Below are 570,406 nucleotides of genomic sequence, written 5' to 3' on the forward strand. Positions count from 1 at the left end.
TCTATGGACTGTAGCCCACCAGGCTCCTCGTCCATAGGATTCTCCAGGCAAGAATATTGGAGGCCAACAAAATATGCCCTCCTCCAGGGGATCTTCCTGACCCAGGGATCAAACCGTAGTCTCTTATGTCTCCTGCATTGATAGGCAGGTTTTTTACCTCTGCTGCTGCTGCTAAGTCACTTCAGTTGTGTCGGACTCTGTGCAACCCCATAGGTGGCAGCCCACCAGGCTCCCCTGTCCCTAGGACTCTCCAGGCAAGAATACTGGAGTGGGTTGCCATTTCCTTCTCCAATGCATGAAAGTGAAAAGTGAAGGTGAAGTCGCTTAGTTGTGTCTGACTCTTTGCGACCCCATTGACTGTAGCCCACCAGGACCCTCTGTCCGTGGAATTTTCCAGGCAAGAGTACTTAGCACCATCTAATCTGTTGTTGTGGTTTAGTCCTATTCTGTGGTAACAGGTAAATATTGGTGACTTACCAGGAACATATATCTGATATTATATGAACTGCTCTACTTGGCAATTAGTCACGGGTGGTAGATAGGTTATCATGAAGGGCCTTGAACAGCACTTTTCAAAACCAGGATTCTAACTAGGGACCCAGGTTGAATATCAGGAAACTTGGGGATCCAGGGGTGGAAGGAAGAAGTGGAGAAATATCCCACCAACAAGAAGGCGCTGTAGCTGGGGCTTAGGCAAGGAGGTAAGATGCACCTTTTCTTTATAAGGACAGAGACTTCCCAGTGGTCCAGTGGTTAAGACTCTGCACTTCCACTGCAGGGGGGCATGGGCTCCATCCCTAGTCAGGGAATTAAGAACCCACATGCTGCAAGGTGAGCTAAAAAAAAACAAAACATTGGGGAAAAAAAGGGTTATAAAGACACGTACAGGATAGTATTGAGTGTTGGATGGCCCAGTTGGAAATGAGATATGATGTGAAAAAAATCTCAGGAGATTAGAGATGGGCAAGGCTTGTAGCTGTTGTTCAGGGGGCATGAGGTAGTTCTTGGTCCTTGAGTAGGAACATAGGTGGAAGTGGGCTGGCCGCAGCCCCCGAAAGTCTCCATAGACCACACCCAGGGGTTTGAATGGGCAGTAGTCACTGCAGAGGGAGGTGACTTGAACCCAGAGAAACACTTGGGTTTGGTCCTCTCTGATCGGCCCTAGTAGTTAAAACGTCCTTGTCCTTCCAGGGTCCAGACCACTCCCGAACTTTCTCAACAAATTATCCAGCAGCCCTTGTTGCCAGGCCACAGGGTAAACTGGAAGGGGGAAACAAAAGAAGGGGAAAAAGCCTTTTTCCAATTCTCCTTATTTTATTCTACTTACATAAGGTCTTACCAGCATTCACTTGGGGTGTAAGGTGGGATTAAGGAAGAACGGAGTGAGGATGCTTGTGCTTTTATAACTCTTCAAATAAAGTGTTATTTTTTGAAGGTTGTGGACTCACAATGCTTGTTTAAGAAATGTTTGTTGCCTGCTGAAATCTTTTTAAAATCTAACACAATTTCTGATTCTGTTCATCAGATTGGCTAAGGTTTCCATCTTTTTCCTGCCCCTACCCCATGCTAAGCCCTATAAGCTGATGTTTTCCTTTTAGAGGCACAGTTCTTAGAGACCTTCTTTCTTTTTTTTTTTTAACTTTACAATATTGTATTGTTTTTACCATATATCAACATGAATCCGCCACAGGTATACATGTGTTCCCCATCCTGAACCCTCCTCCCTCCTCCCTCCCCATACCATCCCTCTGGGTCGTCCTAGTGCACCAGCCCCAAGCATCCAGTATCGTGCCTGGACTGGCGACTCATTTCATATATGATATTATACATATTTCAATGCCATTCTCCCAAATCATCCCACCCTCTCCCTCTCCCACAGAGTCCAAAAGACTGTTCTATACATCAGTGTCTCTTTTGCTGTCTCATATACAGGGTTATTGTTACCATCTTTCTAAATTCCATATATATGTGTTAGTATACTGTATTGGTGTTAGACCTTCTTTTAAAATATTTATTTATTTATTTGGCTGCATGAGGTCTTCGTTATAGCATGTGGGATCTTGTTCCCTGACCAGGGTTTGAACCTGGACCCCCTGCATTGGAAGTACAGAGCCTTAGCCACTGAACCACCGGGGAAGTCCCCAGACCTCCTTTTTTTTTGGATAGTGGGAATAAACACCCGCCATACTCCTATTTGCAATAATGAATCCAGGTTCTGTGAATTTAGAGGAAAAAAATTCACGAAATACAGAGAGCATCTGTAAAGCTTGTATGTGTGTGTGTAAAGGTATCCTGTAAAGGTAAAGGAATCCTGTCTTCTTTCCTAAACCAGAGCACTGCTTCTGTGTGTGTGTGTGTAAATATCTGAACTACACTTGCACAGAGACCTTCTTTCAGGCCCCTTGCAGGCTTCCCTGAGTCACAGCCCCGCCTTCCCAGAGAAGTGCCCCAATTTGCCTTATAAGGCAAAACTGAGGTTTCTAATTTCTCTTCTGAAGATTGCAGGGAGTAGAAACAGCAGGTGCAGAGAGGCATGGTGCAGGGTTGCATTTCCACAGTGACTCAGGGAGTCTTCTTGGAAAACAGATCCCAGTGAGGGTGCTCTTCTTCAGCAGCCTCTGGGCGATGAGCAGTGTCCATGCTGCCGGATGCTTATCCCAACACGATCGGCTTTGCTGCCCATTGCCTGGGATCCACAGACTATATGCCCTTGTCCTTGGAGGCGCTTGGAGAGGTCTTTGTGGACGCCGCAGTAGGAACTGAGAGAGGTCCCATGGGCGGAGCTCCAGCAGGTACAAGGGGACTGTGGTCAAGCAGAGCCCGGTGGATCAGGCGGGCATGCAGGGCCGGAAGTTCCAGTGAAGGATCAAGGGGCATAGCGGGAGGTGCCCTGGCCTGTGTGCAGAGTCAGATGGCAGGGTACCTGGGGGCAGAAAAGAGATGGTGCTCCAGGGAGGCAGATGTCCAGGGTCAGGAAGACCTGCAAGGCCAGGTTTGGACCAGACCCTCAGGACGTGAGGCAGGATCCTGGAGCAGGAAGAACTGGGAAGCTGAGCTCAGAGTCCAGTCAGCTGCTTAGGTATAAGAGCATTATTGGACCTGGATGTGAAGTAAAGCCCCGATCATGAGGAAGGTGACAAGGGCTCAGTCAACAGAAGCCTGAGTCGTCAGAACCTTGAAGCCACTGGCTTGAGGCTGTCGGATCAGCGTGGCCTAGAGCACAAGTGATTCCAAAGCCTAGGCTGTTAGTGTGGCTGCGGCATGGGCTGATCTCCAGGAAAATCAAAAGGCCCATGCCTGCCTATCTTTGACTAGCCCCTCATCTGTCTCCTGTTGCATCTTCCCTACTTGAGTCACACCAGGTAGTCAGAGAGCGATGATCACCTGAAGGATGACGTCTCAGCTTCCCATGCCCTGGGCACCTTGTGCATCGACCCACCCAAATATTCCCAGAAGGTCCCACCTGCTTCAAAAGCCCCACCAACTTCCTATTCAACCCCAGTCAGCCTGTCCTTGAAACAGTAGCCTTGTTTGTCCCAGTTTTCCCATCTCTGACAGATAAAAATTATTACCTTGGCAAAGCGGAGGAGTTGGAAGGGAAACCTGAGACACTTGCTCCTTGGAATAAAAGTTATGACCAACATAGACAGCATATTAAAAAGCAGAGACATTACTTCACCTACAAAGGTCCATCTAGTCAAAGCTATGGTTTTTCCAGTAGTCATGTATGGATGTGAGAGTTGGACTATAAAGAAAGCTGAGTGCCAAAGAATCGATGCTTTTGAATTGTGGTGTTGGAGAAGACTCTTGAGAGTCCCTTTGGACTGCAAGGAGATCAAACCAGTCCATCCTAAAGGAAATCAGTCCTGAATATTCATTGGAAGGACGGATGCTGAAGCTGAAACTCCAATCCTTTGGCCACCTGATGTGAAGAACTGACTCACTGGAAAAGACCCTGATGCTGGGAAAAATTGAAGGCAGAAGGAGAAGGGGACGACAGAGAATAAGATGTTGGATGGCATCACTGACTCGATGGATATGAGTTTGAGTAAGCTCTGGGAGTTGGTGGTGGCCAGGGAAGCCTGGCGTGCTGCAGTCCATGGGGTAGCAAAGAGTCAGACACAACTGGGCGACTGAACTGAACTGAACTGAATAAGAATTGAGACGAAGATGATGATTTGGGGAAGAGAGAAAAGGTCACAGAGGGAAAATTCACAGGTTTAGGGACCATCTAAATTAGTGAAAGGAGAGACAGACATGTAGAAGTGACACCAAGAGTTTGAACATAGGCATGATGGTCAGGCATACATTCTCCTGCTGTTGCTTTGGATTTTAGTTTCCACTACTTTTATATTCAATTAGTGTGGAGAAGTCTGAAACATGCAGGGGCATGAATGGAAAGAGAACTGAACTTGACCTGGAGAGTTGCAGGCACCGCATCTCCCAGAATGGCGGCTGCATGTCCTAGAAAAGTCTTTTAACCTCTTTGGGCTTCATTTTTTTCCTCTATAAAAGATAACCTTCTTCATTTGTTCCAAGGGAAATAATGTGAATGAAATACTTGTAAACAATGCAGAATAAGTGTAAGGTATCATGTGCAGATAATTGCAAGTTCACTTTGCCACATTCAGTCTCAGCCTCTCACTGGGTCTCTCATGAGGGGACCCGAGCTTCACCTCCTTTGCTACTACCGCCACATTGTGGCTGCCTTGTGAATTGCATGCCACAACTAGGGACACTAAGCAAAAAAACAAATTTTGTTGTTCACTTGCCAAGTCATGTCCAACTCTTTGTGACCCTTTGGACTGCAGCGTGCCAGGCTTCCCTGTCCCTCACCATCTCCCAAACTTTGCTCAAGATCACGTGCATTGAGTCGGTGATGCCATCCAACCATCTCATCCTCTGTTGTCCTTTTCATCTGCCTTCAATCTTTCCCAGCATCAGGGTCTTTTCCAAGGAGTCAGCTGTTCGCATCAGGTGGTCAGGTACTGGAGCTTTAGTTTCAGCATCAGCCCTTCCAAAGAGTATTCAGGGTTGATTTCCTGGTTTGATCCCCTTGATTTCCAAGGGACTCTCAAGAGTCTTCTCCAGCACCACAGTTTATTTGCAAATAAAAAAGTATTTAAGTCTTTCCAAATTAGTTAATAAATTTAATGCATTGTCAATCAAAAGCTCTTAATAAGTTGATTCTAAATAGCAATGGAAGACTGAATGGGCAGGAATAGTCAAGACAAATTAGAGAAATAAGAATAAAGATAGGGAGAAAAATAGGTTAGACAGCTATAGTTATACAAACAGGGGTATTGTCACAGAGTAAGCAGATAGCTCAGTGAAGCACAATGGAAAATTCAGAAGCATCTCTGCACACACAGGAATTTAGCATACAATAAAGACTATTCAAATTAAGGGGAAATTACTCAATAAATGTGATTAGAACAATTGACTGTCCATTAAGATCTAAATAATATATTCATAAAATTTAATTATAAATGGACTGTAGATCTAAACTTATAAAATTCAGTTATATAATATTAAAGTAAAAAATTTGTGGAGTAACAAAGGCTCTTAAACAAAGTTTTTAAAACCCACAAAACAAAGCTGTGGCCTAAGTGATTGAAAAATTTGATTACATCAACATTTCTAAAATTATGTTCATTAAAAGAGTGTAAACAAAGATAAGTAAGAGAAAGTAGGAGAAACAAATTTTGCAACAAATGAATAGTATATAAGCTCCTATAAATTAATTTTGAATGACTCAGTTGTAAAGGAGCCAAGTATAAAAATAAGCAAATCACAGAAGTAAAGCAAATGGTCAATAAACTTAGGAAAAGATATAAGTATTTACTTAATAATCCAAGAAATACAACATAAAACAGTTAGTATGCCATTTTTCACTAATTTGACTGGCAAAAATTGAGAACATTTTTTTATAACTGTCAGAAAGATGTGGGAAAAGCACACTCATTTTCTGTTGGTGAATAGTGTAATTCAATAAACCACGTCATATCTATATTGTGCATAAGTGGAAAAGGCTAAAAGAGATCTCAGTGCCTCACATGATACAATCTCTGGATGTACTGAATGAAAAATCAAATTGAAATGAAATACATACAGTAAGATGCTATTAATGTGAACCATTAGAAACACTCCAGATTTTCTACAAAAGCCTGTGGGCATGTGTTTATGTACAAGGAGGTAGGCGCAGGCAAAGTTCCCATCAGACGTTCAACAAACAGAATATGGTGGTCATCTTTGGTGAGGAGATGGGAATTGAAGTATTGGTCAAAAGGGATACAAGCCCTAACTTTCATGTTTTACAAGGATGCATTATTCATGTAGAGACTTATTCAAAGAAGAAGCAGGTTAAAGTGACAGATGGTATTTTTCAAAGATGGCTGCAACAACATGTCCAATCCCTCCTGCTTTTGGCAATGTGACCTCGCCACACGCCTCCCACTTGATCAGCTTTCAAATATCAGAACTGGCATCCAAAGCCCGATAATCTAGACGACATCCGAGTGAAGTCTGTGAGCACTCTCGCAGGCTTGAGACTGACTAACTCTGACAACAATCCCATAAGGTAATGCTGCTGACATCCCCATTTTACAGAAGAGGAAGATGAGGTTCACACAGGAATTACACATAACGAGAACTAGTTTTAAAACAAAGAAACTCTTATGGGAAAAGATTGAGTCATCTCATCTATAATCAAAGAAATAAAAGAAAAACAAGATTTGATGTCATACTGAAACCATTAAAACTTTTTTAAAAAAGAGTGTTTATTTCCATGAAATTTGAATATACATAATTATGGGTGAAAGTGCAGATGAACAGAGTTCTTTGGGAAGCAATCTGGTAGTGTGTATCATGAATCATAATGGGTTGCAAACATTTTGATTTTGATCTGCTTCTTGGAGCTTATCTTATAGGAATAATACAAAAGATGAAAAATGTTCTCACACTAAAACATTCATTCCAACATTATGCAGACAGTTAGAAAAAAAAATTTGGTATTTTGTATTTATATATCCTCTGCTTTCCCTTGTTTTTTTTTAAAGCATCTTTAGACAATTAATTGAAATATTTCATTATAAAAAAATTAGAACACCACATTCATTTATGGAAATTATGTTAATAAATTCCTGTGGGAAAATACCAGCAGAGGTTATGCAAGAGTAATCATAGCCTTGTCAAATTTATTTTCAAGATGCTTAGTAATGTTCTCATCTTGTTCAAAGATTTGTTTTATTAATTTATTACATTGTGTGCTAAGTTGCTTCAGTCGTGTCCAATTTTTTGCAACCCTATGGACTGTAGTTCATTAGGCTCCTCTGTACATGGGATTCTTCAGGCAAGAATACTGGAGTGGGTTGTCATTTTCTTCTCCAGGGGATCTTCCCAACCCAAGGATTGGACCTGTGTCTCCTGCATCGCAGGCAGATTCTTTGACTGCTGAGCCACCAGGGAAACCCCATTACAGTGGAACCTTGCTATTTATCCATTCTATAGATAAAAGCTTACATCTGCTAACCCCAACTTCCCAGTCTATTGTCTATGTCTGTGTAGGACAACTGTTACAATGCTTATCTGTCTACCAAGCTCTTTTTCTAAATCATAGTTTTTGCCTTAAAGATATCCTGGGCCAGGATATCCCACCCTACAGTCTGTCACAGGTTTTTCCTGGATGGATTCTTCCTGCCACGGGTATAGTGCCGGCAGGTAGTAAAGCACAGAGCCATCCAGAAGCTCATGGGCAGCACCCTGTGCCTACAGTGGGGAATGAGGTCTGGAATGTCCACGGTCTCAGGCCCACATGCCTGGCATTCTTCACCATCCAGGCCTGTCTGCTGGCAGTTGAGGTCCTTGACAGTTGGTTCATCTGCAGTGGGGTTTAAAGCCAAAATCTGCAATTGCATTATTCCATTATCTAGATTGAGGATTAACACCTCTACTGATTTGATGGAGAAAATGGCTCCAAAATCCTCCTTGACAACCTCTCTCTTTATCAAGAAACCACTCGGATCTCACCCACTTAGCAATTCACACTAAGTGCCTGTATGAACTGAAATTAGGTAGCTCTCAGTCTGCCTGCTCTGTCCAACCCCAGGAGACAAAGCAGCAATAACTCAGGCTTGGCTCCTCACCCTCACCCTCACCCCAGGGCTTGGAATGAGTCTGGAATGAAGCTCATAAAACCCAGACCCCTTTTCAGAATCCTTACTACCAGAAGATAACAAGTTTCCACATTTGCTCTTACTGGCCTCCAATTCACTGTCCACAGAGAGCTAGGAAAGGATTTTCAAAGACCTCTGGTGGCTTCCCGTCACAGGTAATAGAAAACCACCTGGGCCCAGCCTCCAGCCTGCCCAACCTGGCCCTCCCGCCTTACCCCCTGAACACTGGCACTTCTCCCAGCCTCCGCTGGGGACATACTCTTCTCACTCCCCCATAATGACCCACGCATCCTGGTTGACCTGGCACTTTCCTTTTAACACTTCAGAAACCTCTCTGCTACTGCTAAGTCACTTCAGTCGTGTCTGACTCTGTGCAACCCCATAGACGGCAGCCCACCAAGCTCCCCCATCCCTGGAATTCTCCAGGCAAGAACACTGGAGTGGGTTGCCATTTCCTTCTCCAATGCATGAAAGTGAAAAGTGAAAGTGAAGTTGCTCAGTTGTGTCCGACTCTTAGTGACCCCATGGACTGCAGCCTACCAGGCTCCTCCGCCCATGGGATTTCCCAGGCCAAGAGTACTGGAGTGGGGTGCCATTGCCTTCTCCGTCAGAAACCTCTCAGTCCCCAGCAGACCCAAACCATGGACCAGGCTGCTTCCCCATCCAACCCCAGGTACCTAACTGGCCATGCCCAGGCTTCCAGAAACTCTTAGCCCCAAAGTCACTTTTCAGAGAGTCCTGACTCTCCCCCTACATCTAAATTGGGTCCTCACTGCTCCTCTATCTTGTGAAAGTCTTTCTGGTTGAGGACACCCATGATAATTATTTACTGCTTCATTCACAATCATTTATTAAGGACTTGGTGCTAATGTTTTATGGGCTGGGGATAAAGTAGTAAACAAAGCCGACAGGAGGCCTTAACTTCAAAGAGCTTACATCCTAGGGGAAGAAATGGTGTGGTTTTTATAAACAAACCACAGTGTGATCAGTGTGGTAGAGAAAAAGAAAGCAAGAGGGGACAGAGAATATCCAGGGTGGAGACTGTCTCAGACAGGGTGTCCAGGGAAGACCTGAGGGAGGTTACATCTTGATCTCAAAAGATGAGGAAGCAAAACTTGGATTCCTGGGGTAAGTGTTCCAGACAGATGGCAAAAGCCCTGAGCAAAGAACAATGAAGAAGCTAGAGTGGCCAGAGCTGAGAGGCAAGAGGAGCAAGAATTGGAGGTGAAGACAGACAGGTAACAGAGGTCTGACGCTGTGGGACTTACTAGGTCCCTATAACACATGTGGCTTTTGCACTGAGTGAGCTAGAAAGATACAGCTGGCTTTTGATCAGGGAATAACATGATCTGCCTTAGGATTTCACAGGACAGGGCTCTGACAAACCCCTGGTGGAGACTTTCAAAAGATGCCTGGGGTGGATTTTTAACAAGGGTGGTTGTAGCATTGTTGATACCTTAACCTGGGATACACTTTGAAGATAGAGCTGAAAAGGTTTTCACTCAATTGGATATGGTGGGGAAGGAAAGAAGAGTCAAGTGACTCCAGTGACTTTGACCTTAGTGAATGATGGATGGTGATTCCATTCTCTGGGATGGAGACTGTGGGCAGCAGGTGGAACCATTGAAGATCAGTTCCAAACAAGTCGACTTTTAGGTGATTAGACATCAAGTAGAGAACTAGACATATGGGTCTGGAGGTTGAGAGAGAATTGGGATTAGGAGTGTATACACTTAGGTGTCTTAGAGAAAAGATATTTAAAGCCATAACACACTTAGTAAAATCACTAAGTGAGCCAAATATAGACAGAAAAGAGGAAATGCCCAAGTACTGAGGTTGAGGACAGTTCACAGCCTTACTAGGCTGTCAGCTCTATGAAGTCAGAGACTATGTCTAACTTTTTTCATTTCTATCTGTTTGGTACTATGACAGTGTGTGGCATATTGCAGAAATTCAATATATTTGTAAAATTGTGATATAAAATACAATGGAATATTATTCAATCATAAAAAGGAATGGAGTGCTGATAACATGGATGAAATATGCTAAGTGAAACCATTCAGACACAAAAGGACAAATATTATATGATTCCATCCATGTGAAATATGAAGAATAGGTGAATCTATAGAGACAGAAAGCAAATTTGTGGTGCTATAATAGGCTAAGGGAAGGAAAGATAGGGAATAACTACTTAATGGGTATGGGCTTCCTTTTAAGGTGATGTTTTAGAACTATATAGAAGTGATGGTTGTACAACTTTGTGAACGTACAAAATGTTGATGAATTGTCCACTGTGAAATGGTTAATTTTATGTGAATTTTACCTTCATGGAAAAATATTAGCTCTTATTGCATAACAAGTTATCCCAAACATAAAGAAAATAAATATTTATTACTTTACATAGCTTTTGAGGGTCAGAATCTGGGAAGGCTTAGCTGGATAGTTCCAGCTCAGGGTCTCTCATGAGGTATCCATCAAGATGTTGGTGGGGGCCACACTCACCTGAAGGCTTGACTAGGGACGGAGGATCCACCTCCAATATGGCTCCCTCACAAGATGACTTAGCTTGGAATGGGAAGCTTCTTGCCACATAGACCTCCCCATGAGGCTTATGGAATGTCCTTACAACACAGCAGTGGGCTCCCCCGCAGAATAAGTGATCCATGAGCATATAAGGCAGAAGACACAATGTCTTGTACGGACTAGCCTAGGAAATACCATACCATCATTTCCACACCATCCATTGGTTGCACAGGTTAGTGTGGAAGGGACCTTTACAGGGACACGAATATCAGGAAGGAAGGATCACCTGGGGCCACCTGGAAGATTGGTTACCACACTTCCTGGCCCTTACCTAAGGAGTAGTAATGAATTACATCCCCTGCTCAACATGAACTTGACCACCAAAAGCAGAGAACAAAAGGCAGCCTTGGGAAAACACGGGAAATACCACATGTGAATAGCATACATGTGGGGTACTATACAAATCATGCCTGAGTCTCTACAAAGTGCCTCGGGCATCTGTGTTGTGCTGGAAACTACACTGCAACTATTTTCTTTGAAAATATTCTTTGAAGGAAGACTCTCCTAAGTAACTGGATTATTGATCCTTGATAATGAGACACCTTGTCAGGAACTAGGGATGAGTGGGTGATCCCTGCCCCTGGTTCCCTAGTTTCCTTTTATGGGTTATTACATGTCAGCACGCTGCCTCCCTGCACCTCCTAGGCCTACCCTACTGCGCAAGTCCAGACGATCCCTCCATTCTCAGAAACGGCAGCTTTTACAACATTATGGCTCTGAGAGTCCAGAGACAGTCCAACAGAACTGCAGGCTTGGCCGTGTCATCTCTTGAGTCGAATCTTCCAAGATCCTGCCCAATCAGATTACTGATAGGAGCATTCCTGAAAGTTAGCCAGATCAATACAATTTTACCAAAATCTTAACTTGGATGGAACACTCTTTGGACACACTCATGGAAGCAAGTGATCCAAATGTTGGTCATTTGTCATTCAGAGAGGAAAAATGGTCAGGCCACTTGAGGCTTTTGCTTGAATAAAGAATTCAGTAACAGGAGCATTCAGCTAATTTGGTCTTAACACTGCATTTTAACCTCTGCTATTCTCTTGTTCAAGTTACTGCTTATGACAGATCACAAAAAGCAAGCAGGACATATGTAAGGGTATACACTTCTATAGGCAGTGCCAACAAGTTAATTTCTCTTGGCCATTCCGCCCCAAAATAAAATAAATATATTTCTGAAAGGGCTCAACCCACCAGGGATTGATGAAAAACAAGTAGGTATCAGTGGAATTGGTTACCGCTGCTTATTGACACCTGAGGTGGGTTTCCTGCAGGCATTCAAGACGTCAGCCAAGCATCCAAACCCTTATCTGTTGGAAGATGGAGGACAGTCAGTCAGTGAGGGTGAAAAACAGAAGAGCTGAGACTAAAACCCTGGTTTTCAGACTTCAGATTTGGTGCTTTTTCCAATACACTGTATGTCTTCCAAGGAATTTAAGATAAAAAGGCAAAATGAGGTATGCAATAACAATACAAGAGAATGTCATAGAGAATAAAGAGGTAGGAATCCTTTGACTAGAGTTGATTTTATGTTCCTCTAACAGTGCCTTTTGAGTAAATGCGCATGACAAAAGTGTGAGGTTCCAGCTACACCATGCGCATCATGACAGCACGCATCCTGACGGGTTTCTCTCTCAACATTCTACTGAGTAGAAGGATCGAGACATTTAGAAGCCATCTGCAAACAGTGAGGGTTTTAACAGATAATTCTCCAAAGAAGACATACAGATGGCTAACAAACACATGAAAAGATGCTCAACATCACTCATTATCAGAGAAATGCAAATCAAAACCACAATGAGGTACCGTCTCACGCCCGTCAGAATGGCTGCTCTCAAAAAGTCTACAAACAATAAATGCTGGAGAGGGTGAGGAGAAAAGGGAACCCTCTTACACCGTTGGTGGGAATGCAAACTAGTACAGCCACCATGGAGAACAGTCTGGGGATTCCTTAAAAAACTGGAAATAGAACTGTCATATGACCCAGCAATCCCACTGCTGGGTATACACACTGAGGAAACCAGAATTGAAAGAGACATATATACCCCAATGTTCACTGCAGCACTGTTTACAATAGCCAGGACATGGAAGCAACCTAGATGCCCATCAACAGGTGAATGGATAAGAAAGCTGTGGTACATATACACAATAGAATATTACTCAGCTATAAAAAAGAACACATTTAAGTCAGTTCTAATGAGGTGAGGTGGATGAAACTGAGCCTATTATACAGAGTGAAGTAAGTCAGAAAGAAAAACACCAATACAGTATACTAACACATATATATGGAATTTAGAAAGATGATAATGACAACCCTATATGTGAAACAGCAAAAGAGACACAGATATAAATAACAGACTTTTGGACTTTGTGGGAGAAGGCAAGGGTGAGATGATTTGAGAGAATAGCATTGAAACGTGTACATTGCCATACGTGAAATAGATGACCAGTCCAAGTTTGATGCATGGAACAGCGCACTCAAAGCCGGTGCAATGGGACAACCCAGAGGGATGGAAGGGGGAGGGAGGTGAGAGGGGGGTTCAGGACAGGGGGACACATGTACACCTGTGGCTGATTCATGTCAACGTAGAGCAAAAACCACCACAATACTGTAAAGTAATTAGCCTCCAATTATAAATAATTATAATAATTAGCCTCCAATTAAAAAATTAATTTTTTAAGTTAAAAAGGAAAGAAAACACATACAAACAAAGACATTTAGAAGCCAAAGGAAGGAAAATGCCACATCTTCAGGGAGGTGGTCTTCCTCTCCCACACACCCATAAGACGAACAGTGGTAGGACAGAGGTTCAGCATAAAAAGAGAAAGGCAACATTTCTAGAAGTCCATTTCCACCCATCCCCTGAAGGAGCAGCGTCTTAGAGCGTAAGCTGGGTGGTCTGAAGCGGATGGAGTCTAGTTTCTTTGACTCAGGATCCACAGGGAGGCCCAGAGGAGAAGTCATAGGCTAAAGTTATTGGCTCCAGGCTGCTGCTCCAGGGACAGCTGGCCTTCCAGTTTGTTTTTCTAGAGGTTGATACTTGAAGGAATATCTTTCATGAATGGGTGACTTTGGCCCACAAATCTGCAGGAAAATGAGCCATCGGTCATCAGGTATAGGTTCTGGGTTAAGGATAAAAGGACTCCCCAGCGGGGGTGATGCAGAGCCTGGAAGGGCCAAATGGAAGCACACAGGGCCCAGGTCTGTCAGAAGTTTGCTGGGACCCAAGATTGCTCTCACTTTCTGGCAAACACCTGCTGGGTGGAGATCCGAGGGAGTTAGTGAAGTGTGACATCCAGATGTCTTCACTGTGGCTGGGCCTCAGGGCAGGGGGATGGAGGCAAGGCTTTCCACCTCAAAAAATCAGAAAACCAAACAGGTCTTTTAATTCCCTGCATCCTCCTGGCTCATTTTAAGTAGCCAGTGAGTCCTTGTTTCCACCTCCCTTGCTTTCTGTCCTCCTGATTCCTGAGCAAAAAAGCCCTTAGCACCCCCTCCCCCTTTCTTAACCAGATGCCCTGCACATGGTTTCATGATGCTGTCTGGGGTGTAGAGGAGAGGGCAAGGTGTGAGCTCCCCCCTAGCCCCTCCTTAACCATATGCCTCTGCACATGGTTTCATGATGCTGTCTGGGGTGTAGAGGAGAGGGCAAGGTGTGAGCTTATTTACTGATGGCCTGTGGTCTCAGTGGCAACCAACGACCTCTAGCCCCACCCCACAGTCCAGTCTCAGTTTCCAGATCTGTGAAATGGGCAAACTACACCGTCTCCACCTCCCCCACAATGGTTTTACCACCTAAACTCGCCTTTCCTTACTAGCGTCCCCTCCTAAGTTTTCTCCCAAGTGAACTAAACGAAGAAATGAGAAAATAAATCACAAAAGAAAAGATAAACATGTATTTTCTGTGGGAGGAGGATCATTGAGGCAGAGATTCTTAAACTTTTAAAATAGAACTCCTTTGAGATTTGTGATGAAGGGCATGACACTTCTCCCTGGGAGGAAAAAACCACGTACGTCCACACAAATATAAGTTTTACTTGCAATTTCAGGAAGACTTAGAACCATTTCATCGTGGGCCCAGGTGAGAATCTCTGCTTTCAGAAAAACTCTGCTGTAAAAATTTACTTTGTAAAAGATGACACTTGTGTGCTAAGTTGCTTCAGTCAAATCTGACTTTTTGCAATGCTATGGATCATTGCCCTTCAGTCTCCTCTGTCCAAGGGATTCTCCAGTCAGCCTAATGGAGTGGGTTGCCCTGCCCTCCTCCAGGGGATCTTCCCAACCCAGGGATCGAACCTGCATCTCTATGTCTCCTACATTGGCAGGCAGATTCTTTACCACTAGTGCCACCTGGGAAGCCCCTGTAAAGGATGACGTCAGCTGCCTACCAAGGCAGGACACAGTGGATTCTGGTTGCCAATTTACCTGGAATGGACTCAGGAAAAAGTGAGTGCAATCAAGCAATTGCAGGTCAGGGAGACACAGACATGAGAATAGCAGCTCAGAGCCAAGACAAGATGCAGCAAAATAATGTCTGCTAGAAGGTTGTAGCTGTTCAGGGAAGGCAGGCTCAGAAGTGCCTGCTGTGGAAAAAAATATTTGGGTCTGGGATCCAGGGAGGACAAAAGAAGGGGCAGAGATAACATTCAGGGCAATGGACCCATGAAGGGAAGAGACACAGCTACAGAAAGTTCTGGGACAGGGAGTGTCCTAAAGTTGAGATCCTGAGTCCTAAGATTTATGGAGGCATCCAGAAGGTAAAGGGGCTAAAGGAGAAAATCCAAGGGGAGGGAGAGAGAAGGGTGGGGTGAAATTTGAAAACAGTCATAGAGAACATATAAATACAATCATAATTGAATCTACGAATGTGAAACAAGTGGTGCATGGATGAAGCAGTCCAAATGCACATGAGTATCAAACTCTGGAGGAAAAAAAACTAATTAATAACAATCAAAGAGGAGTTCCCTGGTGATCCAGTGGTTAAAAATCCACCTGCCAATGCAGGCGACACAGGTTTGATCCCTGGTCTGGGAAGATTCCACATGCCTTGGGGCAACTAAGCCCCTGCATCACAACTACTGAAGCCCAAGTGTGCAGAGCCCGCAAACCCCAACAAGAGAAGCCACCACAAAGCCTGCATCCCACAGCTGGAGAGCAGACCTGCTCCAAGGAGCCAGGGGCAGCTGGCACACAGCAGCAAAGACCTGGTGCAACCAAAAACAGTTAGTAACAGATGAGCTTCCTTTTGAAAAAATATTTATATTAAAAAAATGAAACAAGAGTATCAAAAAAGAGAATTGGTTTGTGGGCCAAAATGATGTTATTGATTTCTATTTTTCATTTGCTTAGAGATTAGGGAAGAAATACAAGTACACAGAGTGTGGGCAAAGCTTTGTTGTTGTTCAGTCACTAAGTTTTGTCCAACTCTTTGTGACTCCATGGACTGCAGCATGCCAGGCTTCCCTGACCTTCACTATCTCCAAGAGTTTGCTCAAACTCGTGTCCATTGAGTCAGTGATGCCATCCAACCATCTCATCCTCTGTCACTCCCTTCTCCTTCTGCTCTCAATCTGTCCCAGCATCAGGGTCTTTTCCAATGAGTCGACTGGTCTCATCAGTCGACTGGCCAAAGTATTGGAGCTTCAGATTCAGCATCAGTCCTTCCAATGAATATTCAAGGTTGATTTCCTTAAGGATTGACTGGTTTGATCTTCTTGCAGTCCAAGGGACTCTCAAGAGTCTTTTCCAGCATCACAGTTTGAAAGCATCTATTCTTTGACACTCAGCTTTCTTTATCATCCAACTCTCACATCCATACCTGACTACTGGGAAAAACAGCTTTGACTGTACGGACTTTTGTTAGCAAAGTGATGTCTCTGCTTTTTAATCCAGTCTAGGTTTGTCATAGCTTTCCTTCCAAGGAGCAAACATCTTTTAATTTCATGGCTGTAGTCACCTTCCACAGAGATTTTGGAGCCCAGGAAAATAAAATCTGTTGCTGCTTCCGTTTTTTCCCCTTTTATTTGCTATGTAGTGATGGGACCAGATGTCATGATCTTAATTTTTTGAATGTTGAGTTTTAAGCCAGCTATTCACTCTCCTCTTTCACCCTCAAGAGGCTCTTTAGTTCTTCGTCACTTTCTGCTATTAAAGTGGTATCATCTGCATATCTGAGGTTGTTTATATCTCTCCCGGCAATCTTGATTCCAGCCTGTGATTCATACAGCACAGCGTTTCTCATGATGTACTCTGCACATAAGTTAAATAAGCAGGGTGACAGTATACAGCCTTGTCTTACTCCTTTCCCAATTTTCAACCAGTCCTTTGTTCCATGTAAGGTTCTAACTATTGCTTCTTGACCTGCATACAGGTTTCTCAGGAGACAGATAAGGTGGGCTGATATTCTCATCTCTTGAAGAATTTTTCACAGTTTGTTGTGATCCACATGATCAGAGGCTTTAGCATAGTCAACAAAGCAAGAAGTAGATGCTTTTCTAGAATTCTTTTTCGTCTTCTATGATCAAATGAATGTTGGCAATTTGATCTTTGGTCCCCTGCCTTTTCTAAATCCAACTTGTACATCTGAAAGTTCTCAGTTCATGTACTGTGGAAGCCTAGCTTGAAGGATTTTAAGCATAACCTTATTAGCATGTGAAATAAACACCAACTGTACAGTAGTTTGAACAGCTTTTTGGCATTGCCTTTCTTTGGTATTGAAATGAAAACTGACCTTTTCCAGTCCTGTAGTCACTATTGAGTTTTTCAAATTTGCTGACATATTGAGTGCAACACCTTAACAACATGCATCTTTTAGGATTTGAAATAGCTCAGCTAGAATTTGATCACCCACACTAGCTTTGTTTGTAGTAATGCTTCCTAAGACCCACTTGACTTCAGACTCCATGATGTCAGCTCTGTGCAAGTGACCACACCATTGTGGTTATTTGGGTCATTAAGACCTTTTTTGTATAGTTCCTCTGTGTAGTCTTGCCACCTCTTCTTAATCTCTTTTGCTTCTGTTAGGTCCTTACCATTTCTGTCCTTTATCATGCCCATCCTTGCATGAGATGTTCTGTGATATCTCCAATTTTCTTGAAGAAATCTCTAGTATTTTCCATTCTATTGTTTTCCACTACGTCTTTTCACAATTCATTGAAGAAAGTTCTTATCTCTCCTTGCTATTCTCTGGAACTCTGCATTCAATTGGGTATGTTTTTCCCTTTCTTCCTTGCTTTTTGCTTCTGTTCTTTCCTCGGCTATGTGTAAAGCCTCCTCAGACAATCACTTTGCCTTCTTGAATTCTTTTTCTTTGGGATGGTTTTGGTTACTGCCTCCTGTATAATGTTAGGAACCTCCGTCCTCAGTTTTTTGGGCACTCTGTCTACCAGATATAATTCCTTGAACCTATTCATCACCTCTGCTGTATCATAAGGGATTTGATTTAGGTCATATCTGAATGACTTAGTCATTTTCCTTAGCTTTACTAATTAAAAAAGTCATTCCCCAGTTGTGATGCCTGCTGAGTTCTACAAAGCTGGAAAGATTAATTAAATATCAGCACCATGACAGGGATGAATACAGAGGCCTGCGCTCCAGGCAGGAACTAGAAACTGTAAAACAAGGATGAGGAAGTTTCTGGTTTGCAGCAAGTGGTAAGTCCATTACAGAAGAAATCAAAGAGTGACTAGCAAACACCAAGTACAACAAGGGATCCAGTCAAGGGAGCTGGGCTCATGCCAGAGGCTCCAGGATGCAAGATAAAAGGCAAACAGCTTCGCAGATGCCTGGCTTTCTTTTCCTTTTTCTTCACCCCCTACCCTCAAATCCAGGGGCAGAAATATTAATGATGTCTTGGCTAACCTTATAATTGCCCTATAATTGGCATCTATAAAAAGGCTCATTTTTTTCTTGTTGAATCCGCTATGCTCTTCAAAATTTAATTGCCTTCCTCATTCACATTATTATTAAATTGTTGATTTCATAATTTGCCTTTAAATTTAACAATCATTTACTATGTACTCACTACGTGTTGACCACTGCTAAGTATTCTAGGAGATAGAGCGATGAATGATATACCAAGAGTGGCACCCATTCACTCACCTTCTTAATGTATATATTTTTGTGCACATTCTCTGTGCCAGGTACTGCTCTCAGTATTTTATATCAGAGCTGCAGCAGAAAGTAAAGGAGCCTCTAAACTTATGAAGTTTATGGTCTAGTGACATGAATGTGTCATTTAATGACCAGATCAAACAACTATACAATTAAACATAGCACAGCAAAGAGTATAAATAGCAAAGTAAGGCCCAAGCATGGAATTATGAGATTGTGAAGAAGTGGTCACATGTGGCTAGGAGTGATGGCAGGGTGGGGAGTGGGGCACTGTTTAAATTGGCCTTAAAGAATGGGCAAGAGGAAGAGGCCAGGTAAGGAGTCTCTGGTATGGACCAAGGATTGGAGTCCAGAAAACATGCGCTCCATATGGGGAACAGTGGACAGCCACCTTTGGTTGGCATCTTGGCATAGGCTGAAAGAAGTGGAAGACAGGACTGCAAAGATTAGGCGGTGGGGGGGGGGGGGAGGGCAGGGCAAACCATGGAAATCCTCAGGTGACTTTGGAAAAGTGAAGTAGTAAGACTACAAAAGTTTGTGGAATGGATTGGAAGATAGAAGAGAGAATGTTGGGTGAAAAAGAAGTGCTTCCTAAACTTTTTTTTGGCCAATGCGCATTCCTTAATGAGACTTCATTGTTTGGATATATTGATTTTTCCTTTGTGCACATGGCTTTTGTTCTTTGCAGAAATAAATACAGATTTCATTATATAGCTATACAGTTATTTGTTAACAAACTTATATATCAGTATTTTTAATGGCTGAATAATACTCATATAGACATGTGATATCTATATGTATATATATAATATTTATATATATGTGTGTATGTGTGTGTGTGTGTATATATATATATATAGCTGTTATTGTTTTGTTGTTAAGTCATATCTGACTCTTTGCAACCCCATGGAATGTAGCCTGCCAGGCTCCTCTGTCCAAGGGATTTGCCAGGGAAGAATACTCCAGTGGGTTGTCATTTCCTTCTCCAGAAGATCTTCCTGACCAAGGAATTAATTCCCTGCATTGGCAGGGAAATTCTTTACTGCTAAGCCGCCAGTGAAGCCATATATATATATATATGGCTTTTAATCACATTTTTATATTCATTCATTGAATGACAAACCTAGACAATGTATTAAAAAGCAGAGATAGCACTTTGCGAACAAAGGTCCATAGAGTCAAAGCTATTTTTATATAAATATTAAAAAAAAACTAAGATCACGGCATCCAGCCCCATTCAGTTCAGTTCAGTTCAGTTCAGTCGCTCAGTCGTGTCCGACTCTTTGCGACCCCATGAATCGCAGCACACCAGGCCTCCCTGTCCATCACCAACTCCCGGAGTTCACTCAGACTCACGTCCATCGAGTCAGTGATGCCATCCAGCCATCTCATCCTCTGTCGTCCCCTTCTCCTCCTGCCCCCAATCCCTCCCAGCATCAGAGTCTTTTCCAATGAGTCAACTCTTCACATGAGGTGGCCAAAGTACTGGAGTTTCAGCTTTAGCATCATTCCTTCCAAAGAAATCCCAGGGCTGCTCTCCTTCAGAATGGACTGGTTGGATCTCCTTGCAGTCCAAGGGACTCTCAAGAGTCTTCTCCAACACCACAGTTCAAAAGTATCAATTCTTTGGCGCTCAGCTTTCTTCATAGTCCAACTCTCACATCCATACATGACCACAGGAAAAACCATAGCCTTGACTAGACGGACCTTTGTTGGCAAAGTAACGTCTCTGCTTTTCAATATGCTATCTAGGTTGGTCATAACTTTTCTTCCAAGGACTAAGCATCTTTTAATTTCATGGCTGCAGTCACCATCTGCAGTGATTTTGGAGCCCCCAAAAATAAAGTCTGACACTGTTTCCACTGTTTCCCCATCTATTTCCCATGAAGTGATGGGACCGGATGCCATGATCTTCATTTTCTGAATGTTGAGCTTTAAGCCAACTTTTTCACTCTCCACTTTCACTTTCATCAAGAAACTTTTTAGTTCCTCTTCACTTTCTGCCATAAGGGTGGTGTCATCTGCATACCTGAGGTTATTGATATTTCTCCAGGCAATCTTGATTCCAGCTTGTGCTTCTTCCAGCCCAGAGTTTCTCATGATGTACTCTGCATATAAGTTAAATAAGCAGGGTGACAATATACAGCCTTGACGTACTCCTTTTCCTATTTGGAACCAGTCTGTTGTTCCATGTCCAGTTCTAACTGTTGCTTCCTGACTTGCATACAGGTTTCTCAAGAGGCAGGTCAAGTGGTCTGGTATTCCCATCTCTTTCAGAATTTTCCAGAGTTTATTGTGATCCACACAGTCAAAGGCTTTGGCTTAGTCAATAAAGCAGAAATATATGTTTTTCTGGAACACTCTTGCTTTTTCCATGATCCAGCGGATGTTGGTATTTGGTCTCTGGTTCCTCTGCCTTTTCTAAAACCAGCTTGAACATCTGGATGTTCATGGTTCACATATTGCTGAAGCCTGGCCCCATTCCTTCATGGCAAATAGAAGGGGAAAAGGTGGAAGTAGTGACAGATTTCCTCTTCTTGGTCTCTAAAATCATTGTGGATGGTGACTGCAGCCATGAAATCAGAAGATGACTGCTTCTTAGCTGGAAAGCTATGACAAACCTAGACAGTGTTTTGAAAAGCAGAGACATTACTCTGCCAACAAAGGTCTGTATAGTCAAGGCTGTGGTCTTCCCACTGGTCATGTATGGTTGTGAGAGCTGGACTGTAAAGAAAGCAAAGCACCAAAGAAATGATGCCTTCGAACTGTGGTGCTGGAGAAGACCCCTGAGAGTCCCTTGGACAGCAAAGAGATCATACCAGTCAATTTTAAGGGAAATCAACCCTGAATACTCTTTGGAAGGACTGATGCTGAAGCTGAAGCTCCACTATTTTGGTCACCTGATGCAAACAGCCAACTCATTGGAAAAGTCCTTGATGCTGTGAAAGATTGCGGGCAGAAGGAGAAGAGGACATCAGACGATGAGATGGCTGGATGGCATCACCAATGCAATGGACATGAACTTGGGTAAATTTCGGGAGATGGTGGGGGACATGAAACCCTGGTGTGCTGCAGTCTATGGTGTCGCAAAGAGTTGAACATTACTGGGTGTTGGAACAACAATCCTAAAATGTATGAGGTGATATCTCACTGTGGTTTTCATTTGCATTTCCCTGTGATTTGTGATGTTGAGCACCTTTTCATATACCTATTGGCCACGTAAATGTCTTTCTTCCTCAGAAAAATATCTCTTCAGTTTCTTTGTCCATTTTTTTAAACTGGATCATTTCCTTTTGCTATTGAATTGTATAACTTCTTCAGATATATTGAATAACTCCTATTTAGATATATACTTTGCAAATAGTTTCTCCCATTCTGTAGGTTGTCTTTTTAATTTATTGATAGTTTCCTTTGCAGTACAGAAGATCTTTGGTTTGTCTATTTTAGCTTTTCTTTGCCTGTGTTTTTGGTGTGGTGTCCAAGAAAGCATTGCCAAAACCAATATCAAGGATCTTTCCTCCTATGTTCTCTTCTAGAAGTTTTACTATTTCAGGTCGTAACATTTAAGTCTTTGGTCCCAAAGAGCCAAAGAAATTCCGAGGAAGAAGAACAAAACTGGAGACATAAAACTTTCTGATTTCAAACTATATTACACATCTAGAGTAATCAAAATAGTATGGTACTAATTGATGCTGGGAGGGATTGGGGTCAGGAGGAGAAGGGGATGACAGAGGATGAGATGGTTGGATGGCATCACTGACTCAATGGACATGGGTTTGGGTGGACTCCAGGAGTTGGTGATGGACAGGGAGGCCTGGCGTGCTGCAGTTCATGGGGTTGCAAAGAGTCGGACACGACTGAGTGACTGCACTGAACTGAACTGAACATAAAAATAGGAGCATAGATCAGTGGAACAGAACAGCAACCAATGCATGTTCAGTCAACAAATTTTTGACAAAGGCACCAAGAACATACAGTGGATAAAGGATAATGTAGTCAATAAATCCTGTTGGGAAAAATGCATAACCACGTACCCCAAAATGAAAGTCATTCTTTCATTGCATTTTACTTATTCAGCCAATAACTACTGAGCATGTGCTCTGTGCGTGGTGTTTTTGAAGTACTGATAGCAATTGAGATTATATTATCTGAGCCCTGGGTGACCTGATAGTCCCCAGGGCCCACTTAGTTCATGCTCCCATTGAAAATTCACAGGAAGTACTGTAAGAACTGAGCTGTCTGTCTTCCACTTTAATCATTCCAGTGCCCAACCTCATCCATATACTTCATCTTTATCTCTGAAGAAATACATTCATTTGATTATGACTTTTTGGAATTTGGTCCAGGTAGTTGAGTCACAACCAGTTAAGGGCTTGATAAAAACATAAGAAAATGTTTGAAAAAGCCTGAGTTAGTGTTGTCTAGTCATAGAATGTTGTTCTATGTCTCAGGAGATCCAGGGCTGCTCAAATGGTCCTTCATGGAAAAAGTCACCCTGAAACAAAGGCTTGGAGGAGAAAGACAAATCATAGAGTGGAAGCAAAATATCAGAATATCAGGAAGTCACCCAGAGGTAGATCTTTGAAGAGGTTAAATGAGGTCAGCTTGGTGGGTGGGCAGAAGGCATTACAGGACCAACCATGTGATATGGGGTTTGGATGAAGAACTGGGCTAGTCTGCTCTCCAATCTAATCTTGTGGTTACAGTTCATCTCTTTTGGTTTCATAAGGTTTTTCTCAACCACCTCCACTATTAGTAAAGAACTTCTCTGGACTGGGAAATAGAAATGGTAAACACTGATTTTGTATCGGGACCATTTGGTGAGATCTACTATTTGCAATCCTTCCTTGACTGTTAATGTCATGGGCACGCCAGCCCACAAAGCCTTGTTCTTTGCCATGTTTGCCTTATGTAACCAGTGGAGGTATTTGAGTAAAAGGAAAATATTAGAAGTAGTTAAAGAAAAGTGATAGCAGTGATTACATAAACTTGCCTTTCCCCCCCCACCAATGGTATTCAGATTATGATTAATTTTCCAGAATCTTTTACCATGGCAGTAGTTGAAAGGTCCAAGACTATATAAACCAGACTTAGAAAGCAAATAGGACATGAAGATTCTTTTATGCGTGAAGTTGCCTAGGTTCTGAGAAAGAGGCAATATGAAACACCTTGTAAGTATTTTTTCTGGTTTTGAATATAGTTAACTATGTTTTCAGAGCCAGAATAGCCAGGGAGCAGTTCCTTTTTCCCATTGACTCTTCAAATGAACCCTAAATAGAACTTCCAAATATTAACTTGGCACATAACTTCCCTGTTGGTAAGCCTCTCTTTTTTTAGAACATCAGAAAATGGGTCTGTCCCAAAAGAATTAATAGCTAGTTTCTTAAAAGGTCAACTATTTTTGGGGATTGAGTAGATATTCATATTTTAGGGTCTTTTCTTCCTAGATTCATCTTATTTATAAATTTCTGGCAAAGAAAGTTTCAGGTGTATTTAACACATGGCACTAATTCTAAGAATCATTTAATAGAATATTATTGCTGTCTGCATCACATGTTTTTCCTTGGTTAACCTCATTGCATTGTGGTTATTATTCAGAGAGTAACTGTTGTCTTTTTCTTTGAAGATGTATCTCACATTCATGGTGTCAACACATGCAGAATACTGCATAGGATATTGTGGGGAAGGGGAGGAGGGGTTTCCTGTCGATTTCGGCTTAGGTTGTAAGTGCTCTTGAGCTGAGTGAGCCTTGAGCTGTGAGTGTAGGGAAAGATTCTCTGCTACATTTATCTTAGCCAGTTCCCGTCCTTCTAATTCTCTTTCACTTATTTTCTGGTGTCTGAAATGCCTCCAGTAGGTTAGGCAGGCCACAGCAGGAGCAAACGATTCCCTGCAAATATCTCAAGAACCACTCACCCTTGAGTCAAATCTATTTCAAAATAAGGTGTAAACAAGTGATGCATAATCTTTATGCTCAGGCAAGGTGGGAGAAACTGGAGGAGAGGAAATTGGAAGGATTATCAGATTCCAGAGGGGACAGAGAAGGGGTCCCCACTGGTTGGGAAGAAAGAAGGAGGTACAGAAAGGAAGATGGGGGACCTGAATTATCACTTATTTTACGACTTCAAGTGCTTGGTCAGGTTGCCTAATCTTTAGCCCAGTGATCGATAGCAGATGTAGCGCAAAACAAAAGGTATCTTTGAATGAACGATAAAGCTTTCCTTCTTGAGCAGCCAGTACATCCCATATAGAACACACGGAATGACAGTCTCCTGATGCATCTGGGGCCTCTAGGGCAAGAGACACTATGAAAGTTACAGATCTTTTAAAAAGGGTCCAACCCTCGGCTCACTCTGAGCCCCACGCCCTGGGCTCATCTGAGGCTAAGGGAGCCAGCCCTGTACACTGACATTTGTTTCCATTTCAGATTGTGCCTTCGATCCTTATGGTCCTTTTCCTAGCTCCATCTCTGGCCCTGATGGTAAGTGAGGGTGGAGAGGGTTCAACCTGTCTCATCCTCCTGAAGCAGAAGTACTTCAAAGGTGATAATCTGGGGTGCTGTGTTGTGCTTAGTCACTCAGTCATGTCTGACTCTTTGCAACCCCATGGACTGTAGCCCCCCAGGCTCCTCTGTCTATGGGGATTCTCCAGGCAAGAATACTGGAGAGGGTTGCCATGCCCTCCTCCAAGGGACCCCCCCCAACCAAGGGATTGAACCCAGGTGCCCTGCATTGCAGGTGGAATCTTTACCATCTGAGCCACCAGGGAATCTGGGGTGGCCTCCGTCAAATTTTTTGTGAGGACCCCTTTATACCTGCGAGAGACGGGCAATGCAGGAACTCTGGACTTAGGACTGTTCTCCTTGCTGCCTTCTCTTCTCCAGAACATCAGTGACAACCATCCTCTGGATGGATCTGTTGGGACCCAGAGCATCCATGTCAATGCCTTTCGAGGTATGGTCAGCATCCGAGACAACAATGTTTTGAGTGAATGGGATGGAGTCTTGGACTACGAGAATGTAAGATGTAGAACATGTTCATTACAATGCCAAAGAAAGCCTTGCCTGCTCCAAAATTTAGCCTCCTGCTTTTCCAGAGAGAAGAGAACCCTGTCTACACAGGCCTCTCTAAGTTTAGGATCTTGAGGGAATACATCTCTCTTGGTAAGGAACCAGCTTTCGTGCATTTGCAGTGACTTGTTTTTGAGCCAGCGACCAGAGGAAGAGCTTCTGAGATCTCTAGGGATCCAGCACTCTTTGTGTCCCCCTCCTGTGTTGACTTCACAGGGCTCCTGAAGGCCTCTGAATAAGAGAGCTATTTTAAGAATCCTGATGTCCTCCAACTTGTATGTACCATAGAGGTTCTTTGGTCTTGCTCTCAGATTTTAATCAGGTTATTTCCAAAGCAGGAAAATAATTTATTTTCACTTTTAGAAATCTTGCTTCCACTTGCCCATGTGGTCAGGGATGGCGAGGCATGACCTGGAAGAAAGAGGCAGGATTGGGAAGAGAGGCTCCACAATAGAAAAGTTATATGACCAGAGACACGACGCAATCAGAGACATGATGCAATCAGAGACACGAGGCAACCAGAGACAGGATGCAGCTTTTGTGTGCTTCGGTTTCCTCATCTGCAAAGGAAAATCAATGGCTGCCTTTCCTACTGGAAAGGATTCAGAGGATCAGTGTCAGACTCAGCTGGAGAATCGTTGCTTTACTCCAAAGCTCAGAGAGGCCGAAGGTCAGGTCCAAGGCTACGTTGGGGGCAGTTAGTCACAAATCAAGGGACGGGATCTGACCCTAGAGGTCTAAGCCCAGGCTCCTCCTCATCTTGTAAACCCAGAAGGGACACTAACTCACACACTGGCTTCACAGGCAGGCGTTATCTGTCTCATCTGTTCAGGACATCCCCCTGGAGAGAGTCTACTTTTCCTGCTTTGCAGATGGGGAAGCTGAGGGTCGTGGAGGCGGCTGAGGACCATGAACAGAACTGTCACTGCGGCCGACCCCCTGTCCCTCCAGTCCCCCAGTCTGTTAGTGGTACGCAGAGTGCCCCAGGGGATACCCTCCGTGATGCCTGCAGCAGGGCCCCATGTGCAAGCCAGTCCTGTGGCTGGCACTTTGCTCTGGTGCCCAGGGCCTGCTCTGCCAGGATGCTCCACACCACAGTCTGAAGGACAGCTATGTGCAGCTCTGTTGACAAGTAGGAGCCCCTGTATTGTGACTAAATGAATGACAGGGTTCTGCTGTGTTGCTTTAAGGCCCTCTTGGTGGCTAAGTTGTTTAGCAAGATGGCCTGTGTCCTGGCCAAGATGGATGAAGCTGTCTTCCCAACTTTGGATGACATTGTTAAGGCCCTGGACCACCAGGTAAGTGAGATCAGCTCATTGGAGTCCCCTCCTAGTTTGGTGTTTTTGAACTCTACGTTCTGACCTCCTAAGATGATGCTGTACATGCTGGGGAATTCATTTCATACTTGATCTTAACGCCCATGGAATTCCATCATCGTGCAAAGGACTCCAAGTCCAATCCGTGGCCTATTTAAGTCACAGCACATTAATGAAAATGAACCTTTGCATTCCATGCAATGACATAATTTTGATGTATTTCAAAAGGGTGTGAACTACACGTTGGTGAATATGAATTATTAAAGTGAAATACTAGAGTATTTTCATTCTCATACCTCCTCTCCTCCCCTGCAGACCCTTTAAGCTCATACACACATAATATCTTTAGTTGAAAATGAGTTTAGGACTCCTGAAACTCTCTTCCTGTCTCTTAAATGCCAAGGGTTGTCAGATAAATGAAAAATCAGCAGGAAGCCCTTGGGAAGTCATTGAAATCTGGCATCATTTTGCTTAAATAACCAACCCAGCACATTTGGGCTGTGTCCCTGATGTCCATGGCAGCAGGGCTGCTGATTCCTGGGGAAGAAAATGCCTTTGGATCACATAAAAATAAAATAATTTGTCACTTTTTAAAAAGAGAGGTAATAAGTATTCCCCTCATCTGATTTATAACAAGTAAAAAGCATAATATAAATGAAGACCATAACTTAAAATGTATTGTATATCATTATTAGAAAGAGAATAGCACAGGAGTCTGGAAGCGCTGAGAATTCAAGGGCGAAAGGAGTACAGATTGAGTCACAGAGGCACACAGACTTTTCTGGAATAATTCTGCCACCTTGTGGTCAGATAGAATATTGCTATTAGAGAGGAAACTCAAGGGCTAGTGCAGGTTCAAGGCTATTTTTGGACATCCAGTGCCCCCATGCACTGGAATAGTTTTCTCACGCTTCCTCCTTGCTGGGCCACCTCTACTTGCTGTCTCACCCTTTTGAAATGTCACATCTTCCAGGCTCCAAAGCATTATCCATCTACTCACGGCCTGACCTACACTGTTTTACCCAGCCGGGTCAAGAATTTAGCCCAGTTCGGAGCACCCATCAAGGACATGTGCCGAGCGGTCCCCACTTATTTTGCCCAACAGCAAAAAGAAGGTACATGAATCACTTACCTAGAAACTCAAGACCACAGGTGAGGCAAGAGGTGTGGAATGGTTTTTAGGTCCTTGACAAATTCTAATGACACTTTTCAGGTCTATTCCATTTCTTTGCAATTGGGTATAAAAATAATGGGGCCTGAGATGTATTTCCCTCTGGTGGTAGAGATGACTTCCGATTACTGAGAACAGGAAGCAGAGTGAAGTTAGCTTTACCAAATGGTTGAGGACAGTCATTTTGCCACTGAAAACTGACAGCTGGTGGATACTCTCAGCTGACCCAAAGTTTCAGCCTCCCCTCCCTTCCCCCCACCCCAACAGCACAGTGCCTGGAATCCCCCATGGAGGCCCATGGCTCTGGAGAATCTCAGTCCTCCTCTTTATCAGGCGGCCCAGATGCTGTAAAGCAAGACTCTGACAGTTACAGACTACACTTTGGGAAAGAAATGTCTTAGTGGCTGGCATCCCTGATGGGGATACAGTGGGATCAGTGTCTACCAGCTTGGGAAGTTACCAGATAAGAATAGAATCTCCCTGGTGCTCCAGAAAGAGTCAATAACCACTTCCCATTACACTGTTGTCTGTCAACTACATCTGAGTATAAACTAACCCAGTGAACAAGGCTTCTTCATAACGAGAACTTCCAGCAGGAAAACAAAGAGAACTTGAGAGGCTGGGGGGCTAAAGAGGATGATTCAGTTCAGTTCAGTCGCTCAGTCATGTCCGACTCTTTGCGACCCCATGAATCCCAGCATGCCAGGCCTCCCTGTCCATCACCAATTCCCAGAGTTCACTCAGACTCACGTCCATCGAGTCAGTGATGCCATCCAGCCATTTCATCCTCTGTCGTCCCCTTCTCCTCCAGCCCCCAATGCCTCCCAGCATCAGAGTCTTTTCCAATGAGTCAACTCTTTGCATGAGGTGGCCAAAGTACTGGAGTTTCAGCTTTAGCATCATTCCTTCCAAAGAAATCCCAGGGCTGATCTCCTTCAGAATGGACTGATTGGATCTCCTTGCAGTCCAAGGGACTCTCAAAGAGTCTTCTCCAACACCACAGTTCAAAGGCATCAATTCTTCGGCACTCAGCCTTCTTCATAGTCCAACTCTCACATCCATACATGACCACAGGAAAAACAATAGCCTTGACTAGACGAACCTTTGTTGGCAAAGTAACGTCTCTGCTTTTGAATATGCTATCTAGGTTGGTCATAACTTTCCTTCCAAGGAGTAAGCGTCTTTTAATTTCATGGCTGCAGTCATCATCTGCAGTGATTTTGGAGCTCAAAAATATAAAGTCTGACACCGTTTCCACTGTTTCCCCATCTATTTCCCATGAAGTGGTGGGACCGGATGCCATGATCTTCATTTTCTGAATGTTGAGCTTTAAGCCAACTTTTGCACTCTCCACTTTCACTTTCATCAAGAGGCTTTTTAGTTCCTCTTCACTTTCTGCCATAAGGGTGGTGTCATCTGCATATCTGAGGTTACTGATATTTCTCCAGGCAATCTTGACTCCAGCTTGTGTTTCTTCCAGTCCAGCATTTCTCATGATGTACTCTGCATATAAGTTAAATAAGCAGGGTGACAATATACAGCCTTGACGTACTCCTTTTCCTATTTGGAACCAGTCTGTTGTTCCAAGTCCACTTCTAACTGTTGCTTCCTGACCTGCATACAGGTTTCTCAAGAGGCAGGTCAAGTGGTCTGGTATTCCCATCTCTTTCAGAATTTCCCACCGTTTATTGTGATCTACACAATCAAAGGCTTTGACATAGTCAATAAAGCAGAAATAGATGTTTTTCTGGAATTCTCTTGCTTTTTCCATGATCCAGCAGATGTTGGCAATTTGATCTCTTGTTCCTCGACCTTTTCTAAAACCAGCTTGAACATCAGGAAGTTCACGGTTCACGTATTGCTGAAGCCTGGCTTGGAGAATTTTGAGCATTACTTTACTAGCATGTGAGATGAGTGCAATTGTGCGGTAGTTTGAGCATTCTTTGGCATTGCCTTTCTTTGGGATTGGAATGAAAACTGACCTTTTCCAGTCCTGTGGCCACTGCTGAGTTTTCCAAATTTGCTGGCATATTGAGTGCCGCACTTTCACAGCATCATCTTTCAGGATTTGAAATAGCTCAACTGGAATTCTATCACCTCCACTAGCTTTGTTCGTAGTGATGCTTTCTAAAGCCCACTTGACTTCACATTCCAGGATGTCTGGCTCTAGGTCAGTGAGCACACCATTGTGATTATCTGGGTCGTGAAGATCTTTTTTGTACAGTTCTTCTGTGTATTCTTGCTATCTCTTCTTAATATCTTCTGCTTCTGTTAGGTTCATACCATTTCTGTCCTTTATCGAGCCCATCTTTGCATGAAATGTTCCCTTGGTATCTCTAATTTTCTTGAAGAGATCTCTAGTCTTTTCCATTCTGTTGTTTTCCTCTATTTCTTTGCATTGATTGCTGAGGAAAGCTTTCTTATCTCTTCTTGCTATTCTTTGGAACTCTGCATTCAGATGCTTATATCTTTCCTTTTCTCCTTTGCTTTTTGAGTCTCTTCTTTTCACAGCTATTTGTAAGGCCTCCTCAGATAGCCATTTTGCTTTTTTGCATTTCTTTTCCATGGGGATGGTCTTGATCCCTGTCTCCTGTACAATGTCACAAACCTCATTCCATAGTTCATCAGGCACTCTATCTATCAGATCTAGGCCCTCAAATATATTTCTCACTTCCACTGTATAATCATAAGGGATTTGATTTAGGTCATACCTGAATGGTCTAGTGGTTTTCCCTACTTTCTTCAATTTAAGTCTGAATTTGGCAATAAGGAGTTCAGAAGGTGATTAAAGATCAATAAAAGAAATAGAAAAAAAGAATGTGGGACCCGTTATTGCAGCATTGATGAGATCTTCCATTTTGTTCCCAAGTCTCTGGTTAGTAACGTTGTCTTGAGCATCACACCTCATCTAGGTGCAACTCATAATATATCCACTCTACTTTAGAGTCTTAGAGCAATTAAGTGATCTTTTAAATAAAACGCTTCTCTTTCTTTTTAAAGGTACTGCACTGGCTGTTGACCCAGATTCCTGTTTTGAAATCCAACTCCTGTCTTTCCTGGGACTCTCCATCTGTGGGGAGATACCTGGGCTCTGAACCTCCAGGTCAGCCACGTGAGGGGCAGACCTGTCTGGATTAGGGCCACTGACCTGACCCCAGAGCTCAGGGACCCAACCCACCTCTGCCAATGGAAAGCTGCTCATTTCAGGCCTGATTACCCCTATCTTTTGACCCAAGATCCAGCTTTGTGACCTAGAAACTGAATACACTTTCTCCCTATTCTGTTGGCTTAGAACAATAAAGTTTCTTGCCTCCCTGATCTAACATATGAGCACTGCCTGCCTACACTATCCTCTCTAGAGTTACTGGACTCCCATCCACATGCTGTCCATACCATCACACACAAACAAGGCACAGAGGAGAACACGCCTCTCCTGGAAGGTCTCATTTCTAAGGGCCTCTCTTTGGTGTGTCCCTTGAAGAATTCCTGAAGAATCTGGGACACAAAGAAAGAAAGAACAAAAAGACATCAGCCACGGCCTGACTTAAGCTTTCAGGTCTGAGGTCACATCTCCATCTCCTGCAAATTGATGCTGTTCACTGTGGCCCAGCCTGCACAGTGAAAATCCCTAAGAGAGAGTTAACTGCATGAACAAGGCCTCTCAGACCTCTCTTTGGAACCGGTCTAAACCCCTTCATGGGAATCCCTAGTCAGCCCCACCCACAGCACCCAGAACATCCCTGACCTGCCTAAACCAGAATAAACAAGGAAAGAGTACTGGAAATACATAGACATCCACCAAAGGTCATGCTGGAGTTTGGAGTAAATAAAACAGGACTGGAATGGGAGGGATGGGGAGTGCTGAACCGCACATGCGCGTGGAGTAGTCGGACTGGGGTGAATTTCAGCACTGATTTGCCACAGGCAGAGCTGGAGCTCAGCTCCGCTCTGCAAGGTCATGATGTGATGTGACTTACAGTTACGAATGGAAAGGTGATTGTATGGGAAAGGCCCAGAATAAACCTCTAGCTGGATTTAAATAAGGTGTGGCTGGGTCGGCCAGGATCTCTGAAACTATGCATTTGGTTACAAGCATCTTGTCAAGGATAAGGCTAGTGGAGATACCTGCACAGAGCATCCAGGCTGGAAGAATCAGACAGATGTGACAGATTAAGTCTTTTTCAACCAGAGGCCCACAAAGCATCGTCTTGCCCTCAAGGCTTGACCTAAAGTGTCCCTGGAGTTAAGTCCCCATGGCTATCAGTCCTTCCTTGACTAGTGTATGCTTTATCCCTGACATCTAGCCCCCAGCATCTTCAGGAGCAGTCCCTATCTGGTCCCAGGTGCCTGAGTCCCTGTTACAGTTACTGGACCCCTGCTGCCTACTGACTGGTTCTGGTATCTATCACATCTTCCCCTCTGGACATCTGAGCGTCAGCTGTTTCTAAATTTCCCATCATCTCGGGGCTCCACCTGATCACTATAACATCGCAGTTACTTCCAGGAGACTTTAGACATCCCACCTCCTGACATCCACCATGTGTCTTTCCATCTGTTACCCTCCCCACAGACATTCTGCCAGCTAGACTGCTTTCCTTCAGGAAATTCTTGGTTCAAGGCCTGCCATGTTTGGCTATCATTGACTGGGCTGTAAGAGCTCTATACCAACTCTGAGAAACAACTAGCATAGTCCTCTAGACCAGAGATCCTCAATCTCTGGGATCTAATGCTTGATAATGCTTGATAATCTGAATTGGAACTCATGTAATAATAACAGAAATAAGGTGCACAATAAAGGTAATGCACTTGAATAATCCTGAAACGCTCCCCCTGACTCCAGTCTGCAGAAAAATTGCCTTCCAGGAGACAAGTCCCTGGTGTTAAAAATTTTGGAGACCACTGCTCTAGACCTTACAGAACTTGTCAAGATAGATTTTGGTCCTTCGGGTCCTTCAGGCTCAATCTTCATCTCATGAAGAATCTTCCATGTGTGCACCAGGATTTAGATATTTTAGGAAATGGGATTGGAAGGGGCAAAATTCCAAACTGTCATAGACTGGGTTACTTGTAAACAACAAACATTTATTTCTCACATTTTTAGAGAGTGGGAAGTCCAAGATCAAGGCATCAGCAAATCTGGCGTCTGATAAAAGCCCACTTCCTCATATGCGGACAGCCATTTTCTCACTGTGTCCTAACATGGTAGAAGGTAAAAGGGAGCTCTCTAGGGCCTCTTTTATAGGAGACTAATCCCACAACATATGAATTTCAACATATGAATTTTAAGGAGACATAAACATTCCTGTCTACAGCACCACCCTACTGATGACCATTGTAATATTTATCCTTAATCCATCACTCAGCGAAATTCACCATATTTGAATCTCAAGCCAGTACCCCTCACCCTGACCCAAACATATTCCATGTTATCAACACCACCAGCCTTCTGTTTAAGATGCAATCACATTAATATTCATAGCAAAGTGTTTTCCTCCATCTGTGACTGAAGAACCCAAGCTTCTCGCTAGGTCTTTTGCAATAATCTTTGAACTGGCTTATGAAACCACTTATCTTCTAAGCAGGGAAATCTTCTATTCTCTTTTCTTTTTTTCCCCCATTTCTTGGTACAGCTGCTGTCACTGACCTCTGTCTACATCTCCAATGCTGCCTCTTAGGTCTGGGCAGAAGGGACTGGGAACCCACAGCCCAAGGTGCTCTCAGCTGAGCAGTCACCACGTCTGCCACGCCTCCACTGAGCATGCGCCCCGGGCAGACACTGCTGTCTCAGCCTCAGCGGGTCATGGACTTATCGTGAAATAGGGAAGTGTGTCTCCCCCTGGGGTTTGTTGTCAGTTGTTCGCACTGCTGCAACGTTTGCTCTGGTTTCTTCGAGCAAGTGTAGTGAGAAAAGGCTTCTCTCTTCTTTTGCTTCTGCTCACAGCTCCCACTCACCACCCTGGAGCCTGAAGCTTGAGCCCTCTGGAGACTGGACTGGGGGCAAATCTGAGCACAAGACAGATGTCACAGGGTGTTCGTCACCACTCCTCACATCTAGGACTTGCTGGGTATGACCATGTCCCGGTTCCCTCTTCCCTGAGCTTTCTATCTCCCTCAGCTTTGTCCTTATCTTCCTGCCAACATGCCGTGGAAGGATCATGTCTAAATCCCAGCTGGGAACTGCTCAAAATCCTCCTGCCAAGAAATCTCTGAGATTCTTGCAAAAATTCCACCCTTGCCCTTAGGCCCTTCTCAGGGAGGAGGCCCAAGATAGAGGTCAATTTCCCTGCCTCTGAGCTTGAAGAATGAGGCTCCAATGATAGGCTCCCTTGAGGGGAGTCTTGCTCCCTTCACTAGCCCTGCTTTTTCCACCCTAGAAGGAGGCTCCCCTACCTGTCCTCATCACGCCTGCCTCTCTGCAGCCTCAGGGATGAGCCAACTGGCCCCGAACCCCAGATCTGTGGGTCTGGGTGGGCAGGCTCACCAGCCGAGGGCAGTGACTGCCCAGAGCTTACTCTCTGGCTCCCTGCCCACTCCATGCTCTCAAATTCCCCAGGGGTCAGAGGGGGGCCCCTTGTCCTGCCGAGAATGTGCTGCTCCTCTTCTTCCTACTCCTGCCTGAGGTAGAAGGACCATCCTCGCAGTTAAAACTATCTCTGCAGTTACTCCTATGAAGCAGCTTCATTGGCCTCATCAGGTGGGTGCTATTTACCTGGGCATCAAACTCAATATTCAGGAAACTAAGATCATGGTATCTGGTCCCATCATTTCGTGGCAAATAGATGGAGAAACAATGGAAACAGTGACAGACTTTCTTCGGCTCCAGAATCACTGCAGATGGTGACTGCAGCCATGAAATGAAAAGACACTTGCTCCTTGGGGGAAAAGCTATGACAAACCAAGACAGTCTATTAAAAAGCTCTAACCGAAAACCACTGATTTAGACTAATCATTGTGGAAGCCTTGGAACTAAATAAGGAACATATTCCTTAAAATTGAAGGATCTTTTTAATGGCTACTTAAACAGGAAATGGCTACTGTTGGCAGGAAAGATGTGAATGGGGAATTGGGATTAGGTAGTTGGTGGATTTGTTTTGTTTTGTTTTTGCTGTAGAGATTGGAAAATTCTGATCAACAATAGATGAGGAGGAGGATTTGCCAAGATGATGGGGTAGGAAGACCCTGTGCTCACCTCCTTCTACTGGCACATCAAAAATTAGTTCTATGTACAGAGCAACTGTTGATAAGAGTGATCTGAAGACTAGCAGAAAACATCCTTCTGGTGCTGGAGAAACTGGGCAACTACGTGGGAAAAAATGAGATTATAAGATTTTCTCACACCATACATGGGGAAAAAAAAAAAAAAAAAAACCCTCTCAAAATGGGTTAGAGGCTTAAATATAAGACCTGAAAGTATAGAACTCCTAGAAGAAAATATAGACAGAACACTTTGCCTATAAATCATAGCAGTATTTTTGGATGTCTCCTAAGGCAAAAAAAGAAAAAGTGAAAATCAATAAAAGGGGCTTATTTAAACTTAAAAGCTCTTGCACAGCAAAGGGGACCATCAACAAAACAAAAAGAGAACCTACTAAATGGAAGAAAATATTTGTAAATGATGCGGTTGAAAAGTGGTTAATATCCACAGTATACAAACAACTCAATGTAGAAAAAAAACAATTTTAAAATGGGCAGAAGACCTAAATAGACATTTTTCCAGGGACGATATGCATAGCCCAACTAACACATGAAAAAATGCTCAGAATTGCTAATCATCAAAGAAATGCAAATCCAAGCCACAGTGAGATATCACCACACACATATCAGAATGGCTATCATCGAAAACACCACAAATAACAAATGTTATTGTGGTGAAAAAGGAACACCTTGTACACTGTTGGTATGGATACAAATGACTGCAGCCACTATAAAGAAAAACAATATGAAGTTTTCTTAAAAAAACTAAAATAAAATTACCATATGACCCATCAATTTCACTCCCAGGTATATAGCTGAAAAAAGCAAAACGTTAATTCTAAAAGATATATGCACCCATATGTTCACTACAGCGTTAATTTCAATAATCAAGATATGAAATCAACCTAAGTGTCCACCCATAGATGAATAGAAAAATAAGATGTATATATGCAACGGCAACCCACTCCAGTACTCTTGCCTGGAAAATCCCATGGACGGAGGAGCCTGGTAGGCTGCAGTCCATGGGGTCACTAAGAGTCGGGCACGTGTGAGCAATTTCATTTTCACTTTTCACTTTCATGCATTGATGAAGGAAATGGCAATCCACTCCAGTATTCTTGCCTGGAGAATCCCAGGGACAGAGGAACCTAGTGGGCTGCCATCTATGGGGTCGCACAGAGTCAGACACGACTGAAGCGACTTAGCAGCAGCATGCACAGTGGAATAAGTGGAATGGATACACACACACACAACAGACTATTAGCCATAAAAATATTGAATCTTGCCATTTGCAACAACTTGGATGGACCTAGAGGATATTAATCTACACGAAATAGTTCAGACAGAGAAAGATAACCACCATATATTTCCACTTATATGTGGACTCAAAATACAGAACAAATGAACAAACAGAACAGACTCATAGGTACAGAGAACAAACAGGTAGTTGCCAGAGGGTAAAGGAGTGGAGGGATGAGTAAAATAGTTAAAGGAGATTAAAAGGTACAAACGTCAGTTACAAAATTAAGGTGAGGTATTAGGATTATAGTCATTTATAATGCAGTATCTTTGTATGATGACAGGTGGTAGCTAGACTGATGGTGACCATATTATAATGTATAGAAATATCAAACCACTATCTTGTGCACTTGGAACTAAGTGTTGTAGGCCAATTACACTTCAATTAAACTTATTAGGAGAAGCAAATCAAATAGGACAGGCCCATGCCTACAAGAAGTGAGTCAAATGTAAGCTACAAGGAAGCTGGGACTGCATTAAATGTTCTCCAGAAGGAGTCCCTGTGTAAGGGCTGGGGAGGGAAGATATTAATTCTGTTTTCATTTTTGTCCCAAGATATTTTCTAATTTCCCTTTGACTTCTCTCTGAACTCAGTGGTTGTTCGAGTGTATGTTGTTCAATTCCCATGTACTTATGAATACTTTCCTCTTGTTATTGATTTCTAGTTTTATTCCATTGTGGTTGGGAAAGATACTTGGAATGATTTCAATCTTCTTAAATTTGTTAAGACTTGTTTTCTGGGTTAGCATGATCTGCCCTACAGAATGTTCCATGAGTGCTTATGGAGAATGTGTTTTTGCTACTGTTGGGTAAAATATTCTCTATATGTTGCCAGGCTTGTTCAGTTTGTAGTTTTCAAGTCTGCTGTTTCCTTATTGATTTTCTGTGAAAAATCTATTATTAAAAGTGGGGTGTTGCAGTCCCCCATGATTATTATATTGCTATCTACTTCCTTTAGATCTGTTCATGTTTGCTTTTTATGTTTAAGTGCTCTGACATTGAGTGTACATAGATTTATAATTGTTTTGTCTTCCTGGTAATTTAAAGTCAAGCTAATTTGAAATTAGAACTAAGAGTCCTTTCCTTCTGATGATGACACAAGGAAGATGGAGACCTTGGGACTCACAGTCACATTGGTTTTACCACCATGGAGAAAGCTAATGCAAGATACTGACTATGGCATGTGGAGAGGAAGAGTGTTGAGAGTGGAAAAAGATAGTCTGGTCACCTTCAAGCACCTAGTTCTGGCCAACCAAGACCAGAACATACCTATCTTCGTTTGGTAGACGAGACAATAAATTCCCACCTCGCCACTCCCACCTGTTATTTTGATTTGGGTGCCATCATTTGCAAACATTAGGAGCCCAGCTAATATATTCTACTTTTGTTTGACACTTTATTATACACTCTTTACTGCTGTTCTCAAACGGTTTCATATAAATGACTCATTGCCTAACAAGAAAATAACTTTCTTTACTATGGTAGTTTTGCCAGCATATCTATCCTGGTGCTAATGGTTATTAAGGAGTATATGTTAGAAATAGGAGCAATTGACGATAGAAATTCTTGCTAAAGTAGTTCCTCTTTGTTCTGAACTTGCATTCACTGACCAGTCCATATGAGAATTAATTATATGAGCTGGAAATTTGCCCACCTTTTGCAATTTATTTGAAATGTTAGAAATTGTTTCCTCCTACATTGACTTGATATTCCCAGTCAAGTCCTCACTCCTGTAAAACTTTCAGGAATATGCATCTCTCTCTAGGTGATGGGTGTTTCTCCCCCTCTCTCTCCACACTCTGGGATGAAATATGTCATGATAGTGTTTATTACAGTTGAGTCACTAATCTGATGAACTAAAAGTTATATAAATGCCCCTCAAAGCTGGGGACTTTGTCAGAAGGTATACTTGATAACATAAATTTTATTTATAAAGTTTGCATCATCTGATCAGTCAAGTTGTCTTTAAAGGGTATAAATAAACTATCCCTCTCATTAGGTGGAAGTTCCTGTCACCTGAGCCCCTGCCCTACCTAAATTACCTCAGTGTGTTGGATGGAGAGATGGGCAGCTGGTCTAAATGACAGATGCAAAAATGGAGACTTGCACATAAGTGACCAGCCTGTATGTAACTCACCTATATTATCTGGGAATTTTCACACTATGCACTTTATTTGAAATCCTGGCAATTTCTGTCATATATTGATGTAAACATCATTTGGCTTCCCTTTGTGGTTTACAAAAACAAACACGCAGATATCTATAAATATACTAGTCGTGTTTTACTAGTGAATCTCCAAATTAGTTGGGGCATTGAGAAAGAATTTAATTTGGGTGTTGAGTGGAAACCAAGAGTGTATTTCTTTAAAAAGATGAAACCAGTGAGCTGAATGCCTTACACGTGAACATCTGCACAGACGGAAATTCCCAAGATGCCCAGGAGCCCAGCCTTTGCGCAGACTCCAGCACCAGTATTATCTGAAAAGGGGGAAATTGTTGAAAGAAAGAGAATGAAGACGTTAGCAAATTAGGTTTAATTTAGCAAACCAATGCCCTTTTGTAAATGTTTTGACAAGGGGTTGTACATATAATTTCATGTTGCTCAAGATTTCAGCTATACTTGTAAAGAATAATTATATATTAGCTTAAATAAGACTAACAACTCCTGGAAGTACTCTCTGACTCAGTTGATGCCATGGCATTCTGCATTGATGGCATGCCAGTGTGCCTTTACTTGTAAGTACTAATGACCTTATTAAAAGAAAAATACCTTAACACCTGGGCAATAGAAAGGTAATAAACACCATTTCTTTTCTTCTTTATCTACCTCCCACTACTCTGAGGAATTTTTCTTGCTGCCTTCACTGTCTGTGATCCAGCCTCTCTTTCACTCTGGTCACTCTTAATAATTGGCCATATTTAGCAGTTTTGTGCAAAAATACCAGGAATGACTGCAGTGACATATGTTACCTGGATAAATCAGAGTTTTTATTCCCCGTCTGTCAGTCCACTTTGCCTGCTCTTTTTTGGACCAATCTTATCCTAAATTCTGATTGCTCTTTAACCTTTTTGAGAAACAATTGACAAATATATTTGTATATATTTAAAATGTACAATATATTGGGGCTCCCCTGGTGGCGCAGTGGTAAACAATCCACCTTCAACACAGGAATCTCAGGTTCGATCCCTGGGTCAGGAAGATACCCCTGAGAAGGAAATGGCTACCCACTCCAGTATTCTTGCCTGGAAAATCCCATGGACTCAGGAGCCTGACAGGCTACGCTACACTGGGTTACAAAGAGCCGGACTTGATTTAGTGACTAAGCCACCACCAAAGTGTACAATATGATAATTTGATATACAGATATATTATAGAAGGTCAAAATAGCACATCCATCACTACCCGTAGTTAACCCTTTTGTGTTTGTGTGGTAGAAATTCTTAATCTTTACTGTCAGCAACTTTCAAGTGTACAATACCATATTATTAACCAGAGTTACCATGCTGAACTTTGTGTTCAGTTGCTCAGTCATGTCTGACCCCTGGCGACCCTATGGGCTGTAGCCTGCCAGGCTCCTCTGACCGTGGGATTTTCCCAGGCAAGAATACTTGAGTGGGTTGCCATTTCCTACTCTAAAGGAATCTTCCCAACCTGGGGATCGAACACACATGTCCTGTGTCTCCTGCATTCCAGGTGGATTCTTTACCACTGAACCACCAAGGTAGCCCTATACTATACTTTAGAAAATCCAATAGTTTTTCCTTGGTCCCAAAGGAATCTCTTTTTATTCCATCCCCTATCTTAATGAATTAACTTCTCCACCAGATCATGTGTTCCTTGGGGGCAGAGTTTTATTCATTTCTGTGTCTCCCCCAATGTTTAGAAGCATTTCCACACAAGAAAGATATTTAATTCCCCCAATAAACCAAATTGAGTCATGTTTCATGTTTATTTGTATCTCACACAGCACTTAACAGAGTGCCTGACATATTGCAGCAGTCAAAAATATTTGGTGAAGGAATGATTTATTGGTACTTACGTGTCTTATCAGCCACTTCCCCCTGATATAAGGGGACATGTTCGCAAAGCTGCCTGATGGGTGATCCAAACAGGAACCAATCCACATGTGTGATCAGAGACTTCAGTGGGTTGTACTTGACCCAGATGTATTTGTCAGAGAACATGCTGTTCAAAGCCTAGATCAGTACGACAGAGTGGAATAAGATGAAATAAATCAATACAACCTGGTGTACCTTATTCTAAATTGTGACTTTTTCTCTTTCAGATTATTGAACAGAAGGTGGTCAGGGATCTCAAGACATCATTTCTTCTGACCGCTTGGTCTGTAGAGAAGCCTCATTATTATTATCAATGTTATTTTGCAGCTAATGACAATGAAACCTAGAGAGAGTGAATCCTGTGCCCAATGAGAAGACACAAAAGGAAAATTAAACCTCGGGTTCCTAGCCTCACACAATGTTTGCTTATTCTCACTATATTGTATTTACTTGCACCATTGTGTTATTGGATATTATAACTTCACTCATTTTTCCTCCCAATCATTACTTCCTGAAGCCTTGTTTTAAGAAAAGAGCAGTTAGTCCTTTCTACAAAGACACTGGCATTTATGATAGGTTTTTAAATTTTTAATTGTTATTTTTACTTTCTAAGGAAGTAAGTAGTTTGCCTGAGGACACATATCTAGGGCTGAGCAGAGGCAGCCTTTGTATTATAAGTTCTTATACCTGGGGGCTGCATAGTGGAACTCAAGCTAAGAGATATATTCCTGCTCTAAAATCAATGTATATGAAAATGCTTTAAAGTGGAGAGTACCGTATCCTTATCCCTTCCCCTCTTCATTTCTCCATGAACCCTATATTCTAAGGCTCAAGAACAGGGAATACTTAAGGCTACCCCATAATTACCTTCCTCTCAAAGATGTACCGTTTGAGCTGGTCCAGAGCAGGGATGGCTTTGTGGTCCATCTTCAGGATGTAGCAGGCTCTTCTGGAGAGCACCCTGAGCGCAATGTAGCCCTAAAGCAGCAAGAGCACAGTCACTGCCCCTCCCAGTTCCCTGGGTTCTGAACTTAGTGAGTACAGCCCTTCAGGAAAGCTTCAAACATGCACAGTAAGATTTTCAAGCTGCAATCCATTTACCGCATCATTTCACTTTTTCACTTGTCATTTATATCTCTAAATTTCTGTAAACTCTTGATGTGTCTCTCACTTTTCACATTTTGGTTTTGCAGTTTGGGGTTTGAAAGGTTAAGGAGAAATTGTTCTTTGTCTTTCTCTATTGATTTTGTTCTGCCACGTCCTCAATTTGGAGTAAATACTGTGCTTTCAAATATGTTAATTACCAGCCACAAGTTTCCATTTACATTTAAAGTCAAATTAAATAAAATTTAAAGTGTATTTCCTCCATCACATATTTCAAGTGCTCTGTAACCACAAGTGATTAGTAGCTTCCCTATTGGAAAATGCAGATACAGAGCATTTCTACCATTGCAGAAAGTTCCACTGGACAGTACTGCTTTAGAAGATCTCCTCAACATATCCACACCACCCTCATGCTCCACACATACATGTTTCATTGACTCTCCTCTCCCCTCTTCACCATCTTCTCTTCATCTTTTCTCCACCTCAAACCCAAGCTGGCTGCATAAGGATGGAATGAAGGAAGTTGGGATTGGAAGAACAATGGAAGGTGAAGAACTTGGAGCCAAAAGGAACCTTCTGGAATATTCATCTGGAGTGGAATTTTCTCTGCATAGTTCCAAATAATTATTCAGCATATAAGATTGTATATAATGCAAATCTTTCTAGTCCCTAATTTTTAGTTCTCACTAATTTCCAGTTCCTAAAATCCAAAAATCCAGAAGCCAAGCCTGATGATAGTGGAGAGGCTTATACCAACTTCTCACCATGCTACTTTTTAAAGATACTTTTGGGATTTCCCTGATATCTGCTTAAAAAGAATTTCAGCACAACTCCTTGAAAACTAAGACCTGATGCTTTCAAATGTGTCATGAAACTCCCAATAACAGTGGGACAGAGGCAGGGAGGAGGTTTCTACAAGAAAAGCAAGTTCAAATGCCCAGTGCCATAGACTGTGGACTACTTATATCCACAGAGCATAACTCTCTCCATAGATAAAAGCAGGTTTGTCACCCAGGTGGAACAAATGGAAAACAAAAACATAAATGAATGAATCAAGGATGGAATAAGTTTTCTGAACAGGTTTCTGAGATTTATTGTTAATTCCAGCAATTGAGACTTGGAAATAGCATAATGTTTTTAAGTTAACATGCTTTAATTCTTTCAAAAGTATAATTTATTTCATATCCTATGTACATAGTTAACTATGTAGCTGTTCAGGATTTCTGCTATTTTGTGACTGCTTGTTTCATGATTGCTCTCTTTCTGCAAAATTATTTGTATTAGAAGAAGCCCTACTTCACTCACACATTTGAGAAATATTTTTGAGAGCCTGTGTGCTAGGCCTTGCCCTGGGTTTTAGTCAGTCTTCTAGGCACTTTCTGAGCCTGTAATGAGCCAGCATCATCAGGCTTCCTACCTGAAAAAATCAAGCAAATTTGTATATTTCCTGTCTCATCAATTTTTAAATTAGAAATGGGAAAAGAAGAAGTAAGGAAATTCTGAAAGAATTACAAGGATAGATCCTGGAATTCAAATGCATGATAAATGGTTGTCCCTCCACCCTGTAGGAGTCCATTCTTGAAGAATATAAAATATTGCTGCTTACATGTTTATAGTCAAAAATGGTGGTAGAGGAGCATGATCCTGCATGGATGTTAATGATGGCAGCATTATTTTCATTGTCAATTGTCATCGTCTCCTGAATTTGGCCACCTTTGTCAGTTGGGCTGATGATGTTATACACCTAGATTGACAAAGACATAATGGTGTTTTCACAAACCATGTGCATTTGAAAGGCAACCCTCCCAGCAAAGTAAAGCCTTCTATTGCTTTGAACAAGAGATTGAACACTGAGATGTTCCCACTGGCATCCCAGACCAAAAGCCCATGCTAAAATAAGAATGTAAAGGTCTTCCTCTTAGTTCATTGTATTATACTTGGGCAAAGCAATGACATCACATGAGAAATGAAATTGACCACATTTTAAAGCAATGGGTTATATTTTTAAGGTATTGTGATTGGAAGAAATAGTCAGCCTCATTGTTTCTGTTATTGGTTATTTCTGGGATTTCATCCCACGCGTAGGGCATGTAGACTCCCCACTGTCCTTCAGATTATTTTGTGTCTTCTTTTTGCTCTCCCAATATCTCTAGGATATAATATCTACAGTGAACTAACTCACCTCATTTCCCAAAGATTGTGTCCCAAAGATGGCCAGTGCCACCAGAAATACCACCTGAAAAACAGATCAGTCACATCCATTCATAATAGGGTTGTCATTTGGAGTGCGGTGACACAGGACAAGCACAAATATCTCAGAAAACATACTTAAAGACACTGGGGGGAGGTCGTGGATGGTCAGCAGTCCATTTCCAAAATGTGCCAACACTCATTCGGTGAGTTTTTTCTAATTTTCAGATTAGTTCTCCTTTTGTTACCAAATTCCTGACCCTTCCCAACAACACAACCTTCTAGAAAGAATATGCCAGAAAAATACTTGGGAGAAATACAAGACGCTTTTTGGTGTTAAAAGTAATAATAATAATAATAGTAATAAATTTTTAAAAAATACTTGGGAGAAATTAGCAGTAAGAAAGGGGTCATTTTACTAAGAGGAGGACCCTGGAGGTATTCACATTGGCTTTAGTAGTCAGGAATCAAGTTGTGGTTTTTGGTTTAAAAAATTATTTAATTCCTTGAGATAAAGAGAGTAAGACAGATTTAAAATAGATTCATGGGTGATAGGGGTACCTATGTATTCCTAAGGGAAACTATGAAAATCAGATTGTGGAGGCACAAATAACTTCTGAGGCTGACATCAAAGAAAACATCCACATTCCCATTAGTGATGCCATCAGACAAGTGTTAGGCCAGCAGAATGTGAGACTGACCCAGGGGCATTGCTGACATCTTGCTGCAGTTGTACAAGGGTCTCATTCAATATGCTGATGCTGGTTTTGTGTTCCCTGTTCTGAACATCACAGGGCACTGCACTGTCATTGAGACTGCTGATGAAAAGACTATTCAGAGGGGCAGATGTTTTTAGTACCTGTCAGTGAGGTTTCAGAGAAGGCAATGGCAACCCACTCCAGTACTCTTGTCTGGGAAATCCCATGGATGGAGGAGCCTGGTAGGCTACAGTCCATGGGGTTGCGAAGAGTCGGGCATGACTGAGCGACTTCACTTTTACTTTTCACTTTCATGCACTGGGGAAGGAGATGGCAACCCTCTCCAGTATTCTTGCCTGGAGAATTCCAGGGACGGGAGCCTGGTGGGCTGCCATCTATAGGGTCGCACAGAGTCAGACACGACTGACGTGACTTAGCAGCAGCAGCAGCAGTGAGGTTTTCCTACTTCCCTTTGCATCTCATCAGTAATATTTCTGTCCTGGTGACTGGGTAGAATGTCTAACATGGACCTAAGTGCAGATGTCCAACCTGTCTACTCACATACGGAAAACCTGGGCTCCAAGGCCAGCTCTAGTAACCTCTGACACTCCTACGTGTTCTGTTTAATGGGTCAAATACAGAAGCTTGAGTTAGATGGGTGGAGGGCTGAGCACCTTAGTGGAATGATTAGTCAGGAAATGTCCCCTGCCCCCAAATAGCCACCCACCCAACAATGTGATTAATACACCACCGTCCTAGGTGTGCATTTGGGGGTTAGATCTCTCTTGGAAAATCAAGAGATCCTGGGAGAAGGAACTCATTAAATTGTCAGTGTTTGACAGCTTATGGGGAGGTACTTATATTACTCTCTCCTTCAACAACTCAGTGAGAATAAGGGGTAGAGGCTCCATGCTGCAATAGATCATAGTTCACTGTCTATGGAGCGCTGCCGTGTGAAGCTATGGGAGACTGGGACCAGGGCCGGGATCAGTTGGAGTGGTCACGGCAGGGCTGCTCTGCCATGATTGCTTCTGTATGTGGGGCCTAAGATGGATAGATTTTAAGACTAAATTTTAAGACTAAACCCCACATTTCCTGGCCTAGGGAAATCATATTCCTCTGTGCCTCAATCTCTTCACCTGTAGAATGGGGCAATACTACTCAGTTCAGTGGCTTCCCCAGTAGCTCAGCAGTAAAGAATCCGCCTGCAATGCAGGAAATGCAGGAGACACAGGTTTAATACCTGGGTCAGGAAGACCCCCTAGAGTAAGAAACCCTCTCCAGTATTCTTGCAGGGAGAATCTCAAGGACGGAGGAGCCTGACAGGCTGTGGTCCATAGGGTCGTGCAAGGTTCAGACACAACAGAAGCAAATGAGCATAGCACACATACACTTGTTGCAGTGAATAGACGAAGTGATTCATGTGAATGTTCAGCATAAGGCCTAGTCTGCACTTGGGAAATGGCAGATTTTTTTTTATTATTGATATCATTATTACTTTTGACCATACCTCATGGCATGCAGGATCTTAGTTCCCCAACCAAGGACTGAACTTGTGCCCCTTGTAGCAGAAGCACGGAGCCTTAACTACTTCACCACCAGGAAGGTCCCTGATATTACTATTTTCAAATGACTATTTCCCTTTTAGATGGTAAGTATAGTTATCCTAAAATGCCTATATTCCCTCCAAATTTCACAATAAGGAATTATTATTATTATTATATTACAAATTAAAATTCCCTAGCTATTTCCCATTTTTTCTTTGTATTTTCTTAGTAAACATCTCAAGAAACAGACAAAGGACAAATAAATATGGACTAATTAATATTTGACATCATTCCTGCCAAAGACAGCATTAATTCAGTCAAGAAACTTAGAAGCATGCAGTATTTGTCTAAGACCCCTGAAAACCAACACATATTGGATGTGAACATTCTCTGCAAGCAGTTACCATAAGAGTATAAAGAAGCATAAACAAATACTCACAAGGATTTTCATCTTGCCTGAAAAGAAGCTGCTGGAGCAAGTGAGGCTGCCCAGTGCAACTTCGACCTTTATATCAGATTTCAGGTGCAGAAATCTCTGTCCAGAAGGATCACTTTGAAAAAGGCCATGTTCCTATCAATGCCACACCCCAGCAAACTCCTTTATCAGGATTAAGACCCAACCACATAACATAATATCAGAGAAGTTGATTACTCAATAGTGAAAATTCGCCACTTGGTCACTCTGTAAATATCACCACTTATCTATTCTGTGTTGCATTTGTGATGTCAATGTCCACCCTTTAAAAGCATTGCAAGATCCTTGTTTTACACAAACATCTCATGGTCATCTATACTAATACTATATTCCTAAATCTCACCTGATAGTAAAGTCCACCCTTAAGACATTAGTTGGGCCCCCACTCAGCGTCTTTTCATCCCTGCCTGTTGAATTTTTCCATCCAAGAGTTGGATATGAGACTAGAGCTGAGGGTATTGTCTGGGGACATGTTGTAAGAAAAAGCCATCTTATGACTTTTTTTCTCCTCTCCTTCAGATTTGGTGCCAATTTCCAGAAATCCATGAAGAACAAGTCTCAGAGATCCCTCTGCCCAATTACCAGCATTAACCAATTTTTATGTTTAAACATTACCTAAAACTCCATCACAACTATGACATATAGTTCTTGCTATCTTGATATACACTGAGAAATTCTCAGACTGAAAAATTAGAGAGAATAAAGATTAAAGCAAGTAATTTTTATAATTCTGCCATTAGAAATGGCTAGCTAGTATTAGGGTGGGATTTTGAACTCAAATGTGGGAAAATACAAAAGCAAATAGCACCTGTAAATGGCAGAATTGTTCAATACGGAAAATTACTACAGTGAGCAAAGAAAAAACATAAATGATGTTCTTGTTCTAGAGCTGGAATGACTTCTTAGCCAGTAACTATTTAAAGCTTGAGCTTTTAAAAAGCAGACATTTGGGCAATTTGGGAGTTACCTAGCTCGTTGGAATTCCCCTACCTTGGCTGTTCAGCTGCATTGGATGTAAAATGGGCTTTTCATTTAATCTAAGATAGCAACAGCAAGAAGGGTTACAGTACATCTGCAATTTTCTCCCATATCTGGCTCCAAAAATCCCCCCTAAAATCACACAATAGATATTAGAATTAGAGGTATTACACTCTACCCTTTAATGTGTCCCCTGTCCCCTCAAGAGTTCTGAGTCTGTATGTCTAATAACGACAATAGTTAGCATTAATAGGGGCTTCCTTGGTGGCTCAGGATGGTTAAGAATCTGTCTGCAATGCAGGAGACACCTATAATCCCTGGGTTGGGAAGATCCCTTGGAGTAGGAAATGGCAACCCACTCCAGTATTCTTGCCTGGGAAATCACATGGACAGAGGAGCCTTGTGGGCTATAGTCCATGGGGTCACAAAGAGTCAGATATGACTATCATTTTCACTTTTGTATTAATGGAGCACCTAATATATTCTATCACTTCCTAAGAACTTTGCATATATTAATTCATTTTGTCCCCACAACAATCCTATAGGTTACTTTCTAACCATGTTTCATTTCACAAATAAGAAAACTAGGGTGCAGAGAACTCAACTTTTCAGGACGCAAGTGGGGGTCAGAGCACAATCTGACATCACGTTGTGTCACCAGAGTCCACACTGGTAACAAGTGCTGTCTGTCCTCTCTGACTGGGTGCTAAGTGTAACTTCTTGCCTTTCTGAGATGGAGGCATTAGCAAGGAGCCTTGTGATTCCAGAAAGTTTCTTGACAAAAAGATAGATTTGGAAATAGGCCTAACCCACAACCCAAGGGTAAAACTTTTAAATAGGGCGAATGAGACACTGTACTTACAAAAGCTATTATAAATAAAATTTAAGACTCAACTGCCTAGCAGAAGGGGCTCCTGTTGGCCTTACCTACACCTTGGACTCTTCTTCAGTGGGTCCGAAAAGGGGCACAGCCACGTAGACTCTTAAACTTCCCTGGGTGATTCTAATTGAAAGAGCTGTTTCAAATCCTGTCCAAACCCCTCCTGAGGAAAATAGGATTCAAATAGGTTAAGAAACTTGGCCAAGGTCATATATAGATATGGTTAGTGGAAAAGATAAGACTTTTTCTTGCTATTTTATTGTTCAAACTAAATAGTAAATCCACTCCCTTACTGATTTTGTTGGCTTTCCTTATGTAAGTTTGAGCCTATTTTAACTATTACCTTTTTTATGACACCTACATCCCCTATTTTTGCAACTTTTCTTTCACTCTCTCACACACACACATGAACATAATTCTGTAACTCTTTTTTTAATTTGCCAGGCATTTATGTTTGGATATACTATAATATATGAGACTCAATACATCTAAAACAAAAGTTCCTACATTTTTTCCCTCAAAGCAGCCTTTTTTCTGGACATTGTTATTTCTGCTAACAATTTCCCTCAGGTGTTCAGGCTCACCTTGAGGTTATCCTTGCCTTTTCTGCCATTTTCCTCTGTAATGCCTTGCCCATTTGTGTCTTTCTTTTCAATCTATAAGATAAAACTCCATTTTCTCACTCTCACCACCACACACTGCCCCTGTCGCAATGACTTTAAGTAACCAGAATTGCTACAGTAGCTGCCATAACAAGAAACACTTAAATCTCAGTGATTTGACAACATAAACTTTTATTTCTCATTCACATAAAGGCCAATACAGATGACTTCATGGACAATGGCTGTCCTCCAACCGATGACTTATGGCTTCCAGCTTCTTTCTTATGCAGCTTCCCCATCTTGAAATGTAGTTTCATGGTTATCCTGGCATCAACAAACCAGCAGTTGGGAGTTTAGATAAACAGCATGATGAAAACACACCTTCTTTTAGCTTCTTCAGAATGAAGATGACCACATCCATTCATTATCCATTAGTAAGGACCAGCCACAGTTCATATCTAGATGTGAGGGAAATGAAGCTTAGCTCTGTGCCAAAAAGAGGAAGCCAGTCTTTGGGCATTGTCTTCTTGCTTCCAGACTTTCCATTGTTCCATCCTCAAAACCAATTAATTCAAGACTTAAAGGCACCACATTGCTTAAGTCGCTCTTGTGTTCAAAGACTTTCTAAAATTCTCCAGAAACTGTAGGCTTTTGTAGAAATTGAAGACTATTAGCTTGGCACTTAACTCACTATTATAGTCTCATTGCAAACTAAATTTCTCAAGTGGTATGAGTGAGAAATATTTGAAATGAAGAAGAGAGGATGTGGTTATAGAGATAGAGAGATGTTCATGTAGTCAATAGCCACAAAAGACACTCAACTTTACTTTCCTGTCCTCTCCCTCCATGTCTTAGGCTCCCCACCTTTCACCATGCTATTTTCTTTTCATATTACCTTTATCTACTTTGTCTCTCTTTCTTCTTTCCTTCCTTCTTTTATTTCTCTTCTTCCTTCTGTTCTTAATGACAGTCTCTCTTATGAAAGTCACCAAATAAATATTCTGAAATGGATAGAAGAATAAATCAGACCCGATGAGTATCTGTTCTTAGAGCTTGTTCTTATCATAAACATAAATAACTATTAAAATATAGTAGGTGTTATGCACACTGTTATATATAAAATAGATAACCAACAATGACCTACTGTATAGCACAGGGAACTATACTCAGTATTTTGTAGTAACCTACATGCAAAAAGACTCTGAAAAAGAATATATATATGTATGAATATATGAAACACTTTGTTGTACATTTGAAACTAACACAATATTGTAAGTAAACTATACTTCAATTAAAAAATAATAATCAAGAAATATATAGTAGATGTTAAGTATCAGAAAAGAAACACAAGTAATTTGCAGCGACATGTACAGACCTAGAGATTGCCCTATTGAGTGATGTAAGTCAAACAGAGAAAGGCAAGGATCATATGGTATTGCTTAAACATAGAATCTTAAAAAAGAGTACAAATGAACCTATTTACAAAACAGAAATTGAGTCACAGATGTAGATTTAGTCTCAACTTATGAAACATTTTACAAATCCACAGGTTATAAAATGAACACATGGAACATGTCTTTAGGGCCAAAGACATGATTAGAGGGAAGAAAACCATAGGAGGTGCTTAGAGTTATAGCTTCTGACACGTCTTACCCAAATTTGAATTGTCTAGGTGTTCCAGCTACTCACTGTGTGTTCTTTGCCAAGTTGTTTAATCTGTCTATGCCTCGATATCTTCATCTGTAAAGAAAGGGTAATAAAAGCATCTCCTCACAGGGGTACCATGAAGATTAAACGAGGGCACACATATAAAGCACGTAGTAGAGTAGCAGACACAGTAGGTTCTTAATAAATGTTAGCTAATATTATGGTCACTGTTTATTATTCAGCATACACATTCAGTCTTGTTAGTTATTAAGAAATTGCAAATCAATAATTTAATAAGAAACCATTTACTTCTTTTAGTGAGTATAAGGTGAAAAAAGTTCCATCTTCTGGTTGAAGCCTGTGTAACTACCCCAGCTTAAAGAACTCACGCTCCTCTGAATGCTGTGTCTATATTGCTCGTTTGAAAAAGCTACAAGGCACAAAAGAAGAGTACAGGCTCCTGGATTTCATGAAAACATCGTTCCATTTTTTAGCTGCCATGTGACCTTTGACAAGTTGCAGAGCCTCTCGGTAAGAAGATGGCCCTCATAGAGGAAGTGGGCTCTCACAGATTATGAATCTGTTGGACTTATGAGCCTCTAGAACTATGAGAAATAAATATGTATTGTTTATAAGCCACCAAGTCTGAATGCCTAAGACAATCAGAGAAGGAATAAAGAAGGTAAAATTAAATCTTTTTCCTTATTCTTAATTGATCTGATAGATGTAATGCACACTATGGATTTTGGGTGGTAATGATCTGTCAGTAGAGGTTCATCAATTGTAACAAATGTGCCTTTCCTTTCAGTGTTGCTGAGGGAGGCTATGCATGTGTGGGGGCAAGGAAGATACAGGAATTCCACTCAATTTTAATGCCAACTTAAAACTTATCTTTTAAAAAAACTGTTTAAAAAAATGAAGAAGTTAAAAAAAGGAAAGAAAAAAAACAAATGCAACAAATACAAAATAGTTTCAAACATATTAGATATTAATCCAACTATTTCAATAATTACTTTAAATATGAATGATCTAAATACACCAAGTAAAAAAGAGGTTGTCAAAGTGGATCAGAAAAACAAGACCCAACTATATGTTATGTTCAAGAAACTCACTTTAAATATAAAGATACAGATTATATATTAAAATACAGTTTAAAGTAAAGGAGTAAAGAAATACATACCATCTAACACTAATTTTTACAAGCTAGAGTATCTATATTAATTTTAGATAAAGCAGGCCTCAAAAAAAATTATTCAAGATAAAGTGGGCAATAACAGCATGATAAAGGAGTCAATTCTTCGATTTATTTTAGGGTGAGCCATGAAATTCTACACAATAAATAGTATCTACATTTCTAAAATATACATATTTATTTACATACCCCCTTAAATATGTGCCTATATGAAGAGAGTAAATCAAATTTAAAGGTGTGTTAATTATTTTTAAAAATGAGTGATTGCCTTTTTAGAGAAATACCCACGGAAACTAACACCAATTAAAATATTATTTTTCTGGGAGGAGCGCAAGGAACTTATAGGTGTGGCAAAGAGAAAAGAGCCTTCACACACGCAGGGAAGTATGAGGCTGACATACCTGAGCTCAGAGCCCAGGGAGAAAGGGAATTTTCACATGGGTATCAGTGAGGATTAAATCCCTAGAATATCTCGAGCTTCAGTTCAGTTCAGTTCAGTCACTCAGTCGTGTCTGACTCTTTGCGACCCCATGAACCACAGCACGCCAGGCCTCCCTGTCCATCACCAACTCCTGGAGTCCACCCAAACTCATGTCCATCGAGTCAGTGATACCATCCAGCCATCTCATCCTCTGTTGTCCCCTTCTCCTCCTGCCCCCAATCCCTCCTAGCATCAGGGTCTTTTCCAATGAGTCAACTCTTCACATGAGGTGGCCAAAGTACTGGAGTTTCAGCTTTAGCATCAGTACTTCCAATGAACATCCAGGACTGATCTCCTTTAGAATGGACTGGTTGGATCTCCTTGCAGTCCAAGGGACTCTCAAGAGTCTTCTCCAACACCACAGTTCAAAAGCATCAATTCTTTGACGCTCAGCTTTCTTCACAGTCCACCTCTCACATTCATACATGACCACTGGAAAAACCATAGCCTTGACTAGATGGACCTTTGCTGGCAAAGTAATGTCTCTGCTTTTGAATATGCTACCTAGGTTGGTCATAACTTTCCTTCCAAGGAGTAAGCGTCTTTTAATTTCATGGCTGCAATCACCATCTGCAGTGATTTTGGAGCCCCCCAAAAAATAAAGTCTGACACTGTTTCCACTGTTTCCTCATCTATTTCCCATGAAGTGATGGGGCCAGATGCCATGATCTTTGTTTTCTGAGCTTAGTGTGTAGCCAATTGTCAGTTCTTGATAAGTGGAATAATTCTGACTCAACTTTTATCTATTGAAATCCAATTAAATGGGAGATTTCATAACTATAAAGAGGAATCTGAGAGTATTAAGAATGTCGTAAGGTGATTCTCACAGCTATGGAACTCCCCCAGTTCACACCACCTGGCTCTGCTGCTCCCCTAGGCTGACACTTGGTTCCTAGGTATCTAGATCCAGACTGCCCCACAGATCTTGACCAAAGGTCCATCTTCTGCATGAAGCCTCCATAACTATTCCAGCTTAAAGAGCACACACTCCTCTGAATATTTTGTCTCTACTGCTCATTTGGAAAAACTGCAAGGCGTAAAAGAAAAGAATATAGGCTTCTGAGTTTCATGAAAGGATTATTCCATTTTTAACTGCCATGTGACCTTGGATAAGCTCAAAGCCTCCCAGAACCTTCCTCTTACCTTACTTCGATATATCCATGTTATGTGTGTGTGTTGTCTCCTTACAGAGCCAGATATGTAATCTGTGAAGCCCAGGGCAAAATGAAAATATGGGACCTCTTGCTCAAGAAACAGAAAACCACCACAATTTTGTAAAGTAATTAGCCTCCAATTAAAATAAATATATAAATTTTTAAAAAAGAAAAAATAAGTTTTTTCCTTTCTTCCATAGTTTCTCTCTTTCTCTCAACCTATGATGGTATCTTTGATTTGATAATTAATGTCACAATCTCTCAGGCATGGGGATAGTTGGAAGTAATTGCAAATCCTCAGAGGCACCCGGGGCCCCTCACTATGACTCAGCATGCAGGTGTACGTGTCTGTCCTTGATTATGTTTGCATTTGCACCCAGAGTCCACAGTAGAGGTAGAGGAGTGGGAGGTGGAGAGACCATCCAGGAAGTTGGGGAGAAGCAGGAATTGGGACAACCCATGAACCACACCTCCTTATTTAACTTATATGCAGAGTACATCATGAGAAATGCTGGGCTGGAAGAAGCACAAGCTGGAATCAAGATTGCCAGGAGAAATATCAATAACCTCAGATATGCAAATGACACTACCCTTATGGCAGAAAGTGAAGAGGAACTAAAAAGCCTCTTGATGAAAGTGAAAGTGGAGAGTGAAAAAGTTGGCTTAAAGCTCAATATTCAGAAAATGAAGATCATGGCATCTGGTCCCATCACTTCATGGCAGATAGATGGGGAAACAGTGGAAACAGTGTCAGACGTTATTTTTTTGGGCTCCAAAATCACTGCAGATGGTGATTGCAGCCATGAAATTAAAAGACACTTACTCCTTGGAAGGAAAGTGATGACCAACCTAGATAGCATATTCAAAAGCAGAGACATTACTTTGTCAACAAAGGTCCGTCTAGTCAAGGCTATGGTTTTTCCAGTAGTCATGTATGGATGTGAGAGTTGGACTGTGAAGAAGGCTGAGTGCTGAAGAATTGATGCTTTTGAACTGTGGTGTTGGAGAAGACTCTTGAGAGTCCCTTGGACTGCAAGGAGATCCAACCAGTCCATTCTAAAGGAGATCAGCCCTGGGATTTCTTTGGAGAGAATTACGCTGAAGCTGAAACTCCAGTACTTTGGCCACCTCATGTGAAGAGTTGACTCATTGGAAAAGACCCTGATGCTGGGAGGGATTGGGGGCAGGAGAAGAAAGGGATGACAGAAGATGAGATGGCTGGATGGCATCATTGACTTCAATGAACATGAGTCTGAGTGAACTCCGGGAGTTGTTGATGGACAGGGAGGCCTGGCGTGCTGCGATTCATGGGGTCACAAAGAGCTGGACATGACTGAGCAACTGAACTGAACTGAACTGAACTGTTGAGCCACAAATCCAAGCCCCCAGGGCATGCTGCATTGTCCCATTAGACTCTACTTACAAAACACAAATTCAAAAATGTAATTAACAATAATTTCAAGTTGGCAACTTCAAAATGTTAAGTTTGGGACCCTCTTCTGAGCATGAGTCCTGCATGGGTACTATAGTGATCACATGTCCAAAAAACGAATCCTGCCCTTGGACAGATTTCAGGATCTTGGAGTGTGAGCACTTGTTTTATATCTTTGAATCTTCTATAGCACTTGTGTTTAACTGGCTCATTGCATTAGCTGGTTAATTAACATGATTAATTAACATGGTTAATTGATTACTTTTCAATATGAGAAAATGAGCAAAGAATTGTAGGTCTGGGCAGCAAATGAAAAAACTTCCCAGGCTGGATGAGGGGCATTGAGTCTTTATTTAAATGCAGTTGGCCCCCTGAAGAAAAAATACATTCCAGAATAAATCCCAGTGGATACACTGTATTAAGCATTTCCAGGAATTGGAGACTGGGGGTGTGGGTAGAACGAGTACGTAATTGAATAAACATGGAGCTCAGTATTCCCTGAAGCACCTCTGAGTATCCAGCTTCTTCCTCTGAGGATGTATGCTTCCAGACCTGAACAGATTACACACATGTGTGTGTTTTCTATCTGGGATGCAGAAAAGAAAACCAGTTTACATCAGTCACCCTGCAGAACATTCAGTGATCCACAAAATCATGTTTCACTGTTCAGTCTTAGGGCAAGTCCTTCACTTTGGCTCTTCTGCCAGGGAAGTCATGGGGATAGTTCAGTGTAAGGGCCATGGGGTCCTCACAAAACCTGGGCTCCGGGTGTGACTCTCACAGCTGTGCTACTTTTGGTTCTCATCACTTATAATCTGATTTTCATCTTCCAGTGTTCACTTTGATCCTTTCCAGGCCTGACTCCTATGGCTGAAGGAACATACCATCAGCATGAGCTTTCACACCACTTTCTCTAAATTGCTTCAATATGAGCAATCAACAAGGAATGTGCTATTACTTCTGAATTACCTGTAAATAATTATAAAGCAGCACGGTATTATCACTTTGTTTCTATTCTTCAAGCAGACACATTTTCTCCAACTCCTTTTCAGAATAAAAGTACTTTGATTTGATTACTCTTTATAGTGATGAAAAATGAAGTTATTAATCAATATTCCCTTTAGCTCTACTTTCATATGTTTTGTAGAAATGATGTCATCACTCAGGAGACCTTCTTTTAGCAAGATGTTTCCAAATCCTGTTCACAGCACTCTAACGCTCAAGGTTAGCGACCGATTGGAGTCATAATGTGTCACTGGTTGTCTCTGAGGGGTTCCAGAGGTTTGGCAGATGTGACTGGGCAGACATACAGGCAGCAACAGAAAGGCAGCATTATATAGATTTTGGCAGGCAATGGTCCTAGAGGAAATAACAAAAAGAGAAGGCTCTGTGATGCCATAAGAAAGAGCTTCCTCCATGTTGCTGTAATTTGAAAAGAATTTCTCTCCTATACAAAAAAACAACTATGTAATAAGTATGGATTTTCTGGAATTGGAAGCTTTCTAGCAATAATTATTAACATGCTGTTCTACATGTCCTTATTGCTATTTTTTCAGATGTGTCATTCCTGGCCAGAAATACATATGGAAGATTCAATAGGAGTACATCACGGTTAAAAGCCCTGGGAGCTGTAATCACAGGGACTGTTATTAGAGTCTTAGATGCAAACTGGTAAACCAAGATTGTGGGAGGGGGCAGAAGTCCCCTCCACTCCCCACCTCCAGGTGATGAAGGGTGCTCAGATCTCACAATCAACCATCTGATGTGGAACCATCACAGACTAGTGTTCAGCAAGAAAACAGAGACAGAGAGACTGAGACAGAATCTCAGCATGAAGAGGATTCCCCTCTCCAGCAAAGACAGTATAGTGTGAAGTCACAGAGGTTAAAGGCCACCTGAGTCCTAAATATCAGAAAATGGGAGAGAAGGAAAGGGAAGATGAGATTCTTTCGGGCTTCCTAGATGTTGAGGGCAGCCCCTCTACCTACCTACACCAGAGCAGGAATCTTGAATGAGGATATTTAATGATGAAAAATTGCCCTGTAAGTAAACATCCCTTTAACTCAGAGAAAGAGAAGGGAAATAGAAGTCTGATTTATGCAAAACAGCTCTGAAAGTTCCTCCGGATCTGTGGTCTGACCATATCGCATTCATATCGCACCCCTGTTTGATCCACACAAAGAGAGCTTCCACCCAGCTGGACATACAGGGTGTGGGGTGACGTGAGGTCCTGGGTGTGTGTGCTGTGAGATAAAACAGGGCCTTATTCTTGGCATGGCCCAGCATTGAGCTCTGTGGGCAAAGGAGGCTTTATTTACGCAGCGGCTGGTTTGCCCCACACTGACCTTGGGCACTGGGGTCACACCATCTCCCAAGACTCCCTTGCTGTGTTACCATAGCCAGTGCAAGGCAGCAGCTATCTAGCTGCCTCTAAAAATCAGAAATGAATGAATATCGTGCATCTTTTATCTTCTAGCTTGAACATCTCCTTTCAGTGTGTGTTTGTCAATCAATCATGTCTGACTCTTTGTGACCCTGTGGACTGTAGCCTGCCAGGCTCCTCTGTCCATGGAATTCTCCAGGCAAGAATACTGGAGTGGGTTGCCATCTCCTTCTCCAGGGAATCTTCCTGACCCAGGGATTGAACTTGGGTCTCTTGCACTGCAGGCAGATTCTTTACTGTTTGAGCCACCAGGGAAGCCTCTCCTTTTTCTAATTCTAAATTTTAAAATGGGCCTGAAAGTGAAAGTCGCTTGGTCGTGTCCCACTCTTTGGGACCCCATGGATATAGTCCGTGGAATTCTCCAGGCCAGAGTACTGGAGTGTGTAGCTTATCTCTTCTCCAGGAGATCTTCCCAACCCAGGGATCGAACCCAGGTTTCCCACATTGCAGGCAGATTCTTTACCAGCTGAGCCATGAGGGAAGCCCAAAATAGGCCTATGGAGCATCATATATGTGCCATATATATTCTAGGTTCTATGGAGGTGACAAAAACACCTGTTTTTCTCTCAAGGGAAGGCAAGAAACATATAAAACATAGCTCTCAGAATGGAAGGGAGCAAGAGACTTGCTCATGCATGTGGCTTGTAGGATCTCAGTTCCCCTATCAGGATTGGACCTGGGTCCTCAGCAGTGAGGGTGCAGAGTCCTAACCACTGGACTGCCAGGGAATTCCCACTTCCCTAAGACTTTTGGATGAGACTAGTGTTGGGGTCAGAATTGACCCCTCCCCACACATATATAGGTGTGGGGTGAGGTGAGTATATTTCATACATACTACGCTGATAGCTCAGTTGGTAAAGAAGCCACCTGCAATGCAAGAGACCCCAGTTCGATTCCTGAGTCAGGAAGATCCCCTGGAGAAGGGAACAGCTACCCACTCCAGTATTCTGGCCTGGAGAATTCCATGGACTGTATAGTCTGTGGGGTCACAAAGAGTTGGACACAACTGGGCGCCTTTCACTTTCACTTTCACACAAAGTATGGGCTTCCCTGGTAGCTCAGCTGGTAAAGAATCCACCTGCAATGCAGGAGACCCCAGTTCGATTCCTGGGTTAGGAAGACCCCCTGGAGAAGGGATAGGCTACCACTCCAGTATTCATGGGCTTCCCTGGTGGCTCAGACAATAAAAATTCCACCTGCAATGTGGGACACCTGGGTTCGATCCCTGGGTTGGGAAGATCCCCTGGAGGAGGGCTTGGCAACCCACTCCAGTATTCTTGCCTAGAGAATTCCATGGACAGAGGAGCCTGGTGGGCTACAGTCCGTGGAGTCGCAAAAAGTTGGACATAACTGAGTGACTAAGCACAGCACAACACACACAAAGTACAGAGGAAGAGATTCTTCTGATTTTTCAGGCCACTGAAATACAATATTATATGAAGGATGAATTATTGTCAAATCCAAAATGCATCCTCAGAGGCAGCACAATTGTCTCCCTAAGGAAGTTGCCTCCCAGGAACGTTAATAGCTATTAGGAAAAATAAATCAATAAAAGAAAAAAGGAAAACCAGATTCTATGGTCAGTTAAGTTTAGGAGAATTTGGATGAAGCAATGTGACATAGATTTCTCCTCCACAAAATCCTCAGCCCGTTTGATAGGTGAATGTGAGTTGTCAGTCCCTAAGAGGGAGATTATTGAACCCTGAACTCTAGTTAGCTAGTTAACTAATTACTCACTGTGGAGCATCTTCCAGACCAGCATTCCATAGCCCCAGAGGAAAATATGTCAACCTCCAATCCTTCGTAAGATATGACACGCAAAACATATCCTAGGTACTGCAGCCATGTACCTAAGTGACTACACATGGCTGAGTGTACAGACACCGTGCTGTCCCACTGACTTTGAAGTCACATGACAGCACATGAAGAAGATGAAGACCTCTTCACAGATCTCTGCCTCTATCCCAGGCTTCCTGATCTTATGCAGTTAAAGAGAAAGTTTGGAAAAGATTAGTGAACATATTAAAAACATAAAAGCTTACCACAGCTACACTAAATCACTCAAGCCAACATTCTGAAAGAGATGTGGATAGTGATCAAGCTTTATAACCACATAACCCAGTCCTGTGATTGCAGTCCATATATAGAAAGATAGCTATGGGCTCAGGAAGGTTTCCCAAGGGAAAATTTATAGATCAGTGATTCATAACGTATAGCTTTTCTCTTCAGTAATTTAATTTACTAACTTCCATTTGTAAGAGAGAGCAGGAAAAAAAAATTAAGACTTTAATTCACCTCCAAGATTGTTTTGAGCATTTACTTGTTTGTCCAAGTGACAGTATCTACTCTCTGCTTCTGATAAAAACATCAAAAAAAGATTATGTTAACATCATTTCTGAAAATTTAATTATCTAAAAACAAGTCAAAGGACAAGAATTCCTTTTAGAACTCCAGGAAAAAAGAAAAAAGATTTAGCCCCAGGATATGGAGAAGACGTGATGGTGGCAGTGATATTTGAGCTGAGCCTGGAAAATGAATAACAATTACCAGTTAGAGATAAAGGCAAGGGTTGGCATTCCAGGGTGAAGGAACAGCATGTATGAAAGCAGAGGCATGAACCATCCTGAATGTTTCCACTAGAGTGAGAACCCTGGTGTAGCTCAAATACAGATTTTTAGCATAGAGTGACAGATACAGCTGGAGAGGCTTTGGAAATCTTATTAAAAAACACCCTCTGTGCCATTCCAATGAGCTTGAAGTTTATCTTGTAGGTTGCCAGTGAACATTTCAAAGCGTAGTAGTCAGTTTACTTAAATACTTTAGAAAAACAGCCTTAGGGAAAATGGAGAAAATGCCCTGGAATATGAGACTGATAACCAGAGCTATCAATTACATCACTGTTGTAAAAGTCCAGGTGAACAAATCTGTGGACAAAGCCAGGGTTGAGAGCCAATTCTAAGATGAAATGACAAGGGTTAGTAACTAACTGTATGTGGTGGTAAGAAGAGTCACAGAGAGTCCTTAGTTTTCTAACCAGATGTATGGTCCTGTCACTGAGAGAGTTCAGGATTGTAGAGAAAAATATAGGTTTAGTGGAAGTAGCTAATAGAATACGTTTGCATGCCTGCATGCTCAGTTGTGACCAACTCTTTGTAACCCCATGGATTGTAGCCCACCAGGCTCCTCGACCCATGGGATTTCCCAGGCAAGAATACTGGAGTGGGTTAGTATTTCCGCCTCCAGAGGGTCTTTCTGACCCAGGAATCCAACTCACATCTCCTGTGTCTGCTGCATTGACAGACAGATTCTCTACCACCGCGCCACTTGGGAAGCCCTAATAGAACAGCTTAGCCTAAGCAAAAACCTCACAGTGGCTCAGTTGAAGGTACAAAGAGGAAGCCATGCCACGTTCTTGCATGAGCTGCTCTCTGCAAGGTCCATAGTTTCTTATCTTGTTTGATTTTAGGGATGATTCTTTTCCTAAATCTCAGTAATATCAATGTATAAAATACCCACAGCCACGGCTTCAATTGGACCAGAAGTTGTCATCAATCATTTTGATACCTTCAACATCAACATATGGTGAGTCAGATCAGCTCCATGTCAAAATGCCCTGCCCACCAGGTGGATATTCCAAAAGGCTTCCTGGTATGCCGGAATGTGGCACAGATATGGAAAATGGAGAAAGATAAGTCTTAGGCCCCACCTGTTCACACCTAGCTTGAGTAAAGCTGGCCAAGTACAAATATGAGAACACTTTTTATCTGAATGCATACCTGTCATCTCAGCTTCATTGCTTTGGTGAAGTCAAGATGAAGTTCACAGTGAGTAGATTGTTCCTTTTGAATTTATTACCTTATAATCGGAAACTGCTAATATACTCAGCTAAGTCGGGGTATGCTTCTTATTATAATATCACTGTCATGGAAAAATTTGTAAAAATAAGAATAACCCCTTTTTATGGAATTATGGCATTTATACACATCTCCATAGAAAAGGATAATTATACTGGGATTAGTCAGCTGCCTGAGCATCTTATACTATGCTATCTTTTAAAAAAATTGCTTTCTGGATCTGTTGATTCAGATCTAGGCACAGAGCAAACAGCTGCTAACTATATGAAATGTCTGATTTTTCATTACATTCTTGAATTCCTTTTTTGACAAAAAAATACTACTGAACAGGTTCAGGCAAGATAAAAAGCTTATTATCAAAATAAATTAGTGAGAGACTTACTGTCACATTCCCTCCTGTGAAATGGATCTCTAAGTAACAAAGTTTTGCCTTGAACCCTGTCTATATAGTCTTATATTCATGAAAACACTAGAAGCATGAAGCTAGTTCATCATCTCACTTGTTTCATGTAAAAGGCTGAGAGGGTAGCAAATGGACAGCAAAATTCTGCCAAAGCAACCGATGATGCTGTGTGTCTCATAACAGGATGCAAAAGGGCTAGAGTAGGGTGAATAAACATTCATATTTTGACATACTAAACATTAAAATATATGACAGTAGATTCTGCTTCATAATGGAGTTGCAAGTGTGAAATAATTTTCTGGAAATAAGTGCTAATGATAGGAAGGTTAAGGGAAAAAAAAGAGCTTCAGACAGGTTAGATCTGATTTCTCTTCCAGTTGTGGTATGAACAAAAGGTAGACCCTTGGCCAAGTCACTCAACTTCTGAAGCTCCATTTTCTCATCTGTGAAGAATTATGTTGTACTAGTAGATCTTTAAAATTTCTTTCACCTCTGATTTTTTTTCATCCTCCTTTTTAAACTATCAGGGGATACATCAAACTTTTTTTTTTTTAATTATCTTGAATCACTAGGGCAGGTCTCAACCCGTTTTGTTCCAGGCAAAGAAAATGAAGATAGGGACCCAAAATCGTGCATTCTGCATAAAGGTCTGTGTTCTGAGAACCAGTATCATGTACTCAATGACAACTATGATTACCCAGGTATCCTGGGACACTGATTGACTTCCCTTCTACTAAGCATACTCGATAGCCAGATACTCCATCTTTGGCTTCTCATCATTCATATCCAACCTGGTTACTAATCCATTGCTTTGAATATATATATATACACACACACAGTAGATGCAGACAAATACTATTTGATTCCACTTACACGAGATATCTGGAATAGTTAAATTCATAGTCAAAAAGTACATTGATAGATGCCAGGGGCTGGGGGTAGGATGGGAAGGGGAAATAGGAACAACAATATGAATGTACTTAGTGTCACTGAACCATATAGTTAAATATGGTTAAAAGAATATGTTTTATATTGTGTGAATTTTACCACAATAAAAAATGTTTTTAATAAAGACTGCTTTTGAGATTAGGGGGTCTAGGAAGAGAAGAAAGCATTCAGGTCAATAATTTGATCTGGAAATTAGTCCTATTTGGTTTCTAGACCACATTAGGAAAGTTATCTTAATTCATTTTCAGGTCTGCTTCTCAGAAATTAAAACCATTTTCATGCCAAGTATGCTATTCAGTGTCAATGCTATTTTTCAATATACTTACACTTCATCAGTTTTTCGTAAGACCTACATTAAAAATTCTAAAACAACATAATTATTTATAATTAACCTACAATTCAACATGATCATTAAATTTTCTACAGTTTAAAAAAATTGAAGATCAAAGAAGAAGAAAAGACAGATCACTCAACAGTAATAAATTTAGTAAGCACTTTTATAAGTTTAGCTAGAAAAAGACGATGAGGACATTGTTTTGCCATTTAACAGTAGACCAATGTTATTTGTGATTTCAGATTGTCTTTGCTGGACTTCTTGGCATCTTCCTGACTCCTACTCTTGCTGACTATGTAAGTTTCGTTTTTTAAAGTGTGTTACCAAAATGCATTTGCAAAAAAAAAAAAAAAATGGTATTAAATCATTATCAATTTCTTGTAAATTTCAGGATATCAGTGTTAATGATAACAACAACAGTGGTGGAAGTGGGCAGCAGTCAGTGAGTGTCAACAATGAACATGGCGTGGCCAATGTTGACAATAACAATGGATGGGACTCCTGGAACTCCCTCTGGGATTACGGAAGTGTAGGTAGTCAACATGCAATTTCTGTTCTTTGCAAACATGGCATTTCTTTTTAAACAATAGTGAAAACTGCCTGCTAACCATAAATAAATAAAAAACTTATGTAAATTCTAATTGCAAATAAGAGAGTTATAAGTAAAAGTGTCTCTTTTGCTTACTCAGCTTCACTTCCTAGATAAAATTGCTGTCAATAAGTTTCTCATAGTAAGTTAAAATTCAAGTCAATGAATGTTAATTAGAATCCAGTGAATGGTATGAGGCTATAAAACAAGTGCAACATCCTTTGGCCTTACCTGCAGAAACCCTCAATAAAGATGAAAGACCTTCATAATATTACTGTTGCCAAACCATAGTCCACATCATTCTATTGTCAATTTCCTAAAAAGACAGAAATTGGCATTTAATTTATAATTCAAAAGGACCAAAGTAAATGTAAGTAATAATATTAATTAAATGTAAGGGCACCTAAGAAAACAACAAAAAAATAATACCCACTTGGCTCTAGTTAGAAAACTGAACTCTGCAATTATCAGCTCTATATTTAACAAAATTTGTCCTTTAGAAAAGGCAACTCTTTGTAGTTTCAGTTTTATCATCTGGTCAATTAGAAAACTAGTTACTATCCTGCTAGCCTCCTTGAAATGTTGTGAAGATCAAAGGAGATTAAAATATGATAGTATTTAAAAATTTATTTCTGCAAAACAAACATGTAGGGAGACTCTTGCTGGGCTAGAATCTGAAGTGAATTCAACAGTCTCTCCCTCAAAGAGTTTGTGATCTGTGCTTACAAATGTCAGCAATAAAAATGATTGCAAAACAGGGCCAGATCCAGCACTCTTATCTCAGTTCATTGTGATCTCACAATTCCATTTCCATCTGCTGGTGAAACTAATTTCTGATGAGAAATACACCTTGGAGAACATACTGCTTACCATCCAGCATCTTCTTTAATAGGGCTTTGCTGTCATCAGACCCTTTAAGAAGAAGTCGTGCATTGTGCACAAAATGAACAAGGAAGTCATGCCCTCTATTCAAGCCCTTGATATGCTGGCCAAGAAAAACAAGGTAAAAGCAAAAGTCATTTTATTCTTTACTCGGGGAGGGGGTGGATCTTATGATTTCCAATAAACAGTGAGAAGGTCACAGTTGCTCCCTCCTGACCACATAGTACGCTGTCCTGTGCAGCACAAAAGGGCAAGAGGAGTTGGAACTGCCTGAGGAGAGGCAACTGCCATCACACTCAAATGCTGAGACTCACACCTGCGCCTCTGGAGTCTGATCAGAGCACCTCACTCTCACTATTAGGGGAATAGAGCTCTGTTCACATCAAGGGGAGTCCTCCGCACTTCAAGGACATTTTCCCAGAAGAGTTGGGTTAGGGTTATTAGATTTAACAAACAAAAATAGAGGATACCTAGTTGGGTTTGAATTTCAGATAAACAGTGGATAATTTTTTTTTTTTTTTTTTGCCTAACTATGTCCCATGCAATACTTGGGACATGCTTACAAATGATCTTTTGTTTACCTGAAATCAAAATTTAACCAGTGTCCTGTATTTTATCTGGTAACCCTAGGTGTGGTGGGCAGGGAGAGCAGAACTATCACTAAAATGTCAGCCTGAGTTTATATTTGTATAACTGATAAGTGGGTATCTTTCATTGACAGTGGAAAGAAAAGAAACTACATTTTCAGAGACTGATTATCATATAGGTCAATCCAAGAACTATAAGATGACCAAATGAGCTACAACCTTCAGGGTAAATTTATCCTCAGACTTATGCTGTTATGAAAAGCTGAGGTTTTGAATCAGCTAAATCCCTTAGGACATTTCAAAGTGTTGAGATATACAGGGTTGTAATTGGTTCTTCTTCATTTTGGTTATGGAAAAATTATAGCCAAGAAATATGCCCTGTCAGCCTTGTTGCTGTTCAGTCCCTCAGTTGTCCTACTCTTTGCGACCCCATGAACTGCAGTACACCAGACTTCCCTGTCCTTCTCTATTTCCTGGAGTTTGCTCAAACTCATGTCCACTGAGTCAGTAATGTCATCCAACCAACTCATCCTCTGTTGTCCCCTTCTCCTCTTGCCCTCAACCTTTCCCAGCATCAGGTGGGTCTTTTCCAATGAGTCAGCTCTTCGCATCAGATGGCCAGACTATTGGAGCTTCAGCTTCAGCCTCAGTCCTTCCAATAAATATTCAGGGTTGATTTCCTTTAGGATGGACTGGTTGGATCTCCTTGCAGTCCAAGGGACTCTCAAGAGTCTTCTTCAGCACCACAGTTCAAAAGCATCAATTCTTCAGCACTCAGCCTTCTTTATGGTCCAACTCTCACATCCATACATGATGACTGTAAAAACCATAGTCTTGACTATTCGGACCGTTGTTGGCAAATTAATGTCTCTGCTTGGCCTTGTATCCAAACCCCAATTCAACAAACCACTGGGTTTAACACTACTCTCTCTCCTCCTTGCCACATCTTCCCCACACTCAGCTTCAGGGTAGAGGACCAGAGGGACCACCTCCCAAGAGCCTGATCTACTCAGTCAAGCCTGACAAAGTCAACAACCTGGACCAGTTTGGGAAATCCGTTGTTACCATGTGCAAGGGGATTCCAACATACATGGCTGAAGAGATTCAGGGTGAGGAACCCCCCTACTGTGCATTCTGAGTTAGTGCTGGTAGGATTGTCAGACTGTTTTCAGGCCTGTCCACAGAGGACACAAATTACTCAGGAGGTGGTGATCAAGGCTAACACTTAAGTCGTGCTTGCTCTGTGCCATGCACCATTCAATGGGCTTTACGTGAGTTAGCTCATTTGCTCTTGATCCCAGTCTTATGTGATAGACTTTATTGTTATTCTCAATTTCTGATGAGGAAACAGGCACAGAAAGAGGACACAAACTCCTTGCCTGGGTCATTCTTAAGTATTTTGGCTCTGGATTCTGTGGTTTTTAACCATTGGGAAATATTTCCTTTCATGGGTGAATCTAGAGTAAACTCAAGAAATGCATAAATCATTAAATGCAAGGAGAATGCTGATAGAATCTGTTGGGTTTTTTATAGCTCAAACAATCACCAATTCTGAGCATTAAAACAATAATTTACGCAGAAACAGAGTGTCCACTCAGGAACCGAATATAACACCAACTTTTTAGATCTCTTAATTGGTTAATTTATGGCTAACCAGCTTAATCTTGAAATTATTGCAGAGTTGGTTTGAAAACTGTGCAACATTTCTCACCACCATCCCCAAAAAGACAGGTCCTTGAAAAGGCATTGATGGTGCTTTCTTCTTCTTTTATCAGGAGCAAACCTGATTCTGTACCCAGAAAAGTGCTTCAATGTTGATATACTCTGGATTCTGAACATTTCCTTATGTGAAGAAGCAATGGAGAACTAAAAAAAAAAGTTCCTGTGGGTTTAGTCATCAGAATATTCTATTCAGAAAAATGTGGATTCTAATGGTGTTTATCGTATCATTCTGAAATGTTCTCTCCTAGTCCTGTTTGGTTTCCTTAAGAGTCAATAAACCTATTTAGCACTGAGTTCAGTTTATACTAAAATTCTTTAGTATTTCTATTTGGAAAGCACAGGGTCAAAAGTGCTGAATGGTGGCAGCAAGTTGTCGAAGTGCATTAGACCCAACTGTTAGCCTATATTCAGGGCCTGTGCCTTATAAAGAGCCCCTTCAGCTGCTTCAGACACTACTAACCACAGCTCTGGGAATAGTTCCAAGACCATCCAACTGCTCTGAAGACTGCCTATAGTTGATGTGCATAGTAACATTTCAGATCAACAGAAATCCACTCAACGTAGCATAAGCCAAAAGAGGGGAAAGGGTATTGCAAGGATATTAGAATGTCTAAAATTACTCTTAGAGAAAGAAAAGGAGAAGAAGACTTGGGTCTTGGAACTATATTGGCTCCAAGACCCAAGTCTCCTTGTCTCTGAAACCACATATAGTTCTTCTCTGTTCCTCTCAAATTCAACTTCTCTCTTCTTTCCATCTTGATGACTTTCTCTGTATTCATGGCAGAAGATGGCTGAACCAGAATGTCATCCCCATCTCCCATGTTTTTGTGTCTTTCCAGCTCACAAGATCAAGTCTTATACTTTTGAATCCATATTCCAAATTTTCTTCACAATGCATGGTTCAAGAGCCCACAACCTCCACTCTTTGACGGGCAGGGGAGTGAAGTCACATGGTACACACAGCACTGAGGTCCCCACTGAAGGAGAATAATCTCAGAGAAAACAGAGGTGCGAACTGGTGTGTGTTCTCATATGAAACTGCAGCTCTTTTTAAAAATTACTCCCACATATATTTTTTATATCCTGGATGCCATAAGAGGATATTAATCCATTACCATGTCTTCGTATAAGACACCCCTAAATAACCTAACAAACAAAATGAAGGGCATTGAAATGGTGAAAATGGCATTGGAAAAATGCCCATATTTACCAGCCCTTATTGGGAAACATTATAATTTTTTAAATTCTGAAACAATTCTGATCTTGGTGCGAGGCAGCAGTGAGTGGTGGCATGAAGTGAGGTCCTAACTCCCTGCCTAAGCATCGGATCTGGGAAGCCTGTATGAAAAACAGGAATCCTTGCCACCAGACAGCAAAGACTAGAGGCTAGAAGCTATTTTCCTTTGCCCCCAGCAAAAAGTGCATTTATCCCAGAGGCAAAAACTGTTCCTGCAAGTGCCAAGTTTATTATTAGAGACACAGCACAACAAGTGGGAGAGCACACAGAGAAGTGGTTTGCTTAGTTAATGTGGAAGCAAGACAGAGATGCACACCCAGAGAGGAGGGATGTGAGTACCCCTCCTGGTGAGGAGTGCAGCAAAGAGGCAGTTAAGTTATTTACATGAGGTAGTTTTTCTGGATCTTTGTTTGTCTCTAACCAATTATCTGATTTCCTTTTCCACACCTGACCTACCCTAAGACCCTCCCTGACATGCTTGTGCAAGTTTTTTCCAAGATGCATTCCAGCCCAGAGGCCTATGGAATATTATCATCACGTATTATAAGATGGTACTACCTCCTTTGGTTCCCCCAAGGAGTCTTTCTGTGCATGTGAAATGTCTTCCTTGCCACAAGGATGGGAAATATACAACCGCTCTTTTAACAGGGTTTAGTTTCACTCTGTCCTTGCCATAAAAATGTCCAGTGTCCAGCTCTTTACCCTATTCCTGTTGCTGGTTTTTATATTAACGTGTAGATCTCAAAATATAGACAGGAGTCCAGTCACAAATATGTAGTCGTGGAGCCTGTTTGTCTCTTGCTTCAGGAAATATAAACAGGAGGCTGGTAATGAATGTCCGACCTGGAGCTCACCTTCTCACCTCTCATCAGGCTATATACAAGGAGGTGTGAACAGGAGACCAGTTGTAAATGCCTAGCCTGGAGTCCATCTATCTCCTGCCTCTATTCCACTGCTGTTCATAAGAAGTGTGCTACCAACAGAGTAGAACTTCCAAAATACCCTGAAGCCATGAGATGTGGAAACCTGTCAAAGATCCATTAAAAATAAAAGTCTTACATACTGCCCTCCTATGAGCAAGCAAGTAGGAAAGAAAACCACGACTCCCCAACTAGACACAATGTCATGGAGCTGACTTAAGTGAACCAGTGAGTCTCATGTTTCTTAGAAGAATTGTCTCATCACTATTTCAGGATAAGAAATTGAATTCAATGGGAAGTAAAAATTTTAGATTATATATACCTATCAAATACATGAAATAAAAATTGTAAGAATTTCAGGAGAATTTAACAATCTGAGTATGCTATTAAAGATTTTAACACATATTTTTCTATTACTTGTAAACAGTTAAGAAAAAATGAATGTAATTAATAGTAACAAGCTTATTTTGATGAACATATGTAAAGAACACTACAGAAATCACATTCTTCTTAAGCATATATGGGACATATACAAATATCAATCACATGCTGAGGCATAAAGCAGATCTCAAAAACATTCAATGATTGGTATCAAAAAGATCACACTTTTACAGATCTCAATTTAATTAAGAGAGTATAAGCATTCACCTCTGAATAAAACAAGATGGCCTCATTTGTTTTGAAATTAGGCAACATAATTCTAAATAACACTTGAGCCAAAGAAAAATCCATGATGAAAAATACAATTTATTTAGAACAGTGCAATAATGGAAGTGCTACATGTCAAAAGCTTGTGAGCAGCGGCTATAACAACTTACTGTTTTAAATGTTCAAAGAAAAGCTAAAAACTGAGTCAACTATTCAACTTTAAAAATAAAGGAAGACAATAAAATATCCAAAATCAGTAGAAGGAAAACAATAATATGGATAAGTCGACTAAAAAATATTAGTCACAACCTGTAAATAAGAGAGTTGTTTTATTTGGTGGGCATATGAAGGACTCTGAACCCAGGGGGCAGCATCTCAGCAGCCCTGAGAAAACTGCTCCTACAGGCAGGAAAGGGAGTCAGGCTATACACAAGTTTGCACAAAGTGGGCAGGCAGTCTGAACATCAAAGACTACTTATAGTAAGGAAAACCAGATACCTAGCTAAGGAATTTAGTGTTCTTCTGTGTATGGGAAGATGCAAGCCTCTGGACTCACTGAATTCATTCCTTTCACATGCACCTCTGCTATCTGGGGCCATATCCTATTTCCTAATTGTTTACATCCTCCATTCCTGTTCACTTTACTGGGTGGCAGATGCGGCAGATGGCTGCTTCTTGCATTCCTCAGTTCCTTAACAGTCACCGTGGGGGTAGGGGTGAGGAGTAGGGAATCTGCTGGATCACAGGCATTGATTTCCATTTGGGGGCGCTCTCATCCACATTTGGAGCCCTGAAATCGCTGATGGCTATGACATTTCTGGTTGATTGATATGGCCAGAGATATTCCATTTCACAGGCGGTGGCAGATGTAAGTAACATAGAAAACAACTATACACTAGAAAAACTCAACAACGTCAAAAAGTGGTTCTTTGGGAAGGCAGACAGTTGACAAGCTTTAGGTAAAATTGACCACAAATAAGAGATAAATTATAAGCAATGTTAGTAATAAAAATAATACTAACCTACAAATATCACAAATATTAAGATGTCAATAAAATGATATGAATTTTATACAGATGAATTTTAAAGATTGGGTAAACTGCATATCTAAAAACTTAACCTACCAAAGCTCATTCAATAAGAAATAGCAAACCTGAATAATTATGGCCAGAAAAGGAGTTAGTGAAAAGTATAAAAATTTCACACAAGAAAATTACAAGCTAAAATAGTTTCTACATTGAGATTTTACAAACACTGAAAATATAGATTATTCTAATCATAAAACTATTCAAATGTATGGTGGCAAGGAGAGAAGTACTCTCCAGTTCCTTTCATAAGAATATTTAGTTCATTCCAAAATGTGACAAGTATGAGAAAGGAAAAGTACAGGGCAATCTCTGTCATAAAAATAGATGCAAAATGTCTCAATGAAATGATAGCAAACTTATCAAGCAAAGTGTAGAAAAGGTAATACAGTGTGACCATGTGGAATTTTCCCTATCCATGCCAGGTGGTTTGATATTCAGTTCAGTTCAATTCAGTCACTCAGTTGTGTCCGACTCTTTGGACTGCAGCACGCCAGGCTATCCCTGTCCATCACCAACTCCTGGAGCTTGCTCAGCTGTTGTCCATCGAGTCGGTGATGTCATCCAATCATCTCATCCTCTGTCGTCCCCTTCTCCTCCTGCCTTCCATCTTCAACTTTGTTTATCTGCTGGGAAAGATTACAGATTTTATATTAGAAAACCAATAATGTGGTTTGGCACAATAAAAATCAAAAGACAACAAACTTACTAAATATCTCAATAGCAGCAAAATTACCTAATAGAGCTGAATATTCATTCACAATAAACAAGCAGTTCTTTGGAAACTTAGAATTAAAAGAAAATTCATTAAACAGACCAAAATCATCAAAGAAAATTGTAAGCATCAATTAGAACAATGAAAACATTTCCATTAAAACAAGAAATATAAACAGATGCCTGCCATCACAACTTCCAGAAACATACTGAAAGTTCAGTTCAGTTCAGCCACTCAGTCGTGTCCGACTCTTTGCGACCCCATGAATCGCAGCACGCCAGGCCTCCCTGTCCATCACCAACTCCCAGAGTTCACCCAAACTCATGTCCATTGAGTAGGGGATGCCATCCAGCCATCTCATTCTCTGTCATCCCCTTTTCCTCCTGCCCCCAAACCCTCCCACTATCAGAATCTTTTCCAATGAGTCAACTCTTCGCATGAGGTGGCCAAAGTATTGGAGTTTCGGCTTTAGCATCAGTCCTTCCAAAGATATCCCAGGGCTGATCTCCTTTAGAATGGACTGGTTGGATCTCCTTGCAGTCCAAGGGACTCTCAAGAGTCTTCTCCAACACCACAGTTCAAAAGCATCAATTCTTTGACGCTCAGCTTTCTTCACAGTCCAACTCTCACATCCATACATGACCACTGGAAAAACCATAGCCTTGACTAGATGGACCTTTTTTGGCAAAGTAATGTCTCTGCTTTTTAATATGCCTTCTAGGTTGGTCATAACTTTCCTTCCAAGGAGTAAGGGTCTCTTAATTTCATGGTTGCAATCACCATCTGCAGTGATTTTGGAGCCCAAAAAAATAAAGTCTGACACTGTTTCCATTGTTTCCCCATCTATTTTGCATGAAGTGATGGGACCAGATGCCATGGTCTTCATTTTCTGAATGTTGCGCTTTAAGCCAACATTTTCACTCTCCTCTTTCACTTTCATCAAGAGGCTCTTTAGTTCTTCTTCACTTTCTGCCATAAGGGTGGTGTCATCTGCATATCTGACGTTCTTGGTATTTCTCCAGGCAATCTTGATTCCAGCTTGTGCTTCTTCCAGCCCAGCGTTTCTCATGATGTACTCTGCATAGAAGTGAAATAAACAGGGTGACAATATACAGCCTTGACGTACTCCTTTTCCTATTTGGAACCAGTCTGTTGTTCCATGTCCAGTTCTAACGGTTGCTTCCTGACCTGCGTATAGGTTTCTCAAGAGGCAGGTCAGGTGGTATTGTATAGTAAAAACAAACAAAAAATGAACTATAAAAATTAGAAGAAAAAGAATAAAAAACTATTATTATGCTGAGATGCCAAGATTTTCTGTGTAAAAAAATGCAAATCTATAGATAAGTTATGGGAGTCAGAGCATTTGGAAATTTTTCTGAATACAAAAATAACTATTAAGTATGAATTGTGTTTCAATATGTCAGCAGCAAACATACAGAAAGTTTAATTTTTAAAAAACATTGATAACAGGAATAAAAGCAGCAACAGATATGACATACCTAGGGAAAAAATGTTTAATTTATTTAAGAATATTTCTTAAGTATCTGCTACATGTATAGCACTACTGTACACGCTTGAAATCCATCAGCAAATAAAAATTCAAAGATCCTTGTTTCATGAAGGTGATATTTTAGTTGGAGGAGGCAAAAATAAATGACAAACATGATTAACAAACAAACAGAAATAAATAGGATATTTGATAGGACAGTATTGTGTACTGTTATGAATGGGATATAAAATGAGAAATGCTAAGGGAAAAATGCAGAGCGGGTGACATGTGAACAAAGAATGAAGGAGATAAAGGAGTCAGCAATGTCAATATTTTGGGGAGAAAAGTATTAATGGCAAAGGGAATAGCCAATGGTAAGGTCAAATTGCCAACATTGGCTGGATCATGGAAAAAGCAAGAGAGTTCCAGAAAAACATCTATTTCTGCTTTATTGACTATGCCAAAGCCTTTGACTGTGTGGATCACAATAAACTCTGGAAAATTCTGAAAGAGATGGGAAACCAGATCACCTGACCTGCCTCTTGAGAAACCTATATGCAGGTCAGGAAGCAACCATTAGAACTGGACATGGAACAACAGACTGGTTCCAAATAGGAAAAGGAGTACGTCAAGACTGTATATTGTCACCCTGCTTATTTCACTTCTATGCAGAGTACATCATGAGAAACGCTGGGCTGGAAGAAGCACAAGCTGGAACCAAGATTGCCTGGAGAAATACCAAGAACGTCAGATATGCAGATGACACCACCCTTATGGCAGAAAGTGAAGAGGAACTAAAAGGCCTCTTGATGAAAGTGAAAGTGGAGAATGAAAAAGTTGACTTAAGGCTCAACATTCAGAAAACTAAGATCATGGCCTCTGGTCCCATCACTTCATGGGAAATAGATGGGGAAACAGTGAAAACAGTGGCTGACTTTATTTTTTGGGGCTCTAAAATCACTGCAGATGGTGACTGCAGCCATGAAATTAAAAGACGCTTACTCCTTGGAAGGAAAGTTATGACCAACCTAGATAGCATATTGAAAAGCAGAGACATTACTTTGCCAAAAAAGGTCCGTCTAGTCAAGGCTATGGTTTTTCCAGTGGTCATGTATGGATGTGAGAGTTGGACTGTGAAGAAAGCTGAGCGTCAAAGAATTGATGCTTTTGAACTGTGGTGTTGGAGAAGACTCTTGAGAGTCCCTTGGACTGCAAGGAGATCCAACCAGTCCATTCTAAAGGAGATCAGCCCTGGGATATCTTTGGAAGGAATGATGCTAAAGCCGAAACTCCAGTACTTTGGCCACCTCATGCGAAGAGTTGACTCCTTGGAAAAGACTCTGATGCTGGGAGGGATTAGGGGCAGGAGGAGAAGGGGACGACAGAGGATGAGATGGCTGAATGGCATCACTGACTCGATGGACATGAGTGAGTAAACTCCAGGAGTTGGTAATGGACAAGGAGGCCTGGCGTGCTGCAGTTCATGGGGTCACAAAGAGTTGGACACGACTGAGCAACTGAACTGAACTGAACTGAACTGAATGGTCTAGTGGTTTTCCCTATTTTCTTCAATTTAAGTCTGAATTTCACAATAAGGAGCTCATGATCTGAGCCATAGTCAGCTCCCGGTCTTGTTTTTGTTGACTGTATAGAGCTTCTCCATCTTTGGCTGCAAAGAATATAATCAATCTGATTTCAGTGTTGACCATCTGGTGATGTCCATGTGTAGAGTCTTCTCTTGTGTCGTTGGAAGAGGGTGTTTGCTATGACCAGTGCATTTTCTTGGCAAAACTCTATTAGTCTTTGCCCTGCTTCATTCTGTACTCCAAGGCCAAATTTGCCTGTTAATCCAGGTGTTTCTTGACTTCCTACTTTTGCATTCCAGCCCCCTATAATGAAAAGGACATCTTTTTTGGGTGTTAGTTCTAAAAGGTCTTGTAGGTCTTCATAGAACCGTTCAGCTTCAGCTTCTTCAGTGTTACTGATTGGAGCATAGACTTGGATTACTGTGATACTGAATGGTTTGCCTTGGAAACGAACAGAGATCATTCTGTCGTTTTTGAGATTGCATCCAAGTACTGCATTTTGGACTCTTTTGTTGACCATGATGGCTACTCCTTTTCTTCTGAGGGATTCCTGCCCACAGAAGTAGATAAAATGGTCATCTGAGTTAAATTCACCCATTCCAGACCATTTTAGTTCGCTGATTCCTAGAATGTCAACATTCACTCCTGTTTGACCACTCCAAATTGCCTTGATCCATGGACCTGATATTCCAGGTTCCTGTGCAATATTGCTCTTTACAGCATCAGACCTTGCTCCTATCACCAGTCACATCCACAACTGGGTATTGTTTTTGCTTTGGCTCCATCCCTTCATTCTTTCTGGAGTTATTTCTCCACTGATCTCCAGTAGCATATTGGGCACCTACTGACCTGGGGAGTTCCTCTTTCAGTATCCTATCATTTTGCCTTTTCATACTGTTCATGGGGTTCTCAAGACAAGAATACTGAAGTGGTTTGCCATTCCCTTCTCCAGTAGACCACATTCTGTCAGCCCTCTCCACCATGACCTGCCCGTCTTGGGTGGCCCCATGGCATGGCTTAGTTTCATTGACTTAGACAAGGCTGTGGTACTAATGTGATTAGATTGACTAGTTTTCTGTGAGTATGGTTTCAGTGTGTCTGCCCTGTGATGCCCTCTTGCAACACCTACCATCTTACTTGGGTTTCTCTTACCCTGGACATGGGGTATCTCCTCAGCACTGCCCCTCCGGACCTGGAATGTGGAATAGCTCCTCTAGGCCCTCCTGCACCCGCGCAGCCACCGCTCCTTGGACGTAAGGTTGCTTCTCCCGGCCGCCGCCCCTGGCCTCGGGCATAGGGTAGCTCCTCCGGGCTGATGCCCCTGACCTCGGGTGTGGGGAGCCTCTCTCGGCTGTTCCTGCGCCGTCACAGCCTGGCACTCTAGAAAACTCAGCAGTGGCCACAGGACTGGAAAAGGTCAGTTTTCATTCCAATCCCAAAGAAAGGCAATGCCAAAGAATGCTCAAACGACCACACAATTCCACTCATCTCACACACTAGTAAAGTGATGCTCAAAATTCTCCAAGCCAGGCTTCAGCAATACGTGAACCTTGAACTTCCAGATGTTCAAGCTGGTTTTAGAAAAGGCAGAGGAACCAGAGATCAAATTGCCAACATCCACTGGATCATGGAAAAAGCAAGAGAGTTCCAGAAAAACATCGATTTCTGCTTTATTGACTATGTCAAAGCCTTTGACTGTGTGGATCACAATAAACTGTGGGAAATTCTGAAAGAGATGGGAATACCAGACCACCTGACCTGCCTCTTGAGAAACTTATATGCAGGTCAGGAAGCAACAGTTAAAACTGCACATGGAGCAACAGACTGGTTCCAAATAGGAAAAGGAGTATGTCAAGGCTGTATATTGTCACCCTGTTGAAACACTGGGCTGGAAGAAGCACAAGCTGAAATCAAGATTGCCTGGAGAAATATCAATAACCTCAGATATGCAGATGACACCACCCTTATGGCAGAAAGTGAAGAAGAACTAAAAAGCCTCTTGATGAAAGTGAAATTGGAGAGTGAAAAAGTTGGGTTAAAGCTCAACATTCAGAAAACGAAGATCATGGCATCTGGTCCCACAACTTCATGGGAAATAGATGGGGAAACAGTGGAAACAGTGTCAGACTTTATTTTTCTAGGCTCCAAAATCACTGCAGATGGTGACTGCAGCCATGAAATTAAAAGACGCTTACTCCTTGGAAGGAAAGTTATGACCAACCTAGATAGCATATTGAAAAGCAGAGACATTACTTTGCCAACAAAGGTTTGTCTAGTCAAGACTATGGTTTTTCCTGTGGTCATGTATGGATGTGATAGTTGGACTGTGAAGAAGGCTGAGCACCGAAGAATTGATGCTTTTGAACTGTGGTGTTGGAGAAGACTCTTGAGAGTCCCTTGGACTGCAAGGAGATCCAACCAGTCCATTCTGAAGGAGATCAGCCCTGGGATTTCTTTGGAAGGAATGATGCTAAAGCTGAAACTCCAGTACTTTGGCCACCTCATGCAAAGAGTTGACTCATTGGAAAAGACTATGATGCTGGGAAGGATTGGGGGCAGGAGGAGAAGGGGATGACAGAGGATGAGATGGCTGGATGGCATCACTGACTTGATAGACATGAGTCTGAGTGAACTCTGGAAACTCCGGGAGTTGGTGATGGACAGGGAGGCCTGGCGTGCTGTGATTTATGGGGTCGCAAAGAGTCAGACACAACTGAGCGACTGAAATGAACTGAACTGAACCACCTTGCTGGAGCTTCTCCTTTGCCCTTGGGCATAAGGTATCTCCTCACAGCCGCTCCAGCACTGCGCAGCCACTGCTCCAGCACCTATCATCTCATTGAGGTTTCTCTGACCTTGGACATGGGGTATGTCCTCATGTCGTGTAGGGCCACCCAAACGGAGAGTTCTGATAAAATGTGGTCCACTGGAGAGGTTGTGAGAATTGGACTGTAAAGAAAACTGAGCACAGAAGAATTGATGCTTTTGAACTGTGGTGTTTCAGAAGACTCTTGAGAGTCCCTTGGACAGCAAGGAGATCCAACCAGTCCATCCTAAGGGATATCAATCCTGAATATTCTTTGAAAGGACTGAAGCTGAAGATGAAACTCCAATATTTTGGCCAGTGTTGCAGAGAACTGACTCATTCGAAAAGACCCTGATGCTGGGAAAGATAGAAGGCTGGAGGATAAGAGGACGACAGAGGATGAGATGGTTGGATGGCATCACCAACTCAATGGACATGAGTTTGAGTAAACTCTGGGAGTTGGTAATGGACAGGGAGGCCTAGCGAGCTGCAGTCTATGGGGTCGCAAAGAGTCGGACATGACTGAGTGACTGAATTGAACTGAACTGATTAGAGGTTGGGACTTTGAGTCTAATGATATCAACCTGACCTCAGGGGAAGAAAGAAGGCTGAAGATCGAATCACATGACTAATGATTCAATCAGTAGTGCTTACCTAATAAGGTAAGCCCCAGTAAGGACTGGGACACCAAAGCTTGGGCAAGCTTCTCTGGTTATAACACTCCCCATCAGTGTGTCAGGAGAGTGAGGACCCTGACCCTACAGAGAGAGGACAAAGAAAGCTTCATGACTGAGACCCTCCCAGACTTTGCCCTATGCATCTGTCTTTGGCTGGTCCTGATTTGTATCCCTTTGGTATAGTAAAACTGAGTTCTGAGTTATTTTAGTTAATTATTCAATCTGAAACTGTAGTGAGAACCCCTGAATATTTAGCCAGCTGGTCAGAGGTTGGGTAGCCTGGAGACTCCTGACCTCATAGCTCGTTTCCAAAGCAAAGGCAGTTTGTGGAGATAATAATGCCTACAAATTTGATTATGTTGCTTCCTTTAATATCTATTTTCTTTATCTTTCTTTCTTTCTTTTTTCTTTCCTTCCTGCTTTCTTTCTTTATCTTTCTTTGCCTAATTGCATTGGCTAGAACATTAATAGCAGTATAAAATATAAAGTCGTAGCAGTTACACACAACTTGTACCTTCATTTTTTACCATTAAACAGCATGCCAACAATCAGCTTGTCAAAGATAGATTGGAAGATTTATTTCTAATTTATCTAACTACTTCTTGGATTGCCTTAACTTTAAAAAGAGAAAGAAAAGACCTTTTAATTGTTTATATTGAGAAAGTATTATTTTATTGAGGTAGGAAGATAAAAGCTTAGTCAGATAAGAAAATTAAGAGGTCTGTTTTACAATACAAAATAAAACATTGAACTTAATCAGAAATGGGCTACAGCTTCTAGTGAATTCTGATCTAATTGATGTGTTCTGCTTTATAGTTACAGTGCAAATACTGTCTCTCTGGTCATATCTGAAAGGAAGACACTCAAAACCCGTCTGTCAAGATTAGCAAAAGTCCACTGTGTCTCCACAGGGCTTTTCCCCTTCTGCATCTCCACAGTCCTGGGAATGTACTCATGTCTAAAGAACTGTTCTGGTTATTCTTGTTTCCGCATGGAATCAGAAACCAGACACGCTTCAATGGACCTGGAAGAATCCTCAGTGTCTACCAGAACTTACTGAGTTATAGCTCTTAGTGCCCAAATAGGAGGTCTGGTCCTAACCCTAACTTAGATACTAGGAAGAGTTTCCCCTCATAAAACTTGTAAGTGTCCGACATGAGGCTAAGGCTGACCCTCCTGCTTTGCAAAGGGCTCCTGGTTCAGATTCCTGCCAAAGCTGTAAAGGTTCATCAAGGTGACTTTTTTAACTGTCATCATAGCAGTGGACCCTGTGCCAAACCAAAGAAAAAGCTCTAGAATTTGCTTATCAATTCTCTTTTATAATATGTCACTTTCTTTAATATGTTTATTCATTCTTATTCTTCTTAAGTTTGTTATTTGTTTCTAGTTTATTGAGTTGATGACTTAATTTATCTTTATCATTCTTTCCATTGTTAAATAATACAAACGTTTACTAATTTCTTAATTTCTTCCTGTGTATAACTGACTCAACTTTATTCCTTCATTTTCAACATGTACTATTCACATTACATTAGGAAAGACTGATGCTGAATCTGAAGCTCCAAATCATTGGCCATCTGATGTAAACAGTCAACTCATTGGAAAAGACCGTGATGCTGGGAAGACTGAGGGCAGGAGGAGAAGGGGCAACAGAGGATGAGATAGTTGGATGGCTTCATTGACTCAATGGATAGGACTTTGAACAAACTCAGGGAGATAGCGAAAGACAGAGGAGCCTGGCAAGCTGAGGTTCACGGGGTTACAACGAGTCAGACGTGACTTAGTGACTGAACAGCAACAACACTGACATTCAGTTCAGTCCAGTTTGGTTGCTTAGTCATTTCCAACTCTTTGCGACCCCATGAACCACAGCACGCCAGGCCTTCATGTCCATCAACAACTCCCGGAATCCACCCAAACCCATGTCCATTGAGTCAGTGATGCCATCCAATTGTCTCATCCTCTGTCATCCCCTTCTCCTCCTGCCCTCAATCTTTCCCAGCTCCAGGGTGTTTTCAAATGAGTCAGCTCTTCACATCAGGTGGCCAAAGTATTGGACTTTCAGCTTCAACATCAGTTCTACCAATGAACACCCAGGACTGATCTTCCTTAGGATGAACTGGTTGGATCTCCTTGCAGTCCAAGGGACTCTCAAGAGTCTTCTCCAACACCACAGTTCAAAAGCATCAATTCTTCTGCGCTCAGCTTTCTTCATAGTCCAACTCTCACATCCATACATGACTACTGGAAAAACCATAGCGTTGACTAGACAGACATTTCTGGCAAAGTAATGTCTCTGCTTTTTCATATGTTGTCCAGGTTGGTCATAACTTTTCTTCCAAGGAGTAAGCGTCTTTTAATTTCATGGCTGCAAGCACCATCTGCAGTGATTTTGGAGCCCCAAAAAATAAAGTCAGCCACTGTTTCCACTGTTTCCCCCTCTATTTGTCATGAAGTGATGGGACCAGAGGCCATGATCTTAGTTTTCTGAATGTTGAGCTTTAAGCCAACTTTTGCACTCTCCACTTTCACTTTCATCAAGAGGCTTTTTAGTTCCTCTTCACTTTCTGCCATAAGGGTGGTGTCATCTGCATATCTGAGGTTACTGATATTTCTCCTGGCAATCTTGATTCCAGTCTGTGCTTCTTCCAGCCCAGCATTTGTCATGATGTACTCTGCATATAAGTTAAACAAGCAGGGTGACAATATACAGCCTTGATGTACTCCTTTTCACATTTGAAACCAGTCTGTTGTTCCATGTTCAGTTCTAACTGTTGCTTCCTGACCTGCATACAGGTTTCTTAAGAGGCAGGTCAGATGGTCTGGTATTCCAATCTCTTTCAGAATTTTCCAGTTTATTGACAGTACTATTATTTATTTAAATTACCTAAAATTTCATAAGGCTATTTTTAAAAAATGTGTGTCAGTTCCAAGATTCAAGGCAGAACATAAAGTTACAGAGGTGGAACTTAATTCTTAGCCCATGAGTATGTATTGATTCAATGACTTGCTTCTAATAAATCAAATGTGGAGAGAAAAAATAGTAACTTTACAATGGAGAAAACTGATAGAGACCACTTTGTTATCAGGGTGAACAGCACTAGTACTAAGTCATGTAGATATCATATGCCCTCTGATATGATGTATATATTTATCTGATATCCTTCCCCAAAATCTATAACCCCAGTGTAATCATGACAAGATATCAGATAAACCCAAAACAAAGAGCATTTTATAAAATATTTAATGTGCTTGTGCTAAGTCACTTCAGTCATGTCTGGCTCTTTGTGACACCATGGACTGTAGCCCACCATGCTCCTCTGTCCATGGGATTCTCCAGGCAAGAATACTGGAATGTATTGCTATGCCCTTCTCCAGGAGATCTTTCTGACCCAGGGATCAAACCAATGTCTCTTATGTCTCCTGAATTGTCAAACAGGGTCTTCACCACTAGGGCCACCTGGGAACTATAAAGTATTTAATAGTACTCTTCAAAAGTGTCAAGGTTCTTGTATTCATTTCTCAGGGCCACTAAAACAAATTGCCACACACCTACTGCCTTAAAATGTGCAGTATGCTAAGTCGCTTCAGTCCTGTCCGACTCTTTGCAACCCTATAGACTGTAGCCCACCAGGCTCCTCTGTTCATGGGCTTCTCCAGGCAAGAATACTGGAGTGGATTGCTATGTCCTCCCCCAGGGGATCTTCCCGACCCAGGAATTGAACCTGTGTCTTCCACAGCTTCTACCTTACAGGTGAATTCCTTACTGCTGAGCCACTGGGGAAGCCCATAAAATAGCAGATATTTATTTTCTTATAATTTTGAGGCCAAAAGTCTGAAATTAACATGTCAGCAAAGGCTGTGGGAAGAATCTTGCTTTTCTTCTTCCAGCTTCTGGTGACTTGTGGTGTTTCTCAGCTTTGAGAAGCCTAACTCCAGTCTCTGCCCCATCTTTATATGCCCCATCTTCCTTCCTTACATATCTCAAAACTTTCTCTCCTTTCACTTACCAAGACACCAATCATTGAATTTAGGATCCACTCTAAATCCAACATGATCTTATCCCAAGATTCTTAATTTAAATCTGTGAAGACCCTATTTCCAAATTAGGTCACATTCACAGGTACCAGGGGTTGGGGCTTGGACAGAGATGACTAGATGCCATGTGGTGTCCTGGAGTTAAAAAAGAGACATTAAAGATAAACACTGGTAAAGTGCAAATAAAATCTGTATGTTATTTAATAAAGCCATGACAATAGTAGTTTCTTATTATTGTTTAACACTGCCTTAATATATATTTCCCAGTTTTGATTATTGTGCCATGATCATGTAAGATATGCATTCTTACTAGAAGAAACTAGGTGAAGGGTATATGGGGATTTTCTGTACTATCTTCACAACTCCTCTATAAATCTAAAATTATTTCAAGTCAAAAGTTTTGTTTAAATGACCGTGCCATGCCAGGTCACTTCAGTCGTGTCCGACTCTGTGTGACCCCATGGACAGCAGCCCACCAGGCTCCTCCATCCACAGGATTCTCTAGGCAAGAATACTGGAGTGGGTTGCCATTTCCTTCTCCATTAAATGACCATATCATACTATTTTATTAAGAGATAAAAACTCAAGAGTTTGTTTAAAAATCCAGATTAGACCAGCTAAAACAATAAAAAGAAATACTGATATGTCAGGACAAAATAGTCAAAGATGTTTGGCTTTACATTTAAAATAAATAATAAAGTCAAGTGGTGATATTATTACTGCCAAGTAAAACTTATGGCAAAATCAGTAAATAAATTAATAGGAAGACTTTTGTGATGATGGAACATGTAATCCACATGGAAGACTTAATAGTCATAAATTTATATACTGAATTACATATATCCAAACTATATGAAACTAAAAATCCCTGTTGGAATTGCCAAAAGAAACTAGCTAAGTTAGAGAGCATTCTTTGGCATTGTCTTTCTTTGGGATTGGAATGAAAACTGACCTTTTCCAGTTTTGTGTCCACTGCTGAGTTTTCCAAATTTGCTGGCATATTGAGTGCAGCACTTTCACAGCATCATCTTTCAGGATTTGAAATAGGTCAACTGGAATTTCATCACCTCCACTAGCTTTGTTCGTAGGGATGCTTTCTAAGGCCCACTTGACTTCACATTCCAGGATGTCTGGCTCTATGTGAGTGATCCCACCATCATGATTATCTGGGTCGTGAAGATCTTTTTTGTACAGTTCTTCTGTGTATTCTTGCCATCTCTTCTTAATATCTTCTGCTTCTGTTAGGTCCCTACCGTTTCTGTTCTTTATCGAGCCCATCTTTGCATGAAATGTTCCCTTGATATCTCTAATTTTCTTGAAGAGATCTCTAGTCTTTCCCATTCTGTTGTTTTCCTCTATTTCTTTGCACTGATCTCTGAGGAAGACTTTCTTATCTCTCCTTGCTATTCTTTGGAACTCTGCATTCAGATACTTATATCTTTCCTTTTCTCCTTTGCTTTTCGCTTCTCTTCTTTTCACAGCTATTTGTAAGGCCTCCTCAGACAGCATTTTGCTTTTTTGCATTTCTTTTCCATGGGGATTTTTTGGGGCTCCAAAATCACTGCAGATGGTGATTGCAGCCATGAAATTAAAAGACGCTTACTCCTTGGAAGGAAAGTTATGACCAACCTAGATAGTATATTGAAAAGCAGAGACATTACTTTGCCAACAAAGGTCCGTCTAGGCAAGGCTATGGTTTTTCCTGTGGTCATGTATGGATGTGAGAGTTGGACTGTGAAGAAAGCTGAGCGCTGAAGAATTGATGCTTTTGAACTGTGGTGTTGGAGAAGACTCTTGAGAGTCCCTTGGACTGCAAGGAGATCCAACCAGTCCATCCTAAAGGAGATCAGTCCTGGGTGTTCTTTGGGAGGACTGATGCTAAAGCTGAAACTCCAATATTTTGGCCACTTCATGCAAAGAGTTGACTCATTGGAAAAGACCCTGATGCTGGGAGGGATTGGGGGCAGGAGGAGAAGGGGATGACAGAGGAAGAGATGGTTGGATGGCATCATTGACTCAATGGACCTGAGTTTGAGTGAACTCCAGGAGATGGTGATGGACAAGGAGGCCTGGCATGCTGCAATTCATGAGGTCGAAAGAGTAGGACATGACTGAGCAACTGAACCGACTGAAATGACTCCATGGGGATGGTCTTGATCCCTGTCTCCTGTACAATGTCACGAACCTCTGTCCATAGTTCATCAGGCACTCTGTCTATCAGATCTAGTCCCTTAAATCCATTTCTCACTTCCACTGTATAATCATAAGGGATTTGGTTTAGGTCATACCTGAATGGTCTAGTGGTTTTCCCTACTTTCTTCAATTTAAGTCTGAATTTGGCAATAAGGAGTTCATGATCTGAGCCACAGTCAGCTCCCGGTCTTGTTTTTGCTGACTGTATAGAGCTTCTCCACCTTCGGCTGCAAAGAACATAATCAATCTGATTTTGGTGTTGACCATCTGGTGATGTCCATGTGTAGAGTCTTCTCTTGTGTTGTTGGAAGAGTGTGTTTGCTATGACCAGTGCATTTTCTCGGCAAAACTCTATTAGTCTTTGCCCTGCTTCATTCCGTACTCCAAGGCCAAATTTGCCTGTTACTCCAGGTGTTTCTTGACTTCCTACTTTTTTATTCCAGTCTCCTATAAAGAAAAGGACATCTTTTTTTCATTCCAATCCAAAAGAAAGGCAATGCCAAAGAATGCTCAAACTACCACACAATTGCACTCATCTCACATGCTAGTAAAGAAATGCTCAAAATTCTCCAACCCAGGCTTCAGCAGTATGTGAACCATGAACTTCCAGATGTCCAAGCTGGTTTTAGAAAAGGCAGAGGAACCAGAGATCAAATTGCCAACATCTGCTGGATCATGGAAAAAGCAAGAGAGTTCCAGAAAAACATCTATTTCTGCTTTATTGACTATGCCAAAGCCTTTGCCTGTGTGGATCACAGAAAACTGTGGAAAATTCTGAAAGAGGTGGGAATACCAGACCACCTGACCTGCCTCTTGAGAAACCTATATGCGGGTCAGGAAGCAACAGTTAGAACTGGACATGGAACAACAGACTGGTTTCAAATAGGAAAAGAAGTACATCAAGGCTGTATATTGTCACCCTGCTTGTTTAACTTATATGCAGATACATCATGAGAAATGCTGGCTGGAAGAAGCACAAGCTGGAATCAAGATTGCCTGGAGAAATATCAATAACCTCAGATATGCAGATGACACCACCCTTATGGCAGAAAGTGAAGAGGAACTAAAAAGCCTCTTGATGAGAGTGATAGAGGAGAGTGAAAAGGTTGGCTTAAAGCTCAACATTCAGAAAACAAAGATCATGGCATCTGGTCCCATCACTTCATGGGAAATAGAGGGGGAAACAGTGGAAACAGTGTCAGACTTTATTTTTTGGGCTCCAAATTCACTGCAGATGGTGACTGCAGCCATGAAATTAAGAGACCCTTACTCCTTGGAAGGAAAGTTATGACCAACCTGGATAGCATATTGGGGAGCAGAGATGTTACTTTGCCAGCAAAGGTCCATCTAGTCAAGGCTATGGTTTTTCCAGTGGTCATGTATGGATGTGATAGTTGGACTGTGAAGAAAGCTGAGCACTGAAGAATTGATGCTTTTGAACTGTGGTGTTGGAGAAGACTCTTGAGAGTCCCTTGGACTGCAAGGAGGTTCAACCAGTCCATTCTAACAGAGATCAGTCCTGGGTGTTCATTGGAAGGACTGATGCTGAAGCTGAAACTCCAATACTTTGGCTACCTCATGTGAAGAGTTAACTCTTTGGAAAAGACCCTGACGCTGGGAGGGATTGGGGGCAGGAGGAGAAGGGGATGACAGAGGATGAGATGACTGGATGGCATCCCCGACTCAATGGACATTAGTTTGAGTAAACTCTGGGAGTTGGTGATGGACAGGGAAGCCTGGAGTGCTGGGATTCATGGGGTCGCAAAGAGTTGAACACGACTGAGCAACTGAACTGAACTGAAGTTAGAGAGAGGAGAGAGGATACCATATCCATCAATTTTTAAGATTAAATACATGAAAATAGAATATGAAAAACTTCAATATCATATGTTTGCATCTTAACATAGAATCACAATGACATGCAGTCATGTCAGTATCTGCTTTCAGTGGTTTAAATACCATGAGCTGTGTTCATTGTTGAAGAGGTTTTTTTTCAAAGGCAAACAATTTCTGATACAGTTCTAAACAACATCTTCCCTCAATTTACATTCATTCCTGGAAATTTTGGAACCACCCAAAAATGTACAAAGTAAATCTCTCCATGTAAAATAAGTTAGTATCTAAATCCAGAAAACTGAGTTTAGATAAAGATAAGTGTTATCTAAACTTAATTTAGATTAAAAATCACATGGGATGTAGGACAAGATCACGAAGCCTATTGCAATCTCAGCTGAGCAACCCTCCAAATGACTTCAGTGTGTGTCTGATACACACAATTAATTTTGACAACTAAAATTCTCCTACAATTTTCTTCAAATCTTTTACTGCTTGTTATATGCTACCTGTTAATAGTTTGGAGAGAGCTCCAAAACAACGGTGGCATATTTGGGATGTCCCAACTGGACACAAGGTTTTCTTTTTATGTTTTATTTCCTGAAGTTAGCTGGGTCTTCTACTTAGTAGGATTCTCCAGTTAGGGGACCGCTGAAGCAACTGACACCCATTTTCTTGTAGCTCTTTACTTGGTTGGAACAAGGGTGGAAGCCCATCATACTCTGTAAGGCCTTTAATCTGGAAAATCCTGAAGCCACTGGCCGTCAGGTTCTGTCCGTGAGAACTGCCCTCCACTCCACTCTCTGCCATTCTGAACAGGGCAGTATTTGCATCTCTGACTGGAGGTGGCCTCAGTTCTAGTGTTACTGAGTCCAAGCTCAGTATACTCACTGTAAACAGGCCAATAAATCGAAAGATGTGGTTTTGAGGCAAGGAATACTTTATATGTAAAGCCAGCAGAACTAGAGGATGACAGACTATTGTCTGAAAACAGCCATCTTATTGGGGTCAGTTTCTTTTATAGAACAGAGAAGAGGAGGAGGTGAAGAAGTAAAGTAAAAAGGCCATTTATCTTGCAAAATATCTCCTTACTCGGCCAGCATTAGGGGAGGGGATGTGTTAATTTCTTCTCCTCTGCAGTCATTCACAGGTGGGCAGGGTCAGATTGTCTCCCTGCGAGCTGATCAAAGGCACTTTAGTTTAACAGTCAGGCAGGGGGGCAGGGTTCCCTGTTACTTGCTTTTATGTATGCTTACAGCTATAGACAGCTATTATAATAACAAAAGCAACAAAAAGAGAAGGTTAAAGTAACAAAGAGATCCAATGTGGAGTCAGTTTTCTCTTCCCTGTTACACTGGGCATGTCCACTGTGTCAAATGTTTTCTTTCCCAGTGGTATAGCTGAAGTTAGTATGGGCACTGCCTCCTTTGCCTGAAATGGATGTTCCACTTCAAATCTGCTATTGCAAAATCTTTCCCAGGCCATCTGAGTGCAATGGAAGCTGGCATTTGGGTGCAGTCAGCTGCTCTGGAGTTGAGTTATTTGTACATTGGAAATTTGACTGCATCTAAGTGTCATCATATGGTTCACGGTGTTCTCAAGGCAAGAATACTGAAGTGGTTTGCCATTCCCTTCTCCAGTGGACCACATTCTGTCAGCCCTCTCCACCATGACCCACCCGTCTTGGGTGGCCCCACGGCATGGCTTAGTTTCATTGAGTTAGGCAAGGCTGCGGTCCTAGTGTGATTAGATTGACTAGTTTTCTGTGATTATTGTTTCAGTGTGTCTGCCCTCTGATGTCCTCTTGCAACACCTACCGTCTTACTTGGGTTTCTTTTATGTTGGACGTGGGGTATCTCTTCACGGCTGCTCCAGCAAAGCGCAGCCGCTGGTCCTTATCTTGGATGAGGGGTATCTCCTCACTGCAGCCCCTCCTGACCTTGAACGTGGAATAGCTCCTCTCTGCCTTTCCTGCGCCGTCGCAGCCTGGCACTCTAGAAAACTCAGCATTGGCCACAGGACTGGAAAAGGTCAGTTTTCATTCCAATCCCAAAGAAAGGCAATGCCAAAGAATGCTCAATCAGATCAGATCAGATCAGTCGCTCAGTTGTGTCCGACTCTTTGCGACCCCATGAATCGCAGCATGCCAGGCCTCCCTGTTCATCAGCAACTCCCGGAGTTCACTCAGACTCATGTCCATCCAGTCAGTGATGCTATCCAGCCATCTCATGCTCTGTCATCCCCTTCTCCTCCTGCCCCCAATCCCTCCCAGCATCAGAGTCTTTTCCAACGAGTCAACTCTTCGCATGAGGTGACCAAAGTACTGGAATTTCAGCTTCAGCATCATTCCCTCCAAAGAAATCCCAGGGCTGATCTCCTTCAGAATGGACTGGTTGGATCTCCTTGCAGTCCAAGGGACTCTCAAGAGTCTTCTCCAACACCACAGTTCAAAAGCATCAATTCTTCGGTGCTCAGCCTTCTTCACAGTCCAACTCTCACATCCATACATGACCACAGGAAAAACCATAGCCTTGACTAGACAGACCTTTGTTGGCAAAGTAATGTCTCTGTTTTTGAATATGCTATCTAGGTTGGTCATAACTTTCCTTCCAAGGAGTAAGTGTCTTTTAATTTCATGGCTGCAGTCACCATCTGCAGTGATTTTGGAGCCCAAAAAAATAAAGTCTGACACTGTTTCCACTGTTTCCCCATCTATATCCCATAAAGTGATGGGACCAGATGCCATGATCTTCATTTTCTGAATGTTGAGCTTTAAGCCAACTTTTTCACTCAAACTACCACACAATTGCACTCATCTCACACGCTAGTAAAGTAATGCTCAAAATTCTCCAAGCCAGGCTTCAGCAATATGTGAACTGTGAACTTCCAGATGTTCAAGCTGGTTTTAGAAAAGGCAGAGGAACCAGAGATCAAATTGCCAACATCCACTGGATCATTGAAAAAGCAAGAGCGTTCCAGAGAAACATCTATTTCTGCTTTATTGACTATGCCAAAGCCTTTGACTGTGTGGATCACAATAAACTGTTGGAAATTCTGAAAGAGATGGGAATACCAGACCACCTGACCTGCCTCTTGAGAAATTTGTATGCAGGTCAGGAAGCAACAGTTAGAAGTGGACATGGAACAACAGACTGGTTCCAAATAGGAAAAGGAGTATGTCAAGGCTGTATATTGTCACCCTGCTTATTTAACTTATATGTAGATACATCATGAGAAACGCTGGGCTGGAAGAAGCACAAGGTGGAATCAAGATAGCTGGGAGAAATATCAATAACTTCAGATATGCACATGATACCACCCTTATGGCAGAAAGTGAAGAGGAACTCAAAAGCCTCTTGAAAGTGAAAGAGGAGAGTGCAAAAGTTGGCTTAAAGCTCAACATTCAGAAAACAAAGATCATGGCATCTGGTCCCATCACTTCATGGGATATAGATGGGGAAACAGTGTCAGACTTTATTTTTTTGGTGCTCCAAATTCACTGCAGATGGTGACTTCAGCCATGAAATTAAAAGACACTTACTCCTTGGAAGGAAAGTTATGGCCAACCTAGATAGCATATTGAAAAGCGGAGACATTACTTTGCTATCAAAGGTCCATCTAGTCAAGGCTATGGTTTTTCCAGTAGTCATGTATGGATGTGAGAGTTGGGCTGTGAAGAAGGCTAAGCGCCGAAGAATTGATGCTTTTGAACTGTGGTGTTGGAGAAGACTCTTGAGAGTCCCTTGGACTGCAAAGAGATCCAACCAAGTCCATTCTGAAGGAGATCAGCCCTGGGATTTCTTTGGAAGGAATGATGCTAAAGCTGAAACTCCAGTACTTTGGTCACCTCATGCAAAGAGTTGACTCGTTGGAAAAGACTCTGATGCTGGGAGGGATTGGGGGCAGGAGGAGAAGGGGATGACAGAGGATGAGATACCTGGATGGCATCACCGACTGGATGGACATGAGTTTGGGTGAACTCTGGGAGTTGGTCATGGACAGGGAGGCCTGGCCTGCTGTGATTCATGGGGTCACAAAGAGTCGGACACTACTGAGCGACTGAACTGAACTGACTGAAGTGTCATCACCACCCTTCACTCCCAGCCTTAGGGGCCTTTGCCCTTTGTCCCATTAATGTGCTCTCCCAGAACATTTTATTTCCCTTGCTTGAATCATGGGTTGCTTGTCACTTCCGTCATCCTGGTCCTTGGCCTTGGTGTAGGTAGCAAAAACTTGTCAGCTTCTGGCCTTTCAATGGCAACCGTCCATCTTTCCTAGTGCTAAAACAAAATTTTACTCTATTTTTGTGTTCAGTTCAGTTCAGTTCAGTCGCTCAGTCGTGTCCGACTCTTTGTGTTATTAAGTTCTAAAAGAATATGGATGAGAAGGTAGTTAATATACAATTTGGGGGGGGTGCTGTGTTGGGTCCTCGTTGCTTCACGCAGGCTTTTTGCAGTCATGAGGGCCACCCTCTAGTGGCGGTACACGGGCTTCTCATTGCGGTGGCTTCTTTTGTTACAGAGCACAGGCTCTAGGGCATGTGGGCTTCAGTATTTGTGCCTCATGAATTTAGTTGCATGTGGAATCTTCCCAGACCAGGGATCAAACTTGTGTCTCTTGGCAGGTGGATTCTTAACCACCAGACTACCAGGGAAGTCCTATATGGACTTTAAATGCCACCTTCAACCAGAGGCTGGAGAGGAAGCTGAGTTAATGTCAGACCCCAACAGGACCTTGTCATGGGGCTTTGAAGGTCTGGCAAATGAATGTTGAGAGCAGCAATTTTGATGGGGCTGTGGTGTCTCTGGTGCTGAGGGACGGGAAGGAGAATTATTTTTTTGTTTTTTTTTTTTTATGAAGCTTTAATGAACAAATTGTTTCAATTTTATACTAATGTTTCCAGAATATAGAGAAGGAGGCAATACTTCTTCACTTATTCTGAGAACTTGGTATAAACTTAAAAACCCAAATTTGGCAAGGATAGTATAGAAAGGAAAAATTACAGATCAATCTCACTCCTGAATGTTCAAAAATTCTAGACTAAATATTGACAAATCAAATTTTAGCAATGTATAAGAAATACAATATATCATGATTAAATTGGGTTTATCTTAGGGATTCAAGTGTGATTTAACATTCAAATATTTATAGATATCATTCATCTCATGCAGATAATACCATTTTAATGGCAGAAAGTGGAAAGGAACTAAAAAGCCTCTTGAGGGTGAAAGAGGAGAGCCTCTCGAGCCCTGAAACTCAAGATTACAAAAACTAAGATCATGACATCTGGTTCCATCACTTCACGGCAAGTAGAAGGGGAAGAAGTGGAAGCAGTGACAGATTTTATTTTCTTGGGCTCCAAAATCACTATGGACAGTGACTGCAGCCATGGAGTTAAAAGACGCTCGCTTCTTGGAAGGAAAACTATGACAAAACTAAACCACGTGTCAAAAAGCAGAGATGTCACTTTGCCAACAAATGCCCACAGAGTCAAAGGTATGATTTTTCTGGCTTCCCTTGATGGCTCAGTTGGTAAAGAATCTGCCTGCAATGCAGGAGACCCAGGTTCAGTCCCTGGATTGGAAAGATCCCTTGGAGAAGGCAATGGCAACCTACTCAAGTATTCTTGTCTGGGAAATCCTGTGGACAGAGGAGCCTGGCAGGCTACAGACCAAGGGGTCACAAAGTGTCAGACATGACTGAGGGTGGTCATGTATGGATGTGAGAGCTGAACCATAAAGAAGGCTGAGTTCCAACGAATTGATACTATCTAATTGTGGTGCTGAAGAATACTCTTGAGAGCTCCTTGGACAGCAAGGAGATCAAACCAGTCTATCCTAAAGGAAATCAACCCAGAATATTCATTGGAAGGACTGATGCTGAAACTAAAGCTCCAATACTTTGGCCACCTGATGTGAAGGGCCTGCACATTGGAAAAGACTCTGATGCTGGTAAAGACTGAAAGCAAAAGGAGATGTGGGAGGCAGAGGATGAGATGGTTAGAGAGCATCACCAACCCAATGGACATGAATTTGAACAAAGTCCAGGAGATAATGAAGGACAGGGGAGCCTGGTATGCTGCAGTCCGTGGAGCTGCAAAGAGTCGACATGACTGAGCGACTGAACAACAACAAATTACATCAAGAAATTAAATGAGAAAAAAAAACAGTCAATAGGTTCAGAAAAATCATTTGACAAATTCAAAACCAATTTATGATTTTATTCAAAAAATGAGAGGGGCAATTGAACTGCTGATGTCTCTCTCTACAGGTCTTGCCTGGTTTCAGGGGACAGTGACCATACTGGTATTGACTTAGACAGACAGCAGCCAGATCATGACAAACAAGGTTCACATGCCTTTTTTTTTTTTCACAAATGCAAAAGTAAGAAAATTGAAAATCATATTTCCAGGTTATTGATATGCATGGATAACCTCTATTCCAGAACTATGTGGATTTGTTCTTTTATCATCTGTTTGATGAAAGTGTATGTTTCTCCCTCGATGGTCTCATTTGGCTCTTTGGAGTGAGGTAGTTAGGGCAGGCTGGAGAAGGCAATGGCACCCCACTCCAGTACTCTTGCTTGGAAAATCCCATGGACAGAGGAGCCTGGTAGGCTGCAGTCCATGGGGTTGCTAAGAGTCAGACACGACTGAGCGACTTCACTTTCACCTTTCACTTTCATGCATTGGAGAAGGAAATGGCAACCCACTCCAGTGTTCTTGCCTGGAGAATCCCAGGAATGGCTGAGCCTGGCGGGCTGCTGTCTATGGGGTCGCACAGAGTCGGACACGACTGAAGCAACTTAGCAGCAGCAGCAGCAGTTAGGGCAGCAGTTCATGTGGAAACTGAGCCTTAGCAAGGTAAAGCTTTCAATCAGAATCAGGTAGCTAGCAAATGCTGGAGGACCAGGACTGGGTCTCTGATTTGGATCTGAGTCCAGTTTTTTCTCTAGCACATTTATTCACATTATCTGATTTGTTGAAAACACAAGCACAGGATATAGAAGAGAGAGTTTTAACATGGGTAAATACCAAAAACTAAGTTTTAGATGAATGTCAAGTCTTCCGTTTGTTCTCATTGTGAAGAGTATCAAATGGTAGACCTTTAGGGTACAGAATCCCAATCCCCATCCTCTCACACACATACACAGGCAGAGTTCATCTCTGTGAGACCAGCATCTTTCCAGGGTCTTTTGAGCCCTTTAGCTAACCACATTAAGGCAGCCAAATCCACAATGCTTTCTTTCATGCTTGAGCTCTGTAGATGGGACTTCCCTCCTTAGTTGTTCATCTCTGCCGTGGAAATTACTCAGTAAACAGTAAAACTAGGCACAGCAACCCCCACTCCCAACCCACACGCACCCCAAGATCAAAATTCTTGGCAATCTCTAAGAACTTCCTGAGGAATAAATATAGAGAGGAGCCTTCCCACTTAGATCCTTAGAAACTAGCCTCCTCCAATTCTCTAACCCATGCCCATCAGGCAGTGTAGGAGCTTGGTCACACTTGTCTTAACCCATCTCTTGGAGTACCAGTGAATGGTGTGGGGAGCTGGACTGAGCACAGCTAATCCTTTTAGGTAAATTAATTAACTTCTCAGGGACCCAGGGCAAAAAATATAGGATTAATAATGCCTGCTATATTAGTCAACTATTATGAACAACCACAGACTCTCAGTTATGTTCAATAATAAGCATTTCTTTTCACCCATCAGTGGTCAGCTAGGTAGGGTGTCCTAGGCAAGGCTTGGCTGAACATCACTGTGAATCCAGCTGGCTCTGATCTGTTCCATGTGTCTCATTCTGGATACCTGGTAGATGAGGCAGCCACTGAAACCATGAAGGACCCTGCTGAACAGAGAATCTGCCACTTAAAAACTCCCTTCTCACCATCAGATTCATCACACTCCTAGGGTTGGTCCTGCTTCCCCTTTGGCAAAGGTTTTAGCACCTTCTCAGCTCCCTCTCCAGCCTGTTTTACTTCACAAATGGGGAGGGAGTCCACAGTGAGAGGGTATGCTGTCCGAGTTCTGAAGGCACATACATGTCCCCATGTCCCCTCCTCCAGGAAGAGTCCAGCTCAGATGGAACTGAAATGACCCTTAGACTTTCCGCTGTAGACAATCTTTGCCTTTGACTCCAAACATACTTAATGACATTTTCGAGAAGCACTCTTAGAATCTGATTCCCTAGAATCCTGCATTGACCTCCCCTGTTTCATAAACTCCAAAGAACACAGACCCATAGGCAGGCATGTGTAGCTGGTTAGTGTCTGATGGCATTGCCAAGACCCTGGTGGGTCTGACAGAATCCCACCCCACCCCAAAGCATCACCCTTCAGAGCATGGCAGGTATCCACAGGCACCCATCAACATTTTGGGAAACAAAATGCAATCACAACACTATGGTTTAAGTGATCCCTTCCCTGTTTGTTTTGCACATCTGGTTTGCAGAATTAAGTTTACAGTAAAAGAAGTAGCAACCCTGTGTTTGAATTCAAGCATCCTTGGCCCTTGCATAATTCAGAGGCAGGACTCTCATTATCCACTAACCAACACATGATACAGTCATTTATATGACTTAAAACATTTAGATAGAACATAAATTAATGCTATAAAAACCAGTGTCTTGACAGTAGAATAAAGAAATGTCAAAGTACTTTGACATAGTCAAAGTTTATTATGTCAAACGCTATGTTATGAATAGAATCCAGAAAATATAGTTCCAGGAACTCTAGAAGTAGAAGATGGTTGCTCAGAAAGGACTATTATGTTTATACTTCATCATTCAAAACTTCAACTCCTCATCTTTCCACTTACACACTTGTCAACTTGTCAACATCCTTTCCACTGTCTCAAAGGATCACACAGTGGGAAGAGCCAAGGCAAACAGGTACAGGCCGGCATCCCAGGCCCACAAACAGGTACAGAGATGATTAATCAAAGTTATTTGACCTCTTTGAGTCTCAGGTTTTCATTCATGAAATAAGGATTGTAATATGGAAATCACGCTATTGTCGTTAGAGAAAGGCAGCATCCATGGTCCTCTAGCATCTTTACTGCCTTGTGATATGTTCATTTCCTTGGCCAGTGCTGACCTGTCTCTCTGTGTTCTAAGTCCCCCCTTCCTATCTCCTCACACAGGCACCACCTCCTCTCTCCTCTCCTCTCCTCCTCCCCTCTCCCATCTTTGACCTTTCACATTGTTGGTCTCTACAGTTCCTTTGTCCCTTCCCCATCATGGATATCAACTAAAACATCTCCCAGCTTAAAAAAAGAAATCAGGCAAATAAGTAGACCTCTTGTAGCCTTGTCCTGCCTCCAATTCCCTCATCTCAGATATTCCCTTCTTTACAGCTCTTAAACTCGTGTTTTATATGAATTGCATCCACTATTCTTCAATGTGTTCTTTTTGTTTCTAAATGATTTGATTTGTAAAAATGACTTCTGAGTCCTTATCCAGATTAATATATTTCATAGTTGCCATCATAACCTACATAGATTCTAAATTTTTCATATCACAATGCACCATGAACAGTTTCTCATGTTTTACAGTCTTCCTGTGTCTTATTTTTATTTTTTTTTTAAACAACATGAGTTTATTATCTTATAGTTCTGGAGGTCAGAAGTGGGAAACTGATCTTTAGGGGTTAAAGTTAAGATGTCAGCAGAGCTGTGTTTCTTCTGGAGACTCAAGGGGAGAATCTATTCTTTGCTTTTCCCAGCTTTTAGAGGCCGCCCTACACTCCTTTCATTGCAGGGCCCCTTCCAGCCATCAAATCACTCCAACCTCTGCTTCTGTCATCATCTCTCATTCCCTGACCCTTGTGCCTCCCTCTTTCACTGATAAGGACCCTTGTGTGTATGTGGACCCATCCAGATAATCAAGGATAATCTCCTCACCTCAAGATCCTTACCTTAATCACATCTGCAAAATCCTTTTACCTTATAAGGTAACTAGTTCACAGGTTCTGGAGTTTAGGACATGGACATCCAAACTGGGAAGTGAGGTGAGTGGTGGAGGGCATTACCTTGCTCCCAACCAATGGTAAGGTCATAAAGAAGCCTAGGAAGTGATCACCATGAAAGTCAAAACAGACTTAACCTTCCTGTGTTTTATTTTTAATGGCATATAATGCACCATTTTATTAATGACCCCAAACCAAATATATATATACCATTATATATTGTCTATACATATGATATGTGTGTGTATATTTGTATATGAATTTTGGTATTGCCTTCAAAGTTTATAAATTACTCTGTGCTCTGACTATTTTTCAACTTTTTCTTTTTTTTTTTTTCATTTTTACTGGAGTCTCCTGCATTGCAGGCAGATTCTTTTTTTTTTTTTTTTTTTAATTTATTTATTTATGTATTTTTTTGATGTTCAAGCTGGTTTTATTTTATTTTATTTTTTTATTTATTTTAAATTTTTAAAAGAAAATCCATCCTGAACCCTCCTCCCTCCTCCCTCCCCATACCATCCCTCTGGGTCGTCCCAGTGCACCAGTCCCAAGCATCCAGCATCGTGCATTGAACCTGGACTGGCATCTCGTTTCATACATGACATTTCACATGTTTCAATGCCATTCTCCCAAATCTTACCACCCTCTCCCTCTCCCACAGAGTCCATAAGCCTGTTCTATACATCAGTGTCTCTTTTGCTGTCTCGTATACAGGGTTATCGTTACCATCTTTCTAAATTCCATATATATGCATTAGTATACTATATTGGTGTTTGTCCTTCTGGCTTACTTCACTCTGTATAATAGGCTCCAGTTTCATCCACCTCATTAGAACTGATTCAAATGTATTCTTTTTAATGGCTGAGTAATACTCCATTGTGTATATGTACCACTGCTTTCTTATCCATTCATCTGCTGATGGACACCTAGGTTGCTTCCATGTCCTGGCTATTATAAATAGTGCTGCGATGAACATTGGGGTACACGTGTCTCTTTCCCTTCTGGTTTCCTCAGTGTGTATGCCCAGTAGTGGGATTGCTGGATCATAAGGCAGTTCTATTTCCAGTTTTTTAAGGAATCTCCACACTGTTCTCCATAGTGGCTGTACTAGTTTGCATTCCCACCAACAGTGTAAGAGGGTTCCCTTTTCTCCACACCCTCTCCAGCATTTATTATTTGTAGACTTTTGGATCGCCATTCTGACTGGTGTGAAATGGTATCTCATAGTGGTTTTGATTTGCATTTCTCTGATAATGAGTGATGTTGAGCATCTTTTCATGTGTTTGTTAGCCATCTGTATGTCTTCTTTGGAGAAATGTCTATTTAGATCTTTGGCCCATTTTTTGATTGGGTCATTTATTTTTCTGGAGTTGAGCTGGAGGAGTTGCTTGTATATTTTTGAGATTAGTTGTTTGTCGGTTGCTTCATTTGCTATTATTTTCTCCCATTCTGAAGGCTGTCTTTTCACCTTGCTAATAGTTTCCTTTGATGTGCAGAAGCTTTTAAGTTTAATTAGGTCCCATTTGTTTATTTTTGCTTTTATTTCCAATATTCTGGGAGGTGGGTCATAGAGGATCCTGCTGTGATGTATGTCAGAGAGTGTTTTGCCTATGTTCTCCTCTAGGAGTTTTATAGTTTCTGGTCTTACGTTGAGATCTTTAATCCATTTTGAGTTTATTTTTGTGTATGGTGTTAGAAAGTGTTCTAGTTTCATTCTTTTACAAGTGGTTGACCAGATTTCCCAGCACCACTTGTTAAAGAGATTGTCTTTAATCCATTGTATATTCTTGCCTCCTTTGTCAAAGATAAGGTGTCCATATGTGCGTGGATTTATCTCTGGGCTTTCTATTTTGTTCCATTGATCTATATTTCTGTCTTTGTGCCAGTACCATACTGTCTTGATAACTGTGGCTTTGTAGTAGAGCCTGAAGTCAGGTAGGTTGATTCCTCCAGTTCCATTTTTCTTTCTCAAGATCGCTTTGGCTATTCGAGGTTTTTTGTATTTCCATACAAATTGTGAAATTATTTGTTCTAGCTCTGTGAAGAATACTGTTGGTAGCTTGATAGGGATTGCATTGAATCTATACATTGCTTTGGGTAGTATACTCATTTTCACTATATTGATTCTTCCAATCCATGAACATGGTATATTTCTCCATCTATTAGTGTCCTCTTTGATTTCTTTCACCAGTGTTTTATAGTTTTCTATATATAGGTCTTTAGTTTCTTTAGGTAGATATATTCCTAAGTATTTTATTCTTTTTGTTGCAATGGTGAATGGAATTGTTTCCTTAATTTCTCTTTCTGTTTTCTCATTATTAGTGTATAGGAATGCAAGGGATTTCTGTGTGTTGATTTTATATCCTGCAACTTTACTATAATCATTGATTAATTCTAGTAATTTTCTGGTGGAGTCTTTAGGGTTTTCTATGTAGAGGATCATGTCATCTGCAAATAGTGAGAGTTTTACTTCTTCTTTTCCAATTTGGATTCCTTTTATTTCTTTTTCTGCTCTGATTGCTGTGGCCAAAACTTCCAAAACTATGTTGAATAGTAATGGTGAAAGTGGGCACCCTTGTCTTGTTCCTGACTTTAGAGGAAATGCTTTCAATTTTTCACCATTGAGGATAATGTTTGCTGTGGGTTTGTCATATATAGCTTTTATTATGTTGAGGTATGTTCCTTCTATTCCTGCTTTCTGGAGAGTTTTTATCATAAATGGGTGTTGAATTTTGTCAAAGGCTTTCTCTGCATCTATTGAGATAATCATATGGTTTTTGTTTTTCAATTTGTTAATGTGGTGTATTACATTGATTGATTTGCAGATATTGAAGAATCCTTGCATCCCTGGGATAAAGCCCACTTGGTCATGGTGTATGATCTTTTTAATATGTTGTTGGATTCTGATTGCCAGAATTTTGTTTAGGATTTTTGCATCTATGTTCATCAGTGATATTGGCCTGTAGTTTTCTTTTTTTGTGGGATCTTTGTCAGGTTTTGGTATTAGGGTGATGGTGGCCTCATAGAATGAGTTTGGAAGTTTACCTTCCTCTGCAATTTTCTGGAAGAGTTTGAGCAGGATAGGTGTTAGCTCTTCTCTAAATTTTTGGTAGAATTCAGCTGTGAAGCCGTCTGGACCTGGGCTTTTGTTTGCTGGAAGATTTTTGATTACAGTTTCAATTTCCGTGCTTGTGATGGGTCTGTTAAGGTTTTCTATTTCTTCCTGGTCGAGTTTTGGAAAGTTGTACTTTTCTAAGAATTTGTCCATTTCTTCCTCTTTGTCCATTTTATTGGCATATAATTGTTGATAATAGTCTCTTATGATCCTTTGTATTTCTGTGTTGTCTGTTGTGATCTCTCCATTTTCGTTTCTAATTTTATTGATTTGATTTTTCTCCCTTTGTTTCTTGATGAGTCTGGCTAATGGTTTATCAATTTTATTTATCCTTTCAAAGAACCAGCTTTTGGCTTTGTTGATTTTTGCTATGGTCTCTTTTGTTTCTTTTGCATTTATTTCTGCTCTAATTTTTAAGATTTCTTTCCTTCTACTAACCCTGGGGTTCTTCATTTCTTCCTTTTCTAGTTGCTTTAGGTGTAGAGTTAGGTTATTTATTTGACTTTTTTCTTGTTTCTTGAGGTGTGCCTGTATTGCTATGAACTTTCCCCTTAGGACTGCTTTTACTGTGTCCCACAGATTTTGGGTTGTTGTGTTTTCATTTTCATTCGTTTCTATGCAAATTTTGATTTCTTTTTTGATTTCTTCTGTGATTTGTTGGTTATTCAGCAGGGTGTTGTTCATCCTCCATATGTTGGAATTTTTAATAGTTTTTCTCCTGTAATTGAGATCTAATCTTACTGCGTTGTGGTCAGAAAAGATGCTTGGAATGATTTCTATTTTTTTGAATTTACCAAGGCTAGCTTTATGGCCCAGGATGTGATCTATCCTGGAGAAGGTTCCATGTGCACTTGAGAAAAAGGTGAAATTCATTGTTTTGGGATGAAATGTCCTATAGATATCAATTAGGTCTAACTGGTCTATTGTATCGTTTAAAGTTTGTGTTTCCTTGTTAATTTTCTGTTTAGTTGATCTATCCATAGGTGTGAGTGGGGTATTAAAGTCTCCCACTATTATTGTGTTATTGTTAATTTCTCCTTTCATACTTGTTAGCATTTGTCTTACATACTGTGGTGCTCCCATGTTGGGTGCATATATATTTATAATTGTTATATCTTCTTCTTGGATTGATCCTTTGATCATTATGTAGTGACCTTCTTTGTCTCTTTTCACAGCCTTTGTTTTAAAGTCTATTTTATCTGATATGAGTATTGCTACTCCTGCTTTCTTTTGGTCCCTATTTGCATGGAAAATCTTTTTCCAGCCCTTCACTTTCAGTCTGTATGTGTCCCCTGTTTTGAGGTGGGTCTCCTGTAGACAACATATGTAGGGGTCTTGTTTTTGTATCCATTCAGCCAGTCTTTGTCTTTTGGTTGGGGCATTCAACCCATTTATGTTTAAGGTAATTACTGATAAGTATGATCCCGTTGCCATTTACTTTATTGTTTGGGGTTCGAATTTATACACCATTTTTGTGTTTCCTGTCTAGAGAATATCCTTTAGTATTTGTTGGAGAGCTGGTTTGGTGGTGCAGAATTCTCTCAGCTTTTGCTTGTCTGAGAAGCTTTTGATTTCTCCTTCATACTTGAATGAAATCCTTGCTGGGTACAATAATCTGGGCTGTAGGTTATTTTCTTTCATCATTTTAAGTATGTCTTGCCATTCCCTCCTGGCTTGAAGAGTTTCTATTGAAAGATCAGCTGTTATCCTTATGGGAATTCCCTTGTGTGTTATTTGTTGTTTTTCCCTTGCTGCTTTTAATATTTGTTCTTTGTGTTTGATCTTTGTTAATTTGATTAATATGTGTCTTGGGGTGTTTCGCCTTGGGTTTATCCTGTTTGGGATTCTCTGGGTTTCTTGGACTTGGGTGCTTATTTCCTTCCCCAGTTTGGGGAAGTTTTCAACTATTATCTCCTCAAGTATTTTCTCATGGTCTTTCTTTTTGTCTTCTTCTTCTGGAACCCCTATGATTCGAATGTTGTAGCGTTTAATATTGTCCTGGAGGTCTCTGAGATTGTCCTCATTTCTTTTAATTCGTTTTTCTTTTATTCTCTCTGATTCATTTATTTCTACCATTCTATCTTCTAATTCACTAATCCTATCTTCTGCCTCTGTTATTCTACTATTTGTTGCCTCCAGAGTGTTTTTAATTTCATTTATTGCATTATTCATTATATATTGACTCTTTTTTATTTCTTCTAGGTCCTTGTTAAACCTTTCTTGCATCTTCTCAATCCTTGTCTCCAAGCTATTTATCTGTGATTCCATTTTAATTTCAAGATTTTGGATCAATTTCACTATCATTATTCGGAATTCTTTATCAGGTAGATTCCCTATCTCTTCCTCTTTTGTTTGGTTTGGTGGGCATTTATCCTGTTCCTTTATCTGCTGGGTATTCCTCTGTCTCTTCATCTTGTTTAAATTGCTGAGTTTGGGGTGTCCTTTCTGTATTCTGGCAGTTTGTGGAGTTCTCTTTATTGTGGCGTTTCCTCGCTGTGTGTGGGTTTGTACAGGTGGCTTGTCAAGGTTTCCTGGTTAGGGAAGCTTGTGTCAGTGTTCTGATGGGTGGAGCTGTATTTCTTCTCTTTGTTCAGTTGCGCTCCTTTCGAAGAATTGGATTGCTTTTCTGGGTGCCTGATGTCCTCTGCCGGCATTCAGAAGTTGTTTTGTGGAATTTACTCGATGTTTAAATGCTCTTTTAATGAATTTGTGGGGGAGAAAGTGTTCTCCCCGTCCTACTCCTCCGCCATCTTGGCTCTTCCTCCGCAGGCAGATTCTTTACCAACTGAGCTATCAGGGAAGCCCCTTTATTTTATAAATATCTCCCTATTTTTATATCTAGCCCACGTGATTGTCACTTTTAAAGACAACATGGCATTCCATTGTATTAATAACCCAATAGAATGAAACAAACTTAGCAGAATTCCTTAGCAAGAACTTTGGCAAAATCTGAAGACTCAAAATTTTTATTCAAAATATTAAAGTCACATAGTTTAAAAGTCAAATTTCTGAAAGTCTTATAGTAAAATGTTTCTGTTTCTTGTCCCACCATACTCCCCAGTTCTCAGTCTCCTTTCCCTTTTAACTATTTTAGGTCATTTTTTCTGGCATTTACACATGGCCATATCTCTAAATGATGCATACACACTGATATATTTTAATTCATTGGCCTCAGATATTATCCACTGACTTTCTATTTTAGAGGTGAGATTTAGCTCTCCTGTGTCAATCACATCATATGAGCTATCAATTTCTTTCTTGCTTATTGGCAGTGTCCTTTTAGGAGAACTCATTCTCCTGTCTGGACTGGCTGCCCTCTAGGCCATCTGTGTATGTGTCATTGTTACCAAACTAAACTCAGGTCCACTCACCCGTGTGCTGTAAATCCAATCTACTGACACTTGGTTGTGGTGAAGGAAAAATGCAGTGTTTATTACAAGGCATCAAGCAAGGAGAATGCACAGCTAATGCTCAAGAAGCCCAAGCTCCTCTATGACTTTCAGGGCAAGGTATTTAAAGGATGAGAGATGAGGGAAAGTGTTTCAGCTTACATGATCAGCTCATGGACATTCTTCTGATTGGTTGGTGGTAAGGTAATGGGGAGTCAGCCTCAACCTTCTAGTTCCAACCAGTCTGGGCTCTATGTGCTTGTGGTCAGCATGCACTGAATTTCTACCACCTGGTGGGGGTTTCAGTATCTGCAAAACAGTGCAAAGGATATGGCTCAGAATATTATTATCTCTAGCCCTAGAGGAGGAACTAAAAGTTCTTGGCTTTGCTTAACGGCTAACATTATTGTTTTATATTGCTTGACTGTTTTCTTTTGTTTCTGCATTTTCTCACTCCTCTGATTACATTTAGTCTTTTGATGTCAGGGAAGGCCTAGGAAGCTAAAGGTCTCCTACAAACAAGAGGCAGGCAGAGGACATGATGGGTGGGTGGTGGGAGCATCTGTCCCAGGAAGGCCTTTAAGGTCCCACTGGGCTACATCTCAGGGACATCCCTTTGCTGTCATCCTAAGAATTGTCTTTACCTTCATGCTGAGCTGGTGTACTAGTTAAAGTTCTCCAGAGAAATCAAACTAATACAGTGTACAGAAAGAGAGGCCAAGAGTGAGAGATTTATCTTAGGGAATTGGCTTGTGCAACAGCGGTGCTTGACAAGTCTGAAATCTGTAGAGCAGGCCAGCAGACTGGAGATCCAGAAAAGAAATGATGTTGTAGTATTGAGTCCCAAGGTATTCTGGAGGATGAATTCCTTCTTCTGAGGACCTTTATCTTTTCTGTTAACACTTTCAACTGCTTGAATGAAGCTTACATTTCAACATTATGATAGTCCACCTTACTCAAAGTCTACTGATCTAAATGTTAATCTTATCTAAAAAAAATACCTTCACAGCAACATCTGTACTGGTGTTTGACCGAAAAACTAACCACCACAGCCTAGCCAAGTTGACACATAAAATTACCCTCACAATGGTTCCCTTTTGCTTTGGCATTTTGTCTTTCTTTTTTGGTTTACTCCCTCATTTTGGTGGAACTCCTCCAGCACCATCTTGAGAAATATGTGTGGCAAGTAAAAGATCATGAATGTTTGAACATGTCTTATTCTATCCTGATATTTCATTGACAGTTAGGTTGTATACAGAATTCTGGATTTTCCTTCAGAAGTTCAGAGGCTTCACTATCTACTGGATTCAAATTTTGCTGTTGAGAAGTTCAAGGCCATTCTGATAACTATTTATCTATATGTGACCTGGTTTTTCTTTTTAGAGTCCTATGAAAATTCCTCTCTGTTCCAAATACTGTTGTTGTTAAGTCGCCCAGTTGTGTCTGACTCTTTGTGACCCCATGGACTGCAGAACTCCAGGCCTCTCTGTCCTTCACCATCTCTCAGAGTTTGCCCAAGTTCATGTCCATTGCATCAGTGATGCAATCAAGCCATCTCATCCTCTGATGCCCTCTTCTCCTTCTGCCCTCGATCTTTCCCAGCATCAGGGACTTTTCCAATGAGTCATCTGTTCACATCAGATGACCAAAATACTGGAGCTTCAGCTTCAGTGTCAGTCCTTCCAGTGAATATTCAAGGTTGATCTCCCTTAAGAACGACTGGTTTGATCTCCTTGCTCTCCAAGGGACTTTCAGGAGTCTTCTCCAGCACCACAGTTCAAAGGCATCAATTCTTTGGTGCTCTGCCTTCTTTATGGTCCAGCTCGCACAACCATATGTGACCACGGGGAAGACCATAGCCTTGACTATACGGACCTTTGTCAGCAGAGTAACGTCTCTGCTTTTCAACACACTGCCTAAGTTTGTTGTGGCTTTCCTGCCACGAAGCAATCATCTGATTTCATGGCTGCAGTCCACCATCTGTAGTGACTTTGGAGCCCAAGAAGAGGAAATCTGTCACTACTTTCACCTTTTCCCCTTCTATTTGCCATGAAGTAATGGGGCCAGATGCCATGATCTTAGTTTTTTAATATGTAGTCTTAAGCTGACTCTTTTACTCTCCTCCTTCATCCTCATTAAGAGACTCTTTAGTTCCTCTTTGCTTTCTGCCATTAGGGTGATATCATCCACATATCTGAGGTTGTTGATGCTTCTCCTGCCTATCTTGATTCCAGCTTGTAACTCATCCAGACCGGCATTTCTAATGATGTGCTCAGCGTTAAACAAACAGGGTGACAGCCCTGTCATACTCCTTTCTCAATTTTGAACCAATCAGTTTTTCCATACAGGGTTCTAACTATTGCTTCTTGACCCGCATACAGGTTTCTTGGGAGACTGGTAAGATGGTCTGGTAGTCCCATCTCTCTAAGAGCTTTCCACAGTTTGTCATGATCTACACAGTCAAAGGCTTTTGCATAGTGGATGAAACAGATAGATGTTTTTCTGAAATTCCCTTCCTTTTTCTATAATCCAGCAAATATTGGCCATTTGATCTCTAGTTTCTCCTCCCTTTCTAAACCCAGCTTGGACATCTGGAAGCTCTTGGTTCACACAATATTGAAGTCTAGCATGCAAGATTTTGAGCATGAGGTTACTACCATGAGAGATCAGTGTGATTGTCCAATGATTAGAACATTCTTTGGTACTACCCTTCTTGGGAATTGGGATGAGGATTGACCTTTTCCAGTCCTGTGGCCACTGCTGGGTCTTCCTGATTTGCTGATATAATGAATGCAAAACTTTGATGGCATCCTCCTTTAAGGATTTAAATACTTCTGCTGGAATTTCATTGCATCCACTAGCTTTATTAACAGCAGTGCTTCTTTAGGCCCACTGAACTTTGCATTCCAGAATGTCTGGCTCTGGGTGACTAACCACACCATTGTAGTAATCTGGTTCGTTGAGATCTTTTTTGTACAGTTCTTCCATGTATTCTTTCCATCTCTTCTTCTTGATCTTTTCTGCATCTACTAGGTCTCTTACCGTTTTTATCCACTATTGTGCCCATCTTTGGGCAGAATGCTCCCTTGATGTTGCCAGTTTTCCTGAAGAGATCTCTAGTCTTTCCCCTTATGTTGTTGTTTTTTGTTTCTATTATTAAACACTGTTCATTGAAAAAGGACTTCTTGTCTCTTCCAGCTATTCTTTGAAACTCTGCATTTAACTGGATGTACCTTTCCCTCTCTCCCTTGCTTTTCGCTTCTCTTTGTTCTTCTGCTAGTCATAAAGCCTCCTCAGATAACCACTTTGCCCTCTTGCTTTTCTTTTTCTTTGGGATGGTTTTGTTTGCTTGCATGGCATGGTTCATAACTTCGTTGAGTTATGCAAGTCCCTTTGTCACGTCAAGACAGTGATCCATGAAAGGGATCCCAAATATACTGATATTTAGTAATGAATTTGGGGTAGGTCTATTTCTAGCCCTTGTTTTGGAGACTCAAAGGGTCTTTTCAAGCTAGAAACTTCTGTCCTTAATTCTAAGAAGTTTTGATGATTTTTCCCCTTTATTTTCTCTGTTCTCACGTTCTATACTTCTGTTATTCAGATAGTGGACCTCCTGCACTGGTCCATTGTTTCACATACGTTTTCTACCCATCTTTTTCTTCTTGTGGTCTTTTAACTCCACTTCCTTAAAAAAAAAGTCTTCAAGCTTATTTTCCATTTATTCTGAGTTTTTTTTATTTTTATTTTTGTGTTTTAATTTCTAAGAGTTCTTTTTTCCCCCTCTCTGAATGTTCCTTTTTTCTAGCACCATTTCTATTAATCTCCTTTCATAAAGATCAGCAAAGAACTAATTACTAAATGTAATGAAGGGTATTTAGTTTTCTCACCCTCTCTATCGTGATTGATCCTCATGATTACTCCTTCCTAAAAGTGTCTTATTTTCCCTCTGGTTCCTCATTCTCTGACAAGCTCTGTAAAAATGTTCAAGATCCCCAGGCTCCATTCTTGACCTCATTATGTGGCTCTCTTCACTTGGCCTAAAATAATATGTAAGTGTACTCTTACCGTCAACTTCTACACTCATGACTTACAATGCTCTTCATCCAGTCACCATTCCTGAGTGTAAGATTCACACAGATGAATGCCTTCTGCATTCTAACTTTCCAAAAATATGAAGCGGCAGTATCAATTAAGAATAAAGAAGCGTATGCTGGAAATTTAAAGATAAAGTATAAATAGACATCTTAGAGAGGAAGAAAGTAATCCAACTAAAAACACATAACCATGGGACCACCCATGTAGATCTGAACTACAGCATCAATAAAGACTTGCTGTTTTAATTTTATGTTAGGAGAACGTGCTTAATGAAGAACTATCCATTTGTGGAAAAAGTATTCTGAAAATCCTACTATATCCATAGAGTTTTCTGAATTGAATGTTTTTCTTTCCCTTTTATCTCTTTCCCACGGTCCCTGAATTGACTGCAAGATTAAGAACTATATTTTAAGCTGATTCCATTACTAAGCTTGTGATGAATTCCCTCCACACTTCACAGTTTCTGTTTTTAGACACCAAATTCTAAAGCTTTCTTTAGAAAGCTATCATCTGAAGTTTTCCCTCTACCTCTGAGCAAATCTGATTTCTAGAGGACAGTGTTCCAGGTGTTGGAACAGGTCATCCCAAAGACTGTGGTCCAATATAGTGTATCACTGAGGATTCCACTGTGTCAGATCTCCTTCTCCTTGGAATTGTCCTGGTGGGGTCTAGAGGAGACGAGGAGATAAGTTGAGTTTTCTCTAGAAGGTAAATTAACCACACTGTTGGACTGTTTATATATTTTCCAATAGTGTATCACTGAGGATTCCACTGTGTCAGATCTCCTTCTCCTTGGAATTGTCCTGGTGGGGTCTAGAGGAGACAAGGAGATAAGTTGAGTTTTCTCTAGAAGGTAAATTAACCACACTGTTGGACCTGTTTATATATTTGTGCCTCCCAGCTAAACTCGGCAAGGTCCACGTTGCATTCATCCTTCTATCACCAGTGTAAGCACAGGGCCTGCCTTATAGCAGATATCCAAAAACTATTTATGAATGAATGAATGAGTTAGGAAGAAGAAATAATAATGGTTGTTTTCTATAAATTGTTAGATCTTAAAAAAAAAAAGAAATACAGTACCAGAAAGAAGCATCACTGATTATAACCATTTCCTCAGACATTTCTTTAGAGTTTAGCTCTCTAGCATTCTTGGCTAGCAGAAACAGAATTGGTGCCAATAGATTATTAATAGCCCCAAAGCATGTTTTCCATTTGTTTTCTGTACACACCCTAGGAAACCATCGACTCCCATTAGATCCTGGATGAGCTAAAATCTTTATCTTTGCATTTTTCAAAATTGATAATGTGAATGCCCATGGTACAGAAACAGCTTTGTTTCATTGGTGGTAGAAAATCAAACACTCTGAAAGTGGTTCTTCTAAACTTACTCTTTTCATCCCTAGAACAAATTCACATGCAATTTCCCAGAATTTCTCAATAACCCTAAAAGCCAAAATCTACTGTGTGCTTCCTGAAGGCCACATGTAATATATTATCCCATTGAAACTATACAACAATCCAATGAGGTAAGTAATATTAACCCAATTTCACAGATGGGAAATTGTACTACAGATAGGTCACTTGACTTGCTCGGTCACCCATTAATAATGGCAGAGCTGTGCTTTGTCTCAAATAGCCTGTTGTGCAATTACACTATTTATTAGTGTGTGTCCTGCCTAGTGCTCAAATAGTTTATGGGAATTACCATTAATTCTACCTATTTCAACAGATCTCATCAGAGAAGAAAAAGGTATAGATGAAAAAGAAATTGCTCACTGTAAGGCTGTATTAAACTATATGTGTCCCTGGAATCTCCACATCCATTTCTGATATTTTACAGAGATATATATCTTGAAAAAACTCCATTGGTTATTCCAGGGTGATTAATATCTTTGCCCCCACCTTTCACACTTCCCCACCCACACACACATGTATTCACACACTTTGAGAACAACTGTTCTTTTTGGCTTAGAACTTGGACAGTGGCCACTACCAAAAGTGTTGAAGGAGTTATGGGCTTGACAGGCCTAGGTAGGTTTTTTGTGTCGTCTTCAATTATAAACTGGTCCAGGGTCTCTGAGTAAGACCTTGGTTTTTAATACCCTGAAATATGCCAAGACTGAGCAGAACTGGGTAGAAAAGGGCTGAACTGGTCTTGTATGTACCTTTGTGCTGGCCTCGAGTCATCTGATAAAGCTTCCATTAGGCATTTGTAAATTCTGGACCTGTCAGTACCTTGGATTATCTGTACTGGTCCAGTTCATCCCTCTTCTGGGTTCTGTATTTGACGGGCCTGGTCTCTACTCTAGATGAAGTAAATGTTTTGTTTGCAAGGCTTTGGGTCTTGTGAGGCTCTGGAATGGATTTCTTTTTTCAATATGTTGGTATGAATCATGGATTATTCTCTTGGCTGAGTCCTTGTTGCTGCTGCTGCTAAGTCACTTCAGTCGTGTCTGACTCTGTGTGACCCCATAGACGGCAGCCCACCAGGCTCCCCCATCCCTGGGATTCTCCAGGCAAGAACACTGGAGTGGGTTGCCATTTCCTTCTCCAATGCATGAAAGTGAAACGTGTAAGTGAAGTCAAGTCGTGAAGTCGTGTCCAACTCTCAGCGACCCCACAGACTGTAGGCCACCAGGCTCCTCCATCCATGGGATTCTCCAGGCAAGAGTACTGGAGTGGGGTGCTATTGCTAGTCCTTGTAGGGATGTGAATAAGGCTTGCTGTGTTTGACTTTGAGCTTTGGCTAAACTCTGGTTGGATTAGGCTAAAGGAGGTAAGCAGTTCAACTTCAGGCTGGGCTTGGATGTGGTTTAGGATCTACTGGGATGGTCTGTAGGCTTAGCTGAACTCAGCTGTGAACCATATTATGCATGGCCTGTCTCTGGGATGATGCTGACAGATATATGAAATTGGCTCATTTTTTTCATGGCTCTGAATTTATTAGAGTTGGGTTGGGACTGTGTTGAATAAGTTCTTTCTCTTCACTTGGATGGCTGTAAACAGGGTTTTGGGATTGCCCTAAATTGAATCAAGGGATATAGTGAAGTTAACTGATTTTTAAGTTAGCCCGTGTTCAGAGAAGGCAATAGCACCCCACTCCAGTACTCTTGCCTGGAAAATCCCATGGATGGAGGACCCTGGTGGGCCGCAGTCCATGGGGTTGCTAAGAGTCGGACACGACTGAGTAACTTCACTTTCACTTTTCACTTTTCACTTTCATGCATTGGAGAAGGAAATGGCAACCCACTCCAGTGTTCTTGCCTGGAGAATCCCAGGGACGGGGGAACCTGGTGGGTTGCCATCTATGGAGTTGCACAGAGTTGGACACAACTGAAGCAACTTAGCAGTAGCAGCAGCAGTGCTGGGCTTTAGCATGCTGGATTTAGCAAGGTTTTGCCTGTTTCAGAGCTGAGGTTGTGGATAACCTGTCTTATGGAATGCATCAAGTTATTTAGCTATAAATCATGATTCTGCCGCTGGACTTAAAGCTATTACTGGTGGCTTTTCTTTTCCTATGACCAAAAACCAACATTCAAATAATTCATATTCTTTAGAAATATTGTTATGGACCATAAATTGCTCCTAGGAATGCTCTCTTGAATTTTTGCAAGTGGTGGTCCTAATGGAAGATAAGCATGAAGGAAATCTCATAACAATGAAAAGAGATTTTTTTTTTTTTTTTTTTAGCTAAAAGCTGTTTTGCCTTAAAAGGCTATGGAGTCTCACCAAAGCCCGAGGACCTGTGAGACCTCCAAGACCTTAGCAAACATTGAACATATTTGACTGACACAAATTTTGGCAGAGGATGCCAGATCTGTCCATACTGTGAGCAAGTATTCCTAAAGAAATAATTATCCAAGTTTTCTTCGGTAGACTCTGTTATCTGGAGCTTCCAAAACCTTTGCTAAAAACCTAGACCAATGGTCCTTTGGTACTCAATTGGATTCTTAGAAGATTAGATGGCAATGTTATCAGGAGAGCAAACTTTGTTTTTGAGAGCTTGACAAAAGGGCTCAATCGTATGTGTTGAAGAGTAGAAGACAAATGATGGAGAGTGAGTCACTAGGGGCTGGTAGACAGGTAGGTCATATTTAACAATTTCTGTCTCAAAGAAAGAAGCCTGGAAAATTCATGTGAAATAGTGATTAGAGTGCAAGATAAAGCCTTAAGATGGTCAGTCTAGTATTACAAAGTCCCCATCTTTTGGAAGCCAGGGAACTTGAAATTCTTGGCATTCTTAGGTATCCTGGGATCCTTCTCTGTGTCATAAAATGTGCAAACATTCACAAGTTACCACCTGTCCCTCTTTCTTCTTGACACAGAAGTTTCCCCTTCCTGGCCACTCATTGCAGTCCAACATCTCCCTGCACTACTCCACTGGCATGCTCCTTGGTGACACGATAACACACATGTCAGACCAGTAGTGTTTTCTCACTGCTTATGCTCTTGACTTCCACACGATGTGGCACTGTTGACTGTTTCTTCCTCCAAGAAGCTCTTCCCTGCCTTGACTTCCAGTTATCACTCAAACACTTTCACGTGCATGGTTAATTTGCCCTTGTGCTTCTTCAACCCCAGAAATATCTTTCCATAGCCCCAGCATCATCATTTATATCATTCTTCCACTGACTTGACTTTGAGAAGCGGGGGAGTTCCTTCCAAACTCCATATGGCTTTCTCTGTGAAACCTGGGAAGGCCAGCCAATGTTCTATAAAGAGATTAGAACCCTGGATACCCTTAGTCCAGGTAGAATATTTAGCATTTCCTTGAGAAGATGATAACATCTGTGGAAAGGTATCTTGATACTAGAATATCTCTGAGCTGTGAAATCAATCTGAGAAATGCTAGCAGAAACCCATTGAAAACTCTTCCAAACTTCTTCTCCAACCTCAAGGAACTGATCCACCCCTTTCATTTCCCTATGTGCACTAATTATAAGTCTGTTACATTTTCACTTCCAAAAGAAAATATTGCCAATTTGAAGAACCTGAAAATGTCTCCTCTTGAGGACCTGCTGAACCACCATTTTGATACCATACCAGGGACTTCATTTGTCTTGTTATAGACTCTGGACACCTTTGTTCTACTCAGCATTCCATGAGATTAACCATATCTCCATGGCTCAATATCAAGTTCACTTCATGGGCATATTTGGAGGATACCTCTCCATAGTGAGTGAAGCTGGCAAAAACTCTCTAACTGGAAGATGCACATGAAATGGATTTCTCTGGACTAGTGAGAGAGAGGAAAAGGTAGAGTGACTTTAAAATCTAGAAATGGTCAAGATGTATTAATGATTCCCTGACATTGTACAGGAGACAGGGATCAAGACCATCCCCATGGAAAAGAAATGCAAAAAAGCAAAATGGCTGTCTGGGGAGGCCTTAAATAGCTGTGAAAAGAAGAAAAGCAAAAAGCAAAGGAGAAAAGGAAAGATATAAGCATCTGAATGCAGAGTTCCAAAGAATAGCAAGAAGAGATAAGAAAGCCTTCTTCAGCGATCAACGCAAAGAAATAGAGGAAAACAACAGAATGGGAAAGACTAGAGATCTCTTCAAGAAAATTAGAGATACCAAGGGAACATTTCATGCAAAGATGGGCTCAATAAAGGACAGAAATGGTATGGATCTAACAGAAGCAGAAGATATTAAGAAGAGATGGCAAAAATACACGGAAGAACTGTACAAAAAAGATCTTCACGACCCAGATAATCACGATGCTGTGATCACTGAGCTAGAGCCAGACATCCTGGAATGTGAAGTCAAGTGGGCCTTAGAAAGCATCACTATGAACAAAGCTAGTGGAGGTGATGGAATTCCAGTTGAGCTATTTCAAATCCTGAAAGATGATGCTGTGAAAGTGCGGCACTCAATATGCCAGCAAATTTGGAAAACTCAGCAGTGGACACAAGACTGGAAAAGGTCAGTTTTCATTCCAATCCCAAAGAAAGGCAATGCCAAAGAATGCTCAAACTACCACACAATTGCACTCATCTCACATGCTAGTAAAGTAATGCTCAAAATTCTCCAAGCCAGGCTTCAGCAATACGTGAACCGTGAACTTCCTGATGTTCAAGCTGGTTTTAGAAAAGGCAGAGGAACCAGAGATCAAATTGCCAACATCCGCTGGATCACAGAAAAAGCAAGAGAGTTCCAGAAAAACACCTATTTCTGCTTTATTGACTATGCCAAAGCCTTTGACTGTGTGGATCACAATAAACTGTGGAAAATTCTGAAAGAGATGGGAATACCAGACCACCTGATCTGCCTCTTGAGAAATTTGTATGCAGGTCAGGAAGCAACAGATAGAAGTGGACATGGAACAACAGACTGGTTCCAAATAGAAAAAGGAGTATGTCAAGGCTGTATATTGTCACCCTGCTTATTTAACTTATACGCAGAGTACATCATGAGAAATGCTGGACTGGAAGAAACACAAGCTGGAGTCAAGATTGCTGGGAGAAATATCAATAACTTCAGACATGCAGATGACACCACCCTTATGGCAGAAAGTGAAAAGGAACTAAAAAGCCTCTTGATGAAAGTGAAAGTGGAGAGTGAAAAAGTTGGGTTAAAGCTCAACATTCAGAAAACGAAGATCATGGCATCTGGTCCCACAACTTCATGGGAAATCAATGGGAAAACAGTGTAAACAGTGTCAGACTTTATTTTTCTGGGCTCCAAAATCACTGCAGATGGTGACTGCAGCCATGAAATTAAAAGACGCTTACTCCTTGGAAGGAAAGTTATGACCAACCTAGATAGCATATTCAAAAGCAGAGACATTACTTTGCCAACAAAGGTCTGTCTAGTCAAGGCTATGGTTTTTCCAGTGGTCATGTATGGATGTGAGAGTTGGACTGTGAAGAAGGCTAAACGCCGAAGAACTGATGCTTTTGAACTGCAGTGTTGGAGAAGACTCTTGAGAGTCCCTTGGACTGCAAGGAGATCCAACCAGTCCATTCTGAAGGAGATCAGCCCTGGGATGTCTTTGGAAGGAGTGATGCTAAAGCTGAAACTCTAGTACTTTGGCCACCTCATGCGAAGAGTTGACTCATTGGAAAAGACTCTGATGCTGGGAGGCATTGGGGGCAGGAGGAGAAGGGGACGACAGAGGAAGAGATGGCTGGATGGCATCACTAACTCGATGGACGTGAGTCTGAGTGAACTCCGGGAGTTGGTGATGGACAGGGAGGCCTGGCGTGCTGCAATTCAAGGGGTCGCAAGGAGTCGGACACAACTGAGCGATTGAACTGAACTGAACTGATAGCTCAGTTGGTAAAGAATCCACCTGCAATGCGGGGAATACCTGGGTTCCATTCCTGGGTTGGGAAGATCCACTGGAGAAGAGAAAGGCTACCCACTCCAGTATTCTGGCCTGGAAAATTCCGTGGACTGTATAGTCCATGAGGTCACAAAGAGTCGGACATGACTGAGTGACTTTCACTTTATCTAGGATAGTGAAAGAAAAACAGGCAACTTGGGCTTTCAAGTATCTGAATCCATCTAACTCTCTGTCCTCGAAAGAACCCTCTTTGTCCCAGGGGAGACTGCTCCACTCTTTCCCGTTTCCCATAACTTTGTTTCGTACTGAATTTCCCTCCCCACGGCTTCCTACTGCGGGAATTCCCTCACTTATCTTTAACAATCGTGTCTCTAACTTTGAAGAGTTCTGTTAAGACTCTTCTGATCCCCTGCCAGACTAGCTTCCTAATCTATAAACCCTTCAAAACACGCTTCTGTCACCCAAACTTTAAAGAGAGTCCCTAGAGCATGAGGATGAGAGAAGACACTCCTAAGCTTCCCTGACCCCCCCATCCCCCAAATCCCTTTCAGGTTCAAGCCCTTTCTTTTTCTTTGCCAATCCTGTTACCCACAAATGTTCTCTTCAGTATGTTTTTCTATCTCATGTTCCTTCTCTAATCAGTTTCCTCTGGTTTTTCTGCATTCATCTACCCACTTAATTTCGGTAGATGTTCCTCACCTTCTTTCTCATCATAGAGCTGCAATGGGACGAGAAGAGGTTTTCAGTTTTGGAGAGAGGGAGAATATATGAAAAAAAAAAAAACAACTTGGATAAGTTAGAGTATTTTAATCTCCCTGCAATTATTTTTTTCCTGAGAGTAGTTATTCCTAAAGTATAAGTATTAATAGGTACAGTACTTTTCAAAAAAAAAGAACAGTTTCTTGGTCAACTAAGCTTGGAAAATATAGTTAGACATTTTTTTCCCCCTAAAGATAGCCGAAAATTTTTAACATGATAATAGGCATTTCTTAGTTGTCTATTATTGCATAACAAATTGCCCTCAAATTTGATGCTTGAAACATACATACACTTTCATTCTCTCATAATTTTTGTGAAATTTTGTGAAATTGGCTTGGTTGAGTGGTTCTGGCTTTGAGGTTCTCATGAGGTTACAGTCAAGAAGTCAGTCAGGACTGTAGTCATCTGAAGGCTTCACTGGGGCTGGAGGATCCACCTCCAAGATGGGTTATTCACGTGGCTGGCTGATTGATGCTGGCTGTCAGCAGGTGCAGTAAGCTTCTTACTACATGGACTCTTCCACAGGGCTGCTTGAGCAATCTCATGACACGGCACTGGGTTCCCCAGAGAAAGCAGTACAGGAGAACAAGGAGGAAACCGCAATATCTTTTATTATCATTATTATTAAAATATAGTTGATTTACAATGCTGTAATTGTTTCAGGTTTACAGCAAAGTGATTCATATACATATCTATTCTTTTTTAAGATTCTTTTCCATTACAGTTTATTACAAGGGGTTTTGAATGGAGTTCCCCGTGCTACCCAGTAGGACCTTGTTGTTTACCTATTCTCTATATAGGAGTTCATCCCAAACTCCTAATTTACCCCTCCCCCTGCACTTTCCTCTTTGGTAACCGTAAGTTTGTTTTCTAGGTATGTGAGTCCATTTCCGATTTGTAAATAAGTCCACTTGTATATTTTTAGACTCCACATATATATTCTGGAGTATGTGTTAGTCACTCAGTTGTATCCGACTCTTTGCGATCCCATGAGCTCACCAGGCTCCCTGTCCATGGGATTCTTGGGGCATGAATCCTGGAGTGGGTTGCCATGTCCTTCTCCAGGGGATCTTCCTGACCCAGGGATCGAACCCAAGCCTCTTGGGTCTGCTGCATAGGCAGGTGGGTTCTTTAACACCAGCACCACCTGGGAAAGTATACATTTTAAATACCACCAAATGCTATTTTTTTCCTCTGACTTCCTTCACTTAGTGTGATAATCTCTAAGTCCATCCATGTTGTTGCAAATGGCATTATTTCATTCCTTTTTATGGCTTAGTGATATTCCATTGTCCATATATACCATATCTTCTTTATCCTTTCATCTGTGGATGGCCACTTAGGTGGCTTCCATGTCTTGGCTACTGTAATTAGTTCTGCTATGAACATTGGTGTCAAACAGTTTGATATAAAAAAACCAAACAACCCCATCAGAAAACAGGCAGAAGACCTGAACAGACATTTCTCTGAAGAAGAAATGCAGCTGGTCCACAGGAACATGAAAAGATGCTCAGTCGCTAATTATTAAAGAAATGCACATCAAAACTATAATGAGGTATCACTTCACACCAGTCAGAATGGCCATCATCAAAGAGTCCACAAATAATGAAGTCTGGAGAGAGTGTGAAGCAAATGGAACCCTCCCACACTGTTGGTGAGCATGTAAATTGGTACAACCAGTGTGAAGAACAGGATAGAGGTTCCTTTAAAAACTAAGAATAGAGTTATTATATAATCCAGCAATCTCACTCCTACACATACATCTGGAGAAAATTCTAATTTAAAAAGATAAATGCACAATATCTTTTATATTCTCAGAAGTCACAAACCATCATTCTGCTGTACCTTATTTATTACACACAGTTCAGTCTCATTCAGTGTGGGAGAGGAGGTGTGAATATCAGGAGATGAAGACCATAAAGGAACATTTTGGAGGCAGCCTAGTGGGCTGCCGTCTACGGGGTCGCACAGAGTCGGACACGACTGAAGCGACTTAGCAGCAGCAGCAGCAGTGCAATTAGGAATCTCCAAAATTTAGAGGCTCTCAAGCAGAGGGGAAGATGAGTGTCTGGAGCAATAATCCTGAAATACAGAGCACGAGTGTGTATTGAGGATTCCCAGAGTGGAAGACATAGGAAGATAAAACTTGAGTTCCCGCTGGGAACGGGGGTCCAGAGCCCACTCTAAAGAGGATCTCTCCCTGTATAAAACCGAGCTTCTCTGGCAGTCCCAAACTGTTTGGAAGGTTCACATTCTTGTAAGCTGTTTGTTTCCTCTGTCTTAAATCAAAGATTGGGTGAAAAAAGTCAAAGTTCACAGGCTGAAAAGAACTTACCACAGAATCTCCAAAATCGGAGTTGGAGACCATCTAGAATGCTCCGCTGTTTCATGCCAGGAACAGCTTTCTGTGTGGTACTGTTTTTGCTGTTTACAGTCACATGACCGCATCCTAACAGTCTCTTTTATGATCTGCGGTAAGTGTACAGTAAGGTCACTTGGGTAATTCAGATAACAAAGGCCCGTTCTTCTCTGCTCGTTTGTCCAGCATCTTGTTTGCAAAGGTCCTAGCCTGGGGTCAGAGCCGTGGTGCTTGGAGTAAGTTCTCACCAATTGCTTACATGGACCTTATCAGCGGACGTAGAACAGGAAAAGAAAGAACAAGGATAAAAAGGCTAGCGAGTGAGGAAGAACTAAAAATGGAGAATGAAAGAAAAGATGCGTGAGAAAAAAGAAGGAATAAGAAACGTGCACAGCCAGGCTCCCTAGAACGCGCAAGAGTGCTTTCGCCGTCCTTGGCCACAAGGTGGCACCCTTTGAACTTTCTTTCCTCATCAAAATATGAAAGGGGCGGGGGGGTTGAAAGGAGGGAGAAAAGAGTAAGCACTCCCCCAACCAAGAACAATTTGAAAACCCACCCCAAAATATTTAAAATCTGGGACAAAGAACAGTCAGGACGGAACTGCTTCAATTGCAAAACCTCAGCGCTGCCTCCCGAGCGGCCCGCCGGCCCGAGTCAGGAGCAGCCCCTTTAAAAAAAAGCGGACTACAGTATTGGGATTCTTGAAACCCGAAACCTAGAAACAGAATCGTAGCGGAAACCAGAAGGAAAACCTTGAACTCCTCCAGACAATTGCTTCCGGGGAGTTTTTCGGGAGAGCGAGGGGGAATAAAGGGCCCGAGAGGAGGGCCCCTCGGATGGCGCGCCCCTGAGGGTCCTGGCGAGTTCGAGGAGCGTGGGGAGGAGAGGACCATACCCTCTCCCTTGGGCTGCAGGTCATGGCCACCGTGGAGCAGAAAGCCCTGGGCATTGGCTTCAAGTGTCTCTCTTTGGCCACTTTTGTGCTCATCTGCGCCGGGCAAGGGGGACGCAGGGAGGAAGGGGGTCCAGCCTGCTACGGGGGATTTGACCTGTACTTCATTCTGGACAAGTAAGTGCCGTGAGTTGTTCCACCCTAGGCTAAGCTGATGATGCTTTCTACCCGGGCTGGGCTCCTTGGCAGGGTGGCTTTGGGACAGGCGCGCATCTCCAGGGACCCAGAGGGGCCGCGGGAGGTGGCGCTGGCCCCAGCTCTGCGCCTTTGTGGACCGAGCGCGCGTCCCCATCCTTCCCGGCTGCAGGAGCAGGACGGGCAGGCGTCGCTGCTTGTTCTCCAGACAGCTTCTTCTCTGCCTTGCTTTCCGGCGACCGAGGCGCCTGAGTTTGAGGATGGGAGTGTAAAGATGCTGTTGACCTACTACCTCTCTGTGAACCTTTTCCATTTGCTTTAGAATCCTTGGTGAGAAAAGCTGACTTAGGAGAGGTAGAACAACGTTCAGGCACGTCTAAAGTAAGCGGCGTGGGCTTTTAAAAGCCAATCGTCTCTTGTTTAAAAACGCTGCCCTACATATTCCTTTTCCCTGGTTCCTCATCATAGAATGTAGGCAGACTGGGCACTTCGTGGAAATATAAGGCGAATTTCTCCACTTCACTAAGTTTGAGGCTAGGGAGTTCTTTGTTGTGGGGACGTCTTGTGAGTTGTAGGATGTTTTGTGAGTTGTAGAATGTTGAGCATCCCTGGCCGCTACCCTGTAGATGCTGGTACTACCCGCTCCATAAAGTCCCCCACCCCACTCCCCAACCCCCACTAGTCTCTCCGTGGTGACAGACAATAATGTCTCCAGACATTGCCAAAAGTCCCCTGCGGGTATATTTCTCCTCCCTCTGGGCTTGAGAAACCCCGATGCAGGCGAAGTCAAGTTCTTGGCGATTTGACTGGTGGGCTACCAGGGAAGTGCAGGAGCCCTGGTTTTCTTGCAAAAATGGATGAGGCTTCAGGACTGTTCAAGGGAGAACTGAACTCTGCCCAATCTCCCGTAGACTTGCCAAGCCACAGTCATTCAAGGAAGTTGCCTGCTATCAACTAAAAAGCAGCTTTAACAATAAAAAGCCCCTCAGCGAAGATCAGTGCTCACTAGCGTCGTGTGAGCGCCCCGCTGCCAGGACGGGACGCTTGCTGGTACAGTGGAGGGGACATGAGTTTCACAGACTGGAAAGTATTTGCGAGTTGGAAAAAGAGTCCTGCAAAGCAAGCTGGCCAGCTAGACACCAAATGTGCTTTGCAGTTGCCCCTGGAGTTTGGTTTTTTTCCGTAAAGGCTGTTTTGAACTCCAGATTCTTTGGATGAAAAGGGAGATCTCTTTCCTGCAGATTTATGAGAAGGTGGATACTGAAAATATACTCCAGTGCTAAGAAATGGAATTTCTTTTGTTACTTCTAGCGGCTGGGATCACCAGCTCACAGATTCAGACCATCTGAAAACACAGATGCCCATCATTTTGCCTTTTTTTTTTTTTTTAAAGCCAGTTCAGAAGAACATACAGGAAGCTTGAAAATGGACAGAATCACCATGTCCTGGAATGGAACAACTCCACATTGCAGATTTATCAAACTCTTTCCAAATTACCTTATAGATTGAATTAAACTTTAAAATCAGAGTTCTGAAAGAATTTTGTTGGTGAGAGGAATTTAGCAAAATGATTCTAGGTTTATCTTAGAGAAAAAAAAAAAAAACAAGTATTAAGAGCTAAAACATTTTGGAAAAAGAATAATGAATACTTATATCTCCAAATATTAAAATGTACTGTGAGGCAAATTAATAAAACACAGGATGGCTTTTTAAAAAATGGTTCTTGAACAAATGGTTGGTCCATAGGAAAAGAAGAAGTTTAGATTTACTCTTTACCCCCCCCACCACCACCAAGATAAATTCCAAGAGAATTAAAGATTTTAATGTTAAACATTTAATTGAAAAATGAAGTATTGAAAGAATTAGAAGAAAACTTAATGAGTATTACTGTAATCTTAACTTTGGAGCTTTAAAAACAGTAGCAACAATAAAGAAAACTGCAAAAAGATTTAAATATATTAAAATCTGACATGTCTATAAGCGAAAAAAATGCCACAAATAAAAGATAACAAGTTACAAAAACTTTTGCAACATAAATTCGCCTCTATAGAGTAACCTTAAAATGTAATAAGCAGTTTTTAAAAGATCATCTCAGTAGAAAACAGGCTTACTATATGAATAAATCACAAAAAATTATGAAAGGTAATAAACAAAAAAGTTCAAGTTCCCTAGCAAAGAAATGGGAAAATCAAACAAGATGTAATATTTATTACGTTGGCAAAGATTTTTAAAGAATTGTAATATTCAGCATTGGCTAACTTGTGGGAATGAGGGCCGTTGTCATATCTTATAAGGAAAATATACATTTGGTTTGGTCTCTCTAGGTCTGTGCTCTCCAGTAAAACTTTCTGTGATGATGGAAATACTCTCTTTTTGTGCTTTCCAGTACGGTAGCCACTAGCCATATGTGGGTATGGACTCCTGAAATGTGTCCAGTGGGACTGAGGAAATGAACTTTCTATTTTATTTAAGTTTAATATAAATTTCAGTAGCCATATGTGTCTATTATTTTGAATAGCATAGACAAGAAGATAGCATGGCAACATGTATCAAAGGAAAACTCCAAGATAGTCAGAAAAGAGTGCCTATATGTTCGTGGCTGTGCTGTTTATGATAATGAAGCTGAAAATTATCTGAATGTACAACAACAGAGGCTTTAATAAGTTAGACGTGGTATATACATGATATTGAGTACACATGTTATACATGCATGTAAGATATTTTTAGGAGAAACACAGTGCACATAATATACTCTTAAGGGAAAATACAATTACCAAACATTATACGCTATGTTTCTACCTTTGTAAAAAATGCTAAACACATGTGTCTTTATTTACCCAATATGTAATAGTATTTGTCTGTAGAAAGTAGAATTTTAAAATTCTTTTTTTACACTTTTCTGAATCTTCAAATTTTTCTACAATGAATGTATAGTACTTTCATATTCAACAAAAATAAGTTATTTTGAGTTTTTAAAAAGTCACTTCAAGTGTGAGGGGACTCTCTTAACCAGAGTGCTGAACTCCAAGCCCCTCACAGTTATAGAGGATTTGCTTTCATGTCTAATCCTGGAGTACATTTCTAAATACACCATAGGGTCCTTGGCAATGTTGAGGACCCAAAAATGCTCTGGGAAAAAAATGGTGGGGAGACCTTTACAGGTACCTACCTTTACATGGAGGTGGACTCCTCTGACTTCTTTTAGTTGTCTTATTGCTTGAAGAGAGGGACATTTTTGTGCTGAATGAGAAAGTTGCTAGAACTTGGTATGATAAGCGTATGCAATTCCAGTTTGCCATCTCGATTCGAGCTGATTTATGGGATTGTGGAACCCAAAGCTGGGGGATGGGCCACAAGCCAGTGATAGCAAACAGTCCCCCAGCTGGTCCCTAAAGACATGGTCTTTTGTCCTAGAAAGTACCTCCCCAGAAAGTGCTGTCCAGCACCCAACCACTACAGCTTGCAAAGGGAAAGAGTGCTGATGAGTTTTTTTTCCTTGGGCTTCTCAGATCCTCTGGCGGACAAGACACTGTAGAGGCTGAAACCAGTGGCTCACAAGGCAGTAGATTCACCATTCTTCTCCCCACCCCTCAACTCCCTTTTTTCCCAGCGAATGGTTCTCTTCTTTTCTGTGACATTAAACCTCAGCTCATTTCAGCTTTAAGCAGAATGCACCTCTGGCTTGGAAGAAACCCAGATTATACATTTAATGGAACGTCATGTTTTCTCAACCAGAAGCAAAGACTTCATAATGATAACCTAGACTACCACAGTAACACAATAGGGCATTATTAGTGGCTTTGGCCACGGAGCTGATGGACTGGGCTTCACAAGGCTTTATATGATGGAATTTTATGTTCATTCAAGCATGCTTTTCTGGTTACAGTCAGGAAAAGTAGACTGCTGGGAATTCAATCAGGGATTTGAAAAGTCAGATTTGGAAGGACTTTATCCAGAGGAAAACAGTCAAGGAGCAGCTAGCCACCTTAAATCTCCCAGAGGGCCCTCTAAGATTAGTGCACCCAGTTGGCCAACCCATGGACATGCGTGGACCTTTCCTCTCTTGCAGGGCTCTTCTGTTATTACACTAGATATTTATATATCACATATTGGTCTGTTTTATAGAGAGCTGTTAGTCACTTAAGTGGAAAAAATGGACTCTCCATCGTGAGTCTGGGGAAGTGCTGGCTATATTCATGTGTGCCCTACAGATTTCAAAAATAGAATGGTTGAGTGGGGTGGGGCAGGAGAAGTGGAGGAGATAGTGAGCTGGAGGATGGCAGTAAGCCTTGAATAGTTGACCTACAGGGTTTCCTAAAGCCACAGCCTGTCACCCAACAAATCCTTACATTTGCAAAGACCCTCTACAGGCTCACTGTGTGGGCTCCTTCCCCATTAGAACTCCCCAGCTCCTCCCTCCACGACGTCTTTTCTGTTCAGCACCAATTTTCTCTTCCTCTTTTCCCCATACAAAGGGACCCTGTCTTGCCACTCATGCAAGTCCAACCCCAGCATCCAAAATTGGGTGGTCACATGTGGTGATGCTCTGTAGAACCCTTCCTATGTGTTACACTTCAGAGACACAGTCATTAAATGGATTTTTATAACATTAGACTGGGAACCACACCATGTTCTGGATTCCCAGCTACTAACTTACAAAAGAAATCTTTAGAGTCAAAACGAAAGTCTCCTAAAACTTACACCGTCTCACAAGTGCCCCAGAGAAAACCTTGCTTGGTTGCTAGGGCAAACGCACTAGTGTCTAATTTACTGATGAGAAAACTGTTCAACCTTGGTCAACCCACTGGATTAAGTGACCTGTGGAAGGACCTAGGATTAGATAATGACAAAGCTGGGATGCTGTCTGCTCCTGACTCTCAGCCCAGCTCTTTCCACTCATCATTGCCCTGTGCAGTTGGGTCATAATGAGAAGCACATGGCAATACGACTGGGTAGATTCCAGGAATTAAAAATCCCTGCATCAGAGTTTCAGGAAATGATGGTGCATAAGGCAACTAAGGTTACTTAATTGAGGAGCTACTGCTCTGCTGTTAAAGCAGTTCTAAATTGATTGAAAGTTTCAGGGTCTCCAACCCTCTGCAGCCCATGGAGATGTTCCAGAGGTCTGGGGATTACCTGATGGGTAGCAGGACTCTAAGGACCTCTGATTATAATGCCCTTAAAGATCTGATAAATTAATAATTTGTTCACATTTAATCCAGTGGAAAGGGGAAATTCAACTCTGTAGACATGTTAAAACTCACAGATGTAGCTTGTTTTCAGAAGTGCTTTGGAAGAAGACTTCCAGTAATGAAAATGCAAACTTGACTCTGAATAAGGAAGACAGAGTTCATTAGAAGGTACCTTGAAAATGATACAGTAATAATTCTGAGAAGCATCAGGGAAAAAAGCTTTTCAGGGCCTTGGAATGTCTTCTTTTTGATATCAAGATGGATTTGATGGTTTTTCATTATTCTTCCTTAATTGAAAGAATTGTAGTTTTGGAGAGGTCTTATCAGGTCAGGTAACAGTTGGTAGAACTGCTTGCAAATTGGAAGGTTTGGCTTATGGTTCAAAATAAATAGGGCAGAACTCTTTTGTTTTATTCTGTGCTTCTGTCTGGGCCTGCCAAGTAATTACCTCTATCTGTGGAGACCTGGTAAAACTCAGTGTCAAGCTGAGAATAGAATCCAGGAGTGCTGGAGGAAGGCACCCATCCTGAGATAACCTGCAATTATCTTCAAATCCTGTAGGACTCCCAACAGTCCAGGAGCAAACTCTGGCATCCCTTAGTGAGACTTGGCTGTCACACAAATGCAAATAGGATTTGCCCATCCTAAAGGAAATCAGGCCTGGGTGTTGATTGGAAGGACTGATGTTGAAGCTGAAACTCCAACATTTTGGCCACCTGATGCGAAAACCTGACTCATTTGAAAAGACCCTGATGTTGGGAAAGATTGAGGGCAGGAGAAGAAGGGGATGACAGAGGGTGAGATGGTTGGATGGCATCACTGACTCAATGGACATGGGTTTGGGTGGACTCCTGGAGTTGGTGATGGACAGGGAGGCCTGGTGTGCTGTGGTTCATGGGGTCGCAAAGAGTTGGACACAACTGAGCGACTGAACTGAATTTAGACCATGTGTCTATTTTTGATATGATGTCCAGAGACTGTATTTTGCCTCTTGCAGTGATTACTGGGCAACAAAAGACCAAGTGGGTATTTGGCTATTTCCTGATGTGTTTCCCAGACATACCACGTTTGTACTGAAAATAGTGATTAGATTTCTTCCATCTGGAAGAGCTGATTCTTTCATTCATTTGGCATAGATTTGTTCTCAAGTCTGATCACAGGTGTGTGCTCCAGTAAAAGTACAGGTGACAATACCTGTTGTCAACACTGTCCTGTCCTGGAGGCTGCAAGGAATGGAAGAAAACAGCAAGCAGTCCAAAGCTATTTGCTTTTTAGGTAGGAGGACATTAGAAGGACTCCAGGCAGGCAAAGCTAAAGGCTCTAATGAGGATTTGGGGCGGGGGGCAGGTTAGGTTGGGCTTCCCGGGTGGTGCTAGTGGTAAAGAACATGTCTGCCAACGCAGGAGACATAAGAGACACAGGTTCGATCCCTGGTTAGGAAGATTCCCCCAGAGAAGGGAATGGCAACCCACTGCAGTATTTTTGCCTGGAGAATCCCCATGGACAGAGGAGTCTGGCGGGCTACGGTCCATAGGCTCGCAAAGAGTTGGACACGAATAAAGTGACTTACCATGCATGCAGGTAAAGTCAATTTTAGATCAAAAAGGAGAAGAAATAAGTAAGTGTACTGAGTCCATGTTACCTGCCACGCATTGTGTAAACATTTTGCCTGTATGATCCCATTTAGTTATCTCCTTTATAACCACATAAGGCCATGATCACTATTTGACACATGAGGAAACTGAGGTTTAGCAAGGTTAGCCAAGGTCATTGTAAGTGGTGAAATCAGCCTCAAATCCAGGCATCTCTGACTCACGATCTATGCACAGAGATGAAAAGAATCTAAGCATGCAGGAGAACATTGACTCAGTCAGTGCAGTTTATGGTATGCCATGGTAACAAAAAATCCCCCAAATCACAGTGACACAAAACAGCAAAGGTATAAATCTTTGTAATTTCTGTCTCTGCTACACATCTGGTGAGGGGCAACAGGGGCTCTGCTCAGGGTGCTATCCTGGAAGCTAGACTGGTGCAAATTCCTCAGTACTGGCTTTTACCATCATTGCTGCAAAGGAAGGAAATGCTGGAGAGTCTCTGGCTGGAGCACTGCCAATAAATTAATGATTTGTCCAGATTGAATCTGATGGGAAAGGGAAATTCAACTCTGTAGACATGTGAAATGACATGCATCCTTCACTCACAACCCACTGGTCAGAACTAGTCACGTGACTACTCAACATCACCACCACCATCGCACCATCAATACTACCACTACCATCACCACACACGCAGGTGTGCGTGCCAAGTAGCTTCAGTCGTGTCCTACTTTTTGGGACCCTGTGGACCATGGTGCACCAGGCTCCTCTGTCCATGGGATTCTCCAGGCAAAAATACTGGAGTGGGTTGCCATGCCCTCCTCCAGGGGATCTTCCCAGTCCAGGGATCAAACCCATGTCTCCTGCATCTCCTGCATTGCAGGTGGATTCTTTACCCACTGAGCCACCTGGAAGGCCCACTGCCATCACCACCAAACCAACAAATAGGGTGTGGAAAAATACCATCCTCCTGTTTTTCTAAAGGGAGAGGAAAGCCAGATATGGGTGGGCATGAAAAGTCTTTACTATAAACCTTTAACTATACACTACTTTTGCCTGAGTAAGCAAGAAAGGAGTAGTCCCTGGGAGAGGATATAAGGATAAGACTTCTGGTCCAGGGTCAGTGTTGATCCATGTCTTAGATATGTTCATCAACCTGGAATTACAGTCAGACACGACAGTTCAAATCCGCCTGTGTGGCAGTGATGGCCTCTTGTTCTTTTCCTTCCTTGCCCATTGCTCCCATTCTTTACATGAAAAATTCAGTGCAGTGGGCACGGGATTAAATTAGACTAAATAGAAAGTAGAAATGAAGATGAGACATGTTTCCCTGATAGCTAAGTATTACATGAATGTATTCAGAAGCTCAGAATCCCTTTGTTCATAGTTTGTGGACTATGAGGGAATTTGAAAAGCTGTGAGGGGAGAGCGGGATGCCCAGGTGATGCTGGTGGTAAAGAACCCATCTACCAATACAGGAGATGCCTGAGACAAGGGTTCGATCCCTGGGTCGGGACTATCCCCTGGAAGAGATAAGGCAACTGACTCTAGCATTCTTGCCTGGAGAATCCCATGGACAGAATAGTCTGTGGGCTACAGTCCGTAGGGTCGCAGAGTGTTGGCTGCAATGGAAGCGACTTGGCACCCCTGTACACCAGGGGAGAGCAGCCCCTGGAACACTGAGGCAGCCAGGCTCAGAGGATGCTGTGTGTTGCAGAGGCTAATTCCGACCTTGAATCAAGAGTATCTGGGTTCCAACCAAATGTGTTTCTCAGTGAAGGTGTCATTGCCATTTTCAGTGGACAGTTCTTCACTGAGAGGGACTGTAGGATGCTTAGCATTTCTGATCATTCCTTTGTAAATGCCGTGAGCTTCTAGTCATTGTGACACTCAATAAATAAATACCTCTACATATATCCCTAAATGCCTTCCTTGAGGTGGTACCACCCTGGTTGAGAACTCCTGACTGAAAGAAAGCAGGTAGAGCAAGGCATGCCAGTGATACTGATTTTAGGCATCGTAGGACTACATCTGATGAGGAAGAGCATTTATCTACAGGAGGAACCAGAGGGCCAGTGGAAACTGCTGACCTTGGAAATGAATGTGCTCAACCAGTGGTTCTCAACTAGGGACCAGATCAGAACCTTAAGGGTCAAGGGCAGGCTTGTATCTTTTGGAAAATTTCCCAAGTGATTGTGATGTGGTTCTTTCCCTCCCACAATAAATCATGAGAGTGAACAGAAAGACCAGAAAAGCTGTCCTATAGTGATGGCCTTGTTCCTCTCTCATGCGGATGTGGCTAAGGAAGCAGACACCTGATAACTGAATGCCAAGCAGAGTTCTTACTTTAGATGGTGGTATGGAAGGCTCAACATGATATAGCGAAGGAAGAGCCAAGGTCACAAATAAGCCATGCTTTGCCCTGCTGTGTTGGCAGGTCCTGCGTGTGTGCATACACATGGAGGCCGTAGTGTTTTCTAGGACAATCCTTTGTTCCCTTTCTGTCAAGATTCCAGGCAGGAAACATACCCCAGTTCCTCAGGGGCATGAACTGGACTAATCACAGAGGTTAAGAAAGCTGACTTTGGAATCAGGCATTTCTGGCTTTAGATACCAGCTCAACCTTTTACTAAGTTGTATGACTTGAACAAATTTTTTAGCCTTTCCGAACCTCAGTCTTCTCATTAATAAAACAGGTATTAAAACTACTGCCTCACAGAAGTATCCTGAAGATTAAATAATATTCAATTAAAACCCTTAATGAAGCATTTGGTATGTGAGTGTCCTAGATGATGATAATGGTGGTGGTGATGGTGGTGACAGTACAGTGGTGGTGATGGGGATGATGGTGGAGGGGGCGACAGTGATGGTGAAGATGGTGTTGATGGCGATTGCAGTGGTGATGGGGATGATGGTAGAGGGGGCGACAGTGATGGTGAAGATGGTATTGATGGTGATTGCAGTGGTGATAGTGATGATGTGATGGTGGTGGTGATGGTGACAGTGATGGTATTGATGGTGATGGTAGTGTGATCAAGATAATGGTATTATTGATGATGTGATGGTGGTGGTGGTGATGATGGTATTGGTGGTGGTATTACTGATGATGGTATTGGTGGTGGTGATGGTGATGATGGTATTGATGATGATGGTAGAGGTGATAATGATTATAGTATTATTGATGATGTAGCAGTCGTGGTGGTGGTCGTGGTGATGACAGTGATGCTGGTGGTGGTAATGGTGGTAATTACCCCTAGAGGAAATGGATGTGTTCCTCTAACAAAAGACATCTCCTTAGATTATAAATTGGACTTCCTGTCTAGGGTAAGGAGTACATCAGTTCCATTCAGTATTTATCAAACTTTGCTAAATGTATCAGATTACAAAATGCCTATGACATGTTCCTGGCTCTAAAGGATTTCACAGTTTAGCAGAAGAGACAAAGGGCTAGGGAAACAGAGTTGGTGAAATAATGAATTTTGATTGAGATTAGAGAGGTTTAGGAGATTTTCTAGAGAAGGTAACCGGATCCAGGACTTGAACCTCAGGCAGGGTTTTGCCAGGTGACAAAGTAAAGAAAAAAACATCAGTGCCCAAGGAGCAACACAAGAAGGTGAAATGACACATACTCTTTGTGATGTAAGCATGACAGTGAGGGTGACAGAAAAAGAATCTGGGAAGAGCAGGATTTTTCATATCAACAGTAGGTTACGGAATTATGTTGGGGGAAATGGGAAAAAAAGAACAAATGAAATTGAGTGACTTTGTAGGGTGGAGTACCAGGACTTGATGAGCAGTTGGCTGTGAGTGAGTGAGAAGAAAGAGCTATGAGGGGAAGGAGTAGGTTTCAGAAGAAAAGAGGAGTTTGGTGTGGACATGTGGAGTCTGAACACGTAGGACATTTGGGTGAAGGTATTGAGTAGGCAGTTGGATTTATACCCTGTAACTGGGGAAAAAAAAAAAAAGACTTGAGAGTTGTCAGCCCAAGAGTAGTAGATGAAAATATGGATATGATAATAAATAATATGGAGATAATATCAAGATAATATCAGGGTTAAAAAATGTCAAGGAGAGGTGGTATTTAATGAGGAAGATGGCCAGGGTCCAACCTCGAGGAATTGCCAAAAGGAATGTCTGGGCCAAAGAAGAAACTCCATTAACTAGAGGTGAGAAGAATTCACCAGAACAGTTAGAAGAGAAACAGCTAAGAACTGTTACCACTGAGGCCAGGAGAGAGAGAATTTCAGTGGAGGGATGACGAACTAGATGTTTTCCCCCTAAAATCATCATCTCCGTTCCTAGTCTTGGGGGCAGCATCACCCATAGATCTAACCACGTAAGCCAAAAGGCTGGGATGAATCCTCTTATACGCCAAAGCCTGGCAGTGTCTGCTCCCACATCTCTGCTTTGTCATCTCCTTGCTGTACTGTGCTTAGTTGCTCAGTCGTGTCCAACTCTTTGCAACCCCATGAACTGTAGCATGCCAGGTTGCTCTATCCATGGGGATTCTTCAGGCAAGAATACTGGAGTCAGTTGCCATGCCCTCCTCCAGGGGTCTTCCCAACCCAGGGATTGAACCCAGGTCTCCTGCATTGCAGGCGGATTCTTTACCATCTGGGCCACCAGTGAAGCCCTATCATTACCTTAGTTCAGGCCATTTCCCACCCAGTTCATGGAAATGTTCTCTAAATTGGTCTCTTTACCTCCTCTTTTTTTTTAACCTTTCCCCCTGGGGCTTTGCAGGTGGCTCAGTGGTAAGAATCCGCCTGACAATGCAGGAGATGTAGGAGACATGGATTGGATCCCTGGGTCAGGAAGATTCCCTGGAGTAGGAAATGTCAACTCATTCCAATATTCTTACCCAGAAAATTCTGTGGACAGGGGAGCCTGGCAGATTACAGTTCATGAAGTTCCTAAGAGTCAACACACCTGAGCATGTACACACTACTCTATAGTCTTGACATTGGTACCAAGTTGATCTTTTCATCTCCCCCACTCCTTCAACTTCTAAATACTCCCCAAGTTCTTTCAGTATAAAATGTGAACTCCTTAGCAAGGGATTCTAGAGCTTTTTTGCTCTGATTACTATGTGTTGCCCTTAGTTTCATCTCTTACCACACCCAACACCCTTACAATTTCCAACAAAACTGTTGGTGTGCAGTTCCCTGAACTAACCCCATGCTCTTTCTTGCCTTTAGCTTTAGTGACCTCATCACCATTTCCATCTTTGTATAGGTGATACCCTCATAACTTTTGAGATGATACTGGCATTTCTTCCCTTCCCGTCACTAGCTGTGGGCTCACAGTGGTACAGAAAAATTGAGAACAGTCATCTCTTTACATATCATCTTCATTCTACATTTGTTCTTTATTCAGAGTCTCTCAACCCTGTAACAGCTCATATCACATAGTAAGCAGCAGAGGGGTCCATTATCAAGGCATGGAGAAGAATAACCCTTGGTGTGTGTCCTCTGAGGTCTCATTCAGTGGCCTTATCTTCTTTTCCTCATACCCTGCTGCTTAACCATATACAGCTCATTCCTGTAGGAATCACCTAGAACAGGACTTCACCAACACCTTTTGGCAAAAGGATTATGATCAGAATCTTAACCATCATTATTTACATAAAATGTTGTGTTAGTCACTCAGTTCAGTTCAGTTGCTCAGTCGTGTCCGACTCTTTGCGACCCCATGAATCGCAGCATGCCAGGCCTCCCTGTCCATCACCAACTCCCAGAGTTCACTCAGACTCACGTCCATCGAGTCAGTGATGCCATCCAGCCATCTCATCCTCTGTCGTCCCCTTCTCCTCCTGCCCCCAATCCCTCCCAGCATCAGAGTCTTTTCCAATGAGTCAACTCTTTGCATGAGGTGGCCAAAGTACTGGAGTTTCAGCTTTAGCATCAGCCCTTCCAAAGAAATCCCAGGGCTGATCTCCTTCAGAATGGACTGGTTGGATCTCCTTGCAGTCCAAGGGAACTCAGTTGTGTCCTATTCTTTGCGACTCCATGGACTGTAGCCCACCAGACTCCTCTGTCTATGAAATTCTCCAGGCAAGAATACTGGAGTGGGTTGCCATGCCCTTCTCCAGGGGATCTTCCCGGCCCAGGGATTTGAACCTGGGTCTCACACATTGCAGGCAGATTCTTTACCATCTGAGCCACCATAAAAGATAATGCAAATATCAAGTTTATGGAAACTATATAGAAAATTTACAAAAAAGAAATATCCTAACTCAACTACACTCCAGTCACAATAATAAGCAATATAAGGTCAAAGGAAGTACAAAATGCCATTGGATAGCCATAATCTAACCATAAGTAAATGGATGGTACATTCCAGTTCATTCCTCGCCTGTGCTTGTCCCAGTATAATTATTAGTGGCTTCCTAGTTTACTCTTGAAAGTGTTTCAGTTTGGATTTTAAATTATATGGTCATCCTGATTATTGACTGTCATAAAAGACACTATCAAAGGAACACAAGAGGATTGAAGGCCCAACAGGTGAATCCTCTGATACACCTTATTCCATTAAAATGGGCAATCAGTTTGGCACTTCTGATTCCACTCAAGTACACCAATTTTAACCTTGCCCTGGCATCCCCATTCCCAAATTCTCATAAAAATGTGTGGAACTTCTGCAGTACTTCTCGCTAACTTAGCAGCCTAACACTACGAATTGTAATCGTATGCTTCCTCCCTCCATGGGGAGGCAGTGTTGCACAGGTGTTAGGAGTACAGGCTTAAACACTGGAAAGACTGGAGGAGAGTAGTGTTTGGACTAAGAGCATGGACTCTAGGGTCCTTATCCCAACCCTACCACTCACTTGTGTGCCCTTGAATGAGTTACTTATTCTCTTTGTGAACTAGGTTTCCTCATCTGTGAAAAGGGACCTAATAGTATTATCACATAGGGTTGTGCTCAGAGCAGAATGCTGCCCACACACAGGAAGTGCTCATTAAGTGCTAGCTATTATTAAATGGCTTCTCTGGTGGCTCAGTTGGTAACGAATCCACCTGCAATGCAGGAGACACGGGTTTGATCTCTGGGTCAGGAAGAACACCTGGAGAAGGAAATAGCAACCCACTCCAGTATTCTTGTTTGGGAAATCCCATGAACAGAGGAGCCTGGCGGGCTACGGTCCATTGGGCATCAAAAGTGTCAGATATGACTGAGGGACTAAACCACCACATAATTAAATGGCAATGAATGTAAAGTGCTCAGCACAATACCTGCTGCCTAGTAAGTACTTAGTGCATGTTGTTCTGTAATTAATCTTCTGGATTCTAAAGGACCTACCATGCATTCAAAAATCATTTTGCTGCATCAATACATATCTTTTTTATTTATATATACTACAAATATATCCAGCAAGAAAGAACCGAGAAAGGTCCTATGCTGAAGGCATTGGTGACTTTTGGAAGTGTTGCTTCAGGACCTCATAAATGCAGAAATTAAGGTTGAATGAACTCAGGGGCTTAGTTTGAGATGAGAAAGGAAAGAAAGTTTGTTGATGACTTCTGAAAAAGAAGCTGAACACAGACAGTTAGCTTCTTACTGCCTTCCCGACCATCATCTAAAACTGTTTCATCCCCTGAAAGTCTTCAGAAGGCATCCGGGGAAGCCTGCGTCAGGTCCACGCAGGACGCCTGCGTGTCCGCCACCTGCGTGGAGGACAGCCACACTGACCTCCAACACCCTCGTAAGAAATTCCACTAGGAACAAAGCAGGTGAGCTGAGTTTGCAGGAGGTCCAGCCGGGTCTGCTTTCAGTCCTGTTGCCAAGTTAGAAAAACATGTAGAGGAGGGTTCTGGAGGAGCCTCAAGAACAATCGCAAATCTGGAAGTGAGTCTGAAGGAAAGACTGTGACATCAGAAGAACAGAGGCCACCTCCACGGAGCCCTGCTACCCTGCGGCATCAGTATCACCCAGAGGCATCTGTGCGGGACAGTCGAGGGGAAAAGAAGCCACAAAAGAGAGAGCGCACGAACACCGGGCATCTTCATGACAGTGACTCCCTCCAGCATTGCTGAGTCCTTCCCACATATCCTGGGCCTCCAGGGAAATGGCAGTCCTGTCTTTGATTATGTGGATGCAGTAGGGATCAGGAATGAGGTCAGATACAGCAGTGTGAACTTGGAGTAGACATCAGGTCCAAAAGCCCAACATATGGCAAGCTGGAACTGATGTGGCCCTGTCCAAAACAAACACACTAACTTTGCAAGGATGAGATTCCTTTGTGAAAAACGATGAAGAATTATTCCATTCCCTACTCTCCCCTAATTGATGGAACAATAACATAAGCTTACTTTAGCTATTAAGGCCAACTCCCTTCCCCCAAACTAAGTTCTTTTCTTAAAAAAAAATTTTTTTTTTCATTGCAGTATAGTTGATTTGCAATGTTGTGCTGGTTTCAGGTGTACAACAAAGTGAACCATTTATACATATACATATAGCCACTCTTTTTTTTTTTAAGATTATTTTCCCATGTAGCCCATTACAGAGTATTGAGTAGAGTTCCCTGTGCTATACAGCAAGTTCTTATTAACTATCTTATATATAAGTGTGTGTATGTCAATCCCAGTCTCCAAATTTATCCCTCCCCTCCCTTATCCCTGGTAACCAGAAGTTTGTTTTTTACATCCATGACTCTACTTCCATTTTATAAATAAGTTCTTTTGTACCTTTTTTATTTTTTAGAATCCATATATAAGCAACATCATACGATATTTGTTCCCCAGATTTAGTTTTTAGAGAAGTTTGCAAGTTCAAGACATTGCCATATATATGGCAAATATGAGACCCAGTTATACCTTCCCACATTGAAAGATGAAAATAGGGCCTACAAGATTTTAACAACTGAAAATAAATGATGTAACAAAATTCCTGAGGTGGAAGAACATGTCTATGGAAAGAATTTTCAACAGCAAAAGAAGTTAGTTTTAGCACCATATGTTTTATGATTTCAGTGACATTAAATAAAATAAGAACTTTGTTAGGTGATAAAATATGAAAGGAGAAGAAAAGGGACCTAAAACAGTTGAGGAAATATAAAATAATACAGAAAAATGTAAAGTCATAAAGCCACCTGAGAAGCAGTAAAGAACTGACAATGCAGAAAATGAAGGATGAAGGAATGTTTGAGAAGTTCTTATAAGTTGAATAGGAAATGAGTTACACAAAGATGATGAGAGAGAAAATGATAAATAATGAATGACAAAAATAGATATCCAGTATACCAGATAATTTGCATTGCTAAAGAATAATCCAGAAGAAGCACTCGACAATTTGATAGAACTTCCCTGATTAAAAAACAAAAACCTGAAAATGTAGATTTCAACTCATCAAGTAATAATCAAAATTAATTAAAAGAGATTTGTACTTAAACATTTCCTGGTAAGAATGTTTAATTTCAAAAGCAGAAGAAGAATTTTATGAATGGGAAAAGATACAGGTTACCTACAAAGGTTCTGCAACATTAAATGCTGGAAAAATTTAATGGATAAATTTATGAACAAAAATGTTCTGTCAAGATGTCATTTACATGAAAACAGAAGGAGATTTTCAAATACATACAGATTCTTCTAAAAGGGGGAGTGGGGATAATTTTCTTTAAGAAATTACTCAAAAAGTGAATCAGGGTTTTAAAAAACTTAATAGTGATTATATAAAAGAACTTCCAATGACCATCCAAACCATTTAAGCAAATATGTCTCATTAGTATTTTCATTAAATTTGGAGATGATATTACATCAACTAATAAGAGCAGTCTGTTATGAGAAAGGAACAGCTGAAAATAAGAAACTTTTGGAGAGAAAATATGCTGTTTCTGAGTATTCAAATTCATTGGAAAAAATGACCACCACAAAGAATATTACAAAAATAAATTCAACTCATCAAAAGACAGTTTAAGAAACTTTTTCCAGAACTCAAGCAGAAAGAATACAGACATTAAAATTATGAAACCAGAGGTAAGTAATACAAAGGCATAAAAAATTCCTCAGACATAAAAAAATCCAAAATATATACCACCCACATACCTTTATTAAAAAAATATCACTTGAAAGTATTGACATCAAAATGGAAAACTTTTGTAAATAAAGGATATGAAAAAGACATAATATAAAAGAAATAGAAGTAATGGCCTCAGAAAAGTTAATGTCACAGTAATGTTATCAATGAGGTTGTACAGCAAAATTTAAAAGTTAAAGAATGGATTCTCAAAACAGAAAGGGAAAAGTATAAATTTTTTTATGCCACATAGAAAAAATTGCTCATACTATATTCACATATACTGCCCCCCTAAAATGAAGTTTACTTTTATCTAGCTTACAAATCAGTCAATCCTAAAGGAAATCAACCCTGAGTATTCACTGGAAGGACTGATGATGAAGCTGAAGCTCCAATACTTTGGTCACTTGATGTAAAAGAGCCAACTCACAGGAAAAGATCATGATTCTGGGGTCGCAAAGAGTCAGGCACAACTTAGAGCCACCCCAGTTCTCTCAGTCCTATGGCTGTGTGCTTGAAGGGGGCTCATTGTGTCCTCGTGTCTTGCACGTGAAGGGTGCCTCTGACTTTTCTGGCATCCATAGTACCATACCTTGTCTTGTCACGGTCACCTGGTGTTCATCCACAGATCACATTGCTGGCTTTGACTGGTGGCCTTTCAGGCTCATTTATCACATCTTGCTTTCAGACAACTAAAACTGTTGTCTTAACAACAGTTAACAACAATTTTAACAACAATTCTGTGTTGAATTTGCACCAAATGTACCAATACGTGATATCAGAAATATCTTTAGACTTTTCTTGCTCTGTGTGTGTGTGTGTGTATTGGAAAGGTAAATTAGTGGAGGTGAAAGGATTACATATTTTGGTCTAGTATCTTCCTGAGCATTCACAAGAAAAACACAGTTTAGTTTACATCTTGACACAGTATATGTGCATTATATACCTACACATAGTTAACTGAAAGTTTTACATAACATGACTTTCTGTCATGGTATACAATATATTCTGATATTTCTATTCTATTTCATTTTTATTAACTGTTGGCAACATCCCACCAAACTGATTTCCCAAATCACTAATAGGTTGCATTCCACAGCATAAGTCATTGCTGTCATAGCCTTCAGTGAGGTGGACTAACAGGGAAATTCCTTACAAGTCAGTACAGTGGGGCTGGGGTCTCCAGACACAGATAGGAGCAGGGTGGGTACAGTGTTCAGTGGCTTGACTTGGGTCTGCACTGAAGACATTGGAGAAGGGTAAGAGTTGCTGTCAGCTTTTAGAGCAAGAGGGAGGCTGGTTCATGACTCCAGCCAATCAGAAGAGGACAAGAGCTGAAGATCTGGGCCCCAGCCAGGTAGGGTGCAGGAAGGCTAGGAGGAAGGAGAGAAGGGCCAAGGAAGAAGTGGAGTGGGGTAGGGGGTCAGAGGGGGATACAGATGAATGCGGGGCCAGAATTAATTGCCTGTTCTGCTCAGTGGGCCTGAGGTTGCCCTAGCCTTGCAGGATTAGCTGGGGACCTGGTGGGTCACTGAGGACATGAATGACTTCAACTGGGTGGGGCTGAAGAAAAGCAGGACCTGACAGTTTTATAATTTCCATCCTTACTGGGACTATGCTCTTCCAGGACTAAAAGACTCCTGGGTGATGTTTCCAACTGTGAGCTCTCTTTATTTCCCTTTCATTTTGCTCTGACCCTTATGCCAAGGAGAGGACAATTTAAACTCAATTTGGAGCACTTAATTCTTTCTGACTGGTTGTATCTGTGGCTAATGGAAAGAGCTTGTGTTTTTAAAGGAGCTCAACCACAGGGAAGTTTGGAAACTCATATAAACACAAAAGAATGTGTTTCAGAAACAAATCAGAATGACACCCAGGGTTCTTCTTTTGCTGTTACTCTTTGCATATGAGATCCTTGAAAGTAACTGAGCAGTAATCTGAGGACCAGGTCAAGTTCCATGCAGACCCCTCTCTGCAAACACACAGTGAATACACAAGATGTATTGACTTTCTTATCAGGCTCCAAACCTTGGAGAGGGCCTAGAAAAACAAAAATAAGTAAGGAGCCCTGGAGCTGCTCCCAGCAATTACCTTCTCAGGGGACCAGTGGCTTCGCCTCCTTGTGGTCTGGGGAACCCTTCTGAAAGCCAAGCAGAAAGTGATGTGAAGAGGAGGTGACTGATTTTGAGTGGATCCAGATATAGTAAGTGAATCTTCAAGCAAAGAACTCTGTAGGACTGTGTTCAAGCAGAATTCCCTGGGAGGCTGCTTGAATTCCAAATTTTGTTGAGATATATATTTGTGGAGCCAAAGCATGAGCTCCTAAGAAGGGACCTGAATTCTCTACAGCATCTCGATACCCAGTGGGCTCACGGAAATCTTCAGGGGCTAGAATTGCATGAGTTAGAATTTAATTGAGGCAAATATCTGGGACATTTCACATCCACTGACTTGGATCTAAAACATGGATATTTCAACTCTTTGACTATAGTTTGTCAGCAATTGTGTGTTAAAAACAATTCTAAAAACAAAACAATCCACACAAGTTCAGTGGAACCTTAAAGAGCCTCTTGATGAAAGTGAAAGGAGAGTGAACAAGTTGGCTTAAAACTCAACATTCAGAAAACTAAGATCATGGCATCTGGTCCCATCACTTCATGGCAAATAGATGGGGAAGAAATGGAAAGGGTGACAAACTTTATTTATTTATTTATTTGGGGGAGCTCCAAAATCAGTGCAGATGGTGAGTACAGCCATGAAGTTAAAAGACGCTTGCTCCTTGGAAGAAAAGTTAGGACCTATCTAGACAGCATATTAAAAAGCAGAGACATTACTTTGCCAACAAAGGTCAATCTAGTCAAAGCTATGGTTTTTCCAGTAGTCATGTATGGATGTGAGAGTTGGACTATAGAGAAAGCCGAACGCTGAGGAATTGATGCTTTTGAACTGTGGTGTTGGAGAAGACTCTTGAGAGTCCCATGGACTGCAAGATCAAACCAGTCAATCCTAAAGGAAATCAGTCCTGAATATTCATTGGAAGGACTGATGCTGAAGCTGAAACTCCAATACTTTGGCCACCTGATACAAAGAACTGACTCATTGGAAAAAAAAAAAAAAAACCCTGATGCTGGAAAGGATTGAAGGCAGGAGGAGAAGAGGACGTCAGGGGATGAGATGGTTGGATGGCATCACCAACTCAATGGACATGACTTTGGGTTAACTCCGGGAGTTGGTGATGGACAGGGAGGCCTGGTGTGCTGCAGTACGTGGGGTCACAAAGAGTCAGACACGACTGGGTGACTGAACTGACTGAGGCAGGACTTTTTGTTTCTACCCTGGGGCTTTGGTAACAATGGCTGGATGAGCCATTATTGAAGAGAACATCAGGGCTCCCATAGCTGGGATGTTAACATCAGTAATTCTTGAACAGTCTAGCATGATAAATGAGATATTTAACATACTGTAGGGTAGAGAGAAGCTTCCCCAACCAACACCTTACTTCTGGCTGTGACCAGAAGTCCACATGGGTCCTCAAGCTTGAAAAGAAGCCATGTTAGAAAATGGACACACCATCTTGGGCTGATTATTCTGGGAGTATCTACTAGTTTAGATTCCAAACGAGAAAATCAGTTCACAAGGCAAAGTACAGGAGAGACACGCATGTTTTAACAGAAAGTCCAAACAGAATAAAAAACCCAGTGTATCTTTCCCCATGACAGAAGGGCAGGAGTCTGGTTCAGGGGGGTAGTTTTGAGATCCTCCATGGATGAACTAGTTAAGAGTTCAGAGTTAGGAGTCCAGTTGTAGCCAATGGGTGGTGGTGAGGCAGGGGAAAGGACCATGGCACCAAGCAGGCAAGCCCCTTCATCCTGGGGATTTGGGTTAAAGAGAAATGAGCTGCATGCCCAACAAGCTTACCTCCATGCTAAAACCATAAGGAGCTGCCATGGGACTATTTCCTTCTCTAAGTGATTATTTGATCTTGGGGAGCACAGAGCATGCATATGTGGGTTAAGAAGGGTCAGTCCTGAGGACTAGAAGGATTCCAAGGTGCAGACTTACATAATCCTATATTCCTATGCCACTTTAGTAGCTGAAGTCCTTTGGGGTCCCATGTAACAAAAGAGAAAATAAAGTCAATGTTGTTCCCAGAATCTTTGAACATTATGTTTACCCTCAGTGTTGGAGGGAATCGGCTATGCACATCTCAAGGGTGTCCCAAAGGGGATATATTTTGGTCAAGGCTTATATAATTGTGTAAAGAATGATCATGAGTACATATGAAACAACAGGACAATTATTAGTAGAGTTGGGATGGGAGAAGCAAGCCTGTCAATATCCCCTTACCTCTTGTTTTATCTTATTTTCTTCTTGAGAAAATACAGCACCTGCCCATTGGCAAGAAAGTGTTCCAGACGGCTTTAGAATTTTCTCAACACTCCAGAATATTTCTTGGATCTTTCCTTATATCTAGCATCTAGAAATCAAAGATGAATACCAACATTTTCTAAATTTTACATGTCAGTCAGATAGAAGAATAGTGCAAATGAAATATTTTAAGATAAAAGAAAATGTGAATTAATTAACAGTGGGTGATCCTTTGTAATAAGTGTGTATATGTGTGCTGTCACTTCAGTTGTGTCTGACTCTTCGTGACCCTATGGACTGTAGCCCACCAGGCTTCTCTGTCCATGGGATTCTCCAGGCAGGAATACTGAAGTGGGTTGCCATCCCTTCTCCAGGGAATCTTCCCAACCCAGGGATTCAACCCGCGTCTCTTATGTCTCCTGTATTGGCAGAAGGGTTCTTTACCACTAGTGCCATTTGTAATAAGTAAAGGAATGCAAATGATTTGTGCTCAATTCTTGAGGACAGAAAACTACTAACACAAAAAGGATTTACTTGAGACCCCTGCTTCTTTAGTAGACAGCCAAGAATAGACCCGCAACTCTAGTTCAAGTCCCTACTTCAACTCTTTACCTCCCTTCCCAGTTTAATTCCCTCACTATAGGACTTCTCTACTGATGAGAAAATCAGACCTGGGATGGAGGAACTGTGGGGATTCCTCTCCAGTCATTAGGTATCTTATCCTACTCCTCACTGACCAAAATTTCAGATGATACTTGTCTGGGTCATAACACAGCATTGCAAAACACAGTATTGCATTTCAGAAGTGGGCATAGATGACCAGTGTTCAAGGAGATCTCTTGATTCTAGTGGGAAAGAGTTGTAGAATTCTAAGTAGACTGTGGTTAATAGTCACGTGGTGGCTCATCGGAAGCACATACACAGCACTGAGCCAGATCTGCCAGACCCTCACTAAGACCCCCAGGACCAGAGCATCTACCCTTTGGCTGAAGAAAGGGAATCAGAACCAGTCTTTGAGATTTTAAATATACAACTGAAACATGTCCAAGAGGATGGCTGGGATTCTAATGAAAAACTTTTCAAAGCTTTAAAAGTTTAGGGCTGGGATATGCTCTTCTGGTGAGCTATTGGGAGACTCCCAGTTGCATTAAAGTCAGGGATCTACCATTGATTAGATCAGATCAGATCAGTCGCTCAGTTGTGTTCAACTCTTTGCAACCCCATGAATCGCAGCATGCCAGGCCTCCCTGTCCATCACCAACTCCCGGAGTTCACTCAGACTCACGTCCATCAAGTCACTGATGCCATCCAGCCATCTCATCCTCTGTCGTCCCCTTCTCCTCCCGCCCCCAATCCCTCCCAGCATCAGGGTCTTTTCCAATGAGTCAACTCTTCGCATGAGGTGGCCAAAGTACTGGAGTTTCAGCTTTAGCACCATTCCTTCCAAAGAAATCCCAGGGCTGATCTCCTTCAGAATGGACTGGTTGGATCTCCTTGCAGTCCAAGGGACTCTCAAGAGTCTTCTCCAACACCACAGTTCAAAAGCATCAATTCTTCGGCACTCAGCCTTCTTCACAGTCCAACTCTCACATCCATACATGACCACAGGAAAAAACCATAGCCTTGACTAGACGAACATTTGTTGGCAAAGTAATGTCTCTGCTTTTGAATATGCTATCTAGGTTGGTCATAACCTTCCTTCCAAGGAGTAAGCGTCTTTTAATTTCATGGCTGCAGTCACCATCTGCGGTGATTTTGGAGCTCAGAAAAATAAAGTCTGACACTGTTTGCACTGTTTCCCCATCTATTTCCCATGAAGTGATGGGACCGGATGCCACGATCTTCGTTTTCTGAATGTTGAGCTTTAAGCCAACTTTTTCACTCTCCACTTTACCTTCATCGAGGCTTTTTAGTTCCTCTTCACTTTCTGCCATAAGGGTGGTGTCATCTGCATATCTGAGGTTATTGATATTTCTCCCGGCAATCTTGATTCCAGCTTGTGTTTCTTCCAGTCCAGCGTTTCTCATGATGTACTCTGCTGCTGCTGCTGCTGCTAAATCACTTCAGTCATGTCCGACTCTGTGCGACCCCATAGACGGCAGCCCAACAGTGACAATATACAGCCTTGATGTACTCCTTTTCCTATTTGGAACCAGTCTGTTGTTCCATGTCCAGTTCTAACTGTTGCTTCCTGACCTGCATACAAATTTCTCAAGAGGCAGATGAGGTGGTCTGGTATTCCCATCTCTTTCAGAATTTTCCATAGTTTTCTGTGATCCACACAGGCAAAGGCTTTGGCATAGTCAATAAAGCAGAAATAGATGTTTTTCTGGAACTCTCTTGCTTTTTCCATGATCCAGCAGATGTTGGCAATTTGATCTCTGGTTCCTCTGCCTTTTCTAAAACCAGCTTGAACATCTGGAAGTTCACGGTTCACATATTGCTGAAGCCTGGCTTGGAGATTTTGAGCATTTCTTTACTAGCATGTGAGATGAGTGCAATTGTGTGGTAGTTTGAGCATTCTTTGGCATTGCCTTTCTTTGGGATTGGAATGAAAACAGACCTTTTCCAGTCCTGTGGCCACTGCTGAGTTTTCCAAATTTGCTGGCATATTGAGTGCAGCACTTTCACAGCATCATCTTTCAGGATTTGGAATAGCTCAACTGGAATTCCATCACTTCCACTAGCTATGTTCTTAGTGATGCTTTCTAAGGCCCACTTGACTTCACATTCCAGGATGTCTGGCTCTAGGTCAGTGATCACACCGTCATGATTATCTGGGTCGTGAAGATCTTTTTTGTACATTTCTTCTGTGTATTCTTGCCATCTCTTCTTAATATCTTCTGCTTCTGTTAGGTCCATACCATTTCTGTCCTTTATCAAGCCCATCTTTGCATGAAATGTTCCTTTGGTATCTCTGATTTTCTTGAAGAGATCTCTAGTCTTTCCCATTCTGTTGTTTTCCTCTATTTCTTTGCATTGATTAGATAGGCCCGTTCATTGAGGACCTGTACTCTAGAATCATTGGCCCCTCTGGGAAGGCTCCTCGGGATCACATAGGGTCACAGGAATTGGCTGGAGGTATCTGAGTCTCAGGCCTGAGACACTCATCCAAACAAGGCCAGAAGCCAGGACCAGCTGGCAAAAGATCAGGAGGCATCCATGAGCAATAGAGACGTCTCCCCACGCTCTTCTTCCTTCCTTCCATCCAACTAATAGGTAGATGCTGGGGAGGGAAATATCCTTCACATTCTCACAATGGAAGCTTGAAGAAAAAAAGTGATGGCAACCCAGTATCCGAGGATGATGACTGAGAGATGAACACAGTGCCCTGAGATCCCGGGGCAGAAGCAATGAGCCCCATCTGTGTTGGTCAAAGGCAGCAGGCAGAGATCAAGTTGGCTCTTACAGATAAGTAGGAGTTTGCCAGTGTGGACATTGTGTGTCTCAAGCAGATGGAATGTATAAAGGCTGAGAAGCTGGAATAGAGAGTTTTACTGGAAAAGGTTTATTTTTCTGCATCTCCCCAACTCCCCACTCCTCGACCCTGTAGGCTTTATGCTGCTGCCCCCCAAAACTACTTGCTTTTCCCCAAACAAAGCATTTCTGGATTTATTAGAGGAGGAGTTGAATATTTTTTCAAATGCTGATTTGCCATCCTTCAAGGGATTGCCTGTTCTGATCCTTTGTCTATTTTTGTATTGTTTGCCTTGTTAACATTTACTTGTACCGATTTACATATACTAGACACTAATCTTTTGCCATTTATTTTTGTGGCAAACATCTTCTCTCAATCTCTTCCTCATCTTTGCTTTTGTCATCTTTATCTTTTGTCATCCAGAATTTTAGACACTTATAATAGTCATAATAATTCTTTTTGTAAAGAACAATTCCTACTTTTTGTATTTGGTTGAGGGAACTCTTCACTAACCTGATGCCATGAAAATCTTCTATAATTCACCCAATGGATTGAAAGTTTTGTTTTTCCTATTAGGTTTTAATACACCTAGGGTTACATTTGGTATGAGATAGCGATCTGATTGGTTGTTTCCAATTAGAAATCCATTGTCACTGCAATGACATGGAAGGGTTTATTCTCCCTCCACAGTTTGAATCACCTCTTTCCCTATGTATTATAGCAAGACCTTACATACACTGGGGTGTGGATGTAGTTTTCCATTTTACTCCATTGGCTCTACTCTTACATATCATGTGTATGAGGTTGCTATATTCGATAGGGCAGGCTTTCCAACTTTGTTCTTTTTCATTATTACCTTGATTACTTTTATAACTTTAATCTTCATTTCATTTTTGAAGTCAGTTTTTGAGTTTCACAAAACATTTTTTCAGAATTTCTCCTAGAATTGAAGTTATAGGTTAACTTGGAGAACTTCCATATCCTTATGATAAGTAATCTTGCAGTGTTTGACCATAACATATTGTATCACTTCTGTTCAGATCAGACAGACATGTCATTACTGGATGTGGGGCAGAAAAAAATAGATTTTACTCATAGAAGTGGAATACACTTAACCAGAATAAGAGTTCCTAGACATATTGAATCACAGAAAAAAAGGCATAAAATTTACTTTGCACAGATTCATCTTAAAGATCTATAAAATAGTCTGAAACAAAAATAACAATAACTTTCTAGAAGTTAAAATTAAGGTAGATGAGCGCATAAAAATAAAAGCTATCTGAAACCAGTGGAAAATGTTTTCAGTACAAAATGTCAGAGTCCAAAAAGCAAACTAACCTCAACAATTATGACAGGCAGAAATGCAGAGCTCAGCTGAAACAGATCCTTAATAAAAAGAAAAGAACATCGAGTCTACAGAAGAGTATGTTAAAATAGAAAAAGCTACTATGAAGTCAGTGCAACAGATTGAGTATGAGCACTATGAAAAATACTTATAAGGTGAATTGAAGCAGTAGTAAGTGGTATCAGTGAAACAGAAGTCAACTGTGGGAAATAAGCCCATTTCCAAATCTAAAGTGCTATGATTCCATATGTCTTAGAGAAAGTTTCCCTCTTTTTTTTCAGTAAAAGGATCCCTTTTTAATGATGAGGGGCTGTATCATTTTTCTTCTTTTAAGTATTAGTATGACTAGATACATTCAGTTCAGTTCCGTTCAGTTGCTCAGTCATGTCCGACTCTTTGCAACCCCATGAATTGCAGCACGCCAGGCCTCCCTGTCCATCACCAACTCCCAGAGTTCACTCAAACTCATGTCCATCCAGTCGGTGATGCCATCCAGCCGTCTCATCCTCTGTCGTCCCCTTCTCCTCCTGCCCCCCAATCCCTCCCAGCATCAGAGTCTTTTCCAATGAGTCAACTCTTCACGTGAGGTGGCCAAAGTACTGGATCCTTAAATTTTGAACTATCAATATCTTACGGAAATAAATCACCAATGAACTAATTAGCATTCTTTTGAATTCCTGCTGGATTTGTTTTGCTAATATTTTTTTTAGAGACTTTGAATCTGTATTTACCAATGAATTTTGACTCTTTTGAGGAGTGGAATTTGTTTTTGTCTATTTGGGCATATAGTTTGTGCCAATTTCATTTGAATGAATTGGAATACTATTTCTTCTCTAATCAGAGCAATAAATTGCACAAAAATAACTATTCCTTAAAGCTGTGAAACTAACCTGTGAATCTGGCTGGGCCCAGGAATTTTTTTGACATATGAGTGTCTAGAGTAGGGGTGGTAAGGAGTCGGAGGTGGAGTGAAGAGAGTTCTTTACCGAAGTTTCTCAGAATTCTAAAATTAATTCTAAGCATCCTTTCAGGTAATTTCCAAAGTTATGGAAGTTTCAGATGGTGAGCCCTGTTAAAGGATAGATCAACTGTGAAAGAATAGAATATATGACACAAGGTAAAGACAAATGAACACCTGATTAAATCACATCTGCTTTATTTCCCTAGGTCAGGAAGTGTGCTGCACCACTGGAATGAAATCTATTACTTTGTGGAACAGTTGGCTCATAAATTCATCAGGTGAGAAATATGTAGCTCTTGGCCATAAAGTAAACCCAGCCTATGTTTGCTATTCTAATTACTGACTAGTTTGGGGGTGCTTTTTGACAAAGGTAGAATCTCAGACCTTGGAAGAGAGACTTGCCTTTGTTTTCATCTTTGCCACATGTCAGACTATTTTTTTTTTGTTTTTAAATAGAATAACTTGACTATGTGTTTTCAGGAGGAACCCAATTTGGTTATAAGATCAACATTTTAACTTTCTCCCTCTCTTGTCAAATAATATCCTTCTAGAAGGATCATTAATATTTTCTTTCACAGTGCATTATGCTGGAGAAATTGGCTCATTCTAGCTGGACCCATGTGTATGGTGTAAGGTCGTCTTACACCTTATGGAGTGTAAAGTGACCAATTCACCCCAGTTTGCCCAGAACCTCCTTGGTTTTAGCATTGAAAGTTTCATACCCTGGGAGCTCTCCTCAATCCTGGGCAAACCACCATGCTTGTTCAGCCTGGCTATGTGCCCTGTGATATAGAATGCTCTGAGCATTCTCAACCATGTGTCCAAGAGAGGACAATGAAATTTTGAACGTCAGCACTGTACACGTTGCAGGGGTCTTAGCAGTCCAGTAAATGTAGACTCCCACTAGTAAAAGAAAGGAGGTCATTTTACCCTCTTTGGGTGCAGCTGCCAAACGACAACACAACTTTGATAGCGTTCACCTATATGCTAGAGTTTAAACCAGTTGTCCAGGTCTTTGGTAAAAATTGTTCTGGATGTTGTAATTTTGAAAGCAACTCCACTTCTGCTTGGTGGCCTCTATTGAGTCTTCCAGCCAATATGAGTAGCCGTATACATCTTCTGTGAGTGAGATTTTTTTGTTTTGTTTTTAACTCAGGAGACAAGTTGTCCTCTGAGACCAGGGTACTGATAAATGTGTTCCCTGCAAATTCACCTTCTGGTCTCCACATGTACCCATCTGCCTGACCAGAGGGAGCAGGGTAAGGGGTATCCTCTCTGTGATGCCAAAAATTGGAAACTAGAGCAAGTAGCTGGAGAAGGCGATGGCACCCCACTCCAGTACTCTTGCCTGGAAAATCCCATAGATGGAGGGGCCTGGTGGGCTCCAGTCCATGGGGTCGCTAAGAGTCAGGCACGACTGAGCGACTTCACTTTCACTTTTCACTTTCATGCATTGGAGAAGGAAATGGCAACCCACTCCAGTGTTCTTGCCTGGAGAATCCTGGGGACAGAGGAGCCTGGTGGGCTGCTGTCTATGGAGTCGCACAGAGTCGGACACGACTGAAGCGACTTAGCAGCAGCAGCAGCAGCAGAGCAAGTAGCATATAAGCCCAGATGAATGGAGAAAACAGAAGCTGGGAGGAGATGGAGGGGGAAAACAGAGGGAAAGGAGAGAAACAAAATATTTAAGAGACTCATAGAAGCTTAGAATTGAAAGGAATAACTTTCCAAGCTATCCTAAGAGCTACCCGCTAACTGCCAGCTTGAAAAGCTCTGGTGAGAAACTGCTGCCTTTTGAGTCAAATACAAACCCAATAGTTGGACAGTTCCAGTTTCCTTTTGTCGTTGACCCATAATGTCCCTTCCTACACTCTCATCCAGGAGTGATATAAAACAAATCTACCTCCAGATACTTGGGAGTCTCTGCTATGTTTCTATTTGCTCTGATGATTTTCTGTTTCCTCTAAAACAAAGGAGTCTCCTGAAAAAAGATTTGAAGTTAGGCAGGTGTGGAGTTGCATCCAAGCTCCACTGGGCAACCAAAGCAACTGACTCACCTTGGTTGAACCTAAGTTTACATGTGAAAATTATAAGAGAAAATGTGCTCAAAGCAACAAACCCAGCACCTGACTTAGAGTGGGCACTCCGCACTTCTCTTCCCCCGTTCCTTCAGTACCTCCAGACACTCTGCTGTTTTAGATTCAAAGAAATTAGAGGTAGGGATTGAGGAAACTAAGAGACCATTTAATCCAGTTGTTTGTTTTATAGACAAAGAAACTAAGGACCAGAGTAGTTGATATGGCTTAATCCAGACCACGAGGCACTTTCCTGGTTTGTTTGTTTTTTTGTCTGTGCCATGAGGCATGTGAGATCTTAGTTCCCCAACCAGGGATCAAACTGGTGTCCCCTGCAATGGAGGCATGGACTCTAAACCACTGGACCACCAGGGAGTTTCCACCTTCCTTTCAATGTCTCCTCTGGCCCTCTTTGGCTATGGACCCCCATTAAAATGTGGCATCAGGACACAACTGCCATGCAGACTCCAAAAGGAGGAACTGTCTTTTGTTAACTGCTGCAGGCCCAGGGCCGCCAATAGTGCCCAACATACAGTACATGCTCATTCAATACCATAACTTTTCACCATATTCTTTAAACCCTCATACTACACCTCACACCCATCACTCTCAGCAAAGAACTTCACCTGCTGTTTCACCAAAAGCCCAGAGAATAGCAGGCAAGGGATTACCTCTTACTCTAATCCTCCTCTTAAAAGATATATTCATGCCTTCCCATTGTCTCTGAGATTCAAGTATCCCCTTTATTTAATGCCAGTCTTTTCGCATTAGTCCATTTTATCCCATTGTCTCCAATATTCCCCCAGGTCTTTGTTTCTCTCTTGTATTTTTCTCTACCTTTCCTCTGGCTCCATTTCCATTGCCAATAGATAAAATCTCATTTAAAAAAAAATGAATTTCCTGGTCCTGTCTTCCTATAGACACTACCTTCTTTCCCAGTTTCTCACTAAAATATCCTTAAAGACTGTCTGGCTCCATCCTTACTTCTCATTCATTCCTTAACCCATTCCCATCTGCCTTTATCCCCACCCTTACATCTGCTTACTCTCACCACAGTCCCAAAGTGATGCTCAATAGGACAAATCCATTGAGAGCCATGTAGTGCTTGCTCTGCTGGTTAGAGGCACTTCATTGGATTCAGATTTATCTCTCCTTGAAATCCTCTCCTTCGCTGACTTCTGGCTCACCTTTCATCCACTGACTGGAGCCAGGCCTTTAAATGTTAGTGTTGGTTCTAGGTTTGGCTCCCTTCCCATCTCCCTGCTGACACTCTGAACAATTTTACTCACATTAGTATGCTGAGAATTCCCAAATTATGTCTTCAGCCCAGACTCATATACCAGTTACTGTTTGGAGACCTACATTTCCCACATTTCAAATTCATTCTTTCCAGAGCTTAATAATTCTATATAAGGTGGGCAGTATAACCTGGTGGTGAAGAACCCAAGTTCTAGAATCAGAATGCTTGGTTTTAAGCCCAAAGTTCACCACTTTCCCACTGTGTGACCTTGGGAAAATTATTTTATCTTTCAGAGTCTCAATTTCCTTTTGTGGAAAATAAAGATTGGTAATAGTAATGATCTCATAAAGTTGTTACAAGTTTAATGAGATAATACATGGGAATCACTTACAATAGTGCCTGACACATAGTAAGCACATCATTGGACTGGCGATTATTATATTATTATGAAACTTATGATTGTTATTATCACTTGTGATGTAATGTCCTCAGCACTGGTGAAGTAGTACCAGGCAGCCTGATGCCATGGACAGAGAACCCAGGTCTTTCTCAAGAGGCCAATTTCAACTCACCAGGTGTTGCCTGGGCTCCTACTATGTATTACAGACCACGCTAAGGGTTTCCAAAGATGCATTGGACATAAGATAATGGATGTAAACTTTATCTTGGAGGCGATAGAAGCCATTGGAGGTTTGATAGAGATGACAAGATGAGTGACAAGATCTAATTTATATTTTAGGAAAATAATTCTGGAAGCAGTGTGAGGAATGAATTGGAGCAATGATCAGCTGGGTCACCAACTAGGAAACAATTACCGTTGTCAGGAAAAGGGGACCAGGTTTGGGGAAACATTTTAGGAAGTGGGAACTATAAGATCTGTGGCCAAGTCAGATATGAGAAATTATTGCATCATGTAGAAATAGGTTGATATTATGAAGCCAGCTGGCTACCTAGAGAGAGCCCCAAAGGGCGGCATTCCCGTGGTGGATCCGTGGTAGTGTGACAGTCCATCTTGCAGACAAAAAGTTACGTTTGTCCTCACCCGAGGGTTATCCTGTCTTTCAGAGTGTGGATTTTACATTGATAAAGTTCCCAATCACTGCCATGTAAAAACCATGCTGATGTATTCATTAATCATGAGAAGTTCTAACTACCAAGTAGAATAGTTATTCTTGTGGCCCATCCGCATATGCTCTCCTTACAAGGTAACCTCCTTAGAAAGCCAAATAGAGATGACAAATTGATTGTGATCCTACTTTCCAAGTAAAATAAACTGTATAATATTGGTGACTAATGGCATAAAGCTGCCACTGCCTAAGACACTCCATTCATTATAGGATACACCAGACTATAGCAGAGACACCCACGAATTTTTCTGTTGGGATCCTGAATTGTATAGACAGGATGCAAACCAGTCTTCTAGGGGCACACTTCAGACATAGCGGGGGAAAGTGATGAGCTTTAGCTTTCTTACTTGTAATCCACATTCACTGAATGATGGTGTCAAATCAGAAGCAGCTTCCAGGAAGACAAAGAGAGTCTTCTCTTTGATCCACAGCTTCAGGTTTTCTGGTGGCCAAATACTTGCAACACCAGCTGTGGAAGTGCCCTTTGGGTTGTAGGTTGGCAGCTCTGGCAGCCATAATAAAAGGGAAGAAAGAGGGGGAAGCCTAGAAGGGAATGGCGTTCCACTGTGTCTCTTTCTGCCCTAATAGAATTGCTTTTCCTTCCAGCCCACAGCTAAGAATGTCCTTTATTGTCTTCTCTACTCAAGGAACAACCCTAATGAAACTCACAGAAGACAGGTAAGGATGCTCCCCATCTCTGTCATTACAAAACCCATCTTTTCTTGAGTAGTTCTGATATTTGTGCCCTCCTGCCAGCCTTGACCTGTTATTTTAATCAAATAGTTCTCTTCACTTATGCCTTGAACTTTGCACATTGACCCATCTGCTAATTTACTCTGCGATGACTTTGATAGAATTTCCTGCTGTTGGTGAAACTTTATAAATGACTGAATCACATTAAGGTAAATTTTACCTTGGTGACTCAGTCTGCTGACGTGGAGCAAAATGTTAGCAAACCAGATTCTTAGGGGACTATATTTTCTTTTCTTTAAATTAGATTTATTTTGTGGATTGAGCACGGTGAAAGCACCAAGAACTTGAAATATTATCATCCATAATTATAAAAGCAGGAAATAGAAAGGGAGGGCTTATGGTACCACAAGATAAAAGACAATTTGAATCAGGTGTGGAAAAATGTTTTTGACATAAAAGGATTATTTAGACCTAGCGTAACACAAACATTGTTTGGGGTTTTACCACTTGTAGGTGAAAACTAGCAGTAACAGAGACGTGTCATTTATTCACAGCTAGGGTGGCGTATAGGAGACGACACTTTTCCTGAGTTAATGATTCTATGTTTTAAAAAGTGGTATGGTCCACATGAGAGAGGCCCCAGGGTGCGACACTCTTGGGATTACTGACTGACTTATGTGAACAGGATAGAGAAAGGGAGAAATAGCAAGTACAGGGAGGGCAAAGGACTTTATTCTCTACCATTCTTCTAGAAATGAGAATAGGACTAACAGGATGGAGTAAGGTTTCCTGGAATTTGCACTCACACAGCAATCTAGTCCTTGTTTTTCTCCGTGTCTTTGCTTCCCATCTGTAACAAAAATAGTCCTCCGTACCACATGGAATTTCCAAATCCTGTTACACCTTCAGCAGTGTCTATTATAAGCACTCATGCCATATGAGACTCACTGAAACCCCATTTTCAAAATAGAGGTTTCTTATTCCTTATGACAGAAGGGGAAACTGAGCCTTATCTTGTTCCTAAGAAAAGAGCAGAACCCACTGTAGATCCAGGCTGCACATCCTTTCTGCTCCACCTGCTGGTAATCAGAGACTCATGACACCCAAGAAGCCTGTGTGACTTCCCTTCAGTATTGGCCAAGGATTTTAAGAAACTCCGAGACACTATCTGTACCCTGTGGACCACATGCAAGACTCCTAATCTCTCTCAGTCTTTATATATGATAATATCTCGGTCTTAATTTACAAAGATGTCTTTTCTTTAGAGAAAACTCCTCTCTTAGCCATTCTTCACATCCTCCTGTAACCCAAGGCTGCCTAATGCTGTGTTATGCTGATTCTACTCTCTCCATGCCTGAGAGTCTGGCAAGAGACCAAGATCACACATCCCTTGTGGATATTTTGTGTGCTACTGCTCATAGCCTCTGGGAAGTTGGAGAGGTCGGGGAAGGTCACAGATTTATAAACACTATTAGAACGCTGAGGCTTTCAGACCCATTTTGGTTATGCTAGTTCCAATTAGTCATCTGAATCCTACTTTGAATCTAGTTTTTTGTGCCTTTACTACTCTTAGTATCTTGTGCCAAGGAGAAGGCTGGGATTCGAATCTCTACTTTTCTGGATGCAGCATTTAATATTAAAGGATGAAGATACATCAAATAACAGCCAGAAATACCTTGCTAAAGGCTGAATGATTTAGGATTAGCAGATATAAACTATTATATAGAAAATGGATAAACAACAAGGCCGTACTGTATAGCACAGGGAACCATGTTCAATATCCTGTGATAAACCGTAATGGAAAAGAATATGAAAAGAATGTATATAAGTGAATCACTTTGCTGTCCAGGAGAAATTAACACAACATTGTAAATCCAACAAAGACTGAATGAGTTTTATGTGGTGACCTCTTGGCCTAAACTACGGATCAGCTGGTGAAGCATGGCAATGGTTCACCGACACATCCCTAACCTTGTCAGCCTGTGGAGAGATGTGGGCAAGCCAGAAAGTATTTAAAATACTTCCTCATGAGATTGGTGTAATGAATTAGGCTTTAAAGCTCCCAAACTGATAGTTTCTGAAATACATAATTTTCAGAGTTTTAGTTTATATTTTTTGAAATATAATAAATATTTATATTTAGTATGAAGATCAATTGTCTCATTTGATCTTCATAATATCCCTGCAAGACAGGGAAAGATGCATTATTAGACCTGTATAATAATGTGGAAACTTATAGAATTTTTAAAAACTTGCTGAAAAACAAGACATGAATTAGAGATTCTTATTTCAACAAGAGCAAAAGATTTGGGGCGTATTAAAAGAAATAATATCAAAGGTACATTTGAAACCAATTCTTGGCATTAGGTCCACACAGGGAAACCAGGGGAAGGTTGGACTAATACAGTGAAAAATAATTATGTAAAGTATTATTTTTCACTAACTAAAGATTTTGTTTTTCTCTTTACCTTTAGTTCTCAGCAGTTTGATTATGATATGTCTGCCATAGCTAGTCTTTTTCTTTTTTTGCTTGTTTTTTGAGTTTTTCCTATTTTGGCTTTGTTGAACTCCTTGAATTTAGAAATTTATGACTTTGATCAAATTGGGTGTCTCTGTAGCCGTTATTTTTCAAATAGTTTTTTTTGCACTGGTCGTTTTCCCCTCTCCTTCTGGGATCTCAGTGACATACATGTTCAACCTTTTGGGTGTTATTCCACATGTCCCTGAAGTTCTGTTCAATTGTTTTTTGCAATTTTCTTTCTGTTCTTTATACTAGATTGTTTCTGTCATTCTATCTTCATATTGACTTTCCTTTGTCATCTCCATGCTGCTGCTTAGCTCATCTACTGAATTTCTAATTACAGATACTTTATTTTTTCAATCCTAAAATATCTATTTGGTTCTTTTAAAAAAATTTCCTCTGCTGAGAATTTCTTTCCTTTTATTTTAGGTGTGTTTACCTTTACCTCATGGATTATATTGTTGTTATAGTTATATAACTATAATACTATGACTATAAAAATAGTTATTTTAACTCCTATTATATAATAACTATTATATTATAATTGATAATTCCAGTAGCTCAGGATTGGCTTCTTGTCTTCTCTCTTGAGACTTGGTCACATTTTCCAGGTGATTTGTATGTCAAACAATTTTAGGTTATATTCTAAAAGTTTTTAATATTAGATTGTTAAGACTGAGTCATATTCAAATCCTATAGAGAATGCTGATTTGTTTGTTTGCTTTAGCTGGCAATCGCCATGGCGAAGTTCAGATCACAAGTTCTGTCTCTTCTGTGGGTGGTGGTTTTTCTTTTGGTTCAGTTTTCAGTTTTTGCTAAGTTGCTTTGGGTCTCTGCTGCACATGTGCGGTTCAGAGATGAGCCCGGGACTTACACAGCTTCATACACAGTTAGAAGGATCCCCTTTTCCAGCTCTCTCCTCTCTAGGATTCCCCACACACTAATTTTCTCAGTGAGGGCCCCCCTTTCCAAGCAAGAAAAACAGGGTTCCTCGTGGAGTTTTGGTCACCACATTGCTGCGTGCAGTTCTGTACCGAGGCCACCCTTGGGACAAAGCCAGGATAATAAAAGAGAATAGAAATGGGATTTCCTCCGCATTCTTTGGACCACAGGGACCTCTTTTCCCAGAGGCCAAAAATATGGGGACTTTCTTAGTTTTTCAGATGACATCCCAGGCTACTGCCATGTGACTGAGACCACCCTCGGATTAAAGCTATGAAGGAAATGAAGGAAAAAAAATTGGAATTCATTCCTGTATGGGTTATTTCTCTAGGTTTTAACTCTCCAATTCACCTGATTTTTTGCTTTTCAGAGTTTTACTGTGTTTGCTTTCTTCATTTGTCCAGACATTTTTACAATCAACAGAAAAGACAGCAAATTTAACTCCATCTTCCCTGCTGCTGCTTCAGTACTACAGATAAGGACACTGAAATTCAGAGAGTTTAGACAACTTGTTCAGGTCAAAGAATGAAAATGGCAGAACTGGCATTCTGGTTCTGGATTCTGGATTCAGTCCAACTCATGTGCTTTGCATTCTATCATGCTGCTCTTTCAAGATTTCTTGGCGTCATCAGTTTGAAAAATAATTGACAATGTGTAGCAAGTTTTTTTAGGTTTATTCATTAACATATTAATTTAAGTTAATTTAAGTGTTAAATTAACTGATGTTAATTTAAGTGTTATTAGAATACATTACTTTAGTGTTAACGATTTGCACGTGAGTCCCTAAAAACTCCCTGGATGGTCTTTTTCCTAATCTTAATAGAAAAATGCTTCAAATGTTTCATCATTTGAAACGAGACCATGTCAAGGAAGTCCAACTCTTCCTATAAAAGAAAAAAGAAATAGATACTCGAATTAATTAAATGCATTTTTGGTATCTATTGAGATCATTTTTTTTTTTGACCTAACTAATACAGTGAAATGCATTGAAAAGATATTTTACTACTGGGTCAGATGCATTTCTGGTTACACTTGGTTGTGATATTTTATTATTTTAAAGTAGAGCTGAATTCTGTTTTGTGTAGTTTATTCAGAAATTTTAAATCAGTATTCATAATTATGAGTGGGCTACTATTTTCCTTTATATGACTACCTTTAGTTACTGTACTTTTTAATAATTTTTTTACATTATTACTTCTAGAATTAACCTGATATAAGGTATGAGGGCCATCATTTTTCTCCAGATGTTTGGGTGGTTTTTCTAACACCATTTAGATGCTGGGTAAAACTTTACTACTGATTTAAAATTTTAAACTTTCTCATAGACTTGGGTCCTTTGCTGGTTTTCTATTCTGATGTACTGCATTTGTCTGTTCTTATGCTAGTACCTCATTGTTTTAATTAGTTTTAACATGTGAAAGATAAGTCCTTCCTTACCTCTAATCTTGGGTGAAAATCTGGTCTTTAAGTGACTGGGTTTCTTTTTCCCTACAATGTGCACTTCAAGTAATTATTTAAATTATTAAATATTCCAAAATATACCTGAGTTTTTGCTTGAATTGTGAAAAGTACAGAATAATCTGAACAAAATAGCATTACATTATTACTGTATCTATTTTCTTACTTAAGGATATATCACTTCTCTTTTATGTCCCCCTGTAAGGTTTTGATATTTTCTTCAAATCAGTCTCATGCAGTATTCATTAGGTTTATTCTTAGACATTTTAAAATTTTGCTTCTGTCATGAATGAATTTCTTTTCTGTTGTATTTTCTAAACTATTGTTCACTATAAAGCAATTAATCTATAGCTTGGGATCCCTGGGCTTTTACTGAACTCCATGAAATTATTTTTTAAGATTTGCAAGTCAAGGAGATTATAATTTGCAACAAAACAGGCCAATGCCTCCCAAACAATTAAGAAATACTGGCCTGGGGGAAATCATTGCTTTGTAGATTTATTTCTTATCTCAACATTTTAAAGAACCATTTTATTAATTCTAATATTTTTCTACTTTTGAAGTATTTTTTCTAGCAAGATGGTTACATTATTTGCAATTAATGATAACATCTGTCCTCTTTTCTAATATTTATAGCTGTAATGCCTCTTGGGTATCTTGGGTTGTTTGTTTTTTGATATCGAGTTGTATGAGCTATTTGTATATTTTGCATATTAACCCATCGTCAGTCACATCATTTCTTTTCCATTGTATTCATATCCATCATATATTTTATTTGTGATAAAATGTACATCCATAAAGCTTAACATTTTAAACATTTTTAAGCATACAATGTGATGGCAGTAAGTTGTGCAACCATCACCACTATCCAAGTCCAGAACTTTTTCATCGTCCTAAACTGAGACTCTCCCAGTCCCTGGTAACCTCTGTTCTACCATCTATCTCCCTGGATTTGTCTGTTTTAGGTACTTCATATAGAATCATTTAATTTGTGTTCTTTTGTGTTTGGCTTATTTCACTTAACATGTCTTCAAGGTCCATCCATATTGTAGCATGCATCAGAATTTTGTTCATTTTTAAGGCCCGAATAATATTGCTTTGTTTGTATATAATGCATTTTGTTTATCCATTTATTTGTCAACGGACATTTGAGTTGTTTCCATCTTTTGGCTGTTGTGAATTATGCTGCTATGAATATTAGCATGTAAATATCTGTTCAAGTCCCTGCATTCAGTTCTTTGGGGGCATGCACTAGAAGTGGGACTGCTGGATTATATAGTAATTCTGTGTTTCATTTTTTGAGGAAACGTCATAGTGTTTTGTGTTTTCCACAGTGGCCTCACCATTTCACATTCTTACCAACAACGCATAGAGATTCCAATTTCTTCACATTCTTATTGATCATTTTCTGATTTTTTTAAAAAACTGAGATAACTTTGGTTTATAATATTATGTAAGTTTTATTTGTACAACATATATTTCTACTTCAGTGTACACTACAACATGGACACCATTAAAAATTTAGTTTCCATTCATCACCATAGTTGATCCTCTTTAGCCGTTTCACATTCACTTACAATACCTTCCCCTCTGACAGCTACTCTGTTCTTTGAATCTACATGTTTGTTTTTGGTTGGTTTGGTGTATTCACTTATTTTTGTTTGTTTGCTTGACTTTTATATTCCACATATGAGTGAAGTCGTACACTATTTATCAGTCTTTCTCCGTCTGATTTATTTTCTCCGAAAATTTCTCCGAAATGATTTATTTCATTTAACATAGTATCCCCTAGGTCCATTCATGCTGTTGCAAATGGCAGGACTTTTTATGCACTTATCTTTTCATGACTGAGTGGTATTCCATTGTGTATTCCTCTCCATACAGACACACACATATACGCACATATTCTTATCCATTCATGTTCTTTATTCATGTCATGTTCATCCATTGACAGTCACTTAGGTTGTTTCTATACATTGGTTATTGTAAGTAATGCTAATACTATGATGAATATGGGGGCACGTATGTCTTTTATTATTAGTGTTTTCATATTCTTTGGATAAATACCCAGAAGTCAAGTAGCTGATAGTTCTATTCTTTTTTGAGGAAAACCCATACTGTTTTCCATTAATAGCTGTACAAATTTACCTTCCCATCAACAGTGTTTGAGAGTTCCCTTTTCTCCACATCCTTTCCAGCACTCTTTATTTCTTACCATTTTGTTAATAGCCATTGAACAGGCATGGGGTGATATTTCATTATGGTTTTAATTTGCAATTCCCTGATAATTAGTGATGTTGAACATCTCTTTGTGTGCTTGTTGACTACCTGTATGCCTTTGGAAAAATGTCAATTCAGGTCCTCAACTCATTTTTAAATTGGGTTGTTTTGTTGCTGTTGAGTTGTATGAGTTCTTTGTATTTGGATATTAAACTCACATCAGATATGAAGCTTTTTAGTTTGATGTAGTCTGGTTTGCTGATTTTTTATTTCCTTTGCCTGAGGATATATGCTCAGAAAGATATTGTTAAGACCAGTGGCAAAGAGTGTACTACCTATGTTTTCTTCTAGGAATTTATGGTTTCAGGTCTTACATTCATTTTTAATCCATTTAATCTGGTGGGTTTTTTTTTTTTTTTTCTTTTGTAATAACCATCCCAATGGGTATGAAATGGTATCTCATTGTAGTTTTTATTTGTATTTCCTTAATGATGATGAATGTTGAGCATTTTTTCATTTGTTTATTCGCACATTCGTATATCTTCTTCAGAGAAATGTCTGTTCAAGTCCTTTGCCCATTTTTTAATTGGGTTGTTTTTTATTGTTGTCATTGAATTCTAAGAGTTCTTTACATATTCTGGATATTCAGCCCTAATTAAATACATGACTTACAAATATTTTCTCCCATTCTGTGAGCTATCTTTTCACTGTGTTGATAGTGTCTTTTAATATATAAAATTATTTAATTTTGATAAATCCAGTTTATCTATTTTTTTATTTGGCTGCTTTGTGCTTTTGGTTTTACATTTCAAGAAATTATTGCCAAATCCAAGGTCATAAAGCTTTCCCCTTTGTTTTTTCTAAGAGACTTATAGTTTTAGCTCTTACATTTAGGTCTTTGATCCATTTTGAGTTAATTTTTACCTATGGTTTGAAATAAGGGCATAATTTCATTATGTTGAAAATAGATATCCAGTTTTCCCAGCACCTTTTGTTGAAAACACTATCTTTTCCCCCATTCAGTGGGTGGCACTCTTGTTGAAAATTACTTGATCATATACGCCAAGTTTTATTTCTGGGCCTCTGTTCTATTCCATTGGCCTATACATGTGTCCTTATGCTAGTACCAAACTGTTTCAATTACCATTGCTTTGGAGCAAGTTTTGAAACCAGGAAGTATGAATCTCCCAACTTCTGCTCTTTTCCAAGATTGTTTTGGGTATTTAGATTCCTTTGAGATTCCTCATGAATTTTAAGATAAGTTTTTCTGTTTCTGCAGGAAAAAAAAAATGTCATTGGAATTTTGACAGAGATTGCATTGAATCTGTAGATCACTTTGAGTAGTATTGTCATCTCAACAATATTAAGTCTTCTGATCCATGAACATAGGCTGTCTTTCCATTTATTGAGGCATTCTTTAATTTGTTTCATCAGTGCCATTGCATTTTTAAACTGACAAATAATATCTTTCAACCCTATGAATATTTTTCTGATCTTGAATTTTTCTTTGTATGTGGAGGGGCACACACTATCACTGTGTTAGAGATGATATATCTTTATCATGAATGTGAATTAGAATTGCCTTATGTGTCCCCCTGTTTCTTATATGAGTTTGCTTCAAAGAGGAAATTTTAACTTTCTTAAATTGCTCCTCTTCTTTCCATCTTATGAGAATTTTTCTTAGTAGAGTGACTCAAAAGAGGAACAACTACATTTACTAGGATTTGAGATGAGTTCTGTCAGAGATCATGTAAATCTTTGTTGAAAATGTGAAGATCATAGGAAAAGAAGATGGGAAAATTTATATGTAGTGTAACTTTTTTTTGAGGAAGGTAGAGACTTAGTATGTTCAAGGTAAGGAGGAAGCTTATGCCAAAGGAAAATAGTCAAGTGTAAATGTTGGATCACTATGTTGAGAATCTATCTCACCATCAACCACAGGCTTTCCCCCTCAAGTCACAGACTTGCAGGCTGGTAGGTCCTTCTGTCACCTTGATGTCAGCAGCTCTACATCTTGCAGGAATTATTTTAAGAGTCTGGCATGTATATAACACGCTTACCAATTTGCCAGCAATGCAAAACATTTTCCCTTCATACTAGTTCAGCTGTTTTTGTAGCATTTTGGAAAGAAAAAGAAAGGTGGAAATGTGTAGAACCAGATCACTGTTTTTAACTGGAAATTTCACCTTTCTTGTAAACTTTGCAAGATGAAAAAAAACAAAGCATAATGAAACAACTGTGAGTCAAAGAATTATTATGTCTTATCCAACTCAATGGCCTCACTTCACTGCTAAGAAAATTATTCTCAGAGAGGTTGAATTATTTGCCTAAATTCATATAAGTGGTCAGTAAGAGTAGGATTTCTTTTTAATTCACAGAATTAAAATGTTTAAATCCAATGATTTTTTTTTCAATTACATTACATAGCTTACCTAATTCACTGTATCTGTATGCATATTGTTATCCTTTTTCTTATCTGTGGAATAATTAAATGGTAGCAACCACTCTACATGTAATATGTGCAAATACAGAAGTATATATGCATTTGTGTGTACATATATATGTGTGTGTGTGTGTATATATATATATAGTCTTCTATTAATGGCTTATTATGTACTGACAACCTAGAATATGTTTTTCAATTATAATAGAAAATAATGATACCTACCTTGTAAGGTTGCTATGGGAATTATATTATTTATTATGTTTTATGTAGATGGGGATACTGAGTCAGAAAAGGCTCAAGGCCACTCTACTGTAAATGTAGAAACCTGGATTTGAGCCCGGGAACCATGGCCCCAATGTCCCACATGCCTAATCACTGCACTATAGAGTTTCCCTCAGTTTTACTACTATATACAGTTTTAAATTAAAAATAAACCTGAGCCTACATAACTCACCACCCCAAACCCTCTGACTTCTTCCAGAAAGCATTTCCCCTGAAAGCATGTGCCCTCTACACGTTTTATCTTTGCGGCCTTTTAACAACATAGCTTGGAAATACTCCTCACAAAGAAGTACAGAGGTAGAATCAGCAATTTGCAGATGGGTTAAGAGGTTAAGCATCTTGCTTATTGCTTAAGGAGTTGGAAAGAAAGCCAAGGACGCTTGGCTCAAACTGCTGAGTAGAAACCAAGAGACCACACTTCTGTCTCCCTCCCAGTCAGCCTTTGGTTTGGTCGAGAGTGTGGTTTTGCCATCAGTATCATGGGGGAAAATGACATATTCTGAACACATCACTTAATTCCTGGAGCAGAATGATTGCAGGCTGTCATTACCAAGGGGCATAATTCTGAAAGCTTTTTCTAAATTTAAAAGTAACAGGAGAGAAAAAGAGTCTTCAGATACTTTGTGCTTGAAAGCACCTGGATTCATTCCATTTTGAAGAACTTTTCATGCAGATACAAGAAGATTTGATGTCAAAATTAAGAGAAATGGAGCAGAGCACTTATTTACTCTCTTCTCCTTTTGACTGAGAGATAATATCATGGTGTCTCAGTCTATGGGAAGGTCCTTACCTCTCTGTGCCTCTGTTTCTCTGATTGTGAAATGAATACTGTTACGATCATCCCTACCTCATAGAACTGTTGAAAGGATTAGCAATGCCAGCCGCCTAGTAGATGGTGCTGTTACATTTGTGGTTATTGTTGGGGGTTTTAACAAAGAATTAAGGAATCACCCTAAATCCTCATGGACACATCCCACTTAAATCATCACAGCATAGCCAAGAATAATTCAGAGCAAGTCCCCGGGTCTCCATGCCTCACATCCCTCTCTGAAGTTTTTAACCGTTGGCTGGTCTCTCCCTACACAGAGGGATATGGGTAGAAACGACTGCTTTGGCATGGCGTCAGGTAAAAATGATTGTTTCCTTTGTCTAATGGTTCTAGCAAGACTTCCTCCAGACGGGAGCACACAGGCAATGTCTCTAGAGGAAGTTTGTCTAAGGGCGTCTCATATTGACTCTCAATGATGGTAAAAAAGAACCCACCTTAAAGCAATTCAGTAGGTCTAGGAACAGATGGATGTGTGAGAGCAGACTGTGTGCTTCTCACAGTCTCCCTCTGGAGGGCCGCTGTTAGGAAGGAGAAAGGAAAGGCATAGCCCTGGGGTCCCTAGGTTGAGTTTGAAGTGGCTCATCAAAATAAGAAATTTCCTCAACATCCTTTCATCTTTAAAATGAATGTACACTTGTATTCTATTCTGTAACACACTGATGTTTAACTTCACATAAAAATCATGTTGAGTCCTTTCTCAAATTTTGGAGTATAATCTATGCCCTAGGAAAAAACATTATACACACAAACACACGCACACATCTTCTGTGTCTTTGTGTACAGTTCACTGTCCTGTACCAAGTTTGGATGCCACATACGTAGTAGAGACAACACACACTTTGTACCAGGAACAGCCTCAGCTCCAATCTGGGCTCTACCAGCACATAGAAAATCTGTTTTCTTTTCAAATGCATGATGAAGATAAACACCATTGGGTGGTGTTGTGATGCTTTGTGAACTAATGCATAGAAAGAGCCTAGCAGAGACCCCAGCACAGCATGGATCCTCAGGAAATACAACTTTCCCTGCTCACCTACTATCTGGCATGTGGCATAGATAAAGGATAACATCTTACAGACCAGCAGCCACAAACATTCTTATCTGGATGAAGCCAGCAAGGCAAACGTCAGAAATAGCAGCATCAAACATGGTAGAGTTCTCATATTCAAATCAGAGAGCTAAGACCAACACATTTTCTGTGGGCTAACCAAAAAAAATCTACTATTGGTCAACATCAGGCTTGTCCATCACCTCCTAGTCCCTTGGCCTCTCGGGTGGGAACGTGAACCTCAGGTTTAGCACTGCCTTTGACAGGCTCAGAATGCTTCCTTGTGAACTGTGGTTCAGCCTTTGATATTCACCCTCAACAATTTTTAAAAACCATTAAATATTTTAAGTATAACCAAAGTATACAAAGAAAGGATTGTAAACCCTCATTATCCACCACCAAGCTTATGAAAGAAAATGCTACATGTTTTGACACCCCTCTTTCTCTTATCAGAGATATTACTATCCTGAAAGTAGGATTTATCATCTTAATGACTGTTGTATATTTTTGCATACCCATGAATAATGTATTTTTTCATATTCAGTTTTATAATAAACTATCATACTGTGTTCTTCTTGAGCTTGCTTTTTACACTTAACATCATGTTTTTGAAACTTTTTCTATGTAGATATGTGTAGCTACACTTGGTTCATTTTAACTAATGTATACTTTCTGTTGCATTGCATTATATTGTAATAATGTACCACCATGTACTAATCTATTCTCTCATTAATATACAATTAGTTTGTTTCTAACTTTTCACCATTATAAACAAAGTTGCATTGAACATTCTTGTACCTGTCTCCCAGAAGGTGGGAAGCAAGATGTCTCTGATATAGAGATATATACCTAGGGATTGAATTGCTAGGTCTTTGGTATGTGAATATGTAACTTTAGTAGACATGATTTAATTGTACTCCAAAATGGCTGCACCAATTTACACTGCCATTAGTGATTATAAGAATTTTCATTTCCCAACATTCTACCAATGTCTTGTGTGATTCTCCTATTCTTATCAAAGAGATGTGCCCACATATGACTTGTGGATTGGATTATCTGGTGTGAACCTAGTATACTCCTACCTCCTCCCACCTCCACCCCAACATTGCTCCAAAGTGTGACAAGGAAGTCCTGTCTTTTGGAGAGAACTGTAGCTTTTTTCAGCGTGACCAGAACAGCAGACTCTTGTCTATTATCTACCGTAGAACTGTCTACTTTCAGCTTCCATCCAAGAAAGTGACTCTGGGCTCCTCATTCTCTGTTGCTCAGGATCTGGTAGAGTGTTACTCTATCCTCTGCCCCTGCAAACACTCCTTGTGGTCAGTAGTACTAAGCTCAGGTACATCAAACTGACCATCTTAGATGCCACCAGCACCAGGAGAGACCCTGTCTCTATTGAACAAAGAGGATTGTGAAACTAAAGGTTCTCACAGGATAAAAATCTGTATTTGGGCAACCCTGACTATAGAGCCTACTTTGCACCACTCCCGTCTCTTGCAAAATATGACTCAACTAGGGGAAAGGGTTAGTGATGGGGAAGGTCTTACAGGTTGGTGGCTCAGAGGTTAAAGCATCTGCCTGCAATGCGGGAGACCTGGGTTCGATCCCTGGGTTGGGAAGATCCCCTGGAGAAGGAAATGGCAACCCACTCCAGTATTCTTGCCTGGAAAATCCCACGGACAGAGGAGCCTGGAGAGCTACAGTCCACAGGGTCACAAAGAGTCGGACACGACTGAGCGACTTCACTTTCACTTTCAATGCCATAGGAAACTGCATGGTGAAAACCACTCTGCAAATGAGTAATAAACCAAAATAGAGTTGTATACAGAGGAGTTTGTTTGGACAAATTCATCATGTTGCCCTGTGATTAAACCATTGTTCCTGTCCTTTATGCTAGCTTAGGACAGCTCAGGAATTTGGAAATTCCTTGATGGGCTCCAGTTACTGGTCTGCACTTGACCCTGTGTCGTACTGTAGACTACTCCTGCCTGTCGAATGTAGCCTCTCCAGTTACCATCAGATTCCCAGGTTCTGCTTCTATTTCAACCATTGGTCCTAACATAAAATCAGATGCAGGACTCTGAGCTGGAAGGAAGCTGGTAGATCTTATAGTTCCACACTTTCACTTTGCATTTGAGAAACCAAAGGTTGACATGTGTTAGAAGTGGCAGAACTAGAATTCAATTCAGTCTGATTTCCTGCAAAGTCCATGCTCTTGTGAATGGTACTGAACCCATGTGAAGAATGAGACTGCCTTGTAAGACAGTGTGAAAAAAGTGAAAGTCGTTCAATTGTGTCTGACTCTGCAACCTCATGGACTGTAGCTCCTCTGTCCATGGAATTCTCCAGGCCAGAATACTGGAGTAGGTCGCCGTTCCCTTCTCCAGGGGTTCAGTGTAGGTGTAAGAATAGGGGATCTGGGTTCTGGGGCACTCCAGTCTTTAAAGTTCTAGAAGAGAAGGTAAAGCTTACTCAGAAATATGAGAAAGGACAACTGATGTGGGAAATGGAGAGAGGATGCTACAATGGAAGTCAAGAGAAGAAAGCATTTTTAATTGAGAGAGGGGAGTTAACTGTGCTGCTGTTAAAGAGTGAGTAAGAGGAAGGCAGAGAAGTAACCATTAAATTGGGAATGTGGTGATCATTGAGGGCCTTGAAATAGGCAGTTTCAGTGGAATTGTTGAGTCAAAAGTCACTGCAAAATGAGCCAAAAGGTGAGGGGTTTCAATTTTAAATTGAGAGGGAAAGACATTTTAGCCCCTTTTCTTGCAAAAAGCACCCACAATCAGGAGAAGGTGAGACAAAACCAGAAAGCCCATCTTTGAGGAAATTAAAACCACAAAAACACAGGACAGAAAAAAAAAAACAGAGAGTGGCAAACGATGTAAGCAGTGTGGAGAGAAGTCATACATAATAAGAGATACTGAGGAGGAAATAGCCTTGTAGCCTTGCAGAACCTTGGAAAGCTCAAAACCTGGAACTGTCTTCTGCTACTGCAGAAGGCAAGAAAGTGTTACAGGGTGAAGACTAGGACATGTTTAAAAGTTTACCTAAGGATCTTTTCAACCTTCAGAACCACTTGCTTCCACTACAATTTGAAAAATTCCCTCTTTTCCAACTCCACTAGAAAAGAGAAGTGTATTCTCTGGCAAAATTAAACAAGAAAAGTTTCATGGACAGACACCACACAAGGGAGATTATGGAGACGTATGCACAATAAATGTTGCTACTTCCAACCCTCTCCCTTGTCAATTTCAGAATTAACACCTAAGGAAAGAGTTTGAAAACGACTTCTCTGTAGAAATAATCATTTCAGAGGGGAAAAAATGTTCATACACTGATGCATCGGTGGATGATCCATCCAACAAAGAATCCTGTTGATAAAAGCTGATCACCCACCACCTGGTATGCCCCACCATGCACGCAGGGTTTCCCAAGTGGCACTAATGGTAAAGAACCTGCCTGCCAGTGAAGAAGATGTAAGAGACATGGGTTCAATCCCTGGGTCAGGAAGATCCCCTGGAGGAGGGTATGGAAACCCACTCCAGTATTTTTGTCTGGAGAATCCCATGAACAGAGGAGCCTCGTAGGCTACAGTCCATAGGGTCACACAGAGTCGGACACAACTGAAGCAACTCAGCACACACGCACGCACCGTGCACACAGAGCTTCCAACCAGTCTTAGTCTTGTTCAATCACTATGAAGAGATAGATAAAGATCACTTTACATTTGAAATCTTTACCAAGAAAAACTGGGAAGCAAGTACTCTTTCAAGAAGTTTTGTTTTGAAGAGACATGCAAATGAATTGGTCAATAGCTAGAGGGACATGTGGGGTCACAGAGGATTTATTTTGTTACGATGAAAGGTACTAGAGTATATTTATATGCTGGTAATCATCTCCAGTATTTTTCTTCCTGTCTTGAAACAAATGTGTAGTCGCAAATATTTAGAAAAAGCCTTTATAGTATGTCTGCTTCTAGTTAGGATGTAGAGGGATGTGAAAAACCTTCATTTCCATGGTCAACCAGAAAAGCCCAGACAAAATAAAATTCATATGTTCCACTGGGGCTAGCAGACACACAGGAAGCACTGATGAGATGAGACAGAAACAAGCCCAGTAGAACTGAGCAGACATCTGCAGAAGCTTCTGTACTTGAAGGTGGCCACCTGATCTGGGTTTGGGAAATTAGAAATGTAGGTGAGCCATGGACAGACCTCTCAGGTATGAGGGAAAGTCAGCTGAACCTTAGACAACAATGTTCACCAAAGAGATGGATTATCTTAAAGAGCCCCAATAAATAAAAATTTCTCAGCCTAATAATTCTTCCCTCACATCCAAACCTCTGCAGTTTCCCAAGAAAGTAGCAGTAAAAGAGTTGTTGAAAATGAGAGAGAAATCACTTCATCCCATGGATATTTGTGGTGCTTGCTTGGATTCTGGAGTCCTAAGTCAAGCAAAATTATCTGAAACTGCACCTAACTCCCATCTCAAATACAGAAAAGATCACAAAGACAGGGCTGGGAACTGGGTTAATAACAGGGAATACAGTCTAATTAAAGCTGTATCCCAAACGAAGATCAACCTAACTCAAGAGAGAATCTAAACATTCAGCACCACCCCGACTCCAGCTCACAAAGACAAAAGGCTTACAGTCTCCAGTTAGTCAAAAAAAACAAATCAATATTATACCTAAGTTTCCACTGCTTTTAAAAAATATACCATGTGTGAAATACAAATTTAAGAATTGTGAGACATGGGAAGTAGGAAAGTGTAACCGATGATCAAGAAAAAAACAGGAATGGTAGCAAACTACAAATGACTCAGTTATTGGAATTAATAGACAAGAATTTAAAACAACCACTATAAACATATAAAGAATTTACAGGAAAGGGTGCATATAATGGAGAAAGACATGGAGTATCTGAAAAATAAGAAAGAATCTCAAAACACCAAGTGAAAACTGCAGACTAAAAAATACAATATCTGCAGAAAATGGATTAATGAATTAAAAACACATTAGTAGAAATTATCTAAATTGAAAGAGAGAAGGGAAAACATGGAGGGTGATGAACCAGATCTTATTATTTGTGGGGTGATATCAAGTGATCTAATATATGTATAATTAGAATACTAAACATGATATTTCACACACAGATTCAAGAAGCTGAAAGAACCCCAAACAGGATAAATTTTTTAAAAAATCACCTAAGCACATCACAGCTGAATTCTTGAAAACCAAGCACATGACAGCTGAATTCTTGAAAACCAGAATAAAGAGAGAATCTTAAAAGCTGTCAAAGGGGGAGGGAAAAGACATATTACAGAGAAATATCAATGAAAATCTTGTACTTTCCCTGGAAAAAAGCTTGTGCAATCCAAAAGACAAAGGAGCAATATCTTTAAAGAGATAAAATGAAAAAAAGTCCAACCAGAATTCTGTATCCATTGAAAATATCCTTAAAATTAAAGGCAAAGTCAAAACGTTTCTAGAAAGAAAAAATAAGCTGAGAGAATCATTACCAGCATATCTGTGTTACAAAATAAATAAATAAATGTTAAAAGAAATTTTTCAGAGAAAAAATGATACCAGGTGTAAACTACCCATCGGATCAGATCAGTCGCTCAGTCGTATCCGACTCTTTGTGACCCATGAATCCCAGCACGCCAGGCCTCCCTGTCCATCACCAACTCCCGGAGTCCACTCAGACTCACGTCCATTGAGTCAGTGATGCCATCCAGCCATCTCATCCTCTGTCGTCCCCTTCTCCTCCTGCCCCCAATCCCTCCTAGCATGAGAGTCTTTTCCAATGAGCCAACTCTTCACATGAGGTGGCCAAAGAACTGGAGTTTCAGCTTTAGCATCATTCCCTCCAAAGAAATCCCAGGGCTGATCTCCTTCAGAATGGACTGGTTGGATCTCCTTGCAGTCCAAGGGACTCTCAAGAGTCTTCTCCAACACCACAGTTCAAAAGCATCAATTCTTCGGCGCTCAGCCTTCTTCACAGTCCAACTCTCACATCCATACATGACCACAGGAAAAACCATAGCCTTGACTAGACGAATCTTTGTTGGCAAAGTAATGTCTCTGCTTTTGAATATGCTACCTAGGTTGGTCATAACCTTCCTTCCAAGGAGTAAGCGTCTTTTAATTTCATGGCTGCAGTCACCATCTGCAGTGATTTTGGAGCCCAGAAAAATAAAGTCTGACACTGTTTCCACTGTTTCCCCATCTATTTCCCATGAAGTTGTGGGACCAGATGCCATGATCTTCGTTTTCTGAATGTTGAGCTTTAACCCAACTTTTGCACTCTCCACTTTCACTTTCATCAAGAGGCTTTTTAGTTCCTCTTCACTTTCTGCCATAAGGGTGGTGTCATCTGCATATCTGAGGTTATTGAAATTTCTCCCGGCAAACTATCCATAACAACACATTAAAAACAACAACCAGAAATGATAACTATTTTCTTTTTCATTTATAATTTTATTTTTTGTTTTTGACTGTGCTGGGTCTTTGTTGCTGTGCGAGTTTTTCTCTGGTTGTGGTGAGCAGGGGCTACTTCTCTAGTTGTCGTGTATACAGGCTTAATTGCTCCCCAGTATGTGGGATCATCCCGGACCAGGGATTGAACTACTGTCTCCTGCATGAGCAGGTGGATTCTTCACCACTGAGCCACCAGGGAAGGCCAACTATTTTCTTAATTTCATAAAAGGATGATTATTTAAGTCAGAAACAATTAACACTATATTTTGGAGTGTATTACATACAGAGGTAAATATATGACAACAATAACTCAAAGTATGACAGAGAATTACATGGAAGTATAATACTAAAAGGTTTTTCCATTATATGAGAAGTAGCGTGATATTAACTTATTATAAAATAAGGATAAACATCATAATCCATATAGCAACTGCTGAAATGAAATGTAAGGGAGGATATCACTAGAGATCCTACAGATATTAAAAGAGAATGAAGGAATATTAAGAGAAAAGTAATAGAAATAAATTCAACAATTATAATGGATATTAATGAATACCTATGCATGTTACTATCTATAAATTATACCTAACTTTAAAAAATTTAACAATGGATCTTTGGTTCAACATGCATCCTGATGTCATTAATCATGCCTACTCTGAGATAAATGCCATTAATCAGGCCTACTCTGAGATAAAAATCATAAAGAGGACGTGATCTTTATACATTATAAACAAGTGATTAGAGTTGGTTACGGGACTTCCCAAGTAGCAGCAAAACGTCTTTCTTTGCTATTCTGTTCGGTTCACTCCATGTTTTGGGTAGCCGACACTGGAGGCCTGAGACATCTGGAAAGGTTGTGAGTGTAGCATTAGTGGTTAATTGTGATGCATGTTTACTGTATCCTTGAGGTTCCAAAGCCAAAAACTGCAGGACATTTGAGGAAAGTCAGTTCCACGGAAGCTCCTTCACTAGGAGGCAAAAATTGGCCAATTCAGAGCTGACGCTGGGTGTCAGAGAGGTGGTAGTGGAGTTTATTTTTTATAGACTGGAAATGTGGTAGACATTGCCCAACCCCAAGGTGGATTCTGCAGTAGAAGAATCACTGGGATACTTGGGGTAAAAAGTTGTTGAAGTGCTTCTTGATGTACTTATGTACATTCCTCCTTTAATGGTTCCATCAGCAAATATTAAAATGTCACAGTACAACTGGAATCCCAGAAAGTAATCTTCAAGAAATGTAGAAAAATTCCAGGGTAAGAGAAAGCCCAACAGACACTGTAACTGATTCTCCCCACCCCCTCCCCCTACAAACCAGCATAGTACAGGTGCAAAGTGAGTGCTCAGTAAGTAGTTGTGAAAATGAATGAATGGATGGATGGACTGTCCAAAGTGGAGTCATTCATTCAGCAACAAATCACTCAACTATGTCCATCATTAAGTATTGCAGGAGTTGCAAAAGGAACACAAGACATGTGGCCTGAAAACCCTTAACTTCTAAGTAGGAACACTGGCAGACATGTGAAACCACCAAGGAAAAGAGGAGACTCTTTAATAGCAGCCTGTTTTCGTAGGATTCCCAGACTCTCTCATTTCCCAGGAAGATAACATTTCATTTGGTAATACCCAAGTTCTCAGAAAAAGGAGAGGTTCTTATCAACCCCTTTAAAAGACCTTTCTCCCAGCTTTCTTTCATTTCTAAGAGAGCATAAAAAAATAGGTCTTTATTAATAGTTCTGTTGTCCCAGAATTAAAACAGACCCACAATTTCCATGAAACCATCTGTTTTGTTTGCTTGGATGTTGTGGGAGCTTAGAGAAGGGGCATGGAGTAGGGAGATGGGGCCATAAGTCATCTGATCTTTCACCAACTAAGGGTGGTATAAAGGAAGTTTGACCACTGCTTGGGACCAGTGAGCTCATCATATCTTGCCAGACACATCAAGGATAAGGACAGCTCCCAAAACAGCCTGTGCTTGCTCTGGTACCAAAAAAATAGAAAGCTCAAGAAAACACTTGTAAGGAAAGGAAATAGGCTTAGAGAAAACACCCCGTTCCCAGACATTTTTTGGCAGAGAAAAATACAAAGCAGCCAGGGAATCTTTTCCACACCCCCAGTATCCCGTTTTTCTTTCCTCTTTTTAAAGTTCCAATTTTAACACAATACACCAATTTTAGTGTTACCAAAACGTCCTAAACCTCACTAGTCAATGACCCTAGACAAGACCACATTTACTTTTTTGGTTCACATTTCCTTTCAATGCCCTATCTGCGTCCACCTAATTAGAAATTATCCTCCGACTCCATAATGCACCTCAGCTATACCGGAGAGTTTCAGCGTATGACCTCTGTGACTTAGGAACAAACCCCAGTTTTCTGTCTCAGCCACACTCTCCTATCCCAGCTTCACCATCCTGCCACCTTGTTGGCCCTTGTTGCTGTTGTTCAGTTGCTCAGTTGTGTCCGACTCTTTGCAACCCCATGCACTGCAGCACACCAGGCTTCCCTGTCCTTCACCAACTCCCGGAGCTTACTCAAACTCATGTCCGTCTAGTCGGTGATGCCTTCCAACCATCTCATCCTCTGTCGTCCCCTTCTCCTCCTGCCCTCAATCTTTCCCAGCATCAGGGTCTTTTCAAATGAGTCAGTTCTTCACATCAGGTGGTCAAAGTATTGGACCTTCAGCTTTAGCATCAGTCCTTCCAATGAATATTCAGGATTGATTTCCTTTAGGATTGACTGGTTTAATCTCCTTGCAGTCCAAGGGACTCTCAAGAGTCTTCTTCAACACCACAGTTCAAAAGCATCAGTTCTTCGGCTCTCAGTCTTCTTTATGGTCCAACTTTCACATCCATACATGACTACTGGAAACACCATAGCTTTGACTAGATGGACCTTTGCTGTTACCCTCATGAAAAGGCTGACCTGCAGGGCAGAGCCGCCCTCTGCCAGGTGAATGCTAATGCCACCCTCCCCCTACCATGGTGGCCTCATGGGGGACTCTGCTCTCATCTTTAACCCTCCTTCTAATGCACAGATATATGCTCTTTCTCATCACCAAACAGCAGAGTTGAAATTAAACTATGGCTTTTAATGGAATTTATTAAAATGTGGGGGTTCTGTAAAGAGGTACAGCGTAGAGAAGGTTTATAGTTATATGGACCCAGGCCTGCCCTACAGTCAATTACTACCAGGTGAGCTTCTGCCTGGCCACTGTCCACATGTAGCAATGAAGCCTATTCCCTCCCCTACCTCTTTAGCAAATATTTTTTGAATGTCTGTAATGTTCCAGGTATGTCATAAACACAGAAGATTAGTGGAGACCCAAACAGACATGGCCCAATGCTCATGGAGTTTAAAGTCTAAAACTGAAACAAATGAACTAAACTGAACAGATGATGACATAATCAAATGTTACTAGTTATAAAATGTCCTAAGTGCTATAAAGCAAAAATTGTGGGATACCCTGTAAAGTCTGATTGAGGGAGCTAATTGTCCAATGAAGCTACTTTGAGCAATTGATATTTAGCTTGGGATTGAAGGCTGGGAGAGAATTAGCCCAGTGGAGAGCTGGGCAAAGAATATCTCCCATCCCTAGGCATCAGTGACTGCAGATGTGAAGGATCTGTTGGAGAAAGGAGCTAGGGATGACCAGTGGCACTCAAATGAAGGGAGTAGGGGCAGACTGGTGCAAGTTGAGACTGTCAGGGAGGCAGAGAACCATCCCATGTAGGCCCTTGAAGGTTGTGGTAAGGATTTGAGTGAATGGCATGTTTTGACACATAGTTTAAGAACATGTGGAGATTGAACAGAAGAGGGTTGAAAAGGCAGTCTGATAGCTAATGACTTTCCCAATAGTCTAAGTAAGAAATGATGGTGGCCCAGGCCATGAGGTTGGCAAAAGAAATAGAAGTGTCAGTCTCAAGATATCTTTAGAATACAACCAATGGAATCTAATGTTAGATTACATAGGGGATTAGGAGAGAGAGGAGTCAAGGTAGAGGGGGTCAAAGAAGGCTTCCAGTTAGATGATTTGGGCAGCTTGGCACGTGAGCTGATATCTGGGCACTGATAAGAGAAGCAGACAATAATCTGTACGTCTTCCAAAGTCTAAGTTACTTGACCTTAAATATTCCACCTTAGAAGCATCAGCAACCTCAGTTTAAACCCTATTCAATTTGTCTTTTAAAACTTCCAACCTGACGATCCAGTCTCACCTATGAGCACCCCATTACATCAGTTTAACAAAAATATTAATTCTGCGTTGGGCTTCCTCTTTAAGCAATTACCAGTATATACAAGTAATAAATTTTATCCATTCATTTGTTCATTCATTTATTCAAGAGAGGAATAGTTTATCATAGTGACCGAGAGCAGGGCCTCTATGTTGAAATCCCACCTCTGCCACTTGGTAGTGAAGGAGCTTTGGACAACTTCCTTAAAGTCTAGAGCTGAAACAAACAGATGTTATTAGTTATAGAATTCGTTATTAGTTTATAAATTAGTTATAAAATGTCAAATGTTATTAGTTATAAAATGTCGTAAGTGCTGTAAATCCAGAATTGTCGGGTGCCATGTGAAGTCTGATTGAGGGAGCTAATTTGAACTGGGGAAGTCAAGTGACTATTTAATACTTTCAGCAATATAGTGACTCAGTTTCTTTATCTGCGAAATGAAGATAACTCTAGTATCTACCTCAGAGAGCTATCATAAGTCATAAGTGAATTAATTGTATGCATTTTTCAAACAGTTTGACACAGTATTAGTACACAGATGGTTTTAAAATTTGCCATTGCTCTTCATTAATTCAAGTTTTACTGAAAACTTCTCACTGTTCTATGCTGCTTGGCAAAGTAGAAATCCAGGCAAAAATTTTTTTTTCTTCTAATCAGGCAGATTTGATGTCAAGCCTCTGTTCTCTTACTTAACTAACCTCTCTGAACTCGTTTTCTTACCTAAGGGCAATGATACCCACCTGGAGTGGTTATTATGAGGATGAAATCTGAAATCTGTGTAGGGCCTATATCTAGTGGATGCTCAGTGAACATTAGTTTCCTTCCCTGCTGAAAAGAACTTTCCCCACCCAATTTAAATTGTGCATCTCCACCGTCTGCCCCTAAAGAAACTCCAGTGGGAGGAAGAATAATTTCAAACCCTTTATGGGCTTCCTATTCATGAATGAAGTTCATTTTTTTTTTCTTTTGTCAAAAACTACACTTTCTTGCCCTTTTCAGCATAGTATGCCATGCTAAGTCACTTCAGTCGTGTCCGACTCTGTGCGACCCCATAGACGGCAGCCCACCAGGCTCCCCCGTCCCAGGGATTCTCCAGGCAAGAACACTGGAGTGGGTTGCCATTTAGCTATGTAATTGATGGGAATGTGTATGTGGACATCTAACATCCCTAAGGGAATGGTCCACAAGGATTCTAATTGGTCCCCTAAGCTTCATGTTTTCCGCTGCTGTCAGACCCTTTCCCAAGACTATAACCACTTCCTCTTCCTGCACCACTACCACCTTGAGCAATCAAAGTAAGAAAACACAGACTCCAACCCACAGAAAACACTGTTGGTGCCCTGGAAAGCCCAGTTTGCCAGGGTCTTTATTTTCAAAGCTGACTACTTGGTTTTCTCTGGCGCAATGGTGCTGGTGGCATTTTGCTCCAGACGCCTGTCCCTCCTGCCTGTGGTCCTTGTGGTGACCTTGCCCTGGGTTGTTAGCACCCGCCTCTCTCTGGACTACATGAGCCCTTTGCATCTCGATATAAAGTTGCCTAGGGTGGTATGTTTCCTTCAAGACCAGTTGCATCTCAAGACTTGTTTCCAATGTAGAGTGAAAACTTTGTCCTCTTCCAGGGAATGGAAAATTTTCACCCACAGATTCCTGAAGAAGTGTCCTTTCCCTCAGTCCCTGGAATCTCATTTACTCTACACTATGGCTTGCCCTAAATTGATGATTTACTGCAAAGACTTTCCTGCCGATAGGCTTTTAGGGGACTAATGGGGTAATACAGACTATCCATGGAGATAAAGACTAATGCATGTGACTATCAACAGCAAAATAAAAACAAGACTAACAGGGTGTCTTTGGATTTCAGGGAACAGATCCGTCAAGGGCTAGAAGAACTCCAGAAGGTTCTGCCAGGAGGAGACACTTACATGCATGAAGGATTTGAAAGGGTAACTTTAAAAAGAGTTTTAAACTCCAAATGTAGATTGTGATGTAGAAACAGGGATGACTGATGAGATGAGACACATGTTTTAACGGAACTAAGCCACACTCAATGGCAAGAGTAAAAAAATTTCCCAGAAGTGTGTACCCAATAATTCCATCCAAAAGAGCTGAATAAATGAAATTCCTTCCTCCTTCCCTGACACTGGATGAAGAATCTCAGCTAATGCTTGGCTGATGCTCATGAATCATGCCACACACAAGTCCTCTCTATTCCCAGGGTAGCCTTTCTATATATTTCTTCAGAGGTTGAGACAGAATTTCATCATTTCAGTCTTAAGAAAAACAAGTCCCAGTCTATGAGAAGTAAGATATTGATCCAAGGTAACCTTAGATGAATGTCATCCATTGGTATCTGAGTGAAACCTGGGTGAATTACATAAGAATCAAGACTGACCCAAGACTGTGGATCCAACATCAGAGACCACTGCCCATAATGGCATTTGTTGTAGCAAAGAGTAGATATGTCTAATGACTTTTTCATGTGTTTTTCAGGCCAGTGAGCAGATTTATTATGAAAACAGTCAAGGTAAGACTATATTCTGAATTACCATTATGATTAACTTTTTTTTCTGTGTTTCCTTCTGAAAAAATTACCTCAGTAATTTCCTGTTTCAAAAGACACATATGATATTGCTTCAGATCCTTGAACACACACTTCATCACAGAGAAGGGACACATAGAAAGATGGCATGTACCAGGTCAAATTCTACTGCTCTGATGATTCCCCAAAAAGTTATATAAAAGTAATTAAGATCTCATTATGGGCTACAGTTTGTAATGCTCATGACCAGTTTTGCATGCTGAATTCATCAAGTTAATAAACACTTGGATGAGTTAGTAAAGTCTTGGATTTTTATGTCAAATTTAATTCTCTTGTCCTTCTCTGAGCTCCAAGCCTCTTCATCATTGTGACTGGATATGATTTTAGATTAAGATACTAGTTTGGCTTCATCGTTCCTTCATTTAAATGGGGAAAGGGCATGAAATGCACTTGCTAGTGTGTTTAGCACATGGAAATAATATTTATTATTATTTTAGTTAATATACTATTACTACCTTATCTTTCATGGGTAACATTTCTCTATCTGAGGCAAATCTCCAAAAAGAGTCAGCACTACAGTAGGGACTTTTCTCCCAGACCTGTAGAGGTGTCCATTTCCTATTTTACTCTAAACTGCAACAAATAAGCCAGACCCAGTATCTATAGCAACAGTTGTTAATACAAAGACATCATCAGCAATGGTGGCTCAGATGTGAGCTCAGATGTGCTCAGATGTCCCTCCAGTGTGAGACACCCGGGTTGGATCCCTGGGCTGGGAAGATCCCCTGGAGAAGGGAATGGCCACCCACTCCAGTATTCTTGCCTGGAGAATTCCATGGACAGAGGAGCCTGGTGGGCTACAGTCTATAGGGTTGCAAAGAGTTGGATACAACTGAACAACTGACAAACAATGTTACTAGAAGTTTCTAAATCACTGACAGAATTCTAGTAAGTTTTGACAACTGCTGTAATACTTCTGCTGCTAAGTCGCGTCAGTCATGTCCAACTCTGTGCGACCCCATAGACGGCAGCCCACCAGGCTCCCCCATCCCTGGGATTCTCCAGGCAAGAACACTGGAGTGGGTTGCCATTTCCTTCTCCAGTCAACTTGTAAATCATGATGACTGTTCATCTTTGCCAAACTCCTCAAGGTATGTAGCATGCAGTCAAGGACAGCATGTGAGAAGGACACCTGGATGGCCCAGGTGGTCAAGTTTGCCCTCAGGCCTTGGCAAGAGTCAGGTGGACTGCTCCTGGGAAATAGTCATGCGTGATTCCCTGTAGCTACCCCCAGCCCCCAGCTATCAGTCCAGTGACCAATTTACAAGGTTTGGTCTTTTTTAAAGACAAGACTTGGCAACCCAGAAACAAAACATGTTCCCCCTTAGAGTTTGTTCCATATTCTTCTTCATGCTGGAGCAACTTCCAGTCTCAAAAGAAAAGGTGTTGATTCTCACAATACTGAACTCAGATGGTACAGCTTTGAAGAGATAGACTCCCAGGGCTGAGGGGGTTTTCTTGGTGTGGCAGGATGAACTGAGTGGGTCTGTGTTGTTTGACCAGGATACAGGACAGCCAGCGTCATCATTGCTCTGACTGATGGAGAACTCCATGAGGACCTCTTCTTCTATTCAGAGAGGGAGGTAAGAGACAGCCTGGCCTGTGTCTGACATACAAACAGGGCTTCTTCCTTCTGAAATGGGCTGCAGTCTCTCTACTTGGGCAAAAATGATAGATTTTCTTTGTAAAATCCCCAGATAAAATAGAGTCCCATATGTGAAAAGTAATAAGTTTATTTTTAAAGTGAATCCACATGTCTCACACATGGTGGGTATTTTTCCCTTTTACAAAATATTTGCATATTACTTTGGGGGATAAAATATATCTGTCATGCCTTTCTTAATTGAAAGCAGTTTTGAAATACTATATCATTTTTTAACAAATCCATTGGTACTATTTTTCTTTCATTTCTACTAAAAACAGGAGGGGAAAGAATTACTTGAAATATGTAAGGGCCAATTTTGTCAAAATGTATTAATCACTGAAATTCTTACTAAGAATCAAAGCTGAACATTAACTGGTGACAAAGTAAATTGCAAGCTCTCCTTCAATATTCCTTTTTTCCTTTTCTTTATGCTCTTGAAAAGTACTCCCCAAAGCAATTAAAGGAATTCTTTCTAAATGAAGCTTTCAGTTTGTATAAAGAGATTCAGAAAAAGAGGTTTGTCTAGGACTTGAAAGTGATGTTTATATTTAGGAAATTCTTTCCTTTCAAATTTCACATGCGAGCTATATGTATAAGTAACCCAAAGAAACCAGTTCACCATAGAAATGTATTGAAGCCTCATTAGTGACAAAGGCTCATTCAGGACAACCTCAAAAGAAACACGATAAGAAGAAACACAGGAGGGGAGGAAGGGCGATGCCAGCCTCTTGAGGAGAAATCAATCAGAGCATTACCCTTACCTGAAGCTCTTGACTACTATTTAATTTAAATTCAGCTTTCTCCACAAGCCAGAAGTATATATTCATTCATTCATTCACTCACTATTTACTTAGAGTTTGACCTGTATGGGCACTTTGCTGGACTAGAGAAACATTGATTCGTAAGACACAGTTGCTGCCCTCAAGGACTTTACCATGTAATAATGTTCAACTTTTTGAAGGCTTTGTTGGCAAAGGGCATGAGGATATTAAGTGGGTAAACACATTACTGTCCCCCATCCTTAACTTGTACAAAATTCTCAATGGGGAGACACATGAGTAAATTACGACAGACACTCCCTGAGCATCTGGGAAACAATATATTCCTATATGAAAATATATTCCTATATAGAAATTCCTAACTTTAGAAAAAGTTGAAACTAACTATATAATAGGAATGCAAAATGGTTTATCTAGATGCAAAGTAGCAATCAAAGTAAAAACCCTAATAAGGGAATAAGTGAATATAAAATAAATGGTAAGTGACAGGCTTAAAATAGGGATTGGTAGAAAAGAATTTTAGGTATGGCACATGCAAACTTAGAAAAATATTTGGAGTGCCACTGCCAATAGGAAGAGGGTGTCTGAAACAGAAAGATACATTTCAAGATACAGAAAGAAAATGAACCTTTCCATTTCTGATAATTCTATATAAAGCCCTGCTAGAGGAGAAATGTCATATAGAAGTTGTTGCAGATAAGGCTGGGGCTAGACTGTATCTAAAAGTTAATTTTACCCTGAAAGCAGCAAGAAATAATTTCTAACTTGAAGGTAAAAAGATGTATGTTTCTGTCCCTTCTAAAATTCAAGGTTAATCATAAGTGGGTTGGAGTACTAAGAAAGGGGGATAAAAGGATACCATTGAAATCAATATGCATATATTGGGCACCTATTATATGTTTCCTATCAATTATTTATTAATTTCCTACTGTATTGACATATACCAAGGAATTACAAATTTTGTTTTCTATTCTGAAACAAACAACCTAGAAAACCTGGAAGAGTCTTTAATAAATCAAATATTAAAACCAAGCCAAAATCTGTATACTATTCATTGTGTTGCCCTCTCAATACTTAATTGTAGAGAAGGTCATAGGTTCACCCACTCAAATATGGACTGCAATCCCCATACCATTGACCCTGTGTCTTTGGGAATAAAAAACCCTTATTCACAAAGGTGCTGACATTGATGCCCATCTGTATTGTTCTGGGCCTCATGTGAGGAGCTCTGCATATGTTATCTCATTTAATCCCCCAAACACTTCACAGAGCTAAGTCAAGCATCAAACACAGGTATATCAGGTTCCAAAGATTACAACCTTGCTGCCAGAGCATGATGCCATTACAAAGGAAGAACCTATGTCAATAAAAATCCATCAGAGGAACAGAAAAGATAATTATTTCCCCGAAATATTTAATATGACTTAGCCTACAGTTTCCTTTTCCTCCCTTCGTCATGCAAAGTTTCTCATCAAGACTCTACTTCTGTGGGTCTTTCTCAACACCTCCCATTAGACTAATCACGCCCTTTGCATCTACCATATTGAATTAGAATATGTTCACTGGAGTATTGACTCTTCAGGGACAGGGACTGCCCTCTCCCTTATGGTACGTGGCACACAGTAGATGCTCAATAAATACCTGATTATTGCAATTAGTCTGGCTGATCCAAAAGGACTGCATTTGCCATTGCTTCTCACTTTAATGTCATTTTTCATTGGCCCAGGCGAACAGATCCCGAGATCTCGGTGCAATTGTTTACTGTGTAGGCGTGAAGGATTTCAATGAAACGCAGGTATGAACATTAGATTTCTTCATGCTTGGGAGCATATTAAGCTTGTGAATGATAGAAAACATATGCATTTGGTGAGGAGGGTACATCAGCAGTATAAATACCCTTTAGATAGATGATTTTTCCAGGAATGCTAAACAGGAAGGGAATCATTGGATGTGTGAGGGATGTGAACCCATTTGCAAATACACTTGAGGGTCTTCAACACAGAGCATCTAGGCAGCATCCTTTCTAGTTGACTTTTCAGTTCAGTTCAGTGAAAAGTCTTTTAGTTGATGTTAAATTGCCAAGACGTCAAAACAGATCGAAACTAACTTGGAAACAGATTGGTTTTTTAAAATTTATTTTGACAAATCTGATTTTCTTATTTAAATGGCAAACATCCCTTTTATCTCATTAAAAACACAATGCATTTTCAATACCCCTCCCATAAATGGAAATAATTGGCCAGTGGGCAGAAAAGTATGTCCAGGTATATATAATCAAATTGTGAAAATGTGTTAGCAACCTAGTTCTTCATAATTTATTTTTGTTTTGACAACATGGACAATACTCGTGATATGTTGCTAAATGAGTAAAATAAGGTAACAAAAACTGTTTTGGGAATAGTATGAACCCACTTTTTAAAATAAAATATGATATTTGTATAGAAAAAGTATGAATAACTATATTTATCAAATTAACAATAATAGATGAAGGATGAATGGACAAATGGGTAGATAGATGAATTATATGAACCTTTTTTAACAGATGAATTATATGAACTTTTTTTCTTTTTAATACTCCTGGGTTTTTTGAAATTTCCCAATGATTGTGTGTTCCTTTTGCAATCAGTAAAAATCCTGGCATTGACTCTAACTGTGGCAGTCTCAGCACTAGACAGAAATTTGGGAGGAGAAAAGCTCACAGATCAGTTTCTCCTTTCTTCAGTCCTCTGCTCCATCAAGCAGGAGCAGCCAAACCAGTCTTTAAGGGTTCTTCCCTCAATGAGCAGCTTGGGTCTAAGATAAGGGTCCCCATTCATTGACCTCACCCAACACCTAAGCTTGAATTTATTTTTAAAGTTGCTCTGAAAGGAAACCTGAGTCTGTTTGATTCAAATACCGTTGCCAATAGAAATGTGGTTGAATGGGAGAGAAATGAGCCAATGGCCTGCCCCCAAATCCATAAATACATCAACCCAGGCCAAATGTTCATCTCGCTGCGCAATCTTACCCCTGCTCCCAAGGAGACAAGCATTAAAACAAACGTAAAAGCTGGAGCCGACTCTCCGGACCGGCTCCAGAAGGGCGGCTGGTAAGCTCATTATGACTGAGGGCCTTGCAGTGAGGCCCCTGCGCCCAGGCAAGCCCTTCAGTTCCTGCGGGTTCTACATGAGATGGAGCCCCCTGGACCCAGTGGCTTTTCCCGGTTCTCCGTGTCCGAACCTTACACGTCTCTGTGTGTGTTTGTGTTTGCTGTGTTCTCAGCTGGCCCGGATTGCGGACAGTAAGGATCACGTGTTTCCGGTAAATGACGGCTTTCAGGCCCTGCAAGGCATCATCCACTCAGTGAGTAGAGCAACTTCCTCTGGGACTGAATACTCCGGCCTTTCTGGCCCCCTGATATGCTGCCCAGTGGCCCCACTGCCTCTCGCTGAGGCTGGTGGTCTTGTTCTTGAGACACACGCCGCTGTATATCTTCGTATCTGCTGTGTTCCACTTCTCCCTCCTGCCTTTCACACGTGTTTCTATTCTTCTGTGCCAATTCTTCACCCTACAGTGGAAAACTAAAAATGGAAGGGAGTCCTGCTCTGGCAGTGAGCCAGACTTCAGGCAGGTCTCGTACTGGAAGCACTGTGGCCCATTGCTGTGCTCTTGAGTGACCTCAGCTTTCCCAGTCATGACTGACTGCAGCCTCCCTTCAGACCGTTGCAGGCTCAACCCCTATCACTTGCTCATCAGAGGTACTTTCCACCAGTGGTGTTCTACCTTGGCTGCCCGTTGATGATTATCTGAACAGGAGTTTTAAGTTCTTCCCTGGTGATTTTAAAAGGCTTCTTTTTTTAATATTAAACTTTTATTTATTTAATGAATGGAACTTACCTGGAGTCACAACATAGGTTCTTGTTTCTCTGTTTTTTCATGGCTCGTTTGTTTGTTTAATATACATTGTTGATTTACAATATTGTGTTAGTTTCAGGTATATATACAGCAAAGTGATTCAGTTACACACACACACATTCTTTTTCAGATTCTCAGATTCTTTTCTCTTATATGTTATTACAAGATATTAAGTACTGTCCCCTATGCTGTACAGTAGGTCCTTGTTGGTTATCTGTTGTATACATAGTAGTATATATATGTTAATCCCAAGCTCCTAATTTATACCTCCTGCTACTTTCCCTTTTAGTAACCATAAATTTGTTTTCTATGTCTGTGGGCCTGTTTTTCTTTTGTAAATAAGTTCATTTGTATCATTTCTTTAGATTTCACATTTAAGTAGTATCATATGTGTGTCTTTCGTCTGACTGACTTCACTTAGCATGATAATCTCTAGGCCCACCCATGTTGCTGCAAATAGAATTGTTTCTTTCTTTCTTATAACTGAGTAATAGTTCACCTTACTGTAAAATATGAGGGTTTCCATGTTCCCCAGGGTTTGCACAGTCACCAGCCCTGTTTTCCATTACAACCTGGTTTTGTTTTGTTTTGTTTTTAATCATCCCTTTCCTATCAATGAACATGACCTGGCTTCCTGGATTTCTTTTCTACCCTCCATCCCCTAGCTAGACCCTTGGTCCAGTGGAATCCTGGAGAATGCTGATCTTTGAAAGTTCAGCCAAAAGGCCTGTGTGTGTGCTGTACCCGTAATAAAGTCCAGAGTTGCTAAAGCCTCCACCTTTAGGTCTGGGAACCAGGCAGACAGCCAGCGGTATCTACAGTTGGAGTTCACCAGGCTTTAGACTTAGGGTCCAAAGTACAGATTCAGAGCTCAGAGGATCACTGTCCTTTTAAGATGTCAGTGTGGCTTTAATCCAGGGATTACTCCTCAGGAGTTCAGGATCTGTCCAGCTCCTGCAGATTGACCTAGGAAGCCCCCAACCTGTTGTGCCTGATGCTCCCTCTCCCTCCCTCCAAGGTTTGCTAAGAACCCCAGCAGAGTGGAAAGGAGAGTGAGATGTATGAACTTTGGAGCTGGTCAGTCCAGAGTTTAAAGGCTGGCCCAACAACTATCATGTGTAGATCCTTGGATGAGGTATTTTCTTTCGTTCCATATTTGTATAGGGGATTAATGATAAGACATACATTGTAGTCTTGTTTGAGGATTACAAGAGATAACACCAGTTAAAATGCCAGTATTTTTTTCAAGCACATAATCAGTATTCAAGACATATGAATTATTTCCTCTTCCACATCCCTTTACCACCACACGGGAAACTTTAGTGTTAGCTTCCTCCTGATCCTCTGAATTTCTTGAATATGCATAATGATCACGTGGAGAATCTGGTCTGCACTACCCATTCCCAGGGTCTGTCCCCAAGAGCTTCTATCAGAATCAGTATGAGATGGAGCCTACGAACCTGCATCTTTTAAATCTGCACTTTTTAGTCAGTGCCCCAGATGTTGTACATTCAGAACATCGATATGTATGACCTTACATTTCCAGAACTGTGAAAAAATAATTCCATCCCAAGTTGAGAGCTCCTATCCTAAATGTGTACATATGACAGACATCTTCTTTAAGATGTGATTGCAAGAAACAGAAACCCACTTAAAGTACCTTAATCAGAAAGTGGAAATAATTGAAAGGATAGAAGATTATCAGTTCCAATTATGGATCCCCAGGCGAGGGACCCCTGGGGTCCTATAAATAACTTCTGAGGTCAGCGTGGCACACTTGACAGTATAAACAATAAGAAATGTAATAAGCATGTAAAACAACACCCAAATACTGATTTCTCCAGATGATTAAAAACGGGATTCAGGCCTGATCATGAATCCTGTGGCAGCTCAGAGGTGAACTGTTCTGGACTGGAGACTTCATGAGAAGTTGAGCAGACCTGAATTCCTAAAAGACCAAGGATGGGTGATGGATAGCTCCAGAGAAGAGATAATATGACCTCAGCCCAAAGCATGGAAAGGAGCAAACATATTTTGAGGACAATAATCTGTCTGGGAGAGTTTGGGTAAAGGAGTCAGGAATAATGAGAAATAAACTAAGACATTGGGTTGGAAGCAGATTGATGAGAGCCTGGAAGGAATTTTAACTCCAACTTAGTGTAATCACTGAAGTATTTGAACATCTAACAAGTGATATTTAAGAAGAGAATCTGATAGCAGTGTCTCTGTATATAAAAAGGATACTGAGGGGCCCCAGAGGCAGAAGCCCAGTCATGAGGCTACTGTAGAAGTCCTTTCTTCAGATGGCTGGGTTCTAAACAGGGACAACTCTTACTTGTTCAAAGATTCTTATGAGTGTTATGCCACATCATTCAGGAGTTGGTTCCTACCCAAATAATGAGTATTTTTGTCTGTATAAATTGTGTTTTCTTTGACTGTTTCAGCCTTAGCAACTCATTCAAGCTCAGTATGAGCTCAGATGTTTGTAAAGCTCTCCCTACCCCTCCAGTAGAAATCACTCCAAAGATGTTTAAGAAACTTTAGTAAAACTGTCTTCCAAAAAGGGAAAAAATAATTTGAGACTCCAACCTTTTAGCTGAATGATAGCATTCTTGTGAGTTTTTATCTGGGAGTTATGCTGGTGGTTTCCATCCTTCCAATACTTGAAACCCATGTTTATTGCAGTTGTTAATTCATTTGCTTGGACAGAAAAATGAGGACAAACACAGCACAGCTCATCTTTCTCAAGTCAGACAAAAACAATTATGGCCTGAAATTTGGCTAACTAATTTTAAAAAGTGGGTTCATTTCTCTTTTTGGATACTGAAAAGGAAACTCTTGTATCCCCTCTCCCCATCTGAAGAATCTTTTCCAGCTTTTTCCCATGGATGTTGTTTTGTGGCTAGTTTTTTTCTCATAATAAAGTAGGACTGGGCTTAATTATCCAGAATAGGAGTGCAGAGCAGCTTTCAAAAGCTCAGATAGTTCATGAAGTTCTAGATCCACCGTGACCTTCTTTTTTTATTGAGGCAGAGTTGATTTGCAATATTAGTTTCAGGTGTACAGCATAATGATTCAATGTTTTTATAGATTATACTCCATTTAAGGTTATTATAAAATACCGGCTATATTCCTGTGTGGTACAATATATCCTTATAGCTTATTTATTTTATACAGAGGTTTGTACCTCTTAATAGTGACTTTGTTTTTAAATCCCCAGTCAAGATGCATGGGCTAATATTTATTCATTCCTCTAATATTCATTGAAAACTTTTTACGGTAGACTCTGGCCATTTGGTTATACGTAAGCAGATAGAGCAGAGAAGGCAATGGCACCCCACTCCAGTACTCTTGCCTGGAAAATCCCATGGACGGAGGAGCCTGGTGGGCTGCAGTCCATGGGGTCGCGAAGAGTCAGACACGACTGAGCGACTTCACTTTCACTTTTCACTTTCATGCATTGGAGAAGGAAATGGCAACCCCCTCCAGTGTTCTTGCCTGGAGAATCCCAGGGACGGGGGAGCCTGGTGGGCTGCCGTTTATGGGGTCACACAGAGTTGGACACAACTGAAGGAACTTAGCAGCAGCAGCAGCAAGCAGATAGAGACCCTATCCTGGTGGAGCTTATAATCTAGTGGGAAGAACACATAAAAAAACAACTCAATAAATAAACATGTATAATTTAAATTGTGATACATCGTATATAGAAAGTAACTTACAACTGAGATTAAGAGTAAAGTGGTTGGCAAAGAACTCAGGCTCCTTTGAAGAGATCGCCTCAAAGTGAAATGGAGTTGTTCATTGGAAAAGTGTGGATACAACATTCTTGGCAGAGCAGAACCCTAAGAAGGTGTATAACAGAATTGAAGAAGAGTGGGGCTTAGATGGTAAGTGACAGATGATGAAGGAAGAAGCAAGAAGTGGCTAAATCACATGGAGCCTTGAAAACTATGGTATTTTACTATAAGGACAATAGGCAACCATGGCCAATACAAAGTCCGACAAAGGAACGATCATGTTTATAATCAAGATGCTCAGGGAATCTAGAGATCGTGGTTTTTATCCCCTTTGGATGATGAATAAACCAACACTCAGGACCTGTGAAATGAGACCTGTGAAAAAGAAGAAAAATTACTATGATTATTGAGCATCTTCCTTCTACCAGCTCCTCTGTTAACTACTTCCACAACCACTCTGTCAAGAGGGACTTACTATCCCCATTTTACAGGTGAGGAAACTGAGGTGTAGGCAGTTAGATAAACTGCCCAAGTCTGCCCGCTCATAATGGTGGAGGAGGGAAGTTGAACCCACATCTGGGTCCAGAGAGTCTGCTTTTTCCACAATACTGGGCTGTGAAAGTCTGAGGAAATGGAAAATCACTGGATTATAGGGAACTGATTATCTAAGGTACGGATGCAGCAAGTCCTTGGATTCTCTGCTTCCTCAATATGATTCCTGTGTTTTGGTCTTTTTACTATCCTTCAGTCCTCTCTACTTTAAGGAAGAAGTACTCAGATTTTGTGTAACGTGTTAGTTCAAAGTGCTTTCACTTGTTTTCCATTTTAATCTCCCATCAGTGCAACACAGGGAATAGGCAGAGAGAAAAGCTTGTAATTTATTTTGGTACCAAACATTGTTCCTTTTTCTCATTTAATATTACCCCATTTATTTTTTTTAATATTACCCCATTTAAAAACTATAACAGCCCTGTGAAGGAAATATTCCCATTTAACAGATGAAGAAACTGAGGCTCAGATACCCTGCACAGGGGCACACAGCTCTAATGGGGAGATCAAGATTGGAACCCAAGTACATGACTCTAGAGCTCAGGCTTTCTCCCACGTTAATTTCCTTAGAAAGGTTAAAAATAAGAAGTCATCATTTAGTGAATTCTTACCTGTTAGGCACAGTGAAAATCATTTTACATAGTCTTCTCATCGAATGCTCACCCCTACTGTTTAATGTAGATGTTATTACTCCTTCCATAGAAGCAGATACCCTAAGCACAGAGAGATTAGCTAACTGGTCCAAGATTGCACAGCAGTGGGCAGTGATCCAGAATAGACTCAGTTCTGTCTCTAAGGTCCATAACAAGATGACCACAGCATTTAATGATTGATGTGGGTAGGCCGGGAAGCAGCTCCATTTCGGAGAAGAGGACCCTGAGGACCAAGAATGTGAAATGACTCAACACAGTTTACAGAGTTATAACAAAGACAAGACCAGAGTCCAGGCAGGTGCTCTGCTGTGAGTGCACCACTGGTGGGCAGGAGAACCTTTGCCATTTACTATTAGGTGGAGAGCATCTCTGAAAATCTCAGTTTCTAGTCAGTGGATGAAATTCCATCATTTTGAGAGGCTGGCAGCTTGCCACAGCTGAAAGAAACATCTTCACTTTCACATTTGCTCAGGACTCTACCTCGGAGGACAGAATTCCTTGTTTTTGCAGAATTCAGTTGATAAAATTATAAAACAAAATTTGGAAGGTTAGTAGATTGGAGCCCTTTAAGCCAGTAAAACTGTAAAGGAAGAAACTATTTCTTTGCCTTTTCTTATTGTGGCTTTCTCCGGGAGTTTCCATTGACCACAACTGGTGAATGCAGCGCCAGCCCTCAAGTGAAAATATGAAGCAAAGGTCCAGCGAGGCTCCTGGGTCTTTGTTTGCCTTTTCAAAAGTGCTGCAGGCAGTGAAATGGGAACCTGCATGAAAGCTGGGTTCGGATAACACTGAAGTGGGTCTGCAGCTTTGAATCCTAACGCTTGACCTGGTTACCATGGTGCCAGCTCCTCCTCCCCACTGTCCCCACTTCTCGTGCAATCAAGGGTGGTGTCTAGAACCAAGCACACTTGGTCTCTGAGAAGAACCCAGTCACTGCCACCAAATTATATCCATCCAGGAGCATTTCTCTAGAATAAATATTTAAGCCTGCATTGGGCTTCCTCCTAATTCGAGGGGTGAGTCAGTGCCTAGAGCTTTCTGCATGTTTGATCAACTATAAACAAGTATTGAGCAAACATGACTATATTTGAAAGGATTTCTTGCAAGTTTTGGCACTAACATCCTTGTTATCAAGGAAGCTGTAAGAACTATTGAAACTGAGGACTGTATCTATTCCATGGTGTATATATATTTATTTTGTTTATGGTAACCATATCATGTGCTAATTTCTCCCTTCCCCTTATGGGAATGCGAAAGCCCCTCGTCCAGCCCTACCGGAGCTTTGACAAAAGGCAAAGCCCATCTTCCTGGCTTCCCACCCATCTACTCTTCCAAGACCCCACAAGGGACTGCTACTGCTGCTGCTGCTAAGTCGCTTCAGTCGTGTCCGACTCTGTGCGACCCCATAGGTGACAGCCCACCAGGCTCCCCCGTCCCTGGGATTCTCTAGGCAAGAACACTGGAGTGGGTTGCCATTTCCTTCTCCAATGCATGAAAATGAAAAGTGAAAGTGAAGTCGCTCAGTCATGTCTGACTCTTTGAGACCCCATGGACTGCAGCCCACCAGGCTCCTCCGTCCATGGGATTTTCCAGGCAAGAGTACTGGAGTGGGGTGCCATTGCCTTCTCCTCCACAAGGGACTGCTAAGGGTTTTTCTCCAATCAAAATCTAAATCCCTCGGGTTTCCCTGGAGTTCTAGTGCTTCAGATATCACCTTCCAATGCAGGGGGCATTGGTTCGATCCTTGGTCAGGTAGCTAAGATCCCACATGCTTTGTGGCCAAAAAAACCAAAACATAAAAAACAGAAGCAATATTGAAACAAATTCAATAAAGACTTTTAAAATGTTCCACATTAAAAAAAAAAAAAAACAGTATCTGCATCACATGCCTGTAGTCCTGGAAAGTACCTGATTTAACTGAACCAGCTCTCCTTCCAGGGCTAGCAGAGGGGAGATTCATGTCAGCAGCAGCCCTTCTCTTAAATCAGCCTTGTTTGTGAAGGAAGAAACTGCCCTCTCTACCTTTGCCCCATCTAAATCCTGTCTGGAGTTCTGTCTCAACTTCAAGGCTCTGCTCCCATCCTCTCTTTTCCGCAGAGCCTGCCCTGATCTCTCCTGCACCTTGAACTCTCCCTGCCTTGAACTCCACTGGCGCTAATTGTTGGCATCACTTGCTTGGCCCTTGTGTTTCCTCCTGGTCAGTTGCTGAATTGTGTAGTCACAGAGCCCGCCCCCTTTGTCGTATTCCCCCTGTGGCATCGAGTGCAGGGTTGAGCATAAGAATTCATTGCAAAGCGGCGCCAAGGACTGCAGAGCTTTCGTGACCTACGTGGCACCACACGTGGGCAGTTTTGTGGCTCTGTTTCTTGTAAAATCCTCTTAGTCTTTCCCTACCCTCTTTTCTAGGACTGTATCTATAAAAGATGGCATTTTGTGCTGCATTCACATTAGCAGGCCTGGAAGCATAAATAGAATTAATTATAGTTTTTGTGGTGAGTGGAAAAGCTTTTTAAAAAATCATTTGCCTCAGGAGTCACTAATTAGACTTTACAGACATTCAGGTCAGGCATTTCAGCTAAACTATTATTTCTATTTAACTCAGTAAAGAATCCAAATGTAATAAAAAATTCCCATTACTTAAATAGGCTGAAGAGATTGCAGGGAGGTATGTTCAGTTAATCCTCAGGTCAACCCCACACCCTCCAGCTCCTCCTATATCTAGGAATCTGTTAAGACTTATTGTAAAAGCAATAGCAGAATTTAGACAAAATCCATTGAAACACTGCAGGGTCCAGCTCCCCATGAGGGCCACTGACTTTGCCAGTATTCATGAAATCAACAAGCTCGTCTTACTAAATAAACCTCCTCTTGGAGTTCACAGTTATCTGAGCTTTCCTTCTGAAAACAAGAGAGGAAAGTGGTTTTATAGAAAAACGATGAATTTCCTCAGTTTCAAAACCTTGTTTGTCCTGTGCTCCTTCACACCAGACTCTCCTTGAGTGTGAAACTGAGAGAAGAGTAGCATATATTTAGATAAGCTGGATGCCCCTCTCCAGACAAAAACTCTTGAATGTTTTGAGGATAATAAACTTTATGGTCTAAAATTCAGTAATCTCTTAAACATGTCTTTCTTGCACGTTGGAATATTTACTTGGTATTATGCATGACTATACATAGGAGCCTGGAGGGCTAGGGTCTACAGGGTCACAAAGAGTCAGACACAACTTAGCAACTAAACACAACAATGACTATACATAAAATCATGTATGAATCCTAGAAAGATCTCTGTGTGTTAGTAAATTTTTAAGTTCAGATTCTGTAGAACTGATAGGAATCTAGGATAATGTCCATAGTTAACAATAAATATGTCTGTTGCTGTTAAGTCACTTCAGTCGTGTCTGACTCTGTGCAATCCCATAGACATCAGGCCACCAGATTCCCCCGCCCCTGAGATTCTCCATGCATGGGTTGCCATTTCCTTCTCCAATGCATGAAAGTGAAAAGTGAAAGTGAATTTGCTCTCTTATCGACCTCATAAACCGCAGCCTACCAGGCTCCTCCATCCATGGGATTTTCCAGGCAAGAGTACTAGAGTGATATGTCTATTGAGTTTTAAATGTGGAATGGAATTTACTTAGGAAAGGTGACTATCTTTTTTTTCTTTCCAAAATTTTATTAGAGATCAAATAGTTTCAAAATTCGTGGGGGCAAGATTGACAGTCCTGAAGACAAGGATGAGCCAGATACGTGTCCCAAGCTCCCTGACATTTTCTAAAAGCAATATCCTCCAGGTTTATCCAACATGAATACTGCCATCAGCTATAGTATTGTACCTGGGAGTCTGAACCCCACCTCTCAAACATATACATTTTTGCCAAGTAAAGGGACCAAGGCCTTTTACAAAGCAGGCCTGTCTAGACCTTAAACATGGGGATATAGTACACCTACAACATTACTGTTTTAAAATATAAGTCATTTAAAAGGATGAAGGTGAGAAGTAGTCCTGCTGAAAGGGCAGTCTCCAAAGATGGTGGTGCTTAATAAGAAGAGGGAGATGTTACAAGATGTTGAAACTAGCTTTGTATTCAAAAGACTATAAAAGATTTAAAGTTCAATTTAAAAAACCAGAAAAGATTAATGTAATAAAAGATTATATTTATGGGGAAAAAGAAAGACTGCTATATAATATGCTAAAATGCCAGTTAATGAAGCCATACAGAAAGTGTGCCATTTGTGCAACAAATATTTATTTAGTGCCTACTATGTGCTGGATAAAAACAATTCTCCTTGCCTTTGTAGAGGTTATAGTCTAAGAGGGAAGATAGACAATGACCAACCAATCATAAATATATCATTATAAACCACAATAAGTCCTCTGGAAGATGGTAATTTATACTAAAATGTGAATGAATACAGAAATATTTCATTGGTAAAATCACCAAGACTTAGGTCACAAAATCCATACTGAATTTGGAGGGTGACAAGGAGAGTGAATGTAAGGGACATTGCTAAGTTTTGGCTTAGAGAACTGCTGCTGCTAAGTCACTTCAGTCGTGTCTGACTCTGTGCGACCCCATAGACGGCAGCCCACCAGGCTCCCCTGTCCCTGGGATTCTCCAGGCAAGAATACTGGAGTGAATTGGGTGATAGATAGTTAACCACCTATGGGCCAGCCTACTTCAAGCTCTAGGCATCTTAGAAGCAGAATATGCCTTTCATGATAAATAAGACACTAAGAAACATGCTATCTAGATATGTAGAAGCAAAAGGCCCTAATACTACAAATGGATAAAGGAAATTGGTCTTAAATGAACACACACAAAACCCTTCCAACAGGAAATGGCCAAGTAAATAAAGAATGATAGTTTATTAGGGAAGGAGGCAGAGCAATGAGGGGGAAAAAATTAGGTAAGCTTATGGTAAGGGAGGGATTCATAACAACTCTATGCAAATATTCACAATCTTTAAGGATTCTTGAGAAATCTCTGCATAAACCCTGAACTTTATGAGAAAAGTCTTCAAAGTAAATAAGTAAAGTCCTGGACTAATCCACCATGGATTTCACTTTAAATATATTGAATAGCTTTTATTACTTGGCAGAGTTATTTTACATCGGTTGCCTCTTTTACTCCCCTAATAATCTAATGAGGTGTTCAAGAGTATCACTACCAGTACAACACGTGCATTTCTAGAGCTCTTTACAGATTCCAACATGCTTACCCATATATCTTCTTTTTGAAATCTGCCCAAAAGGTAGCAGGATAACATTATTAGCCATCTTTCAGGCATTTTCAGCAAATAGGATTTAGCAAGAGGCCAATGGTGAGTGATGAGATAGACGCAGTTATGAGTGATTGTCTTTGCCCAAGAGTAGTAGCAGTCATAGCAGTAGGTAACAGAAGTAAGAGTAACAGCTACCATTGTTTGAGAACTGAGTATGTGTTAGACATCCTGCTAAGAGCTTTACTACTAAGGCTGCTCTGAGCCTGTTTCTTGGTACCTTATTTTCATGAAAGGCACTCGTTGGCTGATGGCCCAAGGTCATTAAATAACTATCTATTGACTAATCACATCTGTCTAGTTCTGTCTACAGAACAAAAACCTTGTCAGTATTCCTTAATCTCACTCTCTTCCTCACTCTCTAAGCCAACTTTTACCACCTAAGTTCTATTGATTTTACAAATGAAACTTCTCTGCGTTCTTGTCTGTTACTCATTTTACCATCAGACAGCTCTTTGAGGTCAGTGTTTTTCTTATTCTCATTTTACAGAAAAAGAAACTGAGATGCAGAAGTTTAATAACTTATCCAAATCCTCCTGGCCAGTAAGTGGTGGGGCTTGGATCTGAACAGAAATCTATTTAAAGTCCAGATCTATTTTTTTCTGTCTCCAGAGCCCAGGTTCCTAAGAATAAATTATCATTAGTTGAGGATTTCCAGGCCCTGTGCTATGGACTCTACCTATAGTATCTCATTTAATCTTCCCAACTCAACAACCTCATGCAGTAGGTACTGTTCTTATCCTACCATTACAGATGAGGAAACAGACTCAGAGAGGTTATGGAACTTCCCCAAGGTCACAGTGCTTATGAGTTGACCCAAGCAATTTGATTCCAGATTCTAAATTATTAGTATGTTAAACTGTTTCACAAAATTGGGGTTCAGACAAGTTTAAGGATTTGCCAGGGACCATAAGTCAGACAAGTAGAGGACCAAGATCAAGGCCAAAAGCCAGTTCTTCACACTGGTTAGGCTTGAGACATGTGGTAGTCTTAGCCCAGTCTCCGGTGGAGGTCAATTATTCTGTCACCTCTGACATCACCCCGACCCTGTGTGAGTTCTTTCCGCTCTGTCTAGTCATTTCCCATCTTCTGGTTCCCAGTGCTCTGTCTGTACCTCCTCCATGACTACCAGTGCCCAGATCGGGGACGGATCCTCTGCCTCCCCACACCCATCCAGTCTCCAGTCCCTTAGGCTGCTCTGCTGTCTGCTGAAGTTCAGACAGACTGATTACTGTACAGTCTGGGCTGCTAATAACCAAAGGACCCCAAATCCACCCCATGCCATTCTGACTTCCTACCTTTTGAAACCAGATATTTCAAACTAATAGAAGCCACAGTCCCAGACAAATCCTGCCCATCCCCCTCACTGATAAATTTTACTCTATTGGCTGCACCATATCCCTTCCAGATGTTTTATGTTAAGATTGGGAAAGCTGTGTTTTTACTGGATTGAATCACTGCACTTGGCTGACATTTTTTGGCCCTAATACACTCCTTAGATTTATCAGCTAATTGCAGACACTTTGAGAGAATCATACGGCATGTGTTTATTATGACAAAACCTGCAAGTGTGTCTTTGTGGTTAAAGATTCACGGGTGTTTCCTTTACTGACCCCTGGTTAAGTATTAGAGTTGGTTCAAAAATGTTGCTTCCAAGTCAGGAACGTAACATGGGTGAAAATTTCATTTTTGTGTTTTGATGGAGTTTGAGGAATGGGACAGGATAGATCCAATAGCTCAATTTTCATTCTTGGACTGTTGAAATCTTTAGTTGAAGATAATAAAATGACTTATAAATGGAGATGGAGGAATTTTATTTAAAACGTAAGAAACAGCTTTATGTTGTTCTAATATCACTTAAATAAATTTCTCCAATGGGTCAATTGTGTTTCTTCCAATGTGGCCTGTTTGGAGATTTATGCCTGAAGACATGATGAAGAGGGCGGTTGCCTCTCTGAGTAACGGCCACCAGTAGCTAGGATGGCCCTTCAGGCAAGAAGAGCCCAGTGGCAGCAAACTAGGGGGGAGAGAGGAGAGGACAGTCATCACAGTTCAGGTAGCTTGGGTGCTATCTGGGGAGGATCTGGATGAGGATCCTGGCAAGCCCCAATCCTAGGATGCTGCTTCATCTAAAGGACTGTATTGACCATTGGAAAGAGGAGGAAGGAAAAGCCTGAAGGGAAACACGGATGCCCAGGATATATCCTTCGGTGGCGGGGGTGGGGGAGGGGGGGGGGGGGGGTGGAGGGGGTGGGGCTGTCCCTCATTCCAAGTAACAATGTCAGTGAAGGGCTCAGGGGTGATACTGGGTCCCCAGAGCCAGGTATGTGAGGACCACTGACCAACAGAGATGGAGGTGGAGAGCTGGGTGCATGTTATCTCATTCCTGCGAAACAGGGGGAACTGAGACTGCACCTGTGCTTGAGGTACGTGGTGACTGGGTAAGCTAAAGCGAGAGGAAAGAAGTCAAGCGCTGACAAAAAGGAACAAATTGCTTTGACTCTGGAATCACATAGAAGCTGAAAACAGATACTAAAATGCCTTTAAATTGTGAAAGAGGCAGAAAGAATGTTCAGGAAAAATAGCTGGAAGTCTGAATCTTAGAATTGTCAAGAAAAAGAAATACAGTCAGCCCTCTGTAACCTGGGTTTCACATTTGCAGATTCAACCAGCTGGGGATCAAAAATATTTGGGAAAAAAAAAAAAATCCAGAAAGTTCCAAAAAGTAAAACTTGAGTTTGCAGCATGCTGGGGACTATTTACATAGCATTTCCATTGTATTATGAATTATAAGCAATTTAGAGATGATTTAAAGCAGCAGGCCCCAACCTTTTTGGCACCAGGGACTGATTTTGTGGGAGAAAATTTTTCCATGGACCAGGGGTGGGGGCGGGGGAATGGTTCAGTGGTAATGCGAGTGATGGGGAGTGGCAGATGAAGCTTCACTGGCTTGCCTGCCACTCACCTCTTGCTGTGCGGCCCAATTCCTAACAGGCCATGGATGTGTACCATTTCCATAGCCTGGAGGTTGGGGACCCCTGACTTAAAGTATACGGAAGAATGTGTGCAGATACTCCACCATTTTATATAAGGGACTTGTGCATCCTCTGATTTCGGTGTCCATGGAGATCCTGGACCAGTCCTCCTGCAGGTACTGAGGGAGGACCATGCTGCTGCTTATGACTCTCAGGTATAGAGAATTACCTCAAATACCTGGTTTCGAGGGAGCCTCTTTCAGTGAATACGTCTGAATGTTTTGTCGTCTGTATATCAGAGAACAATTTTCTGAAGCATGTTGTTCATTTCCTTTCACAATGCTTCTCTATGAGGATGCCCAGATTTCTCTCTGGAATGGGTAAATATTATCTCTTCTGAGAAACTGGTTTGTTTTCATTCTTCAGACTGAGAATCTCATAAATATTGTCTGTCCTCATTTGCTACTAGAAAGCTTAGAATTAAATTCAGGAGCCACTCCTAACAAGGAAATAAGCTCTTCCCAATGTATTTTGTCTATGCTATTCTCACTCCTTACTTCATCTTCCCCTGATTTTCCCTTTAATCCATTTCCTCCCCTTTTATAATTTATTATATATTTTGTTTTACTGTATCCTTGTGGCATATGTATCACTTAAGCTGGAAAAAAGAAGCATATTTGCTAAAAACATCCATGCAAGTTAATGTGTGTTTCCCAATGCTAAAAATCCTTTTTTTCTTTTACAGACTTTACATTTTATTTCACTATTAATTCTTTTAACAAATGCCCCCTTCATAAATAGAGCAAAATGGTCTTCTTCAGCCCTCTGACCCGTTTCAATTTCCAAATTAAGTAAGGCCCACCCAAATAAAGATCATGCGGTATATCACTCAGTGTCCTATACTTGTTTAAAATGCTTGGCCAAAATTTTAGAATCCTTATGCAGTAAGCAGTGGGATTCATAAATGCTAGAGAAAAGCTTAAAAGTCAGATACCCCGATTTCGCCAGAAGCCTTTAATTCCCTGTGTAGTCTTGGAGTTCTCCAGACTCTCCACTGAACCCTGAAAGACTCACTTGGGGGAAAAACTATTTTATTTCCATTTACGTAAGGTCCTCTTAAAGTGTGAGGCACAATAAGCAGGCTTCAAAGACATCCTTTGCCTGCAACATGTTTCCACTTCTTTAACTAGAAGGCGACTGAGTAATTTGAGCGTGCATCTCTTCTAGAGAGTTGGCCATTTCCATCTTATCTCTCTGGTCTTATCTATTAATCACTTGTTTTTCTACTTTTTAAGCTTCTTTTGTTCCAGCTAAAGAGGTCTATGCATTTCTAGTTTCTCACCTTTGCAAATGCCACTCCCTGCTGGGACCTTAACCTTCCCCTAACTTATCCCTGCCCACTTGACTACATCCCACCCTCAGCAGCCACTTCTTCCAGGAAGCCCTTCTCAATTACAGCCCTCAGTGATCTCCCCCATGAACTCTAGCTTGTACTGTCTGCCCTTTTACCCTGGCATCTATCACATAGAATGGTCCATGGTTATTTATCTTTTCAAGTGTAGCTCCCATTTCATCTACTGGATGTAAACGTCTCTATAACTAGGACTGGCCTTTCATAGATTCAATGCATATCTGCCAGAACAAATGAATAAATAATTCTTATGGCTTTTGTGGGGCTTCCAGGGTGTTGCTAGTGGTAAAGAACCCACCTGCAATGCAGGAGACCTAAGGGATGCAGCTTCAATCCCTGGGTCAGGAAGATCCCCTGGAGTGGGGCAAGGCAGCCCAATCCAGTATTCTTGCCTGGAGAATCCCATGGACAGAGGAGCCTGGCAGGCTGCAGTCCATAGGGTCGCAGAGTCGGACAGGACTGAAGCGACTTAGCACACAGGCACATAGCTTTTGTGACACCCAGAACATCTAGCACAGTACTGCTCATTAAATGCTTGACATTAATAATATCAGTGAAAATGTAACACTCTACTTATCCACCCACTACAGCATAGTATCCTTGAGCCTTCTGATCCTGGTAGCTAAAATCAAACCCACTTTTCTAACAAAATAGCTATGCTTTGACTTTGACTTTTTGATTTCCTCTCCTCCTAGATATTGAAGAAATCCTGCATCGAAATTCTAGCAGCTGAACCATCCACCATATGTGCAGGAGGTAAATTGAAACTAACTGTTAATTGCTGTCACATGAATGATGAGATATCGAATTCAGGTCACGGTTACTTCATCAGTAGCAAAGAAGGGAGTTGGGGCACAAAAGGGGAGGGGGAAAAAAGGAGTAGAAATTGCTAAATTTGCTTCTGGGGCAAAAAGGTAATAAATAAACAACATGTCAGTTGTTTGAAAGTTTGAAAAAGCCTATCCAAATTCTCTCCTTTCATGGAAACTAATTATAGGAATATTACAGAAATACTGGATTCCCACCGCTACCAATACCCCTTTAACCCTTCATCTTCATGGCAGCCCTACATCACATCACAGTGATCATAGGCCACCTCTGAAATGTTGACATATTTAATTGTTTAACTGGTGCTGAACCTCTTTCCATAACTAATATTTTCATTTTAGTTAATCGCCCCATCTGCCAGCCCTTACAGAATGTCAATAGGCAGCTCCAGTTGTCCCCATAAAGAGCCATTATAATTTTATCATTAATGCAGCAAACCTCTGCTTAACGAAGAATCACCCTTCTCTGGGTCACAGTATTTTTTCTGACTGATCAAAATTGGGGTCTTGTTGTTGTTTTGTATTATAATGGACTGCCTAAAGCTTCAACCGTGCTGGCTCTCTTCGTACAATTCCTGGTAGTTTCCCCATCATTCTCCTTTTATTTATTTAAAAAGTACCGTTAGGCACCTACTGAATGCCAGGCACTGTGGTAGGTGCTCAAGATTCGAAAAGGATAAACTCTCTCCATTATTTCCTGGTGCTCTAGGACCTGGAGTCTTCCACTGTTGAGACCTCACTGTTGACATAATCTTTCTAGTCTCCTAAAATACCAAGTGCCAATTATTAATTTATCATAGAAAATATATCATGCAACCCTGTAAGCAGTGAGGAAGAACTTTCCAGCTTTTTCAAAAACTGTACAGTTTTATTCCTTATGGCATATTCTATTGATATAAGTGAGGTAATTCCTTGAGGATTTCATTCTAGTTTCTTGGCTATATTTTAGAATAGCTGAAACACTTTCAAGGAGTTAGATGTACTGAATAGTATGAACCAACAACAAAACACTAAGTATATATGTAAACATACAAAGTTGTTAGTGGTATTTGGGTACTGACTATTCAGAAATGTGTGTAAATTTCCTGAAGAAAAGCAATCAACAAAGAGTATCTGTTGACCTTTAAATACACTGCTACCTGGCAACACAGATGGCAGCAACATATGTAGCTAGCACAAAGACAGGTCCAGGAAAACCTTCTTAAGAAAAAGAATTGAAATATCTTACTTTTGCAAATTTACAAAAGCATATGACTACATGAAACCCAGTGCCAGGAGCCTAACCAGCGTTCATTAGCTCCAAGGTAAATCTGCCTCCACAATTTTTATCATTCCTTTATTTTAAAACAATTAGAAAACAGGGGAGTTCCTTAATTGTGCAATTATCTCATTCATGAAAAAACAACCCAGACTTGCAGTTTAGCAATCCTACTGTATGTTTTGCAACCGTGTATTGAATCAGAACATTTGAAGACAATGAATACTGAATTCTGTTAATTCAGCAGCATAATCAGTTCCCTTCCTGTGAGGTTATTAGGGACAGAGAAGAAATCTTTCTCTCCACTTCCCACTGCCTCAGAGTACATGGTACTTAATAGGTGGTCAATAAATGTTGACCGAATGCCTTGATTCATATATTCCTTCAATAAACAATGCACCAATTTTTGCTCATTTGACCCTGATTAACAACTACTTTCACCTAATCTCAAGAAGTTATCAGACCTTTGAACTGCCAATTTAAAATGAAGCAAAATTAGAACTAGCCGAAGACAGAACAAGACCCCTCAAACCCACAAAATCTCAACCGGTTGGACAATGGAAAAATATCTTATTAAATAATTCTTGAATCAAAGATTAATAAACCAAAATCTACTTTACTTGCCATCAAGGTGTTCAAGACAATAAAAAGCCCACATATATAAATATAATGAATATGTCACAGAAATATCAAGATCCACAAGATCTAATCCTAGCAAATTCAGTTTTTAGTCTGTTTCTTATTAAACAAAAAAGAAAAATAATTGAGTAAAAGATATTTTTAAAACTAAGGAAAATACAAGAAAAAAGATTAAAATGCATTAATTAATTTAAACAAATTAAAACAAGTTAACTGATAAATTATGCCAGGAGCTGTGTCTTTGACCAATAAAATAGGCAAATCTCTGGTAAATCCAGTCCAAAGAATCTTCCTTTGGATACTTTTTATATCTCTGACTGAAATGCAATAGCGCATATTTTATAAACAAACAATAGTTTCCCATATCAGAGTAAACTATCCAATTCTATTTATTTTATTTCTTTTTTAATTAAAGTGTAGTTAATTTACAATGTTGTGTTAATTTTTTCTGTACAGAAAAATGATTCAGTTATATATGTGCTTGTGTGTATATATATACATTCTTTTTTATACTTTTTCCCAGTATGGTTTATCACAGGATAATATTTCCCTGTGCTATACTGTAGGGCCTTGTTATTTATCCATTCTGTATATACGAGTTTGCATCTGCTAACCCCCAACTCCCCCTCTGCCCCCCCATTTCCTTTATCTCTTAGAAAAAAATTAACACAAGACACAACAATAGACCTAGTCATATGTTTTGAAAAGGCAAGCTCCCACCTCTCTTGACTTAGAATCATTAGGGTTAAAGCATGTTGATTAGAGAATAACTTTATTAAGAAGAAAATGAAACTTTCATAAGATATCCCTACTCCAAAAGTTCTTCCAAGGATTCTCTTAAAGGTCTATCTCTGATCATTCTTGGAGTAAGCCTGGCTTTCATGAAATATTGGGGGCCACTTCCCCGTGGTTATGAACTCCTGTCAAGTAGACCCAGGCATACCCCGTCTGAAATTTTCATTAGGCTACTGCGAGGATCCGGAGATTTATGTGAAAGTGCTTTAAAAATCATGAACTGTTATAACAAAACAAGGTGATATTATTATCATAAGTATCATTTTAATAAGGATTGAAGGTCAATGTGAGAATGTTGATAACATCATACCTAGATGAGAAAAATATGCCTGTATGTTTTTCTGAGCTTCCCTGATGGCTCGGTGGTAAAGAATCCACCTGCCAATGCAGGAGACGTGGATTTGATCCACTGGTCAGGAAGATCCCTGGAGAAGGAAATGGCAACCCACTCCAGTATTCTTGCCTGGGAAATCCCATGGACAGAGGACCCTGGCGGCTACAGTTCATAGGGTGGCAAAAGAGTCAGACATGACTTAGTAACTAAACAACAAGTGTTTCTCTACTGAAAGAAAATTGGAGAAATATATAGAGTTCAGAGTATCTGCAAAATGATTCACTAACTCAATATGTACTGAAGGGGAAAGTAAACAAGGAAATATTGAGACTGAACCCTGTGAAGAAGATAGAATTTGCTTTCATCCAAAACCTTTCCTCTCAGCCCCCTCCCCTGCCTCTCTGAATTACTTCCCTTCCTTGGCCACCAGAGCACCCCCTCCTGTGAAGCCCCACCCAGGCCTGTCCGCTCAAGACACTCTATGCTGATGACTGCATTCCCCCAAGACAGTGATCTCTGCTGGCTTTCACCAACAACTCAGCAACAGGCATAATTCTGACAGCACACCGAGCTCTGAGTGAGGCAGTGAGACAACGCACTGGACGACAAAACTGAGATCCAACACAGACCTTTCCATGTTGGCCTGCAAATAACATGGTGAAATTTAATAGGACAGATATAAAATGTTGAACTTGCAAACAGTTTCATATACAAGCAAGTTTAGAGAAACTTGACTTAGTAACATTTCGTGCAAAGAAAAAGAAAAAAGCAAGAAGACGCATAGCTATCTTGAGAGCCAACAAGAATGCCTTTGACAAAAAAGAAGCTGATGCCATCTTAGGGTGCATCAGTAGCCATCCAGTGTCCAGGGTAAGAGAGCTAATTCCATGCTGTGCTATTCCAAGTTCAGACCATGGCTCCAAGTCCCATATTTTAAGGATAGCATTGACACATGTTCTTAATAGAAGAGGAGATGGAACTAGAAAGCATTTAATAATTCATTCAGGATGTGAGGGCAGCCTGGCTGTGATATCTGTCACTCCACTGATAGACAGGATTGACTGAGCTGATCTGGCTGGCTAGACAGGTGTCCCCTCCCTCCCTCCCACGTGTGTCCCTTCTGAAGCTGTATGCTTAGTAGAAGAGGATAACCTTCTGCAATAGTGCTTCATGCGTAGTTCATGAATGCTATAGTGCTTCATGCACTGTAGTCCATTCTTCAGTCAAGGATATACAAGTAGCTGTGCTCCCTTGCTACAACCTCCAAACAAGCACTCAAGGTCCATTTACAGGAACACGCAGGATAGTCAAGCTTCTAAGAATCCAGTCACTGATTCTTTCCTTCCTTCCTTCCTTTCTTCTTCCTTCCTTCCTTCTTCCCTTTTTTCTTTCCTTCTTTCTCCCTCTCCCTCCTTTATTTTTTCCTTTTCCATCAATTCTTAGTGTCTACTACGTACCAAACAATGTGAAAAGATTTGAGTACCAAAATGAGTTGAGTCCCAACCCCCATGAAATTCTCAGTCTTCTCTAGGAGATAGTCATATGTTCAGATAAAATACAAAACCATGTATGAAGTACTATAGCAGAGATCTGCTCAAAGAGATGCTAATGAGATGCTTGTGGGATGAGAAAGGACTGAAGCGACCACAGAGATTTAGACAAAGCATTGAAACACAAGGATATTTGGAGAACTCCCATGCAGAAAGGACTTATTGGTCTTATTATATGTAGCTTTAGGAGACCACCACCGAGCGGTTGGGGAGGAATTCAAGGAGGCAGATTTTGGCTTAACACATGCAACTTTTACAATGAAAGCTTTCCAACAGTGGAGTAGATGGTTTGAACTTTCCACCCCTAGAATTATGTGAGCAACAGCTGAATGACCATCTGTAAACATATGCTGTCCAGAGAACTCCTCCTTTGGGTTTCCTTTATAACTTGAAGTTTCTAAAGACTTAATTCAAAGTCCGCTAAGATATTAATGGCTGATTATTGTTTAATTGCGAAAGAGACCAGTACACTTGGAACTATTTTGCATTTTAACAAAAAGTCTTAATGGGAAGAAGATGTAAGGATCTGCCCTGATCAAAAAGAATTTCATTCAATGAAATGAGTGAAACTATTTGGAGAGAGAGACGTCCCCCAAAGCCTCCAGTTCCAGAGGTTATAAACTGGCAGCCAACAAGCCCTCTCTGGTCTGCACATATGTTCTTTTTGATTCACACCGCAATTAAAAAAAAACAAAACAAATTTATTACTAACACTTAAAAGTCTGATTTCACCTAAAAATTCAGATTTTCATCTCATATTGAAAAATCAGATCTAGCAACACTGGGCCTGTATTTATCATATGATAATGATTATTAGAGACGGAATAACTTCCCTTTAAAAGAAGCATGTACTCTTTCCAACTCACCTACTATCCCACCTCTCCCCATTGTCACCCCTACACTAAGGCCAAGCATATGGTTGCCATTTAGTATGGTGCTGAAGTCCCTGGATTTACAGCTCCTGTTCTAAAACATGTAGGAAGTCATCTGCTCTGTGGAGAGCCTTTACAGCACCTTTGACTTTGCATGTGTGCCTGGTAAGTTGCTTCCATCATGTCTGATTCTGTGTGACCCTATAGATTGTAGCCAGCCAGGCTCCTCTGTCCATGGGATTCTCCAGGCAAGAATACTGGAGTTGTTTGCCATGCCCTCCACCAGGGATCTTCTTGACTCAGGGACTGAACCCACATCTCTCACATTTCCTGCATTGGCAGGAAAGTTCTTTACCTCTAGTGCCACCTGGGAAACCCCAGCTTTGACATTGCCTACATTTAAATGATTCTCTTTCCCTTCCAATATAGACTCTTTTTAAAATTTCCTAATTAAATAGTTTTGCAGATTAGCCTGTGTGTAATTAGGAGAATAGGCCCAATGTTGGATTGGCCCTGCCTACGTTAGTGTAGCTCCTCTTTAGGAAATGCATCCTTTGCTGAAGCACAGTTTTCTTCTGCTACCACAATGACGGCCTCAGATGTATATAGCTCAGTTCAGTCACTCAGTCATGTCCAACTCTTTGCAACCCCATGAACTGCAGCACACCAGGCCTCCTTGTCCATCACCAACTCCCGGAGTCCACCCAAACCCATGTCCATTGTGTCAGTGATGCCATCCAACTATCTCATCCTCTGTCGTCCCCTTCTCCTCCTGCCCTCAATCTTTCCCAGCATCAGGGTCTTTTCAAATGAGTCAGCTTTTCGCATCAGGTGGCCAAAGTATTGGAGTTTCAGCTTCAACATCAGTCCTTCCAATGAACAGCCAGGACGGATCTCCTTTAGTATGGATTAGTTGGATCTCCTTGCAGTCCAAGGGACTCTCAAAGTCTTCTCCAACACCACAGTTCAAAAGCATCGGCACTCAGCTTTCTTTATAGTCCAGCTCTCACATCCATACATGACCACTGGAAAAACCATAGCCTTGACTAGACGGACCTTTGTTGACAAAGTAATGTCTCTGCTTTTTAATATGCTGTCTAGGTTGGTCATAACTTTCTTTCCAAGGAGCGTCTTTTAATTTCATGGCTGCAGTCACCATCTGCAGTGATTTTGGAGCCCAGAAAAATAAAGTCAGCCACTGTTTCCCCATCTATTTGCCATGAAGTGATGGGATCGGATGCCATGATCTTCGTTTTCTGAATGTTGAGCTTTAAGCCAACTTTTTCACTCTCCACTTTCACTTTAATCAAGAGGCTCTTTAGTTCCTCTTCACTTTCTGCCATAAGGGTGGTGTCATCTGCACATCTGAGTTTATTGATATTTCTCCTGGCAATCTTGATTCCAGCTTGTGCTTCCTCCAGCCCAGAGTTTCTCATGATGTACTCTGCATATAAGTTAAATAAGCAGGGTGACAATATACAGCCTTGATGTACTCCTTTTCCTATTTGGAACCAGTCTGTTGTTCCATGTCCAGTTCTAACTGTTGCTTCCTGACCTGCATACAGGTTTCTCAAGAGGCAGGTGAGGTGGTCTGGTATTCCCATCTCTTTCAGAATTTTCCACAGTTTATTGTGATCCACACAGTCAAAGCTCATAGTGTTCTATGTAAGCAATACTCCAGGAAGAAACTAATTGGAATTAAGCATACAACTTGCCAGCTACTCTTCATGTGAAGCTTTTGTCCTCCAGAAATGGAAGGAGGTTTTCATCAGCTCCCCACATCATCATTTGAGAAGCAATTGTATTATTGTACTCTGTTGTTTCCCATTGTAATAAACAATGATCGAGTGAGTGCAAAGGAAGGTACTTTTAGGCAGCCTAAACCAGACACTTTTAAGCAAAATCAAAAAGTGGCTTTGTTTCTTTCACTCTTCATTTTCTTTCAAAAAGCTCCTGCCTGGCCCATAGGCACCGCCTCTGAATCAGTTGTTTAATTCTCTGCTTGTCTTCTTTTCCATTCAAAGATATTTCTATTTGAAGGAGGGATACTCACACTTAGAAGGTGGAAATGTAAAATGGTACTCTTACTTCGGAAAACAGTTCTAACAGTCTCTCAAAACGTTAAATATGCACCTACCACATGACCTAGCCATTGTTCTCCTAGGTATTCACCCAAGAAAAGAAGAAATGTATATTCTGACAGAGACTTGTACACAGATGTTTATAACTGGTCTATTTTTAAGAGCCAAAACCTGTGAACAACTCAAATTTTCATCAACACATGAATGGATAAACAACTGTGGTTTTTCATACAACGAATAATACTCAGCAATAAAAAGGAATAGACTATGCATAAACCTCAAAGTAATTATGGATGAGTCTTAAAATAATTATGCTGAGTATAAAGAAGTCAGACCAAAAAGAAATACTTACCATATGATTCCATTTCATAAAATTCTAGAGAATGCAAACTAACCTATAACAACAGAGAACAGATCAGTGGTTGCATGGTATGGGGAGGGACTGGAAGAAGAGATTATGAAGGGGAACATGGAAACTTCTGAGGCTGCTGGGTGTGTTTACCACCTTGATTGTGGTATTGCCCCATGATTGTGTAACTGTATCAAAATGTTTCAGTTATACACCTTACATACAACTTGTATATCAATTATACCTCACTAAAAAGTAAATAGCTATAAAAATTTTTTTTGAATCTTCTAGGAGAATGCAATGGCACCCCACTCCAGTACTCTTGCCTGGAAAATCCCATGGACGGAGGAGCCTGGTGGGCTACAGTCCATAGGGTCGCTAAGAGTCGGACACGACTGAAGCGACGCAGCAGAGTAATTTAGGCATCAGAAAGCACTTAATAAACATTCAGCTCTATATTATATTTTAGATGTTACATGTCACAATAAGCATTTAATAGGAGAGAAAATTAAAACTAACTCACAAGATAGAAATATCACTAACAATAATTTTGTTAGTGATAACAACAAAAGTCTTAGGTGACCAGAGCAAATGGTGAATATACAGATATCTCATTTTCAGATCCAGTGATTGAAAAAGGATCTTTATTGAGGTCATCACAAAACTATGTGTTCCATATTTTCAAAAAAAAAAGAAAAAGGAGGGAATAGAATAACTTTATCAATCTATTCTCTGACCTTAACAGTTTTCTTTTTTTAAACTGAGCTATAATTCACATATCCTGAAATTCACCCTTTCAAAGAGTTCAGTTCAATTCAGTCACTCAGTTGTGTCCGACTCTTTGCAACCCCATGAACCGCAGCATGCCAGGACTCCCTGTCCATCACCAACTCCCAGAATCCACCCAAACCCATGTCCATTGTGTCCGTGATACCATCCAACCATCTCATCTTCTGTTGTGTCCTCCTCTGGCCCTCAATCTTTCCCAGCATCAGGGTCTTTTCCAATGAGTCAGCTCCTGCATTAGGTGGCCAAAGTATTGGAGTTTCAGCTTCAACATCAGTCCTTCCAAAAAACACCTAGGACTGATCTCCTTTAGGATGGACTGGTTGGATCTCCTTACAGTCCAAGGGACTCTCAAGAGTCTTCTCCAACAACACAGTTCAAAAGCATCAATTCTTCGGCACTCAGCTTTTTTATAGTCCAACTCTCACATCCATGCATGACTACTGGAAAAACCATAGCCTTGACTAGACGACCTTTGTTGGCAAAATAATGTCTCTGCTTTTTAATATGCTATCTAGGTTGGTCATAACTTTCCTTCCAGGGAGCAAGCATCTTTTAATTTCATGGCTGCAGTCACCATCTGCAGTGATTTTGGAGCCCAGAAAAATAAAGTCAGCCACTGTGTCACTGTGTCAGTCACTGTGTCACTGTCACCAATGGGACCGGATGCCATGATCTTAGTTTTCTGAATGTTGAGCTTTAAGCCAACTTTTTCACTCTCCTCTTCTACTTTCACCAAGAGGCTCTTTAGTTCTTCTTCAATTTCTGCCATCAGGGTGGTGTCATCTGCATATCTGAGGTTATTGATATTTCTCCCATCAATCTTGATTGCAGCTTGTGCTTCCTCCACAATTCAGTAATGTTTGATATACTCACAAAGTCGTACAGCTATAACCACTATCTAATTCCAGAATATATTCATAATCTTACTCTTTAAGCAGTCACACCCCATTTCTTCCTCTCTCCAGCCCTGGCAACTGCCAGACAATATTCTGTCTTTCTGGATCTGCTAATCTGAGCTATTCATATGGAAATGAAAGGGAATGGGTGTCTGGCTTCTTTTACTTGGCATGATATTTTCAAGATTCATCCACATCACAGTATGTGTCAGAACTTACTTTATATGGATGAATAATATTCCATTGTATGAACACCATATTCATCATTTGATGGATACTTGCATTATTTCCACCTTTTGGCTATTATGAATAATGCTACTGTGAACACTCATGTACAAGCTTTTGTGTAGACATACATTTTCAAGTCTCTTGAGTGTATACCTAGGGATAGAATTTCTGGGTCATATAGTAATTCTAGGTTTAGCTTTTTGAGGAAGTGTCAAACTATTTTACAAAGCAACTGCACCAATTTACATTCCCACCAGCAAGGTACAGAGGGTCTAATTTCTTCACCAACAGTTGTTATTGTTCATCTCTTTTATTACAGCCATTCTGGAGAGTGTGGAGGGATTTTGATTTATATTTCCCTAATAACTAATGAGTTCTAAAGGAGATCAGCCCTGGGTGTTCTTTGGAAGGAATGATGCTAAAGCTGAAACTCTAGTACTTTGGCCACCTCATGCGAAGAGTTGACTCATTGGAAAAGACTCTGATGCTGGGAGGGATTGGGGGCAGGAGGAGAAGGGGACGACAGAGGATGAGATGGCTGGATGGTATCACCGACTCGATGGATGTGAGTGTGAGTGAACTCTGGGAGATGGTGATGGACAGGGAGGCTTGGCATGCTACAGTCCATGGAGTCGCAAAGAGTCGGACACGATTGAGAGACTGAACTGAACTGAATAATTAATGATGTTGGGCATCTTCTCATTCAATGACCTTATTAAGCCTCAGAAAATAAACAGGATTTTTATCTGACTGGTACCTGAATAAATGACCACATTCTCCTTCCCTTATTCCCTTTCTCTCCCAAGACGTCATTTATCCATTCATTAAATGAGCTTAGACTGACACTGGGAGAAGGCAAAGGCATCCCACTCCAGTACTCTTGCCTGAAAAATCCCATGGATGGAGGAGCCTGGTAGGCTGCAGTCCATGGGGTCGCTAGGAGTCGGACACGACGGAGCGACTTCACTTTCACTTTTCCCTTTCATGAATTGGAGAAGGAAATGGCAACCCTCTCCCAGTGTTCTTGCCTGGAGAATCCCAGGGACGGGGGAGCCTGGTGGGCTGCCGTCTATGGGGTCACACAGAGTCAGACACAACTGACACGACTTAGCAGCAGCAGCAGACTGATGCTGACTCAGCCCTAGGTTAGGCACAGCCCAAAATTATAAAGAAAAAGAAATCATGGCCTCTCCCATCAGGAAGCTTAAATTATAATTGAGAATAAAGTGACAAAAAGTCATAATAAATATATATCTTAAAGCTAACTTAAAGAATATGTAAAGAGATGGAGTAAAAGATCATTGCCTGGTAGAAAGTCCTCCTTGAAGCTTTCCAATCTCTAAGCACTTCTTCTAGGAGCTGTAACGCAACATACATGTTGCAAACTCTGGGAGTTGGTGATGGACAGGGAGGTCTGGCGTGCTACAGTCCATGGAGTCGCAAAGAGTCGGACACGATTGAGAGACTGAACTGAACTGAAAAAAAAAAAAAACCTTAGATGTACTTATTGTGAGAGGTAGGTTTAGGGCTTTGTGAATAGTGTAATTCAATCAGTATGTCCTGGTTCTGGTGTGTCCTGGTCTCACTTGCTGGCAGATCCACTTGACAAAGGTTTTGTTACATAACCTCTACGTGTGAAGGGCTGACATTCCAGTCAGGCTGCAGGGTCAGTATTTGGGCTGTTCTGGAGACCAAATGTGCATCCTATCACAGAAACTGTACCAGGCAGGGTGGCATCTGGCCTCTGCTCTGGTGTGCCTCCCAGAGCATCATTTCCTCCATCTGCTCCCCAGGCCTGGGGGTTAAATTGTTTGGTTTCCACTGTGGCTGTTCATGGATTCCTGATGTCTTTCTTCCTAATACCCTGAGGGTGTGCCAGGCCCAACCAGACAGACATCCTCTCTTACAGAGGACCCCTCAGCAGCACTGCTAAGGCTAGGATATGACCTTAAGAGAAGAGAACTTGGCACATGGCCTACATTTCCAGCATCTTCTCTCCTTCCACTGATCTTTGAGGAAATAAGAGAAGTAGGCCCAGCAGTGAGGCAGAAAACATTTTGAATCAGCAGAAACATCCAATGGCAGATTTCTGGATGTCTAGCATTCAAACTAAAAACAGAAATGAGTTTCTAAAGGCTAAACTGAATAAAAAGATATTGTACAATAAGATTCTTCCACAATGCCAGGCACTTAACAGAATGCTTGTTGAACCGACAGTGTCATCGATCACATGCCAGGCAGGCATCGAAAGAAAACGCTGAGTCCCTTTGCTGTTCACCTGAAACTGTCACAACATTGTTAATCGGCTATACCCCAATGCAAAATGTTTTTGGTGTTAAAAATAATATAAACTTTTTTAAAAAAGAAAAAAATAAAGAAAACTATTTAGTTCATCCTTCTAAATTTAGCAATCCTATCTATGTATCAACATGCATATCTAAATTCTTAATACTCATACTGTTGCAGTGAAAAGGAAAATAGAGGAATTAGTTTTTGTTTTCTTTCCCTTTCCTGAGAACAAAGAAAGAGAACAGTGAACAGGTCAGGGAAGAAATATAAACACACCTGAAAGAGTTGATCACTCCTAGTTTTACTTTTAACTATTCCTAATCTGTAGTCTGTTACTAGATTTGCTTTTCACAAACTAACCTGACACTCTGTAAATTATTCTGCATGAGTTACATCCTGCATGTATTGCCCCTTAACTCTATGCTAATTACATCCTGTACCTGGTGCTTACCTTTCCTGAGCTCTCCCTTTGCAGACCACCCCTTGTAGCTTTTTGCATTTCAAAAAGAAGGCCACAGGAAAATCAACCAGAGATAGTAATATTAGTCCCTCAGTCGTGTCTGACTCTTTGTGACCTCATGGACTGTAGCCTACCAGGCTCCTCAGTCCATGGGATTTTCCAGGCAAGAATACTAGAGTGGGTAGCCATTCCCTTCTCCAGGGGATCTTCCCAGCTCAGGAATCAAACCCAGGTCTCCCACACTGCAGGCAGACTCTTTACTGTCTGAGCTAACAGAGACTAATTACCTGTCTTCATGATGCCAGCTATGAGTATTTTGAAACAATACAAGAAGGAGAAGGACAGAAAACTCTCACTACTTTGTTCCTCATCACATCCCCAGACTATAAGCCCCTGTTTGTTACCACCAAAATCTTGGCTTTCTCTGGCCACTGAAGCCAAATAAAAAATTACAAAGACAGAGTTTGGAGGAACTAGAAAGATGGCTTGAATCCTCAGCTGGTTGAGGGAAGAACACAGCAGGCCAGTGCCCCCCACCCTGGGGAGTCAGAGGGGACCATATAGATGGGCCTCCCAGTCTGGGGTATGTAATAAGGAACAAAGTGAGAATTTGGCATTCTTCTTCGTGCATTGTTTCAAAACAGTCATAGCTGGCATCAGGTAGCCTGGTAATTGGATCTGAAAAAGCCATGTGCCCATGACCTTAATATAGTTCAAAACTAAGGCAGTGAATACTCATATATTAGTACCCAGTTTTGCTGCTCACCAATTACAGATTACTTGATCTTGGGCAAGTCATTTACAATTCAGTTTCCTTACAGTGAAGTTCGTTCATAGCTCTCAACAGCACTCTGTGCTAACTTGTTTCTCCTTGTGGCACACTTAGTGCCTCTAGGTTCCTTTCCTTTACTTTGGGTTCTCCGCCTCCCAGCCAGGCCAGCTCCACTTACCTGCAAAACGGGCAAACCTGCCCAAAATAAAAATAAAGTAAGCTTTAAAAAAAATCACAGTGTTAATCTCCAAATGAGTCATATGTCACAAGACATTGAGGATTCATTTTAGCATAATGGTAAAGAGCATGGCTGAGTTCTAAGCACATGACACTTGACACCTGGCAGACCTGGATTCCAGTTCTAATCCTCACTACCAGCTGTGTGATCTGGGACCAGCTATTTAACCTCGCTAAGCTTGTTTTTCTCATTTGTACCTCCCTGTAGTGAGGTTTAAATGACATCAGACATTTACAACACTTAGTACAGAGTCTGGCACACAAAGAGGGAGCAATTGATATCAGTTATTATTCTCTTGGCAAACATGACCCCTAAATGAGTTTCCTGGGAATGAAGGTGACATATATTCATGCCATTTATTAAAGTTTGGAAGAGTCCCCTATGCTAGTCCTTTAATTCCATTCTTCCTCCAATGAAAATCTCCATCTGAAACTTTACACTGCCAAATCCACTTTCACAAATATTATACTTTGACTTCTAACTTTTAGGCTTTTTCTTTTTTTTTAATGCCACACAGCATTATCCCATGCCCCAATTTTTATATACAAAAGGATGACAAAAGTAAAAGAAAATGAAGTATTGGCTATTAGTTACCATCAAACTTAAGCAAATATTCCTAAACATTTAATAAATTAATTAGTTGTTTTTTCCCTTTAGTAAGAGGATCATTATTTTTACTTTATGAAGATATATTGTGTTAATTCAGCATGAATTATGCCAACATGAAATTAACATGCAGGGCTAGAGGCCAGTGAGCTATATTAGCTCTTCTATTTGGAGAGAAGAGAGCATTAACCGCACTAGGACCTATGTCAGTTCAAAAGGGAAATGCTTGACACCTGGCCACCCATAAACAAGACTTGTCTTCTCTGGTGAGTACAGTTACTCACACCTAACACTACGTTTTCCTACTGTGTGCCCTGCAGAGACAGGAGAGCTGAAACTGTTGTCAAACAAATTCTAAACACAAAGGAATGCTTTTCTAGCTGTGGAAGAAAACACAAAAGGACAACGGCAAACAATACCTAGTCACATGCTGCACTATTCAGGGCAGATTGTGAATGCCAGAAGACAGTGGTCTTCAAAAACCCTAGGCACCTTGAGTTCTAAAGAAATCCTTTCCTCTGCATCCAATGTATAAGAGAGATACAAGAGGCCTGCTGGCAGCAGACATCACAGGTTTTAAAACTGCCACGACTTGAGAGATGGGTAAGGTTTGCAGGACACAGGTGAGGGAGAGGCACTCCAGGGAGGACGAACAGTAAAGGCAAAGCCAAGGTGGGAATTTAAAGTAAGAAGTCTGTGCCTTCCTGTGGACAACTAGTGAGAAGGTAGTGATTAGGTGGTGAAAGGCTCCCGCATGGATGCTCCTGTTTCCCAGCTTGAACTGCTTTTGAATGTTTTAAGCCTGATGAATAGTTAACAAGTACCCTAAATCAGGGCAGATGGGAAATGTAAGGTTAACGTTGTGCAGTCAATTAAGGTGTCTTGTCATTATTCTTTGTTTCAGAATCATTTCAAGTAGTCGTGAGAGGGAATGGCTTCCGACACGCCCGCAACGTGGACAGGGTCCTCTGCAGCTTTAAGATCAACGAGTCAGTCACGCTCAGTAAGTTCTTGCGGAGTTTGGGGGTTTCTGCTGCTGGCTTCTGGGAAGGGGGAGCTCCCAGCCTATCTCCCCGAAAAGCCACACCCAGGAAACTACAGAGAAGGGTCCTCCCTGCCAGAAAGGCCACCAGCAAAGGGCATAACTGGCCCCTGCGGTCCCCTTGCTCCCATGAGGAGAGGCAGCGGGTACTTGTTTCCCAGTCCGCCAGCATACCTGTACCAAGTTCCAAACTCTCAGGTGGCAGTGGTGGCCCTGACTGGTTGGGGCTTACAAAGCTCCACATTGGAGCTTAGTGAGATACCAGGACTCTCCAAACAAAAAGAGGAAAACAATAGGTGTTCCAAATTGATTAATTCTGAGTAAACCAAAAGCCAAAAAAATCTCATCAGGGAGATACCTGACCTGAGATACAGAAAGGTGGATGTAAAACTAAGTGTATTTCATGGGAAAAATGAATTATCACAACATTGGCACATTCACAAGACATTTGTAGTAGGGAAGTTAAAGACATGTGTGACTCAGATTACTGTCCAGGAAAGATGGGGGCAGATGGGTTATGTTAAGACAGATGGCCAGGAGTCCCTGTTATTATTTACATCTGGCATTCATCCCACAGATAATTACTGTTTCAGTATCTGCAGCAGTAAACAGCAATCATATACTGTATTTTCTACAGTGCTAGGACCTATTAAATACCTCACATCTTTTTACCACAACAGCCCTAGGAGGTAGAAAGACAAAGAAGATGGAGAGCATACTCATTTATTGACCTTTCACACTGGTTTTGTCCTCCTGTTAGCATTGTGGAGTAGCTACTATCCTGTTTTTAAAAAGGAAGAACTGAAGGGTATGCCTTTTTCCCTCTTTAGCATCTCAAAACCCATATGAATATTTAAACAAAGATATGCAATGGTTTCTTTACATCTGGAATTCCTGTATATGGAGAAACTGCAAAGATTTGAAATATTCAGTTATTTTTTCCTAATACTTAGAAATGCCCTCACGTATCCAGAAAGTACTTGCTTTTTGAAAACATTTTCAAGTATCCTGTCATAGTGTGAAAGTTGGACATGCACCCTCTGCAGAATCTTTCCATTTTTTTTTTTCATCCTTTAATTTGTGATGTTCAAGTCCACCTTCCCTCTCTCCTCTTAATCTTAAATCTAAGATCAGAAACTCCTGAGGATTAAATTCAAAAGACATCAACACCTTCCAAAGAAGGCTTCCCAGACAAGCAAGCCTTTAGAACCAACTCCTCTCTGAAGATGCATGGCCATGAGTATGGCATTGCTGTTGCTTGAAAGGTTACCCAGAGATTCTATACTAAGATAACAAAAAAATGCAAATTTTTTATGATGGATTTATAGAATGACATTTTAAACACGTATTTTCCAGCTTCTCCATAAAATTTTATTTCTTGGAAAACTAGCTTCTTTTCCTTTCCTAATATAAACTTGCAAACACCTGCACAGTCTGTTCACCTAATACATATTTTAAAAGAAATAAAGGCTGTTGGGTTTAGCTTCAACCACAAACCTCATTATGCTTTCAACACAAGCACTGACAGCTTGGACAAGAGAAAGGCAGTGACTCAACCATATTATATGCCACAACCAACACTCCTGAACTCAAACAGGTACTAAAAATATCCTAGCTAAGGGGGAGATACTGAAATTTTTTTAAAAAATTGTATTTATTAATTCATCTGTTCATTTATATTCAGTAAAGTAAGAAACTACGGAGGACAGAAAAGATAAATTTTAAAGTGCAACATATTCAATTCTTCATCTTTCTGTCAACTTTATGAATGTAAGTATCTTATTGAGTTGTCCCCATAAAATAAGACAAATTCAGATTCTCTTATTTTTCCCATTCTCCTTTTCCACTTCCAGATCATGTTTTAAAATATTACGTTTTCATTTTTATAGTATATATTTCCTCTTTCAAGATTTTTCCCTAAATACTGCATTACATTTTATAACAAAAAAGAGAATAGAATTCCCTTATTAATCAAAAAATGACTAATTGAAGGCCCAATAATGAAGCTATGGTTTTTATTATATAAGCCTTGGAGTCTTCAAGAAATAATGTATTATTTGTAGCAGATTATGTGAAGAAAAATAGTTAAGTAAAAAATAACAAAAAAATTACATTTATAGTGAGATATATTAACATAACTGTCAAAGCCTTTGGATGGATAATAAAAAAATTAAAGCTATAGAGCAAATATATATACTTTTTTTAAATGGCTATGAATTCCCTTTAACATGTACTGCACTAAGAAATAAACCACTGATATATTAATGCCAAAGTGTTGAAATTGTTTACATATATTTTTAGATGATAAATATAACCAGAAAATAAAAAGCATAGGTTAATACCTATATCCATCCTGCTTTCCTTGCCTTTGCTTAAAAATAAATCAACCACTTAGGAATCTAAAACAATTTGGTGACCTGTTTCTGGTCAGTGGTTCCAAATTATGCATAAAATATGATGTAAAAATTGTGACATGTGGTCTTGCTCAAAGGAATGAGGAAAACCCCCAGGTACAGGAAACAAAAAGGGAATGCAAAATCTAAGCAGAAGGCAAAGCTGTGAGGGCTCCAGGCCTGAGGGATCTTCAGGCTGTGATCTCAGTACTGATATAGATACAGGACACCAGGAAGTTCAGTTCAGTTCAGTTCAGTTCAGTCCAGTCGCTCAGTCGTGTCCAACTCTTTGTGACCCCAGGGACCGCAGCATGCCAGGCCTCCCTGTCCATTACCAACTGCTAGAGTCTACCCAAACCCATGTCCATTGAGTTGGTGATGCCATCCAACCATTTCATCCTCTGTCGTCCCCTTCTCCTCCTGCCCTCAATCTTTCCCAGCATTAGGGTCTTTTCCAATGAGTCAGTTCTTCACATCAGGTGGCCAAAGCATTGGAGTTTCAGCTTCAAAATCAGTCCTTCCAATTAACACCCAGGACTGATCTCCTTTAGGATGGACTGGTTGGATCTCCTTGCAGTCCAAGGGATTCTATAGAGTCTTCTCCAACACCACAGTTCAAAAGCATCAATCTTCGGCACTCAGCTTTCTTTATAGTCCAACTCTCATATCCATACATGACTACTGGAAAAACCATAGCCTTGACTAGATGGCCCTTTGTTGACAAAGTAATGTCTCTGCTTTTCAATATGCTGTCTAGGTTGGTCATAACTTTCCTTCCAAGGAGCAAGCGTCTTTTAATTTCATGGCTGCAGTCACCATCTGCAGTGATTTTGGAGCCAAAAAAAAAATAGTCTGTCACTGTTTCCCCATCTATTTGCCATGAAGTGATGGGACCGGATGCCATGATCTTCATTTTCTGAATGTTGAGCTTTAAGCCAACTTTTTCACTCTCCTCTTTCACTTTCATCAAGAGGCTCTTTAGTTCTTCTTCAATTTCTGCCATCAGGGTGGTGTCATCTGCATATCTGAGGTTATTGATATTTCTCCTGGCAATCTTGATTCCAGCTTGTGCTTCCTCCACCCCAGCTTTTCTCATGATGTACTCTGCATATAAGTTAAATAAGCAGGGTGACAATATACAGCCTTGACGTACTCCTTTTCCTATTTGGAAAGCAGGCAAAAGCAGAGCCACCTGTAGAGATCAGGCTTCAGGGGCTGTAACACACATTGAATGGGTACAGGGACAGGCGCTCAGTGATTCAGGAAAGCAGGCAGGGGAGTAAGGTAAGATGCTCTACCAACCACATAATACAGAAGCACCACAATGTGTCTGTGGCCATCCTGATTGCTGTGGCCCTGGCCGAGGCAGTATACATCGAGTCCAACCTACACCACTCCTGAAGCCATAACTCCCTCTGAAGATGGGCTCACAGCACCAAATGATAAATCATATGGCAATAGTTGAAAGAAAAAGGAGAACAAGCAAGATGACTAGGGAGCATTTTAAAAAAGATGGTAAAATAAACATATTTAAAGTGTATTAAAACAAGAAAACATCTAAAAAAAAAATCTAACTTTACACCTAAAGGAACTAGAAAAATAAGAACAAACAAAACCCAAAGTCATTAGAAGGAAAGAAAAGGTCAAAGTGGAAATAAGCAAAATAGAGAGTTAGGAAGCAACAGAAAATGTTTTTTTTCTGCAACAGAAGAGGTTTTTTTCTTTTATATAAAGATAGACAAAGTTGACAAACCTTTAACCAAATTCATCAAGAAAAAAAGAGAAAGGATCCAGATAAATAAGTCAAAAAAGAGAAAGTACAATTGACAACAGAGAAATACAAAGGATCATAAAACAGTACTGCAAACAATTATGTGATAATAAAAGAGCAACCTAGAAGAAATGGATAAATGCCTAGAAATGTGCAATCTCCCAAAACTGAATCAGGAAGAAATATAAAAAATGAACAGACTAATAATTACCAGTAGTAAAACTGAATCATTACTTTAAAAAACTTCCAACCAAAAAACTCTAGGACCACACAGTTTCACAGAGAAATTCTATTAAAATTAAAATAAGAAATTTATCCTTCTCAAACTATTTTTTAAAAATGAAGACGAATGAATACTTCTGAACTCATTCTACAAGGGTAACATCAACCTAATATCAAAGCCAGACAAAGATACCACAAAAATAATTATAGGTCATTATCACTGATGAATGTAAATGCAGAAGTCCTCAACAAAATGTTAGCAAACTGAATTCAACAGTAGGTTAAAAGGGATCATACACCATGATCAAGTAGGATTTAGCCCAGGAATGCATGGATGGTTCAGTATCCACAAATCAATCAACATAATACACCATGTTAACTAACCGAAGAATAAAAACCATATGATCATCTCCATATATGCAGCAAAAGCTTCTGACAAAATTCAACATCCTTTTATGATAAAAACTCTTCACAAAGTGAGCATAGAAGGAACATACTTCAACATGATAAAGGCCATGTATGACAAACAACAGGCAACATCATAATCAATGGTGAAAAGCTAGAAGCATTTCCTGGAAGATCAGGAACAAAACAAGGATCCCACTCTTGCCACTCTTTTTTTTTTTTTAACATGGAAGTGGAAGTCCTAGGCACAAAAATCAAAAAAGAAAAAGAAAAGGAATCCAAATAAAATTGGAAAGGAAGAAGTAAAAGTGTCACTATTTGTGCATGATATGGTTCTATACACAGAAAATTCTAAAGACACTAACAAAAACTGTTTGAACTGAAATGAGTTTAGTAAGGTTGTAGGATACAAAAGTAATATACAGAAATATGTTGCATTTCTAAATACTAATTGTGAACTATTAGAGAAATTCATAAAACAATCACATTTTTTATAGCTGTCTCAAAAAGAATAAAATAACTTGAGATAAATCTGATCAAAGATGAAAAAGCCCTGAAAGCCATAAGAGATTGATGAAAGAAATCAAAAACAACAAAACAAATGGAAAGATACTTTGTGCTCATGGATTAGAAGGATCAATATTGTTAAAATAGCTACACTACCCAAAGAAATCTATAGATTCAGTGCAATCCCATAAAAATACCAATGGCATATATCACAGAGCTAGAACAAATAACTCTAAGATTTGTATGAAGAAACAAAAGACCCCAAATAGCCAAAGCAATCTTGGGAAAGAAGAACAAAGCTAGAGTTGTCACACTCCTGGGTTTCAAGCCATACTACAAAGCAACAGTTGTCAAACCACTATGTACTGGCATGAAAACAAACACACAGATCAATGGAACAGAATAAAGAGCCCCAAAATAAACCCATGCTTATATGGTCAATTAATCTACAACAAAGCAGGCAAGAATATACAATGGGAAAAGACAGCCTCTTTAAAAAGTGGTGTCAGGAAAACTGTACTGCTGTGTGTAATAAAATCAATCTGGACTATTTTCTCACACCACATACAAAAATAAATTCAAAAGTGAATTAAAGACTTAAATGTAAGGCCTGAAACCACAGAACTAGAAGAAAGCATAGGCAGTATGCACTTTGACATCTGTCTTAACAATATTTTTTTGGATCTGTCTCCTCAGGCAAGGGAAAAAAATAAAACAAATGAGACTACACCAAACCTAAAATCTTTTACACAGAAAAGGAACCTATCAATAGAAGGAAAGACCACCTGCTGAATGAGAGAAGACATTTTCAAACTATGTATCTGATAAAGGGTTAATATTCAAAATATACAAAGAACTCATACAATTCAACATCTAAAAAAGTAAACAGCCCAATTAAAAAATGGGCAAAGAACTGGGTAGACATTTTTCCAAAGAAGATACGCAGATAGTCAATAGGCACATAGAAAGATGCTGAACATCATTAACCATCAGGGAAATGTCAATCAAAACCACAAAGAGATACTAACTCATACCTGTCAGAATGGCTATCATCAAAAGATAACAAAGCGTTGGCAAGGATCTGGAGAAAAGGGAACACTTGTGCAGTGTTGGTGGGAATGTAAATTGATGCAGCCACTTGGAGGACAGTATGGAGTTTCCACAAAAACTTAAAAGTAGAACTGCTATATGATCTAGCAGTTTCACTTCTGAGTATTTACCTGAAGAAAACAAAAACACTAATTTGAAAAAATATATGCATATTACTGTTCACTACAGCATTATTTACAGTAGCCAAGATGTGGAAGCAACTTACATCCATCCATAGGTGAATGGATGAGGAACATGTGATATATATGTGTGTGTGTGTGTGTGTTTGTTGTGTGCTAAGTTGCTTCAGCTGCATCTGACTATTTATGACCCTATGGACTGTAGCCCACCAGGCTCCTCTGTCCACATATATACACAACTTAGTGGATAGACTAAGCAATGTGATTAGACACAGATAAAGATGAAATGCATGAACTGGAAGAGAGATGTGAGGAAATACTACCCCTCAACCAAAGCACTTGACCCAGATTTTTTTCATCTGTGTTTTACCAGAATTTAAGGACAAATGATTCATATTTGATACATATTCTTCTAGAGAAAAGAAATAGAGCAAAAGCATTTTAATTCACTTATGAAAATTATGTAATCTTGACTTTTTAAAAACTGGACAAGACACTAGTAGTAGAGTATATTTGAAATCGATTTCTTTGATGACAAACATACAGATAAACTATTGGTAAACAAAAATCCAGCAATGTATTTAAAAAGGACCAGGATAAGTAATACCGTTTAAAAAATGAGAGGGGAATTTTCCTCTCACATAGCAAATTTTTTGATGCCAAGAAGATATTAAAATTCACTATCCATTCCAAATTTTAAAAATACATACTTTTTTAGGAACTTCCCTGGTGGTCCAAGAATTGCCTGCCAATGCAGGGGACATGGGTTCAGTCCCTGGTATGGGAAGATTCCACATGCCAAGAGCCACTGAGTCCATGCACCACAATTACTGAGCCCACACTCTCAAGCCCGAGAGCTGCAGCTACTGAAGCCCAAGCGCCCTAGAGTCTGTGCTGCATGACAAGAGACACCACCGCAGTGAGAAGCCCGCACACCTCCACTCCAGCATCAGCCCCAGCTCTCCACAACTAGGAAAAGTCCACATGTAGCAATGAAGACCCAGTGCAGCCATAAATAAATAAATAAAATTATATTTTTAAAAAGAAAAGAAAAAATTCACAGGAAAAATAGAGCAGCAGCATATAGACTCTAGAAAGAACTAAATTTAACCAAACTGTAAAGACATATAGGAAGAAAGTTAAACAACTCTGTGAGGGAAATGAAGACAATGTAAGTGAATAGAGAGCCAGTATAGACTCATGGCATAGAACACACACTGGAACCAAACCACCCAGGAAAAGCACCCTGGCTCTGTCTTAAAGCTTTTTGACCATGGCTGGTTACTTAACTTCTCTAAGCCTTAATTTCTCCAGCTGTAAAATGAGTATGGCAATAATAGCACCTCCATGGTGGATCCCTATGGTATTTCAGTGTAATAATTAGGGCCCAGAACAGGGCCAAGCATGCAGTAAGCAGTCGATCAACGTTGGCTGATAGTATTAATTTATTATTATCATTATCACTATTATTCAGTGGAGCAGCAATTGAGGATTGTAGAGACATCAGTTGTCTTCAAATTAATATTTACTTTTACTGCAGTCCCAAGGAAAAGTCCAATGGGACTTTTGAAGTTAACAAAATAATTCTAAAGTGTATATGGAAGAATAAACATTTAAGAATAGCCAAGAAAAATGTGGAAACTTGCCCTAGCCCATTTTAAGATGTATGAAAAAAATCTGCAGTAATTGAAACAATGTATGACTGGTGCCCCAAAAGGCAAACTGAATGTTGGGACAGGAAACACGAAGTCCATAAAGACAGCCAAACACTTCTATGAATTTAGTATAAAATAAAGTGACCTTTCTAATCGGTGGGAAAAGAGTAGATTATGCTTTTTGGTATTGAGACAATTGGCTAACCCCTTGGAAAAACAATTCAGTTCAATTTTTATCTCACACTTTACATCTAAACAAATTCCAGATGAAAAATTTAAATGTGAACATGAAACTATAGAAGTTTTAGAAGGAAACAAAAATAAATATTTATATAATTTTCCACAGGGGAAAATCCTTTTAAGCATAACTCTGAAAGGAGATACCACAAAGGAAAATTTGAATGGTTTGAGTACACATTTTAAAATTCTTTAAACCTCCCCCCTTAAAAAAATCTGAAGGGAAACAGAAAACCTGCTAAATTATTTTTAAGATGTATAACAAATAAAGGGTCAATAACTTTAATGTATAGATAGGTCTTAAAATCAGAAAAGATGAGTACATCAATGGATAAAAGATAGGAAAAAGAAATTTACAAGAAAAATAATGGCAAATAAGAATATGGTAAATGCTCACTGTAGTCAAGGAAATGCAAATTAAAATAATCTATCAAACTGGTAAAGATTAACAGACATACAATGCCAGTATTGGCAAAGATACAGGGGAAGAAGTGTTTTCATTCATCATTAGCAAGAGACCATTAAAGATCACTAAATCTTTTGGAAGGCCATTCCTGTTTTGTTTTTTTTTGTGGCCGAGTCACACAGCTTGCAAGATCTCAGTTCCCCAACCAGCGACTGAACCCAGGCCCAGCACTGAAAACCCGGAATCCTAACCACTAGGCCATCAGGGAACTCTCCAGGAAGGCCACTCTTAACAAATCAACTGCTTTTGTACATTTTTGACCCAGAATTTCAACTTCAACTTCATCAAAGGGAAATGCTAGAGAATGTTAACAAAGACTCAGCTGCGAGATGTTCATCATAATATTGCTTTATGTTAGCAAAAAGGAAAAAAAGAGACAGAGGGGGGAGGAAGGAAGGAAGCAGAGAGGAAAGCGAGTAAACAAATCGAAACATCTAGGTGGTAACATAAATGTTTTACAATTGATGGTGTGTTATATAAATTATATTCATGTTTAAATAATTAATATTGTGAGAAGGAAGAGTAATTACCTATGTGGGGGAAATGTTAACAGTACTGCTTCACATGTCGAGAATAAGTTATGAAACAGTGCCTTAAAGCTGCTCCTGATTTAGACACATACATTTATATGCAGAGAGAGAAATGTGAAAGACACACATCCAGATGTTAACAGTAGTTACCTCTGAATGAGTCCACTATGAGTTTTTACTTCTTTCTATCCATCTAAGTTTTCTATGATCATATGTCCCTTCTGTCATAAGAAAAAAAAAAGACAGTTATTTAAATTTTCATTTTAAAATTCTTGTTAATTATTTAGGCCAAGCATGCATCTTAAGTGTAGCATTCAGTTGGTTCTCCAGTTACCAGGCTGAACTACTACTCCTGGCCAAGAAAGTATCTTGGAAATCTTCACACAAACTTTATTTATTCTGGCTACACTTTTTCCTACTTCAGTATTCGGTGTATTGTGCCATGAAAAGATCCACTTTCAATTGGAAATCCACTTGTAGAGAGATTAAAATGCTAAAAAGGATACACTGAGGTAGGAGCTGAGAAATGACCCATTTTAAAGAACAGTAAATAAAAAATGGATGGTTTTACTAATACCATAATGAGAAACTTGTTAGACTCTCCTAGTGTTGCATGGAGACTTACGAGGTATGACCAGAAACAAAAGAAACTGATTTTTAGCAAACTTACTAAAATTCAATTGAAGGGCCATGTGAAAAATCAGCCTCTTGGTTTTATAGGCACATTTCTTTTCTGATGCAGGATTTTATTTCTTCAATCTTATTCACAAGGCATAGCTCTGGTTCACTTTTGGTTCACTCTCAAAGAATAAAACATTGCCCCCTTTGAAGATTTTTTTTCTCAAACTGAACATCAGTCCTGAAAGCAGCTCTAAGAGAGTTTCAGAGAGGGGCTTCTTCCCAAGGGGGTGAGAGACTACACTCACTCAAATATAGAAGTTCCAGTGTGTTTGTTTTTAGAAATCTGTCCAGTTATCCAGAAACTATACTTTATCTTAGAAAACATCTGGTCCTCAGGACTGCTTTGGGCCCCTTAAGGAGATCATCGAAGTGCACCTATGGTGACAGCTGGGGAGAGAGAAGGAGAAACATTTCCCAAACAAAAGCCTATTGTTTCCTTTCTCACTGGTTGGAAAAGTACTTAGCGCAATTTGGATGCATCCTTACTTAGGGCTTTGATGTCGTATGAAGATAACAGAATGTCACTTTGTGCAACTCGGAATTAAATGATACAAAGGGACATCTTGTCTCGTAATTCTTTTTTTTTTATTGGAGTGTAGAGTGTAGTTGGTTTACAGTGTTGTGTTAGCTTCAGGTATACAGCAAATTAAATCTGTTATACATATACAAACATCCACTCTTTTTTTAGACTCTTTGCTCACACAGGCCATTGGGCTTCCCCAGTGGCTCAGTGGTGAAGAATCTGCCTGCCTATGCGGGAGACATGGGTTCAATCCCTAGGTCAGGAAGATCCCCTGGAGAAGGAAATGGCAACCCACTCCAGTATTCTTGCCTGGGAAATCCCATGGACAGAGGAGCCTGGTGGGCTACAGTCCGTGGGGTCTCAATGAGTCAGATGCGACTTAGCAACTAAACAACAACAGGCCATTACAGAGTATTGAATAGAGTTCCCTGTGCTATATAGTAGGTTCTTATTAGTCATCTATTTTATATATAGTAGTATGTATATGTCAGTCCCAACCTCCCAGTTTATCCCTACCCGCCCCTTATCCCCTGGTAACCATAAGTGTGTTTTCTACATCTGCGCTTCTACCTCTGTCTTGCAAGTTCATTTGTACCCGTTTTTCAGAGTCCACCTATAAGTGATATCATAGGATATATGTCTTTCTGTGTTTGACTTACTTCACTCAGTTTAATGATCCATCCTCCACTCCTGCTTCTTAATCAGGCCTCACATCAGAATCCCCCAGAAGCGTGATCCAAGTAATGACAATTACTGATTGTGAGCACCTGCCTGGTTTCCTTCCTAAACCAACTCGTTTCATCCTCCCAGCAGCCCAGTGAGGGAGGAGTTACTTGTATCCCCCTCGGCTGACAAGGAAACTGAAGCACAGAGAGAAACTGCCCAAGGTCACCCAGGTGGCCAGAGGTTGGAGCAGTGTGGACACCAGGCGGTCTACTCCAGAGGCTCTTGCCCGCTTCTTTATGTTGCTTCTTAAACACCGATCCCCACAGGTCCCCGGGTCCCTGATCCTGAATGCCCACATCACTCTGACACGTGCCTGATTTGAAGACACTGATTCCCATGGCTTCCCCTTACTGTAGAGACAGGAAACCTCAGCTCCGAGAGATTCAGCTACTTGCCCAAGATTGGGTTTGTTAGTCAAGACTTGAGCTCTGGTTCAAAGGGGAAAAAAAGCCCTGAACCAGGGGACGAAGAGCCCAGGCTTTAGGTCAGTTTATGCAGCTGATTGTGAACACGGGGAAGCCACCTCTTCTGGTTCCCCAAGTGGCCTCTCTTTCTTACACTTTACGAGCTTTCCATGTATCTGCTCATGTTTCCCTTTGCCCCTGCTCTCAGAGGGAGTTTGGGTTTTGCCCAGTTGTTTCTGAAATGGCTCCTGCCAAGACTGTGTTAGTCCATGTTTCTATCTTTCAGATCCAGACAAAAATATAGATAAGTGGAAATTTACTGCAGTTTTGCTTGGTCAGACAAAAACCTCAGGAATCTGGGATGAGGTGGTGATAAAAGAGAATTTGCTACCAGATGTAACTAACTGGTGAAGACTTTCATTTAGGGGCAAAAGAGTTTCTTCCAGGGGCAAACTGACACAAAGTTAACTACAGCAGTGCCTGACAGATGGTCAAACTTGGCATTGCCCCGGTTCTACCAAGGGTGCAATTGCTGCCAAATGAAAACTGGAAGCTGCCTGCGGACTCTGGCACCCAGTGAGCTTCTTTGAAGCACGATTAAGAGAGATTTGCTTGTGAATGTCCCTGAAACTGCTGTTACCCTAGTCCTGTTGTCTCAGTAGGGGAAGTTGGCACCCCCTCTATTCTGTACCAGATAACTGGACTTTTGCAGTGCCTTTCCTCATGGAGCACTACTCCTTTGTCATTTCAGTGGGATGACGGAAGAAACAGTGGTTAACAGAAATGGACCAGACTTATGGGAACTCCAAGGAGGCTAATAAGCTATGCCCCCTTCAAATTAGCATTTGAAATATGTTAAATATTTGCTCCACATTCATTTAGAGGAAAAATTGGATGCTTCTGAGGGAAAGGAAGAGAGCGCTACTGATGTATCTTTCCTTCGAGCGGTTCAGCTCTGGCCCCTAATATGCACAGCACAGCAGCTTAGTGATGTCCACTTTGACTCAAGTGCGTGCCTGAGGTCTGCTTCCCACCTCTTCTCTGCATTTCCGTATTAATTTGTGTTCTTTAAGAGCAGTCAGCATTTGCCATAGGTCATGGTCATGATCCTGTGATAGATAGTGATAGTGATAGATAGTCGCCCTGTCGTGTCCAACTCTTTGCGACCCCATGAACAGGGTCACCAGGCTCCTCTGTCCATGGGATTCTCCAGGCAAGAATACTGGAATGGGTTGTCATTCCTTTCTCCATTGGATCTTCCTGACCCAGGGATCAGATCTGGGTCTCCGGCATTGCAGGCAGAGTCTTTACCATATTTTAATAGACTTGTCCCTCAATCCCAATTCCAAAGGTAAACCCTTCCAAACCTAATTGTGCACAGCTGAAAGACTTTGTGTCAGTAGACACATACCTTGTGCATGAATCCTAAATTGTCTTCCGCCAAGTGAAAACAAAACTTTAAAAAATATATTTCTTAGCAAATTACAGCTGTCTCAAGGGCACCAGTTTTCTGACCTCAAGCTTACAAATTTTTTAAAGGTTGATGCTTTGCTTATAAGATAATTTGTTAGTTTTGTAAATGTCAACAGTCAAGAATTTTTGGTCTAGATTTATTGAGAGGAGGAAACATTTTGCCAGAGCCCTGAGCCCCATTATCTTCATTTGGTTTTCTTGCAATACCTAAATCTGTCCCTATTAACTTTGGATAGAGATGATGCAGAAGACTACAACATTATGTGCAGTATGATTCCAATTATGTAAAAAATAATATGCATAGAAAAAATTCTGAAATAGTATGCCCCTAAGCATTAACAGTGTTTGTTACTGGAAGTTAGGATTACCAAGGATTTTCATGCATTTTATATTCTTCTCTGTATTTCTCAGACTTCCCACACTCACCATGTATTACTTTTACAGTCACTAAAAATAACAGTAAATATGAGCTGAAAATAATTTACATCCTGAGAAGTCAGACTAGCTGTGCTAAGGACCAGTTCTAAAAGCTGGAGAGTTCTGAGGCACAGAGATCAAGCCCCCAAAAGACAACCCAGTGACCAGCAGGCTGCTGGCTACTATCCCTGGGCTTCTCTGGGAATGCATTCATGGTCCCTCACCCTTTACTGCCTCTCCTTCTGGCGCCATGATGTAATCTTGATCCTCCTGTAAACAATGTTCAAGATAACCCACTTCATTTTTTTCCAAGACTGCATTCAGCTCTCTGTCCTACACTGGTGTTTGTAGGTAAGGTATTCTGATTGCAGCCTTCCCACCCATATCCTCAGAGCCTCAGCAGCAATCTAATCCCCACTTCTGGAGCACCCCCATTTCAGTTGTAAAGCCCCACCCAGCAGAGTGGCTCAGGTGCCACCTACCACTAGGCAAACCTGGACCCATCAAAGCCTGCATGGAAGAATTTACCAAAAAAACACTCTTCTTTACTCTAACAAGATGCCTTCCAATGGCCCCCAAGCTGTTACTCCCTCACCCTCCTCTATGCATAATCATTCAACACCTCTGAACTTTTCTGGACATTCTGTCAGTACCCCAGGGGGAACTGTGAACTACCTAGTAATATCTACAGAACCCTCTACAATGGGCCAAAACCATGTGTGAAAGTGTTAGTCACTCAGTTGTGTCAGACTCTTTGCAAACCCCATGGACTGTAGCCCACCAAGCTCTGTTGTCCATGGAATTCTCCAGGCAAGAATACTGGAGGAGGTAGCCATTTGCTTCTTCAGGGGATCTTCCCAACCCAGGGATCAAACACAGGTTTCTTGCATTGCAGGTAGATTCTTTACCATCTGAGCCACCAAAACCATGGTAGATATTATACCAAGATTTCTAACCTTGGTACTACTGACATTTTGGGCCAGATAATTTTTTAATAAGAGGGAGAGGAATGCCTTGTATTGTAGGCTACTTAGCATTGTACGTGGTCTCTACTCACTAGATGCCAATAGCACTTCCCTTCTGGTCTGACAATGAAAATTGCCTCAAACATTGCCTTTCATCTCCTGAGGGTCAAAACCACCCCCATGCAAGGACTGCTGCACTGCATACGTGTCCACATGTGCTATTAGAATAAATGAATGCCTTCTTGTCATACCTACACTATATAGCCTGACACAACCTAGGAAATAAGTTCTGTAGGACCTAGTCAGTTTATATATACCCTCACATCATGTGTTGTACAGGTACATCAGGCTATGAACCCAGAAATACCCCACTTTAGTAGTCACAGTTGACATATGTCAAGTGCTTATTAAGTGTTCAGTATTTAATCATATCATCTCATTAAATGAGTGAGTATGAAATGACTATTATTGCATCTTACAGGTGAGAACTCTGGGTTATGGATAGGATTATACAGTCTGTAGGTAGCAAGCTGTGATGGGGCTCCAGCCAGGGACCAGGCTATTCATGTGCTCATGGTTCCTACTCTAACCTGCCCAGAGAACAATGAAGAAAACCAAAAGGTATATTCTGGACACCTTAACACAGAGGTACTAGGGAAATAGTCATGTATAGACCCAGGAAACTTACCTGGAACCTGCTGGCCAAGCTCATCAGCTGATCTCATAGTAACTAAGCAGTGAGGGCTTCCAGAGAAATCTTGCAACAACTCCAGGCCAAGGGATGGGTGGATAGATATGGGTCATGTCTGAGGGAAAAAAAATAGTGACCAGCCCGGTTCTGCCATATTAAAGACATGAGAGAACATTATAGCAGATGTGTATGTTCTGAGGATCATTCCCAACTTGGCCACACCCTCCTGTGCTTCACTACTGGCTCTTCCCATTCTGTGTTGACTCTTCTCGTTGCTCTGACCACAGAAAACCATTGTTTAGCCTTTCCAAGTAGAAGCTTCCCTCTCCACTTTGAAAATCCATGCTGGGTCCCCTTCTGTAGAGTTTAATGACTTCTATCAGGAGAATGCATAGGTTTGTTACCAAACCTGTCTATGAAAAATCTTCCAGTTCAGGGTCTGACATGGAGTTCACAGGCCTAATAAATAGCTTCTTTCTACTCTAAGCAATGGATCCCATTTAGCTTTACAGTAAGACCCTCACATTTGTGAATTTTCATTGCACGAGTCCCAGTAGAGCAATCAACCACCTCTTTTCTGGCTGGGACCTCAGAAAGCTCAAGACAGATGCCTTGAATTTCATCAACTTGGAGTCCTGCAGAGTATCATTTTATTTCCAGTTTTTGCACAGCATTTTAAAAGTCTAATTTTTTAAAAGCTGGTTACTTTTCAAGTCAGTGAAAAGGTAGAAACATTTAGTCTAGCCTGTGTTTTCTCCCTTCATTCAGGGACACATTCCCCAACCAGCTGATAATTTGGTGCTGAACAGTTATACTTGGCGCAGAGATGCCACAAAAATGCTCCCTAGACCCAGGGAAGATGGGGAGAAAGAGCAGGGTGAGCTCATTCAGTCCCTAACCTCCACTCTTTTGTCACAGTAGGAATGTAAACCCTACTTTGGAGCTTACATCAGCTTTTGGAGGGTTTCAGCAAGCTCCCCTAGATAAGACTAAGAGTTATTTTTCTTGTCCTTTTGGCCAGAAATAAATATTTATATCAAGAAAGGATTGCCAAGACTTGGAAAATATTTCAGTTATTTAATCAGCCCTTTAAAAGGATTCACTGTGATTGGTGTTTGAATTAGCTAATAAATTTTAATCTTGGTTTTATTCCAACTCCATTAAACAGTCACCAACTGCAACTAAGAATTCTGGAAACTTCTTAACCAGTCTGAAAAAAATTACATTGATCTGAGATCAAAACCATTATACACATTTGAATGTATGGTTTTGCTGCTGCTACTGCTACTAAGTCACTCAGTCGTGTCCAACTCTGTGCGACCCCAGAGATGGCAGCCCACCAGGCTCCCCCGTCCCTGGGATTCTCCAGGCAAGAACACTGGAGTGGGTTGCCATTGCCTTCTCCAGTATGGTTTTGAGATATGGGTTAATTATAATAAGTCAGGGTCTCCCAGAAGACACTGGAACCTTATCACAGAGCTTCTCAACCCTGGTTGCCTCTCATGGAAGACAAGCCTCCTAACTTTATTCAACCTCACCCATGGAGAATCTTGACTTTTGCCTCCACAGCTGTCAGACTCAGCTCTGGGTATACTTCAGGCCATATCATAAAACTAGCTGTGAGAGTACGACAATATAAAATGACTAACTAGTTTAAATTATATCTGTAAAAAAACTAGCTGAGTTGACTATGGGCAAGTTATTTCAAGAAAACCTGGGTTTGATTTCCAGGTCTTTTATTCATGTTACAACACTAACTCAATTAACCAACTTCTTTGAGACTCAGTTTCCCAAATTATAAATTAATAATAATAATAATAATGTCCAATGAGACCATAGGTATATCAGTTCAGTTCAGTCACTCAGTCATGTCCGACTCTTTGTGACCCCATGAACTGCAGCATGCCAAACCTCCCTGTCCATCACCAACTCCTGGAGCTTGCTCAAATTCATGTCCATCAAGTCAGTGATGCCATCCAACCATCTCATCCTCTGTCGTTCTCTTCTCCTCCTGCATTCAGTCTTTCCCAGCATCAGGGTCTTTTCAAATGAGTCAGCTCTTCACATCAGGTGGCCAAAGTACTGGAGTTTCAGCTTCAACATCAGTCCTTCCAGTGAATATTCAGGACTGATTTCCTTTAGGATGGACTGGTTGGATCTCCTTGCAGTCCAAAGAACTCTCAAGTCTTCAGTACCACAGTTCAGAAGCATCAATTCTTTGGCACTCAGCTTTCTTTATGGTGCAACTCTCCCATCCATACATGACTACTGGAAAAACCATAGCTTTGACTAGACGGACCTTTGTCGACAAAGTAATGTCTGTAATGTCTCTGCTTTTTAATATGGTGTCCATAGGTATATAGTGTTACACAAAATCAGTATAGATTAGATATATATATATATATATATGTATGTATAGGTATAAATATATGTGTGAATGCATAGGTAAATATATATGCCTGTGTGTGTGCACATATATACACACAAAACACATTCACTAAAACTTTTCATTTTCCCAGGAATTTCTAATAAAATCACATTCTTTCTCAGATGGGACTCAGACCCAGCCAAAACTCAGACTGGGACTTGAACCCACAGTTCCTGACTTGGGAAGGGACTAGAATCCATTGTGTTTTAACTGAAACTGTTTACCTGGCATCCAGACTTAATGAAGCTCAGGTTCCTTTGCCACAGAAAAAAATTCAGCATGAGGTAGAACAATAGGCTAAGAGTGAGTTTATTAGCATAAGATGCTTGTTGGAAATACAAGCAGGCAGGCAAGGGACTGCAGCCCTGAGAACAAAGAGGGCTATATTTTTATAATCAAAAAGTAGGGAGGGGAGAAGACCACCTTCTTCCTCATTTTGGAGTAGACATCAGGCTTATGTCATTTAGTTTGTCCCTATATGGTTTAACTGGTACTGTCATGGTGCTATTTAAATCATATGTATATTAGCAAAGGTCTTCCCTTGGACTGCAAGGAGATCCAACCAGTCCATTCTAAAGGAGATCAGCCCTGGGATTTCTTTGGAAGGAATGATGCTAAAGCTGAAACTCCAGTACTTTGGCCACCTCATGCGAAGAGTTGACTCATTGGAAAAGACTCTGATGCTGGGAGGGATTGGGGGCAGGAGGAGAAGGGGACGACAGAGGATGAGATGGCTGGATGGCATCACCGACTCGATGGACATGAGTTTGAGTGAACTCCGGGAGTTGGTGATGGACAGGGAGGCCTGGCGTGCTGCGATTCATGGGGTCGCAAAGAGTCAGACACGACTGAGCAACTGATCTGATCTGATCTGATCCCTTGTGGCTCAGTTAATAGACTCTGCCTGCAATGTGGGAGATCTGGATTCGATCCCTGGGTTGGCAAGATCCCCTGGAGGAGGGCATAGCAACCTACTCCAGTATTCTTGCCTAGAGAATCCCCATGGACAGAGGAGCCTGGCAGGCTTCAATCCATGGGGTCACAGAGTCGGACACGACTGAGCAAAAGGGTGATGACATATACTAACACATGTTGATTAGTCTTAGGTTTTGATATAACATGCCCTTCATTTACCCTTTCACCTAAATTCTTGTCTTGGCTACATGCAGAAATACCAGTCTTCCAAGGACCGTTAACTCCCTGACTTCAGGTAACAAGATTCATATCTATTGTCTTGTGTTATAACTCTCAGGATTTGTGGCTTGACTGTGCCTGGCACTTGAATGTGCCTGGTCTTCCTTCAAGACAGAGTAGATTGTTGCTAGGTGACTGGATTCTTTTCTTGACTGTTCATACGCTCTCAGCAGTCTCCCAAACTCCCTTAAAATTCCCTTTCTATCTTTAATCCCCTAGTGGGATTTCTAAACTATTTAATTATCCTACTCTATTCTTATCACTAATGCCTAAAAAAATGTTTGATAGAACAATGTAATCAAGCAATTAAGGCATTTTGAAATTTTGAATTTTCAATTCCTCTGATTTTAAACCACACATTTAGTTTACAGTCCATTTTAAAGGCTTGGATACCCATGTAATAACATGAAGTAACATTTACTATGGACGGAGGTTCGTGACATTGTACAGGAGACAGGAATCAAGACCATCCCCAAGAAAAAGAAATGCAAAAAAACAAAATGGCTGTCTGAGGAGGCCTTACAAATAGCTGTGAAAAGAAGGGAAGTGAAAAGCAAAGGAGAAAAGGAAAGATATACACATTTCAATGCAGAGTTCCAAAGAATAGCAAGGAGAGTAAGAAAGCCTTCCTCAGTGATCAACGATCAACGTAAAGAAATACAGGAAAACAATAGAATGGGAAAGACTACAGATCTCTTCAAGAAAATTAGAGATACCAAGGGAACATTTCATGCAAAGATGGGCTCAATAAAGGACAGAAATGGTAGAGACCTAACAGAAGCAGAAGATATTAAGAAGAGGTGGCAAGAATACACAGAAGAACTGTACAAAAAAGATCTTCATGACCCAGATAATCACGATGGTATGATCACTGACCTAGAGCCAGACATCCTGGAATGTGAAGTCAAGTGGGCCTTAGAAAGCATCACTATGAACAAAGCTAGTGGAGGTGATGTAATTCCTGTTGAGCTATTTCAAATCCTGAAAGATGATGCTGTGAAAATGCTGCACTCAATATGCCAGCAAATATGGAAAACTCAGCAATGGCCACAGGACTGGAAAAGGGCAGTTTTCATTCCAATCCCAAAGAAAGGCAATGCCAAAGAATGCTCAAACTGCTGCACAATTGCACTCATCTCACATGCTGGTAAAGTAATGCTCAAAATTCTCCAAGCCAGGCTTCAGCAATATGTGAACTTCCAGATGTTCAAGCTGGTTTTAGAAAAGGCAGAGGGACCAGAAATCAAATTGCCAGCATCCGCTGGATCACTTAAAAAGCAAGAGAGTTCCAGAAAAACATCTATTTCTGCTTTATTGACTATGCCAAAGCCTTTGACTGTGTGGATCACAATAAACTGTGGGAAATTCTGAAAGAGATGGGAATACCAGACCACCTGACCTGCCTCTTGAGAAACCTGTATGCAGGTCAGGAAGCAACAGTTACAACTGGACGTGGAACAACAATCAGGTTCCAAATAGGAAAAGGGATATATCAAGGCTGTATATTGTCACCCTGCTTATTTAACTTATATGCACAGTACATCATGAGAAACTCTGGACTTGAGGAAGCACAAGTTGGAATCAAGATTGCCAGGAGAAATATCAATAAACTCAGATGTGCGGATGGCACCACCCTGATGGCAGGAAGTGAAGCTCTAAAGAGCCTCTTGATGAAAGTGAAAGAGGAGAGTGAAAAAGTTGGCTTAAAGCTCAACATTCAGAAAACGAAGATCATGGCATCTGGTCCCATCACTTCATGGGAAATAGAAGGGGAAACAGTGGAAACAGTGACAGACTTTATTTTGGGGGGCTCCAAAATCACTGCAGATGGTGATTGCAGCCATGAAATTAAAAGACACTCACTCCTTGGAAGGAAAGTTATGACCAACCTAGACAGCATATTAAAAAGCAGAGACATTACTTTGCCAACAAAGGTTCGTCTAGTCAAGGCTATGGTTTTTCCAGTAGTCATGTATGGATGTGAGAGTTAGACGATAAAGAAAGCTGAGTGCCGAAGATTGATGCTTTTGAACTGTGGTGTTGGAGAAGACTCTTGAGAGTTCCTTGGACTGCAAGGAGATCCAACCAGTCCATCCTAAAGGAAATCAGTCCTGGGTGTTCATTGGAAGGACTGATGTTGAAGCTGAAACTCCAGTACTTTGGCCGCCTGATGCAAAGAGCTGACTCATTTGAAAAGACCCTGATCCTGGGAAAGATTGAGGGCAGGAGAAGGGGACGACAGAGGATGAGATGGTTGGATGGCATCACCGACTCAATGGACGTGGGTTTGGGTGGACTGCAGGAGTTGGTGATGGACAGGGAGGCCTGGCGTGCTGCGGTTCATGGGGTCGCAAAGAGTCGGACACGAATGAGCGACGGAACTGAACTGAACATTTAGTAAATGTTTCTTGAGTGCCAAGTAATGTACTTCCATGCGCTCTTGTAATCCCCACACAGCCTAGTGCAATGATGTCATCATTACTGTTCACAGATAAGGAACTTGTCCTCAGTCACACACTAGTCACAGGACCTGGGATTTGAACCTGCATCTGTTTGACTCTGGAGTCTACCCGGCACTGTAAGCCCTGTACTCATCTCCAGAGCTGCTCAGATCCCAAGCCTGGGTGTCTGATGGTTTGGTTTAAGGACACTTTTTGATCCCCAAATCCTGATTTAAGTCAAGTTTCAGTTTGATTATCAGACTGTTGTAAGACAGATGCTTTGAATTCACCTATGTCATGGGTATGCACTGAATTTGGAACTATCTTAGGTAAAAAGCAAGGACATTTATATTTATAGATCATCCAAAAATTCCCTTAAGGCCTGGTTTCAACCCCCTCCCCTCACTAATTTCCTCCCAGCTTTCCTCCGTTTCCCCCGCCCACCTGGTACTAACAAGCGGTGAATGGCCGCCAGTGGACAGAGGACCAGGGCCCTCCACCATCCTCCAAAGTGGATGTTGCCCCGTAAACATCACCACACCAGTGGTTCTGGCAGAGGTGGCCCTGAGGTTGGCGTGGCCCCTGAGCCAAACGTAGCCCAGCCAGAGGAGGAAGGCTTTGGGCCCTGCTTCCCAAGTGGACGTTCCAGGAAGGAGTCAGATGATCAGAATTATGGAAACCAAATGGCCCTCCTTTGTTTAGAGAGAAAGAAAAAAAAGAAAAAAAAAACTCATTTTTGTGGTAAAGTGAAACCAGCCTCCAAACCAAACAATCTCTCTCCGAGCCGAAAATGCCAGCTCCCCAGAGCAGGCCCACAGCCTGGGACTCCGATGAACTGGTGGGAGGCGGTGCCACCGCCTTCAGCCACGTCTCCTCAGGCTTCTCAGCGGCGAGGGTCTCTTCTGCTCTGCTCCTGAAATCGCTGGTCTCCCAGGCAGGAAAAGAAAATGAAAGGAGGGGGAAAGTGAGAAAGGAGTCTGCTAGACCCAGGCTGACCAAGGCTGACCCAGGCTGACCAAGGCTAACCGAGACAACCTCCACCTCTCCTGCCTTTCCTGTTGGGAGGGAGCAGAGGAACTGCTGGAAGAGCGCAGGGGAGGGAGCCTGGGCCCGGACGTGTGGTTGTACTGCGCCCCCTACCGCTCCCCCCGCAGAATGCAGCCAGGAGTCACAAGGCCTCCTGTGGCCGCGCTGTGGTGGGCTGGTGGCTCCGTGGGCAGGACCCCACACTCCCATGTCTTACTAGAGCATGTGCAGCACCCAGAGCAAGTAAATATAGGTTGTCATTGGCCACGCCTATCCTGGGCTTTGTTTCTCCTCTAATACGAGCTTTTCCTGGAACGGAGAGGCTCTTGGTGTGGACACTGGGGAATCCAGTCCTAGTCCTGGCTTTGCCTCTGACTTGCTGTGAGATCATAGTTTACTACAGCCTCTCTGAGCCTCCATTTTGCATCTGGAAAATGAGCCTAGTGAGTCCTGCCTTGCCTTGGTTCCCAAGGTCATAGTGAGAAGAGATCAAGCCTGGCTTTTATCCAGAGGTGGCGGCCAGACTGCCCACGTGCTGATGCGAGCTCTCCTGTGTAACACTTGGCAAGTGTCTCCATCTTTGTCTGTTGCTCACCTTTACAGGAAGGGAATAGGGACTTCCTCGGTGGCCCAATGGTTAAGAATCCTCCTGCCGGTACAGGGAACACAGGTTCAATCCTTGGTCCAGGAACTAAGATCCCACCTGGCAAGGGCAGCTAAGCCCATGGGCCAAAGCTAGTGAAGCCTGCGGGCTCTAGAGCCCGGGCTCTGCACCAAGAGACGCTGGCATAAGAAGCTGGAGCATCGCAACTAGGGAGTAGAACCCACTCACAAATAGAGAAAGAAAGCAAATAGAGAAAGCCTGCACAAAGCAACCAGAACCCCCTTCAGCCAAAAATAATTTAAAAAATAAAGTAAAGGGAATAATAGCCTTCCCTGACAGCACTACTGGAAGGTAAAATGGTTATGTGATGTGTGTGATGACTTAGAGCACACAGCATGCCCCAAGTCTCACTGTCATCATCACCATCATGGACAGAAAAGCATCTTGAAGATAATGCCCAGTTCAAGCCCTGTGTGATCTGCCTCTGTTCTCATAAGCTTTTAATTGTTCTCAACACACTCACTATTCTGACATATTCCATAATCTGCCAGTGTCTGCGGGCTGTGTGCTCAGTCCCATCTGACTATTTGTGACCCCATGGACTATAGCCCGCCAGGCTTTTCTGTCCATGGAATTTTCCAAGCAAGAGTATTGGAGTGGAAATCTTTTTCCTACTCCAAGGTATCTTCCCGACCCAGGGATTGAACTTGCATCTCCTGCGTCTCCTGCATTGGCAGGCAGATTCTTTACAACTGAGCCACCCGGGAAGCCCAGTCTGCCAGCATTCATTCTAAATATGAGGGGAAACTCCAGTATCTTCCTGTTACACTTAGGAAAAGTCCCCCAAACCCACCATGATCTACAAGGGCTTGATCAGCTGGCCCTGCTGCCTTTTCTAGCCTCGTATTTTACCCGCTGTCTCACTGAAATCCAACAGCCTTGTCAGCTTTCTCCTAGCTCCTTAAGACCTGGGCTGCTTCTTGTCCCAGAATCTGTGCAGGTCCACCTCTTTGCCAACCCATTTCCTCTCCACCTGGCCTCAGGTCTCAGCTCACAGAGCCTTTCCTCAAGGAAATGTTTCCTGACCTTCCAGATGAAAGTCTGCCCCCTGATTCTCCTTCTTTGTACTGAACACAATTTAATTAAATAGTAATATGTGTAATAACAGTATTTTTTTTGTGCTTTGCTGTACTTTCCTCATGATTTCTCCTCCTCCAGAACTCCTGTTCACTCAGCAAAACCCAATGTTCATTGTATTTCCTATGTGAAGCCCTCCCGCAAACAGCGTTACTCATTAGAACTCTAACTGAAGTTTTGATTTAGTAGGTGACCTCTGTCTGGAAGGTGTAAGAGTGTCTACATTTTGTTCTGCTAATTATCCCTTCTCCTTAGGCTACAGACCCAAAGAATAACAGGAAATAAATGCCACTTATTATTAGCAAGTTCAATATCTGATGTTCCCCAGGACATAGATCTTGGCCACATCCCTAATTCCAATAGATAACTAAAACACTGGCCATTAAAAAAAAAAAAAAGTGAGAGGCTTTGTCTATTGTGTTCAGTTCCAGACCTAGCATAATGCTTGGCACATGGTAGACATTCAAGAGAATATATTTTTAATAAATAAATGTTTAAATAAGCAACAAGGATATATTGTACAGCACAAGAAAATTTAGCCATTATTTTGTAATAACTTTAAATGGAGTATAATCTATAAAAATATTGAATCACCATGGTATACACTGGAAACTAATATAGTATTATAAATCCACTCTCCTTCAATTAAAAAATCTTGTACTGAAGACTAAGTAAATGTAGTATTTTTACTGCTTCAAAAAATTGAATGTGTTTAATAACTATCTCCCCTGCAACTTCTATAAAATCCATGAAAACAGAGACCATGTTTCTCTTCTAAAAGCCTGTGTTTCTAGTTCATAGTAGGTCTTGAATAAATATTTGTTGAATGAATGACTTGGAATAATCTCCCTACCTTTTCACCACTTGAAGGTCTCCCTAGACATCAGGGGAAACTGTAATTGGCCATCCCTTTTTCCTCCTTCCACGGAGACTAAGTGCTTAGAACTCAGATGTGTCCTCCAGCTCCTGTCTCATGTGGGTCTGGTCCTTAAATCCTATCATGGAGGGCACGAAGCTTCCTAATCTCCACTCAGGCAAGTGATTAGTGTCAATTGCATTTAAATGTCATTAGAGATATCAATTTCCTATCAAATGCAACAGCAGCATAGCATCCTTCCATTACACATGGATTCCTTTCTGTCTTCTAGGCATTTATATTCACAACTTGATTAAAGGGGCATATTTATTCATCTTCATATCACCTACAGTTCCTACTACAATCTTTTGAACAAAGAATGCTGAGTTCCCAATAAATGTTGAGTCATGAAAGAATGGCTACCATATGCTGAGTATAGTAACTTCTCAGCCCTGCTTCTGGCCCCAGAATCTGAGATATGATGAAGTTTTTAAGGAGTTCCAGATTAAAGCTGCTTAAGTTTTTCCCTGGACATCCATTAGGATAAGAAAAAGAAATCCCCCAGCTCCAGATTCCTCCCCCGCTTGAATCCATCTTTCATAACGACATTGGCTAAAACTTCCAAAATCATCACTTCAAGTTTTTCTCCAAAAACCTCCAAAGTTCTTTACATAGCCACATAGGCTTAGGTCCAAATCCCTCGGTCTAACTCAAAGAACTTGGACCAAACATTTTCCTATACTGATCTTTTCAAATCCTCCTTGTGTCCTACCCTGGAGCATCCCTTTTGTTTGCTCTGTCTTTGCTGTTTTCCATTTCTTCCACCAGGAATGCATCTTCCCATCTCTCCCCCAAAACTCAGCTGCTGTTATGTTCCCTGTGACCTTATCATGTCACCCACCTAGAGGGAGCTGCTCTCTGTCTTCTGAAGCCAAATGATGTTTTGGCTTAGCTACTTCTTGTATGTGTCAGCAATTTTTTTTTTAATTGAGATATAATTAGTTTCAGGTGTACAACATAATGGTTCAATATTTTTATATATTGTGAAATGATCACCACATTAAATCTAGTTAACATCCATCACCACACATAGTTATAATTTTTTCCTTTAGGATAAGAACTTTTAAGATTTACTCTTGTAAACTTTCAAATCATGCTGTACCTTGCATGCTCATTACTTATTTATTTTATACCTGGAAATTTGTACCTTTTAACCACCGTACTCATTTCACCTACCCCACCTACCCCTGCCCCTGGTAACAAGCAATCTGTTCTCTGAATCTGTGAGTTCTGTTTTTGGTTGTTTTTTTTCTTCTCCTTTTTATATTCCACATATGAGTGAGATTATACGGTGTTTGTCTCTCATTGTCTGACATTTTACTTAGCATGATGCCCTCAAAGTCTATCCAGGTCGTCACAAATGGTGAGGTTTCCACTTTTATGGCTGAATAATACTGCATTCTACACACATATGCCCTAATTTCTTTATCCATTCATCTGTAGATAGACACTTAGGTGGATTCCCTGTCTTGGCTATTGTATCAATAAACAATGTTGAGTCAACAAACTTTTCCCATGAATATGACTCCTCTCTCAAACTAGACCTAGACTTGAAGCTCCCAAGGATCACTCTCATACCTTCTCATTTCCCCTCGGTTGTGCCTGGTCTGTGGTAAAAGCTCACTCTGTGTGCTCACTGAGACTCAGTTGGATATACAGGTTAGAAAGCATTCAGGCAGAAGAGCTTGCGTTCACTCTAATGGATTTTACAACTCAAGTTTATATTTCAAAACATCATGGCTTTTCTAGTGTCTTTTAGGACTTGGTTGATGGTCTGCAGGAGGCACCGAATATGAAATTATCAACTTGCCTCACTCCTCTTAATCCAATGACTTCCTTTTTACAGATGAGAAGCCCTTCACTGTGGAAGATACTTATTTGCTGTGTCCAGCACCTATCTTAAAGGAAGTTGGCATGTAAGTTTCCACCAGCAACTAAACCCCACAGCCAGGGAAGTGAGAGGAGGTGGGGGCGGACAAAAGGAGAAGAGTCTCTCTTCGCTGTCATTATGGAACCTTTCTCTAGACTCCTCCAGATAATGATGGTGGTGCTATGAGTGCAGTGAGCTAGGCACTGCATCAGTGTTTCACAGAGGGGACCTTGATTCTCCCAAGATCCACTGTAGCCTGCCAGGCTCCTCTGTCCATGGGATTCTCCACACAAGAGTACTGGAGTGGGTTGCTATTCCCTTCTCCAGGGGACCTTCCCCAAACGGGTCAAACCAGGGTCTCCTGCATTGCAAGTAGATTCCTTACCCTCTGAGCCATCAGGGAAGCCCAGTGAACCATCGCAATCTTACAGATGTGCAGTCTGTAGCAGAGAGAATTTAAGTAGCTTGTCGAGGTCACATAGTGAGTGGAAGAGTATGAATTCAAAACAAGGTCTGTCTGGCTTCATCACAACTACATTTCTAGAAAGCTCTCAGGCTGCCCAAAGCGCTGTCGTAAGGAAACTCAGAAAAGAAGCTCAGCAAGGCTAAGTGATCCACAGCTGATTCAGGACCCTACAGTCAGACCCTCTGAGGCCATGTTCAGTGTTCCTCCGTGTCTTCACCCACACTGCCCAAGCCTCTGTGAACTAATTTACGGAGAAAATCTCACAGTGATGCATTTGTGATAAGTGCTAGTGAGATGAGATCAAAATATTCAAGAGAAGGAAGAGAATTAGCATCCTAAGCAAGAAAAGAAATATGCAGGGAAACAGACAAGCAGTGTTGGTGAGAGAAAGAAACTAACCTCTCTGTAAACACATCTCTAACAGACTGAAGACAGAATGGTAGCTTTAAGGAAAAATGCTACACTTGTTCATCTGAATTCTGCTTTCAATCGTTTGTTCAAATCACAAAGCCTCCAAATCTAGTTGCCTGACATCAGCTCATGATGCCACTGATTCCACAAACTAGCCCTGTGTCCATGCTGCAGAAGGCAAGCTTGTGTCTCAACGAGCATCTTCTAGATGGGAGGAAATAGAAGGCAGGTTAGCTCATGTGCTGCTGTACCTTTCTGTGTTGGCTGGGTGGTAACAAACCATCACCATCAGAATCTCATCACTGAGACTCCAGATAACAATTGTACAGTTTCTAGCTTAACCAGTTCATCCCCCGCTGATTTGGACCGTTTGTTAAGACTACCTCTTCCTACCTACTACAGTGTGGCAAGTAAATTAAACGGGAGCAGCCTCTGCCCATTCAATTCTATTTGCCATGATGTAAGAAAGGCTGGATACACTGCCTTGCTGCACCAGCTGGGTATATCCTGACATCTCTCTAGGGTGTTAGAGATGGATGGGCCCTGGAGAGCATCCTCCGCGTTTTACAAAGGAGCCAGCTCAGAGGGTGGTTTAGAACGGAGCCCCCGGGGCCCTGTGTGTCTGCACGCCATGCTGAGTATCCCTGGTCCCCGTGTCGTTGCAGGAAAGCCGCACTTCAGGTCAGCATGAACGACGGCCTCTCCTTCATCTCCAGTTCTGTCATCATCACCACCACACACTGCGTAAGTCCCTGCCTTTCCCTTGACCGAGAACATCACTGTCATCCTCATCTCCCTGGCGAGTTTTTTCCAGTTCTGCATTCTGTTAACTGAGCTTTGACTCTGGCACTGCGAGGCCAGCCTTTGGCCACCTCAGGGGCTGTACACATGTCAGGAGTGTATCAGGAAGGCCTGTGCCTCCCAGGTTCCCCGTTTCTGTTACTAAAAGTGAGACCTGGACACACTGGCATGACCAGACGGTACGATGGGGCCAGGGCCTGTGCAGTATGGAGTGGGGATGCCTAGATGGACTGGGTTTAAGAGAAAATGCACAGAAGGAAATGGCACAGTATATACAGAAAACCCATCTTAGGGAGTTTTTCCTCTAAAAGGAAGCAGGGGGGAGGTGGGTGGTGCGTGGTGCAGTAGCTGAAGGAAGAGGTGGAGTAAAAAGAGAGGCTTTTATTTAGAATTGGAAAAGTTGCCACTTGTTAATATGCTTGTGAAAATAATCCAGGGGAAAATGGAAAATTCATGAAGTGGGAGAGAAGGGGAAGGGACCTTGGCCCATAGGGGTAGTGAGGCAGAGGGCAGACTGTATCCTCTGCCAGCTCCTCCGATGCCCCATCTCTGGGTCCTTCATGGAAGGTAGTATTCATTTCTGGCTACCATGAGATCACCTGGAAAGCTTTTTAAAAATATGGCTTCCCTGACCAACTGGGACAAAGTCTGTGCAGCGGGCCCCAGCTTTGGTGGGTTCAGAGCCCCCTTGGGAGTTCTCTTGTGCAACTATGGCTGGGAACCCCTGGGTTTATGAGGTTGCTCCCACTGTCAGTGTCTTGGAGCTCAGCCCGTCAGAGAGCAGTCAGGGCTTTGTTAGCTCATATACAGACCTCAGCTCCTAATACGAACATTTCCAAAAGGATCTTTGTTGAATATTCAGTTTCTATTCTACCAAATGCACTTTTCCCATGAGATTGCTCTGCATGCTAAGTCACTTCAGTTGTGTCTGACTCTTTGCGACCCTATGGACTGTGGCCCACCAGGCTCCTCTATCCTTGGGGACATGCCCTCCTCCAGGGGATCTTCCCAAGCCAGGGACTGAACCTGTGCCTCTTATGTCTCCTGCATTGGCAGGCAAATTGGAGACTTCTTTACCACTAGCACCACCTGGGAAGATCACTCTAGAGACTAGCATTTTGTGACCTGCTGGCCAACTTAGATAGGTACCTTAGTTACTTTCCAGCTGGCCTTTGGAGGGCATGTCGTTAGAATCCCTCAGTGATTGGGGTTTGTGTCCTTAACACTATCCAGGTGGATGAGGGAGAGCAGTCAGGCCCTGGAGCTGGACAAGATAAACATGAATTGTTTCCTGGAGGAGCAGGAGGCCAGGCCTCACAAGGGACGATGCACCCAGCTTCCTCAGTTGTCCCTCCTCCACCTCTCCCCCCACACATATACAGTCCATCCTATGTTAGGAGCCACTCAGCTTTCTTGACAGCTGGGTAAACCAATGCAGTGGGTACAGACAACGGAAAAGTTCCACTTGACCAAAGTAAGAGCCTAGCGTCATCACAGAGACGTGTCAGACTTGTCACCCCTGAGCGATGTTTGTGTCTCAGTCACACCTCAGTGGAACCTCAAATCTGGAGACCAAATCTGAAAGCTGGATGCGGGAGCAGTGACATGTCTCCAAGCATGCCCTGCCCGATTCTTTCAGAAACTGACCCTGTTGGAAACTGCCAACCTGCAGGAAATGATTAAAATACCCCAAATCTAACAACGCCATTCCAGATTCCTCCCCGTTTTGGAATGACCCAACAGTTTGGGCCTGTGTTTCTCATTATGTCTGACCGGACCAGAGAAACAGCCATGTCCTGAGTCGCGAGGGCAGGGAGGTGGGAAGGGGAAATATCTCGGGACCAAGCCTGTGGGGTGGCAGGGGCAGGACGATAAACTCAAGTCCTGGGCCTCTAAGCCAAGAAGAGATGGTGTCCTCACTGACATAACCCAAAAGGAAAAGAACTCCCAGTCAAGTCACTCTAGTATCGCCCCCTCCCTTACATTTCCCATCTCCTTAATCTGAGTGCAAATCACTAAGTTTTCTGTTCAACTAACCCTTGATCACCATCACCTCATAACATCTGCATTATTCGCCTTTCACTTGAGAAGGCTGCATATCTATGACAAAGTTATAAGGACCCTAAGATTTTAGATCCAGGTCCATTCACTCATTTATTCAACAAATATTCACTGATCACGCACAATGTGCCAGATGGGCACTGCCTGGGGTGCTCAGGATACGTTAGAAGACACAAAGGACAAAAATCTCTTATCTCACAGGGATGCAGGGGAGAAAGCAGACAGCGAACAATAGACATAACAAATGAATCACACTCTATGTTAGAAGTGATATAAGCTCTAGAAAAAAAAAAAAAAAAAAAGCCAAGGGAATTCCATGATGATCCAGAGGTTAGGAGTCCATGCTTTCACTGCTATGGGCCTGGGTTCAATCCCTGGTGGAGGAACTAAGATCACACAACCCATACCACCAGAAGTAAAACAAAGAAAAGAATAGAACCAAGTAAGGGAATTTGGTACTGCGTGAGTGAGTGAGTACAAATTTTAAATAGAGATACATTGAGAAGTGGCGTTTGAATAGAGACTCTGAAGTTAACTGTGAGGGAGAATTTGCGAACGGTGAGCCCCACTGCTCAGAGCCCATCACCAGGGGCAGCTGGTATATTCAAGGAAGAAAGAGGGCTGGTGATTAGTCACAAGGAGAGAGTGAGGCAAGCAGTAGGCAGTGAGGGTATGGGATGGAGAGTGGAGGGTCTTGTGAGAACTTCGGCTTTTGCAGAGGTGCAACGCAACCTGGCTTGCGTTTGAAAGTTCACTCTGGCTGCTGGAATGGCCAATAGGAAGACAAGGATAGAAGGACCTTGACTGGTTAGGAGGGTTATGGCAATATTTCAGGCACAAGTGATGATGGCAACTTGACTCAGGTGGGAACAATGGTGACGAGAGAAGAGATCATAGTCAGATATGTTCTGAAGGCAAAGCTAGCATATTTCCCAAATCGTTAGACATACGGCTTGAGAGGAGAGGAATCAAGAATGGCCCCAAGGTGCAGCCACTATGGAGAACAGTATGGGGGATCCATAAAAAAACTAAAAATAGAGTTGCCATAAGATCCATCAATCCCACTCCTGGGCATATATCTAATTCAAAGGAAATATGCATTGCAATGTTAATAGCAATACCGTTTTGCAATAGCCAGGACATGGAAGCAACCTAAATTTCCATTGACAGATGAATAAATAAATAAGATGTAATTTACATATATACAATGGAATATTAATCAGCCATGAAAAAAAATGAAATAATGCTATTGGCAGCAACAAGGACGGACCTATCGTTGTACTAGGTGAAGATTGTCATACTAAGTGAAGTAAGTAGAGGAAAACAAAGTACCATATGCTACCACTTATACGTGGAATCTAAAATATGATACAAAGAAACTTCACATAGAAAACAAACTTATGGTTCCCAAAGGGGAAAAGGGATGGGCAAGAGATAAATCAGGAGTTTGGGATTAGCAGATACAAAATGCCATATATCCAATAAATACTATATATTTAATAGATATATAACAAGGTCCTACTGTGTAGCACACAGAACTGAATTCCATATCCTATAATAAACCATAATGGAAAGAATATGAAAAAGAGTCTATATACTCATATATAAATATAACTGAATCACTGTGCTGTACACCAGAAACTAACACAACATTATAAATTAACTATACTTAAGTAAATAATTAAAAAAAAAAAAAAAAAGAATGGTCCCAAGGGCTTTGGCCAAGGAGTAGCCCTCAGTTGACAGGAAGAAGGCTAAAGCCAGAGAGGATCTGAGGCAGAGGAGGAATCACATCAGTTTTTTGTCCACTAGTCCCGTGGCCTATGACTGAGTTATTTAGCCTCTAGGTACCTCAACTTCCTAATCTGTAAAATTAGAATAATAATAATTTGCATCCCTTCGCAGTATGGTGAGTATTAAATGAAATGATTATGTAAAGGGCTTGGTAGAAGGGCTGGCCTGTAGTAAGTGTTCAATAAATGTTAGTTGTTATTATAGTGGAAGCTTAGTCAAAATGATGGACCTAATTGGAGATTCTTCCCAAGGAGTTGCTCCTCACTTCAGAGTCCCAGTGTAACAAAATAACTCTTTCGACACAACATGTAGTCCTGTGAGAACATGTTTGTCGCTTGATCAACCCAAGTGATTGCAAGGGGGCAGACAAATTGGCCAAAATCATCCAGAGAAGAGGACCTATAGTGAAATATTCAACCCCAGTCCCCAACAGGTCCTGTAGAAGCTCAAATTAAAAGGACTAAAGCCATCACTGGACAAATAGAGATGCAAGAGGAGTGGGTGGTCCTCCAGAATATGAAGGTCTTGGACTTCCCTTTGTTTCTTGGGCAGCTGGTTTGGAGGACAAGGTTTTTAGATCAAAAATGATCCCTTGGGTCTGAGTAAAGGGTTAGTCTTGTCAGTGCCAGTTGCAGCCTGCCCAGTCCATCCCCTGGAACCAAAAATAATTTTAAAATATGTAGTTGAACCTGTTCTTTTCTCGCTTTATTTGGTGCCCATTTGGACAACCATGTCACAAGTTTTCAAGATCTGCAATGAATAACTATTGCCTCTGCCAGGAGCAGAAATTCCATGAAGTTTTACAGGAAAGACATTTTTCCATCCAAGAACTAAAAGATTCCTATACAAATGGTAAACTTTGTTGAGCTCCATGACTATAGAAAATGGTCAAAGATCCAAAGCTCTCTCTTCCCAGCATATTTGAATACATCCCATCTCTAAGAGTCTTCACCAGCCTCCTTTTTTTTCCCCAGCTCTAGAAATAGGTTGAGAAAAATCACCAAAATGTACTGCTCTAAGGGAAATAGCAAAAAGCAATTTGTCATTTTGATAACAATGCAAGCAAATTTAGGACCTTACCAGAACTTTTTATGAAAGATTGTCTTCTTTTATGTAAATAACCTTAAAATTGTATAATTTTCCACCTGAAGTGTACAAAAACCAGAGAATCATCCAACAAGTATTTCTCAAATTCTTCCTGTGTCTCTGGTGCTCCATTTACATTTTGCAAGTCGCTGTCCTTAAGGAACTTAAAATCCATTTTGAGACGTGAATCCAACAAACTCATAAAAGAGTATGTAATAAAGAACAAGGTTGTGGGAGCCAGGTGTATAAATGCTGTAGGATTTCAGAGTAGAGAAAAAGGGGAGAATCCACGAAGAGTCATGAGGGCTTCATAAAGGAGACAAAACCCAAGTGGTGGTTTGAAAAATGATAACAACAGGTGAGAAGTGGAAAGTGACCTTCTGCTAAAGTGAAACCAACCTGAGCAGGACTGAATACGGCCATAAGCATAGTTTGTTCATGGTCCCTCCCAGGAAACATGACTTTTTTTTTTCCCTCTTATTTTGTATCAATATCTTGGGCCTTCTAATTGAGGTCCATCTCTCAGGTTGCCAATTACTTTCCTAGGATGTGCACTCCACACCCTTGGTCACCTGGTGATCAGCAGTGAGACCCAGCTGATGCTCTTCCCTATTAACTATTAGGATTTGATTAGTGTTGGTTTCCAGGTTGGAGAATCACAATCTTTGAAGAGGAGACCTAAAGTTAGACATAAAAGTCTAAAATCAACACTAACTCAGTGGACACCCTCTCTTTCCTCCTAATTTATATGATCAATAGCCTGGCTACAGTGGTGTGAATGTGAGCATGCTCAGTCACTCAGTCGTGTCTGACTCTTTGCAACCCCATGGACTATAGTCCACCAGGCTCCTCTGTCCATGGAATTTTCCACGCAAGAATACTGGAGTAGGTTGCCATACCCTCTTCCTCCAGATCTTCCTGATCCAGGGATCAAACCCACGTCTCCTGTGTCTCCTGCATTGCAGGCTGATCCTTTACCCACTGAGCCACCAGGGAAGCCCCACAGTGACAAGGCTGAGTAAATCTGAGAGGACTCATGTCAGTTCCTATTCAGAGAAAATTTTTGAATTAAAATAAAAATGCAACAGACTTAACCCTAAGGCATCAAAACCAGAACAAATGCTCTATGATTACAGCATAATGGAAGAATTAAGAATAATATTGAGTCAAAAATCCTAATTTCAGGTTCTAGCCCTTCCATTTCCTGCAGTGATCTTGGGCAAGTTAATCTGAGCCTGTCTCAGTGTCTGTCTTGTTGTAAAGTTTAAAAAGTGACAGCTGTGTGTTAGTTCCTTGATATTCCCTCTCCTTGCCGAGTAAAAGTCTAAGGGACTATCTCATTAAAAGATTTGCTGTTCATTATTTATAAACAGCCTATTTTCCCCTGATTAAGAAGTATGCTTCCTTCTGAGTCCATGATAAGCCTGTTCCAACAGGCTGGGAAAGACTGAAGATGTTGCCTGCATAATAACGAGGGAAAGCAGCACCAGTAAATTAGATCTGGTGATAAGTCAAACTGGGTTAAGCTGCAGTTTCTTCAATATTTTTTGTATAGTTGATTTATAATATTGTGCAAGTGTCAAGTGTACAGCAAAGTGATTCAGTTTTACATATATATATATAATTTTTCAAATTCTTTTCCATTATAGGTTGCTGCAAGATATGGAATATAGTACCCTGGGCTATACAGTAAATCTTGTTGTTTATCTACTTTATACATAGTGGTGTGTTCTGTTAATGTTCACTATTTTTGAAAAAAAAAGTTTTCTCAGTAAATGAATCATGGAGACTATTTAGAAGAATGAGTCAAAACAAGTATTAACTAAATTTGATGTGTCATTACCACATAGAAGATTTCTAGTATTATAATTTAAAATATGCTATCACACCCAGCATGTCTGGAAGCGTCTTATCACAGGAGGTACCATTTCACACAGATGAGAACTGCAAGCTCAGAATTTTCTGACAGCCTAGATCCTCCAGCGTGCCCTGAGATAGCCACAACTCACTGGGGTTTGGAGCACATTTGACTTCTATATGGATGAACATAGTACCAATTTGTTTCCCAAGGGTTTTTAAATGATTTTATTCTTCAGATTTTCCTGAATTGAGACAGTTCTTTTCCCAAACTAATGGGATTTTTCCCAGAAAAAGAGTGAGAAAAAATGTGTGTGTGTGCTATCAAGATCAAGATTCAGGGCAGGCTCTGGCACATGAGGATCTACAGCACAAAGCAGACAAAACCATTGCGACTGATACAGAATCTAAGTAACTACATTTGCTAAGTCCAAGGAACACAAAGATAATGCATGGGAAACAGACAAGTACTGCAAAGATTTGCAATTTGACATAAGTGCTTTAATTGAGAAATGAACAATGCCCAGTGATATGGTGAAATGGAGTGTCTGGGGAGTCAAAGAAGGATTGATTCACAAGAAAGATGATAAATTTGCTCAGGGTATGGCCTGGGTGAAGGTGTGTTTGAGGCCCATGTGGCTGTGGTTAGTTGGGATAGGATGTTAGGAGAGAAGATAGAGATAACTGGGACCAGTTGGAGAAGCCTTCCTTAGTTGGAGTTTTTCTCTAGTGTTTACTTTAAGTATAATACAGAATGCTGTTTTGATGTTGAATGCCAATATCTCCTCATTTAGGAAATAAACATTTTTCATCTTCAAAAAAAGAATCTAGAGGAAAGCAGTGTCATAGGAAAACTGTCATGGCCTGAGTTTGCCTTGGAGTACCAGAAACCAAGGGCCCTTGTGGCTCTGCTAGTAAAGAATCTGACTCCTATGCAGGAGACCTGGGTTTGATCCCTGGTTTGGGAGGATCCCCTGGAGAAGGGAAAGGCTACCCACTCCAGTATTCTGGCCTGGAGAATTCCATGGACTATATAGTCCATGAGGTCACAAAGGGTCAGACACAACTGAGCGACTTTCACTTTCACCAGAAACCAAGGCGATGGTAACTTAAATAACCTGGATGCTGCCAGTGAAGGCTGGGGTTGCACAGGCAGCCTTGGTTAGGGCTAGCTCAGAAGACAGTGTGCTGGAGCCATAGAAGAATGCTCCAGTGGCTGCAGCAAAGCGAGGCTTCAGATGGAGGTCAGGGGGCATCTTCCAACCTTGTCTGCAGAGTTCTATTCTTAGCAACTTCCTGGGTTCATTTTGTAAGTGAGTTCAATTCTGTTACTAATTGCTTTGAAATAACTTAGGAAAATAAAAATCCAGCCCAGCTTTGTAGTTGTATAACTATCTAGGTAAACAGACAGTTGGCGTGACTGCCCTTGCCAAAATTTCTTGAATTTCACCAGCCTGGTAGGGAATGAATCCAGAACCTTGTGCTGAGTGGCAATCTCGCCTTCCAACTTAATAAAAAACTAATGCTCACTCTTCAGAAAAAGTAGAAATCAGAGAAGTCATTTTTCTTCTATTTCTTTTCCAAGGTAAACAAAACAGTCCATTAATCAAAATAGGTAGCTATCTTTGAAGTAGCTAATTCATACCAGCAGCTATAAGCATGTGGGCCTCTTCATTAAGTAAAGTAGTTTAGAGAAGCAGTTGCTGATGGTGAACAGAGCCAAAGACTGGGACTGGCATGTATGAAATAGTACTATGGTCCAAGTGTTAGGGTCTCAGAGAAGCGCGTAGCCTGTCTTTGCCCTCCAGAACATACAAACTAGTTATCAAGGCAGAATACATACTCCAAGAGGTAAATGCTGTATTTGGTGGTATAAAAGGTAAATATTATATTTGGGGGTGCAAAAGACAAATACCACAGGATATCCAGAAATTCTTTGTCTATTCTAAAGACTTGTGAGCCTCCACCCAGGCCTGTGGATAAGTAAGTTGACACAAGCACTGCACACTTTGGGGAGAGTCCATTTAATGGTCCTAGCGGGTTACCAGGTTCTAACTGTAACCCGAATTCTCAATTACTTAAGAAGGCATTCATGACTTCCTGCAAAAGGGAGCTGGACAAATTCCAGAAATTCAAGAATAACATGTAGACGGCTCACGATGTACTGAGCTCAGAGTGTCTTTTTCCCAACAAGACCCTCCCCAGTTTTTATTTCTCCCCAATTGTATTTCTCAGTTACAGGAAAAAACTCATGGAGAAGACAAGTCCCTTCCAAACAACCAGTGGAGAAGGGCAGGACCAAGCCCCACACTCCAGTTTTGCTTATAGATTCTTCACCCTGACATCATTCCACTGCCTGTACAGCTCACTCCCGTGTGCACCTTTCTCCCATCTTTCTCCTTATCCATTTAGCCCCCATGTCTTCACAGAGGGTGAAGAATTCCTATCCTGGAAGAATAAGGGGTGTCAGGGTTGGAGGGGAAATAGGAGACTGACATTGCAGAGTGTTTGAATGACAAAAGATGGAGTCTGGGTGATGGGAAACCATTCAAAGAAAGAACAAGGCAATATTTTTGGAAGATTAATTCAGCATTTGTTTATTCCAAGTCTTTTAGCAAAATATTATTTGTCTGGATGTCCCTGATTTATAATTTGGTCATTTGGAAAGGAACAGGCTCCAGTTTAGTGTTCCATTATTTAGGTGAAAGAAACTTTGTTCCAAGAATGACCAATCCACAACCCTAGGGCTACAAGTGATTCATTAGTGTCTCATAATCAGCCCCTGAAAAAGGATGGCTGTTACTTTCTTATTGCTGTAATTATAGGTGATATGTCCTGTGAAAGATGTGGCTTAGCAAAGTACGAAGGAAAGACTTAGTTGAGGAAGAAAAGTAGGAACCATCATGGACTTTGGGATCAGATCAGTGTGGCTAAAATCCCAGGCCTTAAACAGCTGGCAGTGGTCCTAGTACAGAATAGATACCCAATGTTAGTTTCCTTAGGCTGATGTTATAGGTTCTCTAAGAATCAGTGCAGTGACAGTCTCTGACTTCTGATTGAATTAACAGGAGAATGGTATCTGAGCCTAAGGAAGTTGATAGAACCTTTCAACTTGCTGAAGGAACATCTTTCAAGTATCATATTAAATAGTAAGGACACTACAAAGGAGAACCTCAAAAAACTGAATATGTGAAAAAAGATTACCAAGTATGATAAATCATTTAGAATAATCTATAGAATTGAGACCGAAGATATAAAGATTTGATAGACATTTTCAATATTTCAAGGGCTGGGCTCTCCTGAGGTACAACTGCTTTTATTGTGTATATCTAAGGAGTAGAATGGGGCTTCCCTGGTGGTTCAGATGATAAAGAATCTGCCTACATTGTGGGAGACCCAGGTTCAATTCTTGAGTTGAGAGGATCCCCTAGAGGAGGGTATGGCAACCCACTCCAGTATTCTTGCCTGGAAAATGCCATGGACAGAGGAGCCTGGCAGGCTACAGTCCATGAGTTTACAAAGAGTGGAGTAGAATAGGCTGATGGATAGTTTGTGGCTCAGTTTTGTAAAAGGTCTTTCTGATTGGGTGCTCCGTACCGGTGGGAGTCAACTCCCTGTTGTGGTTATATTCAAGTCCAGGCAACTTGATAAATTGGCAGAATTATGTAAAGGCCATTCATGCATCAGATAGGCAACTGGACTAGAAAAACTTTCAGACTTCTTCCAATGTTGAAAGTGAAATTCTAGAACTAAAAGTGATCTAGTGAAAGAGTAAGGCAAATACTATCAGTCCTAAATGGTGTAACAAATGAGCTTGGCTTTTATATTTTGAAAATAAAGGAAAGCCTTTTGTTGGTGACACTGGAGATAAGTTTCTCTTAGTGTGGTTCAAACTAGCCAACCTTCGCCTGATACAAGTGAGATTATATTTCAGACTAAAGTGAGCTTAAAGCTCCTCCCAAGAAAAATTTGTTTTCAAATAACTTCAAACACACCATCTCATTTACAAACAATTAATACACTAGTCACAAATCACTCTCATCTATTTATTATCTGGCCTTAGGAGAGACATATATAATTCAAGGTGTGTTTTGTTTTGTTTTGTTTTTTTACAATATCCTAGTATTTATTACTATTATTTTAACAAGATGAGCTATGGTTTCTTGTACTGTCATTAGAAAGGCTGAAAGACCACAGGAATATCAGAATGCCAAACTCAGATGTCAGATGTTGTTTATGAACTGAAATAAAAATAGTTTGGCGGCATCTCTATTTTGATAACCCTTGTATACATAAGAATCTTTTCAAATATGTTTTGGAGGATTGTGCTGATTTGTTTTTCTTGGATGTTTGAGGAATTGACTTTCAGTATTTTTATCTCAAGGCATTTTAAAGAATGTTTGCCCTAAGTTTGAAATTTCCTTGTTTTGAGAGTAAATGAGAAAAAAAAAAAAAAAGGATTTTTCTGAATCTATACTTGAGGAAATTCAGATAAGCACATAGCAAGAAGGTAATATTTATTTTTAGAAATAAAAATTCCAAATACTAATCCATAACCAAGATAAATATATAAAGAACCAAACCCAGCAGTTGAAAAACACAGACTGATATATTGTGTTTAAAATATATTCTGCTTTATTTTATTTATAATAAAGCATGCATTCAACAAAATAAAAGGGCACAAAGGTTAAAAATAAAAGTATGAGAAAAATTATGTCAAGGGAATACCAAAATAAAGTTAATATAGCTATATTAAACTTTTTAGCTAAAAATCTTTATTGATAAAAAGAGGACCATTACATAATGTTAAAAGGAACCATTAACCTAGGAAGTATAATTCTAACCTGTACTTCATGACATATCCTCAACATATATGAGGAAAAAGCTGACCAGATTACAAAGAGAAATTGATAAATCCACCATCACAATAGGACATTTTAAAACAGTTCTCTCAGTAATTAATAGGTCAAGCAGCCAAAGGAATCAGTTGAGTTCAGTTCAGTCACTCAGTCATATCCAACTCTTTGTGACCCCATGGACTGCAGCATGCCAGGCCTCCCTGTCCATCACCAACTCCTGGAACTTGCTCAAACTCATGTCCATCAAGTTGATGATCCCATCCAACCATCTCATCCTCTGTTGTCCCCTTCTCCTCCTGCCTTCAATCTTTCCCAGCATCAGGGTCTTTTCCAGTGAGTCAGTTCTTCACATCAGGTGGCCAAAGTAATGGAGTTTCAGCTTCAGCATCAGTCCTTCCAGTAATTTCCTTTAGGATTGACAGGTTTGATCTCCTTACGTTGTCTTCTCTAACAGCACAGTTAAGAAGCATCGATTCTTGGGCTCTCAGCTTTCTCTATGGTCCAGCTCTCACATCCATATGTGACTACTGGGAAAACCATGCTTTGACTAAACGGACCTTTGTCAGCAAAGTAATGACTCTGCTTTTTAATATGCTGTCTAGGTTGGTCATAGCTTTTCTTCCAAGGAGCAAGCGTCTTTTAATTTCATGGCTGCAGTCACCATCTGCAGTGATTTAGGAGCCCAAGAAAATAAAGTCTGTCACTGTTTCCATTGTTTTCCCATCTATTTGCCGTGAAGGGATGGGACCAGATGCCATGATCTTCATTTTTTAAATGTTAAATTTTAAGCCAGCTTTTTCACTCTCCTCTTTCACTTTCATCAAGAGGCTCTTCAGTTCCTCTTCACTTTCTGCCATAAGGATGGTATCATCTGCATATCTGAGGTTATTGATATTTCTCCCAGCAATCTTGATTCCAGCTTGTGCTTCGTTCAGCCCATCATTTCGCATGATGTACTGCTGCCAAGTCGCTTCAGTCATGTCCGACTCTGTGCGACCCCATGGACTGCAGCCTACCAGGCTTCTCCATCCATGGGATTCTCCAGGCAAGAACACTGGAGTGGGTTGCCATTTCCTTCTCCAATGCATGAAAGTTGAAAGTGAAAGTGAAGTCACTCAGTCGTGTCTGACTCTTAGCGACCCCATGGACTGCAGCCTACCAGGCTCCTCCATCCATGGGATTTTTCTGGGCAACAGTACTGGAGTGGGGTGCCATTGCCTTCTCTCGATGTACTCTGCATATAAGTTAAATAAGCAGGGTGACGATATACAGCCTTGACGTACTCCTTTCCCAATTTGGAATCAGTCTGTTGTTCCATGTCCGGTTCTAACTGTTGCTTCTTGACCTGTGTACAGATTTCTCAGGAGGCAGGTAAGGTAGTCTGGTATTCCGATCTCTTGAAGAATTTCCCACAGTTTGTTGTGATCTACACAGTCAAAGGCTTTGACATAGATGTTTTTCTGGAATTCTCTTGCTTTTTCTATGATCCAACGGATGTTGGTAATTTGATCTCTGGTTCCTCTGCCTTTTCTAAATCCACCTTGAACATCTGGAAGTTCACGATTCACGTACTGTTGAAGCCTGGCTTGGAGAATTTTAAGCATTACTTTGCTAGCGTGGGAGATGAATGTCATTGTGCAGTAGTTTGAACATTCTTTGGCATTGCCCTTGTTTGGGATTGGAATGAAAGCTAACCTTTTCCAGTCCTGTGGCCACTGCTGAGTTTTCCAAATTTGCTGGCATATTGAGTGAAGCACTTTCACAGCATCATCTTCCAGGATTTGAGATAGCTCAACTGGAATTCCACCACCTCCACTAGCTTTGTTCATAGTGGTGCTTCCTAAGGCCCACTTGACTTTACATTCCAGGATGTCTGGCTCTAGGTGAGTTTTCACACCATTGTGGTTATCTGGATCATGAGGATCTTTTTTGTACAATTCTTCTGTGTATCCTTGCCACCTCTTCTTAATGTCTTCTGCTTCTGTTAGGTCCATACCATTTCTATCCTTTATTGTGCCCATCTTTGCATGAAATGTTCCCTTGGTATCTCTAATTTTCTTGAAGAGATCTCTAGTCTTTCCAATTCGATTGTTTTCCTCTGTTTCTTTGCAAAAAGAATAAATACCTGAAAAAATTATTTAAATCATGCAGTTAAACATGATCTAGTGGACACACCGTAATGCTACAGCAAAATGTTTCAAATAGGATCCAAAATTTGGGGGTTGCATAAAATGAGGGCTATACAGTTATAAGATTAATGAAAAACACCATTATTCCATACATTTTAAGAAACATATCTCTGAAATTGGAAAATTTCAGAGATTAATGTATCATAATCTCATAGTGTTTTTCCCTAATGGCTCATAAAATAATGAGTCATCCTACAATGGATGCATCTTAAGTTCATTAAAATATTTCCCAGCAGTCTGTGCTGTACCCAAAGTAAAGATGATGAAATATATGCTGAGCAAAACTTATTTTTCACTCTCCCCCAATCACCCCTACCAAGAGTGGAAATGAGAACTCTATCCTTTCGCCTCTGGAGAGTGGGGGCCAGGCAGAGGGAAGGAGCTGATCACCAACCACCTTACAGCCAAATCCATGACATCTTCATAGTGCTGCTGCAGGGCTTATGGTGTATAGGAAAATCTCATGTGCTTGCAGTTTCAAATAAACCATTTAAATCTTTTATAAGTCAAATTAAAATCATAATGGAAATTAGAAAATAAAGTAGTCGATTATAAAGATTCATCATACCAAAACTTGTGGAATACAGCTAAAGTGAGTCTTAGACGGAAATGTGTATCCTTAAATATCTATGCGAGAAAAGAAGAAAGTCATAAGTTGATTAGCCAAGCGTTGAGCTCAAACCATTACAGAGAAACAATGGAGTAAGCCCCTCCAAAAATAGAACAAAAACAATAAAGTAAGAGAATAGAAAACAAAATAGAGAGAAAACAGAGTTGTGGCTGCTGCTGCCAAGTCGCATCAGTTGTGTCCAACTCTGTGTGACCCCATAGACGGCAGCCCACCAGGCTCCTCCGTCCCTGGGAGCCTCCAGGCAAGAATATTGGAGTGAGTTGCCATTTCCTTCTCCAGTGCTTGAAAGTGAAACTTGAAAGTGAAGTCGCTCAGTCGTGTCTGACTCCTCGAGACCCCGTGGACTGTAGCCCACCAGGCTCCACCATCCATGGGATTTCCCAGGCAAGCGTACTGGAGTGGGTTGCCATTGCCTTCTCCCAGAGTTGTGGGGAAGGGAGGTAAAAGAATAAACATGTATTCAAAGAACTGTGTTCTCATCGGTCAGTTCTGGATGAAAAGTGTTAGTTGCTCAGTCACGTCTGACTCTTTGCAATCCCATGGACTATAGCTCGCCAGACTCCTCTGTCCATGGAATTCTCCAGGCAGGAATACTGGAGTAGGCAGCCATTCCCTTCTCCAGGGGATTGTCCTGACCCAGGGATCTAACCCAGTTCTCCTGCATTGCAGGCAGATTCTTTACCATCTGAGCCACCAGAGAAGCCCCCAGTTCTGGTTGGGGGACACACAAACTCCCTTCTGTCACAGGTTCAGGCTGTGCTACAATGAGATCATTTACTGAGGGAACAAAGAAAACATACGCCAGTTGAGCTCATCCCTCACTCCCTTCATGGGGTCGCAAAGAGTCGAACACGTCTGAGTGACTGAACTGAACTAAACTGGACTCACTCCTTTCGAGGTCTTTCCTCCTATGGAAGCCTTTGTACACAAAATGAATGTTATAAAGTGTTGTGTAGTGTTTACATTTTATTCTCCACCATTCTTTTCTAAGTTCTTTCTTTTTTTTAAATGTGGACCATTTTTAAAGTCTTTATTGAATTTGTTACAATATTGCTTCTGTTTTATGTTTTGGTTTTTTGGCTGCGATTGGCCAAGAGGTGTGCAGAATCTTAGCTCCCCAACCAGGGATTGAACCCATACCCCCTGCATTGGAAGGCAAAGTCTTAACCACTGGACTGTCAGGAAAATCCCTTACTCTCTGCCATTCTTATCAGGAACTAAAATTTTCCATGTTACTGTGAAACCCTTGATATCTGTGGCTGTTTGCCCGTAGGGATGTCTTCTGATCACTGTTTTTTGAAGTTTATGGTTCTGCTTTTTCTAGCCTCTCACTTCCTGGTCTTCTATTTTAGATCCCCTCCCCCCTCTCTTTTCTGATTTGACAGAAGCTTCCGGGTGCTCAGATATCAAACAACCAAGCTTCTTTGAATATAAAATAAGAATCCCCAGTCTCTGAATAGGAACCTGAGAGAGAGTATATTCCTTAAGTACACAAGTTTTAGTGAATGTCCAGTGTGTGCATTTACGTGTGCTCTTGGGTCATTGAGGCTATTCCAAAAGATTGAGTCTTTTAGGTTGAGCATTCTGAATTAGCAAATCCAGATGGGAGAGGCACAATTGTAGGAAGAAGTGCACAATTTAAAGAGGATCCAAAAAGTGTGTGTTTGTGGAGAGAAAGAGAAAAGAGGGGTGGAGGGAATGGGGCAGGAAGAGAGGGAGGACAGATTCATAGTTGGGGAAATATGACCAAATCACAGAGAAAGCCTCTGAGCATTTCTCTCTGCCAGCACTAAAATAATGCCAACTCTTTAAATGGTCCCAAATTGGCAAAAACCAGTAGATTAGGCTATCCCAGAACTAGAGGAGACAGCAGCCAGACCCAGGCTACATTGTCCTGGCTAGGAGTTTACGGTCACAATGCACCAAATCACAAATTGCCACAGGGTCTTTACATTATATCTTCTGACCAGGATGTTGTGATTTACATTATCTGTACCCCCAAAGAGCAAACAGACTCTTTCCTCTGCTCCCCACAGAATGACAAAGTCCCACCAGGGTACCTGAGCGCCCTTCCTTTTGCAAATCAACCAGCTTCTCACCTATTCTTTAGGGCACCAAGGAAATTTAAAGTTCAGTGATTTAATTTATAGCTCTCCAGAAGAAGAGTCTGTGCCACAAGTAATTCATAACTAGCATTCCTTTGCTGTAACCGTGGTTCCTAGAACAGATGTTAGTTTAGCCAGTGTCCAAAGCAGTGGGCTTAATATTTTGTTTCATTTACTTAATAAATTAGAAAGCACTTGAATAAGTGACAACTAAAATATTTCTGATTTCCTTTTATATACCATCCAGCAGCAGGAAAACTGCTTCATCTGCAGGCCAAGAAAATGAAAAAGGTGCGGCTAAGGCACTTTTGTTTTATCTGCATTGCCCAAATCCTTCGACTTAGAAAAGGTAGCTCAAGGCTTTTGAGACTGTATGTAAAAGGTGCAAACCCGTCAGAGTAAATATCTAACAAAGCTTCTTCACAGTAGAGTCTGACATGGCAACCTCAGTTGGCCTTTAGCTGCTGGCTTTAAAATTTGTGAATGCAAATTTTGGATCCCTGACAGATTAAAAAAAAAATGTTTGATGATGATCCCATATTTCTATCTCATATTTCCTCACTCTAAATAATGTCCATCCTTACTCAGTGCCTTTGATCAAATTTCACTTTTCTTCTGGAATGCCCTCTCCTCCTTTCCACCTACCCAAATTTCACCATGGCTACAGGGCCTGCCAAGTGCTGCCTGGACCTGCCCCAGGTTGCCTCACTGATCTCCTCCTGCTGTGAGCTCAAGCACTGTGGGTTATAGCATCATTTAGAGATTAACTGCACATAATGTGTGCTGCTCTTTGAGTAAGCTCTGTGAGTCAGTCCTGACTTTCTCACTGGACGGTGATAACATCTTCCAAGCTTGTAGGCTGACTTTGTTCATCTTTCTATGTCTCCCACTGCTGAACATATGTTAACTATTCAATAGAAAATTATCTGTTGGTTTCCTGATACTATTTGCAGTTTTGTTGTTATTTTGTCGCTCAGTCATGTCCAACTCTTTGTGACCCCGTGGACTGTAACACCTCAGGATCCTCTGTCCCTGGGATTTTCCAGGCAAGAATACTGGAGTGGGTTGCGATTTCCTTCTCCAGGGGATCTTCTCAACCAGGAATCGAACCCACATCTCCTGCATTCTAGGCAGATTCTTTACCACTGAGCCACCCAGGAAGCCCTATTATGCAGTTTAGAGACATTGTCTTAAGGACTAGATCATCATGGTCACCAGTAGTAAGCATCTGTCTCTCGACAATGGCTGCAAATCATAAACATGGCTTCTACCTTTCCAAGTTCATAGTCTAAAGCAATAGCTAACAGTATAGTGAAGATATGCTTATGGACAATAGATAATAATGATGCTGACTAACATATGAAGTATGATCACTAAGACCAATTGAGCATATGCATTAACATTAAATAAATAGTTACATTAAAGGCAAATAGACAAGTCTCTGTAGCTAATGGAATAAAAAGTGGAAATGAGAAATTAGTCTCTCTCTTCCACCATCAGTAGTTGACCATTACTTTTTCTGTAATCCTATTTCAACAGCCCACTGACAGGAATTAAGGCATTCTGAGTACTTAGGAGCTACATCTTGTCTGCATTATTCTCTAAAAACTGGTTCTGACTAGCAAGCTCTGTGAATTTTATGGAAAGGAAAGTGAATGAATCCAACATCTACTTATTATCACCCTCACCATTGCGAGTGAAGATCAAGGTGATGCTGGAAAATCTTGACAGTGTCCTTCCATGATAAGGACCTCAAAGCTTGAGTTTTAGGAGTGTGGCATTAATCTTCCCCTTCTCATTGCATTATAACGGTGGCTTGTCTGAGGCCTTTTGGTATTATTTGTATAAGGCAAAAAGTAATAAGATGTATAGCAAACTAGAATTGACACATCCAAATTATTACTGCTTCTTCAAAATATTTACCTTGGAAAGCCGTATGCTTAACAAGACTCAAAATTTCAGCTATCTTCTGCACTCCTGCTGTGAGACTGGCATGACTCTGAAGGCACAGTATTTGAATACCCCCAGTCAAAGAATTAGGAAGACATCATCATCATTTGATATCAAAACAACTCCAAAAGTTGTGGGAACCAGGTCTGGTGAATGTTGGGTGATCAAACTGGGAAACTCACTGATAAAAAGCAACACGTAGCTTATAAGATAACAGATTTTCTTTTTGTGGCCTATAAATTAGCTTCAGAAAGACTTCCAAAGGAGGTATTTCAGAATTGCTTTGAGCATGGGCTGAATCACTGGAGAGTCTCCAGCATCCAGAGTCACTAGTTTGGAGGGAATTAGATTCCTCTCTGGGAGTTCTACTATGTTCAATACACGAACAGCCTCATTACTTTATAGTCATGCTTTTTACAGAGTCCCACAGGAGCCAAGGTAATTCTCACCTAGTATTTTTCCTGTACTGCCCAGTTTATGGGTTAAGGAATCCAGTATCTTCGGTGCTTATCAATTTTATCACCATTTTAGCACAGATTACCTCTAGCCTGGATTACCTCTCAGGTAGCAAGAATAAATCATCATATTTGATAGTGTTTTACCCTTATTAATGTTTGATTGATTTTAATGGAAGCTAGTAAATTTACTGGAGAAGGCAATGGCACCCCACTCCAGTACTCTTGCCTGGAAAATCCCATGGGCGGAAGAGCCTGGTGGGCTGCAGTCCATGGGGTCGCACAGAGTCGGACACGACTGAGCGACTTCACTTTCACTTTTCACTTTCATGCATTGGAGAAGGAAATGGCAACCCACTCCAGTGTTCTTGCCTGGAGAATCCCAGGGACGGAGGAGACTGTTGGGCTGCCATCTATGGGGTTGCACAGAGTCGGACACGACTGAAGTGACTTAGCAGCAGCAGCAGTAAATTTACTGTTGGAACACTCACTTGGGTTTTCCTTTGCTTGACATTGCAATGGCAACCTGAAGGCCTGTGGTTTCCCACTATGTAACCTGGGACCACCCATCAACACCACAGCCCAGTCATAGTTGTAAGAGACTGTTCACAGGAATCAAATTTATTCACCTGAGCCAAGTCTGGGCACATCACCAGGAACACAGCTTGGGCATAGAAGCAAGGGGGAGAATGGAAAGGAAAGTCACATTTTTTTGAAGGATGGCTGTGTGCCAGGATCTTTACATACCTTATCCTATGTCATATCGAATCAATCCTGGGAAGTAGGAATTAGTGCAATTTCATACACGTTGAGAAAAGGAAGTTTAAGAGAGGCTGGGTTAGTTACCTAAAGTCTATGTATTAATAAGTGAAAGAATTAGCACTTTAAATTTTACTGAGTCCAAAGCACAAGCTCTTTGCAATAAGATTGATGAGCTGTTTCTAGCAACAGGACCATGGAGGGGAGGTGAGCAACCTGGGGCAACACTGGCAACTGTGCCATTTCGGCTACCCACTAGCCGTGGAAGATCTTGGTCTACCAAATCTTTATTTCCCTCAATCTAATAAATACCTGAGTGACAAGTCCTTTTAGTTTGAAACATTATATTACATCTCAGTCACAAAGATAAGTAAAGTCAGACTTATGTCCTCCAGGGTCTTATAGTTCAGTGAGAGACAAGCACATAATGATATAATATCTAAAATACACAGAAGATACTGAGATAGAGATATAAGATGAGAGCCCAGACTTGGAGTTGAGTGGTAGCACTTACTTATCTGTGTTCCCCTCTCAATTACAAGGTCAGTGTTTACAAAGACCATATCCATCTTTTATGCCAGTGCTTGTAGAGGGCCTGGCATAGAGTAGGTATTCAATAAATATGTACGGTATGAATGAATTGGGTGGTGCCTTAGCTAAGACTGGTTGGGAAGTAGCTCAGATGGTAAAGCATCTGCCTACAATGCAGGAGACCCAGGTTCAATCCCTGGGTCGGGAAGATCCTCTGGAGAAGGAAATGGCAACCCACTCCAGTACTCTTGCCTGGAAAATCCCATGGACAGAGGAGCGTCATAGGCTACAGTCCATGGGGTTGCAAAGAGTCGGACACAACTAAGCAACGTCACTCATTCACTTAGCTAAGACTTGAAAGATGAAAAACAGTTGCCCAAGGAATGAAGGAAGAAAGGGTGTTTCAGGGAGAAGACCATGAGAGAAACAGTGAGCTGGTGTACAGGGAACTACATGTGGTTGAGTTTCGTCAAAGCCCAAAGTTTAAGGAGGGAGGTGGTGAGGGAGGAGGTTGGAGAAAAGAGAGGCCTAGTTGTGAAGGGCCTTGAGCTAAGGACTCTTGGACTGAGGGACTCATAAATGGATTCTGTGGGTTTGATGGACCCCTCTGAAAATATGATCAAAATTAGTGAGCTTGTTTATAAATTTGAATGTGTCCTTTTCTGAGGAAAGGGCTGTATCACTTTCATCAAATTCTCCAATATTAAGAACCCTTGACCGTGAAGAGCTGTTAAAGATTCATGGGCGGCAGAGCTATTATAACATGTTAGGTCAATAACTCTAGATGCAGTGGTGGAGGATGGAATTTGGGTAGCAAGTCTGGTGGTGGACAAACCAGTGAAGATATAACTATAAGTGGCCAAAAAAAAAAAGATTCTAAATCTAATCAAGTGTTGAAGAAGGAGTAGATAAGGCCAGATTCAGGAAGTATTTAGCTGGTCAAAGGAATAGGTGTACTTATAGGAGGGTGTGAACTTGGGGAGGGGGGAGAGGAAGAAAGAGAAAACTGAGATGGACTTCCGGATTTCCAACTTGGATTGATAGGCGGTACGTGTATGCTAAGTCACCTGTCGTGGCCGACTCTTTGCAATTCCATGAACTATATAGCCTGACAGGCTCCTTTGTCTATGGGATTCTCCAGACAAGTATACTGGAGTGGGTAACCATTCCCTTCTCCAGGGGATCTTCCTGACCCAGGGATCAAACCCAGGTCTCCACGTCTCCTGCATTGCCAGGCGGGTTCCATATCGCTACACCACCTGGGAAGTACTTAGTACTTATCATTGAATGAGAAGAGAATGAGCTGGTTTGAAAAAGGAAACAGTGAGCTCAGTTTGAATTGTTGAGTTTGCAGTGCAGTGCCAGTAGAACCTACCAGACAGTGGAATGACCCTGACCATGACCCTGAAGCATGAGGAGAGATCTAGGCTAGAGATAAAGAGTTAAGTCATCAGTATCTAGATAAGAGTTTAAACTGTGAAAGGAAGGGAGACAGCCCGTGGCCAGTTTTACAGAAAGAAAAACAGCAAGGGACCAAGAATGCATCCATGGGTTGTACAACATGGTAAGCAAACTGAATGCCACCGAATTGGACACCTACAAATGGTTTAAGTGGCATATGCTGTGTGTATATTTATTTTACCATGCTTTTTAAAATGAGAAAAAAGTAGGCACTTCAGGTATAGCTTAGGGGACTCTACTCACTGCTCTGTGGTGATCTAAATGGGAAGGAAATTCAAAAAAAGAGGGGATATATGTATGTGTATCGCAGATTCACTTTGCTCTACAGCAGAAACTAACACAAAATTGTAAAGCAACTATACTCCAATAAAAATTAATTTTTAAAAAGTATATACCTTGCTTTAAAAAAAAAAAGATCCATGCCGCCTGCTGATATTTAAGGGACTGCATACAAGGAAAAGCCCATGAGGAGGTGGGCAAGGAGTAATCTGAGATGAGAGGTGGGAAGCTGAAGAGAGCCACCACAGATGCCAGGGCAACAGAATTCCAATAAAATGCAGGGCGGGATGGGCAGTGAATTAGATAACGGCTAAAGTTACTTCCAGAAATAACAGTCAGGAATATATAAGCTCTGGGAGAGAGAGAGTGAAAGAGAGAGAATTTTGGTCTCAGGGCTTGCCCATCCAGAACTTCTCAGCAGTAATAAAATGACTTAAATTTCATCTTTCAAAATAAAACTTGCCCATACTCTGCCAGTTTTGTCTGGGCAGGAAACAGAGCTCATACCAGCTGCTGAGGATGATTTGAAATTCCACTTCAGAGCCCTGGAATGTGACACCTCCCAAGTGGCAGCCTCTGCCTAGGGAGGGATGGAGGGAGGGAAGCTGCCTGGAGCGGGAGCGTGGGGGTACAGCAGGGGGTACAGAGCCCTTTGGCCTCCTTGGAGAAGCTGACACTCCCGCCCGACTTGTCCACCATGTCCCTGGCCCCTTTGTGTCTGCACGTCTCCCTCTCCGCCAGATGGCCTCTTTATTGTTTACAACAAGCGAGTTGCCATGAGATCTCAAGGTCACGAACCAGAACTGCCCCTGGCCGAAGGGCTTCTTTCCCTTGAGTGTTTTCAGACAGCGCTTCAAAGACAGCCGAGCTCAACACCAGGGATAGAGGGATGGAGCCAAAGATGGAGGCAGGAGAGGAAGAGGGACCACTGGGTAGCCACACCCCATAGCAAACACGCCTAGTCGTGTCCTGGAGTGCCCTGTGGCATCATCATTTCCCGGCTGAATCCAGGGAAGCAGCCTCTCCAGCTTTTAAAAAGATCTAATGGATCATCAGCTGTTTTCCTGTCATACTTTTGGCAGAGTTTGGCTGATAGCCTACAATGTGGCAGAATAAACCTGCTAATTTATTCTTCAGGTTGAATGTTTAAAAGACAGTCTCATCTAACCAGGTGAAATAATCATTATCTTCGGTAACTCAGTGATAATGCTCAGGATCTGTAAAACCTAGCCTAGATCCTAAAACTGCAGCAAACCCACCACCCATCAGGGAGGGCTCTCCATACTGCTTTATTGATAATTCCTGTACACTCTTGTCAACATGTAATTGTTACAATTTACCAGGGCCCTTCCTAAAAAGTGAAAGCGTTAGTCACTCAGTCCTGTCTGACTCTTTAGGACCCCATGGACTCTAGCCCCCCCAGGCTCCTCTGTCCCTGGGATTCTCCAGCTAAGACTACTAGAGTGAGTAGCTATTCCCTTCTCCAGGGGATCATCCTGACCCAAGGATCGAATGTGGGTCTCCCACATTGGCAGGCGGTTTCTTTACAGTCTGAGCCACCAGAGAAGCCCTAGGGCCCATACTAGGGTAAGTTAAAAGGTACTGAGGGGTCACAGTCCTAGGGGCAATAAAGCATGTGAACAAACAGAAATAAGACGCTCAACACCATATATGAAAGCCTTTGTTGTTGTGGACTGGAAACTGAGGCTGAGGGTACAGCAATGGGCTAGAAACTGAAGCCCAGGATTAAACAGACTTGTCAGCCTCCTCTCACCTGGGACTTGTCCAGGGAAGATGCAGAGCTTTGGGGGAGCTGATGAAGTTTAAGTTTCCAGGATCCTCATTTGAATGGGTTCCTCCTGGCCCTTTTAAGGCCCCAGGAGGGGCACTTATAATTATGAGTTTGTATTTTTACATTCTTTTTCTTAAAGAGGACTCCCCAAATTGTACAAGCATCAGGCCTCACACAAAACCAGCCTGCGTGGAGCTGAAGAGGAGCTGTTTCCAGTGGGTAGCATGCTCCCAGGAGAGGAAGTGGAGAGCAGAGGCCCATGTTCTCTGTGCTCTGGTCCTATTTACTGAATGGAGAAGGAAATGGCAACCCATTCCAATAGTCTTGCCTGGGAAATCCCATGGACAGAGGAGCCTGGCAAGCCACATGGCAAGTCCATGTGGGTCACAAAGAGTCAGAAACAACTGAGCGACTATGCACTCAAAGAGGAAGAAAGGCCTGGAGTTGTGCACAAAGCGCTTTCAACAGGGAAAGATACGCAGGAGTGGGGAAGAACACACCCTCCTTAACTGATCCAGAACTGAAGACACTTCACTGGCTACATGTTAATCACCCCGTGCCTGGACATCAGGCAGAATTCCAGTTCAAACCCACCTTGAAGATCTGAGTTTCTTAAACTTGAGCTTTCCCCAATTTCCTATCGTTCCTCTCAGTTTTACCCTCCTCCCTTTACCCGGGTCAGCAAGCAGCTAAGACCTATATAGAAGTCTCTGGAGTCAGGGAAAACAACAGGCAGGGTCCCACTAGAGGCCATCCCCTTGTGGGGACAGGTTTGTGTTTTTTATTTTTTCTCCTTTTTTAAAAGATATATTCAGAGCAAACAAACAAAAAAGCAAAATATCAAGACAGAAAGGAGCAGTGGTGCTTAATGCTCTCTTGCTTAGAAGCTTGCCTCCCTCTTATTATACAAGATCTCTCATGCCCCACTACTGTGAGTCAGAAATCCAAAATTACTAAACCTACTGTGAGAGTTGCTGTCATTATTCAAGTTTCCAAATCTATACCCTTGAAAATAATGCCTCCTTGTTTTAAAAGATACACCCTTATTTGGTGAGCTGGGAACAAAGGAACTGACAAAGCCATTCAGCAGGGATTTGCCTTTCAAGCCAGGTCTACTTCAGAGAAAGTTATCCTAACAAAGGATGACTGCAGGAAGGAGCAGGTGAGCATCCTGCCCTCGTATTTAATATACCATGTCTGCTTCACTGCAGGCTTCTGTGAGCATGTTACACCTCAGCATTCACAGGAAAAAAGGCATGAGACTACTACTCATTGAAGAAACCGACGTATTGTTGTCCTTCAGACCTAAGTCGTGTCCAGCTCTCTGCAACGCCGTTGACTGCAGGCTCCTCTGTCCCTCACCATCACCTGCAGTTCGCTCACGTTCATGTCCGTTGAGTTGGTGATGCCATCCGTCTCTACCGCCCCCTTCTCCTTTTGCCTTCAAGCTTTCCCAGCATCAGGGTCTTTTCCAGTGAGTCAATTCTTCACATCAGGTGGCCAAAGTTGTGGAGCTTCAGCTTCAGCTTCAGCATTAGTCCTTCCAATGAATATCTCCTTGCAGTCCAAGGGACTCCCAAGTCTTCTCCAACACCACAGTTCAAAAGCATCAGTTCTTTGGTGCTCAGCCTTCTTTATGGTCCAACTCTCACATCTGTACTTGACTACTATACAAACCATAGCTTTGACTATACAGACCTTTGTTGGCAAAGGGATGTCTTTGCTTTTTAATACGCTGTCTAGGAGTGTCCCCTCCCCCAGCTGGAAGTACCTTAGGCTGCTTCCGTTCAGCTCTAGTCACAGACCCCAGAAGCCCCAACCTCCTGCTGAAAATATTCCAAACTAAAGGGCTATGTTGATTTATTAAACTTTGTTTTTATTTTTTAAATAAAATAAGAATTTAACTTGTTGGATATTTAGGCTGTCCAGAAAATAACAATGGCAGGAATCAATCTTTGGCTATTTGCTGCTTTCTTTTCCCTCAGAAAGCTCTTTCAAAGTTTCTAGAGAATTACATGCAGAGGCTTCCCAGCAAGGACAGGTGTCAAGACAGAGTTTGCAGGGCAGGTCAGCTTCTGCTTTCACTTTATGTCGTAAAATCAGGTCCAGGCAGGTCCCTCCCCAGCGTCAGAGAAAATAGAGGCTACATTTGCTTCCAGGCCTGGAGGCTGGCTGGGGCGGCACTGTGAGTGGTGAGGCAGCCAGCTCGCCCCCTGCCAGCTAGTCATCTAAGACAGGGCCGGGGCAGACACATTTACGCACTGCCTCAAATGGCCCTGCTCAGCCCCATAGTGGAGGCTATGTGGGCCCAGGGGTATTTCCAGTCTTGGTCACCCTGTGCCTGGTGAAGCGGAGAGCAGAGGCCGAGTCCACACACTTGTCCTGAGTCAGACTGAGAGCAATGGTTAAGCCCATGACCCTCTTAGGCTCCAGGCCAGGAAGAAGCTTTGGGGAGCAAGCAGTGGGTAACACAGTGACCTGGGACACAGGAGGGCTGGTGGAAGGCCAGAGCTCAAGGAGCCAAAGAAGGTGGCACCAGAACAGAACAAAAGAGGCAGCTTATGGGCCACCAGGCTATACTCTGGGCTCTGGAGCATTCCACATGTCTCCTGGCTCATGGAAGAATCTTAACATCCAAGGGAGCTCTTCATCTTGGAATTTGGTGGAGATACAAAAGGATTAGTTTAGAGTAACTGAACCAACTTCTGGAATGGAACAAATACCATTTACTACACAGCGCAGGTGTGTATGTATTTCTCTACTACACTCTGATATATACTCAACAAGGTAACACAGTCTCCTAATATGAGTTGTCATGAGGTAATTGATTAAAACTCCAATCCAAGCTCATAAAGGGCAAGCAGGCTCTGCTGTGGCCCCCATCCCTTTTGGACTTTACTCTGAAGTACACTCTTACCATGTGAGACTCCAGTCCACCTGGAGCCATGTGGGTGAACTTCCGTCAGAGCAGATGTAGCAATTACAAACACATTGTCAGTCTCTCACATGGCTATTTAATGTTTAGTCTTTAAAGTATCGATATTTCTTAAGTGACTTTTTAATAAATCTATTACAGTATAATGGTGAAGTGGAAGTGGGCAAAGTGCTAAAATCAGACTGTGAAGGTTCAATTCCCAGTTTTGCTGGAAGATCTTGAAAACCAGGCAGTGCATTTGGGGGGTTTATTGGGGGCTGCATCCAGAGCAGGGGTCAGTGCCTTCGGGACCTCCCACCCTGCAGCATTTCCTCCCCGCCAGCATCCCCAGTGTACTTGCCCTTGCCGGAGTCCCACGTTGTCTTCTTCTACTGCAGCAGGGAGGCCTGGGGCTGGGTAGGGTCAGACCAAACCTGGCCAGAGGCAGGCCACACGGAGCTTTGTCTGAATCCAGGAAATCTTCTTCCAGTAATGAAGGCTTCTGTCTTCCCATCTGGGCCCTGTCCTTCACCCTCCCCACTTCATAGGAAACCTTCTCCTTTTTCCAGAAGGAAATTTTTAAAAATCCCCCAAATACATCAGCCTTTCTGCTTCAGTTCCTTTCTCTAGAGTGAGAATTAAATCAGAAGAAGAGAGACTGCATATAATGTGAATACATGTAGTCTGTAGTCTTTACTAAATTATAACTTAATACTGAAATACCAAAGGTCTATAAACCTTGCAGTAACAAAATCACTTATTATTCCGAGTGCAAACAGATTTATGATGTGAAATGGCCACCATATTTGTTGGCCATGTGGAAACAGAGAGAGGGTGAGTTCAGCTCAGCATCTGGCTTGATGGCCTCCGAATCTCTCATCCAGGCCTGTCTGCTTTCATCTTACAATTCGTTTTCTCCTCACGTCAATGCAGTGAGGCAGGTGAGGTTTAGTATCTCCATTTTATGGGCATGGAATGTAGGGATGGAAAGATCAAGAGGGTTGTCTTTGACTAACAGTAAGTCTGGAAAACACACATCGTTTCTTTGTGTCTTCCAGGAGAGCATCATTTTCTGCTGTAGCTCATGCATAAATGTTGTGGTCCAGGAGCATCCTCTGGCCACTGTGCCCTCTCCCCACCCACTGCCCAGCCCTGCACCTGCCCTTGTGAGGTGCAGCTCCCTCAGGGACAATAGGGCATTCCCAAGCCTTGGCTTGGTGGGAGTCAAATGTTTAGTTCCCTGGCTTTTGGGTCAAAGACGTTCCACAGAGTAAGAGACGCCTTTGAACAGCTTCCAGTAGTCCCTGATGAGCACTCAGAGTAAGAGTGAGTCACACCCCAGCTCTGTCATTAACCTACTGTGTAACCTCCAACAGGCCACCCAGCCTCCCGGCTCTGGAAATGGGTGGGAGGGAGCAGCTTTGAGAACCTGGTCACACTGTGAACAGCTTCCCGTGAAGCTGTGTGCCCTAAAGTTCATGAGTGTCATTTTGGGAGGGTGACACCTTCCATCCAGCTGAGCCCGTCTGTGTACCCCACAGGTCCACCAACCCAGGGTGAGAGCCCCAGGGTCATGTGAGCGCTCACACCAAAGCGAGGTTCCCCAAGTGCAGATTTTTTTTTTTTCCAAGTTCAGATTTTTAAAATACAACTTCAGGAGTTTATTTTCTTATTATGCAATGTTAAAAAGGGAAAAAAACAAAGATAGATTTTTTTTTTAATTACCATTAACCCACTACCCGCAAAACCACCATTAATATTTTAGTAAATATCCCTCAGTCTCTCTCACTCTTGACACATATACATAAGTCCACTCTTTATATCAGGGCTGTTTTCTTGGGTCATTTAGATATTTGCAAACATAATGTCTACAGAGTAACTGACTGCATGGTGGTTCTATGATGTATTATTAGTCATCCTTTGTTAAACATTTAGGTTGCTTTCCTTTATCATCATCATCATTATCTGTGCAAACGTACCTGATTTTCCCAGGGAGGTGCTAAAAGTAGAAGTGCCAGCTGTATTCAGAAGGGGTACCCATGACAGTTAATAACTGTGTCAACTTGCCTCTAACCCTTAGCTCCAAACATTGTGCCCCCTTGCATTCCCAGTAGCTGGGAAGGAAGGGAGATGGAGGGCACTTAAATCTGCCTCTTTGAACCAGCAGCCTCAGAATAGTGACACCCAGCCAATGAGATCTCTGCTGCTAAAAGTTAACCATCTCAGGCCACGGCAACTGTCATTTTGGGGACCAGCCTAGGCATGTTTGGAAGTGGGCATAATTTGTCTTGGCTACTTGTCTCACTGGATCTGACAGCAGCATTGACTCAGCCACCACACCCCTCTCCTCCCAGGGTTAGCAGCAGCTGCTTTACCCTCCATACCCTGGAATCCCTTTGCCCTTTATCACATCCTATCTGTGGGCTCTAGTCTTTGCTCATGAATCTGTTACATGCACATATGAGAAACGGGTTCAGGGGAGCAGACTGAGTCCTAAGAACTGTCCTGAGTCCAGCCCAGGTGGTGACAGGAGCAGCAGATCCAGGGAGCAGGAAACTGTCACCGTGCAGAGGGTGATGGTCCGCAGGCAGGCACGGTGTGGCGGGCCTTCTCAGCGCCCAGATGCATAAGCGGCCATCTGCTCTGTCTCTTGCAGGATTGGTCCTTCGGGATGTTGTTCAAAGAGAAGAACAGGGCCTCGCTGAAAAGAGGAATCCATTTCTCATGAGAATTGGCTACATAGAGTGTGTTGCCCAAAATGCTGGACAGAGTCTCAGCCATTTGCTTAGCGAGCCGTGCTCTTCTCCAGGCCTTAAATCTGCATACTGAGGATGGGAGTGTGGGGTGGGGGGACCACAGGTGTTGCCTTGCCCCACCCAAGCTCCGTGCTGGTTGCACACACAGCCAGTCCCACTGCTGACCACCCTCTCTCTCGGCCCCACAGTCCGATGGCTCCATCCTGGCGATCGCCCTGCTGATCCTGTTCCTACTCCTGGCCCTGGCGCTCCTCTGGTGGTTCTGGCCCCTCTGCTGCACTGTGGTAAGTGACACAGCCCCCTCCCCCGACCCTGGGCCTCTGGCCACTCAAAGCGAAGAGTGACACAAAGTTAACAGCACCACGAGCAAGGAAAGGGCGACAGGAAAATGTGTGAATAGTTCAGTATAAATCTAGCATTTTTTGGTACAATTAATACAAAATTGGCAAACTCTAACACAGTCAATAAAACTGAGTCATTAGGAGTTCAAATGGGTTAGGGAGTGAGTTTGCCTGTGGACATGCCATTTGGGTAGAACAGCCGGAGAGCTTGCTCTGGGTCCAGTGCCTAGGAAGGATTAGTAGAATACTGTAAATGATGATATGTAACCAATGCACATGCATGTGTGTGTGTTTGGTACATGTGCATGTGTGCACACACGTACGCACACATATTTGTGGAGTTGCACCAACCGATACTCTTCCAAAGCCAACTTGGTCTTAGCAACTTGTCAGCTCATCCGAGAAAGTGACTTGCTGCTGCTGCCAAGTCTCGTCAGTCGAGTCCTACTCTGTGCAATCCCATAGATGGAAGCCCACCAGGCTCCCCCGTCCCTGGGATTCTCCAGGCAAGAACACTGGAGTGGGTTGCCATTTCCTTCTCCAACGCATGAAAGTGAAAACTAAAGTGAAATCGCTCAGTCGTGTCCGACTCTTAGCGACCCCACGGACTGCAGCCTACCAGGCTTCTCCATCCATGGGATTTCCCAAGCAAGAGTACTTGAGTGGGGTGCCATTGCCTTCTCCGGAAAGTGACTTAGGCCTCTATTTTTAACAATACAGAGTGGCACCTACCTTTTATAGCATGCACCTGGGCTTCCCAGGTGGCGCTAGTGGTATAGAACCCAACTGTCAATGCAGGAGACATAAGAGACATGGGTTCGATCCCTGAGTCAGGAAGATCCCCTAGAGGAGGGCATGGTAATCCACTCTAGTATTCTTGCCTAGGAAATTCTATGGACAGAGGAGCCTGGCGGGCTACAGTCCATGGGATCACAAAAGAGTCGGACAGGATTTACCGACTAAACAACAGCAACAGTCAGTTTCCATTCCCTGGCCCAGAGACCCAAACAAAAGGAAAAGCCCAAACAACGTAATATTCAAATGAAGAAAAACATTAGGTCTCACAGGTCTAGTTCTAGCACACGCCCTGCCTTCTTGCCAGTCAGAGCATGCACTGTAAAGCCAGGTAGGTTTGAATCAGCGCTGCTCTGCTGCTGCAGCATCTTTCATTCCCTGGATTTCAGTCCTTCTATGGCCAGCCCCGGAGGGGAAAACAGATGATGAGACTCTCCAAGCCAGTTTGTCTTCACGTTATCTCTGGAATGCCAGCATTTAAGCATACAGCACAAAGCTCCTAAAATCTATGTGTGGAAATACCCTGGTACCAGTTCCAGTGGTTAACACTGTACTTCTACTGCAGGGGGCACAGGTTCAATCCCTGGCCAAGGAACTAAGGTTCCACATGCTGCTCAGTACAGCAAAAAAAAAAAAAAAAAGGGGGTGTTTTTTTGTTTGTTTGTTTTGTTTTTTTTATTTCTGTGTGAAGAACAGAAACCAAAGACTCATAGAGTACTAGACTTGACCTGAAGGAGGAAATATCTTCAAAGGACATCTAAAGGAGATGGGAAATGAATGAAACAAGAAATTCAGCCAGGATATGGATCCATGTGGCAAGGATTTCTGGAAAGTAAAGCCTTTGCACCAACAGAAGCCTCTGGTGTAGACGGGAAAAGATGACTTTTAGCAGACAAGAATGTGTAGTGGAGAGGGACTCCAGACAGGTGCAAATCTTGGATCAATTAGTGTAATCCAGGCTGGAGTGATTTCACCAAGATTTTAAACTGTCTCGGCCACGGCGGCCTCAAAAGTTAAACGTTTAAATACTTAAGGCTGCACAACCATTTTATTTTGAAGATTAAAAAAAAAAAAAAAAGAGCCAGCCAGAGTGCTCTGTATGGTGATTCAGAAATATACACATTTCCAAGTCTGGAATTCTGGAGGGGCTCTTTAGAAGGGGTGGCTGGTGGTGGTATTGGTGGCAGCCCAGAGTGAACACCAGGGCTTCTGTTATAGTAGGCATCACCTTTGTTCACTGAGTCCCCTTAATTGTTAAAAACTGTTACCTCTGAGTGAGGGCAGCTAGAAACAATAAAACAGCCAAGCAGTACTCTATGACTTACTTGCTGTGTGATCTTGAGCAAGTTACTTAACCACTCTGTCCCCCAGTTTCCTCAGTTGTATACTGAGGACAATGAGAGCTCTGACCTCATAGGTAGATAGTGAAAATTAAAGGATCATAAATATGTATATCTATATATGTATAGATATATATGTATATGTGTATATATACTGCTTGAAGCAGTTCCTTGTATTATTTTTAATAACAATAATTAATATTATTATTTTAAAATAGTTACTATAATAAGAATACATAGCTGTACCATATGGCATTCAATTTATATTGGTGAGAAATGTCTCTTTTTTCCAGTTTTATTGAAAAATAATTGACATATAATATTTTATAAGTTTATAGTGTACAACTTAATGATTTGATACATGATTGCACAAAGTTTACCACAACAAACATCCATTACCCCACATAGTCACACACTTTTTCCTTCGTGATAAGAACTTTTAAGAACTACTGTCTTGGTAGTGGTGGTGGTGTTTAGCCACTAAGTCATGTCCGACTCTTTAGTGACCCCAGGGACTATAGCCCACCAGGCCTCTCTGTCCATAGGATTTCCCAGGCAAGGATACTGGAGTGGGTTGCCATGTCCTTCATCCAGGGGATCTTCCCAACCCAGGGATCAATCCCATGTTCTCCTGCACTGGCGTATGAATTCTTTACCACTGAGCCACCAGGGAAGCCCAAGGACTGCTTTCTTAGCAACTGTTAAATGGACAGTACAGTAGTCTAAACTGTAGACATTGTGTCTTACATTACAGCTCCAGAGCTTATTTATCTTAGAACTAGCTGCAAATTTGCACATTCACTCAGTTCCTGTACCCTCAAACCTGTACCCGAACCCCTGCCTCTGGCAACCACAAATATGATCTGCTTTTGTGAATTTGGTTCTTCTAAATTCCACATGTGAGATCATACAGTATTTGTCTTGCTCTGCCCGACTTACTTCACTTAGCGTAATGTCCTCAAAGTCCATCCATGTTGTCGCAAATGGAAGGATTTCCTTCTCTTTTATGGCTGGATAGTATTTTGCTGTATGTGCATATCACATCTTCTTCATCCATTCATCCTTCATAGGTTGTTTCCACCTCTTGGCTATTATAAGTAAGGTTGTAATGAACAGGAGGCTGCTGGTACTTCTTTGGGATAGTAATTTTGTTTCCTAAAAGTGGAATTGCTGGGTCATGGTAGTTCTATTTCTAATTTTTTGAGGAACCTCCGTACTCTTTTCCACTGTGGCTATACCAGTTTATGTTCCCATGAATGGTGTATAAGGAGTTCCACCAACACTTGTTATTGTCTTTTTGATGATAACCATCCTAACAGGCATGAGATGATATCTTATTGTGGTTTTATTTTCCAGGAAAATGTCTCTTAATTAACGCCTTTCATTACTGGGAGCAGGATTACATAAGGCCAGGTTGTTTTGCAATACTCAAAATATTTTTCAACGATTCTATCTGGTTAAGCCTATGTTGCTTTGGAAGACAGCCAAAAGTCTTAATGCGGTCTGATTTTGTAAGTCCTGAAGGATTTCTTTGCAAGGGGAAGATCTTAGAGATTGATTTCCCTGTTTATGAGGTCTATAGAAACTGCCCTCACAGCTATTTCTGAAAGCTGGCTGGGGCTGACACTTGGTGTACCCCCAAAATTGCTTCTTGATCACTGGCTTCCTTCATGAATGGTGATGTTCTGAGGGGGATAGGATAAAGTCATGTGTTTTCTGAAGGGAGTACACAGGAAGGAGGGCAAACATCATCTCCTGCCTCCCTAAGAGGCAGAATGCAGGAAGTTTCTCTCCCTTGTTTGACAGCATCCCTCTCCAAGTCTGGGACTGACAGAGGGCATCCTTGTAACTGATGGTCCTGAAACCTTCCTCTGTCCTTCTCTCTACCCTGCCTCGAGTGTGAGGAATGCCTCAGTGACCTGGTACCAAGCCACATCTCAATGATGGAAAATAACCAGAGAGCAGAAAGGGTCTGTAACGTGAGGAGCCCATGAGGATTCTCTGCTGTGTCCTTCCTCTGTCTTCTACACAATTCTCTCCAGGAATGATATTTAAAGTATTTAACAACCCGCAAGGCCCCCCATCGCAACTGAGCCAAACATTAACCCTTTAGTGGCTGGATATGAACTGGGAATGGAGATGGTCCACAAAGTACTGGAGGGTGGCAGAGGTAGGGGGGCAGGCAATTAGATCACTCTTTACTCATCATAATGAACATTTTAAAAGTAATGACCAGGATGACCAGAGCAAGCGTATTGGTTACTACAAGCTGGCCCTCTGCAGAACTCAGCATCCTCTTGCTTCTTGCTGGCCCCATCTGGAAGCAGAAGTCTGAAGGGTGAGAGTGACTGGTGCTACTCATTGCATTTTGCCTTTCTGAAAGGACCTTACTCCCATCTGGCTCTTATCTTCTGCCTAGATGAAACCTGGGTTAACTTCTTGCCCAAATAGCAGAGAATAGTCTATCAGTGGTGACCAATGGAGAGAGAATTTTTCCAGACCCTGAATCAAAACCTTTTAGTGTTTCCCAGCAAGGACCTCAATATCCCCAGGTAAACCTTTGATTTCTAAGATTCCTACCTTTATTCACTGGCACGAAAAACTTTCCCATTGAAAGGGAGAGAGTCACTGGACTATGTAGCCTGGGTTTATTTGCCATTGCAGAAAGGGAATTCAGAAGCCAATATTTTACCCCAAAATAGATAAGTAAATAGAGACTTGCCTCAGTTCCACAAGGGACATTGCCAGAACCCTTAAAGTCATGCAATGGCCATTCTATCTGCTTATTAGTTGGTCCAATATTATTGAACTTTCTCAATTGAACTTTAAAAAAAGGAAGACCAAGAAATCTAAATAAGAAGATGATCATGAGAAAAGGGTTGAAATATATTGTAAGAGTGAAAAAGTCAACAATAAATCAGTGGTATTAGCAATAAATATCATCTAATATAGATGAAGAAAGTATAGGTAACCCTGGGTGTCTACCATCGTCCCAGCCAAGAGGCAGCACCCTAACAAGAGCCTGCAGTCCAGCTAGGGTGGTAGCTTCATGTACACAGGGAAAGGCCATCACCTCCGGCCTAAATTTCAGCAGGTCACCAGACACTGATAGATCCCTGATTAGTAGTGGGGACTTGACTCCTCCAAATCAAAAATCTGGGGATAGAATAAAATCTTGCATGGTCTCTTAACCTACTGATCCCATGTTGCCACTCTCAGGAACACCCTTGATTCCGTAACTCCTTCTCCACCTGCCCTGGCCCCTTCCTGCACCTGAACAGAGCAATTCTAAGTCTTCTCTCCTGCTCCCAAGATGCTGATCCCTTCAGAAAATAATCGCCCGAGCACACTGATGAAGCCCGAGCACACTGATGAAGCCAGAGCACATTTACCAGTCCTTTGAATTGCTTAGCACACTCTGACCTCATTCGTATGGAGCCCCAATTTCACTCTCACAGTGTCTCTCCCAGACTGTTCTCCTTCTCCTGGAGATGTCTATGCTACTTCGGGCCCTTTCACTCTCAGCAGACAACCTGCTCTTCTGTCTCAGTGAGAAGATGGAAACCATCCTGTGAGAAACCTTCCACTTCAAACAGACTTGTGTGCATCCTTCTCCAACATCCCTCCCTTCCCCAGATGCAGACTGGCCCCTCTCCCTCTCCTTCCACTCATGTCTTTCATCCTGTTCTCTCCCACCCACCTCTGCCTATGGTATCTTCATCCTTTCCACCATCTTCCTCCCCGCTGCCTGCTGGCCTCCTTCAACCTTAACAAATGTGTCATAGCTTATTCCTCCTTCACGTTGCCCTATTCCTTCTCCCTCTCTTTCATCTGAAAACTTCTCTGCAGGGCAGACTGTTCTTCCATTCACTCTTCAGCCTGCTGCATCCTGGGCTCCATCACCATTGTTTCTCTAGTCCATCCCTTGCAAGCCTGAACTCCCAGCCAGGAGTGCTCATTTCTCTTCCTACTCTAGTTCTTCCAGCAGTGGGCACTCTCTCCTTTCAACTCTCTCCCCTGCCGGCTGCTGCTGACTCTTCTGTCTCCTTCTGCTGCTGCTCACCTCTTGTTCTTTGAGATTGTCTTCAGCCTTCTCTACACATTGTCTCTGGCAATATCACCAATGCTCATGACTTCGGCTACAACGGATATGTTAGTGGCTCCTCAGTGTGGCCACCCATCTCTGGCCTTGGCTTCAAAAGATCAGGTCTATAGTATCAGGACCAAGTGGATTTCTCAAACATGGGTATCTCTACCCACCCTCACAACATGTCCCAATTAAACTTGTTGACGCCAGAACTGGTCTCCATCAATGGATATGTCATCATCCTCGGAGCTGCCCAAACTAGAGATAGCAGAGTGATTGCCAATGTCTTCTCTCTCTCTTCTTGTCTTCTCTCACTTCGGAACTGTGTATAGAGCATCCTCTTCTCTCACACCCCGTCTCATCTGGCACTTCTGTCCACATCCTCTACCCTAGCCCAAGTATATTACCTAGAACTCAGGAGTTGCTAACAAATAGTTTGGAATGAATGAACGAGTGAATAGATGGATGTCATTGCCCTAGTCTAAGGTTCTACATCGCCCACCTGAACTATTGCAGTAACTTTCTAACTGCTCTTTTAGTCTACCGTCACTAGGTTTTTTCCTTTAAAAAAAAAAATCAAGGAAACAGTTCATGATCCCACTCCCTTCCCTGCCCCCAATCCTCATGACTGTTCAAGTTCTCTAAAATAGACTTCAAATTCCTTGACTTGGCATGTGTAGACCCTTCCCAGTCTGGCCACAACCCCCTTCTCCAGCCTCACCTCCTACCCTTCTCCCTGTGTGTGCATGGACCCCCTAAACACCCCATGAGGGCTTCTTCATGGCACCAACCATGCTGTTGTTACTGATTGTTTACTTGTCAATCTTCCCCTGTGGACATAAGCTGTTGGCAGCCAGGAGTGTAGTTCCGCAGACATTAACCGTGCCCAGTTCAAGACTGTTACTTATAAATCTCAAAGTTCTTTGAGTAGCCAAATGGAAGGAGAGCGGTCTCCAGGCTCGCTCTGTTCTTTGGGGCTCCTTGAACATACCATGTAGTTATTATTGATCTCTTTCTGTTGCTTCCATCTGCTGAAATATTCTCATAGTCTTTATCTATTCTGTCTACAATTCCTCTTTGAAGTCCTGCTCATGATTACTCCATCTAACTAGTTTTCCTTTCTCCCACCTGGGAGAATTAGCTTCAACTTTCCTTGGTTTTCATAGCACTTTTTTCACACATCTGTTAAAGCAGGGGTCCCTAACCCTCAGACCAGCACTGGTCAATGGCCTATTAGAAGCAGGGCTGCACAGCAGGAGGTGAGCAGCAGGCAGGCCAGTGAGGAAAGCTTCGTCTATATTTTCAGCCGCTCCCTGTTGCTCACATTACCACCTGAGCTCAGCCTCCTGTCAGATCAGTGGCCGCACTGGATTCCCATAGGAGCATGAACCCTCAATATGATGAGCTTGAATCATCACAAAACCATCCCTCCGACTTCACCATCCTTGGAAAAATTGTCTTTCATGAAACCTGTCCCTGGTGCCAAAAAGATTGGGTACCACTGGACTAGAGAACTGTTTCATTCTAACACAGCGATTCATTCATATATATGTTCCTGTCACTATACAATGAACCCCTCCAGGGGAGGGAGAAACTAGTCACAGAAAATCATCCTACAAAGGAGTACAGTGCCTGGCATGTAATTCATTATGTTTTCCAAAGTAAACTAAAAAGCTAAATCATCTTGGGGATATGCAAGGAGCTCACAAACAGTGGAACTGTAGGACATGGTAGTCTCATGAGTGTTTGCATCATTATTATTAGGTTTCATAAATTACATGTCTGTTAACACATGGTTTTATATGTATCAAACATTGCGTAACAAAGCACATTTATATCTGCTTCTTAAATATAATCATAGAAATGTGCCCATTTTATTGGAAGGTAAATGGGATCAGGAGCCCTGAGACAAAAGATCCTGCTGTATTTTGCCAGATGAGAAAGTTCTAGAGCTTGGTTGCCTAACAACGGGAATATACTTAACACTACTGAACTGTACACTTTAAAATGGTCAAGAGTAGGTTGTGCATTTTTTTTCCACAACTAGAAAGAAAGTAAGAGATCCTGCTGTGCTGGGCTCAGTCGCTCAGTTGTGTCCAACTCCTTGCAACCCCATGAACTGTAGCCCACCAGGCTCCTCTGTCCATGGAACTCTCCAGACAAGAATACCAGAGTGGGTTGCCATTTCCTACTTCAAAGAGATCCTGCTAGAGAGTCGCAATTCTTCTGCAACCCAGCTAATTAAACCACACTATTTAGGTGAAATCAAATTGCTATATTTCTATTCAAATAATAGCAAATATTTTTATTCAGTTTGTTGGGAAAGGATTATGTGCTTGTATTGAGAATTTCTCTCCATATAAACAAAAGTCAGTTCCCTTTTGCTTTGCTTTGTTTTTAACGGCCTTGTAGGTATTTTATGAACAGTTTTTAAAGAATTATGTAAAGGATCATGTTTAATTCCCTTATTGAATTTCCAGGGTAGCTCAACAAATAAGCCCCTTTGTCATCACCAGTGACAAATTCCAAGGGATGAAAACTAATCAGGAAATTGATATGCCTTAAATTGAAATAAAAATAAAGCCTTCAAATATTGCCCTCCACACCTTTAAGCATAATATTTAATTTTAAGGGCCAGACAACCAAACCTCACATCACCAAAGGGATTTACTGAAGTTTATTTAATAGAAACCTAACAAGTACAAGCAGCTCCTTAGCCAGGCATTTTAGGCCTAGATTCATCGTGCTTTCTGGACCCCTTTCCAGCCTCCACCCACTCCCATCTGAACACGCCTTGCTCTGAAGCTTGCAAGATTACACAGAGCTCTGCCGTGGCCTGCCCTGCACCGCAAGCCCCAGACGCCCAGTCTGTTGTCATCTCCACCTTGCCTTCATGGCTTCCCTCATCCCTGCAGGGCTGGTCTTGACACTTGCTTGGGAACCCACCCACCACCATCCTTATGCCCCCGAGTGAGCTGGGAAGAAACGAGCCGTCATTAAAGACAACAGGATTCCAATATGAGATCATCGTCCATCAGTTAAAGGAAAATCTTTTAAATTCATTTCCTCATGTGAAAAATTAGAAAATTGGAACCTTATTGGCTCTAAGGTTGCTTCCTTTTATTCTCACCTAGTATAAGTGAATCTACTCCTCCCCTTCAACATGTCCTGGCCTGTGATCCTCAAATCTGGTTATACATCAAAATATGATGCAAGTAGTCAGTGGCAACATTTCTAAACAACGTCCACCTAAGCTTCTTTTGATCCTGGAGCCCCTTCCCCTTGGCCTAGTCCTATCCCCACCCATTAACATACCAGCACCTGGCACACTATTCGTTCCCAAACACCCATAGACATACTGATGTCTGGAAGGGCACTACCATTCTGCCAAAGACTGTTTGGGAAACATAATCCCAGAGAATGCTGAATGTCATATTCCTGGGTTCCTAAGAACGGCCCCATTCCTTCCCTTCTCGAAGGGTACGTCAACACCAACAAGCTCAAACATGCTGTGAACATCACCCCCCATCCTTGCTCAGTGTGTGTCCTGATGAGATCCACAGCCACTCCCCGTGGCTGGAATCACCTTGCTCATAACCAAGGCAGACAAGATGCTCCTCCAAGCTTCAGGGAATCTGAATTCATGGATTTTTTTAAAACTGTCTCAGTTTTGCAGTGCCTGGCACATTGTCTACTGGAGACTATGCATAGCCATTTTTTTGAATTACCATGTAAATCATTTGGGCCTTATCAACTGATGTTAAAATTCTTGCCACCATTTTCTCTTGAGTTATGGATGAGTTTTGCCTTTGAAATAATTCCAGTCTTAAGGGAGATATGATGAAAGGCCAAGAATTATTTGGAATTTGAGTTCCAAATGCAAAAGACAAAAAAAGTTGAGCTCATTTCTTTGAAAATGTCTTGTACTACATTCTAGATCAACACCCTTGGCAGTAGCCTTTACTAAACTTTTACAGTGTAAATTTATTGAATTCAAGCAGTACTTGGCCAGCTTTAATCAGCTGTGAGGTTTCTATTACATTTATACTGTTTGTATAGTAAGATTCATTTATCTGTCATCAGCTAATATCTCATACTTGCTGGACATTCTCCACATTGCATTGCCTAGTTTCCCTTGGTTTCTTGATTTTAATTAGAAAGATATTTATTATAAGGTTAAGGAATCAGAATTGAAGTCTAGATTGTAAAAGTAAAAGAGCAAGCATCTCCTTCCATCCATGAGACTAAAGCCTTTTGTTATATGGCTTTTCAGATCTCATTGGCATTTCTTCTATACACAGCTCTCTTCTGATGGCTTCTCCTCACACAGAACCTATGAGGTCAGTGAAACTGAAAGTCGCTCAGTTGTGTCCGACTCTTTGCGACCTATGGACTATACAGTCCATGGCATTCCCCAGGCCAGAATACTGCAGTGGGAAAGCCTTTTCCTTCTCCAGGGGATCTTCCCAACCCAAGGATCGAACCCAGGTCTCCCACATTGCAGGTGGATACTTTACCAGCTGAGCCACAAGGGAAGCCCAAGAATACTGGAGTGGGTAGCCTCTCCCTTCTCTAGCAGATCTTCCCAACCCAGGAATCGAACCAGGGCCTCATGCATTGTAGGCGAATTCTATACTAACTGAGCTGTAGGGCCAGGGAGGTAGCAAAAGAGTTGGAATTAAGGTATCAGTCCAGAAGTCCCATAATATGCCATGTTTTGAATCAAAAGCTCCAAATGACTTTAAGCATCTAAATACATTTATTTGAGTTAACCCTTCTGAGGTGGTGCTAGTGATAAAGAACCTACCTGCCAATGCAGGAGATGTAAGAGAAACGGATTCGATCCCTGGTTTGGGAAGATCCCCTGGAGAAGGAAATGGCAACCCACTCCAGTATTCTAGCCTGGAGAATCCCATGGATAGAGGAGCCTGGCAGGCTACAGTCCATAGGGTTGAACAGAGTCAGACATGACTGAAGCAACTTAGCATGCCTTCTGAGCATGCAGGAGGTAATCATTTGCAAAAAAATCGATTACTCCCAGCTGGTGATACACTAGACCTCACAGAAAAATAAAAACAAAAAATTCCTGGAAAAAATGTATAAAAGTTTGTTTTAAGTGCATAACCAGGATCACAAGAAAACAGACATTTCCAGGGACAAAACAAAGAAAGTTCTGGAAATTAGGTGCTTAGCTGACCCTAAAGCAGTGGTGATTTTCTAATCTCAATAACCTAGACATTTGGTTTCATAACTTTACATAAGTCCATAAAAGTTTGACAGTAGGACTGAATCTTCTGCCTACAGTTGAGACTTTGAGTAAAAGGATGGGCTATGAGTTTAATGTGTGTATGTGTGTGTCCCTAAAAATTCAGAACAACAACCTCTCAGTTTTAGAGTTCAAATATATATTACTTTGGGTTCTATAAATTACAAACTAAGAGAAAGGGATTCACAGTTTAGAAGTACTTAGGAATCTGCAAAATGAAACTTGAATCCCCTCTGGCAGGCTGATCCCTTAGCTGAGTCTTCATAAGACTCCCATAGGTAAATGCAAACTGCACATGAGTTCACAATTGAAAATTACCCAAAACTCAAGAAATATTATTACTCAGATTCCTTGGTGTTTTACTATGCATAGAAAGCACAAAAGACCAAAAACCAATTGAGAAAGTCAGGCCCTGTCATTTGTCCTTCCTGTCCTCTTTACAAAATTAACAATGGTTAAGTAGCAGATACATCAAAAGTTCTCTAAGTACCATTATTTCTCCCATAACTTGAAGGGTGTTTCTAAAAATGTCACTTCAAAAATACAACAGCCATTTATGATACAGAAAAAAAAACTCATAGAGGGAATGTATCTCAACATAATAAACATACAGCAAACATTATTTTCAGTGGTGAAAAACTGAAGCATTTCCTGTAAGATCAGGAAGAAGACAAGGGTGCCCATTCTCACTACTATTATTCAACATAGTTTTGAAAGTCCTAGTCACAGCAATCAAAGAAGAAAAAGAAATAAAAGGAATCCAGATTGGAAAAGAAGAAGCAAAACCCACTGTTTGCAGATGACATGATATTATACATAGAAAACCCTAAAGATGCCACCAGAAAATTTCTCAGGCTAATCAATGAATATAGTAAAGTCACAGGATATAAAATTTGTGCACAGAAATCCCTTGCATTCCTATACACTAACAATGAAAACTCAGAAAGAGAAATTAAGGAAACAATCCCATTCACCATTTCAACAAAAAGAATAAAATACCTAGGGATAAATCTACCTAAAGAGACAAAAGACCTGTATGCAGAAAACTGTAAGCCACTGATGAAAGAAATCAAAAGCAATACAAACAGATGGAGAGATATACCATGTTCTTGGATTGGAAGAATCAATATTGTGAAAATGACTATACTTCCCAAAGCAATCTACAGATTCAGTGCAATCCCTATCAAACTACCAATGGCATTTTTCATAGAACTAAAACAAAAAAAAATCACAGTTTATATGGAAACAGAAAAGACCCTAAACAGCCAATGCAATCTTGAGAAAGAAAAATGGAGCTGGAGAAATCAACCTTCCTGATTTCAGACTATATTACAAAGCTACAGTCGCCAAGAGAGTATGGTGTTGGCACAAAAAACAAAAATATAGACCAATGGAACAAGACAGAAAGCTCAGAGATAAACCCCTGCACCTATGGGCACCTTATCTCTGACAAAGGAGGCAAAAATATATAATGGAGAAAAGACTGCCTCTTCAGTTAGTGGTGCTGGAAAAACTGGACAGCCACCTGTAAAAGAATGAAACAAGAATACTTCCTAACACCATACACGAAAATAAATTCAAAATGAATTAAAGACTTAAATGTAACACCAGAAACTATAAACCTCTTAGAGGAAAACATAGGCAGTACACTCTTTAACATAAATCACAGCTAGATCCTCTTTGACCCTACTCCTAGAGTAATGGAAATAAAAACAAAAATAAATAAATAAATGAGACCTAATTAAACTTAAAACCTTTTGCACAGCAAATGAAGAAATAAACAAGGGTTAAAAGACAACCCTCAGAATGGGAGAAAATAATTACAAATCAAACTGACAAAGGATTAATCTCCAAAATAAATAAGCAGCTCATACAGCTCAATATCTGAAAAACAGCCCAGTCAAAAAATGGGCAGAAGACCTAAACATTTCTCCAGAGAAGACATACAGATGGACAATAAACACATGAAAAGATGCTCAACATCACTAGTTATTAGAGAAATGCAAAACAAAACTACAACGTGGTATCACCTCACACCAGTCAGAATGGTCATCACCCAAAAATCTCCGAACAATAAATGGTAGTGAGGATATAGAGAAAGGGAACTCTCTTGCACTGTTGGTGGGAATATAAAAACTGATACAGCCACTATGGAGAACAGTATGGAGATTCTTTAGAAAACTAGGAATAAAAAACTACCATACGACCCAGCAATCCCACTACAGGGCATAGACCCTGAGAAAACCATAATTGAAAAAGACACATGTATTCGTTACAGCACTATTTACAGTAGCTAGGACATGGAAGCAACATAGATATTCATTGACAGATGAATGGAGAAGGAAGCTGTGGAACATATATACCATGGACTATTATTCAACTATAAAAAAGAATGGATTTGAGTCAGTTCTGGTGAGTTCTAGAGCCTGTTATACAGAATGAAGTAAGTCAGGAAGAGAAAAACAAATATCATGTATTAACACATATATATGGAATCTAAGAAAATGGTATCAGTGAATCTATTTGCAGAGAAGGAATGGATATGCAGATATAGAGAACAGACTTACGGACACAGTGGGGATGACAGAGTGGAACAAATGGAGAAAGCAGCATGGACACATATGCACCATCATCTGTAAAATAGATGACTGGTGAGAAGTTGTCATATAACACAGGGAGACCACCCTGGCACTCTGTGATGACCTAGAGGGTTGGGGGGAGGGAAGGAGGTGATATATGTATATTACAGCTGATTTGCAATGTTATATGGCAGAAACCATCACAATATTGTAAAGCTATTTGCCTCCAATTAAAAAATAAATTTAAAAATAAAAGCAAAATAAATAAATTAAAATGTCAATTCTTTATGGAATTTTAGCCCCATGAAAGTAACAGCCTAGTGAGGGAAATAGGTTCAGAACAGAATACCCAAAGCCTTCTAAAGTAACACATTTTTTAACATTAATAATACACTAAAATTTTCTAGCATTTTAAATGCTTTAAATTCCTAATTAAAGTAATGTGTGTATTTTAGTCATTCCCTCAGTCATGTCCAACTCTTTACAACCCCATGGACTGTAGCCCACCAGGCTCCTCTGTCCGTGGGATTCTCCAGGCAAGAATACTGGAGTGGGTTGCCATTCCCTTCTCCAGGGAATATTCCCAACCCAGGGATTGAACCCAGGTCTCCTGCATTGCAGGCAGATTGTTTACTGTCTGAGCCACCAGGAAAGCCCAATTAAAATAATGCTACAGTATAAATAGCTCTATGTCTCAATTTTTAAAATATAAACACATGAAGTTTCATGATGGGTTTGAGTATGATGTAGCCCCATGCCTTTGAGTTAACAGGACGGAAGGAAGGACATTCTTAGGATGAAGTATCACAACAACAGAGGTGGATGGCTGTGACTCATTGTCTTGTTATTCCTTCTGCACTGGCTTAAAATAGAAACCCAGCTTTTGATGTCTTGCCAGGGTCCTCTTTTCTTAACAACAAAAAAAAGCTATTTGTGTGATTCCAAATAAGAAAAAAATGCCACAAATTTGTTTTTCTGCTGCTCTCAGCATTATAGCCTTTTCTTCATCCATGGCACATGCTTCTAATCTCCTGTAAAGCAAATGATGGGCCCCATGAGTTCCGTTCTCCTTTCTTTGTGTTCTTCAGTGTGGTCTCTGATGAAGCCCTCGGGGGTCCCTCTGTTTCCTTTGCTCTCTGGGTGTCTTCTGTCTCTCACGTCTTCACGAGTTCTACCAAAGCTTAAGATTTTCCTCCTTCCCTGAATACCTGGCTTCTTTAACCAGGACACACATTTGTGTTAAGGATGCTATAGTAAATGCTTTAGTGAAGAAAAGTACACGTGCTCACAAGTGTGGTATGTAATTGCATTGCACAGGGGAAAACATAAGTGAGAAAGCAGATGAGGTGTGTGTGCGAGAGAGAGAGTCTTGTGTATTTCTTCCAGGTCACTACTGACAACTGGACGGCATCTTCACAGTCACCTGATAGCAGTTGGTACACCCAATATAATTGGCTCACACTTTTAAATGGTTAACGTTATGTGAATTTTACCATAACCAAAAAAATCTAAAATATATACAGGCGTACTTCAGAGACAGTTCTGTTCCAGACATCACAGACCAGAGTTCTCCCCAGTCCTGCCATGACATGCTTACAAATATGTCTGTTGAGGGATTTTCCTCTTAAACATTTCGTTAAGGATTTCTTCACCCTTATCCATCTTCTCTTTGTCCCTCCTAGTGAGAAAGGAGCTGACAAGCCCACCAAAAACCAAGAGGAAGCTCCAGAACCTTCTAAGAAGGGAAGTGGCCCAAATCAAGCCTAAGTTTGGTAGTGCTCAGCAGCTTCTTGTGTGCATTCTTGTAAGAAATAAAGATCCTCCAGTCATACTAGTTAGAAGCCCAGAAATTATGCAATTAACTTTCGATTACATTTAAAAGTATGACAGAAAACACTGGGTTGTGTGAGACCCCATAGCGGAGACCTGCAGATATGCAGACAAAGCAGGGAACGCAGCAAGCATTTAGGCAGAAGATGCTCCCAGTGAGAAGCAGCCAGGTGCGTGGAATGGGCAGGAAGGTGACAGGAGGCTGAAGTGCAGAAGTGAAGGGGAGGGAGGTAGAGAGGAGTGAGGTAGGGAAGTGGGGGGCCCTGTCTTACAGGTCTTGTGGGGGCCAGGGCAGTCTGCATTTTATCCTGTGAGCCTGGGCCACTCTGTGTAGCAAGGCCGCAGTGGGCTGTAGGCTGGAGAGCAAAGCAGGCTGTTGCCCAGTTGCTCCTCCAGGCCACCTGGGCTAGGGCCCTTGGGCGGGTGAGGTGGGGAGGGCTGATGTGGCTGTATACTCAGAGCACTCCATTGGGTGGCCCAGGCGCTGGTCTTGGTATGAGGGTTTGGCTCGCTCACAGGCAGCCCAGCCAGCTTCGAGGCTTGGAGTAATCATATGACTTCAACTCAGCCTGCCTGGATCGCACTTTGAGATGCTCTCTTGCCATCACTTCAGGGTGGGGTCGGGGGGGAGTGGTGTTTAGGGGGCGGCAGGCGGTGCTGGAGGCAATAGGAAGTCTTCTTCATTCCCACTGAATGCCGCCAGACACCCAACCCAGGAAGCCAGATGGAAGTGCTTAAATCCTGTCTACCTGAACATGGTGGCATTTTTTCAGAGGCTCAGGTGGCCAGTTTACAAGTATGTCAGAGTGGAATCTAGATTATAGATTAGTCTGCTTCTGATTAACACTTAATAAATCTTGCACTTTGTCTTTTGGGTTCCCCTTGGGACATTGTTGGCTGTAAAATTCAATAAATATCCAATAAGACACTGTGAACATAAGCTCACATAAGATGGGTTGGTCTGAGTGGTGGGCCACTTGGCTGATATCTGCACTTCCTAGCTGATGTCATGTTCTTAAAAATACATGGTAAAACACACTGCTGCTGACCCCTGTGAAGACCCTGGCCACTGTCAGGCCCCCCTGGCCACTGTCTGAACACCAGCCTCCTATCTCACTCATTTTATGAAGCTCTGGCTTGTAGGCTGCACCATCTGGAAATCACCATACATAGTCATTCAGTATATGCGGGGCGGAGGGGAGGGGAGAGTGGGCAGTGTTAAGTGAAACCTTCATTAAAGATGTGATAAAAGCAAGAGACAGTGACTATAAGAAAAGGAAAGGGGACTAATAATAGTATGCACCATCTATTGAGCACCCACCCTGTTTCAGAGCAAACATTATTGCTCACCGTGACTCAGTTCCTGCAAGGTTAGTGTTATTGCTCCCATTTCACAGAAGTGGACAGTGGAGCTCAAAGAGGTTCGGAGACTTGTCTGATCTTCACAGTCAGAAAGAGGCAGGTCTGGGGTTCACAAGTGACAACTACTCTGTACTTCCATGCAGCAAGGGACGAGGCTGATTGCATTTTGAAGACAAAAGCCCAGCTGCTCTGCACCAAACCTCTGTTCACCTCGAGTACTCAGCAAGCACATAGCTCACAGCACGCTGGTCGACATCTGTCTGTGTTCCCAAGTCACCTGCTCTCCTCTCACTCCCTTCCCTAAGACTGCCCTGAGAGAAGAGATGTATGCCAGATTGCTGTCCCTGGCTCCTCACTCCTCCTTCCATTTCCTATTTGAAAATCACCACTGCCTCTGGGACGATGGGAAGTCTGCATTGGGCAGTAATGACCCTCCTCAGCAGAGAAGGCAATGGCACCCCACTCCAGTACTCTTGCCTGGAAAATCCCATGGACAGAGGGGCCTGGTAGGCTGCAGTCCATGGGGTCGCGAAGAGTCGGAGACAACTGAGCGACTTCACTTTCACTTTTCACTTGCATGCATTGGAGAAGGAAATGGCAACCCACTCCAGTGTTCTTGCCTGGAGAATCCCAGGGACGTGGGAGCCTGGTGGGCCGCCATCTATGGGGTCGCACAGAGTCGGACACGACTGAAGCAACTTAGCAGCAGCAGCAGCAGACCCTCCTCAGAGATTTTTTTTAAAGGAGTTTGGAGCCAGCGTTGAGTGGGTGAGAAAAATCATGGCTTTGTACTTTACAAACACCTTCAGCAGGTTTCTCACAATGGCCAGGAAATGGAAGCAAATGCAACAATAGTTTGAAATGATCACCTCTGCCTCTTGATTAACTGAATACCATCCTTTTGGGTGACTGAGGGCTCAGTCCCCTGGCTGGTGTTAGTAGAACCTCAAGTGAGTAGCCTATCTCAGCAACAGAGATGACATTACAGATAGTGGTAGCATGGGTGACAGCAGTGGGGATCAGAACCCAGAAGAGGCCCCAGAATAATCATCAAATGAAAGGTGGGATGTGCTTAGTTGGAGGGATGGGGAGGAAGCGCTGCCTAGTAGGCAGCCTGCTCTGTAGCCGGTAGAGCTCTCCAATCAGATTAAGAAACTGGTCCCATGGACAGCACCTGAGCACCCATCCACGAAGTGGTTCAGGCCAGCGATGATGCTAACACATGAAAAGATACATAATGACTTTTGTATTTTCCAGAATTCTCAGGAAAAGGACTGCATGTTGGGGTCCCAACATTCTGATAATAAAGTTTGGAGTGTGAGAGGAGGGAGGCTTCAAGGGATGTGGTAGTTGTTCAGTCGCTAAGTTGTGTCCCACTCTTTGCCACCCTATGGACTACAAGATGCCAGACTTCCCTGTCCTTTGCTATCTCCTGGAGTTTGCTCACATTCTTGTCCATTGAGTCGGTGATGCTATCTAAACATCTCATCCTCTGCTGCCTGCTTCCTCATTTAACTTCAGTCTTTCCCATCATCAGGGTCTTTTCCAATGAGTTGCCTCTTCCCATCAGGTGGCCAAAGTATTAGAGCTTCAGCTTCAGTCTTCCCAATGAATAATCAAGGTTGATTTCCTTTAGGATTGACTGGTTTGATCTCCTTGCTGTCCAAGGGACTCTCAAGAGTCTTCTCCAGTGCCACAGTTTGAAAGCATCAATTCTTCAGTGTTCAGCCTTCTTTATGGTCCAACTCTCACATCCGTACGTGACTACCGGAAAAACCATAACTTTGACTATATGGACCTTTGTCAGCAAGTAATGTCTCTGCTTTTTAACACACTGTCTAGGTTTGTCATAGCTTTTCTTCCAAGGAGCAAACATTTTTTAATTTCGTGGCTGCAGTCACCACTGCAGTGATTTTGGAGCCCAAGAAAATAAAATCTGCCATTGTTTCCACCTTTTCCCATCTATTTGCCGTGAATTGATGGAACCAGATGCCATGATCTTAGTTTTTTGAATGTTGAGTTTTAAGCCAGCTTTTTCACGAGGTAGAGTCAGAGTGAATAAATGGCCAAACTGCCTTGTAAAAATTTTTAAACAGATTTAACTTAAAGGTGGCAAGAGCTTTCCTTTTATGAATGGATGTACAAGTTGGAGATAAAAATGAAGACAGGTGGCTTACTGCCACCCCTCTGTCCTCCTTGCTTGTCCTTCTCCCATGTGTTCCATCCTCTCGTTGGTTAGAAGCGGCTCCCAATTGCTTGCCTTCCCAAAGTGACCACACATCTCTCTTTAACCCGGAGGATGCGGTGTTTGCGGAGTCCAGTCTTAGAATATTGATATGTAAATCTTTGTACTTCTTCAGTTTCAAGGCCCTGAAAGGAATCCCTGGTTAGCCCTTCTTTGCTGCCTTCTGTTGGGAATCAGTCTGCCTGCTTGTCACACCCTCCCTCCAAGAGTACCACCTGGGGCCAGCAACAGTGAATGGGATTGCCAACAGTCTGAGTGTGGCCCATACCTGACTGACCTCTGCAGCACTATCTTAACTTCTGTTGTGTACCATTCTTGTTAGATGTGCAGCGGTTCGGGTGGACTGGTGAATGAGTTGATGCAGGAATGACTAGATGAATAAATGAGTGAATACATTTGCAGGACATTACCTGGGGTAACAGATGAAACTGTTGGCTGTGGAATATATTTTTCCCTATATAAAACTATAAGAGGCCAAGTTGAGTGTGGAGCCCTCAGATGGATCATGCTGTAATTACTGAGTTATTCTGCCCAGAAAGACACCTGCCTTGCTTGAACCCATTACGGTGGTAATTATAGCCATACCACCCAGGTACCTTTGGAAAGCAGGTGGCTGGAGATTTCTACTCATTTGTTCTTTTTTTTTTTTCCTTTTCAGATTATCAAGGAGGTCCCTCCACCCCCTGCTGAGGAAAGTGAGGTGAGTGACCAGGTGGGCTGGGTGGCATGGTGGGACACAGAGCTGACTGGGCTGGCCCCAGGCTCAGGCCCCCACAGAGCAGAACTACATCAGGCCTAGACTCCCACTGCATATGAAGCAGCAAAGAGGGAGGTCTTTGGCTCTTTCTTAACCAAGGATAAACAGGAACTGATCTGAACTGACAGCTGGAGGCACAATGGTTTTTGGAAGGTTTTCTCCCTGGAAGAAAAAATTGAGATGTGAACATAAATGGTTTTCTCAGTACAATTATTTGGAGCCCTGAGGTACTGATTTTTCTCCAAAGCAGATACTTGCTGGATCTCTTCTCCCTGAAGAGACAATCCTTTTTGTGGGTGGATCGGAGTGAATTTGCCACATTCTCCAAACAATCAGTGATTCTAGGAACAGACTGATGCTGAAGTATTACATTTTCCTTTAATTTAAAACAATGTTACCTAAAGACTTGCCACGCAATAAAGAAAATATACTGGAGCCCCCTCCAGTATGCTAGTATTCTGGCCTTGTATAGGATATTAGATCCTCATCATTGGAAAGGAGAAAAATGTCTTAGATTCCATCGTAAATTGCCCAATAAGCAGATCTGGTCATGTGTGGCCTAGAGGCGTTAAAGGCTAATGGTGAGAAGGAGCATCCCTGGGGAGCAGTGCCTGCCCAGAGCTTTTCCTAGTCCTCTGATTACTCCTGGGATAGCTGGCTTCCCTCAATGTGGCATTCACCAATGTAGAAGCCAGAGTACAGGTCTGCAAGCTGAGTGGGATCCAGAGATATCAGTGAGGTTTCCAGTTCATTTTCCTTAATCCCTAAGGTAGGTTGCATGCAAAGTGAGCACCACCCCCTCACCATTCCTCTTCCCAGTGCCTTTGTCAAATTTCCTTCATACAGAAAAAAAGATAATGATTAAAATTCCATGTGGCTCTTATATCCTGAACTATAAGCTTGTAAGCTAAGGGATTTAATAACTGCAATCAATTAAAGCGCATCTTGTTGGAATGCTAAGTTTCTGCCCAGAAATCAGTGGAGGAAATTACATTGCTGTGCACAGCTAAGGGAAGGAAAAAAACTCTCCTGACATCCACAAAAGCCTCTTCTTAATCCTTCAAGAGAAAGCACCGTGGCTAGCTCCCCCAGTTCCAATTTGGCTGTGGTTCTATTGTGTGCAGCTGTGTCTTATACTCTCTGAGAAAAATAGGGCAAGAAACTCTCGATGAGGTTGCTCTGTTTGCCCTGAGGTGAAGAATGTTCCCTTCACTCATCGTGTTCAATCAGCGGAGTTATTACCCTTTCTTCTGCTGCTGGCTCTGCATTTGCTTTTGGAAGGTGATGTGGCAGCCACCATAGCCAAAATACACCAGGGGTCTTAGGTCCAAGACTGTGGGGTATGGTTGACCCCAGGCCCCAGCATCTAGCATAGGACTCCACGCACAAAACAAAAGCAATAAGTATTTGTAAAGTAAAGTCCTACAATTTTGGAGGTAAAAAATAAAGCCCAAGTCAGTAAATCACCAAGAAAGAATAGCTAAAAGCAAAAGAAGACAAGTAGTTGGATTTTTCCAGTTTCATCCAATATTCTTATGGGAGTCATACTTTCACCTCTAGAAGGCAGACCTGAGACACAATTGACAACCTGGGGACCCTTGAGACCGAGCAGGCTGTGTTAGACCTATAGGAGCTTCCAGGACAGGCTAAAGGGGGCGCTGATTCTCTGGGCATGCGTGCTTGTCCTGATTGCTCCTTGGCCCTGTGAGCTCAGCAGCCCTCATCTCCTTCCTAATGTGTTTTGGCAGAAAAAAAGAAAATAATCATAAAAAAGAAACCCCAAAGTATTTTACACGAAGCCCTGAATCACAGTCTGAACCTAGACAACCTTCTCCACTCTGGCTCCCTGTGTTCAAATCCCACCAGCCCTTCAAAGACAGCTCCTGTGCTCTAATTTCCTTTCACCACAGCTAATTTCTCCTTTCTCTGTATTCCCAGGGTATTTTATTGACATTTTCCTTCTGCATCAAAGTTTAAGATTATTAGCTATACTTGAAGGTCAGGATCTATATCTAATGGATCTTTGACTTATCCCCAAAGGATTTACAATATCTAACATTTAATTAATAGCCAAATGAGGTTAAATGCTTTCTGCCATATATATGAATAAGTATCAATTATCCAAACTTTCATCAGCTCTATAAGCATCATATCCTAAAGGTAATAAATATGCTGAGAAAATGAACACAACTTTATAATGAATTCTCAGTTATCCTCTTTATTCTTGTTGTTTAGTCACTAAATCATGGCCGACTCTCTGTGACCCCATGGACTGCAGCACTCCAGGCTTCCCTATCCTTCACTATCTCCTGGAGTTGGCTCAAACTCATGTCCATTGAGTCGATGATGCTATCCCAACATATCATCCTGTCGCCCCCTTCCCCTTTTCCTTCAATCTTTCCCAGCATCAAGGTCTTTTCCAACGAGTCAGTGCTTCACATCAGATGGCTAAAGTATTGGAGCTTCGGCTTCAGCGTCTGTCCTCCCAATGAATATTCAAGGTTTATTTCCTTTAGAATTGACTGGTTTGATCTCCTTGCTGTCCAGAGGACTCTCAAGAGTCTTCTCCAGCACCACAACTCAAAAGCATCAATTCTTTGGCACTCAGCCTTCTTTATGGTCCAACTGTCACATCTGTACATGACTACTGGAAAGACTATAGCTTTGACTATATGGACCTTTGTTGGCAAAGTGATGTCTTTGTTTCTTAATATGCTGTCTAGGTTTGTCATAGCTTATTCAACAAACCTCTGTCCATAGTTCTTCAGGCACTCTGTCTACCAGATCTAATCCCTTGAATCTATTAATCACTTCTACTGTATAATCATAAGGGATTTCACTTAGGTCATACCTGAATAGCCTAGTGGTTTTCCTTACTGTCTTCAATTTAAGCCTGAATTTTTCAATAAAGAGCTCATGACCTGAGCTGCAGTCAGCTCCAGGTCTTGTTTTGCTGGCTGTATAGAGCTACTGCTTCTTCAGCTGCCAAGAATATAATCAGTCTGATTTCAGTATAGACCATTTGATGATGTCCATGTGTAGAGTCATCACTTGTGTTGTTGGAAAAGGGTGTTTGCTATGACCAGTGTGTTCTCTTGACAGAACTCTGTTAGCCTTCGCCCTGCTTCATTTTGTACTCTGAGGCCAGACTTGCCTGTTACTTCATATCTCTTGATTTCCTGTTTTTGCATTCCAGTCGCCTATGATGAAAAGGACATCTTTTTTTTGATGTTAGTTCTAGAAGGTCTTGAGGTCTTCATAGAACCAGCCAACTCCAGCTTCTTCTACATCAGTGGTTGGGGCGTAGACTTGGATTACTGTGATGTTGAATGGTTTGCCTTGGAAAAGAACCAAGATCATTCTGTCATTTTTGAGACTGCACCAAGTACTATGTTTTGCACTCATTTGTTAACTATGAGGGCTTCTCCATTTCTTCTAAGGGATTCTTGCCCACAGCAGTAGATATTGTGGTCATCTGAATTAAATTCAGCCATGCCCACCCATTTTAGTTCACTGATTCCTAAAATGTTGATGTTTACTCTTGCCATCTCCTGCTTGACCACGTCCGGTTTACCTTGATTTGTGTACCTAATATTCCAGGTTCCTATGCATTATTGTTCTATACAGCATCATACTTTACTCTCACCGGACACACCCATAGCTGAGCACTGTTTTGGCTTTGGCCCAGCCACTTCATTCTTTCTGGAGCTATAGATTCTGAGCAACTGACAGTGTATCTCTGTGTATAAAGACAAGACAAAGAAAAACTACTTGAAATTTCAAGCTCTCCACAAAAACAAGAAAGCTAAATTTTAGCAACTAAGAAGAGTATTTCCTGGGTTTAGGGTCTTCCCTAATTGGCAGTAGGCTGAGGACTCCTCACTATCTCCAGTTATTCCAAATAATTGGCAGTTTATGGAAGAATCAATAATGGAGTACTTGACCTGCTAATTTAGTTCTAAAGGTCATCACCCTCCATGCATTTTCTGACTGTTTGAGAGGGAAAGGGACATGTGTTGAGTTAACTGACACTGTGTGAGCACCCAATTAATAGTAAGCACCTGGCTTTAAATGATGGATTTATTTCCAGGTTTATCATCATGCTCACTGATGCTAATGATTTCTCTGTGGCCAGAATTTCTTAGATGGGAAAACTGGGCTACAGAAAAATTAAACATGTGTCTTGTTGTTTTGAACTCCCTAACAGCAGCAGACCTGGTCCCTCTCACAGCTGTGTCTACACAAACAGCCAGACTAGCATCCTACTGTGGAGGGGTGAAGAGCCAAGTTTCTGCCAGGCATCTTTTTTTTCCAGTGGACATATGACACATCCGATACACACATGCACAAATACACCCTTATGTACACATGTCTGCTCCAATCAGAAGTCCTAGAACAGACCCAAATTCAGTCTTCTATATTCAGTAGTTTAAAAAAATAAACACACAATTGCTTTAAAACGTGCATACAGAATTCTTTATTGAAAAACACAGGACAGCCATTGCGTTAATCATTGCTGCTGCTGCTAAGTCACTTCAGTCGTGTCCGACTCTGTGTGACCCCATAGACGGCAGCCCACCAGGCTCCCCCGTCCCTGGGATTCTCCAGGCAAGAACACTGGAGTGGGTTGCCATTTCCTTCTCCAATGCATGAAAGTGAAAAGTGAAAGTGAAGTCGCTCAGTCGTGTCTGACTTTTAGCGACCCCATGGACTGCAGCCCACCAGGCTCCTCCATCCATGGGATTTTCCAGGCAAGAGTGCTGGAGTGGGGTGCCGGATGGTACCAAAACATATCAGTTAAGTCAACTGAGATTTTTTTTTTTTTTTTTTGCACTTACACAGAAGGGTTGATGAATTTTTTTGACTCACCAGTTCATTTTGAGGAATTCGTCTCCAAGACAGACGCTGAAGCTGACCTCTCTGGCTTATCCCCAGAGACTTCCGAGGACACAGTACAGCCAGAGCTACTTAAGGTCGGCCCTCCAGAGCCTCTCAGACCTGGGAGTTTTTTTCCGTCCTTTATTTCATATCATCATCCTCACAAAACTTACTCTTCTATAAATGTAAACAATCTCATTGACAGTTGCATTCTATTTTTCTCAAAATAGAACATGTTGCAGTGGAGGCACAACTACAATTGTCTGAGTGAGTGAAGGAAGGAATGGACAAATATAGGGCCCTTGTTGGGGGTATGTAGGGTTTAGCATAAGGTTTTAAGATGTGCAACAGTTCAAGGAACTTTTTAATGAATTCAGAGGCTGGTTTAAAACTATTTCCTTGGGCTCCATTCTATTTCAGTTATGTTTTCCCTTCTATAGATGGGTCCTACTGTTACCCGTAGTGAATTGGAGATTGAGAGCCTATTTGGATCAAAATGGCCATTTGGTTCTTCTGCCAGATGGATATCAAAGAAGCAGGAATATTAAAGAACTTGTAGACTGAGTCTCAGAGGGCCACCGTAGGCACAACTCTCGGGGGCGCTATTCACAGCATGGTCTGCATGAGGAGTGAGAGATCCCCAAGATCAATAATCTCACCCCTTTCCTTGCTGGTTTGCTTAATAACTGACTAAGAGGTCAATATTTGTTGAGTGAGTGAAGGTCAATACAAGGAACCATGGCAGACACAAGAAGGGAGCACTGAATTCCCTGGGGAACCAGGGGGTTCTTCATGGAATAGGTTACATTTGAGCAATATCTTAAAAGATGGCTAAAAGAAGCGGGAGAAGTTTGTTTCAAGCGTATGGAATTGTGAATGTTGAAGCATGGAGCTATATATATAAAAGCCTGGCATGATTGGAAAGATGGAAAAAGTGCAGTGCGTGCAGGCAGCAGAGGACTCCCAAATGTGTGCATCAGACTTCTATTTTTCAGCTCTTTCTTGTCCAGGTCTGCCTGGATGAACAGGTCAGAACAGACCTCCCTATCTGAGTCATGTGCTGCCACTCAAGCATCAGCCAACTGGATGTCTGGGGCCACCACATCCTTTAAAATTTAAACAAAACTTCCGCTGATGGAAAACCAGCATCCCTTCCTAATGTCTGCGGTTGCTCCAGGCACCACCGCCTCCTACTACTTGCTTCTTCTGCCTTATCTCCTCTTCTTCCTTTGCTGGAACCATCTAACAAATCAGATCCCTCTATTCCCCAAGGCACAACTGGCACAAAGCCATCTATGTAGGAAGTTTTACTGAAGGTTTAAAAGTACCAGTAGGTTACAATACAGTGCAGCCAACTAAACAGAATATTAAACAGCCTCTTCTTTTTTATTTTTAATTTTTTTAACACCAAAAACATTTTGTATTGGGGGATAGCCAATTTGGGAGAAGGGGATGGCACCCCACTCCAGTACTCTTGCCTGGAAAATCCCATGGATGGAGAAGTCTGGTGGGCTGCGGTCCATGGGGTCGCACAGAGTCGGACACGACTGAGCGACTTCACTTTCACTTTTCCTTTCATGCATTGGAGAAGGAAATGGCAACCCCCTCCAGTGTTCTTGCCTGGAGAATCCCAGGGACGGGGAGCCTGGTGGGCTGCTGTCCATGGGGTCGCACAGAGTCGGACACCACTGAGCGACTTCACTTTCACTTTTCCTTTCAGGCACTGGAGAAGGAAAATGGCAGCCCACTCCAGTGTTCTTGCCTGGAGAATCCCAGGGACGGGGAGCCTGGTGGGCTGCCATCCATGGGGTCGCACAGAGTCGGACACCACTGAGCGACTTCACTTTCACTTTTCCTTTCATGCATTGGAGAAGGAAAATGGCAGCCCACTCCAGTGTTCTTGCCTGGAGAATCCCAGGGACGGGGAGCCTGGTGGGCTGCCGTCTGTGGGGTCACACAGAGTCGGACACGACTGAAGCGACTTAGCAGCAGCAGAGCCAATTTACAATGTTGTGATAGTTTCAGGTGAACAGTGAAGGGACTCAGCCGTACGTATACATGTATACCATCCCTGTCATCCCATTCCTGGAAGGTTCTCCCGGCCGTCTTCTGCCGTGAAACCTGGCGTTTCCTGGAATTCAGTTCCACTCTTCTGCTCATCTTCTGCTGACTGCCCACAAATCCCTGATTCCTATGGCTTTGCTGACACAAAGCAGTTCGGCTCATCCAGTCCTCCATTTATCATAGGGCATTTCTGTCCTGGTGGTTTTTCCCTTCCCTGCTACATCCTTAAAGGGCAGTGTGAGAGGAGACTTCCCCCCAAAGCCCTGCTATTTAATTAGAGGTTGAGACTCACCTCAGGTGCTGCCAATTCTGTCAGTGAAATTGCTGGGGACTATCTCTGATTTTACTCCATCAATTTTTGGCCAGATTTAAAAAAAAAAAAAAAAACCACATCAAAAATTCCCTTCTCTTCTGAAGATTGCAAAACCCTTCCGTCTCTAGAATATGTAAACAGAGCCATAGTAACTGAAGGGACTCTCCCTTTGGTCAGTCCTTGGGCCTTTGTGTTGTCTTTTGCTGCTGTTGTTTGAGTTTGGCCCGCAAGCTCAGGTCACGGGATTAAAGGCAGGCTTGGTTGTATCAGGAGCGGGTGGAGCGGATTGCCATCTAGGCATTTCCTGTATGGGATGCAGGACCTGCACATACGCAGAAGGCCAGCCCAGCCTGGGTACCCGGCAACCACAGAGGGGGATAGAGCCCAGGGGCAGTAAGAGATAGCGGGAAGGGCTGTTATGCGTGCAAGTATAAGGGGAATACCCGACAAGGCAGGCCAGATCAGAACTCCACTCCACTGGTCTCTTTACTTCTCTGGATCCAGCTATCCTCTTCTATGCAGTGAAAAATCCCACTTAGATGGTCTCTTAACATCTGTGCCCCTGTCATTTAAAAAATTAGGAGATTCATGAGACCCTTTCAGTGCCCTAATGAATAGAGCAGCTTTATTCTTGGAATTTCATACATTCTCTGTGCTGCTATGTTCAGTTTAGGATGACGTAATTTCAGTTAAGTCCTTGACCAGGCATGCCCAGAGTTTTGGAAGCCATGTTTCATGTATGACACAGACACATTCTGGTGATAAAGTTTAACCATATAAGGTTCCTGGTTGACATAATAAATTTTCTGAAATTATAAGGTGAGATACTGTGAGCTATAGTATTTTCTTGCTGGTATCTTTTTTGTTTGTTTTTATTTATTATTTTGGCACATGTAGTCAGAAGTCTTAGCAGGTACAAGGGGTGAGAAGTAGAAAACTGCATTTACTTGAAAGCATCAAATGATTGGAAAAGCAAAACACAAAAGGCCAAAACCTAGAATTTTGTCAACACTGAGAAACAATCAAACAAGAGTGTGGCTGCCTGGGCTCAAATCCAGCTCTGCCACATCCAAGCTGCTGACTAAGTCACTTAACCTCTCTGTTCCTCCTGTGTAGTGGGTGTAATAGCACCACCGACATCACTGGCTGGTTAATATACGTCAAGCACTTGGAAAGGTGACCAGCACATACATGTTAAAGGCTACATAAATCCAGCTGTGTTATCACGAATTCAATACTGACAGTTATTGAGCACCTACTATGCACCAGACTCTGTGCAAGATTTAGAATACAAGAGTCAACAGAATCCACTGTGCCTTCAGGGCTCACAGTCCCACATACAAGAAGGACATTTTCTTAAATGAAGAAAAATTCATTTAAGACACACACACACACACACACATGCAGACTGACCCATTCTGGTCAGCTGCCAGAATGTGATCACTGTCCTTTAGATATATTAATTTTTAAAAAGAAGCCTGCCCATCACAAGCACAGAAGGTCACCTTGAAGGTCTGAACGTGTCGTGTTACTGCTTTGCTTTGTCACCGCTGGCTCTGATCTCTCTTCCGTGGACCCTTGCATGTACCCAGTCCCATGCCTGCCGCTTTCCGCACAGCAGTGGCCCCACATGGGACTCCACTCTGCCTCCCCAGATGCCTCCAACCCAGGGCTGTGGGAGGTGAGCTTGTTCTGAGCACATTTATCTACTTTGCAGACTCCATTTTCAGCTTCCTTTCCTTACCCAGAAGGGAAATTATGCCACCACCCCCTAGCCCATCCAGGACGGTAGATGGTGACTTTTTCTCCCCACAACAGGAATCAGCGCCAAGATAAGGAGGAGTTTTGCTAATTATCCCTCCCTTTTCCACCCATAAGCTTACAAGTTCCTGTTGTTTTCTCCCTTCATCTTAAAAAGCATAGTAAATGCTAACTTCTGTCGGTAAGCTAAGTTCCAGACACCTAGTTAACTGCTTTATTTGAATCATCTTGTTGAATTTATTTGTAAATTCAGCAGATAATTCTTGGGCATCTACCATGTACTAGGTGCTGTTCTAAAAGCTGAGACTGCAGTGGTAACTATGACAAATAAACAGAAGCTTTCTTGAAACTTCCATTGCAGTGTGGAGAGACAGACAATAAATAAATAGCAAGCCATGTGTATGCTCTGTTTTTTAGTTGTGTCCAACTCTTTGTGACCCCATCGACTGCAGCCCGCCAGGCTCCTGTGTCCATGGAATTTTCTAAGCAAGGATACTGGAGTCGGGTGCCATGCCCTCCTCCAGGGGATCTTCCCGACACAGGGATCAAACCCGCGTCTCCTACATTGGCAGGCGGGTTCTTTAGCACTGAGCCACCTAGGAAGCCCTATAAGAGCAAAAACTAGGAATAAAATAGATTGATGGGATGAAGAGACTGGAGCTACCTGAGAAGGATGTCCAGGGAATGCATTGAGAGTATCTGAGAGAGGGGAGTGTGGAAGGAAGAAGGCTGGAGAAATGAATAAAGGCCAGAGCTCTCAAGTCAGAGTTGAGGTTTGGAATTTATTCTGCTGCTTTGTGGAGAATGGATTATAGGTAAGAGAGGTCAGTTAGGAGACTGTCTCCATACCCAGGAGAAAACTTATGAAGCCTTGGTACCGGGTGGTGGAGGTGGTGATGGAGCTTGAGTTGGAGAAGCCATCAACTGAGGATCTTTTAGAATTAAGGCCAGTAGAACTTGCTGGAAAATTGAGATGAGACAGGGAAGGGGAAGCAGAGGAAGAGAGAATTCAAGCTTGACTCCCAGGCAGAGGGAGAGACTATGGCAGGAAACAATCTGAGGTGGGGAAATCGGGACTTCTTTTAGACATGTATTGTTGAGAAGTTGATTAGTCCCCGAGAAGATGTCAGTGCCAACAGAGGTCAGAGAAGTCAGGGACAAAGATGTACATTCACGAGGCATTAACATGTAGACAGGATTAGATGAAATATGCTATAAAGGAGTAGAGATGCAGAAGAGAACATGTTCCAAGAACGCAACACAATCTAACCAGGTTGTGCTGCTCTTATTCCCACTTCGCAGATAAGGAAAATAAACTTGGACAGGTTAAGCGATTTGCTCAAGGCCCAATAAACGGTGGCACTGGGATTTAACCCAGGCAGTCTGCTCCCATCCACTCTGCCATAGTGGACACAATGGCGCTTTGCTTCCTTCATGTGTCACAATCTCTCTGCAGGAAGAAGATGATGATGGTCTGCCTAAGAAAAAGTGGCCTACGGTAGACGCTTCTTATTATGGTGGCCGAGGCGTTGGAGGCATTAAAAGGATGGAGGTAAGGACAGCTTCACTTACTCATGTCTACGTGCTGACTACTCAGTGACAGAAAACCAAAGCAAAATGGTGAAAACTCACACTTATGGTCTAATGGGGATGTGACTCGTGAGGCATCAATGGAGAGATGGCAAGTATAGGCTTTTACCTCTGCACCCCAGTGTCTTGTCCACTGTGAATCAGAGCAATTCACTCATTAGCTCAAGTCCCCCTACCCCCACTCCAGTGGTTTCTTCTGTCACTGGAATACAATCCAGAGTTCTTACTGGGCCCACAATGCCCTTGCGTGTGTTGTTCCCACGCCCTGGATGGTCCCTCCCCCAAATGCCCACTCCCCTTGCTTGCTTTCGCTGCTCCTCCAGCCCTTCCCCTTTCCCTTTCTCTACTCCACCCCTCTTCTCTGGTCCTCATGACCCAAAAGAAATGAGGACTGGGTAGCACATTGTAGTTATTTGTGATCCCTGTTCTCCAGGGGCATCATATTTTATTTTGTCATTTCATGGGGTTTTTTGTATGTTATTTCTTTTAGGTTCGTTGGGGAGAAAAGGGCTCCACAGAAGAAGGTGCTAAGTTGGAGAAAGCAAAGAATGCAAGAGTCAAGATGCCAGAGCAGGAGTATGAGTTCCCTGAACCCCGAAATCTCAACAACAACATGCGCCGGCCCTCCTCTCCCCGGAAGTGGTATTCTCCGATCAAGGTGCGCCTCTTTCTATTCAAAAACCCATCCTCACTCCTTGTAAAACACTTACATAGGAAGAACCAGAATCTCTTGAGATGATATCAAACCAAAACCCAGCTTATCACAAAGAAACAAATTTCTCAAATCATGGACTTGAAAGTTTAAATGTATATTTTCCCAGTTTCCACAATATCGAGGTGAGAGCTGGGCTTTTTTGTTTTAATTGGAGTATTGTTGATTTACCGTGTCTTGTTAGTTTCAGGTGTACAGCATAGTGATTCCGTTTCATGTATATCCTTTCTCAGATTCTTTTCCATTATAGGTTATTACAAAATATTAAGTATAGTTCCCTGTGCTATACAATAGGTCCTATTGTTTACCTATTTTGTGTATAGTAGTTTCTATCTGTTAATCTCAAACTCCTAATTTATCCTCCCCCCACTTCCTGTCTGGAAACCATAAGCTTGTTTTCTGTGTCTGTGAGTCTGTTTCTGTTTTTAAATAAGCTCATTTGTATAATTTTTGTAGATTCAGCATATAAGTGATAGTGTATAGTATTTATCTTTCTCTAACTTACTTCACTTGCTGTATAATCTTTAGGTCCGTACATGTTGCTGCAAATGGCATTATTTCATTCTTTTTTTTTTTTTTACAGCTGAGTAATATTCCATTGTGTATATATATACATCACATCTCTTTTTCATTTATCTGTTAACGAGCATTTAGGTTGTTTCCATGTCTTGGCTATTGTAAATAGTGCTGCTGTAAACACTGGGGTGCTTGAAAGTTTTCATCTTTTCCTGATATATGCCCAGCAGTAGGAGCTGGGCTTCTTAAAATCCCCATGGCAAAGTGGTGGAATGAGAGTGGACTTGAAGAAAGTGACTTGGGTAGTAACCCCAGAGAATGATTATAACTTTGAATAATTTCATTGGTAAGCTTTCCATAGTCTAACAACAATAGCTGGATTCTCCTCAATGCCTAATATCTATCCTTCTTGCCTCAACAGTAGCCCATTTCCCTTTATTCAAGCCGTGTGCTGGTGTAGAGGGCTGTGTTGGCCATGAGTCTAGTACTCATTCTCCCTGGCTGCGAACAAAATGTCTTATTTCTCCAGCATCTCTCTTCCCCCCTCACAGTTCCACAGCTTAACTGAAAGCCTTTTTGACTTATTGAGAAATTTAAGTCATAAGAGGCAGTTAATGCTTCCCAAAGACCTCTTTTCTCTTCCTCATGGGTGCAGATGTCTTTGAATTCATGTGATTCATTCAACACCCTTGCTCCTTGATCTTCCCCATAAGCATCTGCACTATGCCAACCATCAAAGAGCACTAGAAAATTGTAGCCAAAAAGACCAACATAGTCTACCAGTAAAACTAGAGTGGTAGAGTCTTTGCTCTGCCCGGGTCTGTCTGGAATCCAAGGCTCCAACTCAGATCTGTACCCTCTAGCTCTGTGCTGCAGACAGAACTATGCCAACTCCAAGGCCTCCGGTGAAAGACTCAATATAAGAACCAGCTCTCTTTGCGAAAGAATGGATACATGTATATGTATGGCTGAGTCCCCTTGCTCACCTTTGAGTCCACCTGAAACTATCACAAAATTCTTAATCAGCTATACTCCAAAATAAAATAAAAAGTTTTAAAAAAAAGAACCAGATCTCATCAGCAGCCACCCCCCTCACACACACATACAGCTTTACCCCCTTCCAGTGATAAACTGAGATATTTGCTAATTTCAGAGCAGCTCTTCTCCCATGAAATCAAAAGTAGTAACCATTTTTAACAGTGGAGGACACTTTCTTGGTAGTTGTCTCTGCTGAGTTGAATTACCTCATTCTCAAACTAATCTCAGTGCATTGTCATTTTGGTTTGTTGTGTTTCAAGTGGTGAGATTCTTAAGATAAGCCACCCCCTCTCCTAGAGCAATGGGTTGAACTCTGGAAAAAATGTGGCCCAAATGTAGTTTGCTTGACTAACAGCTGTTTGCTTCTAATTATATTCTAATGTGGAACATTCAGTGGCGTGCATGCATGCACAGACAGGAAGGAGCCAAGGAGAATCTCAGATGAAGGCGAAAGGGGATTTTCTATTATGTTGTTTTCAGAAATCTGTACCTTGTGACTAATACAACATATTTGGTAAGAGCCAGGGTTTCATCTCTGTAATCTTGGATATTGAGAGAGCTTTAATTCTATTTGAAGAACTCATATTTGCTTGAGAGCATGTTATTCATCTGTTAACTAGTTGTCTAGGACTGAGTTTTATGAAACAAATGAGCATATGGTCAACTGGATTTAGAAATCTCAAAATACTCCCAACACGCACTTGGAATTAGTGTCAGTTGAACTGAAATTTGCTGTGTACCTACTGTATGCCAGTACTGCTGGATATTGAGTCTATAGAGGGTCTCAAACTTGGCTGAGAATCAGTCACCTGTAGGAGCTGTAAAAATACAAATCCCCAGGCCTGCTGTCTCAAACCTCATGATTCAGTCTCACAAAAGGCTTTCAAAGTCTCTCTAGCCTTCATGACCTGCCCACTTTTTCTCATGAAGTGAAACTCCTTTTTTCCCCTAATTTTCTCCGTTTTCAAATTTCCCATCCAAACTCCCTAAGGGAGACCCCACTGTTACCTCAGTTACCACTCCCTCCCCAGCCCCTGCTCTTCAGCCTTGGTCTCACGCTGATTCCCAGTGTGTGGTCCCTGAATGGGCAGCATCAGCATCCCCCAGGAGCTTGTTAGAAATGAACACCCTCAGGCCCCAAGCCTGACCTGCTGAATTAGCAGCGTTGGGGTTGGGGCCCAATTAAGAAGGGATCACCCAAGGTACCAGTCAGCCTTCCAGAGGAGACTCCCTGAGGGCAGGAACCATGGTGCGTGGCAAAGTGACTACAGTCATGCCTGGGAGACATCCTAAATTTCACATGGGTCCATTGTTCTCCCAAACACAGCTGCTGGATTAATGTTGAATGGTTGGAAAACTGCATGTTAAGGGATCACCAAAAAAGCCAGCTGGAAAAAACCTGTGATGCTGGTGGGCTCGTTAGGCACCTCTGTAGGACCCTTTGTTAGGACTTGAGAAAGTGTGAATGCTCCTCCTGCTGCTGGAGCAGCTCACACCAAGGCTTACGTAGCACAGCTCGTTTGTGTGACTGCTCCTGTTTGTGAGTCTTCCCCCAACCAGATTTAATCCCTGCTGGAGGCACCAGTTATCCTTAACTCATCTTTGAATCACCCACAAACAGCATTATACCTGGCATGGAGTAAGGATTCCTCCACCTCTTGATAATAGAGCTGATGCGTGGGTTGTAATTATGAAACCACATCCAGAGCATCATGCCGGTTAGACTCTCCTGTGACCTACACAGATCACTTTGGTACTCTCGGACTAAAGAATGTGACATTCTTCTTGCCATCTCTTTGAGGCAAGGAGAGAAAAAGGTCATCCTATGTGTATCTGGGCCATATGGGCAAGGGAAGGGAAAGAACAAGAAAGTTTGAGAGTGGAAGCACAGAACAGAATTGAAAAGGCGTAATGTACACTGTTCAGAAGAAGAGCAGACTCTCCACCAGAACTTCAGCCCTTGGACTGTAACCCCATGTGTGGTTCACGATGAGCCCCATTCTAGCCACAATGTCTCTACACACTCACTAGGCCTTGGACAAAGCATTCAGCCTCAAGCTGTGCCGTAAACTCTATTTCCCTTTCCTGAACGCTCGTGCTGGATTTGTCTTGGTCCTGGCAGGAAACAGAAGGCACACTCAAGAGGGTCAAACTCAAACAATCTGGGCAGGGTTAAGAGAATCCGTGGCAATGGTGAGGCACGCAGGCACTCAACAGTGAGAGCTGCGACACCCCTGGGCCTGAAGGGCAAGGAGAGGAGAGGGTGTTACTGGATCCAGTGAGAGCTGCAGCCCCGGAGTAGAGGTCACCCAACGGGAGTTGTGGCCGTAGAGAGGGAGTCAGTAATCTAAATCTGCCCTGCTCCCTGTTTTAATATGGTCCATAAGCTAAGAATGGTTTTTGTATTTTTTAATCATTTTATTAGCACCTACATAATAGCCTTGAGTTTGCCTCTTGACCTACAAAACCTGAAATATTTACCCTCTGGGCCTATACAGAAAATGTTTGCAGACCCCTGCCCTATAAGAAAGCAGCCACTGATGGAAGTGGGGATCGGGGAGGGAGTAGAAGGAACAAGTACCAATCTCCTCGTTATCTTGCCCTCTTCTCTCCTTTTTTAAATTGAGGTATAGCTGATTTACAAGGTTGTATCAGTTTCAGCTGTATAGCAAAGTGATTCTATTATATATTTATTTTTTATTTTTTCAGATTCTTTTCCATTATGGGTTATTACAAAATACTGAGTAGAGTTCCCTGTGCTATATAGTGGGGTCCTTGTTGGTTATCTATTCTATATCTAGTATATCTAGTATTGTGTATATGTTAATCCTAAACTCCTGATTTATCCCTCCACCCCCTTCCCCCCTTTGGTAACCATAATTCATTTTCTATGTTTATGGGTCTGTTTCTGTTTTGTAAGTAAATTCACTTATATCATGTTTTCTCATATTCCACATTTAAGCAATATCATGTTTGTATGACTTACTTCACTTAGTGTAATAATCTCTAGGTCCATCCATGTTGCTGCAAATGGCATTATTTCATTCTTTTGATGGCTGAGTAATATTCTGCTATATATATATATATATATATACACACACACGCGCGTGCGCGTGCACTCCACATACTCTTTATCCATTCATCTGTCTGCTGTCATCTTCTGGTGCTACCTGTTGGCCAGACCAAAGGGAAGCTAAATGATGCCATCTGTTGAGGTTGCTCTTCCAAGGCATGGAACAAGGAAGGCAGAGAATTGCAGAGAGTGGATGGGGGCAGGCAGCTCATGGAGGATGGCCCGCCCACTCTCTGCCCCACTATCAACAGGGAGAACATCTCCACCCAGGGCAAAACTTTCAGAAAGTTCTAGAAAGAGTCCTGGTTCCCCAGTGAAGGTGGTCAGAATCACACACCTTTGAACTGGTTGCATTTGACTCAGTTTCTCAAGCATACCAGGAAATAGATTTGAGGACCAGAGAAGCAGGGGAGCACATTGCCTCAGCACACCCCAAGGGAGCTCACTAGGAGAAGGAGTCCACAACGGGCTGCTCCCTGCCATTGCCCAGGCTAATTTAAGGCACTGACCACGCTGACCACACTTTACCCTTTCCTCATTCCAGGCTCATGATCAGGAAATTTTCCGATATTTGGCCTGAATTTTTCTTTGCTTGGTTTTCACCCCCTGGATTTACAGCAATCCCGTGCTTCTCATTAAATTGGGACTGACCGCTTCAGGCGAGTTAAGTAATGCCCAGATGTATGGCCACCAGAAAGATGAAAACCAGGTCTGTTTTCAAGTTTGCTGGAAGGCTTGCAGCCTTCAGAGAAATGATTTTCCTCCTTTTCCAGTAGCTCCTCCCTTTGACTGGCAATGACAGAAATGACAGCCGAAGGACAAAAGCCAGACCCTGGCTGGCCCTGCAGACCGCTGTGTTCTGCAGAAGAGCCTGACCAGCCTGTGCTGCTCACAGCACCGGGAAGCCGGTGGTCTTCTGTTCATTTTCTTTCAGGCAAACCTGTCATCCCTGGCCTTAAGCACCTTGACCTTGTAATCAAGCAGCATTCAGTGCTGAAACTGCACTGAACGAAGCTGTATGCCGTCCAGTAAGACACACTGAAGCCTTAAATGTTGTCAGATGTGCTGTTGATGTTGAACAGACATTTTTTTGTCCCTTCCTGGCTACAATTCAGAATGGTTCCAAACATGTTTTAAACAAAGACCAAAAGAAGAGAGAAAAAAAATTACCGTGTATGAGTGTGTCTATGTGTGGGTATATGTAGGGGAAGTTTCTAACTTATGCATTCATTTGTTTCATTTAAGGAGAAGCATGAGTCACAATATTTATTATATATTTTAAGGTATAAAAAATTAGTATTAGTCTCTCACACCCCTCTAAGTTGAACTACCCTCAAAATTCCCAGCTTCTGACTAACTTCCAATTAGCTGAGGCAGACAAACCAGGAGAGAAGATACAGCTGCTGCCTGCCCACCCCTCCTCCCACCCCCAAAAAAGGAAAGAAAGGCAGCCACAAAGCCCATGCACTGAAATGCTTTGAGCGATGGACCTCACAAACCTCCTGGCGTGGTCTTCTTGTTTGGGAAGAAACAAGCGAGCATTGATGTAAAATTCCCGGTTTGCCAGCCTTTGTGGATTGGAAGATATTGATTATCAGGCTAGGGTAGAGTTGGGGAACCTGGAATTGGTACACTTCTCATGGGATAGTCAAAGTGTGTCCATTTCATATGAAAGAAAGATATATATAAATGTCAAGTAATACACTGTGGTGGAGGGTTCCCAGAGTGGCGGAGAATCTTTAAGCTTCGCAGAAGCATTCCTCCTGGGAAGTGAGAACCTGTGTCTTGAAACGCACCTTGTAGAGAGGGCCATGCAGGCAGGACTCTCAGATCTGAGAGAAATAGTGGCGTCAACTCAGAGGCTCCCCCCAGGCTGTGAGGAAAACCCACCGACCACTTGGAAGAATCTCCTGAGGCTCTTCTGGCCCCAAAGGGATGTTATTAATAAGCCCAGTAGCAACTGTCTTGAAATGACAAAACTTCTGCCTCCTCTCAGAAAATCAAGCAAAGGAACCTTGTCATGTACTTTGACTTTTAAGAGTTATTTTTCATCCTCTTGATTCTAAACACACTTATTCTATAGCTTACTTCAGCTCTTGCATAAAATGCTACCTGATGTATTGAAAGAAGTACAGCAAGCTATAGGATGTATAGATTACCCCAGCTGTTTTCTATGCCACACAGAATGGGGACTTTGGATTCATCTGTGGAACTTTGAGAATTCAGAACACTGAGGGCTACAATCAGAACTAGCTGGTCTTACCTCGGCCAGAACAGCTGTTGATAGCAGCTCAGCTGGATGAAGGACATACCTGGGTGACACATGTACCACAAGTCGGGCATAGTCCCGAGGGCCTTGCTTGCACTCACTTCTTCATTTCTCACCAACGCCCTCAAAATTAGAAACTGCTACTACTCCTTCTGTTTTACAAATGGGAAAATCAAGGCACAGAGGGGTAACTTGCCTAAATTCACACTGCTAATACGTTTCTTGATTTATTTTATTACTGACAAAGCATCCATTCCAGCTAGCCATGATATCTGTTATTAATCAAGTAGTAGAAAGGACTGGGAGCCTGGAGGTAAAAGACCAATCAGGAAACTATTCACAGGATAAGTGACAGGTGATCCAGGCCAAGGCAGTAGCCAAGGAGACAATGGGGCAGGGCTGGACAGGAAGAGGCAAGAGGGAAGATGGGACAGAACATCCACCGGACACGGTCGAAGTTGGATGTGAAGGGGTGGCAGAGAGAGAGGAGGTGAGAATGGCCTGTCTGATCATTGCCTGTCTCCATGTCAGTGGTGCTCCATGGCATACTCAAGGCAGGGTGCCAAAGGGGGAGCAGGTTGGAGGAAAATTATTCAATATGTGATGTTTGGGGGCTTTTTATACCTGTGATATGTTTACTTTACAACTAAGATTTGGTAATTGGATTGGAAGCTTATATGAGCCATGGGCAGACAGGTGGAAATTTGACCCATGAGACTAGGTGAGAGTACGCGGGGTGAGCATTCTGCCTGGGGGTGAGTCTGGTAGAGGGGGGACACCGAGGGGACCCCCTTGCATCAAGTGTAGGCAGAGGGGAGGGGAAGAAGAAGCTGAAAAGGATATGAGAGTTAAGAAGGAGCAGGCAGAGCCAAGGTTTAGCCAAGCCTTAGCGAAGCAGCTGTGGTGGAGTGTTGGGGGTCCCCAGACACCGTCATAGAAGCCAGGGGGAAAGGCGGAAATGTGGTTGCAGGACAGAGTGGAGGGCGGGCGCTCCATGCTTGTAAAGTGCAAATTGTTGGATTCTTACTTGTCATCTTACATTCATTTCCATCTTTCTACAGGGCATTCCAAATTATTATTTTAATGACTACCTAAGGATTAATACATTGATAACATTGAATGAATGCTTTCTGTGAGACAAGTATCTTACTTCAAGGGCTTCCCAGGTGGCTCTAATGGTAAAGAACCTGCCTGCCAATGCAGGAGACATAAGAGGCATGGGTTCAATCCCTGGATCAGGAAGATCCCCTGGAGGAGGGCTCGGGGACCGACTCCAGTATTCTTGCCCAGAGAATCCCAGGGACAGAGGAGCCCGGTGGGCTACAGTCCATGGGGTCACCAAGAGTCAGACATGACTGAAGCGACTTACCATGCACGCTTCTTACTTCAATATCTAATTGTAAGCCTTTTAAGAAATCCATAGAGCAGACAATATTATTATCTCTCTTTTTTCTAAAGATGAGAAAGGTAAGACTTAAGGACATGAAACAGTTTGTTCAAGGCCACAGCAGAGCTGGTGAGGGGCAGCCCCAAAATACAGTCTAAAGCCAGTCATTTTGTGCTTAAATATTGCTCTATGATCTGTTGCCACCCATTCTCCTGGTGTTGCACATCTAGGTGGTTTTTGCCCCCTTTCCCTGCCTGGAACTTTGTATTTCTGCTGAGTTAATTATAACACTTCCTCAACAGCCACTTTTTCTTTTAGCCCCATCTTATTGCACCTCATTTGTCAAGGAGTTGAGTGATCAGGGCACAGAATACTGAGAGGGGGATGATTTACCAAGTCAGTTACCAGGAGTCCCCCCTAAAAAATGGAAAAGAAAAGAGGCGTTTGTCCAGGAAGTCCACCTGGTTATATCCTGACACATAAATACTTATCCCAAAGAACTTTAAAGGAAAACATTTAACCAATGATTGAAACGGTTTAATGCAGAAAACCATGCTGAACACAGCAGCAGTCCTTCCCAGCATTCTGAAGTCAGTCCAGAATATTTTTAGAGGTTTTTGTAAATACTTGGCCAAGAGAGATGAGAAACATTATGCTTAGCAAGACAGAGTTGAACCCACAAGAACTCAAGCGACCATTGATAAAGGTTGCAGAGCACATTTTTCGTATCTGAATAAAACCCACCAGAAAATAACTTCAGAACACCAACTCTTCAAGTGGCATTCTTAAATTGATGCTGCTACTATGAACGCTTTGTGGCAAGGAACTTGAAGTTTCTAGACTCTTCTAGCCTTTAGCATTATCCTTCAAAGACCACTTACAGATCAGTGTTTTCAAACATGCTCGAAAAACCCCAACAGGAATACATGTTGGCCCAGTAAATCCTTATGTGTGCATTCACTTCATACACTAATACTCACACCCATGCATGTTTAACTGATACACATTTTTCACAAATCATACTTATCCTCACCATGTGCCATTAACTCAAATATTTTCTTTCCTATTAATTCAGATCCTAACACACAAAATTATTTCATGAGGGGTTGAAGAGTTGCAACCCCCAGTTTAGAAACCCTGTTCCAGAGGATCTAAGTGAAAGTGCTCCGACCAGAAGATCTGCACAAGGAAGAAGCTGCAGTTGGTATCATAGAAAGGATATGAGCTTTGCACAGGAAACTATATTCAAAATCCTGTGATAGACCATAATGGAAAAGAATATTTAAAAAGAAGGTGAAGTGAAAGTGAAAGTTGCTCAGTCGTGTCCGACTCTTTGTGACCACATGGAATGGTCCATGGAATTCTCCAGGTCAGAACAATGGAGTGCGTAGCCTTTCCCTTCTCCGGGGGATCTTCACAACCCAGGGATTGAACCCAGGTCTCCTGCGTTGCAGGTGGATTCTTTACCAGCTGAGCCACAAGAATGTAGATACGTGTATAACTGAGCCACATTGCTCTATAGTAGAAATTAACATAACATTGTAAATCAACTATGCTTCAATTTAAAAATTAATAAATGCCATAAAAAATTTTTTTAATATTTAGAATTAGACATGGTGGGGGCATCCAGTCACACCTCTCCAGTTTGCAAGTTGTGTGCCTCTGGCCAAGTTAGTTGACCTCTCTGATTCCTTCCCCATAACCCTCTGGGACTGCTGGGAGAATGAAACGAGCAGACACTCAGAAAAGCACCTCGGCCTGCACATAGCAGCACTGGATGCATTCATTCATCTAACACATATTTTCTGAGCACCAGAAGCTGGGCTAAGGGCTGGGTATACAGCACTTAAAAAAACCAGAGGCACCTCTGCTTTCACAGAGCTGGCATTCCAGACGACAGAGACAAATACTAAGCAAATAAACAGAGTCCTTGTCAGGGAGTGATAAGGGCTGTATTAGTTTCCTACTGTTGCTCTAACAAATTACCTCTAACTAAGTGGCTTAAGACTGCACAAAGTTATTGTCTTATAGTTCTGGGGGTCAGAAGCCCAAAATGGGTCTCACTGGGCTAAGATGACAGCAAGGCCAGGGCTGCACTCCTTCTGGAGGCTCTAGGAGAGAATCCATCTCCTCATCTTTTCCAGACTCCAGAAGCTGACCGCTCATTGGCTTGTGGCCCCCTTTCCTGGTGGTTCAGACGGTAAAATGTCTGTCTACAGTGTGAGATACCTGGGTTCGATTCCTGGGTTGGGAAGATTCCCTGGAGAAGGAAATGGCAACCCACTCCAGTACTCTTGCCTTGAAAATCCCATGGACGGAGGAGCTTGGTGCAGGTTACTTATCCATGGGGTCACAGAGAGTCGGGCACGACTGAGCAACTTCACTTTCTTTCTTTTCTTTCCTCCCCAAAGCCAGCAACCATGGGTTGAGTCCTTCTTACATGGGATCACTCTGACTCTGCTTCTGTTTCTCCATCTCTTTCTCTGAGTCTGACCCTCCTGCCTCCCTCTGTTAAGGACCCCTGTGAAATACATAAATAATAAACAAATCCACGTGGTTAGATTGGGTCCATCCAGATGATCCAGGATCATGTCCCCAATCTAAGATCCTTAACGTAGTTGTTGGGGCAATTCGAGCGCAGATTGAAAAAGAATTTCCAGACACACAGCATTTCAGAAGGGAGTGAGTTTATTAAGAACAAAGAGCAGAGATAAAAGAGGCACTGCAGACACAGTGGGCTGACCTGACAGACCAAGAAGAGTTGACAGTCTTTGTGGGGTAAGAGCCAATTTTTACAGCCTCAAGACAAAGAAAATTCCTGCTGGAAGGTTGGTGTTAGGTGATTGGTTGGGGCACTATAGAGTGTTTACTAGAGTGGGCATTCTTTGCCTAATTTGGAGTCAGGAGGCCTGTTAGTGATGATCAGGGGCTTTTGGCAACAAAGGGTCAATTAGCTTGTTGACCTGGCTCTGTGCTCCACTTCTGTGGCCTTGGTACAGGGCTTGCACCTGTGGCTTTGGAGCAGGACTCAACAGTAATCAAATGTGCAAAGTCCTTTTTTTGCCATGAAAGGGAACGTAGTCACCAGTTCCAGAGGCTAAAATGTCATATTTAGAGGTGGAGGCGAGCAGATTTCCTGGTGGTGAAGGGAAATCAGACAAAGTAAAGGTGACTTCTGCCTGTTGGTGGCGTCACCAGCCAGGGACCTTTTTTCCCTGTGTTTTTAGTGTTTGCAGTGGCAGAAGCCAGCTCCACTCAGCATGTCTAAGGAACTAGAACATTAGACTCCCTTTGTCACACACTATGAAAACTTTAGCCCTCACAGATTCAGTCTTCTCAGATTCAGCCAATCACCTACAACTCCAAAGGGGGCTGTGATTTGTGGTGATCCATGATCCTTAGTCATTTGTCCCTCAAGTCCAGGATTCTGGAGCCTCTTGTGGGGACAGCCGTGGATCTGTGCCCCAGGACCCTTTCATTGGTCTAGCCCCATCCACGCTTCTGTTCAGTCATTTTCCTGAATTTGTCCTCATTGTTTCATTTGCAAACTCGGGACACTAAGTGGGAAGAAAAAACTTGAGTGCAAGTTGAAAAGCCTGCAGTGTGAGAAGATGCCCAGAAATGCAATGAGGGCAACAGGCTGGATGACTCCTGTGTGTCTGCACACCTGAGGCTGTGCTACAGTTGCAGGTGTCTCCTGCGTGAGCATCAGGGTTCTCTGGGATGTGTCTCTTCTCCTCTATTGCTGAAATCCACATTTTGAACTAGAGAGTCACATCCTGTGACAACTGCATTGCTGGTGAAGTGTGGTTCATATGACTGAAGAAGCATGGAAAGTTCATGTCAGTGCGGGCCCTCAGTCTGGTTTCAGATGTAATCTTGGTGCATTTGTTTTATTTCAGGGAAAACTTGATGCCTTGTGGGTCCTACTAAGGAAAGGCTACGATCGTGTGTCCGTGATGCGTCCACAGCCAGGAGACACGGTAGGATTCATTAACAGTGTCGCATACACGCGTTCTTTTTCTTTTTCTCTCTCTGCCTCTGACTGTTGAGCTGGAATAACTCCAGATAATGAATCCAGCTATCATTTCATGTTGTGACAAATCAGATACTAGTTTTCAAATTTTGGGTTCTACAAGACCTTGAGTTTCGACTTGCTTTTCTGAAAAGGATTTTGACCGAAACAGGTTAGATTAGCTTCCTAGGACTTGAGCTGCTGGGTTTCCATGTACAGTGAGTGAATAAAGCAAGGATGCTCAGGCAGCTTCCGGAGAGAGGGCTGCTGCTCCTTGGCCACACTGGCCAGTGGTGACAAGCAGGACGCCAGGGCCACAAGGTGGAGCCAGGGAATAGGGACCATGGGAAAACTCCCCCATCGTCCAGCAGGTGTTGGGTTTGTCTGGTCCAGGATCACAGGAGGGTCTTCCACAGTGAGGATTTGCCCTGAAACTGTTAGGACTAAGCTCTGAGTGTCTCCAACTGGAAGGAGATAGAAAGGGAGGAGGCCACAGCGGCCTTAGTCCTCATTTTGTAAATGAGGAAACAGAGGACAGGACAAGCTGAATAATAACAACGCTGGAAACAACCTCAGTTCTGTCGTAATCATGCCATTGCTAGCTCTTCTGGGAAGAGCTAGTCTCTCTTTTATAAAATCTTCAAAGCAAAGCCTGGGACCAAATTCTCCCTCAACCACCCGCAACCTGCATCTTTCATCTGCTGCTCTGGGAATCAGACACACTAACCCAAAAGCAAAATCAAGGTGTCTAATTTGGGGCTCCTTTTGAATCAGGTAGAGTTGGGTCTGAATTTTGCTTCCTTCCTGCCTGGAAAACTCTAAGCAAGTCCCTTGACCTCTCTGCATTCCATTTCTTCATATTGTAAAGTGGTTGATAATAATTACTTCAGTGTGGCTGGCTGGAGACAGTAATGTTTGTAAAGCATTTGGCTTAACATTTGAACACATTAAATAGTAATGCTCAGTCAAACATTATTATGATTATTTACCTTGTGCTTTTCTGTCTGTGAAAGGTTGGTGCAGAAATTCAAACTATATTGCTATTGACTATGTCAGATATACCTGCATCTTTGCACTGCCCACTCTGCAACACGGTACAACTGATAAAACATGAGAGCAGGGTCAGTCAGGCAGGTTGCCCTCCCTTTGCACCTGGTGACAACAGGTGGCTTGTGGTTGAGAGGATTTGGTCCAAAGTTTCACAGCCTGAGCAGACTGCTGCCAGCTAGCTGTTCCTGCTCCACGTTGTGGCAGGGACAGCAGGCAAGTATGATGTAAAAAAAAAAAACCACCCAGGGCATATAAATGCTGGGCCAACTTGACCTTCTTGATCTCTAGAATTTGTTTTTTGTCTGGAAGTCAACAAGAACACAACAAGAACAATCTGCTAGAGCAGATTTTAAAGTATAAACAGCTAACAGAAATGAGCCTTGGCCATCAGCTTTGTACTCAGCGTGGTATCTGGCCTTGTAAGTTATACATATGGTTTCTGTGGAAAATTAAGAAATTTTTTAGCCTGCATGAAACGCATCTAACAGAATAAGAAGAAAACAATAGGATAGGTAAACTCCTCGGGCTCAGCAGTACTATTTTTGTGATAGAACGTACTAGTCCATGAACAAGACCATTTTTCTCAGAGCACTTGAAAAACATCTCCACTCAGATTTGTTAACATTCCATTCTTCACTGACCAGTTTGCCAGAAACAGATTTATAAACTGGGTCAACCAGAGAATCGAGTGTAGGAAAGAGGAAGGATAAGAGAAATATTATGGTAGATAAGATACAAGAACTAAAACTGTTTGAGGGCAAATGGCTGATTGGATAAATCTAACAAAAATGAGATGAAAATGGATGGAGTTCCTTCTAATGAATCACACCTAGATTGAATCTCTTATTTACAAATTCTGAATGAAAGCTTGTGTCTTTCACATTTGAAGACCTTCTGTGTGCTTTTGAGAAATACAATCCCACCCTGAAATTTCATTCTCCAGTCACACAAAATAATAGATGGGAAGGACGGGAGGTCTGAGAATTAGGATACATTTGTGACCATGTTCTTAGAGGTGTTGCAAAGTACAATTGCCGAGCCTACTTCGAAATGGACATTCTTTACAGGAATCCTGCTAAAATCTTTAAGACACATGAGAGTAGATGCAGAGAACCGTGTCTTTGTAATCATGATGATGGCCACAGACTTCTAGTTGTATACATGGAGATACACAAGAAAGATCATAGATTATGTAGGAAGGGAAATTCAAAGCTACCTTATCGCAACTCAGGAAAGAATTCTGGAAGAGAAGACTATGCTGTCGCTTATCATTATGTGCTTATTCTGTTCTGTTTTCATAACTTCGACAGACTCACTACAGACCTGCCTTCTTTGCACAGTGGATGACTCTGTAAGAATTCCTCAGCACTGATTTATGGGGCTGACCACATTTTCCATAAACTCAAAATGACTACATCCAGGCATGTGCTCATGAACAAGAGTCACAGGTTCTGAGTTTTTCCTTTAAAACAAAAACAAAAACAAACATCACCTAATTACATTCTCAGTTACATTCTGAATTGTTTCAAACACATGTTGATCACACAAAAACCTGGCAGTTCTTCTCAGTTCCTATCTGCTCTATCCTTCCCCAAATGAACCCACCCCTGCTCTACAGAGGCAGACATGGGCTCACCAGTAGAGCCTCGGAGGCTGCTGGAAAAGCAGAATGCCTCCAGCCCCCACCACAGAGCAGAGGGCTGAGAGAGGCCTGAGCCCAGAGTCACATCCTTCCCTGGGATTGGTGCCCACTTCGTGGGAGCTGTCCATGTTTTCCCTGGGTCAGGGAAAACATGAATGGGATGACAGCAGGGGACATGAATGCTTTCTGACTGCCACCACCCATCTTCCTCTTTCTGCCTGGGGTGGGCCCACAGTCCTATTGTGTTTTGGAGCCCACCAAGAGAGCCTGAGCCAACATAAAAGGTAAAGTACCAAAGAAGCCACTTAAGTAGCAAACCAGCAACACATCGGATCCTAAAATTTAATAAGCTCACTAAGCACATGGTGCTTGCGTGCCAAGTTGCTTCAGTCGTGTCGAACTCTTTGCAATTCTGTGGACTGTAGCCCATCAGGTTCCTCTGTCCATGAGATTCTGCAGGCAAAAATACTGGAGTGGGTTACCATGCCCTCCTCCAGGGCGCCTTCCCAACCCAGGGATCGAACCTGTTTCTCTTACATCTCCTGCATTGTCAGGCAGGTTCTTTACCACTAGCGCCACCTGGGAAGCCCCAACTATATAGTATCCTCTGCTTATACCATCCCCTGGCTTCCAGTGTATAGCCACCGCTTTGCTCTTTTGAAAACATGGATCTCAGCATGCCATTCCAAAGCTTCAGTCTTTCAAAGGCTAGGAAGAAGCCCGAAACCCTTAGCTTGATTTAGAAAGGCTTTCCTTGTCATTTCATCTACTTTTCCCTCTGGTTCCCCTATCACTCCATAGAGGCTCCAGCCACCTAGAATTGCTCCCTATTCCCTGAACATGCCAGAATCGTTTGTGTCTCTGTGCCTTTGCACAGTCTTAATTTCTCTGCCTGGGATGTCTTTCCCATCATCTCTACCTACTGAACTGTTACCTTGGTAATATTGTTCATTGTCCCCATGGTACCCCTGTAAACACAAAACGTTGCTGTCCAGACCCAGGCTTTAAAGGGGGTTTTACCAAAGTAGAGAACATTTACAGAGACTTAGCAGGAAAGTCTGGCAATTAGAATCTGTGTCCCATGAGCATTTGCCAGGATAGTCCCCAATTCTTCCTATATGGGAGCCTCTCTGACTTCAGAAAATTTTCTTACCATTCAAGGACAAATGGCAGAAGGAATTGGGAATGTTCAGTCTGAGGCAGAAGACTTAAAGGGAGCTGAGAGCTTTTTAACTTGGTCATCATTCTAAGCATTCTTTTTATAAACTATTAATATTTTCTCTCTGGGCCTCATGGATCAGATGGTAAAAAATCTGCCTGCAGTGGGGGAGAACTGGGTTTGATCCCTGGGTTGGGAAGATGCCCTGGAGAAGGGAATATCCACCCACTCCAGTATTCTTGCCTAGAGAATTCCATGGACAGAGGAGCCTGTCAGCCCTGTCATGGGGTCAAGTCGCAAAGAGTTGGACACAAGTGAGAGACTAACACTTTCACTTTCATTAATATTTTTAATCACTTACCTGTATTCAAGGAATAATATTTTCATGCCACTTCCTATCATTATATGATGTGATTTTAAGTGCAAACTGTGACATTATATTTCAGCCTGCCTTCTCTTTTTAGAATGTTTATTTCAAGTGTTTATTCTTACAAATGAAGCTATCTGTAATCAGTATACTTGTTGCTAGATCATTGTGCACATTCATGAATGTTTCCTTAGGATTAAGCATGCAGTTGTCTCGTCGATCAATCAAACAGCATGCAAAATTTTAAAGTTTTGACATGAATTGCCAGGTTGGGCTCATTATTCATTATTGCCTGAAACACTGTGTGAATTAACATGACCGCCTACCATCTGTGAAAATCCCATCTCCCATTAACATTATTAACCTTATCTATTTGACAGGTGTTAATTTAATTTGTGTTTTCTGTTATTGAAGTGAAACTTCTTTCAAATAACTATTTTCCCTTTTGTCTATTGCCTATATATGCCTCTATCCTACTTTTCTATTGAATATTTTAGCTTTGATTTTTATATGGCCATTTGCTTAACTCATATTCATTCATTTATTAGTCAAATGTTTTGAAGATCCAGTGGTATACATTAAGTATAAGATGCTTACTTCATGAAACTTAAAGTCTAATTTTGTGTCTGTGTCTGTGTGTGTGTGAGTGCATGTGAAATTACCTATAATTTTATAGTTAAATCTATGAATGTTTCTAATTTCTGCCTTTGGTGTCAAACTTAGAACAGTCTTCTCTACTCCAAGAGGATGTAAATTTTCACAAAAATTTTCTGTTCTATTCTGTCACTTTTAGTTTTGGTGGTGGTGTGAGTTGGTACCTTTTCTTTATCTTCCTGGGTATTTTATGTAAATTTGGAGAAGTGCCCTCAGGTATATCAGCTATATGTTATATCAACCAGAAGCCCTGGAACACTAAAGCCTCTAAAGCACAGAATATGATTTCAGAGAAGACATGAAGTTAAGCCACAGGTAGAAATTACAATAACACGTATTTCATCTTAAAAAACTGAAAGATGAGTTTCAACAACAAATGGGCTTCCACAGGCCTCACTGGGGTTGCTCCGTGTTACTAAACAGGGGTAAAACCAGTCAAACCACTGGGCCAGGACATAGTAAACAGTTCCTGCAGCAGATCACTAGTTCTCAAACTTGAGCACAGAATCACCTAGAAGTTTTGTTAAAACACAGGTTGCTGGATCCCACTGTCAGAGTTTCTGACTCAGCAGGTCTAGGGTGAGGCCTGGAAATTAGCATTTCTAACAAGCTTCCAGGTGATACTGATGCTACTGGTCTGGGGACCACACTTTGGAACCAGTGAGATAAATGGAATTAGATGCCCATCAAGATCCCTCTAACCCTGACTGCTGGGGACTTGAAGTCAGCATCTCTGTGTTTATTTGACCACCAGTGACTACTTTCCTATGTTTCTCTGCAGAACACCTATTAGCCTAATTGGGGAATAACTGCTCTAGCAGAAGTCTAAATATTAAATACCAACCAGTTGCAGAGAAATCTTGCCAGCTGCAGATGGTTTTGTTCCTAGATTGCTAGTTTCAAGCACAGAAATGTAAGGGAGTTTCAGAGATCAGGGTTCACAGAATCCAGTGATTTTCAATCTGGTTGCATGTTGTGATCATCTGGGGAGTTTTAAGGCCCTGGTGCCAGATTCTATTTAATTTTTCTGGGATGAAGTCTGGATACAGGAGTTTTAAAAGCTCCCCAGGTCATTTTAAGGAGCAACTAGGATTGACAATCAGTGATTTGACCCAAGTCTCTATTTCTTGTCCTGGGCAGCATCTTCTGTTTCCTTCATGGAACAATTTGAAGGCAACTCTCAATATCCTTTCAAAAACTCTATCCTGCGTTTCATAGGCATAAGGAAAATGGATGATTACAATCACCAGACAATAAGCATAGATTCTTCCTGCTCCAATATTGTTACTGCTTGGGTGAAGAGAAAGGAAAAGAGAAAATATAACTCTGCCTCCTGGGTCTTTCCCAGATGGAATTAAAATATCAACCTGTCTAAACCCTCCCCAGGCATTTTTACCCCAGCTTTAAAGTCCCAACCCCTGCACATGCTCTGGGAGGAGCCACTGGGGTTGGATGTCTTTGTTTTCAGCTCCTCAGTTTCTCTCTGATCTGGCATGGGGAGGCTGGTACATTCCATCGCTCCATCGCTATCTGCAAAAACAAAATATGAGGCACACTCTGAACTTGTTTTGCAAGACTGAGCCTCATTGCAATCAGAAGAGACCCCGGAAACACACATGTAGATGGAGATGTATGTAAACAACATATGATACTCCTCTGAAGGGCAGCGCGGAGGTTGTGAAATCCTCTCCCTGAGCTCCCCAGGGCTGCCGTCTGCACAGCTGTTTCCAGCAAGGGAGCTGGGCCAGTCGCGTGGGCCCCATGCCTTCCTACTGTTGCAGAGGCAAGAATGATCTGGGCAGGTTATCTCCAGGGACAGAGCGTCCTCAGCCCAGTCCTTCGAAAGCAGACGAGCCTCCTGCAACATAAATAGACTCAAAGTGTGTGCACTCTGTTTCTTGCTTTCTCTTTTCTCCCTCTTCATGTACCTTGCATGACCTCCTCCTCCTTCTTCAATCTTCATCTTGGCTACCTTCCCTCAAACATTCTTTCATCAAATTTCATCTACTGTGCTCCCACCTAGAAACCCATCCCTGGGCTGGGCACTGGAGATGTCAGTTAGAATAGGACTTAATTCTAACTTCCTGGAGTTCAGTGCATGATTTGAAAGAGAAGAGTAAAGCATTGTATTAATTATAGACGTTTATAGAAGCTGGAATCAAGATTGCCGGGAGAAATATCAATAACCTCAGATATGCAGATGACACCACCTTATGGCAGAAAGTGAAAAAGAACTAAAGAGCCTCTTTGTTGAGGTCCTTTAATGGACCAGAACCTGGTGGTCTGGAGTCGACCGATAAGAAAGTGAAGGAGGGAGAAAGAGGCTGATATTCCTTGGTTTACGCAGAAAGCCATAAAGCCCCTGACATGGGGCTTGCTCTGTTCACGGAGGCCTCAGGCGCCCTCTCGATAGGGTGAAGGTGCAGAGCGCCTTCTTGAGAGGGTCTTAGAAGCCTGGGCAGGAAAGTGAACTCAGAGAGCCTCTGTGCTCCAGGGGATCAGCCTGAAAAAGAAATAGAGGGAGAGAGAGAGAGAAAGCAAGACACAGGGACCAAAGCTCTGATTGAGCAAAGGTGTTTTATTCAACATTGTGTAGGTATTTATACTGTCTTACAAGATAGCTTTTCAGCAGAGATAAAATCAAAACTTACATGTTATCAAGGAAACATGAGGTCATCCATATGAAAGAGAGAGGGTTGTAAATAATCACTTTTACCAAATGGTTCATAAAAAGGAATCAGGTACTTATCACTGTATAGAAAAACTAACAAAGGAAATGCCTGGATTCCTCAGCCCCCGGGAGAGACTTGCCTCTCCTCTTAATTCCTGAATATTCAGGAATTAATAAGGAACAGAGAATTCCTGACAGATCCAAAACAGCACACAGGAAGCCTCCTGTTAAATGCTTCCTGACACCTCTTGATGAAGGTGAAAAAGGAGAGTGAAAAAGTTGCCTTAAAGCTCAGCATTCAGAAAACTAAGATCATGGCATCTGGTCCCATCACTTCATGGCAAATAAATGGTTAAACAGTGGAAACAGTGGCTGACTTTATTTTTCTGGGCTCCAAAATCACTGCAGATGGTGACTGCAGCCATGAAATTAAAAGACGTTTACTCCTTGGAAGGAAAGTTATCACCAACCTAGACAGCATATTAAAAAGCAGAAACATTACTTTGCCAACAAGGGTCCATCTAGTCAAGGCTATGGTTTTTCCAGTAGTCATGTATGGATGTGAGAGTTGAACTATAAAGAAAGCTGAGTGCCAAAGAATTGATGCTTTTGAACCGTGATGTTGGAGAAGACTCTTGAGAGTCCCTTGGACAGCAGGGAGATCCAACCAGTCCATCCTAAAGGAGATCAGTCCTGAATATTCATTGGTAGGACTGATGTTGAAGCTGAAACTCCAATACTTTGCCCACCTGATGCGAAGAACTGACTCATTTGAAAACACCCTGATGCTGGGAAAGATTGAGGGCAGGAGGAGAAGGGGACGACAGAGAATGAGATGGTTGGATGGCATCACCGACTCGATGGACATGGGTTTGGGTGGACTCCGGGAGTTGGTGATGGACAGGGAGGCCTGGCATGCTGCGGTTCATGGGGTCTCAAAGAGTCGGTACAACTGAGCAACTGAACTGAACTGATAGAAGCACAGTGGCTTCCCTGGTGGAACTAGTGGTAAAGAACCCACCTGCCAGGACAGGAGACATAAGAGACATGAGTTCATTCCCTGGGTTGGGAAGATACCCTGGAGGAGGGCATGGCAACCCACTCCAGTGTTCGTGCCTGGAGAATCCCATGCACAGAGGAACCTGGTGGGCTATAGTCCATAGGGTCACAAAGAGTCAGACACAACTGAAGCGGCTTAGCACACATGCACACAGAGAAGCACAGATCCATTCACAAGAAGGGGAAGAACTACTATCTCCACTGTATAGAGCAGAAACTGAGACTCGAGGGGAGGTTATTAACTTTCCCTAGGACACACAGCTGGGAAGGGGCAGATCTGGGGCTTAATTCAGAACTAGCAGACTTGAAGTCCACACTGGGATTCCTCAAATCCTTTACGCATTCAGTAGATACTTGTTGAATAATATAGAAACCTAAAAGTTTCCATATATTCCAAAACCTAAGAGTTTCTATATAGTCCTTTTTTATTAAAAGATTAATGTCTATTTTCTTGTTATTATACAGATTAACTAAGTCTACATTAAAATACTGATACCAGTCTCTTGTTACTAGTATAAGTGAGAAAGGGAGTTCCTAATAAGCTGCTAATATTAAAAAAAAAAAAAACTTATCAAATACTTCCTGTGAGATGAGCACTGAGTTTGTGCTGGCTGTTCACCAATTAATAAGCTGTGTCCTGTCCCTCGAGAAGCAGGAACCAACAGTCAAGGCCCCAAACACAAGTGTGATGGCTCTGTAATGGATGTGAAAGGTTGGGGGCAGGGGAAGGAATATACCCAGGAAGGGCATTTCACCAGCTTTGGATCAAAACTGGCTTCTAGAAGTGGCATTGAGGCTAAGATCAGAGCGGAGTTGTGGAAGGAGGCTCTTCTGTGGGAAGGAATCTTGAGCAAGAATCTGGGGGTGGCCTGTGGCTTCTTCAGGAGACTTGAGGAGCAGGGTTTGGTGGAGGACAGTGTGAGGAGTGGAGGGAGTGGGTGGAGGGGGTGCTGGTCATGGAGCCCACTCTGGGGACAGTGGAGAATCACTGCCAAGTGTTTTAGGCATAGTTGTGGTCACATTGTGTTTCAGAAAAGTCATGCTGGCTGCAGTGTAGACATGGTGGCAGCCTGACCAGAGTCAGTGGTGGGAGGAAGAAAGAGGCTGGATTTAGGAGATATTGAAGAAACAGAATGACTGGATTTGGCAACTGGCTGGTGTGGAGGATGAGAGAGTGGGTTGTCAGGGAGGACCTCCAGGTTTTGGTCTGAGCCAACTGTGACATCAGTCACCAGGATAAGGGTGCAAGAAGAGCTTTGGGAGGGAAGAGGAGGACTTAGCTTTTTCACTTACAGAATTGAGTGTAAGTACCACCAGCTTATTACACTTCAGGAATGCTCACTCTCAGAGTCATATACGTGCAGGGTGTGCACCTACAGGACCTGAGAGTGGAAGGTGTGCCCTGGATGCCCCCTGACATCACCCGACCTGTCAGGAGGCAGTTTTTCTCAGTGAGAGTTCTGGGCAGGAGGCAGAGACTTAAGTGTCACCACCATGACAGCTGAGACCAATGTGAACAGATGCAGAGCCAGGGAGAGGGTGGAGAGACAGAAGGGAAATGGCTTGAGTGCTGAACACCCAGGGTCACATCCTTTGAGCTGGGGCGAGGAAAGAAAAAGGAGAACAAGAGGGAAACGAAGAAGGACCAGCGAAAGAAAGAGCAGGTGTGACAGGAGAGTTTGGGTCATGGAAGCCAAGGGAAGATGGCTCATCACGGAGGAGGCTGGGGTCATCAGCCTCAAGTATGGGAAATTTAGATGCAAGCTGACAGGTCCTCTAATTACTAGCAGTAAGAAGGTCCTGGAGGTCTTAGTGACGTGGATTCAGTGCAACGATGGGGGCAGGAGTGAGGCTTAGTGGAAAATGGGAAGGGAGAACCAAAGCAGTGGCTGGAGCAGAGCTGGGCTTGAAAGAGGCTCTTTGTTTGATCAGGATGAAGGACTTAAGAAAGATGAAGGGCTCATGATGCAAGACCAGGAGGGGCTGAGACTGAGGAGCTCACTGTTAGAGGGCAAGAGCCCTGAGGAAGTAGATGACCTAGAGGCCGGGATATGCCTCTCTTCCTTAGTGACCTCAGTGGCAAAGTCCAAGATGGGCTCTCCCCCATTCAGTGGCCTCTGTCTTCCCTGTGATAGGCCAGCCAAGCAGGGCATGTAGACGTAGACTGTCTGAGGAGAGGATGAGGAGGAAACCAGCCACACCTTCCACCTCTCCCGTGCATCCGCACTTTCTGCAGTTCCAGGGTGGGTATCTCTTCTTCATGCAAAGTGAAAATGAAGTCACTCAGTCGTGTCCGACTCTTTGTGACCCCGTGGACTATAGCCTGCCACGCTCCTTTGTCCGTGGGATTTTCCAAGCAAGAGTACTGGAGTGGTTTGCCATTTCCTTCTCCAGAGTCTTCATGCAAGAAACATGGTAATTTGGGATGCCATGTTACAAGCAATTTCACTTCAAAACTCCACCTGCAAGAGAGCCCATTGTTGGTTCCCTAGAATATATCACTGTATGTTTTATTTCTTGGTGGCAAAATGGAAATAATGATCTTCTCTACCCATGGCACCTAAAGGGCAGTGCTGACTGCATTGAGGTATTTTTTTGTTAGTGGAGGCTTCCCACTTCTTTTGTTAGGCCTCCCATTTCTCTGATAAATTAATCCCATAATATCTGTCAATTACCAATTACTAGTTTTATACTAGGTTATAATCAGCTACTTAAGTGAGATACTTGTCATGTATCAATATTGTGGCAGAGCCCTGCGTTTCATAGACAAAGCCATCGACAAATGTCCTTGGTCGGGATTAGGTTAAACCAACAATTCTGGACTTAGTCTCTCATTCTACTATGTACTAGCAGGGTCACTTTTCAGGCCACTGTGCTCTTTAAAATCATGTCCATTTTCCAAAGACTTGTTTACCAGGAATGCATACACCTGGATGTGCAGGCTGTGCCCTGTGACAGAGGACCACCCTGAACATCACTGGTCAAGCTCCCTGAGACAGGTCTGCATCCCAGCTCAGAGAGGAGTGTCTCTTCCTGACTCACACAAAAGTACCATGTGGGCTAGTGATGGCCCCCATCATATGAAAATACAAAGCAACTCATTTCCTCCCAAGGATTGCTTCAGATACTATTGCTCAGTCCAGTGGGTTCCCCCAACTTTATCAATCCCAGCAACATCCTTCTCACCATTGCTTGTACTCACCAAGAAAGCATTTACATAGTTAATAGAGTTTTTACCCTATATTATCTTTTTTCTTTCTTCACTTGTGATCATGTATATAACTTAATGTCTGATTCTTTTATTTAATTTTATCCCTGTTAACATAAGGGGGAAACAATTTTTCAAATTGCTAGGCAATTAAAATCATTAAAACCACTGTTCTATGTGTGCTGATAAGACATTCCTTCCTGAATATTGGCAATTTTAAAACACATGGCGGCTATGTAAAGCCATGAACATCCCCATTTGAACAGCTTGCTGATGAAACAACAGATCCAAGTACATAAATACCAGCACATTCTAAGACACATCCCCAAAACGTGGTGAAAATGGATAACTTGGGCAAGTCCCAGTGTCCATAATACACACAATTGGTTGGTTAATATTCTGTGGAAAGTTCACCTGACCCTGAGGCTCTTATCAGTCATTTCCTGTCTGTCTGCCGAGTAACATTTTGCGTTTGAAACTCCTCACTTCAGTTTTCCTCTGAATTTGCTTCATTGCATCGCTAGTAAATGCCTCTGTTCTGACAACACTGATTGGTGAAAATAAAATGAACGGAGCAAACCTGAGAGCAGGAAATGTTTACCCAACTTTCTAAGTGAGATCCTTTTCAACAAATATTACTGAGGTGCTGGGAAGGGCTCTGGGGAAAAGACAAACAAGTGTGAGACCTCAAAGAACAGATGGCTAAGGTTGAGGAGACAGAACAGATGGTGGTCAAGGTACCTCCCGGGACAGACCAAGATTGCTGAAGGGAATGAAAGCCACAGGAAGGGCAGTCATCTGAGAGGATGGCAGACCTTCTCCTGGACTGGAAGGGCTTGAAGTGGGCTTTGGAGGAAAGCTGGGACTTGGGCAGACAGGAAGTAGAAAGGTCGGGGTAGCAGGTTTCCAGGACCAGCCTGCAGCCCATTAGTTCCCATGGCCAACCTGCGGAGTGAGAGGAGACACCCCAGGATGGGATACAGAGTGTACCTCCTGAGGCTGGAGGGGGAACAAGGGTGAGATATTGCCACCCTGATGATAGGGACTGAAAATTTTACACTATCACCATTTTGAGCTAGTCTTCATCTGGGATAAATATTAGAGTGCCAAATTCATTGTATTTCAAGACATTTGATTTCAGGCACAGTTTCTCAAAAGTTTTGCAAAGCTCTGGTTTGACAAAATATTGATAGAGTTTTTAATTGTTTTTAATGTATGTAGAAAACTTGGCCATAGGCATCTTTGTCTTGCAGAACAGCCCAGTTAAAATCATTCTACCAAAGCTCAAGAACGCAAAGGATCCAATGTGTTGGTAAATAGTTAATAAGCTAATAATTAATGATATTGGTTTGTCAGGATGAAACAAAATGACAAGTGTAAATAATTCAAACAGATGGGAGTTCATTTTCTTCCCTTCTTTACCCTGAAAACTACAATTGATTTCAAAGAAGTTAGATCTCTGCACACAAGAAAAACTTCTCAGAATTCCTCTCTCATATTTAAATCAGCAGTGACTAAAAGAATCAAATTACTGTATTAATGTCTTTATGTAAAGGTCAGTTCCTTCTTGCACAATAGACAATAGGCTTTATATAAGGCTTTTTTCTTAGTCCCTCTGCTCTTTAATCAATTCACAGAACTGCTGAAAAAGTAGACATTTTTATTTTAAAGTGGGGGAAAAGAAGTTTGCATAGAATATATTGGTTTTTACTTTGAGTAAACAGGGATCTTCAAAATTTCTATCAGTGTCTGACACCAAGATGTAAAGTCCCCAATAGATCTAGAGAGAAAGTCCAACTTGCTGGCCACTGACTTCTGACCTTTCATAACCTTTTGTAAGACTAGATCATTTAAGAAAAAAAAAAAAAAGAAAATTATAGGAAATGTTCCTAGAGGGTGTGATTTATTTTGGCTGAGCCCCTTCCCTGGATGTTTGAATCCTCAGTAGTATTTATTCAGTTCTCACCCTTGGAAATCTCTCCTTCACTGTCTCATTGGAGAGGAACATGAGTACTTAGAATTCTTGGCTTACCCGCCTGATTTTACAAAAGAAAAAGTTCAAGACATCCTCTGTCCACAGCAAAAACCAAACTGTACCCAAAACCTGCAAAGTTAACTTTTTTTGAAGGTTAAACCCAAAGTTGATGCTGCAAAATATACCATCTTGAGGGTTTTTTTTTTTTTTTGAACTAACTTCCTGCTCTCAGTGGGAGGTCTCTTTAAATAAATAATTGTGACGGTATCTGAAGTGGCTGAGGTCTCTTCCTCCCCTTTCAATCTCCCATAACCTAACCCCTCCTTTTTCCACATATTTCCATACTCATCAGGATCATCATTTTATTGCTTAACTGATGACTTTCACCTTTGAATTGCCTCATCTCCCAAACAGCTGCAGCAACAGGTCAAGTCCTGGTATCAAGTTGCAAATAGCAAACAGAAGAGAATTTGGGGGTTGAAGAAGGCAGGGCTGGGTAATAGAGACACCCCTCTTGAAATTCTCTCATCTCATTTCTCTTTCCTGCCAAAGAGAGTCAGGACTAAGGGAAATTGGGCTTGGTTCTAGGGTCAAAATTTCATCCAAGTGTATAACATTGTAGGAAGTTTTCTACTTTGCTCAAGTGTGATGTTTATGTTTAGTCACTTGGCAACTATGGGCCTTCTCTTTCAGCTGAGGGCATCAGAAAAGATCATCTCTAGTGAATGGTCTACACCTCTGCCATAGGCCTCAATTAAGATTTATTTAACCCAGGTTGGTGGGGAGTTCTATTCTGGTCCAAAAGTGTTATGTTGAATCTTAGGTGGCAGGATCTGACCTAGGAGATATCCTTCCAGAATTCACAGTCTGCTGTACACACACACACACACACACACACACACACACACCCCTTCTCCCAGTATCCCCATTACCACCTCACCTCAACCTGACCCTGAGTCTCAGGAATGGGTTGGAGGTTCCTTATGATCTCAGTCCCTTCATTTTCAAGATAAGGAAACTGATGTTTAGCAAGCTGATGGGGACACCTCCAAACACTCCCAAGTACATTTTCTCGGATGCTCCCCATCACTGCTTTACTTATCTATTTTCATATTAGTTAGATTAATGCTCTCATACTAAGATCCCTGCCTCATTCACAGTTACAAAGGGAATTATTGGAAGTGGCAGGACCAGACCCCTCCAGCCCTTTACATACCCTGGCTCTCCTGAGTTCTCTCCCCAAGCCAGGAGAAGAGGGTGGGGCTCATGATTGGGCTTGATCCCTTGAAGAAAAGGTAAACCAGACTGAATTTTGGGAGGTAGAGCTGGTCCCTGTGACCCAAACCCCTCCTTTCCTATCCACTTACCTTTGCCCACCTCCCAGCGCTGTTCCATTTTTATACCCTGCCCAAGATGGTATACCCACTGCTTGCCTCCCTTAGTGACCTGCCCTCTTTCCGTGTGCTGTGTTCCCAAGTTACCTCATATTTTCTCTTACTGATTCCACCTCTGCCTGCCTCTCCCTTTATCACCAACACTGTGTCTAAGACAGAGTGCACCCGTGCACTGGTCTTGAGCTCCGACCCTACAGGAGGTACCATGCTAGGCAATGGGGATTTACACGAATGAGGCCAATCCCTGCCCTTGTGGGATGTTCATCAGAGTAGTCAGAAAAGCACTAAATTAGAACTTGATGTGATGAGTGGTATGGAACTGTGGGGAGCATCTGAAGTTTCATGGGAGCATAGAACACAGAGATTTAATCCAGGCTGGACGACCAGGGAAGACTTTGAAAAGAGACCATTGGACTGAGATTTAAAGGATGAACTTCCTGGTGAAGTGAGGGAAAGGCATTTGGGTGGGAGAAACAGCATGTATGAAGGCCCAGACAGGAGACTAGCTGAAAGAGGTGGCCCAGGCTGACACTGGAGGGGGAGGGGAGAGCAGTCACACTCCACCTCCCAGCTCTGCCTTCTCCACCCTTACAGCTGCTCACATCTTTCGGGTGCCCAGCTCTCCGAGGCTCTCCCCTGACTCCTGCTCATTGTCTGGTCCTTCGTTCCTCCTGTGCTCACAGCTGCTGCCTCAAAATTTCACACCATTTTAATTTAAAGGCAGTACTGACATTTCACTGCCTGAGGAAACAGTAACTGATTTGAGGAAAGGGACGTTTCCTTTCCTTTCCTTTCCCTCACAGCACTGAGAACGTGGTTCAATTTGTTTTCTTGTTCTGTGAAGACTTTTTCTGTGACCCCCAGGTCATAGCTGTTTGTAAACTTTTATAAGATTCCCTCCATAGGTACCTGCATTTCAGCAGTGCCCAAAGATGTCTCAAAAAAATCCTCACCTTTACCAAAGAGGGAGCGTTCACATGTTCTTGTAGGGGCATCTTCAGGTAAAATGAGGCTGAGCATTCAGTTTATTCAGTTATTCACACATGCACCTGTGTGTACATACCTATCACTCACCTCACTACACCAACAGTTTGCCTGTGTGCTCAGTTGTGTCCGACTCTTTGTGACCCCACGGACTGTAGCCCACCAGTCTCCTCTGCCCATGGAATTCTCCAGGGAAGAATACTGGCGGAGGGTGCCATTTCCTGCTCCAGGGGATTTTCCCGACCCAGGGATCTTACCCACATCTCTTGCATCTCCTGCATTGGCAGGCAGTTTCTTTACCACTACGCCACTTGATTGAGCATTATTAAAACATTAAACTTTCATTATAATTGCTGTTCATACTTTCTGTCATTGCCATTAATAACTTTGACTTTTCCTTTAAATTTTTTGAAAATAGAAAATTTGAGAGGAAAACGACTCTCTGACTTTACTCGTCTTGCTTTGTAAATTCATTCTTGTGATATTTGTTTAACGTTTTAGTGTTTTTCCATTTTTTCTTTTGGCTAAGACCGTCGAGAGCAGAGCTATGTTCAGAATCCATAGTAATGGCAGAGTTAGCTTCAGGGGCGCTCACTCCTCTAGCCTTCAGCACCTGTGTGCATTCCTGTATCCCCCCAACATCTGGATTGGGTCACCCCATTGACTGGGTGGCCCTACGCAGCTGACACCCAGTCACTGGCCTCAGTCCCCAGTGTACCTACTTTCCAAGGCCTCTGTGACTCCAACTCAAATATAAGCTCTAAATAGGAGTAAATCTTGTGTAAGCTTTTCCACATTCTCTACTGCTCACTCAAGGTGATTTGTAATGGGAAACTCTTGAATGTCACAGAGTCTGGAAAATTGGACATCATAACAGACATCCATGCCCCTTACTGGGATCATTAATCAAAGTGGGTCCACTGGAAAGTCCACTGTGGAATCCTCCCTTCTTTTTTTCTAACAGGGAAGTAGTTCTGACCAAGCAGGGCTGGACTTCTTAAACATGGAGGTAGAGAGAAATGGAAAGAAGAGGGAATATTTTCCAATTGGTGGTGGAAACAAACTTCCCAAAATTTATGAAGCCACGCCCTCGATGCTCCACCATACATGCCCAGGGGATGTATGGTCCTCCAGAGATGGCCAAGGCAGCTGTAGAACTGAGGTCACCTTCTGTGCTTGTAGACAGTAAGCATCCCTCCAAACCAGGAATAAGTACAGAACTCCTGTAGCCCATGGTCCCCACTGTACCACATCAGCTGCCCTGGCTTGTTCTGCACTAGATCCTCCGCTGGTGGCCTAAAGTTAAAATGTGTTTGGATGATTCACAACAGAACCTCCTAGCAAAAAATTAGGGTTACAAGCAGTTCACATCACATACACCAACAACTCACGTGGCTACATCCCACACAAGGTCACTAATAAGCAACACAGATGGAAGCTTCCAAAAGATTTAACCTACCCGTGTGAAAATTCCAGTTTCATCCAGCAGTGTTACTATGCCTTCAAATTACTGTAAATGCCAATAGTGAAATGACTGTTCTGATCCTCGGTGGACACAGCCAAGCTTTGATGCCTGTCCTTTATAACTCATCCGTCTATGTCCAAAAAGCCTGAGACTACATAACAGATTTATGAATCAAGAGAGAACAATTTTTGGATAACTTTACCTTGTAATCGTTTTCTTGCTCTCTTAAGCTCATTCCATTGATGTGTTTAGTTCTAATCCATTTATTTTTTAAAGACAACAATTTGATTTTTGAAATTCTCTTGCTTTGCAAGCCATGGACCAAACTGTCCCACCCTGAAAAAACACAGCTGCTCATAAATCTTTCTCTGAAACACAGGGTGAGAGAAAAGCGGCATGATTTGATTTTAAATGAGTATAAAGCTTCCTATCACTTCCAGAGGATAGATAAATAGACAGACAGACAGACGGGCACCATTTCAAACAGTTTTACATACCTTGAAGAGTCTATGGAGATCAGAAGATAAAAGTATTTCCATGACAGGAATTTAAACTCTTAAATTTTCTTTTAAGCTCTTCACTGGCCAGCGAAAGAGTCAACTAGAACTTTTCTTCCAGCTGTGGAAAACAGTGGGCAACTAATGGTCTTTCTTTTACAAATAAACAGTGGTCTGTTACAAATAAATGGAGTGTTTTACAAAATTATTTGTGACCTCCCCTTTCACCCTCACAAGTAGCAAAAGATCTTGAACAGCTCAAAAGGAGAATCTAGGGACTTGCCTGGTGGCCCAGTGGCTAAGACTCCACACTTCCAATGCTGGGGGACTGGGTTCAATCCCTGGTCAGGGAACTAGACCCTACATGCCACAACTAACACCTGGCACAGCAAAATTTAAAAATTAAAGCAAATTTTTCTAAAAAATGTAAAGTGTAGGGCTACACAGTCCCATAAGGCAGCCCCCAGCCACATGTGGCTATTGAGCACTTGAAATGTGACTAGTCAGAAATGCCATGTACTGTACGTGTGAAATACACTCTGGATTTTCAAAGATGTAGCATGACAAACAGAATGTAAACGATATCCTTCAATTCAGTTCAGTCGCTGTCGTGTCCAACTCCTTGCGACCCCATGGACTGTAGTGTGCCAGGCTTCCCTGTCTACCACCAACTCCCAGAGCTTACTCACACTCATGTCCATTGAGACGGTGATGTCATCCAACCATCTCATCCTCTGTCATCCCCTTCTCCTCCTGCCTTCGATCTTTCCCAGCATCGGGGTCTTTTCCAAGGAGTCAGTTCTTCATATCAGGTGGCCAGAATATTGGAGCTTCAGCTTCAGCATAAGTTCTTCCAGTGAATATTCAGAACTGATTTCCTTTAGGACTGACTGGTTTGATCTCCTTGTAGTCCAAGGACTCTCAAGAGTCTTCTCCAACACCACAGTTCAAAAGCATCAATTCTTCGGCGCTCAGCTTTCTTTATGGTCCAACTCTCACATCTGTACATGACTACTGGAAAAACCATAGCTTTGACTAGATGGACCTTTGTCAGCAAAGTAATGTCTCTGCTTTTTAATATGCTGTCTAGGTTGATCATAGCTTTTCTTCGAAGGAGCAAGTATCTTTTAGTTTCATGGTTGCAGTCATCATCTGCAGTGATTTTGGAACCCAAGAAAATAAAGTCTGTCACTGTTTCCACTGTTTAACCATTTATTTGCCATGAAGTGATGGGACCGGATCCCATGATCTTAGCTTTTTGAATGTTGAACTTTAAGCCAGCTTTTTCACTCTCCTCTTTCACTTTCATCAAGAGGCTCTTTAGTTCCTCTTCACTTTCTGCCATAAGGGTGGTATCATCTGCATGTCTGAGGTTATTGATATTTCTCCCAGCAATCCTGATTCCAGCTTATGCTTCATCCAGCCCAGCATTCTGCATATAAGTTAAATAAACAGGGTGACAATATACAGCCTTAACATACTCCTCTCCCAGTTTGCAACCAGTCATTTTTATATTGGTCACATGTTGAAATGATAACATTCTGGATCTATTATTAAAAATACTCTCACCTGTTTCTTTACTTTTTACAAATGGGGCTACTAGAAAGCTGAAGATTACGTATGTGGTTTGTGTGACACTTCTATTGGTTGTGCTGGTCTAGAGAACTAGCCTGCAAGACACTTGTGAAAGGAGGGACAACATGATTTCATACAGGCCCCGCCTCTTCCAGCCATCTCTATTTAGTACACATAAGGATCATTTCAGAGTTTTGGGTCACAGTCTGCCCTTCCTGGTTTTCTGTTAGGTCAGCTGTGACTTTGCCTTTCTGGGCCAGTTCCTATTCCAAACTTCTTGTTCGGAGCCAAGAGTCTTCCATGCTCCAAACCAGCATGAAGGGTTTTGTTTTTAAGCTTCCTTTTACTATCATCACAGGGAAGAAAGGGTTTGCTGCATTTAAAACTTTGTTCTAGATATTTGTACATTTATTGGATTCTCTGCTTTATCTTTGAAAAATTCCTAGAAAGCAAATATTATCCCCATTTTACCAAAAAGAAAACTGACTTGACTTGGGAAATAATAACTTGTATTTACCAGGAGCTTCATAATGTGTAATTATTTTGAATGCATTTCCTCTGATCATCCTTTGATGTAAGTGTTCTCATCCCTGTTTTACAGAGGAGGAAATGCACTTTACAGAGGACTCAAGAGCCTCTTGAGTCCATGGCTGATACATGGAAAAGCTAGCATTTATTCACTCATCACGTTTGTCAGGCTAAGCCCCGGTGAACCAGGAGGCCATGGTCCCTCCCTGCGGTCTGCACTGTAGGGTTCCCAGTACCCAAGTGTTAAGTGCTATGCCAAGAATTAAAGTAGGGTGGTGGTATAGAAAGAAAATAAACACCTAGCCTGTGTGGTTAGAAAAGCCCTCTCTTTAGAGAGATGGGCACTGGAGAGGTGGCACTGAAGTTAAGGTGTCAATGACAAGCAGGGACTGGCCATGCCAAGATCAGGAGAGGAACAGCAGTGTGATGCCTGTATGGCTGGAGAGAGCATGGCTTGTTGGAGGAAGTCACCAAGCGCAGTAAGAGACAGGAGGGCAAGGCTTGTAAACCAGGGACTGGATTTTACTCTGTGTGTTAACAGGAGGGCTGCATGGAGTAGCGGGTTAGCAGGGGAGGGACATGGTGTGATTCACATTCAACTCAAACTGCCCTTGATTCAATGGGGAGAAGGGATTGTAGGGCCCAGAGCAGAAACTGGAAAACCAGTAAGGAGCTCATTGCAAATAGAGCTGGGTGAGGGGCAGCAGTGATGGCCTGGCGAGAATAGAGCAGAAGTGGCAAGGAGTGAATGCAATCCGAATGTATTGTAGAGGGACTTGCCTGGCAGCCCCGTGGTTAAGAATCCACCTTCCGATGCAGAGGATACAGGTTCCATCCCGGTTAGGGAACTAAGGCCCCACATGCCTTGGGACAACTAAGCCTGTGCACCACAACTAGAGAAAGCCCATGTACAATGAAGACCCAGTGCAGCCGAGAAAAAGAGAAAGGAAGAAAGTATTCTGGAAACACAGCTGATGAGACTAGCTGATGGGTGCTCATCCCTCTTTCCATCTGGCTGTTCCTCTAGCCCCCTCCACCTCCTGCAGTGTCCTTCCCAGCACACTGTGTCCTGGAAATTCACATCCCATTCACCCAGTAGGGGCCTTTCCACCATGCCCAGAGAGCAGAAGGAAACTCCAGCAGAGCACCATTGTGTGTCACCCTTTGGTTTTGCTTTGTGAATTCTTGTCGTGCCTCGCTGTCAGCCTCTTGACTATGCTTGGTAAGCTCTGGAATCATATCGAGATGAACAGTGAGACCTTACTGTATTCCAGAATCTCTTCCATGGAAATAATAGAGAAGTGATTCTGTTCTTTCTCACATTGGGGCTGGCAGGAAGATGAGTCATTTGCACATTCATTTGCCCTGCTGCCATTTGGAGACTGAAAAAGCAGAATGCGTTGTCATATATGCCAGTCATCAGCCAATGCACCATGCACACAGGGACCCAGCTTGGGGTAGGCACTCCTGATTAAGGGACAGAGTGGATGGGAAAGAAACCGGGTGGTGTGTCATAAAGTGATTGTTTGCTGCTGACAGTAAAATGGAGAGATCATGAGTGGAGGGGGTAAGCCAGAGGTCAAGTTTGATTGAAAGAGACTGCAGATAGGAGGTATGACTTCAGCTTTTCCTTCGAGGATGCTCAGGCTTTGGCTAAACAAAACAAAACAAAAAAAGTAAGACCAACAGGGTTGCCAGTCAGCAAGTTTCTATGTGCGTGTATATGTATATGTAGCCCCTTCTCCAGCCAGAGAAAACATTTTCTTGGCGTGCACATTGAGCCTTCATTAAATGCTCTCAGTGCTAAGGAATGAGAACTCGCTCTCCTTTACCTACTAGCCAGCCAGCCTCTTCCCAGGAAAACAGAGGGCGATTAACCACAGCAGCAGGTGTTTGGCACGTCTGCATATGCCCCACACCCCCTTCTCCCTGATGTGAGGGGGTTCTGACTCCTTGACAGCAATGAACTGTGCCCCCTCTGAAACCTCCACTGGCTCCCACTGCCTGCACACAAGATGTGTTTTATGGATACTTATTCCCCAGCTGCTCATAGGCATCAAATAAGTTTGGGGAATGCTGCACTTGACAGTGTTAAAGGTTTGGTTTTATTTTGCTTTTTAATCTGCAAGACTTCAAAGATGCTTTCATGACCCAATTGCGTTGGGAATCTCCAAAGAATTCCCATGGAATGTATCATGCCATATTTCCCAAACTTGAAAATGACTGCTCTGTTTTGATTGAGCATCACTTGTGCCCTGTGGAAGGCAAATTTGGGAAGTGCTGGGCTGCCCAGCATTTCCCCCCAACCCCCTGACCCCCATCACCCTGCACAGTGGATCAGACTCTGCCCGCCTGTCCATGAGTCCTACACAAAACAGTCTTCCCTTTGAGACCCTGTTTCAGTGGACAGGCCCTGTGTATTCCTGCATCTAGAGCTCCACTCACACCATGCCCTAACCCAAATGATCCTGGCCTTTCCTGTCCTCTGATTGTAACTCAGTGCAAATCATGTCTCTTCTTTGCCAGTCCCTGCCAGGTCTCCGAGATGCTTTCTGCCTCTGATCCATCATCACCCTGCTTCATGTCCCATTCATCTAGCATTTCATAGAGGTCCCCCCACCCTAACTTTCTGTGACACCTCGCATGTGGTAGGCGCTCAACAAGAGGAGAAATAGGAAGGCAGTGAAGGAAGAGAGGACAAGAAAAGGAGCCAGGGAGAAGGAGGGCGGGATGATGGAGGTGGAGGAAGAGGAGAGAAGAGCACTGAGGTGACAGAGGGAAAAGGAGTCCTCCAGGATCTTAGACGTGGTATTTCATTCAGTGTCGGGAGAGGCACAGCCAGGAATTGCACCTCAACTACTTTGCAGAAAAGAAGATCCATTGGGTTTTCCTTCCATGACAGCAGCCCCCAGGGAGGGGACCGGTCCCCAGGCCCACTTTGCAAAAGGCCCAGTGCCCAACTGTAGGGCACCAGCTCACACTGGAGGTGCCATACCTGAGACTGGCCCCAGCTGTGACCCCTTAACCTGACTTGTGCCTTAATAATTAACATAATTAGGTATGCCTTTACAGTATTAACAAAACATCATATGTACCCCTTTCTTTGTTGTTTTTTGTCAACAACATAATTGTGCTCAGTTGTGTCCAACTCTTTGCAACCCTATGGGCTGTAGCCCACCAGGCTCCTCTGTCCATGGGACTTTTCCAAGCAAGAATGCTGGAGTGGGTTGCTATTTCCTGCTCCAGGGAATCTTCCTGACCCAGGAATCAACCTGTGTCTCCTGCATCTCCTGCACTGACAGGGGGATTCTTTACCACTGAGCCACCTGGGAAGCCCAGATAACATAACACCATATACAATTAATGATAAATATTAAGCAAAATAAATAACAAAGTACAGATTAACCCTAAAGCAATCATCAAAAGAGCATTTTGCTAAAGCCAGTGCCTTCCTTTTACATGGGAGAGGCCTGAAACACAGAGCATCTTGGGCCTTGAAACTGAGCTTAAACCTTGAATCTGTAGCCTTGGGCACTCACTTTCTGAACTACTTTAAGCTCTGCCTCCCTGGCAAGGAAGTCTGTGATCTCTTTCTCAGCCAAATGGCCCACTGCCTGAGACAGAGACACAAGAAACCTTCCCACATCTGCTTTATGCTTCTGACTCACACAAACATGGCCACCCCATTTAACAAAGCATTTTTTTTTAAATGGGGCCCAACCTTCCTCTTTTTTTCCCCTATACTCTTAAAAAAAAAGTCAAGCAAAATGGTGTACTTTATAAATCAGATTAAACAGATATCTTCCAAAAGAGCCCAGCTTTGGTAAGACATCAGTCCATTTTCATCACCTTAGGTCCTTTCTGCAAAGGCTGGGGCCCTGCCAGAGTCCCACCCTGGAAAAGCTCATCCTATGGAAGCACATGGCTTGGCGGGTTTGCCAGACCTGTCTCTAACACTCTGTTAAATGCCCAGATGTGTTTCTTTCATGCATGTGCATAAATTCCATTTCAGAGTATCAGGGCAACACCTCAGTCCGTCTCCTGAAAGTGATTCGTGGAAAGAACCTGAATGCCAGGAGGCCCGGGTTCCAGTCAGTGTTTCCTCTGACTTTTACAAGTTGCAAGCAGATGACGGGGCCCCATGTGCCAGAAGCCATGGGACATGATGGAGATAGTGGACCCTGAGCGGAAAAGGCTGACGTGGGCCGTGGGAGAGAAATTGGCCCTTCCCCCAGCCCCCAGGGACCCACAGTTGGCAGAGCTGAGCCAGAGCAGGGCTGAGGCCAGAGCCATCCACACTAGTTCACAGCCAGCCCTGTCGGAGAAAAAGAGCTGGAAGTGTGTAACGTGTGTAAGAGCCCAGTCCAGGAGAGCATTTCTGGGGCTTATGAGGAAGAAGAAGAGAAAATGATGCACAATTCCCCAGACTCAGGAAGACCAAGCCATTCCCTGCCCTGTAGCTGGGTCAGTTCCTTGTTACCAGCCCCACAAAGCTGAGTCTCTCTCCTTCTGAGCTCTGGTACCTGGAACGTGGCATAAGATGACTTGTGCATGATCAAGATAAAACTTTGGTTTGTCTTTCCCTCCACCCCTTGTATACTTCATTCACTGAGAGATTTCCCTCCTGCCACCATACACGAACTTAGCAGGCCTCATAATCCCTAGGCCCACTCTTAGGTTATAGGCAGATCTGCAATCAAAAGAGGAACCTAAATTCAGCACTCAGAAAGTCTGATCTAAGAGATCAATCAAAAACTCACACCTCAACCGGTGTTCAGTCTTCCCTTCCCCACCCTGGGCTGGCCTCCCTATGAAGCACAAGTCTGGGTGTCTCTCCTCTCTTCTGTAGTTCACTCTTCTCCTCAGTCCCACCCCAGCTTATTAGCCAATTTCTTAACACCTTTTGGGCGAGGACAGGTGAGCAGAGATAGGAGAAAGAATAGATCTTCCTTGATCTTGGACATTAAGCTGAGTGCAGCCCAGGCTAAACGCTGGCTCTGTTTTCCCCTGATGTGTCTGGAACTCCTTTTGGATCCTTGCAGGCAGTTCCTATGACCTGTTTACTTGGATTACTTGCTTCCACAACCTCTAGATGGTTCATCTCCAGCTTCCTACTCCCTCTCTCCTATTAGATGGCTTTAGACAGGATCTAAGATGGCTCCACACTGGATCCTTCTGCATGGCTACATCTGCTCCACAGGAGGCACTCAGACAGCACGTGGCCAGGCCAACCCCATGGCAGCCGTCTCTATTCCATTGCCGTGGCTGCTTCCAGAACTCTGCGCTTACCACCTTCAGGGAACTTGTTTCCAAGCTCTCTGTTCCTCACTCACCTCACCAGTTTAGAAGGGAAGCCTCCCCTTCTCCCCATACCTCTCTCCCTGGCAGGAGGTCCACTGGGGACTCACAACACAAGCAAAGCACCTCTCCAAACCCCTCTCCCTACCCCAGCCCATTTATAGACCTCAGCTGAGGGGTCCATGCATCATGGGGCCAGTTTACAGATGTTGCCATGGAAACTTGCATTGATGGCAAGACATCTCCTCAGAAACTCTTACATCATGGAACATAGTCAGAACTTCCATTTTAACATTCTGCACACACTCATCTTAGAGTTTAATCATGTTCTTATTTAAATATAAGCCCCAAAGGGCATGAAATTCATCTGGTTTATTCACTGCTATATCCCACCATATAGTGAGCACTCAGGGAATAATTGTTGAATTAATTAATTTTTAAGTAAAGTCTTGGTCTCTCTCTAGACTGTAAACTTTATGAGCATAGAGACTGGGCTAATTTTTACTCAACATCTACCTCTAGTATCTTGTAGAACGCTAGCCCACTGTAGGTGTTTTCAAAGTAGTTTTTGTTTCATTTTGTTTTGGGCTTCACTGGCTCTTCTCTAATTGTGATGTGCAGCTTTACTTACCCTGGCATGTGGGATCTTAGTTTCCTGACCATGGATTGAACCCGTGTCCCCTGCATTGGAAGGCAGACTTTTAACCTCTGGCCCACTAGAGAAGTCCCTAAAAGTAGCTTTGAATGAACTAATGAACCTGGGCAAGTGGCCACACTTCCAGTAGAATTCATGGATGCTCCACTAACCCCAAAAGTCTCTGGCACCCTTCCTCAAATCCTTCACTTGGCCACACTGCTTGAAACTGTACCCATCAGAGATCTCTCTCAGAGTGAGTCTTAGCAATCCATACATCAGCACTAAGTAAATGGAAGCTGTCAGTCATTTATACTTATGAAGGCAGCTTGATACAGGAAGGCTAGTTGACCTAAACAGAGCCAGGAGGGAGCGCCCACAGGAAAAAAAAATGGCACCCCTCCAGGTGGGGACCCTTTGAGAGACTCGCCAAGGAGACTGAGCCTACCAGGAGGTGGAAGGGGAATGGGAAACAAAGCCATTGTTTTTTTAGCAATGTGTTTTGCCTTTAGCACTGCCTCCTCCCACACAGCTTTTAAGAACCACTTAATTTTTAGAGCTAGAAGGAATTTTAGATACCATCAGAGTCTGTGGTTTTCAAACATTTTTGAGCCAAAAGGAGAATTCTTGAAATCTTACCAGAAGCCAATACGAAAAACAGATAAGAAGAGATGATCTGGTTCTAGATGGGCAGTGAGCCAGAAAAGCCAAACACACACACACACACACACATACACATGATTTTCCCACAGTAGCCCCAAACCTCCCCCTCAGAATTCCTAAGTGCTCTGAAGCAGTGGGTCAAAACACCGTGAAAGACCCATGCTGTCCTCTGTCATCAGCATGTCTGTGAGGCTGGGCTCCAGAGGTCAAAGCAAATAGACCCGACTTTTCCCTCCCTCCATTGAGGGTCAGACCTTGCTCCCTCCACTCCCCAAATTCATCTATTCTGTAAATGTTTGCTGAATCGAAGAAAGAGCCCTTTCATGGGGCCACTAAAGACTTCCCCCCTGAGTTTAATGCAACCAACAAATATTTACTAAGTGCTGGCTACACCCTTGACCCTGTGTATGGCACTCAGGACAAATGGTCATTGTCATAGCTGCATTCATCAACACTCTCCGGATGCTGTTTGTTCAACCTTCTCTGAACCATCTCAATTGCAACTAAACATCCAGCCCACATCTATCCATCTTTTCTTCAAATGTGCTGTGAGACACACTGTGAAATGATTTGCTGAAATGCAGATAAACTACATCTGTCAGCCCCCATCTATAATTCTGGTGAGACTTGCAAAAAAAAAAAAATGAGGTTTGGCCCCAATTCACTCTCTGCAAACCTTGGCTCAAAGGGACGACCACTGCTTCCTGTCCTTGGAACTCACAAACCATCTGTGTAATGACCTGTTCAAGCTTCCTGCCAAGGACTGACGTCCATCTCACCAGTCAGCAGTTCCCACCAAGAGTTAAGGGCCTCAGGGGCTCCTTTCCCAGGTGCTGGCCCAAGTCCAGGACACAGAGATGGCTCCCTCATCCTCCTGCTTGTTACAGGAGCACAATGGGAAGCAGGGAGAGTTCAAGTTAGTGGAATTATTTCTGTATCAGCAACACCAATCCGGGGCTCAGAATCGCTTAGCCGAGAGCAGAAGAACAAGACTTTACAAAGAAGCACGGCTGGATTTGCAACCCAGCTCTCCCACACGCTGCCTGGGTTTGGTTAACTGTAGCAACCCACTCTAGTTTTCTTGCCTGGAGGATCCCTATGGACAGAAGAGGCTGGCAGGCTACAGTCCATGGGGTGACAAAGTCAGACACAACTGAGTGACTGACTTCACTTTCACTGAACCTGTCAAATGAACTTGCGGGAGGTTGTAAGGACTAAATGCAGGATGGTCCATGAAGTGCATAGAATGGTGGCTGGCACACATCATGACTGTCACTATGAGAAAATGACCTTGTTGATCAATTCCTGGAGGTCAAGGGTGGGACAAGGCAAGGGATAGGCCCAGAGAAAGGGATCTGTGTATGAGGAGCATGCTCCTAAGTACACAATTCATTTTCCCAGGCATCAGGAGGTATACAGGAAAGACAGTCTTCCTATACAGTCTTCCTATAAAGCTTGGATTCTTGTAGAGGAAAAAAATCATGAAAAAAAATGTCCCTGAAGCCACATGGTTTGTGAATTTGCTGTCTTCATGTCAGGCTGAGATCCCAGAGGACTGGCCCCCAGCTGGTTCCTGGAGTCACTTTTCAGAAGATCTATGGTTTTCATGGGTAAGTTCTTCAGTGTAGCTCCTAACCCACAGAGGGCTCAGTACAAGAGATTCTGTCTCCTTGAGGACTCAGGAAAATCCAGAGGAACCAAGAGAGAGAACCCTCCAAAGAAATGTCCATCCAGAGGGCAAGCGTTATCACAATCCACGCTCCCAGCCCTTGTGGGAAAACTGCTGGACAGTCACCCTATGCCTTTGTTGATTAAAATTAAACTGGCAGAATTCAGCTGCAGTGGATTTTAGAACTCCTGGGCCAATTTCTAAAGCACATTTATTTTTTAAATACTTGAGCTAAAGGCAATAGTAATAGATGACAGCTGGGAACTTAAAAGTTTTATTTTCAAACTGAAAAAAATTAGGGAGTTGGGTATCCCTGTATATTTTCGTATTAAGGATAATTCAGTAGAGAGATTCCATTGTGTTTGTCAGTCTAAAAGTAATTAATTCAATATGCCACAGTCACAGATTGAGACCCTTTAGAAAAAGCCCTCCTGGCTGGACGATATGGAAGTGACAAGGGTAGGTTAAGAGCAGAAAGCTGCTGGCGAGGTCCCTGGAAAGGGAGGTGGTGCCTGCCAGGCTGCTTCTTCACAAAGCACCTAGCCCAGCCTGAGGCTTTGCTAGAAGGGGCAGCACTTCCAGCCTTGACTTAGACCAGCTTTCAGCAAGAGTCAGAGACCATAACCGGAACAAAACCACAGCAGCCAGGAATCCAGCATAGATGGAAACACAGCCGAGAACATCCGAACCCTGTAACTTTCAGCGTTAATAAAAGGCTAACAGAAGACCAAAGACCTACTAAATATCCCTGCCCCACCTAGATCACCACTTAATTGGGGTGGGGGGCCCTCCAGGTCCAAAAACTCGGGTCTGATTAAAACAAACTAGGAGCCTCAATTGCTGCCCTATGTTGACATCAGGGAACTCATTCTTGGTTCTGCTAATGGTTACAATGTAGAGATTATTAATGCTTTATTTCATGCACTTAATCAATGCTTGAAGAATTAAACCAGTGAGACTAAAGATCACCAAAGATCAAACTTCCTCATCCATCACAGATGGACATCTATTCTCAGAGCCAGCCTCTCGTAAAGAAGTCCCCAGTTTCCTTAGCAGGGTTTTGGTAGTCCTACTCTTATATTGGAGGGTTAGTCAGAGCAGTTCATAAGCTGTGATTAGAAAACTCTTCTGTGTATATGTATCTCCCCAACCTACTTACCAGAAAGTCTCCAAAAGGAGAAAGGTTCATTTCTTTGCTTTAGGAAACTTGAACCTAGTTAACATCAATGTCCACCAGCTTGAGGAACACAAACACACACACACACACACACACATCACTGATGAAAATGATATCAGTTAAATCTTCTTTAATCAACTGGCTAAGAGTAGATCTTGTTCTTTATTTATTCACCATTTTTTGTATTGCTAATAATTAGATCCTTTACTATGAGCCAGGCACTGTGCTATACTCTTACCAAATTAATCATCTTCATGTATCAGAAAGCTTTCAGTATACGTAGAAATGATAGAAGTGAAGTGAAAGTGAAAGTCGCCCAGTCGTGTCTCTGAGCGACCCCATGGACTATACAGTCCATGGAATTCTCCAGGCCAGAATACTAGAGTCAGTAGCCTTTCCCTTCTCCAGGGGATCTTCCCAACCCAGGGATTGAACCCAGGTCTCCCACATTACAGGCGGATTCTTTACCAGCAGAGCCACAGGGGAAGCCCAGAAATGATAGATGACCTTGGTAATCATGATTCAGTAGATCCGGAGTTTGGAATCAGTGTGTTTGACAAGGATCCCAACTGATACTTATGACTGAGCAGCTCTCCTGGGAGGCGTCCCAATTTGCCCACAGCCTCCTGACTGAGGTGCCCCCAATTTCCCAGCAGGTGGGATCTCATCACCGCGGAGCAGAGAGCAGCAGGCTGGTCATTTGAGTGAGGGGCACTGACCTCCCAATGTGACTTACAAATCCATTCACTTTTCCTGGGCTGTCACACAGCAGACTCAGATTGACCAGCTAGTTTGCAACCCCCAGATCCTCTTCACCCCAGCTGTGACTGAGCCAGGGCCTCCCCCATGCCAGAGTCAGTTTTCTTAAGTGCTAGACCTGGTTTTTAATCCTAAATACCTAAGCTATTTAATTTAGCCTATTGTTGCTTCTCAACCTGGCTCCATTCTCCCATGCATTTGGCAGCCCTCGTAGCCAGGGGTCATCAGGACACATGGCAGAAAATGTCCATGTACCCTGTTGTCCACTGGGGACAGGAGTTGCCCAGACCAGCAGCTCTGGACTTGGCCACAGCCCCTCCACCACCAGGAAGTTCCCCTCTCATTGAGTTCTTCCAGAATCATCTCTATCCTCCCTGTGTATTTTTTGTACAAGCTTTTTAGCTATTGAAAACCAAAGCAGGCCACTGTAAGGAAATTTTTATTGGAAAGAAACTGTCTGCCCTAAGGACAGTACCTTTTTTGCATTTATGAAATTCTCAGAGTTAGAACCATGATTTAAAGAAATGGGAGGCCAACTAATTTGAAGTCTGTTTTGGTTAAACATTCATGTTGATGGTGGTTTCACCTACTGAAACAGCAAAAATATTTAACAGAAATATCCACATAGGAAGCCAAGACAGCCCCACACAGGGAGTCCAAGAAACCTTAGAGTTGGGCCCTCTCCTTCCCCTTTGTGGCTCAGCTTTTCCGGCCTATAAGGGAATGATGATTCCTGCTCCCTCCTCTTCACATGGAGAAACTGAAGTGATCCACAAGATAAGGCCATGCTGGCATTAGAGTTTCTGAAGCAAAATTAAACAGTTACAGTTATAGCATCATCCCCTGAAACTATGATTCCTTATCCACCAGATGATCCCAATGGTGCCTGGAATGATGAAAGTGTTAGTTGCTCAGTCATGTCCTTCTCCTCGCGACCCCATAAACTGTAGCCCACCAGGTTCCTCTGTCCATAGAATCCTCTAGGCAAGAATACTAGAGGGGGTTGTCATGCTCTCCTCTGGGGGATCTTCCCAACCCAGGAATCGAACCTGGGTCTCTCACACTGCAGGCAGATTCTTTACCATCTGAGCCACCAGGGGAGCCTGATAAGAAATGCTTAAATTTGGGTAAAGAAGCAATTAGCTGAGAGTTTTCTCATATGTCGAGGAACAACAAGACACTGCTTTGAAACCTCCAAGTCTGAGACACAAGGAAACTCACAGCTTGTATCTATAACCTAAAAGACTTCCATGTACTATTTAAGAATTATAAATAAGAATCATTCTGAAATCAGGTGTGTGTGTTGTTCTCTATTTCTTTAAAACAACTTTTCAAAACATGTATTCCATGTCTTAGCTTCAATTGAATGTGCTTCTTAGGATGGATTTATGTAACAAGTAGTGGACTGTCCTCTGGTGGATTGTAAAGACAGAGTCCAGCATCTTCTCCTTGTGCAGAGATTGTTGGGGGCTGATCTTCACTGTGAAACTACAGGGTGGAGTGTTTGACCCCTGGAAGTTCCTATGCTCCAATGATTCCTCTCCCCTGAATCAAATTTGTTTTGAAACTCAAAGAGATCATCATTGCCTCAAATACAAAGAGTGATTTTATGTGATATGTCTTGGGAATACAGCTCATATGATCCATCATAATAAAATGAAGGTATATTAAATAAAACATCATGTACAAAACAGAGAAGATGGATGGAATGTCACAAAAAAGACTTAAGCAATATTTGTGTATACACTAAGTAGAAACATATGGGAAGGCGTTTTTTTTCTGTTGCCTTTTTTCCAACAATGTGGGGCTTTTAAATGACACTATACATTTATAACAGCAGCCTGCTGACCAGGAGTTATCAAGAGACCCTCCAGTTAGAGAGGCTTCTCAAGTGGTTCATCAGTAAAGAATCCACCTGCCAATACAGGAGACGCAAGTTTGATCCCTGGGTTGGGAAGACCCCCTGGAGAAGGAAATAGCAACACTCCAGTCTTCTTGCCTGGAGACTCCCATGGAAGAGAAGCCTGGTGGGCTACAGTGCATAGGGTCACAAAGAGTTGGACACGACTTAGTGACAGAGCACACACATGATTACAGAGGACCAGAACTCAGTGGCCACAATACCCCCAAACAATCAAGTTCCAGTGAAACTGACTTAAAAACACATTTCAAAAGTATCTGTACAACTTTATGTACCTAAAATACAGTAAAATCTCACCAGATATCAGAGTTTGGGAGTTTTATTTGCCCTTACACCCAAATGAAAGATTGTTTCTTTTAAAATGATCCAGATAAAGCCCCATCTTGTCCCTGTATCATAATTCAACTTTTAATCTGAATGAGAGTGAAAGGGGGACCTAAAAATAAATTAAAAGGCATTCAGTGGGGTCTTAATTCAAATCATGGCACAGTTCATCAAAGAGAGACTGTTGGCAGTTGATTACTTTTGCCTGGATGGCATTTTCCCCTCTAGAAAAAAAAAAGAAAAAAATCTCTGGTTCCTATTGCATCACCCAAAAAAAGGCAGATCCATTGAAATGTGAAAATGGTGAAATGTGGAAAAAATCATATAGCTCCCAAATATTAACAGTGTTCAAGCTGGGATCGTGGGCCTGAGGTTTTCTTTTAGTTCTGTAAAGTTTTTAATGTCCTCAATTGTTTTTATTTAATGAAAGAAGTGGGAATTTAAGAAGCAAGAGAAAACTGCAAATGCATGCTTGAAGGGGTGATTGTAGAACTGGGTCTGTGATATCTCAGCTAGACTTTCTGAGGATAAAACACGCTCCAGTTCATTGCACCAAAGCAAGGAGGTGTGAGTGGTTGGTCACACGAGAGCGTGATGGTTCTTTGCCTTGCCCACTCCTGCTTACACTGCATCCAGCACCATCTTCACATCTGTGGCCCAAGTCTCCCAAGACACCCATTCACAAGGTCACATCATTCAAAGTCATTTTCTGGTCTTCTTGTCTCTCTTTTTGTCTAGTGATCCCCCAAGGTCTTTGGACTCAGCACTTTGGTATGAAATCCAATTTTCATTTAGTTCAGAATTTTTTTCTTTTCTCAGTGACAGAGTATGATGAGGTAATGTTTTCTGGCAGGCTGACCCAAGATTTGAACCTTTAAAAGTGAAAAGCACTGAGAGCTGAAAAAGCCAACGTACAATATTTATTCAACGTTCTTGAGTACACAGTGATGTTTTCCTAGTGCTAATAACAGAGTGACAGAACTGTCATTGTCCCTACATGTGCCCATTGCGAAATTATAAACATATTAGTTATTCTGTATAACAATAGTAATAAACTGTAGAAACTTTAAAAAATGACCCAAGAAAACTGTCTTTTCCCCCAGAGACTATTTAGTAGGCTTTCTATATTGGTCTGAACAACAGCAGGCCAGAAAGTGGATAAGGAATGACCCCAAAATCGCTGGATGCTGAGGAAAGGGGTGAGGAGTGACATGGAGTTGGAGGCACCTTGTCTGGTTTCCAAGGTAGCGGAGGTGGAGGAGGCATCCTTGTGTAGGTTTCCTGAGACTGGAGCGGAACAGCACCATTGTCCCAGCCCTGGCATATCAAGAAGATAAGGTTCTCCTCATTCATAAAAAAGGATGTGAAGTGATAGTACTCTGACATTTGTGGTCCATAAACCCCTTTCACATGGCCTAGAACCTTCTCTGAGGTTTTATTTTGTATAAATTACACTTTCATAATCACTTTCTGGAACTGCTCCTTTTTGTACTCTTTAACGTACCTTCAGGTATAAGGAGAAGTGGCATCTTTTCATTTATATAAAGAATGCATACATTTGTGATTTGCATTCAGAAAAATCCCCTTCACTAACCATGTTCCACACTTTGGGGGTCCCTGTGGTTCCAAGAGAAACAAGGAAATGGCTCTCTTCAAGTCCAGAACAGTTCTGAGATGGCATCAGGTCACCTCTACTCAGAAGGCCCTGGTGGGGCTGTGAACCACAACTTGAGATCCCTTCAGGAGTACATGGATAGGGAATAAAATAGTACACACAAGGGTGATTGAGTAACCAACAGCTTGGACACTGACAGACCCAGAGGGAGGGCCGTGCCTTACTCAGCCAGCTCCTTCCTCGATGTAGATAACATCGCAAGCAACCTCTTCTGTCAGTCTCCCCCAAATGCTGTCTGTCACTCTTCAGCTGACATCTCCCTTTCCCAATCCTCCATAGTCTCCCTTCCCTTCTTAACTGGTTTCTCATTTTGGTTTGGTAGGTTTCCCCTTCTACTAATTTACCAACCTGGAGAGATGAGGCTTCTGAAGTTTCTGACTTCCTTCTCAGTTCATCCTTAAAATGGAACTATGAAGAAGTGCTCTCATTGGAAGGATAGCCCTCTACATGAGCAGAGTAACTCAGGACTTTCTCCTTCAGCCCTAATAAGGCTGATCCAAACTGGGAGATCAAGAATCTACCTGCAGTGGGGGCAACCAGGGTTTGATCCCTGGGTCAGGAAGATCCCCTGGAGAAGGGCATGGCAACCCACTCCAGTTTTCTTGCCTGGAGAATCCCATGGACAGAGGAGCCTGGCGGGTTGTGGTCCATAGAGTCGCAAAGAACCAGACATGACCGAAGCGACTTAGCACACACACACATGTTAATCCCAGAAGCCTAATTTATCTCTCTTCCCCCTTTTCCCTTTGGTAACCATAAATTTGTTTTCTATGTCTATAGGTCTATTTCTGTTTTGTCAATAAGTTCACTTGTATCTCTCTTTATTTAGATTCCACGTACAAGCGATATTATATATTTCTCTTTGTCTGGCTTACTTCACCTAATATGATAATCTCTAGGTCCATCCATGTTACAACAAATGGCATTATTTCATTCTTTTTATGGCTGAGTAATATTAGATTTAGGTATATATACATGCCACATCTTCTTTATTCTTTTATCTGTCAATAGACATTTAGGTTGCTTCCATGGCTTGACTATTGTAATAGTACTGCTATGAACATTGGGGTGTGTGTATTGAATTAGAGTTTTCTTCAGATACATGTCCAGGAGTGGGATTGTAGAACTGTGGTGCTGAGAAGACTCTTGGGAGTTCCTTGGACTGCAAGGAGATCAAACCACCCAAACCTAAAGGAAATCTACCATGAATATTCATTGGAAGGACTAACGCTGAAGCTGAAGCTCCAATACTTTTTCTTGGCCACCTGATGTGAAGAGCTGACCCATTGGAAAAGACCCTGATGCTGGGGAAGATTTAAGGCAGGAGGAGAAGGGGATGACAGAGGATGAGATGGTTAGATAACATTACTGACTCAATGGACATGAATTTGAGCAAACTATGGGAGATAGTAAAGGACAGGGAAGCCTGTCATGCTGCAGTCCATGGGGTCACAGGGAGTCAGACATGACTTAGCTGAACAACTGAACACTAACAACAAAGGAGAAGAGGGAGGGCTTCCATGGTGGTGCTAGTGGTAAAGAATCTGCCTGCTATTGCAGGAGATGTAAGAGGCGTGGTTCCATCCCTGGGTTGGGAAGGTCCCCTGGAGGAGGGCATGGCAACCCACTCAGGTATTCTTGCCTGGAGAATCCCATGGACAGAGGAGCCTGGTGGGCTACAGTCCATGGGGTCACATAGAGTCGGACACAACTGAAGCAACTTAGCACGCATGCACACAGGGGAAGAGGGAACACAAAGCAAATTAACAAAAGCCTGACTTGTCCATTTCTCAGGGCAGCCGCATTCCTATCTGTAAATGTGATCATCTGCTCCAGATTGTTCTCTGCCCCCTGTTGAGTGGGGCCTGCTGAAAGCCCAGTCACTTAGGCAGGACCTGGAGCAGATCATGCATCCAAGGGAAATGAAGGTCAAGCTAGTTTCAAAGGTCTCATCAACCCATACAAATGAGAGAGCCTGGGGCCAGAAGAGTGTTCAAGAAGGAAGAAATGCAGAAAACCAGTTACATCAACATAACCTGGGTAGAGGCCAAGAAGAATTCCAGAATCAGAGATCCATGCAGGCACTTAGGTGACATTTTGCTGCCATGGGAGGAGCTTGTACAACTGGAAGGGACCGTTTAAATGGATAGAAATGAAGCAGGCAGTGCCACCTAAGTCTCTCCAAGTGAAGAGTGGACCCTCTGCTGAGAGTGAACTCTACTGAGTCCACTTCCACTGAACAAATAAAATGCATTGGTCATTGGCAACATCCTTTATTCGCAATTAAGGTGCTGAAATCCACAGAAGCTTTCCTATATTTTATATCCTGCTTCTTTCCAAGGGATTTAATGTATAATTTTTTTCCTCTTAATGATTCGTGCTCTACTCTCACTAAATATCAGTCTAACAAACCATTTCTTCCCAGATCTGACAGAATGTAAGCTCAGACCAGCCTAGGAAGAATTAAATATCACAGATATTGAATTAATGAGCCTGAATTAGTGAGGTGTTTCCTGTACCACGGAGATGAGGCATTTCAATACTGGGTCCCCTTTCAGATCCAACTCTACACTGTGTCATAGTTGGGAAGAATATGGGGGCCCAGTGGAGGCCTGAAACTAATTTTAAGGCTGAATAACTTAATGTTTTTTACTCCTAAATGAATCCCAGATTCTGAATGCTATAAATTTTCCATTTCTTCGGCTGGCAGTGGCAAACATCAACCATGACCTTTCAGGGCTTTGACTACTGTCTTCCATTGGTTTCAATTTAAGAGGCACTCTGGCAGGATCACAGCAGCCCTTACCTGAAAAGCAGATGAGTCCAGGAAAATATCAGTGGCAGCCTGGAGCCAGCTGGGCAAGGATCAGCCTTTGTAAATTTGAAGTGGGCAGCCAACTTCATGGTCAACATTTAAGAGGCATCCCAAAGCCTACCTGCTCCAGCACATCACCATAGTGGCTTGCTATAGCCCCCCAAATGCCCATTATTGGGGCCGCCCCTTTAAACACTATCTTGGGACTTTCCCTTTAGGAGTTACAATATTAAGGTTAGCAGTTCAGCTGGTCTAGCAAATCCCAAAACAATACAAGCCAGGAGCAACAAGATAGGGGCTTCCCAGGTGGCTCGGTGGTAAAGAATCTGCCTGCCAAGGCAGGAGACACAGGTTCAGTCCTTGGGCCAGGAAGGTCCCCTAGAGAAGGAAATTACAACCCACTCCAGTATTTTTGCCTGGGGAACCTCACGGACAGAGGAGCGTAACAGGCTACAGTCCATGGGGTCACAAAACAGTCATGACTTAGCAACTAAACAAACAGCAAAGAAGATAGAACTTTTTTTCCCACATGTAACCTTCTGGGGATAAGCCATCCAGAGTCAATACAGAGGCTTCAGTATGGTGGCTCCATGCTGTCAGGGGTCCAGGTTCCTTCTGTCTGTGTCTCCACTAACCCAAGTGTAGTGGCTTTCATCTGCATAATCCAAGAAAGGAACAGGGAAGGGTATGTCCCTTCCTTTTAAGGCACTACCTAGAATTCGTACACACCACTTCCGCTCACAGCCAACTGGTCAAAGTTTAGGTCATGTGGCCACACCTCAACAGAAAGGAAGACACACCCATCTGAAAATTCCTGCACCACACTAGGTCAGCTTTCAGCATCACTTACTCCACCTCTTGAACCAATTTATGCAAGCAAGGCTGGGAAGTGTCGTCATTACTATGTGGTCCTGTGCCCAGTGGAACTCCATGGTTCTACCCCTGAAGGAAGAAAGTGAAAATGGATGTGGGAGACAGTTAGCCATTGCTTTTTACAGTATATGTTTGCAGACATGAAAAGAAAGTGCCTATTAAGGAATAAACCTTCATAGTGGTCCCAGCCCATGGATCATATTAGAGATTGTCACACAGAAAGCACAGAGGACTGAAAGGGTAAGCAAGTTTTGATTAGAAGAAAGTGGGGATATATGGAGCCCTTCTCTAGGAAGGGCAGCTGCAGGGCACTAAAATTCTGAGGAAGTTAAAAATAGAGATGTGGAGAGGTTGAAGGGAATGGTGGGAACGGGAACATATCAGGACCCAAAGCCAATCCCCAAATATATAATATCACCGGTGGCCAGCTCTTTAAGTAGACATGCTTCTTGATTCCTTCTGCTCTAGATTCATTCCAATCTAAAAAGCACATGTTGCTCAAAAGAAAGAGTTTAGCATTCAGCAGAGCTGGAGTTATATCTCTGCTCCATCATTTGCTTGCAGAAAGACCCTGGACAAATTACTTAGCTTTTCTGAGCCCATTTCTACATTTTGGAATCACAGTATTAATATTAACTAATAGTACTTACTATTAGGGCTTCCCTGTTGGCTCAGATGGTAAAGAATCTACCTACAATGCAGGAGACCTGCATTCCATCCCTGGGTCAGGAAGATCCCCTGGAGAGGAAAATGGCAACCGTCTCTAGTATTTTTGCCTGGAGAATTCCATGGACAAAGGAACTTGGTGGGCTACAGTCCATGAGGTCTCAAAGAGTCAGATACAACTGAGCAACTAACACACATACACTCAGTACTATTAAGAGAACAAAATGAGATGATGTACTAGTTACAGCCTGGCTCAGTGAATGGTGGATGCAATTAGTATGAAACCTTTCATCTCATGATAAGCAACTGGTCCCTCAAATATGGAGCTTAGACATTATGACAGGTCACAGGATAGAAAAACAGTACATGTGTGAGATGCTGTGAATCTAAAGGACACATACCCATTTAGGGTGCCAGCCACTCATTAGCAAGAGTATAGTAGTCACAAAAGCAAAATGTTCTTTAAATTTTAATTAATATCCTCTCCACTTGGGAAAAGTACTTTGATATCTACAGGCATTGGAAAAGAACTCGCCCTAAAGATGGAATTCCTCACATTGTGCAAAAGAAGAAAACAGACCTTCATCCAGGATCTTGTATGTGTGGAGCAGGATGGGACTGGAGCTATGCACCAGATGAATAAGTAATTTCGTAATTTGACATTTCAGATCCAAGCTAAATAATGCTTTTGGCAAGGCAATCTCAGTTTATCTTCTGGCCCCTATTTTTTAAGGCAAATATCTCAACATAAATAAAATAATAAATAGACTATATTAATGATAGTTCTAAGTAGTCAGAGTCATTTAACTGGGATTATGGACAAGGACAGGAAAAATATCCTCAAGATTGTTAACTGGAAGAGACAGAAAGGGAGAGAAGGAAGTCTCTGAATAAAATTAGTTCATCTTGGGTCAGACTTTCACTCACTCAGCATGACCATGCCACAGTGTTTTCTTAAATTTTAGAAAAGTGCATGAAAGCAACATTATTACTGAGACCCATCCAAAATGTCAATTAAAACCAGGCTTTTTGGAAAAATAATTGCTGCACTGCTTAGGAGGACCCAACATTGAACTTGATACCACCAATGAAGAGAAAATGGTCAATACCAAGGGCTGGTTTTTAGAAAAGCGAAGCTTAGAAACAATATTTAGGGCATGCTTAGAAACAATATTTAGGGCATGCTACCTCAGGTCTGACCGCTCAGCACCATTCATTTCCTCTTCAATCAGCAAATGTTTTCAATTAATTCCACTTCTAAGTGCGTGACCCTTGGAATCTCTGCATACATCTTTGTCTTGCTACCCTGAATGCTCTGAATTTTTAGAGTCCCTTTGGCCACTGATCACGTTTCCTGGATCTCCTTTCTCTGGTCCTATTCCTTCTTTTGTTGTTGTTTTTAAGATGTGTCCAAACTAGACAGGTGCAGACATAATACGTCAAGGTTTTATATAATGATGAGACATAAATAGGGGATTTAAGCATCAAATGGGAAACTCATTTGTAAAGCAGTTCCTTATGTCACTGTGTATGTTTTTGTCTTTGTTGACCGCAATGGCATATTGATCTTCCTCAGAAGCCATAAAAGTGAGTCCTTCTCTACATGGACTCACTAATACATTCATTTGCATGACAAGTAATTCATTGCAACTTTAGGCATAGTTTAGACATGGGCACTTAGCAGATTTTCATGTAACCTTAGGACAGAACTTATTCATCCACATTTGAGTGGCAGGATTACTTTACCTTACTGTATTTCCTCTCTGTCAGGGTACTTATAAAAATATGGTTAAAGACTTTCAGTGCTGGAATGGCAATTGGAGCATAGTTACTTCACTTGACTGCAGAAGCAGGGAAGACCTTTCAACTTTGAGCTACCCACTGGCAGCATAGAAGTAAGTGATGGGATATCTCAGGCCCAGCTCACATAAGTAAGCTCACACAAGTGTATAAACAAGGAAAAGCCTTTCAATATTGCAACATCTTGCCTATTTCTTTCCCAGTTCAACCTTTTCTCATCACCATAACAGCCTACATTTGAGTCGGACACGACTGAAGCGACTTAGCAGCAGCAGCAGCAGGGTAATATCAAGAGAACAAAAAGGGAAAATTGTGATGGTTTCCTTTGGGGTTATATCTTTCTCTCATTCAGCAAGCTTATCTGTCTCCTGAGGTCCCATGGATTCTAGCCATCTGAAGTCCTAGCCAATCAGTCAATAAGTAGAGCAAAGATCATGGTCCTTACCAACACCTTTGAAGGATACCAAGTTGAATCCACAAAAAAAGAGAAACCCACAATTCCTTTACTCAACTCCACAAAAAGGAATGATCCTACTAGATGAGTTACCACTTATTTCAGTACCATTCTGTGACAAGTCACTCTAAAATATAATGGCTACAAAGGCTTCCCCCATGGCTCAGCGGTCAAGAATCTGCCTGCTATGCAGGAGATGTGAGTTTGATCCCTGGGTTGGGAAGATCCCCTGGAGGAGGACATGGCAAACCACTCCAGTATTCTTGCCTGGAGTATCCATGGACAGAGGATGGGCTATAATCTATGGGGTCACAAAGAGTCAGACATGACTAAAGTGACTTAGTGTGCATGCTTGCATGATGGCATATTTCACAGAACTAAAACAAATAGTTCTAAAACTTGTATGGCATCACAAAAGATCCCAAATAGTCAAAATAACCTTGAAAAAGAAAAACAAAGCTGAAGGTATCACACTGAGTTTAAAGAAGACATACAGGAAAGTTAATTCCTACAGCTCCAAATGGGAGAAAATAATTGTAAATGAAACAACTGATAAGGGATTACTCTCCAAAATATACAAGCAGCACAAGCAGCTCAATATCAGAAAAACAAACAACCCAATCAAAAAATGGGCAGAATACCTAAACAGACATTTCTCCAAAGAAGACATACAGATGGCCAATAAACAAAGGAAAAAAAAAATGCTCAACATCGCTCATTACTAGAGAAATGCAAATCAAAACTACAATGAGGTATCACCTCACACCAGTCAGAATGGCCATAATCAAAAAAATCTACAAACAATAAATGCTGGAGAGGATGTGGAGAAAAGGGAACTTTGCACAGTTGGTGGGAATGTAAATTGATACAGCCACTATGGAGAGCAGTATGGAGATTTATTTAAAAACTAGGGATAAAAATACCATATGACCCAGCAATCCCACTACTGGGCATGTACCCTGAGAAAACCATAATTCAAAAAGACACATGTACCCCCAGTGTTTATTGCAGCACTATTTACAATAGCTAGGACATGGAAGCAATCTAGGTGCCCATCAACAGATGACTGGATAAAGAAGTTGTGGCACATATACACAACAGTCATACAAAGGAGCAGATGTGAGTCCCTTCTAGTGAGGTGGATGAACAGAGTGAAGTAAGTCAGAAAGAGAAAAATAAACATCATGTAATTGGCGCTGATGGTAAAGAACCCTCCAGCCAATGCAGGATGCATAAAAGACATGGGTTTGATCCCTGAGTCAGGAAGATCCCCTGGAGGAGGGCATGGCAACCCATTCCAGTATTCTTTTTTTTTTATTTTTTAATTGAAGGATAATTGCTTTATAGAATTTTGTTGTTTTCTGTCAAACCTCAACAAATCCCTCTCCCATCTCCCTCCCCATCTTGCCTGGAGAATTCCATGGACAGAGGAGCCTGGTAGGCTACAGTCCATAGGATCACATCGGTCGGACGTGAGTCAGACATGACAGGAGCGACTTAGCACACATGGAATCTAGCAAAATGGTACTGATGAACCTATTTGCAGCGGAAGAATAGAGACACAGACATAGAGAACAGACTTGTGGACACTGCAGGGGAAGGAGAGGGTGGGACGCATTCAGAGAGTAGCATTGACCAGAATAGAATTTACATATGTAAAATAGATAGCTAGTGGGAAGCCACTGTGTAACATAGGGAGCTCAACCCAGTGCTCTGTGAAAGCATAGAGGGCTGGAATGAAGTAGGGGGTGGAAGGGAGTTTCAAGAGGGAGGGGACATTTGTATACTTTTGGCTATTACGTTGTTGTATGGCAGAAACCAACACAACATTGTAAAGCAATTATCCTCCAATTAAAAAAAAGTTTTTTTAAGTACCAAAAATTAAAAAAAAAGACACACGTATGGCCAACAGGCATCCACTAGTTATCCGGGACATGCAAATCAAAACCACAATGAGATCCTGCCTCACCCCTGTTAGAATGGTTATTATGAAAAAGACAAGGAATAAAAATGTTGGAGAGGATGTGGAGAAAAGGGAACCCTGCACACTGCTGGTAGGAATGTAAATTGGTGCAGCCACTATGGAAAACAGTATTAAGATTTTTAAAAAAATGAAGAATAGTGTGTGTCTGTGTCTGTGTGTGTGCTAAGTCACTTCAGTTGCGTCTGACCCTGTGTGACTCCATGGAGTGTACCCTGTCAGGCTCCTCTGTCCATGGGATTCCCCAGGCCAGAATACAGGAGTGAGTTGCCATGCCCTCTTCCAGGGGATCTTCCCAACCCAGGAATCAAACCCACATCTCTATGTCTCCGGCATTGGCAGGTGTGTTCTTTACCACTAGTGCCACTTGGGAAGCCCAGAATTACCATATGACCCAGCTATTCCACTTCTGAACACTAACTTGGAAAGACATAGACTCTTGTGTGTTCACTGAAGCATTTTTTCCAATAGCCAAGATATGGAAAAAGCCTAAGTGTCTGTCAGTGGATGGATGGATAAAGAAGATGTGGTGTGTATGTATGTATATGTGCATATGTGTATACATATGTATGTATGTATACATATACACACATATGTGTGTGTATATATATATATACTACTACTACTAAGTTGCTTCAGTCGTGTCCCACTCTGTGCGACCCCATAGACGGCAGACCACCAGGCTCCCCCATCCCTGGGATTTTCCAGGCAAGAATACTGGAGTGGGTTGCCATTTCTTTCTCCAGTGCATGAAAGTGAAAAGTGAAAGTGAAGTCGCTCAGTCATGTCCGACTCTTAGCGACCCCATGGACTGCAGCCCACCAGGCTCCTCCATCCATGGGATTTTCCAGATACACACACATATAAATGGGCTTCCAAGGTGCACTCAGATGGTAAAGAATCTGCCTGCAGTGCAGGAGACCAGAGTTCAATCCCTGGGTTGGGAAGTTACCCTGGAGAAGGGAATGGCAACCCACTCCAGTATTCCTGCCTGGAGAATTCCATGGACAGAGGAGCCTGGCATGCTACAGTCCATGGGGTCGCAAAGAGTAGGACACAACTGAAAGGCTAACACTTTCATTTTTACTTTTCATACATATAAACACAATGGAGTACTACTCAGCCATAAAAAAGAATGAAATCCTGTCATTTGCAACAATATGGATGGACTTTGAGGATATTATGCTTAGCTAATAAGTCAAAGACAGCCACCATAGTCCATCACTCATATGTGCAATCTAAAAAACAACCACCACCAACAACAAAAATACTTATAGATACAGAGGACGGATTAGCTGTTATCAAAGGGGAAAGAGGTGGGGGTGGACAAAATGGGTGAGGGGTCAACTGTATAGTGAGGGATGGTAACTAGACCTGTGGTGGTGATTGCTCTGTAGTGTACACGATGTGGTTTAAAACAATAACTTGCTATTTCTCTCACAGTTCTGTGGGCTGACCTGACTCACCTGGGGTCTGGTCTCTCATGAGGTTGCTGTCAGATGGTGGCTAGGGCTAGAGTCATCAGGATCGACTGGGCTAGATGTCCAGGAAGGCTTCTTCTCTCACCTGGCTGTGCCCAGTGCTCCCCACATGGCCTTTCACTGCAGTAGTCTGGACCTCTTACACCGAGTCTCAGGGCACCAAAAACAGGAAGCAGAAACTTCCAGGCCACTTGATATCAGTCTCAAAGCTAGTACATCATCTCCATTATGTTTCATTATTCAAAACTATCACAGGACTTCCCTGGCGATACAGTGGATAGGAACCTGCCTGCCAGTGCAGGGGACACAGGTATGATCCCTGGTCCGGGAAGATTCCACATGCCGCATGGAGCAACTAAGCCCATGCAGCACAAATACTGAGCCCGCGCTCTGCAACTACTGAAGCCCTTGCACCTAGAGCCCGTGCTTTGCAACAGAGAACCTGCTGCACTGAGAGGACCATACACGGCAGTGAAGAGTAGCCTCCACTCACTGCAGCTAGAGAAAGCCCGGGAGCAGCGACAAAGACCCAGCACAACCAAAAACAAATAAATAAATAACTCTAAATAAATAAACTATCACAAACCAGATTCAAGAGTGTGGAAAAATGGACTCTTCCTCACCAGGGGCAGAAGCCTGTACCCAGAGGGAGGAAGGAGTTGATGGTAGCCATTCCTGCAGACAAGCTACCCAAACAGGAAGAGAGAATTCTTTGGAACAGAACTCTCTGCCTAGACTGCTCTGAGAGAGGCCCCTCCCCTGCTGCTCTTGGGTGGCCCAATGACTAACGAAGCAAAGCAAAATTTGGGCAAATACAATTGTTTAAAATTGAAGCATAGAGGAATTAATAAACACATACCACTCTTAGACTTCAACAGATCAAGCTGATGAAAAAATAAATAAACAACAGATAGATTATTATAATCTAATAAAAATAGATTTTTGGATATTTCTTTAACAGTGTACCCATCAACTAGAAAATTCACAGTATTTTTTAAATTTGTGAAAAATTACTATAACTTAGGCAACAAAGAAAACTGGGAAGAGGAGAAAAAATATAATTTTACAGGCCATGTTTTTCCCACCACATCACCACCAAAAATACAAATAAACAAACCACTCCTGGAAGTTAGGAATAAGAATTTAACTATTTTTTAAAGCCCTTAGAAGTTTTAAAACACTCTCATAAATTACTGTTGAGTCTAAGGAGAAATGAAAATGACAATTACTGGGATTCTAGAAAATAAAGACAATTAGAACACCACAATTAAAACCTATGGGAACTGGAAAAAATCATAGCCTTAATTTTTTTCATTATTAGAAAAAATGAAAACAATGAGCTAAGCATTGAGTTAAAAATTAGAAAAGAATATGAAACAAATCTACAAAAAACAGTAACAAGAAGTCTGTGAGTCTAAGAACAAATTAATGAAAACCAAGCAAAATGAGTAGAACTGAGAAATAAATCTTAAAAAGTTTTCTTTGCAAATACCAATATCATTGACAAATCTTTGAAATTCAGAAAAGTCAGGATATGTAAATATGGATAATATGGATAATGAGAAAAAGGGTATTATCACAAAGAAAGATTTGCTTAATTGTAAGAATTTCCTATGTACAAAGCATAGATCTATGCAAGGGATTAAAATCTTGATAAAATGAATGATGTTCTAAGAAAGGATAAGTTATAGAAATAGACTCAAGAAATATGCAAGAAAATATGCAAGAAAAACTATAAGACCTGAATAGGTCAATATCTGTGGCAAAAACTTTTAAAACCATCAAAAAGCTGCACTTAAAAAAAATAACATGTCCAGAAAGATTTTGAGAGCATTTTCTCATTCTTTAGTGACCTAATAATTCTTAGGCTATTTCACAAATATAGAATATACAAAAAAGATGAAAATCTTCCCAATTCCTTTAGTGAAAATTACTACCTTGATGATAAAAAGAACAAAAGTGGCCAATCTCACATATGAAAATTGGTACAAAAATCCCAAATCAAAAATTAACAATTTTCAGAAGTTTATTTTAGAAATATGAGGATAGTTAGAAATTAAACGACTCATAATACCCAGTAAAGAATTTAATAATTGCATTTGGTACTTCATGTGACAGATTATGCAACCGTTGAAAATGGCAGGGGAGAAATGATGATAGCATTTTATTTAAAAAACTTTGACAGATGATGATACAATTTTTTGTAAACATGTGCCCACTCTGTGTGTGTGTATGCGTGTGTGTGATCTGAAAGAATGAGCACAACTCTGAGTGTGAGCATTAAAATTCTTCCCTCCTTTTCTCCCTCCTTCCTTTGTGCATTTCCAAACTTTCCACAAATAAACTGTAGAACTTAGTAATCAGAAAAAAAGGGGGGAATTTTGCTCTTAAATGTCTTATCTCAGTCCTCGTTCTTAACAAACCCCATGTTTACACGTGTCCCACTAAAAATGTGCCATTTTTATATATTTCTACCCTTTCACTTTTCTAGTTTGTTCTCATTACCAAATATTTCCTTCGTACTTTCATCTTACCCTCAGTTTTGGCATCCAAAGAAGTTATTATGGAGAGCAGGCCAGTATGTGTGTCAGCAAAATGCATCAAATAACTAAAGGAATTGACCTTGGATCCTTTTCCACGAACAGCACATAAAAGGCAGGCTATTATATGAGATTTATAGACAGGGTAAGGGTGCAGTGGAGGAAAGGGAGCAGAGAAGAATTCTGGCATCACCACTCACAGCACACCCTTCTCTTCGCCCTCGGCTCTGACTTTGGGGAAGAGGAAGGAGGCAAGACAGGTGTCTCTGCAACTTATAAATGAAAAGCCAAAGTGTGGTATCTTCATTTCCAGTGATGGACCAAAGCTGAAGTGTAGGGTTCAAAAAAAGAAAAGCACATGAAATTGGCAGAAAGAAATACCAAGGGATCAGGACCAATTCGCGCTGAGGAGCTTAGATATTTTCCTGTAGAAGGTGGAGAGACACTGAAGAATTTAAGCAGGAAGACAACATTGACTGTGTGTTTATGTAATATGTATATGATTATATATATGTTTATATTTACATATAGAAATATATGAATGTTTATATATACAGGCATGTGCTGTGCTTAGTCACTCAGTTGTGTCCGACCCTTTGAAACCCCATGGACTGTAGCCCGACAGGCTTCTCTGTCCATGGGGATTCTCCAGGCAAGAATACTGAAGTGGGTTGCCATGCCCTCCTCCAGGGGATCTTCCCAACCCACGAATTGAACCCAGGTCTCCCACATGCAGGCAGATTCTTTACCATCTGAACCACCAGGGAAGCCCATATACAGGCATACATACACCTTATTGCATGCATGCTCAGTCGCTCAGTTGTATCCAATTCTTTGTGATCCCATGGACTGTAGCCTGCCAGGCTCCTCTGTCCATGGGGTCTTCCAGGCAAGAATACTGGAGTGGGTTGCCATTTTCTCCTCCAAGGAATCTTCCCAACCCAAGGACTGAACCTGTATCTCCTGCATTGCAGGCGAATTCTTTATTGCTGAGCCACTAGGGAAACCCACATCTTCTATATAGTTCTATTTATCCATGTTTGTGCATATATGTGTATATCTATGTGCATTTGTTGTTCAGTCACTAAGTCATATCTGACTCTTTGTGACCTGGTGAACTGCAGCCCACCCGGCATCCCTGTCCTTCACCATACCCAGAGCTTGCTCAAGCTCATTCCATTGAGTCAGTGATGCCATCCAACCATCTCATCCTCTGTTGCCCTCTTCTCCTCCTGCCCACTACATATAAATTTTACATGGAAACCAAAATGTCACTGGAAAAGAGAAAGGCAGAAATCAGGAAGACAGGTTCACTGAGTGGCTCAATGGAGGAAAGAATGGATGGAGAGATCTTAGAGAGAATCAGGGACTTCTTTAGTGGTCCAGTGGTTAAGAATCTGCCTTGCAACACAGGGGATGCGGGTTCAATCTCTGGTTGAGAAACTAAGATCCCATGTGCCACGGGGCTACTGAGCCCACGTGCCTCAACTAGAGAATCCACACATCACAACAAAATATCCTGCATGCTGTAACGAAGATCCCATGTACTGCAGCTAAGACCTGATGCAGCCAAGCATAAAATAAATAAAGTATTCATCATTTGTAAGAGAATCAGAACTCTGCTTCTCCCTGAATGTGGCAGTAGATGGCCATCCCCCAGTTTCCACTTATATTTCCTAACTGAGATCAACCCTAACTGAATGACTACCTGCAAATTTAGTCATAATTCCAAACTCCCAGAAGAGAGAATCTGATCCATCTACCTCAAATTAGGTGTCCACTCCCCTGACCAGTCAACTATGACCAAGGACAGTCCCACGAACACAAATATTGTGTTCTGTGTGTGCTTAATCACTCAGTCATGTGCAACTGTAGATGGACTGTAGCCCGCCAGGCTCCTCTGCCCATGGGGATTCTCCAGGCAAGAATACTGGAGTCCCTTGCCATGCCCTCCTCCAGGGGATATTCCCAACCCAGGGATCAAAGTGAGGTCTCCCACACTGCGGGCAGATTCTTTACCGTCTAAGCCACCAGGGAAGCCCATGGGTGCTGAGATCCATTTATTTGTGGGATTGTTTGATTGCTGTCTACCTCCACTTCTGGACTATATTCTTCTTGAGGGCCAGGACTGTGTTTGGTTGCTCAGCACTGTCTGCAGCACCTTATAAGGTGTCCAGGACATGGTTTGCACTCAAAAACCATTTGTGGGAAAGAAATGCACAAATGACTAATGAAGAGATTCAGGCAGAAGAATAGGCCTGATGCAGTCTTCAAATCCCATCCTCCATCTGTTCATTGGTCATGTGCCTCATTTATCACCAGAGCATCTACTTCAGCAGAATTACATCAGTTGCTTCAACACACCAGTGAGCTTTTTGTGGTCTAGCCTGAGAACCAACCCCCATTTACTAGAATGATGTAAGTTAGGAACTATGCTCCTAATTCTAAACAACTGACATAAAACAAACTTTGGAAACCTGATCCACTTGTAACTTGAGAAATACCTCCAAGCAGGACAATCAATGGAGGAACTAGACCAGAGAGTAAAGGTATTCGTCAGACGAAACTTGGCAGACATGTTCTCCATTTTCCGTCTGATTATTTTCATATTCTTCCTGTGAAATCCAATTTCCTTAAGTGACCTCTGTTCGTAGGAAACTATTTGGTTTAATCAGTGGAAGCCATGGCATATTTTTAACCATCTCTGAAGGCCAGCTCCCTCTCCATTGAGGGTGCCTGATACCCAAACAGATGTTTTACAGCACTCAGCACACATGAGCTCACCACTGGCAAGTCTTCTGCACACAATCAGACCTCAGCTCTTCTCACACATCTCCCGCAAACCCAAATTCAGAACCCGCAGGCAAGCTTGAATCCTTTACCATGGTAACAAAAAAGAGCAGAGCATAAAGAATCCAATTCTGAATTTTCAGTCTATTAATGTTCTATAAATCTGATGACCAAATGGAAAATATGCAATACAAAGAGTTAGCCAAACTAAATAGTCTATAAAAAGATGTGCAAACTGGATGCCCCCAAAGACTTCAGATTAAAGTATCCAACTTAAAGTGTTCCAAGGCAGTTTGAATTTTGATAGAATTTTAAAACATTCGAGCTGAAGGGTCTTTGGACATCATCTAGCAAGCACAACAGTTTTGTTTCAGAGATGATGAGGCTGAGACCCAAGAGAGAAAGGGACTCAGGGTTTCATATGCTAGAGGCAGAACTGGGGGTAGAGCTCTGCCTCCCAGGCCAGACCCGCAGGGCAGACAGACCACAGTCCCACACCCCCAGCTTCCTGCCTATTCTTCCTGGACCATCTGTCTGCAGTTCAAAGCTGGGAAGAAGCCAGAACCTGGTGAATAAGATCTTTCATCCTGCCTATCCCACGATCATTTCAGAGTGTGTCCTCTCCAATTTAGATAGAAAGTTTTATTGAAGACCAACTTCCCTTGATAAATCAATAAAAAGTAACCTAAAAAGATATGTTTAAAAGTAACATGTCAACATTTCAAGTGTGGAAATCAAAGGGAATACATAGAATTCGTACCACTCCTACGGTCAAAGGAAAGCATCACAGGATACCTGAGGAGATGTAAACACAGAGCTGTGAGACCATGGAGTTTTGGTCCTCTGAGAAACTAAACTTGCAGGGGAAATCTGAGCTTCCTAAGAAGGCTTGCTCCACCTCAGAGAGACTTGGAGATGTGAGCAGTATTCGCTGAGTGCCAGCCTAAACTTGACCCTCATGCTGCTATGAAGACCTCAAAAGGAGAAGAAGCAGATAGAGCCTCAAAAATATTCACCCACACATTGGGGAACACAGTTTATATTGAGAAGAAAACCAAGTGGCAGAGTACAGACTTCATTAAATAAATATTTGTGGAGAGCTTAGGATGTGCTCAGCTAAACATCCTGCAATAGAAGAGCAAGAATTTAATTGAAAGGTGTAAGTAAGGACCAGATCACAAAAGGCTACGTATGCTATTGGAAGGAGGTGGTTGGAATTTACTTTAAAGTTGACTCAGTTCAGTTCAGTCACTCAGTCGTGTCCAATCTTTGCGACCCCATGGACTACAGTGCGCCAGGCCTCCCTGTCCATCACCACCTCCCGGAGTTTACTCAAACTCATGTCCATCTAGCTGGTGATGGCTCTTTCCTCCCCTTCTTCTCCCACCTTCAATCCAGCATCAAGGTCTTTTCAAATGAGTCAGTTCTTCACATCAGGTGGCCAAAGTATTGGAGTTTCAGCTTCAGCATCAGTGGGAGCCATTGAATGATGGTGACCTGGGGAGTGAATTGACCAGACTTAGGTTCTGGAAAGATCTCTTGACAGCTGATGGACTGTGGCCAAGTACTACATTATATGATACTATCTACAAGTGCTTCAACAGCTTTATTAGCACTTTTAGTCTATATTCAGGATAATACAGTAAAGGGGGGGGGGGGGTGTGAATGAGAGCCTAGGGCAAGCAGAGCTAGATTTTAATCCCATTCCCACAATTTACCAGCTGTATGGTCTTGGGCACGTTATTTAAATAGTTCTACCTCCTCAGTCGACTTCCTTTCTATACACTGATGATAATACTTAGCTAATGGGGTTTGATAATAAATAAAGTGGATAATGTGCCTGGACGTTTCTAAGAATCCTCCCAACACCATTCAGATCAGATCAGATGAGTTGCTCAGTCGTGTCTGACTTTTTGCAACCCCATGAATCGCAGCACACCAGGCCTCCTTGTTCCTCACCAACTCCCAGAGTTCACTCAGACTTACATCCATTGAGTCAGTGATGCCATCCAGCCATCTCATCCTCTGTCGTCCCCTTCTCCTCCTGCCCCCAATCCCTCCCAGTATCTGAGTCTTTTCCAATGAGTCAACTCTTCACATGAGGTGGCCAAAGTACTGGAGTTTCAGCTTTAGCATCATTCCTTCCAAAGAAATCCCAGGGCTGATCTCCTTCAGAATGGACTGGTTGGATCTCCTTGCAGTCCAAGGGACTCTCAAGTGTCTTCTCCAACACCACAGTTCAAAAGCATCAATTCTTCAGCGCTCAGCCTTCTTCACAGTCCAACTCTCACATCCATACATGACCACAGGAAAAACCATAGCCTTGACCAGACTAACCTTTGTTGGCAAAGTAATGTCTCTGCTTTTGAATATGCTATCTAGGTTGGTCATAACTTTTCTTCCAAGGAGTAAGCATCTTTTAATTTCATGGCTGCAGTCACCATCTGCAGTGATTTTGGAGCCCAGAAAAATAAAGTCTAACACTGTTTCCCCATCTATTTCCCATGCAACCAAATCAAAGTGGAATTTTTCAGTTTGGAGGGAACGCCACCTAGCATCCTGCTCTGCCTCCAGTTAGCAGGAAATACTGTTGCATTTTCTTCTTAAAATTTAATCAGGACATTTTATTGCTAACATGTAAAAATAACTGGCATTTTTACTTTGTAAAAGAGCAATGAGGTAAACTGAGGTCAAAACCAAATATTGGCTCTGAATCAAACCACCCAAAAGCAATAGTGCAAAGAATTAACCTGGTTACAGAGACCCGTGGAGGAACTAAGTGCTTCTACCGTCCTAGCAACCTTTTAACCAAACACTGGTGCAGATTCGCTGGCATATGTGACACTGAAAGCATCTGGCCTTTCTATTACCCTCTCACAAGCAAAAACTGATGTCGTGTAAACTGATCTTTAGGCCAATTATATGGTCTAAGTGTTACAGTGTTTGTGTTGGCTCCTCTGGCTCCAGGTTTTAAGAATTTAATTTGTAGCCACACCCCTCCCTGAAGTCCTAACTGCGTCTTACTGTAACTGACTCCGGGGATCTATTTATGCGGTGTCTGCATCTTCTTTGGGGGACGATAAGTACGTGTGACAGCACTGCCAGTCAACTGTGTCCTGTAAGAATAAGTCATAGGAGGCGCAGCGACGGGAGGACAGAGGCGGGTGGGGAAGTGAGTGGGCTCTGGGAGCTGCTCTGGTCACGTGTCCGTTGCTACATTTTTTGTCACCCCTGTGTATCAGTTTTATTCTAGAAGCCAGGTGAGGAATGTAGAGGTTCTACCCCACAGTCCTCCTAGAAGGCACTAAACTAGGAGTCAGAAAACCTGCTACTACCTCCAACTGGCCTTTCTACCCTAGACAAGGTCATTATCATGTCTGAGCACAACAGACATTACTGTCTGTGTCCCCACATAGACTCAACTTCACTTATCAAACAAGTGCCAAGCCCATCACCAGTGCTGATTAAGTTAATCCTCCTCTTGACAGTGAGTGGCAGGTGGTGTATTATTTTACAGTGGGGTGTCACCCAGGAGGGGCATGACAGAGGCTGTGAGCTTGCCCCCTCCCCTCTGGCTCCGAGCTGTTGCACTCCGCTCCAGCGTGCTAGGCCTGTGCCTGTGCTCTGCAGCAGTTGACCCCAGGGCACTCCTGGGGTGTTACTGACTATAGGAAGGAGCGCTCTCTGCCTCTCCCCCACCCCACCCCACCCCTGTCCCTCAGCTGCTATGGCCATAGGCTGTGATGGTGGCTGGGGAGGGGCTGACCAAGGAAGATTTCTCTTCTCCCCACTCTCATCGCCACCCCCCTCAACCCCTACCTACTTTTACTCCATCTTTAGCTGACAGATGTGAGAGAATTTTGCTCAGTGGATCCTTTCAAATCCTTTGAAGACACTGAGGAATCCAAATCTGGGTTATGAATGAAAATATTGATAGAAGAAGCCTGGGAGCTCCTAATTTTGTCTCTGGTAAAAGTACTAGCTACAATTGCATGAAATAATTAAACAGATCTCTGGGTTCATTCACCTCATCTCTTGCCCACCCTGACCATCAGCTGATCCTTGGAGGGAGGGAGAGAATAGTGGGACAGCCAACCCTAAAGGAGATCTGAAGGTACGTGGGGACTCGACCACAGGCATCAGCATCTCCTTCCCCAGGAAGGGAACTTTCCTTCAGCTTTAAAGCAAATGGGTTTCTCTAGTCTCCTGGTCTGGTCGGGCACATCTGGGAACATAGGACAGAACATGTAGTACAGTAAATCCCAACGCTGACTTACCCATTAAAGGAACTTATCACAGACGGTCATAAAATTAGGACTTTCACATCTTGAAAGAAAGAGCTCTATCCAGGATCATAAATAAACTATAACTGAGGCTTAGGTTTATAAAGCTGTAAAAGAGGGCTGCTTGAGCAAATAGGAATTCACAGTACTGGGTCACAAAATTAACTCAAGAAAGTCCGACCACGATCTTGGAGTTGCCAGCAATGCAATGGTAGCTGATTTCTGCAGTTAGTGGACCCCAATCAGAACCTAATGAGATCAGGCCCTGGTTTAATTTCATAAAATGCAAGCTCATAGGAATTGGGGTGCTGGCACCTAAATATGGCCTTATAATTCCTAAACCAGCAGTGGAGCAGCAGATGACAAAACAAGGCCAGTGCCTTCCAGAAGTTTCTCATCTAGTCAGGAAGCCAAGGCATTTACAAATAAAGCAATTATAGGATGCAGGCTTTGGAGTATGGTGTAGATGGTAACTAGAGAATTCAGGGACGAAAGCAAGGAATGAGTAGAAGCCGGACTTTTCAGGGAAAGATACGTGGGGGACAAAGAACCTGACTCCTGACTGAAAGACGCAGGGAGGGGCGCATGTGTGCGGAAAGCTGTGCTCTAGCCCCGCCCCCATCAGCTCCCACAAACCTGCATTGTGCCCCTGCCATGACTCGCCCCGAGCCGAGTCTCAGATCACACATTTGTATTTCCCTCTTGTCCTTTGGGTAATTGGTCCTTAAGGTCAACAGTCACACCCTCTTCATTCCCTACTCCCCAGGCTCTTCCTCAAAAGGCCTGGAAAAGGAAACCCTGGCCTGTCAGGACACATCACATCCAGGCTGGACAGCACAGGATGGTGTCCATCCTAAAGAAGGAAGCCAGGAAAAATCCACACTTCCTCCTCAGAGGAAGCCCCAGAGTAATCCCCGTCATCCCTGTCATGGGTTATAATCAGGTTAAAATGAGCAGGATGAGGAGAAAAGGACAGCCTCAGAGCGGGTACCCCACCTCAGCCTCCTGGGGAAGGGTTCTGTCAGCATCCAGGACACACAGTGGGGAGAAGAAGATGCCCCCATGGGCGTGGGGAGTTTGGGAAAAGGCCAGGGCCCACAGGGGTGGCCAGCACGCCGCCTAGACAGGAGGGGGAGGGTCGAATGGGAAAGGTGATGAGGGGGGAGCGATGGTCCACATACCAGAAGGAGAACTTCATGAGGGGGAGAGGCCCTGTGCTCCCATCCCTTGCAGAGCCCAGTGTTGAGTGGAAGGCTCCCAAGCACCGATTAAGAATAGAACTGAAATCCATTGTTTTTAGGTGAAATGCCCTGTAGATATCAATTAGGTCTAACTGGTCCTTTGGATAAGGAAGTTGTGGTACATATACACAATGAAATATTACTCAGCTATAAAAAGGAACACATTTGAGTCAGGTCTAATGAGGTGGATGAAAATGGAGCCTATTATACGAGTGAAGTGAGTCAGAAAGGGAAATACAAATATTGTATAAACGCATTTATATGGAATTTAAAAAGATGGGACCACGACAATCCTATATGGAAGACAGTAAGAGAGACACAGATGTAAAGAGCAGACTTTAGGATTCTGTGTGAGAAGGAGAGGGTGGGATGATACGAGAGAATAGCATTGAAACATGCATAATTACCATATGTTAAACAGATGAGCAGTGCAAGTTCGATGCATGAAGCAGGGCACCGAAAGTCAGTGCTCTGGAACAACCCAGAGGGATGGGGTGGGGAGGGAGGTGGGAAGGGGTTCAGGATGGGGGGACACATGTGTACATATGGCTGATTCATGTTGATATATGGTGAAAATTATCACAATATTGTAATTATCCTCCAATTAAAAAAAAATTTTTTTTAAAGGAATAGAGCTGGTGGGTGTGTGCTTCCACAGAGCAGAGAGGAAGTGCCCCAGGGGGGAGAGGGCTACTCTGAGGAGGCAGTTGGAAGTGTTCCAGGTGTCTACTCCATGTTATCCAGCTGGGTCCCTGGGAAGGGTGGAGAAAAGACAGAATTCAAGATGCCTGTGTTGCAATAAAAGGTCCCCAGGTTGTATTTCTTAAGAATCTAAGGGCACCCACGCAGGTGCCACAGCACCCTGGAAGAAGGCTTCCCCAGCCAAAGCAAAAGCAGGATAAACTGTCTATGTCATTGCGCTAGGGAGGCAGGGGCCTGGAGCAGGCGGCGGCATGTCCTGGGAACAACAAACCCACCTCTTCCTAGTTGTGGTTTAACCTTTCAGAGCCTCAGTTCCCTCATCTGTGCAACAGAACAATTGATAGTAATACCTGCCTGGCAAGGCTGTTGAGGAGATTAAATTCAATGACTTCTGTTCTTGCCCTGACCCTGTGCATCCAGTCCCCTTCTCTTCCACACCCTTGATAGAATCTGGGGCAAAAATGAAGTTGAACAAATAATTTTGCAACATAGTGTTGGCCTCAACAATTTAGGGTCTGTGTCCTTTACCAACTCGAAGAAGTTATGGAATGAGAACTCTGCCCCTTTCCCTTGGCAACTTAGTTCTCTTAAAAGCCCCCAAGATGATAGCTTATGGTGAACAATGTCAGATTCATGATCTCCAAAGAAGATTTAGCTTCAGGACCAGGGACCAGGCTGGAATATTCAGAGCTTTTTTGTGGCAGAAGTTTTATTACAGTGACAAAGAACAGAGAAAGCTTCTGACATAGACATCAGAAGAGGGACAGAGAGTGCCCCACTGGCTAGTCTTATCAAGGCCTTAAATACTTTACCAGACCCACTCCCATAACATACATCTTAAGATAACAAGATTAATCAGAAGGTTCTTGTTAAAAAGGAGAAACATGTCTTTCAGCAAGATACATTGTTGTTATATAATCCTTCAGTTCAGTCAGTTCAGTCGCTCAGTCGCCGTCCAACTCTGCGACCCCATGAATCGCAGCACGCCAGGCCTGCCTGTCCATCACCAACTCCCAGAGTTCACTCAAACTCATGTCCATCGAGTCGGTGATGCCATCCAGCCATCTCATCCTCTGTCGTCCCCTTCTCCTCCTTAGTACAAGGCTTAAGGAAAAACATACCCTTGAGCAAGATGAGTTTTGTGTAACTGTTAGCTCTTGGCTTAAAGAAAATAACATCTTATGTGACTAAGACAAAGCAGTGTAGAAAAAAAAGTTTTCCTTTTCACCTCCTTGAGAGCCCCGGACCCCTTTCTCCTCCTTGAGGGCCCTGGACTCTTTATCAATGTACCTAAGAATTAACTCTGTCTATAGTAAGCCCAGAAGAAGGAAATGGGGAGCTTATTTGTTATCAGGTTCTATTTCAGTGCTCTGCTGAGAGCACTGACATAAACTCTCACAGAAAGCATCTGCTTTCTGCAGGTTTCTTTCTGCCCGCTTCCTGCACTTCCCACCTGCCCTGTTGTAAAACCCCAGCAAGCATCAGCTCATGTTTCTTTTTCTCTGATTCTCTTTCAGGGACGCTGTATCAACTTCACCAGAGTCAAGAACAATCCGCCTGCCAAGTACCCCCTCAACAACGCCTACCACACCACCTCGCCGCCTCCTGCCCCCATCTACACCCCACCACCCCCTGCTCCCCATTGCCCTCCCCCACCTCCCAGTGCCCCCACCCCTCCAATTCCATCCCCACCTTCCATTCTCCCCCCTCCTCCACAGGCTCCCCCTCCCAACAGGGCGCCACCCCCCTCCCGACCTCCTCCTAGACCTTCTGTCTAGAACCCACAGTTCATGCTCTGGGTTCTCTCAGAAACTTTGGGGAGGAGGCTCCTCTGTGGTGTTAGAACAAGTCTTTTCAGTTAGAGGGGGCTTCCACTTTGGAAAAGAGTGGTGATAACGCCCACTGACATTCACACACTATAAAAATTTGTTTGTAACACCAGTACACCAACAATTGTGATCAGCGGAAAGAAATTGAAATTTTGAATTGCCTGAAAACCAGTGATGAGGCAACTACAGTCACAATCATAGCCACCAGCCAGCCATCATCTCTAGAAGGTTCCAGAGACAGTGAAACTGCTGAGATGCTCTAAGTGGGATTGGGTCTCCTGGAGACCAATATGAAAATCATTTCTCTGAGGGTGAAATGCAGCGTCAGATAAGAAGTCATATTGCTGGGTTGCTAAGTGCTGCCTTCCCTCTTCCACACCACCTCCATCTCTTGACCCTAGACCTACGAACCAAGGAATCCTCTCCATGCCAGCCAAGAAGGTCAGAACCCTTCACCTACAACTTTGGGGAAAGATTAGGGTCCCCATTGTGACAAGAAACTCAACATCAGATAGGTATCCAAAAGCATGTTCTGGGACTTGCAGAGGAATAAAACCTTCCAGATTCTCCCAGTTTCCAAGTGAGGAAGAGGGTGGTTGTTCACAGATGGAAAAGGTATGTTGCCATGTTGCTGTGTAAGTGAAATCAGGTGTGTGCATCGACAGGCGAGTACTGGTGGGAGCATCGGACAGTTTCTAAAGCTCACAGGCCATCAGCAGCTAGAGGTGGCTGGCTTTGGCCCAACATGGCCCCTAAATCAACAGACAATAGCACTGTCGAAGAGCAACTTATTCATGATTTATGTTAAAAGAAAAATCAAGATTTGGCTTCAATGTAGATCACTTGAGATATGAAGAAGTGACTGATACTATTTTCCAGAGACAAATATGAGTTGACCTTCCCAAAATGGCATCACTAGCACCTACCACACAATTTCACTAATTTTGTTTTTCTTTCTTCATGAAGTTGTGCACCAGAGACTTCTAGGTAGAGCTGAGAGACAATAGTCCCAACATACTAAGGAATATATCCCCCCAAAAAAGCTGGTGCAAATATATTTCTCCTTGGCTTTTCAGCACACTGACAAATACTATCAGCTGCCTGAAATTCCCACCATGCCTGGGAACCACTCCACTCCTCCAAGTCTTTCTAAATCTGTTGTCACCAGGAAGCTATATAATCACTTTCTAAACATTAGACTTCATCACCCAAAGATGAAAACAGAAGCCATTGTTCAGGGCCTGCTGCACCAGCCTGTTCAAAATTACCCACCCCCCCGCCCTCCAACTTTCCACAGGTCTTAAAAGTCGTAAAACTCTTAAATCTTTTTGAGAATAAAGCAGAATATAAAGTAAATGCAAATTGGTGCTTTGGGCTGTGGTCTCCAAAGATCTTGCAAGAACCCCCCAAGCCAGTCTCATTCTTTCACGTTACTTAGAACAGAGACATAGGACGCAGCATGCACTGCATACACACCAACGCTTGTAGCCAGGGCAGACATTGCTAATCAATCACAGCACATCTTCCAATAAGCCCAGGATTCCCTCACAACCTTCAAACCATAAGTCTGAAGAGCCACCACTCATCAGTTCAAATTGAGAGATAAATGATCCTTAATTGCCATCTCAACTTTAGAAAGCAAAAGCAAACAAGGATTGTGTGGGGGGATGGGGGAACCTTTGGACATAAAAGGTACAGTCAGGGGAAACTAGATCTAGGCAGAGTGCCTTAGTGGGGGGCTACAGGCTCTAAACGCATTGCCAACACCAAACTGACACTTCCCCAGGCATACCTTGGGCCTCCCTTCTTCCAGCCTGCCACTTCCAGAGATGCCCACAGCTTCCTCATAGAGCTAAAATCAGAGATGTTTTCCAGGGCTCCCTCCCTCACCCCCCCATCCTGGCCCAAATTATCTATTTTGAAAACATAGGGCTTCTTCTTTAGTACAGTCTTCCATGAAGCAGGTGTCAGACTGTCGCAGCGACCCGCAGTGCCATTGCTGGACTCCAGAGACCCATCCCACAGGCCAAAGGGTTTCCCAGGCTCACGGCCTAGAGGCGTTGAGCCCCTGGCCACTGTTTTGACTGCTGGCGGTACAAAACAGTCCACCCCACACCACTGCCGCCGGGCTCACTGCGGCCATCAAAAAGTTCAAGCCAAAATGTTAACATTGTGCATCAAGACGGCAGGCATAAGGTGAGAATGCAACATTTACAATCTCAACCATACATCAATCAGAAGCCCCTGTGCAGTTTCCAAGATGTTGTTTTGATAAACTCTTTGATGAAATGGGGAACTGCAAATACATGATGGCTTTGAAGAGGATTAGCAGGGTTTGTCCTTAAAACGGATTCTTCATGTAAACCCTAGTCCTTTAGAATGACAGTGGAGAAGGAGAAACTTCTATACTGTATGAATAAGGTAATATTTGAATAGTAGGCTATCACAGGCAGGAAAATTCTTTAACTGGTTTATAAGTCTGTCCGTACTTGGGTCATTCCTTGTAAAAGGTCGCAGACATATGATTGTGATCAGGAAACTGCACAAAATTATTTTTTTCAACCCTCATATTATTGTCCTCCCAAAGTTTTTTTTTTTAATAAAAACCAACTTTTTGTTGTATATATTCATATTCCATGTGTTAGATGGAAGCATTTCCTATCCAGTGTGAATAAAAGGAACAGTTGTAGTAAATTATTATAAGGCCAATGAAATTTCATGGCAGGTTATTCTACCAAGCTGTGCTTGTTGGTTTTTCCCATGACTGTATTGCTTTTATAAATGTACAAATAGTTACTGAAATGACGAGACCCTTATTTGCACAGCATTAAGAAGAACCTTGAGTGGTTACCTCTGTTAACGACCAATTCACAAACAGTGTCTGGCCTGTAGCTTGGCACATACTCCAGTGAGACACAAGGTCTCTTTTACCAGAGTCAAGAACAGAGCTGGTGGACATATTAATTAATAGTCTTGGATATCTGGCTGTGGGTAACTTTACTGTAAATATATCTAGAATGGGCAGAGACTATGTGGAAGTCTCATACACACTAAAGTTCAAACACCAGGTCAGAAGAGGGAAATTCATCCAAGAACTAGAAAAAAAAAAAAAACATGAAATATTGCACCACAGTTTTCAGCCCAGCGCCAACTCAAAAAGAAATTAATGCTGTGTAAAAGTGGGTTGAATTAGTTTGCAAACTATAATAAAGATATATGCAGTAAAAAGCCTGTTAATGCACATCAGATGGGAATGGGATGTTCTAGTCGTGTTTTCTAGTTATCTGAACTCTACTATATTATTGTACTTGGATAACCAATTTAAAAGAATTAGAATATGATGTTTTAAATACACTTAACATTAAACTCTTCTTCTAATTCTTTCTTCTATCTGTGATAATTCAGAAGACATTATGGATCTTCAGTGCCTCTGAGTCATTGTTATAAAGATCAGTTATTGCTGTACCTGCTATAGAAGACTGGGCTAAATGTGTACAATGACAAACCTTGGAAGTTGCTTTTTTTAAAAAAAAATAATAAATTCCGAAAATCAACTCTTTTACTGGTTGTCTCTTTGCTATGAAAATGAAGTACAGATTGCTCAAGTGCTTAACACTGTGATCATAAAAATGGCTATCATTCTGCAGATTATATTTCCCAAATTATTTTGTGCCTTCTACTATCTTGATTACTCTTTCTTCTTTAGCTGTCCAACATTCAACTTATATTTTTTGTAGGTAAAACAGTGTTTCTTACTAGTTCCTGAATCTGTTTCTTTATAAGTCCTCATTAAGCCTTAGTTCATCTTAATTAGAATAAAACCATCTGAAAACAAAATCATTCCACAATTTCTTCCCAAGGCTTCATTAGTATTCAACTTTAATAGCATTTTGGGCACATGGACTTTTTCAAATTACATTCATCATTAAATCATTTTGAGATAATTGACTAGCAATTTGGAAGGAAAAAGAAGTTGGAGCCCTACCTCACTCCTTATACCAAAATAAATTCTAGCTGTATTTAAGTGTAACAGATGAAACCAGGAAAGTACCAAAAGTAGGAAAAATGTTTACTGTACGGAATGAAGAATTTTTAAATCTCATATATTGCTTGCATTGCCAACCAACTTTCTTATATAATTTCAATGATTGAGTCCTGAATGTTGAGTCATGCTCCAATGTATTATGTTGAATAAACAAAGAAACTAACAGGAATAAGATTATTGATCAAGTGCTAACTGCAAAGTTGAGCAGCAGGTACAAAATTGTTTGTCACTAAATCCAGTTTTCTATCTTCAGATAAATGTGTTTCCCTAGAGTCTCACATTGGAGAAGGAAATGGCAACCCACTCCAGTGTTCTTGCCTGGAGAATCCCAGGGACGGGGGAGCCTGGTGGGCTGCCATCTATGGGGTCACACAGAGTCGGACACGACTGACGCGACTTAGCAGCAGCAGCAGAGTCTCACTTAGGTGTAGAACAATCAGTATAACACTTTGTCCATCTCAATACATTGTAAACAAGGTCCATGGTACTTATAATTATCAAACATAGACCAGAGAGTTGGCATATGCAAAACAAATGAAGTTATTCTGGTTACAATTGTATCATGTTGGCTTGAACCATGCCTCTACCCTAAAGTTATCATACCTAAACAGATTAGAAGCCTTTTAATTCCTCTGGGCATAAGCTTTGGTTCCTTCCTTTTTGCTAAATGTTAAAATGGTCATTTAGTTATATAAACCCTTCCTTCTCTACTTGGGACAGTTTTAAAGTTTGGAGTTAAAACTGTGCAACATTTCCTCTGTTTAGTTTCAAATGTCATTTCACAATGTCCTTATAAAGCAACAGCAGCAGTTAACATAATGCCTGAGTCACTGGAGAGTGCAGAGCAAAGCTCTGTTAAAAGATGTTCAATTAGTTGTGCACATTCAGTACTTTTTAGCCAGCATCTTTAGTTGAGAGATCCTTGTAAACATTAAAATGGATGCAATTCATAAAAGACATACTTCTTTTTAGTGAAGTGGCTTGCATTCTTGCAAAGCATTTTAAAAGTACAAGAAACATTGGTGCTAAGAGTGCAGAAAACACTTCATTTTCTTCTGAAGGAGAAGTCATAAGAGACATGTCAACCACTCATCATTGACAACAAAAATTTGTACCCCCAAGATTAGTCATGGAAGATTTACAACCTCCTATATTCACATTATTTTAAAATACCAGCATTTTGGAGATGTTGCCAAGGTTAGGAAAACCTTGAGCTCACCTTCTCCCATTGGGCACACCAAAATTACAACTATTTACAGAGCAACTATCAATGAGAATGACCTGAATACTAGCAGAAAAGATTTTCCACAACCAAAGATGTAAAGAAGGAACCATAGTGACATTGGTCTTTTTTGCAGCACATGGGCTCAGTAGTTGTGGCGCCCTGGCTTAGTTGGCTGCAGCCTGTGGGACCTTAATTCTCTGACCAGGGATCAAACCCACGTGCCCTGCATTGTGAGGTGGATGCTTAACCACTGGACTACAGGGAAGTCCCCATAGTAACATTGGTGGTGGGAGCAAAGATGCAGTATAGTCAAGACCCACACCCATGGGTAGGTGATCCATAAACAGGAGGATAATTATAATTGCAAAGGTTCTCCCCAGAGGAACAAGGGTTCCAAGTCCCACTTTGGGTTCTAGCCCCCAGGGGTCCTGCACCAGGAAGATGACCTCCCAGAATGTCTGACTTTGAAAGCTAATGGGACTTGCTTAAGGGAGAGCTAGAGACTCTTAAGGTGGTTTAGTTGCTAAGTTGTGTCCAACTCTTGTGACCCAATGGACTGTCACCCACCAGGCTCCTCTGTCCATGCGATTTTCCAGGCAAGAATACCAAAGTGGTATTTCCTTCTCCAGGGGATCTTCCCAACCCATGGATCAAACCTGGGTTTCCTGCACTGCAGGCAGATTCTTTACTGACTCGGCTACCAGGGCTCTTAAGAGACATGCAAAATCTCACATACTCTGAGACCCAGTGCAAAGACAATAATTTAAAGGAGCCTGGGTCAGACCCACTTACTGATCTTGGAGAGGCTCCCAGAGAAGCAAGATCCAACAAGGACTCCCCTTGAGAACGTAGTGTTGGCAGCAGTTATTTTTGAGGGCTCATTTTACCATGGTGACATTTGGGCTGGCAAGCACAGTTTTGGAGTCTTTCTCTAGCCTGTTAGCACCAAGGACTTCTCTACTCACCAGGAGATCAGCACCAGTCCTGGGGCCATCCAGGTTGAAAGGCCAGCAGCACAGGAACTAAGCCCTGCCCAGAAGTGGGCCGAGCAATAGCCCCAGACATCCTTGTCCATGCAGCCAGCCACACCAAGACCTAGCACCACAAGACAGCAGGTTGGCAGCCCCTGCATGAAGCAGGACCTGGCAACAAACCAGGCCAAGGACCAGCTTTACCTACCAGCTGCCCACAGCAATTGGTCCCATCATAACAGAAGGGCCCAGCATCCCACACAGGGTCACTGTAGAGCATATAGCTCCAGTGACCAGAGAAGAGTATGCTGTTAGGTCCCATAAAACATCTCCTGTACAAAGTGACTTCTCCATGATCAGAAAGCATAACAATATACCTAATACATTGAAAATTAGGCAAATTGAAGGAACACAGGACTATGTCCCAACTTAAGGAACAAGATAAAATGCCAGAAGAACTTGGTGAACTGTAAATAAACAATCTAACAGATAAAGGGTTCAAGGTAATGATCATAAAGATGTTTAATGAACTCAGGAGAAAAATGTATGAACACAATGAGAAGTTAAAGAGCTACAAAACATAAAGAAGAAATAATAGAACTGAAGAATATAATAACTGAAATAAAAATTCACTAGAAGGAATCAACAGTAGAATAGATGAGACAGGGGAATATGTCAGCAAACTGGAAGAGAGAGTAGAAGAAATCACCAAAGCTGAACAGAAAAAAGAATTTTAAAACAGAAGTATAGTATAAGAGATCTCTGGGACCATACTAAGCATAATAACAGTCACATTAGAGGAGTCACAGAAGGAAAAGAGAAAAAAGGGCAGATAATTGAATAAATGATAGCTGAAAATTTACAGCTATCTGGGAAAGAGAACATGCCAGCAAGTACAGAACATCCCAAAAGAGATAAATCCGAGATCCACAGCCAAACTCATTGTAATTAAAATGGCAAAAATTAAAGAGAAAAAAAATTTTTTTTTTTCCCTAGGCATCTGAGAGTTTTATTTAAGAAATTTCACAAAGCCCAGTTTGGTCTTAAGCTGCCCTCATGGTTAGTATTTCCTTAGCTCTCATTTACATCTTCTCAAAAGAGGTAAGAAAAAATTGGTAATTCTTTGTAGTAAATTCGTGTTAGCTATTTCAAACTTATCACAGCATCATTTATAATAGGAAAATTAGAAATAACCTAAATGCTCAATAGTGGCTGAGTGATAATCTATGTGTCATGGACAGGTATAATATTTAATCATGAAAAGTGTTTATGGTCTAGTGTTGGGGGAAAGTAGAAAGTATATATGCTTGGAATGCAGTTCTTTTATGAAAATGTGTATGTGATGGGGAAGAAATCAAGCAGCAAGGGAAAGGCAACAAGGTATGTACAGGGGAACTCCCATAAAGTTATCAGCTGACTTTTCAGCAGAAACCCTGCAGGCCTATCCCCTTCAACATCATGGAAAAAAAATTCTGACAAAAATCAACATTCATTTATGAGAAAAACTCTCAACAAAGTTAGTATAGAGGGGACATAACAAATGCCATATATGACAGACCTACAGCCAACATCATACTTAATGTTGAAGAGCTGAAAGCATTTCACCTAAGACCAAGAACAAGACAATGATGCCCACTCTCACCACTTTTATTCAATCCAGAAATGAAAGGTCTAGCCATAGTGATCAGGAAAGGGAAACAAGCAAAAATAAACAAATAAAAAGCTTTTGCACAGCAAAGGAAACTATCATCAAAACAAAAAGACTGTTTGGGATAGGATATTTGCAAATAATATCTTTGTTAAGACATTAATATCAAAAATATGCAAAGAGCTCATACAATTAACATCAAAATAACAAACAACTAGATTAAAATAGGGCATAAGACCTGAATAGATACTTTGTCAAAACATACAGATGGCCAAGAAACATGAAAAGATGTTCAGCATCATTAGTTATCAGAGAAAAGCAAATCTTGTCAAAACATACAGATGGCCAAGAAACATGAAAAGATGTTCAGCATCATTAGTTATCAGAGAAAAGCAAATCAAAACCACGGTATCACTTCACATCTATCAAAATGATTATCATCAAAAAGACAAGAGGGAAACTCTGGTGGTCCAATGGTTAAGACACAGTGCTTTCACTGCTGGGGACCCAGGTACAATCCCTAGTTGGGGAACTAAGATCCCACAAGCCTAATGGCACAGCCAGAAAAAAAAGAGACAACAAATAAATGTTAGAGAGGATGTAGAATGAAGGGAAACTGTGCACTGTTGGTAGGAATGTAAATTGGTGTAGCCACTATGAAAAACACTATGAAGATTTCTCAAAATTTAAAAACAGAGCTACCATACAATCCATCAATTCTATTAATTAGAAAAGATATATGCAACCTTATGTTCCTTGCAGCAATATTTACAATAGCTAATATGAAGCAACCTAAGTGCCCACCGATAGATGAACAGACAAATGTGGTATGTGTACACAATAGAATATTACTCAGCAATAAAAAAAGAATGAAATTTTGCCACTTGAAACAATGTGAATGGACCTAGACGTAGCATGCTTAGTAAAATCAGTCAGATAGAGAAAGACAAACACCACAGGATTTCACAGATATGTGGAATCCAAAAAACAAATGAACTAACATGACAAAAAAAAACACACTCATAGGAAACGAAGAGGTGGTTGCCATAGGTGGGAGGTGTGGAAGGACGTGAGGGCGACTAAGAGGTGCAGGCTTCCAGTTACAAAAAAGCTAAGCCTTGAGCATAAAATATACAACATGGGGAATATAGTCAATAATATTATAATAACTTTCTATGATGATGTCACCACTCAAACTGTGATCATTTCATAACACATAAAAGTTATCAGGGATTTCCCTGGTGGTCCAAGGGCTAAGATTCCCCACTCCCAATGTAGGGGGCCCAGATTCCATCCTTGGTTAGGGAACTAGATCCCCCATGCTGCAACTAAGAGCTCACATGCCACAACAAAGATTAAAGCTCCCACATACACAGCTAAGACCCAGTACAGCCAAGTGAATAATTTAAATATATTCAAAATTAATTAATTAAAATAAAATATCAAATCACTATTCTGTGCACCTGGAAATAACAGTGTGGTAGGTCAATTACACTTCAATTTAAAATATTAAATAAATATTAAATTTAAAATAATAAATATTAGTTATGAAAAAGCCAATAAATAAATACAAGCCCTTTGACATTCTCCCTGTGAGCCCCACCTGAAACTATGTAATACAGAGTACATCTCTTTTCACTTAAAACTATTTTAAAACTATTTTCCTACTGTAAAAGGGACTTCCCAAATGGCACAGTGGTAAGGAGATACAACAGACCCAGGTGTTCGATCCCTGGGTCAGGAAGATCCCCTAGGAAATAGCAACCCACTCCAGTATTTTTGCCTGGAAAATTCCATCGACAGAGTCTAGGGTGGGCTACAGTCCCTGGGGTTGCAAAGAGTTGGGCATGACTGAGCACAAACACACACACATACACATTGTAAAAGACCAGTTTGAAATTGATGGTAATATGCATTTCCATCCAAGCTTTAAATATTCCCTGTGAATGCAGAGTACCTCATAGATAAAGGTGATGCAGAAGCATTCACACTTAGCTGAACCTGAAGGATCAGGCTTCTCCCCAGCTGGGGTGGATATCAGGTGACTGAGAAGCAGCCTTTGCTCTGTAGGGTTGGCTCTCGGGTTCACAGGCAGGCTCCAAAGAGTGGGAAAGAAGACAGTGGGAGACCCTCAGACAGGAATAGGAAAAGAGTGATTCCAGGCAAGAGTGGGGAAAAGGAAGAGCTGTCAAACCAGACTACAAATTTTCTGATAATGCACACCTGGAATTAATTCCAGTGTCAAAAAACTAGGGCCCAGGGGTGGGGATGCTGATTCAGCTCTGTGGTCCTGCTGGCTAAAGACATCAGACATGATAGTATGGTCATTGTGCATGTGTGCTCAGTCACTTCAGTTGTGTCCAACTCTGCGGCCCTGTAGACGGTAGACACCAGGCTCCTCTGTCCATGGGATTCTCCAGGCAAGAATACTGAAGCATGTTCCCATGCCCTCCTCCAGGGGATCTTCCCAGCCCAGGGATCAAACCCACATCTCCTGTGGCTCCTGCATTGCAGGCAGATTCTTTACCAGTGAGCCACAGTGGAAGCCCAATATGATTACTAATGCTACTGCTGCCAAGTCACTTCAGTCATGTCCGACTCTGTGTGACTCCAGAGATGGCAGCCCACCAGGCTTCCCGGTCCCTGGGATTCTCCAGGCAAGAACACTGGAGTGGGTTGCCATTTCCTTCTCCAATGCATGAAAGTGAAAAGTGAAAGGGAAGTCACTCAGTCCTGTCGGACTCTTCACGACCCCATGGGCTGCAGCCCACCAGGCTCCTCTGTCCATGGGATTTTCCAGGCAAGAGTACTAGGATGTAGCAAATGACCAAAGGATTATTCAACTTTTGGTGGCAATAACTATACATTTGGGCACAACTTCCCTGAAAACAGTACTGATAACTGATGGGATTGATCTGAGGGAAAGTCCAGACAGACCCTGTTCAGTTCCTCTCATTCCAAATGGTGGCCACGATGGTGGACTTTAAGCTTTGGGTGAGTAAACCCAGCCTCAAGAATAGTAATGTGGCTCCCAGTCATCCCTTCAGGAAGAGAAGTTTTCTTTCCTGCTTCAAATAGGCATGTAACTGTTTTGTACCAAAACTCCTTTCTAACACCACACCTGGCTGCCTTCTCCACTCCATACAAAATTGGATATAATGAGCACCTCTTGGTGCTAACACAGAAATATTGTTAATGTCTGTGTAACACATGTTTTGTTTCCATGGCTTTGCATTGTATGTTTCCATGAAGCTGAACAGACTTTCAGACTCACTCACTCTTTCAGACTCACTCACATTTGTATCTGCTCTGATGACATTATTCCTGCTTATGAGGAATAGACCTGCAGTGAGCTCCAGGAGAATTCAAGTCCATGTCTTACCTTCGTCAGGCATTTCCATTTGCCCCATTAGAGATGCCAAAACAAAGACTCCTCTTCAAAAAGCCCAGGCCACTACACATATTACTGGCTGAGACTATCAGTTCTCTAAAATGCTAAACTTTTATATTTAGATCAGCATCTTCATAGGTTTTTCAATATTTGCTTTTAGGGGATTCTTAGAAGATTATTACCTTTATTTAGTCTTGAATCATTAGTAAAAACAAATAGATCCCATTCAGCTCTATGTCCTGGACATAGTTTTCTTGCTTCTAATTAATAGTAACTGGTAGTTGATTTTCTAAAAAAAAAAAAAAAAAAAAAAAAATTAATTTCCTTTGCAACTTAGTAATAGGAAAGAAGAAAAGCTTCCTTAACCTGATAAAATGTATCCACAAAAACTACTCAGACATTATATTTAAAGTTGAAGTATTAAAAAAATAAAAAATAAAGTTGAAGTATTAGGGGTATTTCCTTTAAAATAAAAAACAAGAAAGGATTCTAACCATCACCATTACTAACCATTGCACCCTAACCAGTGCAATAACACAAAGTTATAAAAACAGTTACAAAAATCAGGAAGAAAAAAACTGTCATTATTTGCAGATCATATAATGGATCAGCTTAAGAGGAGCCTGGCTAGCTACAGTCCACGGGGTCACAAATAGTCGGACATGACTGAGCAACTAAAATAACAACAGATCAATATAAGAATCAACTTAAAAATTACTACAGCTAACAAAGGAGGTCAGTGAGCTAGACAGGGACATGACCAACACAGTCAATGAGCATACCTGTTAGCGCTCTGTCCATTCATAATAGAAATATGTATAAATTATGAAATTTTAAAATTATGTATAAATTATACACATATATGTATATATATAGTAACTAGAAAAAAACCTAGCCAAAAAATGTGCAGAACCTATAGGAAGACAGCTATAAAACTTTATGAATAACCCTTCATAAAAAGAGAGATGTACTACATTTCTAAATTGGAAAACTGAATACTAAAAAGATGTCAGATCTCCACTACATAGAAAGAGATTCCAAATGGACTTTTAAAAATGGAGAGAGAATGTAAAAGAAGTGTTCTTGCTTCTAATTAATGGTGACTGTTCATTGGCAGGCCTGTCCATGAACGGAAGGTTCTTGTTATCTTGCCAATCGACCCTCAGGGAAAATCAAGAAAACGGCAAAAAGAAGAATGGAAGGCAAGGAAGAATTGTCTTCTCTATGGTCATAGCAAGAAGAAACAGAAAAATAAAAGGGTCCTCTCACCCCCTACATTCTGACACTAAAGTAGACTGTGTATTAGTGTAGCTCTCCAGTAATAATTTATGCATATGGTGCCCAACCCACAGTAGTTAATCAATTGTAGTTGAGAGAATAAACGTACAAATGAAGAATCCCAACAAGTCCCATGTTTAAGCAAATCAACAGAAGAAACAGCTGTATCTGAGACAATGTTTACTTTCAAGAACCAACAGTGGTAAAGAGGTTCTTCCTTTCCCCACTGCCTTTGAGCAAATATTCAAACTGTGGACTCTCACTGGGTGGTATTGAATAAATTGCTATGCAAATTCATTAACTCCATCCACTGACTGAATTACTTTTCAATGCATACACATTCCTTCACATTCTATGTCAGCTGAGGTCAAGTCCTTTTTGCCTGGGAGGAAAAATAAGAGTAGATGCCAGGAATTTAGGGTATGTGCCAAAAGGGAAAAAAGGCGCCAGCACTGGCAGTCACCAGAAGAATCAGCTCCAATTTCCCTTGTTTGTTTATCAAATGTCCTATCACAGGACCAGATTCCCTGCCACTCTGTAAGTGCATAGAGCAAGACTCAACAGCCCTGTCATGGTTCATTGAGAAATAGCAAGAATCTAGAATCAAGAGTCAAGCTGTCGTGATACTCAATAGTGCATTCATCAACAAAGCAGCTGTTCGTCTGTAGATCTGGGCTCTGATATTTCACAACTGTCTGAGCGGGCTTTGTTCAGTCCATGATAAGTAGATCTCATCCCGGGTTGCTGAGCCTGTCATCTTCACTCTCAAGGCTGCTTATGTTGTTGCCTTTGGTAGATTACAAAAACGAACATTCACTTTCTTCTTTGTCTTTCTTTATCTTTGAATGAGCAGCGAAGAGAGTTTCCGTATATCCCCTCTTCCTGGACAGTCTTCCCTGTTATTAACATCGTGCATTCAGTTCAGTTCAATTCAGTTCAGTCGCTCAGTCATGTCCGACTCTTTGTGACCCCATGAATTGCAGCACGACAGGCCTCCCTGTCCATCACCAACTCCCAGAGTTCACTCAAACTCACGTCCATCAAGTCAGTGATGCCATCCAGCCATCTCATCCTCTGTCATCCCCTTCTCCTCCTGCCCCCAATCCCTCCCAGCATCAGAGTCTTTTCCAATGAGTCAACTCTTCGCATGAGGTGGCCAAAGTATTGCAGTTGCAGCTTTAGCATCATTCCTTCCAAAGAAATCCCAGGACTGATCTCCTTTAGAATGAACTGGTTGGATCTCCTTGCAGTCCAAGGGACTCTCATGAGTCTTCTCCAACACCACAGTTCAAAAGCATCAATTTTTCAGTGCTCAGCTTTCTTCACAGTCCAACTCTTGCATCCATACATGACCACTGGAAAAACCATAGCCTTGACTAGATGGACCTTTGTTGGCAAAGTAACGTCTCTGCTTTTGAATATGCTATCTAGGTTGGTCATAACTTTCCTTCTAAGGAGTAAGCGTCTTTTAATTTCATGGCTGCAGTCACCATCTGCAGTGATTTTGGAGCCCAAAAAAGTAAAGTCTGACACTGTTTCCACTGTTTCCCCAGCTATTTCCCATGAAGTGATGGGACCGGATGCCATGATCTTCATTTTCTGAATGTTGAGCTTTAAGCCAACTTTTTCACTCTCCTCTTTCATTTTCATCAAGAAGCTTTTTAGTTCCTCTTCACTTTCTGCCATAAGGGTGGTGTCATCTGCATATCTGAGGTTATTGATATTTCTCCCAGCAATCTTGATTCTAGCTTGTGTTTCTTCCAGTCCAGCATTTCTCATGATGTACTCTGCATATAAGTTAAATAAGCAGGGTGACAATATACAGCCTTGACGTACTCCTTTTCCTATTTGGAACCAGTCTGTTGTTTCATGTCCAGTTCTAACTGTTGCTTCCTGACCTGCATACAGATTTCTCAAGAGGCAGGTCAGGTGGTCTGGTATTCCCATCTCTTTCAGAATTTTCCACAGTTTATTGTGATCCACACAGTCAAAGGCTTTGGCATAGTCAATAAAGCAGAAATAAATGTTTTTCTGGAACTCTCTTGCTTTTTCCATGATCCAGCAGATGTTGGCAATTTGATCTCTGGTTCTTCTGCCTTTTCTAAAACCAGCTTGAACATCAGGAAGTTCACGGGTCACATATTGCTGAAGCCTGACTTGGAGAATTTTGAGCATTACTTGACTAGTGTGTGAGATGACTGCAATTGTGTGGTAGTTTGAGCATTCTTTGGCATTGCCTTTCTTTGGGATTGGAATGAAAACTGACCTTTTCCAGTCCTGTGGCCACTGCCGAGTTTTCCAAATTTGCTGGCGTATTGAGTGCAGCCCTTTCAGGATTTGAAATAGCTCAACTGGAATTCCATCACCTCCACTAGCTTTGTTCGTAGTGATGCTTTCTAAGGCCCACTTGACTTCACATTCCAGGATGTCTGGCTCTAGGTGAGTGATCTCACCATCGTGATTATCTTGGTCGTGAAGATCTTTTTTTACAGTTCTTCTGTGTATTCTTGCCACCTCTTCTTAATATCTTCTGCTTCTGTTAGGTCCATACCATTTCTGTCTTTTATCGAGCCCATCTTTGCATGAAATGTTCCCTTGGTATCTCTAATTTTCTTGTAAAGATTTCTAGTCTTTCCCATTCTGTTGTTTTCCTCTATTTCTTTGCGTTGATCACTGAGGAAGGTTTTCTTATCTCTCTTTGCTATTCTTTGGAACTCTGCATTCAGATGCTTATATCTTTCCTTTTCTCCTTTGCCTTTCACCTCTCTTCTTTTCACAGCTATTTGTAAGGCATGAACCTCCATCCATAGTTCATCAGGCACTCTGTCTATCAGATCTAGTCCCTTGAATCTATTTCTCACTTCCACTGTATAATCATAAGGGATTTGATTTAGGTCATACCTGAATGGTCTAGTGGTTTTCCCCACTTTCTTCAATTTAAGTCTGAATTTGGCAATAAAGAGTTCATGATCTGAGCCAGTCAGCTCCCAGTCTTGTTTTTGCTGACTGTATAGAGCTTCTCCATCTTTGGCTGCAAAGAATATAATCAATCTGATTTTGGTGTTGACCATCTGGTGATGTCCATGTGTAGAGTCTTCTCTTGTGTTGTTGGAAGAGGGTGTTTGCTATGACCAGTGTGTTCTCTTGGCAAAACTTTATTAGCCTTTGCCCTGCTTCATTCCGTACTCCAAGGCCAAATTTGCCTGTTACCCCAGGTGTTTCTTGACTTCCTACTTTTGCATTCCAATCCCCTATAATGAAAAGGACATATTTTTGGGGGTATTAGTTCTAAAAGGTCTTGTAGGTCTTCATAGAACTGTTCAACTTCAGCTTCTTCAGTGTTACTGGTTGGGGCATAGACTTGGATTATTGTGATATTGAATGGTTTGCCTTGGAAACGAACAGAGCTCATTCTGTCGTTTTTGAGATGTTATCCAAGTACTGCATTTTGGAATCTTTTGTTGACCTTGATAGCTACTCCATTTCCTCTAAGGGATTCCTGCCCACAGTAGTACATGTAATGGTTATCTGAGTTAAATTCACCCATTCCAGTCCATTTTAGTTCGCCGATTCCTAGAATGTCGATGTTCACTCTTGCCATCTCCTGTTTGACCACTTCCAATTTTCCTTGATTCATGGACCTAACATTCCAGGTTCCTATGCAATATTGCTCTTTACAGCATCCAACCTTGCTTCTATCACCAGTTACATCCACAACTGGGTCTTGTTTTTGCTTTGGCTCCATCCCTTCATTCTTTCTGGAGTTGTTTCTCCACTGATCTCCAGTAGCATATTGGGCACCTACCGACCTGGGGAGTTTCTCTTTCAGTATCCTATCATTTTGTCTTTTCATACTGTTCCTGGGGTTCTTAAGGCAAGAATACTGAAGTGGTTTGCCATTCCCTTCTCCAGTGGACCACATTCTGTCAGACCTCTCCACCATGACCCACCTGTCTTGGGTGGCCCCACACGGCATGGCTTAGTTTCATTGAATTAGACAAGGCTATGGTCCACGTGATTAGATTGACCAGTTTTCTGTGATTATGGTTTCAGTGTGTCTGCCCTCTGATGCCCTCTTGCAACCACCTACCATCTTACTTGGGCTTCTCTTAACTTGGACATGTCGAATCTCTTCACAGCTGCTCCAGCAAAGTGCAGCCGCTGCTCCTTACCTTGGACAAGGGGTATCTCCTCACCACCGCCCCTCCTGACCTTGAACATGGAGTAGCTCCTCTCGGCCCTCCTGCGCCCGCGCAGCCACCACTCCATATGCATTTAAGAGTCCATGTCTTTACATTGCTTGATAACTCATTTCTTTTTATTGCTGAATAGTATTTCATTGTTTGGATGTACTACAGCATGTTTATCCATTCAAGTGACACTGATGTTCATTATGACTGATTTGAACAGCTCATAGACAGGAATCAGTGGGATGGCTTTATGTTTTCCATAAGATTCTCTGAGGTTTTTCATGTATCTTTATAAACATACATGGATGGTTTCATAGATGGTGTGTCATGGAGCAGGAGGATAAGAGTCACCCATTATCCCAACACCAAAACAAAATCTCTTAAACAGTTTAATTTCTTTCCAGTCATTTTTTACATATTCCCACTGTAAAGTACCAAAGTCAGAATAAATGCAATTTTTATCTTGTTTTTCTCACTTAATACTATGAAATTTTGTAGTGGATAGTTGGTTCTCTGCCAAGAACACTTCCTCAAGGCTAACAAATGACATACCAACCCCCAGCTGCTGGGTATATTAGTTGCTGGCAGCTCACAGCGAATTCCCTCACTAGGACTTGTTCTTGGCCTTGGCCAAGGTTATGCTCCCTTCTGGGTAAGCCCATGCCAGTGACAGGCTGATGCATAGATGCAGAGAACCCTCTTGTCTCAAATTGAGAAAACTCAGAAGAACCATGTCAGCTCCAGAGATCCCTTTAGAATCAGGTGAGGCTTAAGTTACAGCTACACTGAAAACCAGCTCCCTTATTTACTTCTAATCTGAGAGTACCACCCCCTCTCCTCCCATATAGCTCATCAACTCTGTTTCAAGGAATCTAAGACAGTTGTCACCAGAAATGGTCTTAGGAAGCAGACTCTAACATTGAATTCTGTAGCTGGGTGACTTACACCAATCCCTTGGGAAATCCCTTGGGCAACCCCATCACTGATGGTAAATGGAGAATGGAGAGCCCTTGGCATGCTCTGGTGATGTAATTATTAAAACTTTCACAAATGGTAAAACTGGGATGGGATACTAGTAGAAGGAGGCTTTTGACAGGAACAGAGTAAAGAGACAAAGTAAGGTAATTAAATAGTTGATTCCACTGAGGGATCATAAGTAAGGAAAAAAGTATGAGAGACCCCTGTAAGTTTATGATCACTCAAGAAAGCAGGTTTGCTTAACCACAAAACCAAGAAGGCTTAGTTAGCAACAAAACCATGCAACAGAAGCATGCCCCAAAACAATAAAACAATGGTGAAATGAGACTCACATGCTGCCCAGTGAACTCAGTGAATCAGTGATTCCTAGGACATGCTACTCCGTTGCACACCAAAAACAAAAACACAAGGAAAAGTTGACATTATACTGAAACCTGAGGTGATTTACCATGTTTTAGTATATGTTACCTCCTTTTGCTCATTTCCATTGCCCCCATGACGGTCCTGGCTTGTCCATGTAGGGAGAAAAAAACTCCTCCACCCATCGTGGAGGAGGAATTGATGATAAAAGCTTGACACCTACACAAGAATGAGGAAGAAGATGGTTTTCTCCCTCTCCTCACTTTTCCTCTGATTATAAAACATGGTAACTGCATTCTCTGGATAGCAAGCGCCCTCTCACCCACTCACTTGTAAACTTCACAAGAATCCTATTTTAATAAGTCACTTTTTAGCTATCACTTTGCCACTCACTGAATTCTTTCCACTCTGAGACATAAGAACTAGAGCTCCTCAGAGCCCCTTGAGATGCATTTCTGTGGGTTCAATCTGGTCATGTAAGGCTTTTGATGAGAAATCCACTGACAGCTTGTGGGGTTTCCCTTGTTAAGTTACAAACTTCTTTTCTCTTGCTGCTTTTAAATCTTTCTTTGTCTTTGATTTTGACAGTTTTATTATAATGGGTCTTGGAGAATATATCCTTATGTTGAGTTTGTTGGGGGGACTTATTCACTTCATGAACTTAATGTCTAAATCTCTCCCCAGATTTGGGAAGTTCTTAGCCATTATTTTTTTAAATAAGCTTTCCATGCCCTTCTCCCTCTCTTTTCCTTCTGGGACTCCCATAATTTGCAGATTGTTTCTTTTGATGGTGACCCAAAAATCATGTAGGTTTTCTTCACTCTTTTTGAATCTTCTAAATTTGTTCTCCTCTGGATAATTTCATAGTTATTGTCTTTTAATTCAAAGATTTTTTTTTTCTGCTTGCTTCATTCTGTTGTAGATGCTCTCTACTGCATTTTTCATTTCATTCACTGTATTCTTTGACTCTGGAGTGCCTGTTTGGTTCTTTTTAATGATTTCTGTGTCTTTGTTAAACTTCTCATTTTTTGTGTGCATTGTTTTCCTGACTCTGTTAAGTTATCTTTCTGTGTGTTTGGGTTGTTGTTGGTGGTGGTGGTGGTTTTTTTGTAGCTCATTGAGCTTCATTAAAACCTTTTTTGTTTGTTTGTTTTTGAAATCTATCTTGGGTAAATCACAGATCTCCGTGTTTTAGGATTAGTCACTGGAAGAATTATTCTGATCTTTCAGTGACATCATATTTCCTTGATATCTCATGTTCCCTGAAGGCTTGCATTGCTGTCTTTGCATTTGAACTTGTCATCACCTCCTCTGGTCTTCACAAATTGACTTCAGGAGAAAATTAACTTCCACCAGCCCTGCTAGGGATGCTGAGGTTTTCTCAGACCACTTACCTGGATATTCCTGCTCTCCCCTTATTTCTCCCTCTTGTGGCAGGCTTCTTAACTTTGTATGCCTACTCTCAGTCTTGCAGTACACTAGCCTCTTTTTTGCTCTCAGAGTAGAACTAAAGCTCAGCTTTGTGGTCTCTCCCTGGCCGGGCAGTAGTTCAGGTTTCTATGTGTCCTCAACTAGCCATCTGCCAAGGCTTGCTCACACCACCATCGTGAGCATGCCCAAGGATCTGGCCACAGCATGGGGAAGTGTGTGGGCGAGGCATCCAGAGCACTGGGGGTGCAACAGGCCAGTTGGGGTATCCATAATGCATGTCCAGGGCCTCATTGGTGGGTTTCTTTATGAAGTCCCACAGGTCAAGAGGCAGTTAGTAGGATCCACGTCCTTTCAGGGCCCTCCAGCCCCACCTGCCTCTCTCCCAGCTTCTCCTCTACCACCCCCACCTACAATCATTCAACTCACAACTAAGTACTCTTGACGGGACAAAAGAGAAATGGACCTCTGTGGCCGCATCCCACACAGCTGGGGAAGCTGGTGGCCACTCACTCTCTCATTTCCCACATGGGAGAAATCACAAGCTGAAGAGGGACCTCACCAAAGTCTGTATGCCTGTTATCTAATGAGCAAGTCTCCCCTGGGTCCCTTGGCATATGGTGCTGGATCCCAACTTCCCACAAAGATACTTTCTCCATAGACAGGTGCCTAAGCTGTTGTTGAGGGGATAATACAAGAGAGGGATGTCTTATTTGTCCATCTTGCTGACATCACCCCATAGATTTGACATATCTAACCTTAGTCTACATATACTACTGTTTTAAAAAATACAAGAACTTAGACTTTTAAATCGAATCATATGTTCCAAACCTGTTTTTTATTTTTGTTCAGTATTTCAGTTCTACTTGTTTTGTAATTTTTATACATCTTTAGACATTAGTTTTTATTAAACTCAATCATTTATTTATAGATAGCCACATATTTAAAGATTTATTTCATTCCTTCTTGCAGTAGACCATCAAATTTTTGTGTACCCTAAGGGCATCTTTAGAATTTCCTTAATGTAAAATCTGTTAATTAAAAAGTCTCTGATTTTTTCATTTGACCAAACCATACTTATATTTCCCTCTTTCCCTCCTGATAGTTTCACTGTATATACAGTTCTAGGATGACAGTTACTTTCTCTCAGAATATTGAAGATATTAATATTATTCCAATGTCTTATGGACACCACTTTGTTTGTGAGCTCCATAGTAAGAACTACTAACAGAAAGGTTCTTTAATCTGTCTTTACATTCTGGCTATGTTTAAGACCTAGCCACAGTCTTTGGTATTCTTCAGTTCTACTACTGTCTAAGGAAAATTTTGCTTATATTGCTATAAATTCATTGACCTTCTTAAAACTGCAGTATGCATGCATGTTTCATCAATTCTGAAAATTTTTCAGTCATTATTCAATATCACTTCAAAAACTGCCTCTCTTTCATTCTTGTTCTTCTTCCTCCTAGAAGTCCAATTAGACATAAGTTAGACCTCCTCACCCTGTCCTTCATGCCTCTTAACCTGTCTTTCATATTTGCTACTACTTTGTCCCTCTGTTTTGCATTCTGGATAATTTCTTCAGATCTATTTTCCTGTTCATGTTTTATCGCCAATATCTAGTTCTCTCTTTAAATTTAAACCATCATCTGAGTTTTCTTATTTCAGCTTTTAGATGTGTCTTTCATAAAAATTCTATTTGGCTGTTTTTCAACTATGCCTGTTTATTTTTCATAATAACTTTAACCTTGTATTTTTAATCACCACTTTTCTTTCTCTAAATATATTAAACATGCTTAAGTTCTATTTCACGTTTGATAATTCCTATATCTAAAAACTTTGCTGGCCTTATTCTGTGGTTTGTTGTTCCTGCTGGCTTTTGCTCTGAGTGCTGCCTTGTCTCCTTAAATGCTTTTTGATTCTGTCTCTTAGCCCACATTCCTCTGAACTTTATTCATGGAAAACTTTGAGGGTTTTGTTGTGATTGCATTTCTCCAAAGAGGATTTATTTTTGCTTCTTCCAAACTTCAGGAAGCATTACCAATCCAGACCTATTTTAAAATAAAATTTGACCTAAGAGTATTTAGAGTCAAGCAGGTAGCATAAATTTGAGTTACAAACTTGAATGAGTGCCGGTTTATGGTTAGGAAATCTGAAGAGAAAATTTTCTCCCTTAACCCAACACAGACAAGCAAGCTTCCTTGCTATTTCTATGTGTAAAGCAGTATATTTTTCAAGTTCATTCATACACTATGCTGTCTTTTACTGTTACAGCTCCTTCCTTTGGCTTTTGCCTCCTATTAACTCTACAACATGTGATCATCAAAATGAAAGCTGGGTCTCATTAAAGAAATGAGTGCTTCCAGAGTTGGTACACACAAAAAAATATACGGTGAGACTGGAACATTTTGTTGTATCAGAGAGTAAGAAATTGTTCCAAAAAAAGATTGCAAGATATTTTAAAAAGGAACTAGAATGAATGGATTCCCACTGTTCACATCTGGGAAAATTTGGCCTCATAATAAACTGTGACAGTTTATTAGAGTAAAATTCATGTAAAGGAATAAGAATCCACAAGTTTATACTGAAATAGAGCACCATATGCTAGAGAGGTAGATGATAGATACAGAGATATAGACAAAAAAATTTTTTTTAAACTTCCTTATAATAGAATGTCAACAAATAAATGTCAACTACAGAAAGAATGATATGATTAGCTGATCACCATTTGGCAACCACAATAGTATTTCAAGTAAGAATGAAAAATAGATATTGAAATTAATGGGCAGAATTGTAACAAAAACAGGATATTTAGATAGTCTCAAAATATTTCACCAGAGATACTTATTAATTATAAAAACTTTATAATGGAGAAAACTGGCAGATCTTCAGCAAGCAATCACAAATGAAAAATGATATCCTGTTCTTCTGTATATGAACAACTGACAAGGACATACCATCACTTCTGTTAACATTCTTGCCAAAAAATGTATGAGCTAAATCTCATCACAAGGAAACATCAGACAAATACAGATTGAAGGAAATTTTACAAAATAACTGACCTACACTCTTTAGAAATATCAAGACCATGGAAAGATAAAGATTATAGAACTTTTCTAGATTAAAGGATACTAATGAGACCAAAAACACAGCCTATGACCCTGGGTTGAATATTGGATCAGAAGATTTTTGTTGTCAATGATATAAAGGCCCTTAATGGGACAACCAGAAAAATTTGAATGAGGTCTATGCTGCTGCTGCTAAGTCGCTTCAGTCGTGTCTGACTCTGTGCGACCCCATAGACAGCAGCCCACCAGGCTCCCCCGTCCCTGGGATTCTCCAGGCAAGAATACTGGAGTGGGTTGCCATTTCCTTCTCCAATGCATGAAAGTGAAAAGTGAAAGTGAAGTCGCTCAGTCATGTCTGACTCTTAGCGACCTCATGGACTGCAGCCTTCCAGGGTCCTCCATCCACAGGATTTTCCAGGCAAGAATTCCAGAGTGGGGTGCCATTGCCTTCTCCAAATGAAGTCTATAGAATAGATAATAATATTGTATTCATGCTAATTTATGATTTTGATAATAATACTATAGTTATATAAGAGAATATTCCTGTTTGTAGTGAAAATATATAGAAACAGCTAGAAAGAAGGAGTGGAGAAGGAAATGGCAACTGACTCCATTGTTGCCTGGAGAATCCCACAGACAAAGGAGCCTGCTGGACTACAGTCCATGGTCGCAAAGAGTCGGGCACGACTGAGCGACTAAACAACAGAAAGAAGGAGAAAGAGAAGAAGAGGAAGAAGAAGGAAAGGAGGAAGAACAGATATAAGCACAGATACTGATAGAGATGATGATATGGCCATAAAGAGGGGGGAAGGAAGAATAAAGCAAAGGTGGTAAAATATTAACCATGTGAAAAAAATGGGAATCTGGGTGAAGAATATACTCTAAGACTCTTTATACCACTGTCCCATTCAGAACATTTTTGTAGTCCAGAACCAGGACTATGATCAGGGTCTGGTAGGTCCAGATCCCCACTCTCACCTATCTCGCAAAGGAGCTGAGGGATGCTAAGGACAGCCTGAGTTGAAAGGAGTCAGAATCAGCAGAGCTGGGGAATGAGGACTGAGTGAGCCATAAGGCCAGGGACAAGACAGTGCAAGCAGATAGGCCACTAGTACCTGGCACTCAATAATGCCAACAAAAACCACAAGAATATACTGACTGCAAATAACAGATTCGCAGTTCTTGGAGAAAAAGTACTCTGTACGATAGTTCCAAGCTAACCAGTTTCTTATATTAACTACAGATTTGGGGAATTAGAGAGCAAATAAAGCCATTGTAATTTAATGTGAGACTTGTTGAAGCTCTCTCAACACATATTGCTCTAAATGCTCTAGAACTGTACTATCTCGTGTGGTAGTCACTAGGTCTGTGGGGCATTCTAATTTAAATTATTTTTAAAATAAATAAAATTTTAAAATTCATTTCTTTAGTCACATGAGCCACATTTTAAGTACTCAATAGCCACATGTGGCTAGTGGTTTATAGCCATTATTACTGTACAGTATAGATACTGAACACTTCCATTGTTACTGAAAATTCTGGGCAGTCTATAAATCTTCAGATAACATTGTATATTACATTATACATTGTATATTCAGTTACAGAAGCTGAAGAGCTTGTTATTGATGAAGATAGCTGTGATTATTTATTTCATTGTCTTTGAGTCATGGAAAATTGGCAAAACATGAGAAATACCTTTAATAAAGCCCACACACTCCACTTCCTATTGAATTCAATACCAGGATAGCTCTTTTTGCCAAAGAAGAGAGGCTCATCAAGAAGAATCAGGAGTAATAAAGGACCTTGAGACTATTGCAAACATTGTTGAGAAGATTCTGATATTCTTATGTCCTCTGATTTCTTGGTTGGTCTACATTTCTCCCCATCCTCCACCCCCACCTCCACACTATGGAAAATATTGTACATGTTTCATTTATTATACAGAATGGTTTGGCAAGGATGCCTTGACCAAGACAAATTTCCAATAATAAAGCCTGTAACATTACCCAAGGAAGTAAGGAAATTGACCTCAATATCCACATTAGGAGCTAAGGAGTTGGAGCTCTGAGTTATTAGGACTGGAATGGAATTATGAGCCACTAAACTTTCATAGCCTATGAGCACTTCATGTCAGAGCTGACAAAACTGGCTTGCTTGAAGCAAGCTGAAGTGAACATGGTCCGTGATCACCGATGGATATCTTAAATGCACTCAAGTGGAATCCAAAAAATAAAAAAGAAATGCAGAGTTTTATATTACATATGCAACACTTGAAAGCACGCAAAATAATACTGAGATTGTTTTTAATATAATATATGTGAAAAAACATATACAGTTGCATGATAATAATAAATACCAGCTTCAAATAGTGGTTATCTCTAGAGAGACAGGGAGAGAGGAAACATCAGGAAGGAAGACAGAAAGCTTCAGCTGGATATACAAAAATTTTCTTTAAAAAAAAATCTAGAGGCTTCCTTGGTGGCCCAGAAGTCAAAACTCTGAGCTCCCAACACAAAGGGCCCCGGTTTGACCTGGTCAGGGAACTAGATCCCACACACCACAACCAAAAGCCTGCATGCCTCAACTAAGGATCCCATATACATCAACAAAAACTCGGCACAGCCAAATAAATTAAAACAACTATTTTTAAAATTTAAAATATGGGACAAGGATGGTTCTTCGGTAGAGTCTTACAGAACCATCAGTGGGTACAGAAAGTATCAAATATATTACTTTGGGAATGTTTCTATCTGTTTGGAGTTTTTCTTAATGAAAGAAAAATTTAATATAATACGTTCTACTTCTCCCATTTTGTATTTGCGTGATCCCCAGCCTCCCTTTTATCTAGTTGCAAATAAGATCAAATAATACTGGATGAGCTGTTGAGAGAAGTTCAGGAGACACTCAGAAACCAATCAAGACATCTGCACAGGGTATGGAAGAGGGCTCCGGAGTGGCCAGGGAGCAGGGTGCGTGGTGGTCTAGACCAGCCCATTGGATATGTGGCATGCAGTCGTCATGCTCTACTCAAGTAGGGATGGTCCATTTCTTCTGGACCAAAGCAGCTTGGAGGAATGAAGCTGGGTTCTTACATTCCAGTGAAAACAGAAAGGATTGGATTTGGAAGCCTCCCTGCTTACTTTGGCTGGCCAAGATTGCTCTTTCCACATCTGTCCTCAGGTTCGGGGAAGCCAAATACGTAGATGTAAATGTATACAGTGGTTCCTGCCCATCAGCACTTCAGGAACCCAGGTCCAACCTTGCAGATCCATAAGGGTTGACCACCACCTGCAGGCACCCAAGCAGACTAGGGACTGAAAACAGCTGAGAGAAAAGAAACCACTTTGTTTTTTCTTTTTTCTTGAAGTATACTTGATTTAAAATGTTGTGATAGTTTCTGGTTTACAGCAAAGTGATTCAGATACGTAGATATTCTTTTTCATTTTCTTTTCCATTGTGGCTTATTATAGGACATTGAATATAGTTCCCTGTGCTATACAGTAGGATCTATTTCATATACAGTAGTTCGCATCTGCTAATCCCAAACTCCTAGTTTATCCCTCCTCCCCCCTCTCCTCTTTGGTAACCATAAATTTGTTTACAATGTCTGTGAGTTTGTTCCTGATTTGTAAATAAATTCATTTGTATCATATTTTGGATTCCACATGGGCTTCCCTGGTGGTTCAGATGGTAAAGAATCTGCCTGCAATGCAGGAGACCCAGGTTCAATCTCTGGGGAGTGGGTAGATCTGCTGGAGAAGGGAATGGCTTACCCCCTCCAGTATTCTTGTCTGGAGAATCCCATGGACAGAGGAGGCTGTGGAGTACAGTCCATGTAGTCACAGAGAGTCAGACACAGCTGAGTGACTTTCCTACTTTTTTGGATTCCACATAGGAGACATCATATGACAGCTGTCTCTCTCTTTCTGACTTATTTCATTCAACATGATCATCTCTAGGTCCATCCATGTTGCTACAAATGGCATTATTTCACTCCTTGTGATGGCCGAGTAGTACTCCATTGCACATATGCACCACATGAGGAGCCTCTCTGGAATGGCTCCTTCCCCTCCCTCATGCGCCTTCTATGGTGCCCTTGGTCACTCAGCTCTCGGTCCAGCATCCTCTTGCCACCACAAACCTTCTGAATCCTTCTGAATGCTCTCCTCTCTGCACCCCTTTCCCCTCTTCCTCCTGCAGTCCTCATCTCTGGGATAACTCTTTTTTCCTTCACCCCCAGCCTCAACCTCCTGCCTTTCAGAGACCTGCTCTCCCCTTACAGCCCTCAGCCCCGCACACCACAAGGCCCAGCAGCAGTGCTAGAATATTCCTAACTTCTCCCACTGCCCCCACCCCGCCACCTCTTCTCAGGGATGTCATCAGCCAACTTTTAGGCAAGGTCCTCATAAGTTCTGATGCTTCCCAGAAATCAGACCTCGGCTCTCTTTCTACCGCATACGCTCTTCATGTCCACCCCCACAATTTCATTTTCCTCACGAGTCAGTGACTCCCACCTCTGTACCTCCAATACAGATCTGCTCCCCACATTGCAGACTCACCTTTCCAACCACTGCTGGACTTGACTGCCTGGATACTGCACAGTCGCCTCAACTGCACGATTTTCAACACGGACTCATTCTCTGCCTCTCCACCCACCCAAGCACGCTCAGTGTGTACTCCCAGATATGACATACAAACCATCGGGGCTCAGCCACCCAATCTTGACTCCATCTTCGCCTAACTCTCATGTTTTGTCAGTGACCAAGTTCTGTGGATACTGCCTCTGAAATAAGTTTCACAGTAGCCTCTCCTGGGGCTTCCCAGGTGGTACAGTGGTAAAGAATCTGTCTGCCAATGCAGGAGATGCAAGAGACGCAGTTCGATCCCTGGGCATCCCCTGGAGAAGGGAATGACTACCCACTCTAGTACTTTTGCCTAGAAAATCCCATGGACAGAGAAGCCTGGTGGGCTACAGTCAATGGGGTTGCAAAGGGTCGGACATGACTGAGCACACAACACAACACAACAATAACAATAACAAATAGCCTCTTCCATCGCAGTCCCATTTTCCTTCTAAACTCAGGAGCCTCATCCGTTGTTTGAAACATGGTGCAGTCACCCCCTAACTAGCTCTATAGGCTCTCTGGCTCTGGCCTAACAGCCTTTCAAATGATAGCTCCAGAGTTATGTCTCTAAAAGACAACACTGATCATATCACTCCCCTAACTTAAAGTGTGTCTGAAGGAACAAACCAAAACTCCTTAATAAAGTCCTTGATCATCTAATCCCTCAACAAAAAGAATGAGCTCTAGAGCCAGACTGGAGGGATCTAATGGCAGCTCTCCCACTTATTAACTGGGAAACTTGAGGTCATGTGACTGTGTGCCTCAGTTTCCTCATCTGTAAATGTGCATAGTCATTATTCATATAAGACCTATTAGCTGCCATTGTTAACTCTCTAGTCTCACTTCTCATCATTCCTCCACAAGCACCTATGCCCTACCCAGTTATATGGAATTATCACTGGAATTATTATTTGGGGATGTTTCCAGAAAACACCAAGCTCTGTCAAGACTCCATGCTTAAATACATGCTGATTTCTCTGCCTGAAATGCCTTCCCCTTCCTTGTCAATCTGGATAACTATTATGGAAGTTTATGTATCACTTCCTCTGTGAAACTTTCCATGATTCACCTTCCTCTATTCTGATACATCACCTGTTACATATCTCTGTCATAGCGCTCACCTCATTCTTTTCTCCATCCAACCCCCACCCCTGAGTTGAAGAGCTGACTCATTGGAAAAGACCCTGATGCTGGGAAAGATTGAGGGCAGGAGAAGAGGGTGATAGAGGATGAAATGGTGGGATGGCATCGTCAACTCAATGGACATGAGTTTGGGTAAACTCCGGGAGATGGTGAAGGACAGGGAAGCCTGGCGTGCTGCAGTCCATGGGGTCACAAAGAGTCAGACATGCCTGAGCAACTGAACAACAACCCTCACCCCAAATACCTGACAGGAAGGGACTATAACTGCTTCATCTTTGCTTTTCCAGCATCTAACGCAAAACCATGTATAGGGTAGATGCTCATGAATTGCATGAATGACTTAAAAGTGAGGGACCTGGGCCTCAGACAGATTAATTGTTTAGCCTACTCTTCTCAGTGTTTCTCCAGTCTTCCACATACTAGCAAAGCCACAGCTCGAAGGGATGAAGTGGCATATAACTATATAACTGGGCTTCCCTAGTAGCTCAGTTGGTAAAGAATCCGCCTGCAATGCAGGAGACCCAGCTTGATTCCTAGATCAGGAAGATCTGCTGGAGAAGGGATAGGCTACCCACTCCAGTACTCTTGGGCTTCCCTGATGGCTCAGCTGGTAAAGAATCTGCCTGCAATGTGGGAGACCTGGGTTCAATCCCTGGCTTGGGAAGATGACCCTGGAGAAGGGAATGACTACCCACTCCAGTAATCTGGCCTGGAGAATTCCATGGGCTGTAGAGTCTATGGGGTCACAAAGAATCAGACACAACTGAGTGACTTTCACTTTTACTTTCATGGAACTGGAATCCAGATCTGTAAACAAACACAAGATCTTTCTACTATAACTATCAAAACAGAGTTTCTAATTCAAGATAACACACTGCTGTCATTCCCTTACAAGACCTCATTAAATAATAGTAAAAATATTTTAAAATCCATCACAATAGAGTGAGAGTATCCATCAATGGGTCATGGATTTTGATAAATTTCTGAAAGACATTAAATAATACTTAAGAAGTTGGCAAGAGATGAAACAGGGTGAAGGATGCAACAGTCTACAGGACTTATAGAAGGAGCCACAGCTAAAGAAGGAGAACTCTCCCCTGAACAGCTCCAGGGCAGCTTCCAACTCAGACATGCCAAGTACCAGAAAGTGGGAGTAAATGGGGGGCCAAAAACAAGGAGATTGATGGAATAATAAAAAGTTGTCCCCCAATTTACCCCCTGCCTCCACCTCGTGCAAAACTCCTAGTCATCTGATATTGTCTAATCACCATCTCCATACTCCAAACAAATAAGAGAGTTCTTCTAAGAGTAGACAGGACTGTCCTGGTGGTCCAGTGGATGAGAAGCCACCTGCCAATCCAGGAGACACAGGTTCAGTCCTTGGTCCGGGAAGATTCTACATGCCAGGAGCAACTAAAGCCCATGTGCCACAACTACTGAGTCCACACTCAACAGCCTAACAGCTGCACTATTGAACCCACATGCAGCAACTGCTGAAGCCTGCACGCCTGGAGCCTGTGCTCCGTGATAGAAGCCACTGCAGTGAGAAGCCTGTGCATCACAGCTAGAGTAGCCCCCACTCGCTCCAACTAGAGAAAGCCTGCCCACAGCAACCAAGATCCAGCACAATTTAATTATTTTTTTTTTTAAGTAGACCAACTGAAAAACTAGGATAGTCAGTGTGGGGCATTTGCGGTCTCCTCGGTAAAGTCCAACTTCCTGTCCACTCTCCTTAAAGAAAAGCTACAGTTGACAAGCTCTGCCCTCTCACACAGACCTCCCAATCACCCATTTCTACTGCCTCCTCCTTCAATATAACCAAACAACTAAAAATTTACTAGACTTCTGAGGGAATCCCACAATGTGAAGAGAAAGACCAACACAAACAATTAGAAATGGGCAATTCACAGACACAGCAGATTGCTAATTAGTATCCTCAGAGAGATTTGAGGCAACGCCACATGAAATAATAGTGAGACACAGTGCAGGCTTCCCTGGCAGCACAGATGGTAAAGAATCCGCCTGCCATGCAGAAGACCCAGGTTCGATCCCTGGGTGAAGAAGATCCCCCGGAGAAGGAAATGGCAACCCACTCCAGTTTTCTTGCCTGGAGAATTCCATAGACAGAGGAGCCTGGTGGGCTACAGTCCATGCACTGACAAAGAGTTGGACATGACTGAGCGACTAACAGTGCTAAGTCATTTCAGTAGTGTTGGACTCTTTGCAACCCTGTGGGCTGTAGCCTGCCATGCTCCTCTATTCATGGAATTCTCTGGGCAAGAATACTGGAGTAGGTTGCCATTCCCTTCTCCAGGGGATCTTCCCCACCCAGGGATCAAACCCACATCTCTCAAATCTCTTGCAGTGGCAGGCAGATTCTTTACCACTAGCACCACTTGGGAAGCCCAGTGAGATACAGTACTACAATTAAAAGGAACAATCCAAAAAGAACTTAATTATCAGAATGATTGGGAAATAAATCTAAGAGAATCTCCTGTGTGTATATGTGTGTGTGTGTGTGTTAGTTGCTCAGTCATGTCCAACCCACCAGGCTCCTCTGTCCATGCCCTCCAGGCTCCTCTTTCCATGGAATTTTCCAGGTAAGAATACCGGAGTGGATTGCCATTCCCTTCTCCAGGGAATCTTCCCCACCCAGGGATTGAACCTGGGCCTCCTGCCTTGTAGGCAGATTCTTTACCACCTGAGCTACCAGGGAAGCAAGAGAATCTCCTAACAAAGAGAATAAAAAAGAAAAGAAAATATAAAATAAAAGAATGAAGATAAGAGAGACTTCACTGGTGGTTCCATGGTCAAGACTTCACACTTCCAATGCAGAGGGCATGGGTTTGACCACTGGTCAGAGAACTAAAATCCTACATGCTGCATGGCCAAAAAAATAAGATAAATAAATAAAAACAAAAAGAATATAAAATAATTTTTAAAAGAAAGAAAGAAGATAAGAGACATGTAGGATTAATTCATCTGATTTGTAGAAGTCCCAGGGGGAAAAAAAAGAGAGCGCTATAACAGAATCTTTATTTTTCAAATAATACCCCCAAATCCCAGAGTTGAAAGATACAAGTTTTTAGATTGAAAGGTCAACCAACTGCACTGCACAAAAAAAGAGAAAGAGAGAAAGAGAAAATGAGAGAAAAACATGTTCAAGACCACCAAGGATAAAGAAAAATATCCTATAAGCTTCCAGAAAGGAAAATAAAATTGTCTACAGGAGAACCAGAACCAAACTGACCTCAGACATTGCATCAGAAATACTGAATTCCAGAAAACACTAGAACATACAGAGCCTTCAAATTTCTGATAAAATTCTAGTTTCAGCATAGAATTGTACACCCTATCAATCTAACATAAAATTAGACAAAGATGATTTTCTTTTCAAGAAAAGAGAAATTTACTTCTTTTTCATAGATACACTTGAGGATATATTCCAGCAAAATAAGAGAGTAAAAAGAGGAAGACACAGGATTCTGGAAACAACAAATTCAACTCAGGAATTTAAGGTTGCAGAATAAAAACTGTTCAGCACAATGAAAGAAGAGTCAATCCAGACTAAAGGTAAACAACAGAGACCACCAGAGAGTAAAAATCAAGGAAAAGGATCTGGATATATTTATTTCTCTTCTTTTTCATTTACCTCTCTCATCCATTTACACTCCTTAGCTTGTCATCTGTAATTTTTCCTCTGTGTTTTTAAGACCAATACATTAATAACTATAACTAACATAATCTACTCTTAGTTAGAAACTTAAGCTTATAATTCAGGTAGACAATGCAAGAGAAAAAGAAAGGCAGTTAAAAATTCCAGGAAAAAATAAAAACTGAACAAAAAATGAAATGTAATAAAAATGCAATTAAGTTGGGTATGCAATTAAAATATTACATATTCATAAATTTTATTATTAATTTTTAACTTTTGAATCAACAAATAGATAAACCATGAAAATTAATTTTAGTTGTTTTTAATTATTTTCTTTGGAAAAGACCCTGATGCTGAGAAAAACAGAGGGCAGGAGGAGAAGGGGGCAACAGAGGATGAGATGGTTGGACGGCATCATCAACTCAATGGACTTGAGTTTGGGGAAACTGGGAGATAGTGAAGGACAGGGAAGCCTGGCGGGCTGCAGTTCACAGAGTCACAAAGAATAGGACACGACTGAGTGACTGAACAGCAACAACAAAAAATGAATAATCAAAAATAGCAGTGCAAGCAAACCAGTTAGAAATATGGAGGAAAATCTCACCCTGATTGAAATGTGTTGCTGTTGGGAAGTGACGGGAGAGTGGTTTCAGCAAGTTTTTCTTGGAAATGTTTATTATCCTCCCCTTTTTAGAACAGCTTTACTGAGATATAATTTACATTATATTAATCCATGTAAGGGCTTCCCTGGTAGCTCAGCTGGTAAAGAATCCACCTGCAATGCCAGAGACCTGGGTTTGATCCCCAGGTTGGGAAGATCCCCTGGAGAAGGCAAAGGCTGCCCAATCCAGTATTCTAGCCTAGAGAATTCCATAGACTGTATCATCCATGGGGTCCCAAAGAGTCAGACATGATTGACCACACTTTTCTTCCATGTAAAGTGTGCAACCCAGTGGGTTTAATACATTTACAGAGTTGTGCAACCATTGACACAATCTAATTTTAGATCAGTGTCATCACCCCAGACAGAAAATGTACTGCTGTTTTAATAACAATCCTTGTAGAACTATGTAACTCATTAAACCATGATAAACAAAATAAAAAACTAAATAGATAAAGGAAAGAAAGCAATGATTAAGTATGGTTTCCTGAAGCAAGACAGGGCTATGAGTGGTGATGGCACGAGAGATGGAAACTTCTGTCAGCCTTTCCGTAATGTTGCTCTTTTTTGTATTGTAACCACACACATGTATTGCTTTTATTTCATCACTTTCTTTAAAAGTGATAGCAATTCCTTAAGCAAGAACTAATGGAAAGTGAAGGATTGAATATGAGGTCTATAGAATATATAATAATATTGTGTTCATGGTAATTTTATGATTTTGATAATTGTACTGTAGTTGCAAAAAGCCCTTCAGAAGCCCTTTAATGTGAATATTGTCCTTCTGGCACCAGGGCCATCTGGAACAAGAAGAGAGGAACCCAGTGAGTGACTAAGGGCCTGTGGCGGGGTAGCCAACATCTGAGGGGGGGTGGCCAGCCACTGGGATGTGGGGCTGGGCACCTGGACACAGGGCCTGAGAGAGGCGGCCTTTGGGAACAAGAGGTGGAGGACTGGGCCTTGGAGCCCAGGAGCCCAGCCACTGGAGACCCAGGCCAGGGCTTGTGACACAGAAGGGTGAGTGTTGATGCCTGGGAGGAAAGAGAAACACGGCATCTGTCACCCAGCCACAGTCACTCTCTTTTTAAAATTTTGCATTTTCCTTTACTTTTCAAAAAAAAAAAGACCCCAAGTTGGACTGACTTTTTTTTAATGCCAAGGAATAACACTGGCCACATAAGCGTTGTTCTCGCCTCTGCCTTAAGCTCGGCTTCTCATCTGGCTGCCAAGAGAAGTGGCCATTACTCTGCCAGCAAACTGTCTCAGAAAGAAAGAAATGGAAAATGTGAGGAAATTTCCTTCCAACATCCCAGAGAAGCCTCGCCTCAGCACAAGCAGGGAGAATTAACTGCACGATGAACCACACGGGGAAAAAGGAAAACAAAATCCTAATTCCACAGTGCCTGGTGGGTGAGGACCCTGTTGCGGGACCCTGATGGAGAGATGGGATTAGTCACCCTGGAAACGAGGGGGAATTTGAAGGCTTGGTGTCACGACATGAGGTGGTAAAAGTCTCAGCCTCCAAAGGTGGCTAGGCCTGTCCTGTCGTGACCATCTCTCACTCGTCCCTAAGGGCAAACTCTACTGCCCTCAGTTCCAGGCTGTTGGGGGAGTCTTTGTGAACTCACTGGGGCAATGACACATGTGCCCCAGCAGGGCTTACCTCACTGATTTTTTACCCAAGATGCCTGGGCAAGCATCCTGTTATACAAATGGGATGTAACTATTAATTGGAAGGAAAAGACAACAGCCAACAGAATACTTTACTAGGAAGGCAGCCTCATAAGGAGGTATTGTCCTGGCTCTGGACAATACTAAGTGGAAAAAAAAATAGCACAGAGGAAAGGGGAGCACAAATGATACAACGCAATAAATAAGGACTAGGAAAACAGAAGTACAATGATGCAAGGCTTACTTTTCTTTTAATTTATTTCATTTTGATCACTGACAATCGTTTTATCTTAAATATGTTACTGAAAATAAGAAAATGTATATGCAACGCAACTATGCAACTGAAGTACTAAACACAATTTTCAGAACAGTCTTTGTACTTAGGGCTTCTCATGTGGCTCAGTGGTAGAGAATCTGCCTGCCAATCCAGGAGACGCAATTTTGATGCCTGGGTCAGGAAGATCCCTTGGAGAAGGAAATGGAGGGACTAAGCACGAACTCTTTGTACATAATTATACTCAGGTGAGCCTCTTCTTTTAAATAGAGACTTGAACAATAAAGGTCTCTGTTCTGTCCTCTTTAGGTGATGAAGACACGTAGTACAGAAGTTTGGGGATCAGTCACATCAGGATTGAAACCGTGGTTCTGCCACTTATTGGCTATGTAACTTTAGGAAAGTCATTTCACGACTCTGTCAGTTTCTCCATCTGATTCATGGTGATAGTACAAGAACTAATACTTTCTGATCATTTTCTCTGTACCAATATTCTATACTCTCAACATATATCAACTTTTTTTATCTTCATGAGAAACTTTCATGTATATTGTTATGAGTTGCTTTGTGTCCTCCCAAAACTTATATGTTCAAGTCCTACCATACCTCTGTAACCTCATTATGTGACCTTATTTGGGGATGGAGGTCATTATATGTAATTAGTTAAAATGAGATCATATTAAAGTGGAATGGACCCCTAATCCAATGAAGCTGCTGTCCTTACTTTAAAAAGGGAAATTTGGACATGAACATGTGCATACAGAAAGAATACTATGTGAAGATTGGCATTACACTGCCACAAGGGAGGAGAAAGGCCTGGAACAGATCATTCCTTTGTACTGTCAGAGGGAGCCTAGCCCTGCTGACACCTTAATCTCAGACTTCTAGCCTACAGAGCCCTGAGAGAAAAATCTCTATATGCCATTTCATTTATGGCCCTTTATTAAAAAGGAGCCCTAAATCTAATGTAATTAGATTATTAATCAATTTTTCAACAACCCTAAAAATGTAATTGGAGAAGGCAATGGCACCCCACTCCAGTACTCTTGCCTGGAAAATCCCATGGATGGAGGAGCCTGGTAGGCTGTAGTCCATGGGGTCACTAAGAGTCGGACATGACTGAGCAACTTCCCTTTCACGTTTCACTTTCATGCATTGGAGAAGGAAATGGCAACCCACTCCAGTGTTCTTGCCTGGAGAATCCCAGGGACGGGGAAGCCTGTCTATGGGGTCGCACAGAGTCGAACACGACTGAAGCGACTTAGCAGCAGCAGCAGCAGCAAAAATCTAATAAATATACTATTATCATATTTCTACTTTATAGATGAAAAAACCAAAATGTAAGAGCTGAAGTTCATACAGTAAGTAGCTGGGCTGAGATCTGAATCCAATCAAAACCTTTACCTTCACCCCTACATTACTACAGTCGTGGTATTTAACTTCAGAGGACTGTCATAAGGACCAAGTACAATAATTCACATAAAACAATTAGCTCTGTGACTAGCATATATTAAGTACTTAACAAATTTAACCATCATTGCTTATTACAACTGCTCTGTGTCCAGAATTGTACACTCAAAACTTATAACATTCTTCACTTTAAATACAACTAATCCCCAAATTATAGATAAAAAGTAAAAACTAAGACTCAGAACGAGTGACTTGATTGGGATTTTAAAACCAGTCTTTGTTGTTCAGTCACTAAGTCGTGTCTGACTCTTTGTGAGCCCGTGGACTGCCACACGCCAGGCTTCCCTGTCTAGTGAACTATCTCCCAGAGTTTGCTCAAATTCATGTCCACTGAGTGAGTGATATCATCCAACCATCTCATCCTGTCACCCCCTTCTTCTACTGCCCTCAACCTTTTCCAGCATTGGGGTTTTTTCCAGTGAGTCAGCTCTTCAAATCAGGTGGCTAAAGTATTGGAGCTTCAGCATCAGTTCTTCCAGTGAATTCTCAAGGTTGATTTCCTATAGGATTGACCTCCTTGCTTTCCAAGGGACTCTCCAGAGTCTTTTCCAGCATCAATTCTTTGGCGCTCAGCTTTCTTTATGGTCTAACTCTCACATCCGTACATGACTATGTAAAAACCATAGCTTTGACTATACAGATCTTTGTCCGCAAAGTGATATCTAGGTTTGTCATAGCTTTTCTTCCAAGTATTAAGTGTCTTTTAATTGCATGGCTGTCGTCATCTTGCTCTAAAACCCATATAAACCATTTCTACTGCCCAATTATCAATCTCTATCTAACATTATTCTAGAGAAGAATTTCAAAAACCTTTGCTGAAAAAATTCTAGCCAAGCTTACTGACTAAATTAGGTAATTCTTTTGGAGACAAGACGAGACAGGTCAGGCTTCCCTGGTGGCTCAGTGGTAAAGAATTCGCCTGCCAAAGCAGAAGACACGGATTCCATCCCTGGGTCGGGAAAATCCCACATGCAATTAAGGGGCAACTGAGGCCCTGGACCACAGCTGTCGAACCTGCGCTCTAGAGTCCGTGCTCTGCAACAGAAGCCCCCACAATCAGAAGCCCGAGCGCTGCAATGAAGAATAGGCCACACTTGCTGCACCCAGGGAAAAGCCTGTGCAGCGATGAAGACCCAGCACAACCCAAAGGAAATTAATTAACTAAGACAAAAAGGTTGGGGCTGGCACTTAAAAAAAATGAGATAGGTCAAGATGGCAGCACCCCTGGGATGAAATGGGTCTGGTAGGCCTGGGAGATGAGTCTCTGTACGCATAAGTCATAGTTTTCATGGATGAGAAGAGACCCAGGGCACAGAGGACACTACCAGAGGATATAAGCCAAAACCCATTATGTCACTAAAAATAAACAGCTAGAATTAAAGGAGAAATCCTTCCACTACAGGGCTTGATGAAGCCATTCTTAAATAAGACCCCAAAAGCACAACAAATATAAGAAGAGATTCACAAATTTTGACACTTTCAGAATTTTTAAAATTATTTTAAGCAGAATAAACAGTAACAAAGATAAACTTTGGAGATGTATTTACAATGATTGTAATCAGCAAGGAACTGGTCTCTAGAAAACATTTTTAAAACTTCTACAAATTAGTAAAAACAAGGCAAATAGTCCATCAGGAAAAACTGGTTCAGACTTTGAAGTCTCTGCCAGAACCATAGATACAGGAAGGTTTGCATTTCGTGTTCTGTTACCCATGAAATATTGGGAGTATGCTAAGTGTGCTCCAGGAGACATGAACCAGAATGTTCTCTGCAATATTATTCGGAATAGTAAAAAATGAAAATCTGGTTCTCTGCAGTGTTATTTGGAATAGTAAAAAATGAAAACAACCTGGATGGATAAATAAATGGTGTCATATTCATAAAAAATGAACTAGAGCTAGTAGTATCTATGTGGACAAATCTCAGAACACATAATATTGAGTGAAAAAAGAAGTTGAAGGATAGATGTGGCATTATCCCATCTCTGTAAAATTTATAAATATGCAAAGTAATCCAATGCGTTATTTAAAGCTAAAAGTGTATGTTATAAACTTGTATAGGGGCATGATAAATACCAACATCATAATTAGAAAGAGAAGTGGGTACTGGGGTGCAGAGGAAGATACAGGAAGTTTCAAATGCACTTTCTACTTATTAAACTAAATGATGCATACATGAATGTTGGTAAATTATTCTCTAAGTTTTCAGTAAATCTTATGTAATTTCACAATTTAAAAATAATGAGAGAACTTCTCTGGTGGTTCTGTGGTTAGGACTTCGACTTCCAATGCAGTGGGGTGTGGGTTCCATCCCTTGTCAGGGAGTTAAGATCCCATTGCTTCATGGCCGAAAAATCAAAAACGTAAAACAGAAGCAATATTGTACCAAACTCAATAAAGACTTTAAAATAAATAAAAATAATGGGAAAATTTTTCTAATAGAATCCTAAGAGAGTAACATCAGCAAGACGGCCAAGTAAGAAGTCCCTTGCTTGTATCCCACCCCACAACAACTATTTGGCTTCCATCCAGATAAAAGTGTCTTTGTGGGAGATGTGGGATCCATCACCATATGCCAAGGGAATTGAGAGGAGTCTCATCCACCCTTGTGTCAGGTAGTAGACAAACAGATTTCAGTCCTAACTATGGATCCAAATGGACTGGAATGAGTGAATTTAACTCAGATGACCGTTATATCTACTACTGTGGGCAGGAATCCCTTAGAGGAAATGGAGTAGCCATCAAGGTCAACAAAAGAGTCCTAAATGCAGTACTTGGATGCAATCTCAAAAACGACAGAATGAGCTCTGTTCGTTTCCAAGGCAAACCATTCAATATTACAGTAATCCAAGTCTATGCCCCAACCAGTAACACTGAAGAAGCTGAAGTTGAATGGTTCTATGAAGACCTACAAGACCTTTTAGACCAAACAGCCAAAAAAGATGTCCTTTTCATTATAGGGAATTGGAATGCAAAAGTAGGAAGTCAAGAAACACCTGGGGTAACAGGCAAATTTGGCCTTGGAATACAGAATGGAATAGGGCAAAGGCTAATAGAGTTTTGCCAAGAGAACACACTGGTCATAGCAAACACCCTCTTCCAACAACACAAGAGAAGACTCTACACATGGACATCACCAGATGGTCAACACCGAAATCAGATTGATTATATTCTTTGCAGCCAAAGATGGAGAAGCTCTATACAATCAGCAAAAACAAGACCAGGAGCTGACTGTGGCTCAGATCATGAACTCCTTATTGCCAAATTCAGACTTAAATTGAAGAAAGTGGGGAAAACCACTAGACCATTCAGGTATGACCTAAATCAAATCCCTTATGATTATACAGTGGAAGTGAGAAATAGATTCAAGGGACTAGATCTGATAGATAGAGTGCCTGATGAACTATGGACGGAGGTTTGTGACATTGTACAGGAGACAGGGATCAAGGCCATCCCCATGGAAAAGAAGTGCAAAAAAGCAAAATGGCTGTCTAGGGAGGACTTACAAATAGCTATGAAAAGAAGAGAAGTGAAAGCAAAGGAGAACAGGAAAGATATAAGCATCTGAATGTAGAGTTCCAAAGAATAGCAAGGAAAGATAAGACAACCTCCTCAGAGATCAATGCAAAGAAATAGAGGAAATCAATAGAATGGGAAAGACTAGATTCTCTTCAAGGAAATTAGTGATACCAAGGGAACATTTCATGCAAAGATGGGCTCGATAAAAGACAGAAATGGTAGGGACCTAACAGAAGCAGAAGATATTAAAAAGAGGTGGCAAGAATACACAGAAGAACTGTACAAAAAAGATCTTCATGACCAAGATAATCACAATGGTGAGATCACTCACCTAGAGCCAGACATCCTGGAATGTGAAGTCAAGCGGGCCTTAGAAAGCATCACTACGAACAAAGCTAGTGGAGGTGATGGAATTCCAGTTGAGCTATTTCAAATCCTGAAAGATGATGCTGTGAAAGTGCTATACTCAATATGCCAGCAAATTTGGAAATCTCAGCAGTGGCCACAGGACTGGAAAAGTCAGTTTTCATTCCAATCCCCAAAAAAAACAATGCCAAAGAATGCTCAAACTACCACACAATTGCACTCATCTCACATGCTAGTAAAATAATGCTCCAAATTCTCCAAGCCAGGCTTCAGCAATACATGAACCATGAATTTCCAGATGTTCAAGCTGGTTTTAGAAAAGGCAGAGGAACCAGAGATCAAATTGCCAACATCCACTGAATCATGGAAAAAGCAAGAGAGGTCCAGAAAAACATCTATTTCTGCTTTACTGACTATGCCAAAGCCTTTGAGTGTGTGGATCACAATAAACTGTGGAAAATTCTGAAAGAGATGAGAATACCAGACCACCTGACCTGCCTCTTGAGAAACCTGTATGGAGGAAGCAACAGTTAGAACTGGACATGGAACAACAGACTGGTTCCAAACAGGAAAAGGAGTACGTCAAGGCTGTATATTGTCACCCTACTTATTTAACTTATATGCAGAGTACATCATGAGAAACGCTGGGCTGGAAGAAGCACAAGATGGAATCAAGATTGCCGGGAGAAATATCAATAACCTCAGATATGCAGATGACACCACCCTTATGGTAGAAAGTGAAGAGGAACTAAAAAGCTTCTTGATGAAAGTGAAAGAGGAAAATGAAAAAGTTGGCTTAAAGCTCAACATTCAGAAAACGAAGATCATGGCATCTGGTCCCATCACCTCATGGGAAATAGCTGGGGAAACAATAGAAACAGTGTCAGACTTTATTTTTCTGGGCTCCAAAATCACTGCAGATGGTGACTGCAGCCATGAATTTAAAAGATGCTTACTCCTTGGAAGAAAAGTTATGACCAACCTAGATAGCATATTGAAAAGCAGAGGCATTACTTTGCCAACAAAGTTCCTTCTAGTCAAGGCTATGGTTTTTCCAGTGGTCATATATGGATGTGAGAGTTAACTGTGAAGAAAGCTGAGCACCGAAGAATTGATGTTTTTGAACTGTGGTGCTGGAGAAGACTCTTTAGCGTCCCTTGGACTGCAAGGAGATCCAACCAGTCCATCTAAAGGAGATCAGTCCTGGGTGTTCTTTGGAAGGACTGATGCTAAAGCTGAAACTCCAATACTTTGGCCACCTCATGCAAAGAGGTGACTCACTGGAAAAGACTCTGATGCTGGGAGGGATTGGGGGCAGGAGGAGAAGGGGATGACAGAGGATGAGATGGCTAGATGGCATCACCGACTTGATGGACATGAGTTTGGGTGAACTCCGGGAGTTGGTGATGGACAGGGAGGCCTGGCGTGCTGCAATTCATGGGGTCGCAAAGAGTCAGACACGACTGAGCAACTGAACTGAACCGAACTGAACTGATGGATCCTACAGTGAAGCTCCTCTAGGCCCTCTCAACTGTGGTCCAGGAGCTCCTGGAGAACATTGTCTTAGACAATGACCCACAGATTAGAGAGCTCTCTGGAAGTCCAGGTGTCTAGCAAGAAAGTTCTGACACAGTGTTGGAGCAAAAAAAAAAAAAAAAAAATGCACACACACATTTGGACACATTGGAGAAATTAGTCAGTAAAGACTTGTGGGGTCAACTGCTATTTCAAATGTGAAGACAGCAACACAAGGCTTTAAAGAATATGAACAATCAAGGAAGCATGAAGCCACCAGATGATCATAATAATATTCCAGTTCAGTTCAGTTCAGTTTAGTCGCTCAGTCATGTCTGACTCCTTGCAACCCCATGAATCACAGCACGCCAGGCCTCCCTGTCCATCACCAACTCCTGGAGTTCATTCAGACTCACGTCCATCGAGTCAGCGATGCCATCCAGCCATCTCATCCTCTGTCATCCCCTTCTCCTCCTGCCTCCAATGCCTCCCAGCATAAGTCTTTTCCAATGAGGTGGCCAAAGTATTGGAGTTTCAGCTTTAGCATCATTCCTTCCAAAGAACACCTAAGACTGATCTCCTTTAGAATGGACTGGTTGGATCTCCTTGCAGTCCAAGGGACGCTAAAGAGTCTTCTTCAACACCACAGTTCAAAAGCATCAACTCTTCGATGCTCAGCTTTCTTCACAGTCCAACTCTCACAGCCATACAAGACTACTGGAAACACCATAGCCTTGACTAGACGGACCTCTGTTGGCAAAGTAATGTCTCTGCTTTTCAATATGCTATCTAGGTTGGTCATAACTTTTCTTCCAAGGAGTAAGCGTCTTTTAATTTCATGGCTGCAGTCACCATCTGCAGTGATTTTGGAGCCCAAAAAATAAAGTCTGACAATGTTTCCACTGTTTCCCCATCTATTTCCCATGAGGTGATGGGACCAGATGGCATGATCTTCGTTTTCTGAAACATTCCAGTAACCAACCCCAAAGGCAGGGATATCTGCAATTTACCCAATAAAGATTTCAAAATATCTATTTTAAGAAAGATCAGTGACCTAGAAGAAAACATGGAAAGACAAAATTCAACAAAATTGAGCAAACAATGCACACACAAAAATGAAAAGTTTAACAAAGACACAGAAATCACTTTAAAAAACAGACAGTATGGAACTGAAGAACACAATGATTGCAATTTTAAAATGCCACAGAGAGCATCAATAGCAAAATGAATTGAGCAGAAAAAAATTCTGCAAATTAAAAGACAAGAACTTTGAAATTATCCAGAGGAGAACAACATTGAAATGTTGAAAAAGAGTAAAGAAAGTCTACATAATCAATAAAAGTATAAAAGTGAAAGGGTTAATTGCTCAGTTGTGTCCAACTCTGTGTGACCCCATGGGTTGTAGCCCATCAAACTTCTCTGACCATGGGATTTTCCAGTCAAGAATATTGGTGTGGGTTGCCACTTCCTTCTCCAGGGGATCTTACCGACCCAGGGATCAAACCCAGGTCTCTCCTGCATTGTGGGCAGACTCTTTACTGTCTGAGCCACGAGGGAAGCCCACATGATCCATGGGTCACCATCAAAAGAAACACTCTGCAAATTATGAGTGTCAGGAGAAAGAGAGAGAGAGAGAGGAGATAGAAAGCTTATTTAAAGAGATAATGACCGAGAACTCCCCAATCTGGGGTCAGATTTGGACATCCAAATTCATGAAGTGACTAGGTTCCTGAACTCAACACAAAGGTATATCCTCTAAGACCCATTTTAATAAAATTGTTAATATGAAAGCAAAGAGAGAATTAAAGGCAGTAAAAGAAGCTTGTAACTTACAAGGGAATCCCTGTATGGCTATGAGCAGATTTCTCAGCAGAAACCTTACTAGCTAGGAGAGAATAGGATAATATATTCAAAGTGCTGAATGGGGCGGAGGGCAGAGGGGAACCTGCCTAACAAGAAACATCCACAAAGATTGATCATATGACAGGTCGCAAAATGAGTCTTAGCAAATTTAAGAACACTAAAATAATTCAATGTATGGTATGTAGACCAAAAAAACCTGACCACAACACTATTAAACTAAAAATCAATAACAGGAGAAAAACTGGAAAATATAAAAAAAAAAGTGGAAATAAAACAATACACTCCAGTATAACCAATGGATCAAAGAAGGAATCAAAAGGGGAAAAAAAAGTTTTTTAAAATCTTGAAACAAGTGGAAACACAACACAACAAAACTTATAAAATGCAGCAAAAGTAACTTTAGGAAGGCTAGGAGGGATTTTGTAGCAATTAACACCTACATTAAGAGAAAAGAAAGATCGTTAAGTAAATAATCTAAAGTACACTTCAAGGAACTAGGAAAAGAACACACTAAGCCCAAAGTTATAAGAAGGAAGGAAATAACAAAGATCAGAGCAGAAATAAATGAAACAGAGACCAGAAAAATAATAGAAAAGATCATAAGAAACAAGAGCTGGGTTTTTTTGAGAAGATAAACAAAACTAACAAAACTTTAGCTAACCTAAGAAAAAAAGAGAGAAGTCAAATAAATAATATCAGAAATGAAAGAGAACAAATTACAACTGACACCACAGAAATACAAAGGATCATAAGAAACTACCATATATAATTATATGCCAACAAATTGGATAACCTAGAAGAAATGGATAAATTCCTAGAAACATACAGTCTACCAAGACTGAATCATGAAGAAATAGGAAATCTGAACAAACCAACAATGACTAAGGAGATTTAATTAGTTATTAAAAACCTTCCAACAAAGAGAAGTCAAGGACCAGATGGTTTCCTTGTGAATTCTACTAAACACTGAAAGAAAAACCGATGCCAATTCTTCTCAAACTCTTCCCAAAAATTGAAAAGGAGGGAACGCTTCCAAACTTATTTTACAAAGTCAGCATTACCCCTGAAACTAAAGTCAGACAAGGACACTACAAGAAAAGAAAACTAACTATAGGTCATTAGCCCTGATGAACATAGATGCAAAAATCTTAAAATATTAGGAATCTGAATCCAACAGCACATTAAAAGGATTAAACACCATAATTAAGTGGGATTTATTTCTGGGATACAAGGATGGTTTGACATATTCAAATCAATGTGTGACACATCACATTAAAAGAATAAAGAATAAAAAGCTTATGATCATTTCAATACATGTAGAAAAAACAGTTGCCAAAAAATGCTTTCACAATAAAAACTCTCAATACACTGGGTATAAAAGGAACATACCTCAACATAGTAAAGGCCTTAGATAACAAGCTCACAACCTACATCATACTCAACAGTAAAAAGCTGAAAGCTTTCCTCTAAGATCAGAAACAACACAAGGGTGACCTCTTTAACCACTTGTATTCAACAAAGCACTGAAAATCCTAGGCAGGGCAATTAATCAAGAAAAAAGTCATCTGAATCAGAAAGGAAGAAGTAAAATTGCTTGTGCAGATGGCATGATATTATCTATAGAAAACAATAAAGATGCCACCAAAAAACTGTTAGAACTAATCAACAAATTCAGTAAAGTTGTAGGATACAAAATCAGTATATGAAGTCAATTGCATTTCTATACATTAACAATGAAATAAATATCTGAAAAAAGATAAAGAAAACAATCTCATTAATGATAGCATGAACAACAATAAAATAAATTTAACTAAAGAAGGAATAAATTTAACCAAGGAGGTGAAAGATAAGTAGAATGGAAACTGTAAGGCTTTGATGAAAGAAATTGAAGATGACACAAGTACTGAAAATATACTCTATGTTCATGGATCAGAATAATTAATAGTATTAAAATGTCCAAAGTCATCTATAACTCAGTACAATTCTTATCAAAATTCCAATGGCATTTTTCACAGGAAAAAATCCTGAAACTCATAAGAAGCCACAAAAGACCCTAAAGAGCAAAAGTGATCTTGAGAAAGAACAAACCTGGAGCCATCACAGGTCCTGATTTCAAACTGTATTACAAAGCTATCATAATCAAAATAGTATGACACTGGCCTTGAAAATAGATACGTAGACAAATAGAACAGAATTGAAAGCCTAGAATTAAACCCTTGCTTTCAAGGTCCACTAACATTTGGCAAGGGAGTCAACAAAACTCAACAGGGAAAGGATTCTCTCTTCAATATACAGTGCTGAGAAAACCGAGTAATCACATGCAGAAAAATGAAATTGGGCCCCTATCTCACACCATTCACAGAAATTAACTCAAAATGAATTAAAGGCTTAAATATAAGACCTGAAGCCATAAAACCCCTAGTAGAAACATTTAGGGGAAACTCCTTTACTATGGTCTTAGAAATAATTTGGGGGATGTGACAACAAAAGTAAAAATAAATAAGTGGAACTATAGCAAATGAAAAAGCTTCTGCACAGCAAAAGAAACCGCCAACAAAATGAAAAAAACAACCCACAGAATGGAAGAAAATATTTGCAAATCATCTATCTGATAAGGAGCTAATATCCAAAATATACAGGGAACTCATACAACTTATAAGCAACAAACTGATTTAAAAATGGGCAAAGGAACTGAATAGACACTTTTCCAAAGAAGACATGCAAGTATTCAACAGGTACATAAATGAATAGATGCTCAACATGGCTAACCACCAGGGAAACGCAAGTCAAAATCACAAAAAGTTATCACCTCATACCTGTTAGGATGGCTGTTATCAAAAAGACGAGAGACCATGTGTTGATGAGAATGTGGAAGAAAGGTGGGAATGTAAATTGGTATAGCCATTATGGAAATGAAGGAATATGAAAAAAAATTAAAAATAGAACTACAATATGATCCAGCAATCCCACTTCTGAGTAAATATCCAAAGGAAATGAAATCAAAATCTCAAAGAGATATTGGCCTTCCCATGATCATTGCGACTTTATTCACAATAGCAAAACATGGGAACAACTTGAGTGTCCGTCTATAAATAGATAAAGGAGATGTGGTACATATATACACAGAAAATTACTTAATAAAGAATAAGAAAGAAGGAAATCCACCACGTGCAACAACACAGATAGGCCTTGAGGGCATTACACTAAGTAGAATGAGTCAGACAGAGACAGACAAGTTCTGTTTGATATCACTTTATGTGAGAAATCTTTAAAAAAACAAAAACAAAAACTGAACCCATAGGAAGGAACAGAGAGTAGAATAGTAGTGCCAGGGGCAGAAGGCGGGGGATGGTTAATATAAGTGAAAGGACATAAACCTCCAGGTACAAGATGAGCAAATTCTGGGGAACTAAGTCACCTGTTAGTCATTCAGTCGTGTCCAACTCTTTATGACCCTGTGGACCATAGCCCTCCAGGATCCTCTGTCTATGGCATTTTCCAAACAAGAATACTGGAGTTGGATCACTTCAGTTCAGTCCCACAGTCGTGTCCGTCTCTTTGAGACCCCATGAACTGCAGCACGCCAGGCTTCCCTGTCCATCACCAACTCCCAGAGTTCATCCAAACTCATGTCCACTGAGTTGGTGATGCCATCCAACCATCTCATCCCCTGTCATCCCCTTCTCCTCCCAGCTTCAATCTTTCCCAGCATCAGGGTCTTTTCAAATGAGTCAGCTCTTCGCATCAGGTGGCCAAAGTATTGGAGTTTCAGCTTCAACATCAGTCCTTCCAATGAATATTCAGGACTGATTTCCTTTAGATGGACTGGTGGGATCTCCTTGCAGTCCATGGGACTCTCAAGAGTCTTCTCCAACACCACGTTCAAAAGCATCTGTTCTTCGGTGCTCAGCTTTCTTTATAGTCCAACTCTCACATCCATACATGACTACTGGAAAAACCATAGCCTTGACTAGATGGACCTTTGTTGGCAAAGTAATGTCTCTGCTTTTTAATATGCTGTCTAGGTTGGTCATAACCTTGCTTCCAAGGAGTAAGCATCTTTTAATTTCATGGCTGCAGTCACCATCTGCAGTGATTTTGGAGCCCCAAAAAATAAAGTCTGACACCGTTTCCACTGTTTCCCCAGCTATTTCCCATGAAGTGATGGGACCGGATGCCATGATCTTAGTTTCCTGAATGTTGAGCTTTAAGTCAACTTTTTCACTCTCCTCTTTCACTTTCATCAAGAGGCTCTTTAGTTCTTCTTCGCTTTCTGCCATAAGGGTGGTGTCATCTGCATATCTGAGGTTATTGATATTTCTCTCGGCAATCTTGATTCCAGCTTGTGCTTCTTCCAGCCCAGCATTCCTCATGATATACTCTGTGTATAAGTTAAATAAGCAGGGTGACAATATACAGCCTTGACGTACTCCTTTTCCTGTTTGGAACCAGTCTGTTGTTCCATGTCCAGTTCTAACTGTTGCTTCCTGACCTGCATACAGATTTCTCAGGAGGCAGGTATGGTGGTCTAGTATTCCCATTTCTTTCAGAATTTTCCACAGTTTATTGTGATCCACACAGTCAAAGGCTTTGGCATAGTCAATGAGGCAGAAATAAATATTTTTCTTGAACTCTCTTGCTTTTTTGATGATCCAGCGGATGTTGGCAATTTGATCTCCAGTTCCCCTGCCTTTTCTAAAACCAGATTGAACATCTGGAGTGGGTTGCCATTTCCTTTTCCAGGATCTTCCCAACCCAGGGATCAAACTCAAACCTCCTCCCTTGCAAGCAGATTCTTTATCATTTGAGCCACCAGGATAGCCTAGGGGAACGAAGGTATAGCATGGTGACTATAGTTAACAATGTGTGTGTGTGCGCGCGCGCGCGTGTGTGTGTGTGTGTGTGTGTGTGCGCGCGTGCGTGTGGGTGTGCGCATATGAGCTCAGCATGTTTGACTCTGCAACCCTGTAGACTGTAGCCTCCCAGGCTCCTCTATCCATGTGATTTTCTAGGCAAGAATACTGGACTGGCTGGAGTAGGAAATGATGAGCCAGTCCAGTATTCTTGACTCCAGGGGATCCTCCAGACCCAGGGACTGAACTCCGGTCTCCTGCATCTTCTGCATTGGTGGATTCTTTTACCGCTGAGCCACCTGGGAAAGCGCATAGTTAACAATACTGCGTTGTACACTTGAAAGTTTCTGAGAGGGTAGATCTTAATGTTCTGATCACAAAAAAAGGAATGGTAATTATGTTAAGTAATGGAGATGTTAACTAGCCTTATGGTGGTAATCACATGTCACATTTTACACCTTAAACTTATACAATTGTTGTTCAGTCGCTAAGTCATGTCTGACCCTTCGCGACTCCATGTACTGAAGCATGCCAGGCTTCCCTGTCCTTCACCATCTCCTGGAGTTTGTTCAAACTCATATCTGTTGAGTTGGTGATGCAATCCAACCATCTCATTCTCTGTTGTCCCCTTCTCTTCCCACCTTCAATCATTCCCAGCATCAGGGTCTTTTCCAAAGAGTCAGTTCTTCACATCAGGTGGCCAAAGTTTTGGAGCTTCATCTTCAGCATCAGTCCTTCCAATGAACATTCAGGGTTGATTTCCTTTAGGACTGATTGATTTGATCTCCTTGGTGTCCAGGGGACTCTCAAGAGTTTTCTCCAACAACACAATTTGAAAGCATCAATTTTTTGGTGCTCTGCCTTCACTATGCTCCAACTCTCACATTCGTACACGACTGCTGGAAAAACCATAACTTTAACTATACAGACCTTTGTCAGCAAAATGATGTCTCTGCTTTTTAATGTGCTGTCTAGCTTTGTCATGGAGAAGGAAATGGCAACCCACTCCAGTGTTCTTGCCTGGAGAATCCCAGGGACGGGGGAGCCTGGTGGGCTACCGTCTATGGGGTCACACAGAGTCGGACACGACTGAAGTGACTTAGCCTTAGCCTAGGTTTGTCATAACTTTTCTTCTAAGGAGCAAGCATCTTTTAATTTCATGGCTGCAGTCACTGTCTGCAGTGATTTTGGAGCCCAAGAAAATAGTCTGTCACTGACGAATTACAAGCTGGAATCAAGATTGCCAGGAGAAATATCAATAACCTCAGATATGCAGATGATACCAACCTAATGGCAGAAAGTGAAGAGGAACTAAAGAGTCTTTTGATGAAGGTGAAAGAGAAGAGTGGAAAAGCTGACTTAAAACTCAACATTCAAAAAACTAAGATCATGGCATCTGGTCCCATCACTTCATGGCAAATAAATAGGGGAAAAAATAGAAATTTACACAATGTTGTATGCCAATTATATCTCAATAAAGTTGGGGTAAGAAGAATTCCAAGGCCAGAGGCCCAATGGGATCCTAGGAAAAGAATTTTATGTAAATAACTAGCAGTAACTTTCTGAAGCCAGGCTGCTTTGAGAGATGCTGATCTGATGGAGAAGAATAAAATTGGTGACAATACCAGACAAGGATGAAGGGATAGCAGTGAGGTCACATCAGCACATGGCAGTTGGCTGCCCAGACTACTGGCCCAGAGCCCCAGAACCTCATGGGACTTTTGGCCACAGAGATGTGAATACAACTTGTTCCTTTGCTCCAAGCCTCCTGCAACCATCTGGGTCCCTCTTGCCTCCCCACCTACATCCCTGTAGCTTTTATTGTTGGTTAAGTTTTAAGGCTTTTTTTTTTTCATTGTGAAATATTTCAAACATATGGAAAAGTACAGATAATACTGTAATGGACACCCATGTTTATCCTAGACTTAACAGATATTAATGTGGTTTTGTAATATATCAACATAAATGGAATAAAGTCTTCATACTCTGACTCCGTGTCTTCCTCCTTCCACCCACTCTGGAGGAAAACACTCTCTGAATACTGTATTTATCACTCCCATGCATTCTACAGGATGTGTAAGCATATAGTATTCTTTTTATATAAAACAGAGGCTTTAGACTTCTCTACCACACCCAGTGTAAAAAAAGTGCATTCTACATTTTGACCCCATAAATATGCACATGCAAACACTTGTGTGTGTACATATACATATACACCTGAGTGTGTGCATGTATACATAAAATGAAATAAAACTTTCATGAAATTACTTGTTTTCTTACCATCAGCACATGCGGAGATTTTCTAATTTTATTTCGTCATGCTGGCAGTTATTCATTAAATTCATTTCACAATTTACAGATGGGTCATAACCAACAGTTTGAGAAAATTAGCATTCCACTGTAATATCATCTTATAGCTTCTTTTTTCACGTCCAATAGTTTTTGAGAATTCGTCGTTTTGACCCAAGGAGTTCATTCGTTTTTACCTAGTCATGTTACTCAAACATTTATCTATCCTCCTATTTATAGACAATTAGCCTGATTCTCTCTTTTCACTATTGCAACGTGTCCTGCAGTGAACTTTCTTACACATAAACTCAAAAGTTTCTCTAAGATACATAACTGGAGATGAAACTGCTTAAGTCAAAGCTTGCACCTATTTAACTGTAGTAAATATTGCTAAATTTTCCTAGAAACTGATGTATGAATTTACATTGCCATCAGCATTTTTAAAGAGTTTCCACCACTTGGTGTTACAAGTCTTTGTATTTTTGTCAATCTGGTGGAGTGAGATGATGTTTTTTAATAATTTTATTTATTTAGTTTTGGTTGGGCTAAATCTCCTGGGTCTTTGGTACTGTGCAGGCTTTTCTCTAACTTGGGGGAGCAAGGGCTCCTCTCTAGTTGTGGAGCACAGACGCTAGGGCACATGGCCTTCATTATTTGCAGCACCCTAGCTCTAGAAGAGCACAGGCTCAATAGCTGTGGTGCATGGGCTTAGTTGCTCCTCAGTTTGTATGATCTTCTCAGACAGGGACCGAATCCATGTCTCCCACATTGGCAGGCAAATTCTTTACCACTGAGCCACCAAGGAAGGCTATGATTTCTTGTTTCATTTTGTATTTCTTTCATTAGTGAAAAACCAAGTTCCTCCTTGGGTCATCCTTACCTACTCAATTGTTTATAAATTACCAATATTATTGCCTAGATCCTTATTTTTAGTCTTCAAGGCTTTTTGTATATTCTGCAAACTGGCTCTTTATTAGCTATGTAGGTTGCAAATATCTTCTCATTTTCATGTAGTCAAATTTATCAAAATTTCCTCTTTCCTCTAACTTTTTTACCTATGTCATTTTGTTTTAAAATATTTTCCATACCATACTCTAGAGCTAGACACTCTAGAGTGTAAAATCAAGCAGGCTTTAGGAAGATTACTATGAACAAAACTAGTGGAGTTGATGGAATTCCAGCTGAGCTATTTCAAATTGTAAAAGATGATGATGTTTAAGTGCTGCACACAATATGTCAGAAAATTTGGAAAACTCAGCAGTGGCCACAGGACTGGAAAAGGTCAGTTTTCATTCCAATCCCAAAGAAGAGCAATGCCAAAGAATGTTCAAAATACCATATTATTGCACTCATTTCACATGCTAGCAAGGTTATGCTCAAAATTCTTTAAGCAAGTCTTCAACAGTATGTGAACCAAGAACTCCCAGATGTAAAAGCTGGATTTAGAAAAGGCAGAGGAATCAGAAATCAAATTGCCAACATCCATTGGATCATAGAGAAAGCAAGGGAATTCCAGAAAAACATCTACTTCATTGACTACGCTAAAGGCTTTGACTGTGTGGATCACAACAAACTGTGGAAAATTCTTAGAGACAGGAATACCAGACCACTTTACCTGTCTACTGAGAAACCTTTATATGGGTCAAGAAGCCATAGTTAGAACCAGACATGGAAAAACAGACTGGTTCAAAACTGGGAAAGGCGTACAACAGGTCTGTATATTGTCACCCTGCTTATTTAACTTACATACAGATTACATCATGTGAAATGCTATGCAGGATGAAGCACAAGCTGGAATCAAGATTGCTGGGAGAAATATCAACAACCTCAGATATGCAGATGATACCACTCTAATGGCAGAAAGTGAAGAGGAACTAAAGAGCCTCTTAATGAGAATGAAAGAGGAGAATGAAAAAGCTGGCTTAAAACTCAACATTAGGGACTTCCCTGGTGCTCCAGTGGCTAAGACTCTGCACTCCCAATGCAAGGGGTCTGGGTTCGATCCCTGGTCAGGGAACTAGATCCCACATGCTGCAACTAAGAGTTCACATGCCAAAACGACAATCAAAGATCCCACTTTCTGCAACTAAAAACTGATGCAGCTAAGTAAATAAATAAGAATACATGTTTTTAAAACTTCAACATTAAAAAAATCTAAGATCATGGCATCTAGCCCCATCACTCCATGGGAAATAGAAAGGGAAAAAGTGGAAAGAGTGGCAGATTTTAATTTCTTAGCCTCCAAAATCACTGCAGATGGTAACTGCAGCCATGAAATTAAAAGACGCTTGCTCCTTGAAAGAAAAGTATGACCAACCTAGACAGCATATTAAAAAGCAGAGACATTACTTTGCTGACAAAGGTCCATCTAGTCAAAGCTATGGTTTTTCCATTGGTCACGTATGGATGTGAGAGGTGAACCATAAAGAAGGCTGAGCACTGAAGAAATGATGCTTTCAAATTGCGGCACTGGAGAAGACTCTTGAGAGTCCCTTGGACAGCAAGATCAAACCAGTCAATCCTGTAGCAAATCAACCCTGAATATTCATTGCAAGGACTGGTGGTGAAGCTATAGCTCCAATACTTTGGCCACCTGATGTGAAGAGGTGACTCATTGGAAAAGATCCTGATATTGGGAAAGATAGAAGGCAAAAGGGGAAGGGGGTTGACAGAGGATGTGATAGTTAGATAGCATCACCAACTCAGGGGACATGAGTCTGAGCAAACTCCGGGAGCTAATGGAGGACAGGGAGGCCTGGCGTGCGGCAGTCCATGGGGTCACAAAGAGACATGACAGTGAAGGAACAACAAAAGTTACGAACAACAAAAGTTACTATGTTTATATTTTAATCTAGCTAGAAGTGTATGTGTATGTGGTAAGGTAGGCATCTTATTTTATCTTTATCCGTAATTTATTGTCCAAGACCAATTTATTAAATAGTCTGCCCTATTCCTGCTACTTTGTAATGCTACCTTTGTCATCATAAGTCGAATTTAACATATACATAAATCTGTTTCTACAATCTCTATTCTATTTCATTGTTAGATTTCTCTATTCAATGCCTACATCACACTGTTTAAACTACTATAGTTTTGTACAAATTTTTGAAATCTGGTAGGGCAAATCTCTCTTCATCATCTTTACAGTTATGATGATTATTTTAAATTTTTTGAATATTTTTGGCATTCTCTTTTTTGTGTGACTATTTGAACCTATTTTTGTCTATTTCTGGGAGGAAAAATGTCTTGGGAATTTTTATTTGAATTGAATAGACTTTAATTTGGATGAAAATTGACATGTTTTATGATGTCAAGTCTTCCCATCCATGGTATTTTGTCTCCAACTACTTTGGTTTTATTTTATAGTTTCAATAAATTGTTTTGATTTTTTTTCCCCTAATGATCTTATACTCTTTTATTATGTCTATTTCTTGGAGTTCATAGTTTTTAGTTGCTATTGTTATTATAAATAGTATCTCATTAAATTTTCTAAATTTTGTTACTAATGATTTTGTACACTGATCATTTCCAATAACTTTTCTAAACTCAACTATTTTGAATATTTTGCCCACAGGTTCTCATAGGTGACCCAACTTGGCCATCATATAATCTCAAATCATGGCAATTTCCTTTTCTCCTATCCAACCTTTTTCTTCTTTTTTCTACAACCACATCAGTTGCAACCTAGATCCAGTACTAACAACACTGTGGCAACACTGGGATGGAACATGAGCAGAATGAGGAGGAGGTAAAGCTAAAATTGATGGTGGCTGACCATCAGGCGTGTTCAGCGCCCACGTTCTCTACCACATATTGTACAATTATACAATTTTTATTTCTACAATTATACAACTTCCTTTCCCCATCTCATGTCTTCATTCAGATTTCCCATTCATTCTCTCCCACCGTGTAACCTTATGGGGCTGCTCACAGAAATTTTACTGGCCCAATACTTTTCTTTCCATTATCATGTAGATTATTTTGGTGTCCTAGGCAACCAATTTGAGAGCCTGCATTCTCATCTTCATGACAAACCCAAAGCTAACTGGTCCAGTTTAACCTAATGCAAACCATGCTAATCTTCAGTGGGCTGAAATACACAAAGACAAGATGTTAGCCTCCCATTTTCTCTTTCCAAGGTCTGGCTTTAGAGTTTTGGTTTGTTTTTTAATTCAGGGGGTTTTTTGCGGGGGAGGGGAAAGGGGCTGGGTAGAGGGATGCTCTAGAATTTTGTTTTTTTGTTTGTTGGTCAGGTGGTTGGTTGGTGGCAACCCATCTTCCCCAGTTTGTCTTGTTGTTTTTATTTAATCGCTAAGTTGTGTCCGACTCTGTGACACCGTGGACTGTAGCCCACCAGGCTCCTCTGTCCATGGAATTTCCCCAGTCAAGAGCACTAGAGTGGGTTACCATTTCCTTCTACATGGGATCTTCCTGATCCAGGAATTGAACCTGTATCTTGTACATTGGCAAGTGGATTCTTTACCGCTGAGCCACCAGGGAAGCTCCTAGTTTAAGTCTACTTATTTGTAAATCTGAACGTGAACACAAATATATTTTATTATCAGTATTACTCCCACTCTTTCATAATGGTTGTTCTTTTATTGTGGTTTCTATATTTTTCTTTTTCTCTCTTTAATCATTTAAACATCCCTATATTTATGGTCTCTCTCTGATTGCTTCTTTATGATCTCAAGGTGGGGGTTGCTGACCTCCACCACCTACTTCTTGTTTCTGCAAATTGTTGTTCATGGTGGATCTTTTCATATTGTGATTTTTTACTGAAAGCTAATCTTCAACTGAACTTGAGTTTTCAATGAAAACTCCTATGACCAGAGTGATTTTTCATCTGCTTCTGCATGTGTCCTAATTGTAACATAACCGAGACCACTCTTTTATGGGCATTTCTTAATCCAGGATGTCCCCAATTCAGACAGTGTACATTGTCTCCAGAACCTGTCAACGCAGAAGCTTGGGGTTTCACTTTTTCGCAAAATGGCTTTTATTTTTTCCACCCAGAATCCAGGCAGAGGCAAACTTTCTTGGCATCTGCCTGATTCATGACTGGATTATTTTTTTCCTAGTCCTCCTTTCTTGGAGAGTTCAGCCCTGCAGTCCCTCTGCCTTTTTGCTTTCTTATTTAGGCCTCTGCCTGGCTCTGGCCCAAGGCCTTCACTCTCATCTCTGCATGGGCCCTACCCCCATCTAATAGAGCACAGACAGACACACCCACACCCCTGGCTTGCTGGGGCGCCACTCGCCACTTCCAGCTATGTGTTTCCATTACCTCTTCAGTTCCAGCCACTGAACTGATTTGGTTTTCATTTTATCTTGCATTTCTCTGTGCTTGTAACAGGAAGGGTTCCACATGAGTCCACTCCTCCCAAGACTCCCTTTCCTTCACAGAGCCCCTCAAAAGCAACCAGGACCTAAAACAGAAGCCAGAAGCAGATGCCTGTGAGTTCAAGGTCAATCCTACCTGCAGAAAGCATCTCCAAGATCTGGACCAAATCTTTTTGGGAAGTAGGGACTGGGCTTGTCTGATTATTGACTGGACAATTTCTGCTTAACAACCACCTTTCTGTTCTTGAGCTGGAACGCAATCAGAATTCTTCTTTCCTGCCAGTTTCAGAGGGTGAGATCATCCGGACAGAGTCCTTGGGGAGACATGAAGTCAGGACTCCTTCACAAAAGAAAAACATGCCGCAGTGAGACTTGATGAACGAGCGTCTCCTTGAGAAACAGGCCCAAGGGGGTCTTGCTGCTGTTGTTGTTGTGGCTCTGCCGCTGCTTGGGGAGGGAAGCTTCCCTAGCTTTTGCTTTTAGTTTTTCAAGAAAATTGGCAATAAGTCAGGGTACCTGGCCCTTTATGGAGGGAACACATACCTTCATGGGTCAGCAGACTGAAGGGTCACAGCAGAGCACTGACAGTGTTCAGAATTGTCTCTTTCAAGCAGAATTGGTGTGGACAGTTGAGGGGGAGAGTCGGCACATATCTCATGCAAAACATTTTCAAGTCCGTGACAGACAAAACCTTTACAAACATTCCAAGTGATGGCTTTCTTCTACATCGACATGCATGTTTAAAGCCCACTGGGCACCATGCCTATGCAATCAGGCTTGAGAATAATCAGCCCAAGGCTAAGAGGGTAGAAATCTCCAGAGTAGAATTCCTGGCCTCTAGACTTACTGACATCTTCCTTCTGTGGTATTTCCTCCACTCCTGTTCTTCAGAGCTCAATACTCTTCTTAGAGTCAGAACTGGCTCCAAGGAAAAGTTTGCATAATCCATCAGCCACACCTTAGTGTGAATTTAACCCAATGTCTTATCCATCCTGGAGTGTTGTCTATTGAAAATTATAATCTCAGTGAGATAAAGATTTGACTGAAATTATATGGAACAGAGTGGGGATGATTCCAACAAGATGCTCTGACTCTAAATGCCAAGCTCCTTTCAGACCTCACCGCTATGCCTTAGGATGAGGCTGGAGCCCTTCTCCCTTCTCTGGGCTATTAAGACTTTCTCTGCCTAAGGCATAATAGCTCTGGGCAGGTGATGGTGAGAAGCATGCCCACATTCTATTTCTACCACCTCAGCCTCTGAGTAGATGGGTTCACCAGTCAGATCTATCTCCTGGAGTCATAAAAATAATAACAATAAAGAGAAATATCACTTTTTCCTCTTAGGTAGTTCCACCTCTTGGTGAAGTATCTTTGGGGAGCCTAATTCCCTTTTATCCCTCCAGAAGCTCTCACCATCCCAGGAAAATCATCAAAAGAATTTTCTTGAAACAATCTCATTCGCATCAATCTGGAGTCCAATGAACTAAACTCTTTCAAGGGACTTTGCTGGTGGTCCAGTGGTTGAGAATCCACCTTCCAATGCAGGGGGATACAAGTTCGATCTCTGGTTGGGGAACTAATATCCCACAAGCCACAGGGCAACTAAGCCCTCATACCACATGGGCTGCCAATGACTGACTGACCCTGCCCACTGTAGAGCCTGAGCTCTGCCATAAGTGAAGCCCACACTCCACAGCTCAAGAAAGCCAACCCACTGCAACAAAGAACCTGCCTGCCACAACGAAGACACACCACAGTCCAAAAAAAATTTTTTTTAATAAAGTAAAATAAACTCTTTCAAGGATACTAGTCTCATGAAGAGCTTCTCATACAAATCTGTTTGAACACCAAGCACAGTTTCTATGAAGGGTGAGTCTAGGCCCGTATTTGGACCATGTGGCCCCCTAGTCCTGCCTGAAACACCAGTGTAGTCCTGACCCAGATGAAATCTACCCATTGGTTGAACTGAGCCAATCAGATTCTCCCTTTCAAAAGGGGATAAGAGAGAGGTAGGCCCTGGATCTGTGATTCCAGACCAAGCAAGATTAGTGCCATGAGGAGCTGAGCCAAATGAAGGGTGTAGATGGATGCCCCTAGACCTGAGAAGGGGGTCTGCGCCCTCAACGGGAGATCAACCAGAGCCATCAAACAAACCTGATGAGGACTCATGTGCTTCCCACCCAACCCAGACACCATGCTGGAACAGAGGAGGGAGAGGGGGAGAAATCCTGAAAGACAAGCAGTTATGCCACGAAGGCAAGAGTCTTCACAACCACAGTGCATTAGTGTTGAATGCTGTGGCAGAAGCCATTGTGAGGGGAAAGAGAACGGGCCAATACATGAAGAGTAGCCCACGCGGTGAGAGAAACTGGAGACCACAGAACGTGGAAAAGGCCTCCTGGCTGCTGCCCCTCCTTTCATTGTTCTCCAGATGTTTCTGATTTCCCTCCTTATAGCAGCTTTCCCCAAACCTCTCTCCACCCCTCACCCCTTCACTTTCCAGTGGAGATTTGCCTCCTCCATCAGGAGAAAAAGCAAAGCCTCCAAGGGAAGGTATGTCCATGCCCCTTCACTCCTCCACAAATGACTGTCATCACCCACTCAACCCTTCTTCCTTATCTGTCACAAAGGTAACGTGCCTCCTCCTTTACAAAGCTGAGTCTTCCATCTCCCATGTATATCCTGAGGCCTCAGGCTCTCGCAATCTCTCCACCCATCATCCATTTGCTCTTCTGCATCTTCGGTCTCTTTGTCTCTGACAGCACCTTCCTGTCTGCCATAAACATGCTCCGGGGTCTCCAACCCTAAGATCACCTTCCTCGACCCCAGCCTTCCCTCTGGCAACTGCCTGCCTTCCCTCACTCTCTCCAAAGCCAAGCTTTTCAAAGGAGTAGGCTCTACTTCCTCCAGTTTCATTCCATCCTCAACTCACCATGCCCAGCATCTTTGGGAAATGGCTCTGGGGAAACAAGGCGAGCTCTCAACTGTGAGGTGTTCTGTCCTGGTCCCAGTCTTCCTCTGACAGCATCTAGCCCTGCCAACCATTCCCTCCCTATTGTTCATGGTTCAAACAGAATGCAAATGGCACACACCAAACTTGGGGGTTTTCCCAAACCACCCAGCACCTCTGCAAATAGCACCTCTATTCACAAGGAATGGTCAGAATACTAGTAATGGCCAGTAGTGGACAGAAGAGTTGCCAGAACCAGAGGGAGTTATGGCAGCTGGAGGCTTGAGGTGGAGGGTAGGGGCGAGGAGAACACACAGCTACCCACCCTCCCCTTCCAGTCAGTGCTCCCCACTGGCTGAACCGACCAGAGCCCAGAAGGCAACAGCGCCGTCACTGCGGGTGCAGGTCCCCTCCCAGGAGATGAATGGGATGGGGGTCTGGGGACAGAAAGCCCCGGCACTGCCTTTCCTCCGCCTCCTGTCTTCTCTCCTGGTTTGTCACTGACTCTTCCGGTTGTTCTCCTAACGCTTTAACCACACTTGTCAGGGTCTTCACTGATCCCTCTCTCCCACCAACATCTTAACTGTCTTGTCCTAGACCCTATGCCTGACTATTATTTGTCTTCACAAACTCTGTCCCTCCCTCCTTTAACAACTTCATTTCCTCCCCACCCACCAGGCATCCATGCAGTCCCCAAGATGGGGGTGATCTGCGTCTTTGATTCTGGCCTCTCGCTGACCTCTTGCTGACTCTCACCGAACTCTGACCCCACTGGTCATCACCACACAGTTTCCCACAAGAATCTGAGTGCCTCAAACCAACACATGCAAAGCGACACTCATTCTCTTCTCCCTTAAGCAGCTGGCCATGCTCCCCTTGTCATTAATCACAGGCACCCCAACTTTGTTTCCTTTTTGGTCTTGCTCCCCAGAAGCTTGTATAAACCCTGCCATGTGGGCATATGGACTTCCCTGGGAACTCACGACAATCGCATCATCTCAGTTCCCACTCAGACCTACTGAATCAGAATGTGTGTTTTAACAAGATCCCCAGATGTAATTTTTGGAAGTGCGGGTTTGCATCATGTATCACAACCATCTTTTTTTCCAATGATCATTGTGTTAACATGTATCCAACATAGAGGCTTGACATTAAAACAGAAGGACGTCCACCCTGTAGCAAAGAGTGACCCAGCAGACTCCCTCTAGCCCTACTCACTGCTTTGGACTTTGTCATAGAGGGAGCTGCCTCATGGAGGATGTGTGCATATATATTTCTTATTGTTTGAAGAAATCTTTACTGGTCCTCTCAGTCTGTCTTGCCCGTATCCTTGGAGGGCTCTGAAAAGCACTCAGATCACTTTTTGTGAAAAATAAACGGTAGCAGGGAGAGAATTGGAATATTCAAAATGAGAATCCCACCTGTCTAGAAAAGTCCCAGCTGACATTTACCACGGATTCCACACACAATACACGATAGTCAGTTCAATCTCTTCAGGAGTTTTATTTCTCTGAGCCTGAGTTTCTTCATCTATAAAGTGGGGTGATAACAGTACCTTCTTTATGTTTCTTTAAGGATTAAATATGTGAAATATGCCCTTCAAATGGACGGTTCAATATTCATTAAATGAAGAAAGGACATCATTTAATACACGGAAGCCTCAGTTTACTCAAATGGAAAACAGAGACTACAATACCAAGTTCACCAAATGTGGGTTCCCTGGCTCTCTCATACCCTCCCCCAGTCCCAGCACACAAGCACACACGTGCACAAACATGCATCTCGATATGCAAGCACATGCACACACATATGCAGGCACTGCTCTCACGTGCATACACACATGCACATGTGTACTTGCACACGCTCACACACACACTTGCACACACACAACCAGCAGAAACTCTGGCTGCCTTCCACAACATCTACTCCATGGCCACCTGCTCTCTGGATTCCCTCAGGGGAGGGGACCACTGCAGAGCACAGCCCCCCACCCACCCCCCGCCTACCCACTACTCTCCTGGCCCCTCCAGCTCTCCCACCTTACAAGGCACTGCAATCATTCTAAAATCCAAGCCTGACTGCTTCTCTCCTGCCTGAAATCCTCATACTATAGCCAGGTCCAACTCGCCAAGCATCCCTCAATGCACCGTGTAGTCCCATCCTGCTGGGTCTTCACACACCTTACACCTCCTCTACTGAAACTCCTCTTCTCCAACTAACTCATTCATATTTGTCAAATTTCATCTTAAGCACGTCTCCCTCACTATCCCTGATGGCTCTCACCTGCAATGGCCCCTCATCTAGACTCTCAGCACCCAATGCATGAGTGGTCAGTCTCTCAGTCGTGTCCAAATCTTTGAAACCCCAAGGACTGAGGCTGCCAGGATCCTCTGTTCATGGGATCCTCCAGGCAAGAAAACTGGAGTGGGTTGCCATTTCCTCCTCCAGGAGATCTTCCCCATCCAGGGATCGAACCCGGGTCTTCTGAGGCACCTGCACTGGCAGGCAGATTCTTTACCCACTGTGTCACATGGGAAGCCCCTCAGCAGCCAAGCGAGGATGCAGTCCTCTGAGGGCCCCTTGTCCTCTCCCCTTAGGCTGTAAGGGCTCCTCCAGGGCAACGACCTGCCTTATGTGACCATTTTCAGTGTCTGCCACCCCAAAGCCTGGAACACAGTGGGAGCCCAGCAGATGCTGGTTATAAATGCAGTTGCACGGGAAGGTAAGGAATCCTGGCCCCACCCCATCCCAGCCCCTAGACTCAGTTGCAGTCACAGGCTCCCTGGCGCTCACAGGAGACAGGAATGCCACCAGAAGGGCCACACGGCCTCCTGTTTCCATGGGCACCAGAACACTCCAGGCCTAGTCTTAGAGTTAGAACTGCAGAGTTGAGGACAGAATCCACAGCATGACCCTTGCAAGAAGCCAACCCCTCTATCTGCTCCATTCCAGCTCGGGCTCCAAGTTGGCACCAGGGCTGCGCCTGCGCAGAGAGGCTGCTGAACAACCGCCAAGCTTCTCCCCACAGTTCCCACGTACATTTTCCTCTGCTTCCTTCAAAGCAGAAAAACAGCTGCTCTTTCCAAAAGACAGGAATGCTGGGGAGGCGAGGGTTCCTTGCCCAGAAGTAAAGATTCAGATTCCCCTCCCTAGTCCGAGAGATTTCTAGAGACTGGGCATCACCATGGAGGCGGCACACCCAGCCACCCCAGGAGAGAAGGTCTAACCCAGATGCTGTGAGTGAAATGCACAAAGACGTTCGTGTGAAATGAGCAGAGGAGGTTGAGTGACAGCGGGTTCTGCCCACACACCACTGTTGCCAACAGGAAGAGGCCAGCATCCTCTCCATCCATCTCCTCAGTAACAGGTTCCACCCATGCAAATGCTACAGACACCAAGATCAAATTTACGCTTATTGAGGGAAAGCCTGCCATGCATGGACAGATGCTGTGCAAGAAGTTTGGAGAGGCTCAGAATATAAGACCTGACCAGGCCTCTGCCCTCAAGTATCAACAAACTGTGTGCCCTGGCCTGGATACCAGGGCGGGTGTAACTAGACAACAGTTCTTGCCCTGGAGAAGTTTACATCTCATCGGAGACAGAGCATAAAGCCCACATGCAGGAAATCACCCCCATGAGGCAGGATGTAACCAGGAGATCAACTGGGAGGCACAGACATTAATTGCTCTAAAACTTCAGAGAAGAAAGAGGAAGAGCTGTGTGGACAGGAATCGTCAGGAAGGTTCCTGAAGGGGCCCCTGGCAGGAAGGATAGGTGAAGTCGGGAGAGCATTTCAGATGGGAACAGAGGCACAGAATATGATTCACTCTGGTGCGTGTGTAGCAAAGACATGAATTTCTGCTCGTTATGTTGATTATGCCCTTTTTTTTGACGGATGGTTCACTTTAAAATCAGCCCTGAGTTCAGTCTGGATGAGTTAAGTCATCTTTCTTGCCAGCCGTGTAAACAAACCACAAAGCAAAGCCAAACCACAGAGAGCTAGTCAGACAAAGAGAGGAGAAGCTGCCTTGAGAAGCCGCGCTCTCTCCTTCTTAAAAGACCAGGGAGGAAACCTGGTCCTTCCACTCTGTCTGCAATCTCACCATCTGTGCTTAAAAATACTGAAATCAACCCTAGTTGGAAAAGACATGCAGAGGCAGGGAGAGCTGCTCAGAGATCTGTCAGGTGATTTATCCACCTCCTAGCTTTTGATTGATCCCACCGATTGATCAAAGTTCCCTGGAAGATGAAATACACTCGCAAGAATGAGACCTCTGTGGTGGGCAACTTCCAAATGTCTGCCAATGACTGCCCCCCGCCCAGCCCCCACCATTCCTCCTGTTGAACGTGGGCTGGACCTAGTGAGAGACTTCAAATTAGAAGAATACAGTCAAAAAGGATGGGCTGTCACTTCTGATTTAGACCTGAGACGGTGAGTTCCTTCTTGCTCACTCTTTCTCTTTGGCTCATCTAGCTGCTCACTCTGACGAACCAGCTGCCACGTTATGAGAGGCAGAAGGGTCCACATGATCAGGAACTGAGAGTGGCCTTTGGCCAACAGCCATCGACCATCTGAATCCTGCCGACTGTACTGACTTGGAAGAGGATTCTGCCTGGGGTAGCCTAGAATAACTGTGGCCCTGACTGATGGCTGGTTAGGAGGTCTGGAGCCCCAGGACCCAACCAATCCATTAATGACCCACAGAAACTGGAAGATAATATTGTTGTTTTCAGTTCTTAAGTTTGGGGTTATTTGTTATCCAGCAAGAGATAACAAATACCCAGTCTAATCAGGTTTCCAGGGATAAAAACCAGGTCATATGTGTGCCTGAGCTGACATTTGTGCCTGATACAACCAGAAACATCCCCTTCATCTAAATCTTCCCCTGTCCTCACCATTAATTAGTATGTCTCCCAAAAAGCTTAGTACATAGTTTTTAAATCATTCAACTTGAGAACTACTTTGTGTCTGTAGAAATGTTGGATGAAGCAGAAGCCCTTACATTATGTCAGACTCAATGTCAGCAGACACTGTAGGGGACTGGAGGTCCCCTTGGAGAAAACTTTCCTTCTCATAAGAGTCAGCGGACCTCCGTTTGCAGAAAGTGGCCCCACAGCCTTAGGCTTCAACATATTTAACAAGTCTGGGCATGAGAACTGACCAGGATGGATGCTGGATGATTCATCATGTCCCGGGTAAGCCCCCAGTCCTGAGGAATAGGTGTGCCAGAAGCCTGGGAGGCTGGACAAAGGCATTCCAGTCTCTGACATCTCGTGACAGGCAGCATTCTGGAAAAAGGTAGCGCTGTATGTCCAAGAAGAGCCCAGACACTTGTTCCAAAGCTGGCAACATATCAGGAAAAGACACCATAAGCTCCAAAGAGGAACTCACCCGCAGGAAAAGAGGAAAGAGTTGCTCGTTTGTTGGAGGGGAAGTAACCTGGGCTGGCCCCAAGGAGCCGAGGGTCACTGAGGAGGCTGGTTCCCATGAGCCTATGGCTGAAACTGGAACTTTTGCAGACCCTCCTATCCTGGTGCCCTGTGAAGCTCTGCAGGCCTGAGACTGAGTGAGTGTGATTTCAAAGGGCTAAAACGTCAAGCCTCGTGTGGGACTTTAGGAGTTCCATTCTGAGCACAGAGGTATCCAAATTAAAATGTCTAGTACCTAAGTAAGTGGGTTTTTTCAAAGGAGCTCAAAACTGAAGATATGGATTTTTATTATGGTAAGATATATATAATATAAAACTTACCATATTAACCATTTTTAAGTGGATGGTCAGTAGCATTAAATATATTCACATTATTGTGCAACCATCAACCATTATCCATTGCCAGAATTCTTTTCATCTTGCAAAACTGAAATTCTGTACCCATTAAGTAATAATTTCCCCCTCTTCCCTCTCCCCAGCCCCTGGTAACCTCTGTTCTCCTTTCTGTCTGTGTGAATTTGCCTATTTCACTATTTAAATATTGGTCCTTTTGTGTCTGACTTATTTCACTTAGCAGGATGTCTTCAAAGTTTACTCACATTGTAGCATGATCAGAACTTCATTCCTTTAGAAGATATATTACTATTTCATCATGCATATACACCACATTTTGTTTATCCAGTCAACTGTCAATGAACATTTGGATTACTTCCACCTTTTGACTACTGTGAATAATGCTGCTATGGACACACATGTAGAAATATCTTTTTGAGTCCCTGTTTTCAATTTCTTTAGGTGTATACCTAGACATGGAATTGCTGGGTAATACTATGTTTGGTTTTTTATACTATTTTTTAATACTATATTTAATGTTTTAAGGAACTGCCCTATGGTTTTCCACAACAGTGACACCATTTTACATTCCCACAAACAATGTACAAGGCTTCCAATTTCTTCACATCCTCACCAACACTAGTTTTCTGTTCTTTGTTTTTCATGGTAGCCATTCTAATGTGTGTGAGGTTTGCGGTTTAGATTTGCATGTCCCTGATCATTAGCATGTCCCTGATTAGCATCATTTGCATGTCCCTGCATAACTTATATGCAGAGTACATCGTGAGAAACGCTGGGCTGGAAGAAGCACAAGCTGGAATCAAGATTGCCAGGAGAAACATCAATAACCTCAGGTATGCAGATGACACCACCCTTATGGCAGAAAGTGAAGAGGAACTAAAAAGCCTCTTGATGAAGGCTAAAGAGGAGAGTGAAAAAGTTGGCTTAAAGCTCAACATTCAGAAAACGAAGATCATGGCATCTAATCCCATCACTTCATGGGAAATAGATGGGGAAACAGTGGAAATAGTGTCAGACTTTATTTTTTGGGGCTCCAAAATCACTGCAGATGGTGACTGCAGCCATGAAATTAAAAGACGCTTACTCCTTGGAAGAAAAGTTATGACCAACCTAGGTAGCATATTGAAAAGCAGAGATATTACTTTGTCAACAAAGGTCCGTCTAGTCAAGGCTATGGTTTTTCCAGTGGTCATGTATGGATGTGAGAGTTGGACTGTGAAGAAAGCTGAATGCCGAAGAATTGATGCTTTTGAACTGTGGTGTTGGAGAAGACTCTTGGGAGTCCCTTGGACTGCAAGGAGATCCAACCAGTCCATCCTAAAGGAGATCATCCCTGGGATTTCTTTGGAAGGAATGATGCTAAAGCTGAAACTCCAGTACTTTGGCCACCTCATGCAAAGAGTTGACTCATTGGAAAAGACTCTGATGCTGGGAGGGATTGGGGGCAGGAGGAGAAGGGGACGACAGAGGATGAGATGGCTGGATGGCATCACTGACTCGATGGACGTGAGTCTGAGTGAACTCCGGGAGTTGGTGATGGACAGGGAGGCCTGGCGTGCTGCGATTCATGGGGTCACAAAGAGTCGGACACAACTGAGCGACTGAACTGAACTGATCATTAGTGACGTATTAGAACTGGCCATTTGCATAGAAGATACAGATTTTTTGAGTTGTCAGCAGATAGATGCTCAAGTCACGGGTGGCATCCACTCCCATCCAGTATCCATCTTCTCCTTCTTTCTTAATGCTCCCAGCATTGTTCATGTCGGCGCTGTGCACAGCTATATCACTCACTTCCCAGGACACTCTTCTAGATACAAGAGGCCATGGGAACTGTTTCTGAGATAGAAGTCCTGGGGAACTCCTGAGGGAGCTTTCTTGCAATGTGACAGATTAATTAGTATCCTCCTTTTGCCTTTTGCTCTTTCTCTTCTCCTTCCTCCTGCCTGGAATGTAGATGTGATGCCTGAAGACATGGAAGCAACTTTGAACCACAGGGAAAAGAGCCACACACTCAGGTTGGCAAAGCAGGTCCATAAAAGGAGCACAGATATCCCTGGACTGACAGCCTGCCCCCAAACACCCTGTTACATCATGAAAAAGATGATCCTCTTAGTTTTGTTGGCCACCACTTGTTGGATTTCTGTTACATGCAGTCAAACACAATCCTAACTGACTCACCATAGGAGTGGGTCTACTAAGATGAGTGTATAGACAAAAGAATAAAACAGAATAGTGTCTTGGGAAATGCTGAGAGGTAACTGAAGGCAGCAGGAGAACCATTCTGGGCAGGGACTAACAGCAACTAAGTGAATGTAGAAAACATGAAGTCATGATATCAAATGAATGAGGGGAAGAAAATATTTAAGAGAGAAGGTCAACATATTAGAGGCTAAAGAAACATCCAGTAAGGAAAGCATGAATTCAATAAAAATGAGTCTTAGAGACATGTTGGGAGAGAGCCAAGTTGCGTGGGTTGAGAAGTGAACAGGATTCAGGAAGAAGGAAGAGAGTGTGAGGAACAGGGAGGAGATGGGGTACCAACAAGGAGAGCACAGCACATGGAGCCCAAGGAAGTGCTTTTAAAGATGAGAAGCACTGGAAATGCTGACAGCTGGAAGCAGAAGAGAGGAAAAGACTGGCAGTTCAGAAGAGAGGGCATAATGCTAACCATCTCTTTGGCTGGCAGTAGAATCCTCCATCTGTTAACTGGACTTTGGGTCACCCAGCAGTCTCTGTGTTTTCCTGCCTCCCACCTCCCACAGACTTGGTCATCTGACTAGTTTGAGCCAATGCTATATCAGCAACAGTTAGGTGTTAGGGCTTTCCTGGTGGTCCAGTGGTTAAGAATCTGCCTGCCAATGCAGGGGACAGAGGTTTGATCCCTTGTCCAGGAAGATCCCACATGCTGCAGGGCAACGAAACCCATGTGCCACAATTACTAAGCCCAAGTGCCACAACTCCTGAAGCCTGTGCACCTAGAGCCCATGCTCTGCAACAAGAGAAGCCACATCAATGAGAAGCCCACACACTGCAACTAGAGAGCAGCCCCAGCTAGCCACAATTAGAGAAAGCCCACGCATAGCAAAAAAAGACCTAGCACAACCGAAAAATAAATAAAAATTTTTTTAAAGTTGCATATTAAATTTCTGGGTTATTTCCTTAAAGGTGTTTGCTATGGACACACTCTCTCCTTTCCTGATGGCTGGAAATGCAGCAGCTGCTCTGGGCCTGGAGAAGGGCATCGCTTACAGAGGTCGGCAGGTCAGCTCACAGGCCTTGTTTTCCAGATGACCTTGTACAGTAGAGCCCTCTAGTTGCCTTAACTGCCGACCTACCTTTGAAATGTGAGGGAGTGAAAACTCTTCCATCTTATTTAAACCACTGTACTCAGGACTGTTTCTTATAGCAGCCTGCTGCTGCTGCTGCTGCTAAGTCACTTCAGTAGTGTGACTCTGTGCGACCCCATAGATGGCAGCTCACCAGGCTCCCCCGTCCCTGGGATTCTCCAGGCAAGAACACTGGAGTGGGTTGCCATTTCCTTCTCCAACACATGAAAGTGAAAAGTGAAAGTGAAGTCACTCAGTCATGTCTGACTCTTAGCGACCCCATGGACTGCAGCCTACCAGGCTCCTCCGTCCATGGGATTTTCCAGGCAAGAGTACTGGAGTGGGGTGCCATTGCAGCCTAGCTTATCTAAAATTGTTGGAGCCAGAACAGTGGTGTTGAAAGCCATTAGTCTATGAATTCATAAGACCTTGTATAAATAAAGTTTGGCTTATACATTTAAATATACTCAGTTTAATGGTTGCCTTTTATTTTGAGATTACATCCTTCCTAAGTTTTGCTATATTCAATTGTCCTTCGTCTTAAGCCAGTCAAAGGTTGCACGGGGGCCACATTAGGAGGGGGCTAACAACAAAGGAGCATAAGGAAACTTTTTAGGACAAAGAAGCCATTCTATATATAAATTATGGAAGGGAGTTTAAAATCACTTAGAATTATCAAAATTCCTCAAATTTTAAACGGATGAACTTTAGTGTATGTAAACAAATAACACTGTGATAAAAATTTTAAATGATCCTTCTTTTATAAAAATAATGGAAGTAAAAATTGACTGTCATTTTTCAAGACCTATTGTGTAAACTAAGAAGGTGGCAACCTTATGTAGATCTTCAAATCTTTTCAAATTTTTCAGAGCTAAGAAACTGACAAGTCTGAGGGCCCTTGTATTCTTTATCTATAGCTATACCAGTAATCCAAGTCTATGCTCCAACCACTAATGCCTGAAGTTGAACGTTTCTGAAGTCGAATGGTTCTATGAAGACCTACAAGAACCTCTAGAGCTAACACCAAAAAGAAAACCCCAAAAACATGTCCTTTTCATCATAGGGGATTGGAATACAAAAGTAGGAAGTCAAGAGATACCTGGAGTAATAGGCAAGTTTGGCCTTGGAGTACAAAATGAAGCAGGACAAAATGAAGCAGGGAATAGGCTAACAGAGTTTTACCAAGAGAACACACTGATCATAGCAAACACCTTCTTCTAACAACACAAGAGATGGACATCACCAGATGGTCAACACCAAAATCAAATTGATTATATTCTTTGCAGCCAAAGATAGAGAAGCTCTATACAGTAAGCAAAACAAGACCTGAAACTGACTGTGGCTCAGATCATGAGCCTCTTGTTGCAAAATTCAGGCTTAAATGGAAGAAAGTAGGGAAAACCACTAGACCATTCAGGTATGATCTAAAGCAAATCCCTTATGATTATACAATAGACGTGACAAATAGGTTCAAGGGATTAGATCTGATAGAGAAAGCCTTAAGAACTATGGATGGAGATTCATAACATTGTATAGGAGGCAGTGACAAAAACCATCCCAAAGAAAAAGAAATGTAAGAAGGTAAAGTGGTTGTCTGAGGAGGCCTTACAAATAGCTGAGAAAAGAAGAGAAAGGCAAAAGAGAAAAGGAAAGACATACTCAACTGAATATAGAATTCCAGAGAATAACAAGGAGAGATAAGAAGGCCTTCCTAAATGAACAAGGCAAAGAAACAGAGGAAAACAACAGAATGGGAAACACTAGAGATGTCTTCAAGAAAACTGGAGATACCAAGGGAACTTTTCATTCAAAGATGGGCACAATAAAGGACAGAAACAGTAAGGACCTAGCAGAAGCAGATGAGATTAAGAAGAGGTGGCAAGAATACACAGAAGAACTATACAAAAAAAGATCTCAATGACCCTGATAACTACAATGGTGTTATCCTAGAATCCAAAGTCAAGTGGGCCATAGGAAGTATCATGGTAAACAAAGCTAGTGGAGGTGATGGAATTCCAGCTGAGCTATTTAAATCCTAAAAGATGATGCTGTTAAAAGTGCTGCATTCAATATGCCAGCAAATTTGGAAAACTCAGCAGTGGCCACGGGACTGAAAAAGGTCAGTTTTCATTCCAATCCCAAAGAAGGGCAATGCCAAAGAATATTCAAACTATCATTACAATTGCACTCATTTCACATGCTAGCAAGATAATCCTCAAAATCCTTCAAGCTAGGCTTCAGCAGTACGTGAACGAGAACTTCCAGATGTACAAGCTGGATTTAGAAAAGGCAGAGGAACCAGAGATAAATTGCAAACATCCATTGGATCATAGAGAAAATAAGAGACTTTCAGAAAAACATCTACTTCTGCTTCCTTGACTACACTAACATGACTGAACAACAACAACAAATAGCTGTGTAAGCAATCAGAGCAGAAAAAGAAATAAAAGGAATCCAAATTGGAAAAGAAGAAGTAAAACTCTCACTGTTTGCAGATGCCATGATCCTCTACATAGAAAACCCTAAAGACTCCACCAGAAAATTACTAGAGCTAATCAATGAATATAGCAAAGTTGCAGGATATAAAATCAACAAACAGAAATCCCTTGCATTCCTATACACTAATAATTAGAAAATAGAAAGAGAAATTAAGGAAACAATTCCATTCACCATTGCAATGAAAAGAATAAAATACTTAGGAATATATCTACCTAAAGAAACTAAAGACATATATATAGAAAACTATAAAACACTGGTGAAAGAAATCAAAGAGGACACTAATAGATGGAGAAATATACCATGTTCATGGATGGGAAGAATCAATATAGTGAAAATGAGTATACTACCCAAAGCAATCTATAGATTCAATGCAATCCCTATCAAGCTACCAATAGTATTTTTCACAGAGCTAGAACAAATAATTTCACAATTTATATGGAAATACAAAAAAACCTCGAATAGCCAAAGCAATCTTGAGAAAGAAGAATGGAACTGGAGGAATCAACCTGCCTGACTTCAGGCTCTACTAGAAAGCCACAGTCATCAAGACAGTATGGTACTGGCACAAAGACAGGAATATAGATCAATGGAACAAAATAGAAAGCCCAGAGATAAATCCACGCACATATGGACACCTTATCTTTGACAAAGGAGGCAAGAATATACAATGGAGAAAAGACAATCTCTGTAACAAGTGGTGCTGGGAAAACTGGTCAACCACTTGTAAAAGAATGAAACTAGAACACTTTCTAACACCATACACAAAAATAAACTCAAAATGGATTAAAGATCTAAATGTAAGACCAGAAAATATAAAACTGTTAGAGGAGAACATAGGCAAAACACTCTCCGACATACATCACAGCAGGATCCTCTATGACCCACCTCCCAGAATATTGGAAATAAAAGCAAAAATAAACAAATGGGACCTAATTAAACTTAAAAGCTTCTGCACAACAAAGGAAACTATAAGCAAGGTGAAAAGACAGCCTTCAGAATGGGAGAAAATAATAGCAAATGAAGCAACTGACAAACAACTAATCTCAAAAATATACAAGCAACTCCTACAGCTCTATTCCAGAAAAATAAATGACCCAATCAAAAAATGGGCCAAAGAACTAAACAGACATTTCTCCAAAGAAGACATACAGATGGCTAACAAACATATGAAAAGATGCTCAACATCACTCATTATCAGAGAAATGCAAATCAGAACCACAATGAGGTACTATTTCATGCCAGTCAGAATGGCTGCTATCCAAAAGTCTACAAGCAATAAATGCTGGAGAGGGTGTGGAGAAAAGGGAACCCTCTTACACTGTTGGTGGGAATGCAAACTAGTACAGCACTATGGAGAACAGTGTGGAGATTCCTTAAAAAACTGGAAATAGAACTGCCTTATGACCCAGCAATCCTACTGCTGGGCATACACACTGAGGAAACCAGAATTGAAAGAGACACGTGTACCCCAATGTTCATCGCAGCACTGTTTATAATAGCCAGGACATGGAAGCAACCTAGATGTCCATCAGCAGATGAATGGATAAGAAAGCTGTGGTACATATACACAATGGAGTATTACTCAGCCATTAAAAAGATTACATTTGAATCAGTTCTAATGAGGTGGATGAAACTGGAGCCGATTTTACAGAGTGAAGTAAGCCAGAAAGAAAAACACCAATACAGCATACTGATGCATGTATATGGAATTTAGAAAGATGGTAACGATAACCCTGTATGCGAGACAGCAAAAGAGACACAGATGTATAGAACAGTCTTTTGGACTCTGTGGGAGAGGGAGGGTGGGATGATTTGGGGAATGTCATGGAAATATGTATAATATCATATAAGAAATGAATCGCCGGTCCAGGTTTGATACAGGATGCTTGGGGCTGGTGCACTGGGATGACCTAGAGGGATGGTACGGGGAGGGAGGTGGGAGGGGGGTTCAGGATGGGGAACACGTGTATACTTGTGGCAGATTCATGTTGATGTATGGCAGAACCAATACAATATTGTAAAGTAATTAGACTCCAATTAAAATAAATAAATTTAAATTAAAAAAAAAACAAATAGCCGTGTAATAAATTACTCCAAAATTTAGCATTTTAGAGTAACAAACATTTATTATTTCACAGTTCCTGCAGTGGGGGTCTAGCCAGGTTTGGCTGGGTCCTTTGACCTAGGGTCTCTCACGAGGCTGTCAGTCTGTGTCCATAAGGACCGGTCAATGGTTAAATCCACCCCCAAGGCAGAGCTGCCTTTTTTCTGAGAAAACCACATTGAGTCCAGCAAATGTCCACACATTATCCCCAAGGGGACCTGTGCAGCTACCCGGAGGCTGCATGCGGACGTTCCTGGCAGACACGAGCTTCACCTGGTGCTGAGGGGAGGCAAAGGGACTGGACTTTGCCATCCTCCACACCCGCCAAGTGTGCTAGAGTGCACTGCTACGCCGCGAGGTCCATCCTGCCGGCCAGGAGGACAGAGCAACCCCGACGGGTGGGGCTGGATGAACAGCCCCACTGTCAAATGTCCTAGGAAAGGCAGGTCCCAGCACAGGAAATGAAAGGATCTGAGTCCTGGGCTGCGGTGAAAAGGCATTTCCTCTTCTCTCTGGGCCTGGGGATAAAGTAAAGTTTGTCCCAAAGGTGAATTCCAGTCCCCACCCTCTCTCACACTTGAAGGCCAGGATGTAGGGAGGGTGTACACGGCCCTCTCTCTGGGGGAGAGAGGATGACGATAGAACTCTGCTCCCCAAGGACGGGCTGGTGGCCCTAAGTACCACTACATCAGGTAGGTGGATACCAGGACACTCTGTGTCTCACAGACCTCTGCTTGTCCAAGCCTCTCCTACAGTCTATGAAATACGTCAGCTGATCACAGCCACATCACAGGGTATGGAGAGAAAAGCTTACCCATGTGAAATGGAATATCTGCTGCTATATCAATAAACAAGAAAAGTCACAGCCATCAGCGATTTTGGGCCTCCAAATGTGAAGGAGGGCTCCCAAAATGGAACACAACACACGTGATCCAGCAGATGCCACCACCCAGCGCCCCATGGTGATTGCTGAGGAGCTGGGGCAGGAGGGGAATGCAGAAGCAGCCATCTGCCACCCCATAAGGTGAACAAGGAAAGAAGGATGTAAACAATCAGGAAACCAGGTTTGGCCCCAGATAGCTGAGGTGTGTATGAAAGGAATGAATTCAGTGAGCCCAGAGGCTTGCATCTTCCCATACACAGAAGAACGCTAAATTTCTTAGCTTGGTATCTGATTTTCCTTACCTCACAATAATCTTTAATGTTCAGGCTGCCTGCCCCCTTTGTTGCAAACTCATATATAGCCCTAACTCCCCTTCCTGCCTCCCTGGAGCAGTTTTCTCAGAGATACTGAGATGCTGTCTCCTAGGCTCAGGGTCCTAAACATTCCCACCAAATAAAATAACTCTCTACTTTCAGGTTGTGACTAGATTTTTATTTGACACCCATATCTTTCCATGGAATAGCAAAAAGAAGAACAATGTCCCTTGTCCCAAGCCAGGGCAGCCATGTGTTGAGACAAGGCAGAGCTAGGACCACAGGTGAGTTCTTATAATAAGACAGCACACTGGGAGAGGCTTGGGAGAAGGGAGGGGGAAGGCAAGGGCCCTGTGTGGGTAGTGATCTGTAAAGCTGACTGAAATGTGAGTTTCTACTAGCAGGTAACTGCTGAGAGTCACACATACTGGCCAAACCAGGACAAGCCAGTTTGGCATTTGGGAGATCAAGGCTGAATCACCGTCCACCTGTTTGTATCTGCCGTTCAGCGTGACTGGTTCTCTTGGCCCCATGCCCTAGCAGGTCTTTTCAGATCTGCTCTCAGCCAGACCTCTGATCCCTCCAAGCTGACCCTGAAGATTAACCAGGAAGCTAGCCACCTGAGAGGCTGATGTCTGCTCTTCTCCACACCAGGGCCACTGCTCATGGAGCAAGAAGCAGGCACTAATGAGACCCAGGGTCCCAAAGCTACCTCGACACCCAGGAATTCCAAATTGTTTTGAACAACCAGATCCAACTTCCAAATCAAGGCAAAATTCCACTTACCTTAGACTCTCATTTTAGCTACAGTCAGAGATAAAGGTGCCCTGGTCACACCCAGCCTGGGATGCTGAGGCAGACAGCACGCTTACCTTGAGGACACTGACATTCTTTTCTTATCCCCACTGTGCTGTGGACTGAGAAAGAAACATTCCAGCTTTGCGACCCTCAGCTGTATTCCTTGTGCCAAAGGGATAGCAGCCAAAAAGAAAAAAGATAACACTAAGGAGAAGAACATTTAAAGATGGATTTACTTTCTTGATTTCTACACCTGAATTTTAACCTGGAAAGTTGCAATTTGCTATCAAATGTCAGGCAAATGTCTGGCTGGCATGGGTGGCTATATCAGACCCTGAATTCTCTACTCCAAACCAGCAGAGAATAAAAGAGTGGGCTTTCATAAGAGATGGGCTTTAGCCACCAAAAATAGGAGCATTTCGCGGCTTTGCATAACTGAAGGAGGGCTTTGTGCATGTAAATGTTAGTTAGCTGCTCAGTTGTGTCCAACTCTTTGCGACCCCACAGACTAAAGCTTGCCAGGCTCCTGTGTCCTTGGAATTCTCCAGGCAAGAATACTGGAGTGGGTTGCCATTCCCTTCTCCAGGGGATCTTCCTGACCCAGGGATTGAATCTGGGTCTCCTGCATTACAGGTAGATTCTTTACCAATAAATCCAGCATCTAACTAACACACCCATCTAGGGTGGTCATCCATCAACCAGAAACCCCACTTCCCTTCAGCCCCTCTTTCCACTAGAAGCCAGGACTCAGGACCCAGCTGTCCCAGGCAACAGCCATTTCCTGGATCCAGTTAAGGAGGAAGGAATAAACCACAGATGTCTAAAACACTCAGGGAAACAGTCTTCTGCCTAGGGATCATGCCCTGCAGACACCAGCTCGTTTACTCCTGCCCTGACCCTGGGTGGGAGGCAGGCTGGCCCCATCTTGCAAGTGAACACTTATCTCTGCGTTTAGAGCACTCTTGGGAATTTTCTAAGCACGCAGGGGCAAGTGAACTGTTCTAAAGCTATGCTGCACTTGCCCTGTCTCTGTGACCTTTGGCATCCCCAAAGAAGTAACTGTTAGGGCCCTGCGATCACAGTGCCTTTGGTGTCTCCAAGCGCCACCTGGTGGTCACTGCACGCCCCTGCAGCTCTGTCACCCGATCACCATTCTGTTATCCCAGCCACACCCGGGGTGTGGGAGACAGATGTGGCAAGGCTGAAGGTCCTCTGTCACCCGGCCTTCTAAAGTCAGGCCTGGGGCGATTGAAGCATCTGCCGCTGGGCCGGGCGAGTCTGGGGCTCCGGGCGCAGGTGGAGGTGGTGGCCAGGTGGGAGGAGCTGCCGGGAGACTTCGGCCCCTCCCCTCCAGGATCTAGATCCCAGAACTGCGGGTGCCTGCAGGGCCTAGAAAAGTGCCCGAGCAACAGTGGCTGCTTACCAAACATTTCTGGAAAGGGGAAGAGGGAGGGGGCTGTGGTGGGTGAGAGCAGGGAGCGGGGTGCCTCCGACCTCTGCAGTGGGAGCGGGTGCCCAGTGTGGATAAAAGGCCTGGCGATGTGGCTACATTTCCTTTCTTCCTCAGACTCCCGCGGGATTTTGCACATTTGGACCGAGACAGACTGGCGAGGCACTGCCCCCTTGTGGCCTCCGCCCGTCACAGCAACTGTCTTCCGTCCGAGATTTTCACCTTTCGTAACAAAATTTCTTTAGGGGAAGCTGAAGCCCCAATACTTTGGCCACCTGATGCGAAGAACTGACTCATTTGAAAAGACCCCGATGCTGGGAAAGATTGAAGGCAGGAGGAGAAGGGTAGACAGAGGATGAGATGGTTGGATGGCATCACCGACTCGATGGACATGGGTTTGAGCAAGCTTTGGGAGTTGGTGATGGACAGGGAAGCCTGGCATGCTGCAGTCCATGGGGTCGCAAAGAGTCTGACATGAGTCTGAGAGAGTAAGCTGAACTGAACAAAACTTCTCGGTTCTGTACGTTTGAGTCACCCTCTGCTTCCTCCTGATCACATCTACCTGGAAGCAGGTACAAGAGGATCGCAGTAACAGCACAGAACAGCATTTTTCTGGTTCGGCCCCACTTGCAGAATTGTGAGTACTGTGGACCCCGACAAGTTTCAACCAAATTAGTTTAACAAACCCCTGGGAGCCCCTTTGTGACGTCCACTATTTTCTCTTATCAAGGTGGCCCTTTCGCCACCCACTGATCTCCGTCTCTTCCCAGTACTCTCAGTTCGGAGCGCCAGTAGAGGCCCTCTCAGAGGCCACTTTACTCGAAGCTTGTCCTTTCTCTCTGAGCATCAACCACTGTCTTCAGACCAAGTTGATGTTGCCTTCAGTTCAGTTCAGTCACTCAGTCATGTCCGATTCTTTGTAACCCCATGGACTGCAGCACGCCAGTCTTCCCTGTCTATCACCAACTCCCGGATCTTGCTCAAACTCATGTCCATTGAGTCGGTGATGCCATCCAACCATCTCATCTTCTGTCATCCCCTTTTCCTCCTGCCTTCAGTCTTTCCCAGCATCAGGGTCTGGTGTTGCCTTCAGCCACTATCTGCTAGGGCCCTGGTGCCAATAGCCCCGACACTGTAATTACACTGGCATCCCCCAAAGTTCTCAAATTAGACTGTCAGAACTAACACACCAGCTATATTTGCACTGTGTCTTTTGTTTTGTTTTGTTATAAAAGAAAAAAGCAGAGAATGAGGACACCTGGATCCCAGCCCAGTGGTCACCAACCAGCTCTGGAATCTGGAGATCTCTTTGTGCATCATTTGTTCCCCATTAAAATAACAAGTAGTGAGTATGGAAGCCTGGAGGAATAGGATCGGGGAGAGGGGAATGGGACACTCGATGGAGAAGAATCTTGAGAAGGAGATGGCTCTTGGTGGAGCCAAGGGTGAGAGAGTGGACATCGTGGTGTGTCATCCCAGCCCCATCCACTCCAGGAACTGAGCCCTGTGGTGCCTCAAAGGTGCACCTTTGGGGTGGCCAGGCATGGCCCTAGGAGAAGGCGTGAAAAGCGAGGCAGACATCCAACCCAGACCTGGCAGAAGACCTACAAGTGGGCTTTTCCCAAACACCTGAGCAAAATTCCTATGTCACCGGGAGTAGCAGGGAACCCAGAGGTCCTGTAGTTGTTAGGGGCCCTGCAGTTGGGGTCATGAAGCTAATGGATGGACCCCAGGTTGGCTGGTCCTGGAGATGCCCAGGGGACATCACCAGGGTTCATCTGGGTCTCTGGAACCCTCGTGCCATGTGTACAGGCATCATGCACTTTGGTGCCCCTGGAATGGAACCAGTTTATTAGGGAAACTCTGGAAGGGGCAACAGCCCAGAAGCCGGTGGTCCCTGCAGGCTTTGGAGATTCCAGAGGGCCATGACGAGACACCTGAAGAAGCTGCTCTGAGCCCATAGGCTGCTCAGAGCAAGTGTCCAGATGTTCAGGGGGGAGAAAAATGGCAAACGGCTTTCTTTACCCAGAGGCTTTCAGAGATTCCTGATCACTTCATGGTCTTGGGAAAAGGATGCCTGAAAGCGGTCTTTAAGTTCCTTATCTCATTCCTTATTTCTAGAAGTCCTGATTTCTAGAAGGACTGGGTAATTCCCTGGTGGTCCAGTGATTAGGACTCCACGGTCTCACTGCCAAGGGCCCAGGTTCAATTCCTGGTCAGAAACTACAGTTTCTGTGCAGCCCAAAAAAAAGAAAAAAAGTTTCTAGAAAGACTAAGTCCACCTAAAGTCTCCGAGGAGCAAGCAATGTCTGATGTACCAGAACCGGGGCCCTCTGGAGACATGGGTGTGTAGGCCAGATCTACCCCTGCCTTTGCAGTTACATGAACCAATAAATCCCCTTTTGTGCTTCAGTTCAAAAAAGTAGGATTTTTCTTTACTAATAACCAAATGAGTCCTCTTACAATACAGGAGCTTGTTACAACTTTACATATGATTGGATGCGGGTTCCATCTTGGGCAATGGCAGCATGAAGCAGAGTTGACTAGGGGGACTCGGTGCTCTTAAGAGAGACTGAGAAGTCAGGGGGGTGGAGTACGCGTTTTGTCAGACACATGAGCTGAATTAAAATGGCAGTCGATTCTTCAGAGGGCTCAGTGGAGGCTGGTCCTATAGACTTTAGATCCACGAGAAGCCTGTTTGACATTATCATATTGCAGATTAATCTCTCTTCCAATCATTAGACCCCTCTCACCCTTATACTTCAAGATGGAAGTCCTCAACGCTTAATTTTTAAAGTGTATAGGGTGCCTGAAAACAGCCTCCCAAAATAATAAAATTCTACTCAAGTCCAAATGGCTTGAACTAGCTACACGCAAAGAGAAGAGGCCCCTGTGGATTGAAGATTATTAAATATGAAGTATGTTTGTCAGGAAAAACCTTTGTTTATATAAACAGTAGAAGCACCACCATGGTAACCCTGCTTGGTTTACAGCCTAAAGCCTCCCAGCCAAATTCCCGCCTCCTTTTTCACTGCTAGCCTACATTTTTTAAAAACATCCCCAGCCAAAATTCCATGATTTGCCTGCTGGGTTTCCAGGCTCAGAAAATGTCATTTAAAAAGTATTGGGGGAACTGGTTGCAACCACGTCCAAAGCTTCTAAATGAAAGCTCATTTCTCTCTCTCTCTCTCTCTCTCTCTCTCTCTCTCTCTCTCACACACACACACACACACACAGATTTTGTTTGCCAGTTACAGTATGCTTTTCCTTTTTTATGTAACCAAAGTTTCCTTGGGCCCCACAAGCCTGCAGGACCAATGAAATAACAACATACAGGCAGCTGTAACCCGTATTCTGGGTCTTTCTCCTACCTGCTCACAGAGCATCTTAAGGGGTGTACTTAGAGGTGCCCCTGAACAAATCCAGTGTGAGACAGTGCAGCCTCTCCCCCGGTGGTGTCCACAGGGCCCCCACCACCTCTGCACTCTCCCTGGAAGTCAGGGGACCCAGTGATGTGTGGGGGAACTCCAGAGAAGCCCTTGCATCCCTTGATGTTCTGCTCAATTAACACACATCAAACCAGGCTACTGTGCCCACTGTCTGATTATCTTACTAACGTTTGTAGCAGAAGATGTCCCTGCCATGCAAAGAACGCAGCCACATATCCAATGGCCAGTCCAAGTGGTGGCGCCTGGCGTGTCTCAGGATACCCTTCCCTCCAGTGACTGAGGTCAAAGCATCCAGTCTAATCCACAGGAGGCTGCTCAGGCCTTCACCCAAACAGGCATCTGGGGGCCCCGCCTACCAGTTCAGACATGTCCCAACATGTCTGACCTACTTACACTCAAGTGGGGAACTCCAATCTCTCCAACAGGAGAGACCTTTAGAGAATGCAGCAGTGACATCCACCCTCTCCATCTGCCCGCCTGAGGCTGATGGTCTGGGCCCAAGCCCTGAGGGAAAGGATTGCTCTACTCCAGGAGAAAAGTACATTGACATCAGATTATTTTCCAACAGCGTTTCCCACTTCTTAACATTTGCCACATTGCATTCCACATTCCAGTTTTCAAAAGGACAGAAAGTGTTAGTCGCTCATTAATGGCTACTCTTTTGCGATCCCATGGTCTGTAGCCTGCCAGGCTCCTCTGTCCATGGGATGTCCCAGGCCAGAGTACGGGACTGGGTAGCCATTTCTGGGGTATTGATAATATAAAAAGGAAATTAACTGGAATCAAGAACTTTATTATTTTCAAGTGGATTTACGATTGAGCATCGTTTGGCTTTTACCTGAAATGTTCTCCTTGATACACCAGGAAACCAGGTCTGAGAGATACAGTGAGGTTGCAACACACAGTTATTTATTAAGTTTGGTCACATTTTAGATTTCTCTCTTTTTTTTTTTAAACCTGGCTTACTACAATTTTGCTTACTCTTTAAAGTTCTTAATTTAATAGAGAATAAGTAATACCTTCTCTCTGTATTACCTACTTCTCATTCACATTTCTGGTAAGTTTCCCCTTCCATATGTTACATATATTACATATGTTATATACATTATAGGATTAAAAGTCCTTTTATAGATATTTTCTCAGGTAATAAGTGTTTAAGAGCTTCATGACCTCAATTCACCCTCTTTTCGATCTCAACTCAGGCTTCAATTCATACACTTCCAACTCAGCCAAGGGTATATGGGAGCCAAAAATTACTTTTAGAGAAGGGCAGACTGGCTTCTGCTGGTGTGTTTCAATCCAAGTGTCACACCAAGAAAATGAAGCCTCTGCTTAGCTCTTCATGAACTGGGGAGCTCTGCATGAACTGCAGTTCTCTGCTTAGAACTGCATGAACTGCAAGAAAAAAAGAACTAAATACCTGTCTGCATAAATGAAACCTTCTACATCATTACTTTCTTCAGTGTGGTAAATATTTGAATGTGTGTGTACAAAGTCACTTCAGTCATGTCCAACTCTCTGTGACCCTACAGACTGTAGCCCACCAGCCACCTCTGTCCATAGGATTCTCCGGGCAATAATACTGAACTGGGTTGCCATACCCTACTCCAGGGGATATTCCTGACCCAGGGATCGAACCCACATCTCTATGTCTCCTGCATTGGCTGGCAGGTTCTTTATAACTAGTGCCAGAATAACTATATTAATAATTTGATACCAACTCCAATGTGGGAGCAGGGGTGTTCCCCACACCACCAAGCAGTTAATTCATTTCTGACACTATCTAGTCAGAAAGAGTATCAGAGGCCACAGGACAAGGGCTCAATCCCACAAGACTTTAGATGCCAATCACAAACCCAAGGTATTACCTATGCTTCTCATTGGCTATAAATCAGAGTTCCCATGACTCCTCCTTGCATGCATACATAATGTCACTTCAGTTGTGTCTGACTCTTTGCAACCCCATGGACTGTTACCCTCCAGGCTCCTCTGTCCATGGGATTCTCCAGGCAGGAATACTGGAGTGGGTTGTCGTGCCCTCCTCCAGGGAATCTTCCTGATCCAGGGATCAAACCTGCGTCTCTTACATCTCCTGCATTGGCAGGCAGGTTCTTTACCACTAGTGCCATCTGGGACTCCTCCTGGGGTTCAGGTAATTTGGTAGAGCAGCTCACAGAACTCGGGAAACCTGCTTCCCCACCAGGTTACTGATTTACAAAGACTATCAAAGAATATGAATCACCCAGATAGAAGAGATGCACAAGGCAAGGTATGGGGAAGGGACATGGAGCTCCTATGCTCTCCCAGCATCTCCATGTGTTCACCAACCCAGAAGCTCTCCAAACACCATCCTTTTGGGTTTTCCAGAGGCTTCATCACAGAGGCAGGGTTGATTAAGTTATTGGCCCTGTTGACTGTTTCAACCTCCAGCCCCTCTCCCCTCCCTGGAAATCAGAGGATGGGACTAAAAATTCTAACCCTCTAATCCTGTGGTTGGCCACCAACTACCATCCTGAGGTGACCAGAAGTTTTTCTAAAGTCACCTCGTTAATACAAGAGCATCTTATGATGCTCATCACTCAGGAAATTCCAAGTGTTTTAGGAGCTCTGTGCCGGAGACTAAACAATACATATCTATTATAAATCACAAAACCACAATATACAAGGTACTTTTTCTCTTATTTCACTCAGAATCAGATCTGCAGGAGGACAGAATGCTCCCTCTTGTACCATGGTCAAAGAATAGACTTAAGTAGGTCAGCCCATGCATATAAAAAGATAAATGGTTACTGAACATTGTAATGAATGTTTTCCTCCAGGGAGACAGCCATGCTCACATACACTCTTGCTCAAGATTGTACAATGGATCCAATGAAGCTATGAGATCTAAGGGTGATGGTTCTCAAAGTGTGGATCTCGGCTGCTTATAGCCAGATTATCTTTGGTGATTGTTAGAAATGCAGATTCCTGGGCTGCAACTCTACTCACTGAATCAACAGTCCCTGCTGTTGACCTGAGAATCTGCACTGTTTAATAGGCTTCTTAGCACACTAAAATTCAAGAACTACTTCCCCAAGGTCTAAAAGGAGACATGTCTCTAAGGAAGATGTGGTAGTCTCTCTTTGTAAAATTGTATTGGGAATCAGTGCTGACCAGATACCAATCAAGTCCTTTAGGAGTGACAGTTGTGCACATTTAAGCCCCAAATTCACATCACTCGATAGCAAAAAATCTCAAACCATGAATGTAGAAAGCAAAATTCTGAACTGGTAGAGTCTGAGGCACCTCACAGAAATAAATGCAAAACTTCTCTGAAGGAAGGCATCTTCAACCTAGGACTCAAAGAATTCCCAAAAGTAATTCACTGGGGAACTCACAGTCAAAATGAACAAAGCACAGAAAGAAATAAATCATTAGGAGTGCGTATCAGCAGAAACAACAGACTATCCAGATACTGGAAATATCAGGCATAGACTTAAAAATAATTTCCACATCATGTTTAAAGAAGTAAAAATGAGGTGGAAAAAAGCTTGAAGGAAAACAATGACCAAAGTTGAAAAATAACCAAAAAGTAAATGTATAAATATATACACACACATATATATACATGTGTATATAATTATGCTAAATATGCATATATTTGTATTAAATATTATAAAAATATATTTATGATAAATATTAAGTATTTAAAGAGAGAGAGAAAAATCATTGAAATTTTAAAAGTCAGTGGCTTGACTGTCATCAGGCACAAAGGAACTTTCTGGGGAGATAAAAATATTCTACAACTGAAATGTGATGTTTGTTACACAACCATAAATTCACAAAAACTTATCAGTTCTACAGTAAAAAGGGATAAAACTTATGGGTATATAAGGTAAAAATTGCTCCGTCATGTCCAATTCCTTACAACCCCATGGACTGTATAGTCCATGGAATTCCCCAGGCCACAATACTGAAGTCCCTTCTCCAGGGGATCTTCCCAACCCAGGGGTTGAACCCAGGTCTCCCACGTTGTGGGCAGATTCTTTACCAGCTGAGCCATAAGGGAAGCCCAAGAACAGTGGAGTGTGGTAGCCTATCCCTTCTCCAGCAGATCTTCCCAACCCAGGAATCAAACCAGTGTCTCCTGCATTGCAGGCAGATTCTTCACCAACTGAGCTAACAGGGAAGCCCTTTATGGTATATAAAGTATTCCTTAATAAAGTTGTTTAAAAACAAAGCTCAAAGAATTGCCTTCAAAACAAATTAGACACAGATAAGAGTAAACTAGTGAACCAGAAAACAGATTAGAAGAAATCATTTGGAATGATTCACAGAGAGACAAAAAGACGGAAAATACACCTGAGAGGATGAGAGAGGCACGGAGAATAGGGTGAGATAATCTAACTTATGTCTCATCAGGTAATTACCAAATAGAAGCAGAAGATATTAAGAAGAGGTGGCAAGAATACACAGAACTATACAAAAAAGATCTTAAAGACCTGGATAACCACAATGGTGTGATCACTCACCTACAGACCGACATCCCGGAGTATGAAGTCAAGTGGGCCTTCAGAAGCATTACTACAAACAAAGCTAGTGGTGATGGAATGCCAGCTGAGCTAATTCAAATCCTAAACGATGCTGTGAAAAGTGCTGCACTCATGCCAGCAAATTTGGAAAACTCAGCAATGTCCACAGGACTGGAAAAGGTCAGTTTTCATTCCAATCCCAAAGAAGGGCAATGCCAAAGAATGTTCCAACTACTGCACAGTGACACTCATTTCACATGCTAGCAAGGTAATTCTCAAAATCATTCAAACTAAGCTTCAACAGTATGTGAATTGAGAACTTCCAGATGTATAAGCTGGGTTTGGAAGAGGCAGAGGAACCAGAGATCAAATTGCCAGCACAAACTGGATCATGGAGAAAGCAAGGGAATTCCAGAAAAACATCTACTTCTGCTTCATTGACTAAGCCTTTGACTGTGTGGAACACAACAAACTGTGGAAAATTTTTAAAGAAATGGAAATACCACACCACCTTACCTCTTTCCTGAGAAATCTGTATGCAGGTCAAGAAGCAACAGAACCAGATATGGAACAATGAACTGGTTCAAAATTGGTAAAGAAGTATGACAAGGCTGACAAGTACATTGTCACCCTGCTTATTTAACTTACCTCTAATTGTTTTTAAGGTCTCTTTTTCTGTGGTTTTGAAACAATGTATCTAAGAATGGAATTTCTTCTAATGCTTTGGATTTTGGGGGCTCCCTAAATTCCATAACTTGCCTTTAATCTGGTCTAGGACATTCTCTGAAAAGCTTTGACTTTTGATTCGTTTTCTATAACTCTTTGCTTCATCAAACCTTCTCCAGACCTTCTTTTGAGTTCCCTAATTTTCTCTTCAATTATGTCTATTTATCCATTCTAATTTCAATTACTACATCTCATTTTTAGTCCTGAACTCTGCCTTGACATTATTTTCTCTTATTCTTTTGTCATACATACATAATTGTCTTATTCCCACATTGCTTCTGATACTTCCAATTTCTGCAACCTTTGAAGGTTTGATTTTGCCATTTGTAATTTCTTCTCTTGCATGTTTGTGATTTTGGATTTGAGCTTGTTTCTTGGAATACTAGTGGGAATGCTTTGTGGTTTGTGGTAAAGCACACTCCTCCAGCAAGGATTCGGAGTTGCTTCCTGGGACTCCATCAACTCGGAATCACCGTGAAAGAAACTCAGTTTGAGGCTTTTTAGGACATACGGGTACGGCAAACTTCTACACAAAGCCTACGTGGAGATTAGCTGTGGTAAGAATTCCCATGGGATTCTCATGGCAGATTTCTCTCTCATCCACAACCCTCAGTTGAGGCCTGCATTTTCTTCACAATAACTCTGACAATTTTATTTCCTAATTTACTCTTTTACCAAACATGTCATTTTCCATTTTGGTTGATTTCCCACCTTTCTCCAACCCATGGCTTAGTTTCCCATCTCCCATATGCAACCCATTAAAACTGAACGATGTAGTCAGCAAGATATTAACCAATGCCCCCCTCTCCTAGTCTAACTATCAGCTTCAGTATTTGTCTTACCTTTTGTGTCTTAGAATTCCTTTTTTTCTTCTTCTTAACAACTAATTTAACTATATAAAGGAAATGTGGGTTTTTTGCACTTTTATACAGCATTAAAATTTGTCCTAGGAAGTTCCTCAGGTCATCTAATCTACCATATTGTCAGAAATTCTTGCTGGTATCTTTTTCACATATAGGCCCCTAGCTTAAGTACAAGAATGGGTGGGAGGAAGAGGTTTAAGGAGAGAAGCAAAAGGTTCTGGCAAATATCACAACTACCTGAGTGCTGGGTGAGAGCTAAGGAAGCACAAAACAGGTAATGGAAGAGAAAATGTACGTATTTGTAAGTAAGTATCTGCATGCATGTATTTATATAATAGAACTATGGACTTTTATACAAATAAGGGACTTAGTAGCAATGTATACTGTTTTTCCTTGAGAGAGAGATATATATATATATTTATATAATTAATCAACTTTTCTCCTTTCTCCTTCCAATTATTCCACTTAAGACTATATAAGACTTTTATATCAAGGAGGATTGTTTTTACAGATAAAGAAAAACATCACACAGAGATGGACAGAGAAATTCACGAAATGTATCTCTTCCTGGGAAGAAGTTGAGAACATCTTTATTTCAACAGGGATAGTTGCTGCATATCAGGCAGAATCATGATATTCTTTTTGTTTTCTGGAAACTTAAATATGGATACAAGGGTAAGTAAAGACACCGTGTATTCCAAAGGGTGAACTGTGATGGACAACATCTGTTGAATATTCTATATATACTATACCCACCCTTCTAAATTCTCCCTCCTACTGAATACTTGTACACAGATATCCCATTCGATTTCTCCAGTGAGAATCATTTGAACACAATTTGGAAGGAAAAAGAAAAGGACAAATAATATTCTCCAATGGCAATTGCAAACAGACTAATGAGCATCAGACAGCTAATGCGGGACTTGCCATTATCTTCCAAGCATCTTTCCGAGAACTCACCCCAGTGCTATGGACAACTGAGATCACCAACAGAAGTCCCCTGCAATTCCTGCAGATTTGTTTCCTCCCTGATCTGCATTTCTCAGACCTAATGCCTGTGTAAACCCAATTCTCATATTAAATCCTTTCTTACTGGAAATGCCAGTAGTGATTTATGATTTCTTGACCAAACTTTAATTGAGCAAGCAAAGACATTGAAAGAAAAAATAAGAGGGAAAATGCTATTTAGAGTATAACTTAGGTCAGCCAGTATTTTACTAGCCAACTACTATGGCAGTCATGGGCTCAGGCACAGAGATATATCTTGTTTATGCTGAGCTCATCTATCCTTGGTGGTGGTTCAGTTGTTAAGTCATGTCTGACTCTTGCGACCCCATGGACTGTAGCCTGCCAGGCTCCTCTGTCCATGGGATTTTCCAGGCAAGAATGCTAGAGTGGATTGCCATTTCCTTCTCCAGGGGATCTTCCCAACCCAGGAATCGAACCCGGGTATCCTGCATTGCAGGCATATTCTTTACTAACTGAGCTATAAGGAAAGCCCATTTATCCTTAGGTCTTTCTCATATGATTTGTATATCTGGTGTACCCAGTACACTGGATAACATAAGGTAAGATGGACAAGAAAGCAACAGTTGGCTGTTAAACTTTGTAAAGAGATTATCCATTTAAATATTGATCCAATTTTCAGGCATCCTATTTGAGCACAAGCTAAGCCATTATAGATCTTTAATTTTTAAAATATTACCATTAAATATCAGCTCCATCTTCTGATAGGGTGACTATCAACATTCTCAGAGCAGCCCCTATTTTGTTTCAGCATATTAAGCCCAAACAAAGTTGAGAACCATTAACTTCAGAACATCACACTGAAGAGACCAATGTTTAACTAATATAAACATATACAAAGGCAGACTGATAAACAAATGGGAAGAAAATAACTACAGTTCTATGCAGAGAGCACTTCTCCAATTGTTTACAATCTCCATTTTTTATTCCGTAATTCCATAAGGCAGCTAACTTTTCTCTATCTTGGGGAATCTCAGGAATTTGCAAATAAATTGATATAAACCTGTCTTTTCTGCCAAGATAACAACTCAAAGTATTTAAATTATTAATGTTGTACCAGTAAAGTCAATTCTGCTTTCAGAGACCAGTATATTTTTCCACTTCACTTAAAGCACAAAAAGAGACAATCTATATGAATAAGTTTTAAAATTGTTTCTTTCAAAGAAAGAAATGCTTTGAAATTCAGTAACACACGATTCCAAGTTAATAACCAAGAACTTCAGACAGAAAACCTACAAAGATCTCCCACAGTTCCTTGGTTTTTCCACAGCAGCGGTAAAAGTAAATTAAGAATAAAATCAATATTGGATTTACAATTTTATTCAAAGGATGAATACAAAACAGAAAGAGATAAAATTCAAAGCAAATATACTCAGTATTTCAAAACAATTCTACACACAAAGCAAATAGGGGGAAAAAACCCCACCAAAAGCCCCCATAAATCACACTAGCTAGATACATTCAAGTCTAACACAGAAAGAAACTTGAATTTAATGCAATTTTGCTTACCTAGAAACTGGTTTTTATTGTCTCAGACTGTTTTCCATCCCAGTGTGGGGCATTCTTTGAAGACAAAGTTTTCTAATGAGTCCATCTCACATTGAACTTGCCATAGTAAAACATCCTTGACTGTTGCCACACTGGCTTTTCCTAATGCCAACAACAGTGTCACCTCAAAGGGGCTGTTTGCAGAAACTGTAGTGATGCTGACAAATCTAGACCTTTGAAGCTTGGCTATTGCATGACAATCTAAAATTAATGGAAATCAACATTTGGGTCTCACAAATTAAGAACACATTAGTTAAGAACACGTGATCATTTGCCTTTTAGGTACAATGGATCTAGAACTCTCAATGAGTATTTACTTATATTACAAGCTTTGGGAATTTTGGCCATTTTCCTTCGAAGACCACACAGTATTTATCTCCATTTCAAAACATACAAAGCTGAGTGACAGAGGCAAAAATTAACCCCTAAAGATCCCCCGGGTGTACAATTGCTGTGAGTTCCACAATATAACTTACTTGCATTGTTGGAAATAATGCAATACTCACTACACAACAGAAATTAAAAACATATGAAACCATGCCAATTGCTTTCCTCCTAACAGTAAAAGTTTTTTACTTTTTATAAACATATATAAAGGCAGATTGATAAATGAATGGGAAGGAAATAGCTACCATTTTATCCAGAGAGCACTTCTCCAATTGCTTACAAGCTCCACTTTTTATTCCATATTTCAATTACATATCCATGCTCCATATTCAAATATTTTTTGAAATACGGAAAAGGAAATGTGGCTGCATAACAGCATTCTTTATGAAAAAATACATGTGTGAACTTTGGTGTTTGAGTCAATGAATCATGTTAATATGAAGATCACAAACATGTCTTTTCAACTGTGGGAAAAATCTCCTGTATACATGCTAACCAAAAAGACAGTAATAAATTTTGTCTGGTTAAATGACCTATAACCTGGCAACTTTTCTTATATTATTACAAGATTAGTTTTGATCTCTGGGATGCTTGTTAAAGCTAGCTAATAAAGCTTCTACGTCATTTTTTGAAGTGAGATAGAACAGTTTAACCATGGATAATGAGAGAAACTTAATAAAGACTTCTTTCACTCATCCAAAAAATTAAAGAACTTATTTTTCCTTAAATCCACTCCAATGAAAAGTGGCCTCGTAATTTCTAGGGAAATTATTTCTTGGCCTTTAAAAGTACTCAGTAAATACTTACTGATAGTGAATTGAAGAGGATTTAAAGAAAACTTTTCACTAGAAGTAAAGCTAAATTTTATGTAAAAAATGTGGCCTGTGGAAAAAATGATTCATGCTGGTGTGGCAGCCCTGGGCTTTGCTGCAGAGCAACACAGAGCAAAAGAGAGATGAAAGATTGGGCTCAATTCTATGGGAAGGCAACACAGCATATCCATTCATTCAAACCACGCTGGGCATAACTCTGTCTCCTGCAAAACACAGCAAGTGCTGTAAGCACTAGGGACAGAGATTTTTAGCTTGCTGTTTATCAAAGGATCCTGTAAAAGGACTCTTTGTTCTACAATTAATAGACTGCCAGATATGACAGAAACTTTAGATTTGGAGTCTATGTTATTTTACTATTCACCCATCCTAAACACCCTTCTTTTGCAACTATCAACAACTTAAAGTTGCTGATCACTGTATACCCTGTAAATGTGCTGGAAACACACAAGTCTAAAAGACTTGAGTAAGTATAATATTTACAGAGCATAACATCAGAAAAAGTAGAGCCTTTGTTTTATCTAATGATCCTTTTTAAAGTAATTGGGAAGTTGGAGTGAAGACATGACTTTTGAATATAATGTAATATTTCTTCTTTTTAAAAGCAACAGTGATGAATAAACTTTTAGCATCAAAAATGTTTACTGACAACATTGGCTACAATCTTAGTACAATACAATCTTTAACACAACAACAAACATGTATATACTTCAAATATTGGCAAACTGCTTAAAAATGTAATTCGCAGCAAGATTTGGGTAACTTATTCACAGTTCAGAAATAGTCATTAGACTGAGAAGACATGAGGAAGAAATGACTAAGTGGCTCAGTAAACTAAACATTCATCTTAAAGAACAGAAAACTGAAACAAAGCCAGGATGACTCTAAAACTTCCAGCTCAAAAGAAATATAACTTAAACAAATATGAAAAGTTTTATTTAAGCAAAAAAAAAAAATTTCTACTGCAGAACAGTTTTAAAAGGCTAATAGGATCATTTTTATATTCATTCTGAAAACTAGTATAGTAAGAAAGGTAATTTAAGATTTCTTAAAAAGTTCTCATTAGCCATTATTTATCGTATATTCCATAACATTGATATCAAGTTATTACAGACTCACAAGTTAATATGGCATAACTTGACAGTTTTGCTAGTTAACTATGATTTTATTTTAACTGCGGATACTATCAGTTCAAAGCTAGTACTATCCATCCTATTGGTTATCATCACAGATCTAAAGAGAGTTAAATTCGTCAAGCTAGAGAAACACTGTCATATTAACAATCTTTAAATACTCCGGGGAAAAAATGATTTAATTGTTACAATTTTTAACTTGAGGCTCTAACACAAGAAAACAAAGTAATCTGAAATACATTTTCACAGGTAAAATACTACCTGGTATTCCAATATAAAAAAAATCTATTAAATATGTGGATATAACACTTTTTTATCTACCTTTACCATTCCCTTCAATTTCTTTGGCCTTCATAAATTCAATGTGAGCTGTGATTTCTTTTTAAATAAACACTTTCAATGACATTGTTCTCTTTAGAAAAATCACTTAAGCTGTAGCATATAATAATTAACCTCAGTCTTTCCCTTTTACTGCTATAATATATAGCCTAATTAGAAAGAGAGAGAGAGACAAAGGAAACTGAACCCAAAGGACTTCTTAAAATACGTTTGCTGAAGTCAACATTTCACATAGTTTTCCCTCTTTCAAGAGTTACTAGAAATATGTCAAAGGAATATAACCAAGGAGCTAAAGGGGTTCCTTTCCTCTCATCCTCATAATTAACTCAGGTCAAGAGATCTGTATTCAAAAGGTTAAGACAGTATCATCTCAGAAACATCTTTCTAAGAACCTTAAAGAAAATCTTTATTAGCTCTCTAATCAACAGTCTCACCTACGTGTCACCTGTGTCAGTTCCCTTTTAGTTGTGTTGCTTGTTTTCACCTTGTATCTAACAACTGCTGTTCCTTACAGTACTACAGACACATGGATTTATAGCCTGTGGTAACAGTTAACTCTGCAAAATGCACTTCACCTCTTAGGAACATGATATACACCAAAACCTGAACCATCATTTCAATGAACAAATTCACTCCCAACATTTAAAAGCTCAACTCCATTTTTCCACTCTCTCACCCTGTACCTTCCAATGATCCTAGTCTCCAGGAGCGGTAAGTACTCAAGGAGACAAGTGGACTTTAAACAGGATGTATTTTTCAGTTTCTGGCACAGTGACTTTCACATAATACACTGTTGACAGAGTTATAACAAGCCAAAGACAGTTAACATTAACTTTCCTTCAACTATTTATTCCTATGGCATAGGTGATTTAAACAGACAGAAGAGCTGACTGATGTCAAAGTAACAATCATTTACTGTGCCACGTGTCAGATGCTAACATGCTCCTTGGCCTAAAAAGGATTCATGGCCTGGGTAAAGAGTACTAAGTTATACAAAAGTGAATTTAATTTTAAATGTATTACAAGAAAGAATTTCTTATATGAAGGACTCCTTTTGTAGAATATCTTTCCCCAAAAATGATTTTCTTATACTTATTACATTGGTTTTATCTGAGCATCCACACTTACTAGCAGTTTGCCTCATTACATTATTTTGTGTTCATAATTCATAAAAGCATCTAAAAATCACTACATTAAACAGTGTAGGGAGCAAGAAAAAGGGGTAGGGAAGAAAAACGATGTTTGTTTGGAAAATACCACTTCTTTCTTCTTACTACTGGTTTTTGAGATTTGGTTTAGAACTTATCCTAGCTTGAAGTGTATCTGTGTGTGTCTGTGAGAGAAAGACACACACACACACACACAAACACACACACACAAAGAGGGAGAGGAAACAGACTGAAAACTAATGACTGACTTCACATATCAGTTTCACTTAGAAAGCTAATCTGAACTTCAGAAATGCTACAAATCCATACAAATCATGTGCATAAAAATGCTAAAATAACATAGTTAAGGATGACACTACACACAGACTAAAACTAGCAGGCCTACACAAAATAATATTACAAACAATTAAAATAGATAAATTTATACCTGCAGTAGCTATATAATGACATGAATAATAATCCTATTTTAAAAACAGGTTTCTAGTCTCAATCTAAGAGTCTTTCTGAATTACCTCAAAATATGCCAGTGCTTTCTCTAACGCTAACACAAGGCAGAATTCTATGCTTCTCTGACAACAGCTACTAGAGTTCAAACACAGAAAATGGGAAAGGCTCAGCTAACTTTATTAGGCTAATTACCTTTGCAATTTAAAAATGAAAACTTTTGAAGGAAAAGGACTTAACCAAAACATAAACACACTGCCCTGTGATGCCCAAGATGTTGCTAGAAAGCTCCGTGAAGAAATTATTATTCACAACTTTTTGGGTGTCAAACTAGTATTCTACTCTAAATTTTTTAATCTAAGTTGTTAAGTTTCCATTTCTGACACTAGCCAGCTAAAGGCACCTCAATATCACTTTTATATTTATATTTTCTTCATTCCTAAGTATATTTCAGGGGTAAAACACAGAATATTCAGAGAGAAAAATACCTAGAAAGTAATACTAAAAATTTTATATAATCCTTCACTACTATCACTGTAAAGCTGATAGCTTTTTCTAATTTTAGCCCATCATATACATTTAGCCAAATTTTAGTCAAAAGACTTGCAAATCTTCCAAATAACTGCAAGGAGTTTCCAAATTGGCATGAAGGTACTAGAGTTTGATTCAACAAAGCAGTAAAGGGAAGTTAAAATTAACTGTAAGGAATTCTTCTCTGGGACAAAACTGAAGAGAATTCTGAACATCAGTATTTGACATATTTGATAGCAACTCTCTGTGGTCATTTCAAAGAACAAGATAGAATGTCCTTCAGCAGTAATTTTTAAAAAGAAACTACAGATACAAGGAAACCAAAACCATTTTTAGGCGATTAAAAAAAAAAAACAAGAAGTAGGATATCCAACTTATCTGTATCCCATCTTCAAATTTAATATCATATTGTCAGCTGTTCAAAGCAGCTCAGATTTAAAGTCTGTGCTATGAAATTGCACAAGCATTCTCTGTTAAGAGCTGGAGAAAACCAATGCACTACTATACTTCTTAGCTTCCTAAGAAACCTTGATCTACAGATAACAGGCAATAAATCTGAGAGACTAAGATTAACTTAGAAATCCCATGAAGAAGTTTTCAGTTTTTAAGTTTCATAGACTGATTTAAAAACAAAACAATAAATTTCAATAATCATGGAATTTTTTCTTTATAACTTAGCAAAACCTTAATTAAATATCCAAGTACACTGTCACCGGCTTTAAATATTCCAATTAAACACACTTTCATTGGCCTGAATGAAATGTCAATGTATGCTGAAACAAATGCCAATTATTTTAATAACACACAATCCTTTCAGTTTGAAGTGGAGGGTCCCAAAATCCAACTCTCAGCATCCTTTAAAGAAAATGAGAGCTAAATCTCTCTGATACCGATACCAACATAGATTCCACTATTCAAACTCCCCCACAAATCACTGGAAAAATATGAGGTAATTTCACAAAAATCACAAATTGAATGGAATAATTATAACTGATATATAAATAAGGATTTACTAAAAAAGGCTTAAAGGGGTGATATCTTAAATCAAGTTTTAAATACAAAGGTGTCTTGTGTTGATTAATCGCCCAGTTTCAGATGCTCCTTATTCTACGGTTACAGATTTGGCAAGATTCCGAGGGAAATCAACCTGCAAAAAAAAAGAAGTAAGATTTGAGAGATGATACAAACTGGGGTGGCAGTTGCCATCAACAAATTATTTTTGCTTATACAAACATAAGAACAGGGACTGTCCTGGTGGTCCAGGGGCTAAGACTCTGCACTCCCAATGTAGGGGCCTGGGTTTGATCCCTGCTCGAGGAACTATATGCTGCATGCCAACTGATTTGCCATCTGCATGCCAACTGAGAGTTCACATGCTGCAACAGAAGATCCTGCATGCCACAACTAAGAGCTGGTACAGCCAAATAAATGACCAAAGAAACCCCATGAAAATAGAAAACAACTTGTTCATTAACCATCTTTACTAGAGACTACAAAGAATTCGATTAGAAATATAGTAATATAATGCATCTTAAAACGACCTGAAATCAATTCAGAACAAGAATTCCAAAGGACCCAGTTCAGCACATGGAAAACTTCTGTGGTCCTCTATGAGCTGGCATCCCTCTCCCGGGACACTAGAAATGTATAAGAGTGTGATGTTTTTGTTTGTTTTTCAGCATTCACTGTCTGTATATTTATTTTTTTATACAAAATACAATAGAAGGATACATTTTAGTAAATTTTTAGCTATATGTGATTTTGGAATAGATTCTTTAGATTAACCAAAAGTTGAGCAGAAGGAGCCCTTTTGACTTGAATCTATATTAAAATCTTTTAAATACAGATTAATCCATTTTTCTGCCCTCAGAAAATGTGGAACAGTAAGTACAATTGGACCCTCAAGATTAAAGCTCAGAGGCAGTGATGCAGTCCTAATAGAAAAATAATAGTGACTGCCACAGAGACTGTTAAGAGTAGAATGTTTTGATTGTCACTGTGGTTGTCACAATGAATGAGGGACTAGGAATGCTGAGAGTCCTTCAATGTGTGAGGAAGTCCCAAAGAATTTCCAATAGCTACCCCACTGAGAAACACAGAAAGAAAACAGGTGGAGAGTCCCCAGGGAGGTAATCTCCCCTGGTGGAGCTTCTGTCCAAAACTCCTTCACGTTCGATGGGTGTGAAAATGTCAGGATGTAACTGACAAAACTGGGCCATGGAACTACAACAGGTGACAGATGTATGTATGATGGAATTATCAAATTCTATTGCTAAAAATTTGGAAGGAAACTCAATTTCCACAGTGGTCCGTCACTTACATCATAACCTCTCAGCACAGCCAGGTGGAAGGCCAGCAGCTGTAAAGGGATCACGCTGAGAATGCCCTGCAGGCAGTCCACTGAGTGGGGCACCTTGATTGTTCTTTTTGTGTTCTTAATGGTCTCAGTGTCTTCCTTGTCACAGATCACCACAGGCCGTCCCTGGGAAAGAGATCACAGGCACGATCACTGGTTAAGTAAAGGCAGGGCTGTAACACGAGAACATGCATGTTTTGCACTGCTCAATTCAATGTGGCCTCACTGACATCAGTTCAGTCGCTCAGTCGTGTCTTGACTCTGTGCGACCCTATGGACTGCAGCACGCCAGGCCTCCCTGTCCATCACCAACTCCTGGAGTTTACTCAGACTCATGTTCATTGAGTTGGTGATGCCATCCAACCATCTCATCCTCTGTCGTCCCCTTCTCCTCCCACCTTCAATCTTTCCCAGCATCAGGATCTTTTCAAATGAGTCAGCTCTTCGCATCAGGTGGCCAAAGTATTGGTGTTTCAGCTTCAACTTCAGTCCTTTCAATGAATATTCAGGACTGATTTCCTTTAGATGGACTGGTTGGATTTCATTATATTCCAACTCTCACATCCATACATGACTACTGGAAAAACCACAGCCTTGACTAGATGGACATTTGTTGGCAAAGTAATGTCTCTGCTTTTTAACATGCTGTCTAAGTTCGTCATAACTTTTCTTCCAAGGAGTAAGCGTCTTTTAATTTCATGGCTGCAGTCACCATCTGCAGTGATTTTGGAGCCAAAAAAACTAGTCTGTCACTGTTTCCCCATCTATCTGCCATTCAGTGATGGGACTGGATGCCATGATCTTAGTTTTCTGAATGTTGAGCTCTAAGCCAACTTTTTTACTCTTCTCTTTCACTTTCATCAAGAGGCTCTTTAGTTCTTCACTTTCTGCCATAAGGTGGTGTCATCTGCATATCTGCGGTTATTGATATTTCTCCCAGCATTCTTGATTCCAGCTTGTGCTTCCTCCAGCCCAGAGTTTCTCATGATGTACTCTGCATATAAGTTAAATAAGCAGGGTGACAATGTACAGCCTTGACATACTCCTTTCCCGATTTGGAACCAGTCTGTTGTTCCATGTCCAGTTCTAACTGTTGCTTCCTGACCTGCATACAGATTTCTGAAGAGGCAGGTCAGGTGGTCTGGTATTCCCATCTCTTTCAGAATTTTCCACACTGATTTAAACTTATTTAAGCTTATTTAAACTCACAATCCCATGTGGTAAGTCTCATGCATAAGTCAAGGAAATAGAAGCTCTATGGCAGTGGTCCCCAATCTTTCTGGCACCATGGACTAGTTTTGTGGAAGACAATTTTTCCACAGACCTGGGTGGGTGGGGGGAGGGTTGGGATGGTTTCAGGATGATTCTCGTAATGCAACCAAGATCCCTTGCACGTGCAGCCTGTGTCCTCACAGTAGCCCCCGACTTACCTGCCTAGCAACCACTTGCTGTAGAGCATTCTGACACTTGGCGTAGGTGTGATCTCTCATGATGATCATGATGACAGGCATCAACTTATCCACCAAAGCCAGAGGGCCATGTTTCAACTCACCAGCAAGGATACCTTCAGAGTGCATGTAAGTGATTTCTTTGATTTTCTAAGAGGAAAGAACTAGATTAGTCTTCAGTCTGTTTTTCAAAAACCCATTCTTACATAAATATTACACAAGATATCTGCTGTTGGAAATCCCTGTCTTATTTATCAGACAGTATTAAAGGATCTGTGATGTACAAACAGAGCTAATACATTTACTGATCATTATTTCTATAATGTTAACAAGCAGCTGGGAATTTTAGAGCTCCAAAAGGACTTTTTGAAGATTTTAGGTTATCACAAGTGTACTCGTATTTCTTTGTAACTGTTTTCCTAATTGTTTCATATTTCACCTCAAATCTCACACCTAGAGAATATATTATTTATTTTATTCACATGTGGACAAAACATTAACCCAAGTTACTTTCTAAACCCAAGTTCTCATGCTGAAGTGTACTTCCTTGATTTTCAATTTCTGAATTAAGTATTCTGTTACACTTTCTCAAGGTAAACAAATCAGAATGTGTAAATATAAAGGCACTTTTGTCAAAGTTCCATCTATTTCATTCAGTCTGAAAATATGACTATGTGCCAGGTTCATGAGTCAACAGACTACAACTGGAAATGAGAAGACTTACCAGGGCCCCTTCAAGACAAGTAGCATAATGATAGCCACGGCCCATTATCAAGACTGACTTTTGGTGATAAAGTTCTGTTGCCAGTTTCTGAATTTCATCATCCATGCTCAAAACTTCCTTAATCAAATCTGTTAAGAAGTAATATTAGCAAAATCTATGAAAAAAGGACAATATACTAAACAATATAATAATAACATATGGGTCAGTTCAGTCGCTCAGTCATGTCCGACTCTTTGCGACCCCATGAATTGCAGCATGCCAGGACTCCTGTCTATCACCAACTCCCAGAGTTCACCCAAACTCTTGTCCATCAAGTTGGTGACACCATCCAGCCATCTCATCCTCTGTCGTCCCCTTCTCCTCCTACCCCCAAATCCTCCCAGCGTCACAGTCTTTTCCAATGAGTCAACTCTTCGCATGAGGTGGCCAAAGTACTGGAGTTTCAGCTTTAGCATCATTCCTTCCAAAGAAAACCCAGGGCTGATCTCCTTCAGAATGGACTGGTTGGATCTCCTTGCAGTCCAAGGGACTCTCAAGAGTCTTCTCCAACACCACAGTTCAAAAGCATCAATTCTTCAGCCCTCAGCTTTCTTCACAGTCCAACTCTCACATCCATACATGACCACAGGAAAAACCATAGCCTTGACTAGATGGACCTTTGTTGGCAAAGTAATGTCTCTGTTTTTGAATATGCTATCTAGGTTGGTCATAACTTTCCTTCTAAGGAGTAAGCGTCTTTTAATTTCATGGCTGCAATCACTATCTGCAGTGATTTTGGAGCCCAAAAAAGTAAAGTCTGACACTGTTTCCACATCTTTTTCCCATGAAGTAATGGGACCAGATGCCATAATCTTTGTTTCCTGAATGTTGAGCTTTAAGCCAACTTTTTCACTCTCCTCTTTCACTTTCATCAAGAGGCTTTTTAGTTCCTCTTCACTTTCTGCCATAAGGGTGGTGTCATCTGCATATCTGAGGTTATTGATATTTCTCCCAGCAATCTTGATTCCAGCTTGTGCTTCTTCCAGCCCATATGGGTAACAATCGGTAAAACACCAATGTTTCTAATCTTCTGTGCTATCAGTACGGGGTTTTTAAATGAACAGGTACAAAGTAAAAAGATACTACTGACTAAATAGGTACAAGCCACAGCTTCACCCATCCCCCACTCCCTCAGACAATAACTACTGTGTGTGTAAGGGTCTTCATACCGGGCAGCCGCTTCAATCCAAGCATGATCTCTTTGCGTCTCTCCTGCATGGAGATCCTGTCATCACACATCATAAGAGCAAACATCACAAGAGATACAAACTGGCTGGTGTATGCCTGAAAGAGCACAAGAATGCGCAGAATTAGCTGCACTGCATTTTAAGAACTTGGAATTAACTTTAAAAAAAAAAAGATGAAAATAAACAAAAAATTTCCACTGAGGTTACAGGATTGTGAATATCTTAAAGACCTGCAATCACAGTGCCCAGACCCTCTTCATTCCTGTTAGCTGTACATGAATATGAGATATGCCTATTTTACCACATTCTTTGCAATGTGGAGAATTATCCTTTTAACAAACTTTTACCAGACAGCTGGACAATAGACTCTCACTACTACTTCATCATACAGCCCTTGAATTCAAAAAATTAAGATTTTTCATGTTAGTCAGTCATTTTATCTATTGAAAATTAATTTCATTATTCTTCACTTGCTTTTTTTTTGACTTGGTTTATTTTCTTTTCAGTTGGTCTTGAAAGATCTCGTTAAATTTCAAATACATTTTCCCAGTTTAGGCTAATCTTTTACAATAGTGTGTATTGACACAAAAGTTTTAATTTTTTAACTTTAGGTCATACTTTCTAGCATAAACAGTCCTTCCACCCTAACATCAATTAAGTATTATTAAATATTCTTAATTCTGTTGGTTCCATTGTCCCTTTCTGCTTTTTTCCTTAGACACTTCCTGTAGCCTAAGTTCTCTGATATACTAGAGCTATGTCACAGAATACAGATCCTGCCTCACATTTTTAGTTTATTTACAAAACAATCGTCCCATCCAGAAACATGGTTTCTATCAATTTGTTAGGAATTTAAAAGTCTAGAAAGTTATATGTTGTTGTTGTTTAGTTGCTTAGTCATGTCTGACTTTTGCAACCCCGGGGACTGTAGCCCACACCAAAGCTTCTCTGTCCATGGGATTACCCAGGCAAGAATACTGGAGTGGGTTGCCATTTCCTACTCCAGGGGATCTTCCCGACCCAGGGATCAAACTCGCATCTCCTGCACTGGCAGGTGGATTCTTCACCACTGAGCCACAGCGAAGCCCATTAAAAAAAAAAAAAAAAGTTATATAGTTTTCATCTGTTTGACAAACATTTATGAATATCTTACACATTTCTTGGTAGAGTTATTTTTAAGTATTTTAAGTATTTTTATAGCTTCCCTGATGGCTCAGATGGTAAAGAATCTGCACACAATGCAGGAGACCTGGGTTTGATCCCTGGGTTGGAAAGATCCCCTGGAGAAGGAAATGGCAACCCACTCCAGTACTCTTGCCTGGAGAATCCCATGGACAGAGGAGCCTGGCAGGCTACAGTCCATGGGGTTACAAAGAGTCAGACATGACTGAGCAACTAACACATAGTTGTTAAAAAATAGAATCCCCTCTCCAAACACACACACCCATACATTTTTAAGTAGCCACTGTCAGCTTACAGAGAAAGACTTCTGTATATTTTAAAACTTATTTTTATTGAAGTAATACTTAATGTATCATATTACATAAGCTACAGGAGTACAAAATAGTGATTCATAATTTTTCAAGATTATAGTTGATTTATAGTTATTATAAAATACTGGATATAGTTCCTATATTATACTTTGTAGCATATTTTACACATAATAGCTTGTACCTTTTCATTCTCTACCTCTATATTGCTCCTCTCCTCTTCCCTGTTCCCACTAGTAACTACTAGATCTCTAAATCTGTGACTCTGCTTCTTTTTTGTTATACTCACTAGTTTGCTGTATTTTTTAGATTCCTATATTTTTAGATTCCACATATAGGTGACACAATATATTATTTATCTTTGATTTATTTCATTTAGCATAATATCCTCCAAGTCCACTCATGTTATTTCAAATGGCAAAATTTCATTCATTTTTAATGGCTAAGTAGTATCCCACTGTGTGTGTGGGTGTGTGTGTGTATAGGTGAATGGATAAAAAAGAAGTGATTTATATACATATCTTTTTTATCCATTCATCTGTTGATGGACACTTAGGTTACTTTCATAAGTTGGCAACTGTAAATAATGCTGTTATGAACACTGGGGTCCATGTATTTTTTTGAATTAGTATTTTTTATTTTCTTTGGATATATACTCAGAAGAGAAGTTGCTGGATCATCTGATAATTGTCTTTAATTTTTTGAAGATTCTCCATACTGTTTTCCACAGTGACTGTATCAATTTACATTCCTACCAACAATGTATGAGGATTCTCTTTTCTCTATATCCTCATCAACATTCGTTATTTGTGCCCTTTTTGATGATAGCCATTCTGATAAGTATGAGCTGATTATTTTTGATATTAGTCCTTCATTGGTCATATCATTTGCAAATATTTTTCCCATTAAGCAGGTTGTCTTTTTGTTTTGCTGATGGTTTCCTTTACTGTGCAAAAGCTTTTAAGTATAATTAGGTCCCATTTATTTACTTGTGCTTTTGTTTCCATTATTTTAAAAGGATACAAAAAAAAGTTACTGCAATGTAAGTCAAAGAGTGTTCTACTAGGTTTGCTTCTAGAAATTTTATGATTTCTGGTCTCACTTTTAAGTCTTTCTTTAATCCACTTTTAGTTTAGTTTTGTGTATGGTGTTAGAGAACATTCTAACTCCATTCTTTTGCATGTAACTGTCTTGTTTCCCCAGTACCACTTATTGAAGAGATTGACTTTACTGTATATTCTTGCCTCCTTTGTCATAGGTTAATTGAACTTAAGTGCATGGGTTTATTTCTGGGCTCGCTATTCCATTCCATTGATCTAAGTGTCTGTTTTTGTACCAGTACCATATTGTTTGATTACTATAGCTTTGTAGCATAGTTTGATGTCAGGGAGCATGAATCCTCCAGCTCTGTTCTTCTTTCTCAAGACTGTTTTATCTATTCAAGGTCTTTCGTGTTTTTACACAAATTTTTAAATTACTTGCTCTAGTTCTGTGAAAAACAGCATTGGTATTTTGATAGGCTCTGCATTCAATCTCGGAGAAGGCAATGGCACCCCACTCCAGTACTCTTGCCTGGAAAATCCCATGGATGGAGGAGCCTGGTAGGCTGTAGTCCATGGGGTCGCTAAGAGTCAGACACGATTGAGCGATTTCCCTTTCGCTTTTCACTTTCATGCATTGGAGAAGGAAATGGCAACCCACTCCAGTGTTCTTGCCTGAAGAATCCCAGGGACGGGGGAGCCTGGTGGGCTTCCGTCTATGGGGTCGCACGGAGTCGGACACGACTGAAGTGACTTAGCAGCAGCAGCAGCATTCAATCTGTAGATTGCTTTGGGCAGTTGTTCATTTTAGCAATATTAATTCTTCTAATCCAAGAACACAATGTATTTCCATCCACTTGTGTAATCTTCAATTTTTTCATCACTGTGTTATAGTTTTCAGAGTACAGGTCTTTTCCCCTCCTTAGGTATATTTATTTCTAGGCATCTTATTCTTTTTGAAGCAATGGTAAATGGGATTATTCCCTTAATTTCTTTTCCTGATAGCTAATAGTTAGTGTTTGGAAATGCAACAGATTTCTGTGTATTAGTTTTGTACTCTGCAACTTTGCTAAATTCACTGATGAGCTCTAGCGGTTTTCTAGTGATATCCTTAGGATATTCTATGTATAATATGTCATCTGCAAACAGTGACAGTCTTACTTCTTTCCAATTTATAGTCCTTTTACTTCTTTTTCTGGTTTGATTGCTATGAATAGGGTCTCAATACTGTGATGAATAAAAATGGTGATAGCAGGCATCTTTGTCTCTTCCTGATCTTAGAGGAAATGCCTTCAGTTTTGCACCATTGAGTATATTGTTATCTATGGGTTTCTCACATATGATCTCTATTATGTTGAGGTGGAGAAGGAAATGGCAACCCACTCCAGTGTTCTTGCCTGGAGAATCCCAGGGGCAGCAGAGCCTGGTGGGCTGCCGTCTATGGGGTCACACGGTCTCGGGACATGACTGATGCAACTTAGCAGCAGCAGCAGCAGAGTCTGTCTATGCCCACTTTCCAAAGAGCATTTTCATAAACGGATACTGAATTTCATCAAAAGCTTTTTTTGCATCTACTGAGATGATATTGTTTTTATTCTTCAATTTGTTAATGTGGTGTATCACACTGATTGACTTGCGGATACTGAAAAATCCTTGCCTCCTTGGGGTAAACCCAATGGATCCTGGTGTATGATTCTTTTAACGTATTATTGAATTTGCTTAGCTAGTATCTTGTTGATTTTTTTGTCTATGTTCTTCCGTGATAATTGGCCTGGAGCTTTTAGTGAATCCAAGAAAAATTAAACTAAGACTAAACTGTCATAATACTATATTTTCAGGGAGTCATTTTTTTAAAGAAATTGAAGTACATACTATAAAGAGATGCTTATTTTCCTATACAAGATGCAACTACCAGGGGAAACTGGGTGAAGAGTACCCGGACTTCTCTATTATCTTTGCAACTTCCTATAAATCTATAGTTATTTCAAAACAAAAAGATTTTAGAAAATGACTTGCCAAAAAAAACCAAACTACTGACATTAAAAAAAAAACATGGCAAATGAAGCAACTGACAAACAACTAATCTCAAAAATATACAAGCAACTCCTACAGCTCAATTCCAGAAAAATAAATGACCCAATCAAAAAATGGGCCAAAGAACTAAACAGACATTTCTCCAAAGAAGATATACAGATGGCTAACAAACACATGAAAAGATGCTCAACATCACTCATTATCAGAGAAATGCAAATCAAAACCACTATGAGGTACCATTTCACGCCAGTCAGAATGGCTGCCATCCAAAAGTTTACAAGCAATAAATGCTGGAGAGCGTGTGGAGAAAAGGGAACCCTCTTACACTGTTGGTGGGAATGCAAACTAGTACAGCCACTATGGAGAACAGTGTGGAGATTCCTTCAAAAACTGGAAATAGAACTGCCTTATGATCCAGCAATCCTACTGCTGGGCATACACACTGAGGAAACCAGAATTGAAAGAGACACGTGTACCCCAATGTTCATCGCAGCACTGTTTATAACAGCCAGGACATGGAAGCAACCTAGATGTCCATCAGCAGATGAATGGATAAGAAAGCTGTGGTACATATACACAATGGAGTATTACTCAGCCATTAAAAAGATTACACTTGAATCAGTTCTAATGAGGTGGATGACACTGGAGCCTATTATACAGAGTGAAATACACCAGAAAGAAAAACACCAATACAGTATACTAATGCATATATATGGAATTTAGAAAGATGGTAACAATAACCCTGTATACGAGACAGCAAAAGAGACACTGTTGTATAGAACAGTCTTATGGACTCTGTGGAAGAGGGAGAGGGTGGGATGATTTGGGAGAATGGCATTGAAACATGTATAATATCATATATGAAACAAGTCGCCAGTCCAGGTTCAATGCACGATACTGGATGCTTGCGGCCGGTGCATTGGGACAACCCAGAGGGATGGTATGGGGAGGGAGGAGGGAGGAGGGTTCAGGATGGGGTACACATGTATACCTGTGGTGGATTCATTTTGATATATGGCAAAACCAATACAATATTGTAAAGTTAAAAAATAAAATTAAATTTAAAAAAATAAAAATAACTAAAATAAAAAATTAAAATTAAAAAAAAATGAATAAATTTCAAAGCTTCATATTAAATGCAAGAAGCCAGATACAAAAGACATGTATTATTACAATTCCATTTATAAGAAATTTCTATAAAATTAAATATGAAATAATATAGCAAGAGAAAGTAATACTTGCCTGAAGCTGAGGCTGAGGGGTAGAAGTGGAAATTGACTAGGCACAAAGGAACTTTTTCAAGTAATTAAGTCTTCTAAAATTAGGCTATGGTGATAAACAGCCAAATCTACTAAAAGTATAACTTAAAATTTGTGAATACTATGATATGAAAATTATACCTCAGTAAAGCTGTAGAAAAAAGTTAACAGCAGAATCTAAGTGATGGGTATAGAGGTGTTCAATGCAAAATTCTTTTAATTCTGCTAATAAGTTTGAAAATTATAATAAAACACTGAGGAAAATTATCTTTTCATGAATGACAGAATTAGAAATTCAAAAATAAATCTATTTCTCCTGGCAGTTCATAGTTAACAAAGATTCAATAAAAAGATAAATCAACAGCTCCTGTTCACTGCTATGATCCCACATCCCACACATGCCATGCTGAAGCCCTTGATTCAAATGTGTCTGAATGAAGGGTCTGGGATTCTAACCCCTGATCAAAAGCTGTCGGTCTGGACACTTTCCAAGAATCCACAAACTGCTGCTGAGGGAGGCTGTTTATTCATTCAGGTAACAGAAACCCAAGAACAAATATCCTACATGTTTTAATTACCACATGGAGAAAATTCAGACTTCAGTTTTCTGTTAACTATAGTGTTAGCAATATCGAAGTAACCAAGAAACAAAAACCTCACTTGGAGTGTTTACTTGAAAATTGGAATGTTTACTTGAAAACTGTAACTTTTCCACAAAAAAAACTCTCCATGGGGTTCTTTAAATGAAAAAAAGAATCCAAATGTTATTTGTATATGTTAACATCATACTATACACATCTTTAACATAAATCCACCAATACCTAAGCATCTTATTAAACAATCAGCAATAAATATTAGATTAAGCAGAACAACAGACAAGAAACTGAAATTTTGAAGTCACAAAGAATAATACATGTTGGAGAACATTTCCTGCATTTATACAACTTCCTAAGATTCCTATTTTTATTACTAGTACTAAAATTATGCATATCCTAATTTCAAAGAGCAAAGTAGTCTCACTAGGCCTCAACAAAAATAAAGGTGCTTTTAAATCTCCACAAATGTATGGTATATTTAAAGAAAAAACAGATAGTGTCATATATTACTCTTTTTTTAATATCACCAAGTTTTATACTAAAAGTGTATTTCTCTTTACAAACCTTCAAAGGTAGTGTGCATATTTTGGCACATTTATTAGGACAGTATAAATACGTAAATAAAGACGTCAAAAATTATTAGAATTAAACTGGATGCTTCTGTTATTTTTCTAATTCCCTACTATACTCAAAGAAGAAGCTGTTATACTTACCACACATCCTACCCCCAGGGCAGGAGTAATATAAATGCTGAATGGAGAGACCCCGCAGAGACTCAGGCAAAATGAACTTACATTATATACCTTTGTCCCTTTTAAGCTCTTAAGATGAGCGTGAGGAAGGGAGATGACAAGTGTTTTTATCTATTTTTGACCCTTAAGTCTTAGGATAATTACAATGACTAGTTAACTATATGAACTGTACAACTGCTAAGAAATGAAATAGAAGATACAGCTTAGTCTATTTCACCAACACTATGATTAAATTATCACATGAGAATTAAGTCAAGAACTTACTTTTGTGCTGGCTACACCAATCTCAGGCCCAGCATTGATATGAACTCCACAGTCTGTCTCTCTCGATATGGAACTGCCGACTGTGTTTGTGATCCCCACAGTTAAAGCTCCTCTCTCCTTACAGTACCGAAGTCCCATCAAGGTATCTGCTGTCTCTCCTGGATATAAAAGAAGACAATAGTAACAGACAGAGCAGTGAACATTTGCTCTTCCACAGATGCAAAAACAGAAAACTGACAACTCTTTCAACAATATCATTTGCTTTATTATTTTTCAGGCATACACCAAAGTGATTCAGTTATATATATGTTTTTCAGATTCTTGTTCATTATGGGTTATTATAAGATATTGAATATAGCTCCCTGTGCTTGTTTATCTATTTTATATATAGTAGTATATATCTGTTAATCCCCATTCCCAATTCATCCCTCCCCCGCCTTCCCCCCCATTTGTTTTAAATAAAATTTAAAACATGTACTTAAAAGGATAAAATTATAAAGCTTTTAATAACAGGATCCTACTTCTTAGGATCTCCTTTTCTTCTTTGTCTTTAAAACTTCAGCTCTTTTGAGTGTAAAATGTGTTGCCTTTATCAACTCATTAACATAATATCAAAATAAATCTGTTATTTGTCAAGTTACCAGCAAATACTAGTTTATCTTTAAATATCAGTTTTGCTGATATATGCTGTAGTTGTTAGAAAGAATGACTTTCCTTTTAAGTCTTTAAAATTAGCATACCTGACTGACTAATGAAAAAGCAAACATCATCTCGAAAAACCGGGGTGTTTCTATCTAGGAAGTCACTGGCAAGCTCCACCATAACAGGCAACTCAGTCAGTTCTTCCAGAACTTGACGTGTCTGCAGAGGAAAAAGATGCCTTGGTCAGACAACTGTACTTCAAATACTCTTTTTCACTGGAATACTTTAGACTCAATGTATAGTTTTCACTTTTTCTGATTATAAAAATGATATGTAAGCAATGTTAGAAAATACAAACAACAAAGATTAAAGCATTAAAAAAAAAAAAAAAAAATCCCACCACCCAGGAGATAAGCACTGTTAACATTTCAGCACAAGTCTCTTTAGACAATAATAAATGCATGTGTTCTTATAAGCAAATACACCCACACATATAAAATGTTTTGAGTAGTGGAAAAAGCACTGTTCTGAGTTAGCTTGCATATTAACTCTACCTTCCCAATTCCTAAGTTTTAAATGACAATTCATATAATACCAGATCAGTAAGAGATTTCAAATGAGACAACAGATGCAGAAATACCAAATGAAAAATTAAACACTTCAAAATACTATGTATTCATTAAGAATGCATTTTCTCAAAAAGTCAATACACTTCAGAAATCTTATTTAAGAAAGCTCACTATTTTCAAACTCTGCAGTATGGAGGGTAGAGTAGGCAGTAGATAACTAGATAGGATTAATTCAATGACACTTTTGTATCCTAAACCACACTGGAATTACTTTTTTTTTGCGGGGGTGGGGGAGAGCTGCAGTGGTGCAGCATGCGGCATCTTCGTGCTCTGACCAGGGATCAAACTTGTGCCCCCAGCAGTGGAAGCCTGGAGTTATAACCAATGAACTATCAGGGAAATCCCACCACATGAGATTTTTAATATTTGTATGCAGGTCAGGAAGCAACAGTTAGAACTGGATATGGAACAACAGACTGGTTCCAAATAGGAAAAGGAGTACATCAAGGCTGTATATTGTCACCCTGCTTATTTAATTTATATGCAGAGTACATCATGAGAAACGCTGGACTGGAAGAAGCACAAGCTGGAATCAAGATTGCCGGGAGAAATATCAATAACCTCAGATATGCAGATGACACCACCCTTATGGCAGAAAGTGAAGAGGAACTCAAAAGCCTCTTGATGACAGTGAAAGTGGAGAGTGAAAAAGTTGGCTTAAAGCTCAACATTCAGGAAACAAAGATCATGGCATCCGGTCCCATCACTTCATGGGAACTAGATGGGGAAACAGTGGAAACAGTGTCAGACTATTTTTTTCGGCTCCAAAATCACTGCAGATGGTGACTGCAGCCATGAAATTAAAAGACACTTACTCCTTGGAAGGAAAGTTATGACCAACCTAGATAGCATATTCAAAAGCAGAGACATTACTTTGCCAACAAAGGTTCATCTGGTCAAGGCTATGGTTTTTCTTGTGGTCATGTATGGATGTGAGAGTTGGACTGTGAAGAAGGCTGAATGCCGAAGAATTGATGCTTTTGAACTGTGGTGTTGGAGAAGACTCTTGAGAGTCCCTTGGACTGCAAGGAGATCCAACCAGTCCATTCTGAAGGAGATCAGCCCTGGGATTTCTTTGGAAGGAATGATGCTAAAGCTGAAACTCCAGTACTTTGGCCTCCTCATGCGAAGAGTTGACTCATTGGAAAAGATTCTGATGCTGGGAGGGATTGGGGGCAGGAGGAGAAGGGGACGACAGAGGATGAGATGGCTGGATGGCATCACTGACTCAATGGACGTGAGTCTGAGTGAACTCCGGGAGTTGGTGATGGACAGAGAGGCCTGGCGTGCTGTGATTCACGGGGTCTCAAAGAGTCGGACACGACTGAGTGACTGAACTGAGCTGAACTGAACTGAACTGAAGAGTCTCCAAAAAACCAAACAAACCAAAAGAAGACCATACATCTTTTCAAATCAGAGAATTCTAACACAGCATATATATAATTTATGCCCCACAATACAGGCTTAGCATTAGATGAAACGTTTAATCAATTTTTAATTTCTGAATAGAGGGTTCATTCAGTAACAGATCTAAGCCACCACTAATTAACCAATCCCTTAATTTACACTAATGTCTTTAGTTCATTCTTTTTATTTCTAATGCTCAAAACAATTACTTACTTACAACTCTTCCCTTCAAAACTGCACAGATTTCCTTTTTAGGACCATGTAATTTAGGGGAAGTAGGGAAGGAGGGAGAAGAGAGAGAACAAAGCCTACTGAGAGGCAAGGGCTGGTTTACTCACTCATCAAATGAATGGTTCCCACGATTGTAGATAAGTAATATTTATGCCCCAGCAAATTAAAAAATTACTGTCATGAACTTTAGAAATCAATCCTAAAGCAGAAACTGAGTGGGTAAGGGTTTTTTGTACTTATAGAAATTGGTATCAATAGCACATAACCTGTCTCTTTACAGTGTAACTACATGTGGATCTGATCTATTGGACTGAAAGACTGTTAAAGTCCCATATTTCCATACTGAGAACCAACACATATCTTTGATACAGAATTTCAGCTTCCAAAATCAACAGTCAAGTCTATCAAAAAAGAAGACGTTCTTTCTCTGCAGAAATGTGCTTACTAGGTAAAATCCTGTTAAGGTTCACTTGCCCCATCCCCCTGTTTGAGGTAAGCGAACAATGACACACAAAACCCAGGAACTGCTCTAACAGAAGCAGGCATGCGGTGTGAACCACAAGGCCAGGAGGGCACAAGAACTTGCCACTCTTTGCCTTTTGTTAAGTCAGTTGCAGGCAGTCCACCTGTATATCTAAGGACCTTTCTAAAGTAGATGATCCATTGATAAGTAATTCCAAGTAGCTATTAAAATTCCTTTCCTCAACCTTCTTGATTTTTGTCATCAAAACATGAAAACATGATGTTTTAACAATAACAACAAAAAAAAATAGTTTTACATGCTATGTTACTGGAGGCACTATTTGTCTGCAGATATTTTCTAATAACCAAAATAACACAGTTAAAATTTTAAGAAGCCACTTACTGCTACACCAGCATGGTAACTTGTTCCACAAGCAATAAGAATCAAACGCCGACACCTCTGGATCTCCTTAATGTGATCCTTCAAACCGCCCAAATTCACTGAAAAGAAAGTTTGTGGACATAATTATTTAGGAAAGAACCATATGAAACAGGTAATCACTTTTCAGGAGTGTCCACTGCCTCTCTGGGAAAACAACACTGCTGTTCATATTCCTCTTAGGAAACACAGTTCTCTCTAGTTTTTAAAGTAAATTAAATAAGTCAGAATGTAACTGATCACCCCAAACTTGTAATTAACCTTCCTCACTGCACAAACATGCCTACACAACTACAGAATTTACCACAACCTACCCTGATTGGTCATTTTTACATTCCTCTCTTCAGATTAAAAGTTCTCTTAAAGGCAAAAACGGTTAAGAACACAGACAATAGATCAGTAGATGTTAGTGCCTGGAGATGTGGAAAGAGCTGACTAAAAGGGCCATGGGGAAATTTTTAAGAAGGATCTGTGCTAACTCTTGACTGTTGTACAGGTTGTTTAGGATTATGACCATGTTGTAAGAGGTTGTAAAAACTCACTGAATTATACATTAAGAACAGTCAAGTTTTATTATATAATTATCTCTAAGTCTATCAGGAAAAAAAAATTATCTTATGTTCATTTCTACTACGTGCCCAGAACAGTGCTCTGAACACAATATATACCACACCCCTCTCAGTCTTTCCCATCTCAGTAAATGCCAACCACTCACGTAACATCGGGGTCATCCTTGGTTGCCCCACAACCACTACACAAGCAAGTCCTGAGAGCCCTACCTTCAAACTGCCCCTCTAATGTCATCACCCGAGTTCAACATCTCTACCCTGGATCACATTCTCCAACCTCTTCTCCGCCTCCTAAAGCCTTTCTCCACACACAGCCAGAATGATCTTTTAGAGGGATTCTTTAGAAACAAATCTGATATCAAAACCCTCCAATGAGTCTGTCTCTATAGCCACGTATGTATCCTTCTAAAGGTGCCTTGTCTATGGATTCTTCTACACATGGTTACATGGCTAGTTTTCTACTTGTGAGCAAGTTTCATCCAGCATTTATTCAATCACTCAACTAATATTCTGAGCACCTACCAAGTGAACACACTGTCCAAGGCCTGTGTGGCTATCAGACAGTTCAGCATCTGACTGTGAGAGTGAGGAGCACGCCCGTGAGCAGACTCCTTCTCCGTCTGACTCACCATCAGTCTGTCTACTCTGCCCCTGCTCTTTGTCTCCTCCACTCTTTTTTCTACCTTAACTAGTTATAAAATGGAAGCAAGATATAGGTTTTTGAATATTTTTGAATAACTTTATATTCTTCCTTTTAAATTTCAATACTGAGAGGGCATACTGTATTTCTCTATTTTAAGAAATGAGTAAAGCAGAATATAAAACAATAATGAGAAGCCTCAATGGCTTCCCAAATAAACTTTGGAATAAAGTCCAAATTCCTTATTATGGCCTTCAGGAGGCAGACACCCTGTTTCTTGCTTCACTTTGACCTCATCTCCTGGCATTTGCCCTCTCACCAAGGCCACTCCAGCCAGACTGGCCTTGCTATTCCTTTACGTATAGCTCTGTCTCTGGCATTTTTCCACAGACTTCAGCAGGTACTGAAAAGATGTGAGTCGGGGGAGAGTAAACAACTTTAAGAATCTAGGTATGGGGTCATGCAAAAGCACATGAGTCTGGAGATGACTAAGTGTAAAGCAGACAGACTATCGGAGAGACCAGTACTTCAGATGATGACCAAAAAGGACAGGAAGGTTGGACCATGAGGTTAGCTGGTCATTAAGTGTTTCCTTAAAACTGTCTGTGTTTTAGTTGCTCAGTCATGTCCAACTCCATGCAAACCCATGGATTATAGCCCGCCAGGCTCCTCTGTCCATGACGTTTTCCAGGCGAGAACATTGGAGTGGGTTGCCATTCCCTGCTAGCTGAGGGGTGTCTGGGAGAGTTCTGGAAGGAGTCGCCCATGGTCTGAATGGATGCTCTGGAGAGACTCCTACTCCTGGTAAGGGAGACCATGACTGTGGCAGGAGCGCCTGGAGGATGGGCTGGAGGAGTGGGAACCACTGAACGCTGGAGGCCCGACTGACTCCATAAGTGACCAGCCGTATGACCTCTGGCAAGACTTCAAACTGACAGAGCCTCAACTTCCTTATCTTAACAATAAAAAAAGATAACAGTCATCCTGTTTATATTACAGAACTTTTATGAGGAACACATACCATAGATAAAAGTGCTTTTTAAAATCATGACTTCTCAAAGTTCATCTTATTCTCTTCCTTTATAAAACAACGCTTTTTCCTAATCTTACTTCCCTTCCATGCTGTAACAGTATTTGCTTACTGCTACTCTCCCAGTTCTTTCAGTTCAACCACCTTCCACAACTCCCTCGCCCCATACAAGCAGATGCAGGTTCTGGTTTCCAATGCTCCTGTTTCTCTCCTAGCCTCCACTTGCCTCCCCTTCCCCATTGCTTTACCCCAGATGGGACAACATTGTAACTGGTGACTGCATCTCAGCCTCTCATTCCTCCAGTGCACACTGGAGACTGGTAGTCCAGTCACGTCAATGAAGCTAGGATCATTCCTGGCTTCAGCAAAGCTAGGATCATTCCCAAGCCTCTCCTAAGTCTCCTAAAAGCTCTGTAATTTCTACAAGGGAGGCACCCTTCATACACAATAGAAGGCATTCAAGGCCCTCCTTGACAGATCCTCTCATCCTCCTGCCTAGACTTACTGCTCCCTACCCCTCTTCATGTACAAGACATGGCAGACAAACCGGACTACACATTGTATCACAAATAAACGTCTGATGGTTTTCCACTATCTCCCCTTAGCTAACGCATTCTACCCAGCTGCAAAGCTCCCAATTCCCTGTCACCTATTCCAACCTTCCAAATCCTTTACAACTATATCTGCCTACATCATGGAACCTGGCCTGGCCCCCTGTCCACACAGATTCATTCTCTCTCAATTCAACATTAAACATTTCAACACTAAACTGTGGGTCTAATGTCATTTATCATATTTTACCTTTCTTTAAATAGTTAATTATGTAAAATTATGCAAATCCTCTGCCTTCTAAGAACCTAGAGGAAGAGACCACAGCAGAGAGAACTTTCCCACAGCTCCTGATGCATTCAGCATGGTGCTCCTCCTGCAGATGTCACTTATAACTCAGCCATCGAGAAATCTCTCTAGCTGAGAAAGAGTATGATGATTCTCAGACAATGAAGTATACAAAAACCACACTTATCAGAGAAATAATTCTCTATCAATTAGCAGGACATCACAAAAAGGAGAAGGCATTTATTATTTAACACACAAATTCAGGAAAAGATTTCTGTGTACTAGACAAAATCTCTCAAAAACTGATTCCTAACACTGAGAAGTTTAGCCCAAAGCTTGTTTATGAAACTGGTCACAAGGAATGTTCAATCTGATCTTCTATGACCACAGAAAGTCAATCTCAAACTCATTTTACTAAGTGCAAAAAATCCTATGACACAAGGTCTAGAGAGAATTTTCAGAAATAAGACCAGAGCTGCACTATCATCCCACCTTACACACACAGGAAGACAAAGTACCACAAAAGGCATTAGGCAAACACTTGAAAACCTCTGGGAAGTTCACATCTCACTCATTTATAAACTGAGAGAAAAAACCTAGGCTGAACAGATACAAGTAAGCTTCCCAATAAGGGGACCACATCGCATTCTTCTGAGAATTCAGTGCTCAGAACAGCCCCTGGTAATAGCAAGCGTTCAATAAAAGATCTCTGAACTGAAAACGGGTTAAATGTTTCTAATGGTACACTGAAGGACTTTTCCCTGTCCCAGGAAGATCACCCTAATATTCCCATGAAAGTGAAAATGTTAGTCGCTCAATCGTCTCCGACTCTTTGCAACCCTCCATGGACTGTAGCCATGGAATTCTCCAGACAAGAAAACTGAAGTGGGTAGCCATTCCTTTCTCCAGGGGATCTTCCTGACCAGGGATCAAACCTAGGTTTCCTGTATTGCAGGCAAATTCTTTACTGTTCGAGCCACCAGGGAAGCCCAAATACTCCCATAACTGACAACAATTTTCAAATGTGACTCTCTAGCCATCTTATACATTTTTCATAACCATTTTAGATATGCTACCATTTACCATAAAATTCACCTTTTCAGAGTGTATGATTAGTGGTGTTTAGTATTTCAGAGTTGTACAGCCATCACCTCTATCTAATTTTATATTTCCATCACCTCCAAAAAACCTATGTCCATTAGTAGTCACTCACCATTCCCCACCCCCATCCCTTCAGCTCCTGGCAACCATTACTTATTATTCCCTTATTTTTACTGTGGTAAAATACATAACATAAAATTTACTATTTTAATGATCTGTAAGTGTATAATTTAGTGGCATTAAGCACATTCACATTGTTGTACAATCGTCACAGTCACCCATCTCAGAACTTTTTCATGATCCCAAACTGAAGTTCTGCATCCATTAAATGCTAAATCTCATTCTCTCTGCTCCTCAGCCCCTGCTAACCACTAGTCTATCTTCTGTCTCTACAAATCTAACTTAGATATATATCCACTAAACACTAAATCCCCATTCCCTCCTCTCCTCAGCCCCTAAGGATAACTTAGATATAACCTCGTATCAGTGGAATCACACACTGAAGGACTTTTAAAAGAGGACTGGGCTCCACTGATAGCTGGCAGCCATAGTTATTCTATAAGGCTATAAAGGACAATGAACTCTAATAAGGCTGTCAATGTCAACCCCCATAAGACTTTGAAATAATAACATAGTTCATATGTAATTACCAGTATAGTCATCAAAGTTGACTCTTCCTCTCATTGTGTTCACAACTGACTCTGGCTGTTCAAAAATTTCCTTCTGCATAAAGGAACTGAAGTTGCCTAAAGTAATATAAATTGTATCATTAAAACAAAAATTAACAAGCCAAAGGGTAGGAAATTTGTATTCAAGTAAAAGTCTATCTCCTTCGATATAACCTTAGTAAATGAAATTAAACAAAAGGTCATGCAGTAGAGAACAATATTCATTTATGACACTTTACCCTATGGGAAGAAAAATAAGCAAGTATGGAGAAAAAAGCCTTTTATTAACTGTATACCTAAAATATGCAATTACAGCAAAACAGGGGAGTGAGACAAGCTTAAGGTTTAGAGTCAGATCTAGATTCAAATAATGGTTCTATTGTTATTATCTAAGAGGCTCTGGGAAACTCCTTAACCAGTTAAATCTGTTCTAACAGTTACTTCATAGTGTGGTGCTAAGGGTGCTAAGTCGCTTCAGTCGTGTCCGACTCTGTGCAACCCCACAGACAGCAGCCCACCAGGCTCCCCCGTCCCTGGGATTCTCCAGGCAAGAACACTGGAGTGGGTTGCCATTTCCTTCTCCAATGCATGAAAGTGAAAAGTGAAAGTGAAGCCGCTCAGTCGTGTCCGACCCTCAGCGACCCCGTGGTCTGCAGCCTTCCAGGCTCCTCCATCCATGGGATTTTCCAGGCAAGAGTACTGGAGTGGAGTGCCATTGCCTTCACCGTCATAGTGTGGTAGTGTGGGTTAATATAGTAAAGACTTGACATATATAGTCATTATGCAATAAACTTTAGCTCGTTTTTCACTACAACCCCATCAGAAAGGACTATAAAAACCCTTATCACCATAATCACAATAGTTAATAGAAACAAACATTATATAGAGCTCACTAAGCATGTCAGGCACTGCTGTCAGGGCTAATCCCCAAAACAACCTTAATGAGGTAAGTCCTATGATCTCCACTTCATATATGAGAAAGCTGAAGCACAAAGAGAAGAGACGAATAAAGAAGAGAACACAAACTATGCTTATAAAGCATCTTAAAAATATCAGTGCAGTTCAGTCGTTCAGTCGTGTCTGATCTTTGTGACCCCCAGGACTGTAGCACACCAGGCTTCCCTGTACTATTTAAATGATTGATTTCTTTTTTAATGTGAGAAACAACAAACTATGAGTTAGGTGGTAGCAGAATATGGTCAAATGAGCAGATACTTTCTCCAAAGAATCATCCCCCTTTCTGGTGTGAACCCTTCACTATTTTCTGTGTCACCAGATTCCTACACCAGGACAGGAAGGAGGATGTATCCTTTCCATCGAGGACACTGGGCTATAACAGGACAAAAACATTCACCCTTCATGATCTGCTGGAGTTCCATCTGGAGGGTCTGCACAGCTCGTCCAGGGTGATCTCCCGCAGTCCGTTTAATTCGATGGATAGAAAGACGGCCATCTACCACTGCGGCGACATCGTCATCCTCCAGAAAGATGACGCGATTGGTATGTTCGATGACAGCACTACAAAATGTTCCAGGAGACAGAACAATCAATAATCTAGGATGATTATTATAAATATAACTATCATTAGAACAAAAGGACCAAGTTTAAATACAAAGTTGCATCTGGCAGTATCTCTGATACATTTCTGGTTATCAGTGCTATTCCTTACAGAGAAATGAAGGAGGGGGTGGTCAATACAGACAGTGAAAATAAAACCTCAGTCTAACAACCAAAGCCAAATTTGATGAGATCAGATCAGAAGGCATGGTTATTTCCTTCTCATCCTACTCACCACCAAGTCCTCCAATTTTAACTCCTAAATATTTCCCAGAGTTTCTCTGTGTCCACCACCACAAACCAGTTCAAGTTACTACCAGCCCTCACAGGACTACTGCAGCAACCTCCTAGCTTCCACCCCTGTTCCCTCTAACCTCCCTCCATCCACTCTCCATTTCTGCCAAAATGTGTATCAAAGGTCAATTCTAATCAAGATTTCTCCCTCACCCAGTAAACCAGCTGACACCTTCCCCTTAGTTCTCAGGAAAATAGCAAAATGCCTTTACCACAACCCCTACCTCATTCTCTGGCCTCATCTCCCACCAAACTTCCTCTCTCTACTCCAGCCACACTCACACCTGTTCTAGCTCTCACAGGCTGATGCACCTGCAGAGAATGAATGCTCTTCCCCTCCACCTCTTCACCGAGTTAACTCCTAGTAACTCTTTAAGTCTCAGTTCAAACATCACTCTCTTAAAGAAATGTACCATTAGGAAAGTTAAATCCCTCTATCACAGCATTCTGTAGCTCTTGTCACAAATGGAATTCTATACTTGGTGAGTATTCACTAAAATCTGTCTCCCCCCCATTAAGGAAGAGATCCTTAAGGACAAGTAATATTTTTATTTTTACTCACCCTTGTCTCTTGAGCCCAGTACATTACTTTGCTGGAGTGTTCAATATGAATATATGAGTGAAAGAAAAAATGTTGAAATCCTTTCATAACTTCCAGCTCACTTAAGCCAAAACTGTCAACTCTGTAACAAGCCTACTTAATGACAGCAATGACACATCTCGGCACTGACTACATACTCTACACACCTGTAAAATTCAGAAGACAGTGAGGCTTGCTTTCCCACTGAGATAATACACCCTTTGCAGTCCTAACCTGCATGAATATTCATTTTTAGGTCCCCTTACTTTCAGGCACAATGAATGACTCAAACACCTGCTGGCAATTTGGGTGATTTCATTTTACCCTCATTACTATTTAAATTTCATTTATAAATGCCTCCAAGCATCCTACTGCATTTTCTCTCAAAATGTCTCAGTCTAGTACTATTTCCTATATAAGTGATTTTGCTGCCAGTTATTTTTCAATCAAAAAGATGTGTCCACACTGGATTAAAACTACAATCTAGGTAAGCAATTATACTTTCACTGGTATGATGCTAAGCCATTCTACTCTCCAATCTAAAAATCTCTCCTCCCAGGGAAGTTTGGGAGGGGATGGATACATATGTGACTGAGTTCCTTCACTATTCACCTGAAACTATCACAAAATTGCTAATTGGCTATACCACAATACAAAATAAAAAGTAAAAAAAAAAAACAAAAAAAAAAAACAGGTAAAAATAAATAAATAAAATCTCTCCTCCCTATAAAACCTGGGTTATGGCTCTAAAAAAAGAGACAAAAAAAATACATGAGCTCCAAGTAAATATATCAGAACAAGTCTCAATGACCATTATCTCTTCTTTGCAGATGGACCTACATACTCTAAATTGAGAGAAAAGACATTCTAGGACCCCAGAATGGTCACCTTCACAACCTTAATTAACAAAGTTCTCCTATACAGCATGACTAGATTTATACAAAATGACTTTTTGGTTTCCTGCAGCCTAAGAAGCTTTACTAAAAATTTTCTCTGTATCAACCAATGATGCTCACCTTGCATCAGAAGCAAAGTAATATTCCACTGCTTTTTCTTCAACAGGGAAAAGGCAAGTTGTGCTGTCCACACGGGAGAGATTGCAGCTTCCTTTCTTATCTTTGCCTAGAGCGTGGAGTTAAAGGAATCAGCAAACACATAGAAAACTATGGCTGATTTCTAAGTATACACAACTTTCTACAAAATCAACAAAAAAACCATAGCAATGCAAAATAATTCCAGCAACTTTTCAATGCCAGGTAGATCACCCTATTTCCATGCAATAAGCCAACAAGAACAAAGGGCACAGAGTGAAAGAGCAACTATCAGACAGCGTGGCATATACAGTGCTATGTTATGCATTTTTTAATGTAATATTTCTTTTCCAAGTAAAAGGCAAATGATGTCACTAACTTTTTAAATGTATGTATAGCCTAATTTTAACTTTAAACAAAACTTAATGGAATTCATACATATAAATTTGTGCACTTAAACATTAAAATTACATTAAAAATATGAAAATTATGCAATGAAAAATAAAATGAAGGCTAGTGGCATATTTGTGTTACCTCCAAATAAAACTTCTCTAGATTTTAAAGGTAAGTAACAAATCAAAGTTCAGGCTACACTAATTCTGATTTAAAAACAAAACAATGATACTCTCTAACTGTGGTATACCATACAAGGCAGCTATTGCTAAGGACTGGAACTATAAACCCAGAACCTCTCCTTTCTTAAAAAAAAAAAAAAAAAAAACCTGGATTTTCTTACATTTCTTTTAAGTCAGGATAAAGTGTAGTCCTTTTGTAATGGTAACATCTTTTAATTCTAGCACTGTAGAATTCTGGCATCTCTACTTAACTTGTTAAGCTACTGATGAAGAATTTCTTTTTCCTCTTTGACTAAAGTCAAAACTGGAAGGTATAATGAAGTTTGACCAATTAGCCAAATACAGAAAATACTATTAACTTAAAACTATATATATAAATTCTCAGAGACAAAAAAGCACCTTTCTCAAAGATCAGGACACAGTAGACCTTATAACCAATGGACACAATGGCCCAAGAATACTATAAATACACTTGTAAGAACTCATACTGTGTCCATCCTTTAAAATCAATGTGTACAAAAACTTGGTAGTAACTATTCTTAGTAACATATATCCAAAGTTCTCCACAGTCCACGATTATTTGATGTAATTTAGGCATGAAAACAAAACAGCTCTTCCCATCCATACCCAACAGTAGAAATGACACCATGCTTTTAAAAAATAAGTATAAGAAGACATCCCAGAGAAGACAACACTACAGAAAGATAAAGCAGGTCAGTGTTTGCCAGAGGCTGGATACAGGGACAAGGGTTGACTACAGAGTCAGCTGAAGGAACTTTATAGGGGATGAATTGCTCTGTATCTTGACTGTGGAGGTGGTTATACAACTGAGTGTGTTTGACAGAACTCATTAAATTGTACATCAGAAAGAACGAACTTTACTGTATGTGAAAAAGTAAGTTAAAAAATAAGCAAAAGGATCGGCTAGTACCTACATTTTTTACATAAAAACAACTAGCTTTGCTTATAAAATGTCCTACTGGGGTTGAGTTTCACCATATTCTTTCTTCCAATACTGGTTATTTCATTCTTCAAGTAACAAGGCACACTTAATTAAGGTATCACTGCCTATTTAAATGAACATTGCTTACATACATCTATATGACTCTTACAATCTGTAAAACGTCTTCCATCCGTTGATTATTTCATCTGATCTAAGTGGAAAACAATTATTATCATCCTACTTTATTTGGTCAGTGGTTACACCTGGAGAAAAAGCAATGCCTGAAAGCCACTCCCATGTTTTCCCCTATACACAGCCTCTTCAACAAGAGGCTGTACTTCAAAAACTTTTTACCTACTAAGAGCTAAAAAAATCAGGATTACTATAACACAACTCCTGATCTCAAAAAGATCTGTCTCATTACAAAGTTTTCTTCCAGCCTCTTAAGATCTTAGCCAATATTTTTCTATTGCTTCTAAAAGCAGCCTAAGACAATGTACAATGTTAACATGTAAGTAATAAATATACACAAGCAGAATCATTAAAAGAAACCTGAAACTCTGGATCCAAAATTTATACTGGTAGACTAGCTTTACTTCCAAAAAGAGTTGGAGGAGAAGAGGAAAATAAATTCTAACACCTCAGGATTTGAAGGTTATTTAAGGAAATAACTGTCTGCTCTAGATAAAATAGTGAAAGCAGCCACTATCTAAGGATGAATAGGTTTAGAGTACTTTGTTAAATCTTTTTTAAGAAGCCAAGAATTATGCATCAATAATATGGGTTTCAATCTCCTGAATTTACCACTCCCTGTGTCTTTTACCTAGAAAGTGTTTAGTAAAAAGGTAAACTAAAAGAACACATCATTTTTTGCTAATTATATCAATAAAATGATCTAGTTTGTATGGCTGAAAAGATAAATTTCAAACATAAATTTTTTTTTAATTCCAAATTCAAACAAACCCAATCAAGATATCGAATGTAAATCGAAAAGTAAAATGTCATGCATAAAACAAAATCCATTTAAACATATTTCGGCTAAATTATTCAAATAACTACCATGGAGTTCAATCTATAACAGCCTAACACACAATGCTCTTTTCCTAATCTTAGCATCTTATTTATAATAATATATCCTACATGATTTTAATTTAAAACAAAGGGGAAAAAAGTTACAATTTCAACCATTTCCTCAAATCTCAGAGATCTTAAAGAAACAAATTATTAAAAGCAGTTTTCTAAATGGCAAAAGCAGACAGACAAAATATACTCTGCAAATTAGAAAAATAAGGTCAAAATATGTTTCCCCATAAAATAAGCACATTTTTAGAGGCCCAGCACATTCATTCACTCCAAGAACAAAGAATTAGTAAAGAATGAACAAAAGAGGATAAAGGTTCCTCCCCATCCATGCAGAGTGCATTTCCCACCTCTTTCTCCCTGTGATCCCCACCGTGTGAATTTTGATCCAATCTGAGTCCTAGCTAAGGATATACAACAGAAAAAAATTCTACTCGTCAGAGAAATCACAAAAACAAATCCTTTTCATGTCTAGACAGAACTATATATATGAGTGGATCTGATCAAATGGGCATTTAATCAATTTATGGAAAACAAGTTTTTGTATCTACTGCACTCAATTTATACATTTTCCCCGTACCATAATATAGGAATAGTTTTTACCTGTTCTGTAGAGAATTGGAATGTGGTCAGTAGACAGTTTATGCTCACTTCGTACACCAATCAACAGAGGGCTTCCTCGTCTGTTAGTACAAAATTAAACAGAATTAAACCATTTTTATAAATAATGCAGTAATGATACAAAATGTAAATATGATGAGGGAATGCTACTCAAATAATGCTTAAATTCTCCCTCTGAGGTCGACTTCAGATGTAACAAAAGAATGAGTTTTTAAAAAATATTCAAAGGTTAGCAAACTATGACCCACAGCCAGGTTTGTCTACTTTTACTGGAACATGGCCACGCCCATTCCTCTACTTATTTCTACGGTTGCTTTCACACTACAACAGCAAACTGAGTGGCATGGCATGGCCAAGAAAGCCTAAAATATTCACTATCTGGCCTGTTATAGAAAGGGCTACCCAGGTGGTTCAGTGGGTAAAGAATCTGCCTGCAATGCAGGAGATGCAGGAAAAGCAGGTTCCATCCCTGGGTCGCTAAGATTCCCTGGATGAGGGAACGGCAACCTACTCCAGTATTCCTGCCTGGAGAATTCCATGGACACAGAAGCCTGGGAGGCTACCGTCCACAGGGTCACAAAGAGTTGGACACAACTGAAGCAACTGAGCACGCTTGCATTATTACGGAAAAGGTTTGCAGACCCCTGTTCTATGATGATACGTTAAAAAGTTTCTCATTTTTAACATTAAATGGAAACTTTCTTTTGATAGATGAACAATATATGAACATTCAGCACTTTATCCTTAGTTCCTCTGACTTTTTAAAGACTCCTCTCTCTTACAAAGTCTTAGGCCTCCACACTGTTCTCAAAAGGACTTAATGCTTAGGCTTGAATATCCCAGCAAAAGCAATAATCGTACAATCATCTAGGACTTTGTCTAGAATATTTAGTTCCAAAAACTATGGATATTGTATAGAATACTCAACCTCCAAATTCACAAAGTAACAATGGTGCCCCACTGCAGACAAAAGGCCAATTACAAATGCCAGAATGGTTCTGCTTTGTTAAGGGTTTCTGTCACATAGAAGAAGAGTAAAACAGATAAGAAAACATGTGAAAAAAATATATAGTTGACCTCCATATGCATGGGCTCCACATCTGCAGATTCAACCAACTGTGGACTGAAAATATTCAGGGAAAAAGAATTTGAGAAAGTTCCAAGAAAGCAAAACTTGAATTTGCCACACACTGGCAACATTTTTACACACTGGTAGTATATACATTGGATTTACAATTAAGTACATAAGATTTGCATCATATTAGGTATGTAAGTAATCTAGAGATGCTTTTAAGTATACAGGATATGTGTACAGGTTATACGCAAATGCCACACCATTTTATATAGGGGACTTGAGTTTTGGGATTCACAAGGGTTTTTAGAACCAGTCCCTCATGGATACTAAGGGATGATTCTCACAAATATCTAGAAAAGGCAGAGCCATTATAGTAAAGGATCATTTTATAGTATAAAGAGAATATGCTTATAATTCAGAAGTTTCAAAATACATATAAATATTAGTCATTATTAAATCTATATATACCTTGTGCCAACTGCTTGGCCAGGAAAATGGACACTTTTAAATACAAGTGCAAAAGCACCTTCCTATGGAGGGAAAAAAAGTGCATTAGCAATATGTATTATAATCAACTGTTAAATGAGAAATGCCTAAAATATACTGGCTTCAGCACAGAAATTTTCAGTTCACACACTGCTCTTTTGCACTTTATAAATTAGCCTAAATTTCAGGCACTTATTCCAGCTTTGATGTTTCCAATATTCATTTTTTAAACAAGCCCACTCTTAAAATAGGGTCAAAGGATAATAGTTCAAAAACAGAGCATTATAAAAGTCACCTTTGTACATGCTACCAACGCTTCTCCTGTGTCCCATACTATGCATTAGTAAAGGAAGGGCAGAGTCAGAAAAGATACTAAGCTCCATATTCAAAACCCATTCTCTAGCCCAGAAATTCTCCATCACTGTTAACCTTCATTCTTTTTGAACTTGATGTGCTGTGTGTGCTGTGCTAAGTCGCTTCAGCCATGTCTGACTCTTTGTGACCCTTGATAATGAGACATATACACACACAGTCATAATTATTAACATGCACACCATACAACTCCCTCAACCCAAACTCCTCAGAGACAGGGTCTAAGGAAATCAAGAATGAATAAAGAAGGAACATAAGGTAGGAGAGGGAAGGAACAGAACAATCTGGGTTATACAATGAGTAGAAACAAAAAAAGGCTGGGAAAGCACACTACTCTGCCTTGAGTAAAGGGAAGAACAGTCCTCTACCTTCTCTATCTTCCTCATTCCTTTTGCTGCAGACACCGTAAGATCTGGGTGAGATGGGAGGAAGGGTGGACCTTTACAGAGAAGTAAAGAGCTTTCAAACGGGAAAGCTAGAGTTGTGGGGGTAGAAGGGTGGGGTGAAGTCACTATGTATTTGGACCTTTGTGTATTTTTGATATCTTTAAAGTAGGACAACTGGGATGAAATTTTAAAAAAATACCACTTTTCTCTTGGGCTGGGAAATATTCTTCTGAAAAGGTACAGTGCCAAGTAAAAGTCCCCATAAGGAAAAATTAATTGACTGTACTGGCTCAGAGACATGCAGACATTATCTCAGAATAATAAGTGTGTATTTCACCAAAGCTACCTTTTGCTAAGTTATTGACTGGGAAGAACACTTGAATGAGCAGGAAGTGGGAAAGTGATGAATCCCCAACTTACGTACTGTATACATGCTTGTGTGTGGTATGTATGGGTTTGTGTATGAGTACACACAGTTTTTCGACAAACTCTTCACATTTAGACATTTTTCATTCCCATGACACTAAATTATAGTGAAAGAAGTAAAATCATTAAAGCAGCAGTCTCAAAATTATTCAAATTGAATAGTTTTACACATATGGAGGAATAAAAGCAAAAAATGCTTGAAAAATTAGCTAGTTCCTACTTATCATTTTTTAAGTGTTTGTTTAATTGTGATTAACATTGGCAATAACTATCTTTAAAACTGTGGTTTAATACCAATTGTTGGATGACTCTCTCCACCAAGGTAGTAAAACTTGTATCTTGACTTTCCCGATTGTCATACATGTACTTAACAAGCTTGGCAATTGTCTCTGTGTCTGTTTCAGACTCAAAGTCATAGCCTTTACTTTCCTATAATTAGAAAGGAAAAAAAATTGACACATTTAAGGAAATATTCATAATATCTAAACTCTTTCTACGTAATTTTTTTCCTCAAAAATCTCATTAGCCAACTTCTGCTAGTCTTTTTTTGACCACCAAACACCCAATTATACCTACTGTTCAAAATTAAGGTCACCATCTAATTATGTGGAAGCCAAAATAGTAAGGTATTCCCTATGAACAAACATAATACTTATAATTATACAAATCTATATATGCCATATATGAATTAAATAAATTTTAAAATAATTAAAATATAATGAAATATGTAACATTCACAAAACATTAATTTCATTATGAACATAATGATTCTTTAATGATGATATTTCACTATCCGATCCAATGGCCATTAGCTATATGCGGCTATTTAAATTTACAGTGAAATAAAATTTTAAATTTAGTTCCTCATTCATCCCAGCTCCACAACCACACATGGACACTGGCTACCATTCTGGGACAGTACATGTATAGAAAGTTTCCATCACTGCAGAAAAGTTGAACTGGACAGCTCTGCTCAATCACTAATGAAGGTCATCATCATTATCATGACAATGTAGTATATAGCTATTTAGGGCATAGAGCCTTCATTCAATCTGTCTTAAGTCTTCTGACACTCTAGAAACTTTTAAAAATGACAAACAAGGTCTCTCTCAATGCAAAAGAGACTCTCCCAAATTCCAATTTTATTGACACTTTTGGGTCATTTATAATAAAGCCAAATAATTATTTCCTTTTCATATAAGAAAACAAAAAAGTTCCACTGTCAACAAAGAAAACTCCAATAAACCACATACCCTGTAACTGTCGTAGGAATTATTTAATCATACCTAGATGGGATTTACTGCACATCCCAAACAACCTCAATGCTCTCATTAGAAATATTTTCAAAGACTGGTGGTCTTTTTAGGTCACTTTACTTACCAGAAACTTTTTCAAGTCCTTGTAGTTGGTGATGATTCCATTGTGAATAACAATAAATTCTAAAAAGAGATAAAATCACTGCTGACCAAAAAATTACAGGTCTAATAAACACAATAAATTGCCATTACTGTCAATAGATTTTTTTCTCACGTCAAAAAATTTGTAACATACTGTACTTCAGGTGTAATCAAGTATTATCCAGTTTTCATCATCAGATTACCTTCAGGTAGATCAGCAGCATAGTCCATGTGTAAAGGCACACAGTGCTTAGAAGTGGGTATAGCAGATTAATAGAATAAACTGGAGTTTAGAGGCATCAACTTCAGTTGTGGCTAAAATACCAGTCCAATGTCATCACGCAAAAGAAGCATGTTCCCTGGGCCAGTTTCTTCCATTTGCAAAACGAAAGGGTTGAACTAACTATATTCTCACTTCTTTTATCATTCAATCTTATGCATAAAACAATCCAAAGTTTAAAGAGAAAGGCTTTATCCAGTTTATACTAAATAAGTTCAAAACTAAAGTTATAGAACTTAGCAAGAAAAAAAGTTATTCAGTTTATATTTACCTGAGGTCCAGAAAATTCCAAGATCAAATACAGATGATAGTGGGATAATTTTTATTCATATTTTTGATTAAATAACTTTCAAAAATGTTAAAAATGTGATATCAACAGTTGACAACATTATCTTTAGCCACTTAGAATGTATGTTTAGAATGTATGTAAAGACTACTACTGTGGATTTACTATTCAAAGTTCATGTAAGTCAGGAGAGAAATTACTACTAAATTCACTTTTATATCAAATTATCAAAATTTTATTTTGATAACATTTGATAACTATCAAAATAAGATCTAATATTCTGGTCTTACATTAAGTGAGCTTGAACTGAATGCACTACAAACCAAATAATAAAATAAACATGTCACTAGATTAAGATCAGAGAAGGCGATGGCACCCCACTCCAGTACTCTTGCCTGGAAAATCCCATGGATGGAGGAGCCTAGTGGGCTGCAGTCCATGGGGTCGCTAAGAGTCGGACACGATTGAGCGACTTCCCTTTCACTTTTCTCTTTCACGCATTGGAGAAGGAAATGGCAACCCACTCCAATGTTCTTGCCTGGAGAATCCCAGGGATGGGGGAGCCTGGTGGGCTTCCGTCTATGGGGTCGCGCAGAGTCGGACACGACTGAAGTGACTTAGCAGCAGCAGCAGCAGATTAAGATATCATAAAATACTATAATAACTTTAAAAAAATTTTAATGCTAGAACACAGAGAATCATAAATAGCTGATATAAAGCCTGAAGTTAAAGCCAAATTCTCAAAATATAATTATGGATATACATTTTCAGGAATCTTTTATAAAGATTGTCAGTGTTAAAAATTTCAGTAGCTTTCTAATTCAATCCAGTAATTATGTGAAGTATGAAAAACCTAAAAAAGATAGCTTCTGAATTAAAAATTTCAGTAGCTTTCTAATTCAATCCAGTAATTATGTGAAGTATGAAAAACCTAAAAAAGATGGCTTCTGAATTAAATTACAAAATCTTACCTCAAAGGGATATATACACACACATACATATGCATATTTATACATATATTCATATGTATGCATTCGCTTATTTTTAAAAACCATGGAAGAAGAGACACTAAAAATTTTGTTAAATGCTTATATACAGGAAAAGATGAAATAAGGAAAAGGAAATAAGATAGAAGCTAGACTTATTTTAGTATGTCTTTTTTATAGGTGTGACCTCTGAGAACTATGCAAATATTTTAAATAAAAACGGTTTAAGAAAATCAATCCCTAAAATTCAAAATAAAATACATTAACAGAATGCTGTACCCAGCTAGCAGCACAACCACTTACAGAAGGATTAGTCCAAGTGACTCCAAAATACAGTAATTTGATTATACATCCCTAGAGAGATATCCCTTAAGTACAAAAGAAAGTAACAAAAAACAATAAATATACTGTTGTGGCAATGTTGGCATTATGATTCTGTTGTACATGTATCATTTGATAGATCATGTAAGTATGTCGCTGGTGTTAAGAACTAAGGTTTTAAGTGTTATTGACAGGAAACATATAAATCAATGAGGTAAAATAAAAACTGTATAGCCCTGGATTTGAATTGGAAGCATTAGTGTAAAATTATCTGTATATTCTTTTTAAATTTATGCAGGCACACATGGACACACACACACACAGGTGTGTGTGTCTGTGTGTGTGTGTCTCTATCTCTTAGCTCTGCCCACTGAAAAGGCCTAGGTACAATAAGCACTTCCCTGGTTAATAGTCTTTTTTTTTTTTTTTGGAGCACAAATATATAAGAACACAGTGTTAGTAGCTTGAACTAACAGAAGTTTTAAAAGGTGCCCATTTATTATCAAGAAGCCTCATAACAGAAATGTATCTCAGGCTTCCAAGACTGCAGAAAATAAGCAGGATGGGATGGAGATTATTTCTTGTGTTTAACAGAAAATTCGGGTACAAAAAAGATCTTCACGACCCAGATAATCACAATGGTGTGATCACTCACCTAGAGCCAGACATCCTGGAATGTGAAGTCAAGTGGGCCTTAGAAAGCATCACTACAAACAAAGCTAGTGGAGGTGATGGAATTCCAGTTGAGCTATTGCAAATCCTGAAAGATGATGCTGTGAAAGGGCTGCACTCAATATGCCAGCGAATTTGGAAGACTCAGCAGTGGCCACAGGACTGGAAAAGGTCAGTTTTCATTCCAATCCCAAAGAAAGGCAATGCCAAAGAATGCTCAAACTATCGCACAATTGCACTCACCTCACACCCTAGTAAAGTAATGCTCCAAATTCTCCAAGCCAGGCTTCAGCAATACATGAACCGTGAACTTCCAGATGTTCAAGCGGGTTTTAGAAAAGGCAGAGGAACCAGAGATCAAATTGCGAACATCCGCTGGATCATAGAAAAAGGAAGAGAGTTCCAGAAAAACATCTATTTCTGCTTTACTGACTATGCCAAAACCTTTGACTGTGTGGATCACAATCAGATCAGATCAGTCGCTCAGTTGTGTCCGACTCTTTGCGACCCCATGAATCACAATAAACTGTGGAAAATTCTTAGAGATGGGAATACCAGACCACCTGACTTGCCTCTTGAGAAATCTATATGCAGGTCAGGAAGCAACAGTTAGAACTGGACATGGAACAACAGACTGGTTCCAAATAGGAAAAGGAGTACGTCAAGGCTGTCTATTATTGTCACCCTGCTTATTTAACTTCTATGCAGAGTACGTCATGAGGAACACTGGGCTGGAGGAAGCACAAACTGGAATCAAGATTGCCAGAAGAAATATCAATAACCTCAGATATGCAGATGACACCACCCTTATGGCAGAAAGTGAAGAGGAACTCAAAAGCCTCTTGATGGAAGTGAAAGAGGAGAGTGAAAAAGTTGGCTTAAAGCTCAACATTCAGAAGACTAAGATCATGGTATCTGGTCCCATCACTTCATGGGAAATAGATGGGGAAACAGCGTCAGAGTTATTTTGGGGGGCTCCAAAATCACTGCAGATGGTGACTGCAGCCATGAAATTAAAAGGCGCTTACTCCTTAGAAGGAAATTTATGACCAACCTAGATATCATATTGAAAAACAGAGACATTACTTTGCCAACAAAGGTTCGTCTGGTCAAGGCTATGGTGTTTCCAGTAGTCTTGTATGGATGTGAGAGTTGGACTGTGAAGAAAGCTGAGCACTGAAGAGTTGATGCTTTTGAACTGTGGTGTTGGAGAAGACTCTTGAGAGTCCCTTGGACTGCAAGATCCAACCAGTCCATTCTAAAGGAGATCAATCCTAGGTATTCTTTGGAAGAACTGATGCTAAAGCTGAAACTCCAGTACTTTGGCCACCTCATGTGAAGAGTTGACTCACTGGAAAAGACTCTGATGCTGGGAGGGACTGGGGGCAGGAGGAGAAGGGGATGACAGAGGATGAGATGGCTGGATGGCATCACCGACTCGATGGACGTGAGTCCGAGTGAACTCCGGGAGTTGGTGATGGACAGGGAGGCCTGGCGTGCTGCAATTCATGGGGTCACAGAGAGTCAGACACGACTGAGCGACTGAACTGAACTGAACAGAAAATTCAAAGAACAAAGTTTAAAATTTAAAGAAATAATTGCTAGCCTAGTACTTTATAATATAAACTGCACTTTTGGGGAAAAAACTGTTTTTTCGGTGATGGTTTCATCTTTCATTTCTTTTAGCTGTGTAGGAAATTTTTAAAAATGTGTTTTCTTGAGTTTTCCATGTTCTTGTTAATACACGTTTCAGTAGGCTGCCGTCCATTAAGCCTGCAGGGGCCCTCCTGGCTATTTCTGAATTGTGTTGTGTACATGTGTGTCTGAGAGCTCAGACAGCTTATCTTCTTACAGTACTTAGTTGTTTGCTTTTTTGTTAGATAAAACATTAGCAATGTATCCTTTCCCTACTCCCTGCCATCAAACCCATTAAGATTTAAAATCTTTGTCAAACAGATGATTTTAGAACTTGGGAGGTGGTAGTTAAAAAAAAAAATTCTTACACAAACCACCTACTCCATAAGCACAGGCCTGTGAACTTTTCCCTCACAACTCTACATTTCTACTTTAAGTAACCGACCTTTCAACCCTACCCATTTAGAGGAACCAACCAACCATGAAAAGGGGGTACAGAGTTTACCCTCATCTTCTGCCTTTAGTTCTGTCACATGAAAAAAATCTCACTCTGCCCCCGTATCCTTCTCAAATCTTCACAAGGAGGAAAGTTCTCTTCTACAACTATCCATGCTCCTCAGATCTGCTATGTATGCGGTGCAGACTCACAGTGGAGAGGAGGGAGAGTGACAGGAGGACTCAGGTAGACTCTATGGCACCTTCCTCCACATACAAGGGCAGGTTGTCCCCCCAGCCCTCTCCTGAGCAGCTGACTCAACCCATCCTGGCTCCTCATTCAGACAGCTTGTCACTGAGGAAGAAGACTCACAGATGCCTTAATTTATTTAAACTTGGGTGGCTGTCTAATATGACTAAATGACACGGGAACAATCATCCCTAAATAAACACTTTCTTCTAGAGATGTCTCTGCTCGTCTGTTTCTATGCTGCATCCATTTTTCCAGGTTCAGTGGTAGAATGTGGCGCTCTAGTTCCTGCTGGGGCTTACTTGAAGCAGAAAGTGAATCCTTTTCCAATAATTTCACAGTACTTGTGATTTCAGACATCAGTTCAGATAGCTTACACTTTGTCAGCCTTCACCAATGCCTTAATTCATTTTTAGATTTTGCTGTGGTTTTTCATTTTCTGGCTGAGCTGGTTTTTCGTTGTTGCTCAGGCTTTTCTGTAGTTGCAGCGAGAGGGGGGCTACTCTCTAGCTGCGGTGCAGAGGGCTCTCCTTGCGGCGTCTTCTCTTACTGTGCAGCATGGGCCCTAGAGCACACGCACTCAGCAGTTGTGGTGCACAGGCTTAGCTGCCCTGCAACATGTGGGATCTTCCCAGACTAGGGATCAAACCTGTAACCCATGCACTGCTAGGTGAATTCTTAACCACCGGACTACCAGGGAGGCCCATGCCTTAATTCTTGACACTACAAGGTGGAACTATCAATGAGATCACATAAGCTACTGTTGGACAAATTTGTAAGACAGAAATTCATTACATATTTCTCGACTGTCAGAACTGAGCAGTGTGATGTAGGTAGGCTCTGGAGGAATAATGGTAATAAGTTATCTGGGTATCCAAGTGTCTGAAAGACCTCTCTGGAAACACAAATATATAATAAAGACAGAAGACAGTTATCAGGGAGGGTGCTTATTACATAGTTTAATTTGGATCTGATTATTCTCCTACTGCAGAGGAAAGAGTACTTTCAATATAACATCTGCATACTAAGAGGTAGTATAGCAATTAATCTCAGTGCAAAACTAAATCAAGCTTTCTATCTTCTGGGAAAAAACTTAGATTTTTTTTTTTTTAGAAATTAGATACTCTTTTCTATCTAGTTTGCTGTGCTGTGCTTAAGTCACTTCAGTCATGTCTGACTCTTTGCAACCCCAAGGACTGTGGCCCACCAGGCTCCTCTGTCCATGGAATTCTCCAGGCAAGAATACTACAGTGGGTTGCCATGCCCTCCTCCAGGGGATCTTCCCCATCCAGGGATCGAACCCATGTCTCTTACGTCTATCTGCATTGGCAGGTGAGTTCTTTACCACTAGCACTACCTGGGAAGCACCCCATTTTCTAGTGTACTGAACTTTAAAAATTAAAGCGCTCACATTTTTTAAAGTCCTTTTTTACATAAAGTAGAATTTCTAACTTACAGGTCTATATAGAAACCAATCTGAACTGGACAAACTATGGATTCAACATGCAGATGAGATTTCCTCCTATGGTTACCCTGATACCCACATTCAAAAGCATCCTATAAAAAACTGCTTCAAAATCTTTCTGAAATCATAATAGTGCAGCAAAACCACAAGTAAACAACTGCCTGCTGCTGCTGCTACGTCGCTTCAGTCGTGTTGGACTCTGTGCGACCCCATAGACGGAAGCCCATCAGGCTCCCCCGTCCCTGGGATTCTCTAGGCAAGAACACTGGAGTGGGTTGCCATTTCCTTCTGAAAAGTGAAAGTGAAAGTGACGTCGCTCAGTCATGTCCGACTCTTAGCAACCCCTATTAACCTGTTATTTCAAATACTGATTGAAAAACCAACAAGCATTTTTTTGCGCAACTTTTTAAAACACAATAAGTTGAAATATCAAACATGCACAGAACTGTTCCTTCACAGAAGGCAAGAAACTGCCAGCACACCACATGGGAAGCCATTCTCAGTGCTGTTGGCTATGAAAGTGGGCCTCCTCCAGGGTCTGGCTGATGTGGAAGTAAGGGCCTTGGCACAGCATGGACTGCTCGGCACAGGCTGGGGATGCTGTGGGCTGGACTGGCGACGAGGTGGTTTAAGCTGCTTTCAAGCCCACTGGCCCTGTCTAGGTTACTGATGCTGTTGCTATTGCTGCTCCCACCATTAACACTGCTAGAAGACTATGTGTCCCAGGAGTTATGAAAGACAGGGTTTCTACTATTCCTTTGGTGGTCTTCTTCAATGCTTTCCTTCTCCTTTTCCTGCAGCAAAGGTACTCACCCACCGCAGCTGGCAGAGGGGAGTAACAAGGCCCCAGGAGAAGAGGGGACAGACAGTGCTGTGTTTCTGTGGTTGCCACGCCCACTCCCTCAGGCCGCAGCTCTCACTGTATGGCAGTACCCCTCTCACTGTAAGTGGTACCCTTACTTCCAGCATCTGCTCCACATCCACCCCCACAGCCACTGTGATACCCAGGCTTAGAGTCTTTATTGTTTCCACTGAAAGGAACTAGGGTTCTTTAGAGAACTGGCTGATTTCAAGTTTGGGGCAGGATTAGAAAAACCTGCATATCTTCAACTACCAAAATAACAAAGACTACTGGACCTACTTGGATCACATCAAAAGTACTCAGGAGTCAACCTGAAGAAGCTCCCAGTGACTAAAGATGCAAAATTTTGTGCATCAATATAGATAACTACTTCAGTGTTTTGAAACAAAATATTTTAAATCCATGAATTTATAATAACAACGAAAAAATCTGTTCACCTTGGACCATTAGAACCACTTCATTTGAAAAATGGTAAATAAAGGGGGAAAAATTAAACATTTATCTTGCCTTTCCTAGACAATCTGTACATCTGGGCAATCAAACTGTTAACATGGAGAAGCTTCTCTTTATCAAAGTATTTAGACACAGAGAATCATGAATCATGTGAAATAACACCACAGGATGCATGCCATTAGCAAGATTTAGACTGTAGGAAACTCAATAGTACAAATAACAGAGTAAACTGCAAGGAAGAAAGGAGAGAAAAGGAGAAGTCTCTTAGGAGACAAATCAATCTGCTAGGTCCTTACTTTTTAGAAACACACTCTTACATAATTACAGATTAATTGCTATGATATCCAGTTATCTGTGATATATGTATCTATGTGCTACCTACTGGCTTCCAAAACACAAACATTCCAAAGTGTGTACAATCCGTCCATACCATTATTTTTATCAGACCGCTGGGGGTGGCTATTGACAGGATTCGGTTCACCATGCGTTGCCCAACGGGTATGAGCTATTCCAAGGTGTACATCAAATTCTATATCCAAATCCATATCTTGTTGTTCTGAAGAAGATAAAATAAAAAATTCCAATATTAAATCAAACTGTAGGGATAATGCTATAAGCTGTATTTAAATTATTACAGTCTTACACCTGGAATATACAATTATTAAAACTGAAGATCAGGCTTATTCAAACAGTAATTAAAAGACTTAGAGGAGTTAATGCAGCTGAAATATTTAGGGTAAATGGTTCCAATAACAACCCCAAAAGTGTGTACAAAGAGATAAAGCAAATATGACAAAATGTTGACAACTGGAAAAAATAGATGAAGTATATGGATGATTAATGTACTATTCTTTCAATTTTTCTACAAATTTGAAAATTTTCAAACTTATGGTCAAAAAGAGTTAATGTGATCTTTAAAAATCTTATTTAATCCTTTCTTTGAAAAAAAATTAGTATCATTTTAATTAGTATCATGTTAAGAAAAATTCGTTTTCTCAGTGCCACACAACCTTATGACCACAATGTCTTTGGTCCCCAGTGAGTGGCCTGTATCTCACACCATAAACTGCAATTATGAAGTTTCCAAAATCAAAGAACAGTCCTTGAGAACAAAGCAATACTATGAAAGCATGAGGTTACAGGCTGGTGTTCCTCCTCTGTTTTAAAAAGCAGGTACTCTAATTCCTTCTCCCTATGAACTCTTTTTTCTTCTTCCAGGGGAAAGAAAGAAAAAAAAAAAAAAAGAGTTCTAGTATATACTAAGAATGTCCCCTTTTAATTGCCTACATACAAAATTCATTTGGCTAAGGAAGCAAATAACAAAGCTTATCAAATTAGGTCGAAATTAAGAGCAAACTGCTGAGAAGTCTGAACAGGAAAGTCCATGCAGTTTAATATACAGTCTTTGTGGGTTTTATCCTGGCTAATCAAAGGTCATTCTAAAATACAAATCTGATCAAGAAACAATGCTTAAAATCCTTGAATAGACTTCCAATTACTTAAAATGTGGTTTGCATCCCTAGTTACCCATATGAACCATCCTAAACCTGGTCAGGGATTTATACGTAGATTCTCAAATTCTAACACACAACTCAAAAACTATTTTCTCACAAGATAAAGCCCCAACACCTTTTCACAATATACAAGGCCCTTCACCATTTGGCCCCCACCTACCTTTCCATCCCCTTTCCATCCTCATCTCCCAACCCTCTCCAGTCACTCCTCAAAGCTCTCAATGCACCTGTTACAAATAACAACAGCTAACATTTATGGAGAACTTATCTTGTGTGAGGTACTACAAATACCTCCTCACTCTATTCCTATCACTCTGACCATCATCTCTACACTGGACTACTAAACAGAATCCTAATTGGTGGCCCTGTGTCCACTCTTCCTTCTGTACAATCTAGCCAAAGTGATCCACCCAAAGCAGAAGTTAGATCACGTTACTTCCTATGCAAAATGTTCCAATGGCTTCCCAACAAACAGCAAAATCCATTGTTCTGAAGACCCTCTGTGCCCTAGCCATCAGCCTCCTCTCTAGCCTCATCTCCTGCACTCTACTCCTCACTTACTGAGCTCTAGCCCCACTGACTTCCAGCTGCAAGCAGGCCAAGCCCACACACAATCTATGCACTTGGTGTTCCCTCCTCCTAGAATTCCCTCATACAGACAATCACATGATCTCTGCTCAAATGTCACCTCTACCATACTTGTCCTTTATAGCACTGATCTCTACCTGATATTATGTATTTATTTGTTGTCTGGCTCTCTCACTGGACAGTAAGCTCCATCTGGGCAGGGACTTTGCTTATCTTCTTCTCTGTCCTCAGGGCCTAGAACAATGGCTGGTATACAACAGGTACTCAATAGATATTCATTCTGTTACTGAATCCTCACAATACAATTACATACTATTAGGTGTAACTGTCCCCATTTTATAGATGAAGAAACAGGCTCACAAGGTCACAAAACCTGCCCTAGGTCATGGCTATAGGAAGCAGAGATAGAATTTGAAGCCAAGACTGGCTGCTTCCAGAGCCTAAGATTAAAACCACAGTGTACACTCTTCTGTACTATTACAACATTTGACATGTTGTCAACCTGGCTTCTACCAGAATTTAAGTTCTACAAAAAGGAGGAGCTTGTCTTATTATCTTTGAATTCTAAGTATTAAGCTATATAGAGCAGATACTCGAATTTTTGTTGGCTAGCTCAATCAATCAACGGAGAAAAATCGTCAGTGTCTTTTCTGATTTAACAGTGTTCTAAATAATTAAGGCAACCTGATAAATGACCTCCAGAAAAGTAAGGATCACCGTTTATTACTACTTAACAGGCCAATACAAGCAATGAAAACACGTAATTAGCTTTTTTAGATTAAGGTTAACTGTAACTGAAAGCAGTATGTCCCGTCACATACTGGCAAGAGAAAGTACATCAGAGAAAATAACAGGAGTCTATAAAATGAACCCATTTCAAATTCAAGGTAATTACCATATCTAGTACACTGTTGGAGAAGGCAATGGCACCCCACTCCAGTACTCTTGCCTGGAAAATCCCATGGGTGGAGGAGCCTGGTAGGCTCCAATCCATGGGGTCGTTAAGAGTTGGGCACGACTGAGTGACTTCACTTTCACTTTTCATTTTCATGCATTGGAGAAGAAAATGGCAACCCACTCCAGTGTTCTTGCCTGGAGAATCCCAGGGACGGCGGAGCCTGCTGGGCTGCCATCTATGGGGTCGCACAGAGTCGGACACGACTGAAGTGACTTAGCAGCAGCAGCAGTACACTGTTGCCAAAGGAACTTTATTTAAGGTCTAATAAGAAAAAAATCATTGCTACAACAATACACAAATTCCCCACAAGTAGTATTTCAGGTTTTATAGATTAATCATGGCTCCAATCCTGACTGTTTCTATTCGCTGTTACTCCACTCTAAAGCCATGTACCCATGTTCCTTATTAATTAAACTGAGAGCTCATTCAATTCCCCAACAGTTCATGACATCTTTTACACTCTCCTTAAGACTCAATTCTATGTAGTCCCTCAATCTCTACCTTACTCAGCTTTCTTTCACCTCATAACTGTTTAAATCAGCTTTTCTTTTGCCCTTAACCCCTACGAAGGCTAACTCCCTACCCAAACCCACCTTTCTGAGCTGGAATGCCTCAATCACTTCCTTTCTTGCATCTTCTCTCTTCCCCCTGCATTCACTCCCAAGGCTCTTTGTCCCCTGGGTACCTTTTCTCAGATGTCACCTTTCTTAATAGTCCAAACATATTTAATGTGCTGGTAATAACAAAATACCTAAATACCTACACCCAGAGAACAAATGTTAACATATTAATATAATCATTTGTGTTTTACAGCTTTAAGATATAAAATACTAAAAAAATCTTTAGTTGTCACGATCTAGGATAGCAATCCTCTTCTGCCTTTCCTCTGCTCCCAAACCTCACTGGCTTTACTGTTGACACCATCTAAAGTCAGTACCTGCTCCTCTGAGCTTCAATTTCCTCATCTGCAAATGAGGAAGATAATTTTAACTACTCCACAGTTACAATGAGGACTACACAGAAGGCATTCAGTCAAGCGTCTGGGACACAGAAAGCAACAAATGTCAGCAAGTATTATCCAAGTTAGAAGCTACCAATAACCAGTCTAATGACCTTCTTTGAGATGTCTTCCTTCCCTTTTGTCTTAAGAGGTTAAACACTAACACACTGGCAATAACAAAATAAACACCACAAATATCCAAACAACACACTCCAAATTAACAAATGTTAATTTCTAGCCATTTATGCTTTAGATCTATTTAAGTCCTGAAATGTAAAAAAAAAAAATGCAATTGGTGCCTCCTTTATACCCTACTTCATTCCTTTCCTCCCCAAAGGAGTCACAAGACCTTTCCCACCTGTGCCTTCAAACTTCCATTGTGCTAATACAGCTATAAATTATAGTGTTCTTCTTTTTAATAGCACAATACTGTACATACCTTTCCACAGGTTTTGTGTTTTTTTTTTCACTCCAATATTAGGTTCTCAGAAAGCAGAGCCAGAGCTGGTACATACCTTCCAGAAGCTAAATATGGTCATTCACTGTCACATACAGCTTATTCTCCCATTCCCTCGCTGGTGGACACTGAAGTTGCTTCTAAACTTTGCTGCAATGCCATCTAATTGTCATGTCTCCTTGTCATAGTGTTTCTTTCGAGTACACGCCCACGAATGGAAGTGCCTGGCCATAAGGGATAAGCATCTCCCATTTAGACAGTGCCAGACTGCTCTCCCAAGGGACTCATCAGGTACAAATTCTCCAGCTCTGTCTGCAAGTGACCATTCCAGAAAAGAGATCACTTTCCTGCAGGAGGGAACATGTTTCAATATGACGACATTCAAAGATGGTGATTCTGGTCACTATCTTCCTTTCCAGCCTGCCATACTCACTGACCAACAATGCAGCTTTGAAAGCTATCTACCATTCCATCAAACTTGCCTTCCCTATTCTTACTTTGACCCAAGCTAATCTACTCAGAAGGTCCTCCCTCTCACCTTCACTGCCCCAATATAATTAGCAGCCAATCCTTACATATACTTAGCCTCCCCAACTTGTGGGAACTAGCTCTCCTCTGAATCTTAAACCAATCCGTTTGTTCTCTCCTATAAAACCTACTATATTCAACCTGGTAAACAGGATGCAGTACACACAGTAGACCAAATATTTATAATCAAGTTTTTGAAGTGTAGCTGTTTGGGTGTCTGCTTTATTCCAAGCTAATCTTATCCATAACAGATTCAAAATAAATACTGTCATAATTTGTTGAACAAGTACAGTTGACCCTTGAACAACACAGGGGGTTAGGGGTGCTGACTCACTGAGCAGTCAAAAACCTACATGTAACTTATAGCCAGCTTCTGGATCCAAGGTTCCACATCCACAGGTTTAACCAACCATGGATGGTGTAGCAGTGTAGTATTTACTACAGGGAAAAAAAAAAATCTCCATATAAATGAACCTGCACAGTTCATACCCATGTTGTTCAAGCATCAATTGTACCATGAAGCTGAATGTCTGGCTTATGCAAAAATTAAAGATGAGTAAATCCATTGTTCTCCTCTTTCACCTGTACCCCTTTACAATGATAACGATGGCATCCATTTCAGCAGGTATATAAACAACCTACTGTTTCCTGGGTTTTGTGAAGGATTTTTTTATATGTTTTTTCAATCAATTTACTTCAAAGTATTTGCTTTGTTTTCAAGTTTTCTGTGAAAAAATAAAATGTATAAACACAAAATAATGAATAAATACTGTAAAGTACACTCTGTATGATGGAATATGTATCTCTGGCAACTACTTTATGCTCGGGGAGTAAGAAAATCACGAGGTAAAAATATGATAGTTACCTGATTGTATCAGACCTACTAAAAGGTACAACATCCAGACTGATGATATATCCAAACTCAGCATTTTAGTCCAAAGTGAAGACAAGCACCAAGTGAAGCCACATGAGTAAGGGCACTACTAAAAATACCTTTTGTCTTATGAAAGGCCCTTCCTCAGGAATGATGGCTATTTCCCTCCCCAGTTAATAATATTTCTGCAACAAAGGTACATTAAAAGCAGTACAAACAGTATCAAAACTACTTTTCTTCCCTCCCTTCAACTTTAAGAATCACCATTCTTAAAATGGGCCCCAAAATATGGGAGGAAAAATAATTTGGTAAGGAAGGGAGAAGGAAGAAAAGAGGAGGGGGGACAAAAAACAAACTAAGTACATTACTGTGAACTTCTTCATCCAGTGCCTTAACTTTTCCTTTCTTCTTAATGAGCTGGATTTTGCAGGCATTGGCTTCCCAATCTTTATCATTGCCTCCGTCAATTCCCACACCTGAATCATCCAGAGGTAGAAAAGCAAGATTTAGAAATTGGCTACTACTTAGAAACTATGACTGAAAGGCAGAACTTGTAAGTGAAAAATAAATTTTTTTCATCTAATTAATTCATTTACTTATCAATTCAAAATTTACTGAAAACATACTATATGTCAAGAACCATGATAGCCACTAGAGATAAAAATGAAGAAAATTCAATTCCTGTTCTCAAATTTCTCAACAGTCTATTGAGAAGACAGACAAGGAAAAAATAATTACCATACAGTGTGGTTTTAATATAATAAAAGTCATGTGACTAGAATAAAAGTGCTACAGGTTGCGACTGCAGCACAATGGAGATACAGAGAAGACTGGCACCACCTCAGAAGCAGGGTAAGGAAGGGATGCCAGGACACACAGCTCTCAAGATTCTACTAAAGTTCCTACAGAATTTGAAAAAGTTACTCTAGAGGTACTGGAAAACCACTGAGTTGTTTCAAGCAGAGAAATGACACGGCAAAGAAGTTTAGAAAACTCTTTGAAAACAGTGCAAAAGCTGGAGGAGAGAAACAGGGAAGAAGAAACCTGCTGTCAGAAGTTACAGTTACAGCAAAGCAAAAATGAGGAAGGCCTGAGCTACACAATGGTCATGAAGTGATGGGTGTACTGAAAAGCAGAACTGACTAAAGGTAACGAGAGAAAGCAACTCCCAGGCTCAAAGGACTTGCTGAATGACTGGCTGTTGGCAAAAGGAAGAGAGAAAGGATAGAGTGAGACACGGATGAGAACTGGAATGTATTCAGTTCAATTCTGAGCATGCAAGGTTTACAATATCGTGGTTTGTCCAGGGAAAAATTTCTAAGAAGTAGCCGGAAAAACAGGTGTGCAACATGGGAAATACATATGGATTGTAAGTCACCAACATACAGGAGGCTGATGAAGTCAGAGCTCACGCACAAAGATACAAAATAAGGAAAGAGGACTCAGGAAAACACTGAGTAAGTCAAAAAGTTCATTCGGGTTTTTCCACAGGATGTTATGGAAAAATCCAAATGAACTTTTTGGCCAACCCAATATCTTGAGGAACATTAAAATAAGTAATAGGTGAAAGAAAAGCAGCCTCCAAAGCAGACAAAAAAGAAATAATCAGCAAGTTAGGAAGAGAATGAGAAGATATGTTGTCAGAGGTGAAGGAGAGAGAGAATTTGAAGAACAAAGAGTTGAGGAATTGACTTTCCATTAGCTGAGGAAGAGTCAAGGAAGATAAACGCCCATTACATAGGGCAATGTTGAGTGTAAAGAGTTAATATGGTAGGCCCAAGACCGCTATCTTAGAAAGGCTTGCTTGCAAAGCTGGCCCCCACCAGGTTAACTGATTAAGAATGGCTTATTGCACCTATACCATTGGAGCAAACAATGTGGCTTATGCTGAACATCCACTTCCCTTCTAAGAGCCTGCAATGTTGGTACATGTTAGGCACCAGGTATCTACATAACCAGCCCACAGTGACAATCTTGAGCACAGAGTTAGTAATGAGCTTCCCTGGTACACATTTTACACATGTTGTCCAACTCGCTGGGGGAATCAAGCACGTGTGGGGACTCCACAGGGAGAGAATTCTGAAGCCTATGCCTGGCTTCCTCCAGACTTCGCCCCACGCACCTTCTCTCTTTGTTAATTTTGCTTTTTATTCTTTTGCTATAATAAACTATAGCCATGAGTACAATTATATGCTGAATGCTCTGAAGGAATCAGTGAAACTGGAGATGGTCTTGGGAACCCCAATATGATTAAGGGAAGGAGTTGGAGTAGAACATAAAGTTGACAAAAAGTTATTTTTCTTTGCTTTGTCATTTATGTAAGACAGAATCTTGGGCAAGATCACACGCCAGAAGCATGGAATCCATGGAGAAAAAGAAATTAAAAGATATTGGAAAGAAAAAAAATTTTAGAGAGTAAAGCCTTCAAAAACTCTGTTCTATAATGAAAATGGCCCCAGTAACTTGTTTTTACAGTAACATTCTTAGCACAAGAAGAGACCCATAAGAAGCAATTCTCTACATAAATGGTAATGTTGTTGAAACTGAATGAACAACCCTTAAATATGATAAAAAACAAAAATTCTTCAGATTTTAGATTTACCAGAAACAACAAAATGGATATTATAAAAAGTCTAGGAACCGAAAACAAAAAACCCTTTTTATTGAGAGTCAAGAATCATGCAACACCCGTAATATTTTTTAAAGGAAATACCAGCAGAATCGTATCCTCTGTACTCCAGTCGCTGAAGGCCTTTGATTAGCGTCTCCAAAATTTCTCGTCTTGTGCGAGGAACATGGTAGTTTAAGTAAGCAAATATACCTGCAAATAAACAAATTTAATTAATAGAAAATTCTGACTAGAGAATCAAAATTGGCATAGTTATGACCAAAACCCTAATTTGCATAATAATGTATAAGATGTGCAAAAAAGGTGAAGCTTGAGTCCATCTTTGAAAACAAAAGAAATCTTCACTTCAAACTGTTCAAAGGCAGTGAAACTTTTTCAATTCTTATACATATAAAAAAGACTGAAGCAAATATGTCAAAACAAATGTTCAGTTTTTCAAAGAAGTTTGTAAGACTGGTGACTTACCTTCATCATTGACATTTTATCAAGTAAAATTTATTTTTCAAAATTAACCAACAAATTTAGGATTTATGTTCTATACACTGAGCATTATTTTTAAAGGAAAACATTTTCTGAACTAAATATTTTAAGTAACATATGTACCCTACAAAACTTACATAGAATAATTTTTCTTACTTTCAATGACCATGCTATCAACACATTTAGGAATAAATAACTTATAAATAACAATGATGTGAAGAATACCCACAATCTAAATCATTTAATCATAGAGAAAAAGGCTTAAAAAATATGTAATCATCATAGAAGCAGTGGTTTCTCACTTGTTCACCAGACTCTAGTAAAGGACAAATAACTGTAACACATATTATTAACTCTTGAGAATTCTCACTCTTGAGAACCAATCAAGACAGCATATTAAAAAGCAGAGACATTACTTTGCCAACAAAGGTCCGTCTAGTCAAAGCTATGGTTTTTCCAGTAGTCATGTATGGATGTAAGAGTTGGCCTATAAAGAAAGCTGAGCACCGAAGAACTGATGCTTTTGAACTGTGGTGTTGGAGAAGACTCTTGAGAGTCCCTTGGACTGCAAGGAGATCCAACCAGTTTATCCTAAAGGAAATCAGTCCTGAATATTCATTGGAAGGACTGATGTTGAAGCTGAAACTCCAATACTTTGGCCACCTGATGCAATGAACTGACTCATTTGAAAAGACCCTGAAGCTGGAAAGACAGAAGGCGGGAGGAGAAGGGGATGACAGAGGATGAGATGGTTGGATGGCTTCACCAACTCGATGGACATGATTTTGAGTAGGCTTCAGGAGATGGTGATGGACAGGGAAACCTAGCATGCTGCAGTCCATGGGTCGCAAAGAGTCGGACACGACTGAGTGACTGAACCTGAACTGAGAATTCATAGAAAAGGAGCAATCATTTCGAAAAGCAAAACTATAAACAGAGACTTGTACAACATAAACTGATCCAGTAAAGTGGCAACAGAACACAGGTAAAGGAAATCCACATTTTAGGAATAGCAGCATGAAAATATTCTGAGGTCTTCCATGATTGTGCTTTGGCCAGCAAGAATATAGCTTAAATGTATAAAAACTGAAAAATCAAACTATAAGATCAGATCAGATCAGTCGCTCAGTCGTGTCTGACTCTTTGCGACCTCATGAATCGCAGCACGCCAGGCCTCCCTGTCCATCACCAACTCCTGGAGTTCACTCAGACTCACGTCCATTGAGTCAGTGATGCCATCTAGCCATCTCATCCTCTGTCATCCCCTTCTCCTCCTGCCCCCAATCCCTCCCAGCATCAGGGTCTTTTCCAATGAGTCAACTCTTCGCATGAGGTGGCCAAAGTACTGGAGTTTCAGCTTTAGCATCATTCCTTCCAAAGAAATCCCAGGGCTGATCTCCTTCAGAATGGACTGGTTGGATCTCCTTGCAGTCCAAGGGACTCTCAAGAGTCTTCTCCAACACCACAGTTCAAAAGCATCAATTCTTCGGCGCTCAGCCTTCTTCACAGTCCAACTCTCACATCCATACATGACCACAGGAAAAACCATAGCCTTGACTAGATGAACCTTTGCTGGCAAAGTAATGTCTCTGCTTTTGAATATGCTATCTAGGTTGGTCATAACTTTCCTTCCAAGGAGTAAGTGTCTTTTAATTTCATGGCTGCAGTCACCATCTGCAGTGATTTTGGAGCCCAGAAAAATAAAGTCAGCCACTGTTTCCACTGTTTCCCCATCTATTTCCCATGAAGTGATGGGACCAGATGCCATGATTTTCGTTTTCTGAATGTTGAGCTTTAAGCCAACTTTTTCACTCTCCAAAAGCCTTAAAGAAGTCCAAATCCCAATAATGCAACACATTCAGAAAAATTCACTACTAAATCAGCTCTCCCTTAAGAAATGTAATTCCTTCCCTGGCATTCCAGTGATTAAGACTCTGCACTTCTAATGAAGGATGTGTGGGCTCGATCCATGGTTGGGGAACTAAGATCCTATGTGCAGTGAAACATGGCCAAAATTTTTTTACAAATAAAAATAAAAGAAATATAATTCCTTTTTCCTGAGATTTATTTTTTTATTGAGGTAATACTGAGGCATTTCTTTCTACCTCAATATAATTTATGAGGTATTTATTTTTTTATTGAGGTAATAAGTTGCATGTATATAACATTATCGGAGAAGGAAAGGGCAACCACTCCAGTACTCTTGCCTGGAAAATTCCATGGATGGAGGAGTCTGGTAGGCTACAGTCCATGTGGTCACAGAGAGTCGGACATGACTGAGCGACATCACTTTCCTTCTTTCTATAGTTCCTTTTGGAGAAGGAAATGGCAACCCCTCCCCACCTCCAACAGTGTTCTTGCCTGGAGAATCCCATGGACAGAGGGGCCTGGTGGGCTGCAGTCTATGGGGTTGAAAAGAGTCAGACACGACTAAGCAACTAACACACATACACATACAACATTATATTTCTACTTCTGTATACCTTATATACTCTGTTCTGTGTTGCTACATTCTTGTTTTTGTTTGGTTTGTTCACTTAAAGAAATGCAATTCTGATGGTAAAAAAATAATACATTCATAGAATTAAAGATGAAATATGATAATCAAATACCAATTTTTAAAACAATTTAAATGTTAATGACAAAAACATTGTTTTTAAGACAAGTTATAGAGAGATTCAATACATTTTTTAAAAGAAAATTCACAGTGATGTCATACTAAATTCACTAATTTCAACACATGTAATTCAACAACATTCAACTTTGATATTTTTCCTAACTTCAATCTCCCTGGTTTACATTGGTTCATTGTATGGATCCTGAGATCCCGAGTACAATTTTATAGGAAGAGAAATATTCTCTAAACCAATATCCCTCTCCAAACAAACAAGGTTTTTATTTATCTGGCTGCGCCAGGTCTTAGTCACAGCACACAGGACCTCTGGCCTTCACTGCAGCGTGCAGGACCTTAGTTACCCAACCTGAGATCGAACCCGCGCCCGGCAATGGAAGCACAGAGGGTTAACCACTGGACCGCCAGGGAAGTTTCACATAAGTATGTATGTTTTTTATATTGTCTGTTGATTTCCTATTAGCAATACTAAGATTCATCACAGCTTTACGGTAAAGACAACTATATCGCTTAGCCTATGATACTCTGAAAGTATTCTCATAACAATTTCTAGGCCTTTAGATACTGACAACACTGATTTCAAGACATTCATATTTTCTTTCTTTGTGGTCCATATAAAAATGGTACATTTCCCAATAAATGGCATCTTATATTCAATGAAATACCATATATCAATTCCAATTCAAAACCTGCCTTTCTCTCAAGAGAGGAAGCACTACTATTACCAATAATCATTACTGTCATTGTTTTGGTTCACTATTGGAACAAAGTAAAAAAGAAGAGGTAGAATAGAGGAAGTAGTAGGAGTGATATTTCTCCTTGCATAACTAGGCAGAAACTAAGAGGATTAAAAGGACAACACACATAGAAAAATTCTCTAAGATCAAAGTATCAGAGCTGGGAGAAGAAAGTTAGTTATCCAGCATTAGGAAAATGAAAGATAAAGAGGATAAATCTGTTGATTTACACACCAGCCCCTTGAGAGCACAGCTGGCCCACTTGTTCAGGTTAGGGGGTTATCTGTAATCTTGGGGAAAACAGAACCGCAAACAATTGCCAATTGGGCATGCAGAGCATATTTACAGCCGTTTACAGGGTAGGTATTCATAACTCAAAGCGACAGAGTAGCAATCCCTACTTCAGGTCTTTGGTATTTGTCTTGTCAAACCTCACAATAAACAGTTCTGCTTAAGGTAACTACAAAAGCCTAAAAACCAACTCTTCACAGCTCTTCAGTAACTGTTCCAATGCCACTAACAGTAGTAGCTATATGGAGCACAGGAGATTTTCTACTGCCAAGTCAGCTTGTGTTTCCAAAGTGAAAATTTCTTGTTAATGTAATATACCTGGAATAAATATATCCCTAACTGAAGCAAGAGGCTGCACCTACAAGCACCATTCTCAGAAAATGGCAACTTAAATTCAGTGACATAAAAGCACTTATAAGCGCCTTGCTTAACAAGATATTCAGACATGACCTAGATCATAGACTTGACACACCTGGTTAAAAGCAATCTAGTTATAGGCAAAGACTGTTCAACTGTACTGAAATGAAAACAATGCAATTTAGCTGACCAATCACATTATTGTTTCTATGTCTGGTTTAATTTAGGTTCTTATGAACAAAAAATTTTACTTTATATGAGGTATTATTAACTTGCAATATTGTATTAGTTTCAGGAAGAAATTTTGCTCTTCCGTATTTTCTCACTTTGACAGCTTCAATATTCTGATGAGAACCTAGATATCAGAGTTTATCAGTATTAAGAGTTCAAATCCCTTCTCCAAATTTTATATTTTCTGAAACAATCCATCCACAATGTCATTTGTTTCCTTTTTACAATTCTTATAACAACTTACAAATTATCACTAAAGATTCAAATTACACAAATCCTACAGAATAAATTGTGAAAAATCTCTTTTCCACCTCCATACAAGAGATAACTACCATTAACCCCACACAAATTGCACCAAACCTTCAGGTATGAATTTTTCTACATATATAAACTCAGATGTATATGGTCTTAGAGGTTTTTCTAAAAGCATATGAATGTGATAATACACATATTGTTCTGTATTTTTCTCTTAAGATGTTGGAGATCTTTTTATGTCAGTACAACACATCCACCCCAGTCTATTTAATGGCTGGATAATAATAGTAGATCATAATAGACTTCTCATTTTTTACCCAGCCATTTACCTATTTATTGAGGCTTTCCTAACTCTTTGTAATTATAAACAATTCTGCAATTAAAGTTATACACAACTGGACACTTGCCATAAAACACAGTCAATACTATAATTGTGCAGGCACATTCTATAGGTAAGATTCCTCTAAAAGATGAAATATTTGAGAGAACATTTTCTACAACCCCAAAAACACAAAGAAAAAATTATATGGAGTGACACAAGAGAAATTCCCATTTTTTATTTAACTGTTCAAAATCTTTTTCCTAGTTACAAAATGCTGGTTGAATTGTCCCCTACTTTTTTGTAAATACTTGTGGCCACTGGACGGAGCTCCAAAACACTTCTCTCTTGCGTATTTAACACCCTGGAACTCAAAGCTGTGTTTTAAACCCTGACATCACTAATTATACACTCCCTCACAGTCTACCTTTGTCATCATCTTTCCTGAGAAAAAGCATGCATTCCTTGCTTACACACATTCCAACATTCCATCTCTCCTGCTTCTCTCTGATCAATCACACATCAGACCACAGTTTTTCATCATCTTGCCAAGTCAGCCCCTCTGGGCCCATTATGCTCTCACCTGTGTCCCTGAGCACTCCTACAGTGAAATCCATCCATTTCAGGTCATCCATCCATCTGAAGTCTACTTTCCTAGAGACCCTCCCAACTGCTGACCAGTTCTGCTAATTCACTGTTTGTCTAACTTTCAAATCACCCCCAGATATTATGCTAAAGTCTAGAATCTAGACTAACTCTTAAATCCTCATTTCTCTCTTTCCAGCTTCTTTCTCATTTCTGGTAGATTCTTTGTAGAACTGAAGCCTTCTTCTTCATCTTAAGGGTATAATACTCTATACCTCTCTTATCCTTCCTTATAAACTCAAAATAGAGAAAGATATTCTACACACTATTCCATGAACCAACCTCTCCTACTTGAACAAACCTCTCCTACTTGTCTTGATAAGTGAGTCCTTGATTTTATAAATACAGAACTTTTTGTTAACATCAAAATATTATGAGGATCCTACACAACAGTTCAGTTCAGTAGCTCAGTTGTGTCTGACTCTTTGCAATCCCATGGACTGCAGCACACCAGGCATCCCTGTCCTACACAACAGTGGGTTGAGTTTTCATTATCTAATGATCTAGCTCAACTTTCAGTCAATTTAGAGACAATGCTTAGGGTATGAATCAACCAGTTAACACCTGGTTTTAATTTCATAGCTTACATGTTGGAAATCAACTTTTCAACTCTACCAGGGACTTCAGTTTCACAATATTGTCTCTCTTGTTGGTACACATGCTCTCTTCCTGAACACAAACTTAAATTCTTCTACCTTCATATGTGTAACTTCTCTAATGATTTCTTTATAGCCAAATGCAATTAATCTCTCTCTGCAGTATTAAACATGAATGACCTTTTTCTACTCTTACAGACTTTCTACTAAGGCAATATACCACTTTAGAACGTTTGCGCCTCTAACTACTATTCTTTGGCCTCTTTTCCTGGTACTTCAATTTCTTCTTTCAAACCCACTGGTAGTGCTTCTTAATTTATTATTTCTGACTTCATACATTGTTTGGTAAAATGTGTCATCAGTGGTGTCTCTCACAATGCACTAGTTCTTTACCAGCTGGCAGCAGTCCTCACCAAGAGTCCTATCCTGTCATCTGGAACATTCCTGGCCTAACCAGTCTCTGAATTTCTATTCATTTCACTCAAAATCTTAAACATGGCAATGAACAAGGACTGTGTTATTATCACCCACACCTGTTGCACGTGTATTTACTGTTCCTTTCAATCAGACAGCAATTCCTTGAAGGCAATTCCCTTGTTCTAGTCGTCTCTCCTAAGGGCAGAGTGCCAAGTACAAAGAGATCACTTAAAATTTCTTTTCTTTTACCAATATTTTGTTATTGAAGTATAGTTGCTTTATAATGGTGTGTTAATTTCTGATGTACATCAAAGTGACTCAGTTATACATACATATCAAATACCTTCTAGTACTTTCTAGGCACCTAAAATGTACAGTCAAAAATTCTCAAACCACAGAAAGAGAACACTATATTGCAGGATGCTAAGTAGGCATACAGTAAAAGAAAGTCTCCATAATTAAAGGTTTAAGAAATACTGGGTTAAACAAAGTTAACAGTTTTATTTGTAGAACTTCCTAAAAACTTTAAACTTGCTAATTGAGAATCTCCAAAAGCAGAATTACCCAAACTTATCTGTTACAAGACACCCACCTTATACTGCTCATTACCAGAACCTGTTAACTTTTCCTTTTCCAGGGAACACAACTGAGAAAATGCTCATTAAGCGATAATTCTTTTCTTTCACTTCTACTTCATACTCGGTATGTTTAAGAATATGGCAATATAACTAATTTTATGATTTATCATAGAAGCCAGTCTCAGCATCACTTAAATAGCCCCACAGCCATTACACAGTATAATTACAAAACAATTTTTAAGGATTCATTTCAGAATATTTTTTAATTGCGGCTCTCTAACTGCTTTTAAATACAATCTCATCTACGAAAATGTCGCTTATATATACCACTGAAGCAAAAACGTATAATCCCATACTTATGTAAAAAAAAAAATGCAGCAAAATCTGTTAAGAGCTGTGTGAAGTTTAAGTGAATTGACTCTTGCACTGAAGCCAAAGGTAAAACAGATTATAAAGGACAAAGTGCATTCCGAAGAATCAAGAATAAGAGGAAGACAAAGGTTCTTAATGTTTATTGGCACATGAAACGTTCCAATAAATCCTGCAATTAAAAAACTGAAAAAAAAAAAAAAAAGGCCAGTTCAGTATTGTTTAAATTTGCTTCTTAAGTTTATTTGACCATAAAATCTTTTTTCCCCTCAGTAACACTTACTAACATCCCAATACAATCTGATAAATAACAGTTTTACCAGTATTTCTGATTGGAAAAAGCTATCAAAAAAAGAATTGCTACCCTCATTCTTCTGTTTCAATATTCTGCAATGTTGAAATCAAATAATCATTTAGAAAACCTTTAACAAGCAGCAGGTATTCACAAAGTAAACCTCTAAATTTTCCCATCTAATCTCATCTCCACTCAGTTCCTCTGCCTAGAAATTCTATTTCAATAATTAATAAGTGGGAAGAAAACAAAGACAAATCTTGTCTTAACAGTTAACTTTCAGAACCATACACCAAAGAGAAGATAAATTCTGGATATTCCTGGAATCATGTAAAACTCTGATCCAGGTTAAGAGCAGGACCTTCGAAATGCCTCAAATACTAGTTTTTTATTTCTTGCTCCGTCACCTGTTTCCTCAGTAGTAAAACACGGTGGAATGGGGATGCTGGCTGTGTGAAAATGTCTAACATTTAATCTCCACCCTAAAATCTGAACCTCCACTCTTATCTGAACGTTTTCTAAACCAGATCTTATGTTTTCTTTTATACTAATCTATTTTTTACTTCCTTTTTCCTGGAACAAGATAAGAAATGATCTGCAACCAGAAAGCCAGGTACTTGACTAGGTGAATGCTTCATCACTTAGAAACACTTAATTACCAAACCAAGCACCCTGGGGACCCCCTTTAGTTTGGGGGCCAGCTCCAAACTAAATTATGTCTTTCGGAAAACCATTCTGCTACCCTGAGACACAGCAAAAGTATAACTGATTCTAAAGTCCACTCTTCCAAATAATTTCAGCAAGCTATTTATAGTTGTTTGTTTTTTGTGCAGTTTTTTTAGTCTACTCTAAATTTAAATCTGATCTTCATTTTAGAAGCTGAAATTAGCATTAAGTTAAATACAAGAAAAAGAGACACTAATCAGCACCAGCTACCTCCTGCTCAGTTCTTCTTGAAAAGGACTACAAAGAATAACTTTCCCAGGTAGCTTCAATTCTATTGCAATCATAATTCCCTTAAAAGGTGTTTATCTTCCAGGGGTAAAGTTGTTGTAAATTTCAATAAGGAAGGTAAGAATTCAATTCTTTTTGTTTACAATAGCCAAGTTAGTACCAATTTTAGAGCATATTAGTCATTTCAGATACAATTCTGACAATTCCTTTCGAACTCACTGTGCGTGCGTCCTAAGTCACTTCAGCCGTGTCCGACTCTGAGACCCTACAAACTGTAGCCCGCCAGGCTCCTCTGTCCTTTGTATTCCCCAGGCAAGAATACTAGAGTGGGTTGCCATACCCTCCTCCTGGGGAATCTTCCCGACCCAGGGTACGATCCTGCGTCTCCTTACATCTCCTGCATTGGCCGGTCGTTTCTTTACCACTAGCGCCACCTGGGAAGCCCCTTTTAATTCACAACACTTTCAGGTTACTATTAAAATGACTAAGTCTCAAATCATGTAATAGAAGAGCCTAACTTCAGGTTTTAGCTGTTCTAGGTAACACATTCATTAAATGTAGGCCAATATTTCTCATAAGTAAGTGTTTCAAATGGAAGCACACTCAAGGGATAAATGAAGTACGATCTCTCTCCACGGCCACTTCCGGGCCCATTCGCAAAGGTATTGATCAGCATTGGGTTCTGGTGAGTCGGGGGCAGGGGGCGGGGCGGGGCGGGGGGGTAGGCAGGAAGTAAGATCATGCATAATGTCATTATCGTAGTTCTAGTTATAGTTCTATTTTCTGCTGGGCGTGCCCGAAAGAAAGAAACTAAAATTAAGTATTTTTTAAAGGATAAATCCTAGAAACATGCGAGATAAATTCAAGAGACCTCACCTGATGTTCCACAGGTTGCCTCACTCACCTGGACTCTTTTGAATTCACTCCCCTCCACACCTCAGTTCCCTCAGCCCTCGCCCCTTTTCCAATACAAGACACTGCTTTTCCCTCCTATTTCTCTTCTTTTCGCAAAGCCCCCATTCGGCCCCCCAGATCCCCTCTAAGGCCCGCCCTCCTCTCAGGTGCCCTCCCAGGTCCACCCCTCCACACTCCAGCTCCCCTTCCCCCAGCAGCCTCAGCCACCGCGGGACGCCCCCGGCCCAACACCCAGATTTCGCACCCTCCACACTCCCGCTCCCCGCTCCCGCCGGCGCCACCGGCCTCAACGGCGCCCGCACGGCACCCCAGCACCGCCCCGCAACACGCCCCCCGCCCGCGGCCCCCTTACCACACATGCTGCAGGAGGCACGGTTGGCAAGGCGAATTGCGAGCGGCTGGCGAGTCCGGGAGCGTACACGAGCCTGTAGGGCAACCCGCGAGCTTGGGGACCAAGGGGGCGCCGACACGACTCCCTCAGGGGATGCGACGGCGGAGGCAACGACAGCGGTCTCGGCCTCCCGGGCTTGCCAGCAACTGCCGCGGGGCCCCGCCCCCCGGCGCGCACCGCGCCGCCGCCGCCGCCGCCCGCAGGTCCCATTGGGCCGCGCCCGCGCCGCTCACGCGCAGGTCCCGCCTCCTCGCACCGCCCCGCCCCGCCCCGCCCCCGAGCCCACGCAGGCCCTGGCCTGCTGGCGGCGGAGACGTGGCACCGGTTCGTGGCCGTATCCGCTTGAGGTTCCTGGAGACGCCCGCCCCGGGGGCGAGCAGCGCTAGGCACTGCCCTGCGGGGAATAAGGAACACGGCGGCTGGCAGGGAACGACGAAAGGATCAGTAAAGAGGATGGACTTGTTAGCAAAGCAAATAGCGTGCGTTGTTCGCCTCGTGTAGCCCAAGGCCCCAAGACCCAGCACCCCATCGAGCGGAGGAGGAGGAGGAAGAGAACAGGCGGCCTTATCCTGGGGGACCAACAAGTCAGGAAGGGAAAAGGACGGAAGACTGATGAGAAATTGCACAGGATTGAGTGAGGGGAGGGGAGAAAGGCAGTATTCAGGTTCGGCCAGTCTTTCTGGTGACAGGAGATTCAGGTCCCAGCTTAAGCTCCAAGTCATACGCGTGGCCTCTAAAACCTCTGCTCCCCATACCCACCGCATAACCCCCGTTTTTTGCAGAGGCTGAGGGGCTGACTGTAAGGTTCAACTATCCAATACTATGTGCTCGGGCTTAAGAAACTCTGCTGGCCCAGACTTCGAATGGCCAACAGGAGAGGAGTGTAGGAATTGCCTAGATTTGACAGCCTTAGCTTGGGCTCATGAATGATTAATTCTATGAATTAATGCACCATTCCTGCCAAGAGAGACTTAATCAGAGAGAGACGATGTTTCTGAAAATTTACTACCTGAGCATTTGCTTTAAGAAGATTTAAATGCTATCTTTGATCAAACGTAGAGTGCTATCATAACTCAATTAATGGCCAAGATTAGAATCAAGTAAAATTTGTGTTGTATACAGAATACCACATGATATTCTGACTCCACGTCTCTCGCACTACTGATGTCTTCCTACTCTACCTTTCAGTCCTCTACACTCTGAACAGGTAGTTTCTCAACTGGGCAGTTTCTCAACATCCTCAATCTTTTGCATGTATTAGTTAACCTTCAGGGAATCCCCAGCCCATCTCTGCCTAAGTACTGCTTCTTGGGGAAAACCCTTTTTGTCTTCCCCAGAGAGACTTAAGCCTATTCATTAACCTCTCATTCTTTGAGCTGCCGGATTTAAAGCAATATGCATCTATATTTTATGATTTTTTGTATATTTCCCTGCAAAGCTAAGTTTCTTGAGAGTAGAACAAGTCTTTGCATGCCCAGCACCTAGTATACCCTAGCACAAAGTAAGAGATCAAAAATGTTTCTGAATGAGTGGGAAAAGTCCTGTGTTCTTAGCAGAATTGACTTTCTATGGTTGGTTATCTAATCAAATGCAAAGGGCTTTCCAGTTTTTCTTAGAGGAAAAAAGATGTCCTTTTAGCATATATCTGTAAAAGATGAAAACACTAATTCAAAAAGATACGGTGCACTCCAATGTTCAGCACTATTTACAGTAGCCAAAGTATGGAAGCAATCTAAATGTCTATCGACAGATGAATGGATAAAGAAGGTGCATTATATTCCATTACATACTCTCTCTCTCTCTCTCTCTATATATATATATATATGATGGAATTTTATTCAGCCATAAAAAGAATGAAATAATGCCATTTGCAGCAACATGGATGGTCCTAGAGATTATCAAACTAAGTGAAGTAAATCAGACAAGCATAAATATCACAGGATATCAGTTATAAGTGGAATCTAAAAAATTATACAAATGAACTTATTTACAAAACTAAAGTAGACTCACAGACATAGAAAACAAACTTATGGTTACCAAAAAGGAAAGGGGGGAGGGATAAATTAGAATTTGGGGGTTAACATACACACACTGCTATATATAAAATATATAATATATATAAAATAGATAACCAACAAGGACATATTGTATGGCACAGGAAACTATTAATACATTCAACATATATATATATATATATATATATATATATATATATATATAAAACTGAATCACTTTGCTGTACACCTGAAACTAACCCAACATTGTAAATCAACTATACTTCAATAAAAAGTTGTTTGTTTTCAAAAAAGGAAAAAGATGCCCTTTTATCACTGTTCTCAAAGGAAGACAGAAAAATGTCACATTTAACTAATTAAAGTACTTCTTACCTGAAAGCCATTTAATATTTCAGGCCCTGAAATAGGTTCCTTAATTACCCATAGCAAAGTTAAAAAACAGTGAGCTGTTTGCTGTTTGTTAATAGACTACACATTTTTTAACTCAAGAGGCAAAAAAGTCTATGCATGTACATATTAGCCTCAGAACCGTGATCTAAGAGATTCTGGCAAAATCTTAGTGATATTTACTTAGTGATATTCACTCAAGGAGTGAAGGTACGATTCCAAAGTTTGAACATTACTTTTGTGCATCACCAGAAAACCCGTTGATGCCACAAAGAAAATGTTACCCAGTGTCACCAAAGTTCTCATGCTCAAACTAATTATCTATCAGACCCTGGCTTTCCTCTTTTGCTTGCTCATCTATCTTGACTACCAATTTGTCTTGTCCGTTCTACAGCTATTTTGGAAGATGCTTATGCACCAGTTGCCAGGAAGAAACTTTGAAGGTCAATATTTTCCCAGCCCAACCTTGAACAAGCTCACCCACCCACTGCAACAAAGAGCCTTTGTAACCATCAGTCGAAAGACACTGATACAGAAGAACTTTGTCTGACCCCCATCTCTACAGAGCTTTGCCATAGCTGGACCTTTGGGGATAAGGGCTGGAGGAGAAGAAAATAAATGGTCTATGAAAGAAACAGGACATCTGGGTCTAATTCAAACATCTGAGGAAATGGAAAAGATTTTCTTTCCTGAACGAAAGTTCTGAACTAACTGAACTCAAAAAAAAAAAAAAAAAGTAAGGATGGTTCAGTTCAGTTCAGTCGCTCAGTTGTGTCCGACTCTTTGCGACCCCATGAATCGCAGCACGCCAGGCCTCCCTGTCTATCACCAACTCCTGGAGTTCACTCAGACTCACGTCCAGTGAGTCAGTGATGCCATCCAGCCATCTCATCCTCTGTCATCCCCTTCTCCTCCTGCCCCCAATCCCTCCCAGCATCAGAGTCTTTTCCAATGAGTCAACTCTTCGCATGAGGTGGCCAAAGTACTGGAGTTTCAGCTTTAGCATCATTCCTTCCAAAGAAATCCCAGGGCTGATCTCCTTCAGAATGGACTGGTTGGATCTCCTTGCAGTCCAAGGGACTCTCAAGAGTCTTCTCCAACACCACAGTTCAAAAGCATCAATTCTTTGGCGCTCAGCCTTCTTCACAGTCCAACTCTCACATCCATACATGACCACTGGAAAAACCATAGCCTTGACTAGATGAACCTTTGTTGGCAAAGTAATGTCTCTGCTTTTCAATGCTATCTAGGTTGGTCATAACTTTCCTTCCAAGGAGTAAGCATCTTTTAATTTCATGGCTGCAGTCACCATCTGTAGTGATTTTGGAGCCCAAAAAAATAAAGTCTGACACTGTTTCCACTGTTTCCCCACCTATTTCCCATGAAGTGATGGGACCGGATGCCATGATCTTCGTTTTCTGAATGTTGAGTTTTAAGCCAACTTTTTCACTCTCCACTTTCACTTTCATCAAGAGGCTTTTTAGTTCCTCTTCACTTTCTGCTATAAGGGTGGTGTCGTCTGCATATCTGAGGTTATTGATATTTCTCCCAGCAATCTTGATTCCAGCTTGTGCTTCTTCCAGCCCAGAGTTTCTCATGATGTACTCTGCATATAAGTTAAATAAGTGATCCTGTTGAATATGATGGTTCTCAGCCTTCTCCTTGCCATGCTAACTGATGGGCTGAAGGCCATTAGAGATTTCATTGTCTTTACCAATGAAACAAAGAACCATAATTGAAATGGCTTTATAAGATTTTTAAATGCTCCCATGTTTATGATTTTTGTTATCCCTCATCTGGATTATAACAATAAGTAGCAATAAATTACTAAAATTAAAAAGGCCTGGGTACAAAATTCTAGTTATAAGATAAATAAGTCCTGGGGATGTAGTGTACAGGATGGTGACTATAATTAATGAGACCATATTATATATTTGAAAGTTGCTAAGATATTAAAAGTTCTCATCTCCAGGGTCAAAAATTATAACTGTATGGTGATGGATGTCACCTAGACTTATTGTGCTGATCATTTGTAATAAGTACAAATCAATAATTTTATATGCCTGAAACGAATATATGTCAATTATATCCCAATATTTTTAATTAATTAACTTTTATTGTTGGCTGCACTGGGTCTTTGTTGCTGCACACAAGCTTTCTCTAGTTGCAGTAAGCAGGGGCTACTCTTCACTGTGGTGCATGGACTTCTCATTGCGGTGGCTTCTATTGTTGCAAAACACAGGCCCGAGAGCACAGGCTCAGTAACTGTGGCCCATGGGCTTATTGCTCCTTGGCATGTGGGATCTTCCTGGAACAGGAATGGAACACGTGTCCCCTGCATTGGCATGCAGATTGTTAACCACTGGACCACCAAAGAAGCCCCTATCTCAATATTTTAAAAGGTCTGTGCATTAAAAGAATACAGGAAGCAAGGACATGTGTAGCCCACTTTTTCTGGAGTTCTGTGAAGTGTACTTCAGTGAACAGAGAAGGTGGTAGCAAGTATCAAAGGAAAAAGAAGTAGGCTGAGCCACAAAGGCCTATGAGAAGAAAGCAACAAACAGAAGAACAGAAGGCACCAGTCGTGGCCTCAGAAAGACCCCTCTAGTGAACCCCTTTGGTTCCACCACTGCCCCAGTTCATCCTATACACCTTCACACCAGAGTGATCTTTCAAAAATATAGATCAGATCCTGTTTCTCTCTGCTTCCAATTCAGTGGGTATCCTTCACCTGCAGGGTTAAGTCCAGATTCCTATGCACACACCATTTGTTATTCAGATCTCACTCTTGTCAGTTTTATTAGCATCATCTCCCACCGTTCTATTCAAGCATCTTATGGTCTAGCTATATTTAATCTATTGGTAGTTCCCTAAAGAAAAATCCTGAACTTTTGCATCTTTGCATTTCCCCTTTTTAAAAAAGAAGCATTAAAAAGGGAACCAAATATTAAGTAGTTAGGACTTAACTATAGAGAACTAGACAATTACTCACAAAATAAGATTATAAGGGAATCAGCAAGTTCCCTGTGCAAAATTACCTTCACTTCTTCCCTATCACATTTCCTGAACTCTACCTGTACATATATATTTAATGTGGAACACTACTCACTACTCCCTCCCCAAGGAGATCTACATTAAGTCATTATCATCCATTACACTTTAGAGTGAAAATATGGGATTATTTTCATTTGGATATCAGGTGTGAAAAAAACCCCTTAGGAAATACAAGTTATGATGGGGATAAAGTGAAGATAATTCTAAAATTAGAAGGAAGGCTGCTGCCGCTGCTAAGTCACTTCAGTCGTGTCCGACTCTATGCGACTCCATAGACAGCAGCCCACCAGGCTCCCCCATCCCTGGGATTCTCCAGACAAGAACACCCAGACAAATTACCACACTGGGCGAGAAAGGGACAACATAAGGGCGTGTGGAATTAGGTGTGGTAATGCCGGAGAGAGGAGGCTGAGATATGGAAGAAGGAATCAGAAAGAAGTTGGAGATGAAGGCAAACTTTATCCACCGTGATGGTTGATTTTATGTGTCAATTTGGTTGCACTAGAGTGCCCTGATATTTGGTAAAATATTATATTCCGGATGTTTATATTCAATGGACTTTGAGTAAAGCACATTGCCTTCCATTACGTAGATGGGCCTCATCCAGTTAGTTAAAAGTTTGAACAGAACAAACACTGACACACCCGCCTCTAAGAGCTAGAAAGAATTCCCCAGCGGAACTGGAGTTGGATTGCAACATCAGCTCTTCCCTGTCTCCAGCCTGGAACCCATCCTGCATGCTTTGGACTCGCTAGCCTCCATGACTGCATGAGCCACTTCCTTAAAATGAATTTCACTCTCTCCCTTCTTCCCTCTCTCACTTTCTCTCCTCCTATCGCTCCTATTAGTTCTGTTTCTCTCTTTTCCCCTCCCTCTCTCCTTCTCTCTCACTCTCTCTCTCCCTGTCTGTCCTAACAGTTACGTTTTTCTAGAGAACCTTAATACATCCGAGGTTGATCTTACTGATTTCCTCAGTGTGAATATATGTATTTATTTTAAATTTCTAGAGGAAACTCAAACTAGTTGAAGAAGGGGATTTATTGGCTAATGTAATTGGAAGGACAGAGATACAGAGTTTCAAGTACATCTATATCCAGGGACACAAACTGTCAGAACTCTGTCTCTCTCTGTGACCTCATGGACAAGGAAAAGACCCCCACCCCACCCCCCACAGTTCTGAAATCACCTATTTCCAGCTTGCAGTCCAAGGGGAAAGAGGTTACTTCTCCATCCTCATTTTTTATATTCTAGGCAAGGATTCTGATGGGTCTAGTGTGAGTCACATGCCCCACTTCCATTGCAAAGAAGGCAGGACATGGTGATTGGACAGAGCCACATGGAGTCAGGAAAATGTAGGTCTTCAAAGGAAAGGATGAAAAGAATGAGGGGACACCAAAGACACACAATCAAAAGATGTCCACTCCTCAGGTTTGAGGACAAACTTGAGGTACTGACTCCAACTAGAATGAACAATGAACACACTTCCCAATACTCCCCTCTAGGGTGGCTCCAAATTTCCGCAGTACGCAGAACCTGGGGCAAGTTTTCTACCTCTGCTAGAAAGAAACTCATTCTACTGCCAAGAAATTGTCAACAAATTGGACACCATGAGATTAACCGGGCCTGTCTACTATTTCTGTCCTCTAGGATGTGACCTGGAGAAGGAAATGGCAACCCACTCCAGTGTTCTTGCCTGGAGAATCCCAGGGACGGCAGAGCCTGGTGGGCTGCCGTCTCTGGGGTCGCACAGAGTCGGACACAATTGAAGTGACTTAGCAGCAGCAGCAGGATGTGACCAGAGCCAAAATAAAAGTGGACCATTCTAGGGAGCTGCCTAGAGCTGAAAGACAGCTAGAAATGTACAGTGACGAAAAATACTGTTTTCTGGAGTTTCTTCCAAAAGTGGATTCTGCAGACTGTAAGCACCCTGTGGAATTGTCATTGATAATCCTGATGTGCAGAAGCAGAGCATAAGGCTGGGAGTGTAAATTTACCCTCACAAAGGGATGTAAATTCCCAATGGACTGGAGAGCAGCTAGCTTCATATTCCTGCATTTAAAACTGTCCACCATATGCACTGCTTTGGCCTGTAATGGTCTGGAGCAAATAACAGATGGAAAAGACATTTGTCCACTAGAAAGCAGCAGCTATGGAGACAAGAGATGCTTTTTCCCTTCCCTGAGATAGGAATACTCAGGAAAGGTACATGGGTTCAATTCCCTTAAGGCAAAATAGTACAGTATTGTGCAAAGGCTTTGCAACCAGAATGCCCAGGGGTCATGTTCCTGTCTTTTCCCCTTAAGTTCTATGGCAATGGAATATGTACTTCTCTTCTCTGTGCCTCATGGAAACAACAATAGTTACTGATCTCATAAGATTAAATGACTTCATAAATATAAGGTGCTTACAACAGTGTCACACAGTGAATGTACAATGAAAGTTTACTACTTTTATATACTTTGCTCATTATTCTGTTTAGGGTTTGTTGGGGCTCAAGGCAGGCACCCCAAAATATGCCTCAAAGACATATTATTTTGAATTCAAGTTACTTAAGAAATAGCCATTACAAGAGGGACTCACTGACCCTCTCGTCTCCCTGAAAGCAGGAAATAAATCTTCCATGTGACAGGTACCCTTCCTGTACTGGGAGGTAGGAAGACATCCTTATCAGTAGAGATAGGGAATTCAGACCAGGAGGTTATCTAAATAAACCTCGTCACTTCCTTTCTACCTTACAACCCACCCAAGTCCAAACTTCTTCCTTACTAATTGAGCCTGTGTGCTCAGTCACGTCTGGCTCAATGCAACCCTGCCAGGCTCCTTTGTCTGTGGGATTTTACAGGCAAGGATACTGGGGTGAGTTGCCATTTCCTCCTCCAGGGAATCTTCCCAACTCAAGGACTGAATCCAGTTTCCTGCCTCTCCTGCATTGGCAGGCAAATTCTTTACACTGAGCCACCTGGGAAGTCCTACTAATTAAGCACCCAAACTTACATTTCTTTGTTCTGTCAATTCCTCTCAACTTTGTCTGGAAATATAAAAGCCAACTGCTTTGGCCACTTCTTAGGTCGCATTGCTATGAGACATCTATAAGAATTAAATTTTTCTCTTTTTCTCCAGCTAATCTATCTTGTATCAATTTAATTATGTGTCCACTCATAAGAACTCAAGAGAGGTGGAGGGGGAAATTACTCCTTCCATGATAGGCTACACCCTAATTTTGTTTAGTAAAAAATCCTCCAGGTGCTCTCTTTACTTTTGGCCAATAATCTCTGTCTCAAATACATATTGAAATATCCCATAAAGTGCCTTCAAGAATATTTCATGTAACAAAAATTTTATACATTTTGAGGGGTTAATTTTTTTGTTTTAGTGAAAAACAACTAACTAATGATTACTTTCTTTGTGGCTGTCCGGGAGGAGGAAATTAAATATAACTTAAATATTCAAAATGAAAAACTATCACCTGATTAATCTAAACCTAAATTAATATTTGATTGAAAAAATATTTGAAAAAGTGGCTCAGTTAAAAATGTAAATTTGTTGTCATTTTAGGATCAACATTAGGCACTGCTGCTGCTGCTGCTAAGTCGCTTCAGTCGTGTCTGACTCCGTGAGACCCCATAGACGGCAGCCCACCAGGCTCTGCCATCCCTGGGATTCTCCAGGCAAGAACACTGGAGTGGGTTGCCATTGCCTTCTCCATTGTGTGAAAGTGAAAAGTGAAAGTGAAGTCGTTCAGTCGCGTCCGACTTGTAGCAACCCCATGGACTGCAGCCTACCAGGCTCCTCCATCCATGGGATTTTCTAGGCAAGAGTACTGGAGTGGCTTGCCATTGCCTTCTCCAAACATTAGGCACTGTCTACCACAAATAATTAAGCAGTAAAATTACTTACAAAGTTCTCCATGATTTACCAGGTTCTTTGTTAGAAGGCAACCAGCTTCAAATGAGAGTAATTGATAACAGCAGCTTTAACAAGAAAACCTTTTATCTCACATGATACTCTGAAAATGGGTGGTTCCTGGACTAGCTCAAAGGTCAATAGAGTCCTCAAATATCCAGATCTCCTTTTTTTTTCGCTTCTTCTTTGCCATTCTTAGCAAACTGGCTTTTCATGATCACAAGCTGACTGTCAGAGCCTTGGACATCAAGTCTTCATATTACAGTGTACCTAGCAGGGAGGAATGGAATGGAGAAGCAAAGAGCCTTCTTTACATGTAAACTTCCTTCTCTCTCAATCAAGGAAGACAATCTTTCCAGAACTTTCTAATAGACTTTCTCTTTCAGTTCACAGGCAGAGCTGGGTCATGTATCCATACTTAAGAGGCTTCTCTGGTGGCTCAGCTGGTAAAGAATCCACCTGCAATGAGAGAGACCTGAGTTCTATCCCTGGGTTGGGAAGACCCCCTGGAGAAGGGACTGGCTACCCACTCCAGTATTCTGGCCTGGAGAATTCCATAAATTGCATAGTCCATGGGGTCACAAAGAGTCGGACATGACTGTGTCCATACTTAGACTAATGACTGGCAAAGAAAAAAGGAGTTAAGATGTACTGAGTTAGACTAGTCATAATTTATCCCCTGGGACTGAGCTGAGACCTATCTTCCCTGGGCACAGGGCAAGCAAATGGTAACTGAGAAGACCTCTCAGTCAGAAGAAAGCCTCAGCGTAAACTCTCTGGCTGAAAGAAGGGTAGGCAGCCAAGAACTTCTACAGTGCTGTCCGCACAAAGCACTGCCTGCCTCTGCCCCATTCCAGCTAAGGCCTTCCTTCCACTTCACACTCAAGTCCTACTTAGCTTCCTGCAGTTCCCAAATACATCTCACAGCTTCCAGATTCTGATTACAACACTTTGTGTGCTGAGAACGTTCTCCACCTTTCCTCCTTGTTCCTCATGGCTGCTCTGTTTTGTAGAGAATCTTTCCAATAACTTGGCCTCTCAGTTCTGTGAGTTCCTATATTCCAGTAACTGAATCTCCCACCCCCACTCAGCCACTTATTTTGTGGCCAGACCCAAGACTGATTAACTGCATCTCCTCCACAATTTCAATTTCCTGTAGCTTCAGCTAAAGGGCAGGTTACTGTGCCTAGCTTACAAAGTAATTCCCAAAGTCTAACCTAAATTCATCTATAATGGCTGCTGCTGCTGCTAAGTCACTTCAGTCGTGTCCGACTCTGTGTGACTCCAGAGACGGCAGCCCACCAGGCTCCCATGTCCCTGGGATTCTCCAGGCAAGAACACTGGAGTGGCTTGCCATTTCCTTCTCCAATGCATGAAAGTGAAAAGTGAAAGTGAAGTCGCTCAGGTTGTCTACTTGAAAGTTACGCAGTCGTGTCCAACTCCTAGTGACCGCATGGACTGCAGTCTACCAGGCTTCTCCATCCATGGGATTTTCCAGCAAGAGTACTGGAGTGGGGTGTCATTGCCTTCTCCGCTATAATGGCTCAGGAAACAAATTCTCCAACCGCAATGCCCGGTTCTATGAACCAAAAGAACAAAAATAAAAACTTCTCTTTCCACCACTCACAAATGCTGGAGTTCTTTTTGTTTCCATCCCTACATTAATCTCCACACTTTTGGGGAAGAAAGTTCCAAAGATCCAACGTACTTATGTTTCCTTTCCTGATACTGTCTATGAACTGCTGTCTCTGAATTCCTATAGAAAAATAAGAAGGTGAAAGTGAAAGTCACTCAGTCCTGTCTGCCTCTGTGACCCCATGGACTATAGCCTGCCAGGCTCCTCTGTCCATGGAATTCTCCAGGCAAGAATACTGGAGTGGGTAGCTGTTCCCTTCTCCAGGGCATCTTCCCAACTGAGGAATAAACCCAGGTCTCCCTCATTGCAGGCAGATTCTTTACCATCAGAGCCACCAGGGAAACCCCATCAAAAACAAGAGAGACGTGTAATTTGCTATTTGGGTCATCTGAGAAAAGTTACCCCTATGGGGTAGAAAGTTGTTCTTGTTCAGTTGCTAAGTTGTGTCTGACTCATCGCAACCCCATGGACTGCAGCAAGCCAGGCTTCCCTGTCCTTCACTATCTCCTGGAGTTTGCTCAAATTCATGTCCATTGAGTTGGTGATGCTGTCTAACCATCTCATCCTCTGCTGCCCCCTTCTCCTTTTGCCTTCAATCTTTCCCAGCATCAGGGTCTTTTCCAATGAGTTGGCTCTTTGCATTATGTTAATAGAAAGATAACTGTCGAATTTTCTGGCATGGCACACTAAAGCAGTTTTTCTCAATTCAGCCTGCTGTCTTGTAATCAACAGAAATTTTGTCCACATTCTAGGACTTAGTTCTTTATCAGTTTTCAGCATTGTGATCCTTTTTTTTTTTTTTTTTTTGGTCTTTCAGTGGGAAGTTACATGATACTACGTTGGGAGCTACTAGCCAGATACCATTTTTAAAAAATATTTTATTTATTTGGCTGTATCGGGTCTTGGTTGCAGGACTTGGGATCTTTCACTGTGGCATGCAGGCTCAAGTGCTCTGTGGCACGTGGGGTCTTAGTTCCCTGATCAGGTATCCAACTGCATCCCCTACGTTGCAAGGTGGATTCTTAATCACTGGACCACCAGGGAAGTCACCAGATACCATTTTAAAACTAAAATTGTTTAGTGTTTAACAAGGTAAAAGTTCAGTAAAAATAGTCTAAAACATCTCATAAAAAGTGAAGCCATTTTAGAATATCTTAAGATTCTCCCTATTTACTTCTGTATTTAAAGAGTAAATAACTCAGATTGGGGGTAGGGAATGTATTTTAAACTGCTTCACACATTATGCAAAGAAGGAACCATGAGAAATGAAGAACAAAAATAAAAATATCCCTGGACAAAATCCACGTGTACAGAAGATGATTCAGGATGTTATAAATAACTCATATGAGGTAAAGCAAACATGCAATATTTATATATCATTCTCTGAAGAAAGGACATATTTTATTAATCCTCAAGTTGCTTAGCAGATTAATAATAAAAGCTTAGTACATATTATCAACAAGTCCAACTGCAGGGCCCACAGAAAACTCAAATGAGTTTAAGGTGAGTTTGCTTCTTTTTCATCTGATTCATCGTCCATAACCTAAAACAAACAACAAACAAACAAAAAAAAATACAGAATTAAGGAGTAGAAATTGCTATTTTCATGATTTTAATATTACTTGCTTACCTAAAATACTCTGCAACAATACATACCAATCCAGTAAGAATAAATCTATCAACAGCCCCAAAGCACAAGGTTTACATAAAAATCTGATATTCTAGCAACATAAAAGCAAACTGAATATTCGGTTCAGTTCAGTTCAGTTGCTCAGTCGTGTTGACTCTTTCCAACCCCATGAACCGCAGTACACCAGGCCTCCTTGTCCATCACCAACTGTTGGAATCTACCCAAACGCATGTCCATTGAGTCGGTGATGCCATCCACCCATCTCATCCTCTGTCGTCCCCTTCTCCTCCCGCCCTCAAGTTTTCCCACCATCAGGGTCTTTTTAAATGAGTCAGCTCTTCGCATCAGGTGGCCAAAGTACCGGAGTTTCAGCTTCAACATCAGTCCTTCCAATGAACACCCAGGACTGATCTCCTTTAGGATGGACTGGTTGGATCTCCTTGCAGTCCAAGGGACTCTCAAGAGTCTTCTCCAACACCACAGTTCAAAAGCATCAATTCTTTGACACTCAGCTTTCTTTATGGTCCAACTCTCACATCCATACATGACCACTGGAAAACCAATGCCTTGACTAGATGGACCTTTGTAGACAAACTAATGCCTCTGCTTTTTAATATGCTATCTAGGTGGGTCATAACTTTTCTTCCAAGGAATAAGCGTCTTTTAATTTTATGGCTGAAATCACCATCTGCAGGGATTTTGCAGCCCCCCAAAATAAAGTCAGCCACTGTTTCCACTGTTTCTCCATCTACTTGCCATGAAGTGATGGGACTGGATGCCATGATCTTCATTTTCTGAATGTTGAGCTTTAAGTCAACTTTTTCACTCTCCTCTTTCACTTTCATCAAGAGGCTCTTTGCTTCTTCTTTACTTTCTGCCATAAGGGTGGTTTCACCTGCATATCTGAGGTTATTGATATTTCTCCCGGCAATCTTGATTCCAGCTTGCGCTTCTTCCAGCCCAGCGTTTCTCATGATGTACTCTGCATAGAAGTTAAATAAGCAGGGTGACAATATATAGCCTTGACGTACTCCTTTTCCTATTTGGAACCAGTCTGTTGTTCCATGTCCAGTTCTAACTGTTGCTTCCTGACCTGCACACAGATTTCTCAAGAGGCAGGTCAGGTAGTCTGGTATTCCCATCTCCTTCAGAATTTTCCACAGTTTATTGTGATCCACACAGTCAAAGGTGTTGGCATAGTCAATAAAGCAGAAATTGATGTTTTTCTGGAACTCTCTTGCTTTTTTGATGATCCAGCAGATGTTGGCAATTTGATCTCTGGTTCCTCTGCCTTTTCTAAAACCAGCTTGAACATCTCGAAGTTCATGGTTCACATATTGCTGAAGCCTGGCTTGGAGAATTATGAGCATTACTTTACTAGCGTGTGAGATGAGTGCAGTTGTGTGGTAGTTTGAGCATTCTTTGGCATTGCCTTTCTTTGGGATTGGAATGAAAACTGACCTTTTCCAGTCCTGTGGCCACTGCCGAGTTTTCCAAATTTGCTGGCAGATTGAGTGCAACACTTTCACAGCACCATCTTTTAGGATTTGCAATAGCTCAACTGGAATTCCATCACCTCCACTAGCTTTGTTTGTAGTGATGCTTCCTAAGGCCCACTTGACTTCACATTCCAGGATGTCTGGCTCTAGGTGAGTGTGAGTGATCACACCATCGTGATTATCTGGGTCGGGAAGATCTTTTTTGTATAGGTCTTCTGTGTATTCTTGCCACCTATTCTTAATATCTTCTGCTTCTGTTAGGTCCATACCATTTCTGTCCTTTACTGAACCCATCTTTGCATGAAATGTTCCCTTGGTATCTCTAACTTTCTTGAAGAGATCTTTAGTCTTTCCCATTCTGTTTTTTTCCTCTATTTCTTTGCATTGATCACTGAGGAAGGCTTTCTTATCTCTTCTTGCTATTCTTTGGAACTCTGCATTCAAATGGGTATATCTTTCCTTTTCTCCTTTGCTTTTCACTTCTCTTCTCACAGCTATTTGTAAGGCCTCCTCAGACAGCCATTTTGCTTTTTGTATTTCTTTTTCTTGGGGATGGTCTTGATTCTTGTCTCCTGTACAATGTCAGGAACCTCAGTCCATAGTTGGTCAGGCACTCTGTCTATCAGATCTAGTCCCTTAAATCTATTTCTCACTTCCACTGTATAGTCATAAGGAATTTGATTTAGGTCATACCTGAATGGTCTAGTGGTTTTCCCCACCTTCTTTAAGTCTGAATTTGGCAATAAGGAGTTCATGATCTGAGCCACAGTCAGCTCCTGGTCTTGTTTTTGCTGACTGTATAGGGCTTCTCCATCTTTGCCTGCAAATAATATAATCTATCTGATTTCGGTGTTGACCATCTGGTGATGTCCATGTAAAAAGTCTTCCCTTGTGTTGTTCGAAGAGGGCATTTGCTATGACCTGTGCATTCTCTTGTCAAAACTCTATTAGCCTTTGCCCTGCTTCATTCTGTACTCCAAGGCCAAATTTGCCTGCTACTCCAGGTATTTCTTGACTTCCTACTTTTGCATTCCAGTCCCCTATAATGAAAAGGACATCTTTTTTAGGTGTTAGTTCTAAAAGGTCTTGTAGGTCTTCATAAAACCATTCAACTTCAGCTTCTTCAGTGTTACTGGTCAAGGCATAGACTTGGATTACCATGATATTGAATGGTTTGCCTTGTAAACAAACAGAAATCATTCTATCATTTTTGAGATTGCATCCAAGTACTGAATTTTGGACTCTTTTGTTGACTATGATGGCTACTTCATTTCTTCTAAGGGATTCCTGCCTACAGTAGTAGATATGGTCATCTGAGTTAAATTCACCCATTCCAGTCCATCTTAGTTCGCTGATTCTTAGAATGTCGATATTCACTCTTGCCATCTCCTGTTTGACCACTTCCAATTTGCCTGGATTCATGGACCTAACATTCCAGGTTCCTATGCAATATTGCTCTTTACAGCATCAGACCTTGCTTCTTCACCAGTCCCATCCACAACTGAGTCTTGTTTTTGCTTTAACTCCATCCCTTCATTCTTTCTGGAGTTATTTCTCCACTGATCTCCAGTAGCATATTGGGCAGCAAGTTAATTAAAACATTGGTCTGTGTTCCTTGTTCCAAAGGAGGTTTCCAAAAGCAGAGTCTCAGGTGGACATAGAGGACCATCATGATGAACTGGTATTTCCTAGCTCTATGACTAATATACAGAATTGACTTCTTTTGTTTTTATTTCAAAAGCATCTTATTTCCTTAAGCATAGTCCTAGGGAAATATACCAAATTGCTATTGCAAAAATATGTATTAGAAAAATGAATCCCTAAAAATGGTAAAGAGACTATACCTTTATAGTTGCTAGAAAATATACTAGCAACTAATCACGTTGGTCTTACTCAGATAAAAGTTCATTTTAAACCTTAGGAAAATATGAAGATTTTCATTTCAAGTTAAGTTACAGAAAAATACTAATGAATACTCGAAGGAAAAAATAAAAGGATTAGTATCTTTTCATGAGTTAATATATTACTCAGATAATAAAAACCAACTCCTCTGGAAAAGAAAAGGGTTATATAAACCTAAGACTATTTTTTTTCTTAGCCACACCTACTATAATTAAAACCAACTCAGGTTTATAATCCTACTGCCAATTCATCACCCAACCCTGGACAAGTGAATAAAAACCTTCCTTTGTCAATCTAGCAAAGTGTTAGCTATTTTTTTAAAAAGGCATACAGAGGATAATGGGGCCAAAATTAATTTTTTTTAAATCTAGATGAATCTGGTTCTGATCTGAGACAATCAATTCCCTCATAGTTTCTTTTGCACTGAATAAAAAATGGATATTTACTTTCAAGGAACTGATATTTTTATATGCAATCTCAGCAACATCCAATCAAAAAAATTTTGTCAATCAACTTCTATTTTAGGCAAAATATTCCTAAATTTGGAATAATGTTTCTAAATATTTAACGAAAACTAGGTAAACATGTACAACACACAAGGCTGTTACAGAAGAACACAGAGACCTAGGTACGATTATAAATCTCTCAAGGAATTATCCATTACCAGAAAGCTGAAACAGACACACAGAAGCTTTGCACCAAAGAAGGGCTTAACTCCAACTGAAGAACTAATAAGAACTTCAAAGAGGAGATGGCATGTGTTGTACCACAGGGACAGGTTTAAGTACTGCCCAGAAAAGAGTGAGTCTCACAGGAGCTGAGAGATGATGCCTTCTCCTTAAAAGCACAGAATTACCTGAAGCATTTTTTTTTCAAATTTTTAATTTCCATATTCTCTTTCCTTCCTTGATAATGGCTCTCCAGAAGGCCTTGCCTCTTGGTTGAGAATAACAGCAGTGAAGGTCACTATTACTGCTGAGAAAAATACTGGTACTATATTCCTTAGATATCTTTGGGCAGGAAAAAAATGTCAACATCAGGCTATAAATAAAGCTCTAAAACTCTATCTGTAACTGTACTTTGTACAACAAAGTATGATTCTTTGAAGGGCTTCTTGCCTGCATGTTTAAGAACAAGAAGTATTTAAATGTGAAGTAGTGGAGGGGCTCCCCTCATGGTACAGTGGATGAGAATCCACCTGCCAATGCAGGGGATCCAGGTTCAGTCCCTGGTCCGGGAGGATCCCACATGCTGTGAAGCAACTAAATCTGTGCGCCACAACTACTGAGCCTGTGCTCTGGAGCCTATGAGCCCCAACTACTGCAGTCTGCATGCCCAAGAGCCCACGCTTTGCGACATGAGAAGCCACCGCAATGAGAAGCCTGTGCACCAAAATGAAGTGTAGTCCTTGCTCATTTCAACTAGAGAAACCCCACACACAGCAACAAAGACTCAGTGCAACCAAATATTAATCAATTAATTAAAAAAATATGAAGTAGTAGAGCTCTTCCACTAAAGACTGATAAATGTCATCTATAAAATTCCATGATGTTTCCCTTTCATAATTTTTCTACAGCCAGAACAGCAATATGCCCTCTGTTTCCCAAGTACAAAATGAAAGTGACTTATTTAATATTAACAAACCGTGTTGTTAGAAAATAAACCATGTAATATTTGGAAAACTGCTGAGCACACAGCAGGGAATTATTAACATAAAGATAATTCTCAAAGAAGGAGCCTGATAATAATGGTAACACAATGATATAGCAGTTGAAGAAAATGTCACGTCATGAATTTCTTTTCTTTCCAAAAACTTCATTTTAATATTAAATCTAAACTGTCATACAATATTGGCATACCTGTTCTACGCCTTCTACTTCTGGAATATAAAACTGCAGCATGTTCTGAATTCCATTTTTCAGAGTAATGATTGAACTGGGGCAGCTGGTACAAGAACCTTGGAGTTTCAGCTGTACGATGCCATCTTCAAAGCCTTTATAGATTACATCTCCTCCATCTTCCTGCACAGTTGGCCTGTAGACACAGAATATTTGTGATATATTTAAAATAATATGTTTTTATTGAAAAAATACAACACAGAGCTTAGATTTTATATTAATAAATTCACAAAGTTAGAGCCACTCTTATAAACAAGAATAATAACAGTTAGTAGCTACTCATTTGTAACTTTCAGATAAAATGCCAATTCATTCATACAAGAACTTTATCTGCTTATTGCATTTTAATCTTATTTATCATTTAAGATTTCAAATTTCCTAATAATTATACTGATTACCTAAGATATACTCATTCACTTCTTTTAAGTAAATGGAGGGAGACTGACATGTGCTGGCTTTTTTTTTTCCAGTTAAAACTTTTCATTGAAATATAAATAATTCAAAAAAATGCATAAATCACGTAAGATCAATTAAGTATATTTTAACAAACTGAACATATATATGTTCTAGACCAAGAAACAGAACACTGGATCCCCAGAAGTCCCCCCTATTCTTCCTTTTTACCACTCCTCCCAACCAAAGGTAGCCATTATTCCAACTGCTATCACCACTGACAAATTCTGCCTGCTTTTTAACTTTATAGTTTATAAACATAAATTTCATTTAGAAAGCACAATGTATTAACTTTTTTAATCTGGCTTCTTTTTCTCTTTGCAAGACTCATCTACATTGTGGCATATAGTAATAGTTCATTCAATCTCACTGCTGCAGAGTATTCCATTAAGTGAATATGCCAGAATTTATCTATTCTTTTTTTAATATCTAGTTTTTACTTATTTATCTCTTTGGCTGCTCTGGATCTTAGCTGTAGCATGTAGGATCTAGTTCCCTGACTGGGGATTGAACCTGGGCCCCCTGCACTGGGAGTATGAAGCTTAGCCACTGGACCACCAGAGAAGGACTCATTCTATTGCTGATGGACATCTGGGTTAATACCAGCTTTTGGCTTTTACAAATGGCACAGCTATGGAGATTTTTTCAAATATCCTATGGCATACTGCTGCTTCTGCTAAGTCACTTCAGTTGTGTCCGACTCTGTGCGACCTCAGAGACGGCAGCCCACCAGGCTCCCCCATCCCTGGGATTCTCCAGGCAAGAACACTGGAGTGGGTTGCCATCTCCTTCTCCAGTGCATGAAAGTGAAAAGTGAAAGTGAAGTCACTCAGTCATGCCCCACTCCTAGCGACCCCATGGACTGCAGCCTACCAGGTTCCTCCATCCATGGGATATTCCAGACAAGAGTATTGGAGTGGGTTGCCATTGCCTTCTCCATATGGCATACTAATAAACTACAACTAAGAATGTACCCAAGAGTGAAACTGCTCACCAAGAATAGGCTTATGTCCAGATTTAGTAGCTACTGCCAAACAGTTTCCCAAAGTTATTTAAACTTATATTCCCACCAGCAGTACACGAGAGTTCCTGTTGCCCCACAAACTTGCCAACAATTGGTGTTGTCAGTTTTAATAATTTTAATCATTCCAGTGGATATGCTGTGATATTTCATTACAGTTTTAATCTGAATATCTATAATGAGGTTGAGTACTTTTTCATGTTTACTGTCATTTGGTTATTGTTTTTCATGAATTGTTACTCCAGTGCTTTTGTGAAGAGACTGCTCCAGTCTCTATTTGATTGTCTTTTCTTAACATTATGTAAGAGATTTTAAATATATTCTGACATACATATTATCAATGTCTTCTAATCTGTGCTTTGCTTCTTCATGGTAAGTGATATCTTTTGACGAAGAAGTCTTATTTTTATTATAGTCTACTTTATATGTCTTTCTCTTAAGTTTTCTTATGTCTTGCAAAAAAAAAATTTTGCCTATCCAAAGGTCATGCAAAAACTCTATTTTAAATTTCCTTTGCGATTTCTTTGTTGACCATTGGTGTTTTTGAAGAGCACTGTTTAGTTTCCAAATATATATAGATTATGTAGATACCTTTTGGTAATTGACATCTAGCTTAATCTAACTATAGAAAATAATATTTTCAATGATTTCAATCCAGAAAATTTGTTCAAGCTTGCTTTATGATTTAGAATATAGTCCCGTTTAGTAAATCTTCCATGTACACTTGAAAAAAAATAAGCACTTTGTTATTGTTGGGTGTAATGTTTCATGTGTGACAATTTAGTCAGGTTTGTTAATCACGTGTATAAAACGTTCGTATTTTTACTCATCATTGTATGTGTTTGCTCTACTTGTTCTAAGAGAGATGTGTTGGTCTTCCACTGTTAATTGTGGATTATCTATTTCTCATTTTAGTTCTGTCAAATATTCTTCATCTATTCTGAAGCTCTTATTAGATGCATATGCTTAAAATTAGTGTATATTCCTCACAGAAATTACCGTTTTATTATTATGAAAGATTTCTCTTTATTGCTAGTAACGTCTTTAGCTATAAAGTATATTTTGTCTGATATCTGTACAACTATACCAGCTTTCTCTTATCCATTCTTTGCATGCTATATATTTCTCCATCTTTCTACTCAACCTTTCTTTGTCCTTATAGTTAAGTTATAGTTAAGGTACTGTCCTTATAGGCAGTATATAGCTTTTTTCAACAGGCAATCTGACAATTTTATTTCTTGTTAATTAACCTACATACAAACTCCAATACTTTGGCCACCTCATGTGAAGAGGTGACTCATTGGAAAAGACTCTGATGCTGGGAGGGATTGAGGGCAGGAGGAGAAGGGGACAACAGAGGATGAAATGGCTGGATGGCATCACCGACTCGATGGACAGGGGTTTCGGTGAACTCCGGGAGTTGGTGATGGACAGGGAGGCCTGCTGTGCTGCAATTCATGGGGTCACAAAGAGTCGGACACGACTGAGCGACTGAACTGAACTGAACTGAATATAGATTAGTGCAGACTTCCCAGGTGGCTCAGTGGTAAAAAATTCGCCTGCCAACGCAGAAGATGGGAGTTTGATCCTGGGTTGGGATGATCCACTGGAGAAGGAAATGGCAACCCAATTCAGTATTCTTTGCCAGGAAAATCCCATGGACAGAGGAGCCTGGCAGACTACAGTCCATGGGGTCTCAAAGAGTCGGACCCAACTGAGCACACACAGCTCAGCAAAATACATTATACTGTTATTAATTCCCAGATATGCCAAGAATGAAGAACACTTACTCTTATACTTAGCACGTTATATTTTTGTCACATATTTAAATTCTACATATATTAAAAAGTCTACAGGATATTGTGAGACTTTTTTTGTCACATATTCTATGTCTATCATTTTTTTTTTTTGGCTGTATTTTCCATTCTCTTTTCTGTGCTTTAGCTGGATATTTCCTACTGCCCTATTAAAATATTCCAGTACATTAATCTTCTCTCCAACAGAATCCAGTGTGACATTCAACTAACCTAATGAGTTCTTAAGTTTAGCTATTGTATATTTTAGTTTCAGAATTACTTTTTCTTATAGATTCCAGTCTTCTGATGAAATTCATCTGACTTTCTGTTTTCTCTAACGTTTTATTCACAATCATTTTAAAGATCATGTCTGATAACTCTCACATCTAGGTTATCAATGGATTTGTTTTATTTTCTGTTGGTTCAGTTTCCAAATTCTATGCCTAGTAATTTGGGGGGCAATAAATGATGGACAACGGATATGAAGAACTAAAGTGACTTGGGATTATATTATACTAGAAAGGGTTCATCCTATCTTGTGGCACCAGCTTAACCCTCTGTGGAATTAAGTTCATTCAATACTGGCCTATAGTTTCACAAGGCTTGGTCTACCTCTGGCTTCTCTCTTTCAACGGTATAGTCCTCTAGAGAACCCAACTAAGAGCCTGGATGTTCTTTGAGGCCCCACCCTCCTTGACAGATACTAAACTCCAAGTTTTATCACTCCCAGCACCATAAAACTGCCAAAACTCTGCTCAGGTTTTCAACTGTCTTTTGTTTCACTTAGTCTCTTTCCTTTCACAGCTAAAAACAACTAAGTGCCTTGTGGGGAGAAGCTCTGAGTGCTGAGGCTTACATTTTTCTTTCCTCTGGGGTCTTGCTCCTTAAAAGTCAAAGCTTCATTCTTCCAAATCTCAACAAATTTGCTGAAAGTTAACACAGTTTCTCTGTTTCTCAATGGCTGCTCTTTGCCCACCTTCTCATACTCTAACCTCACACCAAGAATGAGTAAATACCCCAAGAGAAGCTTCAGTGTGCTTCCCCTCTCTACAGAATCTTATTTGCTTTGGCAGCTATATCATACTGTCCAACAACAAACTTTTTGTGTATTTTACCTAGATTTTTTTGGAACTCTCAGCAGGACCATTGGTTTACTATAAGCAAAAGTGGGGCAGCAGCCTGAAAAGAGGTACTCCTCTCTTCACAGTTCTCCCAAACACTGTTAAGTCATTTTCTTCTTTCTAAGAAATTTGGTATTATAATAATATCAAATCCGAACAGTGACCATGAAAGATAAATTACATAAATTACTGACTATATTTAGACAGAGTGTTATACATTTTGGAGGGACCTTTCCTGGTGGCTCAGATGGTAAAGAAACTGCAGACTTTAGAATTCAATTTCTGTGGTTACCTATTTTGTTTACATTAACTTATACTTGTTTTGGAACTCTACTACAACCTCAGAGACAACCAAAAATTTATTGCTACACTGTAGTGTATCTGATCTCAGGTAGAAAGACAAACACATACCGTATTCTAGTATCTAACAATTCCTTAATCATTGCCACAACTTCATCATCATCTTCAGATCCTAGAAACAATTACAAATAAAACATATCAACAAAAGAAATTTTATATCCATGCAAGTACAAATATTAAAATAAAGTGACTTTAACTTAATGTCTCATTAAAAAAAGCACAGAACATGCAACTTGGTATAGTGAAATAAGTGATAGGGGGAAAATGGAAGGATCATTCATTTGATTCTCTGAAGAAAAACTAAGGCGCACTGATCAACATGGTGATAACTGTGAATATACTGAAATAACATGATCTACTAATGATGTTAGGGTTTTAATTTTTTGGTCAATATATTTGTAAACTTTCATCCTTCTCAAGGATTGAAAAGGAGCAAAGAAAAGACATTGCCTGGATCCTGATGAAAACTTTGAGACAAAAAGGCACTTTTTAAGTCTTTTTTAACTACTTTTTAAGTTAAATTTTTAACCCCTCAATTTAGTGGTTTTCATGATGACAATCATACTAAGTACAGATATAAGCCTTATGGAAATTCTAAAATGTTCTACAAATCTGAACAAAAACCTCATTTTTTTCATTTTTTTCTTTTCTAGAAAATTTATTTAATTTTTTATTTTTAGCTACACTGGGTCTTCGTTGCTGCACACGGGCTTTCTCTGGCTGCAGGGAGCAGGCGCTACTATCCAGTTGTGCTGCATGAGTTTCTCACTTCGGTGGCTTCTCTGTTTTGGAGCACAGCCTTTAGCATGCATGGGCTCAGCAGCTGTGCTGCAGCGGCTTAGCTGATCCGAGACATGTGGAATCTTCCCAGTCCGGTGATCAAATCTACATCCCCTGCATTGGCAGGCTGATTCTTAACCACTGGACCACCAGCAAAGTCCATTTTTGTTTTCCTTTTTACTTTGTAAGGTTATATATAGATCTTCACATATGTCTATCTTTATGGGTTTTACATTTATTTGGAAAAAAATCTCTTTTATCATTGGGAAAACTAAAAATACAGCTAATTCAAATTACATTGCGACAGACACTAGGATCCTGGCAACAATATAAATACCAACATATTAATATTATATCAACTTTGATTTTTTTAAATAAACAGAATACAATTAAGTTAAAATTCTCTTACATCAGCAAAACTAAGTTCCTTTTGCCATCATCACTTCTATAGGCAACTGCTATCATTAGTTTAGTATATACCCTCCTTCTAGTACATGTTTACATTTACATGTCTATATTTACATTCACTGTTATGTATCTTGCTTTTTTCTATTTGCTGCTGCTGCTGCTAAGTCACTTCAGTCGTGTAGCCCACCAGGCTCCCCCGTCCCTGGGATTCTCCAGGCAAGAACACTGGAGTGGGTTGCCATTTCCTTCTCCAATGCATGAAAGTGAAAAGTGAAAGTGAAGTCGCTCAGTCGTGCCTGACTCTTAGCAACCCCATGGACTGCAGCCCACCAGGCTCCTCTGTCCACGGGATTTTCCAGGCAAGAGTACTGGAGTGGGGTGCCATTGCCTTCTCCTTTTTCTATTTAATATAGACCTAAAAGGTTTTTCTGTATCAGCATATAAAGATGTGGCTCAATTTTCAAAATAAATGCATAGTGATTTTTATATGAATTTGTCTTCTTTTGGCTAGTTTTTAAATCATTTGTTTCCAGTTTGCTGCTATTTCTAACAATCCTGCTACTGATGTATTTGTGTAAAGTATTCATCAGTGCACTTTTGCAAATATATCTATGAGGTAAATTTCTAGTGTTGGGTCGACAGCCTTGTGTATTTTTACATTTTGGCAGAGGTAGTCAAAGGCTCTCAAAATGATATATCAGTTTTACATATATACCTATCAAGAATACATGTAACTATTTCATGTATTATTTAAAATCTGCATAAATGGTATATTTGTTAAGAATCTGTAAATAAACACTTCAGTCTCCTTTTACCACTTAATATTTTTTATATCTTTTTACATCAGATCACATCAGATCAGACCAGTTGCTCAGTAGTGTCCAACTCTTTGCGACCCCATGAATCGCAGCACGCCAGGCCTCCCTGTCCATCACCAACTCCCGGAGTTCACTCAGACTCACATCCATCGAGTCAGTGATGCCATGCAGCCATCTCATCCTCTGTCGTCCCCTTCTCCTCCTGCCCCCAATCCCTCCCAGCATCAGAGTCTTTTCCAATCAGTCAACTCTTCGCAGGAGGTGGCCAAAGTACTGGAGTTTCAGCTTTAGCATCATTCCTTCCAAAGAAATCCCAGGGCTGATCTCCTTCAGAATGGACTGGTTGGATCTCCTTGCAGTCCAAGGGACTCTCAAGAGTCTTCTCCAACACCACAGTTCAAAAGCACCAATTCTTCGGTGCTCAGCCTTCTTCACAGTCCAACTCTCACATCCATACATGACCACAGGAAAAACCATAGCCTTGACTAGACGAATCTTTGTTGGCAAAGTAATGTCTCTGCTTTTGAATATGCTATCTAGGTTGGTCATAACTTTCCTTCCAAGGAGTAAGCGTCTTTTAATTTCATGGCTGCAGTCACCATCTGCAGTGATTTTGGAGCCCCCCAAAAATAAAGTCTGACACTGTTTCCACTGTTTCCCCATCTACTGCCCATGAAGTGATGGGACCGGATGCCATGATCTTCATTTTCTGAATGTGGAGCTTTAAGCCAACTTTTTCACTCTCCACTTTCACTTTCATCAAGAGGCTTTTGAGCTCCTCTTCACTTTCTGCCATAAGGGTGGTGTCATCTGCATATCTGAGGTTATTGATATTTCTCCCGGCAATCTTGATTCCAGTTTGTGTTTCTTCCAGTCCAGCGTTTCTCATGATGTACTCTGCATATAAGTTAAATAAACAGGGTGACAATATACAGCCTTGACGAACTCCTTTTCCTATTTGGAACCAGTCTGTTGTTCCATGTCCAGTTCTAACTGTTGCTTCCTGACCTGCATACAAATTTCTCAAGAGGCAGATCAGGTGGTCTGATATTCCCATCTCTTTCAGAATTTTCCACAGTTTATTGTGATCCACACAGTCAAAGGCTTTGGCATAGTCAATAAAGCAGAAATAGATGTTTTTCTGGAACTCTCTTGTTTTTTCTATGATCCAGCGGATGTTGGCAATTTGATCTCTTGTTCCTCTGCCTTTTCTAAAACCAGCTTGAACATCAGGAAGTTCACGGTTCACATATTGCTGAAGCCTGACTTGGAGAATTTGGAGCATTACTTTACTAGCGTGTGAGATGAGTGCAATTGTGCAGTCGTTTGAGCATTCTTTGGCATTGCCTTTCTTTGGGATTGGAATGAAAACTGACCTTTTCCAGTCCTGTGGCCACTGCTGAGTTTTCCAAATTTGCTGGCAGATTGAGTGCAGCACTTTCACAGCATCATCTTTCAGGATTTGGAATAGCTCAACTGGAATTCCATCACCTCCACTAGCTTTGTTTGTAGTGATGCTTTCTAAGGCCCACTTGACTTCACATTCCAGGATGTCTGGCTCTAGGTCAGTGATCACACCATCGTGATTATCTGGGTCGTGAAGATCTTTTTTGTACAGTTCTTCTGTGTATTCTTGCCATCTCTTCTTAATATCTTCTGCTTCTGTTAGGTCCATACCATTTCTGTCCTTTATCGAGCTCATCTTTGCATGAAATGTTCCTTTGGTATCTCTGATTTTCTTGAAGACTAGATCCCTAGTCTTTCCCATTCTGTTGTTTTCCTCTATTTCTTTGCATTGATTGCTGAAGAAGGCTTTCTTATCTCTTCTTGCTATTCTTTGGAACTCTGCATTCAGATGTTTATATCTTTCCTTTTCTCCTTTGCTTTTCGCTTCTCTTCTTTTCACAGCTATTTGTAGGCCTCCCCAGACAGCCATTTTGCTTTTTTGCATTTCTTTTCACATTGGTATCTCCTAATCAAGTTCACTCCTTTTAACTGCTAATATATTTTTAAAATATTTCAATGAACATATTGAAATATGCTTCCACATGTTGTCTTATGTACATTTATCAGACTCATTTAGAGTATATATCTAGAAGTTAAACTGTACCATTTAAAGGTGATTATACAAATGTTTGTGTGTGTGTGTGTGTGTAGACATATGTGCACACGTGCATGCTTAGTCACTCAGTCGTGTTCGACTCTTTGCAGCACCATGGACTGCAACCCCCCAGGCTCCTCTGTCCATGGGATTCTCCAGGCAAGAAAACTGGGGTCGTTATTATCTTTAATAGTGTGTTTAGAAATTATTCTAAAGTAATTAAGGCAGAAAGTTAAACTTCTGTTAAATCTGAGAGAAGGGCAAGCTGGTGAGCATTATATTATTTTGAAAACAATAAAATATTATGTTATATTATACTATACTATAATATTATAAATATTATAACAAATAATAGTAGTTTGAAATTTTTATAGTTGAAAGTTTTAGTTTTTTATAATATATTCCATGTAAACACACATTTTATAAAATGATGGGTAAAACTAGTATACATGAGGTTTTATCCCCTCTGGAATTGGTTCCAGCGCTCAATAAAGTATAATGACAAAAATCTGTTTCCCATGCTTTCAGAAATCAAGACAAATGTGAAGAAACCAGAACAATTTTTTTAAAAAGCTAAATATTAATTCCCAACATATTACCTGCTTCTCCTGAAGGTGTTTCTTCAGTAACTAAAGGTAAGCCAGATGCAAAGAAATCCATAATTGTGGCATAGATATCTGGTTTCAATAAATTCCAGTCTAATTCTTCATTCTCCTGTAAATATTTGAAGGAAAACATTACATTTTTCATCCAAGAGCAAAGACAAAATACAAAACAATAATGTGAATCTTTTAGGACTCTTTCCCTATTTATATTCTGTAACATGCAATAGCACTCATTTCTAGAAAATACGTCAGTTACTATTGAGGAGCTAGCTTATAATGACTTTTAGAAGATACAATCTTAGAACATATACCATTCAATCATTCATCAAACCTGTATTAAGTGTGGTGTGTGTACATGCTCCGTAGAGGGGATATCAAAATGACTAAATGATACTTTTTCATAAAGTAAAAAGAGTTGGATTCTATTTTTAGAGTGGATAATAAACAGACTTCCCATTCTTTTAATAAAATAGGATATAACTGCTTGATGAACTATACAGGATATCCTATGACTATTTAAAAAATTCAACCTATGTATATTACTTAAGAGCATCAAAGACATAACTGTTGAACCCAAACTATAACATGTCTCATCTATGGCTACTATGCTAGAGGACTTGTGGACTGTCAACAAGATTGGTATCCTTAAGAAACAATCCATAGCCTTCCCTGATGTGCAGTGGATAGAAATCTGCCTGCCAGTGCAGGGAACATTGGTTCGACCCTGGTCCAGGAAGATTCCATATGCCTTGCAGCAACTAAACCCATGGGCCACAAACTACTGAGCCTGTGCTCTAGAGTCCACGAGCCGTAACTACTGAACTCATGTACTGCAACTACTGAAGCCCACAAACCACAAGAAGAGTGGCCGCCGCTCGCCGCGACTAACGAAAGCCCACACAACCAACGAAGACCCAGTAAAGTAAGAAATAAAAATAAGTAAATCAGTAAGTGTAATCCTTCCAAACTGCTTAAGAGGAGTTCATTGAATACTTTTGATTTTGATGCAAAACTGGACAAGAGATTAAGTTCAGCACATATATATCAATTATAGATTTAAAAGAATATGCAGTTTAAATTTAAGTAATTCATTTCTCATTAATCTAGTACACTTAAAAATGAAAGTCTTTTGTACCAAATATGATCTCAGATATTGGATGGGTATAGCATATTTAGTTTGATTTTTTGACATTAAGAGATTATCCAAGTGTTACAGAAGTACACAGCCCACTGCTCTCATCTGTGAAGCTCTAAAGTCTCATTGCGGGATGGCAGGCTGACACAAAAATGTGCCAGGCGCCATTTTATAAATGCTCACTGTGAAAGAAGACAAATATTCAAGCATTCTGTTGGTCATATATATATATATATATTTGATATATATATTAACATATATATATTTGATAATTTATTTACTTCTTTTTGTAGTCTATCAGTGTAAGCTAAGAATTAGTAAAAACAATACTTGGAAGCCTAAATTTTAGTCCTGCCAAGGTTGAGTCTTGGACACTGCATTTAACTCTCTGAAGCTTATGTTTTTCTTTCTTGAAAAACAAGAGATCTAGAAGTTAATTTCAACTTGTGAATTCTATTAAATAATTATCTTGAGAAATATGAGACGTAAACTTGAGATTTTTAATAACAGCATGTGTAAAACACATTAAGAGTGGATATTCTGGACAGCAGCATTGGACTCAGAAAAAAGCAGAAGTACATCACATCTTGTTTTATATAATACTCTGCTTACCTTTGTGACAGTGATGAAATCTGGTCCAAAAAAGACACTTTTTACCCCCTCAATCCTAAATAACTGCCTGTGAAAAAATAAAAACTGAGAGATAATAACTCAGTTGCATCTGATACTTTTGCAGCCCCATGGACTGCAGCCCGCCAGGTTCCTCTGTCCATGGGATTTCTCAGGCAAGAATACTGGAGTGGCTTGTCATTTTCTTCTTCAGGGGATCTTCCCAACCCAAGAATTTAACCCATTCTCCCGCATTGCAGGTAGATTCTTTACCTCTGAGCCACTGGGGAAGCCCTGGGGAATGACAAAACAGATTGGGAATAACCATACAGTATATCAGATCTTCCCCAGTGTCTCAGCAGTAAAGAATCCACTTGCAATGCAAGAGACGCAGGAGACGTGGGAAAATCCCCTGGAGGACAAAATGGCACTCCAATGGCACTCCAATATTCTTGTCTGTGAAATCCCAAGGACAGTCTGGCCTAGGGTTATAGTCCAAAGGGCGGCGAAGAGTGGACAGGACTGAGTAACCGAGCACACACAAACTTTGTATCAACAGTATTACTTGGCAGTAAAGAGAAATGAACTACAGATCCCTACAAGAACAAGGATGACTCTCAAAATCATCATACTAAATCAAAGAAGCCAAACACAAAAGACTACATGGTTCCATTTATATGAAACTCTAGAAAAGGCAAAACAGGAGTAGACGGTTAGGTAGCATCACTGATTCAATGGACATGAACATGGGCAAACTCCAGGAGATAACTGAGGCACAGGGAGGGCTGGTGTGCTGCAGTCCATGAGGTTGCAAAGAGTTGGACAGAAGTCAGCAATTTAACAATAGGGTAAGAAGATCAACAGTTACCAGGGTGAGAGATGTATTAACTATCCTTTCTGTGGTAATCATTTCACAATGTGTATGTGTATCAAATCTTCACACTGTATACCTTAAACTTATACAACGTTTTATAACAATTACATCTCACAGAAGCTAGAAAAAACATTGTTATTGGATTAACTGATCATTTTTTATTTGGTTTTATCTTTTTTAATTGGATAAGTGTTTTACAAAGTTGTAGTTTCTGCTATAAAACAGTATGAATCAGCTGTAAGTATATATATATCCCCTCCCTCCTAGAAAAAACATTTTTTAATAAAATTTTAAAAATTAAGTCATTGCCATAAAAAAAAGTTACCAGGGAGGTAAAGCAAGAGGAGACTGAAAACAAAGGGAAATGAGGGATCTTTTGCTGTGATAAAAATGTTTTATATTTGTATTTTTTTGGTGGATACACAATTGTATATACTTAGCAAAACCCAATAAATTGTACACTGGAAATTCCGTGATTTTTATTGTACGTAAATTATAGTTCAGTAAAGCTAATTTTTAAGAGAAAGAGGGGCAGATTATAATTTGAAAAACCCTTCAAAGGATTTTGAAATACGGCCTCCCTCCCAGTCACTGATACATGTACCACATCTAGCAGACACTAGAGCAGTATCCTTTTCCCCCAACTGTAGGAATAAAAGCTGACATACTCCAAGGAAGGTCACAGTTTTCCTTTTCTTTGTCTACCATTGCAAGAATGTTATCAAAATTACTGCTTTGAAATTGTTTAGGAATTTTTCTGAAACAATGTCAGCTAAGTCCTTTACACAACCACTTAATATTAAATCTGCAAGTTGTCACAAAGTTTTTGGTTGCAGCTTGCTTGCTTGCTTGCTAAGTCACTTCAGTCGTGTCCGACTCTGTGTGACCCCATAGACGGCAGCCCACCAGGCTCCTCCGTCCCTGGGATTCTCCAGGCAAGAACACTGGAGTGGGTTGCCATTTCCTTCTCCAATGCAGGAAAGTGAAAAGTGAAAGGAAGTCGCTCAGTCGTGTCCGACTCCTCGTAACCCCATGGACTGCAGCCCACCAGGCTCCTCCGTCCAAGGGATTTTCCAGGCAAGAGTACTGGAGTGGGGTGCCATCGCCTTCTCTGGGTTGCAGCTTATGATGCAATAAATCAAAACACAGACCTCTAAGTAGGATCCTTGATTAGCACTATTAGCAAAACTTCTTTTTCCTCCAAATGAAAGCACATTGCAAAAGAAGACACCTGATCTATGTCAGGGGATGCAATGGTAAAGAATCAGTTTGCCAATACAGGAGACGCAAGAGGTGGGGCTTCAGTCCCTGGGTTGGGAAGACCCCCTAGAGTAGGAAATGGCAACTCGCTCCAGTATTCTTCCCTAGAGAATCCCATAGACAGATGACCTTGGCAGGCTGTACAGTCCATGGGGCTGCAAAGAGTCAGGCACGACTGAGCAACTGAGCACACACATGGGCCATATCATGGAGACTGCTTGGAGCAAAGAGTTCAGAAGTTCTGTCCCTAAGAGAAAGAAAAAGCTGAAACAGGAGTTTCAAGCATTATTATAAATGCTTTGTCATTTAGGTTATTTTCCTTGGGACAATTTCAACTCATCAATGTAAACAAAATATGATACCTAGAAATGAACATACTCTCCCAAAGGTAGTCTAATTTGTTCTGAATACAAAAACTATTACCTCTCTTATGCTGGACACTAGGACTCTGTTTGACTGACTTTTTAAAGCATATTTCTAACGTAATTGAGAGGTCAGATTCTTCTATCCCATAACTGTGCTAGGCATTTAAAAAATTTAAGCACACAGCTTAATACTTACTCTTGCTAGATTTTATCTTATTTGCTTCAACCTATCATACAAGCCTAATAAAACTTTTTAAAATGTCTCTGAATTTTGTCATCCAACAGATAAGCAAATCCTATCATCTGAAAAACTGATAATTACATCTTATTAATGTTGCTGGTTTTTAAAATGTCTTGAATAAACATGCCAACTACAGAGATTCAGAGCCCTTTCACATGTCCTTAGAGGTAGGTCTACCCTCTGCTTGTATTTCCTCATCTTCTCTGCAAGGCTAGGAAAAAACAAGTCAAATGCCTCCCTGAAGTCAGACATATTCCTGTTTACTCATTCACTCAACTAATATTTGAATACCGAGTAACAGACACCGTTCTAAGCATTAGGGACACGGTGACCAGTAGGACAGACTGGTTTCCGTCCTCATGTTTACAGCAAAAATATTCTCTGCTAAACAAAATAAGATTGACTGAAGATAACAAATTCTGTAAACACAAGAAATGGATGAATTCTAAAAGATTAATTTGAAAAAGGTTTTGGCCAATTGAACATCTGACAATGATCTCCAACCAATTTATAACTGAATCAATTTGGGCTTTTTTATTTTTACATTTTTAAAAATACTAAATATGTGAGCTCATATCTGATGTACACATTTCAAACTATTGGGCTTTCCTAATAGCTCAGCTGATAAAGAATCACCTGGAATGCATGAGACCCTGGTTTGATTCCTGGGGTGGGAAGATTCCCTGAAGAAGGGAACGGCTACCCACTCCAGTATTCTGGCCTGGAGAATTCTCTGTTATCAGTTTGATATACATTCTTCCATACCTTTTTTGTCAGTGCATTTTTGTGTTTTGTTTTCATACACATAATAACATACTGTATTCACTGTTTTGCAACTTGCTTTCTTCACCAATAGTATGTCTTAGATGTCACTCTATTAACAGTAAATATGGTTCCTCCTCATCCTTTTCAATATCTGTGGGCTATGGATAGACAAAGTTTATCTAACTATCCATACTGATGAATATTTAGATTGTTTCCAACTTACTACCATTATCAACAAGGCTACAATGAACACCACTGCACACAACTTATGTATATACGTGTTAATTCTTTCAGGCAGTGTTTTTCAGACCTACCAGTAAGTTATAAAATCAATTATGTAGTAACCAGGATTTTATTCAATAAAATAAAATAGAACATAATAATATAAAAAGAAAGGAAATATAACCAAGTTTCATACCTTATAAAGGCAAAAACTGCCCCATCAAACACTTGTTTATATATATATATACACACACACACACACGTATGTGATTCATATATATATACACATACGTATACACAGATATAGGTATATCTTTGTATGTATATGTGTATATGTGTATAGCGCATCATCATATAAAATATTTCTTACTGTGGCTTGTATTAAAAAGCACAAAAAACAAATATGCTAAGATATCTTCCAAGAAGTGGCACGTTTAGGTCAAAGGAAATTTGCACACTGATTAACTAGAAACTTTAAAAACCATTCTTGAGATAAGCATATTTCTGGCTCCCCTAAATGAGACACATAAAATGGCTGTGTGTATACAGAAACAGTTATCTAAATTTTATTTTCTCAATATCCTTGGCAATCAGTATCAGACTTAGGGTACCAAAAATTTCAATTGATGTGACTGACTTTAACATTTTTATTTTAAATGACTTCTCTAGCTATCAGTTTACAAGGGGTTTTATAATTTTATCCTTGTGGCTTATCATCTGACATACATTTAATATGTCTTTATCTAGTGAATTTAAAAATTGTCACCACTGAATGTAAATTGGTACAGCCAGTACGGAAAACGGCAAGGCAGTTCCTTAAAGAACTAAAAATAGAGCTGCCATATGATTCAACAATCCCACTGCTGGATATATATCCAGAAAAAATGAAAACTCTAATTCCAAAAGATACATGCACCCCAGGATTCATAGTAGCACTATTTACAATAGTCAAGACATGGAAACAACGCAAGTGGCCATCAACAGATAACTGGCTTAAGAAGATGTGGTACAATGAAATATTACTCAATGATAAAAAGGAACGAAATAATGCAATTTACAGCAATATGGATGGACCTAGAGAATATTATACATAGGGAAGGAAGTCAGAGGAAGACAAATACTGTATGATATCACTTAAATGTGGAACCTCAAAAATAATACAAATGAATCTATACAAAACAGAAGCAGATTCAAAGACACAGAAAATAAACTTATGGTTATCAAAGGGGAAAGGAAGGGAGCAACAAATTAGAAGGATGGGATTAATGATAAAGACTGCTGCTGCTGCTGCTGCTGCTAAGTCACTTCAGTCGTGTAGCCCACCAGGCTCCCCCGTCCCTGGGATTCTCCAGGCAAGAACACTGGAGTGGGTTGCCATTTCCTTCTCCAATGCGTGAAAGTGAAAAGTGAAAGTGAAGTCGCTCAGTCGTGTCCGACTCTTAGCGACCCCATGGACTGCAGCCCACCAGGCTCCTCCATCCGTGGGATTTTCCAGGCAAGAGTATGATAAAGACTACTACATATAAAATAGATAAGCAACAAGTATATACTATGTAGCACAGGGAATTACATTCAGTATCTTTTCATAACCTATAATAGAATATAATCTGAAAAGAAAAATTAAAAAATCACTTTGCTATCCACCTGAAACTAACACAATATTGTAAATCAACTATACTTCAATAAAAATGAATAAAAACTGTCACTACTCACTTATTAAAAATTCATGCCACATCTAATAATTATCATCATTTATAATTCTGAGAGGACTGTTTTAGAAACTACTCCATTTTGAAGCATCTAGAAGTTCAGCTATCCTTGAGAATAAAATGAGCACATTTTTATGTTTTTTAAAAAACAGCATTTTAAAGATTTAGGATGGATATCTGCCATATTACCATTTTGATAGATTTTTTAAAAGTAAAAATATAAATTCTATTTAGTCACGCTACAGATCTCTTAAGTACATCACTTTTCAAGAGAAGAGTTTCTTAATATCAAATCTTGTTTTTCTTTATTGTTTACCTGAAAAGAAAACAATCTTTATACTGAAGAGATGCAACGCACATAAAAGTGCAATAGCTAAGGCTACCTTAACTCCTGAAGTCAGTTATTTATGTTTCTCAGTAAAAGCAAATAAAAAATAATACTATACCTAGCCAGAGGGGAGCGAAATGCTGTAGCTGGTGTGGGAAAATCCATGGTCCTTGTCTCGAGAACTGGTTTTCCTGGAATAAACTTTAAACTGTTGGGATTTGGGGTATCTTGTGTTTGAATAAACATGTATCTCACTAAAAGAGAAAAAAGAAAAAGGAATGTTATTCTAGAAAAAAATACTAGTTAACAAGCTTATGGACTATGAAGTGCTCATTTTCAGAGAACCAAAAGATATAAGAAGAATTAGAAAACAAAAAAATAAAGCTTTCTTGCCCAAGCTTACAAAAGAAGACTTGTTAAAGATAAAAAGCAAATTTATAAAAATATCTAGGATAATTACATTGAATTTTATATTAATATTATTTATATAGTTTTGTTACTCCACAAACTCTAGCAAAATCGTATACCTAAGTAGGAAGGCAGTCTTCGATGTATTCTCTTTGGTAACTCAATACCAAATTGGCTATAATTACAAATCATCATCACTTCCCAAAGTGCTAACATTTAAAAAAAAAAAAATTATCATAATATTTATTTTATGCTTACTCATTACATGTCCGAGATAGGGTTGAGTGCTTTAAATATATTTAAGCCTTTAACAATCCTTTGAAGAAGGTATTATTGTTCCTACTTTACAAAAGAAGAAACTGAGACTTAGAAATTACTTGTTAAGTTACTAAAAGTTAAATAACTTGTCCAAAGGTATAGTGACATTATAAATCATCATATAAGTGAGACTCCACGTGAATTACTTTTCAGGATATTTTAAAATTATCTTCAGAAATTCTTCTGTTTCTTCTCAGGCCATGATTAGATTGAGAATAACAGAATCCTGAATTTCCTACCTTGCTATTATGATAACAGCTTGTAGGACAAAAAGATAATACTGAGGTCTTAATAGTTTACAACTATTAAACAGGTTCTGGTTACTTACGATAAAAATAAACTTAGTTTAAAAAAAAACACACCCAATTCTCACCTTAGAGCAGTACATGGAAATAGGTTAATTTATTGAGTAATTATCATGTGTTGCATATGGTGCTAAGCACTTTATGTGAGTTATATCATTTAATCCTTACATCCTGCCAAGGAAGCACTGTTTTTATCCTAATTTATAAATGACTAAACTAAACCTCAAAGTCTCCCACCTAGTTAAGTGACAGAGCCTGGACTCGAGCCTGGCCAGTTCTGCAGCACGTGTTTAACCACTGTGCATAGTGCCACTTCAAACTTACTAGTGCCAAGCATAAAAGAAAAAGATATTTAAGCTCAGTCTTTCTACCCTGTCATGATCCTCACATCACCTGTCTTAAGAAAGAGTAAAATATCACAAAGTAACAGTTTTATTTTAAATTAGAAACTGATAAAATTTGGCAAAACATATGGTTGGTATAAAAATACTTAACTATTACAAAAGAACATTCTAATTTGACAGCTGAGATTCTTTCTGCACCTCTCCAGACAATTCCAGCTAACTGATGATGAGTCATTTTCTTGGTAAAGAAGAGCAAAACTCCCATACATTTTGCTTAAGTCACTGTCTTGTAAAGATATTGGTTGGTGACTTGGTGACCAGGCAAATCCTATTAAGGAGAAAAATTTAAAATGATAACCTCCAACATTGAAGTACCAGGTTGGCCTGAAAGTTCCTTTAGTTTTCAAATAAAAAAATTTAAAGCTGTAACAGTTTTTGCCTGGTCATCAAAGAAACATGTGGTCTTGTGTTATCCTGATGGAAGATTATGCATTTTCTGTTGACTAATTCCAGACACTTTTCCTTGACTGCAGCTTTCAGTTGGTCTAATTAGGAGAAGTACTTAGAATTGTTTGGTTTTCCAGAAGGAGCTCATAATAGACGACTCCCTTCCAATCCCACCTTTGGATAATGACCGACCTTTGGTGTGCTGGTGGTGGTTTATTTAGCTTACCCCACAATCTCTTCTGCTCCACATTATTGAATGGTACCCACTTTTCATCGCCTGTCCAATTTGTTTTAAAAATGGAACATTTGCATTATGTTTAAGTAGAGAATTGCTCGCCAAAATACAGTCAAGAAGGGTTTTTTTGCTTAACTTACATAGAACCCAAATATCAAAGTGAGTAACATAACCAACCTGGTGCAAATGATTTTCAATTCTTGATTTGAATATATTGAGTGTGTCGGCTATCTCCAACATGGTATAAAACTGACTGTTCTCAATTAATGTCTCTATTTGATTGCTACCAACTTCAACTGGTCTATCTGATCATGGAGCATCATCCAGTGAGAAATCTCCAGTGTGAAACTTTGCAAACCACTTGGACATATTTGGTCAATCATACTACCTTCTCCATACACAACGTAAATCTTTTTTTTGCATTTCAGCTGCACTTTAACCTTTCTTAAAATAATAAAGTATAATATGCTGAAAATGTTCCTTTTTATCCTCCATCTTCAATATTACAGTAACTATAAAAAGTTCTTCAAATTAGATAAGCTTTTTAAAAAATGCATGCTGATATGGCAGCTGTAGAATACAATCTAACAAAATTGTTTTGAATGAAGTTAAAAACAACTAAGCGCTATTAAAGCCATCTTATGGTAAAAAAAAAAAAACAAACATTTTGGCCAACCTAATACCTGATTTAAAATATTTATACTTCCAAGCAATAAATTCCTCTGACAAGGGAACAATTTTTCAGACGGAACATTATAGAAAAAGCTGCCACCACTTTCTGTAAATACACAGAAAATAAGGTTCTTTTAACCCTGTTTCTGACCAATCAGGTAACAGATAAAAAAGTAGACATAATCTCCCCCCAAAATACAGATTAATGGTTCCTGACCTCAATATCAAAGACTAAAATCAGCAGGTTTCCAACTTGAAAGCCTAGATGACTACATAATTCAGTTCCATAAAATTTAAGTCTAATTAAAGTAGCTTAAGGTGAATTACTATTTATGCCCAAATTGCTCTGTGATTCAAGCAAAGAGTCAAGGAAGGCAATCCTATTTTTGCCCCAGGATACAAGGGAGGTAAGGTCTCTACCCTGATCCAACTCATGCCATAAGACACAGTCGGCCACCCTCCAGAGAATGGCCATAAGCAGTTCAGGACAGCAATGGAAATAGAGATGGGCCATGAGCTGAATCCAAACTCTTACAGCTCCATAAGCAAATCCAAACTCTTACAGCTCCATAAGGTAGGCATTCACAGACAGACAGACAACACACCCTTGCCCCAAGGTTCCCTAACCACATGACTGTGGTCACATTGCAAAAATGTTCAAATCCTATCTTCATACCCATTTGTAACTTCTTTTTATATCTCCATTTCAGAAATTACTTATTGAGCAACTCTTATGTTCCAGAACATGTGTTACACAACATGCTAAGATTTCACAGATTTACTGGACACTGTACTCAGGATTCTTGAAATTTAATGCCAAATGATATGTGTAAGCAAATAATTAAAGTGTGATTTATGATAGAAAAAATGTTATATTCTTTTCATAAGCATCTGAATAGAAAATTTACAAATTCTCATTGTTTACGACCTACAAAATTTCGTTCCGGCGGTTTGCTCTAAAAGAGATGAAATTTTACCTGTGTTACATAAGGTTGCAGGGAGTGGGAAAAATGGTCTTTGGAAAAACTGATGCAGAAGCTGTTTCTTAATTGTATATGGACTCGTCACATGACAGAATCTATATTTAAAAACAAAAATGACATTTTAGGAGATAAGCTCAAGTTTCTACTTCTTATATATAAAAAAAACCACAATGAAAATAATAACCAAGATGAATTTTCATTTTCCATCAACATTATTTCCACTCCCTTAGGCAAGCAATATCTGCAAACAATTTAAAAACAAGAGCTCAAGGGGAAATGTACAACCTTGAAAACTGAGTGTACACAGAATATTGTAATATTTGGTGTAAAAGTCCCAGACTATTAGCTATGCATGAAGGAGGCAAAGCTACAAACTTTTTCCTTTTTCAGATACAAAAACAACTAGGTAATAGAGTCACGTGGTTCAAAATTCAAAGGAAATAAAAGTAAATACAGTGAAAAGTCTCCCTCCTTTTCGGTCTCTACCACTATGTTTCCCTGGAAAGAGATCAGTTTAATTCAGTTCAGTCGCTCAGTCATGTCCGACTCTTTGTGACCCCATGAATCACAGCACGCCAGGCCTCCCTGTCCATCACCAACTCCAGGAGTTCACCCAAACTCATGTCCATCAAGTTGGTGATGCCATCCAGCCATCTCATCCTCTGTCATCCCCTTCTCCTCCTGTCCCCAATCCCTCCCAGCATCAGAGTCTTTTCCAATGAGTCAGCTCTTTGCATGAGGTGGCCAAAGTACTGGAGTTTCAGCTTTGGCACCATTCCTTCCAAAGAAATCCCAGGGCTGATCTCCTTCAGAATGGACTGGTTGGATCTCCTTGCAGTCCAAGGGACTCTCAAGGGTCTCCTCCAACACCACAGTTGAAAAGCATCAATTCTTCGGCACTCAGCTTTCTTCACAGTCCAACTCTCACATCCATACATGACCACTGGAAAAACCATAGCCTTGACTAGATGGACCTTTGTTGGCAAAGTAATGTCTCTGCCTTTCAATAACCTCTGCTATTTGTTTTGAAAGGCATTTCAAATGCCTCCAAAAGTCTAACAGAAAGTATACTATTCTCCACCAAACTGCTAAAGAAGTCCACAGCCTATGTGCTTTTTGATTGGAAACATATTGACCCTGTTTTGTATTTCACCCTGAATATAATCAGAATGGAGTAACCAGAGTTACAAAATTTCCCAGGTGTTGACTGGCTATTCTTTTCATGGATTTGACAACTTAAAAACAAAAGGAGAAGGGAAAAACAAATAGTACTGGAAAAGGAAAACAAAAAGAGACATTAGTTGTGAAAATTTTAGAAATCTGATGTAATTACTTTAAAACCCAGTTTACTTTAAATATTAATACACCCATCCATTCCAATTTTTATTTCACTGAGGAATTTTAAGCATATTTATGATCATTTTTTGTTTTTTACATTTCTGATTCTTTTCACCTGCAAAAAGGAGGGGCTGTCTTCATTTCTGTCCCTAGCCACTAGCCTGATGACTTACCTCGGTTCCTCATTTCTAAGATGAAGTTAATATTTACAGCTACCTCATAAAGATTAAGGCAAAGATGGATCCAAATAATCGATGTAAAGTGATTAAAACAGTGCTAGGCCATGCAGTACAATTGTTTATTAAATGGAATTCAGGTTTGGGGTGAAGATATTTTTAAATATAGCACACTCCCTAAATCTTGGATACCTTGGACTATGGAAGGGCATCGAGGATAGAAAAGGCAGAAAGGACAAATAATCTGAGAAGAAATGAGTCTAGAGTAATAAAACAGTAAAGGTGAGTTAAATTATTTCAGGAATAAGAGAGGGAGACAAGAGGTGACTAACAAAAAATCCTTCTGCAAAGCTAATTTTTTAGGAAATGCATTTCAACTTTAAAAGCATCATCAGCACTAAAATCCCTAACACTGAGGAGGTCAACCTTTGTTAGGCTCTTTGCTCCTTTTGTTCCATTCGAGAAATCAGGGTACAACAGCTACTTAAGCCCTAGGTGCCTTTCGCCTAATCAATGTTGACAGATGTCAAAGACAGTGCAAATAGAAAGAGGAAAGACAAGGAAACCAAGAGGGTTTAGCCGGTAGGAGTGGGCGGGGGAAATCTAGGGTTCTGGATGCACATGAGTTCCATCACTTCATTGCTGTGTGACCTCAGGTCACGTTCCGTTTCCGGGCTTCACTGAGAAAATGATGACATTTTGTCTGACATTCTGATTTTGTGTTTAAAAGGCAGAGGAAATGCACATGGTAGAGGAGCTGGAGGAGCCACGATTTAAAAAGAGCTCCTCAGTGGGGTCCCTACAGTCGGTCTCTGAGAGTCTCCCCACCGCAGGGATTCAGGCACCGGGTCTCGGAGCTTGGGACCAGGAATGGCACGGTCCGCCAGAACCTGGGTCGCAGAGCTGCGTCACCGAGAGCTGCCCACCTCTAGATTCAAGTCTAACTCGGCGATGGGAGTGAACCTAAAAGCAACGTCAGGGGCACTTCTCCCCACTCGGTTTAAGAGGGGGCGAACGGGACGACCACCGCTCAGATGGCTAAGCCCAGCGGCACCCCTATGCAGTTCCGGGATCACCACCTACCGACTCCGCAGCCCCGCGGCAGCGGCAGCAACTCCCCAGCCCAGGCGGGCCGCCGCCGCCGCCATCTTAGTCCGAGTGCGCAGGCGTAGGACGCTCGCCCACCCCCGCCTCCCCCTGCCTTCGAAGAGGTGCGGAAGCCCAGCGCAGGCGTGAGCGCAGGCGCAGGTCAGTTGAGATCAGGCAAGGCACCGGGAATAGCGCACCCTACTGGCCACTCGCGGCGCTGCTGCGGACTGGCCCGGCGGGCTTGAGTCTGGCTATTTGAAACCAGTTCAGGCAGTTCAGCCGCTCAATCGTGTCTGACTGTTTGCGACCCTATGGACTGCAGCACGCCAGGCTTTCCTGTCCATCACCAACTCCCGGAGCTTGCTCAAACTCATGTCCATGGAGTCAGTGATGCCATCCGACCATCTCATCCTCTGTCGACCAGGTCTCCTGCCTTCAATCTTTCCCAGCATCGGGGTCCTTTCCAGTGAGTCAGTTCTTCGCATCAGGTAGCCAAAGCACTGGAGTTTCAACTTCAGCATCAGTTCTTCCAATGAATATTCAGGACTGATTTCCTTTAGGTTGACTGATTTGATCTCCTTGAGGTCCAAGGGACTCTCAAGAGTCTTCTACAACACCAGTTCAAAAGCATAAGTTCTTCCACGCTCAACTTTCTTTATGGTCCAACTCACATCCATACACGACTACTGGAAAATCCATAGCTTCGACTAGACGGACCTCTGTGGGCAAAGTAATGTCTCTGCTTTTTAATATGCTGTCTAGGTTATCATGAGAAACGCTGGGCTGGATGAAGCACAAGCTGGAATCAAGATTGCTGGGAGAAATATCAATAATCTCAGATATGCACATGACACCATCCTTATGGCAGAAAGTGAAGAACTAAAGAGCCTCTTGATGAAAGTGAAAGAAGAGAGTGAAAAAGTTGGCTTAAAATTCAACATTCAGAAAACTAAGATTATGGCATCTGGTCCCATCACTTCATGGCAAATAGGTGGGGAAACAATGGAAACAATGACAGTCTTTATTTTTCTGGGCTCCAAAATCACTGCAGATGGTGACGCAGCCATGAAATTAAAAGACCCTTGCTCCTTGGGAGAAAAGTTATGACCAATCTAGACAGTATATTAAAAAGCAGAGACATTACTTTGCCAACAAAGGTCCGTCTAGTCAAAGCTATGGTTTTTCGAGTAGTCATGTATGAATGTGAGAGCTAGGCTATAAAGAAAGCTGAGCACTGAAGAATTGATGCTTTTGAATTGTGGTGTTGGAGAAGACTCTTGAGAGTCCCTTGGACTGCAAGGAGATCCCACCAGCGCATCCTAAAGGAAATCAGTCTTGAGTATTCATTCGAAGAACTGATGCTGAAGCTGAAACTCCAAAACTTTGGCCATCTGATGGGAAGAACTGACTCATTGGAAAAGGCCCTGAAGCTGGTAAAGATTGAAGGCAGGAGGAGAAGGGGATGACAGAGGATGAGATGGTTGGATGACATCACCGACTTAATGGACATGAGTTTGGGTAAACTCCGGGAGTTGGTAATGGACAGAGAGGCCTGGCATGCTGCAGTCCATGGGGTCACAAAGAGTCGGACATGACTGAGTGACTGAACTGAACTGAACTGAACTGAGGTTGGTCATAGCTTTTCTTCCAAGGAGCAAGCATCTTTTGGTTTCATGACTGCACTCACCACCATCTGCAGTGATTTTGAAGCCCCCCAAAATAAAGTCTGTTACTGTTTCCATTGTTTCCCCATCTATTTGCCATGAAGTGATGGGACCGGATGCCATGGTCTTTGTTTTTTTGAATGAATTTGAAACCATTACTTATCTACTTCATAAGGTTGGGCAATGGGGGGGCTGGGGGACAGGTAGAAATTCTTTTGATGCCTGCACAGGTGTCAGGTAAGCACGAGGGACTCTGCATGCATGCGCGGAACCGTACATTTCTTTTCCCACTTGATGGGTGCTGCCTTTGCACTACCTGATTCTGCAGAGCAGAATGCTGTTCCCCATCCCTAACCCTGCCCATTACCTCCAGTAAAATCCTTCTCGCCATTCGGCCCCAGCTCAGAAGTCACCCTGTAGCATCCTCTGAGAAGATTCTCGCCTTCCTCCAGCCACCTAGCTGCCTGCCTTCCTTCTGTGAGGCCCGTATGGCTCTGGATAAGGCTGGGCTTGTGGATTCAGCACGCACAGAGACTCACTTTAGTGCAGAGCTGCCTTCTTCTATATAAACATGAGTACTGACTAGTTTGCAGAGCACAGTACAAAGTTCATTATCTATTTTCCAGAATCTTATTGGGGTATACAGTTTCTTCTAGGACAGCAGTTCTAGAAGTGTGGACTAGGGGCAGAAACCTCATGGGAATGAGTGGGAAATGTGAATTATCAGACTGCACATTAGAACTACTGAACCGCAGTCTCGGGAGGTGGGATCCAGTAATTGGTTTTAACAAACCCTCCAGGTGATTCTGATGCAAGCTACCTTTGAGAGGCACTGCTCTAGAATATATACAGTGTATGGCAACGAGTAGGAGACTGACTGAGTGACTAATACTTTCACTTTTCCCCTTGGTTTTTGAAATGGACACAACACACCTGTTGTTGGACAGGTTGAGACCGCATCCAAGGGGGGGCATTGAAGGGAGTGGGCGGGGCTTCAGACTACAGCTGGTCTAGGGCTGAACAAACTGAGTGCAGTTTACAAACTCAAGGCTGTATATTGGCTTCATTTTTTTCTGACCCGTTTTAGACTTCAGTGTCATCCACAGCTTGACCCTTTACTGTCTTCTAGACCTTGAATCAAGTGTGCAACGTGGCTCCTCCGCCCAAGAACATACCCCAGTTGCTGCTGCTAAGTCACTTCAGTCGTGTCCGACTCTGTGCGACCCCATAGACGGCCTCCTACTAGGCTCCTCTGTCCCTGGGATTCTCCAGGCAAGAACACTGGAGTGGGTTGCCATTTCCTTCTCTAATGCATGAAAGTGAAAAGTGAAAATGAAGTTGCTCAGTCGTGTCCGACTCTTAGTGACCTCATGGACTTCAGCCTACCAGGCTCCTCCATCCATGGGATTTTCCAGGCAAGAGGACTGGAGTGGGGTGCCATTGCCTTCTCCACATACCCCAGTTAGGAACCATCTTTTCCCTCACCTTCAACTTCTCCATCTTTTATCTACTCCTTCCTACAAGAAAAATCCTGCCTTGCCCCAAACCACCTTCAAATGACTTTTTCCTCTTGCAAAGTCGACTGATGTAAGAGTTGCCTACAGTTGTAGTCTCTAGTTTCTCACCTCCCACTCCTCAAACTGGCCACAGGAAACCCAGAAGAAATGCCCCATGCAAGTGATTCAAACTACCAGGAGGGTGCGACTCTCTCTGAGCCCACCCATGTGTCTATACACACGTACTCTTTTTTTCGTCCTAATAAACACTTTACTTACTACTTTCCATCTCGATGTGGAATTTCACTGCCACACAGTGACAGGCCAGGCACTTGTCCCTGGCCACTGTTCCTGGTGGTCTAGTGTCTGGGATTCAGCACTGTCACTGACACGGCCTGACCTCAACCTCTGGCTGGAAACTGAAATCCTGCTTCAAGCTGCTGGAGGCTGAAGCACCCTGAGATCAAAACCACCAAAAGCAGCCTTCTGTGTCCCACTGGTGCAGGGAGGGGACCTGCTCTAGTCAAGACCACCCCCATCATCCATGTTGCTGAATTTGAAGGATTTTTCTTCATTTTTACCTTTCTTGACCTCCAGAACATCAAATGCTGAGGGTCTCTCCTTCCTTTAATAATCTCATTCCTTAGTTTCCCTGGCACTACTACTGCCAACTGTGCCTATTTTATGATTACTCCTCCTTCTCCTTTGCAGGGTTTCATCTGCCTGCCTCTTAAGCACTTTGGGGGACCTCATTCCTGGTACTCTTTCCCTTTTTTGTGTGTGATTAATTGACAAACTTCAATTCAGGTGTGTGTGTTAGTTGCTCAGTCATGTCCGACTCTTTGCAACCCAATGGACTGTAGCCCGCCAGGCTCCTCTGTCCATGGGATTTCTCCAGGCAAGCATCCCTGATGACTCAGGCAGTAAAGAATCTGGCTGCAGTGCAGAAGACATGGGTTCCATCCCTGGGTTGGAAAGATCCCCTGGAGAAGGGAATGGCAACCCACTTCAGTATTCTTGCCTGGGAGATCCCATGGACAGAGAAACCTGGCAAGCTACAGTCCATGGGGTCGCAAAAAGTCAGACACAGTTGAGTTCAAACACAGTTATCTTAGTGAACTCATTTCTATTCAAAATACTAGTTATATGTATATATATTTTAACCATTCTCTTTACTAGCTACTCTAAAGATATCCATTTCCTCCTCATTCTTGGCAGATTTTACTTTGCAGAGAAAAGGTGGTGGTGGAAATGGACTTTCTAAACTATTAGAGCCTTGCCCAATCTCACATACTTAT

At 41.4% G+C, this 570,406-nt stretch overlaps 6 protein-coding genes across 9 annotated transcripts; 3 read left to right on the plus strand and 3 right to left on the minus strand.

The window, feature by feature from the left end:
* The first annotated feature begins 24,029 nt into the window (after positions 1 to 24,029).
* On the plus strand, positions 24,030 to 31,716 carry LOC109565783 (gastrokine-3-like). Its single transcript, XM_019969716.2, has 6 exons — positions 24,030 to 24,041; positions 25,298 to 25,351; positions 25,754 to 25,888; positions 27,130 to 27,237; positions 28,229 to 28,370; positions 31,427 to 31,716. The coding sequence occupies exons 1-6, from the start codon at positions 24,030 to 24,032 to the stop codon at positions 31,519 to 31,521; spliced, it is 546 nt and encodes a 181-aa protein (XP_019825275.1). The 3' UTR covers positions 31,522 to 31,716.
* Positions 31,717 to 39,223: 7,507 nt separating this feature from the next.
* GKN2 (gastrokine 2) lies at positions 39,224 to 46,968 on the minus strand. Its single transcript, XM_019969799.2, has 6 exons — positions 46,957 to 46,968; positions 44,265 to 44,318; positions 43,689 to 43,826; positions 41,846 to 41,956; positions 40,960 to 41,116; positions 39,224 to 39,397 (listed from the first exon to the last, which is right to left on the minus strand). The coding sequence occupies exons 1-6, from the start codon at positions 46,966 to 46,968 to the stop codon at positions 39,315 to 39,317; spliced, it is 555 nt and encodes a 184-aa protein (XP_019825358.1). The 3' UTR covers positions 39,224 to 39,314.
* Positions 46,969 to 61,598: 14,630 nt separating this feature from the next.
* GKN1 (gastrokine 1) lies at positions 61,599 to 67,404 on the plus strand. The gene is made up of 6 exons (XM_019969717.2): positions 61,599 to 61,625; positions 63,583 to 63,636; positions 63,732 to 63,869; positions 64,822 to 64,932; positions 66,360 to 66,507; positions 67,174 to 67,404. The coding sequence occupies exons 1-6, from the start codon at positions 61,614 to 61,616 to the stop codon at positions 67,266 to 67,268; spliced, it is 558 nt and encodes a 185-aa protein (XP_019825276.2). The 5' UTR covers positions 61,599 to 61,613; the 3' UTR covers positions 67,269 to 67,404.
* Positions 67,405 to 117,893: 50,489 nt separating this feature from the next.
* On the plus strand, positions 117,894 to 376,082 carry ANTXR1 (ANTXR cell adhesion molecule 1). The gene is made up of 18 exons (XM_019970429.2): positions 117,894 to 118,388; positions 145,503 to 145,574; positions 150,345 to 150,416; positions 174,754 to 174,835; positions 175,383 to 175,416; positions 176,995 to 177,074; positions 179,642 to 179,710; positions 181,177 to 181,257; positions 197,110 to 197,170; positions 212,302 to 212,400; positions 239,327 to 239,396; positions 240,893 to 240,971; positions 270,696 to 270,791; positions 291,011 to 291,052; positions 301,582 to 301,677; positions 302,206 to 302,373; positions 314,613 to 314,693; positions 372,217 to 376,082. The coding sequence occupies exons 1-18, from the start codon at positions 118,237 to 118,239 to the stop codon at positions 372,475 to 372,477; spliced, it is 1,695 nt and encodes a 564-aa protein (XP_019825988.1). The 5' UTR covers positions 117,894 to 118,236; the 3' UTR covers positions 372,478 to 376,082.
* An 84,260-nt stretch (positions 376,083 to 460,342) lies between these two features.
* On the minus strand, positions 460,343 to 524,919 carry GFPT1 (glutamine--fructose-6-phosphate transaminase 1). Of its 2 annotated transcripts, XM_070798907.1 has the most exons (20): positions 524,700 to 524,919; positions 514,364 to 514,471; positions 512,019 to 512,126; positions 506,162 to 506,287; positions 498,070 to 498,128; positions 496,984 to 497,118; positions 495,488 to 495,549; positions 493,927 to 494,006; positions 493,674 to 493,727; positions 490,711 to 490,816; positions 488,618 to 488,781; positions 487,246 to 487,341; positions 482,383 to 482,480; positions 479,349 to 479,469; positions 478,609 to 478,766; positions 471,156 to 471,270; positions 469,948 to 470,075; positions 469,206 to 469,373; positions 467,740 to 467,901; positions 460,343 to 466,566 (listed from the first exon to the last, which is right to left on the minus strand). In XM_070798907.1, exons 1-20 carry the CDS (start codon positions 524,704 to 524,706, stop codon positions 466,522 to 466,524), a joined length of 2,100 nt encoding a protein of 699 aa, XP_070655008.1. In that variant the 5' UTR covers positions 524,707 to 524,919; the 3' UTR covers positions 460,343 to 466,521. The 2 variants fall into 2 exon arrangements, with proteins under 2 accessions (XP_070655008.1, XP_070655009.1); XM_070798908.1 differs by lacking the exon at positions 493,674 to 493,727.
* Positions 524,920 to 537,112: 12,193 nt separating this feature from the next.
* NFU1 (NFU1 iron-sulfur cluster scaffold) lies at positions 537,113 to 566,086 on the minus strand. Of its 3 annotated transcripts, XM_019970432.2 has the most exons (8): positions 565,943 to 566,086; positions 563,340 to 563,440; positions 559,752 to 559,887; positions 553,873 to 553,939; positions 552,120 to 552,234; positions 547,465 to 547,525; positions 542,624 to 542,798; positions 537,113 to 537,276 (listed from the first exon to the last, which is right to left on the minus strand). In XM_019970432.2, the coding sequence occupies exons 1-8, from the start codon at positions 566,005 to 566,007 to the stop codon at positions 537,232 to 537,234; spliced, it is 765 nt and encodes a 254-aa protein (XP_019825991.2). In that variant the 5' UTR covers positions 566,008 to 566,086; the 3' UTR covers positions 537,113 to 537,231. The 3 variants fall into 3 exon arrangements, with proteins under 3 accessions (XP_019825991.2, XP_019825992.1, XP_019825994.1); XM_019970433.2 differs by lacking the exon at positions 563,340 to 563,440 and having other exon boundaries at positions 565,943 to 566,007; XM_019970435.2 differs by lacking the exons at positions 553,873 to 553,939; positions 563,340 to 563,440; positions 565,943 to 566,086 and having other exon boundaries at positions 559,752 to 559,888.
* Positions 566,087 to 570,406: the final 4,320 nt, after the last annotated feature.

Source organism: Bos indicus, chromosome 11 (assembly GCF_029378745.1).
Source record: "Bos indicus isolate NIAB-ARS_2022 breed Sahiwal x Tharparkar chromosome 11, NIAB-ARS_B.indTharparkar_mat_pri_1.0, whole genome shotgun sequence".
In the NCBI taxonomy this organism is placed as follows: domain Eukaryota; kingdom Metazoa; phylum Chordata; class Mammalia; order Artiodactyla; family Bovidae; genus Bos; species Bos indicus.

Coding starts and splice junctions, on each gene's coding strand:
- LOC109565783 (XM_019969716.2), top strand. Junction 27,238..28,228: donor TTAAGGCCCTGGACCACCAG/GTAAGTGAGATC, acceptor CACATCTTCCAG/GCTCCAAAGCATTATCCATC. Junction 28,371..31,426: donor TGCCCAACAGCAAAAAGAAG/GTACATGAATCA, acceptor TTCTTTTTAAAG/GTACTGCACTGGCTGTTGAC.
- GKN2 (XM_019969799.2), bottom strand. Junction 43,827..44,264: donor CACAATCTTTGGGAAATGAG/GTGAGTTAGTTC, acceptor TTGTCAATCTAG/GTGTATAACATCATCAGCCC. Junction 41,117..41,845: donor GGTACATCTTTGAGAGGAAG/GTAATTATGGGG, acceptor GTACTGATCTAG/GCTTTGAACAGCATGTTCTC.
- GKN1 (XM_019969717.2), top strand. Junction 64,933..66,359: donor TGCTGGCCAAGAAAAACAAG/GTAAAAGCAAAA, acceptor CCCCACACTCAG/CTTCAGGGTAGAGGACCAGA. Junction 66,508..67,173: donor CATGGCTGAAGAGATTCAGG/GTGAGGAACCCC, acceptor TTCTTTTATCAG/GAGCAAACCTGATTCTGTAC.
- ANTXR1 (XM_019970429.2), top strand. CDS start 118,237: ATGGCCACCGTGGAGCAGAAAGCCCTGGGCATTGGCTTCAAGTGTCTC. Junction 145,575..150,344: donor TTGGCTCATAAATTCATCAG/GTGAGAAATATG, acceptor TTTTCCTTCCAG/CCCACAGCTAAGAATGTCCT. Junction 302,374..314,612: donor AGTGGTATTCTCCGATCAAG/GTGCGCCTCTTT, acceptor GTTTTATTTCAG/GGAAAACTTGATGCCTTGTG.
- GFPT1 (XM_070798907.1), bottom strand. Junction 495,550..496,983: donor AGAGAGTCATCCAACAATTG/GTATTAAACCAC, acceptor TTCCCTCCATAG/GAAGGTGCTTTTGCACTTGT. Junction 479,470..482,382: donor GTTACCATGCTGGTGTAGCA/GTAAGTGGCTTC, acceptor TTTCCTCTGCAG/ACACGTCAAGTTCTGGAAGA.
- NFU1 (XM_019970432.2), bottom strand. CDS start 566,007: ATGGCGGCGGCGGCGGCCCGCCTGGGCTGGGGAGTTGCTGCCGCTGCC. Junction 559,888..563,339: donor TGCAACCTTATGTAACACAG/GTAAAATTTCAT, acceptor TTTCTCTTTTAG/TGAGATACATGTTTATTCAA. Junction 537,277..542,623: donor AAGTAGAAGGCGTAGAACAG/GTATGCCAATAT, acceptor TGTTTGTTTTAG/GTTATGGACGATGAATCAGA.